Source organism: Alligator mississippiensis, chromosome 3 (genome assembly GCF_030867095.1).
Source record: "Alligator mississippiensis isolate rAllMis1 chromosome 3, rAllMis1, whole genome shotgun sequence".
NCBI lineage: Eukaryota > Metazoa > Chordata > Crocodylia > Alligatoridae > Alligator > Alligator mississippiensis.
In genome coordinates, this window is record NC_081826.1 from 2,202,294 (window position 1) to 2,766,339 (window position 564,046).

Genomic DNA, 564,046 nt, shown 5'->3' on the forward strand with positions numbered 1-564,046 from the left:
TGGCAGTAGCTCCCCGGAGCCGGGGCTGGGTGCAGCTGGCAGGTTGCAAACAGCTGCTCCAGGTTCTGGCAATCTTTGCTGCACCAGCACGTGCACGCGTGCCTCAGAGTGGGCAGTGACGGGGGCCTGAGGCAGCGCAGCCGTGGTCTCTCCCACGCTGTGGCACGCAGGTGATGGCTGTGCAGTGCAGCTGTTTGCAGCCCAGAGCCCAGTCACCAGCTTTGTGCCGGCAGCCGGGGAGAGGCCAGGGTTGTGCTGCCTCAGGCCCCACGCACTGTCTGCTCCGAGGCGGGCATGCAGCCATTTGCAACCTCCGGGCTGCAGCCAGCCCCAGCTGTGGGGAGCTGCTGCCAACTGCAGAGCCCAGGCTGCTTGCAGCAGGTCTTGCAGCTGAGCTGTCCAATTCCCACCCACTCCAAGCCCAGCCCCGCTACTGGGATGAGGCTGGCACTGCCCCTTGCCAGAAGCACTGCACCTTTGCGGGCTTCGCTGTGCGGGGTGGGTGGGTGGTGGCACAGCAGCCCGGCTCTGTGCACCATGCATCTGATTCTGTGTGTCTGTGCGTGTACACACGTCTGGTTCTGGATGTGTGTGTGCATGCGCTTGTTCTGGTTCTCTGTATTTGTGCACATCTGGTTCGGCGTGTGGGGTTTTCTGTATGCATGTGTACGTGCCTGGCTCTCTCTCTGCTCTTCTTTCTCTTTCTTTCTCTTTCTCTTATAGATTCATAGACTATAGGGTCGGAAGGGACCCAATGGATCGTCGTGTCTGATCTTCTGTCCCTGGCAGGAAAGAGGACTGAGGTCTTATTTCTCTTTGCTGTCCTCTCTGTCTCTCTCACTGCAGCATGCTTCACAAAAGAAGTACACAACAAAGACAACACTGATGATTAGTAAATATACTAATATGCCGTGCATTTTGTTTTTCTGGCCCCTTCCAAGGTAGACATTGTGCCGCGGTGCAGGCTCTGGCAGCTGTGCTGACCCGGACCCCGCTCTCCTCCCCAGCGCCCGTGCTGACGGGATGGCTGCTCACGAGCCGTGCCACGCGGCACTGACCCACATGCTGGTGGCCTTCTGCGGCATGGGCTCCTGGGTCCCTGTGACCTCCCTCTGGGTGGAGCTGCCCGTGGTGGTGAAGTCACTTCCAGAAGGTGAGGAGCAGGGGGCTGTAGGGCGAGGGTGGGGGATCCAGCTGGGAGTTCGTGGAGTCTCTGGCCATGGGTTTCAGTGGGGAGCCTGGGCACTGGGGTGGGATAGAGGCACTTGGAGACTGCTCCACGACTGGGAAACCCCCAGTCCCAGGGCCCAACCCGTGTGCTGTGGGGTTGGGCTGCCCACTGTGCCGGGAACAGGGGTGCCAGGGAGGCGTCTCTGCTCCTCACCCCTCTTTCCCCTCCCCGCAGGCTGGAACCTGCCCGCCTACCTCTCTGTCCTCATCGCCCTGGGCAATGTGGGCCCCCTGGCCTTGGCCCTGGTGCACAAGCTGGCCCCGGGCAGGCTGGAGGAGCGCTGGGTCATCCACGGCGTCCAGGGACTGGGCCTGATCGCCGCCGTCTTCCTGGCCCTGTTCTGGGAGCGCACGGTGCTGGTGGCAGGGCAGCCCCGCAGCCTGCCCTACCTGGTGCTGGCCCTGACCCTGGCCCTGGTGTGCTGCACATCCAATGTCACCTTCCTGCCCTTCATGTACCGGCTGCCGCAGCCCTTCGTGCACACCTTCTTCATAGGCCAGGGCCTCGGCGCCCTGTTCCCCTGCATGCTGGCGCTGGGGCAGGGCGTGGGGCAGCTGGAGTGCCGCAAAGGCACCGGCCACAACGCCTCGCAGCCGCACTACCTGGAGGAGAGCTTCTCGGCCACCACCTACTTCTGGCTGCTCTTCGCCATGCTGGCTGTCTCGGCCCTCGCCTTCCTGGTGCTGAGGCTGGCCATGCCCAAGAGCCCCTCCAAGGACAGCGTGGGCACAGAGGAGTCCTTCCCACTTCAGGACAGCACCCCTAGCCCTGCCAGCACCCCCGCGGTACCAGCACCCACCACCCTGGCACCCTCCTTTTGGAGCAGGCGCACCATCTACCTGCTGGGGCTGCTGGGGCTGTCCAACGCGCTGACCAACGGGGTGCTGCCCTCGGTGCAGAGCTACTCCTGCCTGCCCTACGGCAGCCTGGCCTACCACCTGGCCGTCGTGCTCAGCAGCATGGCCAGCTCCTTTGCGTACTTCTTCACCAAGTTCATGCCATGCAGGTGAGTGCAGGCGGCAGCACCTCCGCCCAGCTGCTGCTTTCACAGAGAGGCGTCGGGGTTGGTGCCCCGCAGTTACCTGCCAAAGACCCGTGTCCTGGTTTCACAAGGGCCCCCACAGCAGTCCCCATCTCCCGCATGGAGCTGACCCCCTCCAGCCACCTGCTTTGGATTGTACCCTGTGGGGGGGAATAAGCAAGGCGCACGTGTCCATGTCCCTGCACTGCTTCCCTGACCCCCGCCCCATGCAGAGGGTGACGAAAGGCTTGGTTTCACCCCAAGCTTATGCAGGGTCTGCCAGCATGCCCAGAGGACTGACTTGGAGGGGATGGGACCCCTCTCTAATGGCCCTAGTGTGGCCCATGCCCCTGTCTGAGCCCCCCATGAGACACACCTGTCTGAGTGTGTCTTTGGACCTTGGACCCGGGCCCCGGGCACGGCCTGCCAGGAGCAGATGCAAAGCAAGTCTCCCTGCGTAATGCCAGGCGGCTGGCATGCCGACCTGCCCTTGGAGCACCTGGGCACAGCCTGCCTCGAGGCTGTCTGCAGATACTCCCCGAGCAGGCTCAGCCACCTCGGACCCCTGCTTACGCCATTCCCTGCTGCCAGGCCTGCGGGTGGGGATCACTCTTCACCAGCAGCTGGGAGCACAGGGGGATTCGTGGGCCAGTGGCTGAGAGGGGACCTGGTGGCTGTCTACAAGCTAGCCAAGGGAGACCAGCAGGGAATGGGAGAGTCCCTGTTCCCCCGAGCACTACCGGGGACAACAAGGAATAATAGTCATAAGTTGACCGAGAGCAGGTTCAGACTAGACATCAGGAGGCGCTACTCACCGTCAGGGCGGCTAGGACCTGGAACCAGCTTCCAAGAGCAGTGGTGCTGGCTCCTACCCTGGGGGGCTTCAAGAGGAGGCTGGATGAGCACCTCGCCGGGGTTGTTTGACCCCAGTGCTCTTTCCTGCCGTGGCAGGGGTCGGACTTGATGATCTGCTCAGGTCCCTTCCGACCCGACCTACTACGAAATGTGGCTGTCCCCCTTTGTCCTTTCTCTGCCCCTAGGTCGGTAGCAGACTTGAGCATCATCTCTTTGCTGGGATGCTTGCTTGCAGCCTACCTAATGGTGTTGGCAGCTCTCAGCCCCTGCCCACCGCTGGTAGGGAGCGGCATGGGGGTTGACTTGGTGGTGAGTATCGGGAGTGCCCTGGGGCCAGTAGGATGGCTGCTGGGGAGGGGAGAGGTATCTGCCCCTGCCTCGCCCATGGGTACCACCCATCTGCTTCCAAATGGCAGGGGGTTCCCTGGCTGGTGCCTCTCTTGGGGTAACAGGGCCATCCCCAACTTCTAGCTCTACCTCAATCGCAGCAAAGCTGGGAAGTCTCTGAGGCCAGGATGGTCATCATGCCCTCACCTACCCCGCCATGCCATGCCAATGCCAATGCCAATGCCGTTAGCTGGATGGCAGGGGCTTGCACAGGCAGTTGCTGTTACGGCTTCTCCTGGCAGGTGCTGTCGTGGATCCTGGTGCAGGTCCTCTTCTCCTTTGGGAAGGTGAGGATCAGCAGCCTGCTGCTCGAGGCGGACACACGAAGGGACACCGCGCTGCCCCAGTACAACACCGTCATCCTCGGCAGCTCTCTGTCGAGTGCCTTGATCATGTTGTTCCTCGTCAGCATCCCCCACCTCTTCCACAGAGGGCAGGACTGCATGGACAACTGCATGGTGCAGCCCCCTTCCTACCCCCTAGCAGATGCTCCAGAGGAAAGCCCCCAGCTCCCTTGGGAGACCTGACCCCCTCCTGCTAGGAGAGCCGGGGGCTGCAGGCCTGGGGCAGGGGACAGTGAAGTGAGTGTCATGGTTCCCAAAAACAATTTGTTAATACTCTGGTCTGTGGCAGAATACCTCCCCTGTCTCTCCTCAAACTCTGCTGTCTGATGGTTAGGTTACCTTGCTCCAAGCAGAGGGCAGACACCTCTGGCCCTGAGTTATAACCTGAGCTGGATACATTCCTGAGGGAAGCAGAAAACCAGCTCCCTCTGTCTGTGTGACTGGCCTCGCACGCCTGGGTGGGGCTTACACTATTGCTCTAAGTGTAACCCAAGGGTGGGCCTGTCGTCACTTGGAAGGGATAGATGAGGCAGGCACCAATGCTGTGACAAGGACACCCGTGATTTTGTAGCAAGCCCCCCAGTTTTTGTTTTTTTTTTTAATTTTCAAATCCATTCCCTCCCTGCCCCAATTATTTCTGACTTTTTCTTTCCCTCTCTATTCCCTATAGCGAAGTATGAGTAAGTTAAGACATAGGTATAATAGGTATGAATAAGCTAAGCCATAGCCGTGCCTGGAGCTGTGCGGCCACCAGCGGCAGTGTGGTGGTGGCCAAGCAGCACGCAGCCATCCCCACCACCACCCTGCGCCGTGCACGGCTCCACGCCAGCAGCAGATTTTGTAGGCAAGGGTAGCAGGTCTCTACTGAATAATCAGCTCAATGACCGGACCATTGCTTTCCACGGACTCACCCAGGAACCATGGACCCAGCATTTGAAAGACAAAGATTCTACAGAAATCAGCCAAGCCACTATTGCAACACAGACACCTGAAACTGCATGTCCACACCTGGCGTGCACATGCTCAGTGCACCAGGGCTGACCCTTGCCTGTGAGAAAATGTATCACTAATTGGGCAAGTAAGCAATAGCGTGCATGAATGTGGTGTATATGACTAACAAAGCAGCAGCGGATGATATGAAGACAAGGGAACAGCTAAGAAAGGAAGTGTGGTGTCGGCACCTAGAAGCAAACCACTGACGGCCAGATGTCTGTGTAAACATCCTCGGCAGGAAGAGTGGTTCAGGCTGGCTAGATAAGAGGAACCTTTCTACATGACGACCTTTCCCAGCAACATAAACTGTATAAAAGGGGGCAAGAAAAAGAATGAAAGGGGGAAGAGCTTCCCTCACCACAGGAGCTTGCACCTGTGCATGGCAGGTCAGATACCCCGCTCCGTTAACAGATAGGGATGGACCCTATCTGCAATGCCCTTGGGATCAAGTAAGTGTGGCACCTGTGAGAGTGTATGCATGTGTGAGTGTGTGTGTGGGGTAAAGCACTAAGTATATAACGCCCCGGTACCCTTAGCAATAAACAATCCCGCTGAAAAGAAACCGACTATTAGTCATTAGTCTAATTTTTGGGTTACAGCGGGCAGCACAGTTTGGGGAGGAGGGGAGCAGCCAACAGCGGTGAAAGAACAGGTTAGGGACTACTTAGAAAAGTTGGATGTGTACAAGTCCATGGCGCCAAACTTGTACATGTCCAGATGTGCACGTGTCCACCCTTGAGCCGGAGGGGGCGGGCTGATGTGATTGCAGAGCCATTGGTCATCACCTTTGAAACCTTATAGTGAGCAGGAGAGATCCCGGATGACAGGAAAAAGGGCAAAACATAGTGCCCATATTTAAGAAAGGGAAAAAAGGAGGATTCAGGGAACTAGAGACCAGTCAGCCTCATCTCAGTCCCTGGAAAAATCCTGGAGCAGATCCGCAAGGAATCCATTTCCAAGCACTTGGAGAAGAAGGCGATCAGGAACAGTCAATATGGATTCACTGTGGGCAAGTCACACCTGACCAACCCGATTGCCTCCTGTGACGAAGTGACTGGCTCCGTGGGTATGCGGAGATGGGTAGATGCGGTGTACCTTGATTTTAGCAAGGCTTTTGTTATGGTCTCACAGCATTCTTGTGGGATAATCTAGCAAAGGGACGCAAATGCCAATAGTTGCATTAGTTTCTGCTTTGATTTTGAATTGAATAATACCGTGCTAGCCCCCTAAAGCTTCTAGTTTCAGTTTCACCAGAGAGAAGTGTGTGTGTGTGGGGGAGGGGGGTCTAGGTAAGCACACGCTACATCTTCTGTAGCAGAAAGCCCCTTTTCCTCTTGCCTGCATTGCTCTCCCCTCTTTGGATATGTTTCTCTTTTTCTACCTTTTCTTCCTTCCTCTCTCTTTCACTTTAAGATAAGGAATTGTGTTTTAAAATTTGTATGTGTGCATTTTGTATCTCCCCTTGTAGTTTGGTATTTTTATCTATTTGTGTGCCATGGCATTTGTAGCTTATATTTTATACTCCTCACCTTTCAACTGAATGTGTTTAGTTTCAGAAGTAAATTATACATTGTAACAATGTTAACAAGGGCAGGAATCAAACTGCCCTTCCCTGTATCAGGCTGGCCCCTGAAAGAGCAAGTGAATCAGTGATTGAATGTGTAACATAGTAGCAGACAGCAATTAACACCTGGAAGCTGCAGATCAACCAACAGAAGAAATCAGTAGAAGACAACGTAACAACCGGGAAATCTCTAAACCTCACTGATCAAGGGCTAGAAGCCCTGGCCTGAGTTAATCAACGCCGGGGACCAACTTTTGGGCTGAATAGCTCCAGATCGACCACTCCCAGAGCCCTATTCTAAATTCATCAACGGACTCCCAAACCTGCACGTACATGCAGACGACCCCTGGGGCTGACAGATGCCGTCCAGTAGCCACCGGGGGGAGGGAAGTCCCACGAGGGTCAATGACTCCTGGATTGGGCAAACCTGAAAACTGGGGAGTCACCAAAGTCTGCCAGGGACAGATGAAAGGCAGTGAAAAGTGACCCTCAGTGGCACCCTCTTGATCTCCAACTCGACCAGACCTGTCCAGTCAGAAGGACCAGCCGGCGACCCCCTTCTGGAAGATAACACCACGCTGAAAGAAGCCTCAACGACAGACTCCAGCGCTTGTAGGATAGGTATACCTGACTCTGTAGCCTGCTACTGTGCATGTGCGTGTGCGGGGACCAGCCCCAGGGTTTGTGATTACAGTGTTTCAATCCGCCTAGTAAACTAGAATTTTAAGGATCCTGAGTTGGACATTTGTAGCCAACACTTCTGCACCCCCTTTCTAAGCCCCCAGATTTTCCCACAGTGCCCACGGAGGGCTGGCACTTACAGCTGTAACATCCTCTCTGGGCAGCAGCAGATGCAGCAAAAAAGCTCTTCTACCCCTCTGAGCTTAGCAAGCTCCCTGGGGCAGAGATCAGCTGTGGCAGCATCATTTTTCCCTCCCCATGGGTCAAAAGCAGCAGCTGGCTGTGGATTTAGCCGAGCACGATCTCTCTCACCAGCCCTGTGAATGGCCAGATGCAGCAAAGGGACAGACTCCATCTCCCCTGACACCCCAGGGAGGCGAGGTGGAGCAAAGAGGAATGAACCCCGCTCTGGCGGGGGGCACTTACATATCAGGGCGATATGAAGAGAGCATGTCTGCACTGACCTGGCCACGTGCCTTCACTCTTCAAGCAGGGAGCAGCATGCATGCCCCCCTGCACCCATTGATAGGGGACCCCCACACCCCGAGACAGCCCAGGCTGGAAAAGCAGCTGCCTGGCCACATACAGCATGAGCAAGGCATCGTCCCTAGTAGTCTCCCACCCACCGACTTGCTTCTCTTTGCCTAGAGAAACCGAGTCGCATCCATGCTGCAGCACCTCCGACAGCTGAGACTGCTCCAGTGCCAGGCAAAATGGAGCAGTGGAGACTGACATCCAGTCTCGTGTCCCACTCCGCCCTGCCAGGTCCCCAGCGCAGCCTTCCCCGGGCCAGCTCGGTTCGCTTTAACACCAAAGACCCCACTCGTAACTCAACGGCATTTATTAAACGTGTGCAAAAAGTGGGTTTCCTCTAAAACCTCAGGGCCTGGCAGCGGCTTATCCTAGGCACCGATCCTGACCCCAGCCCTGCCAGCACTGCTGCAGCGTGCCAAAGCCCCAAGCCTGCAGGCCTGGCGTCACGGCTGGCACCCGGGGATGGGCAAGAAGAGCCCAGTATGACCTTCCCACAAGCACAAGTGCGGGCGGGCGAGCAGAAAGCAGTTTCTCCCAAATCAGCGTGAGAACGGACCAGCCCCAGTTTTGAGCCTGACCCACGGCTCACAGCTGCAACGTTCAGGCCAGGAACAATTTTAAAAGAGCCTTCCCCAAAAAGAGGGAGCCCAAAGGGACCTGGGGCACGCACCCAAGTCACGCTTGTCACACTGCAAACGTGCGCATTAAAACCAGAGGCAGTGTTTAAAAGAAGAGTCTCCATAGGTCACGCTGACCTGGCACCCTGGGTCTCGGGGCAGCGAGCTGGGAGGCTGCAGCGCAGCTGGCGTGGGACACATGCCCCTAGGCGTGGACGTGGCAGAAGTTCTGCCCCAGGACAGCCTTCTTCCTGCACGGCTGCCCGGCCCTGGTGACACCCTGGCACAGGCTCCGTGGAGACAGCAAGGAGGTGGACCTGCAAGGGCAGACAGCCACGGTCAGGCCAGGAGCCCTGAGACGCCCCCTCGCGTCTCTGGCCACGAGCTGGATGCGACATGGGCTGGTTCTAGGCTTCATCCCCCATTGCTCCCCACCTCACCAGGCCCAGCTGCCATCCGGTGGCTGCGTGGATGGGTTGAGTGCACGGGAGGTGGCAATGCCACGTACTTACATGTCACTGGCCAAGGTCTGGTTGGGGCTGTAACACCGTAGCAGAGAGGCAGGGCTGAGGCCTGGATGGCGCTTGTCCGGCGTGGCCTGTTGGGAGAGGAGTGATGCACGTCCTGGCTCCAAGGACCAGCTGCTGCTTCAGCTGATGCCCACGGGCCCAGCACCCCCACCCAGGGCCCAGAGAGATGCCGAGGACCCTATGTGCATGGATCCTGATGGGCTGGAGGGGTGTTGGGGGTCTCTCGAGCAGCACACTTGTTTTACAGCCATTCTCCCAGCACTGCTCAGCATCCGAGGGGTTCGACTGACTGGTGTCCACGGCCTTACTTAGGCTGCGACAAGCAAGCTGGGTGCCCACCTGGTCCTGGGCAGCTTAGCCAACAGCATGGGAGCTGACCACGATGACCCAGCCTCCCCCACAGCCCCACACACCTACCCGCCTCTCCAGCACCTCGTGCCAGGTGCTGCGGGCAAAGCTGATGCGACGCAGGCTCGTGGCATGGCCCAGCCCGGGCCCCGGGGCTGTAGAGGATGGGGACAGCCTCAGGGAGTCCGGCTCCAGGTAGGGACCATCTGCAATAGAGCCATGGGCAGTGCTCCAGTGCCCGGGGACACAGAGACCAGGGCCCCGGGAGCGAGCAGAGTCCAGCTGGCCCCCAAGCAGCGAGCGGGGGCTCTGGGGAGACCCCACCAGGGTGCTCGAGGGGTCTCCAAAGGAAGCCAAGTCCCCGGGGAGGTAGGGCTGGTTTCCCCCATCTCCCGCCTGCTCCGTTTGTTCCACCAAGGCTCGTTCCTGGCTCCACTCGTGGGAGCTCCCCGGTCCCGCCTTGCCGCACCCAGCAGGAAGGGGAGCACCTACCCCCAAGGCATGTGCTCCGGCCCCGCTCACCTGGCAGGTAGCTCATGTCCTCCAGCTGGTGGAGCTCCTCTTTCAGGAGGCTGGTCTCACACTCCCTGCCGGGGGAGGAAGCCAGGTCACGGAGCTGGGCACACCCCGGTGCCCCCTCGGCAGCCGGCAGCTCTCCCTTCGGTCCCACAGGAGACACAGAGCTGGGCGGCAAGGGGTGCAAAGCCCACGTGGACCCACGGATGAAGCGTTGGGATGTGGAGGGAGAGGAGTGCCAGCTCAGGTCTGGGATCTAACAGGGGGACCCAGCACCCCTTGATCCAGGAGAGCCCTGCCTGCCGGACACTCTCCAGCAAGGGCAGACGGACACCCAGCTCCTGACAGAGCAGAGCTGGGAGATCCTGGGCTCTGCCACCGCTGGCCTGCCCAACCCTGGGCATGTCCCTAGCACCTGGCGGGGCAGGCCAGGCTAGCAGGGAAGGGGGTTTAAGTCCCTACGTACTGTGCACCGGCCCCCACCATAGATGCAGATTCTCCATGACCGGCAGGGGTGCCAAGTGCTCTCACTACCCATCTCCTCTGCAGCACCTGGCCCCCACCTTGCACCCAGGCGCTCGCCTGGTCCAGACACTGACCAAAAGCCCTTTGGGCCCTGGCTCGTAGCCGAGGGGCTGATGCTCCCGAGGGTCTCTCCTCCTACCTGTCCGGGGTGGAGGTCCTGCGGCTGCTGGGATCAGCCCTGGCCCCCACGGCTCTCTGGGGAGTGGGCAGCAGGGTGAGCCTGGGCTTCTGGCCCTGCACCCTCCAGGCCCCATGGCACACACTGGTCAGCAGCCAGTGCCCTGCATAAAGAGGGGGAAATGCAGCCACGGTCAGCCCAGTGCTGCTCCCACTTGCAGAGAGCAATGCAGTTTTCCCCACCTCGGGCTGCTGGGTCCATGCATGACCCTGGCATCCACCCAAACCTGGCAACCCCGGGTGCAGAGGAAGGGAGCCCAGCTGTACCCACCCATGATGACGAGCACCAGGAGGGCAGTGAGTGCCGGGAAGCCCAGGGAGGCAGCGCGCTGCAGCTCGGAGAGTGCATTGGCCGCCACCAGCACCAGGAGGGCGGCACGGGGCAGTCCCGGCGTCTGCAGGAAGGCCAGGAGCAGGGCGGCCAGCAGGAAGTAGGCGGCATGCAGCGTGCAGGTGGAGATGGCCCCCAGGCTCACCCCTGCGAGAGGAGGGAGCAAGGTTGGTTAGGCATCCCTGGGCACCAGGCCAGCTCCTGGGCTGGCACCGGGGCCCTGCCGGTCCCTGCTCAGGCTGGGGGTTGGGGGGTGTCAGTGCACCCCCTAACTCCACCTGGAGAGGAAGGTCACCAGCTAGAGCCACAGGGGAAAGGACAAGAGCGGATGGATGGTGCTCCAGTACTGAACAACCTAGGGACGGCCAGCGAGGGCTTGGACAGAGGCTACTTTAGGAGCAGCAAGGACACGCGGCTTTATGCCAGGGGTAACTATACCCCAGGGCAGCCATGTGTCTGCTCCACCAGCCCAGGGTATCTCCCCGAAGGAGATGGGCTGCCCTAGTCGCCACGTGCTGCAATAGCACCAAGTGTGGCTGGGGTGTCTGCTCCTTACCCCAGGTTCAGTTACCCCACGGTAAGTGCTGCGTCTGTTCCCTAAGGCCTGCTCACACCGAGCTGTGGAGCCCAACCGGGTTCAGCCCCGTGTCACCTGTCCAGGCGATGACGCTCTGGACGTGCTGCAGCCGGCTCTCCACGCTGCTCTGCAAGTGCTCCACGGCGCCCAGCACCTGCCCCAGGCTCCGATTCACCCGCTGCAGCTTGCCCATCAGCTCCTCGTAGTACAGGCCTGTCTGGCTCTGGTAGGACTGGATCAGCGCCAGGTCAGACTCTGGGGGTGGAGGAAACCCGGAGCCTAGTGCCCATGCTGCTGGCAGGGGGCAGCTGGCTCTGGCAGGGGGGTCCCATCCAGGGCAGGGCCAAGGGTCCCAAGGAAGGGAGAGATGGTGGAGACTGCCTATGCCAGCTGCCATAGTCCCAGCTGGGAGCATCCAGCCCATGCCCCTCCTGCCCCGGTACCGATTTTGGCGTAGACCTGCTGGGTGCGGCTCTGCACGCGGCCGAGGTCGGCCAGGATGGCCCGGTGCCCCTCCTGCAGCTCCACGTCCTGCTCGCCCAGGTGGATGCTCATGTTCTCTGTGGGGCAGAGAGGGGCAGGACCCCCGTGAGACCCCATCCCATGCTCAGCTACGCCTGGGACAAGGAGCCTCCAGCCAGCTCCTGCGGCCCAGGGAGGGTCATGCCGGGGCCAGCTGCACCTTGGGGCCCCCTTCCAGACCTCCCACAGGAGCTCCAGGCCACGGGGATTGCAGGGTGGCCAGTGGGCACCATGCATGGGACAGTGCACCATGCTCACCCATCTTCCTGGTGATGCCCTCGATGAGCTGAGCCACCTGCTGCTGCCCGCTGGCGATCAGGGCTTCCTCCTGGGCTAGCTGCTCCAGGTTGCCGCGGAGGGAGGATGCCATCTGCTCCTGGCCGCCCTGCAGTCTCTCCTGCTCCACCAGCAGCTCGTGCTGGCCACGGACCACCCGCTGCAGGGACTCCTCCGTCAGCTCCTTCAGCTCCTCCTGCCCGTCCTGCCGGAGACGTGGGGCCCAGCTCAGAGCCCTGCGAGGAAGGCAACTCCCCTAGCAGGGCTACCCATGGGGGGCAGAAGCGTGGCTGGGGGTAGGCTACCAATCCCAGCATGCCTTGCTTTACCTTGTAGTTGGGCAGGAGCAGTACAGAAGCTGGGATGGACCAGAGCGGTGATTCTCAACCGGGGTGCTGTAGCACGCTGGGGTGCCACAAGACTGTTTTAAGGGTGGCACAGCATCACCACTGTCAAGCCCCTGCCACATGTTGCACTTGAGATGCCATTAACCAAAAATTACATCTTAGGTTGCAACTCGGCCACACGTTACAGCCATTAACGGCACTGTAAACCAAGGAACAAGCCACAAAGGTGTTCCACAAAAAAACAGGTAACAACTTTGTCGCTGGTTTGCATCACACCACTAGCTGAACTAGTGGCCAGGTGCTCCCCATGGCCATGACCCCCCGCCGCTGATGGGTCTTCTCAGCTGTAGGGGAGCACCATGACCCCCCCCTTCCCTCAATCAGCTGAGGGAGCTCCCAGCTGCAGGAGCTTGCTGGTACAAGGGGAGCCTGGGATTGTGACAACAGGAAGGTCTTTTTCCTCCAGCATGTCATTAAAACGTGGAGCTTGTCACCACCAGACGTGGTGGAAGCTGTGAGTTTAGCCAGGCTCACAAAGGGATTGGACATGTTCTTGGAGGAACAGGGCATCAGTAGCTATTAAGCACGGGAGCGAGGAGCACGGCCTCTGCGTCACAACTGTCTCGGGACTGATTTAGTCCACGGCAGGACTGATGCGACACCAAGCTCCCCCTGCACTAGCAGCAAGGCGTGATGGGAGGCTCAATCCCACAATCGCACCTCTGGCCATAATCACACCTCCGGCACACGTGGCATGGCAGGAAGCGTGATTGCGTGGATTGTGCATTAGATCCCATCACACCTTTACCTGCACATCTGGTAGGGGCCGTAGCTCTGCAAAACACGTACATGCGATTCACAACATAAACCCAGAGATTTCAAACAGGAATCATAAAAAATGAGGGTTGGAGGGATCTCCGGAGGTCCCATCTAGTCCAACCCCCTGCTCCAAGCAGGACCAGCCCCAGCTACATCATCCCAGCCAGGGCTTTGTCTACCCGGGTCTTCAAAACCTTCAAGGATGGAGACTCCCCCACCTCTCTGGGGAGCCTGGCCCAGTGCTTCACCACCCTCCTCATGAGAAAGTTCTTCCTAATATCCAGCCTCAACCTCCCTTGCTGCACTCCCGCGTCCAAACCGTTCTGCGCTGCTGTGGGCTCGCTGGGCTGTTTGCAACAGAAGAATTGCTCTAGGACTTGGTCATTGTCGGACATGGGGTGAAAGCAAAGAGCCGGTATTTTTGGAGAGTGCCCCAAGTCGAACGGGGTTGAGAGAGTATGGGAGAAGCCAGGGTGTTGGGGCGATATCTTTTATTGGACCAAACACATGGCAAGTAGGCGGCATGCAAGCCTTGGGGCACAGAGGGTCCTTTGGGGCTGAGAAAGCCACAGCCTCCAACATCCTGCTTGCTTAAAAGGCTGTTCATGTCCCCTCCAGAAAGCCCAGGCCGTGCCCCCATTACAGAGGAAGACCAGTAATGGAAGGGATTTCTCCCCAGTATGCACCAGTCTGAGTTGGGGGGAAATCCCTTCCTGCCCCCAGGGCAGCATGAGCGTGGGGGCAAGACCCTCCAGCCAGGACCCTGCGGGGTTGGTGCCAGCTGGCCACACTCTGGACCCAAGCCCCGCGTCACCCCAGCTGCCCGGCAAGTCAAGTCCTTGCTGGGACACCCACCTTGAGCATCCTCATGGCCTCCAGCTGGCCGGCGGCCGTGGAGACCAGCGCGTTGACCGTCTGCTCCGTCCGGCGCCTGAACTGCAGCTGGCGGGTGGCGTAGCAGACGGCTCGGGCCCGGTTGCTGACGATGTGGTAGGCGTTCCAGGTGTCGGGGTCCATGCCCGCCGTGCACGCCGCGAGGCTCTGGGGGAGAGGGGGCCGGGCAGGGTTACGGTACAGAGCCGGGGCGCAGAGCAAGGGGAGACTCGAGTCGCGTGGGGGGCACCTGCATGGTGCAAGAGGGCTGGGCAGCACAGGGCAAAGGGCGGGGGTGCAACGAGCTCCACCGCCCCCATGCAGACCGAGGGAGGGTCTCGACCCGGCTGCCCCAGCGGGACCCCGTACCATGCCGGCGGTGCAGGGGTAGGTGCGGCGCCCCTCGGCGCTGGCCTGGCAGTTGAAGAGCGACACCCCCAGCTTGGCCACCTCCTCCTCGGCCATGTCGGCGCAGGACGAGCGGAGCCGGGCCACGACCTGCGGGCGGGCAGGCGGGAAAAGCACCGTGACGCCAGGGCCCGACTCGGTTTCCCTCCCAGCCCCGGCGCAGACCCACGAGGGCCCGGCTGCGCTGGGAGACGCACCCCGGGGCTGCCAGCAGACGCGGTCCCCGGGGAGCCCAGGGGCCACGCCGCCCAGGGGCCACGCCTTCACCTGGTGGTGGCACGCGTCCAGCGCAGACAGGTCCAGGAGCCGGGCCTCGGCCAGGAAGCGCTCGTCGCCCGCGCCCATCTCGAAGGGGGCCGCAGGGCGGGGGGCCGGCGTGGGGCTGGCCGGGGGGCCACGCAGCCACCCGAAGAGCCCGTGGCAGGGCGCGCACAGCAGGGCGGGCAGCAGGACAGCCCAGCAGTTCCACGGCAGCATCGCTGGGGGCGCGGGGACGCTGTGGGGTGAAGGGGCCGGGTGGGGTTTAGGGTAGGGGGCTGCCGTCCCAGCCCCTGCAGCCTCCCCGGGCCAGAGCAGGGCCCAGCCCCGTGGCAGTGGCAGGAGCCCCACGTGCACACACGTGTGCGCCGTGGGCCACAGCCCTGTGCACTCAGCACTAGGGGAGGGTGCCTGTGTGCACACACATGTGTATGAGTGTGCGTGCCTGGATGCACACAGGACCACGCATGTGCATGCCTGCGCACATGTGCATGTGGGGGAGCATGCACGCCTTTACATGCATGTGCATCCGTGCATGCATTGCCCGTGCATGTGTAGCATGCCCAGATACGCATATGAGTGTGTGTGCACATGTGCATCCGCGTGCGCATCGCCTGTGTGTGTGTGTGTGTGTGTGTGTGTGTGTGTACACACGCATGAAGTCAGGTCCCACCCCTACCGGGAAAGGCGCAGGAAGTGGGCGGGACCTGTTGCTGAGCAGGTTACCATGGAGACGGTGCAGCCCCCCCCCCTTACCTGGTTACAGAGCAGCCGGAGCAGGGGAAATCCCCCGGGGGCCCCTATGACGCCACCGGCCCGTGACACCGCCCCCAGCGGCAGCCAATCCGCGGAGCGAGGGCGGGGCAAGCTCGCTCGGCGTGGGTGGGGGGCGGGCACGCGGGGCGGGGTCCAAACCCCCACGTGGGGGGCCACGTGACGCGGGTTCATGCGCCCACGTGGGGCGCGGGGTCACGCGGGCGGGGCGGGGCCCACGCGGGACGCATGGAGCCGCCGGGGCCGCGCGTGGGCTTCGTGGGCGCCGGGCGCATGGCGCTGGGGGTGGCCCGCGGGGCCGTGCTGGCAGGTGGGGCCGGGCCGCTGCCCCCACGGGCATCCCCCTATCTCCGCCGGGGCTTGGGGGTGTGGGGTGGGGAGGGGAGGGGGGCCAGGCGCTGACCCGTGCCCCGTGTCCCCCCAGGGAAGGTGCCGGCTGCCCAGGTGTGGGCCAGCGCCCCCAGCACCCGCAACCTGCGCGCCTTCGAGGTGAGCCCCTCGCGGGCGGGCGGGCGGGTGGGGCGGGGGGCGCTGGTGGGGACCCAGGTCCGAGGAGGGGGAGGTGCTGGGCGCGGGGCTGACCCGCCCCGCCCCGTCCCCTCCCGTCCCCGCGCAGGAGCTGGGCTGCCGGACCACGCACAGCAACGGGGAGGTGGTGCAGAGCTGCATCCTGGTCTTCCTGGCCACCAAGCCCCACGTGCTGCCCGGCGTGCTGCAGGAGATCGCCCCCCTCGTCACCCCCAACCACGTCCTCGTGTCGCTGGTGGCGGGGGTCACGCTGCAGACCCTGGAGCAGGTGAGTGGCGGGAGAAGGGCCCCGGGGCGGGCGGCCCGCCCCCCGCCCCGCCCCGCGCGGCCCCGGCTCGGCCCCACCTCCGTGTCTTCCTGCAGATGCTGCCGCCCGGGACCAAGGTGCTGCGGTTCATGCCCAACCTGCCGTGCGTGGTGCAGGCGGGGGCGGTGGTGTTCGCCCGGGGGCGCTGCGCGGGGGAGCGTGAAGCCGCCGTGCTGCAGGGCCTGCTGGCGGCCTGCGGGCTGTGCGAGGAGGTGCCCGAGTCCTACATCGACATCCACACCGGGCTCAGCGGCAGCGGCGTGGCCTACGTGAGTGCCGGCGGCGGGACCCCGCGGGCCTGCCTGGGCGCCTGCGCTGCGGCCCGACTGCAGGCGCGCCCGAGTGTTGCTCTGCGGCTTCGGTCCGGGCGTTTGGGGCTCCCTGACCCTTGCACGGGGCCCAGCCGTGCTCTGCTGCGGGGAGCACCCCCTAGGGTGGGTTGGGGCCTGGGTGTCCCTTGCCAAAGGAGCACATGGCTGCCCTGGGGTAAGCTGGACAGACGGCGCCTGTCCCAGGACAGCCTGCACCCGTGTCGTCATGCCCCTTGCTCTCCTAGGGGTAGCTATCTGACACGGGCCGCGGCAGGTCTCGTCGTCTCCTCTGCTTCACGCCTAAGCCGAGGCAGATTACGCCGGTGTAACCATCTCGTCTGTCCGTGCCCCTGAACTGGCCCCAGAAGGCCCCCCACTACCTCTTGCCTTGCCAGGCTGAGCGCTCTGGCCTTGACCTCCGCCAGACGCTTTGCGTTGTGGGCACGACCCACGAAGGATCGTGGCAGGATCCAGCTGTGATCCAGTGGGACCGGGGCCGCCAGCGCAGGGTGGAGCACGTGGCTCTGCCGGGCTCCGTCCTCCAGAAGCAGCAGGTTCACGGCCGTGGGCTAATGGTGGGCTGTTCTCCCCCCACCAGGTCTACATGTTTGCTGAAGCCCTGGCGGAGGGAGCAGTGAAGATGGGCATGTCCGGGCCCCTGGCCAGCCGGATCGCTGCCCAGACCCTGCTGGTGAGCACACACCTGGCTTGCCTGCCAGGAGCTCCCCGTCCTGCCCTTCCCGGGGCGCTCTGTCCCCAACCCCTGCTCCTCCAGCCCCAAGCCTCCCTCTGCTGCAGGTCTGGTTCTGGGGGGAAAGTCCTTGGTTGTGTCCCTACCTCCTGCTTCCCTGTGGCTCCCTCTCCCCTCCTGGGGACTCTTCTCCAAGGGGCTGTGGCACTCCCAGCCGGGCTGGCGTCCCCTTAGGATCCAAGCAGCTGGAGACCACTTGGCTCCAGCCGCTGGAGTCTTAGGGCTGAGCTGGGGGAAGCCAGGCAGATGCCTTGTAATGGCTGAGGAAGCATCTCTATCACGCTGGGCACTGACGTTGTTGGAAAGATCGAAGCCGTGTGAGCAGAGGAGCTGGAGTGCAGCTTAGTGTTAGGCGCAGCACCAGGTCACCAGTCCCAGCCTGGTCTGATCCCCCCTGGCCAGGCTCTTGGAGGCATCGTGAGCAGGGGTCAGGCACCTACCTCGTGCATGCAGCGGGTTCCTTGAGCTGGGTGGATGCCACGGAAGTGCGAGAGGAGGGAGCGTGTGGCCGTAGCATGGGCTCCAGCAGGAGCAGGGGTGCTGTGAGATGCACCCCACCCCCCACACCTTGCCTCTGCCTGCAGGGAGCAGCCAAGATGATGCTGGAGACAGGGGAGCACCCGGCCAAGCTGCGGGCGGATGTGTGCACACCCGGCGGCACCACCATCCACGCCCTGCACGAGCTGGAGAAGGGCGGGCTGCGGGCTGCTGTCATGAACGCCGTGGAGGCTGGCACCATTCGGGCCCGCGAGCTGGGCAAGAACTAGGGCCTGCAGCGCAGCACCATGGAGGCTGCCCGGAGCATGCCAGGCCGGGGCAGGTGTCGCCCTCCTAGCCCTGCTCCTTCGTGGACGTGACTTTCACTGCCCAGGGAGGCGGCTTTCCACGGGAGGGTTGGGACCTGGGCCTGCTCTGTGCCTGCTGGTTGTGCTCTCAGTGGGCCACGGCTCCAATAAATGGTGCAGGCAGCTGCTGTGCTGTTCCCCTTGGCTCCTCGGGGTCTCCTGTGTCCTGCGATCATGGAGAAGCCAGGCTGGAAGAGACCGGCAGAGGTCACATCCGGTCCAACCCCTTCCTGAGGCAGGATCAGCCCTGTGCAAACCAGCCCAGACCCATCCATCATCTAAACTTTAAAACTGCTGTCATCCCTGACACGTCACCAGATAGGGCACCCTTCCTGCCCGCAGTGCAGCGTCGGTCTGAGCCCGAGCGGAGGGGCAGGATCCTGCTGGGTTGGTTCCATCAGGAGCATTGGTGCAGCCCAGTAGCTGCCCAACCTCTCCTTGAACACCTCCAGTGACGGAGAGGCTCCCACTTCCCTGGGCTTCTCTCCCTGCCCTGACACCATGGAGGTTTTTCCTGACATCCAACCTAAACCTGCTTTGCTGCAACTTCAAGTCATTGGTGTATGTGTTGCTGTCAGGATTTGCAGCTCCTGCTTGGCTGAGCACCGCCTGCATGTGTCCCGGGGGTCAGTGCCACATGTCATGCTCCCAAGATGCTCTGGGGAGGAGGTTGGATGTGCTCTCTGGCTCGCAGCTGGACCCCTGGCCTCCCACAGCCCTGCTGGGTTTTGGTTGGAGCAAGGAGGGGAATAGCAACAGGTCCTAGCAAAGAGGAAGCCCCTCGGTGCATCCTAGGAGCCCTTGGACTTTGTTGCACTCTCAGCTCTGGCACTGCCAGGCTGGCCAGTGGCACCTGGTCTAGATGCAGAGCTGTGATGAGTGACACCACGTCACCTGAAGATGCTGTCTGCTGCCCCGGCCAGCTGGGAGAGTGGTCAGCAAGGCTGAGCACAGCAGCTCCTGTGTCCTGGGCAAGGCTCGGTGCCTGTCCCAAAGCTCAGCATGGCCAGCCCCGGCTAACTGAGACCCATCTGACTCGTAGAGCTGCATTGGGCCAAGTGGGGCACCGGGAGGCTTTGGCAGCAGGGAAAACGCAGCTAGGACAAGCCACCAAGGCTGTCAGCTGTGCTCCATCCGCTCGGACCCTTCCCTGCCCTGCACCTGTGGGCCTCTAGCAGGTGGGTGTTGCTCCAGGTGGCACCTGGGGGGACCAGGAGAGATGCTGGTGGCAGGTGCTGCTGAGGAGAGCGGATCCTGCCCCCCCAAGCAAAAGCGATGGGAAAGAGGGTGATGTGTGTTCTCCCAGGCCGTCTCCTCTCCGGCCAGGCAGGAACTGGAATTCCTTCTACCAAATTATCCCAGTCAAAGATATCAGCACCATCTCCAGGCCTATGGACATTTCCAACGCTCACCCTGGACATTTCCTGCTGGAGCCGGGGGCAAGTGATTAGTGAGGAGAGGCTGAGGGACCTGGGTTGATTCAGTCTGGAGAAGAGAAGACGGAGGGGGATTGAATAGCAGCCTTCACCTCCCTGCAGGGGGGCTGCAAAGAGGATGGAGCTGGGCTGTTCTCAGTGGGGGCAGATGGCAGGACAAGGAGCAATGGGCTCAAGCTGCAGCAAGGGAAGTTGAGGTCAGATATTAGGAAAACCTCTCTCACCAGGAGGGTGGTGAAGTCCTGGAAGAGGTTACTCAGAGAGGTGGGGGAGACTCCGTCCTTGGAGGTTTTTAAGCCCTGACTAGACAAAGCCTTGGCTGGGATGATGTAGTTGGGGCTGGTCCTGCTTTGAGGTCATCATTGGGCTAGATGGGATCTCCTGAGGTCCCTGCTAACCTTAATCTGTGATTCTCAGAGTGCAGAAAAAGCTGAGTTTTTTGGGGGGGAAGAAGGTTGAGAGAGGACCAGGCCCAAGCAGACCCAATAACGTGACAGTGAGCCACAAGCCCAGGGCCCATCCGCAGTCAGCAAAGGCCAGGAGCCCTGGGACCGGCTGTCGGACGTTCTGGGATGATCCTGAACTTGGGGACGTTTGTCCTGAATTTGAACCGTGGGTCCTGGAGCCGCCACCCCTGCCGCGGTGGCAGCCCCCTCCAGCTCTGCTGTCTGCACAGGGTCCCCTGGCACCACATGCGTGGCAGGGCTCTTGACGCAGCTCAAAGGCAGCTACGCTCCCTGGCTCCCAAAGTTTGTGCAGGTGACTGCAGGCAGGACCGCGCGTGGGTTCACAGCTGGAAGCCTGGAGCCCTTTCCAAAGACCAGCACCCGGTCCCCTCTACTTGCATGCAGCCGAACAAGTCAAATGCACCAAAAGCCCCAACACTCACCCTGGAGGAAGGAGCATTGAAACTGGATCCTCAGATGCTGCTGTTTGGCCCCTGCTACACGTTACATGTATAACGCAACGGACTGGTGAATCGTGCAAGAAATGTAGAGCCACCAAGGTAATTATCACCCGATAAAAATGGCCACCCAGTTATAAAAAAAAGAGCCAAGCAGCTCTAATGCTCATGGAAATGTATAATAACCCTAGAGCCAGTTTCCAGTTCAGCTCATTGGCATCTAAGTTAGGTCCCAGCAGCTGCCTTTGGAAACCACATCTGTGTTGAGTTGAATGTTTCTCCTGCATACCCGCAGCCTTCACGTGGGGATAACGCACCTTCCTATCCCTCCCGCTGCCAGCCGGGTGGCAGGGACCCTCTCCTGCTGTGGCCAGCTCACAGCCGGGATCTCTTGGTCCCATAAGAGTAAGCCAGGGGACTTCCTGCTGGGAGTAGAAGTTGGCTGCAAACTTTAGCAGAGAGAGATGGGGGGCAAAGGATGCAGCTGGTTATTGTGCTTCCAGGGGATGTTTGTGTCTCTCCAGCCTTGCCCTGGAGACCCCGGGGGGGTGCAGAGGGACAGACAGCATGAAAGTAGCAGAGGAGGGGGTGGCTGGTGCTGTACAAGGCCTCTTCTTCCACCTTCCTCCCTGCAGACTGAAGGCCTTTCAGCCCCCAGTCCTGGACAGCAGGAAGAGTGCATTCCCAGCCAGGCCAGCACAGAAAGTCTTTTATTTCACAGCAAAGCGCTAGGCAGCGGCATGCCATTGGCATGCTATAAATAGCTGTAATTGCCCAGCCACCTTGGGACTTCTGGGGGCACCGGCAGCTTGGATGAATTTGAAGCAGCCACATCTCCTTCACTGGAGGGTCCAAGCAGAGGCTGGGCTGGGGCAGGAGCCGCATGTCCTGCTTCTGTGCAAGCTCCCGAGGGACACCGAAGAGCTAAAAGCTTAGCCATCATTGCTGCTGCTGTCTGTCCCCTCCAGCTGGAGGTGCCAGCCTGGCTGGGAGAGGCTGGCTACGCACTGGGCACCGTCCTGGGGGAGCCACTCCGATTCCTTCCCTTTGCAGGTGCTCCCATCACCCGGAGCGAGCGGTCCCCTGCACTGCTGGAGGAGACGCGAGGAACCGGCCAGTCCCCACTCCCAGCCTGAAGGTCCCATCTCACTGGGTCAGCCTTGCACTTGTCCAGCCAGGGAAACCAAGGCGAGAAGCAAAGTCACCGGAGACTTGGGCACTGGCAGGGGCCAGGTTGTGATAGCAGCACGGAGCAGGCAGAAGGGGCCTGCGTCTTCCAGCAATGACGACTGGAAAAAGCAGCTCCCCGCCGCTCGTATGGGACCCGGCCAAAATCAACAGGCTTGGCTCTGTCCGGGGGCTGGCTCTCGTCTTTGGCAGGGGACGGGCTCGACTCGAGGGCCTGTTCCCATCTGTAACAAGGATGTTACAACAGAGCTGATTCTCCTTCCTAGGGGCTGCAGCCACTGTGGAAACACCACCGCTCGCTGTCCCCAGTCCCAGCGCTCTGCAGGGCTCTTTCCATTGCAACAGGCTTGGGAGCAGACCCCTGGCACAAGCACCCCCCGCGAGGGCACGGCCTGCACCCCAGCTTTCAGGGTTGGAAGCACAAGGAAGCCCTCCCCGGGGGGCTGTGATCCAGGGGAGCTCTGCGCGCACGTCCAGGGCAGGACGGGCTCTGAAGCGAGCTATTCATAGCAGAGCCGCTGTGATGCTCCGTTCCCTCCTTGGCAGCTGCACAAGAGGCGATTAGTTCAGGTTGGCAAAACCCTTTGAAGATGAAAAGCTTCCTGGCTATGGTTAGGACATGGAGAGATTGGCCCCAAGCAGCTTTGATCTTGCAGAGGATAGGATGGTCAAAGGTCCAGAAAGGACCCAGGAGTCCCCAAGCCCCACTGACACAGCCCACCCGGCACATGGCACTGCCCTGTGGCACTAGGCATGCCCTTCGAGCGAGGAACCCAGGAGTCCCGACCTTTCTCATGGCTACTAGACCACACTCTTCCTCCCCTCAACCCCAGCACTAGAAGGACAGAAACGCCGGCGTCCTGGCTCACAAATCCGTATCTCTCACTACGCCGGGCAGGACCCCCCTAGCCATGCCCAAGGAAAGACCTCTCAAAAGCAGCTGGGGTGCAACAGGGGAGGAATTCAGACGCATTTCAGGAGCGCCGCGGTTCTCGACTGGGTGCTGCAGCCGACAGCCATGGGGATTACTCTGCATCCCCTTCCAGGTACGCGGCTGAGCCTCAGCCCCTGGTTGCCCCCAAGGGAACCCAGCCTATGTGCTCGCAAGGCACCTGCCCCTTGCAAATACCCCAAGGGCCTGTTTGTGGTTTGGAAGAGGCCACCACTAAGGGACAGAGTAGCAATGTGAAAGGACTTGCTCTCTCCTGTGGCCCACCAGATGCATGAATACCCGGCTGACAACCCCGGCCCCTGGGCTGCCTTCCAATAGGACTTTGGCCCATACCTTGATTGTACTGATGGACGGAGCTAGAAATCAGCTCCGGACATTACAGGCATATCCACGATTCTGCCCCTGGGCCGTGGCAGAGCCTTTCTACTTTGCTAACGGGCTGTGTAAGAACAGCCCGTTCCTCAGAGCCACAGACTCCAGAGAAAGAAAAGAAAAGGACGCGGCTGCTAGCCCGGCAGAGACGATGCAGCAAGAAGGGCTGGGGCTGGATTCTGCATCTGCGTGACCTGCCCAGCTCTGGTGCGGTGCTGATCCACTGCACCTGTGTGTCATAAGGACAAGGTCAGGGAGGCGTAGAGAAAAGTGAGGCTGGAAGAGAGCTCGCATCTAGTCCAACGCCCTACCTGAGGCAAGATCAGCCCTAGCCAAATCAGCCCAGTCCCCAACGCCCAGCTCCGAAGGACCCTTCAATCCCCCCGGACATGTAGCAGGAAGGGGGGGGAGCCAACCATCACCACCCAGACGCCTAGGAAATGCCCATAGCCGAGCACAGGCATCGCTGCACCTAGATCCTCCCCAACCAGTGCCTGCCCACCCTCCTCTCGATCACCTCCAGTAATGCATGTGGTCACTCAGCTCATAGCCCGCACGAGCGGCTCCCGAGACCTGACCGCGCTGCCCCAGGCTTGGCTATCACCCATCCACCCGGAGATGGCAGCCAGGTTTAGAGGGGAGATGGAGGGGGGCAGCGAAAGAGAGATTAGATTAGCGGCTGCAGCAGCAACACGCAGGGGCCTCATCCACCGGCCAGGTGGGAACATTTCACTCCTTCCCTCCAGTCACAGCACCTACCTGGGAAATTATTTTGCTTGTGACCATCCAAAAAGAAACTCCCCGGTGCTCATCGTGGAAGCAACACACATTTGCTGTCCATGCACGAAGCAAAGAGATCTTCCTCCCAGGGATGCAAGCAGAGAAGACCCTGTTTTAAGCTGTTTCTGTGGTTTAAGAAACCCCGTGGACTACACAGTCGCCCGGTTTGTCGAACCCCCAGCCCCAGCTTGAGACGCGAGTGGAAGATGACAGGGCACAAGCCATCCTCGTGGCACGACAAGGGATTTTTTTTTTTTTTTTTTGCTTTCCCCAACTCTTGAAGGGAAAGAACAAGTCCCTTTCATTCTGCTTGTGGTTTTAATCATACCAGGCCTGGGAGCAGCCACTGCCAGACTGTTAGGACTGGCAGGGAAAAAAAACGTAAAAAAAAATCAATCAAGCCTGAACAAGACAACCAGTCAGCCCTTTCTGCAGCATGCTTTATAGCAGGCGGCCCAGCACAACATGGCTGCAAAGGATCCACGTGCCCAAAGATTTCAAGGCACCCAATAAACTGCAGAAAAGCACTCGACGAGGAACCTCACTTGAACAGGAATTTTTAAGAAAGAAGGTAGGTGGCAGGAGATGAACTACATGAGAGATGACAACGGTCCACCCATATGCATACGGAAATGGGGCCCAAAAATCTTTCTACATCCTCACCCCGCCAGCATGCCCAGGTCCCCAATGGCATCGCATAGCCTGCATCTCCTTGCAATCGGCTTCATCAGGTCACATCCAACATTGAGACCGTCCCTGCCTCAAAGATCTGACAGTCTCCCCTTGGGGGTCTCCTCCAAACTGCTCAGCAGCTCTAAAACAACCCCCACCTTCTGTGCTCTAGCTTGTGCATAGCACACGGGCCCCCTCCGGCGTGCTAATTCCTTCCACCACCACTTCCCCTTCTTTGCATCAGGCACTGGCTCCCTCGCCTGCAACTTGGCTTTCTGCTTCTAGCAGGTTGTGGTTCTCCTGCCTGCTGCAGCCTCGGGTGTCTACCTACCCCGCCCGACATTTTCAACCTGGAGGGCTGTGGGCAGTGGGGTCCCCCAGGGCTCAGTCCTCGCACCCGCGCTGTTCAACATCTTCATCAGCGACTTGGACGAGGGGGTGAAAAGCAACCTGTTCAGATTTGCAGATGACACCAAGATGTGGGGAGAAGTGGGCACGCTAGAGAAAGACATGCTGCAACTTGATCTAGACATGTTACAGGGGTGGGCGGATGAGAACAGGATGGGTTCAACACTGACGAGTGCAAGGTGCTGCAGCTGGGGAGGAAGAGCCAGCAGCAGACCTACAGGCTGGGAACTCCCTTCTCGTCAGCGCAGAGGCAGAAAAGGATCCTGGAGTCATTATTGATACCGCAATGAACATGGGCCAACAGTGTGGGGACGTGGTCAGGAAGGCCAACCGCACCTTGTCATGCATCCACAGATGCATCTCGAACAGGTCCAAGGAGGTGATCCTCCCCCTCTACGCGGCACTGGTCAGGCCGCGGTTGGAGTACTGCGTCCAGGTCTGGGCGCCGCACTTCAGGAGGGATGTGGACAGCATGGAGAGGGGCCAGAGGAGGCCACCTGCATGGTCAGGGGGCAGCAGGGCAGGCCCTACGAGGAGAGGCGACGGGACCTGAACCTGTTCAGCCTCCACAAGAGAAGGCTGACGGGGATCTGGTGGCCGTTTACACACTAGCCAGGGGGACCAGCAGGCATTGGGGGAGTCCCTGTTCCCCCGAGCACTCCCAGGAGTGACTAGAAATAACGGCCACAAGCTGGCAGAGGGTAGATTCAGACTAGACATCAGGAGACACTACTTCACAGTCAGGGCAGCTAGGATCTGGAACCAACTTCCAAGGGAAGTGGTGCTGGCTCCTACCCTGGGGGTCTTCAAAAGGAGGCTAGACAATCACCAGGCCGGGGTCGTTTGACCCCAGCATCCTTTCCTGCCCATGGCAAAGTGTCGGACTAGATGATCTGCTCAGGTCCCTTCCAACCCGACCAACTATGAAACTTTGCCCCGCTAGAAACAGCAGCGGCCGGGGTCTCCTTTGGCCTCCCAAGGCTCATGAAAGCACTGGAAGGGTTGATCCCGACACCACGACCTCTCAGCTGAGCGTGGACAGCAGGACGTGGCTCCCACGCTGCACAGCCAGCCGGAAGGGTACAGCCCCCACAGAAACAAAGAGGAAGTCAGCTCCATTCCTCAAAGCAATCTGTCCTCCCGTGCCCAGCAGCCATGGGCTTTTCCTCACCCTTTCCCAGTTTGTCTACTACCTGCTAGAGGCAGAAGGCAGGACACGGTGGTACCTTAGAGACTAATATGGCTAATTGTCTCCCTTGACACAGAGAGGGGGATACTCTTAAAGCTAGAATTTAGCAAGACTTGAAACAAAAAGGTGCAGATTCGTGATTTAAGGGAACCGGTTTCAGCTCAACCCTCCTCATACCAGCTCCCACGTACTTCTTTCACCATGCTGACGCCAACATTTTAGGAGCGCAGTTAGCTACAGCTCATCCTTATTTAACAGCCCACTTCTCCGAGAAGTCTCCGTGCACAAACACAACTCCAGGGTCAGAACTGATAACACAACCCAGTTGCACAATAGACAGCAAGACACCATGCTCCCTTTGAAGACCTGGGACTCTAGGACACCGGCAGCTACAGGATGTGGCTTTGCTTCTATGTGGATTTTTCCCTGGATTTGCAGGGTGGCACCCAGGGATCCATCCTCACAAGGCTGTTTTTGTGTCTTGCTTTTCACACGAGCGGCACACGGATTGAAAATAAAACAGAAAGGAAACTGGTAACTGCGAACATGCGATGAACGCTCTCAACTTGGCTCCCAATGTCGTCGTGCTGACAGGAAAGCCAGCTCAGTTTTAACCATTACTTTCATAGCAATCCTAGGCTTCCACAAGATCCTTCCTGTCCCTACACAATGCACGCACCTCCCCAAGAGGAACCCTATCCTCAGAGCTCCAGCTCTCCTTCAACACCGCACTTTTTAAGCCTTTTCATAAAGGCCAGAAAGGACCATTAGGTCAGTTCATCTGATTTTTAGCAAGACGCAGGCCAAAGAGATGCAACCCATCACTCCTCTATTGAGCTTGAAAGCTTGCTGGGGTGCACAGCCTCCCCCAGCATACAACTACGGACTTCTCACACAACAGTCGAGAAGTTGTGGCTTCAAATGCAAAGTTCGTAGAAAAAAAATTAAATTAAATTAAAGGGACAAAACAAAATAGAAATGCTGTCTTTAAAAAAAAATTCAGCAGAAATAATTCTGTGAATTAAAAAACACAATCCACATATTGCCCCGTGAGGCTCGTTACGACGAAGCCAGCTCTAAAGGAACGGGAAACCGCTTGGAGTCGTTCTGTGCTGGCTTTGCACTGCAAGAAAGCTGAACAGTACAGACTTGTTTTTACTGAAGCAATAAGCATTTTTTCCCCATCTGAAGTGTTTATTACCATTCATGTCGTGGAGTTGTGGATTTTGAAAGAGACGGTGTTCCCCGGAGCCTAAAACTTGCTCCCAGTTTGGTGCTAGGTTTTTCCCCCCTACTTCTTGTCTTTCTACTGCTTAAAATTAATTAGTAGACTTCTCCTTCCTAGCCGGTTCTCTGCACCCACTCCTAATAAAGCCATCCCAAGGACACTGGAGTTTCAGTTGCACCGGAGATGATTTAGAGCTGGTTTTCCAAACGGAGGAGAAAGCAGGATGTATAAGGCAACTCTACACATTTATTTAACATTTCTTGTCTCGATCGATGAGATTTTTTCAAAACTTTATTTTGTAAACACATCTCAGTATTCGTTCACGGGCTCAGAGGCAAAAGTTGAACCACAATTCAAGAGACAGTTTGTGTTTGTTTTTTTCCTTCTCAGAGCAGCCACAGTGTTTTTCCCCCCATAGGCAACTGGCTGACTTCGCCTACTTAAATACGTTTCGGAGGATCACAGAAGTTCAAGGGTAAGAAGCGGAAGCTTGTATTTGCGGTGCCTTTCGGAGAGGACAGGTCAGACTGAAAATCTATGCATCTCACTAGTCATCTTGCTTTTGGGGTGGATCAGAGCGGCCATTTACAAAAATAAAAATACCCAAGGTGGAATTAAAAACCCTGTGAAACCATCCATCTCAGAGATGAAAGCTTCCGTAAGTCCAAATACCCACCTCCTACCTACTCAGGTAGGGTTATTCAATGCTAATTCAAATTGTATTTTTTTTCTGCTAAATAAATAGCCAGACGATAACTCATTCTGGACCACAACGAGATTCTAAGGAGAAGCGTCTCTACCTTTCCAAGAGAGATTTACGGGCTCTTCCCATCCTTTTCACCCAGGCTGCCTCAACAGAGGCAAAACCAGAAAGCTGCCTTGTTTTGGATGAGTCTACAAAGCGCCCTGCAGCTCGCGGGGCAGGGACTTCTCTCCACCAGACCTAACTGTCCAGCTTTACGAAGGCTTTTAAAAATTAAAACACCTGCTTTGCAAGGTCCTAAGCATCCGTGGCTTCAGAGCCCCCAGAGCCCTGATACACACAATAAAATAGCCTTGGAAGGTAGGTCAGACCCTCGTCCCACACTCAGGGTGGTCTGTAGCTTATTAGTGTATCCCAGCCCAGAGTGTACCAGTCTGGATCCAGTGCATGTAAAAGACAAATGGACTGAAACCAGCCCCAACCCCCCCGTCCCCCCTGCAATGCCACTCTGCATGTGAAGGGCATTCCTAACCTGCGCCCTCCACAGCAGGAAGGACACCCTCCCGAAGGCAGCCCACTGCAGCAGCTGCAGTCTGCTGATGCCCACTGTCTGGGTGGCGAGGCCATGGCTACCCCGATTGCCCTCCAGCTGTGCAGCTGTGCATGGGCCACTTAGACCTCATCCAGCACTTGCTTCCCCCCTACCCTTCACGGTTTGCAAAGTCTCTCCCGATGGGTTTGCAGCGACGCGAGTTCCCTTCCCTTCACAGTGAGATGCCCCCGTCCTCAGAGTCCTGCTGGCAGGAGGGACAGGCGGCTGGGAGCTGCAGGGAGCCTTCTGCCCTGGGATACCCAGGCCCCAGAAACCTTCTCAGGAATGCCGATTAATTCCAAGCGCAGCGAGGGCAGCCTCTTCAGCAATGGCCAGGAAACCTTCCCCCCAGTCGCCCATTCCTCGTGGGAGCATTGGAGATGAGGGTTGGTCGCCCCGCACCCTGCATCTCCCTTCCCCCAGGAGTTGGGGTTATGCATTAGCCCTCCAGTGCCTTGCAGCAGCTATGGGATAGGGGATTGCCCTGCTCAGTAGCAGATAACAGACCCTCCCAGGGATGGTGGGGTGAGCACCAGCCCTCTGGAGAAGAGCGGTTGCATTGGAAAGAGGTAAGCACCCCTTATGAGCCCCAAGACATGGGGTTCCCCCCTCGTGATGGTCCCGTTGCAGTGTAGGGCTTGGGCTGAACGCCCCCCCCCCGCCCCACGGTGAAGCAGTCGGTCGCTGACCAGCCGCAGCCCCTCGCTCTCCTTAGGAGTCTGGGCTGCCCCCCTGGCGCAGCCGCTGGGCCATGCTGATGAGGGAGCGGAGCTGCACCAGCTTCAGGGGCCCCACCTGCCGGGGGTCCTGGCTCTCCAGCCAGCGTAGGGCCGTCTCCAGGCCCGTGATGGCTTCCCCGGCTGTGGGCAGCAAGGGGCCCTCTCCCTCCCCTTCCTGGTTGCTCTCAACTGCGCCCCCACCTCCTGCTGCCACCCCTTCCTCCTCCTCCTCCTCTTCCTCCCCCCCGCGGCCCTCGTCCCCCGCGTCCTCCTCCCCATCGTCCCCCTCCGCGCCCAGGGCTGCGTCGTCCAGGTGCAGCCAGTCGGCCACCTCCTCGGGGGCCAGGCGCTTGTAGGCCAGCGCCGCCAAGTGCGTGAGGTCGCTGAAGACCTTGCTGTCCCCGCCGTCCGCCCCCAGCGCCTCACCCTGCTCGTCCTCGCCGGGCCGCGGCTCGAAGGCGGCGCGCAGCCCCAGCAGCCAGCACTTCTCGATGGAGCCGGCGGGGATGAGGTCCCAGGACAGGCCGGCCAAGTACAGCATGTCCTTGAGCAGGAAGGAGCGCACGAAGTCCAGGGGGCCGCTCCCCGCCGCCGAGCCCCCGCCGCCGGCCGCGCAGGACACGGCCAGCCGCAGCAGCTCCCGCTTGTAGAGCTGCTTGAAGGCCGACACCACGCCCTGCTCCAGCGGGGCCGGGATGCGGCCGCTCCCCGCCGGCGCCTTGGAGAGGAAGAGGGCCCGGATGGCGCCGTCGGGCGTTTGCAGCTGCGGCGCGTCCTCGGCGGCGGGCGGCGGGGGCGGGCAGCCGAGCAGCAGCACGGCCTTCTGCTGCAAGCAGCTGCGGCGCAGGTAGCGCTTGACGCCCGGCACGAAGTCCTCGAAGAACCAGGCCCGCAGCAGGGCCGGCCCCAGCCGGGCCTCGGGGCCGTAGCGGTAGCAGGCGGGGAACTTGTCCTGGTTGTGGTGGCGCAGGCTGGGCGGGTCCCGCAGGCCGCCCACCACCAGCGGCTTCAGCTTGTGGGCGCCCGTGAGGTTGGCGGCCAGCAGCACCGTGACGCGGTCCCGCACGGGCGGGCGGCGGGGCGGCCCGGCGCGGCCCGGCAGCAGCTTCCAGTAGAGCCCGGTGACGTTGGCGTTGTAGATCTGTTCGTCCCCGTAGCCGTCGCCGGGCGGCGGGGGCGGCAAGGGCGGCGGGGGCGGGTCGCCGGCCGGCTCGGGCTCGGCCTTGAGCGGCTCGCCGCCGTAGATGCGCTGGCTGGAGATGCCGTGGCGCTTCTGCCAGCGCCAGAACCAGCCGTGGCTGGCCTTGAAGGTGCACTCGGGGCCGTAGATCTGGCGGGCGAAGGCCTCGGCCTGCGCCTGGATGAGGGGCCCGGAGAGCGGGACGCCGTGCTGCCGCAGGGCCAGGAACCAGGTGTAGACGGCGCGGTCGATCTCCTCCTCGTTGGCCAGCCGCATCTTCTTGCGCTGCGTGCCCACCTCGCCGCCCAGCTGGTCCAGGAACCAGCGCAGCTTGGCCTCGTCCTTCAGCCAGCCGCGCAGCGTGCCGCCGGGCACGCCGAAGTCGCGGCACACCGAGGCCTGGCGCTCGCCCTTCTTCACGCGCTCGATGGCTTGCAGCTTGTCCTTGATGGAGTAGGCCCGGCGCAGCGCCCCGCTGCTGGGCCCGCCCCGCTTACAGCGCGGGGCTGCCCCCGCCGGGGACGCGGGGCCCGGCTCCATGCGGGGCGGCCGCGTTATAACCGGGGCTTATTGGGGGGGAGGGGGGGAAGCTGCCTTTTGTCTCGCGCCGCGCATGCGCGGGGTTCTGCCCTTTTTTTTTCCCTCCCCCCCCACCCCGAGATGGAATGTTCTGTTCCGACGCCCCCCTCTTTTACTGCGAGTGGGTGCTTCCGGCTGAGCACCCTAGGGGAGGCTTGGGGTGTTCCATGCTTGCCGGGAGGGGGGTGGAGGGCGCATGCGCGGTGGAATGGTTCTTTCTCTCTTCCCCCACTCCTTACTGTGAGTGGGTGTTTCCGGATGGGCTTCCTAGTGAGGGTTTGGGTTGTTCCATTTTTGCCGCGGGGGGTGTTTCTTTCTTTCTTCCCCCAACTACTGCGCGTGGGTGCTTCCGGCTGGGTTTCCTAGTGAAAGTTTGGGTTGTTCCATTTTTGCCGGGGGGTGTTTCTTTCTCTCTTTCCTCAACTACCGCGAGTGGGTGTTTCCGGTTGGGCTTCCTAGTGAAGACTTGAGTTGTTCCATGTTTGCCAGGGATGGGGTGGAGGGCGCATGCGCAGTGGGATGCTGCTTTCTCCCCTTCTCCCCTTATTGTGAATGGGTGCTTCTGGCTGGGCTTCCTAGTGAAGGCTTGGGTTGTTCCATGTTTGCCGGGGAAGGGGGGGGTTATTTCTCTCTTCCCCCAACTACTACGAGTGGGTGCTTCCGGCTGGGCATGGGTTGTTCCATGTTCACTAGGGAGGGGGGTGTTTCTCAATTCCCCTAGCTACTGTGAGTGGGTGCTTCTGGTTCAGCACCTTAGTGGCGGTTTGGATTGTTCCATGCTGGCCAGGGAGGGGGTGAAGAGCGCATGCGCGGTATAATGTTTCTGTTTCTATCCTCCCCTTTACTGCGAGTGGGTGCTTCCGGCTCAGCACCTTATTGACTACTTGGATTGTTCCATGTTTGCTAGGGAGGGGGGCGGACAGAGTGTGCGCGGTAGAACGTTTCTTTCCCCCCTGGTGAATGGGTATTTCCAGCTGGGCATCCCAGTGTGGGAGCTTGGGTTGTTCCGTGCTTGCCAGGGAGGGAGGGGTGGAGGGCGCACGTGTAGTGTAATGTTTCTTTCTCTCTTCCCCCTGTTACTGTGAGTGGGTGCTTCCGGCTCAGCACCTTGTTGACTACTTGGATTGTTCCATGTTTGCTAGGGAGGGGGGCGGAGAGAGTATGCGCGGTAGAACGTTTCTTTCTTTCCCCCCTGGTGAACGGGTATTTCCAGCTGGGCATCCCAGTGTGGGAGCTTGGGTTGTTCCATGCTTGCCAGGGAGGGAGGGGTGGAGGGCGCTTGCGCGGTGCAGCTACTGTGCGTGGATGCTTCCAGCTAGGAATCCTAGTAGCGGCTTGGGTTCCATATCTGTCCGGGAGGGGGAGGAGAGCGCATGCGCAGTGGAACAAATCGGTTTTGCGTCCTCCCGCCCTCCTCCCAGCTGTTGTTAGTGGGTGCTTCCGGCTGGGCGCCCTGTTAACCGCTGGGATCAGTCCATTCCTACCGGGGGGAGGGGTGTTCGGTTCGTTCCATGCTATCGGTGAAGGGGTGGGGGGATATAGTGGGACGTTCTATTTTTCCGGGAGGTGCCGCCAGGCACACGCCGCGCATGCGCACCTCGGGCCGGTCCATTCTTGCAGCCGCTGCGGGGGGGGGTGGGGCATGCGATGTCCCCGGTGCCTCTCCCCCACCTCCTCCCGCGGTTGGTCGGAGCCGCGGCCCAGAATGCCCCGCGCGGGGGAACCGCCTCCCTTTGCCCGGCTGGAGGCCGCGTGGACGCAGCGCGTGAGTGCGAGGGGGGTTGCGACCCCACACCCCTCCCCCACCCCCACGCGCGGGGTTGGGGGGCGGCGCCTCCCGCCTCCCCCCTCTGTGACCCCGCGGGGCTGGACAGATGCGGCGTGTGTGGAGAGTCGGACAGATGTGGGGGGGTGGATGGACAGGTGTGGGGGAGGGGCTGGGCAGTGGGACAGGCGTGGGGGAGGGTAATGAACCCATTCATTGTGGGCGAGTTACTTTGCACCCCTGGCTCTTCTCCCTTTTTTGGGGTATCCCATCCGTGACCACGTCTGGTGCGACAGCCCCCAGCTGTGGGACTGGGAGGGGAGGAGGCGCTGGGACAGCAGGGAAGCCGCTCGCTTCCCCCTTTCGGGACCTGTCCCATTTGGCCAGCTGTTGTGGACGCCGGGACGGGACGGGACGGGACGTGACCAGCAGAGCAGGCTGCACTTGGTCTGCGTTGGATGTTTGTTTCTAGTGTGAAATCCGTGCCAAGACTTGGGGTTTCCCTGTTCTTTCTTGTTACCAGCAGCCCACACCTATTTCCCTCGCTGGTGCCGGGGTGACCGTTGTGGGGATGGATGCAACGTGCGACATGACATAAGCGCTATATATAATTCCTCGTCGGCTTTAACTCGGCGAACGGCGCCGAGCGGCCCCAGTAGTGACGGAGGTTGATATTGCGATCCGTTTCTTGCTAGTTGTCGTGTGAAGTCTCGGGTTGCCGGTGGAGGGAGGACTTGTGAACATCCTGAGCTTTGCGCTGCGAAAGCTTGCATACTTTTGATGCACTTTTGAAATCAGCTAACGCGGCCCTCCAGCAATTATAAGGGCTGCGGAAAATAAGCAACTTTATGTGTGTTTCGGGGGGGGGGAGGGGGCCATCTAGCATTTTCAAGACTTGGGCTGTTTCTAAATGCAGCTTTTCTTAGACCAGAAAATGAACTCAACTGTTTTGTCATGACCCAATGTATTTATTTTTGTTGCGTGTGTTTTGATAACTTCTTGTAGAGTAGCCAAAATTAAAGTAGTAATAATAAGCACGTAGCTTCGGTCCAAAGCTTATAAAGCGTCCATATCAACTCCTTGCATCTCCTTCGTGTCGTCTTTTTTTTCGTTATGGGTTTCCCTCTAGCATTTGAAACCCAACATAAGAGTTTTTCTCTCATTTTCCAGACTGGAAGTGATAGCTGAAATCAAAATTTAAAACTGACAGGTGGCCAAATTGTTAATTAAAAACTGTTCTTTGGGTTTTTAAGTGGTTATTAGCATTTCTTATAGGTTGGTTATTCTGACTAGTGTAATTTCACATTATTGGCTCTTCTGATGCGTTTAGGGGTTGGGAAATGACGGCTACCCTGCATGTGCCAAAAAAAAATGCTGCCTGTTACACGTCACGAGCCGGCTTTTTCGATGGCACGGTTAATGCAAAGGCCAGCGTCTGATGGGGCGGCACGAGTAGTCCTTTTTACATTTTTTCTGGTCTGCGCGCGCACATCGCAGAAACATTTTGGGCACAACTTTATCTGTCACTGTCTATTAGTGTCTTTGATTTGGTTGCTCCCAAATAATATATTTAATACTGTTGAAGGTCAGTGAGATGAAAGCTACTTCCTAACTTTAATTACATCTGAATAAAAGTATTGTGCACATGAAAGCATCAGCTGTTCTGGTCGTAAAGCACTATGATGAATGAGAAGCATAAAGACTGAATAACCTTGGTTCAATTTTAGGATCACAATAAGGCTGATAAAGTGACCTTGCTTTGCTTTTGAGTGTGGAGTATATTTTTATATATGCTCAGTTTCTCTCTTTTCTTTTTTCTTCCTTGTAGACATTATTCATCAACCGTAGTCCTTTTTTTTTTACTTATAAACCTTAGGACTCACAAGGTAATGGGCAGAATTGGGAATTTTGTACAGGTAGGAATTTTGTAATAAGTTCTTGGACAGCTCAAAAGTTGTCTTCTCATTAGGGTGCCTTCTCCAGTAAATACACATGAAGATGCAAACTGCTTTATTTAAACAAGGCGGATTTTAGCAAGTTTAAACCCTCTTTCCCCAGTATAGACACGCTCCATTTGTGTTAGGATGGTCTCTTATGCAGTCACTTGATTTGTGTGTTTGTGTAATTTAGAACCACGGATAACGAGGGCTGGCAGGGACCTCAGGAGGTCACATCTAGTCCAGCCCTCTGGTTTCATAGGTTTCATAGGCATTAGGGCTGGAAGGGACCTCGGAAGATCATCGAGTCCAGCCCCCCGCCCAAAGGGCAGGACTCCAAGCAGGACCAGCCCCAGCTACATCATCTCACCTAAGGCTTTGTCTACCCGGGTCTTAAACACCTCTGAGGTTGGAGAGCCCACCATCTCTCTGGGTAACCGGTTCCTCCCCGTGAGTTTTTTTCCCCCCCCACCTCCAACCTAAACTTCCCTTGCTTCAACTTGAGCCCATAGCTCCTTGTCCTGTCAATTTGTGCAATTTGCACTCGTGTAACGTGAAAATCCAGCTTTTAAAACCTTACCGTTGGGTTTAAGGCTTACTGTATCCTTGAGATGAGTGGTTGTGGCCTGTTGATCACAGAGCTGTTTTGGGTGGGCTGTAGTCTGCTCCCAGAAGACGGCATTTCATCTGTTGCAGATCATGCCCATTTGGAAGATTTTTTTTTTTCCCCCGCTAAAGCACTTTCTTAAAAAACATGATTTTTGAGTTCTGTTGATTCAAGCTGTGCCCTAGAGGCTTAGTGGGCCTACAGCAAGGGTGTCTGATAGCCTTTCAGAGGAGCAATATGATTTTAAAAACGTGTTTGGCATGAAAATGGGAATTTCTTTTGTCTATATAAAAAAAAACACAAAACTTTATTGCAGATGCTTTTTGCATAAGGCTTTTAAGAAATATCTGCCCTAGTCTTGTTTTTTTAGTCTTTTGAGTTAACTCATTGCTGAGTGATCAAGTCAAATCAGTCCCTAGCCTGCTGCGACTGTTGGGGCACCTTAGACAGGTGCTTAGACCATTGGCACCAAGTGATCGAGGTGGTAGTTAATGCCTTTAAAAGCTAGTCAAGATGCCGCAAACAATTGCAGACTACAAGCAATTGTAGATTGGGCAAGTTGCTCCTGAGCTTTCTTGGTCCAGGGGTTGACAGACCACTTAAATTGTGGGTGAATTGGTGAAATACCCAGTTGGCATATCGCGGCTTGTTCATCCCCCATGCGACAGATCTCTGACCATGCCACTGTTTTAAAAACAGCAGTGGGAACATAACCAACGGGGTTTTTTAGTGCTGATCATTTGAAAACGTACACCTGGGTATCTAGCTGATCCTTGATAAATGCGCCTGGTTCTAGCCTGGAGGAGCTAAGTACCGGAGATTTACTGTAACCCAGGTTAAAGCAGTTTCTTGTGTTATCCAAGTGATTTACCGGCTCAGTCAGCTGTGCTTTTTGACTCGTTGCTGCGTCCCTAGAAACAGAAACTTTCTTACTCTCCTTAACTTTCTCTTTTTTTCTTATTGCTCTCCTAGGATCTGAAAAAGTAAGTATGTCCTATTCTTCCTGTCATTTCTGCTTCTTTTTTTTCTCCGAGGGAAGTTGTTGCATTGCTTACGTGGGGGTGACTTTATTTCAGTAGGAGTTTGCTACTTGCCAATGACACTGTTAATTTTAACTTTGGTTGTTTTGGGAGGGGACTTGCCAATCCGCTGATTTGACAAGAGAACGGGATAGAAATCAAGAAAAAGCCATGCAGTTTTAGTGTCCAAAATACATTTATTACGTGTGTGGCATACTCCATATACGTGACATACTCCACATTTATTAGGTACGTGATGTACTCCATATACGTGCAGCCCAGCAGCTCGTGCTTTGTTGCCTGAAAGTCTGTTTCAGGTATTTCAGGAAAACAATCATTAATTACATTAAAATAGGAGAAAGCTTACTCCAGTTTCTCTGACTTGCAGATGCATTTTTTCCTCCTCGTGTGAGTGCCGGCTAAGTATTACAGCTGTGTGCTAGCTGGCAGTATTTGAAGAGCTGCGACAGGATGCCTTCTTGCTACCTCAAACGAAACGCACCTTCCCACCTCCTCTTTGAAGTAGCTTATTAAGACAGGCTTGTAGCCCTGCAACCAGAAGGCGAATTTAGATGAAGTGTGCATCTAGTAGAGTCATGCATGACTTTTTGAATGCAAAAAAGCCCAAAAAATGCAGGAAAAAAATTTTTTTTTGCAGTTTCTCAGCTGACCTAGTAAAAGGGATCATCTCTGAAACAAGAGTTCTAGATTTTTGCATTTCTTTTTGACTGCAAGGTATTCTGGATGCTTCAGCCTCTTTTGTTCTTGATATGATTTTAAAGACCCCTAAATCAGTGCATAACAGGTTTGGATTAATATAGGACATTGTACTGAAATGCAATATTCAGGGTTCCCAGTATGGCTCCCTGGCAGTAAATGCAGCTATAGTCATAACTTTTCTAACTCCTAGTCCCCTGCTACTTGAATTGTGCACTTTCTGTGCATTTTCCCCCTAAAAATGGTCATGAAAGAGAGAAAACCCTCTACAAAATTGTGCCTTATTCTGTGCACCTTTGCTTTCTGTACACTTAAAGTGGTCGTGAAAGAGAGGTAATAAGCACATTAAAGCAAACACCCCTTACCAAATTGTGCCTTATTTTGAAAAAACATTTGCTTTAAGCAGTCGCTAGGTGTGAACAGTCCTTTTGTTGCTGCATTAATCCCAGTCGCGTCCAGTGGCACCATCTTCTTCCCTTTCCCCACCTGCTGTCCTAACAAAATACAGGATATTCCTTCCTCTAGCAGATCTCAACCCCTGTCTAGTGATACTGGAAAGAAGCATCTGAGCATCAGTCCTGTAACGTCCCGTACCACCCCCTCCCTCTACCTTTGCTTGTCCTAGGTGGTTACTATGGGATTATTCTTGGAAAATAGAAATTTTAAGAGTATAAAATTTAAGGCACAAATCCGAGACTGCAGGAGGTGGCTGCAGTTGCCTTAACGAGGCTTTTTATTACAGTGAGAGAGCGCAGCATAGTTGTTCCTACCTCTTGTCTTATAACTGATAAACAGCCTCTTGATCACTGCAGACCCTTTGCACATGGCCTACGTTTATGACCTATAACATGATGTCATAGGCTATTTTTTGGTCATAATGCCAAGGAAGTCACGACAGCTTCCACAGCTGAAGATTTAACTACAGAATGACTGTTTCATCGTCATACTATACGACCCACTTGACACGTGTCTGCTTCAGATGGGATGCTGAGACTTTGAAAGCAGCAAGTAGGAGTCATTCTCTGTAATCTTCAAACCATTGGCTCACTCAAACTATCTATAGTAAGAAACGTTCCTATTAATACCTATAGGGCAGAATATACAGTGAAAATATATATTTAAAAATCTGACTTGGAAGATTTTTCATTTTGATTTTTTTTACATAAGGAGAAAAAAAAGGAATTTTACATTGTTTCAGCCAGGCAAGATTTATTTGCTGTCTTTAGCAGCTGATGAAAAGAATAAGTTTGGAGTCTTTTAAGTAGAAGACTATTGTTTTTCCTTAGAAATGGTGGTGTGTGTTTTTTTGACATAACTTATTTAGGTTATAAATATTTAAAACACCTTACATTATAAACTATCCCTATTAAGTAACAGCTTCTGTGTACGTTCAAGATGGCAAAGGGATTTACCTTTTGAAGGTAGTTTTAAACCTCTTGACTTGCCTGGCAACTCCTGAGATCAGGATTCTGAATCTTTCCAGCTGTTGGTACCATCATATGCACTTAATTGAATCTGGGGAAAATGTCCAGCTTTATATGTTTCTGGATTGATCCCTGACGGCAGAGGTAGCAGCCATCCCTGCCACTGGGCTTGGCCCCGAAGCAGAAGGGGAACAGATATTCAGCTGCATGGCTTAAAAATGCATTTGTATGCATTTATCATGCTTGCTTTTACCCATTTGATCACAGTCCTCCTGGTACCGAGCCTCTAGTTAGATTTCTAGGCACTGTTGTCAATCCTGTGCTGAGGACACTCTTCCCATATTATGTTGGATAATTTAGGTATCCTGGAAGCTAAATTTGACTTAATTCAGCATGTCTTGTGCTCTAAATAGCCATAACAAGATGGTGTACGCAAAGCAGATTCCATAGTCTACTTCCTTTGTATAGGATGTTTTCCCTAAAATACATATTAAGCAAAAAATCCCTTAAATTGTTAGCATTGGTCCCTTTTTATTAAGAAGCAGTTGGTTTTAAACTGAAATCCAGTAACTGTCAGAGTTGGGTTCAGCATATTTAAGCTTCCCATGTGCATCCCAAAAGCCAGTGAATTGTTGTCCTAATAAATAACTTTAGTCCAGTCTATCAGTAGCCTCGCACACTGAGGGAAAGGGGATCTTTCAGTTAAATCTCTCACTGAGAGATGTTTTTAATATAAAAGGGCCCATAAACCTGCTTCATCTCCGATAACCTTGTACAGATTTGGAAATAATCTCCATATGCTCTAAAAATTCTGGTGTCACAGCAGCAGTTCACAATACTTGGTATATCCTACATGAAGTAATGGCTTTAAGGTCTTTTAAGCCTTCCAAAAATACCCATTTAAGATCATCTAGTCTGTATGTTGCAGGGGTGTAGGTTGTAGCCGTGTTGGTCTAAGGACATAGGCAGACAAGGTTCCTTGGGTGAATTTGATATCTTTTATTAGACCAACCCAAATGGTTGGAGAATAGTTATTAAGCAAGCTTTCGGGTTCAAAAACCCTTCGTCAGGCTAAGGAAGTTTCAGCAGTTGGTGTGTGCTTGGCACTTGACGGATGGCAATTTGGGAAAAAAACCTCTTTCCTAGACAGGAGGTACTTGTGCCTGAAAGCTTGCAAATAATTGTTTTTGCAAACATCTAGTTGATCTAATAAAAGATATCACCTCTGCCAGCAGTTCATTAGCCTCTAGACCAATACGACTATAACCTGGATACCTTTCTTAGACAGTAAAACTCTGAAAATAAAATGATTGTTTAGTCTAATCTGATAATTGTGCTTTAAATTATGAACCATATAGGGCTCATGGCTTTTATGTCTTGAGGGCTTACTACAGCTATAGTATGGCAGGAATAAACCTGGAAGTAGATGATTAAAAAGGTAGGTGAGGGAGGAGTGAAAATCCAGTCCATTTTGCATTTGGATTAAACACGCACACAGAGCTCAGTTCCTTCATGCAAAAATGTTTACGCGAAAGGAAATTAAATATTATGGGGGACCATTTCTCAGTATATGAATCCTGATCTTGGGGTGGCTTATTTAGATCACCGTCAGGCTTCAAATCTAGTGCATGTCGTTGGCTTTAGTTACAATGCGACTACATGATTGTGCTTGTCTTTTAATGCTGCCGCTCTTCGGAAGATGAGGATGAGGAACCTCCCGTACCCAGCCGAAAAGGTCTGGGTGGACAAGCACAAGTATGACGAAGCAGAGCGTCTGCACTACGAACGAGAAGCAACGCTGGCAGCCTCAGCCCCAGAAAGATGCCCGGAAGTGGAAGTAGAGGTGGAGGCGGTGAACGGGGTGTGCCATGAAGATTCGTCGGAGAGCGACTTGAAAGGAGACCTGAAAAGAGCCAGAAATGGGAAGAAGCAAAAGAAAAGGAAGCGCTCGCCAAAAGCAAAGAGCTCCGTCTCCAAGGTAGACTTTGTGCTGACGGGTCTATTAGCCGATCGCGTGTGGTTCGAGAAGCCTTTCTTTGATCGTGCTGAAAACGCGTACAGAAAGAAACTCGCGGATGACTTCAGCCGGGCGGCTTCGGAGACGGAGCTGGCTGTTGAGCCGTCCGCGTTGGCGCCCTGGGCAGAGGCTGTCCAGGAAGTTTCTACAGGCAGGAGAAACCTGGCCGCCTTGCTCTGCACCCATGGCAGCCTGATTGCTTGTCATCACATCATTCAGGACATCTGGATCAACAAGTTTGACTTTGATGATGCCGAGAAAGCGTTTGTTGAAAGGTCTCAGTCTTTTGTTCCTCCGCACTTCCTAGACCTCCGATCGAACAGCGGCACTAGTAACACGGGGCAAAGAACGCCAGACGAAGGCTACGTTACAGCCTTGCCTACCCCTGCCACGCCAGGCCTGCCTGCAGATGTGGCTCCAGCTGCCTCTTTCGTCAGCCACTTACCCAGTCCTGGACACCAGTCCGTAAACGGGAAGCCGCTGATGTCAAGCCTGCAGGCTTTGATGTCGGAGGTGTGGCTGGAGAAACCGCTTTACGACGACGCCGAGAAGTGCTTCTACGAGAACATGTTTGATGGGCATCCTCCTGGAAAAGTGAGGCCGCAGGAACGGGGCCGCCCGGAGGCCTTGAAGCAGAGCCGGAAGGATAAGAAAAGCGGTAGCATTGGGAAACGAGCAGGGGTCAAACGCATGGAGATCGCCGCCAACTCTTCCCTTCCTAGAGATGCCAAACAACCTTCCCCAACCCGGTTCCTGCTGCATGAGGACAGCGAGTCTTTGTGGCTTAATAAACCCGCCTACGACAGTGCCGAGGCACGATACTACGCGTCCGAGGCCTCGAGAATGGCGAGCAAAGAGGAGGAAGCGCGGGTCCATGAGTGCACGCTACCCAAACCGTCTCGACTTGCACCCGGTGCCTCAAGCTCACCCGCAACAGAAATTAAGTAGGAAAAGCTTGTTCTGGGTTAACGTTTCCAACTCAAAATTGCTGGGCCAGGATGGAAAGCATGTGCAGATAGAGGAGATGGGGAGGGGTCAGAGGTCCCCCTTAACCTAGACAGGCCATGCTTTTTGGGCAGGGGGACTGAGGAGACGATCCTTTGTGAAGTAATTCAGCTTTGTGATGAGTTGCAATAGCTAATCCCCTCAGTGCCCGTGGGAGCTAGGTAGGTACTAGCCTTTGATAGATGGGCTCCGAGATGTCAGCCAGCTTGGTTGAGGTTTCAGAGAGCTGGAAGTCAAGGGGGGATATGATAAAATCATCATTTTATTATTAAAATTCATAGATTTCATAGACGTTAGGGCTGGAAGGGACCTCGGAAGATCATTGAATCCAGCCCCCTGCCCCAGGGCAGGAAGTCAGCTGGGGACAAATTCTTGGGTTAGGAGCGCATGGCCCTGGGTCCCATGCACTGGCCCTCATCCACTTGCCCAATTCCCCCTTGCTTTGCAAGCTGAACAGCAGAGATGCAGCCCTTTGTCTTTCTTGGGTTGCTAAACTGAGTTTTAGGCAGTTTGCTGTATAGCTGTTCTTGGGGGTAGCGGGGGAAGGCCCACCTTTGCCTTTGCTTGACTCCTAAAAAATATCACAGCCCCCTTCACAAGAGGAGGACCTGGCCTCGGGTGTCTTGGACATTTCTTGCTGACCTCCACCCAAGGGATGGCTACGTTTCAGTGGCTCTATGTGTGTTCGGTCTGTCGAGGAGCATCGAATCTTAGACTCGATGCTTCACGCTGGAGGTAGCAGGCAATCCCTCTGCGTGGCTGTGGGGGAAGCTGGCTTTGCCCAGCTGTTAAGTCATTTTATCCGAAAGCTAGTATACTGTTCAACATGGAAATCAAAAGATGTCTGCTGTGCAAATAAAAACAGGGTCAGGGAAGGGAAAGGCATGTAAAAATGAAGGCGATGAGTCCTGGACAGAGTCTAATTATAATACAGGTTTTCCTCGCCAGCCAGAGTTTTGAGTATCCACGCTTAATATTCCAGATACTGTTTTGGCTGCCACGGTATACAGCTTTGAGTCGCCACCTGCTCTGTCAAGGCTCAGGAACCCAACCCCAGTGGTTGGCGAGGGAAACCTGTAGTTGACTTCTATTCAAAGGCTGGAAATATTTAAAAGTCCTTTGTTTTAGATGAGTGCAGAACAGCATTTCAGCTCCCCACCCCATTCTCTACTTGACTTTTACGTAATTGTGAGTTTCTTGTTTAACCTGAAACTCTTCTTAATTTCCTGGGCCGTGTTGCTCTCTGACTTGGAGCTGGTCAGCGCACTCATCCAGGGGCCAATACGTAGACTTTGCTTTGTAGCTCTCAGGTAGGAGTCAGCTTAGCGGTGCTAAATTATTCAGAGCATAGATCTCTTGGAAGGGAGATCTGATCCTGAGGAGTCCTGCTGTTTGAATAGTTTCCCTCGGGCTGGATGAAACCAGAAAAGGTGCATCTGGACATCTCTTCCCCATGAAATAAAGTCTTTGTGTCGGTACAAAAGGTGCAATGTCTGATGCAGTATCCTGTGCACAGCTAGGATTGTGCGTGGTTCCTGAAGGTATGTGAATCTGGACAGTATTTCAGAGGAGCCTTGCGGAGGCAACGCGGATGTTGGAAAGGGATGATAGAATATGGTAGCGGTCTCTTTAGATTGCCTCCGCTTTTTCCGAGCAGGTGGGTATTGGGACAGATGTTTGTACAGCTGTACAGTGCAAAGCACAAGTCAGTCGCCTGGAGTTTTTGAGCGGAGGATTGTACAGCCTGCCAAAAAACCCAACAGCATTAGAATAGAATCGATGCCCCTTGCATTGGCTGCCGCTCCTTAGTTGTTGCCTTCCTCTTGATGCAGCCAGATGCCGACACTTCACTGAGACGCTCCTGTGAATCCTTTTTTCTTCCTGCCTTCACCTGATCTGCCCTCTCTCTTGAGATTAACTGCCCTCTTGCAGTCCACCTGCAGTGGGCCCTGTATCCTCCTCCGGCATATAAAACAGCCTTTGAAAGCGGTTTAACGGTGTCATTGCAAATTAATCCTTTTGCCCCCAAATTCATTGTTTCCATGTGCAAAATAGTGGATTAGCCTCTTGTCACAGCCATGTTAAGGCATCCTGCTACCCCTCTGGGAACCAGTTGAGTTGGGAGTGTGGGTGACTTGAAAAGTGCTATGGGGAAGCTTTCCCTAGCAGCATAAACTTAATTTCTGAATGGCCATAGGGTCATTGCATAGATACCTGACTGTGCTGTCTTTCTGATTTGGAACGAGGCTTTCAGCTGGCATCCCCTTTGTTAGGGTCGTGCGGGGTCCTGTTGTGGGCTTACCGGTCAGGATGGGGCCGTGTGGCTCTGTATCGTGCTCAGCAAGGTCCTGCCCAGAACTGGGCTTGCATTGCCCACGGGAGGGTGTCAGCATAGTTGGAGCCAGCATGGTTCTGGTTCGGAAGCGGGCAGGGTTGCAGTGGGCTGATGGGAGTATGCTGAAGAGTTAGGTGTTAGACTTGCTCCCCATAACGCACGCATTTGGATAAAACACAGTGGTAATGTGGCTTGTACCCCATAGAGAAGGGATGCGGTATTGTTCTCTGTACTTGGTATTGTCTGCAGCACAAGTTGTGCTTAGTCTCCTGCCTTCACTTCACGCCCAAGTCTGCACAGGTGTCTTAGGCCAGTGGTCTCTGAGCGTGGGCCGAGGGAGCTGTGACAAATAACACAGTTTAAACCCTTGTGTTGCCTGATTTGTGTCTAGCGTGATCCTGGTGAAGCTGCTGTTTTCATGGGAGGGAAGGGCAGACTAACGTGTCCGGTCTCTGCTTCGTGCTGTTACTAAATGCAGGTCAGATCAGGCAGATGGGAAGGCGATTAGATTGTCCTGCTTTCCTAATAGGATCCCATTTGCTTAAAGCTTTTCACCAGAGAGGAAGCGGCTGTGCAGAAATGTATTGCCCTGTGGGAAGCAGGGAAATAGGGCTGTTCTCAACTAACTGGATGCTAACCGCTGCCTTCCCATATTCCCATGTCTTCATTTTGTCCCATCTCTCTCTGCAGAGAAATGGCAGCCAACTTCCTCATGCACGAGAAGATCTGGTTTGATAAGTACAAGTATGACGATGCTGAGCGGAGATACTACGAGCAGATTAACGGACCGGTTGCCAGCTCTTCATGCCAGCAGGTAAGACAGCGAGGGAGTTATTTTTGCAGGGTGGTGGAGTCCAAGATTAGCCTGTAAAGAATGACCCTTCGTAGCTGTATGTGTGTCTGAAGGCCAGGCAGCGATGGTTTTGGAAGGGATTTTCGTCTTGGACTCTCCCAGCCAGCCTCCATGTTCCCTCTTGTTCTGTGGACGGCAAAGAATTGCTAGTGGGACCCTCCTGCGTTAACAGAAGGTGCAGTTTATGAATCCCTGGGTTCAAAACTCAGTGACCTGTGGTACATCTGAAGGAAACATGCCCTTATCCAGTGAGTGACTATAGGGAGCAGAAGTGGAGAGATAACGGCTTACAACCCGTTGCCTCTTCCACTCCTCAGATGTGTTATAGGCACCAAGTGGGATCCGTGTGTTCATAGTAGGCAATTTGCATTCCAGCTTGAAAATCGGAGATCAGGCATGGTGGTGCCGTGGGATGCTAGGCCAGGAATTGGCATACGTGAATGAAACTTGTAATTCTCACGATGGCACTTACCTGTTCTGTCAAGGCTCAGGAATAACCAGCCTTCTGTTTGCAAGGCAGGGCTGGAAATTGGGTGGCCCCAGGCAGCACAGGGATGGTAGAGCACCAGGGACACCAAACTGCGTTCCCTTTCCAGCAGGCCCCAGGGTGAGACAGTCCTCTGACAAACAGCAGCGATGAGCACGGGGGCAGGAGGGTGGGAATCAAAACACTAATCCCAGCATGAAGTAGCCCGCGGAGCTCTTGCTTTCCTTCCTGTGCAATCTGTTCTCTCAATTAGATCAGTGTGTAGATGGCAGCAAGGCAATGACCCCTTCTTAAAACACAAAGGACTGTTAACTGCATATGGGTTTAATTATGTGGAAAGCTGCTTGAAACATTAAATGGCTGTTTTGCAACTAGCAGGGTAGGGTGTATAAACAAAACTTATTGCTTTAATAGTAGCTTCCAGGCATGTTCTGCTGCCTTTCTGCTGGCTTCACTGGCGTAGTGGTAGCACCTGCTCTCTGCAGCATTTGTTTAGAGTCGATGTTCCTACAATAGATGTGCAAAGCCCTGAGGCTGTGGGTAAAGCACGAACCTCTGTCACCTGTGGCAGGGAGGGAAAGGTCAAATTATTACATGGCTCATGGGGAACTTTTAGGGGAGGTGAGATTCTGCCTGCAAGAAGTGACGTGAAATCCAGCTGTCTGGCAGAAAACCTGAGTGCTTCACAGCACTCTCCCCCCAGAAGGAAAAGTATCTGCAAACTTCATAACATTTGTCTTGAGTCTGGAAGTGTGCAGATCTCTTCCTCACCTGCGCTGACCCAAGATTATCTGTGTCCTGCATGAAATGAGTTTGGGGGTCTTTGTCTGCTTCCAGTGGGAAGAGGTCCACAACGTAAAACCCGCTGCTTTATAATAATTGGTGCCCTTGTTGGTGGCCTCACAGAGTCCAGTAGGTTGGATGCAGCTGAATTTCCAGCATAGGAGCAGACTCAGCATCTAAGCGGGGAAAATCTGTTCTGTTGCTGCCTGGGCAGAACTAGAAGACTTCTGTCGCCAGGGCTGTCAGTGTGACGCCTTGCGCTTGCGTGGCATTCACAGATAAATTTAAGGGAAATGGCTTGCCTGACCAGAGCTCTAAGGGTGTGCTACTGTAATCCCAGCCTCCTTTCCAAATGGCAGCTGAGCCAACCTGTCAGTCATGTTAGGGAGAAGCAAATAGCTGGTGGGCGCTCAAACTTTGGACAGGAGCTATAGTCTGACAGGACCCAAAAATAAGCTGCAGCCATTGCAGTCCGTAGTTGGCAAGACTATAGTCTTGGTTCTCAGCTGATGTTTCTCAAAGGTGGCTTTTCAAACTCAGTTGATGGTTGCACAGAATTCAGCCTTTCCCCCCTTTCTGTAACTGCCCTCAGCAATTTATCATGTCTCGTATTTTTTAAAAGAATCTTGGTTCTTTCTGCACTGTTTGCAGGAGAACGGAGCCAGCACGATCCTACGTGACATTGCCAGAGCCAGGGAGAATATCCAGAAGTCACTGGCCGGAGTGAGTACCCAAGCTCTCTCACCAGCTGGCTACCTGCAATCACTTTTAGTTGTGGCGCATCTCAGAGCTCCATAGATTGTGTGGCTTCTTGTTTTGAGTGAAAGGGGACAGACGAGGTGTGCAGTGCTGTGTACCACCAGCCCAGCTCCATCTTACCAAGAACACTTCCTTATTAACCAGAAATGCATGCTGCTTTTGCTCACCATACCACAATGCCTTGACAATCAAAAGCTAAGGGGATCAGGGTGAAATTTCAGTGATTTCTTCAACAGCTTTGCATTTCTTTACTTTCCTTGGGGCAGAACGATTTTCCTACCAACCTAAACTAATACATAATGGCCTAGTGTTGGAACAGCCCTGCAGGGCGAGCCCAGAGACAATAGCACTTTGTCTCGCTGGCGCATGATGGTATCCTGGGGTACACTGAGCTGCCACCTCCTCTTTCCTGTTTGCTTTCAGTTTAGGGTATGTGCAAAGAAAATTGGCATCTTTCTTTTGCTGCTTCCAGGGACCTTGGCATGGCTATTAGCTTTGACTCTGAACACGCGTTAAAATGGCTTTGGAAATCTTGCCTTCTCCTGGAGTCATTTTGCTGCATATGTACAATCAATGTGTTGCAAGGCTGCTGTCTAGTTTTAAGCACTGTGGTTATTCGGACAAAAACTTTTAGATCCTGGACCTGGCTTGTCAGGGAAAGGAAGGGTAGTCTTGAGAGGGTAGGAAATGAAGGCTCTCCCCAAAGCAATCTGTGTGCCTGTTTCATCTGGAAAGCAGGGCTGAAAATGTCAGCTACACACAGAGTGCATCTACATGTTCATTAATGTGCTTTTGCTAATGCGCATTAAATTTAGTACCTCCATTGTGAGGTACTAGAAGAAGTGTCTGGCTTGCTAGGCCAATATGCTATCTGAGTATAGTAATTCCTCTGGTGGAAGGAAGCTGGCTATTTATATAGAACATAAAATTATGTCGCTTAGCAGATTAATTACAGCCCATGTATCTTGAGCAGGTGGGATGGGTGCAATTGCTTTTCTCTTGGTCCCCACCTCATGTGTTCCGTTTTGTAACTTCCCTTTCAGCCACAGGCTTCAGTGATGCAGGAATTGAGACCCACCCGTGCACCTTCTCTGAGCCACCCTGCACTCAGCTGGCATTTGTAAAGCCAGCGGGCACAATAGGAAGTGAAAATGTGGTGGTGTGTTTGCTTTCTAAGTTGGTCTTGGAAGCAAGTCGTGGGTGTGGGAATTAGGAAAAAGGGGAACAAAGAGGATGCTAACATTGGTTTGAAGTCCTAATGAAGAAGGGGGTACCTAGGGAAAAATGTATTGCCATTGACTGAAGTGCTGCTGCTGGGCCCTTCTTTGGTAAAGCGTGTTGGACACTCCAGTCACTAGCAGGGGTGGGGCGGGGTGGGAGGGGGCTCTGACTCGAATAACTAGTAAGTATTTAATGTGCTCAGGTTTTCCATACAAATGTTGAGACCCAAGTCAAACATCCATGTTGGATTGAAAGGTCCTGGGCTGTGAAGAACTCACTCAGCAAGCTGGACAAGATTGGAGAGCCTTCCAGATAGGAATAAGGAGTTGAATTGAGGCTGCTTTTGTGATGGAGATCAAATGCCCCTTCTCAAGCACCCTGAATTGTATCTCTCTTGCCTCTGTACCCCTTGCTGGTCATAGGGCTGGACACACAACCTTGAGTCCAACCTTGCCTGATAAGTGGAACTTGCAGCTCTGCTCGAAGGGCAGTTGAATATCCTGATATTCAGGATGTTGATTCTTCCGATTCCGGTTGGTCCTGTGTTGTGTTTGATGTTCTCTGTGGAAATCTCAGTGTTTGGGATTTTAGAGCTACTCTGGTTAGGAAGACCTCGGGCAGTGGGAATCTCTGGGAGGATTCCCAAAGCCCGGTCTTAGAGCCTGAGAGTCCTGCAGGGAAGACAGCGAGGGGTGCAAAACACACTTGGAAAAAGAGATTGCACTATAGCGCTCACCGGGCATGTCTACACATGTGCATTTACCGTGCAGTAACTGAAGTTACTGCGCAGTATGGGCACGCATCTACATGTGCATGCCTGTACTGCACAGTAAATATGGTGATTTATGCCAACTTGAGTGGAAACTTGATACCCGCATGATGCAGGTATCAAATTTACACCGGATTAGTTACTGCACAGGAACGCACATGTAAATGCCTTTATTGTGCAGTAACACTGTGTTGTGGACTAACTCAGGGCTAGCTTTAGTCCCAAGTTAGTCCTTACACAGCACTGATGCATTTTAACGTCTGCATGTGTAGATGCTGGCCTGTTCCCACTTACTGTGCAGTAATTTAGCACGCAGTAAATTTATGCCGGCATAAATGCACATGGTGACACGGCCACTGACAAGAGGAAGACTGTGTAATCTCACCACACAGCTGCTCCAGAGGCTCCATATAACACGGCAAACCTCCCAGCTGCGTAACGCTTATCCAGCCAGCTTTGTGGCGTTGATGACCTCTTCCTCCTGCTTATTTGGGGTCTGGTATTGATCTCACCCTGCCTTGGTTCGTAAGAGCTCTAGAGCAGGCAGGGCAGCGGCATTTGTACTGCAAAGCACTTGTGCATTCACGGTGTATCCTAAGGAGCATCAGTAGCTGCTAGCCACCTTCTTTGCTGGGGCATACTAAGGAGTATGAATTATGGGCTTTTTGTTCTCAGGTACTTGGGAAGAGAAACTGGTTTGAAATATCAGAGTCCCTGCTTTCACTCCTGCTTCGGAAACCTCGTTATTAATGGATGGCTGCTGTAAGGATGTGTGATATACTGCTGTGTAGCCCGATCTGTAGATTTACTTTGGGTTTTTGTGCTTGGTATCTGAGATATTCTTCCTCCTTTGCCCCTAAAAGTGTGAGACTTGTACACGGAAGTAGAGTCATCCTTGCTGTAGCTAAGGACAGATAGGAAAAGAGAAAATTCTTCCTTGTTTCTAGCTCTCTCTGGTTGTGTTTCATGGATCTGCAGTTTGGCATTGCTGCCTATTAACATTTTGAGGCAAAACTTGCAAGGATTCGTGGCTAATAGAGCAGATCTCTTGAAAGGCGGTTTAAAGAAAAAAGAAGCTGATGCCAGAAACATTTGCACATACCTTTCATTCTGCTTTGCATGGTCATCTCTGCCACATAACCATCCATTTCAGCCTCTTGGTGTGATACTAACGTGTTTTCCTCTTGCATCCTTCTAATGTGTGTGTGCAATGGCACATGACAGCTAGCGTGTATGGAGTCCTGAATAGTGCAAGAGATTTGACAGAGGGCTGCAGTACCTTGCGTGAGGTTGGATACGTCCTGACTGAGCTTTGAACAGAGTCCTGCGCTAGTCCCTTCTCTGTAGGGTGGGCTCTGGACTGGCACACTGAGGCCCTCTGCTCTATTCCCTGCTCTGCCTTGGGCCTCCTTTATGACACTGGACAAATCGCTGCTTGTGTCTGTACAGGTATCCCCCCCCCCTCGCAAGAGCACTCAGAAATATGAGCGAGGTAGGCAGGGAATCGGATACGGCTGGATTAGGCTGCCCTCCTTTGAGTGAATGCCTGGCCTAGTTCTTACACTTCTCCACTGCACAGCTTACACAAACCTGGACTGTTCCCAGAGCTTGGAGGCTCCCCAGTATTCAGGGAGCAAGCACCAGGTCCTGGGTTTGCGCCATCCAGCTGGGTCAGACACACCATGGGGAGAAACTCGGGTCAAAACTGCTGCAGTGGATTTTAAGCCGCATCGTTTCCATTCTCCACTAGCTGGTGCTGCTTGCTCTTTGTTCTGAGGTCTGAGACAATCGGGGAGCTCCCAGCCCTTTCCCATACTTGCACCCTTTCGTGCAGTTGCTCATGAATTAGGTGGAGTATTGAGGTATCTTGGGATACTGTCTGGCCACAGAGTGCCTGTAGCATAGCTGCTGCCTTTGCTCCCCACCTTTTAGGATTACCTATGTCTGTGCAGTTACAACTGTTCATAAATGGACAGTTGTGCAACACCAAAGATGGCCCGGTTACACTCCTGGATTACCTGTGTGTTTCTCAGGGTAATACCAAGTGAGTCTTTGGTTTTGAGATGCACAGAGCTGTTTAGAATCTCATTTTCCATCTTAATTTTGCATGTCTGCACTTTCAGTCTGGTTTCCTGCCTGGCTTTCCCCTGCTGCAGCAGCCAGAGCCTGCAAGCAAAGGGCCACCACACTGTCCCTGTTCTTGGGATTGTGAGCAGAGGGGGTGTTTTGTCCAGCAAGATGTCTCCTAAACTCCTTAGCATTTGCACCGGAATATACTTTTGAAGCTAGGAGGAGCCAGAAGTTAAGGAGTCTGTGGTGCAGCTAATGGGCTGGATTCTGCGTTTCTGCAGACACAAACAGGCTGACTTCCCGTGGTTTCACTTGCCTGGAGGATGGTGCCTATGCGGTATGTGGGGCGTCTGCCGGATGTCTGCCTTGCAGAATTTTAATAGGCAAACAACAGCGCTGTCTAGCGCGTTTATCCCGGGCGCTGCTCAGATGAAGACTGTTAAACTCACTGAACATTAAGGTTTAGCCATCTTAAACATTGCAGAAAGCCAGCCATAAAATACTGGGCCTGCTGTGACCCAAGTGGACAGTGCTGTGGGAACCGAAACCTTTCTGTTTCAGCATCTTATCTAAGCTGAATTCACCAGCCTTTGGGTTTTTTCATGTTCAGCTTTCTCTTGGCATCTAGTCAAAAGAGAGAGAAAGAACACTTGATTTTACATGAGACTAAAAGTACTTTAGATAATTAGCAGGCGTTGTCCCTAAAAATCTGGAACGTCCCCTTTTCCGGGAAGCTAGTGGTTGGGGGCAATACGTATTGTTGGACCAACTGAATATAGTTGAGAGGTGGTTAGACAAGCTTTTGGGCACAAAAAAGCCTTCGGCAGCTTGGGGAAGGAAGCCAAAGCTGAGAACCATGAAACAGTGACTTGAGTAAGTCCGTTATGGAAATGAGACTACTCAGTTAAAGAAGTAGAAGTGGGTTTTAAAATGTGAACTGCCCATCATCCTCACAACAGCCACTTCCTTCTGGTTTCTGGATCCCTGCAGAGCGATCACTTAACAGAAACGGGAGCCCGCAGAGGTGCTGCTTCTGTCTCCGTTGCTTGGTCCTGGACTTGGAGGTAGCTGCGCCCGGCCCCTTCCACACACGTAGCCCACCACTCCGGCTCTGGAAAGCAAAATCAGTCTCCCTGGTGATTAGACTGCTCTGAGTGCTATGGCTTCCCATTCCCAGCCTTGTAGTGAATCCCCTTCTTTTTAGATGCTACAAATGGGGGGGAGAGCGCACAGATCCGTAGAAAATGAGGGTGTGAAGGGACCTCAGGAAGTCACATCTAGTCCAACCCCCTGCTCCAAGCAGGACCAGCTCCAACTACATCATCCCAGCCAAGGCTTTGTCTACCTGGGTCTTCAAAACCTGCAAGGATGGAGAGTCCATCACCTCTCCAGGAAGCCTGTTCCTGTGCTTCAGCACCCTCCTAGTGTTAATTTTTCCATGTGTCCAACCTCAACTTCCCTTGCTGCAGCTTGAGCTCATTGCTCCTTGTCCTGTCATCTGCTCCCACTGAGCACAGCCCAGTTCCATCCTCTTTGCAGCCCCCCTGCAGGGAGGTGAAGGCTGCTATTCAATCCCCCTCGGTCTTCTCTTCTCCAGACTCAATCAGCCCAGTTCCCTCAGCCTCTCCTCACCAGTCCTGTCCCCCAGCCCCACAACCATTGCCGTTGCCCTCCACTGGACTCTCTCCAATGTGTCCACATCCTTTCTGTAGTGGGGCCCACAGCTGGACACAGGACTCCAGATGTGGCCTCCCCAGTGCTGAATAGAGAGAAGAATCACTGCCCTCCATCTGCCGGCACTGCTCCTACCAATGCTGCTCCGGGTGCCGTTAGCTTTCCTGGCACCAAAGGCACACTGCTGGCTCCTGTTCAGCTTCTTGTCCCTTGTCCCCCCAGGTCCTTTTCTGCAGAGCTGCCACCCAGGCTGTCACCCCCAGCCTGCACCGGTGCATGGGATTGCTGCTCCTCAGTACAGGACTTTGCACTTGTCCTTGTTGAACCTCAGGAGATTTCTTTTGGTCCAGTCCTCCAATTTGTCAAGGTCCCTGTGAATCCTAGCCCTACCCTCCAGCATATCTACTACTCCCCCCAGCTTGGTGTCATCTGCAGACTTGCTGAGGGTGCATCCATCCCAGCCACTTTTCAGGACGTGCCATTTGGGTAGGCCATACGGCGTACTAAATGTCAACAATGTTCTAGTAACAACTCTGTGAATTTACATATGGGGAGCAGAAATGAATTTGCTGTGTTGTGAAGCACTGGGTTTAAAGCTCAGGTCCTTAATGAGTTCCCTAGATTGCACCTACTTTTTGATGTTTTTACACTGCCTTGAGAAATGTTAGTTCCTTAGTGCATTGCTCGTGTGTGTGTGTGTGTGTGTGTGTGTGTGTGTGCACATGCATATACATGCTGCATGCATGCAAGCATGTGTGCACGTGAGTGGCTTTTTAATTTTTTCCTTTGAAGAGTTGGGGACAGGCCTGTTAGAAGTTGCTCTAGCATTAAAGAGGTGTATAGCTGGGCACACGTCTGTTGGCGTGAAGCAGCCATGCTCTAGCATACAGCACCATCGGGTTACAGAACATTGGCAGCAGGGTTTTGTGTCACTTAAATCATCAGAATCTGCAACCACAAGACTCCTCTCGGATGCTCCACAGTCTTGATATTTGTTAGACTGTGGTTGCCCTTCAGTAAGGACCATGCATGTAAATTTTGGCATGTCAAAGTCCTGTTTAAGCTGTCGGTGCTGATGTGTATCTAAACCTTTTTGGATTGGGTATTTTTTTTTTTCTTCCAGCCCTACTCTCTCGTCTCAGTAGGTTTTCCCCCCAAGAGGCCTGGTGGAGCTGTGTTGCAATAGCTGGATAGTTCTGCTAGGAAGACGGGAAGTGAAATAATTTCCAGTGCTATCATAAGGCTCCAGATTTAACTGCTTGAGGCGAAGGGGCAAGCTCTGCCCTGTTGATTTTTCTTGTCCCAAGTGCTCACAATTAACTGCACTTCAGTGGCTTGTGTCTGATTCCTGTCTCTAAGGGGTTTTTTAGTACCCGTAAGAGAGAGGGATGTCTCTGTGATTCAGGCATACGGATCTGGCGCCTGATGTGAATTCTGCAGCAGATTTCACTGCCACAGAGCACGTGAGGAGGCAGCTCCCAGGAAAGATGTTCTGCAAAGTGAGCTCAAGCTTTATGAACACAAGTTCATTGCACCTGATGCCGTGAAAAGATAGCACGGAGAAGAGCATCCGATCGTTGGGTAGGTGGGAAGGCAGGGGGAGGAGGCAGACGAGCAAAGAAGCCCTGGGCTAATCTCGGTATTGGGATAAGATCCCTGTTTAAACCTCACTGAACACAGCCCAGTCTGCGGATGGTTTCTTGTTCCAGTTTCCTGTGCAAACTGGTTTTTACATTTTTTTTTTTTTTTTTTTTTTTTTCTGCCTGAGAACAGCACGCAGATTCACAGCAATGTGTGGCTGGAAGGGACCTCACCCGATCATCGGCAGTGCGGAGGTCAGCGATGCAGCATGCAGGGAGGTTCAGGTGTTTTCTCCCAGGCTTTTGTGTCTTTCTGCAGCTGATGTCAGATCACTGCTCATTCATCCTCACGTGCTGAGATCGCCGTGTCTGTCCGATGTAGACAGCAGACAGGCACCGTAAGCCAGGGGTGGTGTGTATGACACTGGTAGAGCTGCAGGTGAATGAACCTTGGGTGTTGTCCCCCTTGTTATTTGGCCCAGTGATGATGTGGGGGCACAGCAGGCATGACAGTTAATTACCTGCCTTGCATAGTGCTTAGAAAATGCCAGGCGCTGCGTAATGTATTCATCCCAAGCATTTATATAACGTGCTTCCGTTCATTTTTCCGCATGGGAAAAGGCCTGGAGGCCCAGTGCTAATCAGGGGCAGGGTCTCCTGTTCTCTCCCGCAGTGCTTGGGTGAGCTAAGCAGAAAGCAGAGCTCCCGCTTAGTACAGGGATTCACAGCCAGGCAGTATTAGCACGGGTTGCACCTACACTGATTCACAAGATAAACCCAGAGGTTTCAAACAGGAATTGACGTGATCAGAAACCCTCTGATCTGTTGTGGTCTTTCGGCGCGATTTGCACTGAAGAATTGTTCTGTTACTTCCCCGTGGTCAAACGACAAGTGAAGCAGAAGAGCTGGCGTTTCCTGAGTGAGGCCCTGAGTCTAATGAGGGGGACCTTGAGCCTAACGAGGTTGAGAACCACTGCCTTAGATCTGCTGTATTCCTAGCACGGCAATTCAGGAGGCTTTACGGCGGGGCTGTGTTCCTGCCCTGCCCAGTTTGGTGTTTGCGGTTCGTAGGATGGTGTGTTTGGCCAAGGAGGCTGAGAATGGTTTTCCCGCATGCACACACCTGCCCCAGCACGAGCAACATGCTTTCAGCCCTTTCCACTTCTTGTGTCTGCTAAACACTCCCAAACCTTCCCCCCCTTTCCAGCACAAGACAGGTCTGGATAGCCACAAAGAAGCGTCACCCGCCCGCCGCAAGAGGCAGTCAGGTCGCCCAACTGTAAGTCTCCGTGCAGATGGATGAAACCTGGTTGTGTGTGCAGGGAAGAGCAGCTCGTGTTCGGACTAGACCAGCATGCATTCTCTCTGCCGTCTGTCCGTAGGCAGGTGGTCAGAGCACGTGGCTAAAGTACCAAAGGTTCACCGAGGGGGGGCAGCTGCACACCTGAGCTCGAGACCACGCGTCCACGTCTGCGGGATTAGTGCTTTTTATGCGACTTGGCTTCTGGCACTTGTGCCAACTTGCTGCCCCTTGTCACCATTCAGGAGTCGGGTGTTTCCCTGAAATACCTGCCTGCTAGCCCTTGCACCTTGGAGCGTGGTGGTAAGTCGTAGCTTCTGGCCCAGTTTCTTGGCCTCCTCGAAAGTGAGCGCCTGTGTTCGTGTTCTAGCTGGAAGGGACTGTCTGAAAGAGAGAGTGCTCTTCTCTGCCCCTGCCTTCCCCCAAGAGTGAGCATGCTGCCTTGACAGTAATCCATCCTTCTCTGACCCCTGCCAGGCATAGGTGCTTGTGGGGTCTAAGCTACAGCAGGGCCATCCCAGGGGCTGAAAGCACTCGGTCCTACCAGGCCCTCCGCGGTGTCCTGGACACAACTCTAGGCAGGGGTATTGCAGAATGACGGGCGCTTTCCCTGCTACCCACACTCCTTTTGCCACCGTTGAGCTCTGAATGGAGACACCGATCCCCGAAAGCGACACCCCAATGAGCGTGGTGCTCTCCGGACTTGTAAACTTCAGTATTAGCAAATCCAAACAGAGTTTAACGACTGGTTTTATTTTCTGTCCTTGACTAAGCAGAGGCACAGATAATGGCTTGTGAAAAATGCATATCTGTTAAACCCAGCTGGTTTGAAAATGGTACCAAAATATGAAATACCTTCTTCCTCCAGCTCTTGTCAGCTTAAATTGTTTTAAGGGAAGCATTAGGTAGTGGCCAGGGCAAGGACTGGGGGAGAAAATCTCTTGGGGTCCCTTGATTTGAATTGCTCTCCCCCTATGACTTGCTGTCTGATTTTTTGGGGGAGTCGGTTCAATGCTTTACACCTCAATTTCCGTGTCTCTAACACAAGACAGTCTGCCTTGCCCACGGGAATGTTTCCAGGTAGCTGATCGCTGTAAAATGCTTTGAAAGATGCTCAAGTGACATGTTAACATGGTTCCAGCCCGACTCGGCTCCACCTGGAGCTGGAGAAGTGCAGTTCGCACCTTGGTACTTACCTGGGTCGTCTGTTGCCATTAAAAAGCTCGAGAAGAGAAGTGCCAGTTCTTTGTCTCCGGTGTCACGCCTGCCCCCGGGCACACGAGTCTGAGAACTGCGAGCGTGTGACCGGGCTCCATTTTTTCACTTCATTTTTCCTTGTTGCAGAGTGCAAGCACAACCTCTGCCGCTGGCCCCAGCGGTGACCAAAGTGAGCTCATCTCCCGGATTTCCAGCCTGGAGTTAGAAAACAGAAACCTTCGCAGCGGTAAGTGAGGGCGGCTTCCAACGAGAGCGCGCATCTGATTCGGGCTGACAGCAGTGCATGCATCCTCTGTGCTACCAGCTGGAGCCTCGCAGATGATGGGGGCTTTACTAACACTGCGGGGAGCATCACCCTGTGGGTGAAGGAGTGCACTTTGGGTTGAAAGCAAACTCATCCTGTCCTGACCAAAGCATCAGAGCTTGACCCAGTCAGACGGTCTTTCTCTCCTCTCTAGTTGTTGCAGATCTCCAGCACGCTATCTCCAAGCTGGAAAGTCGCCTGAGCACCCTAGAAAGAAGCTCTACTTCTCACCAGTCCTCAGCACCACTACCAACCCAGGTAAACCCCACCTCTGGGTGCCTGCAAGGTGCCAGCTCCGTTTAGAGTCCTTCAGGCCACTGAAGGGAAAGGGGAATGCTTGCAGAGGGATCACGAGGCATGGACAGCAAAACCCTCCTTAGCTGCACTTGCAATGGCACAGGCAGGGCAGGGGTATTCCTGCTCTAAAGCCCACTTGGGGATGAATAGGGTGGATTCCCATCTGGAGTAAATCAGCATAGGTGCATCAAAGCCTGTGAAGCTAACGCAGGTGACTACCCTGGCATGTATAAATAGGAACATGCTATGAAATCCCAAAGTTTCTTGGTACACACTGAATATATAGCAAGTAGCACTGCAGAAGATAGGCAGAGGGGGTGTTTCTACAGCCCTTCTCATTGTATTGTACTCTAAGCAGTGGAAGACAGGCTTGTTTGCTTGCCACAGATCTGCCTGCTGTGCAGGTGGGCAGTTGATCCTTATCCCAGGGTGTCCAAGATGTGGCCTGTGAGCTGGACCTGGCGCATGGAGTGCTGGTGCTGCCCCTAGGTTGCAAGTTGACCCACGTATGATGCATGCCAGACTGCCCCATGCGCTGGGCCCGGGACATGTGCTGCACATGGCTGCATGCTGGATCCAGCACTTGCTTGGAGTAAGCTTCAGGAGGTATGAAGAGCTGAGCAGAGGTGGAAGGACATATCTATAAAAGTAACAAGCACTAATAAGGTGCCAGAAGCTAAGCTGTCTGTTCCCACATTAATGAGCTTTCACATTAAATTGCCTTAAAAACTGCTCTTAATGTTGAAATCAGTGGGGCCTGGCAAGTGTCTAGTGCCGCCTGCTCTACCTGCTGCAGACACTGTACATGGCTTGTGCTGTGTCTTTTCCCTCATCAGGGACAGCATCTCTGAGAGCTGAGTGTCTTGCCCCTGTCTGTTCACCTTTGCTCCAGGTTGTAGGATGCATCAAACTAACTGTTCCACTTTGTAGAGTACAAAAATTCCTATGTCGCTCCCAAAGACACAGTAATGGAGCCTCTTCTAGTAATGCCTGACATCACAGCATGCGACTGAGGCAGCCTGTGACTCATTATGAGTGAACAGTGCCCTTGGTGCCAAGAAGGTGACCGGCATCCTGGGCTGCATCGGTAGGAGCGGTGCCAGCAGATGGAGGGCAGCGATTCTTCCCCTCTTCAGCACTGGGGAGGCCACATCTGGGGTCCTGTGTCCAGCTGTGGGCCCCCACTACAGAAAGGATGTGGACAAGTTGGAGAGAGTCCAGCGGAGGGCAGTGAAAATGGTTGTGGGGTTGGGGGACAGGACTGGTGAGGAGAGGCTGAGGGAACTGGGCTGACTGAGTCTGGAGGAGAGAAGACCGAGAGGACGTAATAGCAGCCTTCACCTCCCTGCAGGGGGGCTGCACAGAGGATGGAGCTGGGCTGTTCTTAGTGGGGGCAGATGGCAGGACAAGGAGCAATGGGCTCAGGCTGCAGCAAGAGAAGTTGAGGTTGGATGCTAGGAAAAACTTTCTCGAAAGGTGGGTGGTAAAACATTGGAACAGGTTACCCAGAGAGGCTGTGGACTCCATCCTTGGAGGTGTTGAAGACCCAGGCAGACAAAGCCTTGGCTTGGATGATGTAGTTGGGGCTGGTCCTGCTTGGAGCAGGGGTTGGACTAGATGTGAAGGGAAGAGAGTTTTTGTGGCTTTGCTTCGCTCCTCAACTTTCCCCTCCCACCCTGCTCCCCACAGCATGTCACCCCCATGAAGAAGGTGGAACCACTGTCTGTTTCCTCCAAGAAAGTGGAGCTGCCTTCTGCACCACCTGCAAGGAAAACTGCTGAGCCCGCTGCTGCTGATGAGGATGAGGACGATGATGACATCGACCTCTTTGGCAGCGATGATGAAGAGGAAGACCAGGAGGCTGCCATGGTCCGGGAAGAGCGACTGCGCCAGTATGCAGAAAAGAAATCCAAGAAGCCGGGTCTCATTGCCAAGTCTTCCATCCTCCTGGATGTCAAGCCTGTAAGTGCATCCTTACACAGCAGATGTTTTGGCCCCAAAACAGGGTGCTCATACTGAAGCTGTTAGTGACGTAGTGGGAATCGGGGTATTACGGGTGGGCAGCAGCTGCCGAGCAGAGATGGTCTGGCTCACCGAATTGCAGGGTGATTGTAGCACAACGGGATCTGTTGCTGATGGGAGCTGCTGCTGCTCTGTTGTAAAGGTGGCAGTCGGAGATCACGTGGCTCCCCATGGGCTACACATCCTGCTCTGAACTATTGCTCTTCTCTTGAAGAGCTAACTGGCACCTGCTGAAGCAGAAGCTGATAAATACCCTGAATATGAGCTCAAGTCCATCAAGCAGAGACTCTACCAACATAGATATGCGAGCAGGAGAGTGTTTTACCACATATACGCTGCTGAAAGCTAGATTTGGGGAGCTGAGGCCCTGCGGGGGAGAAGTGTTGTCCCTCCAAGAACAGGGTCCTCCAAGTTACAGCGCTGCCCTGCTGCAGTTTTGGTCTTGCTTCTTGCGTAGTCTGACCCTGGAGATGATTCCTCTGGGGGGAAGACTCCACTTGGCCTGGCTTTGGGCAAAGGAGAGGGTTGGCAGAGACGAGATGAGCTGGCAGGAGGTCCGGAAGTCATCTACTTCAGCAGTTCTCAGTCTGTGGGTCGTGACCCAAAAGCGGGTCGCAAGAATATATGAAAGGGTCACGAACAAACTTGAAAAATGGATTCTCCTTTAAAGGAGACAAACGTGGGGAACTGTGTCTTGTCCCTTGCAGGCTGGTGGAGTCCCTGCGAAGGGCTGCTTGGGGCTTCCCTGTGCCCCACACACCCACACCCTACCCCACACATGGGGGACAGCGGGTTGGGAGTGAGGGGCATTGGGTTGGGACTAGCCCCTGATGTTTTACAAGTGGGCTCTGGTACAAAAAAGGTTGAGAACCACTAATCCAGTTCACCCCCCTGCTGGAGACGGGGTCAGCCCTATCCAAACCATCCCATTCAAGTCCTTATCCAGCACAACTACAGGGCATATTGCCCAAAGACATCAGAAAGGCACTGCAACCTGCCGGGGTAAAGCAGGAGGATGAGGGCTGTCCGTCTGCTGCAAGGGTTGTTAAAATGAACTTGAGGGATACAAGGAAGAGGGCCCACCCCCCTCCTCCCCCACGTCAATCCATACCAGTTTGACCATGGGGTAAAATTCCTTCTTGATCCCAAATACGGCATCGGTCGGACCCTGAGCAGAGGCGCGAGCCCCTCTAGCTGTCCTAGTCCCAGCAGGGGCATTGGCACAGCCCGGTCTCTATCCCAGTCCGGGCTGTAATAGCACCCAGCACCTCTGAGCAAGGCAAGAAAACAAAGCCCCTTTCCACTGCATGTAGCAACAGGAGGGGAAAAGATTCCTTCCCAGCCAGCAAAAATCCCAGAAGCCTGGGGAAAAACCCAGCAGCCTCTGCTCTGCAACCCAGGGACAGCAAGCAGAACTGGGACCCTCGGGTGGAAAGGCCCGAGGATCAGCGTGGGTGGGCACGGGGGGCACCTGAGCTTTGCTCTCCCTCAAACCGCATGGGATTCGCCACGAGGACGGTAGTGCCACCTGGCGTGCTGCGGCACCATGGCAATGCCTGCGCTACAACTGTAATGGCAAATGGGGAAGCCGCTCGGCCAGAGCCTGGCCCAGCACGCCAGCACCGTGGTGCAAGCAGAGCTGACGCTTTCATTTGGCAGCCTCGTTCTCTGCCGGGTCCTGTGGAGTCCAGTCTCCCGTCTCGACTGCTTCCCAGCTCGGAGCCCTTTGCAGTGCCCTTGTTGCCGAGTCTGTGCAGGCTTGAAGCGCACATCGCCGTGCCCATGTCTGCGGTGGAGAAGCAGGCTTCTCCAGCTGGCTCATTCTGGATCACCTAGCAAGGAAGCAGAGGCTGGCTGTGAACTCAGCTCAAGTTTGTAGGGAGGCTGAGGTTGCGCCTCAGTTGCAAACCAGAGTAATGCCCAAGTTCTTCTAACTTCGCTGCCACTTGAATCGACGGCAGCAAGTTCAGGGTGGCCAGTCCAGGTTACCGTTTTGGCAGCGCGGGTATGCCGTGCGTCCCAAGTCCGCCTCGGAGCTGTGGGTAAGCCTGCTCGGTTCTCTGTGTTTGCCTTTTCAGTGGGATGACGAAACGGACATGGCGAAAATGGAGGAGTGCGTGCGCTCCGTTCAGATGGACGGCCTGGTGTGGGGAGCCTCCAAGCTGGTGCCGGTCGGCTACGGCATTAAGAAGCTCCAGATCCAGTGTGTGGTGGAAGATGACAAGGTTGGGACAGACATACTGGAGGAGGAGATCACCAAGTTTGAAGACTATGTAAGTTAAGCCGTGGGCCAGGCCTCCAGGAGATTGTTTGGCCCCTGCCCTGTGTTTGTGGCATGTTCCCATTCTGCAAGATTTACATTTTCATTGAGAAAGAACGGAGGTTTTTGGCCCCCGTGATTGCAGAGCGCTCTTCCTCCAGCTCTTCATGGGGGCCCAGCCCTATGCCACCTTGTTCATCAGGTCACCCCCTGCTCTTATAATAGCGGCTGAATCCAAAGGGTCAGTTTTCATGATTAATTGGTGCAGTTCCTGGTTGTTCGAGACTGCTGGAAACAGCTGCTCTGGGACCAGCGGGCTCCCTCGTTGGTCCCAGTGGGACATTAGCTGTAAAGTTTTAAATGTGACATTTAAATTGCTGACTGCTTTGGCCAAAGGGGTAGGGGCGAAGTTCCTAGCAGAGGTGAGTGGGGAAGGGAAGGAACCGTGCTGCAAACAGGAAACGTAAGCAGATAGGGACGCAGGAAGGAGCTAGAAGGCAGAAATGAGCTGTTTTCCCACTGGGCGATAGGGCACTGACAAATCAAGTCAGTCTGCTTTGTAAAGTCCGTCTCTGACCTGTGGTCTGTGTGAAATCATCACCATTTAACATCCCTGGGGGTCTTCTGTGGCCAGAAGGGAGCGTGCATCACCCCCAGCTTGCAGCCTGGCCCGGGACTCTTCTCAGTAGTGAGGACGTGCTCCTTTCTGCAGAATGCTTTGGGAGACTGTTTTGGTTTATAAACTTTCTGTGTTGGGAACCGTTGCCTTTTATCCGTTTGCGCAGTATCTGGCAGCTCTGGAGCTAATGCTACTGTCAGGATACGCCCCTTTCCAGGGCAGGTAAATTCCTGACTCGGTGAAGGCAAAACAGTTCTGTTGGGAGCATGTTGGACGATTCGATTAAGACGCGTGCCGTCCGTTCAGCATTCACCCCGGCCAGCTTGCTTTCTGCCCGCCTGCTCTCGGGTCTCCATCAGCGTTTCTTGTTGTGTTGCAGGTCCAGAGCGTCGACATTGCTGCTTTCAACAAGATCTAAGAGCAAACCTTTATCCTTTCTGAAACCGGCACGAATAAAGATCAAGGTTTCGAGTGCAGATGGCGTGGGTGTGTTTCCTTGTGCGAGAAGGTGCCGGCATCACAGCGGTCCTCTGAAACCTCACAGAAGCCAGAGGAAGCAGCTGTGGCATATACAAAAAGCAGATATTTGTGTCCCGTACCTCCATTTTAATTCTCTATTTCACCCTAGCACTGGTTGGGGATCCATTTCCTCTCTCACCTGAGACCGGGTGTACAACACTTCAGTTAAAATGTAGGACTTCTGTTGCATCTTTCCAAGGTTGGGGACAGCCTTGGCCAGGGCGTCACCACTTCCCCTTAGGACGCCAGCAGTCCACTGCCAGTGGAAATGCGCCTGTGCAAACCGGTGCGACCGACAAATGAGACATTTAATCTGCTGGACACCTGCCTTACCCTCAAATAGCGCTAAACGCTGCCAGCCATCCCCGGCGTGAGAGTCGCCAAGTGTCACGAGTATCAGGATGTAGCGAAGCACGAAGCTGTGCTCTTACAGGCTTGGGACTATAAAACCGCCTCTATTCCAGTGCTACTTTGCAGACGTCGTGTGAAAACAACCTCTGCAGCAAGGGACCCCAGAGCAGCTCTCAGGTGTTTTTAAGCTTTGCCTTGGGATTTAGCTAAAATCAGCATGCTTGAATTGGCATGCAGGAAGAAAAGCTTGCACTGCATACTAGATCTGTTCCTGCTAGTTGTTTTAAACTAGAAAGGCCCGTTCTCCCACCGTACAGACGCCTGCTCACCGCTAATGCGGTTTAACAAGACACCGGTGCGCTGAGCTACGCTACCTTTCCTCAAGGTTTTGGTGCGTTAGTGCTAGTCTTGCAGGCACGGGAGTAATAACATGGTCTAGACAGACAACCCAGTTTGTCGCGCGTCTCGGCTCCTCAGTGACCCGCGTTCCACGTTGGTGGAGGGCGGCAGGCCAACTAGCGTTGTCAGCCCTCTCTTTTGTCACCTCTTCCTGCTAAACCGATGGGTGAGGTGAAAGTCATGTTTGCAAAGCACTTCTACATCCTGCTTAGCTGAGGATTTCTAAGTGTGCGGTAGTAGCAGTCTGTTTTGCTTCCCAAGTCCTATTGGCAATGCAGACCAAGCAGGGAGCTGCTTAGACCCTGCTCACACGTACTGTTGCACGTGTACTTACTTTTCATTTAAAGACATCCTACAGGAGGCCGGGGTGGCGTGGGTGCACGGGGGACGGCCCAGAGGTCGCGGGTTTGAGGCTATAGCAGATGTGCTCACAGCGCGGCCCCGTCAGATTCTGCCAATTGTGTGAGTTCTGCTAAATACCTTGGCGCAAGGTCATGAAAAGGGAAAAGATGGGATATGTCTACGTGTGTGTGTGCACGTCCATGTTCTTGGTCCTGTAGCAAACAATCTTTGATATAGACCAAGTGTTTCAGACTTGGTGATCTTCACTGGCAGTCCTGTGATTTGAGGGTGATCTCTACTACGGCTTATCGTAGAAAATGAGGATTGAAGGGAGCTCAGGAGGTCACATCTAGCCCAACCCCCCTGCTCCACGCAGGACCAGCCCCAACTACATCATCCCAGCCAAGGCTTAATAAACCTCCAAGGATGGAGACTGCACCTCTCTGGGTGACCTGTCCCAGTGCTTCACCACCGTCCTCATGAGGAGTTTTCCTAATATCCAACCTCAACTTCCCTTGCTGCGACTGGAGACATTGCTCCTTGCTGTGGCTTACGGACGGGTGTTGAGGTGACTTAAGAGTCCAAGAGTGCCTTGAGCCACTGATCTGTTTGCAGAAGTTGCAGGTGTTTCCACTCCTCTCCTTTTCCTTCCTCCGCTCGCTCCTCTCCTTTGGGGGTGAGACGCTTCACCTCGAAACGCTGCCGCTTGGTTGAGGTTTCGGCGCTGTCGGAGCCTGTCAGCAGCCGGCTTCTCCCAGCTCCTGCTGTCAGCATCTGTTTTCTTGAGGTCTGCCTCCAGTGACCCTTCGATCTAGACCATGAGTTTCAGACCCCGAGTAGGCCATGTCCTAACTGGACAGCAAAGAGCCCAAAAGAAGGGGGAAAGAGCCAGAACCTGCTCCCTTGCCCAAGCCAGCATCCCACAGACCACCAGCAAGCACTTGGGTGATTATAAAGCAAAGGGCGCAGGCCTGCTAAGGCTACCATTCCTCCACAGCTAGCGGAGAAACCCCGTGATGAATAAGGTGGATATTTCAATCAATCCTGGGTTCAAGTTCAAGTTCCAGCTGGCTTGCAAGGAGACCCTGTACTAACAAGGCCTTGTCTGGGATGATGCAGTTGGGGCTGGTCCTGCTTGGAGCAGGGGGTCGGACTAGATGTGACCTCCTGAGCTCCCTTCAACCCTCGTTTTCTATAATACTATAATTAGATTTAATATATAATACTAGAATTATTTCTATAACTCTGTCTGAGAACGATAAAGGCAAGTGGGATGACCCGGGCGGTGACAGACGGTCAGCTGGATACTGGAGTAGCTCTACAGAGGACTTGATTAAGGAAGAATTTAAAAGAGAGTAATGTCATGAATAGGGTTTATAGCAAATGCATCTTATCGAACTGACTTCACATCTTCTCTGATGAGACCACAAGCTGATAAAGGTAACCGTGTCGATGTGACATTGTCCTAGGCTTCTCCACAGCGCTAGCTCTGGAGTTAGCAATTCGAGGAGAAGCTGCCAAACTAGAGAAAAGAGCTGTAAGAAATGACTGAAGTATTATTGCCTTGAAGCAAAAGCGCGGGCTCTCTAGCTTGTCCAAGAAAAAGGTTAAGAGGTGACTTCGTTTGCCATTTCTACGTCCCGAAAGAGGGAATGGAGGTTGGATAACGTGGCTCTTCCGTTAATCAGGTAAAAGCATAATCCAGGCCTGGAAGGTGAAGCTGGACGAGCCCGTGTTGGCTGTTGCAGTCGCCGGCCCCGCGAGCGCGAGTTACCCTTGGCAGCGCAGGGCTGGATGGAGCTGGCTACGATGCTGCCCTCCCAGCAAGAGCTACTCTGGTTCGACTGGGGATTAACTCCCATTTAGACCCGTGTAAACAGGGCCGCAGGCAAGCGGTGCTTTGCTCGTAGGGCCGGACCCCGGCAAAGCAAGTCTCCCTTGGTGGCAGCAAACCAGAATTAGCAGAAGGGCGCTGGTTTTGATGCCACGGGCAAATGAATAAGAAGCAAAGCGTGGCCTTGTGCTGCACCGGCGGAGGTCACTTCACCTGACTTCCACCCCTGTAAAATGGGTTTAATTTCCTCGCTCCAGGGGGTGGAAAAGCTGCTGCTGGCCTCGAAGCTCAGGCGCGAGCAGCGTGGGCCAGGCCGGGACCGGCGCGCGGCCCTGCATTGCAAGCTGGTGCAACGCTCCCACGCCCTGCAGCACGGGACCGACCCCGCGCAGCGCCGAAAGCAGGGCGCGGCAGCGTTTTTGGGTCGAGTGCCAAAAACACCCACAACCTCGACTTGCGGGACGTTGGCATGCCAGGGGCCACGAGGGGCCTGGTCCTGGCGGCAGCGCAGCCCTGGCCCCTTCCCCGCCATCTGCCCCGAGCAAAAAGCCTTTGCGTGCCACCTGTGTGGGGGGTGCAACCCCTGGCCTAAGCCCTCTGCCTACATCCTGGTGAATGGGGAGCCCTGCTGGGGGACTACAACTCCCAGGTGCCCTTGCAGCAGGCCCCAGCTGCCATTGGCTGCGGGCTGCCACGTGGCACAGCAGCTGGAGCCCAGCCTCCCAGGTGGGTGGCTGCAGGATGGAGCCTGGGCGGCGCAGCAGGCTGGCGCTGCTCACCGACCTCTACCAGTTCACCATGGCCTATGGCTACTGGCGGGCGGGGAGGCACTGGGAGCCGGCCGAGTTCGAGCTCTCCTTCCGCAGGTGCCCCTTCCAGGGGGGCTTCGCGCTGGGCGCGGGGCTGGGCGAGTGCCTGGCTTTCCTGCGGGGCTTCAGCCTCTCCCAGGCAGGTAGGAGCCCGGCAGAGGCGGGTGGGAGCTGCGGGCAGGACGCGGTGCCTGGCAGGGGTTCTCGGTGGCGTGTGCCAGGGGCACGGCCTGGACTTGCGGTGCTGGCGGCTGCGGGGCAGAGAGGAAAGCCTGCCTGGGTGCTGCAGCGCTCGTGCTGGGTCTCCGGAGTTGGGTCTTACTTTTAACGTTCGGCCTTGAGTCTTTTCCGTGCCCCTTTCGGCGCCTTTCTGCTCATTAGTGCCTTTTAATGATGTTTTCTTTCTTCCTGGCTCATCCATCCTTGCTCCCGTGCTGCTTTTTGGCCTCGACGCGTACCCTAGCTTAGCATCGCTCCGGCTTAGCCCAGCGGGAACGCCTGGCGGCGCCGCCCCGTTGCCCCGGCCTTCCCGGGGACCGCCAGGGTCTTCGGCCCAGCCGCCTGGCCTTGACGTTGCAAGGGAAGGTGCAAGCGGGGGGCCGGCGGGATCAGTGCTGTGTTGCATTAGCTGCAAGCTTCGCACCCTGGACCTCCGCAGCAGCTGGCGTTTTGGGCACGGGGCTGGAGGTTGGAGCTCGGCCGCATCCTGCTCTCGCTGCTCCGGATGCTTTCTCCCCTCCTGGTTTTCCCAGCATGGGTTACTGGCCCACAGCCCTGTCTGCGACTTGGGTTATGCCGCGACGCCGGCGGTTTCCCAGCCACGCGCTGTCGGGGTGCAGCTCTTCCCCGAACCCGCTCCTGCTGCATCTCTCCCCCTGCGAGCGCAGATCCGCGTCCGCCTCCGGACCGAGCTGAGACGCGAGTGAGACCAGATGCGACCGGCGGGGCCAGCCCGACCCCTGCCCTAAAACACGTGTCCGCCCAGCCCGGTCGCTTGCCGTGGGGCTCGGTGAAAGCGGGTAGGAGCAGAGAGGGTGGGATCAGGGCCCCGGTCCTGCCCCGAGGCCGGCGGCCCCTGCTTTTCTCTGGCTCAGCCTCCGTCTCCTTGCAGACATCGAATACGTGCGGTCAGCCCTGCCCAGCGGCACGGACGAGGCCTTCTTCGATTACCTGCGCACCGTGGACGCCTCGGAGGTCACCGTCGCGGCCGTCCCTGAGGGCTCTGTCGTCTTCCCCAGGGTGAGTGTTGGCCGGAGCCGGCTGCCAGGCCTCGAGCAAATCTGGGTGAGCAGTATGGGCTAGTGGGGAGAGCGCTGCCCAGGGTCAACTCCCTGCCTCAGTTTCCCTGCTCTGTGCACCAGGGGGATGAAGCAAGCAGCAAAGCAGGGTCCTAGGGGCGAGCACAGGCTGGGTCCTGGAGGTGCGGGGGGAGCGCAGGGGCCACGCGGGTGCCGAAGCGATGCTGCTGGGGGGGTATGCAAGGGCAGACACGAGGCTCCAACCCCCCCGTCCTCCGGGCAGGTCCCGCTGCTGCAGGTGAAGGGGCCCTTGCTGGTGGTGCAGCTGCTGGAGTCCACGCTGCTGTGTCTGGTGAACTACGCCAGGTGACGCTCGGGGCTGGGCGCAGGGTCCGGGTGCGTGGGTGTGGGGCGGATTGGGAGACGGTCCTGGGGGGGCCCAGCAGGCATGTCCGTCCCCACTGGGATTCGCTCGCACCCTCCCCTACCCAGCGTTAACCCCTCCAGGCCCCGCTGGGAGCTCCAGGATCGGGGCCGTCTCCCGCGGGGTCTTGCCCGGTGCTGGCGCCGAGCCGATATTTGGGGTTTCTCTCTTCCAGCCTCGTGGCCACGAACGCCGCCCGCTTCCGGCTCCTGGCCGGCCCGGACAAGAAGCTGATGGAGATGGGGCTGCGCCGGGCCCAGGGCCCGGATGGCGCCTTGTCTGCTTCCAAGTACTCGTACGTGGGGGGTAAGCCGAGCCCACGCCCCGGCTCCTCGCGGCCTGTCCATGCTGCGCCGGCCGCGCCCACACCTGCCCCCTTCCCCGTCTGCGTTGCAGGCTTTGACTTCACGAGCAACGTCCTGGCGGGGCAGCTGTACGGGATCCCGGTGCGCGGCACCGTGGCCCACTCCTACGTCGTGTCCTTCTCGGCGCTGGCCGAGGTGCAGCCCCGGGTGAGTGCATGGCAGGGCCCCCCACGGCCGGCCACCCGGGATCGGTCCTGCGGGTCCTTGGAGCAGCCCCGCCAGGTCCACGAGGGATGCACCGTGTCCCCTGCAGATGCTGGCGCCCCGGGCCGGAGGCGAGCCGGTGGACTTCCCGTGCCTCGCCACGACGTGGCTGGAGCGGGCCTGCCAGCTGCTCCGCGTGCCCCGGGAGGGGGTGAACGAGGGAGAGCTGGCGGCGTTCGTGTCCTACGCCATCACCTTCCCCTGCAGCTTCCAGGGGCTGGTGGACACCTACTCCGTCATGAGGTGAGGCCCGCACCCGCCTCCGGGCACACTCGGGGCACCCCGAAGCACCCCCTGCGTCCCACCTCGGTGGCCGCAAGCTCGCCCGTGTCCTGTCCCGACCTCGTGCAGGAGCGGCGTGCCCAACTTCTGCGGCGTGGCGCTGGCGCTGGCCCAGCTCGGGTACCGCGCCATCGGCGTGCGGCTGGACAGCGGGGACCTCGCCCGGCAGGCGGCCGCGATCCGCCGCATGCTTCGTGCCTGCAGCGTCCAGTGAGTGGGGTGCGCGGCTGGGGCGCGTGGGGTGCCCACGTTCAGGGAGCTGCGGCGTTGCTCTTCCTTGGCTCCCCTCTGTTGTCCCTGTTGGGAGGAGGTTTTTCTGGAGACCTAAGGGGTTTAGGTGCCCGGCTCCCATGATGGGGGGACCCTGCCCCAGAGCCCGTGTCCGGCTGCACGGGGATGCGTCCAGGGAGGCATTGTCCCGCTGTCCTGGTCGCAGCTCCTTACCGTGCTCCTGCCCAGGTTCCAGCTGCCCTGGTTCGAGGCTGTCCCCATCGCGGTGAGCAACGACGTCAGCGAGCAGAGCCTGGAAGCTTTCGGCACAGAGGTCAGGCACGGGCTAGGGCCAGGAAGGATGGGGTCGAGGGGGGCTCCTGGGTCCGCGGCAGGTGCTAGAGGCAGGAGCAAACCTGCGCTGCCTCTTTGGACCCTGCCGGGATGGTAAGAGCCCGGGAAACCCTGACGCAGACCTCCCTTGCGTCCGGAGCTGCCTCGCGCCGCGTACCCACGGCTCCAGCCGTGCAGAGGGCCCACGGCGCCGGCGGTTCTTGTCCCTTCAGGGCAGCGACATCGACATGATCGGGATCGGGACCCACCTGGTGACCTGCCCGCAGCAGCCCTCGCTGGGCTGCATCTACAAGGTGAAGTCCCGCACCCGGCGGGGTCGGCTGCGACCCGCAAACGCTGCCTGTGGCTCCGTCCGGGGCTGGCTGTAGGAACCGGTCCCCTCCCTGCACCCCAGCTCCTGCCTCGAGGTCTGCAATCGGGGCGGCAGAGCCCCACGTCCGTGCTTGCTCCCCACGGGCACGGCCAGCGAGACGTCCTGGGCGCGATGTCCTAGTCGCCGGCACATGGGAGGCTGGCGGTCCAGCCGTGGGGGCTGCTCTGAGCCTGGGGGGCTTGGGAGAGCGGCCCCGGTTTGGCCCTGAGTGCGTTGTCTCCTCGTTGCTTCCCGCCGCAGCTGGTGCAGGTGAACGGCCGCCCGCGGATGAAGCTGACGGAGGAGGAGGAGAAGATGACGCTCCCGGGGTGCAAGGCGGCGTACAGACTCCGGGATGCCGCGGGTGAGCTGGTTCGTCGCGGTCGGGCTCTGTGGCCCCCTCCCGGGAGCGTGGCACCAGCTCCAGGGCTGTGTGGAGGGAAGGGGAAGGAGTCTGGGGGCCCCTAGTCCAGCCTTGTCCAAACCAGCTCATCTAAACACTTCGCAAAACCACCCTCGACCCAGACACACGACATTGCACCCGACCCTGCCCCAGGGGAAGCAGGGGGACCGCGGCAGCCATCTTCCCGCTTGTTAAGAGACAGCACCAAGGACGACTGCAAGAGACGGTGCTGGAGACGGATGAGACCCTGAGGCTCAAATACAGAAGGGGGGTGATGCTGCTGAGAGGGACCGCAGGGCTTCTCGGTCTGAGAGAGTTAGCAACGGGATGCCGTTTGGGGCTCTAGTGACTGAAGTTTTCGTGCAACGCACGGGAAGCGAGTTGTGCTCGGCCTCAGCTGGGCTAGCATGCACAGCACCGGGCTGTGCAAGGGATCGAGAGGTGGAAGATGAAGACGATACGGGGCTAGGTGGGCAGCCCTACGTGCCGCGAAAGGCTGGGAGAACCAGGCGCTGGGGTGCAGGAGGCGAAGGGGGACACGACAGTAGTTTGCAAATCCTTGAAATCAAGCCTTCACATCAAGGGCAGCGATGCCCCTGCTCTGGAGAGGCCTCCCCTGGAGGCCTGGCTCCTGTCCGGCCCTGCGCTCCACGGAGGACGCGCACGGTTCGGAAAGAGCCCAGCGCCGGGTGCCAAAAATGCCCAGGGGCCTGGAAGGAAAGACTGACAAGGCTGGCAGAGCTGCGGGGACTGAGGCTGCAGAGGAGAAGACCGATAACAGTCTCCAAACCCCTGAAGGGTGTTTACGGAGAGGATGGAGACGGGCTTTCCCCCGAGACGGTTGCAGGCAGGACTAGGAGCAGTGGCTTCAAGCTGCAGCATTTGCAATCTCCAACCCCCCCTCCCCAAAACCCTTGGGGTGGACGGCCCCTGCTGTGGCGGATCAGGGTCTTGCGTGGCTGGGGGGAGCGGCGGGGCTGGATCTCCAGCTTGCACCCTGGAGCCCGGCTCGGCGTGCAGGCGGACGTGGGAGTGTGCACGGGCTGAGCTCGCCGAGCTCTCCGCCTCGTGCCTCCTGCCCCGACCTCTGTGCAGCTCGTTCCTGGCTGACGTCTGCCTTGCCTGCTCCTTGCAGGTCGCCCCTTCATGGACCTCCTGGCCCTGGCGGACGAGAGCCCCCCGCGGGCAGGGCAGGAGCTGGAGGCCTGGGTGCTGGGGGCAAGCCCGGAGGCTCTGAGAGTGATCCCTGCGGCGGTGGAAACCCTGCATCGCACCTACTTCAAAGATGGGCAGGTCAGGAGCACCCTCCCTCCCCTCCCCGCAGCCTCCTGCCCCTGGGCAAGCTCCTCTGTCCTGGCCCTGGCTGCGAGCTCCTCGCCCCCGGGAGCCGCGGAGAGTCCGTGCATGGGGGAGAGTCTCCGGGAAGCGCCCCCAGCTCCACCTGCGCTGCTGAGACCCAGCAAACTCAGCATCCTGAGCCGGAGAGCCACGGGGGCAATGTCGGTGCAGTGCGCCGGGAGCACGGGACAGGGGCTGGGGCCAGGAAAAGCAAGATCCCGGAGCTCCCCCGCTTGGCCCACCCGGGGACCCCTCGTCCTTCACGGCCACCACGGAGGGGATCATCTGGGCTCTGATCAAAAAAAGCAAACCTGGGGGGGAGACAGGAGTTTTGTAGGTTAGGGGAAGTTTTCGGGAGCCGTGTCCTGGCCGGGCGGCGGGTCTGTGTTGGCACGTGGCTGGGTCAGGGAGGAGGGTCAGCTGGGCAGAGAAGCGGGAGCCAGGGCCCCCGTCTGCTCTCTGCTGCTCTGCCACTGGCTTGCTGAGGGACCTTGGGCAAGTCCCAGCCTGGCCGGGCTGAGGGTCCTTTAACCCGTCTTCCCCCTGCTTGTCCCACTCAGGTCTGCGAGCCGCTGCCCAGCCTGCCGGAGGTCAGGAGCCACGCGGCGGCCTCCCTGCGCTCGCTCGGCCCTGCTCACAAGAGGCTGCGGGAGCCCGAGCCGTACCAGGTGGGTGAGCTGAGCGCCAAGTGGGCGTACCAGGGGCGCTGGCACGGGTCTCGCCTGCTCCTGCCCCGGGCGGGGTGTGCATTGCTCTCTCCCAGGCGGCGATGGATGTACTGACTGGCTCCTTCCCTCCCTGCTCGCAGGTGGCCATGACGGAGAAGCTGCACGTCCTCCTCCAGACCCTGCGCCAGGCCAGCCAGTGAGCGGTGCCCGCGGTCCAGGCGAGGCGCAGCGCCTGCTGCAGCTTGCCAGCGCGCCAGCCCGTCCTGCCGCAGCCGGTCCCTGGGGCGCAGCTCTTCTCTGGATTGCTTACAGGCCCTGCGCGTCCAGCATCCTCGTGACTTTGCTCCCTTGGGCGCATTGCCCGGCGGGGACGGCTGAAACCACAGGAGAGGATTTGCAAAGCCAGGGGTGGAGCCCAGCTCCCCATGGTGTCCCTCTGCATTGGGTGATGCAGGAATCTCTCCCGCTCTTGCCATCTGAGATCGCATCTGACCAAGTGGGCTGTTGCTGATCAAAGCTCGTGCCTCTCCCCCGCCGGCGGTCGGGGTCCTGCCTTGCTCCGGGCTTATGAAGGCCTGGCAGCATGCTAAGTGCCTTGCAAGCATGTGCCTTTTGCTGAAGGACCCACTGCAGCTCCAGCAGCTGGGACCAGTTTCAGGTAGCGATGTGCAGGGGAATGGTCCTAGCTTGCATCCTGCCGGAGGTGAAAGACTAGGCCTGTGATTCGCAAGCAAAGCACCCCAGGGTGCTGTGAGATCCTTTGAAGGGTGCCACCAGCTGATGCACAAGGTTAGCACTGCGAGGTGTGCAAAACACCTCTGCCTCGCAGGATAAACCCGGAGATTTCAGATAGGAACCGAGTGTCCGAAGCACCCTGCCGTGCCGGGCTCCCTCCGAGATCTGCCCCACAAGGATGGCTCTCAGGTTTTTCTCTAGGAAACAGCTGGTGTTTGCTGAGTTTGAGACTCGCCGGGCCAGACTCTTGTCCTGATGCAGCGCTGCCTTAACCCTGTATGAATATGCACACACCTGTTTTATTCCTCTCAATGAGCTTTAGTAGCTAGGAATTATTTGGCGCTCAAAGCCATGTGCATTCCTGTGCCTTATGCCCGTGTAGGGGGTTTTAGCGCGGCGCTCTCACGCTGATCTGCCTGGCAGCAGAGACCACAACTGGGCTCTGACCAGGTCGGATGGCATGAGCGTCCCCCACGCATTGCTGCTTCTGGAACTGGCTGAATGGGAAATGCTGGACAGCTGGGCCGCGGCTGACTCTCCAGTCACGCACTACTGCAAGAGCAGGCTTTTTTGGAGCGTTTCCTACTTCTGAGCTAGCAGCAAGCCCTATTTTTGCAGAAGAGCAGTGGGGGATAGGGGTGAGCTGCCAGGAGCCGATGCAGGAGGAAAATCAGCTGGTGCTCGTCTCCCTCCCCGTGTCTGCTTCTGCTAGGGCAGCATCTTTGGGAAGAGCCCGGGAGGAGAACTCCTGCCCCACCGGGGGTAACACCTCCCATTTCAATCTTTGCGGTCAGCGATGCACTTAGACACTGGAAAACAAGACCTCTTTTCCTGCCGCGGCTTGTCCTTTGTCTCTCCATCAGGGTGTGGGGCAAGGGGAGTCAAGGGAAGGGAGGGGAAAAGGGGGTGTGCTTTGAGTCTGCGCCCCCATGTGCATCACACTGAGCGTCTGTGCCCTCTGCCACGCGGGGCGGAGAACACGCAGCCCCCCATCTCCTCCATGACCGTACCTCTGGAGTGGGGTGCAGCTTCCCAAGGAGGCCGCAGCTCCTCCTTCCAAATGTGCCATGTTACCTCCCCATCCCTATGGGCTCAGGGGCTGGGAGTCATAGATTCATAGATGTTAGGGTCGGAGGGGACCTCAATAGATCATCGAGTCCGACCCCCTGCATAGGCAGGAAAGAGTGCTGGGTCTAGATGACCCCAGCTAGATACTCATCTAACCTCCTCTTGAAGACCCCCAGGGTAGGGGAGAGCACCACCTCCCTTGGGAGCCCGTTCCAGACCTTGGCCACTCGAACTGTGAAGTCCTCTTGGAGTTCAGCCCTGGCACCCCAATGCACAGCCCCCCACACCTGGGGTCCTCTGCAGCTCCTCCACACCTAGTCATGGTCTGTCTGCCCCTTTGCCAAGCCCTGGAGCACTCTCAGACCCATACTGGCACCTCCCCTCCATTGCTGATCCTTTTGCACCTGCCGCAGCTGGGCTGAGGGTGCAATTTTGCAGGGCTGGCCGCTCCATTTGCCTCCTTTCACAACCAGGCCGCCTCTTTCCATTGCTTGCATGGAGCGAAGCCCATCAGGGCTGGTGAGGCCCGGGGTCTCCACTCCCCTTACAGCCAGGGTGTTTCTAGGAGGGTTGTTTTAGTCCCTGCTCTCCCCGCTGCTCATTCAGAGGAGCCTCGCTCCCTGCATCACCTCTGCCTCGTCCCAGTGGGCCCAGGGGTTGCTACTGCCCAGAAAACAGCTGAGATGGGCGCACAAAAGGAAGAGCCACTGCTGCTGCTTTGCTGTGTGCAGCGCCGTGCACTCGTACCCCGTGCGGCGGGAGGCCGGAGAAGGGCTCCTGGAGGGAAATCCACCACCTTTAGCTGTGGGCCTGGAGCAGGGAAGGAGAATGAAGGATTTGGGCAGGAAACGTTAGCATCAGTGGGACAAGCGCTCAAGGGGCTGAGAAGTGGAGCTATCGTCCCTCCTCCCACCACCCGTCTACCTGCTCTCCAGGCTCCTCCAAGCGCTAGGACCGTGGCTGGATCCGTGGCCCCAGCCCTTCCCGGGGGAGTCCGAGAAACAAGGGGCACCCCGCTCCCAAAACTCATTTATATATGACAGCGCTTACCTCCTTGCCAAAGGACTGGGCGGGGGGGGGGGGTATCATTCGGCAGGGACAAACCTGAGCCTGCTTTTTTAATCAACTTATCTACGCTATCTCCTGGCACACCTCAAAGGATCTGGCAGCACCCCTGCCCCGTCCCAGCTCCCTGAATCACCACTTTCGTTGAACAGACTACACTGCAGTTTTCAAAGACGTGGGGACGGTGTAGGGCAGAGGACTCGCAGCCCCAGCTTGGGAAAGCGCTGCAGACAGACACTCACACTCACGACAGCTGCATGAAAGACTCTATTTAAAAGACATTTGTACATTAAACTGGTATCACCCATTACAATCCATGGAAAAAAGTCAGTGCAAAAGGTATTCCCAGAACCCGCCTTCCACAAACTAATACTTTAAGGCAAAACGACAGAAGCCAGCTGGAAAAAAAAAAAAGGCATTAAGCCTCATATTAGAAGCGATCTGCACAACATACAGGGGGGTTAAACAGTACAGAAACCCTCAAATGAGCCACAAGCCACTGAGGGCACAGGCAGCGAGGTTAAACACAAAAGCCTTCCGGGTCCGAGTTATCTGTCATCGTTGCAGCAGCAATTGATGTGCACTTACTTGGAATAACCCAGCAGCGAATGCTGATGACAGGAGCTTGGGTTGTCGGTGCTAACTTACAAAGTCACAAATCGTTCCTCACTCACAGACCCAAACCCGTGCGTTCGTTCTGGCACCAGCGGTCTCGAAATACGAAGTCGCCGCAGCTACTCCTGACCCGAACTCAAGGAAAGGGAGTACGGCTGGATGCACGTGAGCGTTGTTGCGACAAGAGAAATCCAGTTACAAAACTATTGAAAACTGCACTGTTATTTCTGCAGCGAGTGTGGAGAGGGAAGGGGAGGGAAGCACAGGGGAAATCGAGATCAGCTCTGCAGAGTCAAGGGAACACAATGCCGAGGCCTCTGGCTCCCTTTAAATAAAATCAGTGTAGGACGGCATTGCCTGCTTGACCACGTTATGCATAAGGCACTTTGGTTTGCTAGAAGAAGTGTCATGCACTTAGCACGAGGGAGAGAAAACACAGGTAAAAAGAGCGGTTTGCTATTAAACATTTAGGCTGGGAAATCCCAGACGTGCTACGTAGTCAGAGGACAGGATTTTGACTCCGTGAGACCCTGGAGAAAAACGTCCTGAGTCCTTAGGAGAAGCTGCAGAAACAGGTCACTTGGGACTGACCAGGAAGAGAACGTGCTCAGAGGAAAGGCAATTTCAGATGAACAAGATGGGGATAAAGAGCCAAGACAGATCATCGGGACCAAGAGAGAAGACGTTTCTAGCGCTCTGCGGATCGCAGGGCGAGACCAACAGGTCAGCTTAGAGCAGACAGCAAGACCTGAAGCATGAACAACCTTCCAGGGGGTCTAAATCCCATGGAGAAGGGGAAAAAAAAGCTGGGAAGAGATCTGGTTCAAAGGGATCCCCCCGTTCATTTGCAAGCAAACGCTACCACTGGTCAGTCTCCTGCTTTTCTGAGACAGAAGCTTGACCCTTGTGGCTGCAGAGCAGACCGTGAAGAGGGGAGCTCGGACATGGACGCAGAAGCAAGCACCTGGAGCAGACAGCAGCAGAAACGGACCGTGTTCTCAGCTGGGACCAGGGGAGGTTGTAAAGCGACTGCAGCCCGGAGCCTCCAAGCACGCTTTCTAGAGGAATCTCCACCTCCGCCTCGGGACACTTGCATGCGGAGGATGGAAGACAACCGTCACTTCACCAACCACTGGCAGCTGACTGCTCGCCTCTTCTCCCTCAAATCGATGGGCATCAAAGCTTCAGAATTGGTGTCCACGGCTTGATCTTATTACACTGCCTCCCGCACGTCACCTCCCAGACAGCACTACGAAACCCCAAAACCTCATTCCTGGGGATGATGCAAACAGAGGATTCAGCACAGAGTTAAATTTAGGACACAAGTGCAATTCGGAAGTGGGCAAAGCACCCGCGAGTCCCATAGCAGTGGGAACTGCAATGCTCAGTACCAATCAGGAGCAGACAATAAAGGACAGAAATTTCAAAACTCGCTCCACATTTCCCAGCGTGATCCCAGCTTAACTTTCTCTGCGTAGGCTTGGAAAGTCAGCTCTGAGAACCGTATTCACCCTCGTTGTCAGGGCTTTTTGGCAAGTTCAAGTTCATGATTATGCTACTCGTCTTCCCCTGAAACTTGAAAGCGCCCCTAATACTTGCTAGGGAAATAGGATAATACCTTTCAAAATGGGTATATTAATTGAGAAGGTCACTGAAGAGCTCCATTAGAGGTATAGTATTACTACCAGCTAGAAACTAGGCTTAGTGTTTGGCTGGTTAAGAATAGCCACTCTCGGTGGCTTCCTACCCGCACCGTGAGACCCACGTCTTTATTGTGGACCAGAGGGGCAAATGTGCCGATCTCCATAACAGAGCATTTCTTAAACACCAAACACACACCACCGCATCCTGGACCGACACCCACTCTGATTCCTGGTACGAGCATAAAACCGTAATGCGTTCATTTAAATAAAAGAAAACTCTAGGGATTTTTCTTTGGTTAGCGCTCTTTCACATGTACCTTGGGAACATTAAGAAAAAGGGGAATGAATTTTGAATCGGCAAGACATCCCTACCCTCCAATCAACCACATATACTTTGAAGAAGGAAAAAGTGCATTGTCTTCCTTGATATTGTTCTAAAAAAATACATTTGTGCAACGTGCGTTCCTGGCTCAAATCAACACTAAACTAGTCTCAAGCCAAGTTTCATGTTTAAAAAAAGGGAAGACGGCCAAGGGAAGACTGGGTGGTGGGGGATGGGGAGCAGAAGTAATGAAACACTAGAGTTATAAATAATCTAGGGCTGGTTTTTGTTCACAACGGCCCCTGCCACGGAGCTGTCTGGACCGGAGTTCACATTCTAGAGAGTATCGCCGGTCTAGAAATCCCTTCCCGAGACATCCGACTCCTAACCGTGTAGAAGGACATCACATTCATTTGCCCATGTGATGAGATACATTGCACAGAGATCCAGTTTCGTTTTTGCCAACTTGAGAACAACAGTCCCCCCCTCCCATCTTGGCCTGTGGCTCTTATTCCTGAGTCTTAGAGGGAAGAGCTATCAGGGAGAAGGGAGGGTTGGAAGGATGCTAGAGTTGCAGAGAGTCTGGAGAGGGAAAGAGCAGGAGGAGGAGGCAGAGGAATGGGGTGAAGCTCTCTCACAAAATAACGTCCTAATTAAAAATCTCTAAACCGCTCAGATCTGCAGGAAGTCCAATCTATTGCTTGGCTAAGGCCGCCTGCAGGATTTTCAACACTGAACCTTGCTCTTGTGCATAGCTCGATCCCAGCTGTTGGAAGACGTCAGCAAATGCAAAGCTGAAAGGTCATTTGACTCGGACTCTGAGTTTCCCGATAAGCAGCTGCAAAAGCAGAGGCTGTCTGGTGAGAGCTGAGCCTCTCCTTCCCAACGCCCCGTTGTTCTGTGCTGGAGTGGCACCCACGTCCCCGTCTGCCCCGCCAAGCTGGCATCATTTATAAAGTGCCATTTTCTTGCTCTGGTACATGTACATGTAGGCGTCACAGAAGAGGCGTTTGGCCACTCCTTCCATGTCCCGGGGCTGCTCCATGGCCAGCACGGCCACCGGCAATTCCAGGTACTTGGCAACTTCTGGGCACAGAGTCACTGTGGGGATGTTGTAGCCCGTCTCAGCACCTGAGCCAGAGGGAGAAAGGAAACGTGATTTGGGCTCAGACCTAAGAGACGAGATACCCAGCTCAAGTACACCATAGCCAGAGACAGGACAGGCCCCTTTAATTTATGCTTCGTGGCCTTTCTGCTGAACAGCCAGTAATCTGTGCCTCACAGCTGTTGGCCCCTTCCGGCACACTGATGGGGAAGCCTGTCCAGCAGTCGGTGGGGTTGCTGGGCACTAGAGCCAACAGGCAAGCCCCTCTCGCTGCTCATTTAAAATATTTTAAATATCACCGAAGCAGCCCAATGAAGTCCAGGAAATACCTCACGTTCATCACCTTCTAGAGCAACACAGAAATACATGACATCTGCTCTGAACTGGGCTTGACAGTGCAAATGCAGCTCTCTCCTTACCGTGCCTGTCGGCCATGCTGTCAAAGAACATCCAATTCTCCTTCTCCGGTCCATATTTCACAAAGGAGACGTAGTGACTGGTCTCTATACAGAGCACTGCAAAGAGCTCCATTTTCTCCCGTGGGACCCGCTGGCTGCCCAGCTGGCTCGTGCCGGGAAACTCGTCAGGGACATGCAGCTTTGTGGGCCGGTGTGCTTTGCGCTGGTAGTGAGAGTGAACCTGAGGGCAGACAAGGCACGAGCATCGACGGATTTAGTAGGGTTGCTGCCACTTCACGTGCACCCAGCCTCAAGAGAAGGCAGCCAGGGAGGAGCGGTCAGTTCAGTTCCCAATTCATTCAGAAGTCATCTGCTTTCCCCTTAACTGGATCTTTCCCAAGTGCCGCTTGGCTCCAGCACAGTCCCTGCCCTAGCTTTGACTCTTCCACAATAGCAAGCCACATTCTCCCATGGTAAGTACAGTCTGAAAGCTATGAGCCCTGCAATGGAAAGCCCTCCAAGAGAAGCCAGAAAGTGCAAGTACTCAATCAGCAGGGAAAGTCCGCAGTCACGGCTGCAGCCTTGTTACACGTTTGGGCTCCATCTGGATGAGAGATGTGCAAGTTCCTCATAATATGGCTACTAATCACACGTGGATGACCGAGGCAAAAGGAGTGGCTTGCTTAGACAAGAACCCCGCCTCTGCTAATGGCTGCAGAGAAAGCAGAAGTAGAAATATCCCCAGACTGCAGCTGGACGAGGAGATGGGATACCTGTCTGCAGCAGGAGTTACAATACTGCTTCAGCCCCGTCATGGCAAACGTCCGGTCTTTAAAGCATTCTGAGCACTCCTGGGTGGCAACGTCACCACACACGGAGCATTCCCGGGGACCTGGAGTAGGAACATAAGCAATAGGAGAGGCATCACCACAGGGAATCCATATCCTCCGGACCCTGGCAAGGCAGAGGGCACCTCACGCCTGCTAGGCAAGGCCTCCTTGGCGAGCAGAAATCACAGCATGATCCCTAGCACGGGGTTTACAATCGAACCAGGCAAGCCCATCCCACTGGGTTCAGAAGTGCATGACGCCTGACAGCGTTAGCTCTCAGGTGCAAGACAGTCCTTATAATCCCTCCTGCCCAATAACTTACTGTCAAGCAGCAGGTCAGTGATGTCCAGCTCTAAGGAGGGAATGATTTTGCTGAACATTTTATATTCCTTCCCAAAACGGGGCATTTGGATAATGAAACAGGATGGGATCTGTGACACAACAGACAACAACAGAGTCATTAAATCAGGGCGGAGACGGTTCTACCCACATCAACCCTGCCAGGAGATAAAGCCCGAGTCCCTCTTCCCAACCCTGCAGCCGGATTAAGCATTCTCCACAGGATCTCCTGGTGTCGGCGGAGACAGCACCTCTCTTTGCTCAGGAAGTGCCCATCTCACCTTTCATATCTGCGCATACCTCCCTCATAGCACAGCTATTCCTGCACTGTGATGTTAGCTGTAAAGTCACGAGCCACACTCACTGTGGAGATGCAGAGTGAAAGGCTCTTCTGACCAGCAGGTGTGGGAAGGCCAGGACACGAAGGCAGCAGTTAGTGCGAGGAGGTAAAGCTGGCTGCACTCACCTCCACTAGCTTCAGATCAGAAGACAGGAAGGAACGCTCCACTAACTGCTGCACGTTGGGTACCACCAAGTCCTCCTGCTTGTCCATGAATATCTGGTAACAGTAACAATCCTGCTCTTTCCGGCCTCTGGACCTGAAGGCAGTGTTCAGGAGTCAGGGCACTCTCAGAAACATGCGGTAAGCACCACGAGCGCAGGAGAGGAATGGGACCGGGTCCTGCCCAGCATCCCATTCTACTTCCAGCATCGATGGGCCAAACACCCCCCTTCAGTTTCACATTTAAAAGATGCACTGATTTCTTTTTTGTTATTCCTAAATTAGGAATAGGAAAATAGGAATAATGCTGTGCTATAGCATGACCAGATGGGATGCACCTGGGATACAAGACGCATCTGCAACGCATCAGGCTGGAAAACTGCAAAGCCAAAATATGCGGCACGTGTGAAATTGTAAGATACAGCTCCTCCAGACTCTCACACCCCCGAGCCCAGTAATGATGGAGCAACACAGGAAGGACGGACCTCTCTTAAAACAGCTCATAGCAGGAAGGATGGAGTCCAATAAAACAGTCGTTTTTGTATCGCTGCTTTCCTGAGCAGCTCTATCCGTTACGTCTCTAAAAGAAGGAACGCGGAAGTGTAGCAATCCCCTTCTACGCTCTTGATCGCTGCAACTTTTTACTTTTAGTTTCCTTCAGAGCCCCATAAAGAGCTGAGATTCTGGGACTAACTCCACCAACTTCCTGAAACACCAGGCTTGCAGCCAGTTTGGCAGCCTGAGAATGTCACAGATACAACCCGACCCTCTGAAACTGCTCCCCAGGGAAGCCGATGGGGATGAGGAAAATGGGCACTGTGCCACTTGTGCCACCGTCGACTCTCCCCAGGTCTTTAAGTCAGGGAGATAATGCCACCCGCACAAACCCTGGGAGTATTGCGGTCCTTCCGGGAACGTGCCCCCAGTTGGTAGACAAAGGGGAACTGGGAGACACCAGCGAGGCGCTCTCTCACAAATTAGACATTTGCTTCACCATCTCCTCGGTGCTCAAGGGAAATGAATCATGCCTCTTCCCACTCCCCATCTCATGTCTGGGCAACAAAGTCATTTCTAAAATAAGAGCGCACACCCAGAAAGCAACTTACTGCAGTCTCAAAAGAGGCTCTATCCCCAGGACGTGATGCATAATGAGATTAAGGAACTCCTCGGGGTCTAAAAGGTCAGAGAAAAAAAAAAAAAGCATAGATCAGAGCAGTTCAAAATCAGCAAGCTTGCCTCTTCCGCCTCGTCCTCCCAGGATGGGAGTTTGGGGTGGGGGAAGCCAGTCAGACATGGGGCAGTGTTTTGATATCGCGTTTCCCCTCTTTTACTTTAGGTATGGTGCTATTCAGACTAGGAGCTGAACACACAGGTAACTGCCTAGATCAGTGGCTTTCAGCCTTTCATTTGCAGACCCCTAAAAAATTTGTGAATGGAGGTGCAGACCCCTATGAATTATAGGTGTGGGTATTCACATACTTTTGACTGATCATAGTCATCTTTTGCAGACCCCTTAGACAATCTGCAGACCTCTGGGGTCTGTGGACCGCAGGTGGAAAGCCACCGGCACAGAGAAACAGGTCAACGTGAGACAGACATAGCTCTCCACGAAGAGATGAAGAGGAGTCAGGAAAAGATGTCTCAATTTCATCAGTAGTGAATGACTTCCTAGTTATTTTTAAAAAGGAAAATTCTTATCTGTACACTGCAGGTAAGTACTGCAGGGCAACATTATTTAAACTTTGGTAGAGCAAATCTCAAGGAATGTTTATTGCCAACTTCAAATGCATTAAACTATCTTTGAAGCCAGGGACAATGTGAGAAACCAGACCAAGTCTGGGCCATCTCTGGTAAGGAAGAAATGAATAAAAAAAAAGATACTGATAAATAAAAAGACAAGACATCACACGTCATGGGAAGAGTTTGTATCTTCTACTTTTAATTACTCATCTGAGTATTTATATGGCCATCATGTTAGTACCTGGACACTTACGAATCGCTTTGTCATTACTGCCAGACCCCTTCATCTAAGGTGTGTGAATACTAAATGAGCCACAGTCCAGTGTTTCTCAACCCGTGGTACGCGTGGCCCTGGGGGTACGTGAGACATGGGCAGGGGGTATGTGGGTGCTGCATTTTGGTCTTTGCCTGCTCAGGCCAGAAGCTCCGGCTGCCGCCCCTCCCGCAGCAGCCGGTGCGCCAGGGCTTTCGCGCCCCAGCGTCAGTGCGCTGGGGGATAGGGAGGGAGGCCCCGCACAGGCTGCTTTGCTCCAGGCCGTGGTGGAAAAAGTGAGACTTGGCTTGTGGCAGTGAAACTTGAAGTGCCACGGTGGGACTTCCAGTTTCACTTCTGCCGCGTCAATCGGCAGGGGTTACACATAAGGTACCAGAGGTTGAGAACCACTGAGCTACGCTATGAGGCAAGTAACACACAAGCACCTTTCACTGGAGCAGATACCCTGGCTGGGAACAAGGTAACTGTATAAATGTGCATAGCAAACGCCACAGGTGGAGAAACCTGTCATAGCCAACTGAATCTGCAGAGGAACTGCTCTCAGTAAAATGGTACTGACGCCAAATGGAATCTGGCAAACATGGTGGCACTGACAACCCTACGCAGAGGAGCAGGGCTTGACACCGCACTGGAAGCACCGGCTAATAGGCAGGACAGAGACCTCCCTGGGCTGCGTTCCGAGAAGATGGGGTTTCTTCTGAGCAACAGGCAAGCAGCAGGAGACTCAGCATCCCAATCTTTCCATCAGGCTTAGGGTCCAGCCTAGCTAAAGACTCAGAGAAATCCCTCAGGTACTGCTTTGAGGGCAATGAAAATGGTTGTGGGGCTGGGGGACAGGACTTGAGGAGAGGCTGAGGGAACTGGGCTGATTTAATCTGAAGAAGAGAAGACAGAGAGAGATTGAATAGCAGCCTTCACCTCCCTGCAGGGGGGCTGCAAAGAGGATGGAGCTGGGCTGGTCTCAGTGGGGGAAGGTGACAGGACAAGAAGCAATGGGCTCAAGCTGCAGCAAGGCAAGTTGAGGTTAGATATTAGGAAAGACTCTCTTGAGGAGGGTGGTGAAGCACTAGAACAGGTTACCTACAGAGGTCATGTACTCTCCATCCTTAGAGACGTAAGACGCAGCTCAACAAAGCCCCGGCTGGGATGATGTAGCTGGGGCTGGTCCTGCTTGGAGCAGGGGGGTGGACTAGACGTGACCTCCTGAGCTGCCTTCCAGCCCTAACTTTCTGTGATTCTATTTAAAGTGTTCCAAGACAGGCCTAAAATTAAGTCCCCGACTGGGAGAAGCAGATGCAAGGATTCTCCAGAGTCCATTACCTTTCTCAGAAGTGGTAAAGCTTGAACACTGGCCCTTTTCCGTAAGCTGCTGCCTCAGGCGCATCACGCTCTGAGCAGTAACAAAACCGCTCCTGGAAAGGAGAGAAAGGCAGGGGATGAACTCTGTGTGCATGGAGATTTCAGTAAAAACCCACTGCCTCCAGCACTCCCACACGCCGCACTCACCGTCGGAGGGGGGTCACGATTTCATCCCGAAGGATCTTCTGGACGTTCCTGTCAGACATGGGGGGAGGCTTGAAGAGCATGGAATCCAGCACAGAGGTGCAGGAGAAGAGGCTGCGGTGAGACAATGCCTGGTAAGTAACTGGGTTTGCAGCAACACCACCCCAAACAGCAGAGTCTTGGGAGTAAGTCGGCAACTTTTGTTGTAAATGATGAGAGGCATAAAGATACAGAAATGCAAATCAAGGAAAAAGAGAATCCAGGAACTTAGGCAGGATAAAGAGATCTGAGTGAAATATTGCAGCGACACTAATTTATAAGCAGTGCTTGCAGCTCGGGAAAGCAAAAGGAAGGGAATCAATTCTCATGTTCCAGCAGTAAGTCTCATAGCCTGCCATGGGGGTGGGGAGAGAAGGGGTCACTGTGGGGTATTTTCCTGCACAATCAACTAGTGGCATTGCTGGAGGTTTCCCTAAAGGATGTGTTTCTGACCACTATTCAAGGTGCCACTCTAGACTTAAAAAGCGTAAGCCAGTAGGGCAAACTCTGATGTTTCATTGCATGCAAATGACAGGATCTTTGCAGCCCGGGAGAACTGTCCCTCTCATATTATAAAGGAGATCCCGTGGCACAGGTGCCAGGGTCCAGGGACATCTCTAGATTAAAGAACTGGGCATGTCTACACGTGAAATTAAATTTACCCTCGTGCCCCAGCCAGTCCCGTCAGCACCTATACGTGCGCTGCGGCGCAGGAAGTTAGGCGGCCACAAGACAGTACGTGTGTTCACAAGTACTATCCTACAGCAGCATTTATTAGTTTACTGAGGCCTAACAGGGCTGCATGTGTAGAAGCGAAGACTTTTAAAGGAGTTAATTTGTCAGCCCTAGAGTAAACCACTCACGTAGATGCGCCCACTGCGTTCTACTCTACTGTGCAACGAGCCTGCCTCGTGCTCTGGCATAAGCTGTCTTGACCAGCACTCGGCTGGGGCGCTGCCGTTCAATCAAGGCTATCACTGACCCAAAAGCGTCAAAGTGAAACCTCTGACCTGAAAAGAGCTACGTCCATGTAGCAGGAATTGCAGTGCCCTTGAATTCCTCTCATCTGCCCTTTTAAGATATGCACAGCTTCATGGTCCCTGAGAGGAGGACAATTATCCAGAACCTGTGGACTATCCAGCTCGTCTGCAACAGAAACAAACAGGAGTGACTGCTTTTATCATCTGAAAGAAGCTAGGCTGGAATGGACTTCCAGAGGTCATCTAGTCCAACCCCTTGCCTGAGGCAGGACCACTTCTAGTCAGACCATCCCATACAACCATCATCTAAACTCTACATAAGAATTTACTGCAGAGCTCAAGGGTTCATGGAGGGCTACACATCTGGATCAAGAGTGATCTCAACTGCCCTGTAAAGCTCCTCTACCACCAAGGGCACAAGGGAAACACCAGGGGTTTAGCACAGTCACTCTGAAGGGCTGCTGCTGCTCCGTTCAGCTGCATTTTGGCCATCCTAGCGCTCCAGCTAGCCCTGAGTGGAGGATCCAGACCATGCTGCAGGTGGCAGGGACTGCTAAAACAGCAGCGATCCTTTCACAAGAGGATCTGCAATGCCTGACAGATGGCTAAGCCTGGCAATGTCCCTGGGAACTTAGTATTATGCCCATTTCAACGCCAGAAGTTGGACAGCGGAGAATTTAAGCGATCTGCCCACTGTCACAGCAAGTCAGTGCCAAGTGTCAGACTAAAACTCAGGAGTCCTGACTCCCAGCACCCTGCTCCAAGTACTAGACAACGGCTTGAAAAGGAGGGAATGGGAGAGCATTGGAAAAGGGGGAGACGGGAGAAGAGAGCCCATACTCCTGTCCTGCCTTGGCTTGGCTTTCGCTCTTGATTCTCCTTCTACCTCTCTAATCAGATGATCATCTTTATCCCTCTCGGCTTTGCCGCAGGGGCTCCAAGAAGGTCCTTTCCTTGGTCCCCTTCTTCAGCCCCTGAATTTCAGCCAGGAATACACGTTCAGTGGTCATCTCTCTGCAGGCAACTCACAGACCTACTTCTCTGTCCAGACCTGTCTCTCTGACAAAGCTAAAACCTCAGCTCATCTCTTGACACCTCCCTGCAGATGCCTGGCCATCAGCTCAAGCTCAACAGGGTTAAGTGCAGTGCTTTTCTCTCTCATTCAGGCTCTTCTTGCTACCTCATTTCCCTGTCACTATCCTGCCTATCACTACAGTCCATAACTTGGCTGTCACTTCTGACACTGATCCTCCTTATGGGCAGACGATGTCCAAGTCTTGCAGATTCTCTCTGCTGAAGATCTCCACGATAGTCTTTTCCAGTCCATCCGCAGAGCTACCACTCAACACCTGGGCTGCCCTCACTTAGCATCTACGTTACTGCAACATCCTTTCTTCTGGCCTTGATGAACACAATTTTGCAGTGTTCAGATCCAGTTCGCACTGCTGCCAACACTGCTGTTCTAGATGCTTGCTTTGCCCTCATCATGCCACTCTGTGCCTTCCTGTGCTGACTTACCCTTTCTCACAAACATACCACTGTCTCCACATTCAGAGTCTTCATGGCTTATCTTTTCCTTGCTTAGCATACTGCATTCGTTGCCAGGATGCTAACTCCTGTTTTGCATTGTCCCATGCCACTAGCCTTCATCACCCACTTCATGCTTTCTTCCATGCTACCACCATGCCCCAGAGAAGCTCCTTCAAATATGTGCAAAGCTCAAATCCCTTCCTAAAACTCCCCTTTGCTGTGATGCCTACAAAAATCTCAGCACTTAAGCTGCTTGCATTGTGACACCCTATTTGTAACCACATGGTGTCTTTGAGATTACAAACCCTTGGAGGAACGGACCACCTTTCATTCTGGGTTTGTATAGCAACTAGCACAGTGGGATCACAGGCTGTGACAGGTATCTAGGTCCCAAGATAACCAGCTTCAGAAAAGGGGATTGGACAAATTCATGGCGGACAGGTACATCAGTGGGTAAGAAACATAACGGTTAAGGGTGCTACCTCAAAATTAGGACTTCTTGAGCCTCTGAATGCTGGAAGTTGTAGGGCAGAGGGTAGAGGAAAAAGATCTGTCTGGATAGGTGCAGGGCTACAAATGCTTTTAGTATCTATGCTGCCACAGTCCAACCCTGTTCTAGGCAGAATCATTCCAGACTGAATCATCCTAGACGTGTTAAACACTTCAGAAACAACCTTCTTGCACAACCACCAGGCATAATGCCCAAAACATCCCTTAAAAGGACCACAGGCAAAGCAGGGGATGAGGAACCATCAATATCCTGCCCCAGCGAGGACAAGAAGTAGTTCGTTAAAATACGCTCAAAGGATGCAAGGATGAGGACCATGCACCCCCTGCAGAAGGCTGTGATCCCCCCGCCCAACAGTCCATGCCAGCCAGAGCCACCAGCTGTACCCCCTTCTCCTGGTCCGACCCAGCCACTGCGAAGGGGACTTACTGAAGCTGCTGGAATCCAGGCTGGGACTGCTTGAACACTGGAAGCGCATGTCGGGCTGGCATGACTGTAGCTTCACAAAGATGCCGCGCTTTGGGGGGCACTGAAAGTAGCGCACCCCCTGCCATTCACCATCTGTGATCCCTTTGTCTTCATCCTGTGAGGAGGGTGGAAACCAAGTAGTGAGCAACCCTGGTTGAGGCTTCCTGGCACCATGCTAGAGCAGTGAGGGATTTCAAGGGCAGAGAGAGAGAGAGAGAGGGGCAAGGTGTCAACGATTCCTTCCTCCCTCGAAACACGCCTGCAGTGGCAGGCAATGTCATGAATGAACTTCTCGAATCCAAGTCCCAGGGATGGTAAAACCAATTCTACAAGGATCCCAAACCATTTTGCAAACAGGTAACAAAGCTTTATGACATCTCTGCTGGCAGAGAAGAATTATCCCAACTTACACACGCAGAAATGAAGGAAGAGAGAAAAAACTTGCTTAGGGTTCATAGAAAATGAAGGTGTAAAGGGACCTCAGGGGGTCACATCTAGTCCAAACCCCTGCTCAGAGCAGAACCAGCCCCAACTACATCATCCCAGCCACGGCTTTGTCTAGCTGGGTCTCAAAATCCTCTAAGGATGGAGAGTCCACCATCGCTAAGTAACCTGTTCCAGTGCTTTACTACCCTCCTAGTGAGAGTTTTTCCTAATATCTAACCAAAGCCTCCCTTGCTGCAACAGGAGCCCATTGCTCCTTGTCCTGCCATCTGCCCCCGCTGAGAACAGCCCAGCTCCATCCTCTTTGCAGCCCCCCTGCAGGGAGGTGAAGGCTGCTATTCAATCCTCCTCGGTCTTCTCTTCTCCAGACTTAATCAGCCCAGTTCCCTCGGTCTCTCCTCAAGTCCTGTCCCCCAGCCCCAAAACCATTTTCATTGCCTTTCACTGGACTCTCTCCAATGTGTCCACATCCTTTCTGTAGTGGGGCCCACAGCTGGACACAGGACTCCAGATGTGGCCTCCCCGGTGCTGAATAGAGGGGAAGAATCACTGCCCTCCATCTGCTGCAACGCTCCTACCGATGCAGCCCAGGATGCTGGTAGCCTTCTTGGGCACACACACCAAGGGTGCACTGCTGGCTCCTGCCCAGCTTCTTGTCCCCTGTCCCCCCAGGTCCTTTTCTGCAGAGCTGCTGCCCAGCCCGTCACCCCCAGCCTGCACCGGTGCACAGGATTGCTCCTCCTAAGTGAAGGACTTTGCATTTGTAGTCATTGAACCTCCTGAGATTTCTTTTGCTCCAACCTTTCAATTTGTCCAGGTCTCTCTGAATCCTAGCCCTACCCTCCACTAACTTCACAGCAAGTCAGGAAGAAGGACAGGAATAGGATTTAGGAATCCTGGCTGCCAGTTCCAAACTAACCAATACACTTCTTGCCTTACACAAAGGGAGTTGCGCATAACCCTACCTCTATTATCCCACCCACGATCCAAGTGTGATAGGTCAGGTGCACTTGGCTGGATTGTTTCATTACATAGCACGATGTATAAAAGGCCCAATCTAGGTCTTGCTGTGAGATGCAAGGTCTACAACTGAGGTGCTTCAAAGAGCCAAAAAAAGGCAAAAGCCCCTACCACCCTCAGACCTGCAAGTCACAATCTCGTGCCCTCAGCAACAGAACTTTCACCCTGCTGCTTACCAGTTCAACTCCTGCCATTTTGTGGGTAGTTTTGGGCAGATTCCCCACCCAGCGGATGGTTCCAGAGACTTGGTTCCCCTTGTCCAAGGGGATCTGTACCAGGGAGTTCACATCCAGGGAAGGATGCCCGCTTTCCCACTCGTCTCCATTCTGGCTTCTTTCCCGCGTCAACTCTTTCTGGAATCCTGGGCACCCGACCGGCTCAAACACTGCAAATACACAGCAAGGTCAAGAACGTGGCATAGCAAGTCAACCTTCATTACGCATAATTGCCAGCAGACAGCTCTAGTTCCCAAATGTTGTTTGAAAAAACACTGCTGCCAAACAATATTGCCTAGGATTTCCATGCCAGCTAATGGAATGAATATCAGGTGGTGGTCCAGACATACAGGGTACGACTCGCAGTGAAACTAAGTCCCTTCTATGCTTCTCTTCCTTTGAACTCCGCGTCAGACCCGTTACTCATTTCTGCCTCGCCTGCTCTCTGCTGCCAGATTTCAAGGCAGAAATGAGTAAAGGGTTTGGTGCAGAGTTCAAAGGAAGATTTCTGTCTACACTGCTTGTCATCTTTACTATGTAGAGTGAAGTAGGGATGTGTTGGGGGGCCACGATCACAGTACACTGCACTGGCCTCTGCTTCTCAGGATCCAGGGGGGTTAGCACACGGGGAACACAGACGGCTTCAAACCACCTTTGTCTCCACCCCACCCTTCCTTCCAGCTGCAGGAATGAAAGGACTGAAAATCAGAATCCCAGTTCTCCCACTGGCTAAATGCTAGACTTCAGACCAGTCACGACTTCTTCATATCCCTTCCCCAGGTGGGGCTGCAACTAACACTCACTCACCTTTATACAGTGCTTTTGAGATGTGCAGATGGAAACATTTCTATTTAAGTAACATGCAACATAGCTTTGAAAATGGAAAATGAGTGGACGGGCACACCTCTGAGCAGGAAGTGGAAGGGGGCAATTTTCACCTGTACATAAAAGATCAGCCTGGGCACAAAGCAGCTTGCTGCAAATCTTAACACGCCTAGAAGAAAAGACGTGTCCAAGTGGAGACATTTCAACTCCTGCCCAAAGCACCCCACCAAGTGTGGATTACCGTCGATTCCCCTTTATCCCATGTGGGTTATCTCAGCATGTTTTCTCAGTGACTGTTTTTCTTCTAGCTAGTCAATTAAGTTCCACCTGGTTACTTGTGAGGGAGTTCCAGTTATGCCAAAGGCACCAAAAAGGAGCTTGGAAAGAACAAGCCTCATGATCACCGAAAAACCTGATAAGAAACGTAATAAAATTAACACATATTGTCGAGTGAAGAAGTTGAGGAGAAAAAGCAGTAGCTAAATAACTCAGGGCGTAACATCAAAAGGTAAGAGCCCACTAACAAGGCAGAAACGAAGAGAACTGAAGGTGCAGGCGTGCAAGCTGGACAAGAGACCAGTAGAAAGGAACATCTGGACAGGAAGACAGATAAACACTGCTCTGAAATAAGGTATTCCAGGTATAAATACAGGGGCTGCGAGACTTGTGTAGAGACTTTGGGGAGTGTAAACTGAACTCCTGTGTCCCCAACTGGCACGGGTAAGCTTGGCTAAGTGCAGCAAATGGTTAAAAACAGAGCAGCTGGTGCCCTGGCCAAGTGATAATAGACCTCGCTGAGCTTTCCCACCAAACCCAAATTTGAGTTCTCCGAGTCACCTCTGGAACCTGGAAGGCTGCGTGCTAGTGTCAGCCTTCCAGCACACACAGGCCCCAGGCAGCCTGTACACCAGAAGTGACCGCAGCCTCTGACCACCTGAGAAAAAAAGACGACGCTCCCACGCTTCAGAATGACAGCTTTTGGCATACCTCAGTTCACTGCACAAGCCAAAACTAGAAGAAAGCTTAAGAGTGGTTCAGCAAAAAACAAGACGACTGAAGAGTGCATGGAAAGAGATTTCCACTCGCAACAGATGATTTATCAGGATACTTAAAATGACGAAGCTTTGTCATCGGATTATGCATGGCTTTTTGCTGTTTTACTTGAACAAGCACATCTTGCTTTTGGAGGCACATTTAGATATGTTACCTCTCATTAATGGTCACGTCAGACCATCCACTCAGCAGGAGGTGTAGCAGAAAAAGAACTGATTTGTGCAGCGTGGAATTTTCTTTGTTAGTCACGTGCATCCGTGCCACGAGGTACAAGGGGACCGGGGGCAGAAGATGCGATTGAACAGCCGTGGCCACAGTTTTCTGTTTATTGACTAGCGTGTCTGTAAGAGCGGACAAAAAACCGGAGGGAGCAATTCCTAGCGCAGTATCACATTATGATCAGGAATTGCACTACCCACTTCTGGCCTATATTTTTCTCCTGTTCTGCTTATTAACTTAGTCCACTGATTTACATCAAAGGAAAAAAAAGTCAAGGAAACAACCGAAATCTACTGCATTTCATAGATGGTAAGGCCAGAAAGCTGGATTAGCCAGCCTGGTCTGACCTCCTGAGTAGGATAGATTGCAGAACCTCACCCGGTTCCCCTGTACTGTGCCCAATGACTCATGCTTAGCCAAAGCATATGATCCAGAAGGCATCTGGTCCTGGTCTGAAGACACCAAGATGGAGAATCTACCACTTGCTTTGTAGTTTGCTTCACTGGTTAATTACTCCCCGTTAGATATTTATGCTTTCCTTTTAAATGTAATTAGCCTGGCACCAGCTTCCAACTTGTCATCCTGCCTCTCTCTGCTAAATTAAAGACCCTTTTAGTAACTGCTATTACTTATACTCTGTAATCAGGTTAGCTCTTAATCTTTCACGATTAGCTAAATAGATTAAGCTCTTCAGGCTCTCAAAGCAAGACCTTTTCTCTCCCAGCCCTTCAAACACTTTATGACATATTTACCCTGCATCCTCTTCAAAAAAATTAGCAAAACCTGATGCGTTTGAGGGTCATCAGCCATGCTGCAGACATTGAAAACACAAAGGAAAAAAAGAGCAGCAAATCCAGCGTTCTGCATGTGCTGGGCAAATGCATCTGTGTATGGATTTACCTGGAGAGAGCAAGCCTTCCTTCACAACAGAGTCCATGGGGATGTCCCGAAAACTATCTGTTGTTCCTTCTTCTTCCTAAAGAAAACATTCCACAGAGGATTTTACCAGTTGGAGTGATTTGTTGGGGACAGGGCTCCAGGAAAGCCACTAACTGGACAGGCTGGCTTTATCCCAGGGGCAGGCAATTATTTCAGGCAGAGGGCCGCTTACTGAGTTTTGGCAAGCCATTGAGGGTCGCACGACAGGCAGCCAGGGGCAGATAAATATTAACTTTCTTAATTTTTTAGGGGCCCCACGGGCTGGACAGAATGGCCTGACGGGCTACATTTTGCCTGCCCTGCTTTATCCAGACCCACAGCATTCACACCCCACCCCACAACTGGACGGTATGCCCAGGACTGATCAAACACATTTATAAGTCACTAAACACAACATTGGCTACAAGGATGACAAGAACAAATGAAGCTTACCGAACAAACCCTCACAAACCACTGGTTTCCTTCCTTGTACACTCCCACTGCTAATCCTTTTGTCAAGATCTCATCCAGGTAGAAGCCCACAGCATCCCCCACTTTGACGGGATCAACTCTAGTTGCATCTGGTTTCGGTTCCTGTTTCATTCGATCGCTGTCAAGTCCAGGAACAAACTGGATTTTGTTAAACGGCAGAAAGATCCCACAGTTTTGCCGACACTTGAAATACTCGATGCCATGAAAGGAGCCATCACTGTGTCCTCTGCTTTCGCCATCACCCTGGAATACCAGCAGAAAAAACACATTACGTTCGGAACCGTGCACCGGTCAGAGACAGTCTGAATTCTAGTTCCCATCAGAACTAGTGCTGGCAAGACAAGCCCCGGTTTCCTCAACAAAAGGCTCTTATAATCAGGGATCTGGGGTTTCTGTTCACCGCGGAAAAAACACAGATTTTCTACTCTTAAGGAGAAAAACGAGGGAAACGGTGGTCATCCCCTTTTAGGCTGTCAGAGTTTCAGCCTGCAAGCGGCTGCATTGTGCATGTGCACGTGCATACATGCCAAGCAGCATGGAGAGCAGCGCCTTTAGTTCCCTCCAGGTACGTTGGGGGGAGGAGGGGGGATGAGAGGGAGGGAGGGAATGGGGCAGGGCAGGGCTGGGGGCACTGCTCAGCTGCAGCAGTGCATGGGGCCTGGGGTCCAGGGCTGGGGTGGGAATGCATGGCCACAGGGCCCAGCCAGGGACCAGAAAGGAGTCATAGGTGGCTCATGCTAGCTCCCTTCTACCGAGAGCACTCCTGGGGGGAGGATTGGGGGGGCATATGCCCCCCAGATTTGTGCACAGGGCAGGGATGGATGCAGGCTCCCTGCTGCGGGCTTGGGGCTCCCCGCCCTGCTGCCCTCCTGCCAAGGACCTCCACGGCCCAGAAGGACAGGGCAGAGTAGGGTGGGAAGGCTCAGTGCCACAGCAGGAGGCACAACTCCACACCGCCACCCCCACTGCTGCCGGGCAGGCAGGGGCACCTCGCTATGGCGTTGCAGCCAGCATGGGGCTCCCAGCAGTGGCACCGAGCCTGTCCACTCCGTTTTGCCCTGACACGCCGGATCCAGCCCACTGCGCTGCAAAGGCCCTGGGGAGAGAGCAGCAGGGCAGGGAGCCCTGAACCTGCAGCAGGAAGCCTGCGTCTGCCCTCCTCCCCCCGTCCCCTGCATCATGAGCTCCAGTCCAGCCATGCCACCCACAAGGGATGGGAGCCAGGCTCCATGCTCTGCTCGGGCCACAGCTCGGCTCCATGCTCTGCTGAGCCAGAGCTCAGGCGCTGTGGGCCCTGGTCCTATAGCCCTGGCAGCTGGGGACCCCCTCCGGCAGGGCTGTGGGTTGGCAAGTGAAGTGTATCAGTAGGGCTGCAGGGGTGGCAGGACAAGGGTAGTGAATGATAGGCACCAGGAGCGCCAGGGGTGGAAAAAAGGAGCAACGGCAGCTAGACCCACATCCTGGTAAATGAAGGTTGTGGAGGGAGCTCTGATTTTCTATGATAAAAAACCAAAATCAAATGCCAAAATATATAGGTATTTAGAATTTATTTTATTATAGCGATTGAGTCCCTGGTAGGCTTCCAAATTGCTTTAAATTGTAAATATATCAATTAAGCATTGTGTTCAGCTGATACCTATATATAAACACATACACCCCCCCCCCCCCATATATAATAGTGGCATTTCACTTTAAATTGTGGAAAAACATGGATTTGGGTTTTTAAATCAGAGAAAACCAGGATTCCCTATGGGTGGAAAGGCACTGCAGGTTCACTGCCTGTGGCCAACCTTCCGGTTAGGATGAGATGCTGGCCCAACATAACATTAAGTGGAGAGGAGGACAAGGGAAAAGCTCCTCCTAAGTACCTTACCTGTAACTCCACCCCAAAGAAGGTGGGAGACAGAGGGGACCAAGTAGCTTGAGTAATCCTTCCAATGTAGCGGATGATGCCAGGGAAGTGCTGCAGGTCAGGATTCACCACCACTTGTTGGCCCAGCTTAGCCTCCATAGCTGCTTCGAGGCCCTGCCTTTCCAGGAAACAGTTCAAGCGCTCCCTCTGGTTGCCAATGGCCAGGAGGAAGCCAGGCTCTCGGTCCTTGAGGGGCTGAAGAACCTCTACGCTGACCGTGACCGTGGAATTGTCCTGCAGCATGGTCACCCTCAGGTGACTCTTGGGAGCAGTGTCACTGGAGATAAAGTGCATGTAACTTCTCTCGCTGATGAAGCACATGTGCCCAGCTTGAAAGAGCTTGCTGCCATAGGGGAATTCGTCCGTCAGGATGTAATAAAAGTTTCCATCCCCTTGGGCAGGTGGGGGGCTGGTTGGTATGACGGCTGTTGTCATCGCCACTTCTCAGGACCAAGCAGAAGCTAAGACACATAAAGGCAAGGCAGGTTATGGAGAATCACGTTTCTGTGGTAGCACCCAAGGGACTAGACACTCGAGATCCTCGCACCCAGGCTAGGTAAACTCACAAACTCTTTCTGCATCAGACCCGAAAGAAACAGCCCTTCTACCACCCACGCCTGGCTGCAACTCGAGGCTCTTGTCACTGCATACAGAGTTGTAGAAAATGAGGGCTGGAAAGGACCCGAGGAGTTCATCCGGTCCAACCCCCTGCCCAAAGCAAGGCCAACCACAACTAGATCATCTGCATGTCCTAATGTTTTCTGTTCTGGCTCCATCTCGTCTGTGCAAGTATAAGCCACCAGTCTTCACATTCGAGGGCCTTCATAACCTATCACCTCTAATTCACTCCTCAGGCCTTTGCTCTAGCCTCCGATTCTTGTCTCTCCCATTAGATTTGCAAAGCAGCCTGACCTGCTTCCTCCTATGTTGTTGTCCTTGTGCTCGGCAGGTGCATCAGATGAAGGAAGACCTGCAAGGCTACACTGCTACCTGTCAAACCCATCCTCAGAGCTCTCCCTTGCCCCGATGCCCGCTCCACTGCATCAGGCAATGTCGTTACACTGCACTGGTATAGTCGTGCTGTCCTCAAAATCCTTACTGATCTCCATCTGCCATCTCTCACACTAACCGTGAGCGATTTGGGGCAGGGGCTGCTTTGATCTGGGTCTGTACCGTGTCTAGAAGAGTGGGGCTCTATGCATAATAAAGAGTCTGCACCTAGCCTTGAGATCCCATACTTGAGATGGGCAAAAAGACGCATCCAGCAAGGGGAGCAGTTAAGGAGATTGTCACTACAGCAAGGATGGCCGCTAGCAATGTGAGGGACGTAGGGTGGATGCGGTCATGGAGATGGGCGCCTTGGAGTCGAGTCCTGGAAAGTGGGAACACACTCAGGACCTTTGAGGAAGAAGGCATGAAGATGACTGTTTGCAAGGTGGAAGGGGAAGCTATGCAGAGGTCAATAATGAGGAAAGGAGAGTTTTCCAGACTCAAGGAGATGACTGGACATTGATGGGGTGGGGCGGTGGTATTTCTGAAAGAGCTAATCAGTGTTATTTGTACTGAAGACACGGGGTGATGCTGTCCTGACCACAGCCCCTTCGTGCCAGACGTAGTGAGGGAGGAAGGACTCAAAGACAAGTGTATTTGTACACCACCACCCAGGACAGCCAGGATCCCAGCGAGGTTTCTCCTCTGTACAGCAGGGCAGTGGTCAATACATCACCTCCCCGTCTAAAAATCCCACATCCCTCAGGTCAGGCTGCAATGAGGAGCGCCGGATTTTCCACAAAGCCAGTGAATTATCTCGTACGAAACCAGGCCACCAATCCACCTGCTCCTGTACAAGGAGAGACTAGAGAAACTGGACCTTTTCAGCCTCCGCAAGAGAAGGTTGAGAGGCGACCTTGTGGCTGCCTATAAGTTCATCACGGGGGCACAGAAGGGAGTTGGTGAGGTTTTACTCACCAAGGCGCCCCCAGGGGTTACAAGAAACAATGGCCACAAGCTAGCAGAGAGCAGATTTAGACTGGACATTAGGAAGAACTTCTTCACAGTTCGAGTGGCCAAGGTGTGGAACGGGCTCCCAAGGGAGGTGGTGCTCTCCCCTACCCTGGGGGTCTTCAAGAGGAGGTTAGATGAGCATCTAGCTGGGGTCATCTAGACCCAGCACTCTTTCCTGCCTATGCAGGGGGTCGGACTCGATGATCTATTGAGGGCCCTTCTGAGCTGAACAGCTATGGATCCATGGATCATAGAGGCAGGGGCAAGCCGGGGGGTCGTGAGGAGATGGGGGGAGGGGGAGGGGGGTCACGAGTGGGCGCGCCCAGCCCCGCCCCGCCCTGCCCCCCACCCCCCTCGCGGGATGGACGCGCTCACCTCCGAGCCGCCGCACTTCCGCCTTCTGCCACCATAGAGTCCGGGAGGAGCGAGACAGACAGGCAGCTCTAACAGCCAATCCGGTTTGCCGAGGTGGCGGAGCGCCCAATCGGCGCTCGGATAGGGAGTTGGGGGCAGCGCCGGGCGCTCTCGGCTGCCCCCTGGTGGCGGGAGGCGGCAGCGCGCAGGTGCCCACCCTGCAGACACCTCTAAAGTTTGCAACAAACGTGTTGGGGGGGAGTTGTTGCAGGGAAGCGGCCTGTTTGCATTTAGCACCCGACTCCCCCCACAGACCATGAAACAGACCCAGGATACAAGTGTGGCGGATTAATACTCCCCAAGTACCACTAAGGACCCCCTAATGACTCCCTTGCCCAGAGCCCCACAGCCCCAACGGCTGCCTGAACAATGTGGAGGGGAAAAGTGAGCGGCATGGCTCGTGAAGCCGCCCACCTGCTACCCACCCCTGGCCGTGGCTGCGGAGGGAGGTTTTGGGTGCCCGGCTTTTGATCCAGGATGGGGGCGCAGGTGGCAGCCCCGGGGCGGGCGGGCGGGCGGGGGAATGCGGGTGCCCTACCCGCTGCCCCGGTTTGGGGAGCCAGCGGCAGGCAATGGGGCGGCGAGTCTGGCCCCATGTCCAGACACCTTTGACTCTCCGTCCTAAGTGACCGGCTGCCCGGCTGGAGACAGCTGTTGGAAAACATCTGGAGCAAGTCGCTGCCTCCCCCACCCCAAAGCGGGGAACGGGGCAATAGATAAGCTGGCAGAAATGAGGCCTGTGAAGCCGGTGTGTATAAATATTGGCTAAATAGATTTATTTTCATACAAAGAATACACGGATCCCCCGGCAGGACGCCCGATCCCCAGCCAGACGCCCCGTCCCCCGGCATGGCCCTGACAGCGAGAGGCCTGAGCCCTGCCTGCCCGGAGCCGCGGCAGGCGCTGGGCTGCTGGCTCCCTTGTGCTTCATTGATATTGCTGCCCGGGCCCCCTTCCCTGACCAGCTCCAAGCCCCCCCGGGCTGACTGACACCCTGGGGGTGCCGGCTCCCTGTCCCAGGGCAGCCCCTTGCCTCTAACCTCCGCCCTTCCCCTCCGCGTGGGCCAGACGGAGGTTGGGGCTGACCGCCTGGGTGTAACGGGGCACAACGGCAGCAGCTCGTGTTTACCCCCGGGGCTGGAGTTGGCCCTGAGACACCTCCGCTGTTTCCCGTTCAAATGGGCTGACACGGACCACTGGGGGAGCTCGGGATACCTGGGGTCTTTCTGGCTCTGCCACTGACTTGCTGAGTGCCCCGGGCATGTCCCTTCCTCTCCGGGCCTTTCTCCCTGTCCCCGTGAGGTCCTGGGGGAGGGAGAGTCTGTCACCACTTGCTTGTGCAGCGGAGCCCTGATCCCCGCTGCTGTCGTGCCAGGGCTCTCCCTGAGATGCAGCCAGCTCTGGGGTGGTAGGTGGCAGCTATTCCCTAGCAGCTCCATGCAGAGGATGCACTTGCCTGCCGTACCTCCCCAGAGCACGCTGGCTTGGCTGAACGTAGCTGCTTGTGCTGGGACTCGGGGATCGTCGCTGAACTGATCCCTTTATTGGCCTGGCCGGACCCCCCGCCTCTCCTTCTCCCACCCTGTGCCCAGTGCCAGGGTAACCTCCCTGCTGCCGCACACTGACCCCGTTCCCGACCTCCTCCCAGCCCCTGTCCTGGGCAGACCTCATGCAGGATGTTTGTCCTGCTCACGGCCTGTGTCTGGCTGGGACGCGTAGCCCTCTGCCTTATATACACGTGGCAGAAAGGGAGCCCAGCTGTCTCCAGGGGAGCTCCAGGGACAAATCTTCCTGCTCTGCTGGATGCCCGGAGAGCTCCCTCCGTGGCCCTGCTTCTACCTCTGCTGCCCCCAGCCCCCGGAGCAGACAGTTCGGGGCACAGTGTGCAGCCTCCCCACCTCGAGGGCCCCTGGTCCCTGCCTGCCCAGCATCACGGTGCTGTCCTGGGCCTGGCCCATGTGTGCACAATGAGCCATATTAAGCCTGCTGGATGCTGGGCTCCTGCTCCTGTTGCCGCTCCTTCTTCACTGTTGGATCCTGGCATTGCTCTGTGCCTTGTGCGGGGCTCATGATACTGATTTCCCCAGCTTCCCCATCCCCAAGGCATGGGAAGCACGTGGGAGAAGGATGGCACCAGCTAGGAGCAGCGCCCGGCTGGGATTCCCATGGATGTCACAAGGCGGGAAAGGGGCCTGCCTTGCTCCTGCGGGGTCTGGAAAGCCGCCCTCCCCAGCCCTGGAGGCTTCTGCTCTCCGCCACTCAGACACAGGCTGGCAGGGATGGGGCACGGTCCCTGCCCCACAGCACGTGCCTGTCACCGCAGCCTCTGGGGCAGCTCTGCAGGCCCCCTGTGAGCAGAGGCAGGGAGTCACAGCTGTCCTAGGGCCCCGGAAGATGCAGAAAGGGCTGCAGCACGTGACGCTCAGCGCCAAACGCCAGGCTTGCAGCAAGCACCGGGCACCCGGGGAGCTCATGGAAGCGAGGGGGGACTCGAGTGGGCCACAGCTGACCATTGCTTTTTCAACCTGGCCTTGCTGAGGCCCCCCCACAAGGTCCAGGCAGCTCTGCAAAGCTGAGAACGCACAGCTGCAGCTGTTGCTCGACCCATAGGCAATGAGAGCTTTGGGCCTCCTGAGACATCCCCACCTGCCAAGCTCCTATCACCCTGGTGCTCCAGCGATGGTGGAAGCCTTTAAAACTGATGGTGTGGTGGGAGTAGATCCAGACTGCACGGTGGGTTGGACCCCAGGGCTGCTGCTCCCGGCATCCTCAGTGTCTGCCTGAGCCCCTCGAGACACCTGGGTGTTACATCAGGGGAGGTGCTGGCAGCTCCCGAGCTCCCAAACCAAGCCCAGGTCGCTCCGGGTCCTGTGCTCCCTGCAGCCGAGGTCTCGTCCCCCCGACTGATGCAGGGCGACGGGCAGCGAGCCAGATGGAAGAGGGGACTGTCCGGGGATGGCTGGGATCGAGGGCTGGATCTCCTGTGGGTGGGAATGCCCGGGCTCCCCCGCAGCGGAGAGCCCCCCGGCTGGCTCAGTTGCGCCTGTTGGCCATCTGCCGATCCCGCTTCTTCTTCTCCATGAGCCTGCAGCGGGGAGAGGCAGGGAGCAGGGCTTTAGCAAGCGAGACCCAAGAGCAGCGACTCTCAAGCGGGGGTTGCCGCGGGATCCTTTCAAGGGTGTTGTGTTGGCGCCATGCTGTGTTAGCACTGTACAAATGGGGTTCCCGAGATCGACCCAAACAGGAACTTTGTCGTGGGCTTTCTGAGCTCTTTGCAACTGAAAAGTTGCTCTTAGTATTTTTCCGCAAGCCAAGAAAATGAGTGAAAACTAAGAGCTGCCACTTTCTAAGGGAGGCCTTGAGTCTAGCGAGGTGGAGAGCTGCTGCCTTAGGGGCAGACCCAGCCCCGGAAGGAGACAGCCGGGGCAGACGTTTTCCAACGTGCTGGGATTTATCAGTGGCTTGAAGTTGCAGCAAGGTAGGTGTAGGTTGGAGACCAGAAAAAAACGTCCCTGTTAGAGCAGGGAGGCCATGAACACTCTGCAGCAGCAGGACGTTGGTTGGTGTGGTCCCCCCTGCTTTACCCGTGGCAGGTTTGGGTGTGATGTCCTGCGTTGTGTCGGGGCCGACTGCATGGTTTTGCTAGGACGTTAGATGATGGGTTTGTCTGGGGGGGTTTGGACAGGGCCGATCCTGCCTCAGGCAGGGGGTGGGCTAGATGTGATCTTCCAGCCCCGCTATGATTATCACTGCAGAAAGGGGACACTTCTGGTCTCAGAGCCTGTGGGATTACGCTGCCTGCAGCGTCTGGTCTAAGGCATGGATAAAAGCCCTACTACTGGCACCACAGAGGGGTTGGTTAAGACGTGCAGGCCAGCGTGGGAGGGGCTGGGTTCGAGCCTGGTGGGTGGGAGTCCACTAGAGACCCCGTGGGACTCACTTCCGGTTGCGCACTTCGGTCAGCTCCATGAGCCGCTCCTGGGCCGCCCGCAGCTCGTCCAGCCGCTGCTGGTAGCGGGAGTCGCAGTTGTTGCTGCGCTCGAAGCTGGACACCTGGTTGGAGAGCTCGTTGGCGCGGTCGCGCAGCTGCTGGATGGAGGAGTACAGGTTCTCGTCGTCTTCCTCCTGCCGCACGGAGAAATAGAGATGGGTACAGCAGGAGCCAGCGCAGACCCGGCCTGCCCTCACCTCCTACCCCGGGGAAGAGACCTGAGCAGGGCACAGAGCTGGGGTCCTGGTGCCAAGAGTGTGCCCCTTCCTCCAGCCCCAGAGACCTGCTTTCAGCATCACCTTAGCTGCAGAGTGACAGGAGTTTGCCCATTGCAGTGCAGCCTCAAAGACGGGGATTGGTGTCCTGGTCCCAAGTGACCCCTCCAGCTAATGGCCTTTTCCTGCCAGTGCACTTGAATCAACCCTTGCACCCCACCCTGTGAGCCTTGTTAACAATTGAGCCATTGCGCCCATTTTAGAGACATGGAAACTGAGGCACAGTGAAGGAAAGGCCTTGGGCAAGGACACAGTGGGTCTAGGGTGGGCTGTTTTGGATGCCAGGCACTCTACCTGATAGCTGCATAAGAGGGCAGTTCCCAGTGTTTTTCAGAGCAGGGTGGGCAAGCAGACAGGGAGGATCCTGCTTCCTGAAGGGGCCTGGACAAGCTGCGACCTCCCAAGAGCCCTCCCAGCCTGGCTGTCCTGCGATTCCAGTCTGGCTAAAGGACATCGGAGACGAGCGACGGGGGCCCAGCAGGTACTGGGGGCAGCCAGCGCCTCCCTGCCGTGTGCCGCGTCCAGGGGCACTCACCTTAGCATTGACAATCTCGATGTGGACGAGCAGGGAGGAGAGCTCCAGGTCCTCGGTGTAGCTGTTCTTCAGGGGCACCGACCTGTAGCCTGCAAGAGCACCGGTGCAGTAGGAGCCTGGCCAGCTCGGTGCAGCCCCCCATCTCTGCTCCTGCCCCCCATTGCACGTGTGTGCCAAGCATGGCCTCACGCTAGTGCAAGCTCTCACATGCATGCATGCTTGCCCATATTGGCAACCCCAGGTGCTCACAACTCATATTTGCACACGTGCGTGCCCCAGTCACAGGCATGGGGCAGGCCAGGGTGCCTGGGAGGGCAGTGGGGAGGGGGCAGGTCTAGGGGCAAGGACTTTGGGTTGAACAAGGAGGTCCCACAGGGAGGGGAAGCTCATGCAGAGCTGACTGGTGTCGGCAGGCTCCTGGGGGGACATGGGGGTGCTGGGGGGTGCCTCTACCTGTTTTGAGGCCCTTGACGGGGAAGGTGGCCTGCGCCAGGAAGTTGGGATCGCTGAACATGTCCTCCTCATACACCACGAAGCGCAGGAAGGCAAACTCGGGGTTGTTGATGTCGAAGACGAACTGCTTGAAGAGCCACACGGGGTTGAGCCCGTTATCCGCTGGGGGGCGAGGGGAGAAGGGAGAGGGGCCGGAGAGTGAGAGAGACAGACAAATTAACCCTTGTATCCCACCCTGGGAGCCCAGTCACCCATGGAGCCATTATCCCCATTTCAGAGATGTGGAAACTGAGGCATGGTATGAGTCAGATGTACCACCGAGGGCCAGGGGATGCACACACCCTCTGGTAGACCATCCCAGCCCCGAGAGCTCCTGGGCAGGAGCCCTGCTCTCTGCGGTGCTGAGGGGGACAAGCTGAGGGGTGCACAGGGGAGGTGGGGGGCCACGGGCAGTTTGTGGCAGGGGGACGCCCCAGAGCGAGCCCGATTGCCTGGGCGAGTCTCTGGCCCTTACACTACAGCTAGCTCAGCCCCAGCCCTGCAGGGACCTGCTGAGCTCCTGCCTGTCCGGGGGAGCACAGGGCCCTAGCACTGCCCCTCGCAAAGCCCACGGGGACCCCCTGCCGCTCACCGACGACGTCCGTCTTGTTCTTGCTGTTGTCATACTCGGAGCCACAGACCTCCACCTCCACGAAGGGGCACACGATGCTCCGGCCGTTCTTGGGGAGGTGCCGGGCGCCCAGGATCTGGGGCAAAGAGGAGGAGGGAGGTCAAGGCAGGTGAGAGGGGTCCCCTGGGAACCCAGGACCAGCTCTGCTTCTCCTCTCCAAGGACCTCTTGTTCCACCAGCCCCCCAGGTGAGGCATGTGTGGCCGAGACAGCGTGGGCTTTGGCTGGGACAGGGACAGCAGAGGCTGGGCAGTGCCCACCTGGGGAAGGGGAGTGGGGCAACCCCCACGGGTCTCCAGGCCAGGATCCAGTGCCGGGGGCCCCTGGGGAAAAGTCTTCCCAATATTTTGGGACATGGAGGGAGCCTTTTCTGCAGTGGCGCCAGGCACTGGATGCATCCCCTGCTCCCAGCTCCAGCCCTTGCCTCATTGCACATCTCTTCTCGTTATTTTGGGCAGCAGAGACTCTTTGGCACGGAGCTGAGGCCCCTGGAAGGACGTCCGGGGCTCGACTGGCTCATACCTCACAGCTTTGGAGGTCACGGTCTTGCCCTGAGTCACTGCAATAAAGGACTCTCCTTCCGCAGGCAGGTGAGCAGGGGCTGTGCACGTGATGGTGGAAAGGCAGTAGGGGTGTGTGTGCGCGCACGTGTGCATCCATGGGACAGAGTCAGAGCAGCTCAGCTGTGTGGCAGAGACCCTATACCGCTAATAACGAGCAGGGATTCCCTCTGCCATGGTCCCAGAGCAGGGTCCATGGTCTGTCCTGGAGGAGTGGCCGCTGCGCTGAAGGATGCATCTGTACCCAGGTCCCATTCACTGGCTCTGCCCTCTGTTACCCCCCAAGCCCGCTGACCACAGGGCTGTGCTGCTATATCAGAGAGGTGGGCTGGGCCGTGCAAATAGGAGATGGGGTCTCACGGCTCACACCCCCACAGGCCTCCTTGCCCCCCCATAAACCAGTGTCTGCCTTGCCTGGAGCTGCACGGTGATGGGCTCCACGATCTTCAGGCTGTTCTTGTCAAAGGGGTCGAACATCTCATCCCGCATGATGTCTGGCTGCAGGACGTAGCCGCTGCGGCCCCCCAGCATGAACAGGGCCTGGTTCAGCTGCATCGGCTTGTCTGCAAGGAACATAAGAGCCACCACGGACTGGGTCACACCCTAGATCTGTGTTGTCTGGTCTCCTGTGTCACACGGGGGCAGGGAACGGAGCCTGGAGGGACAGTAACTGGGTCTAACTGGGGTTTTTCCCGTTCCTCTCTCCCTTGCAGCCTCCAGCATTGATCAGCAGGTCTGATGCAGAGGCCGTGCCCCCCACTCCCATGCTCCATAGCTCCTGATGCCCTTTCCTTCCAAGCACGTGTCCAATTCCTTTGCAAACCTGACCAAACTCTCAGCTTCCACCACCTCCGGTGGCCACGAGTCCCAGCCGCAAATGCTGCGCTGCAGGGATAAGAACTTCTGGTGTCAGTTTTAAACTTACGACTTACTCGTCCCAAGTTGTGACCCCTCGTTTTTGTCTGGTGAGAGACAGGCAGTAATACATCCCTATTGCTTTCTCGTCACCATTTAGTATGTTGGAAACCCTTCTCATGTCCCCGATCAAGCATCTCTTTTCAAAATGGAGCAGACCTGGCCTCATTACTCTCCCCCCCTTGGGAAGCCCCTCTGTGGCGCTCATCATCCTTGCTGCCCTTGTCTAGTTCTTCTGTCTCCTTTTGGAGGCGCAGGGATCTGGGCTGGGTGTGGATGCCCCATGGGTTTACAAAGGGGCATGACGATACTTGCCATTTTGCTCACTATTCTCTTTTTAATCCCTAACATGGCATTCGCCTTTTTTGACAGGTGCTGAGCCCTGAGCTGATGTTTTCAGCAAACTGTCTGCAATGTCTCCCAGATCTTTCCTGTGGGATCACAGCTAGGAGATGCAATGCGGGAGCACTCAGTGCCGGGAAGGTCTTCACCCTGCAGAGGAAGGGGCTCCACATGGGAGAGCACTTCAGCTGCGGGATCGTCTCCCTAGGAAGGGACGGGTCTCCCATTGCCCAGGACAGCTGGGACATGGCTTAGAGAGCCCCCACCCTAGGAATGGTGATGGGATTACCGGGGGTCTGGAAGTTGAGGGCCACAAGCTGGCTGCCGCAGATCCACATGGGCAGTGGGTCGTAGTTGGAGGAGTCCAGGCGCTGCCCCTTGGGGTAGATGCGACTGAGCTGGCGCCGGTTGTACTGCAGGAACTTCTTGCCCTTGCTGCGGTTGGCGTACTTCTCCGCCTTGGTCTCGGGGAAGGAGGACATGTCCCGGTAGCAGGCCTTGTCCGTGCCGATCTCTGCAAGGACAGCAGGGAGGTCAGTGCAGGCTGGGGTGGGGACCCTAACCCCTGCAGGGAGCATCAGGGCCTGGCCTGGCTGGGGCAGGCATGTGGGGAGGGGGCTTCAGGCAGCCCCCTGCACGAGCTGCTTCTGCCTAAACTCAGGGCTCTCCTCCAGCATCCTTTGCCCACCCACCTCTCGCTCAGCCCAGGAGCAGAGAGCTGCAGCTGGCTGGAGGCGGCAGGTCAACGGGGCTGGGACTGGGAAAACTGGGAGGGCATGGGGAAGGGTCTTCCCAAGGCCTGTGCCCTTCCAAGCAGACTCAGCACCCCCGGAGAGTTTGGGTAGGGACACGGCTGCTGCTAGGACCTTACTCTCTTCATCAAAGGGCACCGGGCGGCAATAGACGACCAGCTCGGAGAGCTCCAGCGCGATCTTCTTTCTCCGCTCCATGATCTTCCCCTCTTGCATCTGCACAAGGGAAGACAGGAGCTCAGGTCACTGCTTGGACGTTGCAGTGGCCACAGTGACACTCCCAGGCCATGCTGGAAGGCACTGCTGGCATCACATGGCAGCCCCCTTCCCCCACCTGCTCCCCCCCAGGATACTTTGCTGGGAGGATGGGGTCTCGTGACCCACAGGCTGCACAAGACACTTAGCACATGTTAAATGCACTCAAAACCAGAGCATCTGCATGTTCAATCAGGGTAACATGGGCTAAGTGAGCTCTTATAGTGTTGTAGCAAAGCGAGGAGCAGCTCCAGATTCCTGGAATCACAGAATCACAGACAATGAAGGCTGGAAGGGAGCTCAGGAGGTCACAACTAGTCCAAGCCCTGCTCCAAGCAGGACCAGCCCCGACTACATCATCCCAGCCAAGGCATGGTCTACCTGGGTCTTAAACACCTCCAAGGATGGAGATGCCACCACCTCTCTGGGTAACCTGTTCCAGTGCTCTACCACCCTCCTCATGAGAAGGTTTTTCCTAATATTTAACCTCAACCTCCCTTGCTGCAACTTGAGCCCATTGCTCCTTGTCCTGTCAAGACCCGGCTTGGGAGGTGGTAGCAATCCTTGCTGCGAGACTGCTCAGAGCACATTCTCACTTTGGGGCACGCTCGCTATGGTCCAAGTGAAACACATGCATGCCCCATGCGGACAGGCCCTCTCCCTTCCAGGCAGACAAAGGGGCATGACGATACTTGCCATTTTGCTCACTATTCTCTTTTTAATCCCTAACATGGCATTTGCCTTTTTTGACAGGTGCTGAGCCCTGAGCTGATGTTTTCAGCAAACTGTCTGCAATGTCTCCCAGATCTTTCCTGTGGGATCACAGCTAGGAGATGCAATGCGGGAGCACTCAGTGCCGGGAAGGTCTTCACCCTGCAGAGGAAGGGGCTCCACATGGGAGAGCACTTCAGCTGCGGGATCGTCTCCCTAGGAAGGGACGGGTCTCCCATTGCCCGGGACAGCTGGGACACGGCTTAGAGAGCCCCCACCCTAGGAATGGTGATGGGATTACCGGGGGTCTGGAAGTTGAGGGCCACAAGCTGGCTGCCGCAGATCCACATGGGCAGTGGGTCGTAGTTGGAGGAGTCCAGGCGCTGCCCCTTGGGGTAGATGCGACTGAGCTGGCGCCAGTTGTACTGCAGGTACACATCTCCCCAAGACTACAAGCACCCCGAGGGGCCAGTGGGCCACTCAGGTGGAGCCCTGCATGCTGGAAACTTCAGTTTTCATGGGTCGTGCTCCAGAGTAGGGGTGACAGGGGTTGCAATTGGTGCAATTGGCTTTACAGGGTGGGTGCAAGGACCGTGTCCCTCAAATGCTGGGTATATCATAGCATCCTAGAGCAGAGGGGCTGGAAGGGACCTGCACAGGTTATGTCCAGTCCAACCCCTGCCTGAGGCAGGATCAGTCCTGCCCAAACCGTCCCAGACAAACCATCATCTAAACTCATAGCAACACGGCACAGTTACCCCTGACCCAGCACCAGACATCACACCTGATCCTGCTATAAGGAAAGCAGGGGAATCGCAGCCGCCAATGTCCTGAGGCTGCAAGGGGTGTTAATAGGGACTCGTGGTAGAGGTGATACCTTTTATTAGATCAACTAGATTTTTGAAAATAATTGCAAGCTTTTGGGCACAATCCCCCCTTCATCATTGTGAAAGCAATATATACTCCAGAGATCCTAGGCAGAGGCTGCATCCTGCTGCTACAGAGGAAGGCAATCCCCCCTCTCCCCACCCCAGTCCATACCAGTCTGACCAGGAGGGTAAATTTCTTTCTGACCCCAAATTGGGTGCTTGGCTCTCTGGGTCTTGGCCCTGTGCTTCAAGGTAGGCTGGAGCATGAGAGCGGAGCTCCACCTCACCCGGACCCCAAGGGGTAACGCTCTGCCTTTGGGGGTCCCAGGCATCAAGGCACCTCCAAAGCAGGGCCCAGAGACCTTGGTCTTTCCTCTCCCGAGGGCCCCTCTCCCAGTGCCAGCAAAGAGCCATGGGGTGCCAGGCCCGCGGCTCCCTCCGCTCACCCTGGCATCTGCGTTTTGCGTGGCCTCCCGGATCTTGGCCACCCAGTCGTTGAGTTCCTCCTGCGTGTCGGCGGCCACGTCCAGCGACTGGGACGGGTGGGACATCTGCTGGGAATGGATGGTGAAGACAAATGGTTTGGAGCTCCTCCCGTCTTTGGAGATAACTATAAGGACATCAGAGGGGGGCTTTACTTGAAGAGATTCCCAACGGATGGCTCTGTGGAGCAAAGGAGACCTCAACGAGCCTGCTCTCCAACCTGCTAGGGGCAGGGGCGTGGTGGGGATGGCTTCTCTCCCCGGGGCTTCACCTACAGCCAGGGGCTGGACTGGCTGCTGGACTCCCCTGGGCACGGCTGGGGCAAGCGAGCGTGGGTGGCTCATCTTCTAAGAGAGGTCACTTGCAAACAGAGCAGAGAGCACGAGCCTCATCACCCGATCTTCCTGCTACTCAGCTAAGCCAGAAGGGATGCGGCTTTCCAACCCGCATCTCATGGGGTCTTGAGCTCCCTTACTGCCCTCTGCCTTCTGTGGGGCTGAGAGCTCATGATGCTTCATGACCAGCCCCTGCAAGACCAGCCGGTCCAGCTCTGGGCCCCAGCATGGAGGAAGCCTGCTCATCTTCCTCCCTGCACTCGCACAGGGTCAGCGCTGCAGCCTCTGGACTGCCAGGCGGGTGCCCTGGGCTTTCAGCACCTGCTGCTGCACGGCCAAAGCAAAGCCCACTCCGAAAAGCCAGGCCCGGCATGACTCTCAACCCCCAGCCCCATTCACGCCAAGTGGGAGCAACAAAACGGCTGCTTGTTTGCAGGCAGGTGGGCCCGAGGCTGGCTGGGCCCACACATGCAATGAGTTGGGAGAGCCTCAGCCTTACAGGGCCTTACAGTGGAGTCTAGACAGGCACAAGGCAGCGAGGGGGAGCGTGATTTCTGCCAGCCGTCACCTGGCTAGGTGGGGACCTGCTCTGGTGGGAACGACACAGGCATTTCCTACTGACCTCGCTTTAGGGGGATCCTACACCCCTGCTAATAGGAACCCAGCGGGACTCGCTGTACCAGGAGGAGATGGGCTGAGAACTACCAGACCTCATTGCATGTGAACATCCCGATTCCCAACCTGGGAGAGGAGTTCACCCCCCTGCCTGACCGAGCAACTCGCAGTATATCTTCCCAGGGCACACGGACAGAAGAGGCTTCTACCCCCTGACCCTACCCGTGGTTCAATACTTCCTCCCAAAGAGGCACATGCGATCTACCCGCTCCTCCAGCCACGGCCGCAGACACTCACCTACGTGGCAGGACGGGACGTCAATGAAGCCTTTCAGGAAATTCCCCAAGGGGCTGTTTTCTGCTGACTGGAAGCGAGGGACAGAGGAAAGGACAGTTACCTAGAGACGTCTGCTTTCTGCTATTGCTCTATCTGCAGTAGCTCAGAGCATGGGGCAGTGAGGACAGGTGGCAACAGTCACTAGAATTAGGGCTATTCTAACCCTCCCATCCCAATGCCCCTTTATAAACCCAAGGTGAAGCCACACCTGGGACCCTGCACCCAGCTCTGGTCCCTGCACCTCCAAAAGGAGATAGAAGAACTGGAGAAGGTGCAGAGAAGGGCAGCAAGGATGATGAGTGGCATGGGGGGTCTTCCCTAGGAGGAGAGACTAATGACCCCGGTTTAGAAAAGAGATGCTTGAAGGGGAACACGAGCAGGGTTTCCAAAATACTAAATAGCAAAGAGAAAGCAATAGAGATTTATTATTGCCTTCTCCCACCAGACAAGAACGAGGGGTCACAGCCTGAAAGTAGTAAGTAGTAAGTTTAAAACTGACACCAGGGAGGTCTTTTTCCCCCCAGTGTGGCATTAAAGTGGGGCCTCCTGGCCCCAGAAGTGGTGGGGTTATCTATACAGCTGGGTTATCTCCCTTCCACATAAGCACACAATTAACCTCTCATGTTCAGGACAGCTGAGGGGGTTTCTCCCACTGCAGCCTGGGGCTTGGGAATGGAGCCGGCACGGGGGTTTCGCACTCACAGCCTCATCCTGCTCCGGCGCTTGCGTGTTCAGCATCTCCTCCACGTAGTTGGCTGGGAACCAGAGCTGCTTCTTGCCCCCGTAGTCTCCTCGCCACCTGCAAAGGGTCACAGGAACAAGGCAAGCAGACTGACTCGGGGGCGTTAGGGGTGTTCACACTGCACGCAATGACGAGGGAATGGTTGGAACAGGGGAACAGAAAAGGAGCCGTTAAACCACATCTCAGCAGCACTTGCAGGCCAGACAAGGACAGCAGCCACCCCCCATGCAGCTGCGAGCTGGGGCTATAGCTACAGGACCCTGCTACACAAGACCAGGACATGGGACCTTCTTCCTAGGGCAGGCAGACACGGGCATGGTGTCATAGAAAATGAGGGTTGACGGGACCTCAGGAGGTCACATCTAGTCCAACCCCTGCTCCAAGCAGGACCAGCCCCAACTACATCATCCCAGCCAAGGCTTTGTCTACCCAGGTCTTCAAAATCTCCAAGGATGGAGAGTCCACCACCCCTCTGGGTAACCTGTTCCAGTGCTTTACTATGCTTCCCATGAGAAAAGTTTCCCAATATCCAACCTCAACTTCCCTATTGCTCCTTGTCCTGCCATCTGCCCCCACTAAGAATAGCCCAGCTCCATCCTCTTTGCAGCCCCCCTGCAGGGAGGTGAAGCTGCTATTCAATCCCCCTCGATCTTCTCTTCTGCAGACTCAATCAGCCCACTTCCCTCAGCCTCTCCTCACAAGTCATGTCCCCAGCCCACAACCATTTTCATTTCCCTCCACTGGACTCTCTCCAATGTGTCCACATCCTTTCTGCATGTCCAACGAGGTGTGCTACTGCATGCCTTCACCTCTCCACTTGTCTCTGAGCCATCCCCTCAATCAGGCCAGGGGCTAAGATGATGCATGGCTCCCCTAGCCACCAAGATTGCAATGCTCTGACTTGCCCTGATGGGATGAGGGATGCCCCTTTCACTCGTTACGCAGGACAGGGTCAGGAGAGGAGCCAGCCCCTGGCACTGGGCTTTCCCAGGTCACTCTAGGCATCAGCTGAAAGCAGCCTGAGGAGCAGGGACTCACCAGCCTCCGTCCTGCTTGTCCACATTGTGGATGATGGCCTGTTTGCAGAAGGAGAGCTCGTCTTCCCGCTGCGCCTTGTAGTCGTACAGGGCCTTCACCGTGCACTAGGCAAGAGCAGAGACACAGGGTGGCATCACTAGGCATCCCCCAGAGCTCTTGGGGTGGGAGCTGCAAGGGGAAGCTTGCAAAGGACTGCAAGGCAGGTCCCTGTCCCATGGCATCCAGCCCCATGTAAACAGTGCTTGTAGAGGAGAATAGATGGGATGGTCCTGGACAGCCCTGGCCACAAGTATCTCTATATGTGCTGTAGTCACACTGTCACTCTAATCATTCACGCCAATCATGCTAAGCCTCATCACTTCTTTGTACCCCACCATCAGCTGCCTTCTGTCTTACACTCAGATGTTTGAGGCAGGGGCCACCTCTCCATCCTGTGCTTGTACAGCCCCTAGCACAATGCGGTCTGATTGGGGAGCTACAAGAAACTGCTCTCGAGCCCATGGCCATAACAACTCACATGCCCCTCGGACTGGCAGCGGGGCAGTCCTTGACAGCACGGGCCCGGGGGGGTACCCTATAGTCTCCCTGGGTGACCATTTATGTGAGCAATTAAAACCCCCTTTCCCTTTCAAGGCTGCCAGTGGTCTGACGAAGTGAGCTTCAGCTCACAAAAGCTTGTGCGGTATATACATACCCCCCACACACATACATTTATCACACACTCACACATATACACACTTTGGTTAGTTAGTCTATATAGTGCAAATCTGCCCTGCCGCCTTCTCAACTTCAGGCAAACACAGCTAGCTATGTCTGTTAATGGTCGCCCTTACCACCCTGGAGGTATTAGCTCCAAACTTCTGTAACATCCCAGAAAAGAGCTCCCTTTTGGCCTAGCCTTCCCCTGGCTGGGCTCAGCTGAAGGGCTGGTCTGTCTGAGGACAGAAGTCAGAAGTATAAAAGTGTCTTGGAAAATGCTTGACAGCCTGTGCTGCACCCCGCCTGCATCCATTTGCTCCATCCCTTTCTGAACCCACCCGTGGCCTCCACCGCGTCCAGCGGCAGGGAGTTCCACGGGTGAATGATGTGCTGCGTGAAAATGTATTTCCTTGTGCTTGCTTCACACTTGCAGCCTGGTGCCCCCTTGTCTTTACATTATCAGACTCCAGCCAGCACTCTCTTACCCTGGCCATTGGCATCTTGTTGGCCTCCACGTAGAAGTGAGGGGTCCGCACCTCATACAGGGCTCCGTAGTCCAGCTCCTGCAAGGCCAGGCAGCATTGTTAAGCAGGCAGGCAGTCCCCAGCTTCCCCTTTGCCCTATTCTGGGGCTGGGGGAAGAGACCTGAGAGCATCTCCACTGGAGAAGAGGAGACTAGGGTGGGATGGAGGTTCCCAAATGGAGCCACGTGGCATGCAAGGCAGGGAAAGCCATGTCCTGTCATGGGGGAGCAGCGGCAGCTGGTCTGTATACCCCTGGCCTAGTGGTGAGGGGTCAGCCAGGTCCTTCCCCCCTCGCACTGCTCCTCTATTGCAGACACCAAAGGGCATATGGCCCCGAAGACCCAGCTGAAGGTGGCACGTGACAGCACGGCACACTTGCTCTCTCTCCGGGTTGTGCTTGTGGGTGCATGCCTGGCACTGCTCTGTGTCCAGGTTGGTGCACGCAGCACCATTCAGACCCACATTTGCAGCCCAGCCCCTCTTGCCCCCAGTCTGCTGCATCTCTGGGACACGTCTCAGCAGCGGGGCTGCGCTCAAGCGAAGTCTGTGGGCTAGAGGCCAGGTTGCCTCCTTCCTATCGCTCCTGTGGGGACCCACGTCCAGGGGCTGATATGGGAGAGGCACACTGGTGCACTCGAACCACCCTTTGATCCCTGCTCCACCCAAAATTTAAAACCCAAGCTTGGCGGTGACAGCGGCATTTGTAGTCATGCTGAGGGAGTCAACTGAATCATGCAGCCCTAGCCCCCCCGGCCTAGTAATACAGCTTCTCGTGTAGTTGTAACTGGAGAAAAGTAGGTGTTGGTTTATATATGATGCACCTCACCATGTGCACCCCCCTTTTTACAATGCTAGATCCACCCATGCCCATAGCCACGGCGGAGCCCAGCCTTGTCCTGCCTGCAGTGCCCCTCTCATGTCTCCTGGCCCCATACTCACAGCAGTGCCCATCTTCTCGAGCGTCTCCTCGTTGATGGGGTAGCGGAGCTTCATCTTGCGGTACAGCGGGTGCTTCTCGTAGTAGCTCACCAGGTCCACCAGGCTCTCGAACTCGGCCGAGCTGCCCAGCATGAAGAGGCGGCCTTCCTGCTGGATGCGGCAGTGCTTGATCTTGCCTTCTGCCCTGTTGGCAACACAACCCAGAGGGTTTAAGCCTGGCGTGGGATGCACAGGGGTTGGGGGTGAGCTTGGCGGTGGGGTACATCCTCTTGGGGGTCTTGCAAACTGGGAAGAGGGTCGCTCTGCTTGCCGCAGAAATGCAGCTGCCTCTGGCTGCTGCTGTGTAATAATGCACAGCAGCAGTGCGGAGCGCTGCAGGGTGAAGAAGCCTAGAGAGGCATCTCGGGGTGGTTACAACGGTACCTGCCCCATGGGAAATGCTGCCAGGACACAGAGGGGTGAGCATCCTGGAAGGACAAGTTCCCAGCAGCCCTGGGACACAGAAGGAAAATCTGGGTGCTTCTCTGCTCTGTGCCCAGCAATGAGCCAGTTGGCTGGGTCCGTGGGTGCCTGGGGTCCTGGGGGGACACTCACCGGAAGGAGATGGCATAGGAGCTGGGTTCACTGCGCTTGCGCACCAGGAAGGCTCCGTCTCGGGGCACCCGCATCAGCATGTGCTCGGCTTGCAGGCGGGTCAGGCTGGCGTGGTACCACCTGGGCCGGGGAAGAGCAGAGGGCAGGACCCGCACGTTAAGCTCTGCACGGGCTCCAGCCATGAATCCTGTTGAGCGCCGACAAAGAGGCTGAGGCTGGGAGCAGGGCAAACCGGCTCTGATACTCCACTTCCTAGAGACACGCTAGGTGCACAAAGCCTTGGCTAAGGGTGCATGTGTGTTGGAGATGTATGTGCGTGTGTGCGCGCATCTGTATGTGTGTGTGTGTGCAGCACTTCCTCCTCCTCGAGGGAGTCAGGCCTGCTCTATTGCATGTGCCGCTGTGTTTGTGCAGGTGTGTGTGCAAGTCTGTGTGAGCAGGCAGACTCTCTCCAATGACCAAAGAAGGGTGTTTGTGCCCGAAAGCTTGTAAAGAACAAGTTTTCCAACTCTTCAGTTGGTCTAATAAAAATATACCACATTTACCCAAAGAACCTTGTCTGCAAGTATGGGTGTGCACATGTGTGCATGCACACGTGTGTATGTGCATGTATGTGAGTGTATGTGTGTGCATGTGCATGCAATATGTGTGCACATGTGATCTGTCCCCTATTCAATACCCACGTTGACATCCACTATTTACTGATTGACAGGTGCCAGAGGAAACACCTCCAACCATTCTCTGCAACAGCCATTCATCACCCACGAAGGTACCCCGTCCCTTGTTGACCCTGACTGTGCTAGCTGCCTCCACCACCCCCGTGGCAATGAATCTCACCCGTTAACTGCATGCTGCATAAAAGAGTCCTTTCTCTTGTTCATTTTGAATCTGTCACCTACGTTTGCCAGGTGTCTTCTAGTTCTAGTGTTCTGGGACTTTGTGAACAACAGTTCCTTGATTGCTTGGTCCAAACCCTTTTATAAACCTTTTTTTTTATAAATCCACTTTATAAACCCATTTTATAAACCTCTATCCTATCCCCCCTCAGCCTTCTTTCCTGGCCTGGCAGCTGCTCCAGGCCCCTGATCATTTTGGTTACCCTTTTTGGGGCCTTTTCTAATTCCTCTAGGATAGGTCTAGAACAAGGAGGAACGGGAGCAGCAGGGAGGAGAGGCAGGACAGGAAGATGCTGCACAAGGACCACGAGGGCCAGGGGGATGGGGACAGGAGAGCACTGAAGAGTAGGGCAGCCGTGGGGGAAACTCTCACTCTTTGCTCTCGTGAGCGTTGGGCTGGGGCACAGGGTCCGTGAGCCGCATCTCGAACTCGTTGCAGCGCAGCGGCACCTCGCGGTAGTGGCAGATGAGGCTGTACAGGCTGTCGAACACCAGGTTGTCCGTCAGGTAGAACTTGGTGGTGCCGGCCTCCTGCCGGGAGTGAATGCGGCAGTGCTGGACCCGGTTGGACCTCCTGCAGCGGGGTGAGACATCTATAGCCAGCGGTGCCCAGGGGACGGTGGCAGGAGACATTCAGAGGTGTGAACTAGTTTTAAGCACCCTTTAGGCATCTTAAAGCTACGCCACGCCAGGGTAGGTTTATCTCTGATCCATGTTCCACTCCCCAGAGATAAGCCATCCAAACTGCAGTCCTCCAGCATCCCAGGATGCTCCTGCTCCATGTGGACAACTCACAGCGATAGCTCCTAGCCTAGCCCCTGCTCACCAGCCCTCGAATGGCAAGTCACAGCTGTGCAGACTGAGTGTCTAACCGCACCGAACTTGCACTAACGCTAAAGCCGATCAGCATTGGAGAAGCTGAAAGCGCAATGTGTAACAAGACCCTTGGTTTGCAATGCAATCTGGCTCCCCGCCACCTCATGGCCACCCTGCAATCACACCTACAGCAGGGGAGAGCTGGCTGTGCATCCACTCCTAACGCAGGAGCAAGCTCTGGGGTAAATTATCCCACAGGAATCACCATGTGTGCCCGCAGCCCTAGCCCGTGGGATCATGTTGCCTTCTGCGGCAGGTCCCAGCGATGGCAGCAGCCAGTGACTTACAGCTAATAGTAGGTTTTATAACCCCAGCGATGGGATCTGGTACTTTTGGTACGGGAGGCCCCAGCTGGCTCCCAGCTGATGAATGTCTAGATCTGTGGTTATTTCCATGGGCTCAGAGCTGTGGTCCAAGCCCAGCTCCTCCTGGCTAAGGTTTTCTCGCCTCTGACAGGGATCGTTATTGGTTGCTGTTGATAGTTTATCACACAGCTGTCAGGCTGGAGCAGGACCCCTCTGTGCTAGGCGCTGCACAAACACAGGATGCAGCGACGGTCCCAATCCCAATCCCGATCCCAATCCCGATCCTGATCCCAGAGCATCCAGGCACTGCTCTTGTTTGGGACCGTGCTAGGATGGAGGGAGACTATGGGCTTTAGGGCACCCTGGGTAGGAGCTGGAGGAGAGAAAGTCCTCAATCCCCTGAGCCCCCGTGCCCCGCTATAGTGATGGGAGCCGGGGTCACGGCGATCGGGCATGAGGGGCCTACCAGAAGGAGAGGGTGTAGTCCCCCACGAAGGTCTCACTCTCCCGCACCAGGAAGGTGCCGTCCTTCCCGCCCGTCTCGGTGCAGTACTCGTGCAGCAGCTTCTCGGCGATCTGGCGCCCGTCGCGCCCCCCGCCCAGCTTCCCGTGAAACCACTTCTCCGTAAAGTGCAGCTCGTTGTTGTTGAACTCCTGGAGAGGGGAGGAGACGGACAGGGTTGGGGTGACGGGGAGACCGGAGAGAGGCAAGAAGGAGAGACGCAGAGACAGGCAAGGCGTTGAGTGCCACGGTCCTAAGTCCCCTGGGGAGGGGGGGGAACGGTGACGCTTTGACAGAGCCCCAGAAAGCAACCCAAGCGCTGAGGCTCCCAACCCACAGTCAGCGAATTGCCCCGGTTGCAATACGACTAGCACGTGGAGGCAAACACCATGTCTCGTGAGAAGTGCCATGGGCCGTTGCATGGCCGGCAGTGGCCAGGGCTTCGGCTCTGGGTCCAAAAAGACAGGGCTGCTCCCCAAGACAGCTCCAGCCACTGACTCGGTCCATCCCTGCGTACTGGAGAGCTCAGCTAGAGACAAGGGCCACGCAGCTACGTGCCCATGGGGCCCCGATCCTGAACACACCTTCCTCCCCCTGCACCCACCTCCTTCGGCTCCACCTCCTCCTCGTCCTCATTGAACTGATAACGCGACGTCTCCTCCGAGTAGTAGATCTTGTTGCTTGTCAGGACAAAGTAGTGTGGGCTCCAGGTCTGCCGAGGAGAAAGCAGCATTAGACGCGACCCCGAGGAGGGAGCAAGCCAGGGCTGCTGGTCACCACCCCCTGATTTCAAGAATGGCCCGGTGCTAGATAATAACCTAGTACTGCTGCTGGGAAGTGGAGGCAGTCCTTCAGCTCCCACAGCAGTGCCTGAGCTCAAGCCCTGCTGGAGACCCACAGGGGGTGGAAACCCCCAACCCCTTGCGGGGTTGCTCCACATCCTTCCCTACAAACCCTGGTCTGAGCTCCCTGGGTGATGAAGGCGCCCTTCTTCACCCTCACGCTCTGCTGAGAGAAGAAGTGAGTTGAGAGAGGCACGTACGTGGTCGATGGGGTCCTCGAGGTAGAGGATGCCGTTCTTGATGGAGTTGCTGATGTCATTCTCCGAGTAACTGGCAGTGGAGACTTCTTCGTAGAGGTTTCCTTCCACCAGTTTCTTGTGCTGGGGAGCAGGAGCGAAAACGAAGCAGAGGCAAATTACTGACAGGGCCTGAGCCCAGGGGTTGCACCTTGAAATAGGGATGTATTTGGTAGCCGTGTTGGGCTGAGACAAAAAAGAACTGCAAAACTCTCAAACTCTTGGTTCAGATATGATACCTTTTATTAAACCAACTAAGAAACTGAAAAAAAAGCTTCAGCTTCATCTTCCTCTTCAGCTTCTTCTGTGCAAAAATGAAGTTTATTTTCTACTTATGGGAACTTTTTACCATCTGTAATTTTCCCTGGCCCTGAGGAAGGGCGTGTGTCCGAAAGCTTGCAGAAAATTTTTTTTTTTGTGTGGCTATTTCTTAGGTGGTCTACTAAAAGGTACCTCCTCGAAACAGGACTTTTATCCCCAGCTGGCCTGCAATCAGCATTGCCGCTTTGCCTGTCTGCAACAAGGGGAAGCAGCAGTGGTGCAAACTCCCGCCTGTCCCGGGGGTCTGGGGATCATCTGGGATGGTGTCCTGGGTTTTCTCCCTGATTGCTGGCTGCTTTAGCTAGGAGAGCCTGGGACCATGGTTTAAATTGCATGGGGCTGGCAGATTCCCAAGCCCCTTAGAGGTTTAGCAGGCAGGCGGAAGTGCTGGAGGCAGGGGAAGTTCATCCCATCATGCGATGCAATTTCCAGGCTATAGCTCTGGTACCACCTGCTTGCCTAGGATCATAACATCACATCCTTTCTGTGGTGGGGGGCCCAAATTGGACACAGCCCCATGTGCAGTCTGCAATGCAGGGCAAAGGGAAGAGACCCAGGCTCTTAGTGCCGCACCTTGATGAGGATTTTCTTCTTGAGCTGGGTGGGCGACGGCAGCTCATCCGCATTGATGTCCACTGGCTTGATGAGCAGCATGTCCCCGAAGACCTTCTTGAAGTGGGAGGCCATGTTCCTCTGCTGCACGATGCTGCAGTGGTCCTCGATGGAGAGGATGATGGGGAACCTGGAGGAGGACAGGGCAGACCTCTCAGGGGGGCAGCTGAGAGAGGAGCACACCTATGGTCTGAAGCCCTGTCACAGTTAGGGGCAAAACTCCCATGGGGTTGAACAAGGGCAGGGCTGGGGGCCAAGGGCATCACACGAACTCGGAGCCCATCTCCATCTTTCCTGTCATCGCCCCTCAGGGACTCGCAGACTCTTATCAAACCCAGACTCAGTAACCCTGCTTTTAGCCTTTCCTTGTATGTCTTGTCTCCCTGGTCCCTAAGCATTTTTGGTGCTTTCTCCTGGACTCTTTCCAAACTTCATGAAGAGTGACACAGACCCCCAGGTGAGTAACCCTAAGGGATGGCCCTTACTCCGAGGTCACAAAGGCGTGCTCTTTGATGGTGTGCAGGACATCCAGGAACTTGATCTTGGAGGTGAGCGTGTGGCCGTGGTAGATGATTGGCAGGTCATCCGGACCGTCCCAACAGTCCACTGCGGGCAGAGACAATTCAAGGGTTAACACGGTCACGCACGTGCTCCTTCTCCCATTGCATGTTCATATGGGGCCGGGACATGGCTACCATAGGGGATGGCTGTGACCACCCCTAGAGCCCAGGGGTGCAGCATCTGCATTGGCCAGAAGGGGGTGCTGTGGTACTCCTGTGCCATGCCAGACAATGGGCACTTGGTAGAAGCTGACACCCCCTTGGTTAACCCTTAGGTGCCCATGGTGCCTGGAGCATGCTTCCCCCACACCGGGTCCCAATGGGATGTGCAGGCCAAGCATCTCGAGGGCCACATTTGTTGGGGCGGCACGGCCAGTGGTTATGCAGTGCAGAGGCACTGCACCAACGTGCAGGGCTGGAAAGCGGGGAAGCAGCACGACCCCCCTCACTGAAGTGGGTTAGGGTACTGAGGTTTGTAGAAATGCCTGGGGAGCCTTACAGCTCGGGGACCTGGCTTCACATGTCACGTGGATGCTGGTGGCAATGGGGCTTCAGGGCTAGCTCAGAGGAAGCAGCGCTTCCTACTGCATCTCCAGGTCCACTCCCAGGAGTACCTTAGAGGCCTCCCAGCTAAACAGCAGCCAGGACTCAGCCTGACCAAGCTCGTGGCCCCTGGGGGCATCTCTCAGCCCAGCCCCCTGGCCAGCATCAAGCCACTTACGCTCTATGCAGCGACAGCCCACCCGCAGGCAGCGGGCGTAGGCTTCCAACGAGGACTCGCTGGAGAACTGGTCCCCGGTCAGATACCTGCAAAGAGAATAAGGTGGGGGACTGAAGGGCCAAGCTGTGTCTAGAGGTGACCAAGCACCTGGACAAGGAGAGGAAGCTGGATCCCATGTGCCCCCTGGTCTCTCTTGGTTATCATGACCTCCCTGGAGTCCCTGGGCTACGTGCCACCTGGGGAATGCTGCCCTAGCCTTACTGAACTCACTGGAACCAGGTGGATTAATAGCAGCAAGCAGCTGATCTATATTTAAGTCTCATTTTCCAAAGTCTAGGAATCCCATGCTCTAGATGGAAGAAGCAGAGATGCTCTCCTAGAGAGCCCCTGCCCCCCTACTCAATACGACACCCAAGCCAGAGGCCTTCAGGAGCACATAGGCTAGAGACAAGGGTCCCCAGTGCTGGCAGAGGGGTGGAGGGGGTGAGGGCTGCTTTAGCTTCCCCACACCCAGCTGGGGCTCCTTCTGATGGGGATGATGCCTGGCTCTTACGTGTTGTGGGAGGAGGAGATCCAGTACTGGGACAGGGGGTAGTTCATCTCCTCTGGGACCACCCGTTCATACTTGGAGTCCATGACCATGTTCTCCTTGGAGAACAGGTACGTCAGGAACTGGGGAGGGAAGGAAAGCTGATTAGAGTCGCAGACGCAGGGGTGCACTCCTGGATGCAGGGATTCAGTCCAAGGCAAGATTGGGAGACGGGGCACTAGGCCCAAGCACTAACAGAAATGGGGTGAAGATGGTGGAGAAGAGCTGAGGATGAGCCAGGGAAGATGGTCTAGTGACTTCAGTGCAACAGCTGGGGATTGGGCCAGAGGCAGGGAGTCTGGGAGAGGGTCTTCCCCAGATGTGCATGCTGGGAGCGGGAGCGCAGACCCATCCTTCGTTACAGCCATGCCCATGCGCAACAGCGCAAGGTCACATGCTCTGGAGGGATCTTAGGATCAATAAATAGCAAAGCAGTGGTGTGTCCCTTCAATGAGGACAATCCAATCTCATGCTTCAGAGCACAAAGAGATCCCCCTGCAAGGGGCAGGAAGGAAAGTCGTCTCCCAGATGTGCAGCACCATGCACCAGCCTAACGCGAGGGTCAGGCTGCAATACCAGACTATACGGTCTGACCTGGCCTGGCACAAGCTGCTCCCCAGTCCAAAGAGGTGTGCTGCCTGTGACTACACTCACACGCACGTGCAACACACACCCTCTCCCTACCCCAGCCGGCATCATTTCCAAGTAGGAGTTTGAGGTCTGGCAATAGCACCACAATTTCTACCACGGGGCTGGGTAAAGACCCACCTACCTCATCCAGCTGAAAGAAGGGCTCTGAAATGTCACTGCAGGGGTCCCGGAGGTAGCTACACATGTACTCCCGCACCTTGCCGATGTCGTTGGCCCAGGGCTCCTGGAGAAGGGATTGCGGAGGGTAGTGTTATCAGAGGAGCTGCACCAGAGGCTTGAATATCAGTCAAGGCTCAGACCTGAAGGCCCAAGAGCCACACTTCGTGTTACAGGTGGCTTCAGTGCCCCAGGGACATAAGGTAGGACCCTACCTAGGACTGCCACACATGGCTGCACTGCCAGCCTGATCTGCAGGGACAAGAGCAGGGCTCAGCCCCAGCGAGGTCTCACCCAGTGGTTGAGGGATGCAGGCACTTGTCCAACAAGTAGGTAGCCTGGGGTTGAACCCCTATCTCCCATTTTCTGGAAGAGTGCCCTAACCCCTGGGTTTGGCTCAGGGACCCTTCTTGGAGGCAGTGGCGAGGCTTGCTCTGATCTCTGGCCAGCGGTGGTGAGGAGAGTGCCAGTGCCCCCAGGCAGGTGAGAAGGGCTTGCCGCCCCCCGGACGAGGGTTGCCGGGTGTCTGTTTGGGCACGTACTTTCTGGTCGTACAGCAGGAACTTCTGGAAGTCATACAGCATAATCTGGCACAGCTCCGGCCGGTCGACGTTCCTGGGGGTGCAGAGAGCCCGTCAGGCAAGCTGGGTGTGCCCAATGCTTCATCCCACCCATCTCTGCAGCTCAGTGATATCGGGCCAGTGTAAAACCCTGGTTGCTACTCAGGTGTTATAGTAACACACCTGAGAGTTCAATCCTGCCCATGGTCTCCTAGGGATGGGGCAGGTGGGGGCAACTCATTGAATCCCAGACACTTGCTCCACTCCCAGGATGGTCCTCACTGCCAGTGCCTGTGTAAACAGGGACAGGGACAGGGACAGGCAGAGTCCTCATTCCAGTTTAGTCTGGCCAGCTGAGCCCCGTGGTGCTGGGTGCTGCCGTGGGGGGCAGACAGGGCTGGGCTTGTAAAGAGATGTCTCCTCGGGGTGTCTCTCACACATGCAAGGATGAGGCTGGTTGTAAGGCCAGTGCCCTGGGAGGGCAGGGGATCTCATCGCCCCGGGGAGGGAGAGGAAGGTGGCAGTGAAAAGCGTTCGTACTCACCGCAGGGGGAAGGAGAGTTCCAGCTGCTCGATGACCTGAAATGGGTGAAACAGGCTGGTTAAGCAGTTGGGGATAGGCCGGGGGCTGGGAGAGCACAGGCACTTCATCAGAGACATTGGGCACGCATCAGGCAAAAGGGCTCAGCAGGATGCCCATGCCCCCCAAAGCAGCTGCCTTCCCTCCCTGGCTCCTCTAATGAACCCACCAGGGTTTTCCCATCTCCCGTGCATGGTGCCTGTCCCTGTTTGGGCACCCTCTGGCTGAGAGAGGCTGTTTCTCCATATGCCGTACCCATTGCAACGCGATGAAATGCCGGCTCACGGAAATGGGCAACAACATGCCCTCCCGAGGCCCCTCCAAGCGGAGCCACCCACTGATATTTGCAGGCTGGGGACACTTTCTCAAGTCACCCCCTTTTCCTACGTGAAGCTCCCACTGTAACCATTTGTGACCTCTTAAAACTGGCCAGGTCCAGACCCCACAGGGTGTCTGGGACAAAATTCCTGGCTTCACATCTGGCTGCCTTCACATCTGGATGCAGCGGCAGGCAGAGGGCGGGCACAGCCCCTGCAGGTCCGGGCCTCTTACCGATTTCTGAGCATCAAACATCAGGTTCTTGTAGAATTGGGTGAAGTGAGAAAAGGACATCTCGTTCCTGGCTTCCACTTCCTGGCAGGAGAAAAGGCAGGCAGAGCTGGTGACACAGGCCATAAGATCCTGTTCCCAGATAGATGTGAGCAGGGAGCACGAGAGAGGGGAGGAAAATACAACACAGCTGCTTCTGGAGAGACTCTTTGAAAACCTTTCTCTGGAGGCTTGTTGCATTTCTATCCAGCTGTACCCCAAGCACACAGCAAGGCGGAGGAGCAGGCAGGGAAGGGGAGAAGCCAGCAGGACTGAATAAACTCAACCCCTTTTGCTGGGTTTGTCAAACCCCTTTATAGGAGTCTCTGGTTGTGGGAAAGCCCTCTTCAAATCTGTAAGATGGTTCAAATCCTCAGGAAGCGTTGATCCAGGGGGAGTTTAGGGTCTTCTCTGAGGACCCCGATGGTATTTCAAGACGGCTCTACTCCTCCTCCATCCCACCCGCTGCTTCCACCCGAGAAGGGATAAGGGGCAGGAGGGTGTGAAGGGGAATGGGTTGGAGGAAGGCTGGGGGAAGAAAACCGAGGGAGGGTTGTTACCACGAGTTTGTCCCGCAGGAACCGCATGTTGGGCACCCGGTAGTTGACCTGCGGCAGCATGGCCTTGAGATCCTTCACGGTGATACTGCAAGGCACACAAAGCAGGAGTCAGGCTGCGGAGAGGCATGTGGATAGTCTGGGCTCAGGGCCAGGGACCTAGGGCACAGCCTTGGGAGCTCGCTGTCTCGGGGGGGGTCTCCCGGGCAGACCTTGATCTACAGAGGTTTCTTCCTTTGAGGTTTAACATGTGCCTGGTGTGAGCCAAGACACACCAAACAGCGGATGGCATGGTAGAGATTTGTATGCCTGCGAATAAACACCCCCAGCACGTTTGCGTGGGGGCACGTGTCCGTCTGCCTGCAAGTCTTTGGTTTGAACCCTGAATCCCCAGCCCAGGCTGCCCGCCCGCTTCCCGCCTGGGCATTCAGGTTAGCAGAGGCGTGTGCTGCATCTACAAACACTTTATTGTGCTTATGGTTTTCACTGGGTTTCTTGAACGCCCCTGGGAGCCACTTGTGGGTGGAAGACGTGCAATATCTGATGTTTGCACCCTATTTTTGTTCTTGAACGGTGAAAGGCAGTGAGTAGACCAGGCCACGAGTCAATTTGGCTGCAGAAATGGCTCCCCTGGGCACTAAACTCACCATCAACAATGTTAAGACAAATACCAAGATACCCGAGAACTTGCCAGGCTCCAGCTGGGACCGGATAAACCAGCGATGTCATGGCTTGGTGGTCAAGCTGGCCGATCTGAAAGCAATTCATTTCACGTTGTCTCAAAATGGGGGCGGGGGGAGGGGGTGTTGAACTTTTTGGCAGGCCAAGAAAGCCGTTTTGTCCACCTTTTGCACCTTTTTTCATAAAAGCAAATGGGATTTGGAAGCTAAGGTCTGACTACACAGACGGATTTGGTCGTTGGTCACAAAATGGAGGAGATGGCTGTCTTCTGCTTGGACATGGGAGATCAGGGCTTAGATCGTCTCCTTGGCCAACTCAGAGCAAGGACTTGATCCTGGGCTCCTCACACTCGGGGCAGCCCCCAAACCCCAAGGCTATCAGTTGTCTGGGGTGGGTTTTGGTCAGTCTTGCTGGCTGGGGCTGTTCCACGTGGCATGACGGGCTTTGGTAGGCATCAGGGCAGAAACTGGCACTTTCGGGCTATCCCCGCTTGACCACCAAGCCACGAAATCACTGGCCTGCCCGGTCCCAGCTGGAGCCTGGCAAGTTCTCGGATATCTTGGTATTTGTCTCAACATTGTTGATGGTAGGTTTAGTGCCCATGGGAGCCATTTTTGCAGCCAAATTGACCCGTGGCCTGGTCTAGTCACTGCCGTTCCACTGTTCGAGGACCAAAATAGGGTGGAAACGTCAGCTATTTCACATCTTCCACCCACAAGTGGCTAGCTCAAAGGATCTAGCCCAAAGGATCACAGCGATCCATGTCAGGAAGGTTGAAACCAGCCATTTGGGGGCTTCTGACCTTTCCCTTCATCTTTTTTCACGTTGGAAACTTGTCGCGAAATCTGTCCCCGAGTCACACGTGGGCCAGGCAGGCCCCGAGCTCCATTTATCATGGAATAAACGATCCCAAAAAATACCCATCACGGGTATCCGAAAAAACACCTATTGGGGAATAAACTAGAAAAAATACCCATCTTGGCCAAACCTAACCACTCAGCCCAGCCATTCGTTGTCAGTCTATTGTCGACTTCAGACCGGAGATGGCCACATCCTCCCCTCCCTGACAGCCGCTCAGTGCAATTTCTGGGATTTCAAAGGCCTGGGTGAGATCCTCCAAAATGAGACCTTGTCTGCACCAGAAGGGCTGGTCGGCACCGTGATGCTGGTCACCGACCTCCTCTTTGCCCAGAGGCAGCTGGGATGGGCTCAGAGCTGACCTGCCATATGCTACCGCTTGCATTGGGGTAGCTATGTTGCTCTGAAAGGCAGTTTTCTTCTCTTTCCTGCCCAGCACCGATGTGAGTGGCGTGTATATCGAGCCGGAGATCCCAAGATCCAGGTCAACTCATGTCGCGGTGAAGGAGCTGCAGGAAGGAGGGAGCCCCCCCACTTCCCTGAGTGCTCAGAGCTGCCCTTGCCTGGCTGTACTGGCCGGTGACTTGCAGACCGGGGATGCTCACATATCAAGGGCCTGATCCTGGGAGGTGCTGAGCATCTGCTGAGCCCTGCAGGCTCCCCATGACTTATGAGGAACGCCTTGCCAACTAGTCTTTGCTGCATGATGCAACACGCCTGATAAAATCATCTCCATGGGAGTACGATAGAGCTGGGAGCAGGCAGGATGCCCTGGGGACCCCTGCAGCAATTCTCTGGGGGCTTTCCCCCCTCGCTGTGAGCCTGAGACAGCCTTGCAAAGCCAGCAAGGCCACGACGGCTGGAAGACATCGCCCTGTTTCCCGATGAGCTGATGGCTCCTCCCATTCTCGTCCCGTTTTCTGCATCATTTCCTGCTCCCTTCCTGGACAGACCCCCCCTGCTTCCTGTCCAATGTCCTGTTTACAGCAGTGCCGGCACGCGGTGGGGCCAAAAGGTCCCCCTCCACCCCCTGCTGCTGCTCCTCGTTAGCACCTCAGGCAGAGCTGGGCCCCGATGCTGCAGGGACCCCGCTCTGGGGGAGCAACACGATAATTATTCTGTGATAATTATTCCGTGATAAAGCAACATGGAAAACCCTGTTCTCTTTTCCCCTCCTGCCCCAGCTGCCCCACGGCTCCTTTACCGTCCAGCGGCCCCGTCCCACTTCCCCGGCTTCTGTTCGTTCCTGTTTGGCTCCCGAGTCCAGGGTGAGGGGCACGGGATGTCCTGCCCCTCGCCGCAGGGCTCAGACCTTTTCCCTCCTCACGGCTACAAGGAGCTATTAGATCTGGCTCCCAGATGTCCCAGGCTTTGTCCCGCCGCCCTCACATGTGCAAGGCTCCTGGTGATGCTAACGGGGGCTCTAAAAGAGAGCTCGAGCGGTGGCACTGGGGCATCCGCTGCTGATGGCGAGGGCGTGAAGACCCGGAGAAATGAGCCTTTCTGAGCTGGCTTGCATAGGGCATTGGGGTGCAAGGGGTCGGCCGGTGTGCCTAAAGGGCGACCACTCCTCTTCCCAGTCCCCTTGCTCATCTGTGTGAGATGAGGGTCTCTTCTCCCTGGCCTCGTCTGCCCAACTCTTTGCTCCAGGGAGCAGAGGGGGGAAAGTTTCCTATGAGCAGGGACTTCACTCACCTGCCTTCTCTCATCCTGTCCATCCCATCAAAGAGTTTCCGCAGCCACCTAAGGAGGGAACAGAGAAGAAGTGGATCAGCTTGGAGCCAGGGGTCCCCTCAAGTGCTGGGGGACCAGGCTGGGCCTTCTCCGCAAGGGACGGAGCCTCATGGAGAAGTGTTAGCACCTACGGGCCCCTCCGGATCGTCGGTGCTCTTTAGGATTAGTAATCACATGGCCCCAAATCGGACCTGATGCAAACAGACCCTTCCCCACCCTTCACTTCCCTGTGCCCCCCAAAGATGCCCTGTAGCTCATGCCCCATCCAGCCCCGCTCGGGAATGACTGTGGGAGCTAGAAGCCAAGGTCCGGTGGATCCCAAGTCCTGCCCCTACCTCTCAATCTGCAGCGGCGTCTGGGCTTTCTGAGTGTCTGTCACCAGCCAGTTCAGCCCCGCTATCCACAGGTTGACGTCTTCCTCGCAGAAGGCTGCGGGCGGAGAAGGGGCGAGTCAGGCCAAGGTGGCAGGAAATGACTTGAGGTGGGCTGGGCTGCAAAGGCAGCTTCTTCTCCTGGCTCAGGGGTATTGGGACTGCGGGGCTTGGGGTCTAGTTTAGGAGATGCTCTGCTTCATACTGACCACGGCACATCCCCTTCTCTCTCTCGGTACTCACCAAGCTAATCTCAGCCTAAAATCAGCATTGCTACACCGACGATAAAAGCGAGGGACGTGCAAGGAGAAAGATTGGCTTGGAACTGCTGGGGGAAGTGTCCTGTCTCCCCCCTGCCCTGTGACCCTCTCTCCCAGCCTGTGTGGCCATGTCCTACTGTCTTCCACAGCTGCCGCCCATCCTCCCCCTGAGACCAGGGCCCGGCGAGATGGTTGGGAAGCTCTTGGGGCTACCAGGTACCCAAAACCTCAACATTTGCAACCCCCAGGGAAAGAGTGAGGATGTCTCCATCACCCGCCCCTCGTCCCTGTCCTTCATCCAGCACTGACCGGCCACACTGAGAGTCCGCAGCCTGAAATCCGGTCCATACAGGATGATGAAGCACATGGCGGCGTCCAGTTTCCGAGCATCTTCTGGGTATCGTTCAAAATCCCGGGAGTTCTTCCCGGGGCGGATCTCTTTGATCTCTCGAATGTCAACTGGGGAAGAAAGAGAAGACCCTGTCACACTTTCCCAGAGGGACCTCTTTCTAAGTCTTTCGTGCCAGGAGTCGGGGCAGCTTAATGAAGAATAAAGACATAGTCCTGCAGCGCCATGCAACTAACTGGATTGTGACGTGCTCTGTGCATCTCACGCATAAAAGTAATGCTACTCGTCACTGAAATGCAGCTACTTCTGGGGTGGAGCACAGCAGGACACTGTTTCAGAGAGGGAGTGAGCAAATAAAACCACAGGAGGAAAGGAGGGAGGAGGACACTGATCCTACTGATGTGAAAAGTCCCAGGGACCTCATGCAAGTACAACCAGGCAGGACCTGGGTAGCGCAGGGCTAAGGGGCTCTGAATCCCACATCTCAGCAGGGAAAGCACCCTCTGCATAGGCTTTTCTGGTGAGTGCCCCCTACAAGTCCATGCACAATCCAACTCTGCACGTTGCCTTATGTGTTGCACATCTATGTATGCACAAGAGCCAGCGAGCCAAGTGCGCTGGGCAGCGCTCAATGGCAACCCGCGAAGAACCAGCCCAGACGGGGACATTGTCCTGTTTGCAAGGAGGCTCAGACTGGGAGACTAGAGGCCCCTTTTGCTCTCCTGAGACCAACCAGAAAATGCCTGAGTTTGGAGTCTCCCCCTCCTCCCGCAGCAGAAAGCCTTTCTCTTCCCAGTGTCCCGGCTTCCCCAGCAGAGTTATTTGGAAGAGACAGGGCTACAGCCTGGAATTTGCTTGGGCAGAAAGCCAGCCCTGAGGCCCATTATGTGCCCCCCAAGCTCTACCCCATTAGGATTGATGAAGGATTCAAATGGTGCTTCAGCCTCATGCTGCCCTTTCTGCACAGCCTGGGATTTCTCAAGGCAAAAGTGACATGCTGGTGGTCTCCCCAGGCACATCTCTAGCAGGGAATCCCCCCCTGAGAGTACCCACTATTTGCCCAAGTCATGGACTTACAATGCACGGTGCTGGGCACAGATGAGAATTAGTCCTAGCAGACTGGCATGGACCGGGGAAGGGAGGGATTTGCTTTCCTCTGTAGCTGGCAGCTGGGTCCTCTGCCTGGGATCTATACTTTTATGAAGTTCTTCCTGGCCTTGCAGTGGCAGGACACTGTGTGCCCCTCGACCTGGAGCAAGTTAAAGGGGTGATTTTGGTGTTATGGGCATCGTGCCTGGTAGCTGTGCATGAGGGTTTGTTACTGGAGTGCTTAAGAGCTGGTGGTTTAGATGGGGCTAATCCTGCCAGGAGCCGGGGGCTGGACTGGATACAAGCTCTGGAGGGCCCCGGAGGTTGGGGGCAGGATGGTGGTGTTCTCCACTGTGATGGAAAGAGGCAGCAATATCTGTCTCAGCTTGAGCTGACCACAGAACAGCTCAGTAAAGCGCAGATGGAGAATTCAGCTTGGGCTGAAGGAGACACGTCTGCAGCAGAGAGGTCGATCTGTGCATCCTCTCCACGGAGAGCAGTGGGGTATCTGCTGGCAGATGAGGTTACCCAGAAATAAGGTAGGAGAAGAGAAGGGGAGTAGGAGAAGAAATAAGTGCAGGCAGATGGAGAAGCGGTGCCTGGAAGAGGACAGGGGTCGAGGCGCGAGTCCAAGATGCTGGAAGGCAGCTGATATCGGGGTTAAGAGGGAGCCAGGACGATGGCAGCTCTGCAAGGAGGGGAGAAGGGACGGGCACCGGGGCAATCAGCCTGGCAGCAGGATTTCTGCCAGAGGCGCAGGGGGATGAAGCAGGTTTGTGCCCACCAAGAGGGAAACAAAGAGGGCAGTGCCAGCCGCCCACCCCAGCCCCACTCTTGCCTGGCAGCCAATGTCTCCGCATGGGGATCTTTCCACCTCCCTCCTTGCTGCAAAATCATGCACATGTCCTACCACAAAGAAACCTCTCTATTAAATCTGAGTCCTTTAGCTACCATTATGAGCAGACCACGCAGAATTAGGAGGGGGAAAACCATCTGTGACGGGTGGGGAGCCCTAGCCTGGTAGACACCACAAGAAGCAAGGGCTGATGGTGGGGCTAGGACACACAGCCCCAGTCCTGACCAGCCCAGGCTATGTCCAGCTGGGACGTCCTGGCCTCCAAGCAGTTAATGGAAGCCCTTTTTGCCATTGCTTTCCCACAAGCCACAGCCCCCCCAGGCATGACCACAGCATTTCTGTGTTCCCCCCACTGCTGACAAACGAGCTATGAATCCCATGCCGGCTGGCATGCACCCCAGGGAAAGGATGGAGCACTGACCAGCAAACAGCTTGCAGAGGACAGGCCTCCTTCCTTGGCAGCCCAGTTACCCCAAACACCAGCACGCCGTCAGGGAGCTAGCATCACCCGTGCATGGCTGCCAAGTCAGAGCCTGGCTGCAGAGCCGAAGCGGAGAAACCTCTGCACCGGGCTGGGGTGAAGAGGGAGCTGACCCCTGCGGCGCTCACTCTGGCCCCTGTGGCCAGACGACCAGGTCTTGGAGTCTACTTAGCTCTTCCTAGAGACACTTTGGAGCATCCCTGGAGTTGGCAGGGCCTGGCAGGATGCCAAAGCAGTGCCCTTCAACAGGTCCACGTGCCCTCATCCTGCAACCGAGCCCGTTTCTCTCCCCTCAAGCAGCCTTGTGCACGGTCCTGGCCCCCTCCGCTGCCTGGACTCTGCTCTCCCACTGGTATCTGCCAGCTGGTACATCCCCGCTGCCCTTGCCTTCAAACCAGGGCAGCCTTCAGCAAGGCCAGGCAGGTCATGCACGCCAGCGGTGTCAGCCAGCCAGGGTCAGTGTCCGGCCAGGCTCGTTTCTAGCCTGGCCCCAGATGGCATCTACCAGGTCTGAGGCCTGTAGCGTGCTGCTTGTCGAGCTGAGACGTGAGAAGGGCAAACTGGATGGATGCACTGGAAATTGGTGGAGTGGCTGCCGTTAATCCGCAGGACCCAGGGACTCCTTCGCTCCCTGCTGAAATGCAGCCAGCTCTGGGGTAGAGCTCTGCCAAACCTGCGCAGAGATGCTGCACAACAGCCTGGGGTATGAAAGGGAGGAGGATCCTCAGTGCCACATCATGGGCATTGCAACTTCTGTTTGCTCAGCGTTATCCCTGGGCTTGACGTGCCCAGGATGCCCAGGGCAGCGCTGCCCAATGCATGCAGCGTCCCAGGAGATCTCGATCAACGGCCGTATCTCCTCCAAGGGAAACCGAGGCCAGGGCACCTCCTACTGATCCTGCACCATGCTGGGACACTGGGGTCACTCCAGACCCCCTTTGCACAGTGCAGCCCCCCCCTCACCTTAGCACTGACTCAGAGGGAAGAGCCATGTGCACCGGGTCGGGGCCGGAGCCACTTTCTGCGCTATCAGCATTTCAGAGGCAGCCTTCCCTTCTCCTTCCCTTTCCCCCTTATCTCTGTTCACCTTTGAGCAGGGACGCCTGTCTCTCCCCCTCCCTCTGTAATCAGTTCCCCCCAGGCTGACCGTGGATGAGATAAGCAGGAGCAAAGGGCCCCGGGTCATCTGCCCTGGATGGGTCTGGTGCAGAGGGTGGCACTGGGGGGGTCTCAGGGGCCTGCCTCTGGTGTCCTACCCCCCAGGCTAACACCTTTCCTCTCCCTGCTATTCCAGCTCCCTTTCTCATCTTCCCCTCTGGGTCCCATGTGAATGCAGCGCCTTGTCCTCCTCGTCCGCAGGGCCAAAGCACCAGCCGTGGCACAGCCCTTCCCCAACACTGTCCTGCTAGCTCATCTTCCCCCTGCATTGGATGGGCTGAGCAGGGTCCATTAAAGCCAAGACTAGCAGAGGATGCTGCCCAGAAAGGGTCTGAGGGCCAAGCGTTGACTGGGCTTTGCCGTGGGGATGCCAAGACCCACCAAACTCATTTCATCCAGGCCAGAAAAACAGCTAGTCCCTACAGAGACAACACAGGCTGGATCCAAAGTAGCGACCCAGGGGCCCTGCAATACATGAAAGCAGGATAGAAACCAGCTATAAAGTTGTGACACATTTTCAAGCACTAACGGTAGCTGGCTGGCTCTTTTGATAGCAGGAAGGGCATTTTTATGGCATGATCATTACTTCGCATGTGTGGCCTGACTACATTTATTGAGCATTTCACTAGTTAAATGTGTGCTATAGGTAACGTGTGACAGGGGCCCTAGAGGTGAAAAGCTCCACACACCAGTGCTAAGCACCAGCATGCCTAGATCCAGCAAAGCTTTCCAATCTTTGTCTATCAGATCTCCCCTCTGCTGCCCTCCCTCCAGGTTAGCAGAAGTGGGGGGGAACGTCCTTTTCGGCTCATCAAAGTTGCTCTTGAATAGACTGGCACAGTCCACCTCTTTCTGGAGATGCCCAGGCTGGGAACAGCTTCCCTGCGCCGGTCTTGTACACGTTATACGTCGCTTATACACGTCACAGGATGGCAGCAACAATCACCCTTTCGCTAGCTGAGTCACATGTGAAAATACACGTGGGCATCTTTTTATCGTGGTGATTTTGATTTATTGTGGTAAATTAGACCACCTCCGACATGTTTTATTTTTAGCATGGCCAATTGTTCCAGCAGGATCATGACCGTGCTGTGACAGCGCAGCCCGTGCAGCTCAGCCGGAGCTGGGCAGGGAGTTGGTTGCAGCGTTGGGATCCAAAGTGCCGAGTTCCTGGCTGCCGGGAAAATACGCCCTGTCCCATGCAAACAACGTGCCATCACTCAGGTCCTCAATGCAGGCCCCTTGCTTGCAAACCCTTTGCCCACTCCCCAGATGAACTGAAGCCCATGGCAAAAAAGAAGAGCGCTCTGCAGCTCACCGCCCGCGCCCTCTGCTTTTCCTCTCCAGCCACAACCAGAGGAGACACCCAGACAGCCCATTTCCCGGCCTCTATTCTGGGATGGTGCAGGAAGCAACCCAACACAAACAAAGAGCTGGGTTTGGAGGGCAGGGCTGGCTTCTCCTACACACGCACATGGAGGAGAGAGCAGATTCTGGACAAAAATGCATTGGAAAATGTCCCCATGATTGCTCCTGGCGGAGGGAAGAGAGAGGAAAAAATGCTACGTGTGACAGATGTGAATCTCGCTGCTCAACCCACTTCCAGCAGACGCTTGAATATGCGAGGAAGGAAAGTCATGCAAGAACACGAAGAGAAGAGAATAAATGCCGTACAATAGATGGATGAAGTCAGAACTGAGGGAAAGGAAGGGCTCGGAGGCCGAGGGGAAGAGATACTTCATTGTTCTCTCGCTATGTGTAATAGGAAGTGCCCGGGCGGGACAATGCGGGGAGGGAAGGCAGAGCATCTATAGGGAGGGCATCAAATTCTCCCGGTGCCCCAGGCCAGACCTGCACCACGAGGCTGCTTGCAGGCTGGATCCGTGGGTCAAGTGGTGGTTGCAATGGGGGCCGGTGGCAGAGGCCATGGGGGCAGCGCAAGCAGCCACGGGGTGAGTGGGGCTGTGTCGCTGACTGCCACATCCACTGGGGCCCCGTAGCCCCAAATTTTGGGCAGTTCTGCCCCCAGGTCCCTGCCTGGCCAGGGAAGAGCAGCTCTGCAGGGCAGATCCATACGTTTGAGACCAGGAACGATGGGATGCAAAGAAAACATGCTGCTAGGTCATCTCCTGTGGGCTGGTGGGTCAGCTGCCCCCAACCCACAGCAAGGGGGACTTTGCACAAGTCCTCCCTGCAACCGGCAGGGCCACGTGCCACCTCACGAAAGCATTTCCTTTCCTGCCCTTGGTGGCCCATTGTCACTGCACTGCATGCTGCCGGCCGGTCGGACCGCACAGTTCTTCCCCTTCCCTCGCTCTCCTCAAAGAGGCATCCCCCCTCCCCGGGCTGGGCTGAGCTCATCTTTAATTGAAGACGTCTGCCCAAAGGTGGCAATTTAAGCCTCTGCGAGCCCTGACCACAGGGCGTTCCTTCCCTCCGCAGGACCGTCTGCGGTGCACTCCCATTATCCTCGCTGCAGCGAGACGCGGCCGGTGGGTCATCAGGGTGGGGTTTCCGTGCTGGAGTCTGTCTCAGCCGTTCAGAGACCAATGCTATTTCCAACTGCTCATTGCACAGAGCTGGGTCAATGGGCTCTTCCTCCCCGGGGGGGTGGTTGCAATTAGACACGTGCTGGAAACCCCGTGGTCTAGAGGGTCTCCTTTGGCGCACGAAGCCCAGCCCCGCCGAGCGCCTCTCCTGCTTCCATTTGCCTCTGATGCTGGCGTTTAAGAAACACCGCTGGTGTCTCGTGATTGTGCATCTTAGTCTATTGTTCACAAGCAAAGTCTGGGCAGGCTAAAGGCAGCTGGAGCAGTTGTTGCCGTGTCAGACTTCAACACAGCTCCCAGGGTACCATCATTAATACAAGCATCACGGTCTCTGCTGACATTAATGGACACGGCAGTGATGATAATCTCCTTTGAACCCACTTCTCGAGGCTCGCTGTTCACCGTGGTGGGCTGCTGGCAGCTCCATCTGCTTTAACTCAGGCTCGACAGATCAGGCTTGGCCCTGCTGCAATGAGAATAAAAAGCTCCTTGAAGCAGGGGCTGCTCGTCTGTGTCTGTAGTGCCCCATGCCATCTCATCAAGCGCTGGGCTTGTTTGTTAGAAGTACAGTCCTTGTCCTTCTGCGGAGGAAAGGTGGTTTTGTGAACCAGGCACTGGAAAAGTCGAGAGCTGCGACATCACGTGGCAAGAGGTGCAGAGCTTACTTTTTTGTGCTGTGGTTGCCCTGGGGAGGCCTTGCTATTGCCGGAAACAGGGGGTGCAGTCTCATCTAGAAAAAGCCGATAACGTGTACAAGCGCCCCAGGATGCAGAGAGACCAGGGGTGCATCCTCATCGTGAATGCAGAGGGGGTGCCCAGATGTTGAGGTCCATCCTGGCCCTGTTCAGACATGCATCTTGGCCAGGATGTATGCCACCGGGTGACGTTTGCCAGTGGAGCAGACTCCCATTGCAGGGGAGAAAGTCCTTTACAAAGAGGCTGGCCAGGCAACCTATATGACCTATAGCAACATGACTGATAGCAGCCATGTCTGTCACCATGGTCTGGGGCCGATGGCTCCTAGCTGGGAGGCTGCTGGCATGGAAGCAGCAAACAAAATCTCCTGTGCCAGCCCTCTCGGTTCTCCAGCCCTTCTGCTCATGGCTTGGCCTTCAAAGAAGCAGCCCGAGACATGGGGCATAAAAGAAGTCAGAGACTGGGGAGGAGTATGGGACTAGCATGGCCAGAAGAAGAAATCCCCCTTCACTGGACCCTAATGCATGGTAGTGATGGGGCTGAGAGGGACCAGGCCAGCACCGGGACAACCCCCCAGGAGCCCTCCGGATGTGCGATAACCGTGGAAGAAGGAAAGCAGCTCGGGGGCCCTTTGTCCGGCAAAGGCTGTGGTTATCAAGAAACAATCAGTGCTACGTGGAGAAAGACAGCCAGCGCCGGGTTATTGTGAGGCAGGAGCAAGCAGGAAATGGGTCATTTCCCGGGGAATTTCCAGCAAGGCTCCAGCTCCAGCTGGGTTTGTAACACAGGGCAGGTAGGATGGAGCAGGGGTGGGAAGAGAAGGGAGGGAGCTACGGGAGGTGAAAGGAGGAAAAGAAAATCCTAAGCAGTTCAAAGCAGGCAGCGACTTTGCATGACAGTGCCTATATGGAGGATACAGCGCAGCTCCTCTGAGTGCAGGGCCCTGTTGTAAAGGTGCACGGGGTCTCCTCTGGAGGAAGGAAATGTACCCCCTGGTCAGACCGGCACAGACTGGGGGAGCTTTTCCCTTCAGCTATAGTGGCAGGTTCCTAGGATCTCTATTAACAGCCTTTTACAGGATCCTGCCTTGGGCAGAGGGGGTGGACTAGATGGGACCTCCTTCCAGCCCCACTCCTCCACAACTGCGTGCTCCAAGTCCTGGGGAACTGGCCACTGGGAAGGAGCACAGCATTGCAGCTCGCTGCTCTGGACATCTGGTGAGCAGAACAAATAAAGGAGAGGGAACTTGGCCAATGACTGTCCGAGAGGCAGTTCCCATCCAGCAGGTTAGTCATCATCAATAAGGGCCTGGCCTGGTGCCGTAGATCACATGTGGCAGATGTTAGTCACGTCCTGGAAGGCATGGCTGGAAGGCAGCAGACGAGGTGGGCAATGCAAGAGCCCAGACAGCAGCGCAGACTCAACTGACCTCTGTGGAGTGAAGAGAGAGACCAAGGATCTGCCAGCTTCTCCCTGAAAATATGGCCACGATCCAAGGAGGGAGAGAAAGGGGAGGAAAGAGGGAGTAGGGGCATGTGTGCACTGCAGACTGCAGGAGAGGGACACCTGTCAAAGCTCTGGGTACACGACCACACAAGTACCCCCTGCACAGCCCTACCTGCATTACCGTGTCTGCGCTCATCCAAACTGGGGGGATGCATAAGTCCCTTATTATTGCTTCCCAGTCAACTGTGGCAGGACTCTCTGTCCTCCCGGCGGGGTGTAGGAAGACACCGGAGGACACTCAACATGTGAGCGATTTAGTTTGCATCCCAGTGCAGAGCTGCACGGCTCCCCCGAGTTAAAATGGAGCCTGGGCTCTAACTCATACGTGCTGTCGAGTCAGCTGGCTCCGGATCAAAGCACCCCCAGGCCTGGAGGAGAAGTGAATATGTGTTGGGCTCAGGCTAGAGCCAGAGTCCTGGTTAACTCCTCAGTGGGCTGTCTACATGTTCATTAATGCACTTTAGCTAATGCGCATTAAATCTAGTACCTCCATTGTGAGATACTAGAAAAATGCACATTAGCCTATTTTAATGCCTATTAGCTAAAAAGCATGTTTTTTTTGGTGATGTTGTAACGTGCATTAAAATAGGCCAATGTGCATTAAAGTGCATGTGTAGACATGCCCACTAGTGCAGACAAACTCAGAGAGGAAAACTGAGGACAGGAAGCGGGGGTAGGGACAATGTGAGGGGCTGCGGACCTCACTTAGGGCCAGCAAAGAAAGAGGAAACCATCTGTTACCCCATCAGGATGTCAGATCGAGATACAAGAGGGGCAGAGGGCTCAGGAAGATGTGGGCTGGCCGGACCAGGGGGTGGAAAGGGGGATGGGGATCAGGAAGGAACCAGCTGACATTAAGCAATGGCCTAAGGAGGAGGATTTGGGACTCCAAGCCGAGACCACCTGGGAAGTGGGAATCCTCCCACGCAGAGGCCAAGCAGGCCTGATCCCAGTGCAATGGAGAAACTTCCCACATTCCCCCTTGGCAAGACAAAGACACAGAAATAGCATGTGACGCTGGGGAGCAGACGGGGGGAAAGCGTTTCAGGGGACAGGAGGGCACAGGCTGCAGGAGCATCTGACTGGGGAAGTGCAGGGGGGACATCATCATCCTGAAATCCCCAACGTCAACACCCACGCATGGTTTTCTGGTTCATTCCTGTTTTTGAGGAAGAGAAGGCTGGATGGGTTGAGAATCATAGAAAACGAGAGTTGAAGGGCCCTCAGGGGGTCACATCTAGTCCAACCCCCTGCTCAAAGCAGGACCAGCCCCAGATACATCATCCCAGACAAGGCTTTGTCTACCCGGGTTTTCAAAACCTCCAAATATCAAGATTGCACCACCTCCCTGGGGAGCCTGTTCCAGTGCTTCACCTCCCTAGTGAGAAAGTTTTTCCTAATATCCAACCTCAACTTCCCTTGCTGCAGCTTGAGCCCATTGCTCCTTGTCCTGTATCTGCCCCCACTGAGACCAGCCCAGCTCCATCCTCTTTGCAGCCCCCCTGCAGGGAGGTGAAGGCTGCTATTCAATCCCCCTCCGTCTTCTCTTCTCCAGACTCAATCAGCCCAGGTCCCTCAGCCTCTCCTCACCAGTCCTGTCCCCCAGCCCCACAACCATTTCCATTCCCCTCCGCTGGACTCTCTTCAATGTGTCCACATCCTTTCTGTAGTGGGGGCCCACAGCTGGACACAGGACTCCAGATGTGGCCTCCCCAGTGCTGAATAGAGGGGAGTGACTCAGGAACGAATAGAAGAGGGTGAATGACCCAGGGAAGGAAAAGAGGCAGCCCAGTGTTAGCATTGTCAATCAAATCCCATTTCTTTTATGTAAGAATCCTATGGGATTTTATAAGGCTGGACCCAAGAGCATCCCAAATAAATGCAATTGAAATTACTCCAACATCCCAGGGAAGGGAAGCGACAATTCTAACTATTTTAGAGATTTTCTGAGCCCTCCTATTGAAGCCTGCAGCAGGAAGAGAGTGCTCTGTGAGATGTATGAGCATAACACCCCAAAACTTAAATTGGGGCTACATCACCTCAACACTACTAAAAAGGTTAACTGCATTCTGCATGATTTGTCTACAAGGATGTTCTCATACCGTGCCCGTCACTGTGGTATCTGATCCCCTTGCAACAAGATCAGCATCACAGGGACCTCCTCTGCCCCAAAGCATGGAGGAAAGTTCCCAAATCCCCGTCAAGCACTATCCTTTTCCTCGTGATTAGAGTGACAGCCAGAAAAGGGAGTCTAAAACAGCACCAGGCTTCTTCTTTTCCAGCAAGAATCAGCAGATTGACTATCTAAAACCTGGACTCCTAATTTCCTGTTATTGGCCCTGCTCGTTCTGAATCGGCTACTGCAATTGTGGTCTGCCTGTTCCTTAAACAAAACCTGGAACCTACTCCTTGTACCGGGGAGAAATCATCAGTGAGACATTTTTAAATCACAGAAAATGAAGAGATAAAACATCAATTGTATCAGGGCAAGAATGACTAGGAAGATGCTGAGCCATGTATGTGATACTAATGAGCCTGAAGAGGTGGGTAAATACTATAGCACGTTGAAATAGTGACAATGTCACAGTCACATCTAGCTCTTGCAGTGCTTTTCCCTGGTAGATCATACAGCGCTCTCCAGAGGAGCTCAGTAATATTATCCCCATTCTACAGGTGAGGAAGCTGAGGCACAGGGAGGCAAAGTCACTTGCCAAGCCACCCGATTAGCTTATGGCAGAGCCAGGAGCAGAACTCAGGTCTCCTAGGTCTGAGTTAGCCATTAGCAGAAAATACAAGCACCAAAAAGCTGCATTACAGTGCAGTAACGCTCTGTGTGGGCTGACTTGGGACTAAAGCTGGGTTACATAGAGGGCTACTGCACAGTAAGGTGTCTACACATGCCTTACAGCACAGTAACTATTCAGGCATAAATTTGCTACCTGCATCATGCAGGTAGCAAATTTAGACCCAAGTTGACAAAAGTTGCCATAAGTTACTGCACAGTACAGGCGTGCATGTGTAGACATGCGCCCATGCTGCACAGTACTTTTCTAACCTAAGTTACTGCACAGCAACTGTGCACGTGTAGATGTGCCCACAGAGTAGGAGGCGGGGAGAGACACAGCCTAATGAATGCCCCCATCAGCTCTGGGGCTGCAAGCTATATTCAAGGAAGACTGTCGGTTGAAACAAGTAGTTTTTCCTGCAAGAGAATCCCCAAAGGTCTCCGACAACGCTGTATAAGGCCTCATTTAGAATAAACCGTGCAAAATGGCGTGAGTGTGAATCGCACAATTATTTCAGTATTTTTGTATTACAAATCAGTGAATGCAGGGCTGGCTTGTGGCTTTGCCCTAAGCATTCCTCACCGGGAATCCCAAATTCATCAGCTTTGAGCTCCTGCTCAGTGCACAACATGCATCCCCCTGAGCCTGGGCTATGGAGGAGGGGAGACCGCGACAGGTCCTATTGAGAGAAGTGGGTTTGGGAGCTCAGGCTGGAGCAGACCTTGCGTTGGCTCGGGAAGCAAGAAATGTGATGACCAAGACGGCGCCTGGTTCATGAATGCTTTAGACCCAGGAACGTGACGGTGCCTTCAGAGCCACACGAGAGAGGACCCTGATGTCCGCGTGGATCTTATTAATAGACCTCGGTCCGAAAGGGAAATGGACCGCTGTTGCTCTTCTCATGAGTGCCGGGGAGCAAATGGAGAGACAGAAAGACTCTTCTGTTCCTATGTTTGCTGGATTTCGTGATCCCAGGGATATCAGGATCTTGGGGAATTACAATTAAAAAAAACTTAACAGCTATCATTGTCTTATCCATTTTAGATATTTATATGGCTCCTTGGCTGCAGCATCTGAGCTCTTCACAACCTTTAATACATATTAAGCCCTGATCCCTGATCTAGCCCATTGGACCTAATGGTCACTTTGATGACCAAATGGAAAGAGGGTCACGGCAATAGAGTACCATCCTGAGGGGCCAGCAGCTTGCCCAAGGCTACAGCCTTAACCCATGTAGTTTGTGTCTAATGCACTGGTTCAGAAAAAAATGATTATAAAGACCAAATAAAAGCAACAAAGGGAAGATAATAACAGCCTGTGAGCACTCGGGAAGGAGGGGAAGTACTGATTATAATCATATGGAGCTAACTGGGAGGAATAAGATGGACTCAAGGAAGGGAAGCGCAGACCGAGGGTGGCAGGCTGTTTGCATCACTGACAACTCACAATATGATCATGACTCTCACAATATTTAGTGTTGCCTTTACAGCCCTGGCTCCTGCAGACATGCATTTACATGAGCATCCCAACTTTGCCCTTTTAAAAACGGGAGCATCTGCCCTCCCTTGTGCTTGTATAGAAAAATAAGAACCATGTGAACCATGTGCCCCCGTGAAAAACTGTGAACCATGTGCCCCTGAAAGGCTTGGACCCAGGGATAAGGAAAATTATATTTAAAAAGTCCTGACTTTTTAATTTTGAAAACAGCTCATCTCTCTCCAATGCAAGACATGCTTGGCTGTGAAACGGTCTCTCCAGGGAAGCACCATCACCTGCATCTTTTCACCCAGGACAAAGTCTTGGGACCAGACCGTAGGGAGCCATCCCGCTAAGGGCAAGGGGAATGAACTCAAATCGAACTTGTGCACCGTGCACCGCCCTGCCAACGAAGCCAGTGTACACACAACCTGCCAACATGAAACCACCAAGGCACGGAAATAGAAAGTCAAGCCACCTAAAAGTACACAAACACGGGCACGAATTCCCAAATTGCAGAGCAGCTCACACCACCCACCACCTGTTGCAACCCCAGCCCTCCCCCTGTGTAGGGGAGAGGGGAAAGTTCGGGGAAGGGAGCACGGGGAAGCTGAAGGAGAGAGTCACGGATGCAAAGTTTCTGATTAAATGTTGGGCACAGTCAGGTGGAGAGAGGGTCTTGAGGAGCTGCTGTAATAAAAATAATGACAACACATAAGGAGGCAACCTGTGGCTGAAGGGAAAGCTGGAGCTGTCTCCTTTCTGGACTCCGAGCGGTGTCCGTGCACAGCGCAACACCGTTCGCGGTTTCCTGCAAACCAACATCTGCATTGGATTTGGGGCGGTCATGTCAGAACGATGTCTCCAACCCCCCCACTGCATTGTCCCGAGGGCCCCAGCTATTAAAACATTCAGGAATCCAATTCCAGTTGTAAACATCCCTTTTCTCTGCTAATGGGAAACGATCGTGCAGGACATTACAAAGAGCGCTTTAAATATATATGTGGCGTGGCTTACATCGATGCACGCGCTGTGGGACCAGCCCTGGTAAAGGGCCTGGCCTGCTGCTTTTATCTACATTAAAAGAACCAAGAAGTTCCCTTGATCCATTAGGAGAAAACCTCAGTGCAAAGCAGTCAGTGGTAATTGCTCTGCCTGGAAGCCTTTTGCCCCCGGGCACGGCCGTGCATCTCTGGGGGCAATACAAAGAGATTCATGGCCACGGCCCCCCTCCCACTGAGTGAAAATGGAGAAGCCAGCAAGGAAACGGCTGAGACCTCACTTTGGAGTGGGAGGCACGCAAGGCACATGCCGCACATCCCCTTGGCGAGAGTATGCTTAAAAAAAATAAAATTAAAAATCCCCCCACCCCCAAATTTCCTCCTGGTGCAGTGGAATTAAAACACATCGCTAGCTTTATTTCTCCAAATGCCCCTATTTATAGCTCTCAAAAGCTAGCGGGCATGCAAGTGCCAGTAATAATTAGCAACCCTAGCAGCTAACAAGAAGAAAGCTTATTAAATGCTTTCTGAAAACGCGAGCCCACGAAACCCACCGACTTCTCCTTTTCTCTCCTAGCAGCCGTGTGCTGAACCAACCCCAGCAGGCCCATTAAGCATTACCTTCTCCGACTGCATTCCCGCTGGCTCTTCTTCAAGAAAATCTTAGCAAGCGTAGGCCCAACGTTGTGGTTTCATGTTTAAAAAAATAATAATAATTGTGGCTAACAAAACCATTTGACCAGGTTGGAATGAAAGGGCTGAAAGGCAGGCACAAAGCAGCCTCCCACACATCATGGGGCTGGCTCCCAACCACCTGGTTCAAGGCAGTATGGTCATGTTCATACCCAAGCTAATATATCCTGCCCTTAAGAAGGGCTAATTAACCCCAGCAGAGTCACGGGAATGGCTGTGCGGCTTCTGGTCTCCGGGCTGGCTCTGAAGTCTCGACGTGGCACTGCTAAATGTGTTCAGTAAAAGACAGGATATTTTTAAGGATTTAAACTCTTCCCTGGAGTATCAATGCAACCTGAAAATAAAACTGGCCAGAAACAAAAGGGAAATAGCCCCGTTTATGTTCATGCCAATAAACAGCAGTAATAGTTAAAGAAAGAAAAAAAAGCAATGTAGATGCCTTAATGCTCTAACCCACCGGCTCTGCAGGTTTTCTCATTCCCTAGGTCAATTGTGTAAGGAGAGATCCTCTCGCAGCGCCCGCTTCTTTCCCCACACCCCCATTTTCCAGGGCTCGGTTCACCCTCAGGACCTCCCGTGCAGGCTCCACAGAGCACGGCCGGCGAACGATGGCTCTAAAAATATTATAAGGCAGGGGGGAAATTAGCTCAAATGGAGGATTTTCATCCTCGCTGTGTTGTGTCATCCAAACCAGCTTTTTCGAGATGTTCTCCCCCACATCTCACAAGATAGTTTCCAAGCAGAGATTCTCCACAGCCCTATTTTTAGACAGGATTTTACTATTTTTCCCTCTGTTCAGCTCAGAAAAAAAAAAATCCCCTGCTCCAATGCATTTCATTTTACCCCCACTCCAAAAGTCCCTGCTCCAAGCCTTCGTGTGGTGGGATCTACCCCTGGCTGATGCTCTCTCACTGATGTGTTATTCCCTGCCCGTCTTGATCTCTTTTTTAATGATAGGGGGATTATTTTTTGCTGCCTCAGGGAATTCCCTTGGATTTTTCCACCCCTCGGGATTTTCTTTCCAAAGCCCGGTGCCTCTAGGTGGGTTGGGACTGCACAGGAGTTGAGATCTAGTTCTGCCCTTGTCCTTATAAAAGGGGAGCTCCCGTCCTTCATGTCCCCAGGGCTGGGAAAAATCAAGGCCCTCTTCACTGACAGGAGGGGATTAGTGATGGCCGAGTACTGGGATGGAAGCAGTAGTAGTCCCTGTGCAGGTAGCATTGGGGCAGGAGCCTACGATGGACTAGAGCACTGGGAGGCTGAGGTAGGAAGAAGCTGGGAGTTGCCTGGGTAGAGCTCATTGGGGACTAGGGTGACCACCAGTCCCTAAGTGGGCAGGATGGTACTGGAATAGGAACAGCAAGTCCCGGTCCCAGGCCGCATGGCCCCAGGACAGCATTTGTGCTGTATTCGCAGCATTGGGCAGGGATCTGGGTTTGGGAAATGGCAGGTTTCCCTTCGCACACTGCTTAGAGCTGCTAGGAGTGGGATGCAGGGGGTGTCATATGCATGTGCACGCCTGCATACATGCATATAGCCGGGAATACAGCCAGGTAGTGTGGAGAGCAGCTCCCTGCAGGTAAGTTTATGGGGAGGGAGGGAGTATAGGAGGGGATGGGGAAGACTGAGGCTCCCATGGTGAGGGAGGGAGTGTGGCAGGGGCTGGGGGGTGCCACCCAGCCAGGGGGGTGCATGGAGCTTGGCCTGGGGCAGGATGGAGCCACGGGCGGCTCGTCTAAGGGGTGGAGGGGGGTAGTGGGGGCAGCTTCCCACATCTGTTTGCGCTCCTGGGGGGTATGAGGGGGCATGTGCCCCCCCAGATTTGTGAGGGGGTGGGAAGGAAAGGTGTGCATGTATCCTGCCTTTCCATTTTGGAAAGGTAGTCACCCTAGCTGGGACAGGGATGGAGAAGGGGACTGGGAGCTCAACAAACTAGCAAGCAGAGAAAAGAGAAGGACAGAGGGGTTGGCTGCTCCTCCACATGGGACGGGGTGGAGGCTCCCTTGTATGGGGCCACTGGGAGGCAGGGGGCAAGCATGGGACAGGATGGGGCTCCCTTGTATGGGGCCATTGGGAGGCGGGGGGCAAGCACACCAGTGACTGAGGAGAGAAGGCTGATGAGCTCCCTGACCGTGTGTCAAAGCACTACTGAGGGCAGCGGAGAAGGCCAGCAGGGTCCTGGAGCAGGCATGGGGGCCTCTCGTATCCAGCCCATTTGGGATCAGTCCTGTGACTAAGTATCTGGCCCATAAACTTGTGCAGCAAGCAGCTTGCATCCCTTGTATGTACCAAAGCCGGAACATGGGTCGAAAAATACGGACTCTGGTCTCAGAGCTTATCCCGTGGTTCCTGGCTGAGGTGGAGTGCTTGTACACCACAGGAGCATGCTGGAAAACCCTCCAAGATGATAGCAAAAGGTTGATACAGAGGGAACGGCCTAACAGCTAATTTCCTTGTTGGTTTAGCTCCCTCACATCAACAGCTGCTGCATGGGAAAGAGTTTATGGTGCCTCTTGACTATTTATTGCGTTTGCTCTGTTTAAAGGCATACCCTCAGACTGGACCTCTTTTTAATGTGCTAGCTTAAAAATAGGCTTGCTTTAAAAAGTAGACCTGAAAGTTAAAAATATAGCACAGGAAGGGATTTTTTTCTCCATGCCAGTTCCTTTCTAGGGTGGGCTGAGACAGGGCCCCCATTCATTTCTATGTGCAGTGTTGCCTTCCTCCATACAGGGCATGTCTATGTGAGACGCTAACTGCACAGTAGCCTAATTACACTGTGCAGTAGCACGCTGGGCAAAAACTGCGTGAATATGTTACTGCACAATAGTATCAGGCTACTGCACATCACTAAAAACCTGTGCGCCGGTGCAACTACACAGTAGCACGAATTGCTGTGCATTGATTTAGTACTGGGTTATCCAAGTACTAAATTTAATGTGCAGTAACTATGGTGCTTTAATGAACATGTAGACGCACTCACAGGTCTGTACCTGTGTGGTTCTGTTCCCTTTTTATTAGTATTGTATTTCCACGTGCAGGTTTCCTGTGGCTGCAGCAGGCACCTCCTTGGAGAGCCAGGGAAGATCCTGCGGCCTGCTCAGAGCATCGGCGCAGTGTGGTCAGATGCTCAAAGGGATTAATTGCAAGAGTAGAAAGGGCAACATTTCTCAGATGGATGGCAAATGTAACCCTGCAAGAAACCCTGCCTGGGTCTGGCTCTTTGTTCAGCCACGTTCCCCACTGCGACTATTTCTATTTGCAAAGAGATTAGGTTCGTCTTTAATTGTGGCATATCCGCTTATAAAGCCAAAAGGTACCTCTATGATTAACAGCGTGACTGACCTCCTGCCCATGCTAAATGCACGAGCCCTAACTTTTGCAGCAAAGCATGTATGGGTCAAAGCAGAACCAGTTACCAACCCCTTCACTAGGCTGGAGTTAGTGGGGATATCTCACTTCCAAGCTCCCAGCAGGCCTGATCCTGCTTAGCTTGTGAACCCCATAGGAAATGGCAAAGTCATAATATTCTGGACTACTTGCCATCTACATTGCCTCCTGACTAATGGCTGAAGTTTGAAGCCGCCCTACATGTGGACATAAGATGCATTTATATTACAAGCAGCAGCATGAGTTCAGCGTTGGTTAACAAACCATGTAATTAGTCTCCAAGAGCACCGGGGCTTCCCTTTAAGAAGCGCCTCGTGTATCTATACACAGCACTTCTTTGCCTGCTTATCCAGTTAATAGATTCATCATGGTGGCTTTACAAGATGCCTCATTAATTCCTTTTCAAGTTGATAACTTTATTGATGGTGGATTTAATACGGCTAGGGCAGTGGGGCTGCGTGGGGGAAGGAGGTCTTGACAGCATCCGCAACAAAGCAAACAGCATTGAAATAGCCCTGGCTGTTGAAGCAGGAAGCCGGATCAGCTTGACAACTGGTGAATTGAACTTTCCGAAGCTTAAATGTAAGCTGCACACAACAGCGAGCCAGGGGGACCAGCGAAACAGGCACGATAGGGGGATTTTGAACCCTAATCCCTTTCTGTATAGCAGCGGCCTGAGAACAGCCCTGCTTTGTTTTCAGCCGCATGCTTGGCCTCAAAGGCATGGAGTAGGGCTCAATGCAATGGGCGGTCAACAAGGCCTGGACCTGTGCGGCTCTGTTCACTTTCGATAATTATTTGAAGGGGTCCTGGTTATACCGAGTCACTTGGCTTCAGCCGAGGAGAAGTGGGAGGTGGAGAAGCGGACCCAAAGGTCATGGTTAGACGGATAGCTCGTGCCACGACCCTGAGCCGCTCTGCTGAGACTCTTGGCTGCGACTCCCTTATTGCAGCACTCTTCACAGCTGATATTCCCTATGCTCTACGACAGCAGTTTGGGACCTTTTTTCACCCTTTTTGGTGGTGACAGAAGAAAGCTGTACCAAACCGGGGAGGGCACTGATGCCCACGGCTCCTGCCAAGTGGGAGCCGAGACAGAGCTACAAGCCCCCGACACACTCAGGGCAGTCAGCGTTTGCACACGCAGGTAATAACACCTGACTCCTTTCATCTACTTCACAAGTATTCATTAAGTCAAATAACTCCCTTGGGATCGCCATCTCTCTCAAGAGCGCAGAGAATCATAGGAGCATAGAAAAGTAGCTCTCTGAAGGTCTCATCTAGTCCAGCCCCTTGCTCCAGGCAGGATCGGCCTGGTCTGAACCATCCCAGACACGTGTTTGTCTAACCTGCTCTTAAAAAACATCCAAGATGGCGATTCCACGTCCTGTCTAGGGACTCTCTTCCAGTGCTTGAACCAGCCTCGCAGTGAGAAAGTTGATCCTAATTTCCAATCTGACGTTCTTCCTAATCGCCAACCTAAATTTCCCTTGCTGCAATTTGAGACCGTTGCTCTTTACCCTGTCCCCTGCGGCCACAAGAAACTAGTCCACCTCCATCTGGTGCTTAACCACTCTTGCGGTATTTACACACGTATTATCAAATCCGCCCTCGAGTCTCCTCTTCTCCAGACTACGCGATCTGATTTCTTCCAGCTTTTCCTTCTAAACCAGACTTCTAATCATAGGTGAAATCTTCCCTTTCCTTTGGGGGTAATCTACTTGGATGTCCACATGCCACAGAAATGCTTTCAGGGCCAAGAAAACATCATTATGCCAGAGGAAACTGTTTCAAGCATTCAACCTGCCGATGATACCAACTCAGACTGGGTGCGTCTACACGTGCGCTTTAATGCGCATTAGCCTATATTTTAATGCACGTTAAAGCGCCACAAAACCATGCGTTTTAGCTAATGCACATTAAAATAGGCTAATGCACATTTGGAGGTACCTCACAATGGAGGTACTAGATTTAATGTGCATTACTTAAAGTGCATTAATGATTGTGCCTCCAGAGAAGCAGGCATTTCCCTTCCCAGACCAGGAAAACCGAGGCAGAGAGAGAATAAATCACCTACCCGCTGTTCACCCCCGAGTCGGTGACAGAGCTGGGCACAAAACCCAGGCCCCCAGGGGCTGTCCTTTGCTCTCACCCCTCTACAAAGTGCCCACAGGAAAGCAAGCAAGGAACCAGACAGAGGCATCTCTTCCCTGTGCGTGTGTTCGGTAGCTCCCCTCCGCAGGAGCACGTGATGGGGAACCGGGAGAGGTCACCAGGTGTTAAGCTCAGCCATGGTTGATAGTTCCCAGAGTTTTTAAGACTAGATAAGACAAACCCTTGCTTAGGATGGTTTAGACCAGGACAATCTTGCCTTGAGCAGGGGTGCGGACTGGAAGTGACCTTGTGAGGTCCCTGCTACTCTCGCTTTCCTGATTGTCTGATGTGCCCAGGAAGGTCGCACAGGCCTGTTGGCTGTTTGTGGACCAGGCACCTGGAATAAGGGCAAGTTTGCACTTCATCTACTGCAAACGGCTGGCTGAAGCCTGTGCTGCAGAGGGGGTTTGCCAAATCCTCTTCAGAACAGCAACCGAGTGCTTCAAAGAGGCTTTTGCTGTCACTTCAGCCACGGGACACAGGGGTTTTATGGCAATCTAGAGCTGCTGATACTAGAAATCACTGCTTTCATGCTAGAGCCCTCACACTGCTGATTAAGTTTGAGCACCTCTCCCCCAAGGTATGGTTAGCTCGTCATCAGGAGAAAGGAGTGTGGGTGTCTCAGGCAAGGTGGTGAGGGAAGTGGAGGGCTGGGACTCTGGATGACTTGCGTGCCAAGCCTGACGTTGCCACTGATCCACTGGGCAAGTCTCTTATGCTCAGCGTACAGTGCAGATCAGATACCAAAGCACATCCCTGGAGGGTCGTGAGGACTGGTCCTGACATGTTCTGGGCCGCTCGGGGGGAAGGCAGTGCCAGAGGCAGGTGAAGCACCGATACCGCAGCAAGGCGAATGGAGCAGGTGCTGGTTCCAGTAACCTGGCTCAGTCTCAGTGCTATGACACAATGGCAAATCCATCTCCCCCGGCTGGGCAGCCAGGGCATCCATTTGGGTCACGTGGAGAGCACCCTTCTCTAGAATAAATCTCAGGGACAAAGAAGGATTCTTAACTGATTGGGAAAAGAGTGGGGCAGGTTCAAAAGTGGGAGCGGAGCAATTCCCAAATCACTGCGGGAATCAGAGAACTGGCATGGACCCAGCTCAGTTTCTCCCAAGGTTAGGGTTTAATCTGGCACGTTTCTCTGAAGCTGCATTGTGCCACCTAATGTTAAGTCTTAATGTATCCGAAACGCATCAGTGCATTCACTCCGGCTCTCCAGCAAGCACCCTTGCACACTTGCACATTGCACCCCTATGTTAATCCCAAGCTCCACCGTCCCATCTTTGCAAACATACCCAAGACTGGGACTGACAAGCACAAGCATTTAACCACGATGGGTCAGGTTTGTTAAATCCTGGGATTTTAACAAATAAATGGCAGGTTGCATTCATTTGCCCCTCGGCTTTGGAGCTGATGGGGGTTCTGCTTCACCAGGATAGCTAAAACTGTCCCCTTCTAAAGAAAAAAAAATCTGAAAGCGGAGAGTGCTGTGAAAGCATGTACATGATTGCAGGAGCTGTAGCATCAAGAAAAATTATAAATGTCATGATACTGGTGACAAAAATGACCAGAGCAGTCTCTGCTCCAATCCATGCTTTCCTTCCTCTTCCACAGATCCCCAGAGTCATTGCTATGCACTCACAAGCAGCCATTCAGCATCAATTTACACCTACTCCAAAATGCAGCGTCAGCCTGTACATAATGAAATACATCCACACACCAGCACACGCTCAGACACCTTGGCTGTCCCTAGGCGTACACCTACATAAATACATGTGTATGCACACACCCCTCCCATACACACAGCACCATCTCCAGACAGGTTAGAAATAATGTGACCCTAAAACAATCGTCTTGCCAACTAACACTGAAATGAAACAGAGATGACTTAGAAACACACCATAGAGATGGTTTCTCCATGAACTTCTATAAGCCTCCTTATAAACACGTACTGAAAAATGTGGGTCCTATCGTCTGTGCACTGATGATGATCTTATGTGTGCCACCTCCTATATAAGAGGATCCCAAATTGCTTTAAAAGCAGAGTATCTGGGAATTAGTTTACACACCTAGGAAACAGAGTCACCTCTGGGTGGTAATACAATGGCGGGTTAGCAACACCGCACAACCGTTGCCTGCCCCCTTGGAAAAATGGGAGGAATTAGGCCAACACACTGGTGTGTGATATCAGATGAAACAGTCAAGATTAAAGCTAGCAAAATCAATTCCAGGAGAGTTGGTCTCTTCAGCTGTGCTTATACAACACCCAGGACAACATGACTGATCCTGAGCAAGAACATAATTATAACAGTGACGGTTCATATTACATGTGCATTAATGCACTTTAGTTAATGTGCATTAAATGCATATTAAATCTAGTACCTCCAGTATGAGGTATTAAGAAAATGTGCATTAACTAAAAAGGACGGTTTTTAGTAACACTTTGATGCGCATTAGCCTATTTTCATACACCCGAACTAAAAAGTACATTTTTAGTAATGCTTTAATGCGCATTAAAATAGGCTAATGCACATATATATACCTCATGTGCCCAGTGAGATATAAGACCTTTTGGATAAGCAAACCAGAATACAGAGAATTCCCTGGAGGGGAAGAAGAAAAGGGTGGGCTGAAATCAGCAGGAAGTTGTCATTCCCAAGGGTTTATAAACTATTGAAATCCCCACCTGTTTCGTCACCCGCATTCAGAAATTCAGCGCAACATTTGAGCTTCCTGGACAGGCAAAGTGGTTGGGTGATCAGAGCAAAACTCTGCTTCCCAAAAGCTCCTGATTTCTACTCCCAGCTCTGCCACGGACGTCCCAGGTGAATCACACAGGCCTCTATTTTGAGAGCCCAACCTCAGACATGCCAGACCTGTTTTCTAGAAGGGCCAGGCACTGGAAGCCCCCAGCAATTTTATGTGGGATTTCTGGTCCTCTGCAACACTGAATATAAACCTCTCAGGCTCAAATCCTGTCCTCACTGAAATCGAGCACTAAACGCCCAAGACGGAGCCAAGAGTCCACTCCATCAAGGTGGGAACTGCATAGTGGTTGGCACTTTTGAAAGGTGAAGGCTAAATTCTGGCTGTATATCCATGTCTGGGCTTAACCATAGCAAACTCGGCTTCACAGTGCTTAACAATGGAAGGGAGGTCAAACTGGTTTGGCCCCTTGGGCTGGATCTGGACTTTGGGGCTGGCTGTGGGCTGGATCCAGAATGTGGAAGTCCTCATAGACCAGATCTGGACCCATCTCATGCAGCAGGGCAAGTCATGTCAAGGACCTAGGGGTGTTAATGCAACTGCTTTTCACCTCTTGCTGCCAAAGCAGGTCCTTGATGGGGCTCAGCACCCTGAGTTTCAGATCCCCACTCAAGCTGCCCCCTGAGCTCCCAGCCCCTCTCGGAGCCAAATACTGCAGCTTTGTGAGCCATGTATACGACACCCCTGTTGTGCCTGGCTTGTGCAGTGCCTGGGGATGGAAAGTGCTGTCGCTCTGCAAAGCATTGCATCATTTTGCAAATATGCAGCTGAAAGGCAGTGCCAGGGGCATAGCTAGCAACTGCGGCACCCCAGGCAGGGGCAAGGGCAGGGGCAGGGTGCACCAGGCACTGGAGGGTGCTTGTACATGTTACGCATTGCTTATATACATGCCACGAAATGGCGAGTTTTACTAGACCCTGTCTGCAGCATGGGCTTCCCCCAACCAGCCATCCTACAGCCTCCCTCGAAATCCGCGCCTGGAGCTGGTGCCCCATTCGCCCACCCTAGTTACACTACCAGACAGCACTACTCTGAAAAGGCACCCGTCTGTATTCATCCTCTCTCAATGCCTCCACAACAGGTTGTATTTATTTACAAGCAAAGCCAAAAAGGTTTTACTATAAGCATCGACCCTAGATCTGAGAGTTCGGCCAGGTTCTTTGTGGTCCGTGCATTGCTGCCAGTAATAACGACTCGATAAACTCGCTCTCTCTGCACACCTGTGCATTTCCATGCTATAATCCGGAGCCGGCTCGGAAAGCAACGTGCACGCGCAGGTGGCCTGGGCAATGGCAGTGGATTCAGTGTCATGTTGATGAGGTACAAACCGCATCAGACCCCATCTCCTCCCAGAGCTGAGATGGCTCTATGGGGCGGAAAGGACTACAAGCTGCTTTTGGTTTAGGCACTACAACAAGCAGCTCCATCCTTCGTAATGCAGGAGGAGCAGCACTGCTGAGTAAGAAGGGCCATTCGCATAGTCACCTCCCAGGGCACGGATGCGCTCAAAGGGGAGCGCACCCACTGTGGAGCTACCCACGCACCGTGGGTTTTGCACTCTTTCCACCCGGCACGTGCTGGTTTCCTGCGTATGATCAAGGCGGCTGCCCATGGTTACAAAGGAGGGGATGGGATCAGCCATTTAGAACATGACAAAGGGGAAATAACCTTTGACAAATCAGGCCCTGAGCAACCGAGATGGATAAACAGATCGGCATGCTTTTCAGAGTAGCACAAGTGATGAGACCGAATGCCCCCACCCCACGCTGAATAGCCCGGGAACGAAAGGGAAGGGAGGGCGGAAGGGACCAGCAAGGAGAAAGCTGGACGGCAGGAAGGGTGGGTTACAGCAAGCAAAGGGCACAACAGGAGTGATGCAGGAAAACACCGCACATTCGCCCTTGTGAACTCCACTCCCCTTGGCAGGACTGCCGCCGGAACGGACCCGACGCCTGGTGCAATCAGAAAGGAAGGGATAAATGAGAGCGCAAGGAGCTGCCAAGGGAAAGAAAGGGACTGAGCCGGTGACTGGCTGCGAGGAGCGTGATAACGGCGTGGGGACCATGGGGAACGTCGTGGGTATAATGGCAGGAGCTGAGACCCCGCAGCTGGAGAAGCTGACCACAGACAGTCAGAGAGGATCGACTGGGGACCTCCAAGGGGAAAACCCAGGCCCAGGCTGGCAGTAAGATTGCTGCTGACTCAGTAGGTGATGTTCCTACCCAGTATAAACCAGTGCTAGGAGGCCTAGTGCTGCTGGAGGCATCCTCTTCGGGATGCTATCACATACCCTCATGCCTGCCCCAGATCTCCTGCGCTCACAGTCTGGGAGGGTCATCAACCCAGGCCAAACCCCAACACCAGGCACCCCATTCCTCTGACCCAGCATCCACCCAGCTGGGCAAATGCTGCATCCATCCCCGCTGGCTGCAGCGAGCTATGGAGCAGCCCCCACGCTCCGGCTCAGCGCCGGTTGCTGACTAGCCATTAGCAAACTGACCCCTGCAAATCCAGCGGGTCCCATCAGTGAAGCTCGTGATGTCCTCCGCATCCCCGGTGCGATGGAAATGCAAGGTCATTGCCATGCAACCACCCCGATTATTACCGCTAAGGCAGAGTGCTGAAATAGTGCTGCTTGGAGCTTTATTAATGCTATGTACAGAGCCCCCACAACACCTCTGTGCGGCGGGGGAGTTGACAGAGGTGCGCCCCAAGCTGCACAGCCATACTGGGGCGGGGGAAAGGGAGGATTGAACCCACTAGGTCCTGCTGCATTTGACTGGGGTTTCACTGGGATCTTGCCAAGCCCCGCTTCCCTACAGATAGTTATTTTCTGGATTTGCAAAGCACGGCGCATATACTCACTGTCCCCTTCCACCTTCTCCGGGGTCCGGCTCCAGATGATCTGCCTGGTCTCCAGCCTGACCTGAAATGTCCTGCGCTCCGGCCTCTGTGACTTTTTCTGGTAGAACAAGGTCAGCACGGTGCCAATCTCCAAGCACCTGAGGATCCTCCCCATATCCCCAGCCTCCATCCTGGAGTCCTCCAGAAACCCATTGACGCTGTTCAGCCTGGACACGGACATCTTCACTGCGTGGCCATTGCCTGGTGGAATTGCAGAGCCGGATCCGTGTCACACGCCGAAGACAAGAGCCCGGGAGACCCAATGCACCTTGCTCTTCTCAGCTCCTCTCCCCTGAATCACCTGAAGCAAGGGCTTGCTCTGCTGCAGCTCCTGGGGCTGGCTTGCTCTCCGATGCACCGCAGATGCTGCAAAGAGCCAGGACTCTCCTCTGGAAGGGGAAGGGAGAGAGGAAGGGGTGGGACTGACGGACCCTGCAACCTCTCCCTCTTGTCTCCAGCTCAGGAAGAGGATAGCAGTCAGCACACTGAGCCTTCCCCGCTATCACACAGCTGCAGCAGTGACAGGGGCAGGCAGACAGGTAGGTTTGATGGCTGCTTTTCAAATCAGAGCAACAGAAAAACCACCCATCCAGCGCCGGTCCAGGGAGACTGACATCGCCGCAGTCCTGTCACCCCCGGGAGGTGCAGCTGCTGGTGCTGGGGTGGAGAAAAGCCCTCCTGGCAGGACTTGGCCAAGCTTGGCAGCTGTGCAAGAGGAGGAGGAAAGCACTTCAGATGGTGCAGAAGCTTCCCACCCAGATCTGGAGGACCCCTGGTTCAGCCAAAATAGGTGTGGGAGGTGGGAGCTGGTGTGCAGGGAGGACAGGGCATCTCTGCTGGCTTGTCTTGCAGGTTTAGGGCTGGGGAGACCCCCAGAAGGGGCATGTGGGGCTCTCTGTACTCCAGATAGGCAGCCTGGTGCTGGTGGCTTCCCTTTCCTCCTGCAGATCCTGCACCGAGAGCCTTGGTGCGAATTCCTGAGAGCGGCTCCTTCTGCTTCTGCTGGGGGAGCAGGATGAGCGGGGGGCGATCCCCCCTCTTCTCTCTCCCTCCGTCTGCTGCTTAATTTCTGGCTGCTGAAATGGACGCCCAGAGGAAACTGCAATCACACATGGCCGGAAAGAGATCAGAAAGGAATTAAAAAAAAAAAATTGCAGGATCTTGGAGAAAGAAAAATAGGACGAGAGGAAGAAAAGGCAGTGGAGAGTGACATCTACAGGCAGAAAACACCAGCCGGGCTCTGCAGGCACCGACTGGGAACCAGCACGGACTGGGAACCAGCACGGGGCACGCTGCTGTCCATGGGCCTGCTTCCATCTGGGGGCAGGGGGCTGTGTAGGGGTCACCATGGCAGGGCGGGGGGTGCCGCTGGATTTCATCTCCAAAGGCACAGCGGACTCATCTACACATGCACTTTAATGCGCATTAGCCTATTTTAATGTGCATTAAAGCATCACTAGAAAACCCTGTGGTCTTTGGTTAATGCACATTAAATTAGGTTCATGTGCATTAAAGCATCACTAAGGGCATTTCTGCACATGGTCTGGGAAGCGTGGGGGGGTGCTTTAATTAGTGAGCCATGCTAATTAAAAGTGCCCAAGTGTCACATGTATCAGCATCCCCTGCACTGAAAAATAGTGGTGAGGTGCTCTGAACTAAAGCACATTGAACAAGATTTAGTTCAAAGTGCCCCACCACTATTTTTCAGTGCGAGGACACCGATACATGTGATGCTAAAGTCTGCTGGAGCACATTAATTTCCGAGCTCCAGCAGACTCAATTAATTAATTAATTGAGTCTGCTCCAATGAGCTGGATTTCCAGCACACCAGAGCCAGCTCCTTGCACATGTATAGGGCCCCTAAAAACCGTGCTCTTTAGTTAATGCGCATTACAGTAGACTAATGGGCATTTTCCTAGTATCTCACAATGGAGGTACTAGATTTAATGCACATTAACTAAGGCATGTTCAAGTACGTATAGACATGCCCAGTGAGATGCAGTCACACATGCACTGAGTGCATAACACTAAGTAAAGCACTTGAACAAGCTACCCACAGAGGCGGTGGAGTCTCCATCCTTTGAAGACCCAGGTAGACAAAGCCTTGGCTGGGATGATGGAGTTGGGGCTGGTCCTGCTTGGAGCAGGGGGTTGGACTGGATGTGACCCCCTGAGGTCCCTTCACACCCTTGTTTTCTATCATGTGGGAAATGGACCATAGAGATCAGGCACCAAAGTCCTTCAGTGCTGCCTGATGGGCTAAGCATCAGATGAGTGACAGGAAAGTCTGCCTGCTGAGGTCTTAGCATTGAAACCTAAAGGACTAAGGTCCCCTCTATGCATTACACACCTTACACAATTGACCAGCTAACTGTGCAATTCATTCAGATCTCCTACATGTGCAAATTAACTATCATGCCATATAAAGGTCCATCCAGTGGTAAAGTGAGAGCTGGGAAATGTGCAATAAAGGGCTGCTGGAGCTTGCTATTTGCAGGTGCAGGGGGAGCCTGAGACGGTGTCCTGGCAATAAGGCAGGATAGGATCTGAAGCTGGATGTGTGGATTGTGCATGCTAATCCTATCACACATGTAGAGGGGCCTAAGGGCATAAATGGCACGGCAGGACAGCATGGAAGGGGCTGGAGTCTGGTCGGATTAGAGAGAGGGGGCTACATTCATGAGCCGGCAGCAGGAGTAAAAAGCTTGTTAATGAAGTTCTCTGGTGCCACCTGAGAAGCTGCTAAGCCAGCGGGACCCAGGCTGCTTGCTTCACTCTGACTGCAGCGCGAGCACACAACAGAGCTCAGAAAACATGACAAAATCCACAGGAAGTTGAAGCTACATCTGTGGAAGGAGCATGTAAAGGACCAGCAAGACAGCTGATCCCCTCCTGCCAGCTCCGCTGAGACTATGGTGGAACTAGAGCATTCATTTCCAGGCACCTCATTATCACAAAGCTATTGATTAATTAAAAGAAGAGTAACACTAATGATCTGCCTGGAAAGGTGGTTTTGAACGGCCCCACTAAATGCTTAATCTTGGAGGGTGCTGTGTACCCTCCTGGGAGGCTCTGGGCACCCTGCCCTCCAAAATTGTTAGCACACAAGAGACGCCAGCAGAGCCTGGTGCTAAAGGAGCTAATCCACAGACAGCGTGCTACCCTAGGGCTAGCTTTACTTGCACCGAGGGACTATGTTATTTTCCACTTGCTGTCCAGGGCACGACCGGGACATGGGCAGCTGGGCCCTGACCCTAGAGGGTCATAGATTAATAGAAAATGAGGGTTAAGGGACCTCAGGAGGTCACATCTAGTCCAACCCTCCGCTCAAAGTAGGACCAGCCCCAACTACATCATCTCAGCCAAGGCTTTGTCCACCCGGGTCTTCAAAACCTCCAAGGATGGAGTCCACCACCTCTCTGGGTAAAGTGTTCCAGTGCTTTACTAACTTCCTAGTGGGAAATTTTTTCCTAATATCCAACCTCAACTTCCCTTGCTGCAACTTGAGCCCATTGCTCCTGGTCTTGTCATCTGTCCCCACTGAGAACAGCCCAGCTCCATCCTCTGCAGCCCCTCTGCAGGGAGGTGAAGGCTGCTATGCAATCCCCCTCAGTCTTCTCTTCTGCAGACTCAATCAGCCCAGTTCCCCTGGGTCACAACCCAGGGGATCCAAAATGGACACAGGAAGCAAGTGTCCAGACTAGGGTCAGGGCACCGGAAGCAGGCAGGTTTGGAGGAAAAGGTCTGTAAGGGACTTAGAGATCAGCAACCACCTTGGAGCTGCCAAGGGACCCAGGAGCCGGGAGTGGGTGCACGGATGGAGGTCAGGAATGGGAGGCAGGGACCCAGACTGAACTCACTAGGCAGGGCATGGAGCAGGCAGCTGTAGCTATAAGGGACTGGCATGTGGGTGATCCTTAAACAAAGCTGTAAGCCAAGAGCTGGCCGTCAGAGGACAGGGTCTGGGCTGCTGTGTAGAGCAGAGTGGCCAGAGGGCTGGCAAGGCCATCTGGAGCAGAAGGGGTCAAAGCTGCAGCCTGGAACAAGGGGTCAGTGGCAGCAGGGTAGCCTTACATCTTCCAGGCTACCCAAAGTAGGTATCTAGTAGCCTGCTGGGCACCGAAAGCATGCAGCCACATCCATGTAGGCACCGGGGGACAGCTGGGGGTAATTAAGCCACAAGTAAACAGGCCCAGCTGGGGGTTATTTAACCAGCCTTCTGTGCAGGCTTCTGACACCTGACCTCTCCTGTTTAAGAGGGATGTGTCCAGGAGACACGTAACTATAACCTGCCAGTAAGCTGGGGCTATGGGAATTGGGGCAGAAGGGAAGAGGTTCGGGTGCTTCCGTTTGTGAGACATCCTGCGATTTGTTTCTGAAAGTGTTGAGCACCCGGTGCTCAGCTTGACAGTGGGTGCCAGCAGCATTGCAAGCCTAGCTCCTGTTGCAGTAGGTTGCGAGGGCATGTGGGCCAGTGGCCTTTAAGGAATAAAGTTTGGTTCTGTCACGTGAACCTTGCATTTTGACTCTCTTCTGCCCAGCATTGCTCCAGCGCTGGCCCTCCTGCAGAGGTGCTAGCAGCTGGCTGGGGCTTCTCCGGGTGGGAGATGGGCTCCCAAGGGCTGCTTGGGGCCTTTGGGCAATATAATAGCAATAACCATAATTACTGAGGTTGTAAAAGAAGCTAAATCTCTTTGCTTCTTCCCTTGGAGAATGTAGCAAAGGAGATTGGGAATCTATCATGAGCAAGTTTGGGGTGAAGGCATAAAGTTAGGCTCAGGAGGGGTTAACATGGGTATATGACCTAGATCTCACCCTGATGGACTTTACTGGGGAAGTAAGGGAAATGATCCTGATTTAAAAACCCTGACAAGTCAGTGCTAAAAGAGGGATAAGTTTTGCATGATAAACTGCATCTTCACTCCCAGCTCAACTTGCCTGGAGCAGTTAATGCTGGACAGGACAATGGACTGTGCTGCCTAAGATGGACAGGAAATCTGCTGGGCCTCTTCTGGGGATGGGGCGGACTCATGGCACCTGCCCGGTCTTGACCGTCTCTGCTAACCCAGCACAGCATATCCTAGCCAGGGTGCCCTGTCCACCTGCAGCCACTGCTACCCTCCAAGCCTGGGATACAAGGGCAGTCCAGGGCATCCTTCTGCAGCTGCTTTTGAGAGCTCAGTGTGCAGAAGGCTTGAGACTGTTCACAGGGGAGACCCCCACAGAGGATGCACCGGGTTTGGGGAGAGTCAGTGGGAGTTGATGGGAGGTTAGGGCTGTGATGAGGAAGCCCCTGTCTCCACGGGGTAGGACAGACCCTGTAACCTCCAACTGGCCCCTCGCTGCTCACCGCTTGCACAGAAGGTTGGATATTAGGAAGAATTGTCTCACTAGAAGGGTGGTGAAGCACTGGGACAGGTTACCCAGAGAGGTGGTGGCGTCTCCATCCTTGGAGGTGTTTAAGACCTGCATAGACAAAGCCTTGGCTGGGATGAAGTAGTTGGGGCTGGTCCTGCTTGGAGCAGAGGGTTGCATTAGATGTATCCCTTCAACCTTATTTTTTATGATTCTGCTGACATTGGAAATATATCATAAACCAGGGGCTTGCGGATGGGGTTATTTCCTCTACAGGAAAGGCATCCACCACTACATTCACTTGACACTTTCTTTTTGGTAGCCTCCCTTTGGGGCTGGTCACACAATCTTCCTCACAAATGGGCCTCAGCCTGTTTAATTTTAACCGTTTGTTCTGAAGTCTTTATTGAAAAAACTATCCAAATGCCTGTCAAGAATGACGGGGGGATGGAGCACCAGCACCCACCACCCCACGCCACTGCTGCCTCCCAGGAATGGGGGGCGGTAAGCTTGCACGTGACAGCCACTGCCGCCACCCTCATGCCTGCCACCCACCATCCCGCGTGGGGCCCTGGGCAAACACAGAATTGGAGGCTCCTCGCCCCCAGGGAGCTGGGGGGTGGGGGTGGGGACCCTTTCTCTCCTGGTGCTGGCAGGGGAGGATGGGGGTAGAGGGGTGCATGCTGCCTCTTCCCTGTTTCCTAGCCCCCTGCCCCACTATGGCCAAACACACACACACACAGGTGTGCACACAGATGGGAGCACACTACTCTCACTCACTGTCTGTACATGGACACACAGACACAAACATACTTTCTCTGCCAGAAACACAGACACATGCACGCTCACGTGCATGCGCACACACTAGAGTCCCTGTATCCTGGAGACACACATGTGCATGCACATGTGCAAACACTCTACTCACTCACTATCTGCACATGGACACAGACACAAACACACTTTCCCTCTTGATATGAACACAAACACATGCGCGCACACACGCAGATACACAGACACATGCATGCATACATGCAGACAGGCGCACACTCTACTCACTCACTCTCTGCACATGGACACACAGACACAAAACACACTCTCCCTGCCATGTACACAGACACATGCATGCACACAGATGTGTGCTCACTCTACTCACTCACTCTCGGCACATGGACACACAGACACAAAACACACTCTCTCTCCTGCCATGAACAGGTACACACACATGCACACACACAGACACACGCATGCACACATGCAGATGGCCATGCACTCTACTCACTCAGTCTGCACATGAGCACACAGACAAAAACACATTCTCCCCCCTGCCATGAACACACACACACACATGCATGCACACACAGAGGGAGAAAAACAATTTTGGGGGGGCTGAGTGTGCGTGCATGTGCCCTCGCACCCCCCAGGTGGGAACGTTTGCAGGGGAAGGGTAAAAGGGAAAGCGGGGAGGGGGGGAAGTGGGGCAGGGAGTGGGCTGGGATCAGGAGGGAGCAGAGCCGGGCTCGGGGCCAGGGCCCATTATGCCCATGCAGCCTCCCCTTCCCTGTGCCCAGGGGGGGCCCGGAGCTGGGGGCTGAAGTGGGGCCAGCCTCGGCTTCACTGCCAGGCCGGAGGAGATGGAGCCCCCAGCACCCCTGTGCCATCTCCGCAAAGAGCCCTGTGCAGCCTGGAGGCTCCTCCACAGGTGCACCGGGGAGCCGAGCGGGGCACGCCGCCCCTGATCTATGCACAGGGCATGCCAATTGACACGTGCACAGTTCGGCAAAAGCGTTACAGACAGACAGACAAATCAAGGCTTTTATTACATTAAAATTTTAAATATTTCTACCTCACCAGTGAAATTCTTCCTTCCCTCTCTTCTGAGTTTTTTTTTTCTAAGGTGAGACTCTTTATCTATTAGCCTGACTCTGATGACAGCCAGAAAGCATCCCCGAAAATATTCTTTTTAATTTGATTTATTTTCTTCTCAGTGAAATACAGCCTGATTAGTTCTCTCAGAGTTCGCACTCTTGCCTGGTCATACAGAAGTGGGCAATTCAGTCACCAAATATATACTGTGGATGTATTCTCCCACACCCTCGTAAGGAAGGGGAACGTCTGATGGGCTCACCAGACCATTCCACCTTGTTTTCACCGATGTAGCATCGTTAAGGAATGATGTGGGTCAGGATCATAACCGTTCATGCATGTATTTAGTGTGGCATTAAATAAAAAGAGAAATCTTTCTTTTGCATTTAAGCATCTGCAAGAGTCAAGAAGTTCATGGTTATCTACTAATCAGTCTAGGCTTGTGTCAGATGCTTCTCTTGGAGCTACCTACTTTTTGGGTCCAGAACTCAGTTATCTCGTCCCAGCACAACACAGGGTCCTGATTAGGTGCACAGATACTCCCTAAAGTTATTAGGGATTATCAGAAGGACCTTTAAAAAGTGTAGCTTTGCCATCCTTATCTGTCTGCTTTTCCTTTCACTGAAAAGGTGGGTGTCTTGCTATGATAAGTGCAGCTCCTCTTTGATTTGATTTACCTGGAGCCCTATATGGGGATGCAAAACCGCTTGCCTTTTATGTAACTCCTCTTCACGGGGGGTTTCTTGGATGAGGTGAACATGGTGCCTCGTCTTTGGCTGGTAGCACCTTCCTCCCACTGAGACCCTAGCAGTGAAAGTGTAAAATCTGAGCTTATTTCCTTGCTACCTGTTGCATTAGTTTCTATTTCAGTATTTAGCTGGTTAAGCAGCACCTTTTCTTTGTATTTGTATTTCAGTTTTGTCTGTAAGATCGAACTTTCTTTCTAAGGAGTTTTTTGGATGCAATTTTTTAAACCCCTTTCCAACTTACCCACCGTAACTCCACCCCCACAAAAACCAAACCAAACGCCTTTAAACACAAATTGCAAAAATACGGCAAATGTTTTGTCTTGGCCCTGCCTCTCTGTACCCCCCAAAGGTCCTGCTAATGCACTCTTCTCCCATTCCCCAGCCCTGAAATGTGAAGCCCAGGGTTGAACGGACTTTCCAATGTGATGATTTATGTCTTGGCGATTCCTTGACTGTCCCTTTGGGTGAAGTCCTGGCATTATTTGATGGCCTCGTTCTATGGGGAGAGAGGGAGGCATATAGCAAGTCACTCTTTCCCCATCTCAGATTGCATTTAGATCTCTCTCCCTCCCCTTTTCCAAGGTTCGGCCTTCAACATTTCAAACCTTGCACATCTTTCTCTTCCCAAATTACTACAGGTCCTGTTCAAAATGTAATCAAACCATGCAGGATTTACTTTTATTTAGAAAATCCAGTCATATGATTCGCCTTCACACAGGTCTGCTTGCAAATTGGTAGCTTTAAGGCTCTTTGTTCCAGATTGTCTGCTTTTATTCTTTAAGGTTTTCTTTCCTTTTTAGTTAACAGTTTGCCATTGTCTCGCACCTCGACATCTGTGTCTGAGACAACTTGCACATCAGAGTTGTCTTCTAGATGTTTTAATCTGAGGACTCGGACTCTTCCTGCCTTCTTTATGGTGTACTGTTGTCCAAGATAAGCTCAAGGGGGGAGACCCATCTGTATTTTATTTTTCCATCTCTTGACAAGGCATACTCTGCTTCAGTTCTTTTCATTAAAGTGTGGTATGAGGCATCTTGAAAAATGTGTACATTTTTTGACCACCAAACTTCATTGCAGACCGCCCTCTAAATCTTCTCATCATCTATTCTTCTTGTTCAAAGTCGTGCGTTCTCAGAATGACGTCTCTACGTCTATTTGTATGGGGGGGGGGGGGCTTAGATAGATCCATCTACTCCGTCTATGGCTATTAAATGTGTTTTGATTCCTGTTCTAAAAAGGTTTGCAGTCCTTCTTTTAAAAGTTTAGTCAGATCACCCTTCTCCAGCCCTTCAGGAAGACCTCTAATTGTCATATTGTTTCCCAGTTTTCAATGTCTTTTTTTCCTGCAAGTTCTTTTTCTTTTCTATCAGATTAACATGTTTTTTCCAGCTCTGTATTGGCTGGAAGGTATTGAATCCACATGCTTCTCAACATCTGTAAATCTCTGCCCACTTTCTGCCACCTCCACTCTTACTTTATCAGACTGTATTTCTACAAAGGATTTGGGAGACCTGAATTGGGATCCTCAATTCACCTGAGTTATCCGTGGTAACAAGAGCTGCTGATGGCAAGTGAGAGAGGAACAGTGGGGAAAAAACCCTGCTCAGCCCCAGTGCAATCTGCCTTTCAGCCTCCGCTCTCTGCTGCTGTGTGACAGAGGAGACCCGGCAAGATGGACCTAGGGTCTGACCTAATACATGGCAGCTTTTATGTTGGCTTTCTGCTTTGCCTGCTTTGATTTCAGCTGCACCTTTGATTCCCCAGACTGTAGTTGCTACTCCCAGTTTGTTCTTGTGTGTCCTTTTGCAAGGGAACTAGCTTGTAATATCAATCCCTTCATGCATGGCTGTGTAGCACGGGGGTTAGTCCAGGCTCTGTTATGCTTGCTCTTCTGGACAAGCCTGACATGAAAACTCAGGTCTGGAGGAATACTGGACCGGCAACAAAACAGGCAAATCCCACAGGCCGTAGCCCAACGCAGTGGGGACAAACTCCCAGGGAGTTTGACCTTCTTTAAAGGGGAGACTGCTGGGAGCAATGGGGCAGCTCCTTTCCCCTGGAAAGGGGGAAAGCCAGAAGTTGGCATGGAAGTGTGGACGAGCCACCGGTGCGGGATACGGAGGACTCCAACTACCAGAGTGGAAAGAGATGTCTCCTGCTCAGTCAAACCATGGTAAGCCAGTAGCAACAACCCTAAAGAAGGCATGAGATACTGGCTGTCCTTAATGGAGTGCTGGCAGGTCCTGGGAAAAATGGGAAATGAGAGAGACTGAATTGGCAAAGACCCGATACCTAGCCTGAGGATAATGAAGCCAGAGATTGAGACTAACTGAAGCCTGAAGGTTGGTTTAGTGCGGGGTCAGAGTCCGAACTGGGTCAAGAGAAGCCTGAGTCTTGATGGACAGCAGGACAAAACGAGGAGAGGGAATTAACACAACAGAGCCAGGCCTGTGCGGAGAAGGACTCTGAGCTTTAGCGAGCACGGAGCAAAAAACCAGTAGAGGAATGGGTTGAATCATGTGTGGACTGTTCGGCACGAGTTCCAGTAATTAACCGAGAGACTAGATAAAGGGCCAGTTGGTTGCCCAAGGCAAGGTCTGCTCTAGGTGAAACCTGAGAAGCTGGACAGACAGCAGGTAGGTAGTTAAGTAGCTGAGGAGTGGTCGGAGATGTAGGAGGACCTGATACTGACTGACACTGAGTTGGGGGTGGGAGGAAGGTCCAGCAAGAAGAAGATTGGTCACCTTATTTACTAATTTAAGTTAAATTGGGCTAATGACTTCATCAACACAGATCTGACTGGAAACAGATCCTGTGAAGGGCCCAGAGATTGGAGTGAGGAAGGAGTTGAAGACATAAGACTTCGTGGTTGAACTGTGGTCCGTAAGTACATCAAATGGGTGAGAGGCAGACCAAGGTGTAAGGGAGGAGGAGCCCAGAAAGGGGTCCACTACAAGAACTGACAGTGAGAGGACTCACTAACTGGGCTGACATTCCTCCTGTTTGTGATTATAACATCAAGGCATGACAGGCAACAAAATCAGTGGACAGTGGAAAGGAAAGCCAGCGTGGCTTTGTTGTGGGCAGGTCTTGCCCTACTAACCTCATCTCCTTCTATGACCAGGTAACTCGCCACCTGGACACGAGAGAGCAGGTTGACATTGTGTACCTTGACTTCCAAAAGGCCTTTGATCTAGTATCCCACAATATCCTTGCGAGCAAACTGGAGGATTGTGGGCTTAACTCCAACTTCTCTCCCAGGTGGGTGAGAAACTGGCTGCAGGATAGGACCTGGAGAGTCATAGTGAACGAATCTGTGTCATCCTGGTGAGAAGTGGGCAGAGGTGTCCCGCAGGGGTCGGTGCTCAATCCAGTGCTTCTCAACATCTTTATTAACGATTTGGATGTGGGGGTGAAGAGCTCACTGGCCAAGTTTGCGTATGACACCAAGTTATGGGGGAGCGTGGTCAAGCTTCAAGATAGGCTACAAATACAGGCGGACCTAGACAGGCTGGCAAGTTGGGCGGATCGGGACCTGATAAAGTTCAATGTTGAGAAATGTAAAGTGCTTCACCTTGGGACGAGCAAGCACACCTACAGGCTTGGTGGCACCAAACTGGCCAGCACAATGAATGAAAGGGACCTGGGGGTAATAACACACCATGGTATGAACATGAGCCGGCAGTGCGACACTGTAGTCAGTAGGGCAAACAATACTCTGGCATGCATCAATCGATGCATCTCCAGCAAAACCAAGGAGATGATTCTTCCACTTTACTCAGCACTGAGATCAGATCTGCCCTTCTGCCTTTGGCCTATTTGGAAGACTTGAAGTTACAGCATAAATCCATCATGCAAGACAAAGTCCTAGGCAGCTCGGACAAGAAACAGGAGGGGGCGGAGGTGAGGTTAATGACATTTCTCCAGCCAGAAGGAGAAGGCAGTTGCCTGCCTGCCCTCTAGATTCACTTCCAAACACAACAGCCTTTGACTCTTCACCGTTTTACCCTATTTCCTGTACAGCTGGACCCAAAAGAAAAGATAACACCCCTCACAAAAGCTTCCTGATGTAGCTCTTTAGAAGAACCAATTCCAGATGCCGTGAATAGGAGCACAGGGACATTTAGGCCATGCTTCCAGGCACATCCACAAATGCTCCTTACAAAACTTGGATGGGAATTTGCTTGCAAAGGCAAAACTCTGCGATTCCAAGTCCCTGCAGGCCTAACCACCTGATTTGCAGCTGCCTGCCAAAAAATGTGGGTGGAAATGGTGTGACCCCAAGTGCTGCCTCTGTGTGTGATAGGAACAGAGGAACTGAAAGGCCCTCTCCCAGCCAGGAATAATTTCCTTTGTTAGCTTCCTATTGTTTACAGTTGCTATTTGGGCACTGCTAACTGTCTCTATTTCTATAATCCTAGAAATCAAAATAGTTCTCAACTGGCGCACAATGGGTTTAAAAGGGAATAGTATGCTGTGGTCACCTACCATAGCAGGCGACTGGATTTGATGGCTTTAGAGGTCCTTTCCAAGATCTGTCCAATATTTTGCTGACCTCCTCCTCTCCTCTCTCTTTTGCCAAGCAGAGCTGCAAATGCACCTTGGCATGAGGCCATGACTTTATGGGATGGAAACTGGAGGAGATCTTCCCTATTGCCTGTTACGACAACCAGTAAGTTTTGCAAAGTCTGCAAGTATCTTATAAGTTTTTACTCGGTTTTTTGCTGAGTACAGGATGGTCTTATCTTGGCGGACATGGCTAGTGTACTCAATGTCACCACTTTTCCTACATGAGCCACTATGATAAAAGATTTAAAAACGTTCATTTTTTTACCAGAAGTTCCTTGTTTGTTGGTCTTATGCAGAAGGCAGGAGCACTTCTACTAATAGGTGGCATCAGCATTCAGGTCAGTCGTGGCTTGTATTGTTGATTTCTTTTTTCCCCCATACTAAGGCTTTCTGGATGCAGATTACCTCCATCAGAGGCATGGACAATATTAAACTCTGAAAAAGGCCTGAAGCTTTCCAGATTCTCTTCCTGCCATTGGAAGAAGACGTTTGCTCCACACAATCTAGTTCTAAGTATTTCAGGTCCTGGATCTTCCACTGTTTCCTTGGGGAAGCACATCAGATAGCTCTCATCTCTACTGAGGTCCAAAGGAAGTTTTCTTGCCTTTTCCCATAATGATATTCTCTGGTGACTCCAGCAAGATTCAGAGAAGAATTTGCTCAGGAGGGGAAAGCTCCGGGTTTGAAAGAATTAGCTGTGGGCACTAAAGTTAGATCAGTCTCTGGCTGCATTGGGATTCAGTCTATTCTCCTCTCATGCCCTCCTCCCATTTTTTGCCCTAGTTATAATATTTCTTTTTTTTCCTCCTCTTTTCCTCCCTAGGTTCAGCGGTACATGGGGAGGGAGCATGACTTCCACTTCCAGACCCAGCTCATCCTCAAGAGGTTACCGGATTTTGTACAACAGGCAGCCAGCATCATCATAGGTACCAGAAAAATAGCCATGACCTTTGCAGACAAATTCCATCAAAGCCCTTTCTGGGCTTCGATTCCTCCTCCTCTTCTTTCTCAAAGTTTATACAGGAGTATAGAAAAGCAGTTAGAGCCCTTCAATGCCCCATGGTCTCATAAGAAACCTAACCCCCACGCTAGGTTAATCCAATAATAATTGCTATACAATCATGCAGCAACTAGAGCTCTGTTAATAATTCACAGCTAATTATTTATTAGGCACGTTTGCCTTTTTCTGCCTTTGGCCGTATTGTGAAATCCTTGTGTGTTTGATTCAAAAGCATTTGCAAATACATTTAGCAACTCTTCCTTGGCCTACAGATACGTACAGTTGTAACACCTAGGTTTTGCACAATGCACTGTGCAGTGTAACGTGTGTTAAAAATGGAGCTGTAATGACACAGCCTTCAGCTCTCTGCAGGGGGCTGCAAAGAGGATGGAGCTGGACTGTTCTCAGTGGGGGCAGATGACAGAAGGAGCAATGGGCTCAAGCTGCAGCAAGGGAAGTTGAGGTTGGATATTAGGAAAAAAATTCCCACTAGGAGGTTAGTAAAGCACTGGAACAGGTTACCCAGAGAGGTGGTGGACTCCATCCTTGGAGGTTTTGAAGACCCGGGTGGACAAAACCTTGGCTGGGATGATGTAGTTGGGGCCGGTCCTGCTTTGAGCAGGTGGGTGGGCTAGATGTGACCTCCTGAGGTCCCTTCAACCCTCATTTTCAATGATTCTATGAACAGAGACTCCTTCTTCTGTTCATAGACTTGAATTAAATGACCCTGGAAGTGACTTCCAACTCCATGACTCTAATCTGAAGTCAGTTTACAGCCGTCCTTTGAACAAGTCACCATCTGGTGCAGACACCAGCCAGATCAGAACATCATGCACTTGACTAGTGCACATTGCGACGTTCGTGGAGTGGGGATCATGTGCATTCACGCATGCAACTGAACCAAAAGTCGTTGCACAGATCTGCGCAAGTATAAGCAGAGATGCTGCCACCTGCCCAGCTCATGCAGATGTCACCTTATAGCAACTTGTGGACGTGTCTGACGACATGAAGGCTGTTAGAAGCTCCTCAGTGGGGTGAAATGCCTAAACAGCGGGAGGAGAGGTTGTGAGCGGCAGAGGGGAGGTAATTATTTTAACTTTCTCTAGGGTTTGCTGCCTATCTCACAGACGCCAGCTGTGAGCAAAGGAGCTAGGTCTTCACAGCTCCGTGGTAAGTGAGGATGCCAGGTCCTGAACGGTGCAGATATGCATGGGCATGTGCGCGTGAAGGACAGGCGCCTGGGCTTGACTGTTTCAGGGTGTGTGTGTAACAGGGGCATGTGTTTGTGTGTTCCTGGCTGTCAGGGGATTTCTCTGGCACAGCCAGGTCTAATTGCAGGGTGTATCTGTGTATGCACAGTCCCTGATGGGGCACGGGTGATCCCAGGGCCCATCTGTTCCTTGTTTCATCTCTCAGTGCTCAGTGGCATGACCCGGAGCCCTCAATCTGCACCAGCGGTTCTGTCTCTAGCCAGCAAGTGAAGCAAAGCTGTAAATACCTATCTGTGCCCTGTGCCTTATGCTCTCTGGAGAGGCAATCCATCTCTCTGACCAGCCAGCACAGAGAGAAACCTCTAGAGGAGGGCAGCCCCCTTAAAAACAGATGCCTCGAATACCCCTTCTGTCTCAGTGACCTCCAAACACTTTAAAAGCATCTAAATCCATAGTCAAGCCATGCACAGGAGGTGGTAAATTGTATCATCTCCATTCTGCAGAGAAATGGGCACAGCAAAGCTAAATTACTCAAACTTGTCCAATTCATTCTGGGTGAAGAGGATGATGTCACTGGGGCTGGTCTTGCTTGGAGCAGGGGCTTGGACTAGACATTGCCTCCTGAGGTCCCTTCCAACCCTACGACTACCTAGAGTCCTTTGGGTGCCTGGCTCCTGAGTACTGAGCCAGCCAGCCCTGCAAACCAGCTGAGAGCTGAAGAGATCTCCAGCGCTTTGGCTTTTGTATCACTTCCTTTTTCCTTTAAATACAACTGGACATAACCACTGTCCCTGTGAACGACATGAATGACACTGAAATGGCTTCCAACATAATCTGCCATTTTTTCCCCACCACTTCCCGCAGAACTCGTCTATTTAGGTCCGTGTGCAATGCAGGGACAAGCAGAGAGGCGGCACTAACACCACACAAGAACTGGAGCCATGCCGCAAAAATCATGCTAGAAAAGTGATACCCACTTGATAAATGAAAGTGGCTTTTCCTTTAGGATTATGCTGCAGTTTCTTTCCCTCTAACTGACATTTTTCTCTCTGGTTTCTCTATAACCCTAGAGACTTCTGCCTCCCTCGGGCATGTACTCCTGAGTCTTGCTGTTATCAGCAGAAATGCAATTTGGAAGTTTGCTTGCCCTTGGGAGAAGGTTTTTTTTTCCTAAAGAAAATAGCAAAAAGTTTTCAGGAAGGAGGAAACTTTTTTTTTTTTTTTTTTTTTTAGCAGTAAATGACCACCAGGCTGTTCAAGGAGGCATGTGCGTGTCTTCTGCAGTCTTGGGAACACAGGCACTCAGGCCGTCCCATCTAGCTCTCCTCCACACATGCCAAGCTTGGAAATGGGGCTGTGAAACTGCTCTGAGGCCAGTCCCTGCCACCTCTCAAGATCTTTGTCTTCAGCATAGAAATCATAGAAATTAAGGGCTGGAAGGGGTCCAACCCCCTCGAAAGATCGAGTCTCAAGTTTGCTTGAGAGCAGTGGCTCAGAGTGAGACCTCGGCATGCAACTTCTTCACAGTGGCTTCACCCCCTCGATTATAGGCTGGAGGATGCAGACTGGGAGTGGGTGAGCAGGGCACACTGAAGAATGAAGCTCCTGTGTATCATGATGCCCTTTGTAAATCCATGCTGCATCCACACCTTGAATCCTGTGCCCAGCTCCAGTCCCCACATCTCCAACAGGAGATAGAAGAACTAGAGAAGGTGCCAAGAAGGGCAACAAGGATGGTGAGCGGCATGGAAGGGCTTCCCTAGGAGGAGAGAGTAAAGAGGCCAGGCCTGGTCCGTTTAGAAAAGAGACACCTGAGGTGGGGCATGAGAAGGGTTTACAAGATACCAAATGTGAAAAGAAAGTCAGTAGGCATTTATTATTGGCTATTTCTTACCCGACAAGAACTAGGCGTCACAGCATGAAACTAGTAGGTAGTTAGTTTAAAACTAACATCAGGAAGTTCTTTATCACTGGGGATCCTGGTTTTTTCTGATTTAAAAAAAATCCCCAATTTTCAGTTTAGAAAAAATAACCCCAAATCCACATTTTTCTATGATTAAAATGAAACACCACTCTGTCTGTCTGTCTGATAGAGAGATAGATAATCTGTCTATCTATCTAGATATAGCTATACTGTATATATATAGTGGTGTTTCATCTGTGATTGAAATGAAACATCACTATATATCTATATCTATAATATAGATAGATAGATAGATAGATAGATAGATAGATAGATAGATAGATAGATAGATAGATAGATAGATAGATAGATAGTGGTGTTTCATTTTAATCACAGAAAAATGTAGATTTGGGGTTACTTTTTCTAAATCGAAAATTGGGGATTTCTTTAAAGAGGAGAAAACCAGGATCCCTGTTTATCACAGCAGGTTACTGAAGTTTGGAAGTTGTTACCAGCAGAAGTGGTGGAAGCTGATAGTTTAGCCAGATTCACAAAGGGATTAGACAAGGAAAGGGGCATTAGTAGCTGCTGAGCATGGGAATGAGGGGAACGGCCTCTGAATCAGGACTTCCTAGACTTTAAATGCTGGAGGTTGCAGGTGAGAGGGGAACAGGGGAAAAAATCCTGGTGAGACCCAGCTCACTTTCCCTTTCAGCATCTGCTCTCTGCTGCTGTTTGCCACAGGCCTATTTGATGTGCCACAAGACCATGGGTTTAGGCACATCACAAAATACTGGCAAAAGGATGTTGCAACACAGGAGACTGAGCAAGATGGACCTCTGGTCCAACCCAGTAAATGGCAGCGCTTATGCTTGGAGGCTGCAGAAGCCTCCTCTCTGTTGGGGGCTGAGTATACTTGTTGCTCCCTATTCTTTATCCATACTGCTTATGATTTGTATTTTAGTAATACAGATACACGGGGTCTGTCTGCGTGGTAAGTGGCACACACACACAGACTCTGCTCTAAAAAGTATTCCGTCGGAAAAAACACCTAAACCAGAGGGTGGGATGGGATTAGAGATGTGGAGTGCCTTGCCAATGACACCAAGCAAGTCCATGGAGGAACTGGGAGCAGAGGTGTAGTCTCCGGAGTCCTTCTCTACTGCCAGATCCGCTTGACAGGCAACCTTTTGACAGCCTGCCAATGCTCTTACAGCACTCTCCTCAAGCAAGACGCACGTTTTGTCTCCATGGTCTGAAGAGGGGATGGGAGGTCTGGGAAGCCTTCGCTCCTCCACATGCCTGCCTAGGTGCATGCATTGAAGGTGTTGGTGATCTCTCACATACATATACACCACGGTCCAGAAGGATTGATGGTTGCCCACTACTATGATCAGCCCAGTAGCCCTTCCCTACACCCATTCCAGTTTGAAACCACCTTTACTGGGGATGGGTTACCAGAGCTGTACAGGGTATTTCACTGCAGTCTCACCAGTGTCTTGCACACTGACATTACCGCCTCCCTCCCTCCATTGGAAATTCCTCGCCTGACACTGCTGAGGATCCCATCTGTGCTCAATCTACTCCTTTTCTGTCTGAGTCTCTGCAGCATGCTGCTGCTGCTAAAATTATCTTCTTTGCCTGCTGCTTGGCCCAAGTCACACCTTCTCCTGCACTTTGTATTCACTTCTGGTCTCCTTCTGTACTGTATTCAGGCACCTTGTCCCCATTTCAGGGTCCACCCACCCCAGCCTGTATCAGCCTCTTTGTGTAGAGAATACCACTCCCAGGTTGCACTCAGTGTGCTAACAGGATGTGTTTTATGCTCCCTTACTTTCCTCCCTGAAATGGCTCTGTGCCATATATTGCATTCTGGTAATGAGAGTGATGGCTAAATCAAGTATCAAGGGTAGCCCACTTTGGTCCTTTTCCTTGGTATCTCCTTTTGATCCTGCATACCACACCACTTCGCTCTTCCTCCTTTATACTCTTCCTTACTGTTTCCTTTATCATTTTACCATCTTGGCTGCTGTCTTTCATGCCGCCCTGGCAGCCAGCACCTTTCCCTCCCATATGGGCTGCAAGGCCAGGATGCTGAGGCACTGTGGACCGCTGGCTTCCACTAAGGAGCCAGATTTTTATTTTTATTAAGGTTTTTATTTTTTGATTTCTTGGGTAATCCCAGCCAATACCATTTTTTATGGCAATTGCAGGGATCACTGGTTTTCAAGGTTTCTGTGAAAATTGCAAGACTGTGATTTAAGTAGGTCTTTACCTATTAGTTACAGTGGTTATTGCCACTTTTTGTCCATTTCCAGCTAGTCAAAAGGCTGCATCTCATCCAAGCGTGTGCTTGGCTGCAGAGGTGTGACTATTCATGTCTGTCTACGCCCCATACCTGGGCATGAAAACATCGACCCTGTAAAATCTCCATCCGCTTTGCTGTGCCACTGTTCATATTCTGACCAACATTGCCAACCTAAGCATGAACCCCTATTTTCCCAGGAGTTTCTCTAATCCTCTCTGGTCTTCAGATTAAATTCAAGGTGATGATTTTAATCACTAACATCCTTGGAGGACAGAGCCCATGTTGTCCCAGGCACCTGCCTTTTTCTCCATGCCCGGGACCTTCCACCACAGCTGGATTCCTCAAACAGTGGATCAAGACATGCCAAATGAGACTGAAAAGGCAGAACATTGTTAGCAGCTGGTCTGTGGCTATAAGTTGCCTTTCTACAGGAAATGAAAATGGGCATGCATGTCAATGTTTTCAGTTCTGATGGAAATCACTGCTGCACAGAAGCAGGAGCCCTTGAGGTACCCTTTGAGTTTGCAACAACACAGGTTTTTCTCTAACTCCGGAGCTCCTGGTCTGTTCATGATTCTTGGCTCCGTGTTTTCTCCACCTGAACTTTTGCCTTGAATCCCCTGCCTTCGTCCTGCCTGCATCCTGGCTTGCCTCCTCTGCCTTGACCCCTTGGCCCTGGACTCCTGCCTCGTGACCCTCTTAGCACGTCTGAGTTGTGCCCCTGACACAAAGCGTGCCAAGGAAATCCTACAAGGCACCTTCGTACACTTCCACTTGTAAAAAGAACCCAACACTGGACTTTACAACTCCCTAATACAGTGTCACACCCTGGGGTGATGAACATGGTACACCTATATTAGGGTTCTCAACTTTTTTGGACTCAAGGCCCCCTCCATAACTTCTGGGAGTTGCGTGGCACCCACCAGTTTCAAAAATGAATGTACATATTACAGTGCTTACCATCTTGCATAGGTGCTAGGCAGGGACAAGCCTGAGCTTGCACGTATCCACTTATCTTCTCACACCGCTCTTTTTCCCCTCACTCCTGTCAGCACCCTTCGAAGGATCTGGTGCCACCTTCAGGTTCCCCAGCACCCTGGTTGAGAATCACCGACCTATATAGATATGGCCAATAGTTAGCATTTATTGCCATTAATAGTACACTTCTAGGTAAGTGCAAATCCCCTATAAGGATGCTGTAGAAATGTTTGGCTGGAAGGGACATCTAGAAGTAATTGAGTCCATCCTGCTCTGAGGCAAAACCAAGTATACCTTCATCGCCCCTGACAGATGTGTGTCTAACCCATTCTTAAAGCACCCCAATGAAGTGGACTCTGTCACCTTCCTCAGCTGCTTGTTCCAGCTCTTAATTCACTGTATAGGCAGACACTTTTCCCTAATATCCAGTGTAAGTCTCCCTTGCTGCAAAGAAAGTGGAGTATGTCTTAATCTACCCTCAGTGGACGCGGGGAGCCCTTGGCCACCATTCTTTTGATAATCATAGTTTTCCTTATTGCAAGGCTGTTATCATGTCCCTCTTTCTATCCTGAACAAGCCCAAGTCTTTCATACTTTCCTTATAGGTCTCATTTTCTAACCCATTTATTATTTTCATTGCTCTTTTTCAATTGCTCTCTTCTGGACTCTTTCCATGTGGGTGCCAAGTAGAGAAGAGTAACTACTTCCCTTGTACTGCATAGGATATTCCTGTTAAGCTTACAGAACAAGGAGTGTTGTAGGTAATATTGAAGTGTAATACTGCAAATCCCTGGATGTCCTTCAGACTCCTGATCCTCTGAGAAGCCAACAGGAAATGCCAGCACCTCCTACTCACGCTGTCATCAGGTTTCTACAATTTGCTGGTGCAGCGCTTAACTAAGTTTAGTTTTTTAGCTTTTCTCAGCAAGTTTCCTATAAGCCACCAAGAGACTCCAGACTAAACCAAAGCTGATGAGGCTATGATTTCAAACGTGTGAGTAACTTAATTGGGTCCTATTGCCTGCTTGTCACAAGACACAGAGTTCTGGGGATGTTTAAGGCCATTAGAGGGATTAGCACCACGTTTATTCCGGGCTGAATGAGACAATTTAATTTCTCTTAAGTGTGCCACCCTCCCTGGGGCATGTTCTCACATGCAGACTCCCTGCCAACACAGTGTCAAAAACCTGTACTTGCTTTTTACTGTTTTTTTAATTAAATTAGACTCACAAACAAGTGTCATGCAACTGTAATGCTGTGAAGAAAAAGCGAGTCGTGATCTGGTTGTCAAATGTGTTGTTTGTAACATGCACTTAGCAGCAAGACTGCTGAACCTTTGGTATTTACTAATTGTGCATTAAAAGAAGAACAGGAGTTGGTTTGTTTGAAGGATGCAGCATCCTTGTCTCTGTATTTTGACCTCTGCAATGCAGCTGATAGGGCTGATGTGCCCTGCCTCTTGTGTGCCCCAGCCAGGTTTTGATGCACACGTGGAGCCAGATGAAGGCTGGTTGGATATTAGGAAAAACTTTCTCACTAGGAGGATTGAGAAGCATTGGAACATGTTACCCAGAGAGCTAGTGGACTCTCCATCCTTGGAGGTTTTTAAGACCCAGGTAGACAAAGCCTTGGCTGGGATGATATAGGTGGGGCTGGTCCTGCTTGGAGCAGGGGGTTGGATTAGATATAACCTCTTGAGCTCCCTTCAACCCTCATTTTCTATGATGCTTCTATGATTCAGCTTGTCCTTTGAAGGGCTTCCTCATTCCTCCTCCTTCCCAAGCTTCCTTTGGTCTTTGATTCTTTCTGAGTTCCCCTGGTGTCTCTTAGGCTAAATCATTTCTAAGATCCAACCTATCTGTTTAACTATTTGGGGAATTTTCCCTCTCTAAACCCCAATACTTTGTAGAGAAACAGAAGAGAACTGGTGTCATAGAATCAGAGAAAACGAGGGTGTGAAGGGACCTCAGCAGGTCACATCTAGTTTAACCCCTGCTCACTAGGAGGGTGGTGAAGCACTGGTGCACAGTCTAGCTCGTCTCACCTAAGGGGCAACCATTTCCATTGTCCTACATTTCTCCTATGCGAATGGGACCCTTTGAGGCTGAATGACCCTCCCTACTCCCTGCCCTTGACCACGGGTGCAGTATGCACCAAGGCATTCGGTGATACACCAGTTCCACACAATGCATCAAAATGCTTCTACTGTAAAGCCCCCTTGTACTGTAGAAGGGACTTTTCAAAATGCATCCATCTGGGGAAGGTCACTGAGACCCTCTTGAACATGCTCTTGAGGGCAGGGATCCATATCCCTAATGAGGTCAAGGGGTAGTAGCCAGGTTGGATTCAGATTTTTGCATTCATTATTATTCATTAAGGCAAATTTGATGCCAGATATCCTACACAAGGTGCTGCTGGTTTTTATATATATGTGGTGAACTCAGAGGGCTTGTGCATGTGGCATGGCGTAGTTCCTTCGCTTAGGCTGTGTATAAATTGATCTCCTGAATAATCACATCCTCTCTGAGGAGAGAGGCAGCCTCCTTTCAACTGGCCCAGACACTGCAGTCTTGCTGTGGTCATGCCTACTCTGCAAAAATCATTCTGCCACTCTGTCCTTTGAAGAGCTCATCTTTCTCCTTGCCTCTCTCCACCAGGCTCTTCGTATCACATCAACCTTAAGCTGCTTGGGTTTGCTTTCAAGGCTCTTCATCTGATCCCATCCTCTTCTGTCCTGTCCTCACTAAGATGTTGTCTCACCTCCAGTCAGCCCACAATGCCAGCCGTTTTGCTCCGCTTTCAAACAGCCACATTCATTTTTTCTCCTTCCTGGGACGAGATCAACACAGACATTTGCATTATTCCCCTTCAGTGTTTTCCTTTTCCAGGATGCCTCCAAAAAGCTGACAACAGCCAGGCTGTTGGTATGCTGAGACCTTATCACCTCCTCGTGCTCCCACATCTGTACGAAGCCATTTCTTGTATCTTACTTTATACTTCGATTGTAAGGGTCAAGTGTTTTTGTTCTGCATGTACAGTGTTTAGCAGAATATGATGTTGGGCTCATGATGACAAGGGCTCCTGGGAGCTACAATAAATAAATAAGTCCAAAATTTCTAAAATAAAACAGGAGACAAATTGGGAAACCAAAGAGTAGTGGTAGTTATCTATCATTCTCATTACCATAGCAACTTTGTGTGCCCACAGTCTGTAATGGTATTTATTCTTATAACACTGGTGTGAGTTGGGCACAACGGAGGCACAGGCTGACTTGCTCCAGTTCACATAGATATGATGGAGAATAGGAAATTGAACCTGAGGCCTTTAGGTCTCAGGGCCACACTTGAAAAACTGGATCATCCTGTCTTTATGTGACATTGCATTTGCATCCACATTGGTCTTAAACTCACAAACCCAGGCTGCCAGACTAGCTGCACATTTCTGTTAAAAGAACCAGTACTGAAATAGATAACAATCTTGCTCTTTACATGGGCTGAGTTAGGTTCTGGAGCTGATGAGTGATTTAGAGAAACAGTGCTACGGTTCCTGGGATGGTATTGCAAATCTTTTGATAGGCTAGTTTGTCTATGGACTGTCGTCCATGGATCACTTTCTGTTGGCCTATGGAAAGCACTATTTGGGTATGTTGCTGTCTCCTCCTTACTTCTACTTGCTAAGTTGTATTAAAAGGCAGGTAAGAGCTATTAAACACGTTCATATTTTTGTGTGTGTGTGTAGGTAATCACTACAGATTCCACCAGGATCTTCCCTGATCGCAGGCAGAGGGTCTCTGCAAGGGAGAATGGGAAGCAAGGCAGCCAAAGAGAATTTCTGAATTAAAATAGTTGAGCTACTTCTATAAACTGTCCGTCACTGTGGTATATGAGCAATAGCAGCCTGGGGACAGAGTTTACTTGACCTCAATTGTTTCCAGGTCAGTTGTATGCCATTCACAAGTGATGCTGCAAATATATTCTGGAATCTGAAATATCAGGAAGGTTCTTTATGCTTCAGATATCACCACCATTAGGACAGAGCCTGCAGGCAAAACTGAGCTGAAGATTTTGTTGCTGAGACAAAACAGGTCAGGTTTTTTTTCGCCCCTGTCATTGTGTAGGCTTTTCAGAGCAAACCAACTCTTCAAACAACCACTGCAGAGCAGAAAAAAAAGTAATAAGCAATTTTCAAAGAAATGAAAAATTTGGGTTTCTAGCAGAGACTTCTAAATCAGTATATTTTGATTTTTTTAAAATTAAAAATGTTAAAAAATAAAATTCTGGTGACAATATCTTTAAAAAAGAAAAGGGTTCTGTAAGTTTAAAAGGATTCTTGAAATTCATGTTGCAAAGAGAACCTAACAGCGATCTGCTGTGTGATTTGCTGGCTTTGGATGATTTCTTCAAGGTTTCTGGTTAAAGCTCATCATCATCTATTATCTTGCATTCTGACATCGATTTGCAACATGAGACCCTTAATGTAAAGAATGGAAAGTAAAAAAAAAATACCATTTCAAAACTGCATATTTTAACTCTTTGGGGACCCAACAAACCATATGTTATCTCTGTTTAAAAGCTACAGCTTTTACTAGCTTTCATCACTTTCTCCTTAGCTTGCAAGGAAAAGTGCAGCCATCCAGGAGAGAAATTGCCAAGGATAACTTTCCTCCAAATAACAGCAGGACAGATTGGGTTATCAGTACAAGGGGATATTTCAAGTGGATGCTCGGGATTTTATATCAGTGCTGAGAGGTGAATCTGGCACCCCTTAACTGGTCTACACACACACACACACACACACACACACACACACACTGTGCAAATGAAATGCAAAAGTGTAGCTGTGATAAACCCTGGTGGCTTTACTGATGGGATACCTTCAGCCTCAGACTACTCTCTACCATCCTACTTCTTGTCCACTGAGAACAAACTAAGCTTTGCCGCTGGGCAACTTCTTATCCCGGTAGTCCTTACTTCAACCTGTCCCAGTCCTAGGTTTGCAACTCCAGCAGATGAAGAGCTGCCATCTTATGAGACACACTCCTACTTGTGTACAGCTATAGGTCCCCTCTTCAGCAAAAGAGGCGAGGCTGGAGTCATATGTTGCTCTGAAAATCACCTTTACTTCAGGCAAGCAGTCAGGTAAATAAAACAGCAAAAAGATATATTGTACAAGCAAGATAAATCATGCAAATAAGCAAATGTAGGGGGTAAAGACAAAATGTAAGAAAATAACCAAAAAGATTAAAGGAGGATCTCACTCTGCATGCCTTACTAAAATGCAGCATCTCTCTTTGCCCAGGCAACTGTTGCCTCCGATAGCATCTGATGAAGTCAGCTGTGGCTCACAAAACCTTATGGTCTCTAATCCAGTCTAGGTGCACCTTTGCCTTGCCTTCTGCAAGACATATAGAAATACCTACATCCTTTCAGAAGACAAATCACTAATCCAATTCCCTTAGCTATCACTTGCTCCAGAAAGAGATGGACTCTCTCATTCACTTCCAGGGTGAAAAATATCAGTCTCTGATGGGATTCTTTCTGGGTTTTTGTCTCCTTTTTTTTGTGCAAAAACTATTTACATCTATCTATCTATACCCCCTACATACACCTTATATACCCATAAGGTTTTGTGAGCCACAGCTGACTTCGTCAGATGCTATAGGAGGGGATAGTTGTTTTCTATCTATCTATCTATCTATCTATCTATCTATCTATCTATCTATCTATCTATCTATCTATCTATCTATCTATCTATCTATCTATCTATCTATCTAAAACTGTACCTCTAACAACCTGTCTTGTGACCGCTGTGGTTCACTTCACTCTCCAAAAACACTTGGACAGTTACATCATTCTTACATCATTCCCATTACAAAGATCACACCTGCGCGCCCATCACTGTCAGCTTGAAACCATCACAATTATGTAAAGGACTACCTCACTCCCCTCCCCATCCCCCCTCCTTCCCCCTTCCCAACTCCCTCACTTGCCCAGTCCTTTCATTCATCATGGTCTTTGTTATCTCCTTTCACTCATCATCATGTTTGTCATCATCATCATCATCATCATCCTCTTTGTTGCTGACTTCGGAGGGCTCTCCTCTGAGAAGCCTATGCCAGTCCCCTCTCTTCCACTTGACATGTGCCATCTCTTTCCCATCCTCTTCTACCATCTTCCTGTAGTACCAGGACATTTCACTGGGCACATCTACGGGTTCATTAATGTGCTGCAGTTACTGTGCATTTAGTACTCGGATAACCCAGGACTACATCAATGCTCAGTAACTTGTGCTACGGTGCAGTGGTGCCGGTGGATGAGTTTTTAGTGATGTGTACTGCAAAGTAGCCTAATACTACAGTGCAATAGCATATTAGCACCGTTTTGGCCCGGTACGCTACTGCAGTGTTATTAGGCTGCTATTAGTTCATGTCTCACGTGGACATGCCCACTCAGTCCCATTTTAACATAGTCCTCGAATGGGGGGTTTGTGTGCCTGTTTATGAGCATCAGTTTATAAATCTTGATGAGCTTCCCTTCCCTTCTGCCAGTGAGGGCTTCTCTGATGTATGAATAGCTAGTGTCTGGTGAGGGCCACCCTTGATACTTGATTTAGCCATCACCCCCTGATTATTATTATTACCAGAATGGAAGTTGGCACAAAGCCATGTCAAGAAGGAAAGGAAGGGAGCATAAAAATACATCCTGTCAGCACACTGGGTGTGTCTACATGTGCATTTACTGCACAGAGACTACTGCGCAGTAAGTTACTCCACACTAAGTGGTTTTTAGGCTAGCGTCTACACATGCAGGTCTTAAAGAGAATTAATACTGTGTGTGGACTGATTTGGGACTAAAATGAGTCCCAAGTCAGTCCATGTACACAGTGTTACTGCACAGTAAGGCGTCTACATGTCCATTACTGCGCAGTAACTAATTGGGCACCTGCATTATGCAGGTATCATAATGCCTGATTAGTTACTGCGCAGTAATGCACATACAGACACCTTTATGCCCAAGCTGGCATAAGTTGCCATAGTTACTGCACAGCACAGGCATGCATGGGTTGATGTGCACCCATACTGGACAGTTTTTTTTAGTTACTGTGCAGTAACCTAAATTACTGTGCACTAAATGTGCATGTGTAGATGTGCCCACTGAGAGCAATGTGGGAATGGTATGCTACATGACAAAGGAAAGAGACAGGCTGTGGTGGTGGAGCCGTGCAGGACCTTGCAAGTGAGGATGAGGTGCCTGAATATGATGCGGAAGGAGACCAAAACCCAATGCAGAGCTGTAGGAGGAGGTGCGATGTGGGCCAAGCAGCAGGCAAGGGAGATCAGTTTAGCAACAGCACAAAAATGATCAGGTCAAACATAGCTTAAGCTTAGCTATAAACAGAGATGAAGCACCACCTTAGTAAATCTAATTTGGGAAAAGATCTATGCATGGCACTTGACATATGCCAAAATCAACCCTGCTTGGTGTGAGTTTGAGATGGTTTCCTAGTGGATAAAGCTGTGCTCTGTTCACATCCCTGCCACTGGTCTCCTGGGCGACCTCAGGCATGTCACTTGTCTTACCTGTGCCTCAATCCCATCCCCCCCGAAACGTCCAGACCTACTTATGAGACGTGCTACAGTTGACATGTCAGTATTATCGTTATATTATTGCTATTGTGATGACTTTGCATATTAGCAACCTGATATTGCAAATACTGTGCGCTGAATATTATTCCCCGCAGCCTGGGAGAAAGGAGGGAAATCTTACAATTGTCTCCACAATATATAATAATTAATTTAGCGTGCCTGTACAGCACTGGGAATAACTCTCAGTCTGCGAAACCTCAACCAGGAGCAGCAATGTGCGACTACCTTTCTCTTTTTCCATGTTTTTGCAGGAAACAGCCAATGCGGTGCGAATTATTCTCTTCATAAAATAAAATAACTCTCGCCTCCGGTCGGGGATCCTTTTATCCTATTTCCGAGGTAAACTGTGTTCATTAACACAAAACGACGGTGACACCCAAGTCGTGCGGGAAGCAGGAGAAACGTGGACGAAAATGAGCGCTGGGCCTTGGAGCGGGGGCCACTGATGGAGGATGGGATTGTGTGCGTACACGTCTGCGCGTGCTCATGTGTTCGCAGGCGTGCGTTTGCGTGTGTCTGCACGTGTGCGTGTGCATACACGGCGGTGTGTCTGCACAGTCTCCCATGTTGGCGTGCGTTCACGTGTACGGCACATCGGTGTGTTCGCACGTGTGCCTGCATTTGTGCACACACACGTGGGTGTGTGTTTACTGGAGTGTGTGCACGTCTGCATGGTTTCCCCACGTGTGCCTGTGTGCTCGTGCATGTACATTTCTGCGTGTGTGTGGGTTTGCATGTGCATCTGTGTACTTGTGTGTGTGTGCACTTGTGTGACAGGCCCATCCGTGTACGAGTGTGTGCGTGTGTGCGCACTTGTGTGACAGGCCCATCCATGTACATGTGTGTGTGTGTGCACGCGCACTTGTGTGACAGGCCCATCCGTGTACGCGCGCGCGCGCGTGTGTGTGTGCATGTGTGTGGCAGGCCCATCCGTGTACGAGTGTGTGTGTGCATGCATTTGTGTGACAGGCCCATCCGTGTACGTGCGTGTGCATGTGTGTGACAGGCCCATCTGTGTACGAGTGTGTGTGTGTGCACGCACTTGTGTGACAGGCCCATCCGTGTACGTGTGTGTGTGTGTGTGCGCCTACTTGTGTGACAGGCTCATCCGTGTACGTGTGTGTGTGTGTGTGTGTGTGCGTGTGTGAGTGACAGGCCCCGCGGTTGCCAGGGAACCGGCCCGACCCCTCACCCGCATCACGTGACAGCGCGTCGCTCCTCACGTGACCGGCCCGTCGGGGCGCGCGGAGATGACGTGTCCGCCGGTTCCGGGCGCGCGGCGGTGACGTAGGCGGGGGGTTGACCGGCTGTGGGGATGGAGGAGAAAGAACAGCTGCGGCGTCAGATCCGCCTGCTGCAGGGTAAGGGGGGGCACGACGGGACCCAGGCGTCGTGAGGGGGGGGGTCGAGGGGAACCGGGAGTCCGGGGCGTGAGGGACCCAGGTGTCGGTGGGGAACCGGGGGAGGGGGCACCCAGAGTCTGGGGGGGCAGGAGTCCGGGGGGGGGCACGAGAGGACTCAGGATTTTGGGGGGGGACAACACTGAGGGGACCTAGGAGTCCTGGGGGGGGACGCAGGATTTGTTGGGGGGGCGAGGGGAGCCCGGGGGGGGTGTAGGTTGCCAGGGGCTTTGAGGGGCGCAGGATTGCAGGGCTGGGGGGCAGGTTCCCTCTGTGGCCCCTTGCCCCGCCCCTCCCCTGCCAGCCCTGCTCTCCTGGGACCCCGTCCTGTGTGGATTGACCTCGAGCAGTTTTGAACCGGGTTACGTTGGCCTGTCTTGGGGCAGTGAGCTCCCCGAATTAATTGCACCTGATGCAAAAAAGAGCTTGGTTCTTCTGCCGATGTTGCTTTTCTGAAGCTCTGCGAGGTCCGGTGTTTGCAACAGGGAAAACTTCTCTTAAAGCAACCCGAGATGCCTGGAAAATGTAGGGCTTGGCTAAAAATCCTTGCATCTGAAAATCCCAAATTGCATTATAGACATTGGTGGGAAATATGCCTCAATCCCCCCCTCCCCATGGATGTATTTATTCCTTTCAGGGGGAAACTGAGGCAGGGAAGTGACTTGTCAAATGAGTGACTCCTAGTGAGTTAAATGCAGAGCTCGGATTGGAGCCCGTGCTACCGTATCCCTCTGCTTTACTAATGCATTTATCTTCCTCCCCTAGCCCAGATATCAAATACCCCTCCGAGTGCTGATATCCACATGCCTATGAGCATGGATCAGCGCTCAGAGATTGCAGTGAGGAGATGCATGTAAACCAAATAAGCAATCATTTTTTTTTGTACCTGTTTTTTCCCCTCCCCCATTGGTCTACAAAACCGGCGATCCAAGCGGTAATTTCGGGACTGGTGCCTGTATGAGAAACTAAATGTGGGTGGAAAGTGCTGATGTATTCGGAAAGACCATAATGAGAAACCTGATTTATCAGCATGTGGCTCTCGGGCTCACGTATTTCCCTGTCTAAAACTAGGATGTCGTGAGAATCGAGGAGGGAGCGGTGGATATTTGCTCGATGCTTTTCCTTTGGGCGCTGCTGCTGTTTGAGTTAGTGTACAACAGGCCGTTTCAGTGCACTGTAAAGAAAATGAATAGACAAAACTTGGGTTATTGTACACTTAACAGGTTGTTTTGCATCCTGCAGGCCTCATAAATGACCATAAAAATGTTCACGGCAATGCCCCTGTGCCTCTGCCTTCCACGACTCCAAGGTGGAGAAATCCCTGTCCGCCTACCTTCAGCAGTCGGGGCGCGTTCTCTGCAAGATATTCCCAGCAAGCCCCAATGGATTTCCAGCAGCATCATGGTAACTCCTGGAGGAAAAAATACTCCCTTGTAAACAGACCACCTGGGCCAACATCTCTTTCTGGGAGCGGTCTATCTGCTAGCTCATCCCAGGCTTCTGTGAGCCATAGGAGCTGTCAGCCCCTTGGGTCGCAGCCAGCGGCTTTGGAAAGGCACGTGGGCTTGACTACAGATGGCAATATAGTTGTTGGGATCAAATTGCCCCAGAGGACTAGCGCCGCTTCAGACAATAGAAGCATTGGTGAGCCGGGGTCTCTGCGAGGTTTGTCTGGGCTGAAAGAGGCTGGAGCTGCCGCAGAGGGTGCTAAAAGATTACGTGGATTTTCTTATTCTCAAAACATTGACGAAGAAACATCTTTACCAGTCTCACATTGTTCAGTGCACCCGGCTCCTGTTACCAGCAGCAGGGGTGATGCAAACCCAGCGTATCTCACAGGAAAGGGCAAAATGAGGACCACAAAACTGCTGGGCGATGTGACTAAAAGTGCCTCTGAGTTATGTCGAACTATAAGTGAAAGTGCCATAGCGTTGAAATCTAAGCTTCTGCAGCCTTCAGCGTTGCCTGATCGAGAGGCAGGCTGGCTGTCTTCAGGGAAGAAGTCGGAGCCCCAGATTCCGGCTCGGTTTAGTTCAGAGCAAGTCGGAGCAGGAAGAGATGATTTGAAAGAGCCAAAGATTTTTGGACATTCAGAAGCTTTCACTAGTTATGCTCAGGCGGCCACTTCAGAGGCTGGTGCGGGCCCAGCTAAGATCAAATTTGTCATGCCGCACAAGACCCCCAGTCTCCAACGAGCTGTCTCACCGGCAGCTTCCAGCAAAACTTTGAAGTTCAGAAAAACCAACTACACGTGGGTTGCAAACCCTGGCAAATGTCCCCGTGTTATGAGGAGGTGGACTAGTCCGAAGGCTCCTGAAAGTGGGAAGAAGCTTGCTTTTAGTGCAGAGCGAGCTGTGAAGCTGCTGCCAAAGGGGGACTTGGGAGCAAAGCAGAAGAAATCTGGATTGCATTCAAAACCCAATGCATCTCCCAGTAAATACAAATGGAAAGCGTCCAGCTTGCAGTCCTCTCCTTCCACATCCAAGTCAACATTCACCTGGCAGTCTGGGAGCCAGCAGGATCCTGGAGTCTCTCGGCTCCCAAGAGCCGACTCAGGCCTTCAGACCCTAAACAATGCATCCGTTAGTCATGGCGGGTTGAAGCCTCCCTTTAACGATGCTGCATTTTCCACATATAAAGTGAAGAGCCGGACCAAAATCATCAGAAGAAAGGGGAGTTCTGGGTAAGTCACTGGGTGTTTCCAGAGTAAATTTTGCTGCTGCGCTAACTGTATTTGCTGTTCTAAGCTGTGTTCCTGCTTATAAAAGCACTAAAAATCCTTCCAGGGACTTTAATAGAAGCATTGCTCTGCCCTTAATTATACAGTCAGCAATTTGGGGCTGCTCTGATGTGCGTACAGCACGGTCCCAGCCCATGCCTGCAGCTGCAAGGCTCTACTCCACTCCAGTAATCGGTGATAATATTGTTGCTACTTTTCCAAGCGCAGCATTTCTGGTCAGTATGGAAATGTGCTACTTTCCAGGGGGCTGAGTGCTAAAGCCTACAAAGTTTTGCTGGTCTGTCTAGTTCTGTGTTTAGTTCCCACAAACAAGTGCCGTGTCTCCTCCCTTCCACCACAACTACCTGTTCCTCCTCCAAAAAATGATTGTATCAGCACTTGTAAAACCAGAGACAGTCATAAACATCAATTAACAGTGGGGAGAAAGGAATCCAATAAGGAAACAGGCTCCATTTGGGGCTTTTAGAGCTTCATTTAGATGCAGGTAATGGGGAATAGAGAGGAAAAAGTTGAATGAATTGTTGAATGCCTTTTGCTGCCTCTTGCACCAGACAGGTACACAAACTCCATCTAGACACAGATGCTCTTGGGCAAGCAGGCAGCAGTTTCTTAGATGACCTTGCAAGATTTCTAGATAAGCTTGTGAGTTTTCCTCTGATCCTATTAGGTTGGGCAGACCTATGGGTGGGATGGTGCAGTCAGGGATGATCCTTTCTTGAGCAGGGGGCTGGACTAGGTGACCTTGCGAGTTCCCTTCCAGCCCTACTTTCCTGTGACTGGTGTACAGCAGTACGCTCCAGTGAGGACAAGGGATATTGAGGCAAAAGTCTATTTGCTTGAAAAGAGCCAGAGTCATGATAGTGCCTATGGTCCCTGGTCTTCTGAGCCTGGGCAGGACTTGCTTGTCTTTGCTGCTTTGTGCTGGCCCCCAGCGTTATCCAAGGGTCTGTAGTACACCCAGTAGCATCAGATTGAAACTGAGAAGGATCTGTGGACCTGCTGCTTCTGGGGATGCCTTTGGGGAAGCACTTGTGGCAGGAACAGCACATGTGTCGGCTGTCCCCTCTGGGCCACAGCTGATGGGTGCTGTGCACACAGGAAAGGGTAGGAATGAAGATGAAGGGAAGGCAATGGGTGGGTGGAGGCACACGTACAGGAAGGAGGCATGGGCTGGTCAATTTGGTAGTGATCTCTACACCACCAGTTTTGTATTGCTTAAGCTGGTAGGGTGTGAAAGCCCCCGCCGGAGGCTTCATGATACCACGTTCCTGCTGGGATCAGGAGTGGCATCAGACCAAAAACACTTGGCAATCTGACCCAAAGTGACTGTTCAAGGCCATGTGATGATGAGGCCAAGTCCAGCGTAGGATGCTGGAACTCCTGGTTCTTATTCCCATGCTCCAGATGTTTTTTTCAGCTGCTTGCTGTTTTCTTCTCTACTCTGCCTCAGAGCTGTCTCTGGAAAGAGGCAGAGAGTGTGGGGTCACTTGACTTGTTTTTGTCTGTTTTGGCCTTTTTCCACATCTTCCCAGCAGCAGCTATCACAAGAGGTGAGGTATGCATAGATGAGCTGGAATGTCAAATGACTCCTTTATTTGTGCTTTGTCAGGTACTCCTCAAATAGCCCCCTTGCATGCACTTCTCAATTCTGTGCATCTCCTTTTCTCTTATCTAAGAAGGCAGCATGGTTCAGCGGATAAGGTATTAGGCTGGGAGTCTGTGGACTCGGCTTTTTCTCCTAGCTCTACTACTGCCTCACTGTGCCCAGTTGGAAATGCTGCTGTGATCCTACCCTCCCCTTTAATTCTCATCTGTTGTATCCCTGCAGTTCCCCAGTCGATAAGAAGAACTCCTCCTCCCCCACCATGCCTCTGAAAAGTCCTAGCTATCTCAGGAAGAGAACCTCCCTGCGGGGGAAACCTTCTCCGATGTTGAAGAGAACTTCACCCAAAGGTCGGCTGGTGCAGCTCACCAAGCACAGGCTATGCCGGCTGCCTGCCTCCAGAACGCACGTCCCTGCCAAGGAAGGTAAGCGTGAGCCAGGGAAGTCCTGGTCTGGGTGTGTGGTGGTAGCACTGGGATGTTTCATAGTGGGAAGCAATTTCAGGGAGGGAGGTGGAACTTGTGCATCTTTCTCAGTGATGTGACTCTGCTGAGCACTCATGGGGGAAAATTGAGAGGAAAAAGAACAGCCTTGATTGGAATGAGAGCTTCGTCCTACATCGGGGCTTTCACAAGAGTGCTCGTCTCTTCTGAAACCTCTATGCAGGACCAGTTCTAATCAGGACCCGTTATAGACCTTCCCCTTTCATCCAAGTTACTGATGCTAGACTGTGAGTTCGAGACCAGTGTTTACTAGGACAAAATGTTATTTTTATTGGCCCTTTAGATTTCACTGTGCATAGGTCTGGGTGCAGCACTGAGTCATCCTGTGCGTTTTGGGAGGGATCCGATCCCTGACTGTGAGTGTATTGATGGGTCTGTACTCCCCATGCTTAAGACACCTTGTCAGCATGAAAACAACTGAAGCAGTGATTGATATCTGCTGCATTTAGATTACATCCTGCCCTGCCCTTTTCTTCCAGCATCTTCTTGCTGTGTAGATCAGGACTAGGCAAAGAAACTTTCCTTTAAAGACCTTGAAGTCTAAACAGACTCACGGAAGTCATGCCCTGCAGGGTTAGAAGAATGTATGTTTCATGGGTCAGAATAGAGATGGTTTAAGTGGACTAGACTACTGGTCCTCAACCTCTTTTGTACTAGGACCCATCTGTAAACATCAATGGTCAGTCCCAACCCAGTGCCCCTCACTCCCAACCTGCTGCCCCCGCCACCCCCAGTCCCCCAGTGTGTGGGGCAAGTGGTGGGTGTGTTGGGTGTGGGGGGCCCAAACAGCCCCTTGTGGATTTCCCACATTTTTCTCCTTTAAAAGAGAATCCATTTTTAAAACCTGTTGATCCATTTATAAAGTTTGTCTGCGACCCTTTCATATACTCTTGCGACCCATGGGTTGAGAGACACTGGACTAGACTTCATAGCTTCATAGTGAACAAGTGCTGGAGGGGAACTCAAAGGGGAAGGTGAGGAATGTTATTTGTCTGACAGATACACAAAACTGTACAGTCCCTCTGTCATCAGTTGGAAAAAGTTGTGCGCGTCTCTTGAGACCCTTCTTGTAACAGGATAAATCTACCTTTTAACTACGCTGTGTTCTAGGTTAGGAGCTGTGAGCGGAATATCTTCTTCTCTATTGGGATAACAGTGATCTCAAACCAGGATCTTACTAGGCTAATTTAAACATACTAGATGGGTTGCTAAACGATTAAGGTTCAAAGAAAGCCCATTAGTGAAATCAGCCAGTGCCCCTGAGATCAAGTCGTGTTTGCTGCAAAGAGCTTTTTTTCTCTAGCGGCTAGGGTGAGAGTGTTGGGCCCAGCAGATGTAGTGATAGCTACGTGTTTTTCTCTGCTCTGTAGTTGGTGTTCCTGTTTGATTAGCGACTGTGCTTAGTGAGATTCTGCAGTTACTGTGCACACCTTGTGCCACTTCGGGGCAATTACTCTGTGCTTTATATGTATTTTGTATGATTCAGGTTGTCAGGGGGCTGTCTCAGTGACTGGTTTTCAGAGCAGGAGGTCTCAAAACCAATCCGAGCGCTTCACCTGGTTTCCATAAATATGGAATGTGTGAGGCCTTGTGGCTCCAGTACAGGAGGGGGAGTTGGGACAACTTGTTCTGCTACTAATGACCTGTGTAACCTGCAGTGTGTGGCTTAACTTGGTTTCTTTCCCTGTGATATTACTGTAAGGTCCGTTATTGGGGTGGGTGGTGGTAGTGCTTCTACAGTACTTCTTAGACTGTTGCCTGCAAACCACGATAGAGATTCAACTTCTTTATTAGCAGAGAGATGCAAATCTTGAGACTGGGTCCCAGCATGCACTTGGGATCCGTGGGGTGTTACAGGGTGGGAAACAAGCAAGTAGCTGGCTGGCATATGGGAGCATGGCCAATAAGCTAGTCTCTCTGTCATTGCTAATTGCTTGAGTTTGGAGGGAGTGTTAATTCTCCAGGGTAACCCACAAGAACCATCTTAAAACCAAAATATTTTGGCCTAAATTTTCTGGGAAGTGCATGTGTGATTGTATAGTTTGGGTACAGAATTACATGCTCCGTTGCAGTTTTTTCACATAGCCGCATGTGTGTCTTGCCAGTTGCATGCGCAGATGCTGCTGTTCTTAGGCAGGCAAATTGGGCAGTGATTCAGGAGAGGGAGCAAGGATTATTGATGAGAAGAGCAGTTTCCTGCTGAAGTGTGATTTTTTTTTTTTAAGGAGGGCCAAAAAGGGAAGAGATGCGGAAGTGTCCCTGTCCCAGGGGGAAGGCCTTTCTAGAGGCACTAAGGCAGTAAGCAAAGAAAACACAAACACATGAAGCAGAGTGTGGGAAAGGAAGATGAAGGAGAAACGAGATGCCTTGAGGTGGATCGTTGTGTTGCACTCGCTGTGAAGGTTTGTGCTTGGCTTGATTTCCAGGGGTCACGTAGTCGCTGTCCATTGGAACAGCTTAGTTTCTGCCAGGATGTGAATAAATCTATTGCATCTAAAGAAACTCGGAGGTTGCGGAATTAGGACATGACTGGACTGAAGGCATCCAGCCAGGCAAGGGAAATGGCCAGTGATGCGTGGAGGCTGCATGTGCAGTCAACATGTCTCTCTTGTGCTTGCATGGAGTCTGGAAATTAAATTCAGCAAGGACAGCCAGAGGGCCTCTTCGGAAATGATCTCTGAAAGCAGAATGGAAAAGAGATGTGGGGGATGTCTGTGGGAGTGTTTCTCCTCGAGTACAAGGATTTAGCCAAGGAGGAGAAACTAAAGCTGTCGGCAGAGCCCTTGCCAAGAGGCCAGGATTCAGGGAAAATCCCCAGCAGAGCTGGTGTTTGGAGACAGCAGTTTAATGCTAGCTGCTAAGGTCTAGTCATAGGGACCCTAGAAATGTGAGACAGGGAGACAGCTTGCTTGTACTGGATCTGTGCTAAGGATAACATGAGGGTTAAGTCTTCTGAGCTGTTGATGTAGCATGTTTCACCACAATGATGTTCTCTGTAAAGAAAATTTTTAAAAAATCCCTGTTTAAAAAAAATTGTTTGGGTACATCCTTTGAGGAGCTTTGCTGTCAAAGCTTTGGGAGATGCAGCCAGAGCTGTAAGAATAATTTGTATTTAAAATGTGCATTACTCAGGGGTCTCCAAGCACTTCCTGGAGGTGAGGGGAAGCAACTTGGCCAAACTGTTCTAGGGAGGAAGCAGCGGAAGTGGCAGTAAAACGTAGCTGGCCTTGCTGCTACATCAAGATTTCATTTAGTGTTTCAGCTCTGGGAACCTAGGTTCAAACCCAGCTCTGGCTTGGTTGAACATGAAGATGTACTTGAGGAATCCCATCGTCCCTAGCAGATGCACGTCCTTGTTGCAGAGGTATCACGAGAGATGACTGCCTTGGCATTTTCTGCTTTGCTTTTACTCCTCTGCTAATGCTTGCACACTACCTGTAAAGGGTGGACCTGCCTCTAGCTGGCACTAAGGATATCAACCTTCCTGCTGTGGTTTGCTGGATCATTTGCACTGGGGCAGTTATTCCTCTTTTCCATCCTTCCTCCGCTCCCAATTTCACCAGTGAGTACCCTGGTGTACAAGCATTTCCCTTTGGATAGAGCAGCAGACAGCAGTACCTTCTCATCAGCACGGCAGGCAGAGGCTTTTGGCCCAGCATGCTAGCAGGGTGTCCTTTCTCATAGCACATTCCTCTGAATTGCAGTTCAGCATTGTGCTTTCAGGGGAAATTTGTAATGGGCTTTTCAACCTGAGTGGTTGCCATATACATGTGCTGCCATTTTTTTTTTTCAAAAGCTCCCAGTGAAAGCCTTGTGTTAGGATCCAGGCATTAGAAGTGGAATGGTGGGGCACCTGTGAACATCAAGACTGAATGGCCCAAATCCTTCTGACGATTTCGGTATCTCCTGGGAATCGGCTCAGCGGTTACCAGAGACCCACATGTATTGGGCATGCATTTTAAAATCCCAGTGGCCTGATCTTTGTTTTCTTATGGCACTTGCATTTTCAGTTGAAACCATGTAGACCTGCAGATGTGCAGGGAGCTATTGTGGTGGCTCAAATCTGTCTTAAGGGAGATTGAAAAATAGGAACATAAAGCAGGTGAAAACATAGGAGTGGGGCTGAGTTTTCCAGACTGAAGCAGTCAGTACCATGCACTGGACTGGAACCCTGCCCTCTGAAACAGACCACTTTGCAGGCTAGAAGAGAGGCTTTTCCCCTTCTAGCTTCTGACACTGCTCCCTAATTTTTCTCCTTCCTTTTTCACCAGGGAAGAATTTCAGGGCAGTAGAACACCAACTATCTGTCCTTGAAACGGGGCTGCTGAGCGGGTGTAGAATCGATTCATTTTTGAGATGGGAAAGGGCTCATGGGGGTTGTTTTCTTTATCCCCCAGGCCATGCAGGATAACTCTCTGCAAGTGCATTTTCACATGCTTTGTCCCAACTTGCTTTGAACATCCCATGTGATGGAGCTCTTGCTTTGAGAAGGAAGGGGATGCCATTGTTCCAATAGATCTTCTGGCTTGGAAGATACCGCTGGGTTCACAATTGTATCATTTCTCTAGAGCAGTGATTTTCAAATTGTGGTCCGCAGGCCACTAGGGATTCGCAGATTATGTGTAAGGGGTCTGTGAAAGATGACTGTGATCAATCAAAAGTATTTGAATACCCACACTTACCATTCGTAGGGGTTTGCACCTCTATTCGAAATTTCCAAAGGGGTCTGCACCTCCATTCAAAATTTTTTAGGGGTCTGCAAATAAAAAAAAAAGGTTGAAAACCACTGCTCTAGAGTGTCTTTCAGGTAACCAGAATAGTTCAAGGAGGGCTTGTCTGCATGTCTTCATGAGAATATTCTCCAAGCCACCAACACAATGATATAGCCTGTAGCTGAGTCCTTGTCATCTCATCTCCCCCTACCTCCAGGTCACCCCTCCTAACCTCAGCTTCTAGCTAGAGCAGAGCTTTGGAAGTGTTACCAGCAATAATACCAGCTTCCATCTCTAGTACCTTTCAGATGCTAGGGTCCCAAATAACTTCACAGGCTGTCTGTCTAATGGCAATGGCCACCTCTTCTGCAGGATGCGGCAGCTGCTGAGCAGCGCACAGCAGCTCTGCATCACAGTTCAGCGCAGAAAGCGAGGACCAAGTCTGTGTCCACTTCACATTGCAAGGGAACTTTGGGCAGGTTGTAGTCGCCTGGTGGGGGTTGGCTCCAAGTCTAGAGCCAGCACTCCTACAGAAAGTGCCATGGGATCTTGCATTGACCATAAGGAGCTCCAGCTGTGATTTCATGTCTCCTGCCATCACTCTGTAGGGACACTGCCCTAGGATGGATGTGTGCATACTTTGTACTACAGTAGGTGTTCAGAAATTGCTTTCCAGGACCACTGTCTTCCGTGCTAAAAGGTTTCCATCATTGAGCCAGAGTTAGGGGCATTTTCCATCATCACTGAGCTAGTCTGCCCCCCCCGGGCACCTCATAAGTGATCTCTTGAGCTCTTGGACTCTCATAATACTTCTGGGAATCTGCCTTTGGAAATCTGCACTGCATGAACTAGCACGAACGTTGGACTTCTACTGAAAGTGGCACCGCTAGTGATTCCCTTACGAGGGCAGCGTGGCCCATCCAGTTCCAGCGTGTAATGCTTGGGTGCCGTCTGCCTGGGATTGTACCAACGTGGGGCACAAACCCACGGCCTGAACTGAAATGAAAGAAAATGTTAAAATAGCATCTCTCGCTTGACATGGAAGAGTACAGGTACGGATGTTGCTCTGATTGTGTATTAAATATACAGTGCGGGGTATCTGGTTGTTGCTCAGGGGTCTGGGAGCTGAGAGGCAAGCCTGCTGGGTTCTGCTCATGGATTCACTGTATGACTGGGCAAGTCCTTATGCCTCTGTGTGCCTTAGCCACGTGGGGATAATGCTGATCTTGAAGGGTTTTCTGATGTAAGTCTCTTACCTTGGACAAGGAGTTGCTTTGTAGTGGTGTGGGACAGCTCTGGACCAGCCAATAGGAATAACTAGGAAGCGGTGAGACACTGTCCATTTCTTTTGTCTGGGCCTGAACAGCTCTGAACACCAGTTTCAAACTCTCCTAAAGACCAGGCAGGGTGACTTGGAGGGCTTGACTTGCATCTTGTGGATTTGCTTCTCAGACTAGGGCCAAGCTGGGATATCGCTGCACCCCTGGTCATTAGTTGGAAACTGAAATTTGGGATCACACTGGGGCCCATTTGCGAGCCTAGAGAAACTCTGCAGGATACTTGCTTGCTTTTCACAAGAACAGAGAGGTCCTGAGCCACACACTGGGGTCACAGGCTGTAAGCACCGACCAATTCTGACCACTTTTAGCTTAGTCAGGTGTATTAGGGGGGAGGTCTGTGCGACGTCCCGTCGGGTACATCGGCTCAGGTGAATCCATTTTACGAAGTGTCCTAATCGAGGTTGAAAGTTCAGTTGCAAAAAAACTGTAGCTAGTCTCTCTCTTCTCCTGTTCCAGGTTCACAGGGACCCTAGTGAACACAGCCATGTTAGAATTGGACCCCCGAAAAGGCCCTTGCCATCTCTGTTAGACAAGCCAAGTTTGGCATAACATGGGCTTACGTGGGAAACTTGGTGGAAAAGTCAGTGTTAATCCTCCTCTCTCAGCTCGTGGAACAATTTGCTCCTTTCCGAAATCAGGTACATAACTGTAACCCTCACAGGCCACTGATTTCTCAGCTGTTCTCCAGTCCCAAGCAGGTGTCCTAAACTAATTCCAACCCAACCACGTCTCACTGGGAGCCGGGAGCGAGGTGGAGTAGGTTCACACCCAGTAAAGGGGAAAGTCAGCTCACTTGGCTCTTAACTTGCTCAAAGCATTTTTTAAATTGGCTTCATAACCCACGTGTGGGGGTTGCTTTAGTAACGACCAAATTCAGAGTAATGCTCATTAACACTCAGCCTCACTGGCGTCTGTAATTGTGGAGCGCAGCTGGACACAGGCACAATAGTCTTTTTTGCACAGAATTCGAAGGGCAGTAGCCTGATGGACTGTGGGAACCATGACTTAAAATGTGGCTCTGCATTGTTATCCCTATAGCCTGAAGGGGGTGGGACCCGCTTCTGTGGGAAGATGCGGTGATTGCCTTGCATCTACCACTTTCAATTTGAGAGCTAATGACTGTGCAAGGGAGAAAATGGAGCGCTGTCACAGAATGATGGTCTCTCGCCATTCGATTATTCCAAATAATCTGCAGCGCAAAGCCCGCATCTGTTATAAATTAACTGTAAAACATTAGTCATCACGTCCTGTTTACCGAGGCCGTGGTAATCAAGAAAATTCCCCAAACTTAAGCTGCTCTGACACAGCCCTGTTGTGGCTTTCCCGTCTATGCCGGGCTGTGTAGTGCCCAGCTCGGGCCGTGGCAGGATGCTTTCCGAACAAAAGGCAAAACATTTGAGTAAGGAAAATGGGGAGAGAGAGAGAAACGTTGCGTTCGGGGAGTGCAGCGAGATTTAATGCTGCCTGAGCAGCCTTCACTTTTTGGGCTTCCTGACTGCTTAGTCGTGCAGTCTCTTAATGTACCATTAATATTAAATGGACTTTTGCATTTAATTTCCTCTGCTCTTTCTTTAAGGACGAGGGGTGGAGAGGAAATAAAAAACCAAACAAACCTCTCCCTGAAGATAATTGTCTTGCCGGGACTTGTAAATCCTTTCAGTTAACAAGTGCTTTGGGGTTGATCGAGAGCCCAGTGAAGCCATTGGAGTACTCCCCTGCTCCCCCCTTCTCCCTTCAGGTCTTGCATTTGGCCCGTGCACAACATATCCAACACATCTGTTCAACCTTGCACCTGTGTCTGTGCCTGGAGATGACTGAACTCTAATTAATGCTTCAACTTCAGTATTTTTCAGTGTGTGTGTGTGTGTGTGTGTGTGTGTATGTATGTATGTATGTATTTAATGACACAGGCCATGCTTTCTCTCTGCTCAAACTCTCTCTAGATACACGACCTGGACATTCCTAGTGCTCTTTGGAGGGGAGAAAATTTGGGAACCCCAATGGTGGAATCAGATGCAAGAAGCAGTGGGGGCCCAGTTTGCAATTCACACCCCGGGTGGACTTTCCCCAGGGGCAGTAACACCCCCTGAACTGAATGTGGTGGTGAGGATGCTCCACAAGCTAAATCTGGACCTACTGTCTTGCTGTAAGAGTGATCTTTCCCCTTTTCTGAGCATTTTATCTCTACTGTCTACATGGGAGATGCTTGTTCAGCATCAGCTTTCCATTGTCAGGATGCGTCACAGCACATGGTTAAAATGAAAAAAAAAAATAGCGGACAGTATATGGGTGCATTACCCACCCTCTGCTTGACAAACTGTGTCGCGATTGGCTTACATCAGACTCATTTTGGTGTTCAGTAAATTGGAGTTTTGCTTATTCATGAGACCACAAGATGGTGCAGATTGTGGCTTTATGAATGCACTGCTTTTAGTTAATCTTTATTATTTTTTAACACAAGTTTTGGGGTGAGATCTGCCTGATGCAGGTAGTAGTAGCGGGAGTGTCCTCACTGCGCGCCGGGCCAAAGATTGAGGTCCGCAGTGCAGAAAAACAGACTCTCTAGCCTTATTTTGTGCGAGTCCTGCCAGCTCTTTGGTGGCTGAGATCGATGGCAGTGCACAGTGCTCAGCTCCTGGCAGCATTAGGCCTTTGCGAGTGCTGTCCCTTAATGAAAGGAGGCCAAAGCCAGCCAAGTGGTTGGAGTTGTGAACCTTTTCTCACCCCTGTAAAATCAATGCAGTTGCTTTCCCTGGTCACGCCAGCACTCGTGCTTTCAAGTAAGGCCGCTCTGCCAACGGCTGTCTGTTCCACTCAGGAATTCCTTGCGATTGGGCTGTCATCTCATCTTTCCAGGGCTCCTTCTCTATTAATACACAGAATTAATCACTTAAAACGAACCTTTCCTTTTCTGCAGGAGCAGCAGCAGCTACATGCACGTCAAGTGGGCTTCCCCACGGATCTGTCGGCAGCCCCTCTCGACAGACCCGCGTCCTGGGTGGGTGTGGACATCTGTGTGCAAAGCAGCATTATAAATCACAGGGCATGCAAGAAAGCAAGACCAGTCTGCCTTATTTTTTTTTTTTTCAATCGGCAAAGGCTCACGTGACGCCTCCCCCCCCCTCTGCCCGGCAGAGGGCAGTCTTGCCCCTCGTATTCTCCCCCGTCCACCTTTTTCTGGTAATTGATTGCCTAATTTCCTCTTTATGTGAAAGAAAGCAGATATCAAGTAATTTGCAGCAATAACCTGCTAATGCTGGGCCAGTATCAAAACTCCCATGTTCATTTCAAGTGGCAGATAAAACACTAATATATAATTATCCTTGCAAATTGGATTGTTTTAAATAACCAAAAGGCTATGGCCAGGAGAAAACTATCCCATTTCCCTTGAGTTACTATTGCAGCGTAATTGCTGCGTTCAATCAATTTCCTTGGCATTAGAAATTCCATCACAATCAACATTAAGCTTTATTCATTGTGATGGCTAAGAGCCGGGCCATTTCTCCTCTTTTCCTTAACTGGCAAAATTAATCAGGGAAAAGATTTTAAACATTTACCCGTGCGAAAGAGGTCAGCTCTGCCACTATATTGCTCAGCAGATAAGGGGGCTAATAAAAAGAAAATTGAATTACTAATGATCGCCAGGAACAGAGTATATAAAACCTGGCAATCGCCCGGTTCAGGAAAAAGGAGAATCAATTTTCTTCGGACAAGGTGCGCTCATTTTTTATTTTGGCGCATATTATCAGCAATTTAATTTGAAAGTGCATAAACAGGAGGAAACGGTTAGAAAATAATGAGCCTGAAGGTGTAAAATGCTGCAGGATATATGCAGTACACAATTTATTTGGCACAACAGATAATCACTTTAATTGAATTCAAAACTGCATTGTTCAGCAGCAGTGCGGGCTGCCCGTCTTGCCTGTGGGGGATTGCAGAATATTACAGAGATTCCAGAGAGAGGCTCTTCTGCGCCTTCTCCCCCTTGTAATGTCCCCTCCGAGGCACAGCTCCTCGGATCCGCGCCCGGGTTTCTTCATGCATGGCTGTCGCTGGTTGAAGGTGTAATATTTAAAAAGCGAGAGATGCGTCTCTCCGGGGACTCCCGCTTAGGTTGCATTTGTGCGCGTGTGTTTAAATAATAATGCGTCTGGCTTTTGCCATGATTCATAACTTCATGCAAAATCAGCATATAACAGACAGCCCGCAACTTCAGCGCTCCCGCACCTCTCCTCTTAGCATGTTGTGCGACAAGGAGAAGCAGCTGAGTGAAGGTGGTGGCTGCATTGGGGCGGGATGTATATGAGGCTTTCACCTTTACCTTCCTGCTGCACCTTAAGAAAAGCATGTGCCCCTTGTCTCGTAATGGCTCAGCTCTTTCCTTCCCTTCCCCGAGTACCCCCAGGTTATTATCCTAAAGATGCAATTAATTAAGTCTTGGAAAATAAATCTTTCGAGGCAAAATGTGCAGGCGTTTTGTGCTGGAGAGAAACCTCCTTGAGGGGGCTAAGTGAAGACGATCAAACCTGTTTCACTGGGGACCTAACTAGAGTCTCCCCAGTTGAAATGCTGGTGTATCACCTCTGCCTCCGGTAAGCAGCAATCCAGCCTCCACATTAAACCTGTTCTTTTTTAGTTGCTAATGGATAAAGCTTGGGAAAGTGCAGCAAAGGTGGGTGCCGGAGCAGGAGTTGGCTTTAGCAGGACAGCAGGGTCTTGCGACTGCCACACACAAACCTGTACCACGAATGGTGTCTTTTCAGCTGTGTCTGGAATTGTCCTTTAATTCATTGCGTTCTGGTTTGGACGGCGGCGTGGAATTGGACTGGGATGTACGTGGATAATACTGTTACTCAGCACTTCGTGCGTTCAGAGCACTCTACAGACATTAACTAATGAATCCTTACCACGCTCCCGGGAGACGGGTGCGGCAGGGGAAATATTACCGTTCCTGTTTCACAGATGCTTTGTAATGGAAGTCTTGGAGATGACTAAAATGGACGGGGGACTGACCTGGCAGCTTCTCCAAGGCTGTACACGTCGGGATTAGATTGCCAGCAAAAACCCTGCGCTCGGCCCACTAGCTGCGCTGCCTTGCTGAGACCCCAGGGTTTCGGGCTGAAAGTGCACCAGCTCCTGTTTGCACCTCTCTCGCCTTTCCAAACTCCCGAATGAGATGGGCTCTTTCATTAAACTGTCAGGAGTCCCTGTTATCAGCTCAGGCTCAGTACTCCTGGCTGATTCATACATGAAAACTGGCTTCCTAAGAGCAAAGGCAAACACATTCGATTCTCTTTTTTTTGTAAAGAAACACCGTCAAGTTTTGTAAAATCTTTTATTTATTTTTTTATTTTTATTTTTTGACCTAATGTCCTTACAAGCAATTCTAGGTCTATTTAATTTTATTTGGAGTAGTGCGCATCTTAGATGCCTTAAGAAACTAAGCTCTTTTTCATTGTTTAGGAGCCCAAACAATGCTGCAGTGAGCTAGTGCATTAGATTAAGGCACTGAGATTTGCACTTTTGTTGACAGTTTTTAGCCAGTTTATGTTACTCAAGACCAGCCAAGAGTAAAGGAGGCATAAATAGCAATGAGTAAGTTGGAGTCTCCGTTACTATTAATTTTGTTGTGAATTGGGCATTCATATCCCTCTGGCTGCCTTGAAAACATCAGCCTAGACTTCAAATCTTTTCCGTTTCATAATATAATGTGGAATTAATTAAAGCCGGTATCTCTAACCAGGGAGTTCTTAAAGCTCTGCCTTTAATCATTGATTTTTTTCCCCCATTTTTTTTTCTTTGCTTTAATTTTTCCCCTCCATCAATCTGTTGCACTGGTTGCGTCGGATGACATCCCTGCTCACGTTGCAGCTGAGCAGTGTGATGTCTCAGTAAAACGCTATTAGATGAAGCCTGGGGTGATGATCTTTGGCCTCACAGGAGGCCCCGGGTATCCTGCCGAGTTCCTGATGTCTTTATTTGGGATTCCATCATTAGCCTCCTCTCTGCGACGGGGTCCTTCCTCGCTGCAGGAGCTCGTTTGAAGAGTTCACGGGTTGGCTGCTTCAAGCCGGCAGGGTCAACGACATTACCGTCCATGCTGTCAGATACTATGTAGATGGACCATGCTCATAAATCATTATGTTCTCAGATCTCTCCTCTCACTTTCACCAGCTCGTCCTTGAGGCCCGGGGAGGAGTAAGCTGGCAAAGTGGCTGCTCGGTGCCTCGCAGTAATTGGTAAAAGTTCACATACTTGGCCGCGGCCCCAGTGACGTCAGCAGTCGCAAGTCTCGGTTTTGGGTTTCCCTGGCGCTCGCTGGCATTTACAGGTGACTCTTCTGCACCTAGCAGCCGCCAGCCCTGGGGATTCAGTTTTCTAAGAGCTCCCTGGAAAATAACAGCCCATCTGTTGCGGGGCAGTCGGTGCCCGTGGAGGAGCAGGTGCCACCACGTACGCTGCATGTTCACCCGAGCTTGGCTCTTGGCTGTGCGGTGCTTGGCGCTCAAGGAGTTGGTTCTTGGGTAACCTCCTTGCTGCAGCAGGGGAAAAAACATCAAGGGGCTCAAAAACACTGGAAGATCATTAGGCTGAGATTTTTTTCACAGAAACCCAAGAGAGTTGAGTGCCTAAGTACGACTGAAGTGCGGTGGGAGTCAGGCATCTAACTCCCAAACCCCTCCTTGGGAAATAGCACAGCAGAGGTCAGAGTGAGCAAGTGAGGCCAGATTTCATCTGGGGGGTGGGTGGGCGAAAAGGGGTTATTTTAGTTTATCCTTCATCCCTGGGCGTAGTCTTTCTCCTCTCTGCTGTCTGTAACTCAGCAGCTCTTGCGTGAGAGTTGAAAAACACTTCTCAGACCTTCCTTTCCATCGTTTTGGAGCAGCTTCTGCCACCCTGCAGACTCCACTGTTTGATTGTTAATCTTCTATTCGTAGCAAGCAGGTCTTTGGGAAATAGTTATTTATAAGCTAAGGGGAAAAACATTTGGCTTTGGAGATGTATGACATCCTTTCATTGGCTGTGTGTGACCTTTGATATTTTGTAGGCCATCAGGGGGACTTTGTTAAGATCTCGAAACTTGCAGGGACTGCCCAGGCTGCACCCAAAATAAACTGTCCCCTTCCCAGAACAAAAAAAGACCCAAAACCGAGCACGTGCCCTTGTCTCGCCAGCCTGTGCTTCTCATTTGTGCCACAGCCCTCCTTGGCTCATGCCTGTAACTTGTTTCCTCAAACGCCATAACCTCACGTTGGAATTGCAGAGGGTGGTTTTGGTCATCCGTGCCGCCCGGTCAGATGCAGGATGTCATCTCGCTGTTTGTAAATTGTGCTGGAATGGAGAAGGGCGAAGCCTGGTAAAATCTGCAGCCGTGAGCAAAGGCTCCCAAGTCTGCTGGCACATCTAGGGCTTTGAGAGCTTTTCAAAGCACGGGGAAAATGTTTACGTTCTGTTTGCGGAGTTGCCCCTCGAGTTGGTCGAATGCAGCCAACGCTGTCGCTTGCCCGCCTCTCGGCTCCTCATCCCTTTCTGATGGCAAATGTTCGTATGACTTCTGTTTGCACAGTTGACCGTTGTTTGTACCCCCCCACACGTAGGGATATTTGCATGAATGAGGGCATTCACGATGAGCGAGTCTCTGACCTTCAGAAACGTGCCACTCAGTAAGTGAGCAAAAACAATTCCCTGTGACTTCTAGGAAGAGGCATGTATCAAGAATAATGAATGGAAGAGTTCCTAAGTAACCTATAGGGTGAAAATTGCTTATCCATGCTATCCCATAAATAGCTGTGCTCAACGAATGCATTCGTAGAAATCGGGAGCTGCTTGTGAACGTGGATGATGGCCGAACTTGCAGCAGACATTCTTCATGATGTTTACACGCCTCCCGGCCTACTCGCAATGTGTTTGCCTCTGGGAGCTTCTTCGGTTTGTGCGCTTGGTTTTAAAGGAATGCTGTATAAGCAGCTTTCTAGCAAGTCCTGAGAACTGCTTGTGCTCAACAAGACAAAACCTTCCTTTTCAAAAGTCTTCCCCCTTGGTCACCTCCTCCACTGTTTTCTTCTCCCGTCTCCTTCTTTCATTTGCTTGTTTCCTATAAACTGGGCGCATCTACACATGCATTTGATCCGACCTAAGATTACTCTGGTGTGAGTTACTTTAGAGTAAATGCTTTTGGGCAGGTGTCTACACATGCAGAGGTAAGGGAGCAGATTTGCTGCTCTTTGCACCAAGTTTCCAAGCGGAGCAGGAGGCTGGGACCTATTCCACCCCTGCAGCTCTTTCCAAGCCCTGTGCCTTGATCGCCTGCTTGGGGCACAGGGCTGGGACCTGGCCCTGACCAGGACAGTTCCCAGCCCTTGCCTTGCACACTGGGTGGAGGCTGGGCAGCTTGTTCCCTGCTCAGGTCCACGAGCCTGGAGCCTGTTTCCCCTCCCACCCTCCAGCTCTGCGCTTGTGGAGCTGGATGGGGAACTGGTTCCCTTGCCCCTGCCAGCAGGGAGATCCCAGTGCCGGATCCATGACTGTGGGGCCAGCACTGGGAGACCCTTGCCTCCCAGTGCCAGCTGTGCAACTCCCCAGTGATTTGGGAGCAGTGGACTTGGAGTTCCCTGCTGCTGGGGCAGGGGGACATAGTCCTCCAGGAGCTGCCTGCTGCCAGGGCAGGGACTATCTCCCATCCCGTGGTGGATGGCTGACCAGGAATAGATTTTGCTCCCAGTCAGACGTCTACACGGGTGCTACGGCGCCATTACTAATCTCGAGTAAATTTGCTACTTACATTTTCAGGTAGCAGGTTTATTTGGGATTAGGGAGCTTTACTGCGTAGTAAGCATGTGCACTTGTAGGCGTACATGCTTACTTTACAGTAAACTAATGCACTAATACTCTTGGCTAATGCACAGTTAAGCGTCTTGTGTAGACGCACCCGCTGAAAGCCAGTACTTATGACAGCATACTGGGCAAGGTCCTTAGGGAGGTTCCTGTTGTTTTCCTGGTTACCAGGAGTTTCCACCAGGAGGTACATGAATGAGCGGTGATGATCTGTGCATTGCTGGCAAAAGGCCTGACAGCCCATGCCAGCATATCCTGGATTTGCTGTAAAGCCTGGGAAGTTTTCCATGCGGGCAGCTGCTTTGTGCCCTCTTCCTGCTTTCCTGTCCATCTCCCCACTCCTTCCTGTTTCTGTTTTACAGTCCCCTGAGCTGATTTCCTTGCCTGTGAATCATTGTCTAGTGTATCCTAATAGAGCTGAATTACCACTTCTCCAGGCCGGGATATTCCTTCTTACTTGTACAGAGCTGTATGCACATTATAGCGCGTATAGAAGGAGGAGTAAAACTCCGGAAAGGTGCGACGGGTGCATGAGTGAGTGTACCTGGGCGTGCACTTTATGGACGTGATGGTTATGAAACACACCCTTATAAACCAGGTTGTTGCAGCTATTTCGTGATTTCAAGGCATTCTTCTGGGTGATCGTGTTTACATCAGATGACGTGTGCAGTTTTGCTGTGGCTCGTGAGAAATCTGGTTTTACAGAACTTTTGAGCTCCCCTTCGGGTGTCATACAACCCCCATCCCCGAGAGCGGTTTATGGGTGACTCTCTTGTTGCCTGTTGTGCATTCTGTAGATCAGTACCACCGTACGCTGATGCAACACTGTAGGACCACGGTTCTCCTCGGAGTCTCCTGAAATTGTCTCACGAGGCTTCCCAAATCCACGATTTATTTGTCGTCTGTGTGCAAGCTGCTGCAGGAGATGAGAAGCATTAAGATAGCCATGGCAAGACTCAGAAGGGCCAAGAGCATATATGCAGGGTGAAGTGCCGTTCTCTGCCTTACATCCTGCTAACCACCAGACAACTTCGAGGTAAAATGACTCTTCCAACTTTTCTCTGAGTCTAATCTGGACAAAATGAACAGTTTCAAACAGGAGACTTTTACCACACCTGCAGCTCTCCTGTGAAATACGAATTTTCATTTCTACCTAGGAGAACTTTTACAATCTTTGCTATCTCCTATGCCTAAGGAAGGGTGCCTGTGCCTGAAAGCGTGCAAATAAAGACATTTATTAGACCAATTTGCAAAAAAAAAAAGATATCACCTCTGCCACGATTTCTCTGACCTAGACATTGCTACTCCCCCTACGGGAATGGGACCCAGGCTTTATGACGATGCAGGGAAGGACTGGCCTTGCTTAGCGGAGCCCTGTCCTTCAGGGGAGCTGGTGTAACTGCCCGCAGGGAAGGCCTGTCCACACCGAGAGGCTCTACTCTACTGCCACGGCGCAGCTTAAAGCTGTAGCAGTCGCTGTAGCGTAGACTTAAGCTTCAGGGACCAGACTGAAAACATGCAACTAATAGCTGGCAAAGACTGTGAAAACAGCCCTGTCAGCAGTCGGGCTGCTATTTGCCGGTGGTTACCCCACCTGAGTTTGCTGGATGTAACATGCAGCTTGATGTATTGCAAAAAAAATAGCAGGCAGTCACTCCCCTGCGAGACTTCCACGTGGTTTTGTCGGTAGGAGCAAAACCCATGGATCCAAGGACTTATGACTGCCAGGGGATGATTTTTAAGTATTGTTTTTGCAAATAACAGAGCAGCTCCAAGAGCCAAATTCTCCTCAAATGATGTTTCTCTTGGCTGGGACTCACCACTGATCGATGAGCTTAATCTAGTGACAGTGGCCTGGAAATGGTTTCTTTGCAAAGCAGCTGTTTGTGAAGTTATTAGTGAAGAACTTCGCTTTTGTTCCAAAGAACAGGGGTGCTGCCGAGGAAAATCAAAAGGGGAATTGATGTGATGGGGAGAGTTCATTGGGGGTGTTTCCGAACGGGTGTGCACGTGTTAGAAATATGATTGACATCACCATCTAAACGTTAACTGGGGCATTTTACCATGTTCCCTCCTTCGGGCTTCCGCGATCCATCATTTCCTCGCTGCTGTGCTGTAGTGGCTGTTAGATTTTACTACACCAAACACTGTAAAAGGGCATTAGAGCAGTTAAATCTAGAGTCTTGCTTTCATAAGGAAAAAGAAAATGCTGAATTAGGCAATGGAAAAGGCAACCACAGCGATACTTTAATCTTGCATAAATTATCAGAGGAGTCAGAGGCTAGCAATTTTATGTATTGTTATAGCTGTGCTAATTAATTATTCCAGAATAATCGATGTAAAAAAGAAGTTTGGATCTTTTTTGTGGTAATGGACTCTAGTATTTACTTTCAATATGGCAGCTTTTATTTACCTATAGAGATAAATGTATATCTATCTATCTAGACACACACACACACACACACACACACACACACATATACATCTATTTATGTGTTTGTGTATGTATGTGTGTAGATATAGATATAGATGAATGTGTGTGTATATATAGAGAGAGAGATCTGCATATAGATAGATGTGTATGTATGTATATAGATGTGCATATATATGTGTAGGTAGGTAGGTAGATAATATATTCCCCCTGACATAACATTTTAATTTTGTCCCACGTGTAAGGATGGGGTTAATGCATTAGCTTTCCCAAACGGTCACTGGTACCCAGGAGAGGACATAGTGTTCCCCAGGTTGGAGCTGGGTCACTAAGTTTGGATCTAAAGCTAGGCAGACAAGGTTCCTTGGGTGAATTTGATATCTTTTATTAGACCTACCCAAATGGTTGGAGAATAGTTATTAAGCAAGCTTTCGAATTCAAAAACCCTTCGTCAGGCTAAGGAGGTTTCAGCTGTTGGTGTGTGCTCTTCCTGGATGGATCTAGAGCTAAACTTTTTTGAAGTTCAGAGGTCTTTTGGTGCTATCTGCTACCAAGACCTGAAGGGCAGAAAGCCCTAAGGAATTCTTTAGGGCACTGTAAGAGTAGAGAGACAAAACGAGGACTTTCCGGCATGCTTTGGGTGAGGTCTGTGCGGTGAGTAATCTTTCAGAGGAATGATGGAAGTCCTATCCCTTAGCATATCTGAGAGCCGACCGGGCAAACTGCTGGTGTACCTGTTATGGGGAATAACCCTGCACTGTCTGGGGCATCATATCTGTTTCAGTGGACTTTCTTTCTGTCGCTCTAGTTTTCCATGAGTTGCAAAAATCTCAGTCAGTTCTGACCTATATTTAAAAATTAAATAAATTTGATATTTTAAAAACAGAAGATGATTTTTTTTCCTGTACCCTTTGAAGTCAGCAGGAGTCTTACCATTGATTTCAGTGGCTTTAGGTTTTCACTTGCAACCTCTAGATGATATTCATTCAAATTGCTCCCCCCATCCCACCCTCCTTTAGTTGGAGAGAAGTCCAGGACTGTGTCGTGGGTCAGACTGAAGTATGTTGGAGGAGCAGCTCAGTGGGTAGCTTGTAACCCAGCCATCTTTGCTCTGTCACTGCTGTTAGCCTGAAAAATTTCCCAAGCATACTCAAATCTTGAGCAAAGAAGCCAACACAAAGGACAAATTACATCCTTGGAAAATTGGAATATAAATCTCTGTAAAATGGAACAGAAGGACTTATTGTCATGTAGATAACCTCTGGACAGCCAGAGATGGTTTTTTATTAACATCACACATTGTAAAGAGTAAGTAGAAAATAGCCTGCCTTTTAAATGTGCTTAAAATAAGAATGCAGCGTTTGGGCATGGAGCATGCTGTTCAGCAGTGACCACACCAGGTCATAGCATGGAGCTAACTGATTCAAAATGTTTCCCTCTCTAATCATCCTTGTCAAGGAGGAGGAGGACAAGAGGGAAAGAAAGGGCAATCCAAAGGTGGAGAGAAGGACCAGGATTGCTCATGGCTGCTATGGGTATGCATGGCAATAATAAAAAATTAGACCCATAGCAGGCAAGTCAGGATCCTTGCTCCTGATGGATGTGTGGAAGAGAGCGTGTGGAAGTGCGAGAGCAGCGTGTGCGTCCACCTGGCTTAGGGTTTCAAACTGGGAAAGCTAAACGCTGAGTTCTGGAAGGATATTCTTTCTTCATCAGGTATCTAAGAAACTGTCTTCCAGAGGCCAGTGGAATCGGACCAAATTATACATTAATTTGTTCTTTTTTTTTTTTTTTGAGTCTTTACTAAGGTCAATTTGCCAAGTATTTGAGATCATACGCAAGCTCAACAGACCATGTAACAATCCTGCTCCGGCTTGACAGTCCAGTATGCTCACAGACCAGAGTGCCCCACTTAGTATGATTGCCTCGTGGTGGCCCCGTTGCGGGTAGGTTTTGCTATGTTGCTTGATCCATCATTCTGTGAAATTATTCATGCGGCACCACAGATGTAAATCACACTTTACAGTCGGCAGGATGTGCCAAGCAATTAATAACGTCCTTGTCTGAAATGGTTGACGATCTGAGGAACCTGGGGGAAGGAGTGTGCAGGAGAAAGACAGCTCGGCTGGTAACCAGAAGAGTGGTTGAACAAGCAGGATTCAATGCAGTGTCATGAGTTCTGGTTTTTGGTTTTAAGATGCAAAGATGAGAGGAGTCCAAGTGGAATAAAATCAGAAGCCACGCATGATCGTGAGGAAACGAAAACCCTGACACACAAGGAGATCTCAAGATGCATGTCTCAAAGTGTTGGCCTTTGGAAACCCACTAGGCATTAAAGTACCTAGGTAGGCACAGTATATTAGTGTGATGCCCATAAATACTTGCAAGGAACAGTTCCCGCTTGATGGTGAAGCTTAGCGCAAACTCATATTTATTTTAATTTATAAAAAGCACTTGTCTGGACCCTTGGTGCTTAAACAAATATTAAAAATTGCATTAAGGATATGCATTCCTCAGCCCGATCGACTTCACTGCCAAGAGGCACTGGTGAGGTATCAGTAATGCAAGCAGTCCGTTTGGGCTTCAGGGCTACCTCACGAATATTAAAATGAATCGCCAACCGTTGACCACTCACCCCGCGGAGAGACCCGGAGGAAAGAGTTTTGCTAGATGTATTGGCCTGTTTGCCCTGCAATGTGGACATGCTTGTAAGTGCACCAGGCTCTTTCACATGGCAGCCTTCCTGCGGCCTGAGGAGACCTGGGTGGCATTTAAGCTGTGGTGCTTGTTAACTGGTAGGAGATGAGCTTTTCCTGGATCCTAGCAGCGAGTGAGTGCCTGCTTAGTAATGCTGCTGCAAACAGGGTTTCCAGTCATCTGGTGCTAGCACAGTCTAAAGACTACTGCAGAACCCCACGGAGAAATTTGTATTATCCAGTGATCTGTGGACTAGCCCTGGCTGGTGCAGAAGATGGTGCTGGCATCCACAGAGGTAGGTGGACAAGGCACCGGGGCATGGGGAATACTGGGGAGGTAGCCACTGTTTCTTCCTCATTTTCCATGCATTCTTCACCACCCCCCTTGCTTTCCCATGTCAGCCTTAATCCTTTAGTCCACACTAATAGCCTGTCCCCATATTCTTTTACTTGCACTGGAAGTACAACATCCAAGGCTGCTGTCTTCAGGGTCTCTAGGGCTGGAACACACTCTTGTGGGTGGGTGTGTTGCATATCTGTGTGTGAATACAGCTCCCAGCACCCTAGGGGCCTGATCCTGACTGGGCGTACGGGTGTACTATGCTATCGGCACAGATTCACAGAAGTTTAGGGCTGGAAGGGACCTCGTGAGGTCATCGGGTCCAGCCTCCCTGCTTCGGGCAGGAAACACTGCTGGGGTCAAATAACCCCACTAAGGTGTGCGTCCAGTCTGGACTTACTAATGGACGTACTAACACTTACTAATACTTCTCCATTCGGGCAAGTGAAGCTTTGCTGCCTCTGTCCAGAGCTGTGTGCTTCATTTCTCATTGCTCCACAAGTGAGCTGTGTGGGCCCAGGGGTCGAGTGCGACGAAGAGTCAGATTGGAGCAAGGCTGGGCGGCGAAGGAGATGCCCTCTAGTAACTTTTGACTGAGGCAGAGGGGGCTGGGGCCGAATCCCATCAGCAGATGCAGGGTTGGGAAAGTGATCTCCATTTCTGAGCAATTCCTCCCTCTTTCTGTCTCCACACTGGGAGAGGTGCCTGGTCCCGGTGGCTCTGCCCAGTGCCACCACCTTCCTACCAGGGGCCTGGGGAGGGTGTGAGACATGCCTTTGCCTGCGTGTTACACGGGTGAAGAAGCTTTGTTGAAAAGTGGCTTAAACCTGATATCCTTGTTTATCACTTTGCAGCCCCTGCCTGGCTGCCCTCGATAAACAGGTGCCACCAGATGCGATTCCCAGCACTCATTTTACCGCAGGGAGAGCAAGGCTCATCGGCACATGGAGTGGTTCCTGATGAGCTCCATGTGTGGATGTTCCTATTTCCCGGGGGGGGGCTGTTCTAATTTGGGGCTAGGCGTGTCTACACAGGATGTTCACTGGGAGCAATTTGGTGGGCGCGTCCTAAAACAACCCCTGGGATCCTGAAGTTGAGGGGAAGGCAGAGACCCGAAAGCACCTGCCGTTGCTGATATTCATCGTGCCAAGCTGGATGATGAGAGCCAAGCTCTGAGTGGCACTTGAGCTTGCGGTGATGAGTTGCAGGCTGTGGGGCTGGCCCCTGCCAGGGAACCCAAAGTGTCAGTCTCTTGTGCTTTTTATTAAGGATAAAATTGCATCCCTGTATATGGAGAACTCGTCCAGGGGGGTGGAAGAAGCCAGCTGTCCAACTCTGCCTTTCTGTACCGCTCTCGAGTGGTGCTCGAGTGACGCCCACAGAGCAGGGCAATGCAGCCCTCCCTCTGCTAGCGTGTGCTACCCCGCTACGAGGGGGGCTGACTCCAGCAGTAGGAAATCAGTCTCTGTGTCTCATTCAGCCCTTCATTTTCTCTGTGTTTATCTTGCCAGACTTGTGCTGCGATTGCATCTCTCATGCTTTGGATTCAGGGACTTATTTCACCCACACAGGCATCAGATGATCTGTCGAGTGGCAGCGCTGCTTGGTCTCTTATCTTGGAAAAGCAAGGCTGAGCTTACAAGCACAGATCCTGGTCATGAGCCCACAGCCAGGTTTACTGGGCTCTTCCCACCCATTAAGCTCTGTGATAGACAGGTCCTCATGATTTTGTTTTGTGGAGAGAGACATCTGCTTTCTGGAAGTGTATGCAACTTAGATGAAAATCCCTCCAAGATAGGTGTTAAGTTGCTTGATCGGACTGAGTTACAATTATTTTTGCTGTTGAATTTCCTAGGTATCCCTTTCCAAGCTACCAGAAGACTCCCAAGTCATAAATTGCTTTTGAAACGATTACCCCTTGACTCCATTATTGTGCTTAATTTGTGACCTGCCCTTTGCAGGGAGCTGAAGATGAACATCAGACTATATAAAGAACTGGATGGCACCAAAGGTGAAGAGGTGAGATAGCTGGGATTGATGTAAGCCACGGGCAATTGATCCGCTGGTGTGACATCTCCATGATCTTGCCCAGGCTGTGCTTTGCCTTGGCAGTGGGCAGACCAGTGTGCTTTCTCCTCTGGCACAGTCCGAGGTTTCTGTGGCAAGCTCCCTTGCTCGGGCAATAACAACACCCAGACTCGGGAGTGGGAAAGCAGTGCCCTGCTGCGACGTTGTTCATTGCCTCGACTTGGAGGCATTTTTGAATGAAGCCCTCTAATCCCCTCCTGAATGCTGCAGTCGCAACATAAACAGGCAAAGCCGGGCAATAAAATGTAATGAAGAATATCAGCGTGAAATCAAGATGTTAAACCCCCACTAGTGACAGGCAGTAAATCTGCAGCCTGGTGTGTTCCTTTGCTTTTTAATATATATTAAAGCAGGCAGCTTGTTTTATGTCCTCTCGTCTCACGGGCTCTTAAAGAGAGCGTTAATCTCAGTAGTAGGTGAAAGGGTCAGTTTTTGCTCCCTTCTCACTGCATTGTACTTTCTTGTGACTTTGGTCTCCTGCGTCCCTGTTGTAGGCACTACTTCCCAATTGGAGCACTAACTCCTCAGCTCCTGCCTCTTAGCTTCAGGACTTCTGTGCTTAGGGACCTCAGCAAATACCCTTTCTTTCCATGTCATAGGAGTAAGTTGCAAGTGCAAATGTAGGCAAAGCTGCTCAGGAGACTGTTGACACCCTGCTGGGTAATCTAAGTGATTTAGGAGCCCTGAGACACATCAAGGAGTTTTTTTCCAATAGCAAAAGGGCATTAAGCAACCTGTTTAGTGCATGGGGCTACTGATGTGCAGCAAAGGTGCTAGCTGCACTGAATAACTACAGCTTTAGTACTAATTTCTTACCTCCCATTTCTTTGCTCAGTCATGCAGCTACTACATTCTCAAGGATCCTTGGGAAAGAAACCCTATGTGTCTGGGATGGGGAGCCTGCATTGACCCTAACTTTTGATAATATGGAGGTCCTGGGGGCATAAATATTTTTCTTTTAAAAAAACTCTTAGGTTTTTTTTTCAGTGGCTTGCAGGTAATCATAGCCTGGATCCCCAAGGGCCATATTGAGGGTGACCCCATTGCTTTGCTAACGAGCAGACTGGGATCAGGAGCATGTGACACGCAACTTATTTCCCTTTAAGAAGTGCACTTCCGTGCTCACTCGTGTGGAAGTGGTCCATGGGGAGTTTTCAGGCTTTCCAGGGGTATATGATGTGTAAGATGACTTCAGAGTTTTCTTTCGTGTTTTTAAAATTGTGTTTTGAGATCATTTCTCTCATTTTCTAAAAAATAAAAGGGTTTCCGCCATTATCTCCCTTGATTTTTGTTCTGTAGAGCTGCCACCTTGCGCTTGTCAGTAGCTGCTTGCACTGAAAGGGTGTTTCAATGCTGAGTTGAGATAATGGGGTACAGCTTTGCTGTTGCAGCCTGTTTTCCTGGAGCTGATACTTCCTGTTTACAGGCCTGTCTCCTCAAAGGGAATGTGTGTTCTGGGCTGCTTGGATGCCTAATGCTGTGCTTTTTCTGTCTTTTAAATATTAATGTGGGGAGAGTGGCTGGATTACTTAATGGGAGAGCAGCATGGTCTTCTGAGTCCAAAGGAGAAATGGACTTGTTGTCAATAGCGTTTAAAATTTTTATTTTTGACTCATCCAGTCAAAAACCTCTCATATCGGCTTTTTTTTCCTTTTAAAGTTTAAGAAGTTAAAATGGATCCAGGTGCAGGAACAAATGTTGATCTGCAAACAAATATTCACTCTGAACGTAGGGGCAGGATGAAGAACTTCACCCGCAAGTTGGTCGTGTTGGAGTAAGGCTGGCACTGTGATGATCCAGTAATTCATACAAGAGACTTTTGTGGTTGCTACCTTTTACCGGACAAACTTTACGGTGGGGATAAAGTTAGATGAGACTTTGAGCCCGAAGCATTCTTCATCAGGCCTTTGATATAACTCCCGTTTCATGCACTTTTCCCTTACTTTTCTCCTGAGCCCTTTTTTTTTACATGTTCTTAGTACTCACTTATTCAGGTAGACACGTAAGTAGCCTCCCACGCCCAGTAAGGAATGCGCAAGATCAGCTTTTGAATGCAAGGCATTCGTCATCAGGTCTCTTGCATTTGAAAGCTTGCCTAATTTCATTCCAGCCATGCAGTTGGTCCAATAAAAGGTGCCACCCACAAATGTCCTCCCTGAATGAAGGATGACTGATGTCCCCCTGTAGACGCAGGGGCTGGTAGTCCCCATGTGGCTGATCTTGTGTGTTCCTTACTGGGCTTGGGAGGATTCCTGAATCTTGAATCAGTGAATAAGAAAATAGGGGGAAAAGGGCCAGAAGAAAGACCCACTCCATTTAGATTCATGTTTATGGTGTTCTTGACCATGCCTACGTCTCTCTCTCCTTCTCCTTTTTCCATGCTAAGTGTTGAAGCGCTCTCCCCATAGAAGAGCTGTTGTCTTTATGTCAGTTGTACAGTAGTTAGCCCAAGACGTCTTGGTCCAGGCACTTGGGCATGGCTTCTCTTCTGAGTTATAGTAACCTGTTTTGATTCAGTCCTGCATAGCAATGAGCTTTTGACTTTCATCATTGGCCGCTGATTTCAGTAGATCTCCCCTTAAAGAGCGAGGATCTTGGTGTCTCTTGCAGCTCTGCAGATCTGCTTGTCCTACCTGCAGATTAAAAAACTTGGTGGTGCCGTCTCTCTTGCTGCTCTGAGATTAATGAGGGGTTTTCCAGAACGGTGCGTACGCAGGAATGTGCATTTATTACAATTGTAATGTCTAGGGTTTATCTGCCCTGGAAGATTTGTGGTCTAGGAAGTCATAACACTGGCCCCACGGGGGTGAGCAAGTGTTGAGCAAACTAGCTGGAAGGGGTAGTTGGTCACTTTGTTTTTGGATAACACCTACGCAGCCTTCCTGAGGCACTTGCAGTATAAGAGCTCTTGGCACCTGCGTCTGAGACTCCCAAGAAGGCTGCAGTAAAATCAGGGTAGAGGGTGGGGAAAGGAAGGAGTGACTCAGTTTGTTAATGGGATATTTGGGGCCTTTATCAATCCTGTTCCAGGTCGGTTAGGATCAGAGTAGCATTAGATAGCAGTTTGGTGGCTTACAGGACATGGATGGATGTCACTCTGTTGTCTGCCTGCTTCCATGTACTTTTCCTTGATGATCAAAGGACCCTTCGCCTTTGGATATTCTCATGATGGGCCAGTAGCAGAAAGAACCAGGAAGACTTAAGAGCTTTAAAAAGCAGGGCATTTCACATAGACGAAAGATTAGTCCCTTTGCCTTCAGATGCAGGGCATTGAGTTGGGAGACTGTATCTCCGCACAGGACAATGCTAAGCAGAGATACTAGCCAGGGTCCTGGAAGCTGGAAGGGCTAATAAACCTGAGTCAAGTACTATAGGATCTGGTGATCCTTTTGGGATCCACTCTAGCTTGACTGGGGCGGGTTCAGGTTTCTCTATATTGCTGCACTGAGCTGTGTAGACTTACCCCAAGCAGCCTGTGCTTTCATTTGCTCTGTCTGCAAAGGGGGAGGTAACTGTGCCTTCATTGCAGAGGTATCGAGGTGTTATTTGGTGTTTGCAGACTGTTTTGAAACCTCAGAAGTGAGGCAGTGTAGCATTCAAGGGTAAAGCAGCATGCTGGAGGAACGTGCGGAGAAATTCAGGGAATGCTTTTCTTCCTTGCGTCTTTGCCAGCCAACCTACCCACTGCGTTCAGTCCACCGGCAGGATGTAGGGCAGTGCTCTGGCTCTCCTGCCATTAAAGCAGTCAGTTGATTAAGGAGATAACCCCCAACACATGGCCTGGAGAGCATAATTGGATGTGGCAGCTGAGTGAAAAATGCTGGATGTGGTTTTTATTTTCAGTGCACACAGAGGCATGAAGTTTTAAGAACTTATCTTGTAAAATAGCCTTGGGTCAGTCGGGGTTTTGCACAAGTCCTTGGCTGAGTCATGCGCAGGGACAGTGCAAGTCCCCAGGTGTCCCCTTCCCATAATGGGAATTTCTGATCATTATGGTCTAACCTGTTCAAATACCAAATGGCCGAGAGGACCGCTCTAACCGGTAGAGAATGCCGCTATAAGACGCATGCGAGTATTGCTTTGGTACGTTTTTAGCTGATGAAAAGCAAACGACCTTAACTCCTCCTGGATCAGGTTTTGGAGAGAATCTTATAAATTGAATCACAGGAGTCTTGTTCTGGCTGATGTTGTTGCAGGTCTAAAGCCACTTTCAGCCTAATTTTCAAGGACAGTAGCAAGCATTTCAATTACCTGAATAATAGGGGACCTTCTTCTTCCCTCCCCCCCCATGTGTGATAACAGCATGATGCAGCGGGCAGGGAGCCAAAAGATCTTGTTAATATTCCCAGCTCCGCCATCATTTTGGTGTGTGATTTGGGGACAGCAGCCTTCACCTCCCTGCAGGGGGGCCGCAAAGAGGATGGAGCTGGGCTGTCCTCAGTGGGGGCAGATACAGGACAAGGAGCAATGGGCTCAAGGTGCAGCAAGGGAAAGTTTGGGTTAGATATTAGGACGAATTTTCTCATTAGGAGGGTGGTGAAGCACTGGAACAGGTTACCCAGAGAGGCTGTGGACTCTCCATCCTTGGAGGTGTTTAAGACCCAGGTAGACAAAGCCTTGGCTAGGATGATGTAGTTGGGGCTGGTCCTGCTTGGAGCAGGGGGTTGGACTAGATGTGACCTTCAGCCCTCATTTTCTATGATTCTGTGATCTGTGTGGATGAGAGAGCCCCGTGCCAATAAAAACTGTTGCTGTTTAACATACATATTGAAGAACAATTGGACATGTCACAGTTCCCCAGATAGCAGACCGAATTCATAGAAACGTGGAATCGTAGAGAAGTAGGGCTGGGAGGGACCTCCGAAGGTCATCTAGTCCATCCCCCTGCCTGAGGCAGGATCGTCCCTATTCAAACCACCCTTTGCTAATCCATTGTCTAATCCTTAGCAAATATACATGGTCAGCCCTGACACGACTCCAGACATAACACCTGAACCTGCCACAGGTAAAGTAGGGGGGCTGTGATGGCCAGTGTCTTACTTCTTACTTAGTAAGAAGTGTAAGGGTTGCTAATATATATACATTAAAGAGAGCCCAGGTGGAGGGCCATGCCCCCCCACTACAGGAAGACCAAAACCTCCACAGTCCATACCAATCTGGCCATGGGGTAAAAATCCTTCCTCACCCCAAATATGATCAGTCTGACCCTGAGCGAAGGGGCAAAGCCCTCTAGCTGGGAACCTCTGGATTTAAGTCCCAGCAGGAGTGTTGGCACAGCCCAGTTGCCGTCCTCAACCTTGGCTACAGCCAACATGCAGAGCCTCTGAGGAAGGCTTAAAAAAACCTTCCTGATGCGTGGGGGTGGGGGGAGGAAGGAAGAATTTTCTCCCAGTCCAATGCAGCAAGCAAAGCCCAGAAGCATGGTAAAATGCCCATTTGTACACCAATTATTGTGGTATGAACAGCTATTCATATATTTCAGTGCTTTTATGTCTGAGGCTGTGCATGTGAACATCTTATCGTGGGATAAAGGGGGTGCGGCTTTACTGTCCATCAGTGGAGGGCTAAGCAACGTGATTTAGCTTTTACTTGCTGTGGTGTAAATGCGTGCATGTGGGCAGTTATCACCGAGCAGCTGACATGTGGTAAAGCCGCATCCCCTTTAACTCTGCAGTAAATGTTCATTTATCCATACCCTTATACCCTGACATCCCATCCATTTGAAGAATAACTAGTGTGCTGGAAAAATGTTTAGAGCAGTTATTTTCTGGCCTAGTGACCACCAGGTGATGTGGAGATCACTGCTGGCAAGTACAAAAATGACCAGTAACTCCTTGTTGAGGTGCGTGGGGCTGCTTACAGCTCTGCCTGATGCAGTCTGGAGAGAAGTTCAGACATGGCAGGACCTTAAACCAGGCAAGAAACTTCCTTAGAAAAGAAAGGAAAAACACCTACGGGAGGAATTCCACGGCCTCGTCAAAAGATTAAGGGCAATCACAGTGAAAGCAAGATAACCCTGCTCGGATAGGAAACCTCACAGCTGTCATGGGGTTTATGCAGGTAGACTGAAGCTTGCCTGGGGAAGAGCGAGCTCTACTCTTACAAAGCACCTGATTTTACTGGGGAGGTGCAGCCACACAAAGGAGTGTATCTGCAGGTCCTGAAATACTGAAATAACCCAATCCAAAATAGCTTTACTAGTACAAAGCCCAAGTTATCGGGCATGAGCTTAGGTCTTGTGTGAAGAGGAACGACTCTTTAACGTGCTCTAAGGGGTGCATCGAATCCAGTATAATTTGGTGTCCCACCTTGTATGGACTCTCAATTGAGTGCACCATTTGGACTGTGTTAAGTCAAGAGAGTACCCCTAAAAGCAGTTTAGTGCTGCCTCAGCAGTGTCAAATTTTTTCTGGGGCTGGATTTAGCACACTTTAAAATCTGCAGCTTGCTCATTTGTGCCCAAGCTTTGGGAGAGGCTTAAGCAAAAAAAAAAATTAAAAAAAAAAATAAAAAAAAGCTGCTCTTGTGTCTACGTTGGCATTATACCTGTGTCACGCCTTGCTGAGTGGTAAAGCTTTCCTGTATAGGCAAGGCTAAAAAGCTGCTGTTTAGGAATGAATTTAGGATGCGGGATTTGATGGAAATTGCCTCCCAAGACCAGAGAGATGAAAGCTGTCCACTTCTTGGTTTTCTCTGCTTGTGTGGAAGAGCTGCTTGTGTTGTCAGGGGGCTTTCCAAATGGAAAAGAAGAGCACCTAATCTGAAAAGCAGGAAAATGGAGAGAGATAATAGACAAGTCAGTGATTAGCCTCTGGTTTCTAGATTACACATTTGCTTAAAAAAAAAAAAAGGCATCAAATCTGTCTCATGTTCCCCTCTACCAGTCTGTCCTCTGTTTCTGTAGAGCAATCCCATGCTTTGTTCCTGGCACCCTCGCTCAATATTTGATCCTTAACTTGGCATGTATAGTTGCTTTGTTACTCCCAGAGAAATACCTGGGAGTAACAAACCATCGAAGCTGGTTACACAGCTACTGTCCTGGAACGACCGCCCCGTGGCTGCACACAAAAGGTTGGGGCAGTTACTGGAAGGAGCGTGTTTGGGTCGCTTTGAAATCCTGCCCATGCCACGGGACAGGAAAACGCATCTTGCTCACACGACAGCGCCGTGACGGTGCCCCTGGGGAACGGTTACAGCTCGTTCTACATCTGGATCGTGTCTGAGGCTCCCTGCGTAGCTGGGTGCTAGTGTAGACGGAGCATAGCTTCAAAGCGGTCACATGGGGGAAAGCCTGTGCTGCACGGTTCAGCCTTGGGAATGGAGGCAATGACTTGCGCGTGGCAGGCTTTGGGGGAGACCGAAAGTCTGTGTCCCCCGCACTTTTTTTTTCCCTCCCCATGCCACTGTATTTGTGCTCTCCCAGGTCGTTCAGTCCCTTGAATTCTGCTGTGGGTGATTCAGAAGTGCCTTTCCAAACCACCCATTAAGAGCTCTCTGTTGTCTCTTCTTGTTGCTCTTGACTGACTTTGGGAAAACTTGCTTACTCGGCACATCGGAGGACTTCTTTGCCAGTACTCAGTGGTGTTAATTGGTTTTTGCTTGAAATATTTACCAGATGGGGACGGCGCTGTGTTTCTCTGGGATGGTCATTTCATGCTGTACACGTGTCTGGGGGGCAGGCGTTGACAGGTGACAGTCTCAAGCAGCCGTGCGTCCACCCCGCGGTGCAGTCGGGGTGAATTTTAGAAGTGCCACATTTTTTTTAAGTCTGCTCAAAATGTTTTCTTGTAAGCTTCACAGACAGATTTCACTTGGACTATATGCATTTTTTTTTTCAAGCGGTCTGTTAGGAGCAGTTTGTTTAACATCAATACAAAGGGTTTTCTTATTCAAAAAACCCCAACAAAACGCTCCTTCTACTTTGCTTCTCAATTGTAATGGGGCGTGGATTCATGGGATTTGATTTTTCCCTTTACCTTGCAGTAAAAAATCTCCCTCACCTGTATCCTCCAGACTCCAGGATGCTCCCTCACTGATGGTTTGATTTATTTATGGGCTTTTCAAGGTTGCCATCCTCTGTATTACAGTACCTCCCAAATGCTAACAAATTTATCCCCAGGATAAATTTAATAGTTTATTATGAACTGGTTATGCATTATTCCTTTCTAATAAGAGGCTATTTCCAGCCTATATGTTAATATAAGAGGGAAATCTATTGCGAGGGTTTTAAGGAGTAGCACACACTTGATGTATACGCCGGCACTCTTGAACAGCTAACAGGCAGTGAGGGGCGGCCGTGACTTTTTTCAAAGCATTGAGCCCTTTTCATGCCTCACCGTTGTCCCCGCTTGCCGAAAATGAATTAAGGCGCAGGTCTGCTCGCTAGAAATTGGAAACATTTTGAAGAAGGTGATAAAGGAAACGAGTAGCAGTGCTGTTAGGGTGCAGCAGATGCCTATTAGAATGTTATTGCTAAGAAGATAATAGCTGCGATCCCGTAATTATGGGTGATGTAGTTGCAAGGTTGTGAGATACTTTCCTTTGTAATCCTTTCTGCTGGTCGCGTGTGTGTATGCGTTAGAGAGGTTTTTTTGCTTCAATTCTTCCCCTCAATTTTGGTATTTCTTCTTTTATTTGAGCATCCGATTTACAACCTTAATAGATTTTTTTTTTTTTTTGCCTGGACTTTTAACGTGGAGTTGTTATAATATTAGTTAGGGCTCGGCAGGCGAGAAAGGAAGCAGAGTCCATGCTCCAAGCAGCTGCTAACTTCGTTTCATAGGTCCTGGGCACCTGAACGACCATGTGAAGTCAATGATTTTGCAGCCTAAATGAGACAGTTGACATAGCGGGACGACGTGCCAAGGGTGGTGGGAGGGAGGAAGGCGGCAATGCCACAGACCCAAGCACCCAGCTGACGCCCTTGATGAGCACATCTCACATTGCATTAATGTTTGGTGTCTGGCACCGTCCTGCCTGGATGTGTCAGATGCATCTAATTGAAGGAGTGGCAAAAGCGGAGGAATGGCTCGGCACCCCTATGCTCTTGGCCCCCGCCATTAGAGCCATATTATGACCATTATTGTAGACCTCCTGAGCTCGGCCTGGCTGTGCCCTGCGCACAGCCCTGCCGTGACGCCTGGCGCGGTGGGTTGCTCTCCGTGCTGGGAAGCTCGGTCCGAACCAAGCACATTTCTCAGGAATGCGGGAATGTGGTAACCCCATTCCTTGGGAATACAATTTGAGCTATGACATAATCCCTGTAGCAAGTGAGGAGTCATTAGCAGGTTCTTTCTTACTGCAGTTGGTGGAGTGGAGCGGCATGTCTCGGGAGTCTGCTCATTCCTGGGTATTTTCTCATGCTCCAAACACTAACAGGTGGCACCCGTCACGGAGAGGAGTGGGTCGGGGGGAATTATGCTTTAAATCATTCAGTGCCTCGGAAAGGCTTCCCACGTGTATCTGGACTGCCAGGCCCGCTCCAGAATCGCTGCAAAAATATTCTTTATGGGAGACCAAGCTTGAGACCCGAACCTTAGACGCGGAAGGGGGCAGGCAGCGGCTCTAGGCTGCTTCCTGGGGTGTGATCAGCTAGCAGGAAATGTTCCCGCAGGGGATCTCTGATGGAAGAATTTCAAATAAACAGATGGAAAAGGAGCCCCCAGTGCCCTAGTTAGAACTGAGTGAGGTGTTTGGATGCCTTAGAAATGGACCAAGAAATGGATGCTCAAGGACGGATTATGGCAGGCTCTGGGACAGCAGTTGGAGCAGTTTCACTGAAACTGAGCCTGACCCGGCTTTAGGCAAACTCGAGACTTGTCTGAGCGCTTGTACTGACCCGCCAAGCTCTGCTGGTCAGTATGGGTGGTGTTTAGGGAAAGGAAAGGGAGACTCCAGTGAGCAATTTCCTTGCTTGCTACTGACACTCTCCCACCTCAGGAGAATTAAAAATTTTTTTTTTTTTAGTCTCAGTTTTTCCTTCTGAAAAATGGGGTTAATCGCTATCTTACAGTTAGTAGGAGCTCTCTTACTGACTGCTTACAAAATACTTGGGGATTTTACAAGTGATTAGCATGTGGACATATGTCCAGCCAGGGGGAAGGCCTGATAGGCAGCAGGCCCTGGATTATAGCTATTCATATGGAATTGGGAATGACAAACCACAGTGAATTTACAGGTGTAATAGCTATTTGTCCCTTCTTCTCAGCTTCCGGGCTTTCCCTGGTTCTCTTTCCAGAGATGGGATACCTTTCCATGACAACAGGGTCCTTTTCTCTCTAAGTTTTCCTGTCTTGTTAATGGCTCTGGAGTCGAACAAACAGTTCAGCTTTTGGGAGTTTAGTGTTCAGTAGCTCAAACCTTTGCCCTTTCCTAGCAGCAGAGAAGAGGAGAAGGATTGAAATGATTCTAGTGAGGTTTATCTAGACATTACACTACTGTGCACAAGCTGCGGTCACTTTGTGCCACTAAACTCCTCTAGCTCCGGATCCAGCCCATGGAGCCATGTAATCCAGCCTGTGGGTCTCCCCGTGAGTCTGGAAATCTGGCAGTGGAGGACCAGTGGCAATTAACCCCTGCCGCCTAATATCTAAGACTTGCACGGTTGAATCAGCCCTGGCTGGCCTTGCACGGAGAGCTCAGGTCCCATTTCCATGCTGCTGGACTGAGCCAGGACCCAGCTGGGATAGCATCGCGTGCTGGATCAGGCCCACAGACCAGATCTGGTTTGCAGATCCAGCTTGGCACTGCTCCTCTGGCCGGGGGGTTGAGGTTGGCACCACTGGTATACCATCTTTCACATGCCATGACTGAGGCTCCTCTGCGCTACTGCAATACTAGCAATAGGAACCAGTGAGCTAAGGGGGGTGAGATACCTGCGGCGCCGTTCCTGTGCAGGGGAAGGGCACTTCTTCTTGCTACCTGGCTTGGCTGTCCTGACGTCTCTTCCATTGTAGAGCCTAGAAATTGGAGGGCTTGTCTGGAGCTGGAACGCACGGCTGATGCGCGATATCCGTTGGGCTTCAGGAAGGTATTTGAGCCATGGGGTTTCATTCACACAGATATCCAGCATCTTTTTCTTACCTTTCAGGTTAGTTGGAGACAGGAGGGAGATGATCAGCTAGAGTTGATTACAAATATAGTGGCTCTATATGTCCAGAAGACTGCTTGGGCATTTAAAGGGGCACAGTTTGGGGTCCCAGCTAATTACACACCTGACAAAAAAAAGCAAGGGAAAGGCAGGGCCTACATTAACACCGTTCTTTTGTCATGAATCCATTGGCGCTACCTGCCATTCGCTTCCCCGTAGATCTTGTGCTGACGGCTTGGTGGGCTGTGCCCCAGGTAGCGTGATGGGGCAGAGCTACATGCTTGGTGACAAGAGCATCACCCCTGTTTTGTGGAGTTCATTATCTCCATTTGTTCTGAGATGCTTTCTGCCCTGAGTCTCCGTTCTCCTCCCTTCAGCACCTGCCTGGAAACATTTTGCCCCTTGGAACAAATGAAACCATGCTCTGTTCACAGAGCCCTGGCAGGGGAGTTTCTGCAGAACAGCTGATGTCTTGTAAAACCACAGATAGTCTGCGCCTGAAATGACCGATGCTTGAGAGGCTGGTACGGTGGAAGGAGCACTTTCTCTTATATGCTCTGTGAAAATGTGATGAGCTGTTAGCAGCGTGGGACTCCTGGCTCTCCAGTGGTATTGGTTTTAGAGCAGTGGCTTTTTGGGTCAGGCCCTATGCCTGTGCTTGCATTTGCATTGTATCTGGTAAGATATGGACCCTACTAGGGCACCACAAATTCACACCCTGCACCTACATGGGAGTGAATGGGAGAGCCCAGCTGTTATCCCAGCACTGCCACTCATTCACTGTATTTCTTCATGCAAGTCACTTTGCTGCTGGGAGCCTCAGTTACCATTGGCATAAGCCATTTCTGAGCAGTAGGTACTGGGTTAAACCCTTCACAAACCTGAGTCCATGCCCAGAACATCATCCAAGCCTCCCTTCATAATGCACTGAGTTCAGTGGCAAGGCATCTGTGTGTGCAAGCTGTCGTTACTGCTGCTTGCTTACATCTGATTCGTATAGCACTGCTAAAAGGTGCTGGGCTGGTAGCCTGGAGGCTGAAGCTCTCTGTTTAGCTGCTGAGCAGGTAGAAAGCAGGCAGATGCAGCCTTCCCAGGCTAGCCCTGCAAAAATCCAGTCTCAGTGTTACTCTGCCATACCATTTCAGTGTGGCCTTGGGTAAGACTTATGTGGGCAGATCTGTAAAGGGCTTTAGCTGTCTGAAAATGCAGGTAGGTGCTGGGAGATGGGGCAGGGCTAGGTGTGCTTACATGCCCAGTTCCTATTGATTTCATTGAGAATTAGGCACTTACACCCTTTCCTTAGTTCCTTGTAGGGGATTTCTAAGTCAGGCTGTATGACGCAGTCCCTGCCCTTGAGAGCTTGCCGAAGAAGACCCCTGTGGTGTAATGGGTAGGAGGTTAAAGGTCCAGCCATTATCTGTTGGCTTTTCCACGGGCTTTAAATACTCAAGCTTCAGTCAGGGCTGTTGGTTGTAGTCGTGTTGGTCTAAGGACACAGGCAGACTAAACTTTGTGTAGAGGTGATATCTTTTTTTAGACCAACTCAAATCAAGCTTCAATCAAGAACTTGCATGCGCATTGAGAAATGACAGCTTGATTTAACCCATTAATCAAAGGGGTTGATTTTACCAGCGGGGTGAAGACAGCCACTCTTCTTGCCCAGGTGCAGGATGGAGGTGAAGAAGATGATCACAGTCGCACGCAGAGCCAGGATGAGAGCTTGAGTTCGTGGCTCTCAGGCCTGCGCTGGAGCACTGCACGCTCCCTGGCCTTCATTTCACTTTTCTGTTTTGGGAGAGAGGTTTCCTTTCTTAAATGCTCAGACCTAAATCATTTGGAGCCTTGTAGATAATGAACACACACAACCCAGGGGGTGTTGTGCACGGCCGGTAATTGCAGCCTGGGCAGCTCCTACGGAGTGGATTGTGGGCTCTCTCTTGTTGCCGGTTTTATTAAGTGGTTGAACAATTGGCTATAGAAAGCAGACAAAACAATATTCTCCCTTGTGGAATAAAGAGGCCGTTTTCCACTGGAGTGGATAACTGAGGGGCCTTTCTGATTTGGTCGGGAATTTGCACAATACATTCAGGACCAAGCCCAGCGTTGCTTTGGCCCTCGGGGAATCCAGGGTCCCTTGAAAGCACCATTCTCCCTGACTCCTGCTGATCTTTCTCGCAGTATTTAATTCACAGCCGTCATTGATACCCTTTGCCTCTTGGAAATGACTTCAATTACTTCCTGAAGTCCAACTTGTTTCACCCGCTGGACTGAGCCAGGAAGGTAGAACAGGGTGGGGATTGTTGGGCTCTAATTGCAGACCGTGGCAAAGAGTGTCCCGTTCCCACCCCAACTCCCCTCTCTCTGACCACCGGCAGTGTTGGTGCTTCTGCTTCGCTGTTCACAATCAAACGTTGTGGCCCCTGAGTGCAAAGCACCACCATTTCTCACTCTCCGTTGCTGCATTTGCATTTACGCTGGCCGCAGCTGCATGGCCGTAACAGCCCACCTGCGTGGCTGTCATATGCCACTAGCTCATCAGGTTGTTCAGTCCTCCCCTCCATCCTTGCATGGAGTAGTTTCCCATAGCTGTAGTGGGAAAAGCTATAGCTATAGTTTCCAAAGCTATAGTGATTTATTGGGTAGGAGTGGGGAGAGGAATTTTGGCTGCATCCTCTTTCTCTGTACAGGGTGTCTCTCTCTGAAGTGCGTGGAGTCTGGATTGAGCTTGGGATGGGGAGGACATTCGAGCACCAGAACAAGTAGTAATATCTGGTAGCATTTTATGAACTGGCTGTTCCAGGGGGCTAGAGGCGGTTACCGACCTGTAGCAGAGTTGGACCCTGCTCCGGACTAAATCTAAGATTACAGACAAGTGGATGCTTGAAACTCTTCGCAGTGGAGATCACTTTGTTTCCCCTTTTTTTTTGAGCAGCACTTAACACAGTCACAGCAATGGGCCTCTCTCCCTCCTTTTATGTATTTGCTGTAAGGAAAAAGGTGTTTGTGCCCAAAAGGACTTTTTTCCAACTATTTAGTTGGTCTAATCAAAGGTATCACATCTGCCCAAAGAACCTTGCCCACCTAAGTCCTCAGACCGACATGGCTACCACCACCAACGCTGCCTCTCTAGATGGCATTTTTTCCGCTGTCTCGGATCTGAGCAGTTACGGGAGGCAGCATCAGGGTTAACGAGCTTAACGGGCCGGTTTTTTTAGAAGCCGCGCTTGTGGCCTCAGGTGTGCATCCAACACCTGATCAGGAGATTTGCTGGAAACCCTGCCAGTAGCTAGTCAAGCCTCCTCAGCTGTGATCTGTGAAATCTCTTGTTGAATAGGCCAGTGGAAAATGAATGAGGAATGTCCACAACTGCTGCTCCTCGGGGACGTGCGTTAAGAGGATGACGGACTGATAGGTTTTTCTCTTGGGAAGGTGGCTTCTTTGATTCTTAAAAACCTTTCAGCAGAGAACCAGAGCAAAAGCACCTGCTCAGGCTGTCTGCTTTCCTGGCTCTTCCTTTTTTCCATCTCTTGTGTCCATATATAACAGCAAATGCTTCCAGCAGGAGTGATGAAAATTACCAATTAACTGCCTGTGAGAAAGTGAGAGTATGCCAGCTGCGAGCAGGCCATTTCTCCCTCCCCGATCTCGCACCGTAACCTTATCCCCTTTTCAATTTGCCTTCCAAACTTTCTATTTTTCTGTGCAAAAAGCTGAAAAAAGGGGGAAAAAGGTGAATGTATGGGGGGCCGGGATAGGGGGAGGGGAGCAGGAGAAGGGCTGAAAGGGAAACCGTGGCTGCAGGTTTATTCTGGTGCACAAGGGCTATCTTTACCCGTCTTGGCTCAAGAAAGCCCTTACATTTTTAAAGCGCCTACAGAAGCATCCAGCTCGGCATCCGATTCACGACAGGCATGCTGGCCCTGGCTTGGCCCCTGTGCCGCAGCCTCAGGAAGAGGCTCACCCGGCCCACAGGTGCCTTTCCAATTTTAAGATTTGGTTTGAATGCACAGAATTGATGGAATTCGCGCGTGAAGTCGCCGCTCGGATGCAATTACCGTAAATGAACCAGGGTCCAGCCGCTGCCCACGGGGCAGGTTTGATCCCTCAGGTTTGGGGCTCGTGAGACAAGCAGGGAACAACACTATCACAAGTGGATAGAATGACTGATGGCTTCGCTCGGGTCATTTTTCCCCGGTTTTTTGTTTTAATGGTCCTATCCCAGCCTTAATATTGATTTGCCACTATGTGCATTTGTATTACCGTGGCCTGAAACATCCTCTCCATCAGCCTCCCCAGAGGGGGAAGGAATATTAACTGTGGAAGTAAATGCGGTTGTGTACTGTGAGACAGCACCATTCTTTAATGCCCCTTTTCTTGCTGTCTTTGTAACCGCCATTAAGCAACGATGAGCAAAATCCCACCTCAGATTGAGTTGCTGCGGCCTGAGGGGACTCACTTTAGTGGCATGGTGGTAGTTCAGGGATGGGAAAAGATACCTGCGAGTCCTCCAGCCCTTCCCTGCGGTGCCCTGGGCGCCCGTCTCAGCCTGTCCCTGGGGAGCCGGGCTCCATTGCGAGGGGTGGGCGAGGTGCTCCGCTCGGGTTGAGTGCCTCGGAGGAGAGTGAGCTGCTACCTTCTGTCAGCACAGCCCTTCTCAGCGGGTCGGGGATTTGGGCAGGGTTGAGGGTCATGCACCCCATTGCGGCTGTCAAGTAACCCCTGTAGACCCGTTGTTAAACCTTCCCGTCGAATTGGGAGCGCTCCCTCCATTGCACGGACGCAGAAACGGAGGCACCCTGCAGAAGAGCAAAGCGACTCACTTTGCGTCACGAAGTCCAGGCTTTGCGAGGCTGTCAGGTAATGAGCTCTGGGTAAATCGCAGGATCGAACCAGCAATTAGACCCCAGGCTCCAACCCGAGCCACTAGATGCCTCGTTGTCACTTTTAAAGCAGACTGTTTTAAAACAGTCTGCTTCTCTTCCCGCCCTAAATAGGTGGTCCAGACGGGTCCCCTTCTCTTCGGGCCCCTCAGCGCCTGTTCGACCATTCTTGGCAGGGGTTTTCTGATCTGGAGAGCATTTTGGAAAGCCAGGCTCCAGTACCTTTGCAGCGAGGGCGTGTAGACATCTGCTCCTGACTGCGGGCTGGAGCGTACTCGCGAGGCGACTCTTGCAATACCGTTACTACATATAAGTTTACACCTATTGTTTTTTGTAATGGTTCCAGTCCCAAATCCCCTTGCTCTGAATCCACTGGATGTTGAATCAGATCCTGTGATTGCTGCAGCTGCTGGCCCTTCCTCGTCTCCTGGAAGCAGCCATATTACGAGAGAGCAGCTTGCGCCTCCGTCAGTGGTCCGAGCTAATTCGGATGCGTGAAAAGGAAGAAATTGCAAAATAATCTTGCACAGAAGGATTCCTTTCTTTCCGAATGTGCCCCTTCTCTCCATTTGGAGAGTGATTTAAGGGCTGAAGCATGAAGGTTAATAACCCTTCCAAAAGGTTGGCTTGGATTACAGCAACTCTGGATTGTTTGGGGTTTAGCAGCAGGTTTTAACAGAGGAAAGAAATGCCTCTTGTGACTCCTCCTCAGTCCCTCCCTGGCCTGTTGCTCCTGGACCTTGACTCGGGCTGAGGCAGGTGACCGTCCATCCGCGGGCACTTCAGCGGCTCTGCACGGCAGCTGGTCATGAGCTGCAGTTTTCATCGAATTGGAGAAAACGAGGGTGTGACGGGACCTCCGGCGGTCACATCTAGTCCAACCCCCTGCTCCAGGCAGCACCAGCCCCAGCTACATCATCCCAGCCATGACTTTGTCCACCTGGATCTTAAAACCTCCAGGGATGGAGAGTCCACCACCTCTGGGTAACCCACTTTGCTGCTTTACCACCCTCCTAGCGAGAGAGTTTTCCAGGGCAGGGTCTTTCTTTCTACCCCAGGGGCTGTAAAAAGCCATGCAGAGTTAAGAAACGAGTTCTCCAGTTTTTTTTGTGATTTGATTCTCATCCTAACACGCGCGGCAGGGCAGACTGCTGCCGTCTATCTTCTCCAAGTGAAGCGCAGGAGACGCTTGGCCTCCACTTGCCCAGGGCTTAGCAAATATGACTCGGTGCCTGTTGTGCACCAAGGAGCCCTTGGCTCGTGCAGCATCTGACCCATTTTGAATGCAAACACCTCTATTTTCTGCAGTGCTGGCATAACCCGTGCGAGGCAGACGAAAGGGGAAGGTACCTCCCTCCTCAGCTCTTCAGCCTGAATGCTGCCTTTTTCTGGCGCACGTGTCTTGAGAGAGGCCAGCCTGTCAGCTCAAGCCTCCTGCACCCCTGGCACCCCAAAACTGCCATCCTTGTATACATAAAGCCCCCCCTGGGCCTGCCCTAGCCTGCCTCCTACCCATCTCTTTAACCCCCGTAGCATTAGCTGGCCCTCTGCTCCTTCCCACTGCTGGGGCAAGAGCCTTCACCTTGGCTGCTCCTTCAAGCAGGAGCAGCCTCTGTGTGCTTTATTTCTCTGCCTCATTGATTCTCCATCTGTTTTCACATCTCAGCTGCAAGCATACCTTCTTCCGTGGCTCTCGACGCCCCTCTCCTCCCCAGTCAGTTGGTGTGTTAACTGTAGCTGCATTGTTTCACTCCAAGCAGAGTTGGTGCAAAAACATTACGTAGAAAGGCTGTAGGGTTTTGCCTGGGAGATGGTTGGTTAAAATCAGTAGGGTTTTTATTGTGTTGTAAATTTATCACTGAAGTCGGCGTAGTTATGCTGGGGATGAGGCTGCCCCGTAGATGTGGAGGGACGTAGCCCTGCGCAAGTACCTGCACTGAGCACAGCGACATCCCCCTCCCCACGACCCTAGTGCGAGTGACCTCGTCAGGCCCCTGATCCCGAAGCCTGTTGAAATCCCTGGGGATCCTTTCAGGGATTTCCATGAGTTTGGGATCTACTTAACTTTGGTGTCTCCTCGCTGGAAAGGAAGATGCTAAAGTAGAAACAAAGCTCCTGCTTGCACAGCATGAATGCACAGTTTCTTAACAGGGTTCTTTACCGAGCCAAATGAAACTCCCCCTCCCTCCAAATCGCACTCATTCAGGGGAGGCAAAAGTCTGCAATTCATGGAAATCAGTGGGATTTCTTTTGCAATTCATGGAAATCAATGGGATTTCTTTTCCTGCCCTGTTGGAGCGACGTGGTTAAACAGAGCCACGCGGTGCCTTTCTCCAGCGTTAGCATCCCCAGGTCGCGTTCGAGCGGCAGCCTCAGCCAGTCTTCAGAAGTTCCCTCTAGAGGGCACAACACGCCTGTGTTTGCGCTGGGGCCGGGGACGTGCCTCGGAAAAAAGGCTCCTCTGGTTTGCAGCGGCAGAGAGGATTTTCCACGGAAAAGTGGCGGTTAGCAAATTAAGCGCAAAAAGAAAGAGCCGAGTGTAAAAAGATTGAACGGCCTGCCCGGGAACCAGTAGCCTTTTGCCCAGCGGTGGCTCGCAGTGCCCTTTGAGCTACTCTCGTCTAGACCAGGGGCTCCCGAGGAAGCCGGGAGCAAAAGCAGCAATTAAGTCAGCTGTCAAGCGGTGCAGTAACTAACTTTAAGAGTGCAAATGAGCCTGTTTTGTGGCGTTACTGAACTTGTTCAAATAGGGGGAGGAGAGGAAAGGGGGAGAGAACAGTCAGCTGCTTCAGACTTGTGTGCACAGGGAAGTAATAGATAATTGGTACAACAGTCCCAATGTTTGAGAGCCTGCCGTGGGCAGGTTTAACAGCTGTGGTAGTAGAAGGGGTTATGGTATGTTGCTGTAACCGTGCGGCTGCAAAGTGCCCATGGCTGCCCTCCTTTTTAACATGGAGCATTACATGCCATCTTGATGTAAGGTGGGTCTCGGAGCATGGCACGCTCATGCTTGCCAGCAATTTCTTCCTTTCAGCATTAACCACGTATAGCGCATGGTCCTTGGTTGGCCGGTTACTGGCTGCCCCTTTGGTGTCCAAACAGCTTCAATGCCTCTGCAAGTCTAGTACAATTCAGGGTACGTGAAAGTTGCAGCAAGGGAGGTTGAGGTTGGATATTAGGAAAAACTTTCTCGCTAGGAGGGCGGTGAAGCACTGGAATAAGTTACCCAGAGGGTTGGTGGGATCTCCATCCTTTAGAGATTTTAAAGGCCTGGGTAGACAAAGCCGTGGCTGGGATGATGTAGTTGGGGCTGGTCCTGCTCGGAGCAGGGAGGTGGGCTAGATGCGACCTCCTGAGGTCCTTTAACCCTCCTTGTCTGTGATTCTGTAAAAGGGGAGGATTTTATTTTAAATAAACAGTTGTGTCATTTTTGCCGTTAAGCTGTGTGTTGTGTAAAACTACCAGAAAGGGTGGTGGTTGTGCGAGCCATCTGAAGCAGCCGTGTGCGTGGTGAAAACCTTGCTGAATCCGCCCTGGGTTTTTTGGTACTCCTGTAATTACCTCTTGTCTCCATGAGTCTGATTCCAGCGTTAAGAGCTGGAGCCTAGTGGTCCTTTTGTGCTGTGCTCGATATACTTGGTATAAAAACACTGAATTTTCCTTAGTTGACTCCTAATACTCAAATAGGATCGCTCTTCATTCTTATTTTGGTGCTTTCTTAAAACAAACCCAAAGTGCTGAATTCCCACAACCCAAAAGGGGTCATTAAACTTATCGTTTGCTCCTCCTGGTTTTTATCAGGGGCCACTTGGTTTCATCACTGAATTAGGCAGATGAAGAACCATAATATTCCCATAAGAATTAAAAAATATGCCTTTGTAGTGGCTGAAGGACCAAGTCCTGAATAGACAAGGGGGAAAGATTCTGCATTTGTACTGTATGCATCCCTGCCAGGCAGGTATTTCATTGCTGTGATCTCCCACGGAGCTGCCAAGCGCTCTGGTGCCTTGGATTAAGATGGCAAACAGCAGCCTGTGTGCCAGGGATATTTAGCGACTTCTGCCCAGTTAGATGGCTAGCGAAGGGCTGGCATTGTTCATGCTTCTGTCTAAATCTGTCTGTGTCATAGGCAAACAAATGGAGGTTTCCAGTGCAATTCCCACGAGCGGTGGCACGCCGGAATGGTGTAGATAAACCTGGATGCACGGGCATCTTGCTTTCTGTTTCTGTAATTACATGGCAGCAACGATGCTTCGGGAAGCAGCCCCGTTCTTTGTTATCCATACAAACCTGGTGCCGAGGAACAGCTGAACAGCAGCAATAAATGCAAGTAAAGAAAAGGGAAAATGTGGCTACAAAGTCCCCTCTTCCTGCAGGAGCTTGGATGTGCAGTGGAGCAAAGCATGCCCTGAGGGGTGGAGGCATTTTGCAAGCCAGGGGTTAAATCCTGGGAAAATCAGTTTTTTAAATTACTTTTAAACTTGTTCATTTTTTTTGCCCTTGCACAGATGATGCATGAACATCTTTTGCTAGGGAGGAGGATGGGCAGACATGGGACCACTGCCCCAGCCCTTTCCCCCTCTCCTGGCCAACTGTAAATCCACCCAGTTGCTTCCTCCTTGCTTCTGGCTTTGCTGCTGCTCCTGGGACATCCTGAGAAGATGCAGCGGTTGTGGAGGCTCCCTCGGCACCAAGTCTAGCTGACTTCCAACAAAGCAGGGAGACCAGCTGTAGGCAAAGCGGGGCCAATGGCTTGGAGCAAGCAGGGCCGGGAAGAAGAAACTCTTCTCTAGGCTCTTTCAGTGAGTTGCTTTCGATGTTGCTTCCAGCAATGGTCGATGCAGCATGTTTGCTCGTCCAGTTGGCAACCCAGAAATGGTGTTGCCTGTGGTAGGACGTGTGTGATGCTTGCTTTGGGCAGGTAACTGAGACCATCCACTAAGGGGTCGGCAACGTTTTTGGACAGAGTGCTGAAAACACCCACAAACTCGGCTTGTAAGATGTCGGTGTGCCGGGGCGGATGGCAGGGGAGCTGCAAGGGGCCCAGTCCTTGTTGTGGCAGCGCAGCCCCAGCCCCTTCCCTGCCATGCACCCTGAGGTGCATGTGCCAAGCAAAATGCCTTCGCGTGCCACACTGGCACCCGTGCCGGGGGTTGCCTACCCCTGCGTTAAGGGAGCGTCCCTTTGTGAGGAAAGGCAGGGGGGGAGTTCTTTGCTTAGCAGTCAAAGCGGCAGCTTGTGGAGATGGCCTAGGTGTATTTAGGTCACCGTTCATACTATCCTACTCTTACAGGGCTGCTTCCCAAGTGCTTTGTCAAGGTCAACTATAAGTTTGGGGGGAGAAGACTGAGATAGCTTTGCTTGTTGGAGCCTTTCCTCCCTCAAGGCCCGTGCCTCGGTCTTCAAGGAGAAAGGGTAGGTGCATTCGACTGCCGCACGCAGAAGACGTGCATCTCCGAGCTCCCGTCATGTTTCCAGTGCGGCCTTGGGTTAAGCAAAGAGCGGGCACCCCCGTGAGAGCATGGTGCCTGCGTGGAGCACAGCTGTCTGCGTAGTCAATAATGCAGTACGTGCGCGCGGCATCACTGGTAAGTAAGACACTCGCCGGTTCACTACATTGTGAAGTAATGAAGTGGAAATGAACTCCCTGCCTGGAGAGGAGAGAGAGGAGGGGATTAACCTCCCGACAGCAGCACTCCACTGCGGAGATTGATGGGATGTGCTGACGTCGGGCGCCAAACACGACCAGCTCACTTTGGAGAGCAATTCATCTACGGATTCAGTAATCTGTCATCCTCTCACACTCCCTAATAGGTGGCGGGAGTTTCACCGACGCTGGGAAATTGTTGGGGTGGTTCAAGAAGAGCTTTTGCATGGCAGTTTTCCCCCACCCCATTCCCTTCCCCTGCCTTACTCAGCGGAGTAAGAGTTAGTACTCAAAAACAGGAGCGTGTCCCCGTGCTGGCAGGGTCCCAGTGTGAAGTGGGAGCTTGCACATGTGGCTCCATTGCAGCCCTCTTTGCTTTAAGGCCGTGATTCAGCATGGGCCTGATCTCAGCCCTTTCAGCAAAGTACTTCCCAGGTGCAGTGGGATTTAAAGCACTTTGCTGAATCTGGGCCTGTATGAGTAAAAATCCACGTGGTTTTTAAAAAAAACCCCCAAAACAGACTCTTCAGTAGGTGCAGCCGGTGGGAGGAATGGCTAAGGGGATGTATTCTTCCCAGCTTTTTACTGCCCTCTTTGTTCTTCTCCATTTGGCTTTAGGCTCAGTATATTCTCCTCCTGCTTCAATCCTGCCTCCACTTCCACATATTGTAGGTGGGTCCCTGTTATCTCTTTCTTAAAATATTCCTGGGCAGCATAGCTGAGTTGTGGTCTGGGTTGTGTGCGTGCTTGTTGCAGCTGCAGGGCGCTGTGGTTGCCACTGACTTAAAACTATGCAGTGATCTGGAGAAAGTAGGGTTCGTCCTTCCTGAGCACTTTTCCAAATGCAAGTGTTTTGTGGGAGGGTGCTGCCCCGTAACCGTAGAGCTGTGCGATCTGGAGCCATGCACTCACCTCTGTGCCTCTGCCTCTGCAATAGGAGACGGTATGCTCTTCCCGGGGATGTGGGAACCCACATTGGGAAATGGCTTTGAGATGCTCAGTATCACGGGTGAATAGCACTGTGGGAGGCCGGTACAATCATGCGGCACTTTCCCCATGTGAGAGCCACGTGAGGAGGGAAAAGGCCCCAGACCTTAGAAGCTTTGTAAGTAATGTTCAGATCGGGCGAGAGAGCAGTCCAATCGAGCAGGCTTCCCAGATGATGAATGCCTATTGCTTTTTTGGCAGGTGCATATTTGCAAATGGTTGGGAGGACTCGGGAGAGTTTATCTACCATTTAGGGATTGATTTGCGGCTGCAAGGGGTGGGATGTTCATCTGTGCTTAAATGCTTTTGAGCCTAAGTGATGAACGTTTCTGAAAAGGAGGGTTGTTTTTTTTTTAAAAAAAAAAAGGCCCCAAGGCTCAAAGTTCACATCTGGCCAATGTACAGTAGCAGGCACCGGCCAGGCTTTTGGAGCTGGGATTTATTAAATGGTAATGCTTACCTGGCCCAGTAAGGGCTGTGTTTGCTGCAGCGGTGTCTGCCCATGCTCTGCTACCTACAACAGGTTGTGGGGTGCACGGATCGAGGCCATGTCCATGCTCCACAGTTAATTCGAGTGCCAGCTTAGATCAGGTGTGGTAGCACAGCGCTCCCTCTGCTACCATGTCCTGAGTTGCTTTCGTGCAATTTAAGGGCATATCCCATGGTTTTCTGTGCTGAGACACTCTTGGATCCTTTCTCAGTTGTTTCAACCCGGGGAAGGTCACTGGAGGAGAAAGTCAGCTTGCATCCTCACTGCCAAGTAGGTGGCTCCGTCCAAGTGGAACAGGAGCCGAGGCTTTACCCCATCAAGCCCAGACATGACGCACCTCCCAAGAGAAGGGACAGGGCGAAAAACCCAGGTAAGAGCCCAGGTGAACTGAGAAGCATAGGCCTAGTGACCAAGGGCAGATGGCAGAAAAGGACCGGGGCGGCTGCGTTGTGCCTGGTCTCGGCCGTTAATAAAGGGACACTGCAGTCATTAGCAGAGGCTTCCTGCCCACAGTCGCTGCAAATCTGGAAGCACAAGTGGCATGACATGTTCATGTTCTAGTGTTTAACCCCTCCCCGCGGGAGAGGATGCCTTGGAATATTAATAGCCGTACAGTTTGTGAATTTACACGGCTGTACTGCAACCCGATGCCAGCTCCTTTCACACATGTTGCCCTACAGATGGACAGAATTATTTCGGAGCGTCGTTGCAAGCTTCGAAACACACGGCCATAGCAAGAGCTGGGAGCCACGCCACAGAGTTAAAACCGTTGACCTTGTATTTACATCCTGCTTGAATCCCTTCTGCCGCTGCTCTGCTCTTGTAGAAGAGGCCAGCGCCCCCGTTTTGTATAACGCTTTGAACTCCACGCATTCACCTGGAAAAGGTCATGCCTGTCGCAGGAAAGAATGACGTCCCTCCTTTATAACTGCCCCACACATTCCCCAGGGGGAAAGAAGGTTTCGGTGGCAAGGGCACGAGCTTAGGAGACCCTGGTTCGTTTCCTTGTTCCATCAGACTTCTTGTGTAATCCTGTGCCTCAGTTTCCCAATGTGCAAAATGAATATAGCAGAGTCAGGGAGCGCGAATAAATGCACTAAAATAGCGTGAGGTGCAGTGGGGATGGCAGCTGGGTTAGTCCCCGAGATGGATATAGGTGCGCTTCCTCAAATAACTGCGGCATTTGGGCTCGGAGAATTTAAGCACTGATGGGTCCCTGTAAGCCCAGTCCCTGCCAGCAGCCAGCAGGGGGCACCCACGCCCTTCGAACCCCCCACCGATACCGTTTCCATCTCCTCCGCTGCCCTTAAGACCTGAAGTTTCCTTGCTTTGAGGCTTCATGTCCTTAAAGAATCAGCCCTGCACTCTTTCCGTAGCCTTCTCGGGGTGGTGGGGGGGATCTGCAGGCCCTTTTTTTTAAATACCACCCCTCCCCTTTATTTTTTTTGATTACTTCTCTGCTTCTCTTTGCAGCCTGGACATGACCTTGCACAGAGTGGAAGAATGGGGATGGGAATGTAGCCGGCTTGCAGAAGCCAGTCTTAGGGAGCAGGTCCATGCTGGAGGCTGAATGACACCTGTCCCAGGGGGAGGTAGCGGTCGGGGATGCAGATGGACCGGTTCCACCAGCACCTCCATTTCCAAGGTCTAATAAAAGGGATCATCTCTGAACCAAGGGATCTAGAGTTTTGCCTTTCTTTTTGTCTCAGCCCAACACGGCTACCAAATACATCTATTTCCAAAGTGCGTTTTCACTGGTCCTTATTGCTGATTTTTGCAGCCCGGGTATTCTGAGTGCTGTGGCCGTTTCTTGCAGGCTCTGGTGTTTATATTTTTCCAGTGGAGTGGGTCCTGATCTCGCCACAGGGGTATTTGGGTAGGAGACACGAGCGTGGTTTGATGGTCATTCAGTCTGTTTATCAAAGAGAAATACCTAGCCTACGTCCAGGGGAATTGTCACTCACTGGTCTCCAAGGGGAGAAACACAGAGCACGGGTGTGTGTCTATGAGGTTATTTGCCATCACTAGGAGCTCTCCAGACATATGGTCTCCTCAAATCCATGCTTGGCCTGAATGGTTTTGGAAATTCCCTGTGTGGTCAGCCAAGATGCTAAAGAGCAAAGGCTTCATAGATTCATAGATGTTAGGGTCGGAAGGGACCTCAATAGATCATCGAGTCCGACCCCCTGCATAGGCAGGAAAGAGTTCCTTTTATTAGGTACCCTTGTTGCTTTCTAGTTGGCTGTCCTATAATAATTGATCTTTTCAACAATTGTACTGGTTTTCGGGGCTCTGTCTGGGTGGTCGCCCCAAAGTTAACAGGTGGAAGTGAACAGCAAACGCTGGAAGAACCACAGCCGGCAGCATGGAGCGGTGTGAGTTCAGACGGCACGTGGTTTTGCAGACGCTGAGCACTGCTCTCCATGCAACCCATTTCTCTTTCCTTGACCACAGTAACACAGCTGGCTCTCCTAGAGTGCGCAGTTCTCCTGTTTGAAAGAGGACTTGAAATGGAGTTAGCTTTCACCCGAATGAAACAAGATTAAGATACCACGGGTTTGGCTATGACACAGACAGATTTACTGCAGGATCGGAGCAGACAGATGACACAGTTGCAGCCGATTGTCCTCCCTCCCTTTAAAATGGTTTACACCTTTATCTGTCTACACCTGTAGATCACTAATCATCTTCAGGATACTGGGCACATAACTAACCCCACAACATCCCCGTGAGAGAAGGAAGTAGCCATCCACATTTCAGAGAGGTCTTGTTGCAGTCCCAGCTCTCGCAGTGCGCACAGGTCGAGGGACATAGAGGTGGCTGGCGCTGAGCCACTTGCGGCGATCTCCTTTGAAAGCTGTCCCTTCAAACCGAAGGGGGATGAATTGTGTGTGCTCGTTCAGTGCATTGCACTTAAGTACAACTGTGATGAATGCCCCTTAAAACAACAGACTTTCAATAACGCCAGCATAAAATGTTCGAGCTTACCAACTGGATCAGTTGGGGCTGAACGTTTTGGATGTTGTTGCTACCTCCCTGTGTCGGCTGATGCTCTTAATGCCTTTTTATTGAGATAAACATGCCGTAGAGGTGATAAAGCTTTTGTCAATGGTAAATATTTCTATTGTTTAATACCAAATGTGGAGCAAATTACCCAACATTGCATTAGAAATTGCTTCCCAGGTTGTTATAAATTTCCATGTAGCTAAATATTGATATTCTGCTTCGGGTTTATTGATATGCTTTCTCCAAGGCTGCCATATTGTTCCACATTTTATGAATATGAAAAATCAAAGATGGTTTATTATTTTAAATAGCCCCAAGCTCAATTGTTTTGTTTAACATCCAAAATCAGCTGTGTTAATCAAGGGGGAAGGGCTGAGCTGTATTAATCTGTCAACTGACAGCTTTCAGCGTGCGACATTAAAACGCGCTTAAGAAAGCAGCAAGCTCGTGGGGTACGTTTGAGATGGATGGTGGGAGCTGGGGGGAGTTCAGACTAGGATCAGGAAGCAGGGTTGCAAGTTAAGAAAGAAGTAATCTAGTTCGAAGAAGGGCACCCACGTTTTGCCCACTTGAGTGCTGCTTTGAGAGTGTGGGGAGCCTTAGGGCTGCTCGTTACAGCTTGCATATTAGCCCTCAGCTTTAACAGGCAGGCAGTACCGGTGGGGATGGTGGGTCCCAGGGTATCATCCGTGCTCCATCTGGAGTTGAGCTGCCCTCCTTAATCCTGCTCCTCTGTTTCTTCTCCCTTTTGTGTGGTGTGTCTGAAAGCAACACCGCCCCACCTGTGCCTGCTGCTGGAACCGCTGGTGAGTTTTCAGGAATTTGGGGACAGCCCTTTGGGGTGCCCATCGGCTGCCAGTGGGGGAAAGGGAGCGGGAGAAGTGGAATTGATCTCACGATCCTTTTTCTTCTCTACCTCTTTCCCCCCCAGTTGCATCAAGCAAAGGCCCTGCTTCCCTCTGTTCTTGGCAGCCGTAATGCCATATTAATTCCCCTCCCCGGAGGGGTCGTGCATGTCTAGGGAGCGCTCGCGGGTGCTTTGGGGAGTTGTGCCGTTACATCAAGAGGAGGAAGCGCCTGCCACAGAAGAACCTTTTGAAAGTTTTTTGCTGAGTTTGTAGGAACAGCTGGGTCCTATTGCCTCTAATATTCTTGTGCACAGGTAGCAGCTTCTGGGGAATGGTGGGTCTCCAGATTGCAGCAATTTGAAGGTGGCCAGGTGCTGCCACTAATGCCCTGGACTTTCTTTTTTTTTTTTTTTTTCAAAAATTTCTGCTTGTGTTCACTTGTGTTCAGGACCTTGATTTTTCATCCTCCACCTGAAACGTGGCCCCCTAAAAACACTCTCTGCGATGCTGTGGGTCATTGCTTCACCACCACGTGAGACAAAAGCCGTCTGCTGTATCTCTGCCACTTCCCGAGTATATCTTGGAGGTCTCCTACTCAAATATGGATGCAGCCTGACATGCCTTAGGTGGTAAATTTGGATTAGCTGAAAGGGCAAAGCCTGGCTCCAGGCTCTTTCTCTGCCTTGGGGCAGTCAGGCAGGGAAACTACTCTACAGGCATACGCAGTGAGATTGATTTGACTCTCGTATCCATCTGCAATCCAGCATTAGGTCTGGGGAAGCGGTCTGTGCGTCGTTGTCTGCCTTGAACGAAACGACACTGGTGATGAGTTTGGAGTTAGCCTGAGCTGCTCCGACTCCCAAGCTGTGCGGAGGGGTTGGATTTCCAAGGAGTTGATGCTTCTTGCTGCCTCCTGGATGCTCTGGTCCTTGCAAGTGCCACGTAGCCCCCGTGCGGGTTTCCGCGTGGCCGAGTTTCCCAGCTATTGTTTTTGAAAGCTGCCTACTCAGTTGGTAGATAGTTATAAATGCTTACTTGATATCAAAGGCTTTGTTTCTGGTGTAAGGACTGGAAATTTTACCCAGAAGAGGAGCCTTGGTCTGGTTTTAATCAATGACCCGCTTATTCCTCGAGAAGCTGCTCTTGCTGTAGGCTTCTCCAAACTGCTGATTCAAGATAATGGTTTGATGGGATAGCATCTCCTCCGTTACCTTCTGTTCAGACCCTGGAGCCCCATTCGCATGTGGAAGGGAATTACATTTCTTGGAAGGGAACATCGTTTAAAAGAGCCCTCAAGCGCAAACAGCGGGCAGTTGCTGTAGGAGACGGAGAGCGTGTTTCCAGCCTGCAGGCTGTGTTACCACTATTTAAACCAGCTCAGGTTGAAGCGGCAGCATCTTATTTAAGCCAAGCTTTGTCTAAGCGGTCTTTGAAACCACCCTTCCCAGCTTCATGTAATCGTAGACCACCGCGGGGTTAGCCTGCGCTGTTCAAAACCGTGTCGAGAGGCTTGATCTGGCCCCTCGGCCTTACCTGAGCAGCTAGCGCGGTGCGTGGCTTTATGCTTTTTGTCTCTGCTAAATGGGAAACACTCTCCAGGGGTGAAGCGTGTTCCCTGGCTTGTAGAGTGCAAGTAAATTGCTGGCACTGCAATGCCTTTTATCAATGTCCTTTTTATTCCCAGGTATAGGCGGGACCTCTGCAGTCCTGTCTCTGGGCTCGTTTCACAAGATCAGGCAGTGCCGGCGAGTGGCCAGCACCTGCGTGCCCCGCTCGGGGCGTGGGTGGCAGCAGAGCCGGACCCCCTGACCCAACATCTACAGGTGGCTCATCAAGCAGAAGGGTGCAGCTGGTTAACTGCCTTTTAACTGAACTTCTCAAGCGGTGACATTGATAAAAGGTTATGTTACCCACCCAAGCTCCCACGAAGCGTGTGCGTAAGGGCTTGGGGGGGTGGGGAACCTAAACAAAAATAGTTAGGCATCAGGCTGAAATCATTAATGCCCATTGCCCGCAGAGACTAATTAAGGAGAGCTGCAGCTGTTTTTGGAAGCAGTTTGTGGGGATTACATAGCGAGCACATGCTGGAGGAGCTCCTAGAGTGTGAAACATTAGGAAATCTGCCTCATGCTGCCTTGTGTGCAGCCGCTATGCCCCAAAGAGCTGCTGGGAGGGGGGCCGGTGGCGGCGTGCGGGAGGGCGATGGAGCGGGACAAGGCTTTTATGAGCTATTTGCTTTGAAACCTCTGCTTTTGTCCTCGCAAGAAGGCAGGCAAGGTGGCAGTGTGGCGGCACGGGCTTTAGCTAAGACTAGACCATTAAGGCCACACATCTCAGAGGAAAACATCCCTCGATAAAGAGGCTGCCCATTTCACGAGTGCCTGGCGGGTCGATTGGACACAGCACGGGGTGTTTCCTTATTTGCCCCGTAAATGCTTCCTGGAGAGACCCTGTAGAAAAGTCTGGGTATCGCAGTGTATTTGGTTATTTCCAGTCTCTGCCATGTAAAACGAGGAGAAAGAAGCATTTGCAGAGCCTTGCTACCAACAACGTAATGCTTTCTGTGCTTGGCCCAGCGACACGTTCCTCCCGCCCAGCACTAACTGCAGCTGCCTTCGCAAGGCTCCCTCTATACCCACAGGGAATTTACCACTTGCACTTGCATCTCTGCAGAGCTGGATTGTGTCTTGTAGGGAATTGTGCCTCCCCCTCCCTTGTCGGGGCTTCTGCATCCTATTGCTGACTTTGCTGGTGAATTCCTTGGTCATCACAGCCTCACGTTCCCCATCTGTATAATGGGGCCAGTAGCAATTACCCATCTCACAGGAGTGTTGAGGCTAAAGGTTAGGTAAGTAAGGAAGGTTGAGATCCTTGAATGAAGAATTCTAGCAACAGGCTTCCTTCCTTTCCCTTTATACCAAAAGCAGAGGACACTGGTGAGAAATAGAGAAAAGTTTGTGGAGTATGGGAACTGCCTAGAAAACCAGACTTGTCTCCAGTTGCAGTCGTCTTGCCCTAGAGTCTAGGTGATAATGTCCTTTCTACTTCCAGATTCAAGTGAGTTGTCTTTCAGTACTTTTTTTTCCAGGCAGCATTCCTTGCACTGAAGCTTTCTGCAACGCTGCTCGTTTTCCCTGTTCTTTTGTTTCTGGTCTTTCCCAAAGATAACTCTCGAAAAATATCAGTTAACTTGCAAGGAGGTGGAAAAGCACGTTCAAAATCCTTTCATCTGAGTGCATGACATGTTAACACTGGTGTAGCTAGGGTAGTTCGGTCCACCAATCTAAATTACACTGGATCACAATGGACAGGCGATCCAGTTCCCCAAGGGAGCTGCTGCAGGAGGGCTTGTCGCTCCATGACGGGGGAGCCGGTGATGGTCTGTTTGTATTGGGCCGGTGGCTACCAGGCATAGATAGCTATGGATGCACATACCATCTACACCAAGGCACCTTTCTGTGGTGTATTTCCTACTGCTCTCTGTCTTGGGTAACTCTACACCACATTCAAATACATTTACCCTGGAATTGGGCCAGTTTACACTGGTTTGAATGTTGGATGTCTAGGCCCTGAGGCTTTATTTCAAGACCTAGAGTTCTTGCATGCACACGTGCAGGTTGATCTAGCATGATCTCTGCTCCGCTAGCCCTGGCATCAACACTCGCTTGAAGCTAGCTAGTTTGTCTAGTGAATGATTGATTGCATATTTCAAGCCTGTAGTTTTCCTTGCTTACTCGTTCACAGCGAGGGCAGCTGCCTGCTAGGGTTTGCTGGAAACTCTGTCCCACAAGGACTGTGCGGAGGGAAAGCTTGCACGTATGACAAGACAGTGGGAAATTTCAGTGTTTCCCATCACTGTCCACCTTGTCCTCCCTCCTCCTTTCTTTAAATCTTGGTTTAGTTGCATGCACATGTTGAGTAATGGTATGAACTAGCGCTCAGAGGACCGGTGCTTTATGCTTTTAACATAAAGTATAATAGTGTGTTATGGGCTCTGCTTCTGCTCCTCCAGCCTCACCCCTCGTATCCTCTCCTAGTCTTCAACACCTGCAAAAGAGCCCCAGATGTGCAACAGCAGGTGAGGCTGTAGAGCCATCCAGTCGGGATGTCAGCAGTTGCTGATAAACGTGGGGTACACGGTGAGCTGCTACGGGACATTTTTAACCTTTAAAGAAGAGGCTGCTGTGTCATGGAGCACTGCAAAAAACCACAGAAGTAGCTCTTGGCTCCCCTTCCTTTATACGTTAGCCTGCTGGAGGCTTTCTGACAACAGCCATCTTTTTCCCCCCCTTCCTTTGGGGCTCTTTCAGAGCAGCGTACAGCGTTTTGTTGTGACGTGCGTCGTTGCAAAGGACGCTTCCTTTGCTTCATAGCGCTGTCCAAAAAGGTGCCTGAGTACTAAGACCCACCCCAGATTGCTCTCAAAGCAGCCTGCCAAGAGAGAGTCATTCAGACCGACTTAAAAATAGGTATGAATATTATCCAGGAGGGAGTAATGCCAGCTAGGGACTGAGAGCTGAGGAGCTGTGTATTGGATACCGTGCTGATGGAATAACTGGCAAGGAGTCAAAAATAGACCACAGAGTCCAAGACAGAAAATAACCACGGAGAGGAGATTATGCAAATAAGAAGGAACCAAAGCAATGGAGTATTTTATTAACTAATAATACTCAATGCTAATTACCTTCAAGAGGCTATGCAAACATTTAATTAATCCTGCCACCACCTGTGAAACAGGTATCTCGCCCGATCCTGTTTTTAGATGGGAGAAAACAGACAAGAAGCAAAGCTCCAATTTAGCTGTGCATGCACATGGGTCGCATTGATTGCAGGCATAGACATGTGCTTAAAGCACCTCCGTGAGTCCAACACCTGTGTGGTTTGCCCAGGGCTTTGCCCCGTGTCCATCAGAGACGAGATGCGAGTTCAGGAGTGCTGTGAAAGGCTCCTTGGCTGTTATCCCAAAGCACTTTGCTAACTGCTGAGACCAGAATGAGAACTACTTGATGCAGGAAAGATAATAAATTGGATAAATGCCACAGCTGTAGGTGAGCAGAACAAGGCCAGATGAAAAACAGTTGCTGTTTCATCTATGGCAAGATCCATATGTTTAACCAGTAACTTGGGTGCAAGTGTAGCCTGATGCATAGGAATTTGGTATTAGTTACCTTGGCAGCACAACTTCCCCATGATTAAAAAACAACGATGTACTTTTTAATCTATGTATTGAACCAGAGTGCAGTGCAGTCGAAGGCCAACTTGGTTTGCTAGCTCGGTCCTCCTGGGTGCCTCGCGCCTGCCATTTCGAACCTCTGTCCCAGCTGTATCTGGCAAAAGTCAAGGCCGCCCTCTTCGGAAAGGGTGGGAAACGAAGCGTGGATTTGAATATCCTCCATGTAGGAATAATTGAGGCCGTGTGAGCTAACGAGCCCTGCGCGGAGGTGGAGGAAGCGAAAACAAAGAGGCTCAGTTCAGAACCAGGAGGCCGCGTCTCCGGGAGGGAGGAAATTGTTCTGCCCTGGCAAAAAGGGTTATTTGTACGAGAACGACGACTTTGTGGTGGTTTGGTGTTTTGACTTGAACGTTTCCCCTCCCCAGTTTAACCGTAAAAGGTGGGGCTAATGTTGGGAGCCATGCTGTTTGATGGAACGACCCAAGAGAGATGTTGGGCTTATAACCGCCCCCATCATTCGCTTCATGTAACACGCGTGATGCACAACAGCCACGTTGTGTGCTGGAAATTCGGAAGCGACGGCTTGAACCTCCAAGTCTGCCAGAGTCGGCGGGGCCAGCACCCCGGGGCTGAATGCTCCCCCTACCGCTGGAGGTGGGTTGTCCGGCCACAAGAGACCCCACAGTTCGGATACGGCCTGTGGGGCCAGAGGAGTTTGGCAGGCCCCTTGCCCTCCCTTTGGAGGGCAGCAGCCGGATGGGGGCAAATGCTCAGAGATTTGTTGGAGGGGCTCATGAGAATGAATTGCTCCTTTTACGTGGGCGTCCCTTACCCCAGGGGTTGTCAACTGGGGATTTGCAAGATCCTTCCAAGGGTATAGCAGCCCCTGTACCAGGAGATAAGCGATGACCCCAGCACCCTGCAGACAAGGGGCACTGGTGATTGCTCCCCATGCTCCCTGCTTGAGCGGGTTGGCAGGGGATGTGGAGGGGCCTGGAGTGCACATAGCTCCAGTTGCTGGGGGAATAGCCCCAGTGGTGATACAGATCAGGGCAGAGGATGGAAAAAGTCCTGCCCCCCGGTCCCCACCTGGCACCAGCTGGATTGCAGCTCGGTGGTTCTCAGCTGTGGGGCTGCTAAACTCCAAAAAATGTCTGGACAGCGCCGTGAGCCTAAAAAAGATTCAGAAGCGCTGCCTTGCCCCAGAGCGGAAGCCTCCAGGGCAGTCCAGGCTCCAGGGCTGGACTTGTCCTCTACCTTGTAATCGTGCCTCAGGTCTGGACTTGGTGGGAGAGAGGGAGCGCTGTAATTAGCCTCGTGCAAATTTATAAATAGGTGCGCCTCCCTGGCCTGCAGAGTTCGCATGAGATGCCACGCGTACGTGTAACGAGCTGCAAGAGATCAGCAGGCCGCGGGTGACGTGTAGGAGAAAAGGAGCTCATTCTCGCAGGAGGGAGGGAGGCCAGGTTCCCTCAAAATAAACCCTGCTGCGAACTGAGAAGGCTATTTTTTGCCGGAGGGACCTGGCCATAGGAGGAGGGCAGTCTGGGAATGTGGAGAACGTCACCCCTGCAGCTGCACCGGGCTTTGGCTTCGGCGTGGCCGGGGTTGGCAGGTTGTCCTTGGCTAGAAGCTCCCTCCGCAGCCAAGGTTCAAGCTTGGTGGGCTGTAGGGTGGGGAGGTTTGCGAAAGCACTTCCTCCTTCAAGCTCCCAGCTTCTGTCGCTACTGCGGGGGGTTGTTGTAGTGGCACATAACGCCCCCCTTTCTCTATTTTGTACTGGACTCTGGGCTTGGAAACATTACATCCGACTCTTACTCTGGTATTGCACATGGCTTTGCAGAGCCCTGCATTTTGTGTTGGCCGGGGGAGGTGGGCAGGTGGTTAAGCATCTCAATGAAAACCGGCTGTTATTCCTTGTAGCCTGCCCACAGTATATATTTTTACACGCTTTACTTCTCCTTTTCGATGTGAACAACTTTAACTTCCTCCTCGCTGCCTGTTTTGACTCCTTGCAAACTCCCAAGTACTGCCCACGGATGGCTGCACCCGTTATCCCCCGAGCACCTCACGCTCTGCCCCAAGAGAGCCCCGGGGAGTGGCGCCGGGCTGCTCTTCGTTCCAGGTTTCCCAGCCTGCGGTCACTAAGAGCTTGCCGTAGAAGTGGTGGAAAACCATGTTGGTGCGAGATGCATTTGCATCTTGGTGTCACAGGGGACGGCGTCATGCAGTGCTTGCTTGGATACCACATTCCTGAACATTTAGTCTGGATTTCTCCGGTGTGTAAGGGAAGCAAGGAAGAAATGGGCGTGTTTATTGAGTGGACGTAGCAAGGCGAGGACGTAAAATAGTTCGACCCAGAAAAAGGCAAGGTGATTTGGTGGAAGGAGAAATGGCAAATGCTACTATTGCCTGGAAAGCAAAGGACCTCGGACGGTGGGGAAAGACTTGAGTGAGGTGGGCAGTGTATTGATGCGTCCTTCAGATGTGAAACCTTGCTTGATGCCCCTCTCTTACGGTGACATCATGTTGGCAGGAGACGATGTAACGTCGTGTTTGAAGGGTAGATTGCCAAGGGGATGGGTCAGTTGGCCGAGTAGTTCAAGCTGGGGTAGTTTAAAAGCACCAGGATAACATAAAGCTGCAGAAAATTCTCCTGGTGCTTGGTGATACCACGGCTAACAGACTTCCTGCCAGAGAAGAGACGGACCGATGCTTGGGCCGCTGCAAAGCAGATGGAGATGAAGGCCCAGGGTCTTTTACTGCAATTAATTTCTGCTGGAGCGGTGCGCAAGGGCTTTGCTTCGTGGCCCGGAGCCCGGCTATGCAAGGCGCTGTCCCTGTCTCCGACGCCTGTGCAGTGTGTGCAACTCTTCTAGTACCAGATTGCGATACCCAAGGGGGGTTTAAAAATATGTATCTAGTTTAATAACAAGCAGGAGCGCAAGCCCTTTCCCCCGAGACTACAGAAAAACCCCTGTAGCACTGTCAATAAAAAGATTACCTTGACAGCCTTGAAAGGAAAATGAAAATTTATCAAATATTACCACCGCTGTCTAGAATTGCTTGTCAAAGTTGGAGGCAGGATAAGTGAGATTTCTCCTTCCTCTTTCCCTCCCCCACGCTGCCATCGCTTGGCAAGCCGGAGAGCGGTACAAGGGAAGCATTCTGCTCTCCTGTCACTCACGGTTTAGAAAATTAGGTGTTTATTGGAGGCAGAGTCTCGGCGCCGGCGTAGGGTTTAGTCACAGAACAAGGCACCGCTCCCTCCTGCGCCGGCTGTCGGAAAGGATGGGAGAGAAGGACCGGGTTGGACCGTGGGGGATTTAAACCTAAGAACAAAGCCTCCTCGATTTGTAGTGTAGAGATTGGATTATTGACTCCTTGGATAAAACGGCATTCGCTGTCAGTCGGAAACGGAAACTCTTCTCTTCTTCGTGCTGACATCCCGCTCTCCTCTTCGTTATCAGATATAGGCGGGCTGGGGATAGGGATGCTAATTGGTAGCAGCTGACTTGTAGGTTTGATCCTCCTTTATTGCTACATCTCTCACTTGCCATTGGCTTCAGTAGTTAAAAGCTAACAGGCAGATAGATAGCTCTTCTCCTTCAGTTTAGGAAGAGCGGGAGCAGACACTGCCCTCTTTGTGCAGTCGGGTTAGGAAGCCGTAGCTTTAGGAGGGCAGGGTCAAGGTGGTTTGTGCACTAGTTGTACGGGGCATACGGGTGTATTTTAATAAGGCCGTCTCAGCTGTGCGAGCGAGGTAGTTAGTGGAGATTTGCCTTCCTGTGCAACCAGTCTTTGCAAAAGTATTCATTCAGTGACAACCCTGCGAGGCCACACTATGGGTTGGTGCAAGCAAACCCTTACAAACCGCAGGCTCTCCAGAAGCTTTTCTGTGACTGCCTTTCCCCCCCCTCCCCGGAAAGAGCAATTTATTTGGATTCAGACCTCCTGCGGGAGTGGGTTTCAACTCCTGCGCTGGAACCTTGTGCTTCATTGCGTCTACAAGGGCAAGTTTAGGACTTGTACCTGGCTGCGGTGCTTCTGGAGTCGCAAGCCATTCTTTTCCTAATGCAGACGAGGCTTTATTGTAACGAGAAGCGTAACGCAACGCTGGAAAGTAACTTACGGGGAACCGAGGAGTCTGTATTGTCCAAATGGTGATGGGCGCAAAAGTCAACCATGTGCACTGATGCAGGGGTGTGAGCAATTCCCTTTTAGTAGCCTAATGCATGCAGGAGTCGTCGTAGTTAAGTTAGAAAATGTACTTAAAAAGCATTTGCCCTGATGATTTCCAGCACAGCTGGAGATGTGGAAATGTAAATTCAACCAGGATGTATAGAAACACTCAGCGTTGCCATTGGCAGGGTAAGAAAGCATTTGGAGTACAAATGGGGCCTTCAGATCCTGGATCTTACCCAGTTTAATCTGTCTGGGGACATCTCCAGGGTGAGGAAGGGAGGGAAGTTGTCCCAAGCAAAGTAGCCAGCTGCTGGAGAGGGGTTCCAAAATCTGAGACCGGTCGGTGCCTTTTGCAAGCAGTTAGCCAGGTTCGTCTGAAGCCAGGCAGAAAGCAGGGTCGATTTTCACCTTACAGACTGGCTAAATCAGATATCTGTCTGATTTACTTAGTCTGTAAGATGCAGATCTACTTTGCCGTCTGCTCTTTGAGCCCTGCCATAAGAATGCATTAGCTGTGCTGGCATCAAAGGCCTGAGCCACTATGTTAAATTTCCAATGTCATTCTTTGTTACGAGCCCTTTTACCACCCTGAGACCTCTGTTGCAGCGGTGTGGTCCCTGCTGGGATTGAATTTCCCCTCCTCCTTTTTTTCACATCCATGTTCATCACTTCAGAGAAGCTTCCCCCCCCCCCTCAGCATGGTTTAAGTTTCTTTTATGAACTTGAGGAATCAGTGCATCTTCCACAAACTCGAGTGGAGTGCTTATATTGGACCTGACACTTCCATTCTGGAAGAAGGGATTTTTTTTTCCCCCTGTTACATGCTGCCAAACTAAAATTTAGTTCAGCCCTTCTCCCCTGCAAGTAAAACAGAATGAATTGGAAATGATCGCTGTAGAATCTGTGTTAAACGGAAGCAGACAAGGTTAACAGGCATTTAAAATGAAATTAAACCTCCCAGCCCCTGGGACTTTCTGGATCCTAGACACTGCCTTGTATTTTTAGATGGGGGAAGCAGAGTGTGTAAAGTGGGCTTTTAAGTGCGGCGCAGATTGGATGGAGCCTTGTAAACGTCCGCTCTTGCAATGCCTCTGCATTCGGCTCAGGTGCTTCTCCTTGTTAAATTAAAAGCATTGGAAGCCTTTGCGGCTGGGTGGCTCAGATGTCTACTGAGGCCGAGGGAAAGTGGATTTAAAGCTCGATGATTTGGGTTTAAATTTGAAGCTGCTGAAGTTTGGGTTTGTTTTTTTTTCCCCTGTCCCTCACAGCCTGTGCTAGGATTTCTGGACAGCCAGCCCCAGTGCGGCTTCCCAGGAGGAAGCCGTGGTGTAGATGAGGCTCAAGCGCAGGTGCATCGTGATTACTGCTAATCGTGGGAGAGCTGCTGAGAGCAGGTTTAGACAAGCTGGTGGTAAAACCACGAGCACCCTGCCTGCACTCGTGGTTGCACAGTGGTGAGAGGGGGCGGTGGTTACGGCACTGCCACTGGAGATGCTGCGGTGTGGGTTGGTGCCTTTCCATTTCTTTGTATGGCACATAAGACAGCGTTTTCCTGGTCGAGAATCCTGTTTTGATGAGAGTGACCGGGAGGTCCAAGAGTTGAAGGACTGCAAGCGCCAGGCCTTTTGTGCTTGGCAGAACAACATCAACTCCAAGCAAAAGAAACTGAATCTCCAGCCAGCCGTGCCAGAGGTCCAGAGGGGGACCTGCAATACGAAGAGCAGACGGTAGGAAGACAAGGCAAAGGGGACTCAACGTGTCACTTGACATCCACAAGATGCACATTTTTTCAGTGTCACCGAAGCCATCTACTTTCCGAGTACGCGGGGACCAACCCCCTTGAGACCTAAGGATGGAGGAGACCTGATCGAGGAAATGGGACCTATCAGTGCCTGTTTCATAGTTTCATAGTTGGTCGGGTCGGAAGGGACCTGAGGAGATCAAGTCCGACCCCCTGCCGTGGCAGGAAAGAGCACTGGGGTCAAACAACCCTGGCCAGATGTTCGTCCAGCCTCCTTTTAAAGACCCCCAGGGTAGGAGCCAGCACCACTTCCCTTGGAAGTTGGTTCCAGGTCTTAGCCGCCCTGACTGTGAAGTCGCGCCTCCTGATGTCTAGCCTGAATCTCCCCTCTGCCAGCTTGTGACTGTTATTTCTAGTCACTCCTGGTACTGCTCGGGGGAACAGGGACTCCCCTAATGCCTGCTGGTCCCCCCTGACTAGTTTGTAGACGGCCACTAGATCCCCCTCAGCCTTCTCTTGTGGAGGCTGAACAGGTTCAGGTCCCGTCGCCTCTCCTTGTAGGACCTGCCCTGCTGCCCCCGATCATGTGGGTGGCCTCCTCTGGACCCTCTCCATGCTGTCCACATCCCTCCTGAAGTGCGGCGCCCAGAACTGGACGCAGTACTCCAACCGCGGCCTTACCAGTGTCACGTAGAGAGGGAGGATCACCTCCTTGGCCCTGCTCGAGATGCATCTGTGGATGCACAACAAGGTGCGGTTGGCCTTCCTGACTGCACCCCCACACTGTCAGCCCATGTTCATTGTGGCATCAATAATGACTCCAAGACCCTTTTCTGCCTCTGCGCCGACGAGAAGGGAGTTCCCAGCCTGTAGGTCTGCTGCTGGCTCTTCCTCCCCAGGTGCAGCACCTTGCACTTGTCAGTGTTGAAACCCATCCTGTTCTCATCCACCCACCGCTGTAACCTGTCTTGGTCTGATTGCAGCCTGTTCCTTCCTACTAGCGTACCCACTTCCCCCCACATCTTAGTGTCATCTGCGAATTTGAATAGGGTGCTTTTCACCCCCTCGTCCAAGTTGCTGATGAAGATGTTGAACAGTGCGGGCCCAAGGACCAAGCCCTGGGCGACCCCACTGCCCACATCCCTCCAGGTCAAAAATGACCCGTCCACCACCGCTCTCTGGGTGCGGCCCTCCAGCCAGTTAGCAACCCATCTGACTGTGTAGGCATCAACACCACTGTCTCCTAGTTTCTTACTGTTGGAAGGAGCATTTTGAAGACCTTCTGAGCATTTTGAAGACCGTACTTTTTTGACCTCACAAAAGCCTTCGACTGTGAGCCAAGAAGTGTTGTGGAGGATCCTTCTGAAGTACGGACACGCACCAAAGTTTGTCACCGTTCTTTGCCTGCTCCGTGAGGGTATGTGAGCGGCCGTTCTCGGTAGTGGATCTATCACGGGTCCCGTTGAGGTTAAGATGGGAGTTAAACAAGGCTGTGTCATCGCTCCGATGCTCTTTTTGATATTTCTTACCATGATGCTACATCAGACCGCCAACAAGCTGCCAGTCAGTGGAGCTAAACTACCGAATGGATGGTAAGCTGTTTAATCTCTGCCAACTCTGTGCCAAAACCAAGACCACCCCGACCTCAATCACTGAGTTCTGGTACACTGATGATGCTTGAGTGTTATGCTCACCTGGAAGCAGACCTTCAGGCAATCATGGACGTCTTTACTGAGGCATGCATGAAAATGGGATTGACACTTAACATTCAGAAGACTAAGGTCCTTCATCAACAAGCTGTTAATGAGCAGTCCTCAGCTCCAGTAATGCAGATTCACGGTGAGACTATGGAGAACGTTAAGTACTTCCTGCACCTCGGAAACCGTCTCGTGCAGAAGGCTGACATCAAATAAACCAACATCACCTCAAATGGGTAAGTGCAGCCTTTGGGGGCCTGAGGAAATGGGTGTTTGAGGATTGCAACATCAGATCCCAAACCAAGCTCATGGTTTATCAAGCAGTCATGATCCCCACCTTGCTGTATGGAGACATGGACAATGTACAGGAGACACCAAGTCATCGGAGAAGTACCATCAGCGCTGTCTGTGGAAGAGCCTTCAAATCCGGTGGGAAGACAGATGCACCGATGCCAGCGTCCTCTCACAAGCAGACACCACGAGCATTGAGGCCATGATCATCCGGCATCAATTTTGCTGGGCCGTCCACGTCACCCAGGTGCCCGACTCCAGACTCCCGAAGCAAGTTTCATTTTCCCGGCTCAGTCGAGGTGTACGCTCAAGAGGAGGGCAGAGAAAGCACTTCAAGGATCTCCTCAAGGCCGGCCTGAAAAAAATGCAACTTCGACATCAACTTGTGGGAACCTGTTGCCCAGTTCTGCGCCAAATGGAGGAAGAGTCTGCTGCTCCCATATCAGTACTTCGAAACCTTCGGGCAACAACAGGAGATGAAAAATCGGGAGTGGCAGAAACAGCATGTTGTAGAGCAAACCACGGATCCCGGGCTACCCACCCCGCATGGAAACACGTGTCCGAGTCACAACAGAGTCTGTCCGTCCTGGATTGGCCTTGTTGGCCATCTGTGGGGCCAAAGATAAGACACTCATGCAACATAATCATCCTTGACTGTGAGGGATTGCCAAAGGTGATAAGGCAGCATTAAGCCAGTGGAAACGAACAACCCTAGACCTGTCTTGGAGACGCACCAGCAATTGCACGCTGAGGTCTGGTGCCTTTATCCCCCTCTCCGCCATCACTCCACCATTGCTTTGGTGCCAGCGGAGTTGAGCTCTCTTTCCAATTAACTCCCCATTTGGTATGACTTTAGGATCCCAAACTGTTTGGGAACACCTTGAGGGCAGAGGGCTGGGACAGAAAAGCATCGGTGGGGAAAGGCACGCGCTTTCCTCTTGCTTCCTATCCATTTTCGGCTTTGTAGAGCAATGGATAAAAGGGGAAAAAAACCACCCACAATAATCTATAGCAACTGTCACCCAGCAAACTACTCCCATTTCATACAGATAGGTTAGGTGTCAGTGCGCGATCGATGGCCCCCGCACAATAATTATAAAAACTAGCGGGTTGTGTTGCTTGAGTGAGTTTAAGAAGAGTAGGGTCTCAATCTTTCCTCTAATAGGGCTTTGACAGTCCGCAGCGCGGAGGCTTCGTCTTAGGCTGACAGTGTTGTCATTAAACACCAGGTAGTGTGGAACAACAGAGAACAAGGATTCGGCGCGCAAGAGAACATGCGGTTTTGACAGGAGTTATTTGTCATCACAGAGCTGCCCAAACTCTTCAGACTGCAATACGGACGGCTGCTTAAAGTGACTTATTGCCCCTGTCTGTGGCTGCAGTTGTGATTTGATAATCGGTAAATGTTTGTCAAAGATGAATTCCCTCCCTGATTCAGTGCTATGCTGGAAAAGCAAATGAAATGCCGGGCGCCGGAGAGTGTATTGGATGGATTAAAGAGTGCGCGGGGTGCTGGGCCAAAGGCGGCTTTCCAAGCCAACCTAATCAACTTCATATGGGGCACACAGCTATCCCCCCACCCCTGGACTTCTGCTGCTTCCCCTTTATGGAGGGAACGAGCCGTGCCCCCGCTCTTTGAGGTCTTGCAAATCAATGCGGTCCCTGGTGGGTTGGGGAATTGCACCTGCCTGGAGGATGCTGCTGGGTTTGTTTCATGGCTCCCCGGAGCTGCGTGTTATGCTTCTAACCTGCATTTGATCTCAAGGTAGCAGAGGCCACTTGACAGCTGGAGAGATGCCTTCCCTCAAGATGAACTTCTTGACAGGATTTTTTTTTGTCCTTCTTTCAGTGCTGCGCCATTCTGCCACTTAACGAAACACTTAACAAAAGCTTTCATTAGGAGAGCCGGGCTCTAATATGCTTCAGTCCACGTGGTGCTTGTATAGGCTCGGGGTTTTGGAGGGTTTGTCCAGATATTTCTCTCTGCACCTGTGTTTGCACGGACACGGCGCCAGCCGATGTAGCACCTCTCTTTTTGTTACCCTCCCGGATGCCGCCCAAAGTCCGTCTTCGTTTTTAACATGGAAACGGGGGGGGCAGCAAAATGAGCGTAGCAAACCTGCCGGAGTGTGATGTGAACTGCAAAGTTTTCTTCTTCTAGGCGGATAGTTTGCACAAGTTTTTCTGCTGACGTGGGAGTCCACGCAGGGTCTTTTGAAATGGGTAGTTGGAAAAGTTAAAGGCTGTTGGGTGTGGGGAGATAGCTGGCTTCCAGTTTGATACGCGGCGTCGGGGACGGGGAATCCCGAAAGGTTTCAAACGCGCGATCATCAATTAAAATTAAAAAAGAGCCCACTAGAGCCTCGGTGCAAATTAATTAGGATCCAACAGGTGTTTTCAGTTGCTTTCAGAGGTGGGGGTGGGCTGGGGGAGCCTCCCAGGCCTTGTTTCACTTCCTCGCCCGTGGCCGGTCTTTACCGCGAGATCCATGAACCCATTTGATTATAACCGGGGTTTTTTCTGGTGTTTGAAGTGCTGAAAACGATCAAGAGCAGGAAAAGTGGAGTGATTTATTAGACTCATAAAAATTCATACTTTGTTATTCCAGTCATCTTACATCTGAAGCTTGTTAGAACGAGCACCCCTGGCAGCTCCCGCCGAGCGGGCGGGGGGGAGGGGGGCATTTATCAAGCTTCACTCTGCCTCGGCTGCCATCGCCGCTCTCATTTAGAGAAATGGCCTGGGCTCCTGGAAACACATTAATAATCATTCACTGGAGGAAGGGGGAGGAAAAAAAAAAACCCCTTTGTTATAATAATAAGGTTGTGTTTGAACAAGGCCCAATGCTCTGGAGACCCATTCAGTCTCTTTAACTGGGGCTTTATCAGGGAAATATGTGCTCAGTGCATTAGCAGTGACCACCTCTCGGTAATCCCAGGAGGGAAGAGGCAAGCACGCAAGCTCTCTGTAGCTCTCCACCAGCCTCTGGCTTCCCCCGTTCCTCCGGTTGTGTCGGAGCAGCGTGCCCAGGCGCTCTCCCCTTGCAATAGCGGTGGTAGAAGTGGCGGTGGAGACGGGACCGAGCCGGGTGATCAAACACTGCGTTGGCTGTGGGGGGCAAAAACAGTTTGGGTTCATGGCTGGCGGCCGTACCACAGGTAGAAGTGGAAGTAAGTCCTCTTTTTTTCTTCAGTGGTGAAAGCCTGTGTAGTCTCATTTCCTGGGAAGGGCTATGCTACAGTCTCGGTAAGCTGGACCATGCTGCATTTAAGGTACAAAATGTGCGCTTTGACCGTGCGAGTCGTTCACCCAACATCCCAGGTCTCCCAGCTGCAAGTGACAGTACTGAACTCACAGCTGGAAAGCATGTGATCCCTCACCCACTCAGGAGCTGATGCACTTGGGTGTCCTAGACCCTCTTAGGGTACGTCTGCATGTGGGCTTTAATGCGCATTCCTGTTTTAATGCATATTAAAGTATCACGTAAAAAAAGTGCTATTTAGTTAATGCACATTAAAATAGGCGTATCCACATTAAGCATCACTTAAAAACCGTGGGCACCTATACACATGCAGAGAGGCTGCTTTGATGTGCTGTAATTACAGCACGTTGGAGCAGACTCGATTAACGAAGTCTGCCTGAGCATGGTATTTACCACGCTCCAGCAGATTCCAGCATCACGTGTCTCAGAGTTCCTGTGCTGAAAAAATGGCAGCAGGAATGCTTTAATTAAAGCTTGTTTGAGCTTTAGTTAAAGTGCCTGTAGAGCCATTTTTCAGTGTAGGGACACTGATACACCTGACACACCAGGCACTTTAATTAGAGCAGCTCTCGGAGCCACTCTGATTAAAGCGCCCGCCCCCTCCCAGCCTCCTGGAGCACGTGTATAAGCACCCCATGCTCTTTAGTGAATGCACATCAAGACAGGCTAATGCACATTTTCCTAGTACCTCACAATGGAGATACTGTATCTAATGCGCATTAACTAAAGCATGTTAATGCATGTGTAGACGTGCCCTCAATGCCTACGTGGCAGCAATCCCAGGGAAATTTTGATGCAAGAGGTCATGTCTGTGTCCATGACGTAGTAGGAGATCTTCCCTCTGGAGGCTGTCTTGTCAGGTGCCTCCGCCTGGTGTTGGGAGGGGCTGGGGGTCACTTCTTTGGCTGACTATTGGTTTAAAAAAAAAAAATTCTTCATGAGAGAAGAAGCCAGAGCTCCTGCTCACTTGTGGACATGCACGGTCCTTGGCATTGTAGAGAAGAAGAGGGGTCCCATCCCTGGAGGCCAGGCTGTCAAATCTTAGCCCTTACCAGTAGGCCAGTTGGATAAGAAAGTCTTCTACCTCCCCAAAGGTGCTGTGTAGTGCTTGGATGCACTTCTGCCTTTTTGGTGCCTGTAGATCAGTTTTAAAGCGCTTTGGTTTCCTTCTGGATGAAAGACCCTACACTGAATCTCAGACCAGTATTTTCCCAGTTTTTTGGGTTTCCACCCTTTGTAGGAAAGTCGGGCACGCTTATTCTTTAGCCCCAGCCAGCATTTCCCCTTGCTGCTAGTTGCCAGTGGGGAAAGCAGCAGTGGCAGCTAAAGTACAGGGACATGAGAGTGGTTGATATAGGGAGGTGCTGGCGATGCCTGCTGTGATTCACATGCGTTTCCCTTTTTCACTGGGAAACAACACTGCCTTACACCAATATTGCAAGGAATCAACGTTTCTAAGAGCACAATGTCCAGTTAACAAAGACTTGCTGAGGTCATGTATGAAAACAGAAAGTTTGCCGTACTGCTGCTGAAGCCATTTGGGTAGAGCTGTCTGAGCGCCAGGAGTATTTCAAGGATAGCTGCCCCTCCTGCTAGGGACTGTCAGGGGCTGCATGAATCGGAAAGAGCCGTGGAAACGGCTGCCTAGAGGTGATGTGCAAGCCTGTAAGGGAGAGCGTGTGCAATCTCTGATGTGTAATGTGCTGACGATTGGTGTGTAATGGGCCACCAATCATCAGCAAAAGATCTATGCGCATTAAATCAGTGTTAGCCTTTCTAGGACCGAAAGACGTACACCATGAATCTTCAGTAGTGTGTGCAGGATTTATGTGTTTAATTTAGGATGATAGAAAAGAGGTTCCCCACCAGTGCAGGCCAGCGAAAGGGTGCTCTCACGGCCGGGGGAGTTGTTCTGTGCACTCCAGCAGCAAGTCTCGTCCCTTTTTGTTCTGTGCACTGCTACAGCCTCAGCAGGTGCATTTTGCTGCAGAGCAGAGAAATGGTATCGATCGTCACCAGATCCACGTGGAGTCCTGTGAAACGGAGACTGTCCGGCTCTACTTTCCCTTGCCTGCTCCCCCAAATCTTTCATTCTGCTGACCTACCAGCCAGGTACCGGTGGAGTCTGTGCCAAAGCGTGGGGCTGCTTTGGTTGAAACCCTTTTGATCTTGTTGAGAGACCTGGGGCAGGGTGAACATTGCTGGGCTTTAGCAGCTGTGATGAATAAATATCTTGTCCTTGAAGAGTGCACTGAGCCTGACAACACTCAGTCCTGCATTAGTCAAGGGGGGCGATGAGTTAGAATGGGCACCGTTCTCAGCGTGCATATTAAGAAAGCCTCTCTCATTCCCATTTCCAAGAGGACACCGTGGGCATGGGACTGCATGGACTGCTATGCGCACACACACACACGCGCAGTTTGCTTGCTGAAATACCAGAACTGTTTTTAAGTTAAATCTGCAGTGGCAGACAAATTTGAACTGACAGATTCCAGAGACAGATGCCTGTATAGTACTGTGGTTGTCGACAGGCCGCAGACAGATGGGTAGAGTGGATTGCAGAGGAGTTTGGATAGATGAAACATGGGTGGACAGATCCAAAAGACAGACAGGTAGATCTGAAAGAGGAATTTAAACTTCTTGTTACTAAATCTTCAGTGAGAATATAGGCAGAGGTACTTGCACGGAGATGGTCTTTAGCACACAGGAGGGGTCTGATGTGCAGCTGAGCTGAACACCGCAGTGCGTTGATCTAGCTGGGAGAGTAGATATGCCGGCTGGCCTTCTTGTACTGCCCCCTCCCCGGAGTTGAGTCTATTTAGAGTCGCAGGTTTTTAACCAAGCACTAATTTTTTTCAACATTTTTCAGTCCAACCATCCTCCGTTATATGCACCTGAGAGCAGTTGCTCCATTCCTCTGTTGATGAAACTTTCCCCTTGGAGAGTGAGCAAACATGACAAGAAGCAAGGCTCTCCAATTTTCCCCGCAGAATAAGTGGGTGCCTGGTGACTCCTGCTTCCATGGCGTTGTGCAAGTTGAGGGGACTTGTCCTTTTATGCCTTGGAGGGTTTGTCATGGCAGTCCTGCTTCATTTAATCATCCCATCCCATCAGGCAGCCAGGCTGATGTTGCCAGTTTAGACCTTTCCTGCAGACCCTGGGTGCTCAAGTCCATCTTGGAGCATTGTTCTGATGTCATTGGCTCTTTCCCTTATTTTGCTCCTTCGTTGCCCATCCCAGTTCCTCCTCTCGTCCCTTATGCTGCTCCCTCACAGTATTTCCCTGTCCTTGCTCCAGTCATCCATTTGGTCCTGGGTATGACCATAAACTGCATCCGACCGGAGGGCCTGGTGGCAACGTGGTGGGGCTACTTGTGGCAGGGGAGCTTGTAAGAAATACCATAAAATTGCAACTTCCAGAGTAAGGCGTGAGTATAGGGCACCTCAAAACCCTAGCCCCTACTGCCTTGTAGGTACTCCTGGGCTGGAGAAAGGCCAAGGGACATCACTCTGGCAGAAACGTGGCCTTGCTGAAGCTTTAGGCAGTCAGCAGCAGTTCTTATCTGTTGCTGTCTGGCAGAAGCTACAGCCGTTGAGGCGCTGGACATCCGGACTTGGTCTTTGGATTTTGTCTCAATGGTCTAAAGGGAGGATGGTAGGTCTCGGGCAGCCTCCACTCCGTACTCCTGCCTAGGCGTACACGTCCTGGTGTGATGGACTCCATCTGGGCAGATTCATCAGGCACCAGACGAGACCTCTTACGCATGCACCATCCAGAGGATCAATGGTTGCCTCCATCCATGTGTTCGTTCCCATGCATTGAGGAATTGCCTCCTTCCAGCAAGCTTGTCCTGGGCTTGGGGAGGCAGGTCCGAGCCTTTCAGCTGCTGTTGGAAAGGCTCAGGAGAGAGCGGGAGGGATGCCTGCATCTTTTACACTCCAGTAAAAGCTTTGTCACAGCTGGATGATCTCTTTGTGTTTTGAATAGATGTAAACAGTAATCGTGTCCTTGCATTGTGCTCCGTGGCATGAGCGTGTTAGCCTGCATTAGCACCGCAGCTCTTTACGCTGATGGCTGGAGAGATCTCGGATACGGTGGCACTCTGCTGGGAAGATTTGAGCTACAGTGGGTGAGATGCAGATGAGTGCCTTTAACCCTTGTGAAGAGGTTAAACTGCAAACAACTGCATATCCTTCTGCTTGATTTTCTTCCCCCCATACTTTCATGCTCACTGCTTCCCAAAACTCTTCAGAGAGAAAGGACAGTGGGAGCATTTAAAAAAAAGTGTATTTACTTTTTAATAAAAAATGAATAAAATGGTGCTTCTGATAAAGCACTGGTTGACATCCCGCCTGTGAGGTGTAATGATCAGCTATAGAGCTGAGCACACGTACCCACACACATGTAACTCTGTGGTTTCAGTCTCTGGTAAGATGGTTTTGGTGCTGACCAGTGTTTCAAGCTCAGGCAGGAAACACTGACCAGACAGAATATTTTTACTGATGACTTTCAGGCTTGGTGTTGCAGCAGGGGCGAGCAGTGATTTGGGCCCACAGGCCACATAGGTAAGCCTCCCACAACAGCTTGCCAAGCCCAGATCCTGTGGGCCCTGCACCTCCTCCTTGCCACTGCCACCAGTGCCCAGTAGCAGCTGAGCACCCGGCCTGCCCCACGCCCACTCTGGACGTGTCCTGGCCGGAGTGGACCAGCTCCAGCCCAGCCAGCACCCAAGCGCACGGACCGGTTTCCAGCTCACTTCCCTGTGGCTCCTCTCCGCTGTCCTGCTGGGTGGTGCTGGTGGTGACGGCGGCAGAGAGGAGCCGCAGGGCAGCCTGGGCACGGGCTCTGGGCAGCTGCAGCAAGAAGGGCCCAGCGGTGAGGGGAGCGGGGGGCACTTTTCCAGGGGTGTGCTGGGGTTGGGTCTGCGTGCAGGTCCCAGCTGGTCCAGAGCTGGTTTGCTGCAGCCGCGGCAGGTCTGGAGCGGGCGTGGGCCAGGCTGGGATTGTGGCTGTGCGTGCAGGTCCCAGCTGGTCCGTGCCTGGTTTGCTCTGAGCAGTGCGGGTCCGCAGCAGGCTTGAGGTAGGCTGGGGTCAGAGCTGTGCATGTGGGCTCCTGCCAGTCTCCATTGGGGCTGGGACTGGGGTCGGTGGCAGCAACTGGAAGGAGCCTCCCTAGCCCCGTTGCGTGCCCGGGGGTAGTGGGACATGCGTCACAAGCCGGACAGTGCCTGGGCCAGGTGGGACCGAGGGACCCGCCACGGGACAGATGTGGCTCGCGGGCCGTGTTTTGCTCACCCTTGTTACAAGCTTGTGCGCTGAGTATAAGAGTTCCAGCTGAATGGAGTTTTTCAAGTTGATGCTGGGTACGGAGTACAGGTAAAGAGAAATAACAGAAAAGGAGCAGCTTTCCCAGCTGGGAATTGAAATGGGGTAGAGAGCTAATCAACTGCATAAAGGGGAAGAAAAGGCAGGAGATGCAGTGGAGCCAGCCATGAGCGGACAGGCTGCGAGGGAGCGGAAGAGGCCTGTCTTGAGCTCGAGGCCCAGAATGGCGAACCACTTGGTAAATGAGCCCTTAAAGTGTCCTGAAGTGTGTTAAAAAGGAGAGCACCTTTGACCTGGATGCGGAAATGAGTAGGAAGCCTGTGGAAATGGGTGGTGGGGAGAACCTGCCATCTAAAAAGATCACCGTCCTTGTGTCACCTGTAGAAAACTGCAAGGAATATCATTTTGACTGTCTCTTTACAGGGATTTTGATTGCACCGTCTTTCCCTCGCCCCATTCTGTTATAGTGGCACGCTCCGATCAAATTTGCCCCTCATTGCCCCTCATTGAAGCTGTTATTGCTCCACCCGGGCCCTGCAGCTGGAAGAATGTGATCATCTGTTCTCCACTTTGTTTAAATTTAGTAATAAATACTTTTAAGCCGTGCACGCTCGTTTGGGAAGATGGACGTTGTTACCACCAGGTTTCAAACTTAGGAAGAGACGGGCAGAAAGACGAGACAAGAGGAGGGCTGCAGTGATCTTGGCACGGAAACGGCACATTCAGAAACGGCACAATGGGCTCCCAAAAATGCTCTCCGTTCAGTCCTCGTGGGAAGGGGAGGTAGGCGCTGAGGTGTGAAATGCTCTGTGAGGTGTGAACTTCTAGGTTTGTGAGCACGAGGGAGATGCACTGTGTCATAAGGCTGGCTTTGCACCTCTTTGTAGGGAGTGTAGACAAGCCATAGCTTTTGCTGGAGTGACCTTACACTAAGCCTTCATATAAAAAAAGCTTCTGAAAGAACAGACTGTCTCCTTCTGTCCTTTGCCTTTGCTGAACTTCGTGCCCAGACCTTTCTCCTCTTGCTCCCCAGGTCATACCTAGCCAAAGTTCATGGTGATTGATACCGTATTGCTTTTCTCTGTTTGCAATGCGGGAGGGGAGCTAGCTGTTCTCAGCCTAGATCTTGGTGCCCAGGTGCGCAATCATCCCATTTGCCACTGTGCCAGCCTAGATAGTGTTGTGTAGCTTTCCTGTATATTTTCTTTTTCCTATTTCCTGTATAATTGTGTCTCTGTGATTTAGAGCAGTGGTTCTCAGTCCTTTTTACACTCTTTAGGCTCAAGGAAATGCCAGCTCTTAGTGTTCATTCATTTTCTTTTGACTACAGAAAAATAATAGATCAACTCAGAAAGACCCCAGCAGGTCAGAACATTTGGTAATATTATCAATTGCTGTTTGCAGTCCCTGGGTTTACCTTGCAAATCATGTTTGCACACCCAACAGAGCTAGCACTGATGCACCCTCGTAAGGCTCTCGGGGTCCAGAGCGCTGGGAAGGGCGGTATGCTCGGCACCGAATGAATCAGTGCTCGGGGGTCACTTGTTTTCCCCTGAAATTGGGAGAAGGGTCCCTTCACTCTCAACGTGTCCCAGAGGCAGGACTCTTGCTGCTTGCGTTTAGGTCAGGAAATTCATTTGTACAGCATAAATTATACCTGCTGGTTAACTTAGATGATCTTTGCTTGAACAATTCATACAGATTTGAATACTTTCACTACCAGCAGAAGCATCTCTTATAGCTTGCTAGAGATCAAGCCTATCTTGCTACTGCGTTGTCATGCCTGGTAAGTTATGCTAACTTTATCTGCCTGAGGTCCATTCAACTTTAGGAATTAGTGAAGCAGATTTGGTACTAATTCCCCCAAATGTTTCCAGCTCAAGCTGATTGCCTTGTGCTGGCACGTATTTGAAGCCCAGTAAGACATTGGAGTTGCAAAGCCGCTGTTGTCCTCTGCGGATATTAGCGTCTGAACAGCAGTCCTGCTTGGGGGTCACAGGTAAAGCACTTTCAATCAATTGGATTTATTTCCTATTAAGCAGCAGTTCGTGATCATAAACCATCGTTTACATTCTGGCATAAATAGCAGTCTCTCTTGAAAGAGCTCAGCACTGAATGAGTGTGAAAATTAAATTCCCCTCTTAAACCGAAGGATGGTCCTTTTAGAAGCAGATTCCAGTAGCAATATAATTAACCTCTCGCTGTGCCATTCTGTGTGAACATATTGAACATGCTCTGTGATAATCATCCCATAATACTGGTGTCTGCTTTCACACTAAATTCGTAACAGTATTACAGTAATCCCAAATCCTTTTGTTAACTCCAGGGACTCGGCCAAGTTGGGAAATGGAACAAAAGACATTTGAGTTTTGCAGCACGGTGCTGACGTCTTGCAGGTGTTTTGGGGGTAACGTGACGCACCCAGAGCATTTGGAGTTTGTGGGGAAGAGAGGGCCTGGAGCTCTGGTTAAACTTTATCTGGGTGAGTAGATACCTGTCTGGTGATGTATGAGTGTCAGCCTTGCAGTGATCTACGGATGAATTTCATCACTCTGGCACCTAGTCTCGAAGCGTCAGGGTGTTTTTAAAGGCATAAGATGCATGCCCAGCATTGCGTGAACAAGTGATTCTTGGCTTTTTAGCTGTCAGGATCCCTCCCTTGCCTTCCTCATAAAGGGGCTCTCATCACACCCCGTCCCCTATCTCCATTCTAGCTCTCTCCTATATTCTGCATCTCTCCCTTTCTTATTTTCTCCTCCCCCAAGTGTGCACGCATGTGCTAGGCTCCCTCTCCCTGATAACTTCACACCTCAGAAAGCCATGCGGCCCTGGGCATGGATCTCCCCCAGCACTTGTGTGATATAAAGCTACACGTGCTCCCGCACCCATGCTAAGCACCCTGGGAGTGGTGAAGAGAGATCTTGGGTTGGCGAGCTGGCTGCTGATGTGGAAGATGGAAGGAAATTCTGACTCCGCTGGATCTGCATGCCTGGACCACAGCGGGGGTCACTTGTAGGGGATCGTTGCAGCCTCCCAGCTTGTGTTCCTCCTCCAGGTTTGGCTGGGCGTGATGTTCATAGATTCATAGATGTTCGGGTTGGAAAGGACCTCAACAGATCATCAAGTCCGACCCCCTGCCTAGTCAGGAAAGAGCGCTGGGTCAGACGACCCCACCAGATGCCTGTCCAGCCTCTCTTAAAGACCCCCAAGGAGGGAAGAGCACCACCTCCCTTGGAGCCCATTCCAGATTTTGGCCACCCTTACCATGAAGAAGATTTTCCTGATGTCCAGCCTAAATCTGCTCTTTGTCAGTTTGTGACCATTGCTCCTTGTTACCCCAAGAGGTGCCCTGGTGAACGGAGCATCTCCAATCCCTTGCTGTGTCCCCCTCATGAATTTGTAAGTGGCCACAAGGTCCCCTCTTTGCCTTCTCTTGTGGAGGCTGAAGAGGTCCAGGGCCCTCAGTCTCCTCCTCGTTGGGCTTGTCCCGTAAGCCCCTGACCATATGAGTGGCCTCCTCTGGACCCTCTCGAGTCTATCAATGCCCTTCTTGAAGCGTGGTGCCTAGAACTGGACGCGTACTCCACCTGCGGTCTGACCAGCGCCGCATAGAGGGGAAGTGTCACCTCCTTGCATCTATCCGTCGTGCATCTGCTGGTGCGTGGTAACGTGCGGTTAGCTTTGCTGGTGATGTCGTCACACGCACGACTCACGTTCATCTTGGATCCATGATGACTCCGAGATCCCTTTCCGCTTCTGCGCTGCTGAGAGGGTCACTGCCCAGCCAGTCGATGTGCTGGATGTTTTTGCGCCCTAGGTGCAGCTCTCTGCACGTGTCCTTGTTGTGCTGCATCCTGTTGTGCACTGCCCACTTTTCTACCCTGTCCAGGTCTGCCTGCAATTGCTCCCTGCCCTCCGGAGTGTGCGCTTCACCCCACAATTTAGTATTGTCCGCAAACTTGGACAGAGTACACGTCACACCCACATCCAAGTCACTGATGAAGACATTAAAGAGTACAGGTTCAAGGACCGAGCCCTGCGGGACCCCACTGCCCACATCCTTCCAGTCGACACCAACCCATCTACTACCACGCTGTGGGTGCGACCCCCAAGCCAATTGGCCCCCCACCGGACTGTGTAATCATCTAAGTCACAGCCTCTTCATTTATTGATGAGAATGGGATGAGATACCATGTCAAAGGCCAAAAATGATATCCACCTCTGCTCCTGCGTCTAAGCATTTTGTGACCCTGTCACAGAATGAAACCAGGTTGGTCAGGCATGATCCACCTGCTACGAACCCATGCTGGTTTCCCTGCTGCATTATTTTTCCTGCTGGACTCCCACAAATATGATCCTTCATAATCTTTTCAAAGACCTTTCCACGGATGGAGTGAGACTGACTGGCCTGTAATTACTCGGATCCTCCTTCCTCCCCTTCTTGAAAATAGGGACCACGCTGGCCCTTTTCCAGTCCTCCGGGACCTGCACCAAGCGCCATGAGTGCTCAAACAACTGTTCTTCTCTTTTTGTCTGAAACTGTCCCAGTGCTGCTAATTGTACTTGCAGCAGCCCGTCATCTGTAGGGTAAAGCTGGCCTTTCTCACGATAGTCTAAGCCCAGCTCACGGTCCCTGTTAGTGGGTGAGCAGTCCAGTGCACAGTGAATTCTGCTTCACCATGATAGGAAGAGGTGGCACCGAAGGGGCAAAAAGCAACGTCACTATGAACACTCGACTGCTACAAGCTGGTTATCCCTGGGGTATCTTTTCCAACACCCCAATAGTCAGAAGGATCGTGAGGTCCTGCTTTCGTGGTCTGTATTCATAGTGAAAATCAAGATCTGGTGTACTGTTGCCCTTCTGCTCTACGGGAGGTTTCTGTCTTCTCAAGTTAATTTCTGCCATATGTACCAGGATGCTCCTTCCTCTTTTCTGCTTTCTCTTGACAACAGTACTGTACAGGCAGTCCAGACCGAGTTGTTTCTTTCCATGTCCAGAGTCTCTCAAAACTAATAGGTGGTGCATTTTACCCTGGGCAGCTGCCATACACACTTCCATGCACACGTGCCATGCAGGCTTCTCTAGGGAGGCTGGCAGGAGCCGAGTGGCCCATCCTGCAGTCTCCCAATCTCCAGCTGTTTTGAAAATGCCCTTTTTGGCTCCGAGCATTAAAACTGTCCCCAAATCGTGACTCGGAAACAAAGCTGACCCAGCCATACCTGTGTCTGCTCATGCAACACCTGGGGCCATGATCCTGCAGGCAGAGACCTGGCATTGCCTGGCAGAGCTCCTCGTTCAATCCTGGCTGCAGCTCATCATCGAGGGCAGGGCGCTGCTTTTCAGAGACCTCTGCGCAGCCTAGCAAGTCTGACCCTCTACAGTGCTCAGGCTTTGGACAGGGGGAGCTTTAAATGGGACTTTTAAAAGTGAGTCCTTAAACCCTTGAACTCACATATACGCAGTTGTCATTCTGATTAAAACATTTGCTTGCTCCCAGGGCCGTATGGCTAAGGGAAGGGAAGACTCAGGGGCATCCAAACTCTAAGCCTCCGGGCTTGGGCCTGCAGGTAGGATGCCCGCCAAAGGTTTTGGAAACATCTGAAGCCCCAGGTGTGGGTGGAGGATGTTCGCCGGTAGTAGGGCCATTCTGGTTCTGGACTCTTGGATTTTAGCTAATTTGGCCTCGGATACAAATTTAATTAAAAAAAAAAATCATTCCAATTAAAACTGTATAGCTATTTTTTTAACTGCGTAGCTAGCTAAATTAATGTACTAAAAGTTGGTCGGGCCATGGCCCGGGTGGCCCACCCCGTTCTGCGGCCTATGTCATGCTCCGTTGTTCTGTGTCTGCCTCGGAAACGGTAGCTTTTAAACTCTTGCTTTTAAACACCCCTGTTAGACAGGGCAATGACATCCCCACTTCACAGAGACATGGAGAGATAAAGTGTCATGCCCAGGGGCACACAGGAACCCTGTGGCAGAGCAGATAATGGAGCACAGCTCTCTGGAGTCCCAAGCAGCACCCTGGGGCATCCTTCTCAGACCTGAGCCTCTGCTGTGGTTGGGGAGGAACCAGTCTGAAGGTGAGCTCCTGGCACGAACCGCTTGAGCCAACCCATTGCTGCAGTGCTAGGACTGGGAGGCGTTGTATAGTCCACCCCCATGCTCAGATGCAGGATTTGCTGTTCTTGAGTCATCCCTGACATTTGTGCCTGTGCCAGTATGATACAAGGATTAGGGGCCGGGGAATGTGGTCACCATCCTGGAAATGGAAAAGTTGTGGTTGCAACTCTGCAGTTGTTAGAGAAGGAGTAATTAAAGGTAAAGGTGGCTCCTGGCCTGAAGTTTTGCCCATGTTTTTCACCTGGATCAAATATTTCTGAAGTACTCTACGCCCAATAGCAAGAGGTGTCACCATAGAGTGGGTCCTCATAAGCTTCTGGCTTCCGAATTATCAGGTCATTAAGTATCTCACTCGGCGTTTCTCACAAAGCACGCCTGGATGTCCCAGCGACATGTTTATGACTATTTTTCCAGGAGTAAAACCCAGCCATTGCAGATCATTTAAACATCTGCCATCTGATATTATCTTCCATTATGCAATCCAAAGGATTAGCAACACGCTTGTCTCTCCGTGGGGTCCTTCATATATTATGCAAAAATCAGTATAAAAAACCATTTTGGTTGTATTATTCGCTGTGCAAAATAGCCCCCGAGTCAATCTGCGGCATGTCTGGGGAGACGGTTCGCAATCCCTTGTGAGTCTGTTCTCGACGAGATGGCAAATTCGTGAGGTTTCGAAGCCTGCAGGGGTAGATGCCTTGCTCAGAGAGGCTGAGGGAGGGTCCTTTGTGGTCTGCAGGTTGGTAACAGGCTCTCCAACATTTAGCAAGTTGCCAGCTTGCAACTCTCATCAGTAAAAAATCCTCTCTGCCCTGAAGTGCTTTTGTTGGACTGCTCACTTACACCTCTAATCCATGTATCCGTGGAGGAAAGCTGGTTAAACCAGTGAGGGATTTGTCTCTCTTGTTTTCTGCTTCACAGACTGAGCGGTGTTGGGCTCCATTGCGTTTTGTACAGCATTATTCCCAGGCGCGCTCACTGCAGGGCCAAAGGAGCTAGGTAAGAAGTTTCCTGCTAGAGAGGGAAGAGCCAGGCAAACACCTTTCCCATCCTGACCAATTCAGGACCGTTCTCTCTCTGGTCTCCGCCGCTTCGTCCTATTTAAGTTCCTGCAACCCAGCCAGTAGGGCTTCTGCTGTTTCCTCCAAGGCTCTTCTTCGGCTAAGGAAGCATTGCTTTGTATTCAGCCGTAAAGGTCCTGTTGCATCCTGTTATTTCTAGCGTCACCGCAAAAAAAATTCCTCCACTTGCCCATTTCTTCTTTTAGTCCTTGATTAGCCAGCCAGGCTGGGCAACAGCGCTGCAAAAGGACCTGGGGGGACAGGGGACAAGAAGCTGAACAGGAGCCAGCAGTGTGCCTTTGGTGCCGAGAAGGCTACCGGCATCTTGGGCTGCATCGGTAGGAGCATTGCCGGCAGATTGAGGGCAGTGATTCTTCCCCTCTATTCAGCACTGGGGAGGCCACATCTGGAGTCCAGTGTCCAGATGTGGGCCCCACTACAGAAAGGATGTGGACACATTGGAGAGAGTCCAGCAACAAAACTAGTTTGGGAGCTGGGGGACAGGACTGGTGAGGAGAGATGGGGGAACTGGGCTGATTGAGTCTGCAGAAGAGAAGACCAAGGGGGTTGAATAGCAGCTTCACCTCCCTGCAGGGGGGCTGCAAAGAGGATGGAGCTGGGCTGGTCTCAGTGGGGGCAGATGGCAGAACAAGGAGCAATGGGCTCAAGCTGCAGCAAGGGAAGTTGAGGTTGGATACGAGGAAAAACTCTCACAAGGAGGGTAGTAAAACATTGGAACAGGCTACCTAGAGAGGTGGTGGAGTCTCCACCCTTGGAGGTGTTTGGGAGACCCAGCTGTGGCTGGCATGATGTAGTTGGGGCTGGTCCTGTTTTGGAGCAGGGGTTGGACTAGATGTGACCTCCGGAGGTCCCTTCCCACCCTCGTTTTCTATGATCCTATGAAACCAGCTCTCCCTTTCTTTTCCCCTCAGATCTGAAGTGCTTGAAACTTGTTATCACTTTTTATTGTTGCTATTCTCCAAATTTGTTCTCGGTGAGGTACAGCTTTCTGGTATCAAGTTGTCCTGAGCTGAACATAGCATCCTAGGCCTGACCTCACTGGGGCCTTATACAGGAGGGGCCAGGGGGCTCTCAGTTGCTTGTTCTGTGACTCGATACCTGTGTGCATTCATTAGCTCCTTTTGCTGCCAAATGGTGAAAAATCCTGCTGAGTCCTCCGCCTCAATAATGCAGAGTTCGGCAGATCATTAACATTGCATTTACCAGCTGTACAGCATGGGACAGCTTCCTAACCTGTTCTGCAGGTGTGCATGCAAACAAGGATGGGTATGATCTATGGATCCACTGATAATGCAAGGCAAGCAGGTTGGACCAAAATGATTTTGCATCAGCAGACAGCCAAGTGGAAGTTCCCAGGTCAAAGCTGAACGCCGGTGCTTTTTCCCCACGCGTGGAAAAGGAGAGATCTGCTCCGTCTTGGGAGTCAACTCACTTGCTCTCACCTCTGCACACAGTCCCCACGGGATATGATTTGTTACAGCAGCTGAAACAGAGGAGCTGAGTGCACGTGTTTTGGGGTCCAATTCAGATATGCCACTTGCCACTGATGTGTAGAGGAGGATGGTCCTGGGTATGACCATAAACTGGACGGCCTGGTGGCACTTGGTGGGGCCACTCATATAAAATACCATGATGTTGCAACCTCTGGAGTAAGGTGAGTATAGGGCGCCTCAAAACCCTAGCCCCCACTGCCTTGTTGGGTACAATGGGGGCTAGAGAAAGGCCAAGGGACATCACCCTGGCAGACAACATGGCCTCGCTGGAGCATGAGGCAGTCAGGAGCAGTTCTTATCTGTTGCTCTCTGGGAGAAGCTACGACCATTGAGGTACTGACCGTCTGGACTCGGTCTGGCCTTTGGATTCTGCTGTTGTTCTAAAGTCTCCAAGGAGTCCATCACACCAGGACCTGCAACCATTGAGACAGAGTCTCCCTGTGCCTGAAGAAGGGCGCTTGTGTCTGAAAGCTTGCAAAGAACTTTTTCGCAACTACTCAGTTGGTCTAATAAAAGATAGCACATCTACCCAAAGAACCGTGCCTGCCTATGGACTCATCAGGCACCTGATTAGACCTCTTATGCGTACGCCAGGATCCAGAGGATTGATGGTTGCCTACGGTGGAGGAGGATGATATGGGGAACTTCTTCCCAAGGCTCTCTTCTGTCGCATGCTTTTAAGAAATCAGCTAGTCATGAATGGCTTCAGGAACGGTGGGGAATACTTAATATGTTTTATATTTGCAGTTGTTGGTATGGAGGTTACAAGTATATGCGTGTGTGTGAATAATAAAATGGGAATACATTCAAGTCAGCACTTTGTGCAGTCAGTTCCTGTTCTGATCTACACTGGCAAGCTTTGCTGGCATCATGATGTCAGCCGTGGGTACCATTTTTACTGGTGTAGCTAGCTTATTCCTGTTTCGATGCAGTTGGCGAAACGGGAATAAACGTAGCCGTGTACACTGATAGCACTTCATGCGAGAGGCTTTGCTAGTTTAATTACACCAACAAAGCTCCTTTACTGTAAACAGCACTTAAGTGTCACTGATTTAGTGAATTTGTTTGAACTGTACATCTAACTAATGCAACCGTGTGCTGACCAGGCCTGGAGTGTGAGAGTTAATGATGTTTTCCTTGATTTCCGAGGCCAAAAGGAGCAGTTGTGATTGTCACGACTGATCTCCTGTGTACGGCAAGCTGTGGGACTTCTTGCTTCCACTCCAGTTGTTCTAGTTTAAACAGATATATGGTTTTGAGGAGGAAAAAAACCATACAATCAGGGTTTAAATATTTCCAGGGATGAGGGATCCACCTAGGCCCTTTGTAAGCAGTTCCAGAGGCTGGTTACTCTCCCTGTTTAAGAAATTGTGAGTAACGTTCAGTCTGGATCTTGTTTGACTTTTACCTGCTTGGTTGAAGAGACCTGTGTTATGTTCCCGTGGTAGGTACTTACTGTTATCAAATCATCCCGTCATTTTGTTGTTGTTGTAAAGCTTAACTAGAGGTTGCTCCAGGGCTCAGTCCTGGGGTTGGTTTTGTTCCATATCTTCATTAATGATCTGGAAGATGGGATGGATGCACGCTCAGCAAGGTCACGGATGACATCAAGCTGGGGGCAGTAGTAGATGCACTGGAGGATAAGGCTAGGATTCAGAGAGACCTCGACACATTGGAGGATTGGGACACAAGGAATCTCAGGAGGTTCAGCAAGGACAAGTGCAAAGTCCGGCACTTGGGAGGGAGCAATCCCATGCACCGGTGCAGGCTGGGGACGACGGGCTGGGCAGCAGCTCTGCAGAAAAGGCTGGGGGGGACAGGGGACAAAAAGCTGGACGGGATCTAGCAGTGTGCCCTGGGTGCCAGGAAGGTGACCGGCATCCTGGGCTGCATTGGTAGGAGCGTTGCCAGCAGATCGAGGGCAGCGATTCGTCCCCTCTATTCAGCACTGGGGAGGCCACATCTGGAGTCCTGTGTCCAGCTGTGGGCCCCGCTACAGAAAAGCTGTGGACACATTGGAGAGAGTCCAGTGGAGGGCAATGCAAATGGTTGTGGGGCTGGGGACAGGACTGGTGAGGAGAGGCTGAGGGCTACTCCTCTCTTTCAAGAATAAGTATTAGAAACAAGTCACAGATAGTGATCCATCCCCTTCCCCACCATAAGCTAGGTTAAGGGGTGTCCAGAGCCTTTGCACATGGAATAATAGAAAAGGAGGGCTGGGAGGGACCTCCACAGTTCCCCTAGTCGAACTCCTTGCCTCTCTGGCTCTTGTTGCCTAGCCTCCACTGGACCTGTGCTCAAGAGACTTGTCTGACTTTGTCTGGAACCTGTTTTTACTGTTGGCATTCACGGCACGCTGTGGCAGTGCGTTCCCAGAGTGAATTAGGTACTGGGAAGAGGGGTGAAACTCTACTTCAATTTATTTCAGGGCCGGAAGGGGCCCCAGTATATCATCGAGTCCGACCCCCTGCCCTGGGCAGGAAAGAGCGCTGGGCTCAGACGACCCCAGCCAGGTATATATCTAGCCTCTTTTTAAAGACCCTCATGGTAGGAGAGAGCACCACCTCCCTTGGAAGCCTGTTCCAAATTTTGGCAACCTTCACCGTAAAGAAATTTTTCCTAATGTCTAATGTAAATCTGCTCTCCATCAGTTTATGGCTGTTATTTCTAGTTACTCAAAGGGGTGCCCTGATGAGCAGAGCATCTCCTTTTCTTTGCTGTCCCCCCGATGAATTTGTAGGCGGCCACAAAATCACCTCTCAGCCTTCTCATGCGGAGGCTGAAGAGATCCAGGCCCTCAATCTCTCCTCATAGCATTTTAACTGCAGGCCCCTAACCACATGAGTGGCCTCCTCTGGACCCTCTCGAGGTTGTCCACGTCCCTCGTGAAGTGCGGCGCCCAAAACTGGACGCGGTACTCCAGCTGCGGCCTGACCAGTGCTGCATAGAGGAGAAGTAACACCTCCCTGGACCTGTTCGCGGTTGGCTTTACTGATCGCTTCGTCACATTGACAACTCATGTTCTTTTTGGAGGTATTGTCAACCTGCCCTTGCTTTTTCCTATGATCTTGGGGGTGGCTCGGGTCCTTTACCCTGCTGGTTTACAGTTTTAGCTAATCTCTGGCGCCTATTTTTTCATCTTTCTTGAGCAAGCTGCTTGATTATTACAACCATGGGCATGGGACGCTATTATTCTGTCCCTAGGGAAATAACATCATGGCCCAAACAAAGAAATGCAGAAATAAACTGCTTGGAGAGTTTTGTTGCCACCATTTGGTCATTCCTCTGCTGCCTGGCGGCATCGTTCTGCTGCGATTGGAAGGACAAGATCGTCCGCCGGTGCAGAGGAAATGGAGCAGAAGAGAATTTCGGGTTTTTCTTGCTCTACAGCCTGACGCTGAGACCACCAGACTGTGGAATAGTCTCCCAGAGGAAGAGACAGGAGTCCCATTGCTTGCCCCATTTGAAAACCTTGTTTGGAGGAATCATTGACCTGTAGAGAAGAATTTGGCTTTGTCCGGAGGACAGACTACATGGTTAAGGCTTTTCCCACTTCCTGCTTCCTGTCATAGGCGTGAAGAAGCAAAATTCGACGCGTGTTTGGGAGCCTTTAGGATAGAAGGTGCAGTATAAATGTAAGAGGGTCCGATTCTTTTTCTGTTTTTACTTGACGCGGAGAAGATCTTAGCTCTCCGAAAGTTGTGTGCATGTCTGTGTGTGTACAGACCCTTCAAGGGAGTGGTGGCTTTCTGTAAATAATCCTGTTTTTCCCGTTAGATCGGATACTCGCCCCTTTCCCACTTTTGCATTTCACTTGAACTTTTCGTTGATTTGGGGAGAGGGAAAACTTAAGTGAAAACGTTTCTGGTCTTGTTGTTTGCCCTTCGAAGTCGAAGATGACCATGACTGGTGGGCTTGGTTTCTGTGAAACGTGAATGTCTGATCAGGCCAGTTTGTGCTTTGAACGGTCTGCGGCACATCAAGCAAGAGACGCCTCTTTGGGTTGCTTGGTCAACAGCGGACGTGCTGCTGTTGCGAGATTTCGGGTGTTTGCGCTTCTGCTCTGCCTCAGTGGGTCTTCTCCGCTCGTAGACGGTAGCTCCAGTAGGGATGAGGCTTTGCCAGGTGGAAGTGCGATCACGAGCAAGATCTTCCCAGGACTTGGGGTCAATGTTGAGATGTTTCACAGATGACTTCTGGTTTTAGAGCGTGCGAGCTAGCTGGCAAGGCCTTGCCGTGAGTTCAGGCCGTCTGGATGATGGAGACAAAAGACTAGGAGTGTGGAGGTCCAAGTCCTGATCCTGGCTTGGCTGCTGGTATGACCGTAGACCAGCTATTTCTCTCGCTCCAATTTCTCATTTATAAAATAGGAATAGCACTTCTCGTTCTTGTGGATGTTGGGCGCTGGAGGAACGCACACCCAGTGCACCGACGTTGTTGGCGTGAGCAGCGTAAGTGCGAAGTACCTTTCGGCGGGCTTCACTCCAGAGGGTGCATTGCAGCCTTGATGCTATTGTTCAACCACCTTTACAAGAGGCAGAGCAATGCGTGGCACGTTAGGAGCTGATAGGATCAGGAATCCATGAAGAACCGGGGAAGGATCCATGCCCAAGCATTGCTTGCAGGCTTTCGTGGCAAGGAGGTGCTGCTCTGAAGGTCAATCTTAAGGTGCCTTAAGTTTCCAAGCCAGGTTTTTTCCCTTCCCTTTTTCCCCTTCTCCCTGGGTGTGGTTGGTGCGAATTGTTCACGGGGGAGGCATGTCTTGGAGTAAAACCACCATCTCAGCAATGCGCAGAGCACTCTGGCGTGCACGAGCTGTGAGCCCTGGCTGATAAATGGTGCTCATATCCCATTCAAATATGATGCAAGCAGTTTTTTTGTAGTTTGTCTTCCATTGCGGTAGTAAAGTTTTTAATTAGGAAAGCTAATGAGATCGATTAGTCATTAGAACTGACCTCTGGATCTCTGCAAGGAGTGTGCATGTGTGTGCTGGGCTGATAACGGGGGACGCTGGGGTATTGTTTGTAATAAAAGCGTAAAGTGTTTGATTTGAGTGAAATGTGCCACGGGGAATACATCATGCGGAGAAAAAAAATTACAACCCTGGGAGCCTGTAATGAAGGGAATTAAACCAACATCCTATCTAAATAACATGATTATCTACACAAAACCCCTCAGCTAGCAAGTAATAATAGAAAACTGAGCTGCTTTGGAGAGTCTCTTTCAGAACGTGGTTAATGCTAGGGACTTGCACACAGGCAGAATCAGAAGAGCAGCTCCTGTATGAATACAACATCCAATTACTGCCGTGGAATAGAGTTTACCAGGTGCCCGTCTGTCTATATGTTGGTGGGGGGGGGACGGGGATGAGGCTGAAAGCCGCAACAATTTGGGACCTGTATTTCTTCCGCGACTTGTACGTGCGAGGAAGTGAGGGGTGCCAGAGCGGAGTTTGATTGGGCTGCTGATTGATTAGCAGCAGCGAGAGCTTGTAAAACCACAAAAAATGCTCAATAATGTATTCAGCAAATCCCCAGCTTAGTAATTGTGTAAGGTCAGAACATGGGAGGCAAAGAGTCAACTAATGTTTAGCTATTATTCAGCCGTGAAAGAGCCTGCTTAGGTAAATGCTTACAGGGATGCCAACATGCAAGGACACGCATGTGTGAGGCTCGGAAAAGCGAGAGAGCTGGGGAAAGCCAGGACCCCTGGGTTCGGCGTCCTCCTTGGCACTGGTACGGGAGCTTACGTCCCTGAAGCCCTTTAAGACCTGAAAAAGGGTCTCTAGGGACATGATTATTAAATCTTGGGAAGCAGCATGGCCGGGGCGTGTCGGCACGAGCATTGCCTTCCCGTTCTGTGGCAAGGGGATGTTGGCCACGTGTTTTAGGAGCTTTGCCAGCACCATCATGTAAAAGGTGAATGAGGATCTTTGAGGCTGTTTGGGGAAGGAGAGATTCTGGTGCCGCCCCTACCCCTTTTTAAAAAAAAAATCTTTATTTCCCCCAATTCCTGACATGCTGAGGACAGCACAGTGGAGGGGGGCCTGGCCGACAAGGTTCTTTGGGTAAATCTGATACCTTTTATTGGATCAACTAAATCGTTGGAAAAATAGTTGGAAAAATGTGGAGGGCCTGGTGTGGTTTTTAGAACCCGCCGCGAGTGCTCGGGGGCTTGCTTTCTTGTCTTACTTCGAAACGGTCCAGATTTGGGGACCTAATGAGTACAGCGCAGCAGAGATCTGCTCGACTTGGCCCTTGAGGAAGGCTGAAGCTATGCGTCCTACGTGCTGGAGCAGGACGGGGCTTGGTAAGCGGCTTGAATTGGTCACGTGTGAACAGGGTCTTGCGATTCATCCCTTCATTCCCGCTTCCACCATTTATTCCATCCTGTTGCAGTCCTGGTCACAGGTTTTTGAGCTACTTATGAAAACCTGAGATTTCTGCAGGTGGGGGGAGTGGGATCTCTCGGAAACACGGGTCTTGGCAATATGCATCACTGTTCGTTAAAGAGGGCAGAGGAGAACTCCCAGGAAGATTTAATTTATTCAACTTGTTTTATTTCTTTATAATCAGACTCTTTTCTTTTTTTTTTTAAACCATGAAGCTGCTGGCTTTACCTTCCTGGCTTTTGGGGCATTAGACACTTGACGTGTCCTTTTTCATGTCTTTAATACTCTTTGTAGCATTGCTGTTTTTATTAATACTCATCGGCAATGAGAAATTGCATAACGAGAACATAAGAACAGCCGTGTACCGGGTCAGACCACAGGTCCATCTTGCCCAGCATCCTGCGGCAGAGAGCGGAGGCTGGGAGGGAGAGCGAGCTGGGTCTGACCAGGGTTTCCTCCCTGTTCCTCTCTCATTTGCAGCCTCCAGCGTTTGGGGTCCAGGAAGCTCCGGTTCGGAGGCTGTGGCCATCGTTCCTGTGCTTAGAGGAAGGGAACATCAGTATTGAGCATGTGTCCACTCCCTTTTTTTGAATCTGGCTAGCCTGTCAGCTCCTTCCACCTCTGGTGACAGTGACTCCCACCCTTTAATACCGCGCTGGGTGAGAAAGAACTTCCCGGGGTTAGTTTTAAACTTCCTACTTCCTAATTTGATGCTGTGCCCCTAGTTCTGGTCTGGTGAGAGAGAGGCAATAATAAATCCCTACTGACTTTCTCCTCGCCCTTTAGTACTTTGTAAACCCTTCTCATATCCCTTCCCCCCCCAGTTTCTAAGCTGAACAGGCCTGGCCTCTTTAGTCTGTCCTCAAATGCCACTCATCATCCTCATTCTTGTTGCCCGTCTCTAGTCCTTCTGTCTCCTTTTGGAGGTGCAGGGACCGGAGCCGGGCACACCATGGATTTATAAAGGGGCACGATGATGCTCTCCATTTTGGTTACAATTCCCTTCTTAATAACCCTGATTTGCTGCTTTGACAGCTGCAGAGCTGATGTTTTTAGCAAACAGTCCACAACGACTCCCAGGTCCATGGGTTGCCCTTGCACAGGATCCAGCTGTCTTGTAAAGCCTCATCAAAACCCTTCTGCTAAGGCATTGAATAACACAAAAATGCAAAAGGCCTGTTTGAACCGGGTCATTATTTCTAAGTTTCATTATTCACTCTGTTTTAGGACCTATAGGCCTTAGTTGGAGGGTAGAGCACGTTGTGGTAGGCGACAGACACTTGCGCAAAGAGGAGACTGGGATAGGCCCTTGTCTCATAGGATCTGGATCCATCCACTTGCCCAAAGTTGCTGCTTTGTATGAGGACCCGAGCCCTGCAGTCTTCTCTGGGCATTGCCCACTTGGCTGCGTAAACCCCTGCGTTTGGTGAAATGAAAATGGGGTTTTATCTGATACAACCCGCTGAATATTTGTAATGCCAGCCTTACCGTATAACGGGAGGAGCTGCAGCTGCCAGAAGAGGACGTGGCACTTTTAAAATGACTACCATTGCTGCATGAACTTCAGTGGAGGCAGATGCCTTGCCAGACAAGAGTCAGCCCAGTTATTTGTACTGAACTCTTTCCAAGTCTGACTGCCTAGAAAAGAGGATTTCCGCGGGGCGAAGTGTGTGTGACACTCTGCAGGCTAACTCAACCATCTTGGCGTTCCTCAGGGGTCATCGTTTGCATGTCATAATTCGTGGGAGAGTTGCAGCGTTTATTTTTATTTGTGAGGCCTCCAGCCGCTCACCTCCCCAGTCGAGCCATCTTCTCTCCCCTTTCTCATATGCCAAAGATGCTGACCCTCCGGCTGAAGCTGGAAAAGGGCCATGCTACACTTTCTGTCCCACCCCTTGAGAACCTGACAGAGGCATCGAGTTGCTGAACAGGGGGAAAATGTTTTCCCTCTGTTCCAGCTCTGGGGCATATTATGACCCCGCAGTGGAAATGTGCTCTGTCTACACTGGATCTTAGCTGACTACGCTCCTACCAATACTCATTTTTCTAGTCGAGACACCTTTGTAGTGGCTGCTTCGTACTTCTAACCACCTAGTTATTACCAGGCACCTAGTGTAGCTAGCACACGTGTAAGGCAGAGGCGAATATTGGGCAGGCACAAAGTCCATCAACAAGGAGAAATGCAAAGTGCTGCACCTAGGGAGGAAAAATGTCCAGCACACCTACAGCCTAGGGAATGACCTGCTGGGTGGTACGGAGGTGGAAAGGGATGTTGGAGTCCTAGCGGACTCCAAGATGAACATGAGCCGGCAGTGTGACGAAGCCATCAGAAAAGCCAATGGCACTTTATCGTGCATCAGCAGATGCATGACGAATAGGTCCAAGGAGGTGATACTTCCCCTCTATCGGGCACTGGTCAGACCGCAGTTGGAGTACTGCGTGCAGTTCTGGGCGCCACACTTCAAGAAGGATGCGGATAACCTGGAGAGGGTCCAGAGAAGGGCCACTCGTATGGTTAAGGGCCTGCAGACCAAGCCCTACGAGGAGAGACTAGAGAAACTGGACCTTTTCAGCCTCCGCAAGAGAAGGTTGAGAGGCGACCTTGTGGCTGCCTATAAGTTCATCACGGGGGCACAGAAGGGAATTGGTGAGGATTTATTCACCAAGGCACCCCCAGGGGTTACAAGAAACAATGGCCACAAGCTAGCAGAGAGCAGATTTAGACTGGACATTAGGAAGAACTTCTTCCCAGTTCGAGTGGCCAAGGTGTGGAACGGGCTCCCAAGGGAGGTGGTGCTCTCCCCTACCCTGGGGGTCTTCAAGAGGAGGTTAGATGAGTATCTAGCTGGGGTCATCTAGACCCAGCACTCTTTCCTGCTTATGGAGGGGGTCGGACTCGATGATCTATTGAGGTCCCTTCCGACCCTAACATCTATGAATCTATGAAAGTTTTCAAAATAAAAATAAAAGTGGGTCTCGTTCTCTCTCCACCTTCCAATAATTTTAATTAGAGGATCTCCAAGAAAAACAGCCAGCCCTTTAAATCAGTTATAAAACCAGAAGACTTAGTCTCAGCATGTAGTGTCAGCTTTAATTATCTGGGCAGTTATAGCCGTATGTTATAAAAGTCAGGCAATTAGACGCATTCCTTAAAGCTGTGAAAAAAATTGCGAGCTATCAAGTAGAGGAAAAACAGAGTTGAACATATAACTGTTAATTGCATGAAGCATTCAGCAGAATAAACCAGCGTGTAGATCATATTGCAAAATATTATGAAAATGAAAATGATTAAATACATAAATCTGTTTCGAATGTAGATGTCAGGGATATAAAGGTGTTCTCTCTGAATGGGCTTGAATGTCTCCAAGGATTGTTGCACATTAGGAAGGCTGGAATATTTCTGCTCCTTAATACACAGTTGGGATAATGCTCATTTTGATCAATAGTGTGCAATGGTACAGCTGAGGACTAAGGGGCACGTCTACACGTGTGCTTTAATGAACATTAGCCTATTTTAATGCTCATTAAAGCATCACTAACCCCCCCCCGCTGTTTAGTTAATGCACATTAAAATAGGCTAATGTGCATTAAGCATCACTTAAACCGGGCATTTTTACACGTGCAAGTGTCGCAGCACTAGGTGCTTTGAAAAGTGCCCAGCGCTGCGACACTTACAGTTGTATAGGCGGCGAAATGCGTGTCAGTGCTGAGAAAATGGCAGCAATGCACTTTTGAACTAAAACGCCAAGAAGGTGCTTCAGTTCAAAAGCTCACCGCCACCATTTTCTGTGCGCTGACGCACGTTTTGCTGCTTGTACAACTGCACGCTGCACAGCGCAGTTCGCATCAGCTCATGTGCAGAGCAGACTCGATTAATTGAGTCTGTTCTGAACCGGTGGGTCTCCAGTGTGTCACGGGATGAAAAGGTATGTGTATAAATGCCCTGTGCTCTTTAGTTAATATGCATTAAGACAGGATAATGCACATTTTCCTAGTATCTCGCAGTGGAGGTACTAGATTTAATGCGCATTTAGCTAAAGCGCATTAATGCACGTGTAGATGCGTCCAAAGTGTCTTGTGCCTGTTGACAGGGGCAGATCATTCCTTCACCCTCCAACAGATTTGGCTGAGCAGCTGCGGGAATTGCTCTTTTTGTTTCTCAGGGTCAGTGTATTTGTGACCCACTTGCCACCGTAAGACTCTCTGTAGGCAGATGCTAGCTGACCCCCTGAGTTAAATGCAACACCAGACCCGGCTGTTCTTGCTAGGCCTGTCCTTGCCTTGGATGGAAAAAAGGTTGAACGCTGCATTAACCATCCGAGTGGTTGTGTTATGCTTTGGTGTGGTGTGCGCGTGTGTGTATGTGTGTGTTGGTGGGATGTTCCTTACTGAGCTGGCTGAAGATCACTTGGTTCAGTGGAGGAATAGTGTTGTCCTTAGTCTTAGCTGGCAGTCACTCTTATCAAGACGGTATGAATCAGGCAGGTTGGCCTCTTCTCAAATTCTCTCCTTTAATTCAAGCTCTCCTGTTCACTTTCTTCCAGGGTCCAGCCTGCACCTTGTGAGGAGCCCCCCGGCTAATAAAGTCATAAAGACCCGCTATAGGATAGTGAAGAAGAACGTGGCTTCCCCTTCAGGGTCCTTGTCGTCCTTCAGTGACCCCATTCCCAGCTGGAAGACGAGGCGGCTTGCAGGATCCAGGTAACATTTATTGGCTGTGGGTCCTCAGCTGCCATTGAGATGGTGTCTCAGGATAAATCAGCTTCGGGAGCTGGAGAAGCAGCCATGCGGGTTGCTTAACTATGCTAGTCTATTATGTTACTCTTGCATATTAGTCACAGGAATCACTTAATTTTTCTGTTTGTTTAGCAGCTTCTATGCCCAGTATATTGACTTAAAGTGTAAAATCTTATTAGTAATCATGTTAGCCTCAGTTGGGCTGGTGACAGATAGCTTTTTCCCACAGTCATGCAAGCCACTTCCTATTTACTCCCTGTTGCAATGAATTGTTTTCACCTAGCAGTTAAATAACCTGTAAGGGAGCTGGGGAAATGCATGCGATTCTCCTCTGAGCAAGTGCCTGTTGAGGACTGCGCCGGAGAGCACCCGCAGCTGTCAGCCCTCAAGGTCCGCGGGCCCACTGTGCTAGCCTTGTGTCTCTAGGATTTTAATTGGAAATACCCCTCCCCTCCCATCCCTTGGCTGCAGACACAGAAGCTGCATGGGGTGAGTGCCCCAGAGCTGCTCTCTGCCAAAACTCCTCCGGGCTGTGTGAAGAAGAGCAGGCCGACCCAAAGCTGCTTCCTTCCCCCCACGGGGAAGTCGCCTATCAAACCTCTTGCCCTGGGAAACCTTTAGGCCAAGAACGAATGTGATTTAAAACAAATGGTTGTTTTCAAGTCTGGATATCTTATCTGATATATTGTTACAATTAATGATGAAAAGCATCATGGCAGAGGATATGAAGTGCTGTGTTTGAGGGCTTAAGCCAGCTTCTAACTGTTAGAGATGAGGATGAGACAGATTTATGGGAGAAGGGATCAGATTACCCTGGATTTGATAGATTGTCTCATCTCTTCCTCTGAAACTTTTTTGGCCACTATCTGAGATGAGATTCCTCCATTGAAGGAGGCATGAAGAACAGCAGTGAATGCTTCTGCAAACCATCCTCTTGCCCCTTCTTGTTCTAAAAAGCTCCAGTAATAGGTTTTGGGTTCACAGCTGACCCACTAATAGGTTTTGGGTCCAGCGTGTTGGATTTTCCCTCCGGGGAGCTTTCTGAGGTCCTTGCTTTTATGGTGTGTGTTGGTTACTGTGCAAAGGCAAATATTTAAAAAAGGGAACCCAGTTACAGCATCATTTTCCCTCCCCCCCAACTCTTCACAAGCTAATTTAGCTGATTTGAAGTTTCACACATGCTCTTCTCTGTGCAGAGAATTGCTTTTGGAAAATCTGGAGTTAATTGCACCAGTCACGGGGGAAGTGCGAGTTTAGAAAATGTCAGCGTTTGCAAAGTTTTGGGAAGTCTTTCTCTTGTTCTCACTTTTTATCCCGTTGGCTTTCATAACTCGGTGCCTCTGACTTAGGTGCAACTTTGGAGTCATTTTGGGGTAACAATGGATTTTTATCTGAATTGTCAGAAGCCAAAGGGCTTGTTATAGCTGAACATGTGGTGCATGGGGTTTTTAAATAGTCATTAGGTTGGGACTAGGGGCAGCTTTTAGTCCAATATGTGAGCTGGGTCAGTATACAGCATTCACTGCATCTGCCAAATTACGTAGTCATGTGCAGGCACTGGCCTGTTACTGCGTGAATACAGCAAACTGGCAGAGTTATGGTTCCACAATTGGCTTTAAGTGCTCACTTTCTTGGATGGTTGGCACCCTATATGTCTGTCCTCGGTATCTTTGCAGCTGCCTCCTATGCCTTTTTCTAAGCTTCTGATGGCCCCTTCATCCTCCCTGTCACTCAGGGGGAATGTTCTCCTTTTTACATGCTGCTCTACAGATTACCCCTACGCTTCACAGGAACAGCCTACAGAGCTGGGAACCATCCTCAAGGATGTCTCTCCAAACCAGTGATGGTGGATGTGCAGCAGGGTATGGCAGGGGAGAGATGGCTTTAGATGTGATCCCCCACTACAGAAAGGATATGGACAAGTTGGAGGGAGTTTAGTGGAGGGCAACACGAATGGTTCACGGGTTGGGGATCATGACTGATGAGCGGAGGAACTGGGCTGATTTAGTCTGCAGAAGAGAAGACCGAGGGAGATTGAACAGCAGCCTTCACCTCCCTGCAGGGGGGCTGCAAAGAGGACGGAGCTGGGCTGGTCTCAGTGGGGGCAGATACAGGACAAGGAGCAATGGGCTCAAGCTGCAGCAAGGGAAGTTGACGTTGGATATTAGGAAAAACGTACTCATGAGGGGGGTAGTAAAACACTGGAGCAGGCTCCCCAGAGAAGTTGTGCAGTCTCCATCCATGGAGGTTTTTAAGACACAGCTGGACAGAGCCTCGTCCGGGATGATGTAGCTGGGGCTGGTCCTGCTTTGAGCAGGGGTTGGACTAGACGTGACCTCCTGAGCTCCCTTCCACAGGTCATTATGCTATTTCTGGAATAGCCCAAATGGAGCACCCTTATCTTTTGTTTAAAAAAAGAAAATGCTGTAAAATTGCAGACCCTTTTTGCCAAAGTCTCGGTTTTCCTTTATAGTTTGTTCATTGGGCGTTACAGCTCCAGGTATGCGCGTATATACGTGGAGCTGTAATGTATATGTAATACACTGGAACAGGTTACTCAAAGAGGTGGTGCAGTCTCCATCCGTGGAGGTTTTCAAGACCGGTCTCGACAAATCCTTGTCTGGAATGATGTAGTTGGGGCTGGTCCTGCTTGGAGAGGGGGATTGGACTAGATGTGACCTCCTGAGCTCCCTTCACACCCTCATTGTCTGTGATTCTGTATGAAGACATATTTCTTGCAATTCATTTCTTATTCCTCTTTGGTCCTCCGGTGTTCTCATAATACAGAATCTATTGAGTTTTGGATCAGAAGCCATTAGATTACTGATCACTGTTGTTTCTGCTGGCAACCTTTTCATAGAAAAGCAGGTGCGTTTTTGGTAAAAGGAGGAATCTTTTTTGGTATTAAATGCTCTTTAGTAGGGTATTAAATACCCTGTAATATTCTCCGAGAACACAGGAAGAATAACAGCCCAGGGAACTGTTCAGGTTAAGTCCTGTTCAGATTTGCTCCAATGTTAAATCGAGGTTTGTGGTGAAGGTAAGTCCTGATGCCTCTTTGTCAAGAGATTAAATTGGTCCGTCCCTATTCAGGTCGGTTGTCAGTATTAAGGGGTTCAGAGCCAGGGGTTGTCTACTCTAACCTCTGCCATTTGCAGTGACAATTTGCCAGGTCTCTCCAGGTATTTTGAATGGCAGAGACCCCTGCGTGAACTGTACTAAGTCCGTAGTTGCCCCTAACCAATGCAATTACATTGCCATCAGCCTGGAAGTTGCCCCCTCCTCTGTTAAGTTAGGTATATCTGGAGAGTGTTTCTCTCTCTTTTTTTTCCTTCCTGAACCAGCAGTATTGATCGCATCTTGCTCCTTTATTTAAATCCATTAAGTTGAACCTATCTCGGTGGAAACAGTTGCCTCTTTCTTTATGTGGTACAGACAGTCTTGTTAAAATGACCATTCTCCCTCTGTTACTGCATTCACTACAAATATTGCCCATTTATCTGAAAGCCAGAGAGAAGATTGATTTTTGTTTCTTCTTTTTTTTTCTTCTCTTGACCACAAATGTTCTGTGAAGGATCTGGACAAAACTGCTGCTTCAGTGTCTCTCTACGTTTAATGCTCCTCTAACCGGGCCTGGAAAGAGAGACTTTGAGCAAGGGTAGCAGGGTCACACCCATCATATTCCATAATTGCCCCGATCTTACCAGGTAGGAAGGGAAGTTGCGTCCTGTAGACACGATTTGCTAGTTGATCAGGGCTCTGAAATCACTTCCTGGGCCAGTAAAACAGGACAACAATGAATGCTTTGTAGCCTGGGGGTGGTTATATGGAGGAATGTCATCGTACTATATCACGCGCTGCGCGAGACCATTGTCCCATAGACGCGTGGGATGATGACGTGGGAGTCCCGTTCAGGATGGGGCAGGAGCAGAGTGGTGGTACCAGGGGAGGAAGCAAAACCAGCCTTGCAGAATGAGAGATGGGTGCGATTCATGTTGGGGAAGTTAAAGAGGGGCAAGATCAGGCTGAAAGTAGAAACTGGCTTCACCGGTTGCTGTCGGGAAGCAGATCTCTCCTTGATTCTGCTCTATCCAGGTCCTTATGGCCTGCTCGTTACCACGCGATTTGAGCATCTGATTAATTGAGCATCTGACTGGTGAGGGGCGCTAGTGGGGAGGAAAGGGGCTAGGGGCCGCCGGGAGGAGCAGAGATCGTTGGGTTGGACTATCAGTCTTGCTCACCAGAGCCTTCACGTTAGCGAGGAGCAACCCGATTCGGTTTTGATTGGCGGAGAGCTTCCACTTGTGGAATAATCTTCTCCTTATTAATCTTTGACTTCATTAAATTGTGTAGTTTAGATCTTATGGCGGCTTCATACAAATCTTGATAAAATGCCATCCTCAAATTAAAACAATTATATTTTAAAGAAGCCATAAATCTCCGATTCAGTCTTCCTATTACCTTCGTTGCGTGTGATCAATCATACGGACGGCCGGGTGAAAGCACATGGCAAATGCTTTTTCTATAGTTCTTACATTTTTCTTAGGCATCGGAGAGGATGTTCTGAACAATGGAGTGTAACAAAAAATGATCTATTAGGCTGTGAGCTGCTCTCCGGAGGGAGGGAGGGGAAGTCTGGGCGTTTGGGCTGTTAAAAACCGTTCTGGAGGAAGCACCGGAGGCGGTTTTAGGAGACAACCATCCTGCACCGGTGGAGGAAGGCGTGGGGACTGACCTGGGTTGGGGATATATCTTCCATGGTTCGGTGACATCTCAGACCTATTCAGTATACTCCACTCTTGGAAATGACTTGCGTTGAAGGTGGCCAGCCCAACAAAGTTGGCTTGTTGTTATCTTTAAAAATTTTTTTAAATGATCCTGAGCCTTGCTGGATATTTTATTCCTCTGGATATAAACCCTTTCCCCCTTCCCTTCGCATGTTACTTGGTTGCTGAGATTTGTAAGCTCGTCGGCGTGGTATCCTTGAGTTTGTACAATCCCAGCTGAACTCGGTCCCTGCACGCTACCGCGACACTTCATGATGACGTAGGCCAGCCCAACCGGGAGCGCTGCGGGTGGCAAGAATTGAGCCTGTTTCGAGGGGGGGAGCGCCAGGACGTGGCTGGGCAGAGCAGCAAGCAGAAGATGAGTGGCTGTGGGGAGGTTTTGCATCGGCGCGGGGGTTAGATCGAGCACATGCGCGTGGCATCCTCCCTCCGGCGAGCTTGCGGCTTGCTTGCTGCGAGGCTGCCGCTGTGATTTGCTGACCTTTTAGTTTTACCTTTCGATATGTCAGACAGAACAGCAAACGCTCTTTTTCACGCCCCTTTGGCGCCGAGCCACCGTGCTGTACAGCCAAGGGACTTGCGCGGGCCCGACGCAGCGCTGGGTTTACTTGGCTACCGCAGTCGGAGCTGGCAGGGCTGGGCAGGCTCCAGCTGTTCGAATCCAGCTTGCTCATGATGCACAAGGCCCTACGTTTTCTGGGTGTCCCTTTTATTTAATGGGCTTCAGGTGGGAGCCGCATCTCTCCTCTGCCTTGTTTTCTGCAAAGGTGGATCCTGCTGCGAGTAGGGTTGTGGCATCTTTTCCATCTCAGCAGCAGGGAAGTCTCGTGGGAGGTCTGTAGCATTAGCTCTGTTGTAGGCAAGACCCATAAAACAGCTGGCCAGAGGCAGAAGACAAATCTGCCTGGAGGAACCATGAGTGGTGGGGGAAATGCTGCCGCCATAGGCACCCAACGCTAATCCCTCGGTGATTAGTTGCTTTCTCCTCTTATTGCTAGATTGCATTAAACTTCGCCCTGCTGCTGACTTTTCTGGAGGCGATAGATGGGAGTATATTTTAAATTAATTTTACTGCACTTTTTGTAATATTTTTGTTTTAAATAGATTTATAAGCAACTTGGGGGCTATTTCTACAAATTTATGAAGATAATTTTCACTTTCTTGATAAGGTTAAATTTACACCTGCTATTTCCATATTAATTCACATTGCTAAGTGGATCTAATTTTCTTCCGTTCTTATATCTAGTGAGCATGGCCTTTCCTAATGCAATTTCCCCCTCACTAAATCACTGTGATCGGGAGTCATGATCGAGTTAAATTAACTTAAATTAATTTACTTAATAAGAGCTTCAGATCATTGTGAATGAGGTTAAGATTTATTGATTCTCCTTTTCACTCCTCCCCCTTATCGCTTCCTGCTTGGCGGGGACGCCGTTCACCCAGGCTGCAGCTTGCCGGCCTTAAATTTCATTTTTTGCCTGTCGATATCCTGTGTGGTCATCGCGTGTGAATCATGCGAGAAATCTTAGCCCCGTCCTAATCCTCCTGTGGCCGCAGGAGCGCTCGATCGGTGAAGAGCTCGCTGCGGCACAAGCGGTGCTGCACACTCGTAAACTTTTATTAGCAGATACTTGAAATAGCAGGCGGCTTGTGGTCATTCGTTTGCCAGCCATGCTGCTGCTGCCGCCTCTGTTGGCCAGGCCCCTCTTTCATCGCATTTTCCTGCCTTGTTGGTACGAGGTGCTGGCTAGGACATACCTTGATTGGTGCTGGTGGGCGGAGAATGGGAAAATACTGCCCGTCAGAGACGGGACCTTCCTTGCTAATTGAGTTGCTCCCCTGAAGTCAGGCTGTCCCTGCAGACTTTAGCAGGACAAGTAGTAAGATGCCCCCAGAAGAGCGTGCTTTGCAAGGCAGCAGTCGGGAGCGTCCGAGCTCCTAAACCCAGGATTACATGGCAGATTTGTTGAGGTTCAGGAGAAGCAATGTAAAAAGGCTGGGACATCTCTTGTGACATGCAAGCGTCTCTGGAAGAATGGAGGGAGTCCGTGCTTGGGTCCGTGCGTCCAAGCCCTGGAAGCAGTGAAATGCGGGGTGGCGAGCGATACTTGTCCTGTTACGCCAAGGTGCGTGGCGGATTCCCGAGCGCTGCTTGGGCTTACGGATCAGGCGCTCCAAAAAACCTAGTTTAGGAAGGAAAAGTTGCAAGTGAATTGCTAAGCTTTTTTCCAAAAAGTAAGCACGATGTAATCTCCGCACCAGTCTGTGCAATCCTGGGCAAGCCATCTCTCTGCTCCTCCCGCGCTGCAGCGGCTGCTTGGATTTGGCTCTGTGACCGATGCAATGTGGAACTGTAATTATAATTATTATTGAAGTGCTTCATTAAGCTGCTCTTATTAATATGAATAGGCAGCGCAGCCGCACTGAGGGCCCCAGTCGCAGCACGAGCTCCCCAGGCCCCGAACAAGAAGACAGTCTCTGCTCCAAAGTGCTTCCAAAAGGCAAAGAGCTTAGGACAGGTGGAGACGGGCAGGGACACGCTGAGACGACGGGTGGTCACCAGGGTAGACGGGGGGGGCTCGGCTCAACCGCTGATGGAGCGCTCTCAGGTGCTTTGCTGTCATTATGGTGAAGGAGGGGTTTAATTAGTGCTTAAAACTACATATTATACAATATAGAATCATAATTGTAAAATGCCTACTTTTATCCTACGCACACTCATTTGCAAGATTAAGCCTTGTCACAAAGAGGTGACAAACGAGGTAGCAGCCGAACACAATGGCAGATGAAACGAGAAAAAGCCAACGGCAAGGAAGCCCGGCAGAGAACAAAGTGGCTGTAAAACAAGTCTGTTTTAGCCCGGCGAGTCTGAGTGCGGCATCGCTGCCCATATGTTACCAGCTCGTATTGCTTTCGTGGGCAGCCTGGCAGAGCCTGGAAGCCAGGACTTGGCAGGGCACTTCAGGGGCAACCGGTTTGAATGTGCGTGCACATGTGATGCATCTGCACATATGCCCCATTGCTAATTTGGAAACCCAGATGCTTGCTTTGGAAAGGTTTTGCAGTTCACCTTGAGGGGCTGTCATGAAATCCAGCACTGCATCCAAACGCTGTAGCTAGAGAGAAGGGAAAGTATTTGCCAGTGAAGGACTTGGTCGTTTCTCGGCCAGCCTGCAGCCTGCCAGGGGGGCCACGGCGGTAGGCTGCAAGGATGGATCTAGGACTGGGGCTGGGGAAGTCAACTAACCTCCTGCCCAGCTTGCGGTGTTCCTGTGGCTTGAGGAAGCCTTCGTTAAGCGGCAGAGCTGACTCAGTCGTGCACTAGCCCAGGTCCTAGTCCAGGAGGTAGCGTGCTCAGAGGTAGCTCAGCTGCCCCTGCGCGGCATTGCTCTGGGGGGCCAAGTGCTACCCGAAAGCAGCTGTGCTGCGTGGCTTCCTGTGCCAGAGGCTGTGTGCAAAACAGTCATTTTGCACTTGTTAAATTGGGCCATGGACAGAAAGGCTGAGGGCCAATTTCTTCCCACTCGGGGAAAATGGGAGATTTTGGCTTCTCGCCATGCCCCTTAGCTAGATGCTGTGCGTCGTCCCAGGAAAGCCATGCTGGGCTGATCCTGCTGGGAGATGGGAGGATGCTGGACTCGTTTGCTGAGGAAGGACTGGTGGTTTCTTCAGGCTGGACCAGTGGCTACTTCAGAGCTGCATGTGCCTAGGGCGCCGGGTGTCCCTGTGAGCTCGCTCTCTGTAAGTCATTAGATTTCTCCTTGGATCTGGTTCCTTTTTTCCTGCGTGATTTGCGCTGCATTTTTTTGCCATCATCATTCCCTGCGGTAGGGCCTGATGTGACGGGAGAGGCAAGCCCGAGAGAGAGAGAGAAGTTGCTGCCTCTCCAGCCCTTGCAGGGTTGGGGCATCACACCCATCTGGGCGATACCAGCCTCCTCTTTGTGCCCTTCGTTAGAGTCCCTGGAGGTCGGTGTTCCACGTGCCTTTTGCTGGCGATGCCCTCCCGAAATCAGGTCTGCCTTCCTTGCTTCAGTCAGATCCTTTTTTCTAAGGAACGACTGTTTTCCCTCTGCATGGATGTTTAAGTCACCAAAACAGGCCATCTTAAGCTGAGAAACCATGTCCTCTGACCTGTGCTTCCCTTGCCTGGCTTGCGCGATAGTCTCCCGTGCCTGCCAAGTTCCTTATTTAGATGGCAAGCAATTTATGCAGGGACCTGTCTCTTATGTGAAGCGACTTGCCTAAGGCTACACGAGAAGTCAGTAGCGGAGCTGGGCCAAAACCCAGCGTTCCAGCTCTGTGCTTTCCCTTCAGACAATGCAGCTTCCCCAGTGCACACTGGTTATTTAAGCAGCCTGCCGGTGAAGGGCCGGTGGATTGGGGAGGCTCTGCGGCCTCATCAGCGAGCTCCCTGCCGTGCTTTTGTAGGAAGAGGTGGTGAGCTCACTCCAGCTAATTTTGTGAAGTCCCCTCCCAGGGCAGCAGTCTGAAAGGCTGACATTTTTCCAGCATTACCCCCGTGCTCATTTGGATCTTGGCAGAGTAATGTTTTCCTTTGAGATTTTCCTCGCTACTTGATCTACTTTTTGCTGACATTTCTCGAGTCCTGTTACGAGCTTCTTCGGAGGAGTGAAATAGTCGTTTTGCCTTCCTGAGATTTTGTTACCACACTGTTTAAAAGGTCAGCTTATTCTTTCCTGTAATGGAGGTAAATGGCTATTTCACGCTTCCACTGAGCGGCGAGCACAGCTTCGAGACGCTGGAGGTTAAGGGCAGAGTCGTTCTTCTGTTGCTCGATCTGTATTATTTCCCCCTTTTGTCAGCTGGGACGCGCATATTAACTCTGTGCATCGGAGTCGCTAACTTGACCGTAGGCAGTGGAGTCCTGAGTGAGTCGAAGCCTCGAGCCTCAAGACATGCACTCCGGGCATACGTGCCAGCGCTGCTTACCCGCCTCGATTTGCTGTTTCGAATTTCTGCTGAATGCAGAACCACATTGGTGGCTGGCTGCTAACACAAGTTGCATGTTAATTGGCAGGAGCATTGACTCACAGAATCAGAAAATGAGGTGGAAGGGAGCTCAGGAGGTCACATCTAGTCCAACCCCCTGCTCCAAGCAGGACCAGCCCCAACTCCATCATCCCAGCCAAGGCTTTGTCTACCTGGGTCTTAGACACCTCCAAGGATGGAGAGTTCATGACTTCTCTGGGGAGCCTGTTCCAGTGCTTTATTTCCCTCCTTGTGAGAGGGATTTTCCTAATATCCAACCTCAACGTCCCTTGCTGCAACTTGAGCCCATTGCTCCTTGTCCTGCCATCTGCCCCCACTGAGAGCAGCCCAGCTCCACCCTCTTTGCAGCCCCCCTGCAGGGAGGTGAAGCTGCTTCAATCCCCCTCCGTCTTCTCTTCTCCAGACTCGATCAGCCCAGGTCCCTCAGTCTCTTCTCATAAGCAGGGATCCTGGGTTTCTCTGTTTAAAATTCACAATTAAAGCGGTGTTGTAGCTGCAGTGGCCCAGGGAAATGTACACGAGGCAAGGATTTTTGTGAGCCAAAGCTTCAGTGCATGAGGCCTGAAGAAGAGTACCATGATGCCTGGAAACCTGTCTCAATCTATCCCAGCCGTGCACTCAGTCCAAAAAAGATATCACCTACAAGAATTCTTGCCTCTCCCATGTCAGTTTATGCACGCTTCAAAAATTAAACCTCAACACCTACACCGATTATGAGCTTCGATTTATGACTTCCTGGACCGGCGGTATACTGTGCAATTGTACTGAACCTTCCTCTGAGTCTGGCCTTGCCTCGCAAACGTGAATGAACTGCCTGTCACTTCTCTGAGAGAGGCCAGGGTTAGCCTTTCTCTAGAGACGAGGAACCCGAGTTATAGAGAGGTTAGCAAGTTGCTCCCAAGTCGTACCGTCTTTGAGCTAGGAATAAGACTTGGATCTCCCAGCTCACAGTCCCGAGCCTTGCCCACAAAAGAGGTCGACTTTACAGAGGGGTCCGAGTGGCGTCGGAGCCTCTGTTCCATTTTCAGAAAGGACTAAGGTGTTTAAGAGCCTTGAGCTCGTTGTTCCCCAGCACTTTTGCAAATGGGACTCAAGCGCCCCATGAAACGGGCATTTTGGGACAAGTTACTGAACCCCTTTGTACAGTCACCGTCGTTTGATTGAACTCATTTGCCATAAAAACCTGCTGATTAGTTTTTCCTAAGCTTGCAGTTACAGTGAAAGGGTGGCTCCGGTGGGGCACATATAAGGAGTCCATTGGAGATGCCTTAAAAGCTGCCTTACTCTCTGCTGGTAAGTCATTTTTCCTCCCCTTGGTTTGCACTGCCAGCACTGGGTTACCTCTGATCACCAGCCCGGCACAGAATTACGAGGCAATTTTTTTCAGCGCTCTTAGAAGGACACAAGTACCTGGGTGAATTATAATGAACTATTTATGAGGATTCAAACGAGTGTGATGGAGCACTTCTTTAAAGAAAAATAAAGAAAGGAAGGTAGGGTTGCTGGGAAGTGAGGGAGACCTTATAAAACAGCTGTTGATAAAGAGCTGCTAAAGGAGTATGTGGAAAATTTGAACATAAATCAGTGGTTCTGTTCTGCGTGCCAGGGTATTAAAATAATTAGCATATGAATTTACCACACACTGACTATTACTTTTGGGAACTCAGGCAACACTGCGAATGTACCAGAGAAAAGCGTGTGTGGTTCTGATTTGCAAAACAGGAAGGGGAAGTAATCCTGTCCGTTATTGTCACCCAGGCCTATCTCCTGTCTCCCGTAAAATTGGGACAGCGAGTGAAATGGAAGGAAATGCACGTTGTCAGTAAAAGGGAATGGTTTTTAATGCAGTGTTCCTGGACTAGGCCTCCTATGGTCCCTCCCACCCCTAATTTTGTGTGATTAACTCTTTACCATGAAATACAGGGTTTAAGATTTGACAGGACGTGGTGGAGAATTGACCGCACGGACTCGGGGACCACTCAGTTACATATTGATAACAGAGATAAATCCTCCTCCTTTTGGAGTATAAAACAAACCATTACAGAGCATGGAGTGAAGATGACAATGTCCCCTTGTGTATACTATTCTTGAATTGTTCATTTGAAGGATTTTTGCCTCTTCTTCAGAAGCAACTCATATCGCTGTTTGTCAGAGACCAGAATAGTTTATGAACCGTTGGTTAGTGCCACTTGGGAGAGTCCTATACTGCCAATATAATTGTAAGAATAATGAGTGCAAGGACCCTTGTGCCCTTGGTACCAAGAAGGCTGACGGCATCCTAGCTGCATTGGTAGGAGCGGTGCCAGCAGATGGAGGGCAGTGATTCTTCCCCTCTATTCAGCACTGGGGAGGCCACATCTGGAGTCCTGTGTCCAGTTGTGGGCCCCCCCTCCCACTACAGAAAGTATGTGGACACATTGGAGAGAGTCCAGCGGAGGGCAATGAAAATGGTTGTGGGGCTGGGGGACAGGACTGGTGAGGAGAGGGTGGGTGAACTGGGCTGATTGAGTCTGGAGAAGAGAAGACGGAGGGGGATTGAATAGCAGCTTCACCTCCCTGCAGGGGGGCTGCAAAGAGGATGGAGCTGGGCTGTTCTCAGTGGGGGCAGATGGCAGGACAAGGAGCAATGGGCTCAAGATGCAGCAAGGGAAGTGAATGTTGGATATTAGGAAAATCCCTCTCACAAGGAGGGTAATAAAGCACTGGAAGGGGTTACCCAGAGAGATGGTGGACTCTCCATCCTTGGAGGTGTTGAACACCCGAGTAGACAAAGCCTTGGCAGGGGTGATATAGTTGGGGCTGGTCCTGCTTTGAGCAGGAGGTTGGACTAGATGTGACCTCCTGAGCTCCCTTCTAACCTGAAGTTTCTGATTTGAACCCTGACATGTCTGAGACACATCAGAAACAGGACCACGTTGTTTTATAAGGCCCCAGTTTGTATAGGAGAACTTTGTTGTCATTTTGGGTAGAGTTGCAAAACTTATGGAAAGGTACTTCGATGTTTGGACTTGACGAAACCTTTTGCTATAAAGAGTCAGGAAGCAATATTCATGGGACTACATGAAATGGGCTTAGATGTCATTTCTGTCATTTGGATTGAATGTGCATAGCAGGACTGTAAATGGAGAGAACGTCAGAGAACCGAGGATGTACCCTGGTGAGCGTGGTGTCTGGCACACTGCAAGACCAGCAGGTACAGTGGGAAGAGGTTAAGGGAAAGTTTATGCTGAATACTGGCATCCATTTCATGGTGATGAGCTCCATTAAGCTGTGGAGTAATCCCCCCAGGGGAAGTGTGGGAGGCTTTATCATTTCAGGTGTTTTAAAGCGAGGCAAGAGCAGAAATTGGCTGCTTGGAGAGCTGGTTTGGGAGGTGGGGTGACAATGCATTTCAAGGAGCATCTTTAATCTTCTTGCACTTGTTTCAGCCATCAGACACGAGCACTGTATGTCCTGGCAAATTCCCGAGGGGGCATTTAGCCTTCTGAGGATGTTGGCTGAAACTCCTTCTGTGCTATGGCCAAACCTGTGTTTCCCTATGGCGTTTCAATTGGGGTGAGTGCCCGTGATGGGGGCTCTCGGCTGCCACGACTGCTGATTGATATGTACTGAGCCCTCTGGATACAGCAGCATTTTCTCTCCATTCGCAACCAGAATGGCTGAGAAATATCCAGAAGGAGGATCAGCTAGAGGCAAATAAATTACACCTAATTATTTCTTTCTCTTGCTAACTCTTTGTGTATTTACTCAAAACACCTCCAGGAGAAGTCAGCCGAAGTAGCCCCTCAATCAGCAAATGCTTCCCAGAGCTGTGCAGGGCACAGTACGGCAAAGAAATCGGTCTCTGTCGTTAAGGTTTGCAGTTTATTTTAGCTGACATTCTCTGCTGAGTAAAAGCATTTGGCACCTCTTGCCTCGCCCCATCTGAGCTGCACAAAGTTGCACGTTCAGTCACTGCAAGGCAGGGAGGGATGAAGGAAGGCCGGCGGCACTTCGGCTTTCCGGGGAAGCGTGCATAGCATGGCTGTGGGTCCCTGCTGCTTCGTCGTGTTAGACGCAAACTGGAAGCCTGCTGCGGTGGCACGGTTTGACGAGGGGAAAGCGCTTTAAATCACCCTGAATTTACGAGTTCGGGGGTCGATTCTTGGGGCCGTGGATTACAACTGCTGAGCATGTGATTCTGGGTCGTAACGCATCGCGGAGGGACGGGATCCATATTTCTCTGGGGCGGCCGTGTCAAATGCGCCGTCGCAAAAGTTGCAGAGAAAATGCAGAACGATTTCACCGTAGGCAGCTGCCAGCGATAATCGCTGAGTGCACTGATGGGGAGGAAGCTTAATCGAAGTCACCATATATTGCAAGGAGACTTTTTTTTCCCCTTCCCTTTGTCTTCAGCAAAGCTTTATCCTTTCTTTGGTCCTCTTCCCATGTTCCCAAGCTGTGGTTTGAGTGAGTGGTGGGAGCCCCTGCCGTGCCTGAGCCTCCGGCTCCCAGCGCTAGGTGTGGAGCAACTGGGATCCCCGGCGCCAGTTGAGCGCTCGCTGATCGGACCTCATGGATAGCACGTTAAACATTTAAAAGAGCGATTTTGCAGCGTGTTTCGCTCGGGGCAGGGGGCTCTGCAGTTCAGAGTTCCTCAATCTCTGCTCCCCCCCACGTCTCCTACTGGGTTTTGCTCCTAACGGTCCTGCTTGGAGCAGGGGGCCGGGCTAGGTGTGACCTCCTGAGGTCCCTTCCCACCCTCGTTTTCTAGGATTTTGCGGTAGGTTTCTGTAGGATGATCACAAGCTGCTTTTGATGTAGCGTCAGGACCGATGGCCCCTGGAATAGTCCCCTTTGCACTTTTTTCCGTTAAGTCCTTCACGGCTAAGAGAAACACCCCGGTTTTCTAGCTCATCCGAGGTCCCCTTAACGTTTCTTGGGAAACAGCCAGTCCTCAACCTTAATTCTGGTGTCCGCTGCGGGACGTGGCAGCAGCGGCGATGCTCACGTGCTCAGGCTGAGCAGTAGCCTGCAAAGCCCTCGACTCGGAAGAAGTAGAGTGAATTTGCTAAAGCTTTGCACGCTGATGAGTCGTGCGAGTGCACGCCGCCGTCCGGCACTTCTGCCGGCCTGTACCTTTCCTTTTATTCCTACTCTTTCTCCTTCTTTCGGACTGGAGCGTGCGTTTCGGAGCCGCCCGACCTCGGCGCGGGGAGTGAGGAGTTAATTCTGGTTTATCAAGATGTGCCGTTCTTGCCCCAGTTCTTATCCCCTCCGTGTTTTCTCCCCCCTCGGCTTTCAGCGCATTAATCTGAAAGGGAGTTGAAATGTGACTAATGTCCTTAAAGTTCCTGTCAGTTTTTTTCTTCCAAAATTCATTTGACATGAAAGTGAGAAGTAAACAGAAACCCTGTGTTTAAGCAGATAACTTGGAAAGCCTTTTCCATCACATTTAAAAACGGCCGTGTCATGGATTCTGCGAATTGGCGGGTTCTATTTTGTTTTATTTTTTTTTGTCTGTGTGGTAAATTTTCTTTTAATAATCTCGACGTGGTTTTACGAGGTTTAGGGATAAGATTTTTTTTGAAGGGATGTTAAACCATTCTCAAAAATGACATCTCATTAAAGTGAAATTCATCTGCTGGGATTGGAGACATTAACAGGCAGGGGGAAGCTACGGCTCCCGCTTTAAAATATGTATTTTTTTTTCCCTATAGGAAGTACTTTTAATCTTTTTAATGAGGATGGTATGAGATACACAACCCCTTATTGTTTCTGAGAAGTCCTGACATCCGGCCTAACATAATCCATTTTCTGTTAGCTACTAGTTAGAGGCTTTAAAAAACAATGTAGCCTCTTTTGGGCAAAGCTGTGGATTAATCTTTCATGTGCTGGGTGCTTCCCCCCCTTTGGAAAGAAAGACACTTTATAACGTTCAATCTCTATCGCTTTTTCTCTCTCTCTCTCTCTTTCTCCCCCCCCAAAAGGAGCTGACATCTTGGTTCTTGTCTCGACTTTTCTGAACACGCCGCCAAGTCTCGGGATCCGGCGCACGTCTCTTTTGAGACGCGTGATGTCGAAACGGGAGCGTGGAGCCTTTCATGCCAAACGTACCTGGCAGCTCCTCTCTCCGGCAAACTTTTTTTCCCCCGACCCCCGAAACACCGAGCCGGGGAAAGGACCGTTCCTCCTCGCCCGCCTCGCCGTTTCCATTTGAGAAGGAAGCGAGGGGGAACGTCGCTATCGGTGCTCGTTGCCAGCCCCATTGCCCAGGCATCGCGCGGCAGACGTCCCCCCAGGCCTTGCATAAAACGCCTTCTTGCTTTCTCTCTCGGTTATTTTATTGTCCCAGCGGTTTGTGCTGCTGCTTTGCCTGTGGCTGGCAGGCAGGCTAATGCCGGTCTGCTTGGGAGAGAGGGGAAAGAAACAAAACCCTCCTCTGCTTTCCTCCACGTTTAAGGGACAGCCACAGTAATTGAGCTCTACTTCGGAGGAACTAATGAAAACCAAATAAAAATGGGACTCAGAGGTTAACTACCAGCTTTAAATGCATATGAAAATACTTAAGAATAATGGGATTTTCTTTTTTTAATTTTGGTTAATGGAGTAGTAGATTTTTGAATTGATTCTATTAAAAATAAAACTGTCAGGTCCAAACCTGGGGAGGCAATTATGGGTTATTTAGTTGACAGGGGATTGTGTTAATCTTGGATCGTTCCCGCTACGTACGTACCCTTGCTGGAGCAGGTGGCGTTCAGGAGAGAGGGATGGCAGGGGTGCGTCCTGGTTTCTAGACCGTGCCTTTTTCTAGTCCCTTTCTTGGAGACCCTGTGTGCTCCTCCGCCCTCGATACGTTGGTGCTTTAGGAGTCTTGGGCTCTACCGCGGGGAGGATTTGCAATTTTCTCTTAACCGAAGGAGGGTAAATCTGGTATCCCTCTGCCTCGTGTTGCAGGCGACCCTGTTTTTCCAGCATGGGTGCTTAGAAGCTGGCACTTCATGAAAACGAGTAGGATTTGGAGCACCGCTGAGAAGCAGGCCTCATTTTGGCTGCTTAAATTAGGGCTCGGGCCCACCCAGGTGGGACAGCCTTTTGGCACATCTGCTCCTGAGACCAGGCAGGAACTTGTAACTAGGAGCAGCATGGGAGGGGGTCTGCAGGCGATGTGGCAGTTGTACGGCTCTGCAAAGCGAGAGCAAGCTATAAATTGAGTGTCTTTGTGGTTGGGATCTGTTTTAGTCTCGCAGTGTTTGAATCCAGCCTAACACAGCTGTCTCCAGTACATTAAAGATGCACAAGCAGCAGTTTCCACCTCTAGGCTCTTCCCCAACTGCTTGGGTGTCCGCTGAGACCGGTCCTCCGTGCGGGCGCCCAGTCTGGCTCCAGCTCCCTTCTGTTGCAAGACACTGACCTTATTGCAGTTGCCAGGCCTCCGAGTCCAGCTGTGGATGGAAACGAAGGGAAGAAACCTGGTTACATGGTTAATGCATAAACTTCTGCTCTCTTTTCTGTTTCGGTTTCTCCTCTGAACAGCATTTACTGCAGTTAAGAAACAAAATGCAGAGCAGCAGCGACTCACCGCGTGGGGAGTGAAGCTCTGAAGGCACGAGCGGTGGAGGCGCTGGCCCTGGGGGCAGTGTCTCGCAGCAGCTGGGGTGTTGGAGGAGGAGGCCGGAGGTCAGTCCTTAGTTCTGCCACTGATTTGCTGTACGGTTGTTGGCAACTCTCTTTGCCTTTGGGTGCCTCTGTTTCCCCTCCTACCCTTTGCCTGTGCTTCCTATTCCAGTTGCATCACGTCCTTGGGGCAGGCAGGGGTCGAGTCTTACTCGGTGCTGACAGTGTGGGAGAGTACCGATTTCTTCGGCTGGCTGCGGGGCTCTGGCAGAAGCCTCTCGCTGCTCAGCACAGACGGTGTCATTCTGGTGGCAGAGTGGAGGGTTCACCTGGCCCGTGGGAGCTTTGAGAGGGCATGTTGCCATCAGCAGCCTTTCCGGTGTAGACTACAGCTAGGAGCATTTTGATCACAGAGCATGCATGGCAGCAATAGCGAGGAGGGCACAATTTGCACCGCTGCCTGCGCACCTTGGGTTGCATATCGCACACATAAGCATCCTGAGCATCCCATAAAGAGAAGCAAGGATTTTGTACACCGTGGGGTTGAGTGAAGCCCCTCATCTTCTCTCCTAATGAGTTCCTAACCTAGCAAAGCAATAAAGCTTTGTATTTGTTGAATTATTGGAACATTTTTGTTGGGACAGCTGAAGAAGTGAGCTCTTTCTCCAGAGTGCATTACAGGTTTTACCAGGGAGTATGCATGCTCTTGTGCATGCTTTTCTGCAGGCTCATAACTCTTACACTGGGCAATATAAATCAGAGCTACTCAAAGTGAAGCCTACTGGTGTTCTGGTCGACTCTCTTCTTCTGGAGGGGGGGAAGAAAAAGCAAACTCATGTCTAAAATGTATGCAATGATTCAGGAGGATGGAGTGCGCAGCAGTGTTTTGTCAACGGGAAAGTGCAGCAGAGAAGGTAACTAACAGCGTGTTGGACGGATTCATCTATCAAATGACTCACGCTGGAAGCATTCCCCCGGCTGCCAATAATTGTATAGCTGAGCAGGCTTGCGCAGGGAGCAGTATGCAGCCCTGTACAGTAGGAAGCACTTGAGTTTACACCTTGTTGCATGGACCAGGGGACCATATAACACACGGAGGGGAGGATCAAAGGACAAACTATGCAAAAAATCGAGCGGGGGAGAGGGAGGGGAGCAGAAAGCCTCTCAAAATGCAATTCCCTTCCGTTCAACGAGACTTCATTGGCATGGCAAGTTCTGTAAGTGTTACCGAAGTGCAGGAACAAGCCTGACCTGATCTGGTGGCTGGTCGCTACATAGCACAGCACGCTCTCTCATGTTTCCCTTCATGCTCCCGTCAGGCACACTAGGGGAAATTATCCCGTGGAATAGGCATTGTAGCTCTCTACTGAGAAGAGGATGCAGAGAGAATAGAGCAACGCACAGATTCAATACTGCTACCCAGGTATAATATCTCAGATGCTGAAAACTACCTGATGGCCTCCAGGTAAATAATGATCTAAGAGAAGAAGCAACACACTGTGTATTTGGAAACAAGGAGGCTTTTGGAGAATTGAAATTTGCTTCTGCTCAAGAGATCACCAGCCTGCCTTGGATTTGCGGCAGTATCATCTCTGTGCACAAGCTCACCTGCAAAAATTCACCGGTCACTGCAGTCCAAAATCTCGCTTTCCCCCTGAGTCGCAAGCTTCAGATCCCAAAGATGCAGGTTTCAGAGGAGCTCAGCCGCTGCATCTCCCATTGACTCGAATGGGAATAAGTGTGCCCTGCAGATGAGGTCCGTGGTGTCTGAAGCTGGGCACCCAAAAACGGAAGCACTGGTGTTTAGTGCGGGGAAAAGGCAAGTCCTTCATTTTAGCGACTTCACAGCATTTTGGAATTGGCCTGAAATGCCCTTGCTGGTAAGTGGGTGATGCGATTGTATTCATTCACGAGTCACAGGTGGGAATACGTGGACCCCTTGCGAAGACTGAAAATGGCCAACCCTCCTCAACTTAAATGGTGCAATTCCTGCCTCTGGTAAGAGGCAGAGGAGGGTTTTGATTGTCGGAGACTCCTGGAGGGAGCTGGAGCGTTTCCTCCCAAACCGGCACGTTTCGCTGCCGCACACAAGCTGAAATTTGTCCTGAATGCTTCCATTTCGCTGTGGGGGCGATGCGTGCTCGGAAGAGCCTGGATATCTGTACACTCTCAGCTTGCCACACCAGCGCTACCATCCACGGATGGAAAAATAAGGCAATTAGAATAGCAGCGGTGTCACGTATATTCGTACGGCGGCGTCTTGTCTTTACCCGACTGCCGGGATGTTGGCTTCTGCTCCGTGGCTGTTCTCCCTTGTGTGTGTGCAATGTTAATGTGAACAAATATTCTTCCTTCCCCTCTCTGTGTTTTGCAACTACCTGTAAGCTCAGGGTAGGGATTTTATTCTTTGTTTCTTCATTTTATTATTTGTTTCCCGTCTCTGCGTCCCAATGCCGTGTGCTACAATTTGTCCCCGTTCTTGAATTCACCATGCACAGGACTTCGTGGAGCCACCTGCCCCGGGGACACAGTCATTTATTTGTGCTGCAGTGGTGGCTAGAGACCTCTTTGGAGAACAGGCCTGTCATACTGGGCGGCATGAAAATATGTTTAAAAAGGCGGCTAATTTATGCTCTGAGTAAGCAAAGCAGGCAAGGTGTAGGAGTTGGAAAGGAGCAGGGCCCCCAGCTTAGAGGGGGAAACGAGGCATGAGGAGGCGAAGTGACTTGCCCAAGGTGATATGCAGAGTGTGTGGCACAGCCAGGCATCGCCCCTCACCTGAATCCCAGCCCTGTGCCTTACAAGACCACCTGTCATCATGGTCCGCACCCAGTCCCGGGGCATCTGATTTTTCCCGCCCAGGGAATCTGAGGTTAAAAGGACTTTGACGGGACTAAAAAACTAGGCGCAACTCTTCCTCCCCCACCCCTGCATTTTCCCAGCTACATCTTTAAAATTACATTTCAAATATAGTCACCCCCGTTTCAAACCCAGACTTCAACAGCAAAGGAGCCTTTTTAGGAGATCACAGAATTGCACGTGCTTTGTATTTTAAATGCTGTTCTCTTAAAGGTGTTTGACCTTGGGAAGCAATTGTATAAATATCCCAATCCCACCGAAAGGCTAAGCAGCTCAAGAGTACTTTTTCCTGCCCGGGGTATTTAAACAACCTCTGATTCTTTTTCTTTAATTTTTTTTTTCACCTGACAGGGACAGCTGCACGCACGATGTATTTAATTAAAAAATGTCTTGCTGCTGTTGGCTGATTAGCAATGGCCAGCATCTTTCCAATGTTGTTTTTCTTTGCCACCAATGGCAGTAGCCGTTCTGGCTCGCAGTCGAGCTGTTCGGGAAGTTTTTGCACCACTTGCTGGCATGAAAGTTGGTTTAAAAAAAAAACCATCCTAAAGTGCTGCAGTAAAATTAACACAGCTGAATGGCAGATCAGTGCCCTCCAGAAGTGACCCCAATCAGTTCTTATTAGCTACCAAACGCAGCTGACTGGAGATACCTTCCTCCAAGCCCCACCATGGTCTGCTGCACTGAGCCACATCCAACTGTTGCTAGCATCTGGGCTGGACCTCGCCGCGTTGCCAGCATGCTACAGATGAGCGGCTGGGGAAGTCTCAGGCCTCGCAGAAGAGCTAACCAGTTTCCGGGGGCAGCAAGGTCGCTCCAGTTGGCAAGTACTCGGGCTTAATTTCCAACTGATTAATTCTTTCCAGGCTAAACAAACATTTAGTTCTCTTTCAGGCTGAAAGATGGATCCATCTGTTTCTTGCTGGCGTGAGAAAAATACGTTATGAAAACCCTGGAAAAACTCCTGGAGTTTGGGATGTTGAGGGACATGCTGCAGAAACTGGCTGAGGCTGAGAAACAGCCTCAACTCCCCCCTCTCTGTAGGGGCCCGGTGCTCCTAATTCAGCTTGGGCAAGGGCAGGCACACAAATGACACCGCAGGCAGACTGAACGTGGAGATGAAGGCCAACTCGTGTTTCTTTGTAGTTTGATTAGTCGGGAGTCAAATGAGAGCAGTGATTTCAGAGGCTAAGGAAGGTAAGAATCTGGGTTTAAAGCCTTTCATTAGGGGAAAAAGCATCCGAATGATGCTTTGAGGCATGGAAAAGTCAGTGTGGAGGAAGGAAGAGAAATGATTGTTTTTTTGAGCAAAGTCCCTGATATAGTGGGAGGGACTGTGCACCCACTGGATGCGGACAGCAGTCGTGGTGTGTGGTCTCAGAGGGCAGCCCTCCAACCTGGGCTCTCTCTGACCATTCGGGATTTCCGGTGACCTCGTTGGACCTGGCAGCATCTCGTGTCGAGGGAGGCAGCACCTCAGCTCGTGCCCGTTGGACTGGGAATCCTGCCAGGGTGGGCAAAATACGGGCCGGACTTGCTTCCTGGCACCCCTGAAGCAGCAGCTCCTTCCAGCTCTCACTTTGGGGAGGTTTCAGGCAGGGGTGGGTAATGACCCGGCCCACAACAGCTCCCCAAAACTCCTCCAGATATAATTACCCACCCCGGTTTAGGGGCTGTTTGGACACCTTGCCTTGCTGGGGGTCACTGGAGGCTGAAGTTCACTTTCCTTCTCTGGGACAGGCTGTGTGAAATTCCCAAACGGGGTGAGAACCAAGCGTTCCAGTAAAAAAAAAAAAAAAACCCAACCCCCCCAACCCCCAAACACCCACCTCCTAAAAAGCGACACCCCCGAAGAGTACATACAAAACAGGAGTAGAAATGGTGAACGGGTGTGCATTGCACATCTGTGTGGGATGCTGAGCGACTCCTGATGACTTGCAGCGGCACCGCAGTGCCCTGATTTGCTGGCGTGAGGGTTGAACGCTGCGTGCCATGAGGGCATGGAGGCAAGCTCGCTGCGAGTCGAGGGTGAAGACGCCCTGCAGCTGCCTGCACCCTCCCAGGAGCTGCAGGAGCTTGCCTTACCACCCTCATAAATAAGCTCTCGTTGCAAGTGCCAGCCAGCGAATGCCAGAGTTATTCCTAGTCCAAACTCCTCTTGACAAGGGAAGGGGCATGTCATCGCTGCTTCCGAGGCATGCGTGACAGCAGGAAGGAGGTTTGTTTTATGAGGATCAGCCATCCCTTCCCTTGGAAATGTGCACGTTTGGCTTAAGTGACAAAAGCAATCTCCTCTCTGTCGTTCTGCTTCTGCGCGGAGTGGAACGAGGGGCATGAGCGGGTCGGGGCCCGGACGGAGGAGCAGTTAGGCTGGCTTTAAAAATGAGGGAGGAGGATTGCTGCTCTCTTTGTACTCCTTTCCCATTGCAAACGAAGCCAAATCGTGGCAATTCAGAGGGAGGATGGCTTGGCTTAACTTCCGCATAGTGCTGGCAGGAGGGTGTTACACTGGATTCAGCTGAACCATCCTTCCCCTTGTAAAATGGTGCGGCGGTCTGTCCGTGTCCACTTTTCCCAGTCTTGCCTGCTTGTCTGACAGCTCCTTCCTTCCTTCTGGGCTTCTGTGGACCTCTCAGAGCTGATTAGCAGGGCCATGGGCCGATCCTTCTCATAACCCCACTCCGCTGGGTGAAGGTAAACCGTACATTAAAAGCCCGTTTTCCACCTTCTTTTCTCCTACCCCTCTCTACCTGTCTGCCCTTCAGCGGAGCGGCAGGCTTCCCGCCGCGGTTGGGAAGCGCCCAGGCCATCCCGGGCCTCCTGTCAATAAGCAGCAGTGAATTCTTTCCGTCCTGCCCGGTGGTTGTCAGGACAGAAGAACGTCATTTTAGCACGTTATCCTGTTTCAGAGCAACCCCTCAATGCCCTTTTATACGTGTTTTTAAGTAGGATTTGAACCTATATTGGGCTTTTTAATGTGGCGTAATTTCCCAAGGGATTGCTTACACTTTCTGCGATGCTGAAGAAGGGATTGGCATTAGGTCGAGGCAGCGGGGGATGCGCAGTAGCCTCCTTGGTTTTGGGATGGGATGTGTTTTCCCCTTTATCTGTTTAAAACCAAAGCGTCCCCATAGTTTGAGCCCAATAATGTTTCTTTTCCCCCGCGGGGCTGTAATCTTGTGCCTGGAAAGGAGCGCCACGTTGCAGAACTGGAAGCCCCTGGCTGCCTTTCCCCCTCCACCCTCCTCTTTTTTAAGGATCTGTGTGTAATCAGCTTTCTCAATCACTGTGAATTTATTTACTTCGGCAGCTTTCGAGATGATCAGAATTAACTTGTTTAGTATTGAATAAGTACCACCTTGAGGTATCATAAAGATGACTGGCTCAGTCATTTCATGAGGTGTCTGAATTCCCCTCCTTATGGTTGCACTCATCTGTGGTTGTTAATTCTTGTCTGCAGAGCATTGCATTTTTTTTTTCTCTTTAAGAATCAACCTCCCAGGCTGGAGCAATGCAAGTTCTGGATCTCTAAAATATGTGGGCAAGGCTTTACCATGTGTGGTACATCTTCCAGACCCCTTTCCTCGGTAGGGGAAGTCTCTGTGGCTTGTTACACTTGATGACTTTCCATCTGGGAAAGCCTATAAAAGAAGCTGCACATCACTTTTAAGTGTCTCAGCTATCACTGGCTTCTAGAGTAACAGCGCCTGTTTGCCAGGAGTAACGGTCCTGGTCTGAGATGTGGGCACAACTGGTTTTACCCAACTGCGCATCATTTCTATCCCAACTCTGATTATCTGTAGGAGACGTGTTGCTGCAAGGTGAGGTCTGAACGTTGCCACCCACATACATTTCGTGATGCACTTCGGTCTCTACTGGCTTAGTAAACGGCATTAGCATCCTTTTAACAGGATCTTCACTCCCGCTGCGTAGTGGGCCGAGTTGGGTTGCGTGGCTGTGTCGGTGGGTCGAATTGCACATGCTTTCCAGAATCAAGGCTCCGTTTGGCATGCTGTTTCCATTTTCATTTGGCTAATAGCAGAACTTCAGTAAGCGGATGGGAGGCCCTCGCGAAGGATGTTGCCATGGGACGGTCCTGGATTGCACGAACAGCTGTGACCAGCATCTTCTCTGCCCCCCGCGTGCTTCTGATGGCTGACTGGGGGTCCCTAGCTGCCCACTGACCGCTGCAGCATCTGTGTCTTGTGCTGTCCACCAGGCTCGTCTGAAATTGGGATTTGCAGATGGACATCGGGAGGTCTTAAAGGTCACAGCTGTTCAATCTGGGAAAGCAGAAAAAGGGCACGAGGGTTATTGAACTTGGCACGAGCGCATTAGCTGCTTGTCTAAAGGCATCAACAGTTTCCTATATGAAGTACATTTTGATTACAAATAATTTCACATGGCTGTAATGCTCCCGAACAACATCTGAATTTAATAATCGTTTACCAAATTAAAAGCCAGTTAATTCACATACATGAAACTGGAAGAAGCTCTCAGGACCACACAAATTAGTATCCCCATCCTCTGCAATGAAAACAGGCTTTCGAGGGAGTCGGCAGTAGGGCAGCTTTAAAGGGACCACCACTGCTTTTTGTCAGTTTTTATACAGATAAATATTATTGGTTAAGCCTGGACAATGTGTTGAAGTTTGTACAAGGCATGACAGACACAGTCCCTGCTTATAATTTAACATTTGGATTTAAAGAAGTCTTAACAGTTACTTTTAAACCTGTTTAAAAGCCAACAGCATCCTGGCTTGTGTTAACAGGAGCGTGCGTCCCTTGCAAATCGAGAGCAGTGCTTCCTCTGCTCTGTTCAGCCCTGGCGAGACCTCCGCTGGAGTCCTGTGCCCAGTTTTGGGTCCCGCACTTCAAGAAGGATGGAAAGAGTCCTGCAAGATGGATGGGAGATTGGGAAGAGTCCAGCACAGAGCGACAAAAATGATTTGGGACCTATGAAGCAAGACTTAGTGAGGAAAAGCTGAAAGAAATGGGTTATTTAGTCCAGGGAAGGTTGAAGGGATATTGGGTAACATATTGGGATGATTGTAGGGAGAGGATGGAGATGGGCTTTTCTCTGTGGCTGTAGAGCACAGGACTAGAAGCAATGGCTTTAAGCTCCCGCAGAGGAAATTTATGTTGGAAATTAGGGAGAGATTTGACTCTGAGTAGTGGTGAAGCAGACTACTTAGAGTAAATGTGGCGTCTCCGTCCTTGGCAGTTTTCAAGAGCAAGTTGGACAGGCTCGTGGATGGGCTGGTTAGGTACGTTCCTGCCTTGAGCAGGGGATGGAGTAAATGATCTTCCAAGGTCCCTTCCAGTCCTGCTTTCCTCTTATCCTGTTTCTAAATAGCGGGTAGCAGGGGAGGACATGGCACCAGTATTTCTGTGGCACTGGCAGCCTGAGGACTGACTTGGTTGAAGGCGTGCTCCTAACTGAGATAAACAGGACAATATTCCTGTACGTGCCAGGAAACTTCCAGGTCTTTACTGCCCAGAAAGCAACCATCCAGGTGGATGTATAGAAAACAGGGCGTGCTGAAGGAGTGACTTGCTTAAGCATGGCATTCAGTCAAATAGCTTTCTGTGCTGAAGCCAGTGAGAATTTGTTTCCATCCATTATTTTAAACAGACAACAGCATCCGTGGAACGAGCTAAAATGATTCATTAAAAACCAAACCAAACCAAACCCTTCCGTTGTCGTTAATATTTGATGAGTTTGAAGTTTCCTTTTCTGTGTGAACGAGAGGGATGGAAAGTCGGGAAGGCAACCAAAGAGGTTTCCAGGCAAGGAGCTTAAGTGTCTGGAAGAAACAAGAAGTCCTGGAAAAACTAAATTTCACATCATGGCAGTTTTTCGGTGCACACAGACTCCTCCCGTATGCTTACCCCACTAATATCTTTGCCCCTTCTCTGGAGTCATATGTGTCATATAATGGTTTCCATTGCTTTCTTTGTAGGTGCAGAGAGACTTGGAGTTGCTGGGGTTTTGAGACTCAGTTTTCTGCGGCAGAGTCGTATCTCTGCAATGGGGAAGTGTTCGTGGGGCACGTGGAGCTCCCGGTGGGGTTCACTCCCTAGTGTGCCCAGCCACGGATGGGGTCGTGCTTTTACAAGTCACTTCTTTCTTCCTGTAAAGCAGGACAGGCATTTTCCTCTTTGACGAGGGTTTTTGCCGATTGTTTTGAGAGCGGAGAGTCAAAGGTGCTGCAAAATGCTGCGTGTGTCATAACTCATACCTTGGCTATGAATGTAGGGAAGATTTCTTTGTACAATATTATGATTTAGGTATTTATTTTGGGGCTCCAGATATCTGCCTGGATTATGTTCCACATCCCCGAAAAGCCTCACCCTACCTGTCTGCGTATTGGGAGTATTGGGGAAAGCTTCCAAGTCATTCCTTTTGGGTTAAGAAACAGCCCACTGACTTTCTCTTTGCTTTTCTGGCACGATGACCACAGCAGGAGCATCCAGTCCCACTGCCAGCGGCTGAGGGTGGAAGAAGAGTGTTTGACTAGAACCAGTGTTTCCTCCTTTAGACTCTGCATGAAATCAGGTAGGAATCGATTTGTGTAGATCAGCTGCTGGAGATGCGACGGTTGCACCAAAAGGGAGAGGGCACAGATGCTTGGCTGCTCTAAAGGCCAGTGAAATGGTGGAGAACTCAAGGAACCAAGGTGCAAGCACGTGCTTGCTTCTGGAGGAGAGGAGCCGGGGGCCTGGCAGGCAAAGGGACCTGGGGTTGGCACGTGCTTGTTGGGGAGAAACCGTGTGTAGCTGCACCCATTTTTCGGCGGGGGGTTGCTTTGCCCATTCCAGGAAAGTGAAACGTGGCCTGATGAGGGACACCTCCGCCTTTCTTTTCAAACTCTTGGCTCCTGCTTGGCTTTCCTGTCGGCAGTGCTGCAGCCAGGCTTCCTTCGGCAGGTTTTTTAAAATTTTATTTTATGAGAATAGTCGGTTACGACTCCCCAAGTGCCGTAAAAGTTAATGTGATAGTCTCTTTGCGCCTGTGCTCATTTTTATAATTTTTTATTTTATGAAACAGGACAGGGAGCTTTAGTGACTTATTACTATTCATTTCGTTTCAATGCAGTAAATATTGATTCAGTTGGGGGTTTTCAATTTAAACCACTCGGCGATTATATAAAATATTACTAGCCTCTGAAATTATGCTTACCGATCCCTTTGGCTGCTCATTAAGGAAGGAGTGCAATTTTTAGATCCCTTTGCTTTCATCATTCTAATAAATGGGTTGAGCTACATTTTTGCACGGAAGATGCTGTAGACTCAGCTAGCAGGGGCTTGACAGCATGGATGCAGCTCTTAATTTGGAACCCGTTTCAAAGGATTTTTTATATTTTATTTTGAGACATGTAGGTCTCTTCCCTCGATTCTTCAGCTGCGGTGGAGAGCGAGACTGACAGGCAGGATAAATAGAGCTGGCTTGCCATCGCACAGTTAAAAGTGATAAAACCCAGGCTTTTCTCCCTCCTTGAAGCCCGAAATATTGCATGCACTGATAGGGCCTGTTTACAGGTGTCGAGGGGAGCAGGAGAGGTGGCACAAAACGAGGGAAAAGGAGAGAAATCTGACCAGCATAATTAGAAGCGCTATAACGACATCTTTAGCAGCTGCGTTCCCCGTCTGCTTCAGGCTGCATACCGGCGATCAAAATTTTCGTGACAAATCGCTACGTGAAACCAGTTCAATCAACTCCTGAAGCGCTCCCGCGACGTTGTGCTGAGGCGGTTGAAGTGTGTCTTGATGGGGAATGGAGTTAAATAAGCGTTCAAAATATTTCTTAGATGACTCCAGGGACTGGTTTGCAGGTGGGTAGCGTTCAGGCCGAGAGTGAGGGGGCATCTCCCGTGGATGTGGGCATCCTTTGGAGTCTGAAGGAGCCCAGTATTGTCCCAAGCGGGTATTTCCGTGGGAGGTCTGGTTGCATCCTCCGGGATGAGGACTCACGGGAGGAGTATTCAGCGCCTCGGCGTCACTCGGTATCAGTAGGATTGTTCTGAATGACACGGGGCCCTTTGCATCCACAGCAGCCTCCTCTCCAGGGTATGTGCAGATTTCTTCCCCAGCGCCCCCATAACCAACTCCCCACAGCCACACACAGGCATGTGTAGCCTGCCTTCCCCATCGTAAAGGCATTTACCAGTTTTAGCACACTATTTCCAAAGCATTTATTTTTCTTTAAGGCTTTCTGAGTCTTCTCACTAGGTTGGATGGTCGAGGAGACCCAGGCTTACAGGTGTCTCTGAGCAGTGGAGAGGAGTCTTAGACCAACGTTTTCAAAACTGGATGCCTAATACTGGGGCATGGTGCGTGACACACAGGTCTCTAGATATTTCTTTTGTGGAGAGGGAAGCGGGGTAGCGGGGATTTTCCTCAAAGCTAGGCTCGTAGGGGCCAGGGTTTGTGTGCGGAGATGAGCGAGGGAGGAGCGGTCTGCGTGTGAGCTTCTTGAACTTGATTTCTTTGCTGTACAAATAACTGCAGGCTGGATGAAGAGATGTCCCTGGTTCCTGGACCTCTGAGTGGGTCAGGCCATGTGAGATAATAGACAAGGAGGGTTGAAGGGACCTCAGGAGGTCACATCTAGTATGCCCCCCTGCTCCAAGCAGGACCAGCCCCAACTACATCATCCCAGCCAAGGCTTTGTCTACCCGGGTCTTCAAAACCTCCAAGGATGGAGATTGTACCACCTCTCTGCGTAACCCGTTCCAGTGTTTTACTGCCCTCTTGGTGAGAGAGATTTCTTAATATCCAACCTAAGTTTCCCTTGCTGCAACTCGAGCCCATAGCTCCTTGTCCTGAGACGTGCGAAGCCGTGAGCACGTAAGTGCCCGCTGGGCGGTCGGGGTTCAGGAGTCTGGTTGCACGTACAGTTTGCATCTGAATATGTGCCCCATGTAGCATTTATTGCCACTGAGCCCCTAATGCCTTGTTTTTCTGCTTCCCCGTCAAGTGTCTACCGCTGTTCCCACAAAGCTTGTGTGTTATGAGTGTGAAGCCCTATGGAGAAGTACCTCTGTGTAACTTGGTGCCTATGAAACCCTTGGTCGGTATTTCCCTCGTTGGTATTTCCACCGTGCCTGTTGTTGAGGCGTTGGTGCATTGCTCACTTCAGGTCCGAATTCCCCTCTTCTCTCGCGCAGGGACCCGGCGTGCTCGCGGTTTGTCCGTTATTGTGAATTATCAACAGCAGAAGTGCTGAATCATGGAGCTGCGGTTGGTGAGGTCTTTGCACACGCCAAAAGAATTAAGGCTCCGCTATTTCAAGCTCCCTGCTCTATTTTCTATTGTGTCACTCATTTGACGTCTTTGCATCAGGCTTTAAATGCCGCACAGTTTGGTTAATCGGGCTGGGATGCCGCTGGGAAAAGAAAAGGCTTTCAGCGGCTATTAGATCAGCTTGATTATATTTGGTCTGTTCGTAATGTGCAGTGGTTGTGTGTGTGTTGTTGTTTTTTTCTCTTTTTAAAGGATTGCAGAAGGATTTTAAAAACCATTTCAATTTCTTGGTGACACTGATGGGTCTGAAGGAGACAAAACCACCGTTCGTTACTGGAGGATCATCCCCGTAACGTAGTTGTTGAGAATTGTCAAACTTTGGGCTGAGCCCGTCTGACGGCGTGTGCGCAGAGCGTGTTAATTGAGGACGAAACCGTCTGTCTGTCACAAAACGTTTTGACCAGCACGGTTCAGATCGGCCTCTCGCTCGCTGCCTCTCTCAAATGCAGCTGGGGATGGTGGATGACCATGGGGCTTTAGAGATGATCTATTGGATTTAGCGAGGGCTGCATTAATTGGATCAATCTTAATATGTGATTTAAAACGTGTTGTCAGTTGGAATAGAGGATTTGGCTAAGAATCCAGTGTGACACATGAATTATGATGATGCAGGCTCTGGAGGGCAAGGACGCTGTTCACTTTACATTCTGCACAGCACTTAATACGCCGTAGGCATGAAACAAAACCAAGAAGTGAAAGGGCTGAAAAGGGCCAAAGAAGGACTTTTTTTAAAGGGCGGGAGGAGGAGCCCTACCAGAAGGTGCTTCCTTGCTATATGCACTGCTACCTACCAGCTTACATAATTAAACACTGTTTTAAATACCACTTTTACTCTGGTTTTAAGGGTAGTTGTAAACTATCCTTAAAATAATCAATAGAATATTAAACTACTTGCATATTTCAAACTTGCCGACCTAATCTTGACCAAAATGCAATTCACTTTTAACGGCCGTGCTTATCAATTCAGTGCAATGCAGTTGAGACCGTTACATTAACGGTGACCCACAAATCACTTTCCCCAAATTTTTTTTGGCTTTAGCGGCGGGCAGCGAACAGGCATGCTCAACTCCGTTGTTATTCACCGCTTTTAGTGATTCATTTGGTTGGCCTCGCATCGAGCTGATGAACAGACACGTCTGAGCGACTCTGAGAAGTGTTTGAGGATCCTTTATGAAGGTTTTCTTATGAGCGGCTCTCGGGCGATTTGGAATAGCCGAGGAGCTTGAAGAAGTGGTTGTTTGCTCAGGAAGGAGGTTCTGGCGACGCTGCCTGGACTGAGGACCGGTTCTGGCATGCAGGACCGGCAAAGGCAGTGGGACGTGGTCTAAGCTGCTCTTCCTCTATCAGGAACTCCCGCGATAGCACAAGTTTTCCTCCGTCCCAGCACAGTCCAGCCCTTGCCCGGAGGAGGCTCCTGGAGAACAGGAGAAGTTCAATCCATGCCAGCCGCACAGCTAGGACGGCGCGGCGGATGGCGGCCTCGTGAATTTGATGGAGCCTGCCAGGGGCTGGGCCAAGTTCTTGCTGTTCACAGCCATTACGTGGCTTCACCTACCATGGGCTGGCCTGGATCAGCCCCAGGGACCTAGAGGTGAAAGGCCGTGTCTTCTTATCATCTCCTTCTGCCATCCCAACCATGAGATTGTGCTCATGGTCTTGAAATACAAGTACCTGGACCCACCTCCGGTTGCTCACATCGGGCATCTCTGCACGTGAGCGGCAGCGAGTCCACAGCAGGGAAGGAAGGAGGGACTTGGTCATCAGGGTGGATAAAAAAACAATACTTTTAAAAATTAAATAAATCACATTTTTTAATTTTAACTCTGTTTTTTAAAAATTTAATTATATTTTTTTTCTGTTAAGATGCTTTAAAAAAATCTATATCAAGATGGTTTTAATTTAAGATATGTCAGAGCTCAAAGATATCATCGTGGAATAGGGATGATAACTTTTAATAATATACTATTTGAGACGAAATATTCATGTAACCTTTTTAGAAAAGTTTTATAACTAGGTCACAACCGGCCATGGACTATATTAGGGGCCCGATTTCCTCTGGAGATTAGTACAGATTAAAGAAAACCGCTCTACCTAATGGGACTCGGTGCTCAGTCTAGAAGCTCTCATGAAGCATCTCTGGGAACTGAGCTCGTCTTTCTTTTCCAGTCTGTGAATAGATGGGAAGAGGAAGGTGGTGAAGACTGAGGTTGCTGCATAACCCACTATTTTAAGTTTCTCATGTTGACCTGGCTGAAATAATTGATTTGATTTTTGTTAAAAACACATTTCACATTGATAAGTAAAACAGTTAAAAATACAAGAATACACATGTTTGTTTTGTTAAAATAATTATACATGCGTGTTGAAGAAAAATATCCAAAATGCATAAGCTTTGTTGTTTTGGTTAGATAACACAATTCAAATGTCTGTTGTTTTTGGTGATAGTTGTTGTCCTCTTAATACAGCATGGCAAAAATATCCCCACAAATGCCTGTGATTAATCCCATGAATTGGAGACAGTTCACCTCTCAGTGACTTCACAAGGATCTGCTTCAATTAGCTTTGGTAAAGAAAATAACCACATCATAATTCAGTTTTCTGATTGTGCTGCAAAATTAATCTGAAAAAATATCAAAATAAATCACTGCTTTAAAATGCATCGCGTGCACCTTCTAAAAACCAAACCTATATCTACCTCCGAGTTGTGAATAACAGGCAGTAAGGTTATATCAAACAACTAGAACACACTTTTTGTAGAAAACAATGATTAAAATGGAGACCAGCGATTTTAAATCCCGATTTAAGTCGATATGATTCACATCAAATCCACCCTGTTGGTCACTGATGCGTGAAGATGGTGGGAGACGAAGGTAAGGAGCTGGGGTTCAGAGGAGCTTTGCGGTGAGGTGGGGAGTGACCCCCAGGACTGATTCATGTGATCGGGGAAAAGGTGGAGAAGGAGAACAGAGCAGCACATGGGCTTTGCCTCTAATATGTAGTAGCATCGATGTGGGTGGGCTCTGCCTCCTCGCTCAACCCGCAGCCTTAGTGATGTGGTCCTTTCCCCCCACCCCGTCTTCCTGCGCGTGTCCCTTCTTCAGCCGTCTGGCCCAGTCATGCCCTGTGTGCACTGGATTTTTCCACTGGGCTCAAGGGTGAGGCCTCCAGCTCCCTTTGGAGATCCGTGGGATGTGGGCACCGGCATCTTCAGACCTGTTTGCCAACTGCCGCAGTAGACAGGCGTGCCCTTGTCCCGGGATCGGGCCTTTTACTTCCTACGCAAAATACCATGCATGTCGCCGATGTGCTGCAGGAGTGCTAAATAGCCAGGACCACGCGGGAAACGGCTGGCAGAGCACGAGCAAACCGGTTCCATCTTCCCAAAGCAAGGCAGCCAACAGGAGCTGCAATATAGCAAGGCAGTCAGTCACTTTAATTCATGCCACCCAGGAACACTCTCCTTTTATTGCCACGGAGGCTTAAGAAGTCATTTGTCCTCGTTGATGGAGTATTTATGATGTGAGCTCTGGATGGTGTTTCTCTTAGATTGGATTTCATCAGCTGGCAGAATTGCTCCACGCTTCCCCACGGGTCGCTTGCCTTCTTCCCAAGCGCGTGGTAGCAGCGCTCTTCTTACTTGCTGGTTTTGGTCTTCCCCCCTCCCAGGTCTGGTCTTGGGGCGCCTCCGTGCGCATTCTGGCAGCGGCGTGTCTGACGGCGCTTGATGTGCCTTGCTTTGACTCTTTTAAACACCCAGCTCCATCCAGTGCAGCAAACGCTAATGATCTTAATTATGTAATGAACTCTTTCTACCCCAGTCAGCCATTTCACATGACGAACGAGGAAAATGCGTGGCCCATTGTAGTGCTTTTCATCCATCAATCTCAACGCGCAGAACAAAGGTGGATGCGTGTCATTAATGGCCACTTTATGTATAGGTAAACTGAGGCGCAGCCATTTTAACCTCTTAGTAAGCATACAGAACCTGTACTTGAATTTTAGAGCTTTTTTAGTTGAAGGAATGTCAGCTCGGCACAAAAGAGGTAAGCCTGGTCTTTTGGAAAGCACCACGGCATCTTCATCTTCTACAGGAGGGGTTCAAATCCTCTCCTCTTAAAGGCAGGGTAGGAGAGAGATTTTACTTTTGAATACATACCGAAATAGCTATTCTGGAGTAGGTGTCACGATAAGCCCCGACATGGAGGCTTTTATTGTGGAGTAGGAACAGCCACGTGTTATGGGGAAAAGAAAATAATATTTCAGGATGGCTGTTTTAATGAACTCCCCAGGATAGTCGAGCTTTGAGATGGTGCAGCGCTCCCTGCAGTGGCATCGGCACTGGCCAGGTGCCCAAAGTCTCCTGCCACCTAAGTGATGTCTACCTGACCTGCAGCCGTCACGCACGCCCCTCCCTGCACGCGGTCAGTCAGGACATTCGAGGAATGGCTTAAATTTTGTTTGAAAAATAAGCCCCTTCGCAGGGCAGTCTGGGTCCCCCAGTGCTTGCTCCCGACTCCGCAGCAGCTTCCTCCCGGGTGACGGCACGGCACGGGTCGGAGGACATGCATCAGGGCTCTGCACGAGGGCTGTGGATGCGTCCCTGCTCCCAGAGGTCAGTGGGGACGGCGCTTCCAAAATAGTCCTTGCATTTGTTCCCTCGCTGCGTGCTGGCTCTGGTCAGTCTGCCGGCCCCGGGCGCCGGAGCCTCGGACGCTTGGGGAGCGAGCGGCACTGCTGTCGCCTGCTGCTGAGAAGCCGAGTTGAAATGATTGCTGACAGGCTCTTGGAAGAGGCCCAGGCGCGGGCCGCTGGAGCGCCGCATGCGGCGTGACAGCGAGAGGACGTCACCGCTCAGCTTCGCCTGGGAAGCTTTCACCGGAGAGCCGTGCGTGTCGAGGGGGGCTGGAGCAATTTCCCAGGGTGGGGAAAGCTCACCTGGCAGCAGCATCCTGAGCCTTTGGGGAGGCAGCAGTCGTGGAAAGTTGGTCCTTTTGTTTTGGGGGCTTTTTTTCTCGTTTTCCTTGCTTCTCCTAAGTCAGCAAGGTTCAGCGGTCTGGTCCCGCGCGCCGCGAAGTGCAAGAAACCCCCAGTTTAATTTGTGGTTAGATATCTGTTAAGATTGCATCCACTTCCCCAGTCAGCACTTAATTGGCAAGTCACTTGATTTAACAGCGTGGGAGCCGGCACCGGAAAAATGGCTTGAATAAATCACCGCCTGACGCCAGAAAATAGATATAATCTCAACATTAACTACATTAATAGTAGCAGGAGCCGAATTAAGAAAGCCATAAAGTATAGGCAGGAGAGTATAAATTATAGCCATCTCACTGTCTCCTTCTCGGGCTCCACTTTCCCTCCTCCTCCGGCCCCTCCTGCCCCTAGCCCACCCCTTCGCGCAGCCCCGTTGCACGATGCAGGGCCAGGCTGATTTGTATGGAGAGGACCGATCTCCTGAACCTGCACCTTTACCAAGTTGTGTCATTTGTTCCAGGGCACCACCAGACTTGGGCTAATCAGTTTTAGTGGCTTAATATTGATTTCAAAAGGATGCAGAATGGGAGGTAATTGCTCTGCTATTGCAATAATGAATTTCATTTTTCCCTCCCTGGTCTGGCCAAGGCTATGCTCTTTTATGGCTCTCTGATCACATCCAGACTATTTTGGGGTGGGGTAGAGGGGAGTGCGCTGATGCCCACAAGATGTGTTCTCGTGGAGCAAAGGGAAATCTTCATTAGAGCACCAGCTTGTGTGCACCCGACCGGCCCCAGACAGGGAAATGTCTTTTCCCCACGGTGGGAAGTGATTTAGTTTCGCTTGATGGGTTAAATGAAGAGAGATGCCATTGTGGAGGAAGGTAAAGGAAACGAATTTAGTTACACCTTGATGAAGCTTTAATTAATTTGCGCGTCGCAGTTGCTTCATAACCCTTGTGTAGGTTCGGAGCCATGCCCAGAGAAGTTGGGCTGTGCCTGAGGAAAGTGCTGACGTTCCTATATGCCGTCTCGGCCTATTTCCATCCAGCGCAGCACAAGGCTGCACGGTACAGTGTCTAGTGTCTTGCACATCAAGTACGTCCTGGAGCTCGAAGGTGCTGAGAAGATGGCCTTTTGGTTAGGGGACTGGCCTTGGGACCCAGGTGACCTGCATTTAACTTGCAGCTCAGCTCACACCCAGGTATGTGCGTGTCCCTGCGCAGGTCGCTTCCCCCCCTCTGGCATCGTGATCTCACCTCGTTGCAGTGTTTTTGGAAGCAGGCTCACCTGGAGTCTTTATTCCTGACCAGCTTTTTCCTCCCTCCTTTGGATCAGGGTAATGTTGTCCACTCTGTGGTTTCCATTGACAGCTCCACGGACTCCTCCGCGCCGTGGTGCTCACGGGGCACTCTCGCCACATGCCAGCCATCTCCCTTCTCTGAGCCGGACTGAGATGTTGCACCTGTCTCGTTAGGCCAGCGTTAAACACTGGCCCCGCTGAGGAAAGGCAGACACCAGGGACCTTTTGGAGAAGACCTTGCCCTAATTCGATTTGCTGTCGTGCGCGGTGTGACACAGCCCCGCGCTCTATTAAACACGACCACGAATGGTGCAGCAGTGGCTCGCTCTCCCGGAGGGCCATCTCTCCGGAGGCGGCCGCGACCGACTCGCAGCCCTTCTCCCTCGCTTGCTCATCCTCCCGTCCCAGCTCTGTCCCATGTGGGTTTGTTTCCCTCCTTTCCCCCCGCTCACGTGCAGGCCCCGTTTCAGCGCCCCTGCGCATCGCTCCTTGCAAACCAGACGACGGAGGCTCTCGTAGACGTGCCACTGAGCATTGGCTTTCGGCACAGCGGGCAGTGCCGCTAATTCAAATGCTCCGGGGACCCGCTGCCCAGTCCCACTCCCGCTGAGAGGCACAACCAAGCTTAAAAATACAAAGAGCACGAGGTAAGAAGTCCGTGCCGTTCCCTTTAGGAAGAGCTTCCTGTTTTAATATCCCTTAAAGTTTTCCAGAGCGCCCATTAATGTTGTCTGCAAGTGCATTTTAGTAATAAATGTGTAACGATCAATACGTTCCTACTTGCAGCTGGGCAGCGCTGCCTGAAGCTCGGAGTGGGGGGTTTTGCTGGGCTTGGCTAGCCCAGCTAAGGAAGAGTTAAGGCTGGATCTGAGAAGCCAAGTTTACTTTTGGATCCAGACTTTCCCAAAATATCAAGACCGGCGGCATTTGGAGTGTCGGTTTGTCTCTAGCTAAAATCCTTGACGCATTTCTCCCCCATCTGCCATTGTGCAGGGTTTTATATCGCAAGCTGCGGTTTAATTAGGCTGGAGAGGGTGACCGTCATTGTAAATTAAAGCCTACTTTAGCAAGGTGCAGTCCTTCCATCATTCATTATATCAGTGCACCGGCCCGGACGCTCTGCCCATCGCCTCATTTAGTTTGTAAAGCTTTGCTGTGTGTGTTGGTTTTTTAATCAAGTTGCTCCCTTTCTGATGCCAGCAGGGGGAGACAGCTCTGTAGGAGTCATCCTCCGGGAAGGCTGAAGAAGTCATTTAATTTTAATCACAGGATAACTCTCAGTATCAGGTTGGGTCAGGTTTTGGGATACATTAAAATGCACATCCAGCTTAACAGAGTCGAGGTGCTGAAAGCCAGGACTAGGCAGGGATTTTACACCTCCGGACTTCACCTGGATCTTTTGCACGCCCACGTTTCAGGGATCTAGGTTGTAGGCATGTTGGTCTAAAGGCAAAAGCAGTCAGAACTCACGTGGCAGAGGCGATATCTTTTATTAGATCAAATAATAGAAGATATCACCTCTAAAACGAGCGTTGCGACGGCTTTTGCATGACCACGCAACATTCTTGTATATAAGCGCCTGCTGTTAGTCTGTAGGATGCAGGCTTTTCCTGACTTGTAGTTCACCGGGAATGTCAGAAACGTGGCCCCTGTTGTCACCAGAAGGCCCCCGCGAACACAGCCCGAAGCCATTTAGCAGGCTGGAGTTGGTGCTCTCTCCATCTCTGACTGCTGGCTTTATTTAGTAGCCCTGTGCGAGTGGCAGCTTTAACAAAGAGTCATCCAGAGACCTTGCACGTGTCTGTCCCAAGCCTGGATAATTGCAGCCTGTGCTCTTCGAGGCACTCGCTAAGCAGGCCTGCGGGGGCTGAGTGCCAGGGGAGAGAGGTGCAAGGGAAGGTAGCAGTCACCGGTGCTTGTGACGGCTCCGCGTAGTGCGAGTGTCCCCATTCACAAAAAGCTTCGGGTCCTGGCTCAGGCTGGATAGGGCCGTTGGTACAGCTGCAGCCCGTCTAGTGGCTGCTTTTCCACAAGCACTTTGTTCTGCAAGTGCTTTAACTTTTCAGTGCGCTTCGGAGTTGAAGGATGCTGGGGGGCGGGGGGGACTAGAAACGGTCCCCTCAGGAGTAAGGATTTGCTTGGAGTGATACAGTCAGACGGTTCCTTTTTATTGTCCTGATCTGCTCGCCTAGTCAACTGTTTTCATGCTGGTTGTTATCAGGCGAACACTTCTCCTGGGCCCCATCTCAGTGGATTGCACATGCCTTGCCAGATATCCTTGGACTGCGGTTCTTGCAGACGATGTGTCCTGGTGCTCCATTTAAATGTAAGCATCTTTTCAAGTAGGGGTGTCGCACTCACCTGGGACAGACCCGGATCGCTCAGTGCCTCGTGGCCTGGATCCAGCCCAGGGGATGGCTACCACGGCAGTAGTGGCAATGACGGGTCTGGCGTGGCCTGGGGATGGGGGTCCACTAGTAGTGGAAGGGTCCAGGGGTGATAGCGAGCCAAGCTTGCTGCCACTGGCTATGGGCAATGTGGCCAAAGGACCCTGTGGCAGGCCATGCTCCCCAACTTCTGGTGGCCTGCCAGTAGCCTGGCGGGCTTCTTGGAGCAGCTCTCTGGGCCAGATCTGGCCTGTGGGCCATATGTTTGACACCCCTGTTCTAAAGCAATGCCATTAAAAGGAAAAAAAGGCATCACCCAAGCAGTGCCAGGGCGAGCACATGCCAGGAAATACCTTGCCCCATGGCCTGCTGACCTGCCCAGGGCATTTCTGTCTTCACATCGGAGTTTGATTTTTGTACCCCACCCCCCATGCTTTCTGGTAGTCCCAGTACCAGCCAGTGCTATGGAAAGCTTTTGCGAGATAAAACGAGCTCTACTTGTCTGCAGCATTGGATTTGGGAGCTATGTTGAACTGTCAGCTGGGGCACGGACACTCTTTTTATCCAGCACGGTGTGGGGTCCTGCTTCACGGCTGGGTCTCCCCAGCACTAGCATTTAGCGCACACCTCCTTTCTTCCCTTATTGGGGTCAGTAGGGACCTTTTCCTTCTTGCTAGCAGGGGTGAAGAACATTTCCCCCTGCTCCTGGCTTCTGTGGGTTCCTTGTTGCTCCCTTCCCTTGCCTTAGGGAATATCAGGAGCAGCGGCGAAGGGAGCTCTGCAGTCACCTTCTGAACTTTTTAACTTTGAGCGCAGAGCCATACCTCTCTTGCTTTTTTTTGTTGTTTGTTGCAGCCTGCTTTACAAAGTACCAATAGCTCTAGTTGAAATGGATTTTTAAAAGTGTCATTTTATGGAGAATTTTACTTTCCATCTTGTTGTTTATTAGGCTCTTAAAGGGAAAGCTTGTAATGCATCCATTGATCGAAATACCAATTGAATAGATGTGAGCACATAAAATAGTCCCGACCCTTTAATAATGGAGCAATATCATTTGTAATGTAGGCAGTGCAATTAGTATTGCCAACCAATACACTGCCCCTTGATGGGTGCCTTTGAATCATTTTTATACATTACAGTATATACAGAAAGCCAGCAGACTAACTTGCTTTAAGTATCTAGCCAATGAGCCCCTTAGATAATGAAGCCCTCAGCGGTGTGTGATCTCTGTTTTGAGGATATAAGAGCTTTCCCTTTCTTTCCCCCTGAAGTGAAACTAAACTCTGTATATGTTATGTACTTTAGCTTTTGGATGGGTTTGGTTCATTGAAAGGGAAGAAAATGGCCAGGCAAGTGTTGTACAACGGTTCCACCCCCCTCTTGTCCTGTTGGTACAATTTGGGCACATCTACATGTGCATTCGTGCGCCTTAGTTAATGCACATTAAATCCTAGTACCTGTGGGCATTTGTACACATGCTTGGGTCGCAGCTCCAGGGCGCTTTTAAAAGCACCCGGCGCTGCGGTGCATCTATTTGTATAAATGGTGAAATGCACGTCAATGCTAAGAAAATGGGGGCGGCATGCTTTTGAACTAAAACACTTCAAAGGTGTTTTAGTTCAGACGTGCACTGCCACCATTTTCTCAGCTCTGACACACATTTTGCTGTTTGTACAAATGCGTGCGATGCAGTGTCAGTTTGCATGTGGAGCAGAGTCTGCCCCAACGCTCTGGATCTGCGGCGTGTCGGAGCAGAAAATGTATGTGTATAAATGCCCTCCATTGTGGGGTTCTAGGAAAATGCGCATTAGTTTGAATGCACCTTAACTAAAGAGCATGGTTTTTTAATGATGCTTAATATACATTAGCCTATTTTAATGTGCATTAAGTAACACAGGTTTTTAGTGACACTAATGTGCTTTAAAAAAGGCTAATGCACATTAAAATGCATGTGTAGAGACACCCTTTGGGTAATAGTGGATGGATACCACAGTGATGGTTATAGCACAGGCGCTGACTGCTTGGGTCTAGAGCTAAATCTAGAACAGATGCGCGAGATTCCTGAAAAGTTGCTGGCGACACAAAGGGCAGCTGTCCCAGCTTTCTTGGAAAAATCCTCCTTTGTATTTATATAGCACTTTGCATATCTAAAGCAGTGAGCAAATTTTAATTAAAAAAGGTTACATTACTGCCTGACATCAACACCAAAATCGATATGATTTACAGAGCAAAAGTCCCTTTGAAGACCTGCCAAAGCCAGGCCTATAAAATAGGGAAAGTTATGTTTTCCGACATGAGATGTTGTGATAAAAAAATAACCGAAGGTCACGAGGAGTAAAACGATATATTCTCAGTAGAGGCAGGGCCTGTTTTTCCTGAGCAAGTTTACGTGCGTAATGGTGGAAGCCCACGCCAGGAGATCTGAGCTCTGATTCTGCATCTGTGATTGCAATTGTAGTTGTGAGCGAGTCGCCAGGCACTCATTAAGGGGCACACTAATGACGGGCGCCTCGGGTCTTGGTTGCCTGAGTTCAGATGTGTTGGGTCTTGTTTAAAGAGGGACTGTGGCCCAAGTGCACCGAACGAGCCAAGAGGAGCTTAAGGGACTCACGGCTCTTTTTAGAGAGAGGTTTTTTTTGGGTTGCAGTGTAGGCACCCACTTGTATAGGCAGCTTGGAAATCTTGGCTGAACCTCTGTGTTTTTAGTGCCAGAATAAAGAATATGGTTTTAATCAACCAGTGTTTGCAAGTCACTTTGTCATCCTTAGATGGAAGATACTATAAGTGAGGAGGGTTTGGGGGCAGGTGCCTCTAAGAGCTGTCCTTAAAGCAAAGGCCAAACCCTGTGTAGTGTTAAAAACTTACCTCTTACTTTTGGGGGGTATTTTAAATTCATAAGAAGGAAAGTCCAGGCTTGGTGACTCATGGTTCTTCCCTTAGGATTATCCGCTCAGCCCATCCTCTGTCCTCGGGCTGCCACTTTTAATGCCCTAATACCTGTACAGGATAACAAGTCCTCTTGTATGTAGCATGAGTAGGACGTCCCTAACCCTTTCCAAGATGGTTCAGTATCTTCTTGTAGGGTATGGTTTTCAGACAGACCCAGCTGGCTTGATGTACATTGTTTTATTTCATTTAATAAGTAAATTTATTTTAGTATGGGGTGGTGGAAGGTAGAGGGAGTGCATGTGTATAAAAAATGAGCACATATGATTTTAGAAACTAAAGAGGAGGGGAAAACCTGGATTAGGATTTTATTTTTGATTTTTTTGGAAAACATTTGGCTTTTGCATTTTGATTCTCCAATTTGGGGTTACACGCGAGTCATTTTAGACATCGTAACGGATATCTTTCATTTCCAGGATTATACAACTGCTATGGGCACCGTGTCAAAATTAATCTCTCTTGTAGAAATTTGGCTTATGAGCTTTATCTTGTTGAGGATTTGAAAAGGTAACTTCCCACCAGGCTTTGCAGAGTGCGGGTAACTTGATCATATATACGCTTGGATGCAAAATCAAATCAACATCTGTTTTACCCAAATGGAGTTTGGGTCTGGATTCAGTGCATACTTTCATCAGTGTGGTAATAATCCTTAGCACTTACGGAGCACTTTACAAAAGGGACAGTTAAACCTGCAGAAATCCCAGGCTCATTTTAGATATCGGTGGATTAGAAGAGAAGCAACAAGACGCAGTTCTCTTCCGTGAGCCGTCCCGGTTGGACCGCATCCAGAGGATTGAAATCTAGTTTTACTAGCCTCTGGCACTGCTTGGTGGATAAGTGTCATTTGTGTGTCATTATAGAAGAATGTCTACGATTTCTTTGCTCTCATTTTTCCTCTCTCCGTTGGTTTCTGTAAGCCGCGCGCGAACTCACTCAGGTGAGCGATTTACTGAAACCAGGTCCTGTGTCAAGTAGACCGGATCCAGAGGTGCTGATCTTGTGCGGTTCTCGGGGCAAAACCCTGCCCCGCAGCAGACCTGCTCAGAGGCCAACAGCACCCGGCTGCAGCACGCGTTGAGAAAGATGCGTTTCACATCGTCTGAAATAAACCGTAATCAAGGTTTCTCCAAGTGTCTGAGCTAACGGGGGTAAAAGGAATCTAATTAATGGGGACAATGATCCCCCAGCCTTCCTAGGATAATTGCTGATCTGCTGCATTAGAACAGTGCCTTTGCAAAGCTGCATATTAGGGGTTTGTCAGCATTTCCATTCTGAATCTTAGCTTAAGCAGTTTAGTGGAGCACTGTCATGGGTTTTAGGCTAAAAGTTGACCTACCTTGAAAATTGTTTCATCGAGGCAGTCCTACCTTTTGGAGCGTTTCCATTTCCCCCCACCGCTGTTGCAGCAACAGAGAAGTTTTTACCGTGTTACAGACTTAACTCTTCGGTAAACTCAACGGAGTGTGAACAGCTTTAGGAAGCTGGTTTTGTGGTCGTGAGCAGCTGGGATCAGATCATCTGGGGTTCGAGAGCACAGGGTGCTTTAAAGACAAGAAGGGCTGTTTGAATTGGATCTGGAGGGAACCAGCGGATTTCTTTTCGAGAAGACAGGTGACGGGGATGCGGCACCTGGCGCACGGGAGAGCTCTGCAAAAGGGAGTGCAAGAGGCAATAAATTAGCAGGCGAAGGGATAATAGGGCGTGGAGTTGAAGCCGTGGCCCATGCAGGCACCATTTCAGGAACGGGCATGAGGCGGATTTGCACACCTGGGTTAAGCAGGAGGAAATAGCTGCTATAAAGCTGGATCTCCGCAAGAGGCAGCTGCTGTCTTGGCTGTAGCTGAGCACCAAGCTCTGGGCTGCGCGGCACAAAAAGCAGCTCTGGGCCAGAGGTTCCTTGTAGAAATGCCTGTAAAGCTGAAGTTTTGGCAAGTGGAGGGTGAACTTTGACACTTCTGGCTGAGACCCCCGGGCCAGGGTTGATGCGACGGAGCTGTGCGGGGCCCCAAAGGAAGGCTTACAAACAAAACCCGGAAATGAGAAGTTGGCGCGAGCCCAGCTACGCCGCCAGAGACTAAGAGCCCCGGGAAGACGAGCAACGGGGATCACAGCGGCTGTTTGCTTTGGAGAGCCATGGTGAAACATTAATTACAGACAGAAGCAGCGTCCTGCGGAGAGCAGTGGTGACACACTGGCAGCGCGGCAAGGAGGCAGTTAGCAGGCTGTCGAGGCACCTTGGCGCTGCACGAGGAGGCAAAAGGAAGGCATCTCTTCAGAGTGCAAGAGGCAGGAGCGAGTTAAGGAACTGGAGGGCAAACTGCCACGACGTCGGTACCGTGGCGGCAGCAGGGACGGCCTTTGCTCGGGTGAGCCAGGGAAGCAAGAAGCCTCCTTGAGATCTGGCAGGGCTCGGGGGGCAAACTCTCTCATTTCATCCTATCCTTGCACAGGACTTGGAGCAGAGGAGCACGAGCACCCCATAAACTTCACGAAGAAGAGCACGTGTCGAGGAGAGAAAGGGATGGTAGGCCAGGAAGCTGCCTGCCACGTGTAAAGGCGGCTGCCCTTCGAGGAGTCCCAGATGGCTTGGGAGCAGACCCGTGGTACATCTGGGAGCAAGAACGAGCCATCATTAGCACCCAGCTTTAACGACTGATGATCAGCAGGTCGCCCCGCTGTTGCTGGAGGTCACTTCCCTCATTCAGGTTGTCTTAGCAAAGGTGACAGCAATTAAACTACTGACACCGGCAGTGCTTCTGATGAGCAGGCAGACGCCCTTGTTATCCTCAAATAATTAAAACCTCAGTCAATACCCGTCTAAAAGAATCTGCTCCGACTCCTAGCTGCGGTTTCTGTGCGCCTGAAGGTGAAGCGCAGAGCAGCGCTCTCTCCCAGGAGCGTTACCTGTGCACTGCTCGGGTCCTTCGTCTCCCGTTAGTGCAGCTGATTGCGAAGATGGGCAAGTCGGGTTTGCTCGGAGCCGTGGCGCACAGCTGGCTCAAGTGACTCATTTTGACTTGCGAAAAAGTCCTGATGGGAGTTCGGAGAGAGGAGCTGTGGACCAGCGGGCCGGGGGAGCCTGATGTAAAGGCAGCAAGTTCCTCTCTCTTAGCGTCGCACGATGGCCTCTCCATTTCCCGCCTGGCCCCTAGTCTCTCCGCTTGCGCTCGGCGCGATCTGGCTTCTCTTGCACTGAGACCACTTGTCTGTCGTGTCGGCCGGCACTGTCTGCTTGCGCTGCCCCCGCGTCGGTCGCACAAGCAGACGGTACCAGCCAGCAGGACAGAGAAGTGGTGCGACAGAAGCCAGATCGCAAGGGACAGATTTACGTTCTGTCGCACAAGGGGTGCGGTGAGGTTGAGTGTTGAAGGTGGTGAGGCCAGGTGTTGCAGGAAGGAGACCGGATAGATGCCATCCGTGGAAATAGATCCAGCACCCTGAGACGCAAGATGAGCGTCGTTCCTCAGTCTCCCCCTAGATAAGGCAGGGTCATAGATGAACTCACTTGTATGGTGCGTGTCTGAGCTGTAAAAAATAACTTGGGTGTCCTATGGCCCAATCCAGATCACTGCCCCCAGAAACATGTAGTGTGGCTTTGGAAAAAGCGTCGTACGGGAAGTTTAACACACCTGCAAATCAGTTTAAAGGCAAATTGTGGTATTGCCATAAATTCTCTCGCTATGCAATTCAATCCGCATGGGGTACAGCTGTGAGCCATAATAACGGGGCAGTTGCCGGGCTTGTAGCAGGCCTGTTGCTGCATGGCTGTCTTGCATAATAGTTGAGAAGAAAGGGAGCAGAAAAGAAATGTAGTAGTCAGGAGGCTGCACGTATCGTGGGACATTAAAGGTTATTTGCTCCTTTCAATTTGTTGTGCTGCTCAAGCCGTTAGCCTCCCGTATACTCCTTGGCTATTACTGACCAGGAAGCGGTACTGTAAACAGGCGTACAGCCTCAGGTTACATGCTTTTTTTTTTCTTCTGAGCATATCTCTCTATTTTCCTACGGTGGAGGGGAGAAGGGGGTGTGACATCAGCCAGGAGGTTTTGCATGTAGGAAAATATTGTCGGTGGTATTACCTTTTAATGCAAAGCCTGGACTGCTCGTGCTAGTGCTCCAGGTTATCCAAAGGTGTGATTTTTTTTTTTTTAAATGACTGTATTTAAATTGCCTGGATGCTTTAGAATAAACTTCAGCCTAGCTGCATTAGTTTAGCTTGCCCCCAGCACATTTGTACGGAGAAGCAAAAACAGCTTATATAAACTGAGGCAAGTTTGCGTGTAGACAAACCCTTTGTGTGTTGTTTGTGGCAGCGCGTGCAGCGTTTCACGAGGTCTGACACGGGGCACGGTAGTGGGTTATCTCATCGCCTGGCAGAGACCCTGGGCGCTTCTGGCCGGTGAGGATGTAAAAGGGCCTTGCCGTTCCAAAGTTCAGGACCGTACTGAGCTAGTGCACCGGCCCTCGCGAGATGGGTTAAAATCCTGCCATAGATCACAAGCCATATTCTCTGTATGCCAACATCTCAAACTCACCCACGCTCTCGTACCCTTGCTACGGCCAGTCTCTCTTCCAAGATGGGTTAAATTGGAGTATGAAAGGTGCACACCTGGTCCCTTTGGGTATAGCTTGGAAAGAAATGAGGATTGGTTGATCTCTGTCTTCCACATCTGCCGGTGTGAAAAGTGAACTAGATTGCAGAGAAAAATCAGCCTGTTTTAGTGCCAGCTACTACTACTGATGTTCCTTAATGCACCCCAGCAGGGACTCCAGAAACTCTCCCAGCGTCTTAATGATCTATCCCAATTACTCAAAATATAACCGGCTGCTCTTAAACGTCGTGATCTCTCCCTCCCTTGGTGATTGTGGAGGCCCTCAGGTGTGACAGAAGGCTGTAGTAGCTGAAGGTTATTTCACAAAATCATATAAATCGTAGCAAACGAGGGTTGAAGGGACCTCAGGAGGTCACATCTAGTCCAACATGGTGCTCCAAGCAGGACCAGCCCCAACTACATCATGCCAGCCAAGGCTTTGTCTACCTGGGCTTTAAAAGCCTCCCAGGATGGAGAGTCCACCACCTCTCTGGGGAGTCTGTTCTAGTGCTTCACCACCCTCCTAGTGAGAGAGGTTTTTCTCATATCTAACCTTCCTGCAGCTTGAGCCCATTGCTCCTTGTCCTGCCATCTGCCCCCACTGAGACCAGCCCAGCTCCATCCTCTTTGCAGCCCCCCTGCAGGGAGGTGAAGCTGCTATTCAATCCTTCCTTGGTCTTCTCTTCTCCAGACTAAATCAGCCCAGTTCCCTCAGCCTCTCCTCACCAGTCCTGTCCCCCAGCCCCACAACCATTTTCATTGTCCTCTGCTGGACTCTCTCCAAAGTGTCCACATCCTTTCTGTAGTGGGGCCCACAGCTGGACACAGGACTCCAGATGTGGCCTCCCCAGTGCTGAATAGAGGGGAAGAATCACTGCCCTCGATCTGCTGGCAGCGCTCCTACTGATGCAGCCCAGGATGCCGGTAGCCTTCTTGGCACCAAGGACACACTGCTGGCTCCTGTTCAGCTTCTCGTCCCCTGTCCCCCCAGGTCCTTTTCTGCAGAGCTGCTGCCCAGCCCGTCGCCCCAGCCTGCACCGGTGCATGGGAGTGTTCACCTGGATTCTTTGCACAGCACGCTGTGCCCGATGCTGGCTTCGTATCCAGGCTTTCCATGGTACTGCATAGGAAGACAATTGTACCTCAGCAATGAGAGCAGTAAATGGAGATGCTGACAAACAGTGGGAGTTGGCCCTGAGGTCTAGAGAACACAAGTGATTTGGGGTGTCTGTGCCTGTGGTTGTGCTGTAAGCTGTGTGGGGCAATGGCCTCATCTTCTGTAAAGGGTGCAGACAAGAGGAAGCTCTGCCCAGCTACCACGTCCCATTAGGTCAGAGCCACGGCATGGTACCGTCAAGCGGTACGCACCCTGGCTAGGCTGTGCTTCGGAGTTATCAGCATGCAGCCGTGCTGCCAAATTCAGTTTAAGCTCTTTGTTGTGACTTCTCCGGAGCAATAGAGAAAATTTAAGGCAAATGCCATCCTGGAGCTGGAACGCATTCAAGAGAGAATTCGAAAGAAGTCCAGTGGGAACCAAGCAGCTGGATTATAGCGCACGGCCAGCAACCCACCGGGAAAGGAAGCATTGTAGCGTGCAGTGCATCCAAGTGCATCATTCCTCGCCGCTCAGAGCCCTGCAGTACCTCGGTAGGAACAGCACTGGATTGCTCCAGCTTTGTTGGAAGTGGACATGTCTACACGTGCGATTAATGCGCATGAATAAACGCTGAAGTTTATTGCTCCGGAGTTTTTTGCTCCTGGGTGCACTGTTTGAACGTGCTCTTGGGAGCATGTTGTTCTGTAGTTTATTCATGCGCGGCACACGGAGCCTGGCCGGAGCAGCCTGGGCTGGAAGGGACCGGGGGATCAGCCAGCCCAGGACTGCTCCAGGTGCTGTGGAGGGGCTGGCTGAGGCACGAGGGTGCTTCAGTGCGGGGGCTGCCTGTCAGCTAGCCCTGTGCCCCTGCCAGCCAAGGCAGTGTCTACACGTGCTGCTGCACACAAGGAAAGTACTATCCCGCTGCAGAGTTTATTAGTTTCATGCACCCTAACAGGGGCAGACGTGTAGACACCGAGACATTTACTGCGCAGTTAATTAGCCAGCTAAACACCTCGTGTAGATGCACCCAGTCACATCTTGACATTGCAGCTGGCACCTCTATTTCTTAAGATCTCATATTCTCCCTTCCTGTCCTCAGCCCAGGAGCAGTATTCATGGTGTTCAGGCGTAGCTCCATCACTGATGCTCAGGCCATGCCAAGGGTTGGGTTAGCGTGGAGGGGCAAAGGTGCATCCAGCCCTAAGAGTTGGAGGAGAAGTATAGTACATTTTTAAACGTGACGGTCAAAATAGTTTGTCTTGAAGAGGCTTTCTGAAGGACCAGGCTCGGGGTGCTTTGTGTGTGCCTGCAGGCTGGGTTCGCTCCGGGACGGGGTAAAACTGCCTTGTTCCTGTGACATGCAAAGGAGATCTGGTGGTGGCCCTTCCTCCCAGCTAGCTCTCAGCAGCAGGAGAGCTGGCTGTTAGGAAGGAGCGAGTGGAAGATCTCTCCCATTTGTCCAGCATCCCTGCTTTGCCCCTGCCGTGGGAGTCAAAGGCCGAGGGTCGCAAGCTTCTGCCGGGTGACACAAAGCAGCAGCCGCGCGCAAAGATACCAACCTCTCCGCTCTCGCCTTCCTTTCACCTCTCTTCACCTTCGTGTCCAGGAGCCTGAAAGCCTCTGCCTCCTCCGTGCTGGTTTTCCCCCTTCCGTCTCTCTCAGCTGCAGGGAAGAGAAATGACCCAGGAGGAGGAAGGTGGAAAGGGAGGCTGGTGGAAGGAGGAAGCAGAGGAGCCTCCAGCCATCAGCTTTGGAGATAAAAGCCAAGCTCAGCCTGTAACAGGTCCAGAGGTTGAGGCAGACCTTTTCCAGTCCTTAGTGTCTGTGCAGAGCTTTTGATCCTCCAAGGAGCTTTCTTGTCGCACTCATTATCAGTCTACTGCTGCACAAAGGCCTCCCCCGTTAAGCACTGCTGTCTTTGCTCTTGAGCCTTTCTTATCCAAGTGCTTCCCGCCTGCTTTGTCAGCTCATGTCCCCAGGAGCTGCCCCCTGCTCTGTTTGCTGCCCCCAGATTCTTTGGGAGCTGCCAGGTAGGAGCAGCCTTGTTTGTTCCCAGGCATTTTTAACATCCTCTGTAGTCTTTCAACCTTATCGGCCCTTGCAGGTGCAAGATGGCTCTTGGGGACAGAACTTTTGCATTCAGCTTTTGCCATCAGTTGGGCAAGGTCGGGAGCCCTGGTCCTAAGAAGCTGTGTTTGCAAAGTGTGGGATGGCAGAATGCAGTTAGGCTGGGCATGGTGTTGTGGCACCTAGAAAGGAATAACTTCCACCTACAAATACTATTTTCTGTGCCTCCTTTGCATACTCGCAGAGCAGCCTTTTTTAAAATGGACTGTTATACCCAGGGGAACTCTACCATCTTTTAACTCCCGGTACAAGACGAAGTTTCATTTCTACCTGGGGGAACTTTTACAAGTCTTTGAATTCTTCTTTGCCTGAGGAAGGGCATTTGGGCCTGAGAGCTTGCAAAGAAATCAATTTTTTTGCTACTAGATATTGCCTCTATTTGTCTCCCATATACAGGGAGCTTTACTAGAACATGAATGCTTTTCAGAGCTGACAAGCCCCTCCGTTTGTCCAGCCACCTTCTCAGAAGTTTCCTTGTCCTCCTCCTCAAGCGCCATCAGTATTGAAGTGTGTGATGCACGGTGACCACCTCTGGTCTCTGCCCCCTTGCTGCAGGCTCATATCAAGACATCATCATCTTCAGTTTTGTAATCACGGTCCTTTTGATTTATCATGAATATTGCTGCTGCTGCCAAGGGGTTTGCAACTTCTTTTTGAGTGAGTAATGAAAATGCAGTTTGCCCAGTAAAAAAAAATCTATCCATCCATCCATCCATCCATCCATCCATCCATCCATCCATCCATCCATCCATCCATCCATCCATCCATCCATCCCTAAGAAAACAGAGGCTGCTTGGACTGAATGGTCTGTTTATATGCCAAGTATCTCTTAAACTAGGGATTGCTTGAAAGTTTATGAAAGTTTTCATTCTGTGCTCTTAAACTCCAGGTAGTCCCCATCAGTTTGCCGTGAACTGAGCCGTCTTTTATATTTTGCTTCAGAATCTCTCGCCTACCGTAGTGGATTAAAGCCTGACCCAGCCCACCATAAACATGGAATATTTTCATTTGGAGAAAGAAAAGAAAGATGTTTCAGGACCAAATTAGTGGACTTGTTCCTCACCTTCAAGTGACCCTTTCAATTTAAAGTGATTCCTTTCAATTCAAGGGACTGCGTCTCTTGCTCCACCTAGAAATACGCTGTATAAATGACTGTGTATGAATGGATTTTCATGCCTCCTCTTCTTTTATCAGGATGCACTGTGTTGTAAAGGCCCCTTGAGCAGGGAAGCTGGGAGTTGGGCCACGTCGTGCTTTGTAATGCAGTCTCTGCAACTGAGCCCGTGACCTTGGAAAAGTTCCTTATCCTCTGTGACTGTCCTCATCTGTAAAAGCTGTCTGATGTTAGCTGCCTGCCTTCCAGTGGTGCTGGGACTTCATTAGCTCGCAGAGTGGCCTGAGATCCTATTCAGAAGGTAGACTAATAAAAGCTCAGTTTTCTTACCCTGCCGTTCCCAAGCGTAACTTTGAGAAGAGAGCTGCTCCTACCTGTGTAAAGAGAGGGAGAGTCAGACTTATGCGACATGGAAGGGGATGGGGAAACCACAAAAAGACCCACCAAAAACCTGCATTGCAGGTCTAATCAAATGTTTGTTGTGTAACACGCAGCCATAAAAATGATGGTGATAGTTTTGATTGCACGGTGAAGTAACAGGACAAGCTGTGAAGAAGGAAACCGTTTAGATAGCCGCCCTAAGACGTATTGGCAAGAAAAAGGCAGAGAAACGATGAAAGGCTTTTAATAGATGAAGGAAATATTAGCTGCTTCAAAGGTAATTTGTATTGTTTGCAATTGATCTCAGCGGGTTTGCGCTTGCGGCCAGAGTCCCTCTCGACGTTCAAATCCCTCCTGCCCCCGGGACCCTGGGTGTCCCACAGGGGGTGTTAAAATGCCGTTGAAACAGGGGGCCCGCAGGTCCCCGTCGGAGGGGGGTTTACAGCCGCGGGTACAAACCTGCTTTGGTTACATGGGAGAGCAAAGCGTCTGTTGCAAAGTCTTCAGGAAAAAAAAATCATTAGTCAAATGGCTACCGAGGGAAAACTTTCTGCTGAAACGCTGGTTTGCTCCACAGACAAGTGCTGAATAGACTGAACCTGCTACGCAGCAGTCAAGGGGAATTGGTGAGAAGCGCTTCTCCGGAGCCGTTTGCTCTCCCTTTCATATCCCGGCGAGCCTGCGCACGGGTAGTAATAAAGCTGTCAGTGCTGTCCTGGGAAGGACCACCGTACCCAGGCGCGCTCCGCTCTGCTTCTGAAAATTGAGTTGTGCGTGGGTGAAAGGGGCTGGATTGACAGGCGTGAGCGGTGACGCTTACTGATCCCCGGGCAATGCAGTGCCAGCGTCGCGTCCTCAATGTGCGTCAGCTGGGGGAACCGTGGCAAGGGTGGAGGGATGCTCCGTGGGCACGGGGCTCCACCTATATACCCGAGGTAGCTTTCTTGCCCCAGCTAAAGGCTGCTCGAGACCCTCACTACTTTGCTGGGCAGGATTTGCCTTCTCATTTCCAAGCTAAGTTATACGCAGCCAGCTGATCCCTCTGTATTTGTGGACCGAGATTTGTCCAGTAAGCGCCTGGTCCAATCAATGCAGGTGACTGGGGGGACCAGTAAGGGTGGTGACCCCTAGTGTAGGTGTTGGATGTGGAAGACGACTTGCCAGGTTGCACCTCTCGGGGACCACAGTGGGTTTGTTGCCTCTCGCGCTAGTGTCGGATGCCTCGATCACTGCCGCTTCCTCCTCATTGCATCGCCTACCTCTCGTTCTCAGGAAGCTTTTCCTGGGGGTTTTAACCAATTTCTCTTTTCTCGAGTCATTCCTGTGTCTCTTACTGGACCACCCCTGAATAATTCTTCTTGCTCCTTCAGGTTTATACTTTCCAGTTCAGTGCTGGAGAGGGTCCCAGGAAACCACTCGTGAGAACGGCCCAGGGTGAGCAGCAACTTCTGGCTCTGCAGTAAGGCTTTTGGGGGTGTGCAGCAAAAATGCGCGGAGGAGAGTGCTGGTTAGTTTGTAGAAAATACAGAAGATCACCAGGGCGAGAGGGTACTGCCAGCGTAGGGAGGGCCTTTCTCCATCACCCAAAGAATGGGGACTTGAACTGTGTTAGGAGTGCCAGGGTCTCCGGCACTCAAAGGGGCAACTCATGAGCTCCTGCTCTTCTGGTCGATAAGCTGGGTGTTTGCAAGTGAAAATCTGTCCGTTAGGGATGTGTGCAAGGCTATGAGATGCAACGATGGCTTTCAGTCCGTGCCCATGTCTGAGTGCGAGTCTGCAGGAGGCACGACGGTGGTGGCATTTACAGGCAATCAAGTCAGCCTCAAAGGGATTGAAACGCTCAGCTTCCAGGCGTGGTTCTGTTACTCCAGGAGCACTGCCATCACGTGAGGCACTTTTATTTTGCTGCCCTTTCACGTTTGGGTGCTTAATCTGGTATAGTACGTGTGTGTGCTCTTCGAGAAGACACGGTTCTTTGTGTAAATCCGATATCTTTTATTAGACCAACTCAAACAGTTGGAAAAATTCTTCTTTGCAAACTTTCAGGCACAAACACCCTTCATCAGGCTGAGGAAGCGTCTGCAGTCGGTCTGGCCAGCACGGCGACAACCTATACCACTTCAAGAAGGGCTCCTTCGTCTCCTGTACAGAAAGGCTCGTTTAGCTTAGGGACATTTGTATTGCTGTAACTGCGTAGCTGCCTCTTGTGTAGACGGCTGCAATGTGCTTCTGAGCACACGGATGGGCTGCATTAGACTTGTTGCTGACTCCAGCCATGGGTCGGGAGTAGCAAGTGTGATGGAGCGGGGTTCAGCAAGGCACAGAGAAAAAAGGCCATCCAGGGAAAGGCCTGGATAGACTGGCCTGGACCCATGTCACTCGGACTTGCATCGGAGTGATTTAAATAGCTGATCTCAGTAAGTGTTTAAATAAGAAGCGGCAAACCTTGATTTAAATACTCAGCTTTAATCTTGTTTTGCATTTGTACCTTTTTTTCCCCTTTAAAGAAAGGTTGGTTCTCCATTAAAACACCTTCATTTGCAATTAATGATGAGCTTTGTTTTCAGTGTGATACTTTTTGCTAATGTAAGAGGATGTGCTGTATCTATACCCTTTATTTGAGCAGTTTTATAGCTTGACATACATTTATCCATCTTCTTAACTTGTACATATTATGAAAGCAAATGGTCATAGTTCTTTCTTAGCAGATGAAGGATTTTTCCTCTCCATTTTTGTCAAGCTGTATTTTGGATGGAATTTGGAAATAAACAAGAATTGCACTTTGTTAGTGAAATGACTTTAAATATGCTGGATAAATACAGAAAAAAACCCAGCAGACTTATCAAAGCATATTTTGCTTTTAAAACTGACTTGTTCGACAAAGGGAATATCTGTAGTTAATACATTTGGCTGTTGTTTCAGGTCACAATATCCTCCTAGTTTTTAAAACTAGTAGATCTCATCCTCTTGTGCTTTGCTTTGCATTCCTGGATTGTAGAAGGCGATCAACCTTTCTTCAATGTTTCAGGTACCTAATCAGATTAGCAACCTTCAGCAAATTAGACATTAAACCAAACTCATTGCATAAGGTGATATAAAGGAAGCACTGTTTCTGTGCTTGCACAGGCCTCTGCTGTCAAAAACCTGGTTTAGCCTTCGACAAACTCGTTCGAATTGTTAGCCATGACTCGTATCACTTTCCTTAACACTTCCGCAGCAAACGTGCTATCTGAATTGTTTTAAAATTAATATTAATCATTTGAAAAGACTGTGGTAAGTGTGTAAGCTTTAGCATAGGTTATCCAATATGAAAAAATGCATTTAATTTAAATTTTAAAATGAAAGTCAGTGTTTTTTTGAGTTTTGACTTCTTAGCTGCAGTCTGGGTGGGATGAGCGGGTGGGGAATGGGGAATTGGCAGGTTGTGGGGGTGGGAAGAGGAGAAGGTGCAGGGAATGGAAGGGGCTTGGGAGGAGGCGTCGATGAGGGCAGGTGACGAGGGGGATGCCAGAGCAATGGGGGACCTGGCGGAGGGCCAGAGGGCCAGATGCACTGTCCTCTACCTTAAAGCTCCTGTGCTTCGCTCGGCTTTCACCTCCGCTGCTCGTTGCCTCGGCATCCTGTCCTGCAGGTGCTCCGCGCCTATGGACTCCTCATCTCTGCAGCTTGCAGCGGGCCCCGTGCACCTTGCATACCATCCTCGTTTAATTGCTAGCTAAACAGGGAAATTCCAGCCATCATCTCGAGCAAGGTGGCATCGCACAGCGGGAGGCAAAGGTGACATCTGCAGTCTGACTGCACGCTCCAACACGGTGTGTTTTCTTTTTTTTGAAAGAGGTAGCATTTTCATAAAGCAAGCGTAACATTTGGTCGTTTTCGATCCCCTCCGGACCTCCAGCCTTAATTCTTCTTAACCAAATCTGTTTTGTTTGCAAATAAATAGTTGGGAAGGTTCATTGAGCCATGCAGTCTAATTAGCTGACCATCCCTTAGTGCTACTTAACACTACGTTGTCTTGCTGAGTCCTGGGTTTTTTTCCCCCTACTAGTCTGAAGTGACATCTGGATCTTTTTTGGTCTGTTGGAAGAAGAAGTGTATTTCTGAGACTGCTGGACAGTGGCTTCAACCTCGTGGAAAAGGAGCGAGTTAAAAGCAGATCTCAATGCTTTAAGCAGAGAAAAACAGAAGGAAGAAAGTCCGACTTGGCAGAGGGCGCGATTAAGAAGTGCCGGACTAAAATCTCCGGTCACTAGTGACGTTCTCGCTGTCTCCGGGGATTTCAGGGGCGAGCCCTGACGGTCATCACCCACTTCTCAAGTTTCCAGCATTTTACTAGTTCGAGGCTTGGGCTAATGGACACCAGGATGCTGCTTTGGAGCCTCTCCCTGCTATTGGCAGCCCATCTGTGACAGCAGCAACTCTGTTTTTAAACATTTTTATAGTGTCCCGCTATCCCCCCCCCCCCCCCCCTTTTTGTTTCCATTTAAAATTTTAACTTCCCCCCCACCCTAGAGGTGGGGGAAAGACAACCCTCAACCTTGTGTAGTCAAGGTTATGGCGATAAATTCTGTTGCATTGTCACTTCTATTCGGAGTAAATTGGCTGGCCGCTTTCGGGCTGAAGGGAAGATAATTTGCTGTAGTATTTCAAATGGATTAGAAATGGATTTGAAGGGAAAGTTCATGCCTCCCATTACAAAGGCTAGAAAGAAGACTATCTTAAGGCACTGTTCACACTCTGGCCTTCATTATCCACGCTTAATACCTTTCCTATTTTCCAGCGTTAATGAAATTTCCTGCCGGAGCGGGCCTGCTGGACGGATGGGAGAAGTCTTTAGATCTGAGGGCTTGTGTTGTAGAAAAGGAATTACAAGCCCCTCATGTTGAGGGCCGGCGTATTCTTCAGGTCCTTGGCCCGGCTATTATCTCATTAATTTTATCCTCTCTTCTCAATACAGTTCATTTCCAAAGGCCGTCCTTTCCATTAGGGTAACAATTTAGTGGAGTGCGGTGACACCGCTGCGAATGAAAAGCTACAAGCTGTTTTTAGAGGCACCCTGCCCTTCTTTAGATGTGCGCTCCCCCCGCCCGCGCCGTTCGCTCGGGCTCTTCGCCCGCGAGTCGAGTGTCACTTCTAGCAGGCGCAGGTGAGACGAGCACGGCGCGACTGCGGGAGCCAGATAACCGCTCGGAAGCGGATGACGGGACTTCAATCGTTAGCGCCGGCTTTCTGAAAGGAGCAGGGCTTTTCTAAAGGCGCGGTTTGGACAATTAAGTTGCAGGCAACACCCCCTTGCTTCTGTACAGGGACATCTCGCACGGGTCCAGCCGTTCTCCTTCCACCTCTGGCGTTCGGCGCACGATCGATCTTTTAGCTCCAGTGTCTGATCGGGGGAAACAGCCGATCTGGCGAGAGTGGGGCATAGTTTTCCTTGTCCCAGCTCCTCTCGCTGGTGTATTTCTCAGTCCTCCTCTGCAAACCTGTGATCTCAGGACAGTCCTTAGCCAGAGAGAGAGCCTTTTCAGGTCCGACTCGGATGCGGACAGGTGTCCCGTTAGAGACTGGACAGAAGCTGAAACCTCCCCGTCCCGAAAGGCAGAGCCGTGGGTTAGCTTGCTGGTGTTCTTCGAAATCCAGAAATGAGCTGCACAAAAAACCCAACTTCTTTACATGTTTAATGCAATCGCAGGTTATCAGGGTTCCCACGCCTTGTGCTTTACATACGGCACAGTGATTTCTGGCGGGGAATGTATTCGGCTTTCTGCTCTCCGCCCCCCGCCCGATGTACAGTAGGCTTTCCGTAGCATCCCCTGCACGGGCCTGGACTGTATCTTTTGCAAGCAGGGTGAAGAGAGATAATAAAACTGCTGAAGCAGTAATGCAACTTCCTGGCGCCTTTCCCTCCGTCTTTCTGTCTCCAGCGGGGGAAGCAGCTTTAAAGGTTATTGGAGCAGATTACAACTCCATTTGGGAGTTTTTTCCCCCCATTAACTTTGACTTTTCTAGAAATAAACATTTTTCAGGTCATCAGCCCAGCCGGGAGGTGACCGCTCTTCCCAAGGGGCTTGGCGCGCTGGGCACAGGACAGGTGCTGGCTGTGTTGGGGAAGTCACCGTTTGGTACAGAGAGAATGGGAACAGCATTGGAGAAGTTGTCCAGTAGCCCCTGGTATCCGATGCCTGCTTTGAACCAACCTGCCCTGTGCCCGCAGGATCTCCAGAGGTGTTTTGTCCAGATCGCGGTAGAATAATTTACATGCATGTAAAAAAAGGGCATGCACACGTATCTGTGTGCATGTCTGGACTGTTCCAGGGCTGTTGGGACACGGCTAGCCCGAGGCCCTTGCTGTTATGCTCAAGAGTGGCCAAACTAAAAGTGCAGTATAAAGGCCTCTCTCTGGCCTCCCTCCCTGCTGCTGTGCTTGTCCCACCTGAAGTTGAGGGCTGCCCTAATCTCTAGTCCTGGTGGAGCTGAAGATTGCAAAAGTGTTTAGAAATATTCCTTGATCCATCGAACATGGAGATTTGCCAGTTCAAGGATCTTGCAATCTGGGGCGAATCGTGCGCACCCAACTTGAATTGAGAGGGATGGACTGGTGCCTGCTGCGCCCCTACACTTCTGCCTCAGTCCCACCAGAGGAAATATGTGGGCTGCCATGATCCTTTCGAGGAAGGATTTGCCTTTGTGTGTTGAACTCAGCTTCTTTCAGGAATCCAGCAGTCCATCTGGAGGAGCGGTTCAAGCTCAGACACTGCTCACAACACCGGTTCCCTTGACGTAGGCTTTTTCCCATTGAATACCTGGTGATAAAGTCTTTATAAATGACAGTGATTGCCATTTAAGAGTTAGTATTTGCCCACAGGACCCAGATCCGCAATTCCCTGTCTGTATGCAAGGGAAGTACGTGGCGTCTTGGATGCCTCTGGGTGGCGAGTATTGGTAAACAGTTTGGAAATACTGGAAAAGGTTGTAAGACTGCAGTAAAGCAAGAAAAGCGTTGTCCAGGTCCTCAGAGTAACGCTGGAGCTCTGGGAGTGACAGCTTGGCTTGGATCGACTGTCGCAAATATAGTTAGAACTGCTTTGGGATGTTGTGTATGCATAGACACTAAACCCAGGTTTAAATCAGCTCCGTTTTAAATGCAGCTTAGCCAGCTGGTGTGCACAGAAACCAGCAGGGTGTAGAGATGGTCCCCGAGTCATCTAAACTAGAGAATTGCAGACAGGCCGTCGTGTGCACCGTTGAAGGTGTTGACGGGTGTTGTGAGGAGAGTGCGGCTTACCGTATGCCTATGGTAGCATGGATGGAAGAGCTTGCCATGCTGGTCCATTTGGGTCTGCCTGTGTTTCACCACCCTATAAAGATAGTGATGAATAGACTGAACTATTCACATGCACCAAAGTGGCTCAGCCTGGAACTGGTCTCTCCAATGTTCAATTTGTGCACAAAGTATTGGACAGGGTTCTTTGGGTAGATGTGATGTCTTCTTTTAGACCAACTAAATGGTTGGAAAAAAATGTTCTTTGCAAGCTTTTGGGCACAAACACCTTTTTTCAGGCATATAGAGTCTGCTGGTGAATTGTGTGCTGTCCTGGGAGTGCACAATTCACAATTAGAATAATAGAAAATGAGGGTTGAAGGGACCTCAGGAGGTCACATCTAATCCAGCCCCTGCTCCAAGCAGGACCAGCCCCAACTACGTCATCCCAACCAGGGATTTGTCCAGCCGGATCTTCAAAACTTCCAAGGATGGAGATTTTACGACCTCTCTGGGTAACCTGTTCTAGTGTTTTACCACCCTCCTAGTGAGACAATTCTTCCTATTATCCAACCTCAACTTGCCTTGCTGCAGCTTGAGCCCATTGCTCCTTGTCCTGCCATCTGCCCCCACTGAGACCAGCCCAGCTCCATCCTCTTTGCAGCCCCCCTGCAGGGAGGTGAAGGCTGCTATTCAATCCCCTCGGTCTTCTCTTCTGCAGACTCAATCAGCCCAGTTCCCTCAGCCTCTCCTCACCAGTCATGTCCTCCAGCTCCATGACCATTTTCATTGCCCTCCACTGGACTCTCTCCAACGTGTTAGTGGGGGCCACAGCTGGACACAGGACTCCAGATGTGGCCTCCCCAGTGCCGAATAGAGGGGCAGAATCACTGCCCTCGATCTGCTGGCAACGCTTCTACCGATGCAGCCCAGGATGCCAGTAGCTTTTTTGGCACCCAGGGCACACTGCTGGCTCCTGTCCAGCTCCTTGTCCCCTGTCCCCCCAGGGCCTTTTCTGCAGAGCTGCTGCCCAGCCCGTTGCCCCCAGCCTGTCCCAGTGCATGGGATTGCCCCCTCCTGAGCGCAGGACTTTGCACTTGTCCTTGTTGAACCTCCTGAGATTCCTTGTGGCCCAGTCCTCCAATGTGTCGTGGTCACTCTGAATCCTAGCCCTACCCTCTAGCGTATCTACTACTCCCCCCAGCTTGGTGTTATCTGCAGACTTGCAGAGGTTGCGCTGCATCCCATCCCCCAGGTCGTAGATGAAGACATTGAACAAAACCGGCCCCAGGACCAACCCCTGGGGCACCCCGCTTGATACCAGCTGCCAACTAGACGTCGAGTCATTGCTTACTACCCTCTGAGCCCGCTGCTCCAGCCAGTTTTCTATCTACCGTACAGTCCATTCATCCAGCCCGTACTTCCTTCACTTGCCTGGGAGAGGATTGTGGGAGACCGTATCAAAAGCCTTGCTGAAATCAAGGTGCACCACATCCACTGCTCTTTCCACATCCACAGTCACCACATCATAGGAAGCAATCAGGTTGGCCAGGCAGGGCTTGCCCTTGGTGAATCCATGCTGACTGTTCCTCATCACCTTTTCCTCCAGGTGCTTAGAAACATACTCTGCCCAGGAGAGCACACAGTTCACCAGCACACGAAGAAGGGTGTTTGTGCCCGAAAGCTTGCAAAGAACAATTTTTCCAACTGTTTAGTTGGTCTAATAAAGATATCACATCTACTCAAAGAACCTGCCTGTGTCCTTAGACCGACACGGCTACAACCAACAATCCCAAAGTCCTGGAAGTTTTTGTGTGTGGACGCAAGTGTCCTTCCAGTATGTCAGGTGCATCACGTCCTGTTTTGTGCCTGGCAGGTGCCTCTAGAGCAGCCAGCACTTGTGGATGCTATTTCTAATGGTGCTGGCTGACCTCGATGGGCTGCGGCTCTGCATTCAGAGTGTTTTCCACGCTCAGGTGAGCTATAAACGCCTGCCCGAGATGTCAGTCCCCGTGTCGTCGGGGTGCCGTTACCTTGGAGCTCTCTCTTGCGTACAGCACAGTCCAGTGAACGCCAAGCTGCTAAATTAACCAACCCACTTGTCCAAAGAGCAAAGCCAGGGGCCACAAGTGGCTTCATTAATGTGCTTGCAGCGTTCGGTTCCAGGTTGCAGAAAAGTGGCACAGTTGATAACATACAGTGTGTGTGTGCATGCATATGTATATACTTTTTTTTTTCTTCAGCTGAGAATTACCTAGTGTCTCGGACAGGGACAGCTTTCACTTCAGCCTTTTGCATACAAAAACAATTTGCTGCGAGCGTGGCGGGGTGCGGGATAAGTGCAGCTTGCAGTCAGCCGCTCTTAGCGCGCTTTGCAAGATGATAGATGTAAGATATTAGCACAGAGGAGCCTGCCTGCCCTGGGCCCTGCATCAGCTCCAGCAAATTCTCTGCATCTCTGCTGGCAAGCGGGAGATGGAAATTTAAATGAGCATGTGGATCCCCCCCAACACCGACTAAAAGAAAATATTGAATGTTCCTGTACCACAGTAATGTTGTAACATCTGGGCCTTGTATCTCGATCAGTAATGTTTTATAGGCATTCTGCTATGTTTTATATGTTGAAATCGAAGTAAATAAATCCCATGTCACTAACCATTCCCACAATGCCGCGTCTGTATAGGGGATTATGGATGCAGCCAGATCTGTCTGAGCAAGCAAATGCTCTATTTCTAACTAAATCAGGGTTTGCAGCATACAAAATAACGGCATTTACAGTCACAGGATTCCTTTTTCCAGCAGATGGTTTGTGGTGGTGTTAGTCCCTGGTAGGTGAATGCTGTGGAGGGGATTTTCTTTCAAGGATTGCTGTTGTACTTGGGTTTTAATTAAGTTGTGGGAAAACAGGCTAAGTGCTTCCAGGCAATCTCGGTTAACACGAGGGCTCCTGTATGTGATTACACGGGGTGTGGGGTTTAGCCTAGGTGGCTGGCAACTCCACGTTCTGCTAAGAAGCCGCTTGTCTGTAGCACTTAGTTTTAATCACAGCTGTAGCGTATTACAGCTCTGGCAGATGGAGCATAGCATGCAATGAAACCATGCAACATTTACCTTTTAGCATCCTTTAAATAAAGGAAAGGAGCTGCTCCAGCCACCTCGGAGTAGATAGCTGTAATGAGCCTTTTTTCCCCTGAAATATTTTCCAAAGGCAGGTTTATGGAGTCTTTGTGCTGAGAACAATGCTGAGTGCTTGGGGCAGTGGCGAGGCACTTGCTAGACAACTGTGGTCTAATGCAAATAGGAAGAGCCCTCAAAGCCCGAGAAGCTAATCAGCACCTTAAATACACCGTAAAGCCGCTGTGTTGCTCAGGAAGAGGCTGACGCTACTCAAAGGTGCGTGGTTTAATAGATGCACAGGAGAAGCTCTGTGCATCACTAGTGCTTTTTGTCAGCACATCTCCAGCATGGTGGAGTTTTAGGCCTCTCAGGAGAAGGCGAATATAATTTTCCTTGTTTGTCAAATGAGGGATGCTGAGGCAGGGTTAAGTGCCATCCCCAAGGTTATACTCGTGGCGGGCACAGAAATCATATTAGGATGTGGACAGACCAAACAATCATCCCATCTTACAGCAGGTGAGGGGACTCGCCCGGTTTGCATGTCCTTCCTGTCCTGCGCTAAGTGGGCACCAAACCGGAGCAGCTTACCCCCCGAATGAAACGTTTGCTAAAATTATATGCTTTACCTTCCACTTATCTCAGGCTAGAACAGATGAAGAAGCAGCTACCACCCCTCCGCCTGACTTGTGGCAAATACATCCCCTTTCAGCTCGGCTCACTTGTTTCATCTCCGCGCTTCAGGTGCTCTTTGCCCACCTCCATTTTTGTTTTGTGTTCCCAGGGTCTCGTGCAAGAGCCCGTGGCTTTGTAGTTAGGGGTTAGACTTTTGCATTTTAAGGTGATAGAGGTAGCGTCTAGCTCTGCAATTCCTTACTTCTGTAGAAGACTGTTACCTTGACTGTTCCCTTTATGCGCAAAGCAGGCAGAGGCGCAACGCGGATGCTAGAGCTTAATGTGCACGGTGGTTCCTTGCTTTCAGCCCATAGACAAACGCAGACCTGTAAGGGGCTGTTGTTCATGGTTCGGCAAAATGGGAACACGGGAATCATCAGTGTGAAGCCACTTGAGAGCATGTCTCCTCGTGGTATGTTTTATATCTTGGGAAGTGTTTAGATGGGAGGAAAGGGCCTGTGGAAGTGTTAAGATCAGGTGGCCTGCTGTCCTCAGAGTGAGATATTGCTACACTAAATTATTATTCCGATGATAACGTGATCATGTGCTTAACATGGTGTATTATATATACTTCACTATGTCCATCTCTATGCTATCAGAGTCCATTTATGTCATTAAGAACGTATACAGTATAGTCCTATGCTTCCTCTCGCATCATCTAGTCCAGTTTCCTAGAAAGGCCAGGCCCAGAAGACGACCAGCTAGGAGACTGATGTCCAGGGAAATTCCAGCGCCCGCAAGAGCTTGCATAATGCACGCTGTGCACCACGTCTCGGTGGCAAAGCTCTTTGCAGCTTCAGGGGCCAGCTGCAAGCCTTGGTGAACGGCAGTGGCCAGGGTGAGGGTGCAGTAGGAGATGTGGTTCCTGGCATAACCATTTTAGACTCGAGGCACCCCATTTCAAAAACTAATTTATTTAATATAGTGCTTACCTGCTTGAAGAGGGGCCGAGGAGGAGGAGCAGCAGGTGGTAGGGAAGAGCCTGCACTTATCTCTTCTCCCAACACGACTCTTCAAAGGCTGTGATGGCAGCCCAGGTTGCTGTTTTCGGAGCTCCTAAAAACAAACAAACTCGGAAACCCCTTTAATAGACCATATTTTCTCACATACAGCACACCTTTTCCCCGCAAAATCATCGGCTGGCAATTGGGGTGCTCGTTTTATATGAGGAAATATGGTAACACAGTTTCTGCCATTTAAACTTCTGCCCGGTGAAGTTGGAAGCAACTCTGCAGCCAGTCCACAGGGAGCAGGGCAAGGAATTAGGGTTAGGGTTATGCCTAACTGTTGCTACTCAGTTACTACAAGAAAAGACCTTCTTTCTTCCTTCTGCCTTGCAAGAGCAAGGCGTGCACCTTCCCTTGGAGCACGTTGCATGTGAGAAAATACGGCAGCGCTGCGAATTGCAGCTGGCCCTGCCGAGGCCCAGCTTGCACCCTCGCTCTTCGGGTGTCCTTCCTCACCCGGCCACGGGCTTCCTCATTAGGACGGGAGCGGGGAGAGGGTCAGCGGGGAGAATTGTGCGCAACTCGAACTCAGCTCCGTTTCATCCGGTGCCTCCACGCGAACCTCGGCAGCCCCAGAGGTTGACACAGCTGCCTGTTCTCCGGGATCGCCACGGCGGGGCTTGTGCTCCTCCGTTAGAAACACTTGCTTTGCTGCACGGTAATTACAGGGCACGTCTTTGCTCCCTTTAGGAGAGCACCTGGATGTGAGCGCAGCTTCAGAGGCCTGTAATAGGGCTACTGCATCTCGAACAGCACGTGGAAGGGGTAGCCAGCGGCTGGCGCCGAATGCTGCGGCAAAGCATTTCATTCGGAGGTTTCTCTCCCTGCTTCTGTGGAGACTTGCGAGCAAATATAGGAGGTTGGTAGCCAATGGCAACCACCACATTAAATGACTACACTGTCACACTAAGCACTAATAAATGTAACTATTACATTTTACAATTCTCTTTTTCTTTGCAGCACATCTTCATTTGAAGGTAATGCTCTCCAGGGTTTGCATTTTGCTGATAGGATACCAGGCCTTAATTTACAGATATTCTTCAGTAATGCGCGGTTTATATACGTTCTGTTAATAGCATTATGAGCATAGTTTGTACTAATACAAAATTAGAGCTCTAATTTGCATAAACAAATTACTGTTTGGATTAGCGCTAAATGGTTAAGACGACTGATATTGGAGTGGATTGGATTTGGCTGGCACAGCTCTGTTTGCATAACGGCATATGTACAAAAATAAGCTGCTTGGATGTGGGCGGGTATCCTCCAGGAGAGGTTGGGCCGTCCACTGCAGGGGCTTCCCGCAGCCAACGAGCACAGATCAGGGGAGAGGGTCAGAGGGGTTGGTTCACTACCTTTAGGGGCTGCTCTGCATCCGATGGGGTCATAGACAGATCCCAGGAATAATCCACCCCTTTAGTGTTGCAGGAGTCCCAGGGTTGCGTGCTTGGGTCGCATCTCCAGGCCCTTTCTCCCTCTGGCCTCTGGGATGGTATGGGTCGGTCTCCATTCTCCCTTGCACTGTCTGTAAAATCCACTTTTACAGCAGAAGGAGAAACAGATGCCAGTTGCTGTGCATACGATCCTAGTCTTTCAGTTCCCAGTCTCTGCCCCGTCTGCTAGGGTGGGCACCAGGCATCTCAAAGAGCCCACATTAGCCGTGCCAGGTAAGAGGCAGAGGAATAGCCAGCAGGACTCGCACAGAAAGCCCTGAAAAGCATGTGGCCAAACAGCCGGAGTGATCTGTGGATCACCAAACTAAAGCATTAGGGCCCCGTGCACGTCAAGCAGTTAGTCGTGGGCACGGTGTGTGGCGGGTCGTCCCACCAGCGTGCAGAATGGCAAGCCTGTGTTCATAGCACTCCTTGTTGCAAATGGGACTTGACGTCTCTCTGGGTTTCCTTGGCACTTCCATCTGGTAAGCAGGGGCCCCCTGGCAGTCCTGACCTCTGAACATGCAGTAGTGAAGCTACCTTCTCAGGCATCCGTGCAAGACAGGGAGAGACCAGGAGGAGGAGGCAGAGCTGATTTACCTTGGCATCCAAATGAGTGCTCCACTGAGCTTGGCTTTCCAGTGCTTTGGTGCCCACGAATCTTCCATGAGCTGGACTGCAGGGAAGGGATATTTTTATGCAGCTTTCATAAGACTATCCCATATGAATATGAATATCCCTTAAGAATATTCCATACAGCTATTCCAGCAGATGCTTTTTGGGGGAAAATGTGTGCTGTATGTGAGAAAATACGGTGTATTAAAGGGGGGTTCCTGGTTTGTTTGTTTTAGGAGCGCCATTACTCAGTTAGGAATAGCCTAGTCATGGTACCCAGAGTCGGGGAAAGCCCTTAAAGAAGTAATCAGTGGAGTTAAACCAAGGGGAATGGGGAATCAAGGAATCTTCTCCTACCAGAGCTGTGATACAGGGACTCTCCTCCCCTCTGTAGTTATTGCAAGGATTGCGAGGTACCCCATACCTTCCCATGGGGTGTTAGCAGGTACCGGCCCTTTTGGACTGCAGCTGGTCACCACTGAGGCTAGGCCATGTCACCCGAGTGCTGTCTGGAGCCAGAGAGGCGCCCAGGGATCTTAGAAGGGCAGCTTTGTGCAGCAGCTGTATGGACAACACAGCTCACCTCCTCTTCTTGGCTTTTTTGTCTTTGCAGATCTCTGGTGTTAAACCGAATGCGCCAGTCGCCTCAAGGAGGCAAGTCCCCGCAGCTGCAGCAGAGATGGAGGAACAAAGGGTATCGCTGTATTGGAGGCGTGATGTACAGGGTGTCAGCGAACAAGCTGTCCAAAACCTCCAGCCCCCCAGACCGGGGCAGCGACCTGAGCAACAAGATCCACGTCAAACCGGGTAAGGGATGAGAGAGTCTCTGTTCTCTGGTGCAAGTTCAGGCGTCCGCCTGAATCCTTCAGCAAGATTGCGCACCATTTGCGTGTCTCTGAGCTCACAGCATCGCACAGTGAATGGCACACTTGTGTTCCCCACTTGCTAGTGCAGGGTCCCAGCTACCAAACGGTCAGGAAGAAGCATAAGCCTTTGAAGGTAGTTTCTGTGCTGGGAGAGAAATAAGCTGATTCAGACAGAGTGCTACATCCTCTTGTCTGATGTATTGAGAAATATGTGTGCTCCCAAACAGGGAAATTAGATGCTGAAAGCTAAGTGCCACTTACAAAGATGTAGCACCACTTTGTTAAAGTTCTTGGGTCAGCCTGTGTTTCTGCTACAGCTGCATCTCCCCAGGCAGGGTTTCCCTTCCCTGTGCAAACGTGTTAAATTGTGATGCATCTGGGAAAGAGCTTTCAGGAGCGTGTCCCCAAATAGCACGCATGGTTTCCCTGTTGTTCAGCCTGAATTCAGCTGACATCAGCCCTCCCCTGAAACACAGCAGCTCTAGGTCATGAGTGTCTAGGTACTACAGTGATGGGTCCCCAGAACTAGCTAAGGGTATACCTACACTAAAAAAAAAAAGACCCAGCTATCTGTGTCGTTAACATGGGCTGCCTAATCTTGGATGGCTAACTCGGGTTAAGCACTGGAAATAAGGTAACCCAGAGCTAGCAGCTGGAGTGGACGCCCGGTCACTTCACCTCCATCGCTGTTTTAACCCAGGGTAAGAACACCCCTCATTTTTACGATACAGATATACCCCCTGCATAATATAGCTGGCTGGGAATGGCTTATCAAGTGCAAAGACATTTGTTGCGTTTCCCCAAATTAAGCTTAATATTGATCCAAGAGTAACAGCAGTGATTCTTTCTGCAGATACCCATTAAGCATAATAATCGGTGTTTCATCTTTAGCCTGTCAGCTAAATGAGGTGTCAGCCGTCGGCTGTAGTTGGAGGTAGAGGAGCATGGCGTTGAGCGCTAGTGTGCATTTCAGTTCCAGTCGTGTTTAACGTCTAGCTTGGTGTTTTCTGCTTGAAGTGGTTCCTGGGCTGAGGGCCTGTTGTGCCTTTCCCAGTTGCCACCTGCACCCAGCACGTATGTATTCTGTAGTCGCGATAGCAAAGAAGCAAGAGGGACAATTAAGCTTGGCGGAGTCGAACAATTGGCCCATGGCAGCATTTTGGGTGGGCGTTTTGCAGGACGGGTTGAATTTTGTTTCCTGAGACTGCATAGAGTGCAAGGGGTGGAGGGTGGAGGCATGGATGAGTGCTGCTTATACCTCGTTTTACAATTGAAGGCTTAATCTGAGATGCTGCGTAAACGTGAGGCTCAAAAGGGAGCTCGGCACTTGTGAGTGCAGACAGAGCAGGCTGCGTGAAAAGGCTTAGCTTCCTGGGGACGAAGGCGTCTCAGCTGGGATCGCTAGAGTGGAGTAGGGTAAAAGGGTCCCGTTCTCCACGGATGCCGTATGGCTGTTTCCTTGCCCAGTTGGGGGAGCATCCTTTAATTTTAGTAGGCTCCCTCCCTCTCCTCTGTTCAGCTAGAGGAAATGGGCACCGTATGATAAGCAGGAGGGGCGAGTGCTTGGGGCCTGCCGACCACGACGCAACCAGAATTGAAATCCTTCTCTGGCCGTGTCTGGCAAGCAGCGTCTCAGCAGTGCTCCCCAAGCCCCAACTGCACGCGAGTGCGGATAAAGCGGGGCAAAATTTTGGGGATTGATCTGTATCCAAATGAACTTCCCCAAAATCAGTCTACCTCTAGTTTCCCCCTGCAAACAACCCCAGAGAGAGCCAAGGCCAAAGAGAGCAGGGGAAATAGTGACAAGGGACGCCCGCAGCCAGCACGGTTAAACAAACCCATAAAGAAGAGGATTAGGGGCTGAGCATGAGAGCTGTGAAGAGGCACAGAAAGCCTGTCAGCAGGAGCACCGGAGCTGCCGCTGGAAGTTTGGAAAACATGAGCAGAAATGAAGAGCAAACGGCAGCATCGCCACAAAGAGTAAACCCCCCTCCCGTGCGCCGCGCGGGCAGTAAGTGTCGTGAGACAGAAAATTGAGAGCGGGAAATGTAGGGCAGGCGAGGGAAGGAACGGCAGCGGTGATAAATGCTTACGGCACATCATCTCCATAGGTGAAGAGGGCGGAGGTATAGCTTAAACCAAGGATTAGCTTCCCAGGCCCTGCCGATGGGAAATGAAGAAGCGCGCAGATAATGCTCGAGATGATGATGTTGAGGAGGTCAGAGGGGCGCAAAGTTGATGAAGCATCGTTTCCAGGTAATCTGCCTTCGGGGAGCATTAAAAGAAGTCTGGACAGCGCTTTGGAGAGGAAGCCGGAGCCGGTGTTTTCCCAACTTAGTCCTGTTCTGTGCAGTGCTGGCTTCGTGTTTTCACAAAGATGTGGAGGGATTCAAGGAGGTCCAGAGGTGGGTGGCAAAGCTGAGAAAGGGGTCGAAAGGCCTCCCGGGGAGAGCCTGAGAGAAGCAGGCATGTCGCGCCAGCAGAAAAGACCATCAAATTGGGAGAGGGCACGACAGCAGTCTTCACATCTCCCTAAAGAAGAGGAGTTCTTCACTGCAGTTTTTCAAGAGGAGACTGGATAAATATTGGACAGGGATGGTTCAGGAGTATTGCTGCATTTTTTGCAGGGGTTTGGGCCAGTCGGACCTTGAGGTCCCTGCTGAAACTGTGGTTCTAGGAAATAAGTACTCCATTGCCCGCTCCATGGGTGGATACTGTGCTCTGCCTTCCCCACCATTGCTTGTGCATGTGAGTGTGGGTATGTACACCTTGCTGGTGGTTTTAAAAGATCGTGATTCACAGAATCAGACAGTGAAGGTTGGAGGGACCTCAGGGGGTCACATCTAGTCCAACCCCTGCTCCAAGCAGGACCAGCCCCAACTACATCATCCCAGCCAGGGCTTTGTCGAACCAGGTCTTCAAAACCTCCAGGGATGGAGAGTTCACCATCTCTCTAGGTAACCTGTTCCAGTGTTTTAATACCCTCCTAATGACAAAAGTCTTCCTCATATCTAACCTGTTCCACTGGACCTATCAGTTTGCTGCCATGTGCTGTGGGGGAAGACATGGGGAGTGCGCACTTTGCAAAGGGTTGAGCAGGACTGGGGGGGAAAGGAAGCTCAGCTAGACCCCAGTCCAAGCAGGACAGGCCAGGAAGCCCCGTGTGCAAGGTCTTTGACACTTTCCAAAGTGCCCACGTGTCTCGACTGCTCTTAACTTTCAGTGGCACCCGATATCAAGCACTTTGAAAATGCCACGGTAAGGCCCATGCTCCCAGAAGGAGAGACGTTGGTGTGAGTGTAGATGCCTCATTTCCAGGAGATGCACTGGAAGGTATGCTTCTGGGCAGAGCTTGCTGCATTATGAAGTGGTAGAAGGGTTGTGGGCATTCAGAGGCACGGCATATAGACTATTTCACAGGGAAGAAGGTCGCAGTGTGAGGCCTCCTCCGTTCTGTTAGGGACACGTGAGAAGATGCCTGTTGTGTGGCAGTGAGACTTGTCGCAGTCTCACCCATCCAGTCCATTCAACTTTTTGGCTTCGCCCCCTCTCTGGGCAAGCAGTCTGGGCCGTCGGTGGGTGCACGCACTCGTTCTTACTTTGCGCTTGATGGATTCTGGCTCCTTGACTCGGCTTTCCCGTTGCCATCAGGGTACAAATAAGCACTCTCCGCCTGGAAGGACTTACCTGGCTGGCTGCCCACAGAGCACCTTTAAGTCGCTGCGGCTTTTGAGTGTTTCCCCGTTTCCTCAGCAGCCTTTCCTCGCTGAGGAGAGCACGTGCCAGCCTTGAAATGGGAGTTTTGGACCAGTTTTTTTTTTCTCCAATTATCCGAGTGCAGAGAAGTACGTGAGCAATTTGTTAAGCTGCTGGAAAGTGGCAAATTCACTTTCCAGCAGCTCAGCACGGGCTGAATGTGCAAAGATTGTCTAGGAATATCCAGGTCTAGGCTGAGACCATGCAGGAGGCAGTTTCGAGGAGAGAAACTTAAGTCTTAGATGCAACCGACTCTAGGCAGCATCGTTTCTTTTGTGACACCAGGGTGGGGAGTGTAGGTAGTCTCTGGTGCCCCAGTTTGGGAGGAAGCAATGGGAAAGCAATGGCGATGGCAGCGCTAACTACAACATAGGGACCAGCCTGCTTGGGGCGGCTATTCAAGTGTGCCAGCATCCTCCTTCCTTCGATGCTGAAGACCCCTTCGTGGCTTCCTCTGTGCGGGGGAAATGGGAAACCCACAGAGCTGTGGCTGTAGTAGACCGTTATCCTCTTCTGTTCCACTGACTTGAACTGCAAGGTAGGTTAGATCCAAAGTTCAGCAGTCGCCTTCCAGCGACTGGGAGACAAGACCCGGGAACTCTCCGTCCCGAGAGCGCAGGCCCGTCTCAGTTAAAAGCTAAAGAGGAGTCTCCTTTCGACGTGAGCAGTGAGCGGTCTATGACACACGGGTGGGCAGCTGTGCTCCACCAGAGGGCAGTAGCGCATGCACGCACGGCCCGGCTCGGTTCCTCTGCTGGTAAAAGCAGCAGGGATTAAATCCGTTAAAGCAGGTGCATAAGGATAAGGACCCCTTAACGATCAGCCTTGCCGCGACACCGAATACCGGGTTCCTCGCGGCGGGCTTGCGGAGCGGGACGAGGTCCAGCGTTCAGCAGAGCTTTTTATTTCATTTTGAAAAAACCTTGGGATGTGTTTTCCCATAGAAGGTGTCGTCGGGGAGCGCAGGCTGCTAGCCGGTCTGTTCGTGCCGTTGATGCCAGCAAGAAGCCGGCACTCCCTTGATTGCTCGTGTCCTCACTTACACCCGGGGGACCGCTGAGACCCACTCGGCTTTTTTTGGTGCTCCTGATGTCAGTGACCGGCGCAGGGGAAACATGAGACCCCGTGCCTGGGCTTGCTGGGCGGATGAACGGTAGCGGCTTGCAAGGGTGACGGTGTCTAAAGATGACTTGTAAGAATTTTTTTAGAAGGATGAGGCTGGGTCGACTGGGGCCGCAGTCCCAGGAGGAAGCCAAGCTAACTTTTTGTTATATGCTCAGGTTTTCCCCATGTATATTTATCTTTTTTTTTGCCTTAATGCTTTTTCAGGGGCTGGATCTCGCAAGGTCCCTTCCAGCCCTGATGTCTGTGAAATACTCAGAGCAATAAGGATTTGCTAAGCCTCCCCCGTGCATTAAATAAGGAGACCCTGGCTCCGCTGTGGCATTGCAGTGTACTTCAGCAGCAAAAGCGGGTGATGTTCTCGGTGTAGTGAATGCCAGAGGGGGCTGGTGGCCTCTGATTTTGGGCAAGGGGTCCGGTGATGTAGATCCCTTCTGTTCCAAATGTCTCTGTAGTCCCTGCCATGCGGGGCACTGTTTATAACCTTACAGCTGTATCTGTGCACGCACGCTTCAGTATTTCCAGGTCTCCTTTGGAACGCAGCCATAATTCATCCTGTTCTGCAAGGGTGAACTCCAGTGAATAAGAGCCCTTTCCTTCAGGACAAGTGGAGTTGACAGGCTACAAGATGGTATTTATTTGCTGTGCACAAGCCTTTGCGCATTTGCTTAATCATCTGGATCTCAAGCACTTCAAAAAGTTTATTTAAAGGAGAGCTTTTCGGTTCCCCGCGGCTGCCAAATACAGCACGGTTTGGGATAACGCAGAGTGGGGAAACCCTCCTGACAGTTTAATAGCTGAGAATTTACCTAAGGTGGGTTATAATTTTTGCTGTGTGTTTCTGCCGTTCGTCAGAATTTATTGGGTCAATATTTTGCCTCCTCCTGTCACAGCTACAATTAGAGTTATGATAAAGTCCTTACACTTGCTTCTACCCACAAATCAGCGGAGCTGCTGATCGCACGCTCTGGGCCAGATAAGCTAATCGGGAAAGCTTCGCGCCTGCAGCCCTTGCAGTTTTTAGCAGGGGAGGCAGGAATGAGCTCCTCCGCGGGGAGCGGAAGCGGTCGCTACAGCCCGGGCAGCGGTTTGTCAAAGTCCACCTCCGCCGAGGAGCCGAGCGTTGGGTTTCAAGAGCCGGTTCACGCTAAACAAACCGGGCAGGTTACTGCTTGAACCCAACGTCCTTCCCTCGCAGGCATGGCTGCGACACCGTGCTCCTTTCGCTCCATCATGTCCTCCCCGGCCGCCTCCTGCCAGGAGCAGACAGGTGCTGCTGATTTATTATTTAACCTGCTTTGTTCCCAATGTCTGTGTCTCTCGGCGCTCTGCCAGCCTCTCCCCCTCGCTCCCCCTTTGAGCAGCTGGGCTGCTCCAATTCACTTTGGCTGCCCACCCCAAATACCTGCTTTTAACCACCGCAGCGAGTTGGAATTTGGTCTTGGGGCCGCATCTCCTCCAACCCTGTACAATATCAGTGACCAATCACAAGCCTGCCAGAAGTGATAAAGCAAGTCATCCGTCTCCCTAAGTGAGAGGGAAAGCAGTAGTTTTACTGCGGTTTGTCTGCAATCCACCTCGTTATCTTGGACACGGGGAGCGGCGGAGTTGGCCTTGGGGGGGAGGGCAGGTTTCGTTCTGCCGGAGCCCGAGCTGGGGACGTGCAGGCACGAGACGGACCGCTCCGCTCGGCTAAAACTGGCCACGCACTTGCAGCCTGCGTTTCACCAAGCATTTCTTGCTGCCCCAGGGCCCAGCCCTGCTCTCGGTCTCTCTGACACCCCCACTGAAGGCCAAGTTCGGTCCACGCTAGTTAACTGCCCACATCGTGGCTTCCCAAGTGTTCCCTGTTCAAGGCTTTCCCCATTGTGGGCGGGTGATTGAAGCTTGCCAGTTTTCCTTAAATCTTCTCCACTCGTCCGGCTCTGCCCCCACAAACGAGCACGGGCAAGATCCAAAGAGCTCTTTTCAGTGTTTGTCCAACTGGGGGGGGGGGTCCAGACTGATCAGAAGATCAGCTTGGGCAGCCGGAGAGGGGATCTACCCCGTTTTGTCCTATACTGATGCTTTGTCAAGGGCACAGTAGCGACAAAGCCCGGGAGCTCTGTCTACACTAGTGCAGCTCAGCTGGCGGCCGCATCAGGAGGACTTTATTTCTGAGATGCCCTTGGATAGGCCAGGGGAATTGTAACACGTCACTGTAAATGTGTTGAGAGGGTTTCCTTTGTTCCTGATAGATTATCATAATTTATTATTTTGGATTATCCTGATATGGATTATCTTAATTTATTATTTGCCTAACACCTAAGGGTTCCCGTCATGCTAGGGGTTGTACGCATAAGAGCCAGAGACTTTGTGTCCCAGAGAGCATGCCATCGAAGAGGTCTCCCCCGAGGTCAGCATTCGCCTCCCTTCCCTCTGGGGTGCCTACTGCTGGTATGGGGAGAGCTGTCAGGAAATCAAGAGGTTATTTGCTTGAGAGAGCTGAAAACCAAGTATTTCTCTATATTCCTCTGAAGAGGAGTGGAAACCTAATCAGATGGTATCACAGCAATAAGCACAGCAGACTCCATCTTAAAACATGGGGAGACCCATCTACAACATGCTTTTCAAGATATTTTTTTCTTTGGCTCCGTGGAAGACCTACGTAAAGACAATTTTGTCCATAGAAAGCCCTTCATTCCTATTATGTTCTGTAGTGTGTGCATCTCTGTATGCATGCAAATACTGTATATATCTTTAGAGTTTTCTTCCCATTGTCTGGTTTGATAGGCAAGTTATTCCACTTGTTGGGATCAGTGGGAGGTTTAGGAGCGATTTTTTTAAATTTATTTTTATTTGTTTTGGAAGGGCCAGACCCGAAACGTGATGAAGTGAAATGCTCTGCTGCTAACATAGCAAGCAGCAAAACTGTAAATCAGTGGCAATGGGGTGTCAAAACACTTGCTCTTATGTCCCGTTTTCTGAGACGTGCCTGCATCTCTCTCGTAGCGCCTTCCCACTCTGTGCGGATCACATGTTTCTGCGCCTGTTCCCTTTGGAGAAACCTGTGGCTTTCTGTTTGGGGATGTCCTAATCCTGAGTGCAGGTCTGTGTCATGGCAGTCTTCACGAGCAGAAGACTCTGGGATGAGCTGCTTGTCGAATGTGAAATGATCCTGTAACCTGCAGGAAGAAGCAAATGTGTAACCAAGTGAGCGACTGGTGTAAGGCCCCATCGATGCAATGAATTGTCCAAGTTGCTGCGGTTTCTAAAGCGCGGGGAACTTGCTGTGTCCTCGACGAGCGTTTGAAATGCATCTCTGCGCTGACGGCAACTGCAGAAACAGCTGTGTCCGGGTCTGCGTCTGCATCTCGAAGACCCCAGATCCAGGTTGCTCCTTTCAGATGTAAAACGGTGCTGCCACCCTGCAGGCTTCGCCTGGGACCCGAGCGCCTTGCTGGGTTCGTTCTGGGCTGTGACTTCTCACCATTAGTAAACGCATCTGCAGGCAGCACATGTTTAATTTTTGTTAGAGAAGTTTAGAAAATGAGGGTGTGAAGGGAGCTCAGGAGGTCATGTCTAGTCCAGCCCCCTGCTCCGAGCAGGACCAGCCCCAACTCCATCATCCCTGCCGGGGCTTTGTCTACCTGGGTCTTCAAAACCTCCAAGGATGGAGACTGCACCATCTCTCTGGGGAGCCTGTCCCAGTGCTTCACCACCTTCCTAGTGAGAGAGTTTTTCCTAATATCCAACCTCAACTTCCCTTGCTGCAGCTTGAGCCCATTGCTCCTTGTCCTGTATCTGCCCCCACTGAGACCAGCCCAGCTCCATCCTCTTTGCAGCCCCGCTGCAGGCAGGTGAAGGCTGCTATTCAATCCCCCTCCGTCTTCTCTGCTCTGGACTAAATCAGCCCAGTTCCCTCAGCCTCTCCTCACCAGTCCTGTGGCTGATGAACAAGACAGAGCAGACTCCAGCTCCTTTCCCAGTTGGGTTGGTTCTGCAGATCTATTTGGGGTGAAAATAGCAACAATTTCCTGTGTCAGAGAAGTCATCAGATCCAGTCCTTGTAGGCAGCATTTGGGATCCTCTGGGCTCAGCCCCTTGTCTTGACGGCAGTAGGACTTTAACGATCACATCTGTTGACAAAGAACCACAAACAGGGTACAGCTCAGCCCCTTTGCCTTACAACGACCAAACCTGGTGTCCATGGCGCTTGCACACGTATGTCTCATGGACCTGGCTTGGCTTCCTTCATCTACCATTCACTTAGCAAAGTTCGTTTGCAAGATCCTTCTGCCAGCACAGATCAGGACGCGGATGTAACATGCTGAATTAACTTGGGCAAGTACGCAAACGGCTCGGGGGGAAATGCGCCGATGGGAGTGCTGAGCTGGTAAAGAGAATCGCCCTGCTCCTCTGTGTCGCCCGGGGAAAGGTGCCCGACGGAAACAAAGGAGCTGTTTAACCTTGGCATCTTCTCGACAAGCCCAGTTGCCCTTCAGACACTTTGGGTACAGAAACCATTTCAGCGCTCGCTCCGAGACAAATGAGTGTGAACTGGACAGCAGGTTAGAACAGCGCGGCCCCTCTTACGTTGCAGCCAGATGTGTGTCTAATTGGGCAGGATAAATAACATTTTCTTTGCTCACCAAGGAGCCTCCCTCTGTTCCTTCCCGCATCTAACAAAACAATATTCGGGCACTGGAGAAATTTCCATGAAATTGTGGAAATGGGCAAGAGGTCCTGGAAAAATACAGGCTTTCTTTATAATAAATTCGAAAGGCGGGGGGACAGGGGAAAAAGAGCAACCCAGTACAAGATTGAAAGCAGCAGAAACAAAATGAAGGCTTGACATTGTCCGGAAAGCAGCCCTGACCTCAATCTATTAAAGAGCTGCTGCTGGTCACAGTTAAAACCCGGTAACACGGTGGATTTGAAGGTGCAAAAGGCAACCGAGTTGCTATGAGGCACGCTCTGTGCTTGCTGCCTTTTGCTGGACTGGCTTTTCAGCCCCTTCCCGTGCACAGATCTTCATCCTTAGAAACTCCCTCTCCCTTTCTCCAGCTCTGTGCCCTGGGCTGGAGACTCCCACGTGCCTGCTCAGTCGTGTCCATGGGCACCTCCTTCCATCACACGTGATGAGAAATGGCTCCGTTGCGTCTCCTTCCCACGAGTCAAGCAGGAGAGGGCGCATGCCACGCATGTCTGAGAGTGCAAGGGGGGTTTTGGAGTAAGGAGTCGGTGCAAGAGAGTGCGAGGGGGGTCTCGGAGTAAGGAGTTGGTACAAAGCAAGCTGGCCAGGCTGCAATCTTGGGTATGGCTCCATGGAGATTGGATGGCGGTGTGATGGCTGCACAAAACATACCCACATTGGGATAGATTTGCAGCTGGCAGTCCCCGCACGCAGGACCCCCTTCTTAATCCTGCTCAGATGCAGCTGCATGTTGGCCTGTTGGGGTCTTTGATCACAGGCCTTGCTGTTTGATGGGTGCAGGAGTCAGGTGGTTGCACCTGGCCCCTGAGCCTCTTCTGTGCTAGCCAGATGTACGGCTTTTTAAAAGCCTGGATAAGTAACTTCATACGTACCTCGTGTGGCTGTTTAAAAGTAAGCATTCGGCACTGATTTTCAACCTTTCAGCTCTGGAAATCATTTCTAACTTTTCTGGCAGCAGGACAGTGGGACACGGTGCCCGTGGAAGCTGTGCAGTCTCCTTTCTTGGAGGCTTCAAGCTGGACGGGCGCCTGTCTGGGATGGTTTAGGAACTTCAAATCTGCACCTGTGCAGGAAACAGGAGCAAAGGTCGGACTTAGGTGGCTTTCCAGGTCCCTTCCAGCCCCACACTTTTATAATAGGCCAGATGGATGAGTGGCCAAGAAGAGAGTTGGGGATCAGTTAGGATAAGTGCTAAGTCTCTCAACATCTCGATGCTCAAGGAAGCTCTTATGAGCTAACGGGGCCGTCTCCATGCTGCCTACCCCGAGCGTTCAGCACCAGAAACAGCAGGAGAGTTTCTTTCTTTGTTTCCTTTTCTTTGCTTTTGGTTTTCAAGTTTTTTTTCTGCCAGCAGGACTCCACACTTCCTTTTCTCTTTATTTAATGAAAGCTACAATTCTCCCACAACTCGCAAGACTCTCCAGGCTTCAAGCCCGCACTATCACGAGGTGTGCAATGACACCATGGCACCTAGCCTCTCAGCTCCTTCTCCTACACTGTGGGAGAGGCAGAGCATGCTATTTTGGAGACATTTGGGTTGCTTCCAGTACTGCACTGCTGGGCAACGGAGAAGTCCCTTCGGGAGTTTCCCACCCTTTCAACTCACTTGCGCAGGGACACGGATCCCTCCACGCTCCCCTCTATGCCGCCGTTCCTCCTTGTGTCAGATACAGAGGATGGACGTGCCCTTTTCCCATGGCAGCAGGGAGCCTGCACTCATTCACATCTGTAAAAGCTCTGGGAGGTGCTCCATGGACAGTCGTGGAGAAGGGCAGCTAATAAAGATGATGATAATGATCTTGATGATGAGCATGACTCCAAATGCAGTTGGGGAACTCCGCTCTCTGCGAAAAGAGTAAAAAAAAAATAAAAATAAATCCCTCCAGAGCCAAGCTGTCAAGCTGGGAGCGGGAAGGATGCATTGGCAGAAAGTGCACTATCTGCTGGTTGTTTACCAACTAATTTTAGAAGTGCTGAGTGCCACAGAAATGCACTTTCCACATTTGCACAGATGATAAAGTGCTCAGCACCACCATCAAGCCAGTGATGTCACCGAGGGCTTGTGTGAACAATTCATTCTCTATTTAGCTGCCTGGATGCGGGCCAGCACTTCAGGGCTTGAGTTAGTTAATTATTATTATTATTATCATTATTATTACTATTATTATTATTATTTACAAGCAAAAAAAGGTTTTAGGAGGCTGAGTGCTGCCACCCACCCAGCACCCTGCTCTTCCTTGTTACGAAGGCACTAGAGGCAGCACGCTGCCAGCCGGCGTGCATTGCAGAGGTCTGCCTAAAGGACTTCTTCTTGTAATCCCATCTCCAGTCTTCCACGTCGGGGCATTGCACTCCTCTCTGCCCCCCGGTTCTGCAAAACGGGGATGCTGGTGTCTTCCAGGGGGGTGCTGAGGAAGGGGTCAAATGGATGGCAAACTCTGTGGAGGTGCTGCATAAATGCCTCTTCTTGTTGTCAGCACAGGGCTATCCTGGACAGATGCAATCTGCGTTTCCATGGGGCAAGCCAAGGCTGCCCAACTTGTGGCCTGCAGGCCGCATGCGACCTCCAAGGGGTCCGCCTGTGCCCTTCCACCCGGCTGCAGCAGCCACGGCTTCCAAGCTCCCTCATCTGAGATCCGAGTCCAAGGCATCCTCCAGCTTCCACTTCTTGCCCTTGCCCCAGGAAGAGGCATGGTGCAGGGCAACCCGTGGCTCCAGGGGCACCCGAGTGGCACGGCGCACTGGGGGAGCTGGCAGCCAGAGGGGCTGGGACCACGATGCGGTGGGCGAGTGCCTGTTGGACGTGGTGCAGCATGATGCAGCGGGGGGTATTCATGCAGAGCGGGGCGGGGGGCATAGCTCATGTGGCTTGCGCTCCCCAGCTGCTTAGAAGTTGGATGGAAAGCAGTCTGCTGGGAGCCACCCTCTTGCATTAACCGGCCACTCTTCTGCAATCACCTTCTTCCCAGGCAGTAGGGTCTTACGGTGAGTTTAGACTGTTGTTTGTCTGTGCTGGTTTGCACGGGGCTGATCCTGCCTCAGGCAGGGGTTGGACTAGATGTGACCACTGGAGCTCCCTTCCAGCCCTGCTTCTCTGTGATTTTAAGAGCAGCGTTGTCCATGGAGGGTTACGGGTTGGATATGACCAATTTGCTTAGCCGCTGTGTGTCCTGTATTGACTCTCCATCACTGGAGGCGTGCAAGAAGAGGTTGAATGGCTGCTGGTCAGGGATGGTTTGGGCGTAGCAATGCCTGTGTTCTACTATGGGGATTTTTTATGTTTCTGGGCTTTGCTGGTTGGCCTCCCCCCCCTTTCTGCTGCACGTTTCAGGGGGTTTTAAGCATCCCCCAGAGGCGCTGGGCTGTAGGGCAGGCTCCTGGGGATGCTTAAAACCAGGGACCCCGTCACTTCTAATTCTAAATGGCTGAGCGGTTTTGAGTTGGATCAAAATCATCTTGTTGCTGCAGCCCAGATGGGAGCTTGCACTGAGATCAGGAGAGTTTCGGAGGGTTCGGTGGTCCACGCGCGTCTTTCCAGAGCTTGGACATCGAGCAGCTGTGAACCGATGGAGCGTTTTCTGTTCGCCTAAACCAGAGGCGCGTTTCCCTAATAACAGGCTGCTCAGGACTCGTTTTCATCGACACGCAGACTTGTCCCAGGAGCCAGGGTGCAGCTCCAGGAGCCGAGCGCGAAGGCAGGGAGTGGAGCGTGGCTGCTTGCCTCGAACGCTAGCTTCTACCTTGCTTTGTCGCTACCTTGTCGGGAATGAGGACTCCTGCCGTCCGGTGAGTAAAATAAATTACCCGCAGCAGCTGCTAGTGCTGATCATCCGAAACGGTGGAACCCGCTTAAATGAATAATAATTAAAGAAATAAATTTCCTCGGTGCCAACTGGAAAACTTTTTGTTCAGCAATAAAGCCGGAGCCCTCTGAAATGAATCGCTGGCTGCGCGCGAAGCAGGCTGCCTGTGCAGCACGAGGGAAAAGTACAGGGACAATGTGACCTATAAAAGGCACCGCTGTGGTTAGAAGAAGACTTCTCCTGTGCGTCAAGGTCGTGCGTGAACTGGGTTCAGCAGAACCAGTGGTGTTGAATGGTTTAGAAGTGCCGGATGGGGAACGGGTACAAAGCACGCCATTTGGGAGCGCTGTTACCCTTATACAGTTGGCAAAATCATGGGGACCTTGGAAAAGCCCCTTGAAGCCCTGCACAGAGAGCCCACAAGAGCAGCATCTGCCTCGCCTCCAAGGCAGCACGAGGGCTTGTGGTCACCTGTGTGTAGAGGCTGGTTTAATTTTGCTTTCCTTGTGGGACTTCAAACAAGTAAAATGAGTTGGTGAAAGGTGTCGTGGTGACCACACTAGACACCCAGGGCCTCTCTCCGCAGACCAGGTGCAGCACGGGCAATGACTGCCTTCACCCGAACCCAAGACGACGCTGAATCGAAGACCTAATTAGATTCTAGGCATGGAAAATCTATCAGAGTGTTAATAATCTAAATTTGGGGAGGTTGCAGCTGTGGGGAGTAGCAGCTACAGCTCTTACCTCAGGCTCGGGGTTGGAGCTGCAACTACTGCCCATCCCTTGGACTCAGATCTAAGATAAGGGTCTTTTCCCCCATGTTGAATGAGGGGAAAAGATCCTGTCTTGGATTTGAGTAAATACAGCACCTCACCCCCTGCCCTGATATGGGGCATCAGCCTTGAGAAGGGGGTGGCGGGGTCCAGCCTGTCTGGTGCAGCCAGTCCTTGGCCCCGTGGCTGCCACTTCCACCAAGGCAATCTGCATGTCTTTAAATCGCTCCTGTGAGCCACTTGCGCTTCCCGTCTTGCCTGGTAAAGAGGGGTACTGGGTTTTTATGGTGCCCTGCTCTGACTCCGGCTGTGCTGCAAGCTCCTCCTCTCCAGCTCTTCCCTTGCAAAGCGACTTCCCTACATACGAAGCGGGTAGGGTGTAGAAATAGCCCTTTCCACGCTTGCACGGGGAGCCTCGTCCATCGCTGCGTGGCTTCTGGGCACCACGGTAATACAAATAAGAGGATCCTTGCTGCCAGTCTTCCCTTCCAGAGTAATGTGACTGATTATTGATTGCCTTCACCCAAGCAATAATCACAGCTGATTTTAGGGCAAAGCCTGCAGTCCTCAATGTGTCTAGGTAATGTATACGGCATGTACGCAGAAAATGAAAGCATGCCCAGACTTTCAGCTGGCATCTCAGTACTTCTCCCGCGCCCCGGCCATGCGTTGAGCTGCATTCCCGAATGCACGTGTTCATCGACCTGCTGCGCACGGCTCTTTATCCAGTGCACCTTGTAAGACACGGGCTATTTTCCCCAGCCCGTGCTTCTGCAGCTGTCAGTGAAATGACCCGCTGCCCTTTTCCCCAGGGGCCATGGAGATCCGAGTAGCAGATGAAGGATCTCTTGATCTTTGATAAGCTTTATTTGCCTGGCCTCTGCTGTGGTGGCCTTCGGGGCAGAGGTCAGAAGTAATGTGTTGAGGTCAGAGGAAAAGCGTGCCCTTAGGGTCCAGGAGCTTTGTGGCGGTGGAGCAGCTTAAGCAGGGGTAAACCCAGCCCTCTTTGTCCTGTGTAGAAATAACCAGGAAGTTTTAGAGCAAGGTGCTTCTTGAAGGGCTCTGGAAAGAAAAAAAACCAAAACCAAAAAAAAAAAACCCCCTCGAGTAGATGGATTGATTGAACAAGACTATTGTGCGGTTGGGCTGTGGATTCATTCAAAGGATTGAAAGAAAAGTAGTTAGGCTCTAGACCCCACTATTAATCATAGCTGTAATCATGCATTTAATGAACATGACAGCTCCTGTTCCCTCTGGAGAGACGCGCGGAGTCTCACAGCTGGGTTAGGTACAACAATCACTTCTCGGCGCGCTCGCTTGATAACGCAGGGAGCCGCCGGAGCAGGCGGCATCAGACCCAGATGATGCATTAAGAGAAGCGGCCTCGTTCCACGGGCTGCGGGTTTCCTTACAGATGATGCACCTCAGACGGGCTGGATCATTTTAACCAAATGAAAAGGCAAGCTAAACAGCGGTCCCTGCCGCAGGATATCAGCTACCCGGCCCGCTGTCGCGGGGCTGTGTGCAATCAGTTATAAACCCCTTAATGTGCACTTCCTTGATGCGGTCTGCACCCCCCTCCACCCGCTTGGCTGTTGCCTCCTGACTGTTGGCGTGGGAAGGAGTCCTTTCTATGCCATCGATTTATATCTGTGCATCCAGGAGCCTTTCATGTCGTAGAGGGAAGCGGTATAGAGGCGGCGCGATTTGTCATGCCGATCCAGGAGCTCTCAATTCGGCATTAGGCCTGGATTTTTTTATTTATTTATTTTTATTTCGGCTCCTGCTGCCTCCCCTCTCAGAGGATGCTTTACACAGAGGACCAGGTCCTTTCCCCAGGGTTCGACCCTGACTCTGGAAGGCACCTGTGTGTGCATCCCTTGGGAGGTTTGCAATAGCGGAGCGTCAGCCCTGACTTAAACTAAGGATGCACCCGGTTCCCACAGCTCCTTCGTGCACCTTTTTCAGTAAAGCACTGAGCGCTTTGGGTGGGGAGGGGGACCTCATTTGGAGTCTCATCTCTCCCCACGTCCTGCCCCGCTGTAAGCATCCACGGTAAAATCTGCCCCTGGGTGTCTTCCTCCGCCCCAGAGGGAAGAGGGCCCTGACCATGGAGGCTTCGGGAGCCAGCTGCGGAGGCGCGGGCAGGCTCTGCGAACGCGTTTGCACCGCGAACCCCGGCGTTAGCAGGATCCGTTAACGAGAGGTAGTGAGAAGAGTCGAGAAAGCGAGGACTGGAGTCATTACCGCTGTTTACGAAATGAACTCGTCCGCTGCTCCCTGCACCTGCTGCGCTGCTGCCACGGGGCGGAGGGAACGTGCCATGCGTACGCTGCTGCCACGTGTACCTCTGGCTCTCTGCCAGGGTCCCAAAACACCTGGGCAGCCCGGCTGGGGCATCGTCCTACCTGTGCTAGCGAGAGCCCCAAACCACTGCGCTCTAGTCCTCCTCCTTGCACTGGCTCAGCCAAGCTGCTCATCTTCCCCTCCTCAGTTTGCCCAACTGCAAAATGGGCGTAGTATAGCTCAGTGCTTCTCAACCTTTTGAGGCTCAAGGCACTCCTTGGAAAATGCCAGCTTTTCAATTTCACACTCTTTGCTGGTCACAGCAAAATAATGGAGCAGTTTTTCTGTTGCCAAAAACCTCAGATCACAACTATAGATTCCTGTTTGAAATCTCCAGGTTTTTGACATGAATTGTGTGAGCACACCTACTTGTTGTGTAGCACCCTTGAAAGGACTCAAGGCACCCCAGGGTGCTGTGGCACCCGTGTTGGGAATCATGGGCATAGATAGACCTTACCTTGAGCCTTGGAGATGATCGTTGGGACACACAGCTCTTGGAAGCATAGCATAAGTGCTAATCGCAGCAGTCCAAATGTTCAGCAATTGCGGCTATCCCGCTTTCTGGCTGACTGGCCTGAGACACGGCACAAGGGGCCTGTTTTCCAAACGGTGAATACAGAGCATTTCAGTCCAATGGTTTTTTGTGCCAGTATTTCCCGCCGGGCATCCGTAAGCTTCTGAGAGCGCGGGGTAGCTTCGTCATGTCTGGATGGGCGTTAACCCTGCCGTGGGTATCTAGAGGCTTGTTGAGATTTGCAAAATGTTACATGCGCCGAAACTTTTGCACTTAAAATAAAACGGAGCCGGAAGCCATTTCTCCTGGGGAAATCCGGCTGTATTAAAAAAGAGAGATTAGACTTCAGCCCTTGCAGACTGTTAAATGGGAAAAGGCTAAATACATAATTATGCAGTTTCTTAACCAAGAGCATTACGTACCCAATGGACTGTTTCCATCTTGGGTAAATATTTAGGCAGTTTTTAAATAGTTTTCAGAGCTGCTTTACTTTGGGTAAGTAATTAGGCAGCTTTGTGGAAATGAAAGCGGCGCTCGGAAGCAGCGTCTTGTCCCGCTATTGATCTGTTGGTTTGGTAAATCAGTTAAAAACTCCAGGCATCCTTTCTCCCCCCACCCCTGACTCCTTTCAGTAGGAAAGAATGACTCTAGATGGGGGGCTATTCATAGTAAGTTATTCATAGGAAAATCCCTCAGGGCAAAATGTGCATTGTCCATGCCTTGTAGCACATTTTTTAATCCGTAATCTCTTGGCAGTTTTAAATGTTTTCAGTCCATGCGTAATCCTTTGGCTCCATGTCTGTGAGTAAATTCAAAACGCGCTGCATGGAAACAGTTTGCATCTGTCTTTCCATAATGGCTCCTCTATGGCTGAGACTTGATTGCCCAAATTATTTAAAAGCGAGCCTGTCTTACGGGTGCAGGAATGCATTTGTAACCTAGAAACTCCTTTTGCATGCAATTGCACACGAGGATTAAATATCTGGAGGCATTATTAAACGCTGCAGCTGAGAGAGCTACGGCTGAAATAGTCTGTCCTGTCCCGATGGCTGCACTCAAAACAGGACGTTGAAAACTGGGAAGAATGGCAAAAGGCGTCCAAGGTCTGAGAAACATATTATAGACGCTGAGATGTGAAATCCAAGGTCTGACAAACATATTAGACGCTGTGATAGTTAGTTTAGCGTCGCAAAGCGAGGGTTGCAGCAATGTACTCACAAGTCTCTAAGTGCCTACCTGGGGAGGAGACCGTTTGATATCTGGCAGACAAGATAATGAGGGAGGCACTGGCTGAAAGTTGAAGCTGCCCCAATTAAAGCTGGCAGCCAGGTACACGGGGCAATTAAGCAGTGGAGCACCTTCATCAGGGATCAGGTAGGCTCCGTGCCACTTGTCGTTAATGAACCCGGCGCGGATGCTTTTCTGGGTCGTCTCGTTGTCTAGGTCAGCCCACCAGTTTTGGAGCTAATTCAGGGCTCGTTACAGGGGAGGCCAGAGTAGATGAGTGTGACAACGCTTCCTCCCTCCTGGCTTTTTAATCTGGGAATCCAGCGGAGCAGAAAGCAGGCTCTGGTCCCGGTTTGGGAATTTACTTTTAGTGTGTCCTCACGAGGGATCACTCGAGCTCTGCCTCACCTCGATATCCCCTTCTGTAAAACGAGGCTGATAAATAGCCCCCTGAAAGTGCTTCCAGAGCCCGGGTGAAAGGCGCTCTGCACGTGCCCTCTGTGCTTTTTATTCACGGGTTGCACCCTTTTGTGTGGGCCGGTGCCCAGGCGGCTGGCGTGGTTGCACACGCAGAGAGGTGCTCACATTTATGAGCCCCGTTAGTCGCACAAACGGGCCATTCGCGCCCTAAATGATAGAGCCTTCCCCAGTTCCCAAGGCCTGGCTGTCGGATCTCAGCCGGGCACGCTTTCCTCCGGACTTGACTTTCCTGGAGAGGTCAGGCCCTGAGCTGTGAGCTGGGTTGTCTCATAGATTCATAGATGTTAGGGTCGGAAGGGACCTCAATAGCTCATCGAGTCCGACCCCCTGCATAGGCAGGAAGCTATTGAAGCGAGGGCATGATTTCCCCACCTCCGCTGCAGCTGTCCATGCACCGTGCTGGGTCAAGACAGGGACAGATCGAGCGCGACAAGTGGAGAGGGCTGCCAGCAGGTAATGAAGAGCCGTGCAGCCTGACTTTCCCTTCCTATACCGCTCTGTGGCCCAGAGCAGGCGTCTTTCACGTCCTGGTGTCTCGCTGGACAGCTCCGTCCGGCCATTGCAATGCAGCAATGGCTCCTCCACGTAAGCACCTGCTGCATAAGCAGCATCCCTGCCCTTATCCCTCTCCACATCTGCCGCGCATCAGCCCCGAGTTCAGCTCCTGGCTTGGTTGGCTGGAGTCGTCCCTGGCTCAGCCCTATTTAAGCACCTCTTTACTGCGTCCTCTCTCCCCCGTGAAATAGGAAAGAGGAGGCTTCCTCGTGCAGGGTGTCTGTCGAACACCTTGCAACGGTCAGAGCCAGGCTGCTGTCGAAGTGCAAAGCTTTGATCTTAGCATAGTGTATTCGTTGTGCGAGGATAGGAGAACGAGGAATGAAGCCCTAAGCGGGTGCCTGATTTATATTGGAGAAGAGACCAACGCGCTAGGGATTGAGCTGCAGGTGGGCGCGTCGCTGCCATCTCTGACTCCTGTCCGTCTGGGAAAACACTGCTGGAAACAGCCGTCTGAAACCCGTGCCCACGACATCCAAAAATGCTTGCTTCTCTCTCTCTCCTTATCACACCCCCACTGCACATAGAGTCGAGAGGAGAGAGCAGAGCACTTATGCTAAGTCTTTGCTCCATCCTTATTCAGCAAAGTGCTTAAATTGCCCCAAAGAAAGCTACGCGCCCGCTTGAGCTGAATGGTGGCCGGGATCACGGAGGCTCCCAAACGTGGCTCTCCGAAATCCACCAGCAACCTCCAAAGGAGCATGAGAGTGGTTTTTGTTCTCCTGCAGCTGTACAGCCCCCGGCGTGGGCGAGTTGGTGGCAGGCATGTGAAGTACAGTTCATTATGTGGGATCGGCTTCATGCTAGCATTCATAGCATTTCCAGGGCGTCAGGAGCCTCGCACGCGGGTCCCTATCAAAGCAGGAACAGCCAAGCCGGTGCTTTATTTATTCATTTAGTTAAACATGGATTTTTTTGTTTGTTTTTAATTCCCCAAGAAGTGAAAGTTTTGCAAAATGCTAAACACCTTCTGCTCTCTAGGTTCAATACAGATTCGCTTGAACTTTTTAGCACCTTTCCACTCCAACATGTTTTGGTTTTAGTACCTCTTTTCAAGCAAGCTAGTTTATGTGCATTTTTTAACGCTGAAAACTATTTGAAAAGGTGCCTAGCTGTTCTTGTCAAAACTCCCACAGCGAGACGGGCTCGGCAAGGTGGGGAGGCGGGGGGAAGGGGCGAGGAGCAAGAAAGTAAAGTTAAGAAAGAGGGGGAAAAAAATGCAAAATACACTGAACAGCAACTTAAGCGCCCAGTTAATATTCCATTAGATTGCAGCAAAATCAAATCCAGTTGTCGGCAAATTGTATCAATCTGTTCTCCGTCCAGATGTTCGCAGTGACTGACTGCTTTCATTTTCGCCCTGTGGCTGGGCTGTTTGATGCCTCTGATAGACAGGCATGTGACACCCGCTCCCGGATTGCGACTGCGCCAGCGTTTTATTTGCACATGGAACAGATGGGGCTGTGCCGTCACCGGCGGGCCGAGTGACAGCTCGAGCGAAGGGAGAGCTCATTGACACGCTATCAAATTCCACTCACTCATTCGGTAACACACTCGGGCTGGCAGGTGAGTGACTGAGCTGCACTCTTACCACCTGGAGCTCCAAGATACAGGCCCTTTTTTTTTTTTAATTCCCTCTTTCATATGCCAGTCAAGGACAATTTAATTATGTGCATGCACATGCAGGAGTCAGTCGCTGCGAACATCAGGGGATGCACTGGGCATCCCCGAGCAGAGTTTTGGAGGGCTGGATGGGGGGGGGGGGGGGCTCTGAGTTTCCTTCCCTGGCTCTTGGGGGAAATCCGCGTTCCCACCAAGCTCCCGGTACCCAGGCACCCACGTGGTCCGTTTCCCTCGCTCTTGCTAGGAAATGACCTACAGCATCACCACCCTCTCGGCCCACAAAGGATGCGCTCACCCCGGTGTGAACTCTGCACCCCACCTCCCGGGTGTTACTCAATCTCTTATCGATTATCTCATGAATTCCAGGCGAATTCTTGGCTCTATGGCTTGTAACAAGTGCATGCCTTTTTTTTCTCTCTCTCTCTCTCCTTGAACAGCAAGGTTGGATTGTACACCCAGCGGTCCTGGCCATTCCCCTCCCAGCTGTCTGAATCGATCAGCCACCAGCCGTTACATTGCAAGGTCTGTATTGCTAATAAAGCGTGGCGTGCTGCCCTTCGAAGGGCGCGGATGTTTTGTGCGCAGGATGGGCCAGGAAGGCTGCGATCGACCCACCCGTTGATTCGGATGGGGCCTATGAATTGCTAAGCTGCTGGATTTCTCCTGCCATCCGCTCTGAGGTTTCTGAGATAACGTGGTGTCTTTCACAAGCGTGTGCATTTTCCAGCGGCTACCCAACTCTGTCCCTGGACGCAATACAGAATTGCCTGCCCCACTTCCCCCAAATTTGAAGCTGGTTCTAGAGGAAAGCTGTCATTGCTGTGCTCGTGCATCTCCATGTGGAAGAGCTGCTCTGTTTGCCTTTGCTTCTGAAGCTGCCGGGTTGCCTTAGCACTGGAAATAGCTGTGCTTTCCCCCTCTAGCTTCCTAATAAAGGCGGTGGGCAGCTCTGTCCAAGCAGCAAACATTGCTGGAATTGTGTTGGTGCATGGGGGCAGCTGTAAGCCAAGTGCTGGCCCCTTACCACTGAGCTGGCCGGTCACCGTCGTTGGCAATCAAAACAGCATTATAATGCGATTGCCTGCTCCCACCATGCAAGACCCTGCACGGCCCTTCTTATGCCTTTCCTTTCTTTTGGGCCACAGACACGCAGCCTTTCAGAGGAACCTGACGCATTTCCTCCTGCAGGCCTGATCCCTTTGCTTTTAATAGATTAAAATTGCTCCAAGGTTGCATTCCTGCCATGCATGTGTGATCCCTGCTGTTCTGGCTGCCCTTTAATTTGACTTTACTTGAAGGAGAGCAAAGCGCTTAATATTTAATACTCTGTTATCGTCCAAGAGGTATCTGACGGCTCAGACATTTGACGCATCAGTGAGATTATCCTCTGGAAAAACAGGCAGGTGGGCTTTTGCGCTTGTTTTTGACTCTCCGGTGTCAGCTTCCTCACTTTTTGGATATTAAGTAGTAGCTCTTCAGCTTGCCCAAATAATTTCCGCTGGAAACGGAGAGTCAAGCTGGCTTCTTTTCTCACTTCAGTGCATCACTAGCAGTGAAAAAATCTGCTATCAGAATTTACTTAGCAGTAAAATCCAGCTCACGGGCCTGCGCAGGGCTGAAAGGAAAGAGGCACGTATTTAGGTCAGTAAATTCTGCAGCTCTGACTGGATAATGCATGAAGCAGATACAGCGAATACAGAGGAGCCATTTTTGAATGCCGTGACCTCCCCGAGGAATCTTCCCTTTTTGGATGAGCCTCGAGCCAAGCTGTTGTTTGCCTCGTCCCATGCCGGCACGTGCTGCGTGTTCTTCCCCCAGGCATTTTCGGAGGAAGGCCATTTGTAACTGAGAAGTTGGCTGTTCCTCTTGTGCTGAAGCCGGGAGCAGGCCTGCGGGGGCAGAGGAGGCACTTGTGCATTCAGTGTTTTACAGCTGCCTAAAGCTCTCTCCGCATTGCGAGGAGTTTAATTTAAGAAAACTCCAGGCAACCAGTAAACATCCACTTTTCCCAGGCAGATCCGCTGGTCTGGATCAGAGGTTACGTTGGGGTGTGCTCTTAGGGCCAGCCTCCTATATCTCCGGGCACTTGGTAGGGGACTGGGCATGATGAGTGGAGATACATACTCGTCCTTGCTCTGCAAAGAAGCAACACGTGCAAAAGTCAAGAGAACCGGAGGAAGGAGCTGTGTGTGTGCATCCCCGTAGAAGCACCGTTTCCTCTAACAGCTCCACCGAACTGTCCTGTTCCACTTAATTAGCTGCAAACTAAGATATCAGTCGTCAGCCATTACTCTGTTGTAACAGGCCCGTTCAAAATAGTAGTGACATCTCTTTCCAGCCCAATATGGACTTCATGTTCTAGTTTTACACCGAGTCTGAAAGAAACACATGCCTAGGTGACTCCACACGGGCCACCGTGGGGTGGGGATTGTCACCTGTCCTGGGCACTGGCCAAGGTGCACCAGGACACTGAGACGTCAGTGGGGGGACAGTCCTGGGCTTGGGGTAAAACATTAACTTACACTGAAACTAAGGCTCCACCATGCCTTAGGCCCTTTTGCAAATGGCTCTTGGACTCCTCGCTCACACTAGGACTTTTGTACGCGCTTATCTTGAGCTCTGTCCTTTGCCAGCGGGAAAGCATCCTAGCGTGTTGTAGGGCGTTGCATTGAAGTTAGGAGTGTTACCTGAATACCTGTGTTTCCCTCCATTTAGCCGAGCCGTTCAGCGGAGTTTAGCCATCATTCGTCAAGCCAAGCAAAAGAAAGAGAAGAAGAAGGAGTATTGCATGTACTACAACCGGTTCGGCAAGTGTAACCGCGGGGACAGCTGTCCTTACATCCACGATCCGGAGAAAGTAGCCGTCTGCACTAGGTACGGACACAGGCACAGTAAGCATTTGTGTTTGCAGATGCCCCCTTATGCTTTCTCCTGGCATGCTGGCATGCAGAGCCTGCGTAGTGAATCCATCCAAATGACGAGAGCAAGAACTCACATAGCACCATATTTTCTCACATACAACACACTCTTTTTTTGGCCAAAAACCGGCTGCTGGAAGTTGATGTCTCCATTATATACAGGAAATAAGGTAAGAGCAGTTTCTGTTGCTTGCCGGCCAGAAGCAAAAGTAAAATCGGCATGTGATTCGCAAGCAGTAGAGCAACACGCAGTTTCGGCTGCTGCTACTCGGTTACCACAAGGAAAGACAACTTCTTTTCTTCATTCTGCCTTTCAAAAATAAGATGTGTATCTCATTCCAGGGCATGTTGTATGCCAGAAAATATGGTACCGAGAGCATGTGTCATGGCAGTAGAGCACTACACAATTAGGGTGCGTGAGAAAAATGCTTTAATATATGGGTCATTTGAGATGGAGGAGACCCGAGCTTTCTTTGGTAAAGTTTTTAAGCAAACCACTTTTAGCAGTCACAATTACATGCATGTCTTACAATCATGAAGTCGATAGCACAGCATCCATAAAGCCACAGTGGCTCAAGTCTTGCGGTGTAAGGCAAAAGATCAAAGTAGTTGCTGGGCGCAGCATAGTTAAGATCAAAATTCATACTTAGCCACGGGCTTGCAGTTCCACCTCTCCTAAGTGTAATAATTCTTCCTGGTTATTTTCCTCTGTGAAGCTGGTGCTTGCTCTGTTTTGCGGATGAGGAAAGTGAGGCAAAAATAGGATTAGCCCCACTGGAAGTGATGTGTTCATCAGCCCTATTCAGCCTCTCTGCCATCACTGGACAGGTGACATGGATGGTCCCAGTAGTCAGGGATTTTGGTTGCATCATGAAAAAATGAGGGTTGGGAGGGACCGCAGCAGGTCACATCTAGTCCAACCCAGGACCAGCCCCAAATGCATCATCCCAGCCGAGGCTTTGTGAGCCTGTAGTGCTTCTGGAGGGGCTGGACGTGTTCAAATCAGCAGGTCCAGATGCTCTCCACCCCAGGGTGTTGAGGGAGCTAGCAGGGGTTATTGCAGGGCCCTTGACACGGCTTTACGAGCGCTCGTGGTGCTCGGGCCAGGTGCCAGATGACTGGAAGATAGCCAGTGTGGTCTCCATCTTTAAAAAAGGGAGGAGGGAGGACCCGGGCAACTATAGGACATCAGTCTTACCTCAATCCTGGGGAAACTCTTTGAGAAGATCATCAAGGAGCACATCTGTGATGGGCTGGCATCGGGGACGATGCTCAAGGGCAACCAGCACGGTTTCATTAGGGGCAGGTCCTGTCAGACCAACCTGATTGCCTTTTACGATCAGGTCACAAAAGCATTGGATGCAGGTGTTGCTGTGGATGTAGTCTTTCTGGACTTCAGCAAGGCTTTTGACAGGGTCGACCACCCCATCCTCGTTAAAAAACTAGGCGACTGTGGCACTGATGCCTATACGGTCAGATGGATTGCGAATTGGCTGAAGGGTCGTATGCAGAGGGTGGTGGTGGACGGGTTATATTCGACCAGGGGGGAAGTGGGCAGCGGGGTCCCCCAGGGCTCGGTCCTTGGGCCTGCGCTGTTCAATTTATCAGTGATTTGGACAACGGGGTGATAAGCAACCTGTTCAAATTTGCTGATGATACCAAAATGTGGGGAGAGGTGGGCACGCTAGTAGGGGGGGAAAGACTGCAGCAAGACCTGGATAGGTTGCAGGGGTGGGCTAACAAAAACAGGATGCGTTTCAATACTGACGAGGGCAGGGTGCTGCACGTGGGCAGTAGTAACCGGCAGCACACTTATAACATGGGAAACTCCCTTCTTGAGAGCACGGAGGCAGAAAGAGATCCTGGAGTCATCATTGACTCCAAGATGAACATGGGCCGACAATGCGAGGTCACGGTCGGCAGGGCCAACCAGACCTTATCGTGCATCCACAGATGCATCTCAAGTAGAGCCAAGGAGGTGATCCTCCCCCTCTAAGCAACACTGGTCAGGCCACAGCTGGAGTACTGTGTCTGGTTCTGGGCACCTCACTTCAAGAGGGATGTGGACAACATTGAGAGGGTCCAGAGGAGGCCACCCGCATGATCTGGGGACAGCAGGGCAGACCCTACGATGAGAGGCTACGGGACCTGAACCTGTTCAGCCTTCACAAGAGAAGGCTGAGGGGGGACCTGGTGACCGTCTATAAACTCATTAGGGGGGACCAGAATGGGGTGGGGGAGACCTTGTTTCCCCTAGCGCCCCCCGGGATAACAAGGAATAATGGCCACAAGTTGTTGGAGAGTAGGTTTAGATTAGACATTTGGAAGAACTACTTCACAGTCAGGGCGGCTAGGATCTGGGACCGACTTCCAAGGGAAGTGGTGCTGGCTCCTACCCTGGGGGTCTTTAAGAAGCAGCTCGATGTCTACCTGGCTGGGGTCACTTGAGCCCAGTTTTCTTCCTGCCCAGGCAGGGGGTCGGACCTGAAGATCTACAAGGTCCCTTCCGACCCGACTGCTATGATTCTATGAAAGCTGCCATGCAATAATGCATCCTCCACGTCCTCCCTTCCTATCCTTATTCTACCCTCATGGCTTCAGCCCAAAAGCAAGTTATGCCTCCAGTTAGTGGGCAAAGAATAAAACCAATAATAAGTCGTTGTCCCCTTGGATGACATCTCAACTTCGTAGAGGAGAAAAGTCTTTTGGTGGAGGTGTAGCCTGCACCAGCTCCTCTGTCTCTCAGGGGAGCTTCCCCTCATTGAAGCCCCAGAAGAAAGAAGATATTTGGACCCTGTTGCAGCCATTGTCATCTCAACCCTGCATGCGCCTGCACCTGATTGGGGTTGTTCTGTCACTGCAGCGCTGAGCTCACCAGCCATTTCCTAGGAGCCTGCCTGTAGTTTCATAGCTCGATGGCATGTGCCTCATCTTGACCTCAACTCGTGTGTCCTTTCTGTGTGTCGCGGCAGTTGTTTCTCCCAGGTGCCCCTGGACTGAGCCCAGTGACCTTAGACACGAGCAATACGGCAGGCATCGTCCTACCACTCCTGCAGAGATGGGAGGAACCTGTGCGATAGTTAGGCATGGCTTTATTGCTAATCCCAGAGAGAGAACTTCCTTTTAACATGGAGTTAAATTTGCTTTGGGGTAGATGCCCCCAAGCCTGATTTTTTTTTCATGCTGAGGGCAGGCCATGCGAAAGGGAAGGTGTATGGTGTTCCCCATCCCCTGGGCATTTCGGTTAATGGCACATAAGGCATCAACATCCCTTCTGCTTCCAAGAAAGACATCCCACTGCTCAGTATTACGCCGCACTGAGAGAATCGTACCCAATCCTTCGATGTTGTGAAGGTGCTTGATGCCCTGCAGGATTGGGCCTTCCAGTCCCACGTCGTCAGGCAGAGCTAGCATGTCTGAACCAGAAGCACGAGGCGTGCAAACCAGTGGGTGAGGGTGCATGTACCTGCCACTTCACTTCCAAGAGGCTGCGAGTAAAATGACTGCACAAAAGGAAGCCAGCTGCTGTGGACTGCCTGCTAGACTTCAGATAAAACCACCTGGAAACCCATCAATTTTGCCTATCTAAAATACTTCCCTTTCAGGGTCACTTAGCTACATTACTCTCCTAAACAGAGTCCATGCAGACTCTTGGTTTCCCACTCCAGATGTCCCTGTCTGCTTATGTAGAAACCATGTTGTAATCGGGCCGGGAGAGACGAGAGTAGCAAATAGCACGGGGTATCAACACCCTGAATGATTCCTTTGGGTGCATCTTACTTGCCTTGGATGGATTATTTCTGGAGCAACTCACTGAATTGAACTGAAGCATATGTGTATCACCTTGGGATATCCAGGATGAGACTGGTAGCTATGAGGAACAGCACTTTATCCAGGGGATCTTTGAAGGATACGGCCAGATCCTTATTCTTCAGCTTAGTGTCAGGCAGAGCTTTTAAAAAAACAAATACAACTGTAAAGTATGGTACGTATATTTTAATCCAGATGCTAAAACGATGATATTTTTTTACAAATAAAACTCCTTGAATTTTTCCTTTAAGAGGGTTCCTCTTCAAAGCCCTGCGCCTGTGGTTGAAAATCATTCGGGGAGCTTTGCAAATTTACACCCTGCTTTATCAAGAGAGAGAGAGCGAGAGTGGACAGAAAATCCCCTGCACAGAGCGCTTGGGTGGAGTTGTAGAGCCACATGCTCCACGGGACGAGCCCGATGAAAGGATTGCAGTAACTGGCATTTTTGGTTCTGAACCAAAATGTCTGTTTGTACTTACAAGTCTGCTGTCACTGTGGCATGTAGATGCTGGTGACTTGAGGCCCTGGATCTGCATGCCTACATGTTTTAGAAGGTTGCTCTTGAACTCTGGTGTGCACCCAAAATACATGTGTGATCCCCTGTCTCCTCCAGACCCAGCTCTCTGACTTACAACCCAGCCTTGCTCTGGTTTTGATCAGCCCATAACACGAGGTCTTTGGGCCCTCCTGTAATCCTGCTGATCTTGGGCGTTTCTAACTCCACTTCCCAGTGTTGTGGTACAGGCTTGTCTCTGGTTTCCAATAAACCCCCTAGTTGTTAATAGAAATCTTTCAAGAAGCATCAGCTGCTCTGTTCGGGTGAAAGAGAAGTTCCAGTTTGGCATGCGAAATGGGCTTTAGAAGAAAATGTGCAGAGCAGTTGTGTGTCTTCAGTTGAGCCGTGCCTCGGGCGAATACAAGGATGAAATGGTGCGCAGGGGATAGACTCTGCGTTTAAAATAGCATGCTCTGTGAAGTGTTTATAATGCTCCTAATCTCTCCCTCCCCCCTCGCCCCCTTTCTGGTTCTTTGGCAGGTTCCTCCGTGGTACGTGCAAGAAGACTGACGGGACGTGTTCGTTTTCCCACCAAGTTTCTAAAGATAAGGTCTGTATGGGTTTCTGATGAACACATTCTGGCTTTATGAGAGAGCTGACCTGAGGAGGCAGCATTTATGATGGTTGTAGGAAAGTCTATGTTACAGAGTGTTTCAAATAGAGTTCATTTGTAGTTTGCTTGCCAAGCTGTTCAGGCTCATTACAGGGTCAGAGCTTATAATGAGAGTAGAGTGTGCCTCTTAAACCAGCTTGGTGAATCAGTATATTAGTGCATTAAGCAGCAAATCTGCGACACGAGCACCTGGGGCTGTTGGCAGCAACAGTAACGCAGGTTGGGCGAAGGGGTGTTTAAACTCTTGGGATCAGAACGCAAGCACCCGAACATCGCCTTTCCTACCTCTGACCCCAGCGGTCTCGGCAAGATCGTGCCTTCCTCTAAATCACTCGTGCCCGGGGTCAGAGGAAGAGATTGTTGGAACGTAAAGTAGCTATTAGACATAAATTAACTTTTTTTAAAAAGCCAGACAATGAAACTGTCTGGCAGAATGATTTTTAATTTCATCATCATTTCCCCTCTGCTTGGATGTGTTTGGGGCTCTTTGGTTTTATTACGCAGAGTAAGGTTGAGAGATAATTAGATTTTCTTTTAGCGATTATTGGTTGATAATTTAGTAGGTTAATGTTTGCTCATTGGCTAGGACTTCAGATAGGTCCTGATCCAGAAGAGCACTTAAACAGCTGCCTGTGAGACGTAAGCACGTGCTTAGAGCGAAGGCATTAAGTTCTTTGCTGAGTCAGGCCGGGCTTAAGTGTGTGCTTAAGTGTCTTGCTGAATTGAGGCCTGGATGAATGTGAACGAGCCGTTCTCAAGTCCCAGATGATGAGCCAATGACAAAAGCTAAGAGGGAACGACCCACAAGCCAGCAGGTTTGAGACCCCGCTCAGCCTGGTTCTGCGTAAGTGATGTACTCTGCATCCCTCGTGTTGTGCTTGAACAGGAAGAGGCCCCTAAAGAATGACTCGCCAACCTGTCAAGTTACTTGATAACTCTCCCAGCCCAAATGTATGCAGTCCTGGCATCTTACTTTGCCTAGAGCAACGCTGGCACAACTTGAAGTGCTGAGAGCCCAAGGCACTACAAGAGTCAAAGCATCAGAGAGTCGATGCATCGGGAAGCCTTGGTTTTCGCTACTTATGCTATGGATCGGTCAAAAATACCTCCGTCAGTCACCTTCCGCTTCCTCTTTTCTCCGTTCCCTGTTGGCCGACCGCCTCTCGCTTTCCCATTTGTGGTCCGTTGTGCCATTCAGGTGACCACAATGCAAAGCTTTCATGAATCCAGGGAGGCCTGCGAAGGAGTTGACCCCTGCTCCCCCATGTCTCACCAGCATTTGGAATAAGGGCAGTTTTCAGCAGTTGACTTGGTTTTCTCTGGCTCTTTAAGCCACATTCACGGTTAGCGCGGGACTCGGTGGAATCGCACGTTGTGTGCTTTCACTGACGTGCTGTACGTTTCTGTGCATGCCGTGCCTCGGGTTATTGCATATAGACCCGTCTAAGGACGCTAGATCAGAGACTTGCGCTCTGCACAGGAACAAGGAGCGATGCAGTGGAGAAATCATAACTGGTGGAAGGAAATTAATTTTATACGGCATCTAATTGGACCTGAGAATTCACTTCCTCAGCCAGGAAATGATGAGATGCACAAAAGGAGCGGACGTTTATGTGAGCATCCGGAGTCATTGGGTGTTTCACAAGGGGCTTGGCACTTTACAGGTTAGGGCCTGAGATGAGCTCCAACTTCTAGAGCTCCCCTGGAGGCTAGGGGATCATCCCACATCTGCCTAGCAGGACCCTTCCTCTTCATCAGCGGTATGACCCTTCCTCTTCCTCAGAGGCCTACAGCAGGACCCTTCCCCTTCCTCAGACACTGGCTGCTGGCAGAGTCCAGAGGCGTATTGAATAAGCCTTCCAGCCTGGGTTTGTTCTCTGGTCTTTACGGGGCCATCAAGGACATTCCTCATAGGTATTCATTGGTGGAGTCCCAGATCTAACCACTTTAAGTTGCCATGTGGTTCCCTGTCCTCCGTTTGCCCAGCCCATCCCTGAATGCCTGCTTCTGTGCCCTCCGGCATGCTGCGATGAGATGGAATAAGACAAGCAGCCTGGTGGTTTGTTCTTTTTATGATATTATGGGTGGCTCTGGACATTGGGGGGGGGTCTAGCAGCAGCTTGGCACTCCACTGCAGGAGCCTTTGCCTTCAGGGAAATCCCTGATGCTCAAACATCTGAAAGTAACCCATCTGGAAAGTCTGGAAACATCTGAAAGTAACCCCTGAAATAACCTTTTGACCATTGGTTTCCCCACGTTCACAAATTCAAGGACAAAGGACCCCGCTCCCTGCCCTCTTCTCCAAGACTAGATGACCCACCGCTGCAGCATTCAAGGCCAGGACGTGGGACGTTCAGAAGGCTGCAGTTTTACATCAGTTCCTTACGCTGGTATAAAGTACACCAGGATTGGGAGTGAACAGACGTGCGGCTCTGGGGGGCGTTGCATTCAGCAGGCTGCTGTTCCTGCTCCTGGTCCCTAGGTGGCAGGCGAGCGCACCGATGGCTACCTAGGGATAAGCGGTGGACACATGGTGCCCTGACATCACTTACACCGGGGTAGCTTTACCCCTGATTTTTCCTGGGATGTTTTTTACCCCGGATTCAAGTACACATCACCGGATTAGGGCAGTCCATCGCATATCCATTTCTCTTTTTATTTGCCCCAATATAAATACTACCATGTGTCCACCTCTCGCCTACCATCCATTTCCCGTCTCTCTCTCTCTCACCCGACTCAGCATTTCCCCCCACCCACATTTGTTATCCTCTTCTTCCAACCCATGCGTGGGGTCACTCCCAGGCCTGTTTTTAGTTGGAAAGGCAATATAAAATGATTCGACCTTGCTCCATACGAATGTGAGCATCGCTCCTTAGAAGTGCAGCTGCCGGCAGCGGTTACGGGAAGAGCTTGGAGGTAGAAACTATCGGGGCAGAGAAATGAAACGGTGCTGCTTGCTAACGGCAGGGCGTCTGTGCGGGGCACTGATGCCCGGGGAGTCGGACCCTCTGGAAAGTGGTGGAAAACTTGAAGAAACATCTGTCGAGGGAAAGCCCCATGCTAAGGTCTGGCTACGAAACCACTTTTCCTCCCTCCCCAGCTCCAGCCCTCTCAGCAGGTCTTTCGGAGGCCATTTCTGAGTCCGCTTTTAAGCTACCCTGGTCCCAAGCAGCCCTTAAACCTCTGGAAAGGGGTTGCCTCTTTTCTGTGATGCTATTTGGATTCTAAGTGGGGCCTCCGGGCATGACCAGAATACAATGAGGACGCTTGCATTTAAGCATGTGCTTTTGTGCTGTCCTGAATCATCATGCAGCACTAAGGCAGGGCCGTAATGGGAGGAATCCCAGGCTGTTCGTATTACATCCCGTTGGAGAATTCCCTCTAGGCCTCCCCCCACAAATCTGAAAGGTGCTTGTCTGCAAGGTCACCGAACGAAGCGTGTTGAGGATCTCAGCCAGGGCATTTTGGAGATGGAGAGAGAGAAATTGTTGGAAAGACATTTGAGCACAGTTGGACTCCAGGGGTAGTTTTTTTTACCACCGTCATTTGCAAATCCTGGTTTTTAACAAGCTTCCCAGAAAAACTCAGCCACGAAATGAGAGAGGATGCACCAAAATGTCGGGAAATTCAGCTTTATTTTTGAGGGAAGTAGCCAAAGACCCTAGAAAACTGGTCTGTTTGTCCTTTATCGATCTGAGGATTTATTGAACTGGCCCAGGAAGCCAGTTCTGAATTATGGTACGGCGTCCCTCAGTGCATCACATTTCTTGCTGCGTAACAAATGTCATTAGTGCAAGGAAGAGCACACACCAACTGCAGATGCTTCCTCAGCCCAACGAAGGGTATTTATACCTGAAAGCTTGCAAAGAAGAAGGTTTCCAACTATTTGAGTTGGTCTCATAAAAGATATCGGATTTACCCAAAGAACCTGGTCTGCCTGCGTCCTTAGACTGGCAGAACTACAACCTACACCCCCGTATTAATGCAGGGGGGTGTGCGTGCATGTGTGTGTACACGTGTACAACTCACCAGGAAAACAGAAGAGGCCATTTGGCCTCAGGAAGGATGTGGCCCTTGCAGGGTTCAGTCTTGTCAGACCCTCAGAGCTCACGAGTCGAGTGCCCCAATTCCTACCATTACCTGAAGAGTCTTTTCGAAGTAGCCCATGCTGGTTTTTTCTCTTTGCTTCTTGGTTTGTGAACATCCAAAGGGCACTCGAGACCTGCTGTCGTGCTGTTTTCTCGCACCATGAAGGCTGGAAGAGTTTTGAATGAGATTTTCACGTGCTGGGAACCGTGTCAGGAAGCTGCAGGAGCTGAGACGTCCCCAAACAGGGCCCAGTTGCGAGGGGGAATATCACGGGGGGCGGCAGCGCTGAGTTGTGCCGTCCATCGGGCTGCTCCAGGATGAGCAGCAGGTCTGGTGGATGGTAGCGGTGGGGCAGGTCCCTGCTAATTCCATGTTTGGGGTCCGTGAGGGATGCACCATGCACAGGAAAGCTGAGTTTACACCCTTGCAGGTGCTTCTTGCAGAGAACTGCAAGAGAAGTTACCGGAGTTACGCTAGTAAAATTGAGTTCAGTATGGCTGGTGACTTTGGCCCTTTGCTGGTCCCGGGGGAGCAGGGGGTTCCCTTTTGTGTCGTGATGCCGTGCCCGTTGTTTAAAGGCAGAGCGTTGGCGTTTCATTGAAATAGCCTCACACCAGATTAGAAACCACCACCCCTAGTAGCGCAGTGTGATGAGAAGCAATGCAGTGATTTTGGCACATGGATATTCTCAACCTTTATTTGCAACTACAGAGTGGTCCAGCATCTAAGGATGCCTTAAAAGCAAGTTTGCAGGGATGCAGCTAGAAGAACAGCATTACCTGGTTTTATTACACACCTTCTGAGTTTCTTTTCTAGGGGTTGTTTCCCCCCGGCACTAGCAAAGGGTCTTTGGAGTGGGTAGCGGTCGTATCAGCGAGCCTCTGTATCCCAAGATCCAAAACACCAGGCTGCTCTTGTGGATTAACGACCCAGGCATTTGAAAGCACGTTTCCAGGAATGCGCTGTGTTGCTGGAGGGGGAAGAGGGTTTCCCTGGCTCTCATCTCCTTAGAGCAGCTCAAAGGCCCCTGGTTGCCATCTTGCCGTCAGCGTGGGCTGGAAGAGAAGCAGGCGCTCTGCTGAGTCCGGAGCCCATTCACTGTGATTTATAGCTGCAGGGAGCAGCCTTCCCAAAGCAAGAGGCGACTCCGGTATTCACTGCTGTAGCTTCCTGTTAACCTGTGTGATTACTAGCAAAGGTGATGTTTGCCTCATTCATCAAAGTACAAACCCAACGAGAAAGACAGGTGAAGCCATTCAGCAGAGGAAGGAAAGTGGTTTTCCGTTGCCAGGAGGTGCTTGCTACAGCCAAGCAGGGAAAATTGCACTTCCTGTACGAACCAGCAGTTTTGGAGACATAGCTCTTTTTTTTTTTGCTGTTCAAGCAAAGGTGTTTTTTAATGTGATCTTTCCCTGGATGTTTCTACTCTCAAAGAAGGGCATGGGCGAGACAGTAGTCACTCCGTGTCCGTGGTTTGTCTGCCGGTGCGGTGTCTCGGAGAGCACTTTGGAAAGAAACCCACTAAAACCTTAGAAAATTCGCAGCCCCCTGGCAGCTTTCTCCCAAAGTCCTGCCAGTGCCCCTAAGCGGCATGATGGCAATGGAAATGGTTGTGGGGCTGGGGGACAGGACTGGTGAGGAGAGGAGGAGGGACCTGGGCTGATTGAGTCTGCAGAAGAGAAGACCAAGGAAGGATTGAATAGCAGCTTCACCTCCCTGCAGGGGGGCTGCAAAGAGGATGGAGCTGGGCTGGTCTCAGTGGGGGCAGATGGCAGGACAAGGAGCAATGGGCTCAAGCTGCAGCAAGGGAAGTTGAGGTTGGATATTAGGAAAAACTTTCTCACTAGGAAGGTAGTAAAGCGTTAGAACAGGTTACCCAGAAAGGTCGTAAAATCTCCATCCTTGGAGGTGTTTAAGACCTGGGTAGACCAAGCCTTGTCTGGGATGATGTAGTTGGGGCTGGTCGTGCTTGGAGCAGGGGTTGGACTAGATGTGACCCCCTGAGCTCCCTTCCCACCCTCGTTTTCTGTGATTCTTGTGGCCTGGGATGCAGCAGCCCAGGGCTTGGGTGGGGGAGTCACGACTCATTTTTGCACATCCTGTGTCTCACGTCAGTCCGAGGGCGCTGGAAACCTGTCTGGGGGCTGGCCCAACGTGTGGGTGGTCTAGCGCAGTGAATCTCTGCTGGGAAACTGGAGCGCTATGAGACCCAAAGCAGAGAGCTGGCGTTTTGTGAAGGGGGCCCCCGAGTCCAAGAGGGTTGGGATGCCTCGGACACGGGACTAGAGTTGCAGAGACCTGGGTTCGGCTCCCGGCTTGGTCACAGGCTTCCTGCATGCAAGTTGATTCCTCCTCCCAGGGCCTGGTTCCCGCTCCGTTGAACAGGGACCATTGCCCCGAGCCCTCAGGGAGCCGTGCAGATAAACCCATCCCTGGCTCTGCGGCGAGGCTTCGGGACCAAAGCCTTGCACAGCCCCTCTCTGGTACGTGCTGCTGGGGCTCTCCACCCGAAGCCCGACTCACTTCCACCCAAAGTCCCTCCAACCCGTTGTGTCCCACGGCGCCTGGCGAGCGCGTTCTGCCCTCCTGTTGCAAGCTCGGCCCCTTTGCACCTAGCTTGCAGGACGCCGGATGGGGGTGATTCATGGGGGTGTCCAGGTTGTTGCTCCCCCTGACAGGGGTCGGGGCAGGCTGAGGGAGAGCCATTTAATTTGCCCTTGGTGCCTTGCGTTTGCTGCGAGACAAAGCTGACATCCCGGCGGCAGCAACTAAGGCAGTCCCGGGGGTAGATAGGAGGATGCGGCCCCTGGGAAGAGGAGCAAGCATCCCAAACAAAGTCACCCGGCCTAGAGCAAGTTGGAAATCGCCGCTTCCTAACTTCTGCGTGCGGGGGCCCCGCGGAGCGGTGGGCAGGCAGCCCTTGCCTCTTCCTGGTGATTTAGAGAAAACTGTAAATGTGAATGAATGGGTTTGCGAGTGAAGGTTAGCGAGAGGCTAGGACTCGGGCAGAGGCATGCTGCTGTTACAACAGCTTTTCCCCTTGAGGAACTCGGAGAGAATCAGCATTTTTCTCCCTAATAGAGCTTCAAAACTCTGTTGTGAGCAATTTGGAAATTCACGTTGAGTTTCGGGTTCATTAGCTGCCAGCTCCAAAGCGTGTACATATTCAAAGCTGTCTAATATGGACGCACCGCACCAGTGCCTTGAATTAATGTTATTGTTATTTGTGTGGACGTAGTAGGGTGCAAACAAGGTTAATTGAAATGAGAATGCGGCTTCCTCTTGATAATGGCTCAGGCTTGACAGCTAGGAGGAGTTTATTTTTGTATAAGAGCTGGCTTTATTATCCCTTTTTATTAGAGCTAATTTGGGCTCTATATCAAAAACTACATTAAGGGAATCATTTACGGTCACACCACCACCAACAAAAAAGATAGCCCTAGAGCCCTGTCCTTTATGTTAATGTCTGCAGTTAAAAGACAATTAAAAATAAACTCTTCTCTTTTAAAGCACCCTTTGTTTTCTTTCCCCTCTGCTTTTTTCCCTCCTCCCTCCCCCTCCTTCCCTCTCTCCCTCTCCCTCTCTCTCTGTTTCTCTCACTCAAGTGAGCCAATTTAGTTAAAACCCTAATGTGCCCTTCAGGGAAAGGGACTTTTCCATATAACGTCGGCCGCGGTTATTGCAGTATTGTAAATATTGGTTTGGGGATACTTGAACCTGCAGGACTAAGATGATACCAGTGAACTGAGGGATCGATATTGCATCGTGCAGTAAGTAAATTTTGCATTTAGGTGAGCAGCAGGGGGCTTAGGAAGGAAGAACAAGCACGGGGAGGGGAGAGCGAATGGACCATAACGGCAGCTTCAGAGCTGCGTGCGACCAGCTGCAGGCAGGGAATCGGCCGGGATCCAGGGGGCTAAGGAGAGTTTAATTCCGTGCCGGGCACGAGCACCATTTGTAACCGGCTCGTGCGAGTCAGTTTGGGAAGTTGCATGCAGTAGCCGGTGAGTTAAAGCTGTGAGAGATCGCAGCAGGCTGGTAATTTGTTTTTAATTATAGCAGCTGGCGGAAGGTAAAGCTTGCGGCTTGAGGCGCGGCCGTAAGGATCCTTGGTCGTGCTCCCGGTTTCCCATCAGCTGCAGCATCGCGGAGCTAGCGTGAGCGATGACTGCCAGCGCGTGGACGCTCCCCAGCTGCCCGCTGATGTGTGGCGCCCGCGTCCAGCTAGTTTGACACCCTCGTGTCTCACGGCAGGCTCCGAGCGCGCCGTGCAGAGGCAATCGGACTGATGCTTTACCTTTTCCTTACCCGCGGCGCTCTGCAGCACAGAGATGCTTGCTCTAGCAGGGCACCTCGGCTGATATAGTCCAGTGGGTTTGCCCCCACAGTCAGCGACCCAGGGAAAAGGCAAGGTGCTGATGCTTGGGTTTGAATGGAAGGAGCATTAAACACGTGGCAGAGTGGCTCTCTAGCTTTGGCACCCCAGGATCTCCTTCCTGAGACCTTTCCCTCTCTAGCCAAGCACCTCTTCCCACATCCCTTTTCAATGTGGGAAGGGCTGGGTTGGTTTAACCAGAGATGATACTGCCAGGAGTTGGACTAGATGTGACCTTGCTGAGGTCCCTTTCAGCCCAACTTTCCTGTCATCCAAAAGGCAGATATTCTCTTTATGGGACCTGCTGGCAGGTCCCGACCCTCCAGGTTGTGAAGCAGCCTGTAGGACCAAACTATCGCTCTGAAGTTTTGCTGTCAGATGCTGAAGTCCCCTCCCCAGGGAACACTGTCCGCAGTGCCCCTTGGAAACAACAGCTCAGCCCCAGATGGCAAGGCTTGTGCCATAATGCAAGCTTAAAGCAAGAGCCTGCGGAGAGCAGCAACCTGCTTCTCTCCGGTTCAAGGGGAGGCACGAGCTTTGGCAGCTTGATGGCAGCGCAGAAGGATCAGTCCGACCGGGAGCCGGTGCCAGCACAGCCCCACCAGTGACGTCGTTAGCAGTTCCCCCATCCCTTGGCCGTTTTCACCACCATTGCAATGTCATTAATTCCACCCTGTTTGCAGGTGGGTTGAAGGAGGCTCGGACAGCCGAGCTCCCCGGTGGCACGTGGTCCCTCTGTATGTGGACCAGGGCCGAGCACGTTGAAGCCTGCTAGGAGGTCTGGGAGCAGTGGCTGGAAGAAGGCATCTATCTGTTTTCTGTGTGTCACGGTTATTTCCAGGCTGGGGGTTGGAACAGCTCCTAATTTACTCGCACAGGGGAGTAACAGCTTTCTCCTGCCCTTCCAGATGCCGGTTTGCTCCTACTTCCTGAAAGGGATCTGCAACAACAGCAACTGTCCCTACAGCCACGTCTACGTGTCCAGGAAAGCAGAAGTGTGCCCGGATTTCCTCAAAGGCTACTGCCCCAGGGGAGAAAAGGTAAAGCAGGGCCGTCGCTGTTTCAAGTGAGCGCTGAGATGGGTGTACTGCCGTGGAGCACTGCGGGAGGGGACCGCACCGCTGGTGAAGGGCGTTGGTCGTCCTCAAGCTGGTTTTCGGGCAGGCTGTGACACCGAGAGGAGCAGTAGAGCCGAAAGCTGTTGAACACCTGGGTGTGACGAACAGCAGTATTGCGCATTCAGAACATTGATGGGCAAAATGGCTTTGTTTCCTTCCGTGTAGAGAAAAGAAACCAATTAAAGGTGCTGGAGCAGTGGGCCATCAGTTTTCCCAGTGGCTGGATCTGCGCTGGGTGGGATTTGTAAGGGCCACGTGGGAGCTTGCAGAATTTCAGTTGAAACAAAGACATAGGAAGCAATGCTATTTATAATACAGTCGATGGTAGAAGTCCCAACAAAATCTGATTTCCCATTACGCTAGTGCCGTATATATGGTAAGGGGCATTCGCTGCCCCAGATAGCTCACAGACAAGGGGTGGGAGGAAAAGGAGGACTATTATTCCTATTTAACAGATAGGGAACCAAGGCACAAAGAGATGAGGTGACTGGCTCACGGTTTTATTTTAAGTCTTTGGCAGCGGTGGGAACAACCTAGATGTCTTGAACCCCTGCCTGGTGCCTCACTTAAAATCATCATGGCCCATCAGAGGAAAATGCACAGAGGTTTCACCATGCATCAGACTGGCTGTATGTCTTCGTGGCTGGATATCTTCCTGGATTCATCACCGACATGCTAGATTGTTAAAATGCACTAGAGGGCTTCGGTAGGGTCCTGAGTAGTGGATTTGCTCCTGACCTCTTGCAGCTAATGGCACCACAGGGAACAAGCAAAGCAGGGGGAGAGGCCAGGAGGGGCCATGGAGTCACTGGTTTAAAACGGAGCATCTTGGGTGTTGTATAGGAGACGTAACCACTGAGCTTTGCTGAAAACTCACCACGCCGAGACCTTCTGCCCCCTCTGTGAATTGCAAAGACCAAGGGTCTGTTGGATTGCTCCATTACACACAATGATCTGGGACCTGCCTGGGATCTACTCCCCCATATAGTCCTGAGCAAGGCCGTGAAGTTTCACTTGGCCAAGTCTGAGCTCAGGAGAGACGTTTCCCCAAGGGTTCAGTAGGCCAGACTCTCTATCCACCCCCCTAAGCTTGCCAAGAGGGTCACACTGGAGATGACACCAGTCAGGGAGAAATTATGCCTGGGCTGCAGAGTGACCTGGAGGGGCAGGCAATGTGCAAGTGCTCTGGTCTTCACCTTGTCTGCCTGGCTGTCTCATCTTTCCAGCTCTGAGGGTGATTCAGCACTGGGAACAGGTCACCTAGCAAGGGGCTGGAGTCATAGGCTCATAGGGTGCCTATAGACATGTAGCAAGGCTGCTTCGACAGGCTGTAATTACAGCGCGTCGGAGCAGACTCGATTAATCTAGACTGCTGGAGCATGGTAATTAATGCACTCCAGCAGACTCCAGTGTCTCATGTACTAGCGTCCTCCCACTGAGAAATGCCGGAGTGCTTTAACTAAAAACTCATCAAACAAATTTTAGTTAAAGCGTCCCTGCTGCCGTTTTGAAGTGCAGGGACGCCACTACACAAGATGCTCCAGGCGCTTCAATTAGAGCGGCTCTCGCAGCCAGTCTAATTAAAGCAGCCCCTCCCCGCTCCCAGACCACGTGTATAAATGCCCATAGAGAAGTAGGGCTGGAAGGGGCCTCCAGAGGTCAGTTAGTCCAGCCCCATCATCCCTATCCAGAACCATCTCCATCATTGGGAGGTTAAGGGCAGGTTAGATGCACGTTTGTCTGGGCCGATTGAGACATTGGTCGTTGACTCGATGACCTCCGGAGGGCCCTGTGATTCCCTCTTCTTTGCTGTCACTTATAGCAACCTGGGTTCGTTACCGACCAGTCATTGGGGTTAGAGGAGGATCCGTCTCTGTCCAGTAATTCTGGCAGCTGATCGCTGTATAGACCATTGTGTTTTTCTATGACGTGGTTGAATCAAGCCAGAATGATAAGCAATGCTCCCAGTTTTTGCCCTCCTTCAGAGGCATGCCCCTTACCTATCAGTTAGTTATGTTTGCACCATCACTGATCCTTCCAGTCTGTTGCTGCTTTGGGAAAAAGTTGAAAGGATTTGCAACCAGCCCCTTGCACTAACAAGACTCATTAAGACAGAGAACTCCCCCCTTTTTTTTAATGCCCCTCACCTTTGCTTTGACTCTGTGCTCCCACATAACACCTGCCAAGACTGCACTTGTTTGGTAAGGCTCTCCCAGCAGCACTGTGTGTGCTGTTACAGTGGCAGGCACAAAGGTGGGCAGTGAGGCCTCTTAATTTATATTACTTGCAAAAGAATTTGCACCCGCAAACCTAGACCAGCTGTTGTTTGCCGTTGCGAGAATAGAGGTAGGAATGGAAGTTATTGCTCTCCGATAAGAGCGGTGGTGTCAAAATAAGTAATTACTGTTAACCAGTACACAAGACCTTGTTTTTTACCTAAAGATCATCACTCTTTGCACTTTGATGCAGTTGATTAATGGAACTAGAAATTAAAAATTGATGAGGAGGAGCCGTAGTAAATAAAGTAAAACGGTTGTGGTAGAAATGACACTCCTGACGGTATGAATTTTAAAACGGGATGAAGATGTGATGATCAAGCTAATGAGCTCAGCATCCTATCAGTCTCGGTGCAAATGGGTGATCTTTGATTTCCCAGTTTAGCAGGCCCCCGATGCGTATGTAGAAACCATGTTGATGCTGATCATGCCTTTAAAACGACTCTTATTTATATGCAACAGACTTGAATTCATATCCTTTTACTATTCTAATAGCTTTCAAGAGTCTGCTGGCAACTAATGACTATTGTAGGGTAATGGATCCCAAACTTTTTCAGTGTAACCCAAGTGGTAACAAAATGCGTCTCATCAGCACGACTTCCTCCATTCAAGATCACACAGATTAGGCCTCTTTCCAGTCGTAATAGTGCAGCTCATGCAGACGTGGTCCCCTCCAATCTCATGACATCCCTACGGCAACATCTGAAACGGCGTAAAGCTAATGTGAGGAGAGTTTGTCATGCACCTGAGCTGTTCTCCATGTGATGCAGCAGTCAGATAGGTAGAGTCGGACCTGTCCAGCCACCCACGTCTTCTGACCAGTGGTGGTTCATGGACCATAGCTTGAGACCGATTGCTGCAGACTCCTTTTCCTCACACTTCACAGTTCTTGTGATAACAAGACAGTAACTTGCTAAAGGGTTGTAGACCTACTCCAGGCTAGTGCCTGACTGAGGCAGTGTCATATCCTTTGGTGATCCAGAGATTCCCGTCTCCAAATTCAACTTTTTTCAAGGCTCTCAGTTCCCCATAGAAAACCCTTTTACTTTGGCTTCGTGACCTGGAGGACAGACACAGTTATATGGACTTTGCATAAGATCAGACTTAATATTTTGTTAAACTTGAACTAAGCCCCAGACAATTTATGAACTTTAAAATGTCCTGCCCACTGTGGCAAGGAAGGGCAGTGTTTCCCCATCATTTTCATGGCAGCCTTTGAAATATTCGAGAGCTGCTATCCTACCTCCCCGTCTCTCTCCAAACTCCAAGTACCTCGTTCCTTCAGCCTTTCTCGTGCAGTTTGCATTCTAACCTCTTTGTTGCTCATCTCTTGGTCTTCTCTACTTCCTTAAAAATATAGGGTATGAACGAGGCATAATTTTCCAGCTGAGTCCTAACCATCATCAAGTGGAGTGGTGTTATTTTTATGGTGGATGTCGGGGAGGGTATGGCCCGATGGAGTACACTGTACCCATGTTCTGTATATGTACTCAGCCTCTAAGACATCTGCTACTGCTGCTGGTGGGGACAGGATACTGGGCTACGTGGACTGTGGGTCTAACCCAGTATAACACTTCTCATGTTCTTGTGTCTTTATGATACTGTCTCCCCTGTCTTGCCTACAGGGCTTCTGGTAATGCAACACAAATTGCATCTGCTTTTTATTGCAGCTGCATTACATTGCAGCCTCCTGTTTAGTTTGTGACCCTCCGATGTCCTAAGCAGTGCCCTGCATAGCCCCATTCTCTCCCTGTGCATGTGTTTTTTCCTCTCGGGATGTAACACCCGGAGTCCATCTGGCTTGAATTTCATTTATCCTGTCGCCCTGTTCTCCAGTCTGCCGAGATCTCTGTTTTCTTTAATCCTATCCCTTAAAGTGGTTGCAACCCTTTCCAGTTTTGTGCCATCTACATGCTTCTTTTCTTTTAGTGTGCCGTCAAGGTTGGGTGTCTATATAGCTATATATATATATATATGATATATATAGCTATATAGACAGATATATAGATATATCTATATCTATATGTATATATGATATATATAGCTATATAGACAGATATATAGATATATCTATATCTATATATCATATATACATATAGACATATATACATTCAGTATATGAATATATGATATATGATATATAGATATATGATAGATATATAGATATATGATATATAGATATAGATATGATATATGTCTGTTTTAGGTTTAACCTCTTTTAGGTTAACCTAACACATCTTCCTGAGAGAGGCATCTCTTGAGGATGGTGCTAGGACTGTTGAAGTTTTGTTTGTTGGGAAGAACACGTTGCTTATAAAATATCTCAACTCCTTTCTCATATGGTGGGTCATCAGGTTTCAGATAGGAATTGTTGGGTGAGGGAGATGCTCGCAAGCTCTGACTTTCTGGCATGCTGTAGTCTGCTTCCTGTTCTTCTCTCTCTCCAGAGGGATAGACTAATGGATAACTGCTAGACATCTCTTTCCTTCTCATTTGTTTTAAAGTTTCCCTTTATCTAGTCATATTCCTTCTAGGAGCTTTGCTTTGCCTTTTAACGTGTCGCCCACACCTCTCCATTAGTGGATCATCTGTTTCTCTCCTGGTTCTGCTGGGTATGTGAGCCAGTTCTAGTCTTCTAGTTGAGTATCTAGCCTTGTCGGGCAAGGCTAAAGGAGCCGTCTTGTTAGAGCGGGGGGTCATATTGCACAAAGAGTTCAGGCGCGAACAGAAAACAAATTTCCACTTGTGTGAAAAAAGTTGTATGCGGTGCATACTCTTAAACAGGGGGAACTTTGCCTAAACTAGTGGAGAATTATCCCTGCGCAGTTGAAGGTGGTGTAAGTTGAAGATGGTAGAAGCGGGTGAGGTTTAGGTTGGATATTAGGAAAACCTGTCCCACTAGGACGGGGGTGAAGCATTGCGACGGGTTACCTAGCGAGGTGGTGCAGTCTCCATCCTTGGAAGTTTTTAAGGCAAAGCCTTGGCTGGGATGATGTAGTTGGGCTAGTCCTGCTTGGAGCAGGGGGTTGGACTAGATGTGACCTCCTGATGTCCCTTCCACCCTATGCTTCTAAGTTGCAGTAGTTTGTGTCATCTGTCTATGTCCATCCTGGAGGAGCTATTTGCTTGCTTCTCTGCTAGCTAGTGGCAAGGCCTGGCTATAGCTGAGCATACAGTAGTGTGCAGCTATCCTGGGATACCTGCACCTCTGTCCATTCCTGATCCTGGTGTCACAGCATGAAAGAGGAGAGTGAAGTGCACAGGAATATATGTTCATCTGTCCGTGCCCCGCAGTAATACATTTGCCAACAGAATAAACCAGCTGATGGCACATACTGGATGACATCAAGTCCTCAGGCCATGTTTTTGGGCTACATATCCATGCCCTTGGTCTGGTCTGTTCTAGTTCTGGGTACCGCAGTGGGCTTTGATGGATCATTTGCATGGTCTGGATTATTCCATGTTCTCCTGGTGGCGCCTATAGATATTTAGCTAGCAGGTCTTCCAAGGGGAGTTCATCTCCTCCTGCCCATTAAATCTCCCTCTACTAATTAGGGTGTGCTTTGTGAGGTTTATGTAGAGAAAAGAAGACAGATAAATGTCTCCAAAAGGGCCTCACGTACCACAGCCGCTTCCATTAATGAGCCAGTAGGCAAATGTAGGGCAAGGTACAAACTTCAGGAGAAAGCCTCCTCTCCTAGCTGGAGAACCCCGGTACCATATTTAAACCTGACAGGAACTTTGCAAACAGTGCTTTAAATTGGCTCAGCAGCTGAACAACGAGCCACTAATGAAGTAATAATTTTGTTTATATAGAGTCTGCCAGATCTCAGGGCACCAGCCCAAATATGCCCCAGTGGGCCTATAGGATGATATTATTTTATTGCATTTAATAGATACACATGAATAAGTGTCTGCCTAGGCACAGTTTTGCATACTTGCTGGGCTTGGAGGTTTTCCCCCCCTTATGGTTGCAGCTCCGTCGGGGGACTTGCCTATATGAGCTGCTGTAGAGCTGAGCTGAAGTGGGGCCTGAGGAAGCTGGTTTCATCTTCTCCAGCTTTTGGAAGAGGTCACAACTGACTGTGAGGCTGGTGACCAGAAAATTGCCACCCACCTCGCAGTTCTTCAAGCAGCAAAGGGGCCCAAAGGCTTCACTAAACTCATCCCCAGCACATAACCTCCTGACGGGCTGGTGGCTATCTGTTGAGCGTGAGTGGAGAGGTTTGCTAGTGGAGGGTCTTGCAAAAGCCCAAGAGTAGGCACTTGCGGTTCTCATCAGTGCATGAGCTCCTCGCCGTCCACGTTGGGTCTGAGCAATCCTGGCTTTGCACATCAGCAGTCCAAGGTTCGAACGTTATGTAAGGTGGTCGACAGCAACATGCAACATCTACATGCTGCAAGAGAAGCGACGGCAGAGCAAACCCCCAGCAAGAGGGAGGAAGAAGAGCAAACAGGAGCGTGGGAGGTCAGCGAGCAGGGAGAGGAAGGCCAAGGAATTAACCTTTGCCTAATTGGTTTCTGCGGCAATGCGTGGAGGCCACCGGATGCAGAGCCAACCTCCCCTCCCAAGCAAAACAAAGCAAGCTGGCAGCCTCTCCCGGCACAGCACTGGCCGTCCAGCCAGCGCGCCTGCAATTATTTTAAAATATTCCAATTTAAATGAAAATATAAAAGAGATATTTAGAATATTTATTCTATTAGTGAAAGTGCTTACGGTGTCACTTTTAGAGTGTCAGAAAAGCATTCTCCTACAGATGATGGATAGCAGCCTGTAATTATATATGGGGGGAAATTGCTGAGCATGCCATATTTAACTGGGAAGGAGAAGTACCAGCGTGGGCCATTGAGGGTTAATTTTATTCTCTAAATAATATAAAAAGTGCTGAGTCCGTTCCTTTTGCTCGAAGTAGAAAGTCCTCAAATGGGCCCCGGAGAGTTTATAATATTCTACTGAATCAAGTAAAAATGTTAACCTTGCTTCATAAAACGATGGCTTGTTAAAGATGCGCAGTCCCTTTTCTTTTGAATAATTTAGGCCGGGAGTAAATCTCCTCTCGTTCTGCGTTTCCGTGTCCGAGAGGCAGCGGAGCCCATCTGCCTGCTGCTGCACCAGCGAGGAGGGCAGCCAGCAGCAGCGGGGTGAGCGGTAGTTCAGCATCCTTCTAAAATAAGCCAAAGCGAAGACTTTTGGTGGTTCAGAAATTATCTGTTTTAACCTGCGCTACAAGGTGCCGTGCATACACATCTTCTCTTCCCAAAAGCCGCGTGTACCCCATGCTCCTTGACACAAGCTCCACTTCTGATTTTTTTTGGCCTCACATAAAAAACCCCCCCAAAAACTCCATTATTCATTGCATCGTTCCCAGTGTCTTGTCTTCATACCTGGAAGAAATTTTAAACGGGACACTCAGGCTGATCAGATCAACCTGGCTTTATCTCGCGGGCCGTCAGTGAGGCCGCCGCGCCTGTTGGATGAGGGGTTAACGGCAATTGTTTTGCGGTATCGGAGCCCTCCGGCTTGAGCAGTAATTGCAAATAAATGAGATGCGATGAGAGTGCCTTAATCTTGCTTTTCCAAATTGCCAGCATGGTTTTCCCTTTTGAGTAGCATAAATCGCGGAGGTTAGAAGTCACCTGATCTGTTAAAAGATGGGACAGTCCCGGAACAAGTATACACACAAGTCCTTAATAAGGCAGCATTATACACACCATTAATAATTTACAGGCGGGAATTAGTAGCGAGACCAGAACTTAGATCTCTGGTGTCCCAGCCAATTTCTCTGTCATTGAGCTAACAAAGCAAAGGCGTTTACTGACGGGGGCCGGAAGAGCCATGCTACGTCGGACGTATAATTCCTAAAGGGGGATAGATAAATCAACACTTTATTGTTGGCTGAGTAGAAAGAAGTATAATTTTGCGTGCTTCTCTCTGGTTAAACGATAGGTCTTGGACCTGAGAGGAGAAGAAGCTCTGACCATGACGTTGTATGTGTCTAACTACAAACACCGTGATACTCCAGAGGCTCTTTCCATGTTGTACTCCACGCTGATTCAGAGGCCTCTTCTCTCTATATGAGCCATCATGATGACTTGCAACGGCTGAATGATCCTTAAAAGTACAATCTGAGAACAGAACGGCTCTGGAGCGAGTTTGCTAGAGCCAGATGGGTCTTTTCCACTGAAATTCTGATTTGGGGGCGCTGGGGCCAAAACTCCATGAAAACTTATATTGATTGTGGAGAACCTTAAAGAAAAAGAAATGGTTGTATTTCATCATTTTATACATGGAACATTTTTCTTTTTCTATTCAAAAGGATATTTCGTTTTGCAGTTTACGCGTTTGCTAAATGGTATTAAAAGGCTGGTGTCATTTTGATTCCAGAATGGCACTTTTTGTTTTGCGTTGAGCAAAGTACCATTGGACCTGAGATTTTCAGGGATTTTGTTGGGTTTGTTTTTTGATTCACAGAAAAGAATTGGAAGAATTGTGGTTCGGGGAATCGGAAGGATTGTGTTCCTGGAGGATGTGCCAGTCCAGGCAGTGAGCTGGCAAAGCAGTTGTTGGCACAGCTGAAGTGTGGGGAGGCCTTCGTGGTCAAGCTCAATCTTTCCCTGGGCTCAATATTTCAAATGAGCAGGGCCCGTCTTTACCAGCCCACCCAGCACGGCTCCAGAAACGGGGCTTTGTTTAACTTGGTTAACTGTGGGTCAGTCCTAGGGAGGGTTTCCTGTGGCAGGTTGTTCTGTCAACCAGCAGTGTGCCAAGGTGACCGGCATCCTGGGCTGCATTGGTAGGAGCATTGCCAGCAGATCAAGGGCAGTGATTCTTCCCCTCTATTCAGCACCAGGGAGGCCACATCTGGAGTCCTGTGTCCAGCTGTGGGCCCCTCACTACTGAAAGGATGTGGACACTTTGGAGAGAGTCCAGTGGAGGGCAATGAAAATGGTTGTGGGGCTGGGGGACAGGACTGGTGAGGAGAGGCTGAGGGAACTGGGCTGATTAAGTCTGCAGAAGAGAAGACCAAGGAAGGATTGAATAGCAGCCTTCACCTCCCTGCAGGGGGGCTGCAAAGAGGATGGAGCTGGGCTGGTCTCAGTGGGGGCAGATGGCAGGACAAGGAGCAATGGGCTCAAGTTGCAGTAAGGGAAGTTGAGGTTCGATATTAGGAAAAACTCTCTCACTAGGAGGGTGGTGAAGCATTGGAACAGGTCACCCAGAGAGGTGGGGGAGTCTCCATCCTTGGAGGTTTTGAAGACCTGGGTAGACAAAGCCTTGGCTGGGATGATGTAGGTGGGGCTGGTCCTGCTTGGAGCAGGAGGCTAGACTAGATGTGACCTCCCGAGCTCCCTTCAACCCTCATTTTCTATGATTCATTATGAACAATTAAAGCAAAAGCAAGAAAACAGAAACTATAATGACGAGCATCTGAAAATATTGCATGCAGTGAAGTTCTCGTGAGTGGGTGAAGTACCCCTGAAGCAGAACGTGACGACTGTCAGTGCTTCGCGCTGTACGGAGGGGCAGGGAAACAAAACGCCGTGCTTGAGTGGATCTAGACATGTTGACCCACTTCCTGGGCACCTCTATGGGCCTCTGCCGAGACGTAAGGCTCCCCTGCAGAGACAAGTTTGCAGGATTGGGATGTTAGGGAAGCCTGTGAGATGCCAGAGCTGCACGCAGTTCAGAAGAGGAGGAGTCAAAAAGTCAGGAAATCGAACCCTGATGTAGACAAAGAGCAATGCCCCAGGAGGACGGACTCAGCAGCACTTTGCCTGGACCAGACTTTGGGAGAGAGCTGGCAATAAGCGTTCAGGAGCCGTATTCTGCACTGAGTTCTTCGAGCACAGCCCTTTGCTGGCCACGGCCGTGGAGAACAAAGTGAGATCGCTTTCCCTTCCTGCTTCTGGCCTGTCTCCCTCCCTGGTTCCCCTGCACTGGCACGGGCTGCTCTGTGCCTCTCCCACGAAGCACCAAAACCTCGCAAATGTCTGTCAAGCTGTGAACGTATTGCCCGTTCTTACACTATTTTGTGAAAGGCTTTTGCCAGCTGTAGCAGGTTGGCACCTGGAGCAGGTCCCAGCATACAAAGGCCTATCGCTGCGGAGGAGGAAGAAGCACGGTCTCTTTGCAGCTCTGCCTCTTCTCCGTCATGGCAGGCCTGTCGAGGCAGTGCAGATGCTGCTGGCCGTGCTGGGACAAGGAAGACGTGCAGGTATTCAGGCCATGTGTGTGATGCTTACTCCCTTTTCCCAGGACGCAGGGATTTCCAGGGAGATGCTCTGAACCGTCTGTCCTGTCCACTCCTGGATCCTGTCAGTCAGAGCCACGTGGATGCACATCTGGATCCAGAGCTCCCTGGGGGGGGTCCCAGACCTTGGTTAACAAACCCAAGTGAGCAAAAAAACCCTCTCTGTATTCATGAAATCAGAACTCATGGTAAAGGTGATATCTTTTATCAAATTTTTGCAAAATTTTTCGTTAATTGCAAGATTTTGCAAAAATATAGTTGGTCTAATAAAAGAGATCACCTCTACCACGAGTTCTGATTCCTTCTGCCTCTAGACCAATACGGCTACAACCTGGATACCTGACTCCGTGCTCACGGCTCTCTTGATTTGGATGTCCGTTCAAGCATCGCTTGCCAAAGTGGGAGGAGACGGCCAGTTGAACCAGACTTCATGGTGATCTGGAGAGCTGAGTCTAGGGGGACTGTAGGCCTCCTGGGGTGACTTGTGCTCCCAGGGCTGGGAAATGAAGCAGCCTGTGTGCAGTTGGGTAAAGATAACGGGGCTCTACTGCTTGATGCCATCGTGCTACATGGCAAGGAGCCTCGTTGCTCATGGGGAAGCTTGAGATCGAAACCGGGACGTTGGGGAAGGCAGGTGTCACTGGGAAGAAATGTATCTGTCCACGTGGCATTGTGGGGGACAGAGGGGTGTTGCAGTTCAGCCCTTTTGACCTGTCCCGCAGCAGAGAAATCACACCCTCTTGCCTTGCCCCCACTGTTATTTTGGTGCCATATGCCAAATGGACGCTCGGTACTCCGCAGACACAGGGATGCAGCCAGCCCTCGGCCTGAAGAGCTGGTAGCCGAAACCTGTTATTTATAAGGTGCCGGTTCCTAGGTGCTGATTCACGTGCAGTGTCCGCCAGCATATGTCAGGAAGGATGCACTGCACTGGCTCGTGGCCTGGAGCATCTAGTCTCAGGGTGCAATTTTTATGGATCTCTGGGTGCCTTGTCTAAGTGGAGCAGTGCCACAGCTGTGCACGAGGCATTTTGCAGGGATAAAAAAAGGCAGCAGGTCTCGAAGGGAAGGGTGCCGGCTGACTCTCATCGCGTCCACCAGTTACGTTGCAACGGGAGACAGCTCACAGGCGTTTTTTGGAAAGTTTAGCTGCTTTTGCTAAGGAAGTAGTCCCACAGGAACCATGTGGCGTATCTGGATAGTGCACGGGAGCATCGGAAGCCCACCTTGCCCACTACTCGCATTCGAGAGCTGCGCACGTGGGAAGGGGACGGAGGTGCGTACCAGGTGATCTCTGTATGAAGCTGCCGTCTATATGAGCCAACATGGGGACCCCTGAAGTAACCCAATGCAACAAGGAGAGCGGGTCCATTTGAGAGCGGGTGTACTGCCATGCTGCATGGAGATGGGTTTGGCATCTTAACGAACTTAAGCTTTTGGGTTTTAAAAGGAGGAGTCTGAATGAAGTGGGCAATAATGTGTGCTCACAGTAGCTATTGAGCATGGGATTTAGGGGCATAGCCTCCAGTCAGAGCTCCCTGGACCTTAAATGCTGGAGGCTGCAAGAGAGAGGAAGAGGGGGAAACCCTGTCCAGACCCAGGTCGCTTTGCTGGCATCTGCTCTCTGCCAGTGTGATGCAGGATTCGGCCTGACCCTGTAAATGGCAGCTCTTACGTGGGCATGTAGATCTAGGGATAACAGGCCGCTGGCAGTAGATCTGCTGAAGATCAGCAGGTCCCAGCGGTTGATGCTGGGAAAATGAAGTGGTGTGTGTTCTGCAATCCCAGAACGTAATGATTTGCAGGGGACCGGTAGGTCGGAGAAGCGATGAGGCCTTTTTTTGTTTCGATGTACTCTTTTTGTTGTCTCTGTACTCAGCTACCCCCTTCTTCGCAGCATCTCAGAGCAAAGACAAATGGTTGAAACTTTGCCTTCCTTCACTGCTGCCTCTGGAAAGTTGTTTTCTATTAAATAAGCTTCTCCTGCCGTGGTGTGTATTAGCAGGTGCGGTGCATTAAATTCCTATCTTCATATTGTTTCCATCAGCTGCTTTGAAGCCTGTGGGTAAATCGTGTCCCCCTGGGAACGGTTAAGCACGGAGACACAGTGAGATTAAACAAGGAGGCTACTGTGAAAACACACGGGAAGCGCACTGGAATAAATCACGCTGAAGTGGGGACCTGCGGGCTTCGCCGTGTACCAACTCCCCTTCCCTTCCAGGAGAGCAGCCCCGCTGACGACAGCCTGCCGCGGCTGAGCAGAGATCCCACCGCCGTTTGTGACCCTGATCCTGCCTGCGTGTCCCACTGGGCTGGGATTTGCTGAGCGTCTCCCGGATCCTCCTTCCTGGCTTGCTCAGCTCTGCCATGCTGGAAAGGATCCATTCCCGCGCTCGCCTCCGACTAGCAGAGGTTGGAAATGTGATGGTGAAATGCAAAGATGGCAGCGGCTTGGTGTAGCAGCCGGGCCTCTGAAAGCTGGTTTGGAAATACTCTGACCGGGCCAAGTGTGCAGGGCAAAGACACCAGCTTTGTGGTGAGGTGGAGCCGTTTGGGGCACAAGTGCAGCTCTTCAAGATGTTTCGGGTTCAACCCCCTTTTTAGGTTATTTTCCCATTCCCAAATTTAAAACGCAGGCCTGGCCAGAATCACCTCCGGTGCCTTCTTGAAGAGGCCGAGCTGGGATTCAGCTCACAGGACACTTCAGAGGTATGTTCAGTTTGACTTAAAAATCCCAGGGTGTCTGCGAGGAGGGGCCCAGGCGACGTGAGATGTCTGCAGCTCTCGTGGGCTTTTACCCGCCCGTGGAAAACTTCAGTGCTTCACGCATCAGCTGAGGCGGTGCAGTTAACAAAACTCGCCCCGGTTTGCCTGTGCGTGGAGATGCCAGGTCTAAAGAAAACCACTCTTCTCTCCAAACGCCAGGAGTTGCGGGTTAGAAACTTGCGGCAGCTTCGTTTGGTGCAAACGGTGAATCTTGGTGACTCGCCCAGCTCGCGTCTGTGCAGGGCTTGGGGTAGATGGCCCTCGAGGTTTCGTCGAATCATGGGGCGCTGCGCTTCAGCGGGTGACTTTTTGTGCTCTCAAACCTCGTTGTCTTCCACATGCATGCGAATCCATTGATTCATAGCACTGTTCTCCCCCCTCCACCACCCCCTCTTTTTTTGCTGGAAATTTTATAGGCTTTTAGCAGTACCTTTTTCATATTAGATGTGCCTAGCATCCTATTTAACACACTTCTACCTTCTAAGACAATGAACTCTAACCTACTTAAGCGCAACCAGCAATATGCCTTAAGGGTAAATTATTAAACAGCTCGTGCCTGGCTCAAGCGCCCAGGCTCTTTGGGATGCAGCGCAGCGTTCAAGCTGAGGGTACACGTCCTGGGCTGTTGTCTCGTGGCGGTTCCTTTCGCCTAGAGAGAAGCATTCCTGTCTCTCGTGTCGCTGCGTTGCGACGGTCGGCCAGCAGCGCTGCTGGATGTTGCTCTGCTAGTACCTGCGTTTCCTGTGCATTCATTCACTGTTTCTGCCGCTTGCAGCTCTTCCGCGTCACGCTGCGATTCCGAGAGATTCCTCAAGTGAAGTTTCATCACCCTCTTGGACAGCCGTCCTCCAAGGATCACTGAAGTTAGCGATGGTCTTTTTCTAGGAGGTGGTTTTATTTCTTTCATCAGCCCTGCGGCTCCTCGGCGCTCTGCTGCTGACAGAAATCTCTCTTAGTTGAGACGTACAGCCACAGTCCTGAGCCTCGGTAGTCGTATGAGATCCCATGGTTTTTGTCTCAACAAGAAAGAGTTTCCAGCTCTTTGACATGCTCTTTCCCTAATTGCCTCCTGCAGTTTCATTTGAATACGGTGTTCTTCGCTTCCTGTCCAAAACTGTTCCTTGGTTACTGTTAGGCCCCACGTGCGTCTCTGCCATAGTTTGTCTTGGTGCTGAATGAGACCACCCCTCCCTGTGCCAAGAGCACTCAGCGTCTTGCCTAATTTTCCTGTGTGAGATGCTTGGGTGGGAGAAATTTGATGGTCCTGGGGGTGGCCTGCACCATGCCTGATCATCCCCCCTACAAAGTTTCGTGCCTCAATCCTGTGGTCAGTATGGGAGCCACAGCCATCCCATGCCCCTTCCACCTCCTGCCCCAACAGCGGACACCTGCCTCCCTTCGGCATCCCACTGAACATGCTGCCTTGCATCGAAAATAAGTTCCTTTGTGCCGGTGTATCCCAAGCTGACCCTGAAGTGCAGTCATTTTTGCAAATGCAGCAACTTTCCGCTCTGCGTGCGTGCATGCATCGGAGAAGCTCAGGTCTGGAGCCTACCTGATTTTTTTGCATATCTCGACCATTATTCACAACGTAAGTTTTACGATACTCGCCTTACCGGCATCCTACTTCTGCTTGCCCTCGACGGAGCGGCAGCCGCTGGGGTATGGTGTGTACCTGTGCCTTTCGCAAGGGAGAGCAGTTGTGTTCTGGAGATGACCGAGTCTGAGCGGGGCTGGCAGATGGGCCCGGGGCTTCATTTCTCATCTGGGGCGTGCATCTGACCGTCTGTGCAATCGATAGGCCTCCCGGCATTTACCAGATAGCGCACGCAAGGTAACGGAGGGCAGTGTTCATTAACGCAGTAAATCAGTTTAATGGGGAAATCGGCTGTGGGGGGGTGAGGAGGAGGAGGAGGTCTTGCACTATATATGCTGGGGCCAGCTGCATGTTCCTTCTGTCTTTCTTCCAGGTGAAAGCTTTAAAGATAATCAGGCCTGTGATGGGTTTGTTCTGTCCCGATGCCCCCACACCGGCTCTTCCATAACTTGCTGTCATCAGACGCATCGTGAAATTGGCCTAAAATCCACTATGATTCCTACAGGAAGAATTAAAAACCAAATAGATTAGCTGTCTGCCTTGTTGGAACCTCAAAGGCTGGGCATCTGGGATCTATACCTCCGCAAATTGCCTCTTCTAAGGAGATGATCTATTTTACGCACTTCCAGCAGGAGAGAGAATGATTAGGACGGTAGCATTAAAGTGTCCAGGACGACTGACCCCCCCCCCACATGAGAGATGAAGAGCCATTTAAGAACCAAATTTATCTCTGTCCCCTACGCACCTGGTGATGGCTCAAGTAGAGAACTAGCAGTGGATCCTGGATGCAGAGATGTTGCCTGCATGCATGAAATGAATTGCTCTCATTACTTTAAGTCCCCGTCATTATCTTTATGTCCCTTGGATTTGTTTTAATTTTTGGGGGTGGGCTTTGGCAGTTGTTGTAAGTTAGGGACTGCAGCAAATGTGGTCTTAGGTTCTTGCCAAATGCTAGAAGCTGCTGTGGGAAAGTAGCAGAGAGTAGAAAATGCTGGGCCATGCCCTGCTCGCCCTCCCCTGCCGCATCCCCACTGCCACGGTCAGAGGCAGGATGTTGGGCTCGACGGACCTAGGGTCTGGCCCAGGAGATGGTAGTTCTTACCTTTCTTGTGTGGGAAGATGTGGCCAACCCGTGGCAAGTGGCATGGGCGACTGTTGTCTGGCACGCGGACCCCAGTCACTGAGCTAAAGATGGCATTTAGAGTCACGGGTCAGTGCTGGCTTTGGGGGTTCGATCCTGCAGGCGTCGGTGCCACCGAATTTGCTGCTGTCCTGTCTTTTGCAGCGGTGGGGTTTCAGAAACACTGGACGATGATGGTAGCTGATTATTAGACTAGCATCATCTTGTACTTTTGACTTAACTTGTGACATTTGCCAAAAAAGGTTGGCCACAGCGTCTCCATCACAGTAGGACCAACCCCCAGCAGTGTGGTACTGCTGGATGGGGTAATGGAAAGCAGTTCATTTACTGAGATGGGCTTACCCCAGATCCCTTTACCTCTTCATTAAGCCCAAATCAATTAAAATTAAAATCACTGGTGAAATTTTCCAGATTGTCATCATTTATCCACTTCAAGAGGTGCAGCACCAAAATAATTCAGTCTGTTTGAGTCCACGCTCATCCTACCAATAAGCCATCCTTCCCAAATCTAGTACCCGTGTCTGCCTGCCCTTCATTCCTATCATATCTTACCCCACGATGATAGCCTCCCAGAAGCCCATGCGGTGTGTGCGTGTCACTTGAGGTTCAATTTTCGTATTGTTCAAAGCAGACAACTGTAACAGGAGTCGCTCAGTAATCCTACCTGCCCGGTCTCCTCCTGACTGTGTTCTCTTCTCGTTTGTCCTTCGAGTTCATCACTAGGTTGTAAGGCGTCTGCCGCGTGGATCATTCTTCTCTGCGTTTCTCGTGATGTGTTGGGCACGCTCGTAAGTTCATCTCCACGGGCCTGCCTGTCTGAACAAGCCATCTCTCTGCCTACGCGGCGGATGTGAAATGAATAATCCTTTGCCCCCCTGTCTGGACTGCACGAACGGGAACGAAAGTGCCAATTCCTTCTGTGTTCTGATCTGTCCATTAGGAAATAAATTGCCATGGAGCCATTTTTGAAGGGGGTGAGATCCAAATTCACGAGGAGGGTGGTGAAGCACTGGAGCAGGTACCCAGAGAGGTGGGGGAGTCTCCATCCTTGGAGGTTTTAAAGACCTGGCTCGACAAAGCCTTGGCTGGGATGATGTAGTTGGGGCTGGTCCTGCTTGGAGCAGGGGTTGGACTAGGTGTGACCTCCTGAGGTCCCTTCCACCCTCCTTGTCTGTGGTTCTGAGTCTGTGATTCTCTGTTTTATTTGTTTTTCCTTCAGTCGTCAACCAAATAGCGCAGGTGGTGGACTCGCCATCCGCGGAGGTTTATAACACCCGGGTAGACAAAGCCTTGGCTGGGATGGTGCAGTTGGGGCTAGTCCTGCTTGGAGCAGGGGGTTGGACTGGATGTGACCCCCTGGAGTCCCTTCCTGCCCTCGTTTTCTATGACTCTATAATGATTTGAGTCATTAGAAGTCAGGGCTGCATCCTAGCCATTGCGATCCAAGAGGCTGTGAAAGCTGCTGCTACCACTCTTGGCATTTCCCAAACTGTGTTAAAAGTTCCCCGCGCAGATGTGCTTTTAAGTCGCTTCTCTTTGATCTCGAGGAGGAAGCACTTTCCCTTAAAGTCACAGTGAGCGGAGGAGTCGGGCTGATGACAAGCTGGTATTATGCAGCTCTTCCGAACGTTTTACGAAGATTAGCAGCCCTTTTTGAGAGATACCATTGGAGGTTTGAAGCTTGCATTCCCGAGTCATTCAGCATTAACTGATGGATAGTGCTGCCTTTGATAGCTCTTTTATAGTCCGGTGCAGCTGTATGAAAATCAACTACAAAGGCAACTTAATTTTGTTTATCTTTAATTTTGGCTTTGGTTAACAGATGTTTTCTGGATACTATAGTAGCCAGCTTTAATTTGTTTTTCCTATAATGTGTAGCAGATATCTTCAGTCAACAAACTGATTAGTAAGTAAATTCTTTATTAAAAAAAAAAAAGTAGGCTTCTTAATGATACAGATTTGTCGGCTCTCGAGATCGAGAGTGGCAATAATGTTGGGGTTTGCTTGCACGAGGCTGGTCCAGTTGAACAGCCTTAGCCTTGCTGTAGAGAACGAGTGCTGGGTTATGTCACGGGGACATGCTGGACTGATGCTAAGCCTGTCCCCTTTGGAAATGCTGGTTAAAATCCCATTTAGGAGACTGCAGGTGGAAGGGGCTTGGGAGTTTCCTCTTCCTGGTAGTTTGAGGAGTCAGGGCTGCAATATCGGGCCCTAGATTTGACTCACAAGCTGCTTGTGAAAAGCTGAAGGCTGCCTTAAGCTGTGGTACAGCTCAGAGGAGATGTATACAGGGGTAGCTAGCTGCCCCAGACCTGCATCGGTGAGCTGGCAATAGCGTGGGACTGAGAAACCTGGGAGAACGGCCCCGCGCCTGCTTTGCCCAGCTCTTAGTCCCGCGTGCATGCCCGAGCGGTTCTCCGCCGAAATTACAGCAACAACAAAAGTTGCGTTACTGATAGCGCGGCAGAAATCTCCGTATCAGCACTAGAAGCTTTTAATTTAAAATGCTTTGTAAACTGCATAAGAGTTTAAAAGCTAATCAGATTTTTGCTTCACCCAATCCACTCTCCATATCTCTGTAGAAATCTTTGTGGGTTTCAGTTGCATCTTATTTACTGTACACTGTAATGGTGTAATGGCCGTTCTTATTGCTACTTTAATTTAACGGTAGTATCTTCTCCAGCATTCAGATGCTTACACTTAGAGGTGCTGCTTATCAGGGCAAACTTGAACTACTTAATAGCTTGGCTACTTTGATAACACTGCTCGATAGCAATCTACTTCTCTTCTCTTCTGGCGTTATGATGTCCTGGCAGGTGGTAGAGTACCACGTGTGCTAATAAAAGCACTAAAATGCTGAAGGTCTGCCTGTCAAAAACCAAAATTTTTCCAAGTAAAAGTAGTCTCTGAATCACAGCTGCTTATTACAGTTGACTAATACCTGGGGCATACCGACAGAGCAAGGGTTCTTGATTTCTACCTTAACGATGTTGTGTGTGTACGATAGTCAAAGATAGTCAACCTGTCATAGACTCATAGAAAATGAGGCTGGAAGAGACCTCGGGAAGTCACATCCAGTCCAACCCCCTGCTCCAAGCAGGACCAGCCCCAACTACATCATCCTAGCCAGGGCTTTGTCTACCCGGGTCTTCAAAACCTCCAAGGATGGAGACTCCACCACCTCGCTAGGTAACCTGTTCCAGTGCTTCACTGCCCTCCTTATGAGAAAATGAGAAAGATTTCTTAGTATCCAACCTCAACTTCCCTTGCTGCAGCTTGAGCCCATTGCTCCTTGTCCTGCCATCTGCCCCCACTGAGACCAGCCCAGCTCCGTCCTCTTTGCAGCCCCCCGGCAGGGAGGCGAAGGCTGCTATTCAATCCCCTCGGTCTTCTCTTCTGCAGACCCAATCAGCCCAGGTCCCTCAGCCTCTCCTCACCAGTCCTGTCCCCCAGCCCCACAATCATTTCCGTTGCCCTCCACTGGACTCTCTCCAATGTGTCCACATCCTTTCTGTAGTGGGGGCCACAGCTGGACACAGGACTCCAGATGTGGCCTGCCCTGTGCTGAATAGAGGGAAGAATCACTGCCCTCAATCTGCTGGCACCACTCCTACCGATGCAGCCTGGGATGCCGGTCGCCTTCTCAGCACCGAGGGCACACTGCTGGGTACTGCTCAGCTTCTTGTCCCCTGTCCCCCCAGGGCCTTTTCTGCAGAGCTGCTGCCTAGCCCATTGCCCCCAGCCTGCCCCGGTGCCTGGGATTGCTCCTCCTAAGCACAGGACTTTGCACGTGTCCTTGAGGTTTCATGAGATTCCTTTTGGTCCAATCCTCCAATGTGTCCAAATCACTCTAAATCCTAGCCCAGCCCTCCAGTGTATCTGCTATACCCGCAGCTTGGTGCCATCTGTGAACTTGCTGAGGGTGCATCCATCCCATCTTCCAAGTCGTTGATGAAGACATTGAGCAAAACTGCCCCCAGGACTGACCCCTGGGGCACCCTGCTTGATACCGGCTGCCAGCTAGACCTCCAGCCATAGACTACTCTCCTCTGAGCCCTATGCTCCAGCCAGTTTTCTGTGTATCATACCGTCCATTCATCCAGCCCATACTTGCTTAGCTTGCCTGGGGGAATGCTGTGGGAGACTGTATCAAAAACCTTGCTAAAATCAAGGTATATCATGTCCACCTGTCTCCCCACATCCACAGAGCCAGTCACCTTGTCATAGGAGGCAATCAGGTTGGTCAGGCAGGACTTGCCCTTGGTGAATCCATGCTGACTGTTCCCGATCATGGATGTAGCCATGACTTCATTCAGTCTCTGGGTAATCCTGTACTTGGAAATGACTCTCAGCAGGCGCTTGGAGAGTGGCAGAAGTCCCCAGTATGGTCCCCTGGAGTGAGGAGTGCTGGGTTCATGCGCTGGAAGGGATCTGGCGGCCGTGGTGGGGCTGAACGCACGTGTTGAACATTTTGTGCCATCAGCTTTTTGCAGTAGTTTCCTTGGTGACTCCCCAGACCCCAAGAGAGGGTTTGCCCTGTGATCGGTCCCAGCCCTTTTCTTGTGCTGTCTTAAAGTATCAGGGCTAAGTAGGCTGACCTGGGAGTATTGCAGCTGACTAAAACCACCACAGAAAGCTCCAGACTCTGTTCCTTGGCATTAGAGGCAAAGCCGCGCACAACTTGCTTGGGGTCAGAGCGAGGAGCAGAGCCAGCCTGGAGAAAATCCCTGGTCAAGAGGGTAGGATTAACAAAAAGGCTATGGTAAGCTTGAGGCGATGGTGTTCTGGCCTCTGCTCTTTGCGTGTCCTGGAGGTGTCGTGTACATGCACCGAGGAGGATAAATGAATAAGATTCTTGCACGTAATTTCCCGACATGGAAAATCCCAGTTCCAGAGGAATTTGTTCAGGGACACGGTATCAAATCTGCTGCTCCCGGCTCTTCTCGCTGGGCAGTTCATCGGGGCTGTAATCGCCCCTCCCGTCAGTGTTGCTGAACTCCCATGTCGCTGAACGGCGTGTTTCCAAGATTGTGCAGAATTCAGATCCTCCCCGTTTCCAAAAATCCTATTGTGAGGGGAGCTGGCAGCTTGCCTCTCTTCCAGGGGTATTGCACAGTTCAGCCCCAGAGTCCCCCCGGACACGCCGCACCAGTTGGGAGCTGCATACTTATTGTCGAACGTTGTTTCGTATCGTGAAGCCAAGGTTATCAAAAAAGCCGTTTGTACTAAAGAAAGCATTTTATGCTGCCTCTGGGTGTAAACACGCTTTCTGTCCCCTGTTGCATGAGTCTAATCTTTGGCAGATAAAGGAGGTTGCTGCCAGTGAAAGCTCGTGCCTCTGAACCTAAGGTGCCACTTGGTTCTGCCTAATGCCTGCCTCTGCGTGTCGTTCATGGTGGGGCCTGGCTGGGATGAGGCCTCGCTGGTTGTAGGAGTTGTTTTCTGAGAACTCAGACCAGCTTGCAAGACACGGAGCTGAAAAGCAGGAAAAGTCAGCCTAGATCAGTAGGAGCCATCTGATGCTCGTGCCCCAGGCTGTTCAGTCCCCACATCCAAATCATTGATAAAGATGTTGAAAAGCACCGGTCCAAACACGAACCCCTGAGGGACACCACTGCCCACTTCACACCAGGACGGCACAGATCTGTCCATGAGAGCTCTCTGGGTCCTGCCGCGCAGCCCGTTTTTCATCCACTGAACTGTTGAGCAGTTAAGCCCACAATCTTCCAGTTTGTCCACAGCAGTATCATGGGATACTAGATCAGAAGCCTTTTGGAAGTCTAGGTTTATAACGTCAACCTTGTCTCTCGTGTCCAGGTGGCGAGAGACCTGGTCGTAGAAGGAGATGAGATTGGTAAGACAAGATCTACCATCTTACCCTCCACAAGCATACTGCACGTAGATTCTTTAATGAGCTTTTCCAGGAATTTCCCTGGGATGGAGGTTAGACTGATTGGCCTATAGTTGCCTGGTTCCTCCCTCTTCCCCTTCTTGAAGATGGGCACAATGTTGGCCCTCTTCCAGTCCTCAGGGATCTCCCCGTGCACCACGATTTCTGAAAGAGCTTTGCCAGGGGTCCCGCGATGACCTCGGCCAGCTCCTTCAGCACTCTTGGATGGAGTCCATCCAGTCCTGGAGGAGCAGACAGGGAGAGAAAGGGGGGAAATGGGCAAAAGAAACCGGGATTGAATATCAAAAATGACATGCTAACAGGGAGGCTGGGGAGTAGCAAAGCTGCTGAAGGCCTGGTCGCTTAGGTCATTTTACAGCTGGCCTGGACAGTGCTCTGCCGGGAGGCGTCTTGCCCTGTTCCCTGGGACGGGGGGATGGCGGGGTTGTATTGCAGTGCTTTTTCAGTCTCTTCTGCCTCCTGTTTCTGTTGTTCCTCCTGATTTCTTTTTTTTAAAGCAATAAAGCAGGTATGATTTCAGAACAGCTCTGAGGAGCAGACTTTCCCATGCCTGGTGCAGCTCAGGGGCTATTTCTGATCTCACGCTGTTTAATCACCTGCAGCTACTCGGTGCAGAGCCCAGATGAGCCCTAGGCCAAGTGGCTGCCCAGACGGGCCATGTGGGCCCGTGTCTGTTGGACTCTGGACTCGTAGCACTTCGCTGATTTGTGCCTGCCGTGTGCAGTGCCGAGGGAGCCGAGTCGTCCAGCTGGGGAAGAGACCATGGGGCTTGAGACCGTGGATGGTTACATGCTCTAAAAGGGACGTCTACCTCGTGGGAGCCTTCAAAGGCCAAATCGGCATGGGTTAGGGTTAGGGTCTGCTAGGTCCTAGGCTCTGCTAGGGTCTAAATCTTCTGCTACTACAACCTACTATAAGAGAGAAGCAGATGGTCTGTGCCCCAAAGCCCTTGCAGTCCAAGCCAGTGACCGATATGTGAAGCTTGTGGGCAAAGGAGGCGAACAGTGGGTGCTTTGTATGTCTGCATCTTCAGTTGTTTCTTATGGTTGGTTTTGTAGCCCTTTCACACACAAGGAAGCAGGATGCATCTGCCTTCAGCTATGGGATGGAGGCCGGGGATGCTCAGGCCGCTTCCAGCCCGTGCTGCGACTCGGCCCCTCTGGATCAGACAGCAGGCATGAGGGGAGCCGTGCTCTCTTCTTGATGCACTCCTACGTCGACAGGCAGCTTTGGCCATGCAGAAACTTCGCGGGTCACGCTCCAGCCCGCAGTCTCTTCCAGCCCTGATGTCTGTGCTTCTCCTGTACCGTCGTCTTCCTTTTTGCTCTTCATTTCTCCATTTTCCAGGGCAGCAAACAATGCCCTGAAGTTTCTCTCGGGTGATCTTCTCACCTTACAAGTGTAGTAGTGAATACCGCTGTCCGTAACACTGGAATGATGTTGATGTAAGCCTTTACATGTATGTTTGCATGATGAAAGCATCTAGAGGCCTCCTCTGAGATCCCAGCTCAAGTGTCCAGGGAGAGAAAGCCTGTGCCCCAAAGAGCTGCCAGCATCCTGGGGTCAGACAGACAAAGAGCGGGGGAAGGAAGTGGTTTTGGTTGCTTAGTGTGGACCTGAGTTTGGTTTTTACCCAAGCACTTCCTACCAAGAAGGGGTAGGACCCCCTCTTTGCATAGGACAGGTCACAGCCTCACTCCTAGTGCTTGTGTGTTTGCTGCGACTATATTATCAGCTAGTTTTCAAAAGCTCTTACAAACACTTGCCCAGGTAGATTGAATTCTGGTTTGGATCTTAAGTCCCCTTTTGGGAGCAGATCAATAGAGAAGTGTTTCAGATGTTGTCTGAAGTCCATGAATCTGGAGGTCCACATTTGGCCTCATCATGCAGAGGCGCCGCGTACCCGCGACTGCCCTGAACGTCCTTCAGAGCCGTGGGCGCTCGTCCCTTTGCAAGCGTGAGGCCAGTTGCCTTTGAAAAGTGACTGCTGGCTTCTGGGTCCACGCGGCTCCGCGTTTCTGTTGCAAGTCAAAGCCCGGCAGCAAGAGGTGAGCGTGGCTGGCATATTGTCACCGTTGATCTGTCTCTCCCTGGTGTGCAAAGGAAGCCTCAGGGCCCTCTTGCTCCAGGCCCTGCCACACTCGTGCACAATGAAACGCCAGCCCCGGGCCTCGAAGAGCCTCCTGGGTTTCACGTGTTCCTTTGGTCATCTGTTTTTACGCCAGCATCAAAAAGAGAAAGAATTGGCAAATCTCCCCCAAATCTTGGGGGCAGGTTTCACACAAAGCCCAAGAATTTGGAGCGAAATACCACTGATCACAGGATCCAGTTGGGCTCTGATGTTGCGAAGGCAGCCGACCTCAGAGGCGCGCTGGGCTGACTTGGAGAGTTTCCCTCGCTTGCACATGTTGAAGCGAAGCCTCTCTTGGTACATCTTATGGCAGGAATCCAGCTCAGCAGCCCCATGTTCGGTGAGTACGAGTATCCAAGCGGTAACTAATTAGTTGCTTTAAAAAAAAAAAGAAAAAAAAGAAGCAAATAAAAATGAAATTATGAAGGCGTGCATCGCACCTTATTATTCCTGCATTGCTGGGAGTTGAGCATCGCGAGTACTGTAAGAAGTGTGGTTATAAATAATGGAGATAATGAACATAGTCTTAGTGTAGTTGGGCGCCAAGGGTAAAGCTCGCAGGGTGCTCCAACAGGGAACCCTTAATGGCTCCCAGGGGTTGGTTTTCAGCTCCGTGTTAGGAAGAAAGTGTAAAATAGCATCAAAAAAGCCTCGGTTTTGTTCGCTGTTTGCAGCTGAAGATAAAACGGCACAAATGCGGCTCCATGTGTTGGATAAATTTCTCCATTATTATTCCACAGACTGTATGATGTTCAGATGTATTGTCTTCCAGGTTTTAACGACAGGGAGCTGGAATTTTTAAGGCTGCTTCCATCTGCACCCAATTATAAAAAAGCCATCAAAAAAAAGCTATTTACTAGCTGTCAATTCTGAACGACTTCAGAAAGCAGCCCCTCCACCTCCACTGATAGCTTCCCAACAGCCACTTAGCACGAGGAAGTTGTGGCTAAGAGGTACATTAAAACAGCCTGACATCAATCCAGCCACTTAATCCTGTAGCTTGGAGATGGTTCTACCTGTAATAGCTCCGAGAGCTTTTTGGATGCTTGGTATGGTTTTAAAAGCACTTGGAGTTGAGGCAACAGGTTTTGGGCTTTGTGTGTGCTGAGACCTCGATCAGGTGCCTGCTTACCGTGATTTACTTCCGAAACAGCATTCCTGAAAATGTCCAGGCAAGATCAGGACCTTGTTCAGGGTGTACATCCACACAGGAAGGCACGGCCCCTTCTCCTGCAGAGCTTGCATCTAAGGAGGCAAAACCTGACAGGATGGATGGGCCAGGGAGAGGGCTGTTACCCTCAAGCCATGTCCTGAGGGTTAACATGCCAGCCCTAATGTCAACACAGCAAGGTTGCTCCTGCTTGATCCTGCTTCTGCATGCAGGTCGATCCTGTTTCTGTATGCAGGATCTGGAAAATAAATGTGGACCGACACGTCTCGGTCATGGGAAGCGGCCAGCAGGTGCCATGGGACCTTGCCAGGTCAGAGCATTTCAGGCAGATCAGCCTGTGGGTTTGGCCAGGAAATAAAGCCAAAGCAATTATGGCTGCAGGTTGTCACCCCGTCATGGCCTGTCTCCACTGTCACCCCACACATATGAACATGCATTCATCGCCAAGTGCTGGGTCCATCCTGCCCAGTGTCCTGTGTCATATGGGGGCAGAGTGACTGGGGTTTTCCCCCTGCTCCTCTCTCTCTTGCAGCCTCCAGCACTTAAGGTCCACGATGCTCTGATTCAGACACTGTGTCCCTACCTCCCATGTTCAATAGCTACTCATATCCCTTTACTCCAAGCATATGTCCAAACTCATGTAGGAATATGGCTAAACTACCAGCTTCCCCCACTTCTGCTGGCAGCAAGCATCACACTTGAATGCCACGCTGGGTGAAAAAGAGCTACCTGGTGTTGGTTTTAAACTGACTACTTACTGGTTTCATGTTGTGACCCCTCATTCTTGGATTGTGAGAGACAGCCCATAATAAACCCCTGTTGGCTTTCTCTTCACCATTTAGTATTTTGTAGACCCTTGTTGTATGCCCCTTCAAACATCTCTTTTCTAAACTGGCCGGGCCGGGCCTTATTAGTCTCTCCGCCTATGGAAGCCCCCTCATGGGCTCATCATTTCCTGCCTAGTGCAGGGGGCTGGACCTGAACATCTTGCAAGATCCCTTCCAGTCCTTATAATCTATGAATTGATGGATCATCCTTGCTGCCCTTTTCTGGACCTTCTCTAGTTCTTCTATCTCCTCTTCGAGACGAGGGGACCAAGTATGTCAGGCCCCTCTGCAAATCCCCAGCACAGCGGGGGCAGAGAGCACTGGTGACAAGGCCAGGGCAGGGATGTATCAATATTATATATATATATATTTTGTTTCGGCCACTTGCAGGGTGCCCGTCACCTCTGCACGTTGCACCTGGCTTGTATTAAGGCACTGGGTGTACCCACCTGTAAGGAGCTAATAGCTTGCACCTTCCCTTCCACAAAGGATGCTGAAATGAGAGAGTGGAAACAGATGTGGGCAGATGGTGGAGGAAGAAATGGAGTCTGTTGGCCCATGAGGACTTGGGCTGGAGGCCTTGACCGTAGCCAGGTTCCTGGCAGGGTGTTGGGAGCACAGGACCCATCAGGTTGCTGAGTTCAGTTCCCTGCCCTGGCACAGCCTGTACTAGGTTTCATAGCCGTAACAAGCTCCGCTTTGGGGCACAGGCTCTCATTGCATGCTTGAGCTGGGATCTCAGAGGAGACCTCTACATGCCTCCATAGCGAACATGGATGTAAAAGCTTACATCAAGATCCTACTACTTCCGCTTCTCTTGCCTTGTTGGAAAGCTGCTCCGGACCTTCCCCTGGCTGCTGGCTCGCAGCTGAGAAGGTTAGAAACCCTAGACCAGCACTTGATGGGCTGGTTTTGTTGGGGCTGGTCCTGCCTGGAGCAGGGGGCTGGACTAGATGCGACCTCCTGAGGGCCCTGCCAGCCCCCATGGTCTGCGATTGTGATCACCAAGCTAAATTTTTTCATGGTCAAGTTGTTCACGTGCCAGCATCCTCCTTTGGTTTCGGTAGCTCCTCTCCCCACCCTCGCGCCTCCCCGCTGGTGTGTACCAGCCCGCTGTACTTGTGGACCGCATTCCTAGCCCCTCTCGGCCTTCGCTTGCTGGGCTAAGGGAGCCCAAGCTCTCTTGGTCTCCTCTTGCAAGGCAGGGATTCGAGCCCCCTGCTCACCCAAGCGCGTCCTGCACCTGTTCCAGTTTGAATTCCTCCACTTTAAACGAGTGTAAACCAGCATTTACACAGCATGCCAAGCGAGGTTTCACCAGTGCCTTCTGCAATGGCATAAATGCTTCACTCTCCCTACTGGAAATACCGTGACTTGATGCGTCCTAAGATCACGTGTGTCTCTGCATCCTAGCCCATCAGTAGGTCCTGGCTATAACTAAAACACCTGGATTTTTATCCCCCTCTGCCATTTCCAGCTGACAAGCTTCTACCTAACAGCAGGACTCCTTTGCTAGGAGTCCCTGAGGGCAGACCTTGCACTTCGCGGTATTAAATTGAATGCCACTTGTTAGAGATCACCCAGTTCCTCCTATAAGATATTCTGATCCTCCTCTCTGCTGACAGTGCCTCCCAGCTTTGCGTCACTAGCACACTCCTACCCTTTGTGCCAAAATCATGAATAAACTTGCTCCCAAGACCAATCCTGGTGCTCTAGTAGTAGTCTTCTTCGGCCCGATCGTTCTCCTTTCCGCACAGCCCATTGTTGACCCCCTTTCTGAGGACTGTTTGTTTCAACACGTGGGATGAGTGCAAGGGGGTGTTAGAAAGTCTTGGAGGCTTTGGGGGACCTAGTTAGCAGCGCTTTGAATTTCTCCCAGAGCTCCTTGGCCATCCATGGCGTGCCCCCGTGCCACGCTGCCTGCCCAGGCTGGCAGGAGCAGGAAGCACTGGCACCGGTCTGGTGGCAAACTAGTGACCTTGCCCACCTGCTGTGCAGGGCGCTGCATCTAGCTGTGAGACGAAGCCCTATAGCTGGAGGAGGGTGAAGTGAAACCCAGCGGGGTAACTCTAACCCTCTGGGTGAGCTGCACCTGAGCTGATGCTCCCCTTCTCTGAAGACGTGTCTGGAGGCGAGGGTTGTTCAGAGCAGGCCTCTCGCCCGCCCTGGGGATCCTTCTTCCAGAGGCGTCCACTTCTGTACCAACCTGGCGTGGCTGGTTTTAGCCTCTCTGCCTCCGTCTCTTCCCCACTTCCCAGGGACTTTTTTGGGGTGTCTCTTTCTCTGGAATCTCGGTGCAGCACTCCCCGGCCCGACCGGAGCGTTTTCTCTTTTTATGGTACAACCTGCTGGCTGGCCGGGTTCCTGCGCCGGGTATAATTAGCAGTCCTGACAGGTGGAAGGGATTGGGTGACCCAGGGAATGAGGTTGCTCCGTAGTAGCCCTGAAGCCAGCTCTTGCTTCACCTTAACTGACATGTGCGGGACGGCAAACAGGTTTACAGTAACCGAATCCTCATGTTTGATCTGGCTTTAATACCCTGGAGCAAGAGAAGGGCATCTCGCATAACTCTTCCCCCCCCTCCCCTCCCTTCCATAAATAAATAGAAGGGGCTTTTCCACCCCCCGCCTCCCCTCCAAGCTGCCTGGCCTGAAAAGAGCACAGGGCTGAGAAGGTGATGAGCTGCGGCCCTCCCTTGCCGTCTCCCTGCTCCGGGTCCCCAGGCGAAGCTGATTGACAGGCCCGCGGCCCGGAGAGCCGCTTCGGGGCTGTCGTGTTAGGAAGGAGAAGCCAAACATGTTGTCATAGGAGAGCGTGGCCAAGCTAAGAATGGCTTGGAAAAGTCATTAGGAACCTGAGCCCGGGCCACGGCCCTGGAATGGGTTACGCACGGTTTGTTTTCTTTATAAAGTAGATGCTCGAAAAGGAGCCAGTGAAGCTTCCCCAGTGCAGTCGCCAGCTCCGAGCATGAGATTTATACTATGTTTGGGTTCAAGAAAGCGGAGGGGGCTTCTGGTAGCAAACGCCGTCCCCCATTAGGCTCACTCCAGCGCGTGACGGAGGCAAACTGGCCATTAGCGCAATGGAAAGTGGGAGGGAAGGAAGGGGGCAGGCCGTGTTACCTAAAGACCCCGGGCACGGCGCCATCCACCGAGGGGTGTTTTTGCCTCTGCTCTGACGCGCGGGAAGGACGAGCCTGTGGGGTTTTTCTTCTGCCTGTTCCTAAGAATAGCTGCCCCCTGCTCCGCATTGTTGCGGCTCGTAGCGTGCCTCCAGCTGCCAGACACCGTGCCGCAGTGACCTTTCGTGCTCGCGCCACGCCAGATCGCCCATTGTGGGGCTTTGAGCTCTCCAGAGCTCGTCCCCTGCAGAAGGCAGGGACCCGGTCAATACATGGCTGGGAGACCTCCCGGGATAACCCAGGCTTGGCAGGAAGGGGAATCGCTAGGCAATGCTGTCCCCTCCGGCATGGCATAGCCATTGGACTGGGAAGGCGTAACACTGTCATTAGCCCCCTTAAAGACCCCGGGACCCTTCTCTGCACAGCTCAGGGCATGAGCTCTGAACCCTATTGCAGCTTCCCCCTTGGATCATTGCCACTGAAGGGCCCACTGGGTACTAGAGGTCCCACGTCCTGTCCAGGGCATGCATGTGTCATTCATTGCGCCAGTTCAGGGGCGGGTAGAGGCGAGTGAATAATGCAGTAGGACGGACTTGCTTATATATGTAAAGTTTTCCAGGACGGGCAAAAAAATGACTTCCTGGTACAGGGGGAGGGGGAAACCCCTCCATGATCCAGGTGTTAGACCAGACAGGCAGAAAAAGGACATGGACACTAGTCTCAGCTCTGCCACTGCCTTACTGTGTGGCCTTGGGCAAGTCGCTTCACTTGCTCCCGTTTCCCCTTCCACGCTCTGTCTTGTCTGTTTTCGCCGTAAGGTTGTTGTGTACATCTCCTTGCTGCGATGGCAGCCTGCAGGTGTCGGTAATGCAAGTAATTGGTGACAAGATCCTAATAGCCTACCTGTAAATAATGCGGACAGTATTGAAGAAAGTGAACTTGACAGCATGACATTACCCGGGCAAGCGTCTTGGAGTGAGTTGCTGGGATGTCTAAAGCAAGAGTGACCTTCTCAACCTCCTGGAAAAGGGGAAAAAACATGGGAACCTTTGAAATGAAAAATACTATAGAAACGTGTGATCGACTGTAATCCCACCGTGGCCTGGTCTGACCTGAGAAGCCACAGTTGGTGGCAGCAGTACGACGGGGAGTGAAAGTCCCAGTGGTGGCTTGTCTGCAGTGACTGGACACGGCTGGAAACGGCTTCATTCACATCCAGCATCCCATGGGAATTTCCTCCTGGCAAACCCCCCGCCCCCATCTCTCGGAGAATGCACCCCATCCGTTGAAGTGGGGAGAGGCAGGGCGAAGGCGCTCCGGTCGGGGTGGAAGTAGCTGGTGGGGTCCAAGGCCCAAGCTTGGACGAAGCAAAGACGTGACTGTCGCTGACGGGAAGCAGCTGGCTAGTCTGAAACGGGTCGGGCTGGCTTTTAGGATGCTGCTGTGCCCACCACGTATGGGAAGCAAAGGCAGGTATCACCAAGTGCTGTCTGCTGGGAGAGCGCGTCTCAGCGCTACAGGCAGGCTCCAGCCCGGCCCAGGAACCAGAGAGCACGGCGTGAGGATGTCACACGGGTAAAAAATGAATCCCTCGTTGCTGCCGGAGTCTCTCCTTGCCACGCTCTCCCTTCTCTCTCTCCTCGCTATGGTCCTTTGCCATTCGGGAGGTTGTGAGGATGGCACTTGGCGTAGGCATAGGAATGTCACCAGGGAGCCCTGGCCCCCGTCCAGCAGCAGGCATTGCATTCGCTCTTCCTCCAGTGTCCCCCCCGCACCCAGCTTCATTTCAATGGGATATTTTTTTGCTTCCTGTCATCAGAGTCCGGTGCACGGATGTCGAACATCTGCTGCGCTCCTCCCAGACGGTGCTTGCATTTTGCTGGGGGGCAAAAGGACGTCTCTGCAGTGGATGTTTTACCTGCTATGAGGTCGGCTCTGGTAGTTGGTCCGCTGCCCCCCCTCCCCGCCCCGCTGCAAGCTGCTGCCAAGGACAGTCGTTTTCGTGGTCTTCCTGGGAAGCACTGGCCAGAGAGCACTGCTGGCTGTCACATGCCGTCAGCCCCGCTCGCTTTCTCTGTCCAACTCATTCATCATTTGATGCAGCTCTTGGCTTTATTGCTGTGGGGCATCTTTTCCAGGGGATGGGGCCTTAGGAGTTGACAGCCCTACTGGGGAAGCCACGGTGCCTGTGTCTTGCTGGAGCTGCGGCCTGATCTAACCCCAGCATGAAGTGGCTTCAAACAGATCAGCCCCTCTGGTGTCTGAAGTGCATTCAACCATCGTCAAGTCTCCCAGCGAGAGCCGGAGAAGCCCCATTAACTGGGTTCGTTTAGCCAGAGCCTGGGTAAGGACACGCTGTAGGGAACAACCTGACGCTGCTTCCCAGCCTCCGACTAGACGAACGGTGTGTCATGAGGTGGGTGGGGTAGTGGGTTGCAGGGCCCAGGCTGTTCAAAGACTAGATAGCTTCTCAGTCCCGTGTCTGATCTCTCCTCCGTGCTTTGCACAGGGCAGCAGAGGTCTGTCGGTCAGTCGTTTAACTTGTGGTCCCTCTCGTGTGCTATATTGTGCGACACGTGTGTGCCACTGGTCCAGGTGACAGCGAGCAAAGGGTTCATCATGCTTTGGGGACCCGGTGGCAGGTTGGAGGAGACTAGCGTAGGTGTCGGCTGCTTGTGTGTTGGCTCTGAATCGTCGCACAGGGGGTGTGCATGGGAGGAGGGGAGATTTGCATGGGAAAGCGGAGAGTAGAGGCTGTTCCCTTCCCGTCTGCATCGGCCACCTCTGGAAATCTCCACCGAGAACCTCTCTCCTGCCTGCCCAGCCTGTGCATTTCTTCCCATCTAGGCAGCAGGTTGTTGAACAGCAGAGGATGCCGTGGGAGACGGCTCGTGTGAGAGATGCTATAAAATCCCTCTGCATTATCCCCGGGCTCGACAGAATGGAGTCTTTGATCCCTGTGCTACAGCCATCATTTCGATGAGGACTGTCCGCTGAGACTGGCTCACGGAGAGCGCTGCAGCAGATGTCAGTGAGCTGTAGCCTGGCCGTGAGGCTGGGGCTTTGAGTGCATGGTAGCTCACACCCAGTGTGCCCAAAGTCCTGACCACCAGGTCCCCCATGCCAGCCTTTCCTGTCCCAGTCTGCCCAGCTGCAGGTGTTACTGGGGGGCTGGACCCAGCTGCGAGCCCCGACTGAGAGGTGGGGGTGTGCAGTTGTTGTGTGTTGCCTGGTCCGGCTTCCAACCAGAAGAAATGAAGAAATGTTGGGTAGGGCGAGGGTACCTGCTTTTAATGCAAGCGCTCTGCTGCTGTCATCCCAGGCAGTAGCTAGAAATCCCCAGGGCAAAAGCTGATGTCAGTACGGCACTCTCGCCTTACCACCTGATAGCTGGACACCTGTAAAGGCCCAACATTTGAACCGCTCGGTCTCTGGCTTTGCAATTAAAAGCTCATTTCTTTATAGTGTGTGCGATTGCATCCATTGCGCGCTCACTTTACTAGCTGGATGTCTACCTGCTTGTTCCTGTGGTTACCATGACTGTGGGTGTGCAATTCAAATAACTGAACTGATAGAGAATCATAGACAATGAGGGCTTTGTCAATCCGGGTCTTCAGCACCTCCAAGGATGGAGACTCCCTGGGTAGCCTGTTCCTGTGCTTCCCTACCCTCCTTGTGGGAGAGTTTTTCCTAATATCCAACCTCAACTTCCCTTTGCCCGTTGCTCCTTGTCCTGCCATCTGCCCCCACTGAAACCAGCCCAGCTCCATCCTCTTTGCAGCCCCCCTGCAGGGAGGTGAAGGCTGCTATTCAATCCCCCTCCGTCTTCTCTTCTGCAGACTAAATCAGCCCGGTTCCCTCGGCTATCTCACTTTTGCACGCACAATTGTAGCGGTGTAGTAGGACTTAGCTGGGCATGTGCTAAGGGAATTGTGTATTGATGCTGCTGACTGGTTAACTGTTTCTGGTTAACCTTGGCCAAAAGAGTCTCCAAGGTCCTTGCGTTTGGAGGACTCGGCTTGCTGCAAGGGCAGGAGACACTCTTGAGGGCAGGCTGCCAGCCGTCTCTTCACGCCAGGAGAGACCGGTGCCAAGCCTAGCTCCTGTGCAGGCCCCTCCTTTTAGAGCAGCATTTTATGCTTCAAACCTGACTCCCCCAATTCACTTCAGAGTAAGCATATTCTCCTAAGCAAAGCCAGCGGCAGCAGCCCAGGGGTCGTTGTCCTTTGCACCTCTCCTCCCTGCCCTGGAAACAACCACAGACATCCCCTTGCCTCCTCTGTCCCTCCCCAGATGTGTGAAGGCAAATGGGAAGACCTGGGATTATTTATTCTGTAGCAGAGAAGACAGAGGGGGGGATTTGAGAGCAGTCCTCAAATGCCAAGAGGGTGGTTATAAAGAGGATGGGGATCAATTGTTCCCCGTGTCCACAGGGGACAGGATAAGTAGTAATGGGCTTAACTTGTACCAGGGGAGGTTTTGGTTGGAGATTAGGGAGAAGTTTCTCGCCGAGGGTGGTTCAGCGCTGCAGCAGATCACCTCGAGGAAACCTCTGTTTTCTTTCTCTGTCTCCAAGCCCCGTTGCCCCAAGCTCCCACTGAGGACTAGGTGACAGGCACAGTCTGGCAGCGATTGGCGCGTGTTGGATGTACCCCAGCTGCAGATCTCTGCCACGATGGAGCACAACCCTTTCCCCAAGATCCTGGGCAGACGTGGTGTCAGGCACCTGCTTGTCACCAGCACTTTGCAATGGCAAAGGCCTGACGCCAGCCCCTAAACCCCGGCTTCCCTCTGGCAGGAAGGTGCCCCAAGCAGCAGCCCAAAATGGATTAACTTTGAGGAGAGGGAGCCTTATTCTTCCTTGCCTCTCTTCACTCCTCCCTGAGCTCCAGATATGTGTGACCGAGGGAGATGTTACCATCCCAGGAAAAACTCACCTGATTTCCATGCAAGGGTATCTCTGCAATGGCCTCTTTAGGGGAAGGCAAAGTGGATAGGATTTAATGGTTGGCAACTAGCAAACCGGGGCGCGCAGACCATGCACTTGGAACCCAAAGAGCAAGTCTGAACGGCCCCTGGTATTTGCAGGGAACGAGGAACGGCCTCCGGTCTTGCCCAGGCCTAGAAAGGAAACAGTGGAGCAGTCATTTTCCCGTTGTCTTTAATGATCTGTTAGTGCCACCTGAAGGAAACAGCCTCTCTTCATTAACTTGCCACGCGGGTGTTTGGGAAAGCGAGGACTTGTGGCGTGTTTGCACGTAGAAGCTCCTCACAGTGCTGTGTCCTTTTCTTTCCAGTGCAAGAAGAAGCACACCCTGGTGTGCCCTGACTTTGCCAAGAAAGGCGTCTGTCCGAAGGGCGCTCGGTGCAAACTGCAGCATCCCCAGAAGCGGCGTGGGAGACATGCCCCCAGCTCAGGGGACTTGGACCGGGGCAGCTCGCCACCGAAGTGGAGGCGGCTTGGGGAGCAGACGCTCAGGTAAGCAGAGAGGAAACTGAAGCAGCAGTGTCCTTCTTTGCCTAAATTTTCTTTAATGGTGAATGGCTGCATGGCCGGGGCTCTCCCGGGTGTGCTCCTGACAGCTCCGTTCTCTTAGAGATTTGTGAAACCAGCTGCACTTTCTTTCAATCTCTTTTAATTGACTGAACCAATTATCCGAGAGTCACCAATTCAGACCCTTCCTGATATCAAGATCACTTCTCAAGCTGCAGATCCTGACGTCGGGATCGCACTAATTATTCATCGCAGGGGCCGTGAGACTTAAGAGGCTCTGACTTGTTCTGTGGCTTGGCAGGGCTGGTAGCAAGAAGCTTTTCTTGAGAAGTTAGTTTTCTAGTTTTGTGCCTGAAAGTGGAATACATGTAGGTTGAAAAGGCCTGGCAGAGGTGCATAACTGATTGGGGCCACTGTGTGACAGGTCCTGCAAGCGAAATAGGGTCAGACCGGGTGAGAGCATGGAGGGGGGATTTCCAAGGAAACTCCTGCAGGGTGCAGTGGATGAGTAATTAGGGGGTACTTTGTCACTGTGGTTCTGCAGACAGTGTCAAAAGTGATGCAAAACCATGGCCCCAACCACTGTAGGCTCCTGTGGTGTCTTTTACAAGGGTTTTGGGGGCACTAGCCCCAAGTCTCAAGTGACTCCATTGTCAGCCTCTGCACTCCCATCGCTCAGGTTGAAACATCTGCCCCAAAGACCACCCCTGGCCTGGGTGGAGGAATGAGCTGCAGTGTCTGTCTGGAGCCAGAGTCTTCTCCATCCCAGATGCCGTCCTGGCTGCGCTCCCTCCCTTATGTAGCCGCTGCCTTCTGGGGAGAGGGCTAGGCAGAGAGCCCTTTGGAGCCACCAAACCACTTCTGCCGTGGATGGGGGAGACGGCTTCCTGGTGCACAGGACCAGACTCATCCTAAGCTTCCCTCTGGGTCCTGTGACACAAAGGCAAATGGATTTGCTGCCTTCCCCCAGGAAGCAGGGACATGGCGAGCTCAGGAAGAGAGAGGGAGGAGGTTTAGGCAGGGCTGTGAGGGACCATTGCAGTGCCACTGGGATTTGCTGGGTCTCGTAACCCCAGAACGTCTCCCCCCTCACCTGTGATGCTGGCCCAGCCAGCTAAGAATTGCACCCAGGTCTCCTGCCCAAGAGCTTTAGGCCCAGGTTGCTCCACATTACAGAGTGTAAAGGGGAAAGAGACCCTAGCCTCAGAGATGGGTAGCGAGCTGCCAGCCTCCTTCCTATACAGAAGCATCTGTTAGAAGAAGCCAAGGTGGAGAAGGACATGGAAACATAATCGGTGCTGCAGGATGCCTCTGATGTTGCGCTTGGTGCTTTGCTAATCACATCAGCAGCTCTCAGCGTAAAATGACTGCGTGAGCCTTGCAAGGGGTCATTGTCCTCCATGCCCTTGGGGTCTATTGATTATTCCATTTTAATAATGCTGCGTGGCTGCAAACTACCTCGCTGGGCAATCCACCAAGCCTGGCACCCAGAGGTTTCTCCTCTGCCATTAACTCTGTGGGTTGCAAAGGGAGAAGTGCAATAACACCGTCAGGCAGGCAACCAGGCAGCGGTACAATGCCTGATCCTCTTCTCTCCCAGGCGGGAGCCCCAGCTCCACAGCTCATCTTGCCTTCTGTTGTTAATCGATCGGCATTTTGCAGGAGAGGAAACAGAGCCTGGCTGACATCTTTTGCCTATAGAAATGGGTCTGGGCAGACCAGAATAGAGGGCAGGTCTAAGCCACGCACAGGAACCTCCTCTTGCCTAGGAGAGGATTTTCAGCAGGAGGGGAAGGGACCGTCCTGGAGGAGACCAAAAGGAGTCAGCCCTTAACTGTGTTCATAGCTGAGGGCAAGGCTTGCCTCTTCCTGCCGTGGTGGCATCTTAGGATGGGCACACAGCTGGGGACACGGGGGCAGGGAGCCTATATAGGAAGCAAGAAAATGTTCGTGCAAAAAACAAGGGAGGCCAGGACAATATTTGCCCCTGGTATCTGTGGGGTGCTCAGATCGCAGTGGCTGTCCAGCACCGTCAGCGTCCACAGCCAGCAGTTTCTTCTCCACCTTTGATGGCGAGCTCCCACGTGGGTGAAGACTTTGCCCCTGGTGCGGGACCACACGTGTCAGAAGGGCCGAGGGGTTGCGCGCTCCTGCGTTTCCTCTGCGGGCGAGTTGTTGCAGTCGTTGCCAGGCCATTATAAATCAGCCTTCGTCACATCCCGCGGTCGCCAGCGCCATGCTCCCTCGCATCAGTGGGCACGCTGTGTTTTCTAGCGCGGATGCGTGGTCTCGGGAGAAAACATCCTCACGCTGGCACATTGCAGCTGGCCTGGGGCACCCGCCCCGGGAGCGGCGAGGGGTGAAGGTGGAGCCCGCCTGGCAGACGTGCTAAGGGCAGAGCTGCTAGCTAGGACCAGAATAGCACGGGGTGAGGCGCGCTGGCTCGAGTTCCCCCCTCCCCGGTCGTGTTGGCAGGCCGGCTTTTTCAATCCCTGTCAGCAGCCTGTTGCCCGGGCTCATCAGTGCCGCGGCATTGAACGCTTCCTGGCTCGTCCTGCCCCCGTGCCCGCCCCTGACGTCTGTGTCGCTCCTTGGGAACATTTTGTTAACAGCAGCTAATGAGTCTCCGGGAGCCGGCGGGGTGACTGAGCATGCACGGGGCCAGGGCACGGACAGGGAGGTGTGCTCGGCAGGGGGCACGGCCTGCAAAGCAGAGCCACCCAGGGAGAGCGGCAAACATCCCCAGCTCTTCCTCTGCCCAGCGACTTTGCCACCCAGCACCTCGTCCCCTGTGCAGCAGGTGTCTTGGGGTTGCGTTCGATCCCCTTTTTTCTAGGCAAGCCTCATTGGCATCCTAGGAGCAGAGCCACAGGCTTGCCTGAACAGCCTGCCCTGGGGTCGTGATGGGCAAAGGCTGCCCAAAACAGTCTGGCAGTGGGTGCTGGGGAAGGGACCAGGTGATGCATTTTGGTGGCTGGCTCGGAGTAGGGAAATTCCACCTGTTCTTGGGAAGGCAGCATTACATGCTAACCCCGCTCCACCTGCAAAATCTTCCCCCCGCCCACCTTTGGTCCTGCCCATCCTTCATCATTCCCAGTCACCTGGCTAGAGGCAGGCAGAGCCGGACCCCCAGCCCTCTCTATATCGGGCCCCCGGACGCATCCTGGCAGCGCAAGGCCCTGCCTTGTATGGTAGCACAGGGGAGCCAGCACAGAGGGCTCTCCAAAGTTACCCCGAGTGAGAGAATCGGCTTGGAATGACATCCAGCTCACATCCCCCTTGTGAACGAGGTGTAAAATATTTCCTTGCTCTTTTTAGGTAAGAATGCAGGAGCGTGGAGCTGGCCAGCGGGGAGTGGTGCTATGCAGGGCTGCTTCCAGCCGCCTTTCCTGGGAAGGGGACAGCAATCTCTGCCTGAGAGAGAGAGAGAGAGAGAAGGGGCCTGGTTTAGAGAAGCTCTAAACCGCTCAGGCATTTTTTCCTTTATTAGCGCCGTCAACAGAGATGTCAAACGAGATGAAGTGTCACATTAGCCGTGTGCCCTCCAAGGAGCGAGCCATGGGGACGGGCCGGGCCAGGCTCAGCAGAGCAGATGGAGAGCTGGGACTGGGGATGGCTCGGGGCCTGGTAAACCCATTGCACCCCGCTACCCTTTATAGCAGGAGAGAGCACTTGGGTCTCCAGCCCAGCTCCCGTCCCCCTTGCTGTTTGGCTTGACTTGATGACCCAGAAGAACGCGGGTGACTGGTCTGGGCCCAGTTCAAAGCTCTCCAAGTATCCGAAGGGTGGAAATTTCCTTGACGTGGAGGCTGGGATATTTTGGGATGTAAATAAGGGTAAAGGGGCCCAGCTGGGCAAAGGGAAACCTCACACTGAATATTGGATTGCTTCGCAGGAGCACCAGTGCTCAGGTCATTGAACACTGGATATAGGGCAAGGCCCTTGGAATTAGACCGTAGGGAACAGTCCATGCCTGGCATTTAGATGGCCTAGATGAGCTAACGTGTCTCCTGTCTCTGACTCCAGTGACCCCTTCTCTAACCTGTTGACCTTTCTCACTGTTCCCAGTGGGTTCCCAGTTACTGCCATACTCACGTGTGTCTTTCAGGAGGGAAGCAGCCTGGGTCCACGACGATGGAGAGGTGCCCGGACCCTCCAGAGCGGAGCAGGAGGTCAAGTTTTGGAGTGACACAGAGGCCCCCGGCACCAGCAGGCTCCAGAAGCTGCCGTCCTTCATCTCTCTGCTGTCATCCAGCTCCCCGAGTGATGAGGCCCGCAGACCTGAGAGGGACAAGGCAGGAGAGGACACAGGTACAAGGCTGGTGCTCTGGGTAACGCTCTCATGAGCTCTGGGGCTCGCTCTGGTTGTCCAGACCTAAGCACGAGCGTTGCATCTCAGCGTTCGTTGCTTTTGCTGCCTCAGTCATACAGGACCACTGCTGTTTCATAATTGGTAGGGGCTGGAAGGGACCTTGCCGATCATCGGGTCCAGCCCCCCTGCACTTGGGCAGGTGCTTCAGGGCTGCTGCTGCTTCACACACCTCACCCCTCACTCCCCAACCCTGACCTTGGCTTCCCCTCCCTTCCTGCTCCTGTACCTCAGTCCTCACCTGTTGCAGCACCTGTGCTGCTCTCACATGCCTGAATGGTGGCCTAGGGCTTTGATGGCACCAAAGCTTCGTTAGGGGTTACCAGACAAATTGCATTTGTCCACTTGAGCTGGACATCACCAAAAGTGGACCCGGTCCTTTGCTTTTCCTCTTCCATTTCTGTGCGGCGAGAGCTGGGTGAGCTGGGTGCAGACCCCTCCTTTCCTTGTCCTGTGTGTCACCTCCAACCTGCTGTCCCATGCTCTAGGTGAGCGCCCTGCTGTCAGTCACCGGCTTCCAGCATGTGTTTGAGACGTACGTACGTCCTTTCCAAACGTAAGGAGGCAGCAGGGTGGTTCAGGGAGCTGCTAAGACACCTGCCAGCATTTACTGTTGGGACTGAAGGCTGCTTGTGAGAACACCCACTCATTCGGTGTCGAGACAAATAGCATTAAGCCCCGATGAATGGGTGGAGGCACTTCTGCTGTCTGTAGGATATAGACGGGGTCCCCAGCCCAGTTCTTATGGAGCAGCAAGCACAGAACTAAGTTCAGCACCATTTCTTTTGCCCTGTACTCCTCTTCCTTTCCCCCTTTCATTGGAAAATGTTTGTCGGGATTTGAGGTTGTTCTTGAAGGTGAGGACAGGGCCTGACCTGTGCTCGTCTGTAGGGATGTGGGACCAGAAAGGTCTGCCGTTGTCCCTGGGGCAACTGCAGGTGAGCGTGCTTGACACAATAAGTCCATACAGGCCTCACAAGCCCATCCCCTCAGTATCTCTATCCCACAACCCAGGAAGCACCCCTAATACCTGACAATAACCTTGGGCTCCTTCATATACAAAACTAAAGGCCTCCGAAAGTCCAGCGTGCGAGAGAGTAAAGCAGGTGTGGCTGGAGGGCATAGAAATAGCTAGGCTCGTCCCAGCACATTTTGCCTGGGAAGTAGATTGTGATCCCAGCAACAGAGGAAGGCAGAAATACCTCTGTAGCCCTTGCCAAACTGACTTGGGGGATGACAGATACATAGGCCATGTGTCTTCGGGGTCATCTGCCTTTCAACAGCATGCGGAAAAGGTGCCGGGTAGGACATTTTGCAGCAATCACTCCAAGCACTGATGTCAACTCCTGTGCTAAGATACGGTGTTGCTTGCCTCGGAAGGGAGAGGGTGGAGGTGAACAGTCGTCCTGCTGCCAACATAGGAGCGACGCTGACCCAGTCCCTGGGGAACCTCTCCATTTCTTCTCTGCCAGGAGCCAGCCATCACAACTGGGAGACTGCAGGGCAGCAATGGGAAGGTGATCTGTCCCACTTCCCTTGCCCTGGGAATGGCTCTTGTGGAGTAGCCGTGACGTAGCCTGTGTCTTTATTCAGAGGCACTTGAGGATCATCTGCTTTGCTGCATAGTCAGTAGGACCAGACAAAAGTGTTTCCAGTGCGTTCATTGGAAAACGCAGCGGGGAGGTGGCCAAAACGATTTGTGAATTCAGGTTGACCTTGGGGAATTCAGCCCGTCGGAAAGGAGGAAAGAAAAGCCCAGAGGAAGATGCTGGCAACGTGCTCTGAAACGTACCCAACTCTTCAGAAAGAAAAAAAGCAAAAAGCAAAACTGTTCGATAACCTGAAGAAGCAGAGTGTTTCCTTTGACATTGAACTCGGCGCTTCGACTGACCTGCGGCAAAACGGTGTCGTTTCACCAATTTCGTTGCAATCCTTTAGCTCCCGAGGGAGGTGTAGGGTCTGCTGAGCAGCTCGGAAGACTTGCCCTCGAGGTGACTGATGATCACAGAGTCCTGGGGAAGCGGGGCTGGACAGCACCTGCAGAGCTCACATCTAGTCCGAGCCCTGCCTGAGGCAGGGTCAGCCCTTGCAAACCAGCCCAGACAAGCCATCGTCTAAGCTCTACAAAAGACTGTCATGGTGATGGCTATGATGCTGGATTGTAATTGTAATGGGGAACAGGGGAAGAGAGAGGATCTTGAGAACCTCGTTGGGGGCTGGAAAACTCTCATGTGCAGACCACTCCTTTCAGAAGTTGCTGTGTGGGAAGGGCTGATATTTCGTGGCCATCTTCAGTCCTTCCCATGGGGAGGACTGAGGATGCCCTTGAAATATCAGAGCAGCCAGCTGCACAGCCTCCCTGAGTGGGGCAAGGGATTTTGCTGTGTTAATTGTGCCAGAGTTTCATTGAAAGGGTGGGAAGCGATCGCTTACTCCGGAGAACCCGTCTGCTCCGGAGATAAGGACCGAGTCTGTCTCTGGTTTACCATAGAGGTGTGACTCCCGGAGAAAAAAGCATTGAGGGTGAGAAGAGGCTATACACGTAAAGGCCTAGCATATTGCAGAGGTATCGCTCAGCCGTGTGTCTGGGTTTACCGTTTTAGTCCTTGTTGTAATCCCCAGCACAGCGTCGGAGGCTGCCAGAAGACCCCGTTCGGTTCATAGCTCTTCATGAAGGCTACCGGAGCATGCTCTGCATGCGTTGGGGGTCACCGGGGAGGAGCAGGATTGCAAAAGCGTTACGGCAGGAGGGAGAAGAGAGGGTCCAGAGCGAAGCAGGGTAGAGGAGCCAGGAGTCACACTTGAACCTGCTTAGAAAGCAAGTGCTCCGAGGCAGAGATTCTCCCTTGGTTATTCCTGTGTGCATAACATGGATCACCATGGGGCCTGGGCCTCCGCCACGTCCCACAATACAATTAACAGCTTAACCCAACTAGAAGTGGACCCTGTAGGAGGAGGCCAGATCTCCTTTGGCATGCACTCTGGTATGCATGGATGGGTAAGACATACCTCTCTGACATCCGCAGCTCCGATTGTACCCAGAGGCACTCAGGTCTGTTGGCTGCTCCTCTCTCCCCTTCCTGTGCTCTTGTGCGCTGTAGTTGGGCTAAGGAATGAAACCAAACGGGTGCTGAAAGGTAGGTATTGGTACCTAGTCTGCTCAGGCAGGTACCCTGATGGCTGGAGGCGCCTCATGTATCTCATGGAAGTAAGGCGTCCCGGCCTGCTTGGGCGGACGGGTCAACCGGGGACTGGAGCAAGAGTCAGCCAGAAGTTCAGATGAGCCCCTTCTCCTCCTCCCTCGCTCTGCTGCACGGACCTTCAGAGCAATGTCAGCCTTGGCGGTAAAGTGTAAAACCCGCGCCAAGGCCAGGAGGCTCCAAGACATCCCAAGGCTGTGTGGAAAGAAGGATTCCCAGGATTAGCAGCATAGCCCTGGCGTTGCTGGCGTGCGAGCTCCTGGAAGGCCGGCTGCGTGGTCATGTGCTATTGAAATGCAGCGCAACAGGAGCACGCTCCAGGCCATGCCCTTTCAGCAAGGATCACTGCCTCTATAAAGGCTCTGTGATGCTTGGCTTCCCTTTTGAAGCACAGTGATTTCTTCCTCCCCCCTCTTGGCCCTGTTTCAGCTCCTTTTGATCTCGGTGGCAGGGCGGCTGCTGTCTGTTGCAGGGAAGTGCTCTTGAACCAGTGAGTTAATCTGGCTTCTTTATCTCTGCCCTGAAGATGGAGCAGTTAATCCCCAGAAAGCAAGCTGCTGAAATGCTGCACGTTGCATTTGTCCGCCTGGAGTAGCTCGATTCCCAGTGGGTCAAAGGAATGGGCGTCAGATGAGGGATGAAGATGCGCTAGTGGAAAGGGCACCTCCGATCTGGGAGAGGCATTGATTGCGAGCTGCTCTTTGCCCATCACAAAGGAATATTCTTGGTCCTTGCAGAGGGAGAGGCGAGAAAAAATAGCTGGTTCTGCGACTTGTCAACTCTGCCACAATCGTCGGCGCAGCAAAGTGGAGCAGCTCACTCGTACGTCCCAGCATCTCCCTCCTCTTGCCCATCTCCTGCCCCGTGTTGGGGGAGAATGGCAGTTCTCATGCACCTGCCAGCATCTTGCCTAGCATTTTCCCTTGCTCTCCTCTGGAGGCGAGAGGCAGGAATGCCTTTGTCTCCCCTACAGCACCTGTGTATCAGCATCCAGTGTCAGGAGAAGGGACCATGCAAGGAAGCCAGACCTGGGAGTCACCAGAGCTGGTGGAGGTGAATCAAGGGTAGGAGATTTGGGGATGTGTCAAGGAAGCTTCTTTCTACTCCTTTCCCTCTCAGGCGCGCAGCTTCCATCTCAGGACCGTGTCCATCTGCCTTGCTCTCATCCCGGAGGTGAGGAGCACAGAGCAGCTGCAGATTGGTGAGGAGAGCGGGGCAGCTGGAGCGGCTTTTCCTGTGTTTTACAGGAGCTGAGGCTAACAAGGAAGTGGGAACGTGCAAAAGTCGCCTTAGTTTGCAGAAGAGAAGACCGAGGGGGATTGAACAGCAGCCTTCACCTCCCTGCAGGGGGGCTGCAAAGAGGATGGAGCTGGGCTGGTCTCAGTGGGGGCAGATGGCAGGACAAGGAGCAATGGGGTCCAGCTGCAGCAAGGCAAGTTGAGGTTGGATATTAGGAAAAAATTTCACACGAGGAGGGTGGTAAAACAGTGGAACAGGTACCCAGACAGGTGGTGCAGGCTCCATCCTTGGAGGTTTTGAAGACCCAGATAGACAAAGCTGTGGCTGGGACGGTGTCGCTGGGGCTAGTCCTGCCTGGAGCAGGGGGGTGGGCTAGACGTGACCTCCTGAGGTCCCTTCCACCCTCCTGGTCTGTGATTCTACGTTTTGTGCCTGAATGAATCCAGGCCTTGTCGGCACTGCTGTTCACTGAGGGCGGGTGCATCCCCAGCTCCCCTGGTGAAGGGCGAACGGCCGCTTCAGAAAGCAGGAGCAGAGCCGTGCTTATGTGCCGGGGTAACGTGAGGTGGTCTCTTAAGATAAGAGGGTCCCCAGTAGGGAGGGGATTGTGCAAGCTTCAGTTGCGTCTCTTGATACTAGATTTCACAGACATCGGGGCTGGACGGGACCTCGCGAGATCATCGGGTCCAGCCCCCTGCCCAAGGGGCAGGAAGGCAGCTGGGGTCCGGTCACCCCAGGAAGATAAGCATCCAAGCGTATTGATGCTTAGGTATGTGAGAAATGGTATTTGCCATGCCCCTTTGGCCACTTTGCCTTCTCTTTGCTCACCGATCTATCTCCCTGGGGTTGATCTAACATCCTACAGCCTTGAGTGCTGTCGCACAGCCCTCACACCGGTGCACACCTACGGTCCTCTTGGATGGGGAAAGCATTGGCAACAGGCAGTGATCCTTGAAGGTCCAAAATTGCCCAGCCTTTCAGGACTGGCCACAGGAGGTTCATCCCACTGAAGCAGAATATGCTATTCTTTCTCAATTACGTGCAGCACGCCACTATGCCTGTCGGTGCAGCGTGAAATAGGGGATTTGGGATGATTGATCACTCGCTAGTAAAGCAGCCGTCTCCAGTGTCGGCCGATAACGGCGGAGTATTACTCAAGAGTGTTGATCCTGGGCCGTGGAGGGGATTGGCCCAATCTGGTGACTTTGGGTCTGCTGTGATTTATTTTAGGTGTACGGCTTTGATCCCGCAGTATTTCCCTCCAGGAGTGTAGCCTTGAGATTACGTTGGGGCCTCGGTCCAGTGAGTTTATAGGTGACCTTTAATGAGGATTAAGAGAGAGACACTAGCACGTGTTTGCATAGCAAGTGGCTACCTGTGGAGTTTCTGCGGGAATCTCGGTGCTTCTCTCTCTAATTTCTTCCTGGCAACAAGTGTGGGCAGAGAGTCGCCAGGTCTTGTTACCTGCGCCCGATGTGCCACCTTCCACTCCCTGCCTGAAGACAGGAGGGGCTTGTTCGGCGTGAAATGCAAGCCAGCGGGGCTGACGGAGGAGAAAGCTGGTGGTCATGAGGATCAGCGAACCCCCCTGTGAAGCATCAGAAATATGGAGGATCTCCTGAATGCCCAGATCTGGTCAGCGCTCAGCAGATCTCCCACGGGCAGACAGTGGATGGACTCCCATGACAAGACCATGCAGAGAACAAGGTTTGGGAGTAAAAGGATGTTTCACACCTGGATGAATTGAATCGTTACGTTCTGGGTAAGACGTCTGACAAGAACGACCTGCAAGCGCCCGTTGGAGGGAAGAGCTGAAAACCCCTGCCCAGGTCAAGCCAGACGGACCTCAGAGACCAGGCCGTCTGCCGCTGGGAAAAGACAAAGACAATCCTCCTCACAAAGAAGAATGGGCGAGACGTGCTGGAAGCATCAGACGGACATCAGGACAGTTTGCTGCCTTGCCGGAGTGAAGACGAAGGAGGTTCGGTGCAAGAACGCACAAGATGCTGAGGTTGGTGGTGATCCGGCGATGCATCGGACCCTGTTGCATGGATCTGGGGAAACTCCAGGGATTTAGGAAGGAGCTAAAGTCCTTGTTTCTTGAGCAAGAAAAATGAGAAGACAGGATACAGGAGGTGAAGAGCTGGAGAGAAGTGGTTTGTGTGCTGGGGGGGAAGATATTTAGGTGCATTGGAGCTCCTGCTGTGAAGAGCGACGGCTGTGTGGGTCTGATGGACCATCTCCGTCTCTTGGGTGGTGGACTAGCTAGTGTAACTGGGCAGGGTTTACGCTGACCATGCAGGGGGGAGTGATATCAGAAATCATGATACAAACACCCAGATACGTACACGAGCCTTGCCTGGAGTGCTGTGTCCAGTTCGGGATGTTGTCCTTCAAGAAAGTTGTGGACAAATTAGAGTCAAGCAGGGAGCAGCAAAAATGAGAAGTCTGGGGAATATGACTTACGAAGAAAAGTTGGAAGAGTTTGGGATGATGTAGTCTGGGGAAGAGAAGACTGAAGGATGGTTATAAAGAGCACAGGAAACTGGCCAGAGAGGACAGGACAAGGAGTAATGGTCTTAGATTGCAGCAGGGGAACTGTAGGTTGCATATTAGGAAGAACTTCCTTCTTCTTGAAGGTGGACACATGCTGGACCAGACTCCCGAGGGAGGTGGTGAAATCCCCTTCCTTGGAAGCGTTGAAACAAACCCCTGCCTGGGATGGTTTAGACCAGGATGATCCTGCCTTGAGCAGGGGATTAAACTTGATGTGACCACTCCCAACCCTGTTTTCTAGGATCGAAAGCCTTGAGGCAACATGTGCACAACAAACCCAAATGAACTTCTCCAGACGTAAGGAATACGCCTTTTAAATTGTCTGCATATTAGTGCTAGGGGACAAGGTAATGAGTGGATTTGGAGATGCCCTTCCATGAGAAGCAACATAATACGGGTGGTAATAGTGAAGCTTGGGGCAGGGAGGAGCATCTCATTAGTGAAGTGTTAAAATGTCTCATCCTTGGGGGATTTCAGTCTTGAAGACAAAGTCTTAATGAGATCAGAAGTCTGGAGGTGGAGGTTAGGCAAATGCAACCATGGACTAAGATGAAACTTCCTAGGAGCGAGGGCGATTAGACATTGGAGCAGCTTCCCAGGTGGACTTGTCATTGCTGGGACTGTTGAAGACATCTCTCCAAAAGCCCTGCTTTCATCCATTTTGGGGGGAAATTGCATATCCCATGTTTACAGGAGGTCTCGTTCCCGAGTGTCCTTTGAGGGGCGTCGTTATCCCCACCCTTATTTTGTCAGCAGGCAATCCTCAATGCAGAGCAGCGGAGCAAGTAGCGCAGGGCCACTCAGGTAGTCAACTGCTCAGATGGGCTAGGAAACTTGAATGACTGGGATCTGCCTCGGATCCTGCAGGGCACCTTTGGGATCGCTCAGAAGTGATCTGGAGAAGTTCTGGAGTGCATTAGAGGGAGTAACCCTGCCTTGGGATGGACTTGGATATCTCAAGAGGTCTCTCAAGCCGTCATGGTAAGATACAGGCCGCATTTTCCTAAGCAATGAGCCTCTGCTAGGAGATGGATTAGACCCAACTCCCCTGAAGCCTTCTCCAGCCCTGGCGTGCGACTTTGGGACTGAATCGATGCTAGTTTTTACCCCCGGGTGATGGTCGTTGCCCTCATGCGTCAGCTCTGACTTCTTTCCCCACCACCAACTTCGCTTCCCTGTGGTTGTAAACTCACCAGCCCTCTGCAGCAGGGATGCTCTGAAGGGTGTGTTTTCAAACACGCTCGAGTGCCTCATGCCGTGGCTTGTGTTCCTAAGTCCCTTAGGTGCTTTGAGAACACCTGCCTGTACTTCTCATGCAACTGCATTTTAACCTGCTCTTGACTTGTAGTAGGGACGAGTGGGTCTTTGCCAGGAGAGTTCAGACCTACAACCTAGCGACTGCTCAGGCTGTCAGGCCGGCCAAGACTGAGACATCCCCCAAGCCTCTGCCCAGAGACATAAGTAGGAAGGTTTACACCTTGGGTAGCATTCGCCTAGGTTGATGCCCAGCTTGCTAACCCCAGTCATGCACTTCCTCTCCCCAGGGGTGTGTATTCTCTCCACAGCGTGGACATCTCCCACTGGCACAGGACTCCAGCAACCTTCGCTAAGCTGGTGCTGGAGTTAAGCTGCTCTTCTATCCCTGGGGAGAGGCACAGATGACTTTGGAGAGCGGCACGGCAAGGGGTTTTCTTTGAAGCCTGAAGAAAGCAGGTGTTGCCTTCTCCTATTGCAAGAGGCTGTAAGGTTTTAGTGCCCAGAGTTGCAGTGACCAAGGGCAAAAGCGGTCCTGCTTTCCCGTCGCGCGGACCTGGGCGCGGATCTTCTCTTCGGTTGTTTCCCCAGGGCAGGCTCTCTGCAAACAGGTCTGCCCCAGGTAGGGACCACTGCTGCGGATGGGACTCATGGGAGAGGGTTGCATCGGCTGCTTCTCTGCCAGCATCCCGCTCTGGCAGAGCCTGCGGACCCCAGCTGTCATTTCTCATGCTCCCGGCCGCCGCGGCAGCGCGAGACTCCTCTTGAGGGAGAGGGCACGGCACCTTGTGTCACGTCGCTCGTCTCCTTCACCTTGTTTTGTTCTCGGCAAGCCGGGGAAGTGTCTGTGCGGTGCTGGGGGGGGTCCGGGGCTGCCCCTCCCCTCCTGTTTCCAGGTAATGTGCTTTTCCATATTTCACCTTCCAGTTAAATAGCCTTTGCCGGCGCTAACTGTCCTCCCCGCGATAATTGTAACCAAGCGCACCAATGCAAACCATTCCAATCGAGTGCTAATTTAATTAGAAAGCACCCATTTTAGTTAATTTGTTCGAGAAGATCACTGAAAACTCCTGGAGAGAACAGATGTTCCCCTCTCCCCCGATGAACATTCAGGGGTTTGTAAATGGCTCCACTCAGCCTTGTTTAGGAGAGAAAAGAGGATTTTATAGCGGCAAACGACCCTTTCTGTAAACATTTTACAGCTCTCTGCACGTTTGAGTGACGATAAACCCCTAGCAACTCGGCGGGCTACAAATTTGCGACCATACGGCTATCATTTTATTGTCATATTTCACGGTCGTAACGTTAATGGAAGATGCTCGCTACAGTCTTTTTTAACGGCTCCGCTGAGCACGCTCAAACACTTTCGCTTTGGAAAATTCATTGAGGTGCAGGGCTTCTAGTTTTGTTTACAGCTTTCACTTCTGGAGGAATGACTTCCCGAACACCCCCCCGCACGCTCGGCACCCCGTCGGACCCGGCTCCGGGGGTTAAACCAGTCCTGTCTCGGGTTGGACCGGCACCAAGCCGCCGCGGCTTCTGGCACAGGGTGGGGAGGGCACTGCGCCCTCCGGCTCATCCTGCTTTCTCTCCCCAAAAACTTTATGGAGACTCGGAGCCTCAAAGTCAGGCAGGGTCCAGGGGAGGGGATGATACTCCCTGGTCTGTCATCGTAGTTACCCAGGCCCAAGCGTTGCATTTAAGACAGTGAATACCCTGTGTTGAGCCATCCTTCTGCTGCTCGGGTTAGATGTCTGTTTTTCAATGCTTTCCTTGCTCTCCCCCATCCTCCAGCTTGAAATAATGCATGGGATTCTTAAAATCCCATGGCTGGGCAGCTCTGGGAAGCCAGTCTCCGTGACTCTGGGGTCCTCTTGCCGCATCTGCCCGGCTGTCCTGAAAGGCTGGTCAAAGCAGGTTTGGCTCTCAGGGACAACTTCTTCACTGCGCGAGCAGGGATGCAGTAGAAGAGGTGCCCGGGGAAGCTGTGGACTCTGTCGCTGGAGGTCTCGAGGAGAGGTTGGACAGTCACTGGGTGGGGATGATCTAGGCGTAGCGATGCCTGTGCTCCGCTATGGGGGTTCCCAACTTCTGGGCTGTGCTGCTTGCCCCCTTTCTGCTCCATGTGTCAGGGGGGTTCAAGCCTCCCCCAGAGGTGCTGGGGATGGGGCTGGGCTGTGCCAGTGCTCCTCTGGGACCAACCTGCAGGGTCCGGGCTGGAGGGTCTTGCCCCTGCGCTCAGGCTCAGACAGAGGCTGCACTGGGAGCAGGAAGGGATTTCCCGCCCTGCTCATACTGGTCTGCACTGGGGAGATTTTGCATTCCTCTGCAGCAGGGGCACGGCCTCGGCTTGAGGTCTCTTGAGCATCTATTAACAACCTTTTACAGCAGCAGGATATGTTCCCCCCCTGCTTTATTGGGGCAGGTTCGGGTGTGATGTTTTGTGTTGTGTCAGGGTTGACAGTAGTTGTGCTAAGAGGTTAGAGTATGGATTTGTATAGGGTGGTTTGCACAGGGCCGATCCTGCCTCAGGCAGGGGTTGCACTAGAGGTGAGCTCTGCGGGTCCCTTCCAGCCCCGCTGCCCTAGGACTCTCTGGTCAGGGCATCCTTTGCTGCAGGGGATCGTGCATCGGGCCTTACCAGTCACTGGCTGCCGGGTGGAGGATATTTGCACCCCAGCTGGGCTCAGAGGGACAGCTTCTGGAAGGACACATCCCAGCCTTGACCCCCTGCTTTCACAGAAAATAGAAAATGAGGGTGTGAAGGGAGCTCAGGAGGTCACATCTGGTCCAACCCCCTTCTCCAAGCAGGACCAGCCCCAACTACATCATTCCAGTCAAGGCTTTGTCTACCTGGACCTTAAAACCTCCAAGGATGAAGATCCCACAACGTCTCTAAGGAACCCGTTCCAGTGCTCCACCGTCGTCCCAATGAGAGAGTTTTTCCTAATATCCGACCTCAACTTCCCTTGCTGCAACTTGCCCAGAAGGCCAGGCTTGGGCCCAGAGTGCCTCTAGCTTGGGAGGCAGCACCTACGTCCTCTGAGACTGCCATAGGGGAGGGCACATGGAAAGCTGCTTTTGCCTCACAGGGATACGTAGATTAATTAGACTTGGACTTAACCCTTTGCAGCACTGGGAGATAGTGACTGGCTCCGAGCGAGGCAAGTATGCGTTTAACCCCCTGCCTTGCCTCGACCCACGTAAACCAAGTGGACGGAAGATGCTCTCGCATCAAACTGAGACCATCCGCACCGGGAAAGCAAGCCAGCATCAGCATGATTGCAGTTCAGCTGGGACATTTTTGTCCTGTAGGCAAGGAAGCAGCTTCTTGCAGGTGGGTCGGGCATATTAACTGCAAGAGAGCCAGAGAGCTGAGTTGTCCCCGCAACATCCAGCATGCCTCCTTTTACTTCGGGCAGGTCATGTGCAATCTAGTTAATTTAAACAGTGGGCTCTCAGCCTGGGTGTTTTCCTGCTGGCTGTCACTGGAGCACCTGAGTGACGCTGTATTGGGGTCGCTTGGCCGATATCTGCAGTTTGCACCCAGCTTTTCATCTGTCCTGCACAACATCTCATGCCCGTTGCAGTGTGAGCATCGCAGCCCACCCCACAAGCCAGGAGGGGAGAGGAGAACGTCTCCCAATTTATGCAAGGGACCCTGCACAAAACGTAGCCAAATGTATGGAGGAAGCAGTCTGATGCAGCCCAGCTCTGTTTCCTAATCTCTCTTCAATACAGTCACTCAGGCCTTGCATGCAACAGGCAGCACGTTCAGGCGGAAGCGCAATCTTTAACGTGATAGTGAGCCTTTCGCTTTACTCTGTGTGCCTCGGTTTCCCTGCTCTGCTTGTCTGTGACTTGTCTGCCTCGCCAAAGTTTCCAGGCTCACATCCATGGGTGCAAACGGTCTTGGAGAGCAGCGTGTTGGAAGCTTGTAGAGAAGGGGGAAGTCAGCGGCTTGAGTCTGGGAGGTGCGTTACTGAGAGCTGTATGAAATGCATGTCGTCATTTGTGTCCGGGGAAGGTAAAAGCACAGTCAGGGCGAGTATCGTCTTGTAGCTTGGCAGTGTCTTGGGGCCCATCTAGAGGCATTCCCCCCCATCCAGGTTGCTGCTGCTGCCCCTGCGCCTTGCATGTGCCCAAGGCCTGCCACCTGGACCAGCAGCGACAGAAATGCATCGCTTCCTCTTTGTGTGTCCTGGGACTCTGTCATATTGCTGGGCATCCCCCGTTTGCTATGGGGTCTCGCTTTGCTACCGTGGGCAGGCACACGTACCCAGCCCAGGAAGGGAGTGGGAGCGCAGTTCACAAGGAGCCTGGGGTGCCTTGCAGCCGGAGCCGCTGGCGCGCTGCCAGGGCGCTGCATTCGCTCTCCGCGCCGAGGCTGTTGCATCCTTTGTGCCATCTGCCTTCTGTAGCGGTGTAGGTGTTAGCAGCGGAGCAGGCTGGTACCCCTTGGGCTCTCGTGGCTGAGATCTGCTGCAGCAGATGCTGCTAAGGGACATAAAACGGAGAAGGAGAAGAGGAATAAAAACCCTCCTGTTTATGGGATTTTCATCACCGAGGTCCACGGGTCCCTGTGCTCCTTGCCTATCAGGAGGGCAGACACGGGATGCCGCCATGGCATGTGTGGTTTACTCTGTTGGATGAAAGGAAGAGCAGGCAGGTGCTTTAACCCATGGCAAAGGTGCAAGTCCTCCTCTGAGCCCTGCCACAGACTGGCTCTTGTGATCCTCAGTGAGCCGCCGACCCTCCTGCTACAGTTTTCCCACCTGTGAAATGGGGTTAAGGTTCTCTCAACACTTAGGGATCTCGTGGAGACGTTTGCAGCCCCTGTTGCCATCCCTCAGGAGAGCGCACTCGAGCTGCAAAGAGCCACGCGGCTTGTCATTAGTTCTTGGAGCTCTCGTCCCTAAGCTGGCGATTCTCAACTGGGGTGCCACGTCCTCTCGAGGGTGCCGGGCAGTATTAGCATCGCTGGGTGTGCAAACACTGGCACACGGTTCACAAGATCGACCCAGAGGTTTCAAATAGGACTCCATCGGGTCAAAACCATTCTGCCCTGCTGAGTTGTTTTGCAACAGAAGCGTTGCTCTAGTACTTTTCTGTAGTCAAGAAACAAGACAATGCAAAGAGCTGGCATTTTTTGGGGGTGAGGGGCTGGAGATTAAAACCACCGCCCCAGACGGTCAGAAACTCTCTCCCTTTGGCGTTGCATGTCCTTGGGTCGGAGGGTAACGAGCAAATCCCACATGGAGGATCCCTGCTGTAGCCAGGCAAGGGGCTCAGCCGGCCTTGCAGCCTGTCATTTGCTTGGGCCCATTGCAGAGCGTCCCTGGGTTGAACAGATTTGCCCCGTTCACTCCCCGCGCAGCAGTGGGGAGCTCCCGTGTGTCCCCTGCCCCCTCCCCTGCTCGACGTACCCTTGTTTTACAGCAGGGCATGAACCCCAACTCCACCCCCCCCCCCCCCCGCCTTGGATGTCACATCTGGCCCTGTGGATCCCCAGGGTCCCCGGCCAGCCCCTGTGCCCTCAGGCGTGTGGAAGGAGTTAATCAGAAAGCATCAAAACTCCTTTCATAATTGAATTAACAAACCTCTAATATAATTGCCTTTCTAATGCAAAATCTATCGAGCTGCAGGTAGCGCGCACTCGCTCGTTCCTATGGCAGGGCAATGTGTATCAGTCTAATTGGTTTCCCGTTCAGCTCGCTGGATTTGTTCAGGTCATTAGTGACTGCAGCCTTTATTCCTGTGTCAGCAGGTGAGCTTGTGTGTTTTGGGGGTGCTGCCCTCTGCTCCCCCAAGCGACCACGGGCTTCGCTGCTCTGAGCGGCGTCTGTTATAGATGGCTTTTATAGCAGGGGCTGCCCTCCGTGTCTGGCAAGAGCCGCGCTGGATAGGAAGGATCTGGGCTGAGACTCAGCTCTGCGGTAAACTAGTTCTCCCACAGACTCCCTGTGCGACCTCGGGCAAGTCCCTTCGTCTCCGTGCCTCAGTTCCCCATCTCTGGAGCGAGGACAGCCATGCTTTCTTCCCCCAGCCGCTGCCTTTTCTCTGTCGCAGGCACTGGTACTATGAGCATCGGCGCCGAGGGTCCAGCCCCTGGCCTTGTTGTACTCAGGCAGCCAACTTCGCTCCCATAGAGCTACCTCGGTGAAGAGAGGGATGCCGATGGGTCCCTTCAGTCGAAAGCACCCGGTCGTAACACAGACGTGCGGGGAAGCCAGCGCCTTCCTCCTCGTCTCCCAATCTGAACAGGAGCCATCGTTTCTAATCCTGCAGAAAGACGTTTGGAAATCCGCTTCCTGCTTTATTTATTTATTTTTGCACGGGCCTAATTGTCTGCAGTTTTCCAATCTTCTTTCCTTATCGATCTGCAGCAGGAGTGCCCGGCCTGCCAAGTCCCTCCGGTCTGCCAGCCCTGCGAGTGTCGCTCCCGCCCGGTTTAATCTTCCGCCTGGTTTTAAAAGCCTTGACGCCTGTGGATGGAGGGGCTCGCAACCAAGCCATTTCAGAGACTTGGGGAATTTGCTGTCATTCGAGTTGCTCCCTGGTGGCTTCCTCACCTGAGTTATTTAGCAATTGGAGATGGACACCCCCTCCTCTGTCACCAGGGTAAGCGGTTGCCCCCTGATAGGGGACACGTCGCCCATCAGATTGATAGGACGCCTGATTTTGGGTGTTGCAAACCAGAGCAAAACCCGCATCCCTCGCATCATCCAGGCCATCAGAGAATGGGGCAGGGGAGGCGAAGGGCCTGAAACCAGATCCCAACCCCGCGTGTCGCCGGAGTGGAAGGAGAGAGACTCCCTCCCGGGGTAACAGATCACTCCTGCCGGCTCAGCGAGACATGCGTTTCGTCGGATAACCGCGCGAGAAGGCAGGGTGCTCATCTGCCAGGATTTCTAGTCACCGAGGTGCAAAACCAAAACCACTGTGTTTGCAAAAGAGTTGACAAGGAGATGGGAGCGGCTGCGAAGCGTTCAGCCGGTTCCACGGGAGCGCGGTGCTCGGCCCTCCGCCCCCCAGCCCGGGCTTGCAGGGTGCAGCCACGCTGCCCGCGAATCCCCCTCGGTGCTCAGCGTCACCGTCGCGCGGAGCGAAGCCGTGGATGGGACGGGGGGCGTCGAGTCCCCCACGTGCTCTGATGTGCAGCCTGTCTTGGCTTGCACGCCGCAGGCCCGGGGTCCAGCACAGCCAGAGGCAGGGGGGGCTGCTTGATTTTTAAACAAACGGCAACTTCACCGAACGGTTTCATTTGCCTCGTCAGCAGCGTCTGAACGCTGTGCGTTGAGCTAGGGGAAAGCGGGAGCACGAGTCTCTTGTGTTAGATCAGTCCTGTCATACGGCCCGCAGCTTTTAGGGTGCACGTTCTGTACCCCAAAATAACACGCTGCCTCTGTCCAGCAACGGGGGAAAGCAGACACTGCGTGTGGGCTGTGTAGCAAATGGGGGTGACATTAGGAAAGTCACCCACCTGGAGTTTCTGACTCCTTCTGATTGCCTTGATAAAAGGGAGTTTATTTTGCATGACTTTTCCTGTGCTTTTAAAAGAAGAACTGAAAAGAGGAGGTCCCTGGAGGAGCGGCCGAGCCATTCCTTGCAGATGTCCTGTGCAGAGAGCTGTAGGGGAAAGGTGCCAACAACAGCAACCAGAAAATACTCTGACAAACGTCCCAGTTTTAACCGTGCTGAACTTTCAAAATTAGCAGCCAAGGTCTCTGCACGCATGTGGACGTTGCTTCTTCATGAGCAAGGACTCTGAAGCAAACCGGTCGGACACGTCTGGCATCCCTTAATTGAGTCGGAGCAGAAGTTTTAATTGCAGGACGCAGGATTATTTAAATGTTACACATAAAGCATCGAGGGCTTTTTGCTGGTTCTACTTCATTGTCTCTTCTGGGTGTGCAACATTTGTCTAGTTCAGGGGCCACAGGTTTGATTTAGCTCAGGGCTTTCAGAGCAAAAAATATTTGCCTTTTGGCTGGACAGCCGGGGGCAGAGAGTTTCAACCCACGGAGCAATTTGTGCGAGCGAGATTTTAAGGCAGCTGAGATTAAAATGTGAGATGATGTCTTTAAGGACAGCAGTCGCTCTGCTTGAACACAATGACTGGAGCACGTGTAGTTATGATCTCCAGGCCCGGGGTGGCCAGACCATCCTGCTTGTGTGGGATGATTTATGCTCCTCTACGTGCCTTAACGATGTACAATAGCCTGTGAAATTACTCCTGACACCTTCTGCTGTCTTTGATGCAACCCCCATGCCATGTCATTCGGCATAAACTCCTCTCCCTGTCTGCTCTGGGGTTTCTCCCTCTCTCTCAGTCTCTCTCTGTCCCTGTTCCCTTCTGCCCCAAACTTCAGTGCCAGAACTGAAGGAGGGAGGAATGAAGTGGAAACGGGAAACCAAAAAACCCTTGGAGTTTTTTATCTTCAAAGCTTTCACACAATCTTTCCTTTTAATCCCCCCTTTTCTCTTCCTCTTTATCTGAAATGGCTTTCAGTTTTCTCTGATCCACCCTTGTCCTCAGTTTGTTCAGCCTGAGGAAGCACGGAGGACGTCCATGCCAAATTTCACCCTTCCACTCCTAAAAAAAAGGGGGGCAGAGGAAGGCAAGCAGTGTCTGGGTGTCACTTGGAGCACTCCTCTCATGCTCAAAGGTGCCCAGGCCCTTTTCCTCCCTGCCCAAAACGTAAGACAGAGGCCTGGGAAGTTTTAGAAAGTTTTGGGAGGCGAAAAACAGAGCCTGGGGATGGAAACTGTTGCAGAGCCTGGGGCAGGGAGCTTGACTGCCTTCGCTGGGACGCTGTTTGGCTTGCTTCTGGAGACCTGGCTCCTGTGCTGATTAAAGCCGTGTCTTGAGCCAGCTTCTCGTTCAGGGCGGGGGAGGAAGGAATCGCTAAGATCGTTTTGCATAGCTAGTAAGGACCTTTCTAAAAAGAGGGCTGCGCTTAGGGAGGGTGACTGTGGAGGCCACCGCATTCAGGACATTGCATCTGCCAGCATTTGGGCACGGGAAAGTCCTGCTGCTCTGAAAAGCTTTTTTTACCCTTGGTTTTAGTGCAACTGAAAGGGGCTGGAGGGGGAAATCTCACCTTTTCTATCTAATCTAATGCAACTATTGGGTTTTCGTTATAGCATCTGAGTGCCTCCATGTGACACTGGGAACAGCGGCAGAGCCCTTGGTGGCTTCTTGGAGAGTCTGGCATCAGTCCTAGCAGGAGGGGGTTTGAAGGCACAGGACAGCACCGCTCCAGGCCCCCAGAGATTGGGGGAGTTAGCCCCAGGTGTGGGACCCGCAGCCCCTTCCACGCTCCCTTCTATTTTGTTCCTAAATCGACTCGGCTTCAGTCTCATTCGTGTCTCCTTGACATGCTGGCATCTGCCTGAAGCGCGTTGGGTTTAACACCCCTCGGCTGCAGGTGGAGAGGCCCCCGCAAGCTCCTAACGGATGCGTCGAAAGCGAGTCTTTTTTTTTTTATTGAAAAATATAATGGTGCCACCTGAAGCGTGATTTACTGCAATGTCCACTCCTCGGACTTGATAATACATTTCTATTAGATTTCTTCCTTTCACTCTGTCTTCCCCTGGAAGAGTGGCAAGTTTCTGTGGCTGCCTGACACCTTCTTAGGCTTAGGCAAAATAAATGTTGATTTTCATCAAAAGTAAGAGCTTTGGAAGTACTAATTCTCCAGCGAGGCTGACAAGCTCAGCAAAAGCAGCTCAGGTTTCCGCAGAGGGCTCGTGATCCAGCCACGCTCTTCTCTTTGGAAGCAGTTCAATCATCATAATGAAAAAGGGGCTTCTTCTCCGAGCTTTCGCTAACTAGAAATTATATACCTGGTTCCCAGAAGACAGATTGCGTCGCTCCCAAAATACAGAGGGTGGCGTGGAGTGAAGGAGCGCTCGGCGCAGCACAAGATTGATCGCGTAATTTGCAAAATCTACCATGCACAAAAAAAGAAAATATCTTTTTTTTTTTTTTTTTTGGTTTGCAGTTGTCGGGGGCCTTCTCTCCCGGCGGGCGAAGGGGGCGCAGCCGTGGGAGGGCAGAGGTACAATTCATCCCTCTTGGCTGGGTTTTGACCAATGCAGTGTCGGACGGCATGGAAATTAATTGCAGCCCTCACAAACTATTTATTGTAAGAATGATAGAGCCCGTTCCTTCTGTCAGCGCAGGTTTTTCTCTTCTCTGGATATTCTCTCATTTGGCTGGATTCCTCAGGCGCATTAGGGTACATTGCATTTAAAAACGCTTGTTCATTCCTCCCTCTCGCTCGCTCGCTGTCTCTTGCGCGTGGCTGTGTGTGCATATATATAATATAGGTGTGTACACACACACACACACATTATAGAATCATAGAACATTATGGACCCACATGTACACATGCACCCACATGTACATGCATACACATGTACACATATATGCACATACTCACACATCTGTATATATACACATGCACATGCATATGCACACATCTATATACAGACGCACACGCACATACATGCACACATGCGTATGGACACAAGCACACATCTGTATATACAGACGTACACATGCACACACATGCACATGTGCACACATGCACACTTCTATATATACAGACCCGTATATACACACACATGCATACATGCACACATCTATATATACAGACATACGCACGCACACATACACATATGCATACGCGCACATGCACACATCTATATATGCAGACACGTATATGCGCATACACACACACACCCATGCACTGATGTGTACATTTTATTAGGTTTCTCGAGGTGGGCACCAGGTGTGTTCAGTGGCTCATTGTCATGGATGTCCCTGCAGATTTTAAGCCTGTGTTGGAGGTTTCCACCCCGGGACGGCCTTAGCACTGATGGACGACCCTTGACTCCCCGCGAGTCTGGGAGGGAGGTGGAACCGGTCATGGAAACCACTCCCAAATGGTTCTTGGAGGACGCCCTAGCCTGTGCTCGCTCCCCTGCCTCGTGGGAGTGCTGGGGACGTACCCATCGGTACTGCGGGTGCTGAGGGGGCCCATAAACACCCAGATAATTGGGAGCTACTGGCCTTTCAGCTTAGCGCTCGCGAGCTCATGTCTGTTCAAGCTCATGTCAAAGTCGGGGGGACCTTTCCAATGCTTCCTGGATCAGGCTCGTGGCAGCCGGCCCTCCCCGCAGCCATCTGCCAAGCTCCGTGCTGCAGCAAATGCCCTCGGTCTCCATTTGATGTAAGCATCTCGCCTCCTCTTTCCTACAGCTCAGGAAACTGAGGCAGGGAAGAGAAGGCCCATTACCAAGGTGACTAATGGAGCCAATCAGAGCTGAGAAACGGGTTAAATGTAAAAAACTGCTTCTCATTTATTTCATTTTTTTCCCCCAAAGCACCAACCTTTGCATGCGAACAGTTAACTCAATAACAATAGCAGTTTTTTATGGTGCACATGAATTTTAAGGACTGTTTCAAGCCTCGTGGATGCAATATGTAATCAACCAAGCTATTTAAAAATCTGCTCACAGGTCAGGCAGATAATTGCAGTTAATTAAAAATAACATTTAAAAAAAAAAATCTCGACTTCTCTTTCTATACTATTATTTATCACTTAAATTGCTGCTTGCATGTTTAAAGTGCTAATACAGGCTAACGAAGTTTCCCAACCTTGCTCTGGGATAATTGGGCTTCTAAGTATTCTTCCCACTTTAAAACTGATAAAAGGAAACAGCATCGCAGCGTACTCGCTGCCACGACGTGGTAAAGCTGGGCTCTGCTCCAGAGGGGGAAGCCGCAGCGGGCAAACCTAGAAAGACACCTTGAAGTGGAAAGAGGTGGGGAAAGGGACGGAGGAAGAACTTGGACAAATAAAATTGAGAAGATAAGGCTAGTGGGTCACTGGCAGTCGAGTTGTTGGGGTGATATATAGCCCTGAATACCCAGATCTGTCATCTTCCTTTCTGCCCTGGTGTTTTCATGGAGAAAAAGCAGCATTTACTCCCCTCGACTTTGTGCGCAATACGCAAACATGTCAGGTCCGGCTCTGAAGTGCTTCTTTATAGGCAGCAAAACATGCTGCTGGGATGGGAGCCCGGCTTTGGAGGACGGGTAAATCGGCCTTTTCAGCTCCAGGCTGCTGGTTCAAGCCCAGTAAAGGACTGTTGTGGCTAAAAGGGATTACTGGGTCTGAGCGGGTCCCAGCAGGTGGGTGGCACTGGTGCCGCGCGTGCCCAGGGACACGTGCTGGGGAGGTTGAGTGGATCATGGATACAGCGACACCACAGCACCAGGGCAAAGCTCCTTGCTGGGTTAGCCCTGGGCAGAGGCACTCGTCGGCTGCATTGTTCCTAACCGCGGCACCGAGCATCGTGCATCCGTGCGGCGCATCGGAGTAGATGACCCAGCCGTAGGGTCTGGCAGTCGGACACCTCTGCTTACCCAGTGCACCGCTTGCCCCATTTTTTTGGATGACCAGCTGCTCTATCATGCCTAGGCCCTTTTGGGGGAAGTAGGGCAGAGCAGAGAGGACACCGGCTGGACGGGGGCAGAAATGGAGCAAAATCTGTCATTTTTTTGAAATTCAGTTGCTGCCGCTGTATTCGGGGTTAGTTTGCTAGCGATCTGGAAGCAGCAGGTAGAAATAGTTCGGCCCATCCTGTTCTCCCGTCTGGCTGCTGACAGCTGCACTGGTGGGATTTATCCGCGCCGGGAGGACTTCATGTTGGAAGCCAATGTGCTCCTTGTTGGGGATGCCCTGTATCTGCCCACATTGCAGAAGAGGTTTATTCACCTTCCCAGCTGCCTGGTGCACAAAGTCCTACCTCGAGGCACGGCTGAGTCTTGGATCAGGGCCGAGGTGCCTTTGGAAATGCGTGCTGGACGATTCGGAGACCGCAAAGTGTGATTTCCTTGGGACAGAAACAGAGCTTTAAATTTAAGGGGAGGGGATAGCAGATCAGTACATCTCTCCCCAAGATGCTTGTCTCCAATGATCCCAACCAAGCCAAGGTTTCCTGGCTGGTTTGTGAGTTTGAAATCCTCTCTCCCCTTCTCTCTCCCCTGTTTGCAATTCATAATTAAGACCAGCTCGCACGTAGATCGGCGTTTTGGCTATTAACATCCCATCAGAGCCTCTTGGGGAAAGCGACAGCCGATTTTACAACGCGACTGTAAGAATTTCATAGCGCCTCGTAAAAAATAAATAAATAACCCCCCCCCGAATTTATGGCCATGGGTTTGTCGCTGGGTCCTGTCCTTCAACAGAGAAAGGAAGTGTACAGCATGATTAAATGTCCCGGCGCTGACGGCTGAGAAAACAAGGCTGACAGGAATGGTAAATACGTTCTCTTAAGGTAAGTATCCTCTGTGGACTCGCTCTGCGGCTCACGTGGCCTGCCCTCCGCTGATGGTATTCTGCACCATCTTCCAGCATAAACTAACCTGCCAGCGTTAGAGTTGGGAAATATTGCCGGGCTAGTTTTGTGGCAATAAATCTCTTTTGTTTATTTAAGGGCAAGTCTTCCGGCAGACGAGGCCTGCGTGGTTGATTTTCTCGGGTGCTCTTCCCATGCACGCTTCCGCAAGCACTAGTTCAGCCAACGTGGTTGCTTTGGGGAGCCCAAGCGCGGGGGGCTGGACCCAGTGATCGGTGGTGGCTGATTGTCCAGCAGCCTTGAGGAGGGAGCCGGCTTCATAGGGCAGTCGTCTGTAGTTCTGCAACCACTGGGGAAAGTCTTGATAAAATGCAGACAAGAAGTTTGATCCGGGGAATCGAAGGCCGGGAAGCAGGACTCCTGGGTCCCATCTCAGAGACTGCGACTTGGTGACCTCGGTCAAGGCATCAGGCAGGGGGTCAGACTCGATGACCTCTTGAGGTCCCTTCCAGCCCGACTTCTCTGTGATTCAATGACTTTCCCCTCTGTTCCTCACCCTCCCCTCCTGTAAACCAGGGATGACGTACACCTCGCACACATGGTCAGCAACTGCGACTCGCACTGAGGTCCGTGGCTGGAGGTTGCTCTGTGAGCACCAGTTATTTTCAGGAATCAGGACTTGTGGTACAGGTGATATCTTTTCTTAAACCAGCTAGATTTTTGCAAAAAAAAAAATTCTTTAATTGCAAGCTTTCAGGCACCGACACCCTTCTTCACACTTACCCGAAAGCTTGCAATTAAAAATTTGTTTTTTGCAAAAATCTGGTTGGTTTAATAAAAGATATCACTTCTATCACGAGTCCTGATTCCTTTTGCCTCTAGACTAATACGGCTACAACCGGGATACCTGACACACGGAAGTATTTTCAGGGTCTTTCTGCAGGATGGATGGACGGATGTATTTTTGAGTGACATGCAGTTAACTTGTGGGATTCATTGCCACAGGGGGTGGTGGAGGCGGAGAGCAGAGCCAGGGTCAAAACGGGGCTGGATAAATTCACGGATGACGGATCTGTTAATGGGTATGGAGGAGACCGGTTGGAGATGTTTCCTCTGGCATCTCGAACCCAATAAAGGGTGGGTGCCAGGGTGGGTATTAACAGGGGATCGATCGCTCGAGAGATATCCGGGTCGACGCTCTCCCTGTATAGCATCCACTTCTTCCCTTGTCGGACACTAGCTACTGGGCTAGATGGGCCACGGGTCTGACCCAGTACGGCACCGCTGGTGATCCCATGACTGAAAAAACTGGCCTCACCTGCACGCGTCTAAGACCGGGTCGTCGTGCCGCCATTTGTGGGGGGTGGACCCCCGCAGCCGAACGCTTCTCGGTCTCTGTTCCTTTAAAGCCATATTAGCCCGCGTCACAGGTGACTAATTGCCGAGTCGGTAGTGACTGCTGTGCGTCCCTCTGATGTATGGGTGTTATAGTAAGGGTGGAAAGGTGCTAAATGAGCCCTCTTTATTTTACATAAATTAGCTCAAAAGTCATGAATCACTGCCACCGCCGCTTGCCCCTCTGCGGAAGTTTGTTTACCCAAGTTTAAACGGAAAGAAAAACCAGGCTCGGCTCCCCGCACCCAGCACCTCGCGGGGGTTTCTGCTGCGGGGAAGGATCTGATTCACCGCCGCTTTCCCCGGCAGCCCCGCGTGGGCCAGCACGGTGCTCTCCAGCATGCACGGCCTTCTCCCTCTCTCTCTGCTCCTCGCTGGACCTGCCCCAAGATGCAGAAGGAGACGGGTTAGCTGACGTTCCTCAGCCTGGCCTCGGGTGAAGGTCTTCGGGGTAAGTGATAGGGGTCCCCTGCCCTTCTGCTCCTGGCACTTGGAAATCTGAAGCGCCGAAGCCATCGGCATGTCAAGAAACTTAAAACCCGGTCCCCGCCGGTGATGCGCTCCCGGCCCCGCGGCCGTCCCGCCCTCGCTCGCAGCCCCGCGGGCTTCGCCCCGACCCAACTGCCCCCTCGCAATTGTGCGCGTCCGTCTCGTGGAGCGGTGAATTCCTGAGCGCCCCAGAGACGCCTCGGACCACGTTCCTCCCCGAGGAAGGACCATTTGTTTCTGTGCGTTCAAGACCTTGTCGCTCTCTAATTCCCTTCCACCCCGCGTTGTAACCCCAGCGCGCGAGCCGTAATGCCTTTTTAATAGGCATCCTGAGCAGCCCTAGCGCGGCCTCCGTGTCCGTGCCTCCTGCCATATGCGGACGCCGGCAGCAGGAATGTCCAGCTGTACAGCCCAGCACCCATTAGGCTTGGGAACGGGGTAACTGGATCCCACTGGCTTCCAGCAGAGAGGCCTGTTAGAAGATCTTCGTTCCTCGGGATTCCCAGAATTCAGGAATCCCAGCCAGGAGGCAGGACCTGCGGCACGGCAGCGCCCCAGCTCCTTGGCCCATTGTTGGGGGGGAAAAACCCCTCTTGGATGGGGGGGGCTAATGTGTAAAACGAGGTCAGGAGGGCTTTGGAGCACGGCATTATGGCACCACTGCTGTGACAGCACGCCTGGAGAGCTGGGATCAACCTTGCAGCTGAGGCAGGGGCGCCTGCAAACGTACCTGGGATTCACCTTGCAGCTGCCCTCGCCTTGCATGTGTCTGAGGCCAGGGTGGCCTGGTCTCCTGGCCTTGCACCGGGGGAGGGAAGGGATCGCCCCTGCCTCTTCTGTCCACACGCACTCAGGGAAGCTCGGGGTCCGGGGCAGGTGGCAATGCTAGTGCTGATACGTCCTGTCTTTGCATTGAAGATCTCTGGTCTGGAACGGCCCCATTGTCTTGCTGTCGCGGTCACGTAGCCAGGGCAGAGCGAAGAGGGGATTCCCCGTAGGAGTCTCGGGGAACACGGGGGGTTTCGGCCATCCTGCTGCCCAGGCAGGGAAGATGCCTGTTGCCCCGTGCCATCTGGAGCCCTCTGACCACTTCCAGGGCCCCCCAGCTGCCAGACCTTTGGTGTCCTTATGGGGTTATTCTCTGCGGTGGAAGCAGGAGCGTTCCCCTACTAGACGCTAACCCCACTGCCATTTTTGGACCCACATGTCCTCTCAAACTTCCTATTTCCTACATGGGCCTTGGCCACCACCTCTTTGTGTGGCCTCTGTCCCTGGACCAATTCGGACATTTGAGAGGCACCCAAACACCTTACAGCTGTGCGTTGTGCGATGAATCCTTTGGCGACGTGGGCTACTGGAAGCCAGTAGGTCCAGGCTTTGCAGGAAGGTTTCTGAAAACAGTCACTGTGCACTTTAGACAGCACAAGAGGCGAACGGACCAAGGCATAATACGAAGCACCTGTGTGCCGGTTAGTCATCACTCCTGGGTATTGGGATTTGATCACAGGCGTCTTTCCTTGAGCTCGCTTCTCTAGTAGCCACTGCTTTTCCAGGATCGGTTTGATGAGAGGGAGAGTGTCTCTAACAAGATCCGATGCTTGTATAAAGTTCCCGTTCCCTTTGTCAGGTGGTCCCTGATCACCCTCCCTTTCAGATAGTTAGGCGCCAAGCTGTCGTGCAGTCTGAGGGGTGGTATTTTCTGGGTTGTAACCAGCTCGTTGGCCAGGAGATGCTTCCCTTTGAACAGAGGAGCATCAAGATGTGTTAGCCCTGTGTGCCCCTCCTTGGCAACTCGGTCCAAGACGCTGACGGGGAATTTTCAGCTGCGGAGGAAGGGAGGCCGAGATTCACTTTTCAGCAGCGAGCGGCTCCAGGCATGAGAGCATTGGCTCTTCAGTCCTTTTCCAAACAGTCCCGGGACTTATGGGTGGAGTGGAAGAGCCAAGCACACACGTGCCAGGGAACTTTTAACCCCCTGCAAAACACGGGAGGCCGTGCCCAGCCCCTGTCCTGGGGGAGCTGGAGAGCTGGCCCAGCCTTCTGCCCGGAGTATTTTTTTTCTCCCTTCCTGTCCCTGACCTCTCCCCTCTCTTCTAGCTCGACAGCTGTGGTCTCTCGCATCTGGTTCACTCGCAAGGGGTGCTGGCGCCGGCCCAGAAAGAGGCCGCATTTGCTTGCTTTTGCAACAGAGCATGGAAACAGGCTCTTGCAGGGGTGACTGCAATGGAGAGGACTTCATCCTGCAATGCAGTGACCTTGGAAAGGGCTGTTTTGAAGGAATCCATGTGTTTAGCTTGCACAAACAAAATCCCCAAACCTGCCTGGGGTCAGGAGTGGTGGTGCTGACACGGGGCTTGGAGAGAGCAGCTGTTTCTCCCATCTCTACCCCTTTACCTGGGATTCACGTCGACCCCGTGGTCTGGGGCTCAGGGTGGCCTGCCCCGAACCACCTGGACCGCCCAAGAGACCTGAGTATGGAGAGCTTGCTCTTTGCTTGTGGGTGCATCCATCCCTGCTGCAGCAAAGCTCTTGGACAGCTCCAAATAAAGCTCATTCCTGCCTCTCAAGAGGATGCAGGGACCTCCTCCTCTTCCTTTCATCCCAAATCCATCTCTTCTCTTGCTGCTGACAGAATTTTTGGCCTTCCCTCTATGTGCGCTGACTCCTGTAGCGCCACCATCGCCCTGTGCTGGGGGAACCTGCTCACCCCTGGTGCGCCAGGGAGCAGGGCAGCTGGGTCCTCCCCCTGCGGGGAAGCACAAATCCCAGGAGAGGGGCAAGATGGTTGAGCGACCCCCGGCACCTGGGCTCATTGAGGTGTTACCCTGGGGGGAGCTAGGAGCAAGGCTTTGAGCGAGCGTGTTGCAAGGGAGGCAGATCCACGAGTGCAGTGCTCAACCGACTCTTGCGTCCTGGGAATGCAGGCGTGGGAGGCTGGGTGCATGCTGGCGGGTCAGTGCTTGCAGGTCCACGTGCGTTTGAGCTGGTTGCATTGAGCCTTAGCTTGGGCTTCGGGCCTAGGATGAAAAGTCACTTGGAAGAGAGAGTTGGCTCTTTGGGGAGAGAGGGGAAGGGGCAGGCCTCCAGGGAGGAGAAAACACGCTTAAATCTTTGCTCGCTCAGGGAGAGGCCCTGCTCCCCACCCAAGGGCTGCGCCACATACTAGGAAGGAGGGGGACACGAGGGAGCACGGCAGCAGAGGAGGCAGTGGGGGAACGATGGAAGGAAGCAGAAACCCCCAGAACAGCTCAGTTCTGCTTTGTGAAGGGAAGGGATCGACTGCCGACGGCTGCCGGAGCAGCACCCAGCTGCGCGGCCTGCCAAGTGGTGCCAGCCCGGGGCTAGCAGGTGCCGCCATCTGCACGGGGGCTCTCGGGAAGCCCCCTCCATCCTCCGCCAGCCGCGCCGTCACATCCCGCAGCAGCTGAGAACTGACAGTAGTCGCTTTTGGGAAGCTGGAGGATTTATGCACTAGCTGAGGGTGCCGTTAAGTCGCCTGCACGTGGTCGGTCCTTGTTGAAATGTGAATAGGAGACCCTTAAGTGAAAAGTGCTAATAGCCAGACAAAGCGTGAGTGCAAGCTAGCTCGTCTCCTTCCTGCACCGGCATTTGCAGTAGGTGAAGACGTTCACTGTGGTGTCCGCGACTGAAGCTCCTGTGGGCTCTCAGCAGACATGTGGCCTGTCCCCACACTGGGCAAGAAACCGCCTTTCTCATCCTAGGCAGACAAGGGTCTTTGGGTAGATATGGTATCTTTTTATTAGACTACCTAATAGTTGGAAAAATTGTTCTTTGCAAGCTTTCGGGCACAAACACCCTTCTTCAGGCACAGGAAGAGTCTGCTGGTGCTTTGTGTTCTCCCTATGCCTGAAGAAGGGTGTTTGCGCCCGAAAGCTTGCAAAGAACAATTTTTCCAGCTATTTAGATGGTCTAATAAAAAGATATCAGATGCACCCAAAGAACCTTGTCTGCCTGTGTCCTTAGACCAGCACGGCTACAAACAACACCCCTTTCTCATCCTGTACACTCGGCTACCCTGGACCTGGGAAACTGGCTGCGGCTTCCTTCACTTTTTGAAGTCCACAGATGTCGTGCGCTCTTGCCCAGGAACATGCAGCTGGTTAAGGCAGCCTCTCGGAGCGTGTCTCAGACCCATCGCGGGCGGATGTACCGTGCCCGTACACAGGTAACGTGTTAACGCAGAGACAGTGCATCGTTCCAGGTCCCTTTTGCTAAACGTCCCGTCCCCTCTGTGGAGCTGCCCGGAAGGGGGATTTGAGAGGCAGCAGCAATATCTTCCAGCCCAGTTAAAGCACGCCCAGGTGCGGTGCGTGCCCTAGCTCGGCTTTCCCATGAAAGCATTTGCATTTTCAGTAAGCAACCCCCGTGTGATCCTTTCCAATGCAGGAAGGTCTATAGGGGAGGTCAATCTAATACAGAGATTCCCCAATTTTTTCTTATTGCATACCCCCTTCCATATTTACCAGTTGCTCGTGTCCCCTGCCAGCATATTTTAGCCCCTTTAATTCTAATTATTATTATAATGAAAACTAAATCTGCCATTATACCGTTTCTCCTGCGTATGCCCCAGATACCTCGCGCACCCCCAGGGGTTTGCATACCGCAGTTTGGGAACCCCTGACTGATTGCATTTCTGCAGCTGCTTCCTAACCACTGCTAAAGGTTGCTTCCCAGTAATTCCCAGGCCCAGTCTCTGATCTGCCGCGGTCGTTTTGTATCAGCAGTGCAGCTATGTACCAAAGTAGGTCTTGGTCGGGGCGACAACTCGATGGCCCCGGCTTTATTTTAGAAGCACAAGGAGATTTTCAGGTAGTTCTCACCCTTGGTGCTAGTTGCTTTCTGGGTTTCACTGGAGTCGTACGGTGAAACTAGATGGGTCGGCTCCTGTTAGCCACGTCCCAGGGGTTCTTCGGGGCCCCAACAGAGTTATAGAGGTCGAACTCTATTTATGCCAGTATAGACAAGACGGCCTCACTGTTTAAGGACACAGGCAGTGTATGTTTCTGAAGAGTGGCCCCCCACCCATCCCTGCTTTTAAACCCTGTGTGGTTAGTGCCTGTCCTCGGCCATCGCTGCTTCTCTTGCTTCAGAAAAGATTTCTGAAAACAAATCACCCCACAAATGTTAGTTTCCGTTGGATAAAACCTTGTGACCTCTCGGCAGTAAATTTTTAGTCTCTCTGAATCGGAGAAAATGAGGGTTGAAGGGACCTCAGGAAGTCGCATGTAATGCAACCCCTGCTTCGAGCAGGACCAGCCCCAACTCCATCATCCCAGCCAAGGGTTTTGTCTACCTGGGTCTTCAAAACCCCCAAGGATGGAGACTGCATCACGTCTCTGGGTAACCTGTCCCAGTGCTTCACCACCCTCCGCATGAGAGAGTTTTTCCTACTATCCAACCTCAACTTCCCTTGCTGCAGCTTGAGCCCATTGCTCCTTGTTCTTTTGGGTCTGAGCAGTGGCAGGGGCGGGCGACGTCGTCCCCCGGTGCAGCTGTAAAGCACAGAGCAGTCGGGAAATTGGCTTCCCAGATGGGGCAGACCTGATCCAGGCCCTTCGCGCTGGAGAGCGCTCGGTGCCCGCGAGCTCGGCACTACACGAGATCCGTAGAAAGGCCATCCCTGTGCAAGACAGACACGCTGGGAGACCCACCCACCATCAGGGTCTCCCGTCATGCCTTTCTCCTCCGGTGAGATGCGGTGCGGGGAGAGCTTTGCCGTGGCTGGCGTGGGAGGATTTGGGGAGCTGCAGCTCTTGAAGGCAGAGGGATTTGAAGGAGGGGAGGACAGGGGACCCAGCACACCTGGAGCTGGGAGGTGATTCCTGTCCAGGAACAACACGAAGGTTGTGGTGGGAGAAGGGGACTTGCGGAGCGGTGTCACCGGCAGAGCACAGGACCTCTGCACAGCCCCGGTGGGGCCGAGATGTTTAAATCTGATGCAGCGAGCGAGGGGCTTTGAGGTGTTGGGAGCAAACTCCCCTCTCCCCCGCGGCACCCACCCCTGCTTCGGCTCAGCGGGAGCGGGTTAGTCACGCTGGCTCAGCGGCAGCTGCTGCCCCGCTGAAGACCTCTCGTTTGTTGTGGGAGGCACCAGATGGCACGTGCCCAAGGGCGGGGATCCTGCAGTGGTTCGCAGCTGCTGGGGAGCGCGGGCCAGCAAAGCGGCACTGGGCGCACACGTAACGTGTGCAGCCCCGAATCATGGCATAGCACGTGGAGCTCGTATCAAGAACGGTCTGTGGAAGCACCCCAGAGGGCTTTGCAAACATCCAGCCGGTTCGGCTGCCCCGCTCCCTGCATGGTGCAGTGCTGCTCCCATTATAGAGATGAGACAGCCGAGGCTCCGAGAAGCAGTAGTTGCATGTGAAATGACTTGGGCAAGCACAAAGTCTGTGGCAGGGCTGGGAAGAGACCCCCGCTCTCCTGCCGCTGCTTTTACCCACCGCTGTTCTCAGTGGTGGCAGAGAATACGACAAGGAGCAATGGGCTCAAGGCTTCCTCTGCCGTGTGCATAACTAGCTGTGGGCTTCACCAAGTCCTTCTGCCCGGTGCCTTGCTGTCTGCGGCGAGGCCGGTTGTTTAAGTGCGTATCGTGCGAGCGCTGCAAGGGAGGCAATTCCTGCCTCACCTTGCATTGGGCTGGGATTCGGTGGGCAGCCAGTGCTGGGAACAGCTCGGGGTGGGCAGCGTGGCAGCAACGCCTCTGCAGCACGGTTCGGCGTGCATGGACAGTGCCGACATCAGGGTGAATTTGATTTTTGATTTCAATCACTGGTCCTGTAGCCTCAATTTAATTATTTTTTCCTCCAAAAAGAGTGTCTTGTTATTCGATATCCGTTATTCGTTTAACTTCTTGAAACTTTGCACTTCTATAGAGAGGCAAGGGCTTGACTCTGCGCGCACAACCTTGCAGAGAGACAAGAGGGCTGCTGGGTGGGTGATCAGGTCCGTTCTCTCTCATCTCCATGCTGCTGGTAACAAGGATGTCGTCTCTGGAGACGCATCCACAGTTTGAGAACAGAAACTAAGCATCACAGAGATGCTTCACGGGATCTTCTCTGAGCACCGAGTCCCACTGGGTAGAGTGGTTTTCTTTAATCTTTACTAATCTATAGAGGAGCCTCTGGGACCCCCCTAAGATCGGGCCCCTGATATAGTCCGTGGCCTGCTGTGACCTATTTATAAAACTTTTCTAAAAAGGTTATATGAGCATATTGTCCCAAACGGTATAGAATTAGAAGTTATAATCCCTATTCCATGCTGACATCTTTGAGCTTTAACATAATTTAAAATGATCTTTATATAGGTTTATTTTTTTTAAAAAGCATCTTAAGAAAAATGTAAAAAAAATACAATTAAATGAAAAAACCTGGTTTAAATGTAAAAAAATCTTTTTTTTTTTTTTCTTTTTAAATCGTTGCTTTTTATCCACCGTGGCCAGCATCCGGACATCCTGAGACCTGGCCCGTCTCCTGTTCTTGCTGCACTAAAGGGGAGTAACGGGGCTCCGCTCTGCCTAGTCCTGCAGCCTTATCTTATGCAGACTCTGCCTTTGCCTCGGTGCTCACCTCCCGCTTTCTCCTCCTCTTTCCAGGGCGCCCGCTGCAGATCAAACCCAGGCTGTGACACCAGCTCCGCCCGGCCCTCCTCGCGCATCGGTCCGGTCCAGCCAGCCACGCAGCAGCCGAATGCCTCAGGAAATGCAGCGGCCGGGCTGAGCCCGGCCCCTACCTCAGGACACGGAGCTAAGCCTCGGAGAGACGGGAGGACGCCGCGCTCTGCTTTGCGTTCCGATTTGAGACACGGGTTTGCTAGAGAGCCTGGGATCGGGGGGAGGAAACGTCCCGGGTCTCCACCGCCCCGTTGCTCAGGGAGTCATCCCTGTACGCGTTTTAATGTTTTGAATAAAGGGTGTTTTAATCCGGGTTATTTAAAGCCGCTCCCTTCCCCAGCCCCTGTTCATCTGTAAGTCCTGCTTGTATTAGCAGGGTGGCAGCTCCCTTGTAGATCTGCTGTGGTCAGAATAGGCCCCAGGGTGGGGGGGACCTCGGTTCTTGATGCTGCATTGGGAGTTTTGCAGGCCTGGTAACTCTGTTCGGGGAGATGTGAGGTAGGAACGGGGGCACGGGGAACCCCCAGCCCTTGATGTCTCTTCAGGTGGGGTTCAGGTGCTGTCTCTTTGGGCACGGGAGACAGCATTTCCCAGCTGTGAGCACAGGTTTGGTTATGCCAGAGATCTCTGCCTGACAAGACGCTGAAGGCTGGGGAGTTTTACCCAGCCAACGTGTCCCACGCTAGAAAGGATGACGGGAGCACCTTTATTCCATGGGCCGTGTGTGCAGGTCTTGATGCTTTTAGCCCAGTGCTGTGAGCGAGCGAGCTTGACCCAAAGGGAGCGGCCGAGCGGGCAAGCTCAGGGTTTTGATGCGTGCTCTAGAGCCAAGACACCGCCGCGCCAAGCCGAGAAGCTTTTGGAGAAGGAGAGAATTGCAGGAGTAATGATGCAGCCCCCTTCACGGGGCCGTGCCTTCCCGTTGAACTGAAATCCAGGCTCCTCTGCCCAGCCCGTGGAAGAGCCCGCTGCTAGTGCTGCGTCCTGCTTCCAGACAGGGCCTCGAGCCATCCTTGTGCCTGTTCCCTCTTGCGAAGGAGTTTCGTGGGGCGGTTATGTCCCCTGCTTCCTTCCAAGAGGAAAGGAGGTGGCTAAGGCAACAGGAGGAGGGCGAGGTATACCGATTGCCATGCTGCTGTCAGCGAACACTGCCATGTTTTTTAGCTGCTTGACTTCCAGCCTGTGTTTGATTCAAGTACAAGGGGAAGCAAATCGGTTAAGTATTCCCGGGAAAAGAAGATGCTCATAAAAGCACAAGACTGACAGCGAGGAACGGGAGACAAGCCAAGGGCTCTTGTTAACACTTGTTCCCCCTCTTCCCTGTTGCGGTAACAGCAGGGAGCAGGGTGACAGGTATGCGTGTCACGCAGGTTCCTCCCTGAGGTTTAGTGCCCCTCTCAACTCCGCGCTGGATTCCCGCTCGTTCACATCAGATCCGTGGAAACATCACGTCTGACGTGTGGCGGGCTTGGAAGCCGGCGTTCTCTAACGACCTGACAGAGCCGCACGGCGACGGCTTAGCGCGCCGGAGACGCTGTCAGCTCTGTTCTCAGATTCGCACGCCAGAAACCCACCTGAATACATCCCCCTCCGCCCCTGAGCCGGAGCGTGCAGCGTTCAGCGCTCCTTTTGTTTCCCGGTTTGCAGCCGGGGGGTTTGTCGTGGGTCTGATGCCAGGGAAGTGGAGCCAGGCGCTGGGCTGACACGTGCTACAAGCGCGCTGAGCCGCGGAGGTACAATAAGAGCTGAGCTCAAACCCGGTGGTAACTCCACCGGTGCCAAACACCAAGCACCTCAGCCCTGAGGCCGTGTTTCACCTGCAGCGTCTGCATTTATTCAAATGCCCCTTTCCTGGCTCCAAGCCTTGCCCTTTTTATACAGCTACACCAGCCCGCGGGCCCTTGAGGCATTCAGAATTGAGGCCCGTGCCCTGCAAGGTTTTCTTAAAAACAGACCCATCGGCTAGAGCGTTTTTTTGGCTCTTAACACATGTGCTGTTACCATGTGCTGTTAATGTGTGTGCAGGCTAAATGTTATATTGCTACTTGCCCTCTGGGTTTCTAATCCCATGTCTACCGGCAGCCCCCACGCACCCACCTGCTTCCCCAGCCTAGGCCGGTTTTCCTTCTCGCCCCGCGGAGATGGGACTCCTGGTTGCATTTGTATCTCCCCCCTCTCGATGCCTTTGTCTCCCACGCCGCCTTCGTCCTGGCAGCGCCCTCGCTGGGGTGCTAATTACACCTGGGGCGGCAGCTCTCAGGCCCTTTGCATATCAAGCTGGCTGCCACGGCATTTTTTTGCGGCGAGCAGTGAAATTTCCACCCCCTCTGCGAATCTGCCTGGCTCATCTCCTCCCTTCACCACAGAGCAAAAAGCTAATAAAAGATTGATTGTAACTATAATTGCAATCTGCCGATGTCGGCATTTCCTCCCCAGCTCCTCGCTGCTCTGAGGGATAGAGCAAGCATTAGGGGTGTCGTTAGTAAACACCCATTTGATTGGGCCGTTTTTATTTTCCCCACGCTGCTTCTCTGTCTCCATGATTTAGCGGCCTGTCGGCGAGCGGAGGAGTGCCGCCGGGCGGCTGACGGAGAGCGCTGGAAGCGGGGAGCCGGGGGTGCGATTGCTTTGGGGCCAGGTGACTCTCTTTGGGGATGGGGCTGCTTTTTTCCGTTCAAGGATTCCTGCAGAAACTCCTGTTAGATGTGGGGCGGGAGGGTGGGAAGGCGCCGGGAGCTAGCGAAGGGATTGCACTGACATGACGTGCGCTGCATGACCCCAGTGAGATGTGTCCTGCAGGGATAGCACGTGGTGGGAACCGCAAGGCTTTGAGATGGAAAGCCCGGGCAGCCGGCCAGGAGGTGGCTTCTAAGACAAGCGGGGGATGTCCATGTGGGACATCGGGCAGACTTCCCAGAACAAGGTCAGAGAAAATAGGATCCTAGAAAAGCCCGGCTGGAAGGGGCCTCAGCAGGTCCTGTAGCCCAGCCCCGTGCTCAAGGCAGGATCATCCCTGACTAAACCATCCCTGACACAAAACACCTGAAGATCTGGCCCTCACTTGCATCTGCAGGACTAAATATAAGTGCATGGGCTGGTTTGGATTTCATCCGTGCTAAGGAGAGAGGCGGGCAGGAGCAAACCTCGGTCAGGTCAGGAGATGGAAAGGTTGTCCGGACAGATTCATCCGTTGACTGGCTCCAGATGTGGGGAGCGAGGCGGAGGGCACGGTGCAAAGGAAAAGCACGGTCCAGGTCAGTGTGCTGCTGAGAGATCCCTCCCAGGGTGTTAAGCCTTGTGTCTGCAGTCCTTGCTGTGTCTAGCGCAATGTCCCCCGTGTCCTAGCAAGGTGCCAGCGTCCTGGGCGTGCTGTTCTCCACTGCCGCCCGGCGTGGCATGTGTACGCCAGTCAGGTCTGTGGCTATCCGTGTCCATTTCCGATCCAAGGGAGCCGAGCAGCTGCTTTCAAGGCGCGGAGGTTAAAGTCTTTTTGCTACCCCCCTCGCCCATCACCGTGACAGGCCAAACCACGCGTCGTCTGTCCCGACTGATCGGGGGACCGACTCACCCTTGTCTTTTAGCTCGGTAGACTGTCCCCCACGGCAGCATTACTCCGACACCCCTTGCTACAACCGTGTCGCGCTTCCCTGCCAGCCGGGAGGTGACTCCTAGGTGCTGGCTCACAGGTGGGGTCAGGGGCTCCCAGCTCATCGCTGCATTTGGTTTTCTGAGCAGGTGGTCCCCGCAGGTTTCCAAGCCAGCACTGCTGCTTCACCTCTGGTTGCGCAGAGATCTCAGGCCAGCTCTTCCTGCACACCCTCACGGTCTCAAAGGAGGCAGGTCCCACCTGCCACCAGCAACGTTTGGGCCTCGTAAGTCTGGGCTGGGGTGCGGAGTTGGGGGGAATGGCTTAGGATGAGAAAGACAGACACACGCACTAATTGCTTGACTTGCAGAGCATACTGGGCAGAGTCCCTGCTGTCCCAGTACAACCCAGCATGCCTCCAGGGCAGCTCAGGATGGAGGTTTTACACTTGCACAGAGATCACAGTCTGCATTCACGAGCAAAGGGGGTGTGATCAACCCCAGCGCTTGGGCCTTTCGAGGTCTCTCTCCGCCGCGCGTGTCCTGTCCCTGCGGGCCCCTGTGCTCCCAGGTGCTGCGGCTCTCCCCTGGTTTTGCAGCGACAGGAGAGGGAGCATTAGCACGGGTCCCGGGAGACCTCAGCCCACAGATGCGCTGCCCCCAGGCGCGCAGACGTGGCAGAGGGGTCCGTGCGGCTGTCGGCAGAGGCCGCGGCACGTGTGATGCTTCTGCTGCATTTCACCCCCATTCTCTTGCTGGAGAGACTGAGCAATGCTGAGGTCACGCGCTCCATCAGGAGCTGGGAATTTTCGCCCCCTGATGTATATTTTATGGCTCATCTGTTCTGTGTTGCGTCCCGTGCACAGCTGCGGTACAGGTTTCCGTGCGAATGGCCCTCGTGTCTTTGGTGTGGTTGTGCTGGAGCATCGTCTTCCCCCCGCCCCCAGCTTCCATCATGCAGACGCGGGGGGATTACAGCCCTGCCGGGTGTTACTCGCGCGTCCGCATCACTTCCGTGCACGTCCAGGACAGCTCAGTGACTGCAGAGAGCCAAGCTAACGGGCGTGCTCCCTGCTCTCTCGCCTCTTGCTTTCACTCTGCTACAGGGTGGGACGGCTCACACATCGTTCCCCTTCTTGGGACGGATCCTGTGCAGTCCTGAGCAACTTCTGATGTATGCTGACAGGGAGATTGCCCAGCGAATCTCTCCTAGGGCATCAAGCCTGTATTCTGCTTTTGCCATCAGTAGACATAGGAGCAGACGAGTTGGGAGCTGACTTCCAGCACCCCGGGGTTATAAATTCCTTGGATGAGCCATGGGATTGAGCGCGTGTGTTCACAGCTACCCCTGGCGCATGGTGGGTCCTCACCTAGACCTCCGAAGGGTAGAGCCAGCATGGAAGTGCTGAGGGCGAGGTCCCGCAGTCACAATCCCCTGGTTGGCTCCAGGTCCTGTGTCCAGTTAAGAAAGGCCAAGGATTTGTGAGCGAGTGTGTGTCCTTGTACACATCTGGCTTGATGCTTACACATGATGGCACGGCTTGTGCGGAGCTGGGAAGAACGGACTAGTTTAGAGGCTTGGAAAGCCTGAACAGCTCAGGGAGCTGATGCTTTTTTCTCGGGACCAGCTGCTGCCCTGGCACTTCCAGGAAGAAGCATCTCAGCAAGGGGCTTGGGCCTGGTGCGAGAGGCCGCTCGCCGAGGGTGTGGGTTACAACCCAGGGGTTATTCCAGGAGGCACTGCCGGCTAGGGTTTCACCCGCTGCCTGGTGGATCAGCTGTCGGCTCGTTTAACCAGTTCTGGGGATGTCCAACGCTGCCCCAGAGCGGGGGTCGAAACCCAAAAGCCCCGGCCAGCTTCCTGGACACCCTCTTTGCTAGAGGGGTGAGCAAAGGACAGGGGGTTGAGACTGAATTCAGGGCTAATGCATTCCCCAGTGCCCTGGACTAGAGTAGCTACCCCAGGCAGCGATGCCCAAAGGCTGTGCCCACCTGGTGAGACCTGTGCTCCTCTATAGGCGAAGCTGGAAGAAACGGGCCGCTCCCGTCGCCGGCTGACCCAGGCCCTTGGTATGGCCGAAGCTCTTCCCTTCCCTTTGCAAAATGCTTCCTAGTGTTCAGGCGCTCCCAGGCTGAGGCTGGGGTGATTCTCGGGGGGGAACTTCTTTTGGGGACACACGTCCATCCCATGCACGCGGCGTGGTCGGGAATCGGGGAGGAGGGTGCGTTGCACCGGTGAGCGCACATCAGCGCTGTTGGAGCAAACCACAGACTCAACCTCCTCGGGCTGCAGCCGAACCTCGCAAAGGGGGGAATATCCAAAGCGTTGGCTGTGTGGGGTGGTTTAGGGTGGCAAGAACAAGCCACGAAAGCAGGGGAGTTAGGGGCTTGCTCCCCGGCACACGCGGGTTATTATTACACATTCCTTGGAAAAGCCATGAGACAGAGCGTGGGCGTTCATAGCCAGCCCGGTGCGTGGTCTCCGCACTCGGGAAACCCAGCTGCGTGTGAAATCGAGCTATTTTTAATAAAAGAAGTCCGTCGTCGCCGTCGGTCCTTACTGGTCCTTTGTTACCTGCCGCTTTTTGATATTTAAATAAAGGTAAATAAAGCGTTTGTGCAAAAAGTATTCTGGTGTCGGGGCCTCGTTCTGTATCGCAGGAGGTTTCTCTTTCATGTTGATGGTTTTTACCCAAGAAAGGGCAATAATAGTGTCAGCCCTTGTTGGAATTTTTTTTTCTGAAGACTTTTTCCCTTGTGAACCAGAAACTTGGTTGCAGCTGCTCTATCTGGCTGGATTTTGTTTTCACGTCTTTTTGTTGACGGACCAAGTGCCAGAAAACAGTTCTCCCCCCCACAACCCCTTTTTTTTTTTTTTTTTACCATCAAAAATTGCAATTTTCATTTTTTTTAATTAGAAGAAAAATCCCGTGGCATTTTTTGACAAAACCAAAATGAATGGATAGAGCTTGTTTTTGAAGAAAATGAAGAGTCTGGCTGGTCCCGAGCCCAGACATACCTGATTTCTTGCACCTTTAGGAAGGGAAGGTGGTCATGCACATGCAGAGAGGAGAGCTCACAGCCCACAGATCCTGCTTCTTCCCGGAGAAGTTTATGGAAGCTGCAGGCAGGATGACAAATAAAGATGATAGAAATGTATAGAAATCTCCCTGCAAAGGTAAGGTTGTTTTTTTCTGGGAGACTAATACACCCCATGGTAAGTAAATCAATCTCCTTCGGCTTGCCCAGACCCTCTGGGGTGTTTCACACCGAACCTTGTTCAGCCCGTGTTTGTATTAACGGCTCCCGGGGTGTGCTGGCAGAGCCATTAACCCCATGGTCCTCCACCCTGGGGTGTCTTGAGATCCTTTTAAGGGTGCTGAACAACATTAGCCACCTGGACGTGATTCACAAAACAAGCCCAGAGGTATCAAATAGTCTGGAGGGTCAAAACCATTCGGCCGTGCCATGGTCTGCCTGAGGTCTTTGCAACAGAAGAATCGCTCTAGTATTTCTTCTGTAATCAAAAAAACCAGTGAAAACAAAGAGCTGGCATTTTCCGAGAGGCTTTGACATCTAATGAGTCTAAAGCTTTGAAGAACCGCTGCATTAAGGTATCTTTGTACAGCTCTGGAAGGGTATGTTTAAGCTCCTTGGGTTTGTGTTGAGGGCTGTCCCCCTGTACCTGAGGGTCAAGGGTGGCCGGAGGTGCTGACCACATCCCTCTTATTGGCTACAGAGATGCTGTCCCTCACCCACGCTCGCCTGACGGCCCGTAGGCTCGGGCAGACATTTATATAATCCTCAGCACTGGGTTCACTCCCTCCAGCTCCCTGTCTTCTCACCCGGCTGTTTCGGGTTAAAGTTTGTCTCTTATAGTCGGGCACGGGCTGTGGGAAACGTCGTTCTGATCGTGGTCGGGACCACGATGGGAATCGTCGGGGAAAACCTCTTAATTGAAGCGGTTTGATTAGCGCGGTGTCGAAAGGTGTTTGTGGGAGATGCCGGGTTCACGGGGAGACATCACAGCTGTCTGCTCTGCCCGGCAAAAGCTCCAGCCGGAGAACCTCGCTCCGTCTTTTTCACATCGTGTCTGTCACCTCCATTTGAGCCAGGACAGACCTTGCGGAAAGATGTCCAAAGCCGCCGAGTGACGAAGCATCCACCATACCCCTCCGTAAGTTGTCTTGATGGTTAATTATCTTCACTGTTAAGGATGTGCCTTTAATGCTAGCCTGAATTTATCCACCTTCAGCTTCCAACTCAGGGCCTCGTTCTGCTTTGCTACGTGTCGGAGCTGTTCGGCGGCTCGCCCTCTGCCCATTTTATGGATGCGGCTTGCAGAAACCTATGCGCTGGTTGGGGACAAGCCCGGAGACAGTAAGTATCAGCATCCAACCAAGGGTTAACCAGTGAGTGGCAAATGCATTTGACCCCATGAGTTAGCAGGGCTTTAAACACAAGGCTTTGTGCAAACAGAAGGTGGTTTCAGATTGCAGCAAGGGAGATTTCGGTGGATATTGGTTAAGCACTGGAGAGGCAGTGGGATCTCTGTCGCTGGAAGCGTTGAAAAGCAAATTCCTGCCTTGAGCAGGGGCTGGGTACATGCAGCCTCCTAAGGTCTCTGCCAGCCTGGTTTCCAGTCTTTCCAACTGCCCTTTTTCACCTTGGAGGGTAAAGTGATCCTGTATTTATCTTTTCAGGCAGGATCCTGCCTAGCCCTAAAATCCCTCAACTTCCAAAGAAGTTTGAAAGCTTTGTTTTGGAGCGTGCAAGTCTGTCCCCCCCCCATAACATCCGTAGTCGTGTGCCGTTGAGTGCTCTGAGCTGAGATACCTGCGCCGGGCTCATCCAGACAGCTTTCGTGGGCAGCACGGGCTCCTGAAGGAGCAGAGTAATGGGGATTAAGAACCATGCTGAAATAATTAAGCTAGGAAATTACTCACTCATTTAGTGCCGCGGTTCTCCCACCCACCGGCACCTCCGCTGCTTTCCCAGGGAATAGTGTAATTTATTGCCGGCTGTCATTAAATAAGTGCTTGGAGGTGATTAATTTCTGAACAAGACTAAGAACAAGACTGTCCTTCTCCTGGGTGTCCCGGCGCCCGGCAGTGGATCTCACGTTTCCAGATCCGGGTCTTATTCTGAGCGGACGCTGCCCCACTCGCGAGGCCTAGGGAGATTCAGATTTTGCCGTACGGATGGAGGTTGTAGCCGTCATTTTTCCATAGCTCTCAGCCTCCGCAGATCCATGGATGGTAACGACCGAAGCCTCCCACGGGCCTCGTGAGCCTGCCGTCGCTGTGTCGACGAGGAAAGGGAGGTTTGGGGTAGTTCACAGACCTCTCGTGAGCCAGGTGTGTGTTTTAGAGGCCTCCATGTGTCAGGGGCTGTACAAACGTGCCACTCTATCTTCCAAATTGCTCATCATTGTGCCGGAGACCACAGGAGAACAGGGCGTGCAAAGAGGGCAGGGGCCACGTGGGAATTCAAGGCTGCCGTCTTCCTTAGAGGTATCTCTGCACTGCTGATTGCCACGGCTTCCCAGTACCAATCCACAAATGGATTAAACTCGAGAGCAAGCAACTCCTCCGTTTTGTGGCAGAGGCTGGAGCAGATCCCAGATCCCAGCTCTGGGCTGAAACAACCAAGGCGGCTGCTGTGTCCAAACTGGACGTGCATAGACTTTCACCAAGGGCCAGGACTGCTGGCACTTCCTTGCAGGAGGGAAGAGCTCTCTACTGCGATGAGGAGGAAGGTGTGCAGGTCCCTGTTCTTGTGGGTACCTGCCCATTGGAGGTGTATTTGGCAAGGGTAACCCGAGATTTATTGGCACCGATGAATGATCTGCTGTCAGTGGAGGGCAGATATCCATCCTCATCTTCCCGGGCCCGTCTACAGCAGCTAACACGACTGATCCTGATAGAGAGAGGTGGCAAAGGGGGCTGTGCAGTAAAGCGGGGTGAGTCTTTCCTGGATCAGTGATGGGAAGACACCACCTCCACCCCTACACCCATCCCTTAGCATCCTACACTGATCAACCCTCCCTCTGATCCTGCTCCGCCGCATGCATCTGCTAGCTGAATTGGTCGCCTGGTGTGGACCCGAGAGCTGGCAAGATGTGGATGAAATATGGCTCTATCCATCTCTTGTCCCAGGCGACCGCACCTCTACTCTCAAGATGACCCAGGGCGGGGATGAGACGAACTCCTGGACGAAGAGCAGCTGACAGGACCTGAATCGAGCAAGGTGTGCCGTACCAGGGAGTGGCAGGGAAGCGCTTTGGAGAGCCTGTGGCTGCAACGCGGTCGGCTTTAGGTGAGATGGGGTGGTGTAGTTGGGGCAGGGGTTGGACTAGACGTGACCTCCTGAGTCTCCCCTATGCTGAGCATCACAGGGAGCAGAAGGTCTGCGCTTGAAGCTGGCTCGGGCAGCGGGGAAGGCGACGTAGGTAAGCAGTCAAGGGCCCAGTGAGAAGTTAGGCAGGATGTGATGGTGTTAATGAGGGTGTTAACAAGGGTGTTAATGATGACTGGTAGCCAGGACTCCTGTGGGACACCTGCTGAAAGCTCCTCCTTGCTCAGTGCCAAGTCACTCCTTCCCATGGGGTCCCCGGCTCGGTGGAGCGGGAAAGACGCCCCTTATGGCATCGCTGCTGCCTCTAGTCCATGCACATCCTGGAGGAAAGGTCCAGGAGGAAGACCCCCTATCGCCGCCTGACCATTGCAGTCCCTGCCACATCGGGTCCCACCTGCTCCTGGCTCTATGCGCTCCAGGCCCCGTCTCTGCTCATCTCAAGCTTGCAGTGATATCGCCAACGATGCCTCCAGAAAACCCTCTACTTCAAATGGGAAGATCGCCGCATAAAACCTTGCTGAAGCTAATGTTAGTAGCATTACGTCGGTGACCCTCAAGCACCAACTTTGCTGGGCTGGTCATGGTGTGCGGAGGCCTCGCTCTCAACCCCCCGAACAAGTGCTTTGCTCCAGGGTTGAGATCTCACAGTGGCCAGAGGGACGCGGTGTAGGCAGACCTCAAGAAGACAGAAGCTGCCATCAAAGCTAAGAGGAGCTGGCTGCCAAGGGACTCCAGTAGCGCTTCAACCTCAACCAAGCAGCAGCCCGTCTCGAGGTAAAGCATCTTGTCCTCAAAGCAGAGGGTGGAGAAGGAGAGGAATCTCAGTCTGCTCTGCCCTGCAGAAAGACCTGCCACTTCTGCAAATGCAGCTGTGGTGCGAGGGTCGGTCTCTACAGTCACCTCAAGACCCGTCCCTGAGCTGTGGTAGAGATCATCCTCCAGTCGAGGAATTGCCACCGCCACTGCTGGATCCTGGCTGCGACCTCCCGGCCCCGTTGATGCAGGTTGAATGGCTGATGATGGACAAGGAGTGGCACGAGCAGGGGTCCACAGGTGACCCCCTCGAGCTGACCTCCTGGCAATCCTTGCATGACGCCTGGCTGCAAGTGCAGGGGACTAGATACTGTCCCGCGTTCCTATAACGCAGCCTCTGGGAGTGCCCCAAACTCCTTCCTTGCTGCACTGAAGCAGGCTCAGTGGGTTTATATTTTTATGGATGGGGAGAGACGAGACCCCTGTCTCCCCATGAGGGCTAGGTGCTGGGCAGGGCAGGGCTGGGAGCGGCTGTGGCTGTTCCAGCTGTTTTTAGGAGACGGGGAGGACGTTTGCAGGTACAGGGAGGAGCACGGTGGTGTTTGCGGGTCTGAGCAGCAAAGGCGAGCTGCCCCACGGTGAGGAGAGAGATCGGGGGAGTCGGGCCGGCCCCATCACGAAGGAGGGGAAGCTTGTGTTTGGAGCACGACGGACTCCAGGACGTGATGGATGCGACATGGCGTGGAGAAGCCAGGGAGCTCCCAGGCAAGCACGCACCTGGCACCCCCGTCCCTCCCCTCTTTCTCTTCTGGCAGGTGGAGGAGCTCATTATTTCCCTTCCCAGTTAATTAACTTGCAAGGTGCTCACATCCCCCAGTCACGGATGCAGCGTGCAAGCCTGGAGAGATGGCACCAGATGATCCTGCCCCAGGCTGGGCTGGCGGCTGTAAAGCCCTGGACTACTACTTGCTTTGGGACTCCAGGTAATCCCGGGGCAGAGGAAACGTGCCCCACTCCAGCCCAGTGCATGCCCTGCCCTGGGAGAGGGCCGGGTGCCCTCCCTCGGAGTAGGCATCCCAGCGGCCGTGTCCCCTGGCTCTGCGCCGGCTCCGTCTGCAGCCAGCAAAATGCCAGGAGTTTTTTGGGGATCAGCTGGTCCACGTCACAGTAGTTGGGAGGTGAGCGAGGAGGGGAACCCAGCGCCACTCTTCGAACCAAACCGCCCAGAGGCCGCGGGGTCTGGACTGAGCTGGAGCTTGTGCCCACGTTGGTTTGGGGGGTCCATGGTGTTTTTGGGCCTGCTTCTCTCTGCTCCCTCCCAGCCTGGCTCTCATTCCCAGATCCTGCTGCCAGTTCATGGAGTGGCCTGGAAGAGCTGGCATCGCTTATGTGTGCCTCAGTTTCCCCAGCTGTAGCCTCAGGAAAATGTCCATCCCCTGCAGGGCTGGAGAGCCCTGGGGTGGAAGGGGCTAGAGGGCATATCTCTTGGGCATATATCGACCACCTGTTATAGCAGCAGGACGCTGGCCCCCACGGTCCCCCGGCTTTCCCTGCGGCAGGGTGGGGGTGATGCCTGGGGCTGTGCCAGGATGTACTGTGTCGTTTTGCTAACGCAGTGGATGCGTCTTGGCCGGTTTGCACAGGGTTGGACTGGATGTGGCCTCTGCAGGTCCCTTCCAGCCCCGCCGCTCTGCGATTCTGTGCGTATTGCAAAAGCCTCTGATCCAAGGGAAGTGTGCTCCCTCTCAGGGAAGGTCCCGATCCAGAAAAGATGGGAGAAACCCACCGAGCAGCGGAAGGGGGCTGAGCTGACCCCGCACCTTGCTGCGGATGAGTCCTGCGATGTCCCCAGGGCTGGGCTAGGGTAGGTGGGCGCGGAGATCCACGCTCCCAGCAGTGCCAGGCTCTGAGTTTCCATGGGGAAGGGTGGGATCACGTTAGGAGAAGCGTGTGTGTATGCGTGCAGGTCTGGATGGAGCTGTGTGGGGCAGGGACACCAGCGTTTCCATGTCCAGCTTCTTGAGTGGATGTGTAGGAAGCCTCCAAACCCCTACAAATGCTTCCTTCGAGCTGAGAAAAGGTTTCAAGAGGGGAAAACTCTGCAGCTTGCACGACCAGAAGAAACAAAGCCGTGTTTGCTCAGCAGTCGGAGAACACGTTGCATGCTGTGCGCACACCTTGGCTTGCGTGTGTGATGCATGGACCCAGGAGACATTGGGCCAGAAGTTTTGCGGTGGGTTTGTGAAGAAAAAAATCACTGTGGCACTGTGAGCACCCCCAGCCCTGAGTTGTGAGAAGAAGGAAAGTCTCCGAGTACTCAGGTAAGGGGGTGGGAATGAGCGGGAGAAGCCCCCAGGATACCCCATACTGATGCCAGGGGAGTTCCCCGCAGAGATTTCGAAGCCAACAAGGCTGTGAAGGTCGAGGGGGCTCAACACGCAGCAGTGCTTGAAGGGGAAGGGGCCGAGAAGATGCAGGGCTTGGATGTGCTCTTGCATTAAACTGTGGATATGACAACTGGGGAAACTGAGGCACGATGAGGTGGTGTACTTTACCAAGCAGTCACAAAGGGCTCAAATGCACAGCCAGCTCTAGAGCCCAGGTGTCCCCAAAACTCAACCAGCTCCAGATCCCAGGTGTCCTGGCTCCCCATGGCTCCCAAGGAACTCAATTATTGCTAGATCCCAGGTGTCCTGGCTCCCCATGAGTCCCCAAAACCCAACCAGCTCTAGAGCCCAGGTGTCCTGGCTCCCCAGGGCGCCCCAAAACCCAACCAGCTCTAGAGCCCAGGTGTCCTGGCTTCCCAGGGCACCCCAAAACCCAACCAGCTCTAGAGCCCAGGTGTCCTGGCTCCCCAGGGCGCCCCAAAACCCAACCAGCTCTAGAGCCCAGGTGTCCTGGCTTCCCAGGGCACCCCAAAACCCAACCAGCTCTAGAGCCCAGGTGTCCTGGCTTCCCAGGGCACCCCAAAACCCAACCAGCTCTAGAGCCCAGGTGTCCTGGCTCCCCAGGGCGCCCCAAAACCCAACCAGCTCTGGAGCCCAGATGTCCTGGCTCCCCATGGCTCCCAAGGAACTCAATTATTGCTAGATCCCAGGTGTCTTGGTTCTCCATGGGGTCCCCAAAACCCAACCAGCTCTAGATCCCAGGTGTCCTGGCTCTCCACAGGGCCAAGCCCCTTGATGAGTTAACACTGAACACTTGCTCCTTCCTCTCAAAGCGAGGCGATGACGCAAGTTCCCTGCCATCCCAAGGCCTCCAACTGGTTATGTCACTCTACCTCCTGCAAGTAAACTTAGCTAACCAGCCTCTTGGCTCCCTGTCCGGGCATATCCCTGCTCGGGGAGGGGCAGGTGCGGGTGCTACCGGCCGTATGGCAGTTCCCAGGCCTCTCCGCCGTGTCCTGGGCAAAGGCAGCTAAAAATACAAGCCCCCGCGCAGCGCGGAGCAGCGCAGCGCAGCACCCCTGAGTGACAGGCTCCTTGGAGCCCAGCCCGCTCCTAATCCTTTAATGTCTCGTTTCCATCCAGGGAGGCAGCTGTTAATACAGATCTGGGGAGGGTGCTGACATGGGTTCCTGTCCCCGAGAAGGGAGCTGCTAATCTCCTTGTGTGACTGCGGCACCAAGGAAGAGGATTCCTGGCCCTGGAAGAATCCCTCCATCCTGGGGTGGGGGGGCTAGCTTTAATCACAGACAATGAGGGTTGAAGGGAGCTCAGGAGGTCACATCCAGTCCAACCCCCTGCTCCAAGCAGCACCAGCTCCAACTACATCATCCCAGCCAAGGCTTTGTCTACTAGAGTCATAAAAACCTCTCTGGCTGGCCCGTTTCATTGTTTTACTACCCTCTCGGTGAGAGAGTTTCCCCTAATATCCAACCTCAACTTCCCTTGCTGTAACTTGAGCCCATTGCTCCTTCTGCCATCTGCCCCCACTGAGACCAGCCCAGCTCCATCCTCTTTGCACCCTCCTGCAGGGAGGTGAAGGCTGCTATTCAATCCCCCTCCATCTTCTCTTCTGCAGACTCAATCAGCCCAGTTCCCTCAGCCTCTCCTTGCCAGTCCTGTGCCCCAACCCCTGAATTATTTTCAATGCCCTCCACTGGACTCCAACGTGTCCACATCCTTTCTGTAGTGGGGGGCCACAGCTGGACACAGGACTCCAGATGTGGCCTCCCCAGTGCTGAATAGAGGGGCAGAATCACTTCTGTGGGCTATTTCCCCAGCATAGCCCCCCTCCCCTCTTTGTCCTTCACTTCCTGACTCTGTGTTGCGGTGGACCGCACATAACTCCTTCCTGGGGGGGGGTCTCCATGCAGGCACCAGACACAGCCTTTCTTGGCAAGCCCTTGACCACGGCAGGCAAGTCAAGACCCTAGCCCTTGTCTGCAATATCCAGCTGATAGGAGCACCTCTTTCATGCCCAGGGACCCCACGGAGCACCACTGCCCTCACCACTGCCGGAGCCTCGAAGGGGATGCCTGCCCGCGGCTGCAGGGATGCGGCCAGCTCTGGGGTGGAACGAGGCATCTGTTTGTCATCACCACTCGAGGCCCGAAAGCTGGATGCGGAGGAGCGAGGTGAGCAGCACGGGGAGTCTGGGCAGGACGCTGTCGGCTTCAGTCCTGTGTGATCTGCATTGGAAGCAGTGCGCGGGATGGGCTTGGGCTCTGCAGCTCGGTACCTCCCTGGATCTGATCCAGAGCAGAGCTCAGCCAGCCGCCCCGCGGGCCCTAGCGCTAGGTACTGTGCTCTGAGCAGAGTGCCCTTTCCCCTGACCCGCGACCTGCTCCGCTTCTTTTAGCAGCCACTTTCCTCTTGGCGGTCTCCCGTCCAAGCACTGGACATGCCCACACCTGCTTAGCAGGTCCCTGCAGGCCTGGGTTTGCTCCCTGGCCTTGGCTGGGAGGAGAGGCACGTTCCCAGCGCCGTGGGGTGAGGGTCCCGCGGGGTGAGGGTGCTCAGCACCGTCCTCCCACCCTCCTACCCCCAGCATTTTGAGCAGCTCACAGGTCCAGAGGTTCTGCTATCCTTGTTGGACACGCAGGGAGCTGAGGCATGGGGGAGAAGGGACTTGCCTAAGGCCATGTAGGGATGTCTGTGGCGGAGTCCCCTCGCAGGCCTCGCTCCTGTCCAACTCTTCCTGGGGAGGGATGCAGTGCTTGCCGCCTGCTCCTGGCCCGACGGCCCGTCCCGGGAAGTGGTTGCAAGCAGCCCCAACCCAGGTCACCCAGTGACGGGGACTCGGAGACGGGACTTTTCCAGCTGGCTTAACCCAGTCGGGCTCTCTCTGCACGCTTCAGCTAATACCATTTCTAGCCTGGGCACTCAGCCCTTTCCCCCATCGGTTCCTCACGGTCCCGGCTCTGTCCTGCTTTCCCTCCTCACCCCTCCCCAGGCCTGTCCCAAGAGAACTGCAGCTTCCCATACGAGCCCTGGGCTTTGGCTGAGCTGCCCCGGGCCTGGGGGTGATGGAGTCCAGCACCAGCCGAGCGCCTTGGCTGCCAGCACCGCGTGCAAGGAGAAGTAAACAGGCAGCTATGTGACCAGGTCACACACGCCGTGTCCTGGCCTGGCACCGTCCTCCCGGCCATTAACACAGAGTGTGTCTCACTGCCTCGCAAGGAGGCTCTGGGCTGCGTCCCCGCACAGGATCGCGGCGGCGTGTCCCCTGTCGCTTGGGGGAGTCTGTGCCCCGGGAGTCCTGTGCAGCGTGACTCACGAGAGGCAGACCGGGTAATCTCCTGGGCTGACTTCTTGTGGGAGTGTTTTTTCCAACAACACAACGGGCAACTTTGAGAAAATGTTTCTGCTTTCCCACAGTGCAACCCCACACACACATGCACAGCCGACTATGGGGGAATATTTCACTTTTCCACCACCGTGCATGCATGTCTTCATTTCTGCTTCATTTCAAATCTTTTTTTTTTTAAGAAATGCATTTTTGGTTGCAGGTTTGAGGTCATTTTTTGTGTGGGAAGTGCGGGGGGTGGTACCGAGTATCCTTCAGCTTCCCCTCCAAAAAGCTTTTTATTTTTGCATTGCAATCTTAAAAACATCTGGAAGGAAACAAGAATTGTGCGCAGAAATGTTCGTCTCCTTTAAACGTGTGTGTGTGTGTGCATGTGTGTGTGTGTGTGCATGTGTGTGTTTTTGGAAAAAAATGTCCCCCCAGCTCTGGGCGACTGCCCCCCACCCATGCATCCCTGTGGCCGTGGCGTGGCCGCACCAGCTCCTGGGTGTCTGAATCTGAGGGTGCAAGCGGACGCCGCCCACCATCTCATTTTTATGGTGGCACAAATGGGGAGCTAAAAGACGTCCCTTCCCTGCGTTGCACATTGGAGGAAGACCCGGTGGTGCAACAAAAAGGCACGACAGACTCTGATGCTGTCTTGCGGCAGATGTCTATTAGCTCCATAGCAGGGAGTACGGGCAGCCCAAGCTGCTCGTGCTCTCCAGCCACCCCAGGCGGGTCTCCGAGCCCCCGCCGGGCCTTCCTTGCTCGCCCCAGGGAATCTTGTGGTCCCAGGCATGAATCTGCCTGGATTCAGGCCAGTTGTTGCATCTGCTGGCCTTGTCAGGGCTCCCTGTTCTCGGTCACATCTCGTCTCGTGCTGCTTCCTGCTGCAGCGGCGATCCGTCATCGGCTCTCATTAGCATCCAGCCTCTCGGTTCCCTCGCTCCAGCAAAGGCTCCCGCTGTGTCTTTCTGCCTCTGGAGTGCTCCATCAATGGCTGGTGCATCTTTGATTCATGATCTTGCGCTCTCTAGCCCGTCGTGATTGATTTTCCCTGAAACGGGGACTTGTCTCTTGCCGGCTCAGCTATGCCTCCAGCCGCGCCGCATGGGGGTTCTGCTTTCTGTTTAAGACCCTGGGGGACAGACTTAGTCGGAGGTGGTTTATCAATTGCCTAATTGATCAATTAACGTCCAGCAGTCAACACGCTGGTAAGGGTTGTTCCTTTGAGAGAGGGGCTAGCACTCGGACTAACTTATGGGCATCCTGGTAGCTTCCCTAAGTTGCCACCAGCCCATGAAGCGTCGGGAGGAATTGCTGCTGGATTGTAACGTTTTTCTTCCAATGCTTTATTTATTTTTTTTACCGTTAAACTAGCGGCTTTCTGGAGCACTGATGGCTTGATTAATAGCAACTTTCCACTCCCTGCAGGGGGGCTGCAAAGAGGATGGAGCTGGGCTGGTCTCAGTGGGGGCAGATGGCAGGGCAAGGAGCAATGGGCTCAAGCTGCAGCAAGGCAAGTTGAGGTTGGATATTAGGAAAAACTGTCTCACTGGGAGGGTAGTAAAGCACTGGAACAGGTTACCCAGAGAGATGGTGCAATTTTCATAGTTGGAGGTGTTGAAGACCCGGCTCAACAAAGCCTTGTCTGGGATGATGGAGTTGGGGCTGGTCCTGCTTGGAGCAGGGGTTTGGACTAGATGTGACCTCCTGAGCTCCCTTCAACCCTCATTGTCTATGGTTTTAAGATGCAAATCAGTGCTCCAGATCTTGTGCCTGGTACCTTATAGATTCATAGATTCATAGATGTTAGGGTCGGAAGGGACCTCAATAGATCATCAAGTCCGACCCCCTGCATAAGCAGGAAAGAGTGCTGGGTCTAAATGACCCCAGCTAGATGCCTATCTAACCTCCTCTTGAAGACCCCCAGGGTAGGGGAGAGCACCACCTCCCTTGGGAGCCCGTTCCAGACCTTGGCCACTCGAACTGTGAAGAAGTTCTTCCTAATGTCCAGTCTAAATCTGCTCTCTGCTAGCTTGTGGCCATTGTTTCTTGTAACCCCCGGGGGCGCCTTGGTGAATAAATCCTCACCAATTCCCTTCTGTGCCCCCGTGATGAACTTATAGGCAGCCACAAGGTCGCCTCTCAACCTTCTCTTGCGGAGGCTGAAAAGGTCCAGTTTCTCTAGTCTCTCCTCGTAGGGCTTGGTCTGCAGGCCCTTGACCATACGAGTGTCCCTTCTCTGGACCCTCTCCAGGTTATCCGCATCCCTCTTGAAGTGCGGCGCCCAGAATTGCACGCAGTACTCCAACTGCGGTCTGACCAGCGCCCGATAGAGGGGAAGTATCACCTCCCTGGACCTATTCGTCATGCATGTGCTGATGCACGATAAAGTGCCATTGGCTTTTCTGATGGCTTCGTCACACTGCCGGCTCATGTTCATCTTGGAGTCCACTAGGACTCCAAGATCCCTTTCCACCTCTGTGCCACCCAGCAGGTCATTCCCTAGGCTGTAGGTGTGCTGGACATTCTTCCTCCCTAGGTGCAGCACTTTGCATTTCTCCTTGTTGAACTGCATCCTGTTGTTTTCTGCCCACTTGTCCAACCTGTCCAGGTCTGCCTGCAGCTGTTCCCTGCCCTCCGGCGTGTCCACTTCTCCCCATAGCTTTGTGTCATCTGCAAACTTGGACAGAGTACATTTGACTCCCACGTCCAAGTCGCTGATGAAGACATTAAAGAGTATCGGTCCAAGGACCGAACCCTGCGGGACCCCACTACCCACACCCTTCCAGGTTGAGACCGACCCATCTACCACGACTCTTTGGGTGCGACCCTCTAGCCTTAGTAGCCCAGGCTCTTGCTCTGCCTGATTTCCACTGCTTCCTCAAGGACAGAGCAGGACGGCGTGGATGCTTTCTTCTCTTTCTCAGGCTCAGCCTGGATGCGACTGGCTTTAACTCACGGGTATGAGAATGACGGAGGTGGGAGAGCGCTCCAAGAAGAGCAGCCCAACTACCTCAGCTGTTAGGGACAGTAAGTGCAGCTCGGGGAACATACCGGCGTTCAAAAATGATGGTAAGAGCTGCAAACAGCTTAATGAAGCACCTCTCCAGTGGCCTAGTAAAGCACCTGGTTGGTCTTGCTTGGGCAAAGGGATCGGAGGCTTTGGTCAGTGCAAACAGCAGCAGACGGGATGCATTTCCTGTTTTCTGGGCTGCTCGAAGTGCAAAGGCAGCACATAAATGGCAGGCCGACGTTTCGCCCCTAGACCCCAGTCCCTGTGGAAAGGACTGTGCTGTATCACCTAGCGTGCGTGTGGCCCTGCGGTCTCTCGAGGAGAGAGGCAGACCTGGATGTGGCTATGATGGCAGTGCCTCGAGACCTCAGGAACGGCATGTGTCTGGTGTGAGACACCTTTTATTTTCCAGGTAGTGGATGAAACCCAGGAACGGAAAGTAGGACAGGCCCGACTCTGCCACAGACTCACTTAATAGCTCTGGTCACATCACTTATCCTCCATCTTCTCTCCTTTGTAATGGACTGAAATTGTCATTTCAAATTTGTAATGTAATGTAATTTGTAAGTCCAAATTTGTAATGGACTGAAATTGCCCCCACGTGGGGTGAGCAGAGTGGATCCCAAAGAGGTCTGCTTGGCAGGATTGCAGCTGTCCGTACCAGATACAAAATGCCCGTCGTACAGGCGTTGTCTCCATGCAGGTCGGTGACCAGGGGCTCCTGCCGGCCACCGTTTGCCCATCGCTGTAGGACTTGCTGTTGAAGGAAGACGCCCGCGTGTGTTTTTTTTCAAGGGGGAGATGTTGTTGCATATCAGCAACCACGTGATACATCACGGGAAGGAAAATTCAGTCTAATGGCAAAGGAAACCTAGATAGCTGAAGATTTCTGTTTTGCTGCAGCCTTCGTTGGCCTTTCTAGCCATTGTGAAGTATTCTCTCTTCCTCCGTTCGCTCCGTTGTTGAGGACTTTGCAGGCAGGCCTCGACTTGCAACACATCGAGTTGCAATGTTTTGCACTTGTGTTGTCTATAAATGGACACCCTGTTTGGACTTTCTGCATCGGTTTCGACTTGATGATGCTTGATCCGACGCCACGCCGTGCCAGCGAACAAGTTCACTGCATCGCCCATCTCCCTGGAGAACATCTGTCCAAACCTGCTTGGACACTTTCTGTAAGAAAACAGGCGAGGCTCCCGAAAAACCTGCAGCCAAGACTCCCGAGAAGACTCCAGCCAAGAGCCCTTCAAAAAGTCCAACCAAGGGCCCTTCAAAAAAGCAGCAAAGTCACCCCAAAGAAGTCCTTCCAAATCAATAGGATTGCTATTTACAATAGAAATACATGAATACAGCTATATGACTCCTCTATAATTGATTGAGTACAAAATTCTGGGTTATTTTTGGTGAAAATAGGGTATCGGGCCTTGGTTCAGGAACCGATCCCCCATTTATAACATTGTTTCCTATGGGAAAATCGGTTCTGAGTTACGATGTTTCGACTTAAGGCGCGGTTTGCAGGAACCAATTGTGTCGTAAGTCCGAGGACCGCCTCTATTTCTATTTTTGGATTGCTATTAGTGTGGAAACCTTGCTCTTGACCTCGCCACCATGGGTGACCCTACCAGGAGGACAAAACTAGCGGTCATTGATAGCACGCCGGCCTCTTCACCAGGTCGAGGTCGTGATCCTTGGCAGGTAAGAGTTGGAGTGGGTTATTGGTCCCGGAGGATGTGACCCCGATGCTGCTGCAAGGAAATGCTATTTTTCACTATTTCACAGGGAAGAGAAAGCTCTGGCTCTTCTCTCTGCTGCTGTCCACAAACTCGGTGTAGCCTCAGCATGAAGATCTGGGTGTAAGAGGATGTAACGCAACAGATGTTCAGTGCTCAGCAACCAGCTTGAAAATGGCCGAAACCGGATTAGCCTGGTTGGATGTAGTATCAGACTTAAGTGACTTAGCTCAAAGCGGTTTATGCCATGTTTGGTATAGGCGGGACGGGGATGTCTTGTCACCCGGGTATGTTGAGGGACTGGCTGGGATCCGCTGGCTGCAAGAGAGGGGCTCAGCTGTGGGGAGCAGGACCCTGGTGGGACTGGGGAGGGGGCTGCTCGAGTGGCCCAGGTATGGAGGATGGAGGCTGTTTAGGTGGCCGGGGGCTGCCGCGGCTTGGGTGGGCAGCAGGTTGGCAGGTGAGTTGGTGGCAGGAAGCTGGTGAAGCTGCAAAGCCCTTGCCTTGGGTGTGAACGACTCTGCCCCCAGCTGCATCAGGATGCTGTATCATGCAGTAGGTAGGCAAATTTATTTGTGTCCGTGCAGTATATTTTATTAGACCAACTAAAAACCTATTTTTTATCAACTATTTAGATGGTCTAATAAAAGATACCACATTTACCCAAAGACCCTTGTCTGCCCATGTCTTTAGACCAACGCGACTACAACCAACACCCCTGAAACATGGACGTTTTTGTGCTGTAAGTAGTCATGTTGCAACAGCAAAGGGATTGGAGACGGTCTGCATGGGGGCTGCTGGGTTCAAACCTAGGGACTTTTGCAAGGGTGGTTCACAGGTCCTGGGCTGGTCCCAGGCTGGGCACTCTGCTAATGTGCTTGCATGAGCACAAACACCCCCTTTCCCCTCCCCTGGCACGTCTCCAGGTGATGGGCAAGTGGGCCTGCCCGTCCCCCAGCCCACCCTAGCGTTCACATCATCGGCAGGACAGGCGAGCACTGCCGCAGGGGCCAGAGCTCACTGGCTTTGCTGCAAGCCAGGGCCTGATGGTGAAAAGGCAGCGAGGCGGCCATTCTGGAGCAAAAGCTTCCAGATGCATGTTCACAGCTGCCCTGTGAGTCGTGTTTATCTGCAGCACGGCTCCCTTAACAGCCCCATCTCTTCCTTCCCCAAGGAGCAGGGGTGCAGGACAGGCCAGAGCCCCCTCGGCGCTGTGGAGCCATCAGAGCCGCTCGGGTTCCTCCGGAAGAACGGGGTGAGTCTGTACCCCGATACCCTCTCGCTAACCTGGGGCTTGGAGACTTCATACATATCCTTCAGACATGCACCGAGCGACATCCCTTGTGGGGTTTGGGCTTTTTCCTCCTCTGTTCCTCTCCCCAGGGAGATACATGTGCATGCACGCATGTGTGTCGCCTGTTAGCGGTGCTCTCGGTGGACATGAGCAAGGCAGGTTGGGGAACGACGCTTGGAACGAAAGGTGTGAGATTTGTGATGGCTCTTGGAGTTGAAGGACTGGACTCATGGCGCCCTTGATTTCTAGCAGGGAGGCTTGGGAGGGAAGGACTCCAGACAGAAGTTATGCAGTGAAGCAGAGGGATTTCCAGCAACGCAGGTTTTCCTTATGCCCGCAGCGATCGTGGTTCTTGCATCACCTGCGATTCTTCCCTGCAGATTTTGGACAACATATGCTGGGAGTCCGGCTCCAGGGGTGCGGGCCGGGCTCCGGAGTTGAAGGGAGGTTGCAGGTCAGTGCCGAGAGGCCTGGGCAGACCTGATGTTGAGGAGTTAGGCTGGGAGAATGGGTGGTTTTGGTGCTTGGGATTGAATCTCCATGTAGCTCCCTCCAGCCAGGGTTCTGGGTTCCAGATCTCCTTAACAAAGGTCTCTCCCCAATGGGAAGAGGTAAGTTATTGCAAGTCAGTTGGGATCCAGGGAGCTGCAAAGCTCCTAGGACTTTGCTAAAGAGAAGCAAGCCTTGAGGGGGAGTTGAGCAAGGGTTCCCTGTGGGCAGGGGGTCCTGGGGCCACTTCCGTGGCAGTGTATCTGGGGTACTGATGTGTATTATTTGCCAGCTTTTCCTTGCTGCTGAAGTGGTTGAATCCTCTGTGTTGGGTGGTGCAGATGACAGGGCTTGCTAAGTAATGTGTGTCCAAGTGTCCCGTCACAGCTGCATGCTCCGGGCATATGTACGGAGCTGTCTCCCTCTAATGACCGGAGCCCAGTGGGGAATATAAGCCCCAATAGCAACCTCTTTCTGCAATGAATGACATTTGTGTAGCTGTTCTTCAGATCAAAGAATCCCTAACTGTGTCTTCCACCTGAACAATTACACGTCTTGCCTTCCCTGGCCCTAAAATGCAGCCACTTCTGGGGTGGAACGCGGCAGCCATTTTCATAGTACACGCCAAGGCGACTGGGAAATGTTGCCCGGTGCCTGGTTTTCTGCTGGCCTCAGCAGTCCTTTCTGGCTTCTCCTGGCTGTGTTGGCAAAGCAGCTGCTGGAGTAACCAGGCAGCAAGGCTTTTCTTTTTCTCCCCAAAAGGATCAAGGAAGAATTTTCTCATGAGGAGGGAGGTAAAACACTGCAACGGGTTACCCAGAGAGATGGTGCAGTCTCCATCCTTGGAGGTTTTAAAGACCCGGCTCGACAAAGCCTTGGCTGGGATGATGTAGTTGGGGCTGGTCCTGCTTGGAGCAGGGGGTTGGATTAGATGTGACCTCCTCAGGTCCCTTCAACCCTCATTTTCTATGATTCGAAGGACCACGATATAATCCTGAAGCTTAAGGATGCTGAAGGATCAGGCCCTCGTTGTCTGGGGTGACGGGGAGGTTTGGGTGCGAGTCCCAGGAGGCCTCCGCTGACCAGTGTCCGCACTGCTCTTTCTAACCTGTAATTGCTGGCAGGGAAGAAGGGAGCAAGGCAAAGCCACCTCTTAAAAAGGGCTTCAGATCAGCTTGATTCTGTCGTTTCCAAGTGCATCGAGACACCAGGACCTGACCGATGCCACCCGCGTGTCGAGAGCAGCCCTCGGAGCCCCGTGCACGCCCCTGCCCCTGCCCCATGCACGCCCGTCACCCTCGCGCTGGGTGCGAGGTGGCAGCCTCAGCCCGGGCACCTGTGCCTTTAATGAAGAGCGGAGCTGGTGGCATGCTGAGGGTCTCCCTCAGACGCTGCTGGCAGTGCAGTAATTACACTCTCTAATGGCTGAGCTCTCCAACAGCTGTCAGAGCCTGTAAACAGACAATTTAGGATAAAACGCTCCCAGGAGGAAGGGGAGGGGGTGTGGGGGGGAGAGAGCGGCTGGAAAGGAGCCTAGAAAGCCAGCCGGAGAGGGTTAATGTTCTCCGAGGAGGGAGCCCCTGGGCGATGGGCACCAGCCCCCACGTCCCCATCTCCGGTGAAAGGCAGGCAGCAGGGCTCCGGGGCGTTGGGTCGGTGCCCGCTCTGTTACTGAGACGTGAGACGGGATCCGCCGTGTGCTTTCGTGGGCACCGGGTGGACGTCAGAGGGCACGGCCGGGCAGCCAGCACCGAGCTACCCGAGCCGGCTCCAAAAAAGCATGCTCGGGTTTAGCTGTGTTGGAGCAGTGCCGTCCAGGGGGGAGAACGGTGCCTCACTCCCGGTACCCGGGCGAACTCAGGGGGGTCTCGCGTTGTGCCATGTAGACATACCCCAGTTGCACTGTAGGCCAGGACGGGCTGTGCGTGTGACCCTGTTCGGGAGGGGATGACCCCGTGCCCCAGCAATGAGGGGTGCTCTGCGGTCAGGCGTGTGCAATGCGTGTGCTGCGTGTGTTTGGGTATGCAGAGATTTGCATGCACACACCGGTGCAGGGGCTGGGGGTATTTGTGTGGACACACAGGTGTTGGCCTCTGGTCTGTGCGTTTGGGCGCCCCATGCAGAATACGTGGGGTCACACGTGGTCCATGCATGTCTAGGACAGCTCTCGAGCCTGACTAGCTCACTCTGGAGACGCCTGCTTTTAGCTCACAAAGTCATCAGCTCGATCCTCGGTGCCTCGGCTGAGGTGGCAGCTCTCACCGCTGCACTGGGGTGGGCCACGGTGGGCACTGTTGGGGGCAGAGGGTGTTCTGCGTGCCCTCGCGTCTCCTCTGCTGTGCCCCTTGGACGTCCCAGTGTCCCCGGTGTCGCATTATCCAGCCTGTGTACTTGGCTGGACACGGAGGAGCCTGGTGACTGGTGGTGGCACTGCAAACAGGATGGGCACCAAAGCTAACTGGGGGACCCTGGGACCATGCTACTAGCAAAACTGACCCGACGTGTTTGCAAAAACTGTATGTGCCCCCTTCTCCCTGCCGCTCTGGGGGTCAAGAGCCCAAGGGCTTGCCTGGATGGGGACGGTAATGAGCAACAGGCTTGGGCATCATTCACATCCTTGCTTACGGCCTGCCATCTTCCCTGTGCAGACAAGGTTGGAGTCCTTGGCATGACCTGGTGCTGAGCAGGGCTGATGGGATACCATGGGGGCACATGGATGACTTTATCCTTTGTTTCACCATTCTTGCTAATGAGAAACCCCTCCAGGCCCGGTCTGCTGGGGTCATCACAGCACTGGGGACTGATGAGAAGGCTTCTGGAGGGTGGTTGTGTTGCATGGTAGGGATGCTGCTTTACAGAGCACAATGACAAGAACATTTACATCGGACACGGGGTGCTTTGAATGGCATAAATAGCTGTTTTGCTTCTTGCAATAATTAGGATGCGCCGTCTCTTTTGGCTAAGGTTTCCCAAGCAGTGTGGGGGGTAGACCGAAGTCTCCTGATGAGCCCAGGGCCCAAAGCAAACCTGACTTGCTGCTGTGGTTATTCTTTCACAGGCAAGGTGCTGCGGTCTTATTGTTTAAGACACCAGGCTGGGATTCGGGAGATCAGCGTGGATTCCCAGCTCGGCCGCAGACTCCCTCTGTCATCTTGGGCGAGCCAGGCACTTGGGGAGGTACTAGGTCCCACCTCCATGTATTAGTGCCTGCAAAGTGCTCAGACGTGGCAGCGCTGGGCACCGGAGAGGACAAAGGTTCACATGGGGATACCCTGGGTGGAAACCTTTGGATCCCAGGCTCATGGTAGAAAGCCAGCCCTGCAAAGAAGGGGAGATGCGGCATCTCGGGTCTTTTTCAGGTTACGGAACAGGAGTTTGCATCGGCGCTCCCCTGCGGTCCATCTCGTGGCGGCCCTGCGGAGACAGGGCTGGCAGCATCTTTCACTACTGCCACGCGGTGCGGCGACTCTGAGCAGGCTCTGTGGAGGCAAACCCACTTGGAGATGGAGGATTAGGGCAGGCCGGCATCCCTTTCCCCTGGCTGGTTTGGGGCATCCTGTTCGCTGTTGGATTTGCTTGTGTTTGCGCTTCTTTTCCCTAAAACGTCGGTGCAAAGCGGGTCTGCTGGCACGGATGTCCGCACCCCGCGGCGGTGCTTGTGCAGATGGGGGCAGGCCCTGGGGGCTTGCTGATTCTGGGAGGCAGGGAGCGGATGGGATCCAGCGGGGCAGGGTGGGATCGACACAGACAAAGCAGCTTCCCTCCCTGCAGGATGCCGCAGCGTCGAGCTGCCACGAGGTGGCAGGGCACCTGGCTCGTCCTGCCACGGCCAAGTTGGGGGTCCCACCTGTGCCGTGCTGAGCGCCCTGAATTCCCCGCTGCCTTCAGCAGACAGCCCTGAGGGTTGGCAAGGGGAGGCAGGGGCTCGTATCCACCTTGCACACCCCTTCCCCCCCGGGAAGCTGAGGTTTGTCCTCAGCCCATAGCTCACAAAGGGTTCATTTTTACAAGCCAAGGGCTTTGCTGGGAATGAAGTACCTCGGCCGGCTTCGAGGGGTGACTCAGGCTCTGGGATCGGAAAGGGATTGCTGATTTCTAGGTAAACCCAATTCACTTGGCAGGTTGAATTTTTGTATTTTTGGGGGCGAGGTTTCCCCTGCTTGGCAGGGAAATTGCTGCGACCCGGCGCAGGGACTCCAGGGTTGCAGCCGGCGCGGGAAACGCACGTCCCATCGGCTCGGGCAAAAGCTAGCTGTCCAAAATAGCAGGAGGGGTGTCTGCAGCAAGAGGACACAAAGCCAGCCGGGACCAAATCCTGATGCCAGCGTGGACGTCCCTCCCTGCTGAGGTTAGTGAGCACAAAGGGGATTTGCACGTGGAGGATTTGACCCTCTTTGCTTTCCCTCCCTTGCCGTTGTATCTTACAGTGCCTCGATGGTGGGGTGCGAAACCCGGCTTTGCCACCCGCTGCCTGGGCATTCACAGAGGAGGACCGGCGGGTGCTCAGCCCCGCTGAAGAGGACGTCTCGGACGGAGTCGCTCTCACCGAGCGCTGAACAAGGGACTCTGCAGCAACCAAGCAGACGGCATCCTCCCTGCAGCTGCTCCTCTGTCTGCTTCGGACCTGCCCCAAGAACGACTTCAAGGAGCAAGGCCGCCGGGTTCACCCCCATCCCTGGGCCTGCGTGCTAGGCTGGAGCTTGACTGACGCCGATCGCTGCTAGCACCGAGCCAAAGGAGAGAGAAGCACCGCCAAGCCGGAGCGATGAGACGGTCGGCTGGGCGTGAGGCGTAGCGAGCGGCGCAAGGAAGCCCACGCAGTTTGCAGCTTGGGGAGCGCTTGGGCCGTGCAACACCGAGCCACTCGAGCATTTCCCACGCCAGCATCGTAGCTGGCTACCAAGCCGCCAGCAGCAGCATGGAGACTCGCTCCCTGGTGCTGTCTCCCTTTGAATGGTTTCAGCGCCAGAGAGGGACTCTGGAAAGCCGAGGCCCATCCCTGAGACCTTATCAGGAGCAGTCGGGCTGAATATTTAGGGGTCGAACTACCCTGGTACTGCGAACATCTGCTCTGATTTGCTTTGGGTCTGGGTGATGAGTAGAAACTCCCAGCACCAAAGCGGGGAAGAGCAGAGCTGCCCAGGCCGGGGCTGCGAGCAGGTTTCCTGCAGGCTAGCCGAGCCAAGAGGCAGCGCCCGGCTTTGCTGAGCCAGCAGGAGCTGCGTGGAGCCTGTCTGCTCTGCAAACCTTCGCTTTGCATGCGTCTCGCCCGGCATCGGGGGCGCTCAGCAGAGAGAAGGGGGCTCCCTCCTGCGGGACTTGCAGAGAGCCCTGATTTGGTTCAGATCCGCTTGCTTGCGTGCGCTTCGTTTCGAATCGGCGTGGCTCGTGACCGCCCGGGTTTTCCAGGTAGAAGAAGGGTTTGGAAAGGAGGCCCTTCCTGGTTATGGGGGTGGCTGCCTCGTTAGACGCTACCTGGGACGGGCATGCCGGTGTCTGGGTCCACTTGGCAAGATGGCATCGGAGCAGTGGCCCCTCCTTGTCTGCCCGTGGCCAGCCCCAGACGCTTGGGGAGGAGATGAAAAACGCACTATAGCGGACATCTGCAGAGACAGGTTTCTTCTGATTCTCCTTGGTCACCCACCGGTTTGCACCCGGCCTATCTCCCTTCTTTCTCATCCTCATTTACGGACCCGTGCATCTTCTTATGGCCCATCTAATTCTCTGGTCCATCTCTGAATGCTGCTCAGCTGAGGGCCCCCGTGAGATCCTGCGGCAGTGAGTTCCCTGGGTGAGCCCTCCTTGGATCCGCCCTGCCTTCCAGGAAACCCCTTTGTCTGCGTCACGTGGGAGCTCAAATTATCGCTCCTCGCGCATTATTTTAGATGCCTCTACTGCAGTCGCTCTTCGTTGTCCTCCTCTCCCATCCCTTCTCTCCTTTTCAGCTGCCCGCTTAGACCCTTTTATATTAATAACTTCAGGGTTCTTCCACAGATTCATTGCAAAGTATTTTACCAGGTGACGAAGCATCTTTACTCCCATTTCATAGGTGCGCACACTGAGGCGCCGAGGCGAAGTGACTGCCTAGGGTCCCGTGGCTGTTGGGAGGCAGAGCTGGGCGTAGAAACCCATTCCCTTGATCCTTCTCCATGAGTCCTGTTCTTGCCATTCCTCTGCAGGCACGGCAGCACCTCCAGGTCTTTCCTCGCTGGACAACCATGGTATGGGAAGGTCTCCGGGGGGAAACCACCAGCTCCTTCCCAGCCCACCACATGCTTTGTTCTGCAGGCCCCTGGACCACCAATGCAGCTGGGAGCAAAGATGAGATTCGGCCCAGGGACCCTCGCATCTTCCAGCAGCGATGCGCCAGCGTGCAGCCCGTCTTTCTACGGGGCTGCGGGGGTCAGCTCTCGCTCCAGGTACGATCTCATGCATTGGAGAAACTCTCGGATCGAATCCCCGAGAGCTCCTGTGTCGTTTGACCGCTGGCGTGTTTCCATCACCAGCACTCCCGTGCAGGCCAAGAGCCCCTTCGCTAAGCCCTGGGGGCTCGGGCAGAGTCCCCGTCGGCACCTCGTTTGCTGCTCGTCTCTGCACTCGTGCTGCCCAGCTTGCAGGGCAGGAGCATGGAGAGGGCTCGAATGATCTTTCTGCTCTCCCTGGACCAGCAAGGACGAGGTTTCTGAGGCTTCACACCGGGATAAAGGAGTGTAATCTGGGCTTGGCTGCGGGCCTTTTCTGCTGGTGAGTACACAAAAATAAAAAACCAGCTGAATTCTTCTTTCCTGGGGCTGGTGGAGGGGGCGCAACATGGTGAATCTGTGTAGAAATGCATCTACCTTGGACCTGCACCTGCTTTCTCTATGGGCTGCCCCAGGCCAGGCGTGTGAAACGACGGGCTTTTCCACCCCTGATTAAATCTCTGTCCGTGGGAGCGCTGCCAACTCCGGAGGCCTTTTGGCACCGGTATTTGGGGGTTGCTGTACTGATGCCAGCTGCCCGGGTGACCTCACCGCACGCAGCCCTGCCGGAGGGAGCAGCGTCGGCTCTGGCCCGGGGACCGGGGCTTGTCAGGGAGACAAAGAGCTCTTGAGCGGAAAGGATTGTTAGGCTCTAACTCATGCAAAATCTGACACTGCAGATATTTGAAATCAATAAGCCACGTTCTGGGTCTTTCCCTTCCCTTTGGAGGGAGGATTTTCTTCTCCCTCAGCCAAGCTGTCCTCTCAAAGTTGCGCGCTGCTCAATGCACAGGCCCCTGCAATTTAACCAGCCTTGAAAGCCCCCCACTGACCCATCCGACCCAGGAATTGGATGTCCCCGGGGGAGGGAGCCTGTGGATACCGCTCAACGGCTGCGTGTGTCCGTGTTAGCATTTGCAGCCGGGGGGGTTGGTGTAAGATGTGCGTGAGTGGCAGAAGGACTATGGGCCGTGGCATCGGGGCAGCAGTTCGGGTAAGGAGGTTTCACCCGGTCTATAGGGCTCCTGGGTGTGTGTGTGCCAGACCTCTGCGGGTGTGAGCTGGGAGGGTGTGCGTGGGTGTGCGGACACGTACATGCCTGGCTGCCCCGGGATCTGGGCGCGCTGCAGGGCACTGGGATGAGGTGGCAGGGATAAGCACCGTCAGGCCCAGGAGCTGCCCCACATGCCTCTGGCCACGCACCCGGTGCACCCACTTTCCATGCCGGCCTGGACGGAGGGAGCGGGTGTGGTGCCCGGTGCACGTCCGCGTCTAGGGACCGCGCTCACCTTTCCCAACCGCCCCAGGGCTGGACGCAGAAATCTCCCTGATCATCCTTCCCCCTGTGCTGACGCGCTCCGGGGGAGGCGGTCTGAAACCCTAGGAAATGGGGGTGGACGGGAGCTCGGGAGGTCACATCTCGTCCACCCCCTGCTCCAAGCGGGACCAGCCCCAGCTACAGCATCCCAGCCAGGGCTGTGTCTGCCCCGGGCTTCAACACCTCCAAGCATGGGGAGTCCAGCCCCGCTCTGGGCAGCCTGGTCCAGCGCTTCACTGCCAGGGAGTTGCTTTACTCCCAGTGCTTTACCACCAGGGAGTTGTTTGACTCCCAGTGCTTTACCCCCAGTGGTTTGCTTTACTCCCAGTGCTTTACTCCCAGTGAGTTGTTTGACTCCCAGTGCTTTACTCCCAGTGAGTTGTTTGACTCCCAGTGCTTTACTCCCAGTGGTTTGCTTTACTCCCAGTGCTTTACTCCCAGTGAGTTGACTCCCAGTGCTTTACTCCCAGTGGTTTGCTTTACTCCCAGTGCTTTACCACCAGGGAGTTGTTTGACTCCCAGTGCTTTACTCCCAGTGAGTTGTTTGACTCCCAGTGCTTTACTCCCAGTGGTTTGCTTTACTCCCAGTGCTTTACCACCAGGGAGTTGTTTGACTCCCAGTGCTTTACTCCCAGTGAGTTGTTTGACTCCCAGTGCTTTACTCCCAGTGCTTTATTTCCAGTGAGTTGCTTGAGTCCCGGCGAGTCGGTGTCCCGGCAGTGTGTTTGCGGCCCCCCTACCCCCGGCCGGGGCGGGGCGGGGCGGGCGCGGGCGCGGTGCTGTTCCCCCGCGCGGCCACGGGAGGGACCTCCCCCTCCCCCCGCCCGGCCCCGCCCCGCCCCGCCCCTTCCAGCTGTTCCCGGGAGAGTGGCAGCTGGCCCGGGGTTGCCATAGGGACGGGGCGGGGCGGGGCGGCGGGCGCCCCGCCCCCAGGCGGGCGGGGCGGGGCGGGGCCGGGCTGTATAAAGGGTCCGGCTCCTGTGAGCGGCGCCCAGCCGGGAGGCAGCCGCCGCCGGAGCCGGGTCGTGGCGCGGGGCGGTGCGGTGCGGTGCGGGGGGCTGCGGGGGAGAGCGCGCACCCCGGACGGGCGGGGAGGCGGGCGGGCGGGCGCTGTGAGTGCACTTGCACGCGGCTGCTCGTCTCGTGTTTGGCCCCGTCCTGCATCGCCGTGCGCTGCTCGGCCCGCCGGGCTGGGGGTGCCCTGTGGGAGCCGGCCGCCGCACCCGCCTCCTGAGCGGCTCCGCGCGTGTGACTTGATTGCACTCTTCTGCTGCGAGTGTGCGTGCGTGCGTGCGTGTGCCCGCGCCGGCGCCGGCTCGTCCTGTCTCCGCGCAGCGCAGCTGGGATTTCTAGGACCGAGACCCCCGACCCCCGACCGGGCCGGCAGGGAGTCGTGCCGGGAGAAGTGGCCCGGCTCCCCCCTCCCCCGGCGGCCGGCAGAGTCGGGGCGGGTGTTTGCAAGGAGAGGGGGGAGCGCCCTCGCCGCTTGCTTTTTCATTCTTACATCCGTCTATTTTTAAACTTTCCTATGGACTGAGATGGCCTCCGAGCTGGCCATGAGCGCGGAGCTGCCCACCAGCCCCCTGGCCATCGAGTACGTCAACGACTTCGACCTGATGAAGTTCGAGGTGAAGAAGGAGCCGCCCGAAGCCGAGCGCTTCTGCCACCGCCTGCCGCCCGGCTCGCTGTCCTCCACGCCCATCAGCACGCCCTGCTCCTCCGTGCCTTCCTCGCCCAGCTTCTGCGCCCCCAGCCCCGGCGGGCAGGCGGGGGTGGCTCCCGGCGGGGGCGGCGCGGCAGCCAACAAGCCCCAGCTGGAGGACCTGTACTGGATGTCCAACTACCAGCACCACCTGAACCCCGAGGCGCTCAACCTGACCCCGGAGGATGCCGTGGAGGCGCTCATCGGCGCCCCCCATCACCACCACCACCACCACCACCACCAGCCGGGCTACGAGGGCTTCCGCGCGCAGGCCTTCGGCGCCGAGGAGATGCCGCCCTCGGGCCACCACCACCACGCGCATCACCACCACCACGGGCATCACCTGCGGCTGGAGGACCGCTTCTCGGACGACCAGCTGGTGAGCATGTCGGTGCGGGAGCTGAACCGGCAGCTGCGCGGCTTCTCCAAGGAGGAGGTGATCCGCCTCAAGCAGAAGCGGCGCACGCTGAAGAACCGCGGCTATGCCCAGTCGTGCCGCTACAAGCGGGTGCAGCAGCGGCACATCCTGGAGAACGAGAAGTGCCAGCTCCAGGGCCAGGTGGAGCAGCTCAAGCAGGAGATCGCCCGCCTGGCCAAGGAGCGGGACCTCTACAAGGAGAAGTACGAGAAGCTGGCCGGCCGCGCCTTCCCCCGCGAGCCCTCGCCCGCCGCCGCCCCGGGGAAAACCTCCGCCGACTTCTTCATGTGAGGCTCCCCTGCGACGGGGGCAAGGCTTTTCCCCACCCCCCCTTTCATCCCCTGTACATAGATCCCTGGCGCTGTCTCCCTCTCGGCTTCCTCCCAGCCACCAGACCGGGATGGACACAAGCGACCATGGCTTGGGATGGCTTGGACGGGGATGACCCTGCCTCGGCACTGGATGGACACAGCTTATGGGTCGGGCAGGGCACCGGACTAGACGGACACAAGCAGTGGATGGTTTGGACGGGGCTGATCCCGCTTTGGGGCAGGGGGCTGGACCAGACGTGGCCTCTGGAGGTCTCTTCCAGCCCTTCTTCTCGAGGAGGATCCTGCGAGACCCAGCCCCCAGGCAGAGAAGGCTGCCACCCCCACTTCCAGGCACATCCAGGCTGGACTCTTTTGCAAGCTTGTCTTTTACTTGGGATGGGTGGGGGGTCCTTTCCCATCCAAAAAAGCCAAGAAAAGGAGCATTTTTACCTCCCCCCTGCAGCCGCCCCCGATGCGACAGAACTTTGTACCTCCCCAGACCTGGCTTTGGCCAAGGACAAGCAGCCAGGCACGCACACGCACTCCTGAGTCTTAACGTGACCCCCCCGCCCCGAACTTTAGAAAGCACCGGGGAGGGGGAAAGCCAGACACCGCTTCGGATGCTGGGGGGGGGGAAAGAAAGGACATCGCCGACTTGAAAGACTTGAAGCAATACGAAAAAACAAACCAACAAAAAAGATGAATGATGATAATAGCAAACCTCTGACTTTTTATTTTATCTTTTTTTTTTTGTTCTCCTGGAAACTGGGTGCCACGCAGCGTGTTGCGGGGAGGAAAGAGAGAGCCCGTGGTGAAATCTTCCTGTATTGCCCTTCGCCCCAAGCAAGCAGCCTCCGAGGAGCCGTGCCGAGAAGCTGTTACCTGTGGTTCTTAGAAGACTTTTTAAGCAATCCTGCATGCAGGACATGTATGGTATTTCAATAATCGCCCCCCCGCCCTTTTTTTTTCTTTTGTACTAGAACAGATGAAGAAAAAAAAAAAAAAAAGCATGATCCTGTTTTTTTTTTTCTTTGTAAAGTTTGTTTGGTTTTGTTTTTTTTTTTTTCTTTTTTCCTTTCCCCCATCCCCGAACGTTCAGTTTTCTGTTTGCAGCACTTCTGGGGCGCGTCTTAAACAAAAACGAATAGTCTTAAACAAATGTTTGCAAAGTGATGTTTTCTCTCTCAATGGAGCAGTGCAGCAAAACACACACACAAGGGACTGGGATATGTGTCTTGGGACTTCAGACGACAAAAAGGGTTGAGTTTACCTGCTTTTTATCTCCCTCCTTTTTCTTATTAATATTCTTGTTGTTAAAGTTGTTGGGTTTTTTTGTTTGTTTTTTTTTTGTTTCGTTTTTTTAAAAAAAAAAGGAAACCTGAGCCAGACTTAACTTATTTCAAGGTGTCCACTTGTACATATGTAGAATTTAGTTAGTTTTTTGCCTTTTTTTCTGAGCCTATATTTTGCTTGGTGATTTAAGGAAAAAAAAATCTTAAAAAAAAAAAAATAAAATAAACACAAGTCTTAATGAAAGTTTGTATGTAATAGCATGCAAATAATATAAGAATTAATTTAATGATGTTGATAAAGCCGAATGCACTATATACAGGAATCAATTGGATTAAGTAATACTGTTGTTTTATAGAGATTTAAAATTATCTATGCTCTTAAAAATATTGGGGGGAAAAACGTTAACATTCTAAGATGACCAGAAAGGCAATATAATAATATATGGACTGCAATCAGTTGGCTGCTATATCACTATGCACCAGATTTATTTATTAACCCTTGGGAAACAAAATGTTATTTTAACTTTGATTTAAAAGAGGAGGGGGGGGGGGAACCCTGAAAATGCACATTATTTCTTGCAAAAGAAAGAAAAGCAGCAATCTTGTGATGCTGCTCTATGTGAAAGTGGAAAAGGAAAGCTATGTAACTAGAAGTTGGGTTTTTTGTTTTTTGGGGTTTTTTTAACAAGTTGCTTATTTAAAAAAAAAAAAATAAAAAATCTTGGGGAAGGCAGAAAGGTCTGAACAAACCTGGGCTTTGGAAACTGGTGCATTTTAGGAACTGTTTGGCAAAGCATTTTTTGATGACCTGTTGTTTCAGTTTCTGATGATTTTAATCCTGTTGCCTCAAGATAAAACGTATGTTCATCCAGAGCGTCAGTTCAGTTTTTTGTTGTGTTGGGTTTTCTTTTTTTAATACAAACGGCTTTGGAGCCGCATGGGCGATTTGCAACCTCGAAAACCCCTACGTATCATTTTTTTGTTTGTTTTTTGGGAGTCGTTTGCCTTTCGTGTTCAGGCATCCATGCAAAATTCAGTCGAGCTTTTCCTTTGCTACGGACAGACGACAAAACAAAATAACCCCCTTCGCACCCCCCATCTCGGTGCTTGCAGGCAGCGGTGGTCTGGCGGGTGGGTCCCCGTTCTGGAGGAGACGCGAGGAGCACCCGCTTCTTGGCAGTGCTTTGTTCAGCAAAATCCAATGCATCCGACGCGTTCAAATGTGTTTTGAGTTTAAAAGCCAGAGCAGGGAAATGCGTACCGGCAACCCTCAGAGCAACCGTGTAGACAGAAGGGTGTTTATTTGAACTTTATTTTGGGAGGATTGAGATGAAATGCACTTTTTTTCCAACCCCCATTTTAAAAATAAAAAGATCAGAAAATTGGCAAGCCTGGGAAACGGGGAATAAAAAAATAACACCGTCGTAAACAAATCCATGCACGTTTTGTCCACTTTGGAAGCTGTGTTTGCTTTCAGTTTTCCCGTCTTCTGCTTGGCTTCCTGCTCGAACCAGGACTGGTGTCGGTGGGGTTGGAAGCGATTAAACCGGCGAGATAGGTAGATAGTAAACGATGGCAGAGGTGTGTTGACGCTCCTCGTTTCCTTCCAAAGTTGTCATCTCTTGGGAAGAAAAATCTGTGAACGTTTTAGTGCTGTTTCTAATGCTCCTGCATTGTAGAGTTAGACCTTCCACCGATTTGACTTTTAAATACTTTTAAATGCCTTTTACAATTTATTAGCCTGGTTTTCCACCCCCCACCCCTCCCATTGCACAATATTTAAATTTACAAGTGAAAGTTTTTTGGAATTAAGTTGTGGTTTTATTCTCTTTTATGGGAATCATGTAGATGAAAAATGTTTAAAAAAAAATAAATTCATTTTTCCTTTTATTTTCTTTTTCCTTAAGGAAGAGAGGGACCTAATTATTTGAGTATTTTATTTTCAACGGGTTATTTAGACCTTCGTTGTATTTTTTTTTTTTGTTTTTACAGTATCGAGATTTACAATTCTAAGGGATTTGATCCAAAGTGAGACTTCCCCCCCCGCACGTATCGGAGAAATCGTTTTCTTTTTAAACAAGGAATTATTTCCACACCAAATGAGTGCTCTCATGAATAGCTTTTAATGCTGTGTCTGTTTTGTAACCAAATCAAAAGTGTAGTCCATTGACTTTTATTTTAAATGGTAATAAATGGTTTTATTTCCCCTTTTGGATACTGTGTTAAGAGTTTTTAATTAAAATAAAAATCCCCAGACCAAACTAGTGCTTTAAAGGCCATTTAGAAAAAGAAGCAGCGGCAGGGAATGACTTCTAAATTGCTTCCCGTGCATCCGGAGAGGGCAGAGATAGGATGGCTTTAATTTTATTTGTTTGCAGAAACATCCTTACGGGTCTGATACCTTGCAGGAGAGTCTTTTGGTGCCAATCCCTACTACCAATAACAGATTTCCACTTTTTTTTCCTTGCTTTTCTCCCTAAATGAATGCTGGAACATTTTCAGGGATTTAGAGTATTTTTTGCAACTCCGTAAGACGGCTCGGTTGGAAGGGAGCTGTGATGCAACCTCCCCCACCTTCCCGCAAAAATTGCAGAACCCAACCCATTTTCTGTTCCTTTTCTAGAGGCTGATTTATTATTATTATTTATTTATTTATTTATTTATTTATTTATTTATTTTTGCCTTCTCCCTCGGCTTCTTGGGCCGCTTTAGCCCGTGTGCTGCTTTTGCTTTGCAGGTCCAAGCTGGAAGGCTGGCCCCGGGGATAGCCGCGGTGGGCTTGGGCAGAGTCCACGTGTCGTGGTGCCGCTTGGAGGTGGAAAGCCGCTCCCGAGGGCCGCGCCGTGGCTTCTTATTGCTGGCGGAGGGCGGATGTTGACGCTCGGCATTTGGGGAGATCCCCTTCGGCCTCACCTTTTTGGTTTTATTCAAAGGGAGGGAAAATGGCAGCTATTGCAGTGCTGGGCGAGCGGGGCCGTGCTGGCGCATGAGGAGCGGGATGCTCCCGTCTGCGTCAGCCCCGCGAGGAGCAGATGGCAAGGATGCTTGGGAGTGACCCAGACGCTTGTCTGGGTCACTCCCCCACCCGGGGCAGTTTTGGGCCTGCCGTCTGCTTGCTCTCTTAACCCGAGCGCTTTGTCCAGCCCAATTTCAAGAGCCCTGCTCCGTCCCTTTGGGAAACTCTTGCAGGGCTCGGGCAAGGTCTCAGCCTGCAGCGACACCCCGAAGCGCCCCTCGGTCTGTCCCCAGGTACCAGCCCAAAGAGCAGGTCCTGTTTTTAGCTCTGAGGTCCAGGGGCCTTAAATATTCAGGATCCGGCCCAGAGCGGACGCTGGTTTGTTGCTAGATATACTCTTTTCGTTTCTCTAGGTGGCATGAAGGATTGCCCAGCCCGCCAGGCAGGTTGGGTGCGAAGGAGGAAGGAGTCTGTCTGTCCTCCAGGCTTTGTCTGCGTGTCCCTTTGCTGGATCCAGTATATTTTTCGCTGTGCAGCCTGAATTGTTTTTCCCTTCCTCAGATCCGTGGCCGGGCATCCCTCTGACGGGGAGGTAGGGGCGTAGGCTGGACTCGGGGCACCGTTGCCGGTATGTTTTCGGGAGGGCTCTGGGCGTGAATCACTAGGATGGCTTTGGAGAGGGAAACCGAGGCCTTTTCCCTGCCAGCAGAGAAACCGAAGTATCGCCTTCTCCCGTTGAATTTCACCACCTCTTTCAGCTTGGCCTGTTTTCGAATCCGATGCCCAGAGTCTTTCCAGGGTTCAGCTCCAGTTCCCCATTTCATTATGCTCCCGCACACCTCGCCTTGGCCCCTGCAGCCATGTATCTCCGGTGAAAGCCCCCCAATTTTCCTTCCTGGGGGTCTGCCCACACACAGCCCAACCTTGGCATTTTTCTTTTGGAAAGCAGCTCCTACCCACGATGGCGAAGCTGTTATTAAACGAGGAGGGGAGAGCAGGGCCGGTGAGGGGAAGGGGTTTTGCTCGGGCAGGCTGTTTGCCACCACCTTGCTGCGATACGCGTTGAACCCCAAGCGATAGCTCTTTGGGAGAATGATTGCTAATAACCCTGCATGGCACCTGGAGCAGAAAACCAACCGTGCATGTCTGGAAAAGAGGCTTTTCTACCTGCTTTAATGCCATCCCTTTCAGGGGGGGTAGCTCCTTGCCTGGCATCTCCCCTTTTATTTTGGCATTGCTCAAACCGGGGTTTGTGCCGAACTCCTAGAGGGCGCACGGCCTGCGGGAAGGAAAGAGAGTGCTTGCCACGGGCAAGGGGAAATGGAAATGCAGGGCACGGGGCGTGAAGGGGGATCCTCCTTGCCGTTTTCACTTCGGGCATTGCAGAGACTGCAGCAGGGCTGTAGGGACGTGAAGCGTTCGATTTTTATTCTCCTCCCTGATGCGGACTCCCAGGAGCACACAGCAGTCTAGCAAGCTTTGCAAGGGGGCTCGTGACCTGATCAAGTTTTAACACCGCTGCTCCGTATGGCTCGTGTCTTGCTGTGTGTGCGTGCGTACACTTTCATCTCTGCATGTGCACACGTATAGAAAAGATGGCATTCCTTGGTTTCGCTGTTGCAAGCAGGGTCCCATAAACCAGGTTGTGAGACGCTGTCGAGTGAAGATAACGTGCTGTGCTGGGCACGGTGTAGTACGCCTTTGGGATAGAAAGGAGCGACCATTCAGGCAGCCCTCGCTTGGCTGGTAAGCGATATTTCTCCGTGGCCAGCTCGAGCATTAGCATTGGACCCAGGCACCATCCAGTGGCATGGTGTGGGGGGAAGTGAAGTGAGTTGTTTGATCCCAGTTGTGGGCAGCACAAGAAGCGAAGAGCACGGATCTGTGTAGGGGGACTGGGCCCTGGTTTGGAAAGCAGGCTCTGAACATCGAGGTTTCTTCCTGTCTCTTCATGCCGGGTGTCCAGGCCATGCACACCCGGCGTGCATTGGGACATGACTCGATGCTAGAATTTGGGGGTATGTACCCCACAGCTGGACCGAGTCCATGTTTAATTCCAGGGTTGAACTCTGCCTGCTGCGTTGTGTTACGGTGAGCGTGGGGACGTGTCGAGCTGCGGAAGAGGGGCGGTTACATAACTCGTGGCACTCGCTGTCCTGTCTGCGTGCTGTAGGGATTTATTGCTGAGCAGTATGGGGCTGGACGCTTTCCCATCGGGCTCGAGGACTGGGAGCTTGGGGATTTGTTTCCCCCTCTCCAGTCTGGCTGCATTGGAGCTCTCCGGCAGATTTCCTCTGTGCTCGCTCGCTCCATCGCTGACCTGAGCATCTTGTAGCCAACGCCAGGATGAAGTCACCGGAGCCGAGCCCGGGGGAGCGACTGAAAGCACTCGAATCGGATCGCGGCTGCTTGCCTCGCTGCACGGATAGAGCGAGCCGCGGGTGCAGGCCTCATCCTGCTCTTGGCTTCAGCCCTGCCATGTGTGTCTCTCTTTGACAGGGAGCAAGCAGCCAGAAACATCTAAGAAATAGGCACCCCATGCTTTCTCCATCTCCAGCCTGGCACAGCAAGGTCTCTGCCTCCTGGAAGAAGGTACAGCAAGGTCTCTCCCTCCACCGGCAGGCACACTGCCCTGGGGGTACAGATAAGGCAGCCAAGAGGTGCCGAGGAGGTAGTGACATGCCCAAGGCTATTTTGAGAGTTGGTGGCAAGTCATGCAAGCCCAGAGAGGCTTTCACGAAGTAGCTGTAACCACCCTGCTCGGGCAGGGCAAATGCCTCGGGGGCTTTGCCCACCCAGGAGCCCTGTTGGCACTGAACATTGCAGCCATCTGGGTCCTTTTGTGGCTGGCAGGGCTGTGCGGGTGTCCAGGCCCCTTGCTTTGGGGTTTTGGGTGGGTTTCGAGTGCTGGCCAGAGGGCGGAGATGACCAGCCCCCTTGCAGCAGCAGGGTCTTTTCATGCCCCTGGTTATTTCCTTCCAAAAAGGAGGGTCTGAAAGGCAAGGAGCACGAGCCAGCTTTGTGGCATGCAGGCTGCAGCCTGCCTGGGGCCCGTTCCAGTCCTCCCCGCTCCTTGGCATCTCCAACAGCAAAGAAAGGGGAGTTGTCCAGCTTGTTTTAAAAGCAGAGACCAGCGGGGTGGGCACAGAGCGTGTTTCCGCAGGGCATTGCAACGTGCCTGAGCGAACGTCCCCGACTCGACTCCTGCAATCTGGCTTCACTCTGCAGTTGCATTGGATTCATTAGCTGGATGCGGTTTTCGTTGAAGATCACAACTTCCCCCCGAGACACCCCTCAGCAATATTAGGGGATCACTGAGCCCTCAATGCAGGGGGCACATCTTTCCTCTCCCCCTGCTAATGCCAGTCGAACAAGCAGCTGGACTCCAGCACTGCAAAAAGCCTTGGCCCAGATCAGGTTTGCCCCACGTGGCTCCGGGAGCCTTTCCGAACGGCTTCAACCTCCAGGCCTTGCTGCTAGTGGAAGTGGAGGGGTCGAGGTGGCCTTAAGTGAACCGGAGAGCAGGGAGATGAGAGGAAAGCTCTCCTTGCCCAGCGGCCGGGGGGATCCCTGACCTCCCGCTCTCTGGATGGTGTCTAAGCCAGGACCTCACTCAACCCCCTTTGCCCAATTTCTGGAGCCCCAGGGGACAAAGCCCCTGCCCGCTGTGTTTCTAAACATTGCAACCTTTAGCAAAAAAGCAGCAAAGTCCCAAATACTCTGGGTCTGCAGAACCTGCCAGAGCCAAAGGTGCCTGGCTCAGCCCCGGTTTAACGCGAGGTACGAAACTACGTGATTCATGCATTTCATTTGAAATAGCTCCCGAAAAGCTGGGTTTGAATGACCATGTTCAATGAAATATCGGCTGTCTTCCCTCCCCCGGCCTCTGAAAAGGAGCCACTCAGTTAGAAATCGGTTTTGACAGGGGGGGGTCTGGATCTGCGGGTTGCAAATTCACGGACGTTTGACTTCTCTCCCTCCTACAGCAGGTTCGTATTTCGGATGCTGCGTGATGTGCAGAAGCAAAAGGGAAATAATAATTATACTAACGTGTGTTTATGTGCCTGCGTAGTTTTTCTTAAAGAAGCTGGAAAATGATAAACCCTGTCCAAAATGGGCTGCTTCTGTTCTTGCAGCCCCCAGGCTTGGATGGGTTTGCAAATCTTATCCTCAGGTTAAAAAACCCTGAGAAATCTTCCTATTTCTTCATCTAAAGGCAAGTTACCCCCACCCCCTTCCCTTCTCGAGATCTCCTTACCCCCTCTTCAGGAGTCCTGATGTGTTGGGGTGTCTATTTAGGGGGTGCGATGATTTCCCTTTAACCTTTTCTCTCTGCACTACGGGGTGTTTTATCTCTACGCACCGAGGCAGGGTATGGAAAGCTCTCTCCTGAGTATGGCGCGTGCACACACGTGCTATCTCTGTCATCTAGCAATCCGTGGCCAGAGACCTTGTGTCCACACAACCCGACTGGGCAAACGGGTAACTCATGTTGTCATCTAAGGGCAAGAGTTTGCTCTAGTATCGATGCAGCAAGAAATGCCCCTGGCCCATTTCCCACCTCCCTACGAGGATCTACAGGGCGTAGCAATTCTTTTGGCCTGACAAAGAGAGGCTGGGACCGATGTTTCCCCTCTCCCGGGCTCGGCTCGGACCCTGGTCCCCAATTGGGGTGAGGTGTGTTCAGGGGACACAATCTGGTGCAGTTTGGAGAGGTTTGCATGGGAGCACGCAATTCACAGCCGCCGCGTCCAGCTTCCCAGGGAGGTCTGAGCCTCCAGGGCATGCCTCTGTCCTTTAGTCGCTTCATGCAGAGATTGGGATGGGGTGGAGGGGGTGAAAATGCCCCAGTGTTGATCCCAAAAGCCCATCAGGGTCCTCACTTGGGGGAGGAGATGCTTGGAGCATGAAACGTCCCCCGGGGTCTATCCCCCTTGCAGCCCCTGTGGAGCGAGGCCCAGGGATCAGGTCCTGAGGGCTCTTTGCTGCTGGGATTTCGGCTCTGAGGAGGAGGAGCAATGCACCCCTGCCCCGGTCCCTCATCCGTCCATGGGCAGCGATCCTGCCTTGAGACCCGCGTGACCTGCCCTTGCTGCTCCTCCAGCTCCTTGCGCTCCTCTTGCTACCACCCCAGGAGCAGACACAGCCCGCCGGGTAGGGGCAAGGACCGCGCCACAGAGGCACGGAGGGCTTCAGCCGTCGTATTTGGGTGGTGGTCTCTCTGGTTGAGTCTCTTGGATGGGGCCTTGGGCTTTGCAGCTTGCCAGTGCTCAAGGGTTTGATGCATGCTGCTCGCAGGGCATCGCTGCCGGGGCGAGAAGCGGGGCGCGGGGTGAAGGGCAGGTGGGTGCTCTGCAGACTCCCTCCCCATGTGCCTCCTTGGACACCCCTCGCCCTTTCTTGGCAGCCCCTGCCCTTATTTCATACGCCATCCTAGCCAGTGCCGCTGTCTGCCACGTCCAGCGCCCCAGTCCTGTCCCCTTCCAGCCCTGGGACTTCGTGCGATGCCGAATGATGGGCAAACTTCACGGCATCTCTTTGGGACGCCTCCCTCTCGGCAGCTCCTTCCAGCACAGCATCGTAAAGGGCTGTTTCTCATGAGATGTAAGCAAGGAGGGCGGCGTTGCCGAGATCCATACAGTAATGCTGATCCCCCTGCTCTGCCCCGCTGTATGGCAGGTCAGTGCATGGCTTTCCTCTCCTATGGATGGAAAGGGTTGGAGCATCCCCGTCCGCTGGAGAGCCGCGGAGTCGGATTCACTCCAGCTTGGGGTCTGTTGTGCTTTCTGGTCCCGGGCTCCTTGCCGTAAAAAGCAGCCCTTTCCATTGCCGGCCTGACTTGGCAATCCCACAACAGCTCCCCCAAAATTAAACCGCTTCAGCAGTGGGGTCCCAGAGTCTCTCGGGGAGGGCAGCCAAGGTGTCAGGGCTCGCAACCCCACTGTCCGGACCCCGATCCTGTATTTCAGTCGTGCAACAGAGCCCACCTTCCCGGCTGGGTTTTAAGGATCCGTGCTAATACTCTCCAGCTATCCGGCAGGAACGGCCTACGGGGTGTTTTGCAGAAGTCCTGAAATCTTGAGTAACGTGAGCCCGTCTTGCAGCGCTCGCTGCTTTTAACCGTTGCTGAGAAGCAGGGAGCCCAGGGCTGCCGGAGGGTGGGTGGGTGATTGATGGCGTGTGGATTAGAGAAGTGCCAATTAACCAAATATTATGGCACGCTGAAGGAAATTCTTTCCCCTCGTAACGACAACCGGCCTGCTCACACGCCCGGGGTTGGGTGGCCGGCATGGATCTGCGGCGTCGCTCCGTGGATTTCCAGCCGCCAGCGTGAGCTTGCAAAGCTGCTCCGCTGCGAGACGTGTTTGAGGATAACCCTGAGATGCTGGCTGAGATTACAGTGGGGTTTGGGTGGGTTTTTTGGTTTTTTTAGGGGGATGCTAAATAGTTTGAATTTCCTTCATCCTGTTTTCATTCTGCTTTTTTATGTAGAGACCTCGCCCTGCTGTTTGGGATCGCCGAGCTGGGCCACGCCACTGCAGCGTGCTTCGGTGCTTTTCATTCTGCTTTGCTTTAGCTTTTCTTCCCTTCCCAACACCAGCCAACCCCTGCCATGCCCGCGGCAAGATGCATTGCTTTGTGTCCTTTGGAAAAACGGAGTTAATTTGGTTTGGATTGATCTGGGGTTAGAGCGCTGCTCCTTCCGGCGGCTCTCAAAGAGCCCCGTAGCTGCCCGCAGGTCTCTGGCACTACAGATGGGATTTATTTATAATTAAATGTGTGTATGTATGTGTATATGTGTGTGTGTGTGTGTATATAATATTAGCAAAGCATGCAGCTGCGCCAAAGAAAAATCACCTCTTTCAGCACGAGGGCGCGCGCCGAAACTGCAGCTGGACGGGGCCGCTCCTGCTGCGGTAGCCAGAGAGGTTACAAAACCTCGAAACAGCTAAATCTTCCAGGAGGTGATTTATGGAGGAAAAAGGACTGTTATATAAATGCGAGGGGTGAAGCGTTTTGCTCGCCAAGTTCTTTTCCATGACGCTTCCAGGGGCTTCGGGGCCAGGTTTTGGGTTTTCTTGTCTTTGGTTTAAACCATTTTTTTTTTTTTTTTTTAAATCCACGACTCTTAGCAGGGTTTTGGATGTCAGCAAGCTCATGTGCAGATGGCACCGATCAACGTTTGTGCAGCTCGCGGCGGAGGGTGTAACGAGGCCTGGAGAGTCCCCTATGGGGAAGATCAGAGCACAACCAGGAGCTAGGGAGTCGAAGCGAAAGGGAGGAAGGTCATTTTCCTGCCCTCTCCGAGTCGAGGGCAAAGGGTAAGTAGAGTGAAAAACCGCCCTAAACATTAAATGATAGAAACCACTTTTAATGATTCCCCTGTAGTAACTCAATGGGAACGTGTAGACCAAAGTGCACCAGGACTTATCATTTCCATTGCTCTCCCCCATTCACAATGCCTGCGGTGACTCGAACGTGATGAAACCATCATAAAAAGGAAGCGTATTTTGAGGTGCTGCCACGTGCCGCCTGGGTTTGGAGCCCGTAGGTCCACCTAAACTTTGCTGTCAAGCTTTTCTCCCCAAGCAAACGACCCTGCATCGTCTGTCTGTGGTGCTGGCTAAGATGCACGGGCTTTCCCTTGGCTCTGAGGAGCGCACCTGCTCTGGCGAGAACGTGCCATGCTGTGATCGTTACCCCGGTCTGTCTAATTGAAGCGTTTAATCTCTTCCACCTTCATGCCCCTGCGTAAAGTCGGAGTAGTAGACTGCCAGCTCTTGGCAAAAACCCACTCCCCCCATGTGCCTGTCCCCATAGGGAAGCATGGCCCAAGTCACCGCTGCAGCTTACAGGCTCTCCTGCAATACCAGTCATTAAGAGCAATGCTTTTAATCATGAATGCAAAGGGCCTGACTTTGGACACCTGCCCTTGGTGATGGTTTGCCCGTCGCGGCTGCCATTTACTGAATCGCAGAGTTAACGGGACCTCAAGGGTCGTTTAGCCTGGGGTGGTCAGTCCGAGGGATGTTTGCCCCAAGGGGGATGTAGCAGATCCGGCAGGGGCAGAAAGCAGAGCAGGTTGGGCGGGGGGTGGGAAGCAGAGTAACAAACTGGGCAGGGGAAGGGCATCAGAGTGATGCTTGGGGAAACTGGGGGCTAACTTGCTAAACACCCACCAAAAAGGTAGACCGCCGCTGGTCTAGTCCAACCGCCGCCCCAGAAGCATTGCCCAGTGGTTGCCAGATGTTTCTGTGACAGCGAAGAGACAAGTTTTCCTGCTCCAAAGAGGTTGCAAGGCTGTCTCGGACTTGTAAAAAAGCCCTGGCATGGGGGTAGCAATCTGCCTGTGCCCCTGAGCTATTTCTGCTGGGCATCTCTTGAAAAATGACCCGCGTTTGTCCTGTGACACGTTCACGTGGTGCTTCGAATGCCCTCTAGTGGTGTCACTAATTATACACTTCCAGACCTAGGATCCTTAACGAGGAAGGGGGGCTGCGTGTGCTTGTGGGCCTGCGGCGGATACATCACGGCTGGTCTTCAGGAGCAAACTGATCTCTGGCCTTACAAGGCAGGCTTTCCACATGCTGTTGGGAGCACATTGCCATGAGTTTAAAAATGACTTTTTTGTTGAAAATGTTCCTGGGGTCAACTGCAAAGAGCGGCTGTATGGGACGAGGCTGTGGGTGTGCGTGTCGGTGCATTCGGACACCCCGAAAACCATCATCTGGGACCCCAATGGCAGCAGGCAGCAAGGGGGAGGGAGGTGGGCAGGACCAGAATGGGGTTTGGAAGAGCAAATTGCTAAAATTATGAAGTTCTTGAAGTATCTCAAAAGCAGGGACTGGGAGGGAGCTCGGAGGGGATGGGGCTGGGTCTTTAGAGACTTAAGGACTTTCTATTACTAAGAATCTCTATATTAGTAAGAGATTGATCGATCGATCTATCCCTAAGAATAAGTGATTTATTTGCATCAACTTTCATCACAGAGGATGAGGAGGGGAAGCCTGCCTTAGCTCTGCTTCTTTTTGGGTGAGAAGAAGTCTTATCAGAGGCAAGGAGATGAATTTGCTGGAGCAAACGTATAGATAATACAAAAAAGCCCTCAATCCTGGATGCGAATGTGGGAGCTCTGAAGTAGGAGGAGAACGAGCTGCTAATAAAATTCCCTGATCTCTCCTTTAAAATGAGCCTTATGCCATGTGTTGGGAGGATTGAGTTATTCATCTGCATTGAAAACCAAGAAAAGGCTCTCGGGGAGGTGCAGGGGGTTGGAGACCAGCGCACTTTGCCTCTGGGCTCAGCAAACGGGTTGCATCAGTAGCTGAAAACACCCGGGTGGATATTAAGAGGAGTTTTCCAGCTCTGAGGGGGCTTCAGCATTGGGGCAGATTCCCTGGAGAGCAGGTAAAGTTTTTGGGGCTTTTTTTAAGAGCTTGGCTGGGTTGGTGTGGACAGGGACGATCCTGCCTTGAGCAGGGGCTTGGAGGGGGTGTCATCTCCAGCGTGCCCTGCCAGCTCTGCTTTTCTGGATCCTGCGCTCTAGAAAACACCTGGAAGAGCACGAGGGCTTCTGCCAGGGAGAAGCACATCTGGTGAGTTTGGACTCATCTGCAGGTGTCCGTAGAGAAGTGGGTGACGTTGTGCATTCAGACTCCAAACGGATTTGCCAAGGTGACATGCCAGAGGCTGCTCGAGCGGTCGCTGGATGTACTACATAGTCGTGCGGTGGGAGACAAAGTCACTGCCGCGGCCAAGAAACCGGTTTGGAGACGGAGCAAAGCTCTTGGAAGCGCTGGTTTATCTGTTTTCCCCTGCTGCTTTCATGCTGTCTGCCGTATCCGCATTGCATTTGCCCGTGGGAGCCAACAGTGAGGCATTGCTGCCAAAGAAGCTCGTAGCACGCGGGGATGCATGCATAGCGTCCCAGAAGGCAAGACAGGTGAGCACCTTTGAGACTAACTTGTTCAAAGAGGCATAAGCTGTTGTAGGCGACAGCCTAGTGAAGCTATTTTCCCCCCCTCTGTTCAGCACTGGGTAGGCCTCACTTGGAGGACTGTGTCCAGTCTGGGGCACGTACTTTGAAAATGATGTGGACAAACTGGGAAGAGCCCAGCACTGATCGACACGGAAAGTTTGGGACATCCGGCGATATCTGGTGGGATGAAAGAGGATGGGGCTGGACTGGTCTCAGCAGGGGCAGATGGCAGGACAAGGAGCAATGGGCTCAAGCTGCAGCAAGGGAAGTTGAAGTTGGATGTTAGGAAAAACTTTCTTGTTAGGAGGGTAGTAAAGCACTGGGACAGGTTACCCAGAGAGGTGGTGGCATCTCCATCCTTGGAGGTTTTGAAGCCAAAGCCTTGTCTGGGATGATGTAGTTGGGGCTGGTCCCGCTTGGAGCAGGGGTTGGACTAGACGTGCCCTCCTGAGCTCCCTTCAACCCTCATTTTCTGTGATTTTATTTAGGCTGGAGAAGACTAGGCAGGGATTTGATAACAGCTTCCAAGTACAAAAAGGGTTGTTATCAGGAGACTAGCAATCCTCTGCTCTCGATGACGCTGGGGCCAGGACCAGAAGTCACAGGTCTAAATGCAAGAGGGGAGGTTTGGCTTGGATGTTGGGAAGAAATGTCAACTCCGAAGGTGGTAGCCGTGCCCAGAGAGGGGTGGTGTCTCCAGCTTTGGAAACCTTGCGGCAAGCAAAATATCCTAGGTCTTACCTAGGACCCTATGGGAGCTTGATGCGTACCCAGCCTTCAGCCTCATGTCTTGGTGCAGTTCCCTCCCTCTGTCTCCTGTTGAATAAGAAACGGGGGCTGCGCTGCTAAGAGCACCTTGCTGTGGTTTCATAGTCCGAGAAATCACCACGCTGCTCCCCATATCTACCCAAAAGCAAGGATAAAACTCCCCGCAGCCACCACTGCCAATGCACAGATCCTTTCCCCCAGAGCATAAGAGCATCTGCTTGTCACTAGCAGTACGGTGGCTTTGACACGCAGCAAAGCAGGTCTGATTCTCCCTGGGAGGGGCAGTGATGCGACATGCATCCTCGTGGCATCGCTGCAGTATTGCCATCATGCCTCTCAGCTCTTCCAGGCTGGGGTGAAGGGTTCGAGAGGCAGCACGACGTGGCCACGTGTAGGAGGTCCCTCTGTAAAGAGTCGTGCGGGGACCTCCAGGGTCAACTAATCCATCCCAATATATGGCCCTGAGTGTCTGGTGTTGAATGCAGGGTGCTGGTTTTAGGAAGGAAAACCCGGGAGGATTTGGTTAGGGCATGGTGCTAATAGCACCAAGGGTGCTTGGACGAGGCGATCTCTCGGTGTGGGCCCATCAGCCTGACTTCTATCCCGGGGAAGATCTTAGAAAAGTTTATTAAGGAGGCCATCCTTAATGGACTGGCCGACGCCAACATCTTAAGGGATAGGCAGCACGGGTTTGTTGCGGGTAGGTCTTGCTTGACCAATCTCATTTCCTTCTACGACCAGGTGACCTATCACCTGGACAAGGGAGATGAGATTGATGTCATATATCTTGACTTCAAAAAAGCCTTCGATCTGGTGTCCCATGATCGTCTCTTGGAGAAACTGGCCAATTGTCACCTTGGGTCCCCCACGATCCACTGGCTGGAAAATTGGCTCCGGGGTCGGACCCAGAGGGTGGTGGTTGATGGAAGTCACTCATCGTGGTGTCCTGTGACCAGTGGGGTCCACCAAGGATCTGTCCTTGGACCCATACTGTTCAACATCTTCATTAATGATGTGGACACTGGAGTCAGAAGCGGACTGGCCAAGTTCGCCGATGACACCAAACTTTGGGGCAAAGCATCCACACCAGAAGACAGGCGGATGATCCAGGCTGACCTGGACAGGCTCAGCAAGTGGGCGGACGAGAATCTCATGGTGTTCAACACCGATAAATGCAAGGTTCTCCACCTTGGGAAGAAAAACCCGCAGTATCCTTATAGGCTCGGCAGTGCTATGTTGGCTAGCGCTAAGGAAGAAAGAGACTTGGGGGTCATCATTGACCACAAGATGAACATGAGCCTGCAATGCGATGCTGCGGCTAGTAAAGCGACCAAAACGCTGGCTTGCATCCATAGATGCTTCTCAAGCAAATCCCGGGACATCATTCTCCCCCTGTACTCGGCCTTAGTGAGGCCACAGCTGGAGTACTGCGTCCAGTTTTGGGCTCCACAATTCAAAAAGGATGTGGAGAAGCTTGAGAGAGTCCAGAGGAGAGCCACGCGCATGATCAGAGGTCAGGGAAGCAGACCCTACGATGACAGGCTGAGAGCCCTGGGGCTCTTTAGCCTGGAAAAGCGCAGGCTCAGGGGTGATCTGATGGCCACCTACAAGTTTATCAGGGGTGGCCACCAGTATCTGGGGGAAGGTTTGTTCACCAGAGCGCCCCAAGGGATGACGAGGACGAATGGTCACAAACTACTACAAGATCGTTTCAGGCTGGACGTAAGGAAGAATTTCTTTACTGTCCGAGCCCCCAAGGTCTGGAACAGCCTGCCGCCGGAGGTGGTTCAAGCGCCTTCATTGAACACCTTCAAGATGAAACTGGATGCTTATCTTGCTGGGATCCTATGACCCCAGCTGACGTCCTGCCCTTTGGGCGGGGGGCTGGACTCGATGATCTTCCGAGGTCCCTTCCAGCCCGAATGTCTATGAAACCTATGAAATCTCAAGGTCCCTTGCAGCCTTACTTCGGATAGCTGCCGAAACGATTCAAAAGCTAGAGAGAGACATGTTGTGGGAGAGACCTGCTCCGCGCAGGCCCTTGAGCTCTGAGAAGCGACGCAATGCTTCCTAGGAAGACGATGCCGGGCATTAAGCAGCCTTGAATGTGGTAGGGGAAGGCAGAGCACGAGCCCATGGGCTGGGAGCCGAGGCCAGCTACTTATGAGACCGGAATCGGGTACAAATGCTTAACAAAGGGGATTCATCACGGGAGCAACTGCTCAAGGGCCACGTGGTGGGAGGACTCTGCATTGCTTTCGAGCTAGATCTGCGAGGTCTCGGCGGGGAAGGTATTTCCCCCGTATCAAGCCTGGGACCTTGTCACAAGCTGGGCCGTGCAGAAGCGTGGACTAGATCAGCGGCTCTCACCCTTTTTGCACTCGAGGCACCCTGCGCTGGACTCACGCCTCCCTCCATAGCTCTCGTGAATCGAGCAGCACCCGGTCTCCAAAACTAACTCGGTCAAGAATCGCGGGACTAGATGCTGCAATGGTCCCTTCTGGCTTTAATCCCCAGAGATGTGTTGGTTTTGGACCTCGTGCACGGCTCTGTGCACGGGGGTCACCGCTGCCGTCACGTGCGCCCAACACCCGGGTTTATGGAGGGGGCGCCGTCTCCCCCCTCTCCGCCGAGTGCGGAGCAGCTCCGCTCTCTTGACAGATGCCGGCTCCCTGGGAACGCAAGCTGCGATTTTACACCAACCAAAATAAACTCATTGTCATTTTAAATTTACAGAGGAGCCAAAGGGGGAAGAGGGGGGGAAGAGCCCGGTGCCACCCACAGAGGAGCGCATGCATCAGCCCACCCCCGGCCCGTAGTACCGGCTCACCCACCCCAAGCCGGCGGTACCCGGTGCTAATGCTCCATGCACGCTAAGGGGGCTGGGGTGATGCCAGTGGGACCAAAGCACGAGGCTCTGGTTTTAATCCCCTTTCTCAGTGCACCTGTGCTGAACCTTGCAGCCGCCGTCGGTGGTGGGGAGGGACGCGTGTTCCTCCTTTGCAGACGGGCAGGACAGGGCATCAAGCTCTGAAAGCAGGTTGTCTTCCAAACTCCCTCCTTGGTGCTGACCATCAGCCCTTGCTGTGTCCTTCCTGGCAGAGACATTGCATGCATCTACACGTGCATTCAAGTGCTTTAGTTAATGCGCATTAAATCTAGTACCTCCATTGTGAGGTCCTAAGAAAATGCACGTTAGCTTGTCTCAATGTGCGTTCACTAAAGAGCATGGCTTTTTAAGTGTCGCTTTAAGGCGCATTAAAATAGGTGAATGCACACTAAAGCACACATGTAGACGTGCCTATTGGGAGTAGAGGTTTCCTGTCCAAGGAAAGGGCTTGGCCTCAGGGCTGGGTTTGGTGGGAGGGTAGCACCGGGGATGCTGCTAGGATCACGAGAGGTGATGATCAGGCCTGAGGGGTCCAGACCTATCGCCCCCTTCTCTTCTAGCCTGGAAATCCCCACTGCTCCACTAATGCCTCCCGTGCCGACCCACGGCTCCCTGCCCTGGGCTCACCCCTAGCCTTGCTGGCATGAAGACGCCAACATATCCACCCCTTCCCCGTGCAGAAAGGAGAGCGAGCAGGGATCTTTCACGGTCCCTTCTCCAGAGGGAGACGGCAGCTTTGCCTGGGGGTGAGGGTGAGGGTGGCCTGTAAAGCTAGCAGCACCTGGAGTGGCGATGATGGTTGCGTTCCCCCTCCCTGGCCCCATCCCTCTTACGTTAGTCTCTCGCTCGGGCACTCTGCATTTCCCTTATGGCGTTGTCATCTCTGTTTTATGACTTCGAACATTTTCTAATAAAGTTAAATCTGCTTGAGCTGCCTTCGCTGCACGGGGCTGCACGCGGGCTGCGGTCTCTGGTAAACGGGGGAGACAAAGCGGGGGCGCGAGCTGTGGGGAGTTCACAGCTCGTGTCTGCATCGGTGCTTTGTTTCTGATTGCTGCTCCCGCACTTTCCTTTCTGTCCTCTTTTTCCATCCAAAAGCTTTAGTTTAAGTCAGTCGAGCGGTGTGGGTGTATCCCCCTGAAGGATGGCCTTCTACCAGAATAAAAGTGTAATCCCGGTATAACAGGTAGGAAAAGAAAAGGCCCCAGTCCTGTGCAGGGGAGGCCGGGTGAGTTTGTGGCAAAGGCCTGGACTGGATTCCAGTCCTGCTTCTGCCACAGACTCCCTGTGAAGCCTTGGGCAAGTCACTTCATCTCTCTGGGCCTCGCTGTCCTTGGCTGTACAATGGGGATAATGCCCTGCTACCCTGCATCACAGCCTGTGGTGATGGGGAGGGGGGCGATGAGAGTGCAGGGCGAGTGCCTGACTCATAACGAGGTTCACGTTCAGTCTCATCCTTCCACGTGCTAAGCCGAAGCCTGTTAAATGGCGGGGTTAGATCGTAAGGGTTAAAAAGAGCGGCGGTCTGTCGCGCTCAGGACACTTAGAGCCAAGACTCCCAGGTCCTACCCCAGCAGTGCAACACCTCACCTGTCAGACCTCGGTATTCCTGGCTCTACAGTGGGGCTAGCGGCACCTCCCCGTGCTGCTCTTCTGTTCGGTTTGCATGACAGTGGCTTCTGGATGAGGCCTTGCTGCCGTGGTGCTCGGTGCTGCACAGACCCAGGGCGAGAGGCACTTTGCCCTAGGGACCTGGCAATGCAAACAGAGCCGGCGGGGAGCAGAGATGAGGTGATTTTCCCAGGGCCGTATAGCAAGTCGGTGTCAGGGACATTATGGAGCTGGGCCAGATCAACCCGCTAGGAGGGACCTGTGGGGCTGGGGTGGTGGGGGGGCACCCCGAGGAAGGACTTGTTCCCCCTCCGGCCTAGGGCTGTGGAAGGAAACCCGGCTCCCTCCCGGTCAGTCTCTCCCCTGCCATCGCTCCCCGCCCCCACCCCAGCAAGGAGCCGGCCAGCAAGTATATTAGTGGATTTTCAGAAGGTTTTGGAGCGCGGCCTAATGCAGGAGCTGGAGAAGCCCCACCAGCAGCCACCGCTCCAGGAGCCCCGGCTGCCAAGAGCTAATCGAGGGCTGCACGGTGCCTGCCATCTGCATCCGCCGTGGGGAAGGGAAGGGAAGGGGGCAGGGCCGGCGCGCTTAGGGGAAGGCAGCGAGTCCCACAGGTATTGCACTGGCACGCCGGGCCCCTCTCTGTGCTGCCCTCCAGACCCCCCGTCCAAAGACTTGCTGCTCCAGGGAAGACTCCTGTGCTCGTGCAGCTGGGGTTTCATTTGGGGCACGGCCTGGTGACACGTCCAATCCAGCATAAGCAGCAGACGGGCAACACCAGCCGCTAAACAGGGGTAACTCTTTGATCCCGTCTCTGGAAAGCACAGGTGGGGTCAACTACACCGGTTTAGGTGGCATCGGTCCAGGTCCACCCTGGGGGAGCTGTTTGCAGAAGGCAAACAGGTGGGATTACCATTTAAACTCTCTTCTTGCCCAGGCTAGCTGCTTGCGTGTCTCTCCCTCATCTTGGGGTGCAAACCAGTGGAAGTTATACTGGGGTAGGTGCCTGAGATGCACTGGGATTGCAAGCACGCTAACAGGAGGGAAGTAGAAATGGGGCTCGGGGCCGGCGATGGAGCAGAAGGGCTTGTTGCTTGTTGAGGAGCCACGCGTTAGCCCCTCTTTCTATTCACGCCTGCCCCGAAAGACGTGCCCCCGTGCTCTGTCGTTGGCTCCGTGCAACATTTAATCATTGCAGAGTGAGCCGCAGCGGTGTCCTCCGTGGCTCTGCGGTGGTGGCCCCCCGTCGCCTGGGCCTCGCTGCCGCCCGCCGCAAAGTCGGGAGCCTTTGTCATAACGCTTTAAACGAGACGTCGCGGGCGTTTAATTTAGATTTACTCCGACAGGTTCTGTCCGTTAATTAAATATCAATTGATTGTTCGGAGAACACTTCCTTGGGTTTATCGCGTTTCGGAGAGACAAATCAAACTGCCACGTCGTTAACTCGCGGCTATACAATCCATACATAATTACCGTCTTATTAATACCTCCCCGTTACGAGGAAGTTTTAGGCAATTAATATTTGTGGGATAGTTTGTATCAAGTTAATTCCGTCAGGGTTATGTTAATAATGCGGACATCTAATAAGCTGGGTAATTAACGCCTTTCTAGTGAGCATCTCTTCAGATGCCGGTTAAATGTCAGCCCGCGCGGCGTGGCCACGCTGGATTTAATTACACGTGGATTACAGAGGGAACACGTGCTTGCTACGTGGCGCCTCGGCTCAGCTGTCTGCCACGTGTGAGCCACGCGAGCCACGACCCCTCCCAGAAGTGGCTGCATTTCAGTGGCAGGTGTGTAGTCCTAACTGGGTGCACCCCATTTTCTTTCTGGCGTAATATTGCCCTTGCCGCTTAACACTAAAGCGTTATTATTCACGTCCCAGCAGTGCCCAGAGGCCCCAGCTGCTGTCGTAACTCCGTTGTGCAAGGTGCTGTACGTATGCAATGGGAAAGACCATCTCTGCCTCGAAGGGCGTACAGTCAGAACGGGCAGTACGGAAGAAAGAAGATGCTTACTTCCATTTTACAGGTGGGGAAACTGAGGCACGGACTAGATGAAGCATTTTGGAAGAGGTGAGCTCTTGCAGCCTCATAAAGCTGGCTGGGAGCCTTGTTAATACTCCCCGGGCTCTGCAGCTCTTTGGAGATGGGCCACTATAAACGGCCATGCCGTGCAATTTAGTACCAGCTCCAAGTAACATTGGGGTCGATAGACCAGCTCTGCCTAGGGCCGGGTGACTTTGGGGCCCGGGGAGAATGGTTGATTCGTGGGCAAATGCAGGCCGTCTGCTAAACGCTGTTCACAAACTCAGCGCCGCTTTGGGAAGGTGCTGATGCTTCCTGGGGAGCATTGCAACCATGGGACCCTCACCTGTGTCCGCTCCCTTACCTCCACCTGGGTTTGGGCCCAGGCGTGGCGATGCGTTTCCACCTGGGAATTGGTGATTTTTTTCGGGGGGTAGGGGGTCGAGACCAGGATTGCTTTTTTAAAAGCATTTCTTCTATTCAGCTGTTGCACTGAGACTTCAGCAATCTACCCCCGGCTTCCTCCGCCCTCCCCAGGTTTTGGAGCAGGCCCTTCACCCCCCATCCTTCCCTGTGCTGCTGCCCAGATTTCCCCTTTCTGCTGACCGGATCGGAGCCAGGTCCCTTCCTCCTGGCTGTGCGCACCTGAGCGCCTCCATGCTCCCGAGCCCTCTCCGTCGCTTTGCATTACCCCTCTGTCCTCCCACCACCTTCATGTCCTCTCGGCCCTGGAAATAGCTCCCGAGGGAACAAACCGAGACCCAGATTCGGAGCGGGAGGGGGCACCGGTGGCGTCAAGCTCCTGCAACTACTCGGAGTCCTTTCTGCAGCCACCGTGGCAGGCCAGCTGAGCCTGGGGAGAGCAGCCACGTCTCCTGCACCCGGCACAGTGCAGGGGTTAGGACAGCGGGGCTCAACATCAAGGCACCCCTCAAGAGATGGGCGGCAGCCCTTGGGGGACTCGCAGCACCCCTCCAGCAATGCAGGCTCTTCGCTTTCATTATTTTCTTTAAATACAGAAAAATAGTCGAGCAATTCTGTTGCAAAGAAGGCCGAAAGACCTCGACAGGGCAGGATGATTTTAATGCTCCATTGGAAAACTCGGGGTCGATCTTCAGTGCTAACACTGAAAGGATCTCAAGGCACCCCAGGGTGCTGCAGCACCCTGGTTGGGACTCGCCACTTAGGAGCAGAGCCGAGCACATTTTTCACCTTAAAAGTGCCGTTTTGGGTGGTGCAAAATGTCGTGCAAATGTGCGTCCCTTTCAGCAAACTGAACCAAAGTTTTGTCTCGATGTTTCGGAAAAAAAAATGGATGTTTTTATGGGGGGTGATGATGCATATTTTTTAGAAGACCTTTATGGTGGGTTTTTTTTTTCAAATAAAATGGAGGGAAAATCCCTCCCCCTCAAAAAAAAGAAAGAAAAAAAAAAGAAAAGAAAAGTCCAGAACACAGTGTTTTGTGGGACCAGAGAGGACAATCGTAGACAAGGAGGGTGTGAAGGGAGCTCCGGAGGTCACATCTAGTCCAGCCCAGGCCCAGCCCCACCTACATCATCCCAGCCAAGGCTTTGTCTGCCCGGGTCTTCAACACCTCCACGGATGGAGACTCCCCCACCGCTCCGGGTAACCTCTTCCACCACCCTCCTCCTGGGAGAGTTTTTCCTAATATCCAACCTCAATTTCCCTTGCTGCAACTTAAATAACTGCAAAAATGATATTTGTGACTTTCTGGTCCATTGAAAAATCTTCCTGTTGAGTCGATGCGAAGCGAGGATTTTGAAAAACATTTTGCTCCATCTAGAAAGCAATCGGAAATCATTTATTCCCACAGCTCTGGCTGGCTCGGGCAGCAAAACAAGCCCCCTGTTGCTTTCTTTCCACCCCACATGCCTGCATCCAGGCACGGGACTGACTTCGTGTGACACCCCTGGGCCGAAGACTTCTAGTCTGGATTGCACCGGTGTACACCCAGAGCCTGTTTGGCTCTGTAGTTACTCACGTGGCTTTAGCCCAGAGAGAAATTTGGCCATGCTTTGTGGCAGTCGGCCTTCCCCAGCCCTCCTGCATGCATCCCCTGCATATCTCCTGGACTCTGGGGCAGGCACTAGCAGCGGTGATGCCCCTCGGTGCCACAGCAGAGACGGAGGTGGTTATGTGGAGTCACGACTTTTCCTGTTGGAGACCAAGGGTGAGCGCCAGCAGCAGATCCCGAGAGCCTGCAGACCCGTGCCTCTCCAAAGTCCCTCAAGGGAGGAAATAGAGGAGAGCCAGGGCGCAAGGAGGATGCCAGGATGACCGGGAGAAAAAAGGGGCCTGTCGTCCATTCAGTTCTCTCTCTCTGATGTTCATCTTTGGTACCTAACCCCTCCCAGTCCCGGGCAGGAAAGTTTGTGCGACTCTGGTGTCCGTGTGCATGCATCGCTCTCTTTCCTCCCGTCCGGCTGGGCATAAATAAAAGATTCGCCTTATCTACCTGGCCTGTTTGTCTTTGTGAAATATTCATTAACTGCTGATTAAGTTTTAAGTAAGGATTCTGCCATTCAGGTGGGCTGCTGGTCCCCAGCTGCTCGGGGGGTAATGCACAGCCCCAGGGACCCACTGCCCGCTCTGTACCCATGCATCGAAAGCGGGGAGAGATGGGGCAGGCTGGTGGGGAGCAGTCCCTGGAGTCTGTAATGGCCAATTAAAAAAAAAACAAAACCACCAAAAAACCGCAATTCTTCCATAGAGGGTGCATGTAGAGGAAGGGGGTTTGGACCAGTTGGGGTATTTCTATGCTGCAGTCAAAGGTGGAGGAGATCTAGCCATGCCAGCTTGACACGAGCCAGCGCACAGCAGCATGATGTGGGATGTATTTTGCAAGCCTGGCCCAGGCCCTCCTCTGCTGTTATTAGTATTCAGATAAGGCAGGGTGAAGCTGGATCCGTGCAACTCCAGGAGCAGCGGACCCATGACTGCAGTGTAGACGGACCCTGCGTGGGAAATCGCAATGCAATGCTCCATTTGTCTGCTTGAAGGCCAGAGTGGAGACTGGTTCCCACTGGGATTTGACCGACTGCTGCTTCCCTGGCTCTCCAAGCTCTCCAGGGCATAGGGTCTGAGTGTGCATGTGTGTGTGTGTGGACTGTAGGTACCCCAAGACACAGGGTCTCAGTGTGTGTGTGTGTGTGTGGAGTATAAGCTCTCCAGGACATAGGGTCTGAGTGTGCATGAGTATGTGTGTGCATGGGCATGTGTGTCTGTGTGGACTGTAGGCTCCCCAGGACACAGGGTCTGTGTGTGTGTGTGTGTGTATGGACTATAAGCTCTCCAGGGCATAGGGTGTGTGTGCGTGTGCTTGTGCATGTGGACTGTAGGCTCTCCAGGGCACGGGGTCTTTGTGTGCACGCGTACGTGCAGCACCTGGCACTGCCAGGCGCTGATCTGGCCCGGGGCGGGGGCTGTGTCTCGCAGGGGGGGTCTCTTGGGACTGTGCAGATATAAAGAAGGGGGGAGCAGACCGAAGTCGGCCCCTCAGACACGCTGCGGAGGTCCCTGATGTCTTTGTAAAAGCCCGCGGGGCCCAGGCCGGCTTGCGTGGGGCTGGCGGAAGGGGGCACGTGCACCACTGTCCCAAACAAGGCTAACCAGGACAGGCCCCAGCGGCTGCCTAGGGGAGCTGGGACCCCCTTAGCAAAGCTGGATCCCTCTTCCCCTCGGGGCAGGTCCTGGGAGGAATGCACCCCACGTCAGGGCTGCTGTGAGCCCCAGGGCAGCGCCCGTGTCCCAGCCTTGTGCTGCAGAGAGCGTGAAGCCACTTCCCTGCTCCCCAGGGCTCTCGAGGAGCTCAGCTGTGGTGAGACTTGAGACCCTTGCACGGGCATGGCTGCCAAAGGGCCGTGGGAGAGGAGGAGGAGGCTATTTGACTGTCTCTGCTGGCATCCTTGCAGCTGCTGCTCTCCATCCCAGGCATGGCCAGCCCCTCGGTAGCCTCTTGCAAAGCTGTTCGAGATCCACAGGTGACTTGTGCTGCCTGAAGGACCATCGCCTTTTCCTGCTGGAGTAGTTGCATCTGGCAGCTGGAGGCCGGGGTGATGGGCAGCAGCGTAACCCCTCGACTGGGGCCAGGCTGCAATGTGTCCTCAAGCATCCCTCCTTTCCTCCCCTTCTTCCTCTCCCTATCTCTCCCCCTCTGCTTCATCCCTTCCCCAGGGCCGTGCATGGCTTGGCCGCCCCGTGCGAGCCTCCTCCCCAGGCCGTGCAGCCGCTGCTTGCTTTTTGCCAGCTTCCCCATCAATTTTTCAGGAGTCGAAGTGGCTGGTCCCCGGGGGACGGGGCATTAGCTCAGGCTGAAGTAGCACTGGACAGGCAGCAGAGGGGAAGCAGTGAAAGCTGCTACAACAAACAAGCAAAAGGCTGCCAAAAACACAAGGGCAAGCATGAAATATTCATCCCGCCATGCTGCTGCCGCTCTGGAAGGCAAGTGTGGGAGCCCTGGCGAGCCGGCGAGCCCCCAGCCATCAAAAATGCACAGCCTGACAAAGTTGGGGCTGTGGTTAAAGATGCATGATCCTATTTTTGTAACACCCGGGTCCATCTGTCACCACAGCGCTGTCCCTGCCGAAACCTTCAGCTGAGCATGAGTTGTAGGGGATGCATCGCTGTTCAGCCACTGACCCCCAGCCCACCCTGCCCAAGTCGACCCAGTGGCAGCCGTCTGGGTGGAACTGGGAATGACCGCACCGGCTCAGCATTGCTGGTGCTCACTTTCCAGGTGGCCCTGGGCAGAAACATTCACAGAATCGCAGACAAGGAGGGTGGAAGGGAGCTCAGGAGGTCACATCTAGTCCAAGCCCTGCTCCAAGCAGGACCAGCCCCAACTGCATCATCCCAGACAAGGATTTGTCTACCTGGGTCTTCAACACCTCCAAGGGTGGAGACTGCACCACCTCTCTGGGTAACCTGTTCCAGCATTTCACCACCCTCCTCGTGAGATTATTTTTCCTAATATCCAACCTCAACCTCCCTTGCTGCAGCTTGAGCCCATTGCTCCTTGTCCTGTATCTGTCCCACTGAGAACAGCCCAGCTCCATCCTCTTTGCAGCCCCCCTGCAGGGTGGTGAAGGCTGCTAGTCAATCCCCCTCAGTCTTCTCTTCTCCAGACTCAATCAGCCCAGTTCCCCCAGCCTCTCCTCACCAGTCCTGTCCCCCAGCCCCACAACCATTTTCATTGCCCTACACTGGACTCTCTCCAAAGTGTCCACATCCTTTCTGCAGTGGGGCCCACAGCTGGACACAGGACTCCAGATGTGCCCTCCCCGGTGCTGAATAGGGGGGAAGAATCGCTGCCCTCCATCTGCTGCAACGCTCCTGCCGATGCAGCCCAGGATGCCGGTCTCCTTCCTGGCACCAAGGGCGCGCTGCTGGCTCCTGTTTAGCTTCTTTTCTGCACACGAGCTTTCCTTCATCACGAGACAGCTTGTGGAGATGTCGGGATGCTCCTGCGATGGGCTGAGTCTCATGTGTTTCTGGTGACACACAGGCAGGCGGGGGCCGTGCCAGACCCACTTCACAGCAGCCTGCTGGTGGGTTGGCTGCCTCGAAGGCAGCATGCCAGGGCTCAAGGGCTGCCCCAGAGCCCCATCTCCATGCCATTTCCATGGCGAATTGCTGCATTTTCCTCTAAACGCACCCAACTGTGGAGATCTCTGTAAACCCAGGTGACTTTCCTCCTTCCACCCCCAACGTCAGGGGCTTTAGCGGTGGCCGAAGGCAGCCGGATCCTAGCTGATGTGGGAATCATAGACTTAAGCAGCCTGATTATGCAGCCAAGCTCCTGCACGGGTTTGTGCAGCCCACGGAGCCGTGCAAACACTGCTCTTGCCACCTTTGCTAGCTAGAGTAACGCTACCATGAGCTGCAATCGTGCCTGTGATGGTGGGATGGATGTACCCATTGCCAGTATTGGTACTATCATCTTGGATGAGAGGGAAGGAGGAGTGTCTTCCTAAAACCTGTCACGTGTGGTTATTTTGTCCTCTGAAGCAAGAGAGGTTGATATCCCATCCGATTCAGGGGGTGCCCTGTCTGAGGATGACTCTAGATAGTCTGATTGTGCGTGTGAGATACGGCTCCTTGTTTTAGCACCTGGCTACGGTCTTAGCTTCAGGAGTAATCATGTAGACTGAGTGTAGATGATGGCTGTCTGGGCTGGTTGGGACAGGGCTGGTCCTGCCTCGGGCAGGGGTTGGACTAGCTGGAGGTCCCTTCCAGCCCCGCTTCTCTCTGACGATGACGCTGTATCAGTGACTTAATTAACTTCCAAATGTCTTTCCTTTGTTTTGCCCTTCTTTCTCTCTGGACATACTGTTTCTGGATCAGGAGTAATTAGGAGTTCCTGGCAGATGCATTGGGAACTTGGCCCGTCACCTACACGGCCTTGGTGTGCTTTGCGGTGCCCACTTGGGGCCAAAAGATGCAGCTCCCGTGAGGCCCATGGGCATCGGTGCTGGGTCTGCTCCACATCACCCAGGGCCGGGGTGCTATCCCACAGCGGGCACGTGCACTGCGCAGAGCCCTGGCTTAGTTAAAGATAGTTTCCCAAGATCAAAGAGCTGCTCTGCTGTCTCCGGGGGCTTGCACTTATTCCTATTAATAGTCGTGACGCAAGGTCAGCATTTCCAAGGTATTTAGGCAGGTGAAGAGGTAGGTAGGTGCCTAATGGGATTTTCCTCTGTTCGGCATCTCACTCCTGTTGCTTCCATCTCGCGGCGTTCAGGAAGCGTAGATTAGCCCCTAACAGGTCGTGAGGTTGGCTTCAGCATCATGAGTCAAAGGAATAATAAAGGTGGGGGCTGCTTGTCTTGGGTCTCCGGTTTCGTTGCCTGAAGGGGACACATTTTTCAAGCCATAAGAGCTAATATATGGTATTTAAAAAAAAAAAAAAAAAGGAGGTTGTCACCCAATCACATGACTCCAGGAACTGGGACTTTTAATTCAAGCGTCAGGTTATGGTGATTGCGATTGTGGGATGGATGTACCCATTGCCGGTGAGAAACTCTCAAGGGTGACACTAAACGAGGGATGGGGCGGGGGCAGACGCGGACAGGGATTTGGGAAGGGGGAAATAGGCCGGTTTCTGGGTCGTGTCGGCATGCGGGCCACGCCAGGGCCGGCTTTCAAGAGCTGGGTGCAAAGACTTGGGGTTGCACGTGTGGTCCTCGTTAAATGGCATCCCACGGAGGAAACCCTCCTTTCCTAGAGACAAAGGAGAGCAACATCCTCCAGGGAGGCTTTTGGGGATGGGCGCGCAGAAAAAATCAGCGCTTCGTCAGAATAATGAGCCGTCGAGAGCTGCCCATTGTATTTTCTTACGCAAATGATTTTCTATCAGCAGGCGTATGAGCTAATTATCAGCCCTAAATGTGCGCCGGCAGATCAATGCGCTGCAGGGCACGGGAGTGGGAGTCGATGGGGTTTTTTGGCCGGACGGCTTGATTTCTGCGGCTAATCAGGCAGGGGCTCTCGCTCTCTCTCTTTCTCCTTCTTCCTCTTTCTTTCGAGGATTGCTCATAACCGATTCATTTTCAATGGGAGGAGGAGTCTCTTCTGTTTAATTAGGAATGAATAACACGAACGGTCCTGATCCCAAGGCGGCACCGTGGCGGGTTGTCACAGGGAGGATTCCCAGTTTCCTGGAAGACGTGGAAACTCTGGCCCTTTGGGTTGCCCAAAAACGGGAAATGACGGAGCGTGTCATGGCCTCAGCCGCAGATCGGTGCTGCACTGTGCAAGGTGCTGTACGTGCAAAACCGGAAAGCAGCCTTTGCGCCAAAAACCTTCCCGCCCAAGACGAGAGCTGAAAGGCGGCTATGACTGGTGATGGGGGAGACACCCAGTGCTGCAAGGTGAGTGCAGCTGCTAAAACAAATTGCTGCCTTCTGGGGGCACCGGCCTCTGCTTTTAAATTTAAGGAGCTTCGAGCTCAGGAGTATTTGTCGGTGGACTTTGCACGCTGCAGAGGTCTGCAGGCGGCCACAAAGGCATCCCTAGGCAAACCCCATCCACCGGGGACTGTTACAGGCCCATGTCCTGTGGTGTAGGAGTGCCATGCACTAGCAGGTGCACTTTTAAGCTGGCCTGGGCACGTATGGGTCCTTGTGCATGCAGCCTGGGTCTAGGCTGCAGCATACTGCTAGCTCCGGGGGTGTAATCCCGACTGGTATAAGAAGCTTGGGCTGTAATGGCCTCTCTCTCTCTATGGCAGTGTCATGTTGGTGTGGGTAGCAGGTGTAGTGCAGCCATTCGCACACACGTGCATGCACACCCATGTAGAGGAGCCCCCACTACGCACCTATCTGTGTGCAACCTAGCCATAGACTCAAGCGTGGCACCGCTGTTACAAGCAGGCAGGCCCATAGTGTCATGCCACACGTGCACGCACCTCCACATCACACATGTTGCACGTGCACTCTGCCCACATGCAGTAATGCAGCCTGGAGGCACGGATGTGTGCATCCAAAGACGCACGCATGGGCGTGCAGGCTAGAAAAGGGCTCTAGGATGTGGACTTCATGCCCCTTTAGTGCTGGGTGGTATCGGGGCTCTGGGCCAGCCTTCCTCGCACGCGCACCCACGCGGACAAGATCCATGCTCGCACACACGCGCGCACGCCGGCTTTGTTGGCTCGAGGTCTCGGTGCTGCGAGCAGAGGCTGGGAGTTGCCGAGTCAGCAGCCCGCACATCTGCAGCGAGGGATCCATGGTATGATGATATTAATCAGTGTTTTTCTATCGGACTTTGGCAGGCTCCCGACGCTCGCAGCTGTGGCGGCATCCTGGGAAATAAGCTCCAGCAGTGCAGTCAGCAAGTCCCCCCCGCCCCCTCCGTCCCTGAGCTCGCCGCCTGCCCCCCCAAACTGCAGGCGCATTGCAGACTCCCAGCCGCTCCCAGCCAGGGGACAGGCGTGCCCCCGCTTTTGCAGGCGGAGGAGGAACTTTCTTCCTTGCCTCTGGGTGCGGGGCCTGCTTTCTCCCCTCCCAAGGGCTTCCCTGCCTTGCTCCCTGCTTGGGGGACTGATCTGAAACGGATCCAGTGGCTTAACATGGCTCTGTCTCCATCCCCTCTCCGATGCTGCTTTCGGGAGCCAGACCTGGAGTCACCTGCTGTCACTGCGGGAGTCTGGCCAGGTCGGGGAGCGGCTGCAGCCCCTCGAGCTCAGCAGACGCCTCTCGGGGTGCAGGCAAAAGGCAGGCAGCTCGGTCCTGTCCCAGCGACATAAGAGGCAATAGCAGCCTTTGCCCCAGGCACTGCTGTCCTCTCCCCCAGTGTGACTTCTCCATCTGGGGCATGTGTTGATCCAGGCCCTGGCTGGGACTGAGCAGCGGGAAGGAGTTGGAGGGTGTTTAGATGCATCCAGCCCCTGCTGCAGCCCTGGCTTTGGGGGCTGATCAGAGCATTGCACCATGCTGGGGGAGCAGTGCCCTATAGCAGGAGCAACGGGGCCGGATGTAAGGCATAACCCTGCTTGGGGCCAACAGGAGCTCAGCTGCCCCTGTCCTCCCCTCCGTCCAGCCAGGCCAGCTGCACTCCCGCTGTGCTGTCAGGGAGATGCATTGCACCACGTCCACCCTCTGGCCGCCGTCCTAATTAAGTGGGGTGGGCTCCGGCGGGGCCCCTGGGGTTGGCCACGAATGCAGCTTGAAGGCTTCTCCTGGGGCCAGTCGCTACCCCGGGTGTAGGCTGCAGAGTGAAGTAATTAGCTGGAAGCTGGACCCGGGTGGCGCGGAGCAGATCATTATAATAATGCACTGTCTGAATCCAGCTCTTCCCACAGGGCTCATCGCAGGCTGGAATGAATCTCCCTTCCCAACACCCCCGAAGGGCAGGGGGGCGTCGTGGGCAGAGCCTCGGGGTGCCTGCGACGGAGCTGTGGGGGCCGTGCCCAGCTCTGCCTTGCTCCCCAGAGTGCGGGGAATCGCGTGCCTGCTCTGTGCCTCAGTTTCCCTACCCCTAAAAGGGTCGGGAAAGCAGACTGTCTGCTGTTGTAAATGGTTTTGCTGCTTTTTTGGTCCAAGACTGGGGAGAGGAGGTTTTATTGGACCAGCTTTAGAGACGGGAGAGATCTGGCAACCTCTGCAAGGCACCGGGAGAGGTCTGGACCAAAACCAGGGTGCACGCCTGAACACAGGCACTGCTCTGGGGGGGTGTGTGAGTGTGAGTGCATGGAGAGAGTGTGCAGCAGCTAGCACCTCCAGGCCCCACGCCCCTTTGGAGGCTGTCATAACCTGAATGAACCTGGAGCTTCATTCTCCTGTCTCCTCCTCCCGGCCGGATGGACAGGCCAGGGGACAGCGACTGTACCTGGTGCAAGGGTCCCCCTTGCTTGGGTGTGGGGTCACTTGGCACAGGGAGAACTCAGGCTGACCCAGGGGAGGGGGGACCGCGAGACCCCCATGTCAGTCCCCCGTGGGCCCGCGCTGCGCCCCGTTTCCTCCGGACCCCCATGCCCGGCGGGGACGGGGAGCGCGGGGGAGCCACGTGCCATCCGCTGTGCGTTGCGGAGTGATCAGCACTCATGTATTCCCTTTGATTTGGCTCTTTTTTGTTGTTGCTCGTTTTCATGTTTCCACCGTGTCGGCAGTTTTTCTCCCCATGACAACAGAAACCTGAAATCCTTCGGGTTGCAAGGGACCGTGAGCGGGTCCCGGACCTGCGGCCTGCAGAGAGGGGTTCAAAGTGGGGCCGTGAACTTGCACAGGGCAGGTGGGGCCTGATCCCCTCTCTGAGGCCCGACCTGACCCCATGGGAGTTTTGCTGCTGCCCACAACAGCCCCTCCTGGCCCCTTGGGCTGCCCATCTTCTTCCAGGTGCCAGCCAGCGGAGGAGGAGGGAGTTTGGCCTGGGTGCCTGCATGCATTGAGGTGTGTGGGGGGTGCTGCGAGTGAGCCTGGGGAGGGTGCAGGGAGCTGAGCGCACCTGCCCTGGGTGCAAAGGGACCCTCCCGCTGCCCGCAGGCAGCTGCCACCTTGGCCCGCTGCGCAGGCAGGATAGTGGCCTCTGGTGGCCAGAAGGGGACACGGCACCAATTCGGGGTCCCGCACCGATTCGGGACCCCACTGCTTGCTTTAGAGAGCCTCACGAGCGCCTCGTGCCTCTGGGAGCAGGACTGAGGCCACACCGATTTCCCTCTCCCTCTGTGACTTCTCCGCTCAGCTGCCCCGGCCTCTAGTAGTGCTGTGAAGTGCATCGGGCGCAGCGTGGGTGAGGGAAGAAGAAATCTGAACGGGAGAGAAGACATTATTCTAGTGGTATCTATCTAGTAGACCTTGTAGGAGAAGCAGAGCAGTGTTGTTGTAGGGCTGGGCCCTGCGTGTACAGCACCTTGCACCGCTGCACCTAAGACGGCTTTATAAAGCAAAAGAGAGGTAGTGGAGTATCTATCTATCTATCTATCTATCTATCTATCTATCTATCTATCTATCTATCTATCTATCTATCTATCTATCTATCTATCTATCTATCTAATTTAGTTATCTTATTTGCACGCACACACATATCTTACGTATACACAGGCAGACAAGGTTTTTTGGGGAAATCCGATATCTTTTCTTAGACCAACTCAAATAGTTGGAAACATTCTTTTTTGCAAGCTTTTGGGCACAAACACCCTTCATCAGGCTGAGAAAGTGTCTGTAGTTGGCTTGTGCTCTTCCTGGATGGAATGAATAGTACGTTTATTTATACACTCACACACACACCCCCATCCCACATATAGCTATAGCTATATCTATCTATAGATAGATAGATAGAGCACACATTTTTGTGAACTCCAGTCCCTAATACAAATGATGTTAGCAAAGGAGAGGCGTGCAAGGACTTACTTGAACACACTGAGGGTGAGTGTAAATAGCTCCCTTGGGTATTAGGTTGATCTTGCCAAAGAAAACATAACATAAGGTCTAAAGAAAGTGTTTTAAAGATTTTTCTTTCTCCTTATTTGCTTTTCACCTGTCAAGCATCAGGGAAGCTCACTCTTACTCTCCTGGTCTGATCTGGAAGGCTCAGGGAAAGATCCAGGAAAATTGGGTCAGGTCTTGGCTGAATTGGCAAACAGGCTGAATCTGTAACAGCGATATCTTTTCTTCTAACTGTTTGTCAGGCATTAGAGTAAAATAAGTGCTGGCCAAAACGAAGAAGTGATAGGCACTGCCTCTCTCCGTGTGGCTGCACTGGCTTAGCCTCCCCGATGTCGGTACTCTGGTCCGGTCAGCCATGCCATCTGTGCACACACGGCCCAAATTTCTGATGTACTAGAGAAGCAAATAGTGTTTTTGGTGGTAAATGTTGTAAGTAACAAGAAGAAAGAAAGAAGTCACTCATATTTGTATTTTACCCATAATTGAGGGGTCCTGTACTTATGACCCTGGTGTGTTCAGGACCGCTCCCTTCTCCCCAAAAATGCTGTTAAAGGTGCTTTACCTTTCCCCAGCCCTAACCCCCTTAGAAAGTATTTTAACTAACAAACCACCCCCCAAAACATGATCCTGGCTCGAATCCATGAAGCAAAGTGCCGAACAAATCAACCAAGTGTCTAAGGAGGTCAGATTTGGGGCGTGGATCCAGATCCATTTCTATGGGTCTGGTTTTCATAGATGTTAGGATCGGAAGGGACCTCAATAGATCATCGAGTCCGACCCCCTGCATAAGGTCTGATCCTGGTTACCGCTTCTGAGTTGGGTTGGGAGCAATGAGTGCAGCGCTCCTGTAGGAAAACTTTTTTTTTTAATGATGTATTTTGTGTTCCAGGTCAAATTAGCCAAATCCGTTCCAAATCATGTCGATTCAGCAGAACTCAGTCATTGCAAAAACCATATCGACGGAGCAGGTGGAACTCAATCGTTTTAAACGCCGTGTACTAGCGTCCTCCGCCCCAGCCTCTCACCCTGGGACTTCAGATGCTCCCAAATCTACTAGCAGGCATCCTACGTGCAGGCCCAGGCCCGGAGGTCTTGGGATTTGAAACTACAGGCAACTCTCCTCCACCCCAGACTTCAGATCCTTCTTCGTTCAAAGGTTGGGATCAGCAAGCCCCATCCTGCGTGGGGACTAAGAGACCCCCTGCACCCGTCATCCCCCTTCAGGGGCTCTTCTGGATGGAGAGGACAGGTTTGCATTGATACAAGCCCTAAATGAAGGGTGTTGAGCACCCTGCAGGATTGGGCTACACCTGTTCGCCTCTCTGGAGGACTCGCAAGCGGCTTGCGGGGAGCAGCTCCCGGGCGGCTGGGAGAGGATGACTTGTCAGTCCCTGCTGCGGTATTGTTCTCTGTGCATCTGCCACCCGGTTTCCTTTCTCCCTCTTCCTCCTCCTCCAAATAATTAACATTGTTCTTGATGTTTTGTTTTTTTCCAAGCCCCCTTCTCTGCTGCTTCGCAGCCTCCCCCTTCTCTTGCCTAAATGAAGCACTGTCAAGGCTCTCAACAGCTGTTAAGAGTGAGGCATTTAGAAATGAAAGAGCCCAAGTCATCGAGCTCCATTAAAATCCATTGGGAAGCAGCTTATTGTAACAGGGATGCATCTTAATACAGGTTATTTCATGAAGCAAGCGCGGGAGACGGTATCTCCTATAGAGAGGAGCAGGACTTGAAAACAAGCTGTCTGCATTATCATTTCCCAAAGTCTTCAGGGCTCTCTCTCATTTCCAGTGACACGCACACGGAGGCTGACAATCCAGAGGCAAATAAACCAAACCAAACAGAAATTAAATGCAGGAGCTGGAAGATGCAAAGTTTCTTGCTTTCTCCCAGCCGGGCTTGCTTTCGAGGGATGGTTAGTTCACACCACGCTGGCAGAGGGCAGGACCGGGCTCTGACCTCCTCTTTGATCCACTTGCAAAGGCCGTATGCTATTTTCCTGGTCTCCACTGAAAGAGAGGGACGCTTGGATGCTCGAGGAAGTTGTCCTTGTCAGACGAGGAATATCACTGGCTTCTTGGCCGTGCTAATTGGGCAGACTTTGCACTTATAACGACGCATCGGGGCCTGCAGAACCAGTGCTCAGGACAACCCCGCAATGACAGGTCAAATGAGCATAGCAGGGTGCATCTGGTGAGGTTTGCAGCTCCACTCTCTGCCCCAGACCGCCCTGCTCCGTGCTGACAGCTTCTCTCTCCTCCCTGCCACCAATTTTTGTCACCACTGACTTGTGCCAAGGACCAATTTGGTCATAAAAGAAGTGGCGACTGCAATGAGGGGTGAGAGAGAGCAGGGAGGGCCAAGGCTACAGCGTGGTGCTGGCTGCCACGTGCAACGCAGCTCGCCCCCTCACCACCGCTGATCCCTCCAGCTGTTTGCATGACCCACTTCTGCTTGTGTCACCCCTACAAAAGTCCAGTCTCTTCTTTTTTTGGACAGGGCTGTATGCTTGCCGCCAGTGAGGGGCTTGTGGCTATAAATATTCTATTCACCTAATAATAGAATTCAACATAAGACGGCGAGTGGGTAAGGTAACTAGTAGGGTGAAAGTGCTAGACTTTAGGAAAGCTGATCTCAATGCACTCAGGCGATTAGTCAAGGAAGCACTGCAGAGTAGGAGTTTTGATGGGATGGGTGCCCAAGAAGGGTGGCTGTGCCTAAAGGAAACGATCCTTCGGGCACAAAGCAAGACGATCCCCGAGCGAGGCAAAAGAGGGAAAGGGGCCAGGAGGCTTCCATGGCTGACCAGAGAAATCCAGGGCAGCCTAAGGGCCAAAAGGGGAGCACATAAACAGTGGAAACAGGGTGAGATCACTAAAGATGAATATACCTCCTCTGCTCGCACTTGTAGGGAGGCAGTTAGGCTGGCCAAAGCTACCATGGAGCTGAGGATGGCAACCCAAGTAAAAGACAACAAGAAATTGTTTTTTAGATATATTGGGAGTAAAAGGAAGGCCCAGGGAGGAATAGGACCCCTGCTGAATGGGCAGAAACAATTGGTGACAGATAGGGGGGACAAGGCTGAACTCCTCAATGAGTTCTTTGCCTCAGTGTTCCTAAGTGAGGGGCACGACAAGTCTCTCACTGGGGTTGTGGAGAGGCAGCAGCAAGGCGCCAGACTGCCATGCGTAGATCCTGAGGTGGTGCAGAGTCTCTTGGAAGAACTGGATGCCTTTAAGTCGGCAGGCCCGGATGGGCTCCATCCGAGGGTGCTGAAGGCACTGGCCGACATCACTGCACAGACACTGGTGGGAATATCTGAACGCTCGTGGTGCACGGGCCAAGTCCCGGAGGACTGGAAAAGGGCCAACGTGGTCCCCATTTTCAAGAAGGGGAGGAAGGAGGACCCGGGCAACTATAGGCCAGTCAGTCTCACCTCCATCCTGGGCAAAGTCTTTGAAAAAATTATCAAGGCTCACATTTGCGAGAGCCCGGCAGGGCAAATTATGCTGAGGGGAAACCAGCACGGGTTTGTGGCGGGCAGATAGTGCCTGACCAATCTAGTTTCCTTTTATGACCAGGTTACGAAACGCCTGGACACAGGAGGAGGGGTGGATGTCGTATACTTAGACTTCAGGAAGGCCTTCGATACGGTATCCCACCCCATACTGGTGAACAAGTTAAGAGGCTGTGACTTGGATGACTGCACAGTCCGGTGGGTGGCGAATTGGCTGGAGGGTCACACCCAGAGAGTCGTGGTGGATGGGTCGGTCTCGACCTGGAAGGGTGTGGGCAGTGGGGTCCCGCAGGGCTCGGTCCTTGGACCGATACTCTTTAATGTCTTCATCAGTGACTTGGACGAGGGAGTGAAGTGTACTCTGTCCAAGTTTGCAGATGACACAAAAACTGTGGAGAGAAGTGGACACGCCGGAGGGCAGGGAACAGCTGCAGGCAGACCTGGACAGGTTGGACAAGTGGGCAGAAAACAACAGGATGCAGTTCAACAAGGAGAAATGCAAAGTGCTGCACCTAGGGAGGAAAAATGTCCAGCACACCTACAGCCTAGGGAATGACCTGCTGGGTGGCACAGAGGTGGAAAGGGATCTTGGAGTCCTAGCGGACTCCAAGATGAACATGAGCCGGCAGTGTGACGAAGCCATCAGAAAAGCCAATGGCACTTTATCGTGCATCAGCAGATGCATGACGAATAGGTCCAAGGAGGTGATACTTCCCCTCTATCGGGCGCTGGTCAGACCGCAGTTGGAGTACTGCGTGCAATTCTGGGCGCCGCACTTCAAGAAGGATGCGGATAACCTGGAGAGGGTCCAGAGAAGGGCCACTCGTATGGTTAAGGGCCTGCAGACCAAGCCCTACGAGGAGAGACTGGGGCACCTGGACCTTTTCAGCCTCCGCAAGAGAAGGTTGAGAGGCGACCTTGTGGCTGCCTATAAGTTCATCACGGGGGCACAGAAGGGAATTGGTGAGTATTTATTCACCAAGGCGCCCCCGGGGGTTACAAGAAACAATGGCCACAAGCTAGCAGACAGCAGATTTAGACTGGACATTAGGAAGAACTTCTTCCCAGTTCGAGTGGCCAAGGTCTGGAACGGGCTCCCAAGGGAGGTGGTGCTCTCCCCTACCCTGGGGGTCTTCAAGAGGAGGTTAGACGAGTATCTAGCTGGGGTCATCTAGACCCAGCACTCTTTCCTGCCTATGCAGGGGGTCAGACTCGATGATCTATTGAGGTCCCTTCCGACCCTAACATCTATGAATCTATGAAATGCCACAACCAAATAGATAGAGAGTTGGTCGGGAGCTTTCCAACCCAAGGGGTTTTTTGGATCAGCAAATGCTCAGGCACTTCCGGTGGGAAACGCACCCATTTCAACAAGACTCTTTTAGGTCATGCCCCCAAAATAACCCGACGGTGGAGGCATTCACTTATGATGCCAGAGATATGGGTTCACATCCTTGCTCCAAAGACCCTTGCAGGTAAGGCTGAGAGAGCCCCACTCCAGTCCATGCCCCACACCTGGGTCGTCTGCATCACTTTGATGTGTCTGAAACACCATGCTGTTGGCTATTTGGGGGTCCCAAAAGCCATGGGTTAGTCCCAATGCAGAATGGGAATATTTTTATAGACTAGGAAAACTTTTGTTACCCCTGGTTGTATAACAGCACCCCTGTTACCAGCTCTGCCGGCTGTAGCACCACCTAGACCCATGTGGGATGGGTAAGTAGGGGTTGGTGTTGCATATCTCGATGAACCAGGCAGGTTCTGCCACTTCTCCATCAAAGGTTTGTGTTATTTGGATGCTATTGTAGGTAGATAATTTGCCAGGGCCATAGGTATCACCGGTCTGTCAGGCACCTGGACAAAGCAAGCCGATATTCAATACTGCAACCCAGGTGAGATGGGGCAGTCAGCCAGCCAGGTGTGGTCCAGGCTCTATGAGGATAGCTCTGCTTAGAGGATCTATAAGGGTATAGTGCAATCTCCTTTACTGGAGGTTTTCAAGAAGGAGCTTGCTATCTGGGATAGGGTTAGGGAACAACAGGAAGGCTTGCTTTCATGCGGGGCTTGGACTGGAAAACTGGTGATGGTCCTTGCAGACCGACGGCTCGACAGCACCTGAGAAAGTCGAGCTGGAGTCGAGACTGGAGAAGGTCACGGCTTTGCTACGCGAGAGCTGCAAGCTCGCATGTCCAGGCTATTCCCAGATGGCCTCTCTGCAGCCATGAAGGGATGGAGGAGAGGAGAGAGAACAGGTGGTGCTGGGGGAGGAGGCTGGGAAGAGCTCTGCGGAGACGATGGAGCTTTGTCTTTGAAAGTCTTTTGCAGGCCATTTCCTTCGCACCCGTTTCGGGAGGCGTGACGGCCGAGGATGAGGCGTCCACGCTCGCTCTCCCTCCTTTCTTATTATTTTGCCGGGCGAAGCAAACGGCCGGGCATTTGAAACGCTCCGGCACAGCAGCTAAGGAGCTGTGAAGCAGTAATGCAGCTGAGAGCTCAGTCTTGATGAATGCTTTATTATTGCGTTTCAGGCCAGTGCCGGGTTCGTCAAGACAGGCGAGGGGGAGCTCGAGTGAACTGAGTGTCGGTGCAAGGTGCCGAGCTGGGCTCAGGAAACCTCTATCTACTCACAAGAGAGGCAGCCGCAGCGTGGGTTTGCATCCTCGTGTCTCACGCCCGCGTGCTGCCGGCTTGGAGGCTGTACTTCTCACACCCCGATGGTCAGTCCAGGCTCCCTTTGCTCAGCCCTCGGCCTCTGCAAGCCCAATTGGGGCGGGTTTGTGTAGTGTGGACGCAGCCTCTCTAGGGGCTTGATGCAAAGTCAATGGGAGGCTTCCCAGAAGCTTTGGAGCAGAGACTCGGGACTGAGCTGGGTCCCCGCCGCCGTCTCCAACTCGTGTCGTGTGGTCACATCATGTCCAGAAGCAGGTTTCATTGTGGGAAACGGTCCGGTGGGATAAAGCATGCTGGACACCAGAGCTGCGTGGGTAATCCAGAGCCAAGGGTGGGCCGAGCTTTTTCATGGTGGGAGATGGGTGGACAACGGGATGCCTCAAGGGGAAAGAGAGGTTGACCCCATGGGATCCCTAGCTTTGAGGCATCAATTGACTCTTCAAATCAGCTGCTGGAGCAAGTACAAGGAGCTGGACCTCGGCCTGGTTTGCCTGAGATGGAGCCAGACTGAGCATCAAGCGATGCTGATCTGTGCTCGCGAGCACCAGGCGGGGGCTGGATTTGAACCAGGGGCCTCGTGACAGTTCCTATACAAGCCCTTCTTCGTCGCATGCATTGCCTTCAACACTGGCTTTTTTTGGCCATTGGGTTCCCTGTTTCCGACCTCTTTCCTCTGACCTCTTGTCTAACCTAACAGGCATATAACTAACCCCTGCCCTTTGCACCTTCAAACACACACAGGTCAAGCGCTTGAAAGGAAGCCTGGGGGGGAGCGTGTTTGCGTGTCGTCTCGGTAGAGCTGAGACCTCGGTAGCAATGGAGCAAGAGGCCGGTTCATGCCCTGGTTTTAAACAGCGGTGCAGAGAGATGGAGCAGAGTGGGGACGAACAGCCGGTGCTTCTCGCGGGAAGGAGGATACAGGAGGAAGGGTCCAGGACCCTGCAGCAGAGCACGCGCTGCACAGGCATACCCCACTGGGGTAAAGCTCCCTCTTGGAAAACACCCCGGTACGTCAAGCTGGGGTATGGCTCGTGTGTCTGCAGCTCAGGCAATTGCACCTTCGAGTCGCCCTTTATTCAAAGCAAGCGGGCTGCTCCCAGCTCCTCGCCACCTCGCAGTGCGATGCTGTCTGATAACAGCCCCTCCTGAGGGCAGATGAGGTGCTCCGCTATCTCGGGAGAGCAGGTCGTCTCCAACCTCAGTCTCCTCTGCTGCAGCATTGCTCCTAGTCCAGTCCCCTCCGGCCCCAGAGCAAAACCCATCTTCATCCGCTCTGTAATTGCCCTTCAGGGATATGATGATTGTGCATCTTCTCTTCTCCAGACTAAATTATCCTACTTCTTCCAGCCTGTCCTCATCAGTCTCACCTCCCAGGCCCCTCAGCATTTGTGTTGCCCTCCGCTGGACTCTCTCCAATGTGCCCACATCCTTTGTGTAGTGGGGGTGCACAGCTGGACACAGGACTCCAGATGTGGCCTCGGTGGTACCGAATAGAGGGGAAGCATCGCTGCCCTTGATTTGCAGGTACGTATTAAAGGACTAAATGCTTCTTCCAGGTGGAAGTGTCCTAGAGCAAGTGTCCCCTCCGTTTGCAGACAGGATAGCTGCTGTACCTTCATGTCATTGGGATCGCTATCATTTTCTTCCTGCCCTAACATGCAGGATGGGGCGGTTGTACATTGCTGAGCAGCTTCTGCATTTCCCAGAAGAGGCGAGTGGTGGGTAAGAGGATTCCTCTCTATTTTATTTTCTGGATGAATATTACAGTAAACATTTGACACGTCATGGAATTGCTCCCAGTCCTGTCGGGAGAGGCCAGGAGGTGCAGTAGGAAGCCGCAATCAGGGAAACCTTTTAATGGTGTGTGCAATTACCTGCTGGAATTGGCTCTTGCAGGATATTGCTGCAGTCAGTGTCTTAGGAAAATTAAACATGTATCTGAGGAAAAAGGGAAGATGGCAGAAGGAAATTGTAAAGAAGCTTACACACCTATGCCTGACCCTCAGTGGAGCCCTTTGCACAACTCTGTCCACTGCCAGCGTGCAAAGGTTGCAGTCCTTTCCAGTGGCCCTGTGTCAGCCCCATACTAGGGACTGGTTGTGGTTTCTCTAGGGCTTGCGAACAGGAACCAGTTCATAGCAACAAATCTCTTTCCTTTGGGTTCGACTGTGCCCTTCGGAGCCGAGGTCCATCTTTGGCAGCTACAATGGTGAGGAGCAGACGTTTCAGAGAAGGGGCTGCACTTCACACACTTCATAGGAGCTATGTTGGCCCTGGGGAAGTTTCTTCCTTACCCTGAAAAACTTTTGCATAAGGCAGAAGGGCTCGATGCGAGCGTTGGCGGTAGGAGTGCTATGCAACTACAGGAAGAGATTATACAGCGTGTTTCCTTTCCTTTGTATTATCTGTGTAGCACTGCAAGCCCCTCTTACATAGTTTCATAGTTGTTAGGGACCCTACAGATCATCGGGTCCAGCCCCCTGCGCTTGGGCAGGAAAGACTGCTGGGATCAGATGAGCCCAGCAAGGTGTGCATCAAGATGCTTTTTTGGAGATTGCCACAGCTATAAGTGACCCAGAAAAAAAAATCTCCCCATGGCTTTAGGGCCCTTGCCTCTGCACTGGGGCTGGTCAGACCTAGCCCAAGATTCAAATCCCAGCTCAGCATCTGAAGAGGAGAAGGTTATAAAAATAAAGAGAAATGCTAAAGCCCTCTTCGATGATCCATCCTGTTCTCTGGAGATCCTTGCAGGACCGTCCCCAGGAGTTGCATTTGGGGCTCCCCCAATAACCCTGCGGGGACAATCCCATAGCAATGGGTTTCCTGATCTCCTTTGCATGAAACTAGTTAACATTTAATTCTACCGCTTCTAGTTAAGGCCCCTGAGGGCATCGTGAATCCTTCCTCTCTCTCCCCTCGGTGTTTATGCCCCGCAGATGATTGCCATCCCCTAGTCTGTCGGTCTGACACTCGGTCTGTCGGTCCCCGTCACTGCAGTATCTCCAAGGTTGTCTCCAGCCAATGCTTACACAACATGGACTTCTTTAGTCTTCACCCTTTCTTCCTCATCCATTAGTAGCTCCACAAAGACAGGCAGCAAACTTAGAAGGACGCAAGGATGGAAACGGCCAGAGTGAAACGGGCGTCCCGAGAGCAGATTTGCATAGCTGAGCAATTCCCTTGCTGGAAACGTGTCGTGCAGTTGAATCCCCCCACGGCCGGGAGTGTGTATCCTGCTGGGATTCGCGCCATCCTCCCTGAAGAGAAGAACAAGCTGGACGCTGACTCCATCGCTCGGTCCAGTGTGAAGCTTGGGACATTTTTGCTGCCACATCTCAGCCTAGCTGCCTCTGAGCAGATCCAGATGAATCCCTGGCTTCCTGGAGCGGCCAGCGCGTTGCAAGCAGAGTTTCTATCCCTAATGCCTCTGACACTAGTCTTGCTAACGTGCATGGGGCCGCGGTTAGACAGGAGAGAGCTGCTGTGACGGCTTCCCGTGAATCTCTCCATCGGATTTCTTCACCAAGCCCCAAAGCCTGAGTAACCACAGAGCAGCTGCCGGGCGGTAATCTTCTTCCCTTTTATCCCGGGTCAGTTGTTGGTATGCCCACAACCAAAGATCGTCCTGGCCCTCCCGATGTTGACTCTAACCTGACCTCGGTGCACACTCCCAGCAGTGCCGCCTCCTTTCTCTTCCCCCTTCCCTGCCCTTTGCATTTTCATCACTGCTTTCTCTTTAGGAGCTCTGCTTCCTGCAATCTCTCTGCAGCCTGGGATGAAGTCAGCCGCTGCTCATGAAAGCATATGCGCCTATGGTTTAGTTAGTCTGCAAGGTGCAAATCTCCCTATCTTTAGACTAACTACGTTTCTCTGCGCTGTATCTTGGTGGCCCATGGAGGTCGGCTACGGGGGAGAATAAATTCTCATTAGGAGAGGCCGATTCAAGCTAGGCAAAGGGTAGCAATAACCAAGGGGTGGATACCTGGATGAAATGAAGCTGCCCTGGGTTAAGAAGAGCTGCGGCCGCATGATGTGATCCCCTGTATCAATGCAAATCCACTTGAACGGGAGGGACGGGCTGCAGGAATCAGCCAAACTTGTTTCCAACGTATTTCACCTTCGTGCTTGCCTTCCTCATGCCGTTTGCTCCAGGTTTATTCGGCAAGCTCCATCTCTCATGGCTTAGCCCTTGGTGCCCGAGGCCTGAGATACTCCATGGAGGTCTTTGACCTTGGCATGAATATCCCACCGGCCTGCAAACCCCGTTGGCATGGGCAGATTGCACCTGGATCTGATGTGCAGTGCCCTATGGCTGTATGGGGGCAACGGCGGATTGCAGTTCAGGGGCTTTGCCCATCTCCTGATGAGTGTGAGACTGGCTCCCCGCTCACTGCCTGGAAAAGCCAAGCGTGCGAATGCACCTGTTTGCACCAGAGAGATGGTTTTAGTTGCACCCACGGGAGGAAGCAGAGAGGTCCGGGGGGTCTCACCCTTCACCCCCGTCCCATGTGCATTAGCCTTGAGCTGTTCACCTGATGACGCGCTCCTCCTTTCTCTCTCCCCCCACTTCTCTCCCTCTCCGTCTCTGCTTGTCTCCGCTGGCAGCGAGCGATTCTCTTTCAGGTTAGCTCAGAGCTTAATTGAAAGCAACGGATGCTGCGCGCAAACTGCACACAAACAGACAGAGACCCAGGAGCCACTTTGAAGCCTGACTAGGGCTGGGTTACCTGCCGGCGCGTCGAGGGGCCGATGGATAATTAAAGTGACAATCGATTGCGCGAGAACGGGGGGCTTGCACGCGCCGGGAGCTGCCGACGCTGATGAAGAGGATGGTCACGCTCCTCGTGAAGTCACCGCTGCCTGGAAGGGGTCTGCTAGGCCGGGGTGCGAGGGCGGACGGCTCGAGCGATGGGAGGCCTTCGGGTCCCAGCCTCCGCGCCCACCCCCACGGATCACACGGAGGCCTAAAGTCCCTCGGAAATTATTTATGCCGCTACCAAAGGCAGCGGCGGATAGACAAAGTGTCGTGCAGCTTCGAAGAGTGAGAAGAGCGGGGGGAGGCAGAGCGAGGGAGGGATACGGGGAAAGAAAAAGACAGATGGACGAAAATTCCCCAACGCTCATGAAAGATTCAGGGGCGTCTCTTGTTAAATTTAATTGGGAGAAACCCGGCTCCGTGGCTGACGGCACGGTTTGCTGCCTGCGACTTAAGAAGTCAAGTGACAGGCTTGTCGTGTGTGTTTTCTCTCCCGCCTGCCTCCTCCCCCTCTTAACCCTCGCCACGGGCCGCGGCGTGAATAATTCCCCGGGCGCTCTCCCCCGCCGTCACCTGCGCGCTCGCCGGGGAGGGCTCTGGTGCTGTTTTGCTGCTGGCATGAAAGGAGCAGGGAGGGCCGGTGGTTGGGGCATCCCCTTAGGACTCTGGAGGGCTGGGTGCAGATCTTCTCTCTGCCACCGGTGCCCCTGGGTGGCCTTGGCGAAGTCATTTAATCTCCAACAACCAACACAAGGAGGACAAGGCTCTTGGCACTGCCTGGTTGCATTCAGTGCTGCTTGGGGAAGGGGGCAGGTGTTGTGATGCTGCCCCGATGAGACACCCACGTGGGGAAGAGAGCACCATCCCTCCCATTGAGAGAAGGGTGGCGCAAAGGGAGGAAATGACTTGCCCAAGGTCGAAACAGGGAGTCGGTGGCAGAGCGCGGCGGCGTGGGTTGTGACGTGGGGAATCATCCTGCTTCTGGTGGATGATCCGATCGGCTTAGCACCCATCGGCGGGCCTCTGGAGGTCTGCCTTCGAGGCGAGGTGCGGCACGGCGTCCGGGTGGAGTGTCGCATGCAGAGAAATACGGGGCTGCTCTGCCCCAGGTCCCTGGCAGAGCTGCGGGTGCCCTATCCTGGCCTGGCCTGGTCCAGGGGATGCCGGTTCAGCGGGCTCTGACCACCGAGCATCATCGCGGGATGCTTCGGGCAGGAGCGAGGAGCTCCCTGGGGCATCTCATCCTCCGGTTTGGCTGCATTAGCGCTGCGAGGGGTGTCGGGGGACTTCCTATCGAGCTCCCTGAGTCCGACCATAGGGTCCCTTGGTTTTGAATTTGGCCTCGGCGTCCAGCCATGGGTTTTGTGCATGTTTTGCCTTCCATTAAACCCATAACACAATCCTCACCGGGTGGCTGCCGGCATCTTCACTACTGCGCCTCCACCTTTGTTTTTAACCATCCGCTCTTAAACCTGCCTTGACGGTTCAATGTCCCCATTTCTTTTTAAAGGTGAGAAAAGCCCTATGTTGCTCCTGCTTAAAAATCTTAGTGTTTCCATGGTCTCAGTCAGCGTTTCGTTGCTCCCTAGCTGATCTGCCCGGCCGGGTGTTGGTTTCCCCCAAATTCTCCGCAGACCGATCGATAGAGCTGTATGACGATGACATGCACCTGGACGTCATCTCCCCGCGTGGGTCACCGCCAACCTCTGATCATTTAAGTGCAAAAGCATACGATGTGAGTGGAGCTGATAGGAAACCAGGCGGGAACGGGCAGATTTTGCTAGCAGGGCTTAAGGCATCAAGGGGCCCTTCCTGCCTCCGGCCGTGGCTTCTGCCGGCTCCAGAAGTGTTCGGGGTGGTGGAGCCCTCTCGTGCACCCCGAACGGATATCGTGCTGCTTTGCTCAGCTGGCTTGCTGCTTCTCAGACAAGATTTGCTGAGCCCAGGGCTGTCTGCTCCCTGGTATGGCATCAGAGACAGATTCAACGTGAGAAAGCAACTCCGGTCCCCGGTGGTGGGGTTGGTTGTGAAAGGTTTGCATTAAAAAAAGCAAAGAAAATCTTTCCATGCCTCCCAAGGTGGGATATTTTTCACCAACATGATTTATGGGGGTTGGGTTTTCTTCTCCTCCTCTCCTCTCCTCTTTCCTCTCTTCTCCTATTTTTCCATGAGAAAAGGAAGTGAGAGAGATGGGGGAAAGAGGGGGATTAAAGGGTTATTATGGACCTTTGCATTAAGGCCTTCAAATCCCAAAGATGTCCAGCTCCGTTGCAAACCAAACCAAATGTTTCCTTTCAAATGGATTTCAAATGAGGTTTTTTTTCTTCCTTACTGCATTGAAATGGAAAAATAAAAAGGCTCGCACAAAGGATAGAAGAATTTGAATGCCATGAAAAATTCTTGTATCCTCCAGAAAATGATGTTGTGTCCAAGAAAACTCATGTCTCCGCGGTTTGGCTTGGCTCGGCTGGGTGGAATTTGGGCCCCTCGCTCCAGGAGAGGTCTGGAAAACATCTTTGCCGCCAGAGACGAGACACCCGCGTTATAACAAGCCCTGCTGCTAGCAACGGGGTGATAATAGAGACCCTGTTCATAGCAAGCACCCTCATTGAACGAACTCTGTTCCTGGTCCTGGGGGTCGGTAGTAATAAGGTCGTGCCATATTATCTAGATTGGCTCCGTGCCTTGCAAACCCTTGCTCAGTGCAAAGGGCTTTGCTCACTCCTGCTTTAATTCGGGTTTTTTCCTTTTCGAGGAGGCCGTGATGGGACCCTTCTTCTTGTGGCTTCAGACCAGGATCTAGCACAAGAGCGGCTGGATTTAAACTGGTGGACAAGTGCAGGGCTATAGAGAAAGGGCAGTCATCCGCCGTGCTGCTGCTGGGCTCAGTAGGCAGCTCCTGGTGCAGGTCCCGGGGCATCATGTAAGTGGAAAGAGCTGGGTGAAGCTTCCTTTACTTCCTCGTCTCTGAACCAGGGCATTTCTTCTTGACTTTACCACACTTACCAAATGCTTTTACTTCCCCTGTAACATGCACGCCTCTCTTTGGGACGCTGTTCAATAAATAGGCCGACTTCATGATAAATGGATATCTAGACCAGTGCAAATAGTGACCGACTATATGAGTTGGCCTGATAAAAGATATCGGACTCACCCAACGAACCTTGTCTGCCTATGTCCTTAGACCAGCGCATCTACAACCTTCACCTCTGTTATCGTGCAGCCAAGGTTAGGGTCATTAGGTAGAAAGAGGATGTGGATGCCCCTTTGCATAATGCCTTGAATTGCATGGGCTTTTTCTTTTAAAAGAGGTTGCAAAATCATACATCGGTACCTACTTGCTGTCTCCTGTCAGGTCTCCTAGAGCATGATGCAGTGCCAGCGCAGGTTTCTGAGTGTATATTTTCTAGGAGCAGATCACCTCTGAAGCTTGTTGGACGCATCACTGTCCATCGATGCCGCGGTGGTCCGTGGACCGCCAGCTTGAGTCTCTATAGCTGGTCGTGCCCCTGGCCCACACAATTTTGGGCACAGTGAATGATCTCCCACTGGCTTTCAGCTTCCCCAGGGTTTCCCTAGTGCTTACAGCTTCCACCTTGCAAGTAGTCACTGATGTCTGTCCATCAGAGTGACTATGATGGGTCCTTGATGCTGTCTTAGCATCACCCAGAGATGGGGGAGGTACGTCTAGAGAGATGGGGAGACCTTCTCCCCTTCCCCTTGCTTTCATACCATGCCATACCACCCAGCTCCTGCTCCACTTGTGCTGCTTCTTCCAGTTGGCGGCAGTAACTGGTGGACCCAGTATCACAGGTCCCTTGGCCGCTGCAGGATTGATAGCATCCTCTGTGCACAGATGTTGGGAGCTGATGGCCACTGGGGCTTTTTTGAGCCGTACCCCCAGTCCTCAGGGGGATGTGGACAGTATGAGATGTGAGCCTCCTAGGACATGGTATATGGGATCCATAAACCAGTTGGACAGAGGTTGCATGAGCCGCTCTTATAAGGGTATTAAAGAGAGGGATGGAAACCTTTGAAAGGGAATGGTCTGTGACTCAGACTAGACCCTGGTCACATTATCCACCAGATAAATGGCTCATGCTTCAGCGTTGGCCCCCAAACCCTCCAATCTGACCAGCGGGTTTTGCCAAACTTGAACTTCCTGAATGCCATGGGCTCCTTCAAGCCACGAAGGGCTCAGAGGCTAGACACATTGGAGGCTCTGAGCCCATTTTTTCCCAGGTGAAACCTGGTTTATGAGCTACCAAGTGTTTCTTTTAGACCCTTGGCTTTCTCCAAAGTAGGGCAGGAGATGTCACTTGTGGAAAATCCTCTTCCGCTGAGCAGTGCCGCGCATGGCTTTATAGCATGAATGGAGCTGCGACCACAGGATGCTGGGTCAAGAGAAGGGAAAAGAAAATATTTCATGAAACTGAAGAATTAAGCAAATAAAGACAGCAGGGCTTATTCCTCCTGCCCTCTGTCCCCCAGATGGAAGTTGTAGTAGTTTAATTGAGAAAATCCACCCTTCCTGGTAGGTTTTCCCATGTGTCATAGTGGCACCGAGTGCAAAGATGCCTGGGAAGGCTGGCCTTGTGGTGGACACGCTAGCAGGGCAGTCAGAAGTTTTGGTTTCCATTAGGAGCTTGGCCACAGACTCCTTAAGTTGCCCTGGGCAGGTCACTCTCCCTGCCCGGGACCCCATCTGGGACAGTGCTCCGTCCTTGCCCCCATCCTCTGTCTGTGCTATGGGGAAGCTCTGGAGCAGTCCCCGTCTCTGTCTGTTCGGCCCAAAGGGCTGCGATCTTGATGGGCGCCTCTCTTCTCCACCGCAGTGTCCATAAGATGGATCTGCAGTAAGCAAGGTTGCTAATTTGCAAACCTAATTAGATCACAAATATACTACACACAATAACAACTCCTGGCTGTTTGCACCGTAAGTGCTAGTGTTTGTCACCACCGGGTAGTGAACTCAGGACTTCTGGGGTGGAGTTTCTGGCCTTATATCTGGGTGCTACCATTGACTCTCCCAGTCTATGGACGGGGCTTGGAAGACACCCTGAGCACTAGGTTGCAGGGTCCCTTATTTCTATGACAGCATCAGTTTTGGGCTGGGGGCTTGGTGTTGAACATATGAGAGAGAAGAGCTCACAAGCTAAATAGGCAAGGCAGGCGAAGAGTGGGAAGACAGCAGCCCGAGGAGGGACAGGCAGTGACGGACCCCGGGATAGACCCCAGGTCTGCTCAGTGTCCCGTGTCATGCAACCTTCCAGCAGCTGAGTGGAGACACCTGGGCACAGCCCTCTTCTTTGTGGACGGGGCAGCAATCTCAAGATGCCTTGCACCAGCTGGTTTGGGGCCACATTCAAGCCAGCCAGGAGCCTGACCCCTGTTCAAGTCGCTCTGTGCTTTGGAAAGCGCTTGGTGCCTTGCAGTGCTTGTGTGGGCAGGCTGCAATGGTCTCTGGGGCTCCCACCACTCCCAGGCCCTCCTGCTCTTGCCTGGGGTAGAAAGGAAGGAGATACCAGGTTTTCCAGGGGGAAGGAGCTACCTAAGCCCAGCTCCATGCTGACCTGTGGAACTGAGGTATCTAGGGGAGGGCACGTGGGATGCAGGTGGGCTGAGAAGGGAGATGGCAATCCCACTCCTGACCCCCTCTCTGACAAACTGCGGTGGCTTCATGCCCAGGGCATCCCAAACTAGCTGCAGGGTCCAGGGGTGGCAGCTCTGCTGAGCGCTGTGATGTTTTTCCTCTTTCCCTTCCCCTCCGTACCTCACTCTGGTTTAAATTTGGCATCTGCCCCATGCACAAAGGCAGGGTCTCCAAGAGCAGCCTCTCCAGCTGGATCACGTGTGATGTACTACCGGTGTCCTGGCATTAATGAACGCATTAATTATTGAGCACAGCCAGCCTGCCCTGTCCGGGGAGATGGTGCATCGGTGAGGAGAGACCAGAGGTGAAAGGAGGTCCCTTTGCTCTAGGAAAGCGTTGGGAGAGTGCAGTCCTGCACAGCGGGGAAGGCCTGTTTTGCTCCAGGCTGGTGGACGATTAGTCCCAGGTTTGGGGCAACAGTGGGGTTTGGGCTGGTCTGGGGATACCTGACCCTTCCTTGTTCAAGGGACTTGACCTCCTGCAGGCTCTTCCAGTTCAGTCTGTCTTTGATTCCAGCTGCAGTTAGGGGGCTTCATGGAGCCAAGCCGCGTGGGTTGATGGCAAATTTCGGTCTTGTATTGGATTGGTCTGCGTGAATACCGGTGTGGTGTGCTGGCCCAATCAGGGAAGGGATGCAATGCATTTCCAGGGATCCTACCAGTCACAGCTAGCAGACACAGCTTGACTTGAGATTGCTTTTCCCTCCCAGATCATCAAAGAAGCCATGTGCTGAATGCATGCAGGACTGTGGGGATCTGCTGGTTTATGGGTATTCTGGGAACAGTTGGACAAGACCAATTTGTCTCAGAGTATGTCAAGGATTATACAGAAGCGGGGCTGGAAGGGACCTCCAGAGGTTACATCTAGTGCAACCCCTGCCCGAGGCAGGACCAGCCCTGTCCACACCAGCCTGGACAGATCCACCGAGTGACCTCTTAGCAAAATGACGCAGCACAAGACATCACACCCGAACCTGCCGCAGGTAAAGCGGGGGGACCGTGGCAGCTGGCATCCTGCTGCTGCAAAGGTTGTTAAAATATGCTTGAAAGATCCCAGCGTCTGGGACACTAGAGGCCTTTTCCACTTATTAGGAGCATATTCATATTTCACCCTGCTTAAGTCTCTGGAAAACTGTTAATGGACAAGGCGAGTCTTCCTTTGCTGCTTCTTTGTGGCTCAGTCTTCAAGTGCCTGCTTCTGGGAGGATATTTCTTTAATTGTCCAAACCTGCTGGCTGAACGCTAGAAGTTGTGTCCTGATATTGTGGTTTCCAGCCCCAGACTCGAACATTTCCAAGGCAATAATGTTTTGCCCCCCTTGGCTCTTCCTGAAGAGGGGCTTGGGTGCGATGGCACTGGGGGCCGGAGACGGGCCTCGGAGGTGTGCCACGAGCTTTTTGTGGTTGTGCTTTCTGCAATGAATAACTGCATTTAAACTGAATTTGAAGTAAAGGTAAGAAAAGAGAGAGGAATAGGAACAAGCTGAAGCCTGAGCTTTTAAAAATTCACCTTATCCTATGTTTCCCACACAGCCTCATTGGGTGCAAATCTCTCGACCCAAATTTAAGCCAAGCATTGGTGAGTTAAAGATGCACATGCATGGTCTCGTGCATCCGTGGAAGGGGGATGCCCCAGCATTAGAGCAGAAAACTGAGAGTCTAGGGCTCTGCTACTTGGCTCCTTGTCTTAAGTCACTTCCCTGCTCTGTGCCTCAGTTTCCCCATCTGTAAAACGGGAGAGGTCTACGCTGACCCATCTCGCAGATGGATTGCAAAGTCTATTTGCTAGCCAAGTGCTTGGAGATCCTTGTGACTTACACGACATACACTTGTCTCCTGCTCTGTGCAGGGGAGGAACAGTTGTTTTATCCCAGGAGCTCAGTGGCAGTCAGCGGCATTCGCTCGGCTGGCTGGTGAAGGAGCAGGGCAGGGCTATGGGCGAGTCCTGGGAGGCAGCTCCTCAACACCTCATCGAGGGGATCATATGGTGTCCATAAGTCAGCCTTACGTCTCCCTGACTGATGGGTTGCCAGCCACCGGTCTGGGGCACATCAGAGCATATCACACTTGTACAAGCGAGCGTCAGGAGGCTATTTGTTCTGTTTCCTGGTTGAAAACTGTGAGTGTTTGCTGCGTGCTTTGAAGCCTTCAAGCTCAACGGGAGGGGATCTGTGCTAATAGCACCGACCCATGAGGGCCTCCAAAGATGCCTATGGCAGGGCTGGTGAGGACTTGTTTTTCTGGTGAAAAGGGGTGCTTTCCTGACCCCCCAGCTCGCTCAGTGGGAGGGAGGCAGAGGGGAGGGAAAGCTGGAAAGAAGGTTTGAACCAGTCCCATTGCCCCATCCCAATGTTTCTGGATCAAGAAGCCCAGCTTTGGGTTTCAATCGCCTTCTCCATTCATAGGTTAAGGGGAGCAAAACCATTTCAGTGCTGCCTATAGGCACTTTATTCTGTTAAAAAAAATCAGTGCTGAAGTGAAGCATTTTGAAATGGTTGAAATGACGCATTGTCCCTGTCATTGACCCTTCCTTCCCTCCTTCTGATAGGCCCGGACCTCCCAGTAATCAACTTCTTTTCTTCTGCAAATGGTGTCTGCTATCCCCCTCCCCTACGCTGTGCTTCGCTTCTTGTGCCCTGCTCCCTAGAGCCAGAGCCCTGGGGAAGAACGTCTCGCATCCGAAAGCTTGTCTAACTCTGTCCCAAACACACAGTTGGTCCAGTAAGAGATCACCCTAAGAGATCCTTGCCTCTTGCTTCAGTTCTGGGCCATCCCGGCTGCAGCAGCACTTTGGGCGCTTGTACACGCCACGACACTACATTTGTATTTGCCCAGAGGGACTTTGGGCTGTATTGATGCTCTGATCTTCCCCTCTCCCCCGTTTGAGACGGGAGCAATTTTCAAAATCTTAACTATTTCCTGGACTGGGAAACCCCTTCCTTTCCCTGCTGATCATCCAACAGCCCCTGCTTGTCCGGGGGAGGCCAGCAGAGATGGAGCTGAGCCCGGTGATGGTGCACAGCAGGTGAGGGTGCTGGGGAAGGGAGGATCCAGGGTGCAGCTGAACCCGCAGAGGTGACATGAGGATGGTGAGATGTGATAGTTGTATTTAGGTGCTGGGGCTCTGGGGTGCAGCCCTGGTGGGGGTGCACAGACCCACCCTCTCTTTATGGTTGTCCCTTTGCTGTGAGTCCCTCTGCCTGCAAAGCCCTCGGTTATAGCTGCTTTCTGAAGGGCAAGCTGCCACCTATGCTGCTCCTGCGTCCCCCACTCCTGTCTAGGACCCCAACCCCTCGTCTGCTCCCGGTGGAGACAGCCAGAGATGGGCTGAAACTCAGCAGGTGTCTGCTCCCTCCTTGCCTGGCTGGGCCGTCCTCTCCCTTTCAGAATATAGGGTCCAAGAGAAGTCCTGGCCCTAAGACTGGTCCGTGCCTAGTGTGTCCCGGGATGGGACCCCCTCCCCTCCTGCCCTACCCAGTGCTCCTGATGATGCTATGCTGTCTTCGAGAGGCTCAGGGGATTTTTTCCTGACCCTGCCTTGGAGCACGAGGGTTGATGGGCTTCTGTTTCCCCCTGGAGTCGCACCAGACTCTCTCCTTATTCACACAAGGGTGCATAGGGCTGCACGAATAGATGCTAGCCTTTCTATAGGGCACCTGGCTTTGCTCACCAAGAGCACAGAGGCATCCCCCTCCACCCGCACGAGTCACCCGATGTCCATCCAGGGGGCTATACCAACGCTTGCCATCTCTGGCACTGCTGATCTGGGCTCCCACTGCCATGGGGACCCCGTTAAGGATGCATCCTCACTGCAGACTGGGAGCTCTGGGTGTGGGGGATCTCGGACGGGGACTATACTTACCCCTTCTGTCCTGGCCTGCCTAGCACCCACCTGCTTGCTTTGTGCACCCAGTTTGGGCAAAAGTGGGCAGAGCGGCCGGAGAAGCACAACACTTCCCTTCTTCCCAAAGAGGGTCCCCTCTGTGTTGGATCTGGGGGGTCTTTTCCCAATCTGGCAGCGGTGAGTCCCACAGGTTAACCCCACATTGCCACCCAGCCGGCCCGGCTCTCTGTGGTCAGGATGCTCCCGAGTCACGGAGAAGTGCTTTATTTAGTTTTCTTTTCTTTTTCCCCCCTCTCTCCCCCGCGTCTCATTGTTTCCTCTCAGCTCCGTTGTTTTCCCCGGGCTCCGTGGAGGCAGCCGTACCATTAAACCAGCCGCTTGAATTTCCCCCCTTCCCTCAAAGTAATTTTTTCTCACTTCCGCACAGCGTGTGGAGTGAATTTTAGCACCCGTAAACAGTTTGCGCTGCTGGCTCCCGGCTAATTGACTCTGACAGTTAGTACAGTCAGCAGCTGAATGGTGTCACTGGGAATTAGACAGCGGTGATAGACTGCCAAGAGCAAATTACTTTGTCACTTCTCAGCTGACTCTGAAATGTGGGGCTTTTTTTTTTTTTTAATTCTTCTTTTGACTTTTGATTTTGATTTTTTTTCCTTTTTTTTTTCTTCCTTTTTTGTTTTTAGGGTTTTTTTTTTTTTCTTTCTCTCCCCCATGCGTGCGCGTTTGAAGCCCGGATAAACTGAACTTGATTTGTTTAAGGATCATTTTCTGTTGGAGACAACCTCGCAAGTGAGGCACGGACCCCCCCGGTTCTGTTTATGAAGCAGGTTCTGGAAATGCACTTTTAAAGAGGACCCGAGGGTACGGCGAGCAAGTGAATCTGAAAGCGCGGCGCGCGTGGGGAAAGAGATGATATGCCACTCCTTGCAGCTGACACACATTTCCATCTATGTACAGTAGCCCTCTGCCTACAATACCGATCATTCATCTCTCCACTGATAGCATCTGTCTTCTGGTTCCTGTTTGTCTCCCTGACACATTTCTTTCCAAGTACAGTACCTCTCGAGTGCATCCATTTACCTGTTGTACGTACTGAGCTATCAATCATCTGACTACGGTATCTGTCTTGTATCTGCCTGACCGTCTCTTCATCTACCTGTTTATCACCGAGTCCACGCTTGTGTCTGCAACCTCTGTCTCTCCAGCTGTTTCCCAGCTCATTCGTCCACCTGTCAGGCTGGATCGGTGTCCTTTTGGGGTTGTTTCAGTCTGTCCATATGTTTCACACACTTCCCAACCCCCCTTGCAAAAACCCATGTGCTGCTGGACTTGTGCAGCCGTTTGCACCGGTGCAAGGTCAGCGTGCGAGGTTGCTGCTCCCGTTCAATAGTGAATTGCACCGGTGTGAATGCCGATAGGATGGGGAGTCCGTGCCTTGGGGGTGAAATGCCAAGGCTGCAGTGTCAACGGGGCAGATTCGGGCCATTCAAAACAGGCCACTGGTGCCAGTCTGCCGTAACACTGGTCTTCAGCTGCCCTACACCAGAATTACACTAATGTCACGGGGTAGGTTTGGCCCGATGTTTGTCACGTCTCCTAACCTCTGTCCCCTTGCACTTGTGTATGATCAGAGGGTTGTTTCTCTTTCCGTGGTCTCACCTATGTGGGATCTGTGCAGAGGCATGTCTGAAGCTGCTGGGGCAAGAGGAAGGCACAGTTTAAGTGCAAGTTATGCAGCGCGCAGCAGTTTAGGACAGGAGGTGAAGAGAAATGTGGGTCCAACTCAGTCCATGGTTCCACCGGTTCCAACTTCCCCCGCTCGTCTGACAGGGCTTTCGCACGTTGGGCTTCCGGATTTTGTGCCGCTAAAATCTTCCCCTTGTTAGTTTTCCACAGATATCTTGTGCAGGTAGGTGTGTGGATGTATGCACATGTGTGCACATCTATGCTTGTGTGTGCAGGTGTGCACATGTATGTATTTGTGTGTGCATCTATGCTTGTATATGTAGGTGTGCGCATGTATGCATGTGTCTGCATGTCTATGCTTGTGCGTGCAGGTGTGCACATGCGTGTGTGCAGGTGTGTGCATCTATGCTTGTGTGTGCAGGTGTGCACATGTATGCACGTGTGTATGCATCTATGCTTGGTTGTGTAGGTGTGCACATGTATGCATGTGTGTGCATCTATGCTTGTGTGTGCAGGTGTGCACATGTATGCATGTGTGTATGCATCTATGCTTGGTTGTGTAGGTGTGCACATGTATGCATGTGTGTGCATCTATGCTTGGTTGTGTAGGTGTGCACATGTATGCATGTGTGTGCATCTATGCTTGTGTGTGCAGGTGTGCACATGTATGCATGTGTGTGTGCATCTATGCTTGTGTGTGCAGGTGTGCACATGTATGCATGTGTGTATGCATCTCTGCTTGGTTGTGTAGGTGTGCGCATGTATGCATGTGTGTGCATCTATGCATGTGTGTGTAGGTGTGTGCATGTATGCACGTGTGTGCATGTATGCTTGTATATGTAGGTGTGCACATGTATGCATATGTGTGCACGTCTATGCTTGTGTGTGCAGGTGTGCGCATGTATGCATGTGTGTGCATCTATGTGCAGGTGTGTGCATGTATGCAGGTGTGTGCATCTATGCTTGTGTGTGCAGGTGTTCACATGTATGCATGTGTGTGTGCGTCTATGCTTGTGTGTGTAGGTGTGTGCGTGTAGAAAACCTGCTAATGCTCTAGCCATGCGCCTCTCCTCAGAAGAGCCACTCTCTAAACATAGGGTTGCTGTGTTGTCCTTGCCTCTAGAAATGCGGGGCCAGCAGGAGCCTCCTGCCTCATTCAGCCCCATCCTCTGTGTTGGTTCCTCCTCTCTTGGCGACTGCAGAGCAAACCTGCTCAGATCACAATTAGGAAAGGTGATTTCTTTTTATTCTTTGTTGCCTGGGCTGGAAGCCAAGCTCAGGGCCTTTCTGGTGCATGCGTCGGCTTCGGTAAAAAAAGACAGCGTGGTTGGAACATCATTACCGGTTCTGGATGCAGCTCGCTCGCCCCTGGCTGGGTCGACTCAGTGGAAAACTAGTTTAGTTAGTAAGGTGACTGCCTCCAGGGGCTGAGGTTGGCCCAAGTGGGGTCATAGTTCAGGCAACAAGGTCCTGCCAGGGTCTCTAATTCCCTTAGGCAGGGATGTGGCTCAAGACACCATACAGCTCCGTCTGGGCACTGGGAGCCAACCTGGGGCCATATCTCTCAACAGAGGCAGATCTAGGAGTGTGCAGGATATGCTAGAAGCACCTCAGTGCTATGCACGCACTACACTAGGTGTGCAAACGTGCGCTGGGTGTGCATCATTGCAGTGCCTGCCTTGGGGCGTCTGTGCCCAGCAGGGAAGCCTTTCCCCGTCGGCTTTGTCCGACACGTGGACAGGAGTGATACAGCCAGAATCCCGGCAGAAGCAAAGCCACCGTGTCCTGGGGTCCCGGGCAGGCTTGAGCGGTCGTGCTGGGTAGTTACCTTGAGGATGCCAAGGGGAGCTGGATTGCAGAGTAGATGCGGCCTACTCGCTTGAGCTAACATCCCCTTCCCAGACGAGCCAAGAAGAGGGACCATGCATCTCAGCAAGCCCTGAACCGGTTGTATTAAACCCTGTCCCCACTCTCCTTCCCGCCGTCAGCCATGCCCAAAGGGACGCTTAAATTGCAACGCATAGGTGTCACTTCAACCTGGAGAGTGACGGTGCCCACTCTCATCAGGGAAGCACCAGTCTCGTGGCGTTCGGTGTCCGTCCTCAAGCTCCAGCACCTGGAGCCCTGTGATCAGGTGAGACCGTTGTGCAAAACTAGAGCTGGTTTCTAGCCCCCTGGTAGCAGAGCAAACAGATGAAACTGTGCCCCTTGGGCACCCCAGTGGTTTTGCAGCCAGTGGAGCTGTGGCAGAAACCCCAGCTTGATTATTTGAATTATTAGGGCCTGAGAGCCCCAGGCATGAGCCAGGTCCCTATTGTGCTAGGCGCTGTACAAATGACCCTTCAAAATCTCAGGATTTGCAAGCCACCTTCATCATTTCTGGGGTCTGCCCTGTGATTTCCGAGCACTTAAGATGGGTGAGAGGGCTATCATCATGTCCTGAAATCCCTCTGCTTTCTGCTAAGCCCATAACACTTGGTGCAGACCGTCCCTGTGAGAAATGTGGCTCCGGCGCCACTGGAAGACAACCCATACTGGTGGCAGGGAGCACACGGCAGATGCATTGAGACCCCGGTGGGGTCTCAATTGAGACCTTGAGACCATTGCAACCATCGAGAGCATGGCAGGGCCCAATCCAGAGCAGGGGCAACAGGCGGGACCTGCAGGCAGGCAGTGCCCCTCCACCACCCCTGCCTTCTCCCGCCAATAAACCTGAGTGTATTTAATCCTCAAAGTGCCTGGGACTCTCTTGCCAGCCTCTGGCTCTGACACAAGCTGTGCATCAACCCTAAGTGGCTCTTCCTTTCAACGGCACAAATAAATAGATTGAACTGCACGGCTTCCCCGTCTCCTGGGGAAAGGCCTTGTGTGTGTGCACGGGGGGAAGGGGAGGGAGAGGAGCAGGGCCTGGTGCCTGCCGAGCTCTTCTGGGCCCTGCAGATGCTGCGACGCAGGAAACCGGTGCATTGCATCGCGGAGCGAGGTCACGCCGCGCTCGCTGGGGTCTTCTCACCTGGCCGGCAGGTGCAGGGATACTGTTCGCCGCAGCACAGGTGAGTCTCACCATTAGGGGTGACGGGGTGGCTATGTCCTAGGTGGCTTGAATCACCTGCAGCAGAGTCCACCAGAGCCCTTCTTCATTTGGGCCTCCAGCCCTTTATGGTTTCACTGGAGCATGGAGACGCCAGAACCAGTAGCTGATGGGGCCACTGGCCTGTCTGCAACCCTAGACCATTGCCCCAAACAACCCCCAGCTGCAGAGGTGCACCCCAGCACCGTTCCCACCGGGGATTTCTTGCAACCGAGCTACCCCCTTTTCCTCGTCCCAGCAAAGGTGCAGGTAGGGCTGGACTAAATGACCTCTGGAAGTCCCTTCCAGCCTGTCTCCCCTATGATTTCCAAGGCATTTTCTGAGACTCGTTCTTGGATTCCTTTATCAGACATCCGACTTGGTGCAACCACCGCGCAGCGGAGATGTCGACACGTACGTGCTTGTCGCTATCAGAGTTGCTGCTGCTTCTTGAAGGAGAACTTGACAGGCAGATCCAAGGTACCGCCAGGGGAGTCTGTTAGCGCTGGTTAAGGGAAGAGACATCCATGTGAGATACGGGGTGGGGGTCCTCACCAGGCTGCCTGGAGCCTTTTGGGGGGGCCGCAACCCATTACCAAAGCTGATGAGCATTGCGGCTTTAAATCAGCGCAGGAGCGCTGGCTTTCGTGATGCATGGCACCGGAGGGTCTAGCTTTGGAGAGGCCTGGGTGGGAATAGGAGCAGGTAGCTGGTGCTACAACAGGGGTGGGCAGGACCCAGGCTTTTGTCGGGTCCATGGCGGGTCCCTTGTGTTTGTCCCGGCCAGCAAGCAACTCCCTATGATCTCTCCCGTCCTCCCAGCTCAGTCCAGGTTGAGCATCTGTTCATACCACGGTGTTCATAACCACGGTGCTTTATTTTCCCAGCTCCGCTGGGCACCCCATCTCCAGCCAGAGCAGACCTGCAACCCTGGGAGCGTGGGTTTGGGCTGCACGGGATCCTCTGGGCACCCTTTGAGACTATCCCAGCCTCAAGGGATCACGAGCACGAGTGGCACCGTGTTTGCCAGAGTCTGCCTTGCTGCAAGACCCGCCAGGTCTGCACGGGGTTTAGCTCCTCCGAGGACTTGCTGCATCTCTGTGCAGGCAGGCTGTGGGAATCCCACCCAGGTCTCTGGTGGGACTGGTGCCCCGAGCGGGATACACGAGGCATTGTATGTATGTATGTATGGATGTGCCGCCCTTCCCAACGCAGGCTCGGGAATAGCACAGGCTAGCTTTTAAAACAGGAGCATGCAACCCCTTAAAAAGCAAGGAGAATAACACCATCAAGCAGACCCTGAACAACACCGCGGCTTAGCTTGGCTTGCCGAACACCTGCCGAAACGAGAAGGTCTTGCAGCGCTCCCAGAAGACGTCCAGGCGAGGGCTGAGGAGCTTTGGCTGAGACTAACTTTCCATGCATTTTGTCTAGCTGGTTTTGTCTTCAAAACCTCCAAGGAAGGAGACTGCACCACCTCGCTGGGTAACTTGTCCCACCCTCCTCATGAGAAAGTTTTTCCTAATATCCAACCTCAACTGCCCTTCAGTCCTCAAAGGACAGACCCTTGTTTTCAACCACAGCAGCTCACGTTATCCTACACTATGCATACACCTCAGTGTATATAGGCAGTGTATATAGGATATAGTGTATCCTACACTATAGGTTGCAGAAATCCTCGTGCCCTGTGTTTGCATGAGACAGAAACCCTTAATTGCAGTCTCCTAATGAGGGAGCAGAAAGACGCTCCTGTGATCCCAGCGTCCGGTCGGATCCAACTAACCCATTTGGAGTGGTGACAGGCTCCTGCCGGGGTAGTAGCAGGCCGGGAACCCTGGGACGAAACCCAAAAGGTCAATCGGGGATTAAATCACTCATGAGCAATCAGCTAACGAGAAGGCAGAAGCTAAACGTGCTGAGGACCGGGTTGGCAAAGCATCAGCCCCACGCCCGGCCTTTCCCATGCCTTCTCTGGAGGGGTCCTGGGTGGCAAACCTCGCACTTGAGGCTGTTTGTGGCACCGGGGGAAGAGGTTCGATGGATCTCCCTGTTCGAGGTCAGGAAGGAGTCCCCCCTGCAGTCGGGTGATATGGACCGAGACAGGGGTTGCTTTTCTCTGTTAGTGGGGGCATGGTCCTCTTCCTGGGGTCTTCGAGCACAACCTTTTCTGGCAGCAGGACATTGCCCGTTGCAATCAGGTCTCCGCCGGGGACCCCAGGCGTCCGGCTATGGCAGGAACTCATCGCTGGGCCTAGGTACTATTTGACCGCTGCACGGCACTGAGCTCCAGGCCAGGCGGGGAGCGAGCTGGCCCCGGTGCCAGGCTATAGACACAGCCTGGAGAGGCAGGGCTGTTCTGGGCTCTGCCACCGATTGGCTGCATGAACTTGGGTGGGTCATCTGCTCTGCCCCGTGACTCGGTTTCCTTTTTTGGGAATGAGAAAAGCAATTCTTGACCTGCATAGATGTGTGTGTGGGGGCCTGGTTCATTCATGTTCCTAGCTGTGAGGGCTGAGAGAAGGGGGAAGCATTAGCACATGGGAGTGAGGCCTTTTGGAGCCCCGTGGCAGCGGGGCTGGGGCTGATGTATCTTCCTGCCCCCCCACAGCACCCTGCATTCAAAGGGCTTCTTAAACCCAGGACCCCAGTGTGCTCTGGGTCCCACCGTCCCCTTCTCACTGAAGCAGCCCTAGCTCAGAGCCGCCTGCGTTTCTGTGCAGCGGCCGGCACCCTCTGCCGTGGTCGCGGGTGTGAGACCGTATGGGGGAGCGAGTGTGTGAGATGGTGGGAGCACACGTGCATGTGTGATGTGGGGTTGGGGGAGGTGGTGGGGCTGCAGGGGGAGAGGCGGGTGTGTGAGGTTGTGCAAACGGACAAGCACGCACGTGTAATTGTGGGTAGGTAGCAGCAGGGAGGACGGCTACGTGTACGGGGGGAGTATCAGCTGCTGGGCATGAGGCTGCGCGTGCCGATACGTGTGAGCAATGGCCTGGGGCGCGTGATACGGGGCGTGCACAGGAGGGGGTGGTGGGAGCTTCACAGCTGCTGCTCACGGGGCTGGTTGTGGCAGTGCCTGTGTGCGTACAAGGCATTGTGGACAGATGAGGGTTGCCTGAGTGTTCACTTGCTCCGTGTGAGTGTGGCGGTGTGTTTGCATGGGAGTTTGTAAGCTGCTGTTTGTGAGGCTGTGCGTGTGAGAATGAGGCTCTGTGTGTGCAAGATTGTGTGAGTGAGGCTGTGTGCATGTGTGAGAATGAGGCTGTGTGTGTGTGAATGTTATAGAGAGAGAGAGTGTGTGAGGCCAGGTGTGTATGTGTGAGGCTGTGTGTGTGTGAATGTTATAGAGAGAGAGAGTGTGTGAGGCCAGGTGTGTATGTGTGAGGCTGTGTGTGTGTGTATGTGTGTGTGTGGGAGAGCGAGGTCATGTATGTGACGGTGAGGCTGTGTGTATGTATGTGTCTATATGCACGTGAGAAAGTGAGGCTGTGTGCATGTGAGAGTGAGAGCATGCATGTGTGTGCAAGAGTGAGGCCATGTGTGTGTGGCAGACAGTGTGAGGCCGTGTATGTGTATGCCTCTGTGTAAGAGAGGCGGAGTAAGGCTTTGTGTGTGCATGTGTATGTGAGTGTGAGGCCATGTGTATGTGTGCCTGAGAGTGAGGCTGTGTGTGCATGCGTGTGTGTGCGAGGCCGTATGTGTGTGTGCTCCGTGCATGCCCCAAGCCCAGGGGCGATGCACAGCAGTCCCACCCCCCGGGCGCAGCAAAGGCAGGCGTCGAAGCTGCCGTGTCCCGACGCAGCGCGGCCTTTGCAGCAGGCCCCGGCTTTGAGTGCCACGTGCTGCATGTGAGCAGGGCACTGCCGCGTGCCGTGGGTGGCCGGGGGGCAGCCCAGCCCAGCCCAGCCCAGGCCAGGCCACCCCTGACCCATGCCCCGCTCTGACGGGAGCTGGAGGGCAGGCATGGGCACTGGGCTTGGGAGTGCGGGCAGGGAAGGCGAGGCAGGGAGCGGGTGCCAGGTGGGGTGGGTGTGGGGGGCTGACAGCTCTGCAGGTGCTTGCCAGCGCGGTGCGAAGGCCTGGCGGGTAATTACCGAGGCCTGTCAGGAGCCAGCCGGTGACAGGGACCTCATTATGAATCAGCTTTGCGGCACCGCGCGCCTCTGCCACGCTGGCTGCAAAGCAAAACAAACACGCAACTCATTAGGTGAGAGCTTCCTGCTTAAGCCCGTGCTTACCCGGCCCCATGCCAGCTTCCCTGCGCAGGCACAGCATGCATGCAACCCCCCTGCAGTGTACATGCAGCCTCCTCCCATGCAGAGCAGCATACAACCCTCCTAGTGCATGCAATCCCAGCACACAGTATGTATGCAGCCCCCATGCAGCATACATGCAGCCTCCTCCCATGCAGAGCAGCACGCAACCCTTCCAGCACATGCGATCCCAGCACACAGCATGCATGCAACCCCCCATGCAGTGTACATGCAGCCTCCTCCAATGCACAGCAGCACGCAACCCTCCTAGCACGTGCAATCCCAGCACACAGCATGCATGCAGCCCCCATGCAGCGCACCTGCAGCCTCCTCCAATGCACAGCAACACGCAGCCCTCCAGCACGTGCGATCCCAGCACACAGCATGCACGCAGCCCCCATGCAGTGCACGTGCAGCCTCCTCCAATGCACAGCAGCATACAACCCTCCTAGCACATGCAATCCCAGCACACAGTATGCATGCAGCCCCCATGCAGCATATATGCAGCCTCCTCCCATGCAGAGCAGCACGCAACCCTTCCAGCACATGCGATCCCAGCACACAGCATGCATGCAACCCCCCATGCAGTGTACATGCAGCCTCCTCCAATGCACAGCAGCACGCAACCCTCCTAGCACGTGCAATCCCAGCACACAGCATGCATGCAGCCCCCATGCAGCGCACCTGCAGCCTCCTCCAATGCACAGCAGCACGCAGCCCTCCAGCACATGCGATCCCAGCACACAGCATGCACGCAGCCCCCATGCAGTGCACGTGCAGCCTCCTCCAATGCACAGCAGCATACAACCCTCCTAGCACATGCAATCCCAGCACACAGTATGCATGCAGCCCCCATGCAGCATATATGCAGCCTCCTCCCATGCAGAGCAGCACGCAACCCTTCCAGCACATGCGATCCCAGCACACAGCATGCATGCAACCCCCCCTGCAGTGTACATGCAGCCTCCTCCAATGCACAGCAGCACGCAACCCTCCTAGCACGTGCTATCCCAGCACACAGCATGCATGCAGCCCCCATGCAGCGCACATGCAGCCTCCTCCAATGCACGCAACCCTCCCAGCACACTCTGTGCACAGGGGATCCCAGCACACGGCACGTACATGGCCTCCTCAGTACACAGTGTGCGTCCAGCCCCCTGTCATGCACACACAGCCCCTGGCACTCATGCAGACTGCAACCCCCAAAGTCCGATCCAGACATTGTACAGTGTGGACACACCTCCAACACATGTCCACATGTGTGCCTACAGTAAAAAGTGCATCCCCTGAACACACATATGCACATTACACACCTATTGTGCCTCCCAGCATACACATCTACATACCAGCACAACAGTACAATATGTGCACACCCCAAAAGGCTATGTAGTAAGGACATGCGAGCCTGTGTGCACACACGCACACACACACACGTGCATGTGCACGCAGACACATACACATGCATGTGCACGCACACGCACGCGCACACACATGCCGCACCCTTACTTAAATGAAACCGTCCCAGACCTCCAATTCTGAAGCACCGAAAAAAATCAATGCCGGCAATCCTCCCCCATCCCCATCACGATTGACTTAAAGATCCCGATGGTTTTAAAATATAATCCATTGGTGTTTCTTTGGTGTTTGCCTGCTGGTTTCTCAGCCGTTACGGGGGCCGCTTGCTTCACCAGTTCACCTCTTTTGCTGTGACCCGAAGGCTAGAAGCTTTCTTAACGAAGACAGAAGCTGCGAGTGTCGTGTCATCACCTGACTCCAGGCGCTGGGGCTTGAAGACGGACATCACGCTGCAGCAAGGGAAGTTGAGGTTAGATATTAGGAAAATATTCCTCGCTAAGAGGTTAGTGAAGCACTGGACTAGCCTACCCGGAGAGGTGCTGGACTCTCCATCCTTGGAGGGTTTGAAGCCCCAGGTAGTCAAAGCCTCGTCTGGGATGACGTAGTTGGGGCTGGTCCTGCTTGGAGCAGGGGTTGGACTAGATGTGACCTCCTGAGGTCACTTCCACCCTCGTTTTCTCCGATTCTGTTCTTCTAACCTCACCCAAACCGCCAAGTCCTGGTGGCATCGCCCAGGGTGCCCCAAGTCTCTTCTCCCAGCAATGGGCGCCATCAGAGTTTCCTGCTCTGTCCCCTCCTGGTGTCCCCTCTTCCACCTGTGGGCCCATCCTTGGGCTGCCTCTGCACCACGAGCCGACCTCATTGGCCTTTCCTCTTTTTCTGAAAAGACGGTTGATGTCATCCCAGTGGGAGGAGCCACTGGTGGCCCCGCCTTCCCCAGTAGCATGTGCTGGGGGAGCTTTGCCCCATTAAATGGGCTAAGGTCCAGCAGGGCCTGATCCATTCCCAGGCACCAGCTGGAGGCAATCAGGCTGGACAGGAAGACGGCTATAGGAGCTTGGCCCCGAGAGCAGAGACCACCTTACTGTGTCTCCTAAATCCAGCTCCAACATCTGCACCGAGCTTCTGGCTTGGACCCTCCTGCCTGGCCCTGCTCCCTCCTGGTCCTGATTGCTCCCGGTCCCATCTTGGACCTTCCAACCTGGATGGCCTGTGTGCTCTGAGCATCGTGACCCTTGCTATCCTGGACGAGGGCTCAACATGCCTTTGACCGTGGCTGCCACGCCGGTAAGCTCCTGATGTAGCATGGTGCACTCAGAGCGGTCAACCCTCGTTTACAACCCAAGCTCCTTCCCATCGAGTGACCGCGGAGCTGAGACGGTGAAGGACCGGAGCAGGGCTGGCTGGCATCCTTCTCTAGCCAACTTTTTCCAGGCAAGAGGGAACCTCCTCGTGGACCTGTGCAGCCAGGGGGGTGATAATATTTTATAGGTGGGCATAAAAGGCAGTTGAGATGTTCTGTGTGAGGGGACAGTAATGAAAATACAGCCTTTGTCTCGGGAACCCATTACGAGCCGCGCGCCTCGCTCCGCTCGCTTCCCTCGGAGAACTCTATTGATTTAATTTCCTGGACGAGCCAAAAAGCCCAATAAAGGAAATTGTTCAATAATGAAAAATAGACAAGTGGACTCCATTAAGTGGCTGAGCCAGCGGCGGATCTGAATAGATTCAGGGAGTCGGCTCCCTGCTTCCCTTGCAGCCAAGGGGGTGACAGGAGTCTGGGAAGGGCGAGCGGGCCCAGCCGTGCGGTTGCAACTTGCTTTTTCTCGGGATTGTCTGGACATCAGCAATGCCGCGCCATGTGCCGGCACGGGAAATGCCTCTCCCCATGATGGAGGAGCTGTTGTGTCATCACGTGGTCAAGTGGTGCCATATGGTGGGAAGAGCTTTGGGCTGCCACGTTGCAGCGGGAGGCATCACGTCGTGGTAGGACTGCAGGAGGAGCAGGCCACGGTGCGCTGCAACGGGCCTCGTGGCAATGTCGCATTGTAGAGGGACTGTCATGCACCAGGACAGCTGTCCCATGAATGCCGCATTGCAATGAGATGCTGCAACCCGTCGCTGCATTGCAAGGACACCGTGCAGTGCCGCGTCTCGCTGCAGCGGCACAGAGGACCGCGCCGTACCTATGGGAGCGTGCAATGTCCCATTGCGGCATGTTCCTACGTTGTTGTCCTGCAGCAAAAGGGAGATGGATCAGCCTCGGGGGATCTAGTAATTGCAACAGAAATCACCCTCCTTTGTGTCAGACCAGCCTGTCCCTCCGGCCTGGTTTGGCCTCTGCCCTGCAAACGGAGCCGTGCCAGGCACCAGGTCTGCATCCTCAAGCTGCTGAAGGGTGGTTGTAGTCCAGGACAGTGGTGCAGGGTGTGTGTGCATGTGCACGTGCACGTGCAAGAAGGTGCTTGAGCATTTCTGCATTGTCCAGCTAAGCCAGGTGTCTGCCCCATCACAGCTGGGCCTTCCTGATCCATAACTATGATTTCTATAGTGCCCGCTCAGGTGTTCAGGGGCTGCTTCGGTCCTACTGAAATGCAGCCTGCTCTGGGGTGGACGCTTTACTTGTGGAAGTGAGAGCCTTTTTGCCAAGGAGGCAGCTGCTGCCGTGGAGTTGCTGAGCTGTAAGTGGCTGCTCGGGGCTGGGATTTCCAAGAGTCATAGAGCGGGCAGGGTCACATCTAATGCAACCCCCTGCTCCAGACAGGGTTGCCCCTGCCTAAATCAGCCCAGCCAAGCGTGCCCCTAACCCGCTCTTAATAACTTCCCAGCATGGAGATGGCAGCCTGCTCCGGTGCTGAGAAAACGAGGTAGCGTGGTGGTGTGTCGTTCATTTGGGGCCCTGCAGACTGTTTCTTTTGGAGCGGGGGGTCGTGATGGAGTCAGGTAACTTTGGGGCAATCCTGGTAACGTGCAAAAAAAGAGATGTGCCCGTCCTGTTTCCCCAAACACAGCAGGGACCAAGCCACGTGAGCTGACGGCTTCATGGCTTCGTCACGGAGCGTGCAGCCCAGAAGCAATCCTGGGCTTTCTCACCGGGGTCCAGTAATGCTCAGCCCTCTTCCCTCTCCTTCCTGCTGCATCTCGCACACGTGCCCAGTCGAACAGAGCCCCATCCTTTCTGCGCTCCCTTCTCTTTGCCTTTGCCACGTCAGTCCCCAAGGAAGCTCTTGGAAAGCGTGGTCTAGTTTCTGTGCCACCTTTGCCATGTGCCCCTGATTTGTGTGGTGCTTTTAATGCAGTATGTCCCTTCTTCCCTAAGGGAGTTCAGTGCCTTTTCCCCTTTCCCCTGAAGATGAAGCAGCAGTTACACCAAGCAACTTGGGTTCAGTTGAACCCATCACATCACCCTTGCCCTCGCTCTGTATGTTGACCCTGAAATGGGGACATCCCAAACCTGCCAGTTCAGACAGAAAGCAAATGATGTAGAGAGTTGCAAAGGATGATGCTTTAAAGATTGACCCGTGCTGGGATGATCCATAGCAGCACCCAAAAAAGGACGGATTATTCTCATCCAGCTCTTCTTTCTTTCTCTACCAGATTTAATCCCAGCTGGGACTGGGTTTGATGGCCGAAGATCACCCTTCCCATGCAATGTCTCTTGCAGTGAAGTTTGCAGCTGGAAGGAAAAGCCGTGGCCTGTTCTGCTCTGATGAGGCTGTCTTCACAGCTCCTCCAGCTCCTGTGTCTGCTGCCACGTCTTCAGTTTTGGAAGCCAGCCATTCAGTGAAACCCTTCATGCCGGGCACCTCCACAGAGGGTAAAATGGGCATCATCCCGGGAACCAGCTGTATCCCACCTTCCCCTTCTCCTATCCAGGTTGGCTTTGCAGAGGGTGAGTCCCAGACGCTATCTGGCCAAGAGCTCTGGCTCGACGTGTTGTCTGAGGCCAGGTCATCTTGTTGAGAGTTTTTGCATGTGATTCTCCATCCTAAAATCTTCATTTTCTCTCCTTGGATTTTCCCTGGTAAAGACATGAGCTGTTGGAGTTAGGGACTTCACAATTAGGCACCCCGTTCTTGATCACATCCCCCAAATGAAGCATCCCTTGTTGATGCAAGCACTGTTATTTTGTGCTTGATCTCAGACCTGCATGCTGGGGTGGCATCCAGGTAGAGCCAACAGATGAAGAGCGGCACAACATACAGTGCCCTCCCATCAGCCTGGTGCATCGCACTTGCCAACACTCACGTGCACGTGACACCGTGCAAAACCAGAGTGCGCCTGCTTGAGGACCAGCATCCATGGGTGCAGAGGAACAAGAAACCCTTCCTGTGATTTCCTTTGGGATTTCTGGTCCACACACAATTTGGGGCCTCCTTCATTTTTGGAAACTCGTGTTGTGGTGAAAGGCCAAGGACTTGGCAGTGCCTTTGTGACCTGTTTCTCCCGTGCCCTGTAAGGCCTCTTTCCGCTTTGCTTGCAGAAAACCATGAGCTGGCTGCAGTCACCCAGTGCCCATGTTGTGCTGGAAAGGACCAGAGCTACCCAGACCAGCGGTGATCCACCTTGCTAGACTCAGTTTCTCTGTATCAGACTCCAGGACCCACTTGGAAAATGCCAGCTCATCGCTTTCACTCATTTCTTGAAAATGAGAAAATCATAGAAAATGAGGGTGGGAAGAGACCTCAGGGTCCAACCCCCTGCTCCAAGCAGGACCAGCCCCAGCTACATCATCCCAGCCAAGGCTTTGTCTACCTGGGTCTTCAAAACCTCCAAGGATGGAAACTGCACCACCTCTCTGGGGAGCCTGGCCCAGTGCTTTACTACCTTCCTAGTGAGAAAGATTTCCTAATATCCAACCTCTACTTTCCTTGCTGCAGCCTGAGCCCATTGCTCCTTGTCCTGCCATCTGCCCCCACTGAGAGCAGCCCAGCTCCATCCTCTTTGCAGCCCCCCTGCAGGGAGGTGAAGCTGCTATTCAATCCCCCTCGGTCTTCTCTTCTGCAGACTACATCAGCCCAGCTCCCTCAGCCTTTCCTCACCAGTCCTGTCCCCCAGCCCCACAACCATTTTCATTGTCCTGCGCTGGACTCTCTCCAGTGTGTCCACAGCCTTTCTGTAGTGGGGGCCCGCAGCTGGACGCAGGACTCCAGATGTGGCCTCCCCAGTGCTGAATAGAGGGGCAGAATCACTGCCCTCCATCTGCTGGCACCGCTCCTACCGATGCAGCCCAGGATGCTGGTCGCCTTCTCGGCACCAAGGGCACACTGCTGGCTCCTGTTCAGCGTCTCGTCCCCTGTCCCCACAGGTCCTTTTCTGCAGAGCTGCTGCCCAGCCCGTCACCCCCAGCCTGCACCGGTGCAAGGGATTGCTCCTCCTCAGTGCAGGACTTTGCACGTGTCCTTGTTGAACTTCATGAGGTTTCTTTTGGTCCAGTCCTCCAATGTGTCGAGGTCTCTCTGAATCCTAGCCCTACCCTCCATTGTATCTACTACTCCCCCCAGCTCGGTGTCATCTGCAGACTTGCTGAGTGCGCATCCATCCCATCTTCCAGGTCATTGATGAAGATATTGAGCAAAACCGGCCCCAGGACCGACCCCTGGGGCACTGCACTTGATACCGGCTGCCAGCTAGACATCGAGCCATTGATTACTACCCTTTGAGTTTGACAATCCAGCCTGTTTTCCATCTACCTTACAGTCCATTCATCCGGCCCGTACTTCCTTAGTTTGCTTGCAAGAATGCTGTGGGAGACCGTATAAAAAGTCTTGCTAAAGTCAAGTTTTATCATGTCCACTGGTCTCCCGACATCCACAGAGCCAGTCATCTCATCTCAGAAGGCAATTATGATGATCAGGCAGGACTTGGGTGAATCCTAATCACCTTTTTCTCCTCCAAGTGCTTAGAAATGGATTCCTAGAGGATCTGCTCCATGATTTTTCCAGGGGTTGAGGTGAGGCTGGATGGTCTGTAGTTCCCCAGATCCTCCTCCTTTCCTGTCTTAAGCATGCACACTGTATTTGCCCTTTTCCAGTTGTCCAGACCTTTTCCTGCCTGCCATGAGTTTGGCCAGTGGTTCTGCAATCACATCTGCTGTAATGCTAGAGCAAGTCTTTTGCTGCAAAGAGCTCAGGCAGGTCACAGCTGGGCAGGGTGGTTTTCACACTCTGGAGTTTGAAATCTCTGGGTTGATCTTGTGAATGGGGTTGATGCTTGCACTTTGTACAGTGCAAGTATTGCATGGCACTCAGGGCACCCTTCAAAGGATTGTCCAGCACCATGAGGTGCTGAGGCACCCTGGTTGAGAAGACTGGCCTAGACCTTGGCTGGATGAAGGGAGCAACACCTGACCGCTGATCTTTGATGCTTCTGCTGAGGCAACATGCCCGAGGGACACCTTGACCCCTATAGTTTTTCCCTCTTCCATCCTTTCCTACAACCCCTGTGTCCTCGGTGAGCTCTGCATCCTTTGTCAGAAACATGCGGCAAGCAAAGGAGGATCAGTTCCTGCCTTCGAGCTGGGAGAGCAGCTAAAACTTTGAATGGGCTGGGCTTCAAAATGGGTCTCGGCTTCCCCGTCTTTGCTTGGATGACGAGCTGTGGCAGCCCATTACGGCTTAGGCTAGAACCAGGCATTGCCAAGTGCAGCAAATCTGCGTCTCAGCACAGCTGATGTGCTTCATTGGGTGCCACAGACGTCGCCTGTCATCCCAAGGGGTCAGGACCGTGTTGCTCCCGGGAGTGGCAGGGGCCTGATCCTGTGGGACGATACATGGGGATAACCTCTGCAGCTCGGGGGACCCAGGGGCTCTGTGCTTGCAGAGTCCTGCCGTGAGTCCGATTCACCATGTTGGTGGCATCTATTTGACCAGGGTTTTCTACACTTCCCCTTGTTCTTGTCTGGCGAGGGCTGGTCAATAATAAATCCCTACGGACTTTCTCTTCACCATTTAGTATGGTGTAAACCCTTCTCCTGTCCCCACCTCAAATGTCTCCTTTCTAAACTGACCAGGCCTGGCCTTGCTAGTCTTTCCTCCTATGCAACCCCTCCGTGCTGCTCATCTTGAGTCACGTTTCCTGTGAGCTGTGGCTTGGGAGGGATTTCCTTGCACCTTTCCTGCCATATTATCACATGGGTTGTCAGAGCTCACAAGTGTGTCTGTGTGCAGCACGGCAAGGACACACCAGTTCCTACAGCCAGTAGTGCCCAAGGGAGCGGCGTAATTAGGATCATATCCAGCTGCCAGACATGGGAATAGTCAGGTGGCTTTTTACAGCTGAGTGGATGGGAACCTGCCTTCAGTCCAGAGCAGGGCTTGGACTCATGTCTCTGGAGCTGTCACGAGGTACTTGAATTGCTTCACCATCATACCCCAGAAAGACACAAGTGCTGCCCTAATCATTGAATCACAGACAACGAGGGTTGGGAGGGAGCTCAGGGGGTCACATCTAGTCCACCCCCCTGCTCCAAGCAGGACCAGCCCCAACTACATCATCCCAGACAAGGCTTTGTCTACCTGGGTCTTTAACACCTCCAAGGATGGAGACTGCACCACCTCTCTGGGTAACCTGTTCCAGTGCTTCACCACCCTCCTCGTGAGAGTTTTTCCTAAAATCCAACCTCAGCCACCCTTGCTGCAGCGTGAGCCCATTGCTCCTCGTCCTGTCATCTGCCCCCACTGAGACCAGCCCAGCTCCATCCTCTTTGCAGCCCCCCTGCAGGGAGGTGAAGGCTGCTATTCAATCCTCCTCGGTCTTCTCTTCTGCAGACTCAATCAGTCCAGTTCCCCCAGCCTCTCCTCACCAGTCCTGTCCCCCAGCCCCACAACCATTTGCATTGCCCTCCACTGGACTCTCTCCAATGTGTCCACATCCTTTCTGTAGAGGGGCCCACAGCTGGACACAGGACTCCAGATGTGGCCTCCCCAGTGCTGAATAGAGGGAAGAATCACATCCCTCGATCTGCCGGCAATGCTCCTACCGATGCAGCCCAGGATGCCGGTCGCCTTCTTGGCACCAAGGGCACACTGCCGGCTCCTGTCCAGCTTCTTGTCCCCTGTCCCCCCAGGGCCTTTTCTGCAGAGCTGCCACCCAGCCCGTCACCCCCAGCCTGCCCCGGTGCATGGGATTGCTCCTCCTAAGTGCAGGACTTTGCACTTGTCCTTGTTGAACCTCGTGAGATTTCTTTTGGCCCAATCCTCCAGTTTGTCTAGGTCACTCTCAATCCTGGCCCTTCCCTCTGGTGTGTCTACTACTCCCCCCAGCTTGGTGTCATCTGCAGACTTGCTGAGGGTGCACTGCATCCCATCTCCCAGGTCTTTGATCAAAACCGGCCCCAGGACCGACCCCTGGGGCACTCTGCTTGGTACCAGCTGCCAACTAGACTGATTCCTACTTTCTGAGCTTGATGCCTACTCACTGTTTTGTTCCCCACGCATCCCTGCAGATTATACTCTGGGTTTCCCCGGGTAAGTGGCAAAACCTGCTCTTACCGTATTTCTTGCATATAACACGTCCTTGAATTCCCAGCAGCTGGTTTTAGGGAAAAGGCATGTGTTGTCTGTAAGAAAATATGGCATTAGGAAAAGTGATTGATTCCATTTGTACAAGGGGATTGGCAATAATGCAGCAATGAGGAGAAACAGTACAGAGAAATGCTGGTACGGGCTAGAAAAAGGATGGTTAACTACAAAGTGGGTGAAGACGCAGCAGCACAAATGCAGAGTGAAAGCCCCTGCCCTGGCTTGAAATCAGGAGGTGGAGGGCAGGAGATGAAGTCGAGGGACCAGCCTTGCTGTTACACCTGGGGAGCTAGGCAACACGAGTGTGACATTAGCACCAGCTCAGCCGTGCTTAGCACAAGAGATCACTCAGGGCACTCACAAATGGCTGCGCACAGTCCTGATCGTACAATGTGACCTGTGAATCGTGCAAGGACAGTGGATGCTGACTCCAGCATAACAGATGTTAGCCCAGACCAGCTAAACCATCAAAGGAATTGTGGATCCAAACTGGCCTGGCCTGACTGAATGGGGGCAGACTCCCCTCTGCCTGAAGAAGGGTGTTAGTACCTGAAAGCTTGCAAAGAAGAATTGAATGCCCTTCTTCAGGCAGAGGGAGAGTCTGCAGCCTGAAGAAGGGTGTTTGTACCCGAAAGCTTGCAAAGAAGAATTTTTCCAGCTATTTTAATTGGTCTAATAAAAGATATGATTTACCCAAAGGACCTTGTCCGTCTATGTCCTTAGACCAGCATGGCTGCAACCAACAGCCCTGAAGGCTCACTGGGGGCAGGTTCCTGACTTCTGAGTCTGTATTGCAGGCACCTGAATGGGTTGACCCCTTGATTTGTGGTTGCATTAGAGGAGAAGCCATCAAACAAAACCCTGCAGTTGCAGACCAGCTGAACGGTCGGGTGAGCATGGTCCACACTCCTTCATCCTGCCTGAGGAAGAGGAGAAGGGAAGAGCCCCCACAGCATGTATTCGTCTCTCCCTGAATAAATCACTCAGCACCCTGTTTCCTCCTGTGTCTCCTGCCCCCACATCCCACTCGCACCCTCACACATCCCGGCGGCAGGCCGAGCTCTATCCATTGTGGAGACGGTGGAGTTGAGTGCAGCCCAGGGTCAAGTGTAATCATTTTTATAGAGCTGGGGATCAATAGCTGCTGGAGATAAATGCAGTGTGTCAGAGCCCCCCTCGCATCCCGGAAAGCCGAGGAAGCTCAACATGAAACAGCACTTACTGTATTAGTGCCGTGGGCAGAGCCTGGTGCCAGCTGCCAGCACCACTTCCAAGGACCCACAAGTAGGCTGGACCCCGCTGCTAGGCCCAGTGAGGCCCAGATCCACAGCCATCTGGGCATCCGACTTCTACTGGTTTCAACTGGAGTTGGGTGCCTGAATACCATTATGGTTCTCACAGGGCCACTTAGGGGAGGTCTGAGTCCAGATCCCTTGGTCTGAGTCTCCGTCTCGTGCCTCAACTGCAAGGTCCCCTCTCACACATCTTCTACCTAGTGCAGAACTATCATTTGTCCCCACTTTGCAGATCAGGAAACTGAGGCATGGGGCACTTACTTGACTGGTCCAAGGTTGTCTGGTGAGCAATGGGAATGCAATCCAGTTCTTAATCACTGCTGGACTCTGTCGCTGGCTCCATCTCTTTGGGTGCATCTACACGAGATGCTTTAAGGAGCATTCGCCTAAATTTAAGGTTCATTAGGGTGCGCATCTACACATGCATGCCCTTAGTGCACTTTAAAAATGGCAATTTTGGGCTAATCGTGCCCAAATTTGATATCTGCAAATGCAGGTATCAAATTTAGGCGTGAATAGTTAAAGCACATTAACGCACGTGTAGACGCGTTAAAGAGCATTAATGCAGTGCCGGTGGGCTGACTTGGGATTAACTTTAGTCCCAAATCAGTCCACACACAGTGTTAATACACTTTAATGCCCGCATGTGTAGATGCCTGCCTAAACCCGCTTAATGAGCGTTAAGCTAATGCGCATTAAATTTAGGTGCGCTTAAATGCACATGTAGACATGCCCTTTAGGATGTGAAGCCTCTTCAGAATTGAGGTATGAACCCAGATATTTTGCTCTAAATCCAAGTGTGAATGGCTCCCAGACAGGCAGCGTTGTGTGTTGTCTGCCCTTAGCTGGGTGCAGGCTTACTGGGTGCTGTTACGAACAGCCAAGGACAGCTGGGGTTTCAAGGACGTGTGTTCTTGGTATGATATCACCTGTAATGCATGTTGAGGGGAGACGTGTGGTGACCTCTCCAGGCAGTGTGTGTGAGTCTTTTGCTGGCTTAAATGAATATGGCTTAGTTAGGGTGAGTGCAAGAGCTGAATGCTTAAGGTCAGGCCTGTTCAGGCCCCCAGGTCTGGGCATCACTGTGCCCTCTGCTCTCTTTCCCTCTGAGCTGTGATGGAGGTGAACTGTTTGCACAATCGAGTGTCCATGCGTATCACTCAGAAGTTGCATAGCTTGGCTGGAGGGTGACCCCAGGCGTGCTGCTTCCCCTCCTCAGCCATGAGCCAGTGTCCTGGAGAGCTCGCACTCTTAATGGCCATAAGGACTAATACAGTACCGACTGCTGCGTATCATGGTCAGTGTTGCCTGTTTTGCAGGAGTATCCAGAAGCTCCGAGCAGGATCGGGTCTCTCTGTGCCAGGAGGAATAAAGAAGGTAAGTGCTGATGGGATGTTGAAGTGCCATTTCCAGAAGTACTTTCTAGCTGGGTGCAGCAGGCTTCAGCTGGTTGCCTCCAGGGGCCTGGAAGGATGTTTTCAACTCATCTAGAGGCTTGGGAGGATGTGTTTTTCCTTTGCATGAATGCTGCTGGCTTCTAGGAAGGGTGCAATTTCACCACCCTCTGAAGCACTGGGACACTGGCAGCCCCTGGGACTGGGGGGTTGTGGCTGGGCTGCACCGATGCTCCTTCCAGTAGTTAGAAAACTCAATGTTTCTGGGCTAAAGCACCTGCCCTTCCCCTCAGTCATGCTGACCATCACAGCTGAGGTCAGGAAGACGTTTTCCCCTAGCTCAGCTTGGCACAGACCTTAGGGGGTTTGCTTTCCGGTGTAGCACAGGTTCAGGGCTGCCCTAGGATGCTCTGGGTGCATATTAACTACTTCCTTGCACCTGTAATGGCAGGGCATCGGCCGTGCCTGCTTTCTCCCATGGCCTCTTCTAGTGGCTTCTTGCTGTGGGTGGTTGTGCACCTTAATCATAGAAAATGAGGGTAGAAGGGACCTCAAGAGTCGCATATAGTCCAACTCCTTGCTTCAAAGCAGGACCAGCCCCAGCTACACCATCTCCGCCAAGGCTTTGTCTAGCCAGGTCTTAAAAGCCTCCAGAAGCCTTGCAGTGGTGCCTGAGGGTTTGAAGCTTAGATCCCGGGTTTTTGGTAGGACAAGGGAGTCCCATGGACGGATGGAGGTGCTGGGCTACATCTGTAGGGTCCTAGGACTTCATCCAACTTCATCTGCCCCCTCCAGACCCAGTCCCCGGGAGTGTTTCTGTAGACATACTCCACATCACCCATTTCCTAAACACTTGGGTCTAGGCAGGAAAACCTCCTTCCAGTGCTGTTGAGGCACAAAACTGCCATGGGCTGTGCTGACAAGATGGGGGAAGGCAATATTGCCCACCCTGGGGGAGGCTGAGGAAAGGCAGGTTGTCCCACGGTCACCCAGGCCAGTTTCTGGGAGGGTTTTGCTTGGCATGGTGCTATGTCCACACACAGGTCATAGGGTGCTATGTCCACACAGGTCATAGGGTTATAGCTGGGCTCCAAGAAGCAGGGTGTGGATGGGGAAAGGGGGGTGTATGAGTCCGGTGTGCATTTTGAGCGTGCATGGGACACATCGGTGTAGACGTCCCTTCAGGCAGCCGAAATAATGGAGTTCCCAGCTAATAACTTGAGGAGTGGGCAGGTTACATTGGGTCCATCCACCCATGCATCCCTCCATCCATCTCCCTTCCCACCCCCAGAAGCCACTACCTTTGTGCCACTTCTGATCCCAGTTGGCAGCCCGCCGGGGCAGTTTCTTCCACCTCTTGGTGGTCCCATGGAAGTGGGTATCATCAGACCCCTTTCAATAGGGGAGGAAGCTAGGACTCTCAACCAGGTCCTGGTCAGGTTTGAGACAAAGCCGGGTCAGTCTGACTGAGCCCATTGCATTAAGCATAAAGCCATCGGGCTAGCGACCGACAGGCAGCTCTTGGTGGGGGGAATCCCTCTGTTTCTCCAGTGAGCTGTCATAGGTACAACATAGGAAGACCCTGGATGTAGGAGAACATATCTGATTCAGTAGCCTGTGTCTTTTGAGGTCTGTCTATACTGCATTGCTCCATCTCAGGGCTGAGACAACAAACCCGTGCAAATCAACCCTGGAAATGATGCTGGGAGGATGCTCAGAGGGGCACCACGCTCGGCGACTGGGGTTGGAAGCAGGCGGGTGGCCCTTACTGCCTTGACGATGAGACTGACCCCCACCCTGCAGCCATGGGTCGTGGCGTGTACATGCGCCCGGGGTAGTCATGTCCACCTGCCCCTCCTAGAGGAAAAATAACAGCGATTCTTGCATTTCAAAGGGCTCAGAAAGGCCAAAGCAGGTCACAAAGGTGAATTCCTAGCTGAAATCTCTGGGTTTCTTCTGTTTGGCCACCTACCAGTGGTACCTTGGTTGAGAGCCACTGGCCTAGATCTTCATCCCTGCAAACTGGAAAGTCAAGTGCAACCCTCCGGGGCTCCAGGCTGATGAAAACAAATCATGTCTCTTGAATAAAATTGTCTGAGAATCTGCCTTATTAGTAACGTTATTCCGCATTATTAGGATTGCATTAGCATCTGGACATTTCGGAGATGCTCAGAAGCACGTGAAATTGCAACGTTAGACTGGAAAGCAGCTGTACCCACTGCAGGCCCAGTCTCCAGCTCTTGCATTTAACGCTGTTCATGTCTGCCTCGAAGGGCTTGCAAACTGGGATGAGACTCAAGGAGCAGCGCAGTGCAAAGGGCCAAGGTACCCCCAGGATGCAGGTCATCGGAGTCTGAAGCAGAGGTCACTGGCTCCCCCGCCGATGCCCAGTATCCCTCGCTGCTGGGGAAATGCATTAGCACGACGGCGCGGGTGAGAATGAAACATAGCCGATGGATTTTTTTTTTTTTTTTGGTTTCAAGGATGGATAATTTTATGAGCCATCCTCGAGGAACACAGGAATTGCCGGATCCCCCTGCATCCGATATCCTGTGTCTGAGAAGAGGAAGGCGGAAAAGCCCTGTAATGGACACTTAGCCAATAAGGTGCCTAAGGGAGCAGTTTCTTCCCAACCTCAGGTGGGTAGCGCTCGGCGCGAGTCCTGCAGCACAAGGCTGACCCCCCAATAAATATTCATCCCCACGAGTGCGGCCGCCGCCAGCAGTGCTGTTATGCGTAGAAATCGAAGTCTGCTCGGGACTCTCCCGAGCGCAGGTGATGGGGAGACCCGGTGATGCTGGAGGGTGTTTTCGAGCCGTTGAAGCCAACATGAAGTCATTGCTGTCTCCGCTCCGGCAGCATTTTGTATGCAGGAGGGAACATGCAGGGAAATGGGGGACGTCTGCAGGGCACAAGGTGGGGGAACTTCTGTGCCTCAGTTTACTTGTCTGAAGAATGGGCATTTTACCCCTTGCCAGGTGCTCTAGCAGCTCTCCATCCATGACTGCCCCGTTCTTTGCAGATGTAGAAAGTGCTGCAGTGTGAGGGCCAGAATCTGCTCCAGACTAATGCTATCCCCGATGTTATGCTGGTGCAATGGAAAGCAGGATTTAGCCTGGATTATCCTTGCTGCTGTGCAGACAAGGACCAGGGCAATCGAGTGTCCTGGTGCACCCCAAACCTGTGCCCTTCCCTGTGCAGAAAGAGCCGACGGCTTTCCCAGGGAGTAAGGCTGCGGGCCGGGACCCAGGAGACTCTCATTCTAGTCAGGAGGGTTTCATGTCACCGAACACACTGTGCCTCAGT

At 52.5% G+C, this 564,046-nt stretch overlaps 10 protein-coding genes across 19 annotated transcripts; 6 read left to right on the forward strand and 4 right to left on the reverse strand.

The window, feature by feature from the left end:
- The first annotated feature begins 973 nt into the window (after positions 1-973).
- On the forward strand, positions 974-7,125 carry LOC109282451 (solute carrier family 52, riboflavin transporter, member 2). Its single transcript, XM_019484512.2, has 4 exons — positions 974-1,153; positions 1,406-2,237; positions 3,293-3,416; positions 3,737-7,125. The coding sequence occupies exons 1-4, from the start codon at positions 1,024-1,026 to the stop codon at positions 4,019-4,021; spliced, it is 1,371 nt and encodes a 456-aa protein (XP_019340057.2). The 5' UTR covers positions 974-1,023; the 3' UTR covers positions 4,022-7,125.
- A 777-nt stretch (positions 7,126-7,902) lies between these two features.
- LOC102574147 (protein brambleberry) lies at positions 7,903-15,736 on the reverse strand. 4 transcript variants are annotated; one of them, XM_059723683.1, is made up of 13 exons: positions 15,491-15,736; positions 14,744-14,972; positions 14,438-14,566; positions 14,051-14,236; positions 12,012-12,234; positions 11,675-11,791; positions 11,307-11,486; positions 10,595-10,801; positions 10,286-10,427; positions 9,628-9,788; positions 9,175-9,311; positions 8,740-8,825; positions 7,903-8,544 (listed from the first exon to the last, which is right to left on the reverse strand). In XM_059723683.1, exons 2-13 carry the CDS (start codon positions 14,951-14,953, stop codon positions 8,433-8,435), a joined length of 1,890 nt encoding a protein of 629 aa, XP_059579666.1. In that variant the 5' UTR covers positions 14,954-14,972; positions 15,491-15,736; the 3' UTR covers positions 7,903-8,432. The 4 variants fall into 4 exon arrangements, with proteins under 4 accessions (XP_059579666.1, XP_059579665.1, XP_059579668.1 ...); XM_059723682.1 differs by lacking the exon at positions 15,491-15,736 and having other exon boundaries at positions 14,744-15,465; XM_059723685.1 differs by lacking the exon at positions 15,491-15,736 and having other exon boundaries at positions 9,628-9,692; positions 14,744-15,464.
- On the forward strand, positions 15,703-18,387 carry PYCR3 (pyrroline-5-carboxylate reductase 3). The gene is made up of 6 exons (XM_059723688.1): positions 15,703-15,818; positions 15,933-15,997; positions 16,125-16,304; positions 16,400-16,612; positions 17,253-17,345; positions 17,990-18,387. Exons 1-6 carry the CDS (start codon positions 15,737-15,739, stop codon positions 18,170-18,172), a joined length of 816 nt encoding a protein of 271 aa, XP_059579671.1. The 5' UTR covers positions 15,703-15,736; the 3' UTR covers positions 18,173-18,387.
- Positions 18,388-27,605: 9,218 nt separating this feature from the next.
- On the reverse strand, positions 27,606-31,201 carry TIGD5 (tigger transposable element derived 5). Its single transcript, XM_059723687.1, has one exon. It carries the CDS (start codon positions 31,111-31,113, stop codon positions 29,386-29,388), a length of 1,728 nt encoding a protein of 575 aa, XP_059579670.1. The 5' UTR covers positions 31,114-31,201; the 3' UTR covers positions 27,606-29,385.
- Positions 31,202-40,320: 9,119 nt separating this feature from the next.
- EEF1D (eukaryotic translation elongation factor 1 delta) lies at positions 40,321-62,670 on the forward strand. Of its 3 annotated transcripts, XM_019481842.2 has the most exons (9): positions 40,321-41,582; positions 44,669-44,792; positions 46,753-46,824; positions 55,382-55,453; positions 56,819-56,918; positions 57,151-57,254; positions 58,983-59,255; positions 61,394-61,588; positions 62,574-62,670. In XM_019481842.2, exons 1-9 carry the CDS (start codon positions 40,321-40,323, stop codon positions 62,610-62,612), a joined length of 2,241 nt encoding a protein of 746 aa, XP_019337387.2. In that variant the 3' UTR covers positions 62,613-62,670. The 3 variants fall into 3 exon arrangements, with proteins under 3 accessions (XP_019337387.2, XP_019337388.2, XP_019337389.2); XM_019481843.2 differs by lacking the exon at positions 55,382-55,453; XM_019481844.2 differs by lacking the exons at positions 46,753-46,824; positions 55,382-55,453.
- A 2,836-nt stretch (positions 62,671-65,506) lies between these two features.
- On the forward strand, positions 65,507-73,857 carry NAPRT (nicotinate phosphoribosyltransferase). 2 transcript variants are annotated; one of them, XM_014600829.3, is made up of 13 exons: positions 65,507-66,591; positions 67,560-67,687; positions 67,970-68,052; positions 68,286-68,416; positions 68,507-68,622; positions 68,729-68,922; positions 69,031-69,171; positions 69,421-69,505; positions 69,738-69,818; positions 70,139-70,241; positions 71,416-71,573; positions 72,179-72,286; positions 72,427-73,857. In XM_014600829.3, the coding sequence occupies exons 1-13, from the start codon at positions 66,255-66,257 to the stop codon at positions 72,484-72,486; spliced, it is 1,725 nt and encodes a 574-aa protein (XP_014456315.3). In that variant the 5' UTR covers positions 65,507-66,254; the 3' UTR covers positions 72,487-73,857. The 2 variants fall into 2 exon arrangements, with proteins under 2 accessions (XP_014456315.3, XP_019337386.2); XM_019481841.2 differs by lacking the exon at positions 65,507-66,591 and adding an exon at positions 66,598-67,467.
- A 1,551-nt stretch (positions 73,858-75,408) lies between these two features.
- LOC102559694 (ubiquitin carboxyl-terminal hydrolase CYLD) lies at positions 75,409-97,488 on the reverse strand. Its single transcript, XM_014600817.3, has 15 exons — positions 97,428-97,488; positions 95,010-95,509; positions 93,098-93,379; positions 92,627-92,702; positions 89,591-89,799; positions 87,912-88,065; positions 85,475-85,610; positions 84,429-84,539; positions 84,243-84,334; positions 82,015-82,081; positions 80,873-81,005; positions 80,390-80,498; positions 80,011-80,129; positions 79,259-79,478; positions 75,409-78,865 (listed from the first exon to the last, which is right to left on the reverse strand). The coding sequence occupies exons 2-15, from the start codon at positions 95,481-95,483 to the stop codon at positions 78,681-78,683; spliced, it is 2,367 nt and encodes a 788-aa protein (XP_014456303.1). The 5' UTR covers positions 95,484-95,509; positions 97,428-97,488; the 3' UTR covers positions 75,409-78,680.
- Positions 97,489-98,217: 729 nt separating this feature from the next.
- On the reverse strand, positions 98,218-154,516 carry LOC102574067 (1-phosphatidylinositol 4,5-bisphosphate phosphodiesterase gamma-1). Its single transcript, XM_014600810.3, has 32 exons — positions 153,372-154,516; positions 127,864-128,013; positions 127,259-127,352; positions 126,885-126,932; positions 123,654-123,738; positions 123,058-123,138; positions 122,470-122,504; positions 121,908-121,980; positions 121,331-121,432; positions 120,523-120,641; positions 119,970-120,055; positions 119,174-119,294; positions 118,650-118,818; positions 117,720-117,839; positions 117,282-117,389; positions 116,642-116,829; positions 115,368-115,568; positions 114,099-114,218; positions 113,505-113,688; positions 112,527-112,604; positions 111,343-111,446; positions 110,265-110,361; positions 109,524-109,590; positions 108,240-108,403; positions 106,078-106,174; positions 105,496-105,720; positions 104,364-104,512; positions 103,352-103,466; positions 102,721-102,882; positions 102,268-102,356; positions 101,407-101,591; positions 98,218-100,551 (listed from the first exon to the last, which is right to left on the reverse strand). Exons 1-32 carry the CDS (start codon positions 153,589-153,591, stop codon positions 100,500-100,502), a joined length of 3,888 nt encoding a protein of 1,295 aa, XP_014456296.1. The 5' UTR covers positions 153,592-154,516; the 3' UTR covers positions 98,218-100,499.
- Positions 154,517-174,101: 19,585 nt separating this feature from the next.
- Positions 174,102-458,352, forward strand: ZC3H3 (zinc finger CCCH-type containing 3). 4 transcript variants are annotated; one of them, XM_019481839.2, is made up of 13 exons: positions 174,102-174,339; positions 181,242-181,329; positions 183,633-185,073; positions 186,959-187,158; positions 277,933-278,089; positions 343,316-343,509; positions 364,901-364,985; positions 367,179-367,337; positions 372,228-372,297; positions 381,733-381,864; positions 416,433-416,614; positions 420,738-420,940; positions 438,395-439,051. In XM_019481839.2, the coding sequence occupies exons 3-13, from the start codon at positions 183,773-183,775 to the stop codon at positions 438,472-438,474; spliced, it is 2,763 nt and encodes a 920-aa protein (XP_019337384.2). In that variant the 5' UTR covers positions 174,102-174,339; positions 181,242-181,329; positions 183,633-183,772; the 3' UTR covers positions 438,475-439,051. The 4 variants fall into 4 exon arrangements, with proteins under 4 accessions (XP_019337384.2, XP_019337385.2, XP_019337383.2 ...); XM_019481838.2 differs by lacking the exons at positions 174,102-174,339; positions 181,242-181,329 and adding an exon at positions 182,234-182,351 and having other exon boundaries at positions 438,395-439,052; XM_014600800.3 differs by lacking the exons at positions 174,102-174,339; positions 181,242-181,329; positions 438,395-439,051 and adding exons at positions 182,235-182,351; positions 452,121-458,352.
- Positions 458,353-483,920: 25,568 nt separating this feature from the next.
- On the forward strand, positions 483,921-488,813 carry MAFA (MAF bZIP transcription factor A). Its single transcript, XM_006262673.4, has one exon. The coding sequence runs from the start codon at positions 484,416-484,418 to the stop codon at positions 485,286-485,288; it is 873 nt and encodes a 290-aa protein (XP_006262735.1). The 5' UTR covers positions 483,921-484,415; the 3' UTR covers positions 485,289-488,813.
- Positions 488,814-564,046: the final 75,233 nt, after the last annotated feature.

Coding starts and splice junctions, on each gene's coding strand:
- LOC109282451 (XM_019484512.2), top strand. CDS start 1,024: ATGGCTGCTCACGAGCCGTGCCACGCGGCACTGACCCACATGCTGGTG. Junction 1,154..1,405: donor GGTGAAGTCACTTCCAGAAG/GTGAGGAGCAGG, acceptor CCCTCCCCGCAG/GCTGGAACCTGCCCGCCTAC. Junction 2,238..3,292: donor ACCAAGTTCATGCCATGCAG/GTGAGTGCAGGC, acceptor CTCTGCCCCTAG/GTCGGTAGCAGACTTGAGCA.
- LOC102574147 (XM_059723683.1), bottom strand. CDS start 14,953: ATGCTGCCGTGGAACTGCTGGGCTGTCCTGCTGCCCGCCCTGCTGTGC. Junction 10,802..11,306: donor GAGCGTCATCGCCTGGACAG/GTGACACGGGGC, acceptor CTCCTCTCGCAG/GGGTGAGCCTGGGGGCCATC. Junction 8,826..9,174: donor ACGAGGTGCTGGAGAGGCGG/GTAGGTGTGTGG, acceptor CTCTCCCAACAG/GCCACGCCGGACAAGCGCCA.
- PYCR3 (XM_059723688.1), top strand. CDS start 15,737: ATGGAGCCGCCGGGGCCGCGCGTGGGCTTCGTGGGCGCCGGGCGCATG. Junction 15,819..15,932: donor CCGCGGGGCCGTGCTGGCAG/GTGGGGCCGGGC, acceptor GTGTCCCCCCAG/GGAAGGTGCCGGCTGCCCAG. Junction 17,346..17,989: donor TCGCTGCCCAGACCCTGCTG/GTGAGCACACAC, acceptor CTCTGCCTGCAG/GGAGCAGCCAAGATGATGCT.
- TIGD5 (XM_059723687.1), bottom strand. CDS start 31,113: ATGGAGCCGGGCCCCGCGTCCCCGGCGGGGGCAGCCCCGCGCTGTAAG.
- EEF1D (XM_019481842.2), top strand. CDS start 40,321: ATGAGGATGAGGAACCTCCCGTACCCAGCCGAAAAGGTCTGGGTGGAC. Junction 57,255..58,982: donor CAGCACCACTACCAACCCAG/GTAAACCCCACC, acceptor TGCTCCCCACAG/CATGTCACCCCCATGAAGAA. Junction 61,589..62,573: donor TCACCAAGTTTGAAGACTAT/GTAAGTTAAGCC, acceptor GTTGTGTTGCAG/GTCCAGAGCGTCGACATTGC.
- NAPRT (XM_014600829.3), top strand. CDS start 66,255: ATGGGGAGCCCTGCTGGGGGACTACAACTCCCAGGTGCCCTTGCAGCA. Junction 68,417..68,506: donor CAAGTACTCGTACGTGGGGG/GTAAGCCGAGCC, acceptor TCTGCGTTGCAG/GCTTTGACTTCACGAGCAAC. Junction 70,242..71,415: donor CAGACTCCGGGATGCCGCGG/GTGAGCTGGTTC, acceptor TGCTCCTTGCAG/GTCGCCCCTTCATGGACCTC.
- LOC102559694 (XM_014600817.3), bottom strand. CDS start 95,483: ATGACAACAGCCGTCATACCAACCAGCCCCCCACCTGCCCAAGGGGAT. Junction 92,703..93,097: donor GGTTTGTGAGGGTTTGTTCG/GTAAGCTTCATT, acceptor TGTTTTCTTTAG/GAAGAAGAAGGAACAACAGA. Junction 84,540..85,474: donor ATGGACGTAGCTCTTTTCAG/GTCAGAGGTTTC, acceptor GTCTCACCGCAG/CCTCTTCTCCTGCACCTCTG.
- LOC102574067 (XM_014600810.3), bottom strand. CDS start 153,591: ATGTCCGTGTCCAGGCTGAACAGCGTCAATGGGTTTCTGGAGGACTCC. Junction 128,014..153,371: donor GGAGAAGGTGGAAGGGGACA/GTGAGTATATGC, acceptor TTTCTTCCCCAG/TTGACATTCGAGAGATCAAA. Junction 119,295..119,969: donor GGGCTGTCGCTGCATAGAGC/GTAAGTGGCTTG, acceptor CTCTGCCCGCAG/TGGACTGTTGGGACGGTCCG.
- ZC3H3 (XM_019481838.2), top strand. CDS start 182,306: ATGGAGGAGAAAGAACAGCTGCGGCGTCAGATCCGCCTGCTGCAGG. Junction 343,510..364,900: donor CAAGATCCACGTCAAACCGG/GTAAGGGATGAG, acceptor CTCCTTGAACAG/CAAGGTTGGATTGTACACCC. Junction 367,338..372,227: donor AAAGTAGCCGTCTGCACTAG/GTACGGACACAG, acceptor GTTCTTTGGCAG/GTTCCTCCGTGGTACGTGCA.
- MAFA (XM_006262673.4), top strand. CDS start 484,416: ATGGCCTCCGAGCTGGCCATGAGCGCGGAGCTGCCCACCAGCCCCCTG.